The sequence below is a fragment of the Zeugodacus cucurbitae genome, chromosome 5 (assembly GCF_028554725.1).
Source record: "Zeugodacus cucurbitae isolate PBARC_wt_2022May chromosome 5, idZeuCucr1.2, whole genome shotgun sequence".
Classification (NCBI taxonomy): domain Eukaryota; kingdom Metazoa; phylum Arthropoda; class Insecta; order Diptera; family Tephritidae; genus Zeugodacus; species Zeugodacus cucurbitae.
In genome coordinates, this window is record NC_071670.1 from 12412910 (window position 1) to 12822120 (window position 409211).

General features: G+C 33.5%; 9 protein-coding genes and 1 non-coding gene across 20 annotated transcripts; 6 read left to right on the forward strand and 4 right to left on the reverse strand.

Annotated features, from left to right (window-relative positions):
* Positions 1–1698: 1698 nt before the first annotated feature.
* Positions 1699–58781, forward strand: LOC105218406 (muscle segmentation homeobox). The gene is made up of 4 exons (XM_029044252.2): positions 1699–2138; positions 4423–5273; positions 37697–38508; positions 57678–58781. The coding sequence occupies exons 2-4, from the start codon at positions 4652–4654 to the stop codon at positions 58527–58529; spliced, it is 2286 nt and encodes a 761-aa protein (XP_028900085.2). The 5' UTR covers positions 1699–2138; positions 4423–4651; the 3' UTR covers positions 58530–58781.
* On the forward strand, positions 36538–61753 carry LOC114804720 (putative 60S ribosomal protein L33). Of its 2 annotated transcripts, none has more exons than XM_054230724.1 (3): positions 36538–36546; positions 61490–61577; positions 61653–61753. In XM_054230724.1, the coding sequence occupies exons 2-3, from the start codon at positions 61494–61496 to the stop codon at positions 61722–61724; spliced, it is 156 nt and encodes a 51-aa protein (XP_054086699.1). In that variant the 5' UTR covers positions 36538–36546; positions 61490–61493; the 3' UTR covers positions 61725–61753. The 2 variants fall into 2 exon arrangements, with proteins under 2 accessions (XP_054086699.1, XP_028900086.1); XM_029044253.2 differs by lacking the exon at positions 36538–36546 and adding an exon at positions 61284–61434.
* A 123-nt stretch (positions 61754–61876) lies between these two features.
* Positions 61877–84788, reverse strand: LOC105218398 (uncharacterized). 2 transcript variants are annotated; one of them, XM_054230715.1, is made up of 8 exons: positions 84074–84788; positions 82845–83044; positions 79897–80919; positions 79592–79769; positions 72391–79232; positions 72114–72218; positions 71452–72022; positions 61877–66393 (listed from the first exon to the last, which is right to left on the reverse strand). In XM_054230715.1, exons 3-8 carry the CDS (start codon positions 79984–79986, stop codon positions 66380–66382), a joined length of 7800 nt encoding a protein of 2599 aa, XP_054086690.1. In that variant the 5' UTR covers positions 79987–80919; positions 82845–83044; positions 84074–84788; the 3' UTR covers positions 61877–66379. The 2 variants fall into 2 exon arrangements, with proteins under 2 accessions (XP_054086690.1, XP_028900084.2); XM_029044251.2 differs by lacking the exon at positions 82845–83044.
* Positions 84789–85085: 297 nt separating this feature from the next.
* Positions 85086–86371, forward strand: LOC105218397 (uncharacterized). Of its 2 annotated transcripts, XR_008471196.1 has the most exons (3): positions 85086–85678; positions 85750–86118; positions 86194–86371. XR_008471196.1 is itself a non-coding variant. In XM_011193958.3 (2 exons), the coding sequence occupies exons 1-2, from the start codon at positions 85382–85384 to the stop codon at positions 86020–86022; spliced, it is 570 nt and encodes a 189-aa protein (XP_011192260.2). In that variant the 5' UTR covers positions 85086–85381; the 3' UTR covers positions 86023–86371. The 2 variants fall into 2 exon arrangements, 1 of the variants encoding a protein (XP_011192260.2); XM_011193958.3 differs by having other exon boundaries at positions 85750–86371.
* A 1214-nt stretch (positions 86372–87585) lies between these two features.
* Fam125b_0 (uncharacterized) lies at positions 87586–107659 on the reverse strand. 2 transcript variants are annotated; one of them, XM_011193956.3, is made up of 7 exons: positions 106994–107659; positions 97896–98393; positions 94952–95110; positions 90413–90607; positions 90128–90323; positions 89829–90041; positions 87586–87772 (listed from the first exon to the last, which is right to left on the reverse strand). In XM_011193956.3, the coding sequence occupies exons 2-7, from the start codon at positions 98066–98068 to the stop codon at positions 87653–87655; spliced, it is 1056 nt and encodes a 351-aa protein (XP_011192258.2). In that variant the 5' UTR covers positions 98069–98393; positions 106994–107659; the 3' UTR covers positions 87586–87652. The 2 variants fall into 2 exon arrangements, with proteins under 2 accessions (XP_011192258.2, XP_011192259.2); XM_011193957.3 differs by lacking the exon at positions 106994–107659 and adding an exon at positions 105026–105045.
* LOC114804721 (small nucleolar RNA U3) lies at positions 100893–101106 on the reverse strand. The gene has a single exon (XR_003752853.1). It is a non-coding gene; the product is annotated as a small nucleolar RNA U3 (small nucleolar RNA).
* Positions 107660–107968: 309 nt separating the features above from the next.
* Positions 107969–112290, forward strand: LOC105218399 (putative uncharacterized protein DDB_G0280555). Its single transcript, XM_011193962.3, has 3 exons — positions 107969–109220; positions 109426–109585; positions 110515–112290. Exons 1-3 carry the CDS (start codon positions 108677–108679, stop codon positions 111398–111400), a joined length of 1590 nt encoding a protein of 529 aa, XP_011192264.1. The 5' UTR covers positions 107969–108676; the 3' UTR covers positions 111401–112290.
* Positions 112291–119087: 6797 nt separating this feature from the next.
* Positions 119088–266100, forward strand: LOC105218402 (ras GTPase-activating protein raskol). Its single transcript, XM_011193964.3, has 5 exons — positions 119088–120483; positions 213884–213996; positions 214531–214557; positions 215619–215784; positions 265704–266100. The coding sequence occupies exons 1-5, from the start codon at positions 120408–120410 to the stop codon at positions 265742–265744; spliced, it is 423 nt and encodes a 140-aa protein (XP_011192266.1). The 5' UTR covers positions 119088–120407; the 3' UTR covers positions 265745–266100.
* A 10699-nt stretch (positions 266101–276799) lies between these two features.
* Positions 276800–282308, reverse strand: LOC105218403 (uncharacterized). 6 transcript variants are annotated; one of them, XM_054230721.1, is made up of 6 exons: positions 281283–281300; positions 280646–280764; positions 279629–279760; positions 279159–279557; positions 278303–279021; positions 276800–276879 (listed from the first exon to the last, which is right to left on the reverse strand). In XM_054230721.1, the coding sequence occupies exons 3-6, from the start codon at positions 279738–279740 to the stop codon at positions 276823–276825; spliced, it is 1287 nt and encodes a 428-aa protein (XP_054086696.1). In that variant the 5' UTR covers positions 279741–279760; positions 280646–280764; positions 281283–281300; the 3' UTR covers positions 276800–276822. The 6 variants fall into 6 exon arrangements, with proteins under 6 accessions (XP_054086696.1, XP_054086693.1, XP_028900091.2 ...); XM_054230718.1 differs by lacking the exons at positions 280646–280764; positions 281283–281300 and adding an exon at positions 282198–282308; XM_029044258.2 differs by lacking the exons at positions 280646–280764; positions 281283–281300 and adding an exon at positions 282204–282298.
* A 29527-nt stretch (positions 282309–311835) lies between these two features.
* On the forward strand, positions 311836–388102 carry LOC105218036 (ras GTPase-activating protein raskol). Of its 2 annotated transcripts, none has more exons than XM_054230716.1 (7): positions 311836–314445; positions 378658–378778; positions 382124–382251; positions 382314–383504; positions 383581–386010; positions 386080–386425; positions 386478–388102. In XM_054230716.1, the coding sequence occupies exons 1-7, from the start codon at positions 312024–312026 to the stop codon at positions 386734–386736; spliced, it is 6897 nt and encodes a 2298-aa protein (XP_054086691.1). In that variant the 5' UTR covers positions 311836–312023; the 3' UTR covers positions 386737–388102. The 2 variants fall into 2 exon arrangements, with proteins under 2 accessions (XP_054086691.1, XP_011191674.2); XM_011193372.3 differs by having other exon boundaries at positions 311837–314445; positions 386493–388100.
* Positions 388103–409211: the final 21109 nt, after the last annotated feature.

The following is a 409211-nucleotide window of genomic DNA, read 5'->3' on the forward strand; positions in this document are numbered from 1 at the left end:
AATTCTAATTATTTCCTGAGAATCTGGCTCAGCTTAACGAAATTCTAAAGTTCTACTGGACCGATTTACCTAAATTTTCTTAGTCTTCTTAATAGACTTTTCTATTGTTAGAATTAGCTTAAACCACAAATTTTAAATTTTACTATTTAAAAAAAAAAAATTAATTATACAAACTATTTTTGTAGCCTATCGCCATTTTCAGAAAAAAAGGTAGTTCCAACCACAGCGACATTAGTCTTGATTACTTGTCAGATTGCTAGGAGCGTTAGAATCATGAATATGGGTCACTTGACAATTTTTTGAGATTCTGCAACGCATCAATTGCTAATTTTTTTTATTATTTTTTTATAATTTTTGTTTTATTTTTTGTGTAGTAATATTAGATAATTACTAAGTTATAAAAAAATGGACAGTGAAAATATTGTTTGCTTTTATTTACGGCATTTCAAAACTGACTTAAAATTTAAGCCTCTACAACAGAATACGCGATTAATATGGCACAAAAATCCATATTATAAATTATAAATTAAACAAAATACATATTTATTTAATTTTTTAATATTTGCAAAAATTTTTACTAATTAAAAAATATAAAATAAAATACGTTTTTCTTTTATGAAATGAAGAAATTAAAATTTTTACAATTATTAATTAATTTATTATAAAAATAACACTGAACTGAAAATAAATATTTTTGTAGAAATAAAAGATAGAGATGATTAAATTTTTGTTAAAACTAATATTTTTTCACAGTTTCATATGGATTTTCGCAAATTATCTACATTAAAATACTTTGTAATTAATATATGCACTGCTTAATATAACAAATAGCCAGCTATAATGATACTAAAATTAACATTATTAAGCTAATTTAATATATCAAACTATTTAGGCAACAACTACATAATTACTATGCATATAGTAAACTCACATTAACACGCATTTAAGTGCGTTTTATTAATAACAAAGATAAAAGAGAAATTACGCAACAACAACAATATGCAACAGAAAGCTGGCTAAACATTTACACTTGATGTGAACCACAAATGCTGCGTCGCCAACACTACTTGCTGCCTTGCCATTGTCGCTGCTGCTGCTGCCACGACGATGAGTTAATTTTCCACTCTACGAAAAATCATTGCTACCACTTAGTTGTTGTTGTATTGCGAAGCTTATAAGAAATTTACTACACGACACAGGCGAGACTGTGGCGACGACGGCGACAGTGCTGGGGTTGGCGGCATGTCCTGCCAGCGACTTTTCGGTCAGTAATTAAACGCAAACAAAAGGCAAAATCAAATCAGCCTGAAAGTTGACGCACACCAACACAACAGCAGCAGGCGAGCGCACACGCATAGTGTAAACGCAACGGTGTGACCTTCCATTGCGTAAGTGAAAACGCTGGAGGTGGTGGCAGTGTGTATGAGTGAGATAGCAAGCGCTAAAATGGAAACTTCCAATTGTGGAATTCGTAAAGCATAGAATGCCAATTGGAAATATTACTCCTCAAATTGGAATGAATGCAACCACTGTTGTTAGTGTGAAACAGCAAGCTAAGCGCAGGCTATCACACTCACACTCACTCATTTCATGGCATGCAAAGATGGCGCAGACGAGTTTCGCCTGCCAAGCAACCTATTCGCTCTGTTACACAGTGCGTGGTGTTTTTGTTATTGTAGTGGGCATATTGCTGTTGTTGGCTGTGTGTGGTGTGCTGCTGCTGGCATGGCAAACAGCAGACACGGTGTCAGCCTCCGCTCAGTTCCGTTTGGTACTTTGCTGTGCGCGTTGTTTCTCGTAGCGAATTCGTGTTGTGCTGTGTGGCGTTGAGTTGACCAACAGCCGTCGCTGTCGCAGTTGGAAAAAGACACCAACCACAACGCACGTGTGACGCGCACCAAGTGAGACGAGTTACCGTTCGAAAATATATCTATGCGTACATATAAGTGCACACACTTGGGAGTAAAACAACAGCAACAAAAAAGTGGCAATTACAGCAGTTTTTTTCCTTTGTGACTGCCAAAGACAAGTGAATTAGTTATTGCAGCAGTGCAAGCAATAAAAGACGGAATTTTTTTGGAGAAAAAAATAAAGAAACTGTTGGATAAAGTGACGATTTTTGTAAATACTGATTTGAGGTAAAATATTGTGAGCTTGAAAAGTGAAGTGATTTTTTTTAATTCTAGAGTTTTTTAATTTGTACTAAAAAATGGTATAATAAAGAACTTTGCTTCGAAAAAATATTAAAAAAATCTGTAGTAAAAGAATAAATTATTATATAAGAAACTAATTGATATTAATTATTTTAAATAAATGTTAACTAAATGTTTGGTATCTTAAAAATGGACTAATACGTGAATAAATAAATGTGGAATAATTATGAATACAGAAATTAGTTTAATACAATATATGAATAATATAAAGAATATTTAAATAACCATATTGATATATATAAAAATAATATTTATATAATCATGTTAACAATAAATATATAAAGTAACAGAGAAGCTAAAAAAAAATATAAAAAAATACAACAAATTGAATTACATTAAAATTACGTTAAAAAAGTTAATCAAAAAACTAAATAAATGAATGCGTAGTAAATAAGAGACTGCAAAAAATTTAACAAATTGAATATAAAAAAATATATGAAAAAGATTTAAATAATCCTATCAACAATAAATATATTAAGTTACTAAAAATCTAAAAAACATATAAAAAATAAAAATTACATGAGAAAAAGATTAAATTAAATTAAAATTGCATTAATAAAGTAAACAAAAAAAAATTATTGGCTCAAAGCAAAAGGATAATAAATAAAAAATATTATAATAATCTGCGTAATTAAAAACAAAATTTAAATTCAAAAACATTTAATAAAAGAGAATCATGTTTAAAAAAAATAATAATAAATAATTTAGCACATCATAAAATAATTAAAATACAATTTACAATTATTATATACAGTTGAACTCGAAAGACTTCCGAGTTAAGGAAGGTAATTTGTATAAAATTTGACTTACATTGCCAATTGAAGAGTTCGAGTTAGGGAAGTTCAACTGTATATATAAAAAACAAACACATAAAAACTATGAAAATTAACTGACAAATTAAAAATAAATTGTAAAATAAATTAAAATTAAAATTGAATAGCTTTGAATGAAAAATCGACAAATGAGAGTTCAAGCCTGCGGGCGCTAATATGGAAGACATATTTTAAATCAAAAATTGTATGCCTTTTGAAAAATGATCCAGTAATTAAATGAAAATAATTTAACAAACATTTGGGAAGGCAAAATGCATTTCATTAAAATCAAAATCACGCATTTAAATATAGAGTGAAAAAAAAAATAAAACAAAAATATTCATGAAAATAAAAACTGAACATTAAACTGAAATTTAAATGACTTTGTTAAAAATCAATAGATACAAATTTTAAAGTAAAAAAAGAGCAAGAAATTGTAAATGAAAAAATAAAAAAAATATGAAACAACAAAAAATTTAACTGTTAAAAATCAAATGACATTGGAACAGGTGTTAAGGTGTGAAGAAGGTCTGGGAACCATTCAACGGCACAAATAATTATGAAAAAAGTGATTATTAATGAAATAATAAAATAAAAAAAATTCTCCCGAACACTAAATTAGTTTTAGAAACAGAGAAATTTTCCAGTTTCATAAGCAGATATTTACATTTGATTTGAATGAATGAATTTGACTCATATTTATATATTGTTTATTTTCGTGATTACCAACAAATTTTAAGCTACAGAAATAAAATAATTTAAATAACTTAAAAAAAAAATATTAAAATAATATAAATTAAAATATTATATATCAAACCATTCCAGTTTTTTAACATTTTTAAATAAAAATATATAATCAAATAGTTTTGGTATATAAAAAAATATTTGAAAATTAGTTACGTACTTGCAAAATTATTTTCATTGTTAAATTTGTTTAAAGTGGTTATGCACAATATTAAATTTCTAAATCAACTTGTTAAACTAAAATTATTTAAATTTAAAAACTCACCAATTTACATACATTTGTCAGTTGCAAAAAAAAACCTGAAATGAAAAATTGGAAATATTAAAGCAAATATTTTATATAACATATATATTTTATTAAAAAAACAAATATAAACAATTTTCCCTTAATTAAAATTTGTCTAAAATATTGTAAATAATTTTAATATTATAAATTTAAATAAATAAATTTGATTTTTAGTAATTAAAATAATGAACACTTTATTTAAAAATAATAAAAAATTGAAAATAATAACAAATACAATTTAAAAAATAAGTAAATAAATAAAACTCTTTAAAATATCATAAAACATTAAAAAAAAATATAAAAAATAATATATAAAAATATTTAGGGAAGTACAATATTAAAAAAAAAAATATTTCTATTTTATCAGTCAGTTCCCCAGTGCAATTTGATAGATATTTAAAAGCAAAAAACTCTGAAAATAAATATGACAAGAAAAAACTGAAAAGTGAATAATAAAAACAAAAAAAACAACTCAAGTTGTTGAACACACCAACAAACAAATAATAATAGTAAACAAACGAATAGTGCTTAAAAAACTCACAAAACAACAACGCACCTAAACAGTTACACGCGCAACAAATTTGCCGACGGCAAAAATGCAAGCAACGAAAATGCGCACCCCCTTCGCCATACAGGAGATACTCGGTTTGGGTGTAGGCTCGGCAGCTGCTGCTGCTGCCGCCAACTACCAGCAGGCGCAGCAACTCAGCCAACAGCAGCAGCAGGCGCAGCAACAACAACAGCTGCAGCACAGTCAGCAGCAGCAGCAACCATTGCAGTTGCAACAACAACAACAATCACCTACTTCACAAACTCAGCAGCAGCGGCATAACAGCACCACATCCAACTGCTCACCACCACCACCCGCCGCTACACCCAACGCCAGCGAATGCAATAATGCACCACTCTCACCTGCCTCCTCACACGGTCGCCCGACACGCGATTCCCGTTCCATATCGCCCGATGTGACGCGCCTCTCGGCAGCGGCTGCTGCGGCGGCCGCTACAGCGCACTGTCAACTGCCGATTTTCAATCCAGCGAACTTTTACGCCGCAGCCGGTTATGCAGATCATGCGGGGCAACTGAATGCGGCACATCATCATCACATGACGACGTTGGCAGCAGCGGCGTACTTGCGTGGCTTTTTGCCGCCGGGCTTTAGCACGCCACACGAGTTTCGCGGACACTTTCAGCAACATTTTGGCAGCCAATTTGCGGGTGAGTGAGATGTTACAGGGTTTTATCTAGATAGTATTTTAAGAAGCAGAAAATTTTGATTTTTTTTTTATGTGAGTGGTTTTCGAAAAATTATCTAACCGATTTGGGACTTCAGGAATATTTTTTCATTTCGAGTTTGATTCAACATTTACGTTATTTTTCACGAATTCAACGGTGTAGCACGCTTGTACCACTCTGACCTTTACTGGTTTTAGGTTTAGTTGAAATAGAAGCCTCGATCAGGTAATGGTGGTTTGAGAAGAAGGAGTACTCAATACAGATAAATAAATTTAACTTAGAGAGCCTTAACCTGAACTTTATATTCGAACCATAATAATGAAGTCCACGACAGTCGAATTTGGATTTAGGGAACGTCTGCGACCAAAGCCTGTGTTTTAAAATTAGCTTTAAACCAATTTTGTAGACACTATGGCATATATCTAGGTCCGTCTACTCATCTCGCGGACTAATTATCCTGTCATACCAACAATTATTCAACATAACCTCACATAGAAAGCTCCTCAGATCTCTACTAACTGAAGGTTTCTACTGTTCAAACTATATCTTGGATCTCAATTCTTGTATTTATCGGTAGGTGAGTTGGAGAACCACAAATATTCAAACTTTCGCCAAAACCGTGGATGTGAGAGATCCTTAATAAAGCTTAAAAGCTTTCAAGAAGTTTAAAAGCTTTTTTATATCTCCTAAATAGTATTAGACTGATTTTAATAATGGCAATACAGATTACGGAGCGTGAGAATAATACAAAGATTACCTTGGTGAACTTGAAATAAAAGCTTTCCAACCGGAGGGTCTAATGAAAGCTTTTTAGAGGAAATGAAAATCGCGTCCAGGCTCGCAACTACTTGACAACATAAAAAATTCAAAATTCTACTAACTTTGACCCACTGTGACGCTCTATTAGCTCTACAGTGACATTGCTTAAGCATACTAATTTAAAAGAGATAACCCCATCACACACTCCAACCTCAGCCATTTGCAAGTGCAAAATCGCAACAATGTCGAGCCGACAAACTAAGCCCGAATATAGAGGGGAGTGAAAGACAGAGCACAGACATGACCATAAGTGCAAATGCAGCTAATTAGAAATCTTAAAAGAAACTGCGGGCGAGGCGTAGGCGACGCAGAGACTGCGACGAGCGCCAGCAGGCATGCAGCAGAGACTTTGGCATATTAATATGAGCATTGCTGTATTTTTGTTACCCTTTTTTGCATATTCGTGCTTTTTAACATTTTTTCTAAACTTTTGTTTTTGTTGTACTCAGTATATAACATTGTTATTGTGTTAGCCGCATAAGATCCATTGGGTGCACTTGAACGAACCTCAATGTCTATGTCTTTCAAATGTATGTATGTGTAAGTAGTGAGAGTGCGCCTTTGAGCTTGTTGCAGTTGTTGTTGTTGCTTTTTGAAGACACTGAAGTAGGCTAACTTAGTGCAAACCACAACAATAACAAAAATAGCGAAAGTGCAATGCAAAAACAAAACAGAAAAAGAAATAGCACAACAACAACACTAGTAGGCAGATGAGCACAACAAAAACAATAACAACAAGTTGTGAAAACAACATTGCCTGTTGTTGTCATGGAATTTTAGCTACAAAGCACAAAAGCTGCTTATGAATACACTTCGGAGGGCTTATGTATATGAGTTTGCAGGGCAGCGCAAAAGGCGCAATAGTAGGTGGCACGGTGGCGCGCCGCCTGGCTGGCTGGCTGGCTGACAAAAATGTGCATAACTAGACACGAGTATACATGTATGTATATAGTGCTCTGCATGTGGGTGCTGCGGCGTACGCAGCCAAGTGGTAATGACGCCGGCGTGACTTGGCTCGCCTCGCCTCGGCTTGGCTTGGCTTGGCTTGAGCAGCGCCTCTAATAAGCCTCATATGTCGCATTTAGTAGGCGTGAAATTGCTTGAATGAGTGCTTGTCATAAATTTATGCATAAATACAATATAATATTATTTGCCAGAAACTATGGCACTTGAACGTACTGAAGAAGCAAAGTGTAAAACAAAAACATGCGAATCTTATAAAATGAGATACAGACTTTTAAGGGACAAATGTGGCTGATTTTTAATAACAAGGCAAATTAGATTATGTTGAGTGAGCTGCGGTAGCTCGTAGGTTATTAAAATATGATATTCTTAGGGAAGGATCACTCTTCTGAGACACTAGAAACATAAAAAAGAAAAAAAATCTCAAACCTATAGTTCCACAAATCTAGTAATAAAACCTATGGGAAAAGAAAATCTCAAACCTCTAGTTCCGCAAATCTACACACACCGACTAACACACTGACCTCAATTCAATTATATTCTTATGAATATGCTCAGGATCCCTAGTTCCACATATCTCGTGGTAATGCCTCCACAATAGTAATTCATGCACCAACTAACACACTAAGTTCAATTCCTTTTGTTTTTTGAGTCCTCATATTTGCGTCTGATGAAGATCCTCTGGATACCAGGTTATTCTAGTTCCACAAATATCTCAGTAGAGCCTACATAATAGTAATTCTTGCGCCAACTGACACTCTAATTTCAATCCCTTTAGCTTTCTTGAGTCATAATATTCACATATTTTCACCTTATGAAGATTCTCAGAATCCTGGATACTCTAGTTCCACAATACTTTTGCTATAACCGACTAATATTCATTTATGCACCGACTAACACTCTAATTTCAATCTCTTTATATTTCTTGAGTCATAATATCCACATATTTTCATCTCATGAAGACTATCTGAATCCAAATCTTTTCTGAGAACCAACTTCTAGCCTGTGAACACATTAATAGTCGTTTTGAGAATGTCTTATATCCTGAACTCTATACTTTGGTAATCCTTTCTCACTATAATGTATCTTGAATACAACAGTCTGCTGGAACCCTACCAGCATACATTCTTATATAATCTTATATTTGGAAGCTTTAAAACTACACTGTAGTAATTCCTGAAGTCAGTACTCCAAAATACTAACCTCTTCTTCTTCTTGACTGGCTTACGGTTATAGCCGATTCTACAACAACGCGCTATTAATTCCTCGCTTGGACAGTTTGGCGCCAATTGGTTATACCAAGGTCCTTCCAGTGGAGTGGAGGTCACCCTCTTCCTCGGTTTCCACCAGCGAGTACTGCATCGAATACTTTCAGAGCTGGAGCACTTTCGTCCATTCGAACAACATGACCTAGCCAGAGTAGCCTGTTCGCTGTGCTCTGTCTACGTCGTCAAATAATATATACACCTCATCATCACTGCACCATAAAGTAGAACAGGAATGATGAGGGACTTGTAGAGTATGGTTTTTGTTTGTCGGGAGAAAATACTAACCCCTGCTTCCCCAAAAATGCCTGCCGATGACCTGAGCTCCACGTCGTTAAGTCTCCCGAGCTTAAACTGAGCCTGGTAAGGCAGTTAGATCTCAAACTGAACGTACCGGTTTTCACATTCTAAAGTCCCTGACTATCCAAATATATAAAAATAATACAATACTTATAACAAGCATGGAAAGCTTTCAAAAATCGTCGTTACATTGAGTCTAATCCAGTCTCGTGCTTTTCGACACCAAGCGTTCGTTTATAAAAGGTTTTACTGTATAGAACGTTTCCCAGTCGAAAAAAATCGGGTTATATTTTATAAGCAGTGGTTAGATCCTTTGGACTACTAGTCCCTGTATCACTAAAGAGTTAGAGCTAGGCGTTAGGAGATATACTTATAAGACAATTCGGGGATTTGGAGTACTCTTCATTGTATTTCGAATTTAGGATATTAAGTCTCAGAATCCCCACGACATAAGAATGATATCAGAGCTTGGAAACAACCGAGCTCCTGTTAGGCATAACCATGCTCAGCCTAGCTCTCAGTTTATCCACATCAGTGAAAAAGCTCATATATCTTCAGGTTAACAGTGAATGGAAAAGAACTTTACTTTGATCAACTAATTATTTTAATGAGCACAACCAGCAGAATTGCAACGCTGCCAGCCAACAACCAGGTATTTGCTAATTAAAAAATACCAATGAGTAAACTAAACACAACGAGCAGATAAAAAAATATGAAAAAAAATCTATAGCTAACAAGCTGTGACTAATGCGTACCGTAAGTACGTAAGTATGTAGAACCACGCCAAGCATAATTTTGTCGGCAGACTGTCAGTCTGTTGGCTGACTGTCATTTAAACTAGCACACTGCTTATTAAACCATTCCAATACGCTGACATGCGTCAGTTTGCCGCTAATTAAGCAAATTAATATATCGATGTGACACACAGACACACAACTAATAGTGAACCAAGTGAGCTTGCAAGCGCGGGTAGGTGGCAGAGCAACGCCCACACAGCGACCCAACTAGCCCCTAAAGGTTAAGTTAATCAGCTATTTTCACTGTTTCAGCTATTAATAAACGCGCGTATATAATTTGCTCTGCGTTTTTTTTTTGGTATCGTATATATGCCGGCTGGGATTTGTTGAAATTCATATATTTTCACCTGCCTGCCGTTTAGCGCTAAAATTAACTACCACGTTGCGTCAACTAATATCTCAATTTCGCACTGTTACCCAAATTACCTGACTTGTTTTTATTATTGTTGCTAACTTTAGCTATGAGTAAGCTTACTGCGGCGGCAGAGATGTCTTCACTCTTCAGCGCCGCTACTCAGAAAGGTGTGAAATGGTAATGTGTGAATTCATATGTGAAATAAGCAGCAACACACATACATACATATATATACATGTCTAGGGTAATTTTTTAGTTTATGGTTGGCGTGGAAGCGAAGGCGCTACCGGTTTGGCAGTGGGGAGGTGCCTAAACTTAGCGTGAATGAGTAACACGTTTGTGAAAAACAAACACGGAAAAAAATTTTAAACTTAAAATATCAAATATGGCGGTTGATGTGCCGCTGGTTTCAGCTAATGAGTGAATTGTGGGTGCAATGAACTCTACACAGGGAATTAGAGGGAGAGATAAAGACAGAAACTGAAAACAGAAATTATTTCTATAATAGAGCAGTAAGATATTTAACCAAAAAGCTGACAGGTTCACCAGAGCTTTCAAGTAATTGTATAAAAGTGAAAGCTTTTGCCTCATAAACACAAACTGTAGAAATGGTAGACATGAATACTTCTAGCTTAAGAGAACAAGAATAACTCTCTCTTACTCACTTATACTAATACCGTACTAAAAAACAACCGTTAACAACTATTCCACAAAGCTTTCATCGAAAGCTTCACGCAAGTTAAAGTTGTTTGAGAGAAAAACTATGAAGAATGGCTCAGTCTCTTACTCACTTATACTAATAACATACTAATATACCATTACAACAAGCCTACAAAGCTTTCATCAAAAGCTTCGCGCAAATTGATGTTGCTTGAGAGAAAAAGTATGATTTCCTGAAATATTCCGATAAAATTTGAACTTTTCAGCAACATAATAAACATGGAGAGATATTGTGAATACAAAGAGAGGCTCATAAAGTTCAAAAAAAGCTGCGACACTTGGTCAAACAATTAGTCATTTACTCTCACCTTCTCACTTTTATCAATAAAATGGCAAAAAATACCGTTGAGAACAATCCCACGAAGCTTTCAACGAATAAAGCTTTCGCTCTCTTGCTTTCTTGATAATGTTCCGTTTAAATTTGAGCTTTTCACTCTTCGAATAAATATTGAGAGCCATCGTAGTAGCATAGAGACTGTCATTATGTTCAAAGCTGCGAAGCTTGTGGTCTTCTACTCTAACACTTTCTCTCTTATGCCAAGAGCATGCCCAAAAATACTGCTTACATTAAAAAATCAAAGCTTTTAGCGAAAGCTTCTTGGAAGCTTATGCTGGTTGTGAGGAAATAATAGCTAGCTTAATAAGTTCTGTTTAAATTTGAGGTTTTGGAATACTGTATAAATATTGAGAGATGCTGAGGATGGTTAGAGGTTTATTAAGACCAAAAAAAGCTATAAAGCTAGGGCAAACAGCTGGACTAGGAAGTCACTTAAGTAATCGTGATTGATACATTTAGTTTAATTATATGATTTTAGAAGAAAAAAATGTTAGAGCGTATTGAGCCCCTGAGGGTCTCGAGTTTTTGACCAGTCTTTTAATCGAGAAACACATAATATGCCAAATTGCTTGACTACATAACCTTAAATTAATGTTATATATAATTTAAACCATTTTTAATCGCCTCAATAAACCAATACCATCAATATTACTGCAGAAAAGGCACAAAAAATCGCTTAAGTCTCACAAAAATATATATACACTCTCCAATTTAAATGGCAAACTATTAATTGCCGTACGACCATAAACTTGAACTAATGATGTACTCTGTCTGCTCACAAGATAGTTAAAAAGCAAACTGATGACACTCGACAACAATCAATATTTACGATTTGACATTCAACGCGCAACGAGTCAATTGGTCAATTTAACGAAATTCAGATGAAAAAATATTTCACTACGAAAACAACAACAACAACAATTGGTGTGCAAATAAATAACAACACTAACAAATGTAGCTACAAGTTATAGAAAAAAAGGTGTTATCGAAAAAAGACAGTCACTCTCTGCACACCTTCGAGTGAAGTGTGAACTAGGCAGTACTAACGGGTGATTTTTTTGAGGTTAGGATTTTCATGCATTAGTATTTGACAGATCACGTGGGATTTCAGACATGGTGTCAAAGAGAAAGATGCTCAGTATGCTTTGACATTTCATCATGAATAGACTTACTAACGAGCAACGCTTGCAAATCATTGAATTTTATTACCAAAATCAGTGTTCGGTTCGAAATGTGTTTATCGACAAATTTTGTTCAGCGATGAGGCTCATTTCTGGTTGAATGGCTACGTAAATAAGCAAAATTGCCGCATTTGGGGTGAAGAGCAACCAGAAGCCGTTCAAGAACTGCCCATGCATCCCGAAAAATGCACTGTTTGGTGTGGTTTGTACGCTGGTGGAATCATTGGACCGTATTTTTTCAAAGATGCTGTTGGACGCAACGTTACGGTGAATGGCGATCGCTATCGTTCGATGCTAACAAACTTTTTGTTGCCAAAAATGGAAGAACTGAACTTGGTTGACATGTGGTTTCAACAAGATGGCGCTACATGCCACACAGCTCGCGATTCTATGGCCATTTTGAGGGAAAACTTCGGAGAACAATTCATCTCAAGAAATGGACCCGTAAGTTGGCCACCAAGATCATGCGATTTAACGCCTTTAGACTATTTTTTGTGGGGCTACGTCAAGTCTAAAGTCTACAGAAATAAGCCAGCAACTATTCCAGCTTTGGAAGACAACATTTCCGAAGAAATTCGGGCTATTCCGGCCGAAATGCTCGAAAAAGTTGCCCAAAATTGGACTTTCCGAATGGACCACCTAAGACGCAGCCGCGGTCAACATTTAAATGAAATTATCTTCAAAAAGTAAATGTCATGAACCAATCTAACGTTTCAAATAAAGAACCGATGAGATTTTGCAAATTTTATGCGTTTTTTTTTTTAAAAAAGTTATCAAGCTCTTAAAAAATCACCCTTTATAATATGCCACTAATAGGGGTTAGTTGCGCTTAAGTATTTGCAACATATGTCAGTAATCAGCAACAAATTGTGCTATAATAATATTGACTTTTCCAACACCAAAAAGGAAAGTCACGGAAAAGAAAGTATTGTAGAATACTACATCGAAAAAAAGGTATGAAAAGTATACAACTTTCCCAGCACTCAAGTGTGACCATTAGAAGGTTGCACGTTGTGCCCTTCTCATACGGTAGCAGCAGACACTTGAGCACAAGCAAATTGTTGTATAAACAGTTAGAAGAGGATAATGCCAACAACAACAATATGCAGCCTAACAACAAATTTCACAGTAAAAAAGACACGCTTGTACCTTTTTGCCACAGCAAACGCTCAAGAAAAGGTGTGAAAGCCGCAGCTCATGATGCGCACTTCAACGGCGCTCGATAGATAGTGGCTTACAAAAATGAAAAAAAAAATTGCGGGCAAAATAAAGGATACTCTAGTAGCAAAAGTAGCGGTTAATGTTGTTGTAGAGTAGAGTATTACAATGTTGTTAAGTAGCAGTGGTGTTAATATAAGCCATTTGTTGTTGGTGTTTTTGTGTAGTTAGCTTGTGGCATTTCTTAGCTGTTTGCTGACATTACAACTATGGCTGTGGTCTCCTTATGCTGGTGGTTGCTGCAGTGGCCATTCAAGGGTTAGTCTTTTGCATTGCTCTCATTTCGTACTCGTGGTGTGGCAAATTGGTAGTGCAATTTGATGCGTTTTCAATTCTTTGCTGGGTTGAGAGAATGAATATTAGTGATATTTTTATTCAAAGACTCTTCAAATCATAAATTTTGAAATATAATATATTTATATAGTGTATAGAATCCAGATTTTTAACTTCAGATCCAGTGATTTCGATCTGCCTTGAAGCAGTATGTACTTTATAAAATAAACTTTTATCGTGCTTACGAGTTTCCAAACCTCTGCAAAAACATTTTTTCTTCTTCATTTGGTCTACCTTGTAGCAGTACTCCATCAAATAAGCTTTCATCGTGCTTACAAACTTGCAAAAGCTCCGCAAAAAGCTTTTTTTCTTCTTCATTTTGCCTGCCTTGTTGTATTATCCGATCATATAAGCTTTTATACTCCTTAAGAGCTTGCGAAATTTTTGAAAAAATGCTTTTTCACTCTCACTTAAGCTTTCATCGGAATTACAATCTTGGAAAAGCTCTGCAAAAAGCTTTTATTCTTCTTCATTTGGTCTGCCTTGTGGTACCACGCTATCATATAGTATAAGATTATATCCCCTTTAAGAGCTTGCGAAAGCTCTGAAAAAATACTTTTTCACTCTCATTTCAGCTTTCATTGGAATTACAAACTGACAAAAACACTGAAAAAAGCTGTTTCCTTCTTCATTTGATCTGTTTTGAAGCATATACATATCCAACTTACGCGCTTGCTACAGCTCTGCAAAACGACTTTTCCTTGCCTCATAAGCTTTCATCGTGCTTACAAGCTTGCAAAAGCTCTGCAAAAAACTTTTGTTAAATTTCTCATAACTTCCCTATAACGATCAGCTTTGTAAAATGACTTATAGATGCGTTCAAGATCTCGTCAACCTAATCTCTAAACATAGTCCGATAATCTTTCTGGTATTTAATAGTTATTGCACTCGTTTTTTTTACTCTGGTGAATATTTTTTGTTTCATTTAATTAATTTAATGCCGATTGTTCGATTAAGCGGAACATTTCCCTAAAAGATTCTTATCTATAAATGCATTTCTCTTCATTTCCTTAATGTTTGGCTCTATTTAGCTTGACTGACTTATAAAACAGTCGTCACAACAACTACACAAACTGTAGAGAATGATATTTTTTGGACTAACTAATTATCGTTTAACTGTATCGAATAGCTGTAAACACTTAATAAAAATTTTTCACTCACGATTCTCGACACAAGCAGCAAATAATTTTGAGAGCCTAAAAAAATATTTTTTTTTTATTATTTTTCTTTTCCCGATTTTTTTCTTTTCGATTATTTATATCTTTCTTATTATTTTCTATTATCTTCACACCTTGTTTGCACGCCTGACAGCTGATTCTTCACCTACAAAAACCACAACAATTGGCAAGTACACATTTCCTCTAAAAACACACACAAACACACTCGAACCGACCGACTTAAGTATACTACGTCAGCTATTATTGCTGCAATTAGAGAAATAAATGTGTAAAATTACAAAAATTAAGTGGCGTATATTTACATTGCAATCAACGACAGCAAACGCCTACTGTTTGCCACCTTTTTTCACACCTCATTTCGCAGTGGTACACACCTATATACATATATGTATACAAATGAACGACACTCAACATGGAAACGCCCTTTTCAAGTGCAATTTTCCTTTCCTAATAACGAAAACAATAACAACAGGCACTTGGCACCTGAAAATTCACGAGCACATTATAAAATAGATTTGTATAAGTGTGTGTGGGTCGCAAAGACACTACCACTACTCTCTTACTTGTGGTTCGCCTTTATTTTCGGTCGCAAGTAATTTTCACAATTTTCCTTTACTTTCTGCGGCGTATCCTTACGGATTGCTTGCGCCTCTTTGCTGTGGTCGTAGGAGTTATACATACTCATATCTACTTATACTCGTATACTCATATACATGAGTACCTAGCTACTAGAACGTCCGGATATCCTTCGTTCTATGCTTTCCTGTAACATTGTTCACGTATTTAATTTGATTATATATCCTTTTGTTGTGCGCGTATGCGCTGTGTTGGTTCGGTTAAAGCTGTTGCAATTTAAGAAGTTGGAATTGTTTTGTGTCACACAATGTCCCCGGAGACAGCGTCGAAGAGTCGGCGTGTATGTGTGTGCGAAGAAAGTCATAGTGAAAGTGTGGTTTGAAAAGGTGTGGTAGAAGATTGTTTGAATTAAATGGAAATTAAAAGTGAATGAATGCTGCAATTTGAGGGGAATAGGGGGATAGAGGGGAATAAATGTTTTAAAATGCTTCGTTTTTTATCAAATAAGAAGCGTTGGTGCTAGAGGTTACTTTGATACCTTACAGATATTGCGAAAATATTCTTTTTTAATTTTTGAGTTTAAAGTCTATATTGTTAGGTCATTGGTTTTTGACGCTGTCGACAGAGGTTGTCAAATCTTTCATAAATTCATAAACTGTTATTTTTATCGGTATTGAGACTGACTACATTTCTTTAGAATCTATTTGCAAGCGCTAATTGCTACTGGTTCTTCGGGATACAGTTGTTGAGCTGAATTCAAAACAAAATCTGAGAGTCAATATATTGAGAGACAGGAAAGTCTGAGATAAGTCCATTTCATTATATTTTTAATAACAGCAGCATGAAGATAAAGTTCTTAAGCTAGTTGACGTAAAAGTCAGCTAATGCCATTGAAGTCTGGCTCTATTTGGCAAAGATTTAGAGTACACTAACTTAACCTAAAATTTTGAAGATTAATAAAATATTTTCTTTTAAGTGAATAATCAGAGTAAAAAGTTCACGGTTCAAGAACGGTAGTAGAACTCTTCAGATGGATTCAGAAAAGTCAGTTAAAGCCCTTGAATTAAAGTCTGGAAAGAGTATAATTCTAACGAAATTGATCGTTTCTGGTCAGAATTCACACAAGAACCGGGATTTCTAAAAGGCAGTATATTTTGTTCAGAGGTCCAAAGGTCAGAGGTAAAGACGTTCTAACTCAAATGAAAAGGGATCACGACTCAAAAGAAAGAAGAAGATGGAAATTTTTCTTCATGCGACCATCCACATTGTTTCTGTGTGTTTCCATAATTCATCACTTCAGATCCATCAATTAAGTCGACAGTTTTAAAGTATTTCCAACGCTGCAGACTAATACTTCCATTTCTAGTAACTATTTTCCTATTGACGTACCTTATCAAGTTATTTTGTCCCACAGAGAGTTCTATTGACTCCACTGAAAAAATATTGCGACTTCTAGTCAATTGTTTCTTGGAATATCTAGAACGCCATTATGTCAAGGAGATTTCGAAGGTTGTTTCTCAGTAATCTTCACTTATTTTCTTGAAAAAGTTCTATATTTGGTACCCTGAAGAAAATAACTTGACTGTTAGCGAAGCCAGAACTCATTTCAGGAATATATGATTTTTGAGATCGGACTGCAAGGTCGAAAGAGTTGTTTTAGATCGTGTGGACTATAGCAGATTGTGCTCCATAAGTCTTCTCTAAAGCCAATTTTTTCGCCAGAGTACTCTATCGTATCCAGTGAAGAACATATCGAGAATACTAGCGAACAAAGTGACTTATTTCAGGAATATAGGATCAATAAGTCAGAAAAAATTTTTTATTAGATCCACTAAAGAACGTATTGAAAATTCTAGCGAACCAAGGATACATGAATTCAATTTCTAAAATAAGCGTTTCTTAAGATCTTAAACAATATACCAGCTATCATTCCCCACCATCTCACTTTAACACCCGAGTGAAACTCGTCTCCAACACTAAAAACAAATGCTTTACCAGCGCAATGGCAACAGCTGTTTCTTGGAACTTCGAAGCGGTCTTTCAAGTAGATTTGAAACCTTCCCACAAATTCTAGCTACTGTGTTTTGATAACACTCCACTTTTGTATTTTATAATTTCTATTTATTTGCGCTTGCTTTTGCTTTTCGCCTACATAACACCAAGAACAACAACAACAGTTGTAGTTGTAAGAGGTCAGTTAATTGAAAACCAAACTATACACAAAGCAATTACAAGTAGGATGCCAATACATGGGGGCACGCTTCCTGGAAATAGAATCTTGTTAAAAATGTTTCTAAACTAAATGAAAATTCAATACTCACTAAATAAATAAACGAGAAAAAAAGCAACAACGCGAGTGAGTGATGATGAGTTTTTGAAGTGTTGAAGTGGCGCAGACAGACGGGAGTTAAATGTGTTATATATGTGTGTATATATGTAAGTGTGTGTCTCCCTGCAAGTGACGAATGGCGTATGCGCGCAGTAGCAATAATAGCAAAAACAACAACAATAAAATTTGTTTAGTTGGCTGATAAGCATGTATATACGTAAATATGTATGTAACCGCGCTGCAAGTGCACTCATAAGTGCATACATATGTCTGCATGTATGTATGTATCTATGGCAAATACTAGTTGAGTGTATGTAAGTTGATAGTCGAATTATGAGGAATTATGAAAATTACCATATGTTGTACCTATGGCTGCCAAGGCGTTTACAAATGCAACACTGTCTTTATTTGCTTTGGAGGTTATAAGCCACTTCGACAGCGCCTGCAAATACTTAGTTAGCTGTCAGCAGCTCATCACTAGAAATATATTCTAAAGGAGTGCATAGTACATACATATGTATGTACGGTCCTCACATGCTTGGCGCTAACTTATTTGCTTTGCACTTGAGAGTGTGCGCACTTCCTAGAAAATAATTTTTGTGGGGAGCGCACATTTTGATTCTTTTTCTCACTTTTTTGATTTTTTTCGTTTTTTTTTGTTTTTTTTTTTATTTTTTTTCTTAAATTTTATTTTAATTTTTTTTATATTTTCCCATTTTTTTTGTATGAAAAATAAGCTTAACTTCTCTAGAATGGTACTAGCTCTAACATTCTCTACACATACGCTGTTTTAATGCATTTCCGTTGCACTAACGTTACTTATAGCTACACATACACATATCATTCAACGTCTAGCCAATAAGAACAGCATTGCATGATCAGTTGTTGCTATTCGTCGTCGCTAGCCAGTCGTTGAGCAACTACAAAACAGCGGCGCGTTGAGACCAACACTAAAATAACAGTACTAGCTTAATGCTTAGTGCTTAGTGGTCAGTAATGCCAACAAGTGTTGTTTATGTGTTTAGAAAGGGCTACTTGTCAACTGGCACACACACATACATGCACATGCAGATTTCTATAAATGTATATATGTATAAAGCGTAACATTGTTTGTGTGAAGTACTAGACCGTATGTCGCTGCCACTGGCTTCTTGCAAGTGTAAACACACACTTATAATTTTCTACTTAATTACTTTGTAGTGTTTATTTCCTTGTTAATAAAAAATAAATATGAGTGTAAAGTAAGAAAGGCATATTTCTATTTCCAACTAACAATTTTGTTTATTTAAACGCGCTATTGTTGTGCTTGTAATTTTCTAATTAAAAAGTTGCCAAGTTAGAAATATACGGCGCATATGCAGTGTTGCAGGCATAAAATATGAAAAATAAAAAATTAAGAAAATAAAGAATTAAATTAAAAAAAAAAAACAAAAACAATTTTTTTTATATAAAAAAAAATTTTTAAATTACAAACAAAAAATATTAAAAAATTTAAAATAAAAAATACTAAAAAATTAAAAAAGAAAAATACAAAAAAATTTCAAATGAAAAATTCAAAAAAAATTTAAAATAACAGATACCAAAAAAATATAAAAAAAAAACATACAAAACTGAATATTACAAAAAAAGAAATACAAAAACAAGTAAAAGAAATATATATGTAGCTAGCTACCTACCTACCTAAATGCCAGCTTACCCACGTACCCATTTAATTGAGACAACCTTTCTCCAACTTTTCACCACTTCTTTACACTCATTACACTGCTATTTTCACTACAATTTTTCCATTAGTCATTTAGCTGCCGGCATTATTAGTTACTTTTCCATTTGAACTGTTGGCCTTTTTGGGTGAAAATTGTCGGGAAAATACACTACAATTAATTTAATAGCGCAAAAATATTTGAGACACTTTTTTTGTGGCTTTCACCTAGCAATTATAAGGGCTCAATGTCCAATAATTGTGTCATTATATTATTAACGGCGTGCTAATTGTGTTATTAGTAGGCAGTAATTTGAAAAGTATCAAATTGCGGTGAAAAAGTAAATAATAACCTTAAAAATATTAGGGAGCATTAAATGGAATTATGATTAAATTTGTGGAAATTAGTGGGGAAGGGTATATATAGTATGTAGATATAAGGTATAGTCTCCAAGTAATGCTGTCTAAGGATCTGTAGTAAATGACAAAGTCACTTCTAAGCTTGACTTAGCTGCCAGTAAAGGTTAATATTAGCAGTCATTGCTGGAATAGTTTTTGAACAGAAATCATCAACTCTGATTTCACACTAAAACTGATGTTCAAAACCGAACCCCTCCTAACACCTCTTCTAATCTTGGTTGATTGGTTGAAAAGGGTGGCAGAGTAAGCCTAACCGCGAGAGACCGCACTTAGTCCATCATAGGGTCATTGTGCTCCCTAGAGTTACCCTAATAAGCGTCACTTAAACAGCTCGTTCGATTTGACGAAACTTTTATGTGTTTTCCATCCCAGCTGCTCAATTTTTCTTATGTTGGAGTATTGGGAGCCGTTGAAAATACCCCTTCTTAACCGATTGGATGCTAGGTATTCGCAAAGAGAAAGCTCTAGTTTCTCATCATCTTCTGCGCATACCATGTATTCTGCCAATTCTACTATATCAAGTCTCTGGCCTCTTAGAGGTAAGTGCTCCGTGATGACCTTTGTAAGCTTAGTTCTCTTTTACACAAAATAAGAAGTTTTTTGGTCTCTCCACTGTCAGCATTACCACATAGTAGTTTTGTGTTACGACCTTGTTGCAAGTGTTCCATGGCCTGAGGTGTTCCCCTAACATCCATTGCTTTAAGCAGCGCTTGAGCGACTTGAAAGGCAGTTTAAGGGAACTGTGTTCCCAACTTATATAACACTAGAGACTTCTAATCTCAGTCAATATTGAAAAGTTGTTTTGCAAGAGAGCAGAGAAGTTGGCAAGAGAGCGAAGGTCATAGAAAATTACAACTATATTAGAAGAAGAATAAGCTATTAATTAGCATAGTACTTTCATTGTTTTGAGAGCTCCATTTGAATGAAATTTAGAACACACTTCGTAACCAAAACTTTCAGAATGCTGAAAGTATCTAATAATTTCTCTAAAGTGAATAATCAAAATAAAAACTCACAACTCTCTCTGTTTCACATTTTCTCTAATTTTTACATATTTTCCTTCACTCTATCATCCTTAAAATCCATTAAACTATTTTACAATGAATAAAAATCATAATAAATTTAAAGAAAAATGTAGCGCTACCAATTTAGTATGCCCAAAAAGTGGTCATTACACCTTTCAGGTACTTTAAAACAGGAATATATGTATGTAAAATTTATATAAATATTTATGTTCAGTATTGGAAAACTGTTTTTATCCAATTTTTCGGTCTTAATATGGGCTATCAAAAGTTTTGCGACACAAAAAGTTCAAAATAGACAACAGAAATTTGCTATGGGACCATTTTAGCCGAGCACATAACGGTTTAAAAATGGTTAACTTGTGAACACACCTTTATATGTGTGTAGATATCAGCATGTTTGTACATATATATATATATATATGCACATAAGTATGTCTAACACCCGCCGACGCCCTAAAAGCTCATTGTCGAATTAGTGAAAATTCGTGGTGAATATATATATGCACGCACATTCACTTTCTAACTTTCCCAAACGTTTACTCTAATATACACACATATGTACAATAACCCTACCAACTACATAAATAGCTTTCTTGATAGGCTTTGAAATTGAAATGAAAATTCTTTTACTGCCAACCCCATGGCGAATTCAACCCTTAAGTGTAAATACATATGTACATATGTAATATGTATGTTATTACGTTTTAAATTGTTTTAAAATTCATTAGTTAACTTGGTGTATTAACCCTTGTATGTGATTACATATGTACATACAAGTAGTATGCAAGTACCCAGTAGGAAACATTTCGACAAAAATATATTTATTTGAAAATTGTGTGTTGTTGTTGTTGTATTAACTGTAAAAACCATTCCAAATAATTTTAAGGAATACTATTGAGTTTACAGTCCATGATGGTATCAAAATACGGATCCAATCTGGATACGCGCACGCGACACGTGTGATCAATTATTCTAAAACTGTCATGAATAAAAAAAAAACTACCTAATCACTCAATTATTTGAATTTCGAATATTACAAAAATATTTGGTTTAAGAACACACAAGCTTTCTCCATAAACGATTTATTTGAGTTCCAGATACCCAAAAACTATAGTTAAAGGAATTTGAAGTTTAAGATGAACTTCAAAATAATACAAAAAAATACAGAAAAATACAGAAAAAAGTCGGTTGGTGCTCTCCTTATAGTCTACATGGAAGTCATAACTCCACCAAGCAACAGCTAAGTTTGCCTAGTGTGAACACAGCATTAGCTATAAGTGAGTGTTCGCACATACTCACACTTAAGTCTATAATTCTAACCGTAAAAAATGTAAAACGCAGCAGTTAAAGACAAACATAAAGTCACAAATACATATGGATCCATTGCCACCTTCTCTCGGTTCGGTACTTTCGCGTACTCAACACGCACTCATATGCTTGGTTGTATGGCGTTGCCAACTACTTTTTCTCAAGTACTACACTGAAGGTAGCGCATGTGTTTAAATATTTATTAACCCATCACATACGCGTAAAATTTGTGACTTTCGTAAACTTTTACAACGCGCCGTGAAACATATATTTTTATTTGTGGCAAAAAGACTGCTATATATGAGTCTATATGAGCAAAGCAAATTTCTGTCAACAGGGAAATTATTATACGCCGACCCGGAGTGGGTGGTATATATTTATGCAATGTCACCAGCATTACAACCCTGTATGTTGACAGTTACATACTTTCATTTATACACATATGTAAGTATGTAGGTATTTGCACGTGCCACTTTTATAACATTATATACTCATACATGCCTGTCACGCATGCTCGTATTTACACGGTTAATATTCAATTAACTTGCAAAGTTATTGCCAACTTCACGCTTTTATGCGTATAATATACGTATATTTGGGGCAGGGCTAATGGGTTAACATAGTAGGCATGTCGGGCAAGCAGAAGCTGCGCGCGATTTTGCACACCTAGCTATTTGTAAGTGTAAAAACAAATATTTTTTTGTAATTAGCAATGAAAATTGTGTTTGCTCTGGTTATTGTAAGTTAGAAAGCGCCTTGATATAATTCTGGAATGGATTATCAACAGTTTTGATACAAATAGTTCAAATAGACTAAAAACATTTTTTGTGGGATCTTGAACTAATTTTAGGAAGTTTAGAGAAAACATATATGTATATTTAAAAACAGTTAGTTTTGACAGCTAGACGCTGTTTCATCAATTTTTTTTACTTCTTCAAGATGGTAGGTAGGATCAACTAAGGGTTAATGACAACTTTTTAACTACAACCATTTTTTTTATAGCATTTAGCTAAGTTTTTCTGAAACTACAAATATATCTAAAATCTGTATAGTGTCAACATGCTCGAAAGCATTTAAGTAATTCTCAACTGATTTATATAAAATAGGATAAGTACATACTAGATTTATCCATAGGTTCAACTATGAGTTAATACTAGATTTTTTTATTGGAAAATTAGTTTTACTTTTAGCTAATTTTTTCGAAAACTACAGTGTATTAATGCTACTATTTTGACGAGAAAATGGTTTAAAGGTTTAGGTGGGTTTCAGAGGTTGAAAATAAGGGTATTTTTTTATAATCATATATTTCATTTAAAAAATTTAGCATATCAAAGATACATACAGTTGAACTTCCAGAACTCGCAGTCCTCCATAACTCGAACACTTGAATTGGCAATAGTAGACTAATTTCATACAAATTACCTTCCGTAACTCGGAAGTCTAACTAACTCGATTTTTTTTGTTTTAATTATTGTGATTCGTCTTAGAGAAGTTCAACTGTATTTAAACAATGAAACCTCTTCCGTTGTTATCTCATCTCCCATGAACTCTTAAAAAATGGTTTTGCGGTGCATAGCATAACTCATTATTGGTTCATCTATAATCAATAAACTAAAAATATTTCGATGTTACATGGATAAAGCTAGTTTATGAACAAAGGAAAAAAATATATACATATATTTAATTTTGAATTTTTTACTAATTTTGAACAAAAAACTATTTTTTTTTTTTGGTAAAATTTCGCCATATTTTGGTTGGAAAAAAAAATTGTAATTAAGAAAAATAAAAATATTTCGTTCAATAACTAGATGATGATATTTCAAAGATATTTCGTACAAAATCGCTTCTTAACTTTTCTAGAAATCGTGTCCACCGACTTAAAAAATTTAATTTTTGCAATAAACGCTAGTGGGCGAATCTTGCAAAGGCTTTAACTCTGAGAATCGTACTCAACTCGATTTGAAATGAAGCTTATCTTAAATATATTGTACTGATTAATAAGATAAAAACTTTTTTTTCTGATTTTCAAATTCGAAAACTTACAGTTACAACATTCTAGCAAGCATTTATAATTCTCAACTGGTTTAAAATAGGACAAATGTGTGTAATAAGCATATTTAAACTGTAGAAATACTAACAAATTGTTATAAAGAAGATCTAGAAGAACTAATTAGCTACTTATTGCTATAATTCTCAACCGATTTATGAAATATTGTCATGTATAATGCACTCTTAAAGTGAAAAGCCTTCAATTATATGAATTGTTTTGACTTCAAGACTATAACCTTGATGTATACTCTCAGCATCTATAAAAATGTCATTATTTGCATAAAGAATATGAGCTCCTCTCACAATTTTCATGCATTTTCACGTAATTAACATTCATAAATCCAATAGCAATTAATCAAAATTCAGTAATATATTCAGCTGTACTAATGATGCTCGAAAACTACCACGTGATCCGTGCATTACAAGCGCATGTTTTCTCAGCTTACTTTTTATGCAATACGTCACTTGGAGTAGCGCAAATAATAATTAATAATGCAAATTAAATAAAGCGAATGCGCGAAATACAACAATAAATAATGAGAAGAAAAAACACATTTTATTGCTTATTTCCTAATTGAAATTTTCCAATTATTCTTATTATTTGCGAAAATAAGCGTACATACATATATACAATTAAACCAGGCTTTAACACGCTGACAAACCAGATAACACAACAACAACTAACTGCCACCTGCCGTCCGTTGTGCTATTAACAAACAGGAATGTAGAGCGTAAATAAAGAAAAAAATTAACCAATTATTTAATTTAAGCTTCAGTGGCGGCACAAGTTCGCTGTTAGCAGCGTGTAGTAGAGTGGCAGACAAGCCACCCAATCCCAACAGCGCAACAGCGGCAGCAGCACAATGCCAGCTGCCAGTTATCCAATCAGCCAACAAGCCGGCTAGGTAAGCAGTCACTCAGCCATGCAGTCTCAGCCTTGCAGGCTTGTTTTCGAAATACAATACGGTAATCATTAAAATGCAAAATAAAGCAGAAAAGCAAAACGCAAATGACTGCAAATACATAAAAGCGAATAATAAAAGCGAAAAATAAAAATATTTGTTGTTGTATTTATGAGTATAATAGTGAGGAAAATAAGAGCAGTAATCAGGTGGCGAAAATCTAGGCATAATAATAGCAACAACAATAGCAAAAAGAAAACAAAAAAACATTGGCAACCGCATGCCACTTAGGCAACGGCAATACTAGACGACGACTAACGCCAGCATTGGCAACTCACTAACTGTGCTTGAGCTGTTAGTTGGCAATTTAGTCGCGAAAATTGCCAGCCAAATAAGAATAGCACATTGAATTGAAAATGAATGGAAATGTGAAATGTGAAATATAAACGACACAAGTGGCACAAGTGCAAAAACGAACAGAAAAGGAATGCCTACAGAGCAAGCTTGAGTTGCGAAGTGAAGCAGAAATGCTTGAATTATACAAAAATATTAAGAAAAATTAAATAACAGAAAAATAAAAATGATATAAACATAAAAAAAAATAAAATTAAAAAACAACAACAACAACAACAATATTAACAAGAATTTACTACAAAAGAAATGTTAAAATAGTCTTCAACAACGTTACTTGGCGAAAAAGTCAGTCGCACTGTAGGTGAGCCAAGCAGCTGCTGTTGCGCCGCATAACTACCGGAAATGTGCCGCCATGGAAAAACGTTGCTATGCTTGGGGAAAAGTCTTAGATTACCTTGTTAAAAATGACTGCTGAATTTCATTTGCGAGCGTCACAATGCTTTCATTTCCTGCTCAAACCATATATGTATATAGACTTACGAGGCGCTTGGAAAAATATAGATGTACATACATATATTTATTGGAAGCAAAATGAATTACAAGTAAAGAAAACTCTCTTTGTCACATTTAATTTGCAGTTAAAGTGGATAATAAGTTAATGGTTAAGGTTTTTCTGAAATGTCAGATATTAAAAGGCAGCATGAAAGTGACCACTTCCTTCACAGACAAAAAAATGTCGAAAAAGTTGAAAATAATGTTATCAAAGAAGTTTCGTGAAAACTTATTGATTCAACTGTCAGAATTGTTGTCGTAAAAAGCAGAAAAACAACAAAAACAAGTATATTTATTTATCTAATAATCGTAATTTTTTTATTTTTTCGAAGATTTTCCAAATTTTGTAATTCGAAGACATACATTTGTGAATTTCGATTTTGGAGGCTAACTTTGAAAACCGGACAACTTACTAAAGAAAATTTTGAAAATTCAACTTTGAATTTCGAAGACATGTGGTTTTTCCATTATAGAGGCTTAAAACGGATTTTCGAATTCTCAATTTCGTAATTCGAAGACATACACGTATGTTTTTTGATTTTGGAGGCTAGCCGCAACCGAAAACCGGAAATCTTTTGGATATTTTTTTTCGAAAATTCAACATTGAATTTGGAAATTCGAAGACATATAAACATATGTCTCTCGATTTTGAAGGCTGACTTCGAAAAGCGAACAACTTTTTAGTTTTTTCAAAGATCCAACTTTGAAATTCTCAATTTCGAAATTCGATTCGCTTATGAAACCTTTAAAAAAAAAATTTGGTTCAATACCCAGAAAAATTGTCGATGTTTCGGTATGGTGTTCATGTACCACATCCAATATTTGAGATTAATTTTCATTTTTTTTTATTTAAAAAAAAAAATTATTTTTCGAAGAACAATCTTTGAATTTCGAAATTTAAATTATTTAAATTTTGCTGGTTAACTTCGGCTTCGACTTTAGGCAAACAGAAGAATTTTTAGTTTTTTTCGAAAATCCAACTTTGAATTTCGAAATTCGAAGTGATATAATTCGATTTCGGATTTCATACGAAATTACTAACTTTTACATATTATGAGTCAATATTTCGAAAAACTTGGGTTGGTTTACTGCTCTAGTTTTAGGGTTTTGAAACAATTTCTAACCTTAAAAAGCATTCAAGATTACTTAAAGCACAGTAAATGTTTATTTATTTATGTTTCAAAATTATATTGAAGAAATCATTTTTGTGTTGTTGTTAATAATTATTGTTCCGATTTTATATGAATTTGAACAATTTTTTTTTTTTATTTTTATAAATTCATCCATTTTTTTTAACATTTTCCTTATTTATAAAAAAATCGTTTCAACTTATACAATTTTCACTTTAAAACTAACAAACTCACTCCACTCCACCACGTTACTTCGAGATTCTTTACACTTTCCAACTAAGTCTTCTAAGCTTCCCGTTTTTGTCGTTCAAAAAGCCTTCAAGCAATTTACACAGTTCAACTTACTGCTTGCATTGCAAAAACGTTGCCAATTTGCAGCTACTAGACAACAAACAACAACAACAAAAAATAGCAAACAACAAAAAATAAATAACAACAAAAAATAAAATACAACAACAAAGTAAATAGTATAAGGCCGCCAAATCAACAACAACAACAACACCAACTATGGCAATCAGCGTGTGAAGTAGCAAAGTAAACTATGCGTGCCATTTTTATCTAGTAGTGTACTTGCGAATCTGTCTAAAATAAAATAAAAAATCAGAAAAAAAAATAAAATCCGCAAAACTTTAAACTTTGTAGCTCATCCATATCGCTAGCTAACTATCTGCTAATGCCACAGTCACTTGTCAGTATGTGTGTGCGTGTGTTTACGCTTATTTGTGTGCCAACAGCGCCGCCGCCATACTTGGCGCCATCTTTGAAATACGATTTCACTTGCACACAAGACAGCAGAAGACTGGCAGTAAGTTGAATGAATGCAAAAAAAAAATTACGCAAAAATAGCTTTGGTAGATAACTGCTGTAGACGGCAGTCGGCCGTCAGCGGCCACCCCAAATACGGTACTTTGCCTTATTTTCTATTTTAATTTTTTTCTTCTTTGCTACTTATTGCTGTTTACTCCACTTTCATGCACCGTTCAGGGTTTTTTTATGACGTCTCCATTACAAATAATTGCGCGTCATATTGGCTTACGACAACGGCTAGTCTATGACAACGGTGGCAGCAGAAAGACAAGCATGATGTTGTTGGTTGGTTGTCAGTGTTGCCATATCTGTAATATATACCTAAATATATATACATATCCTACAAATTCTAACATTTTCTATATTTTTATTTTGCATCCCTTCGAGGCGCTGGTGTGCAAATAAACCACTCTTTCCATAAACCCAGCTGGCAACACTGCTTACTTAGTGCACTCGTTACTTGCTGCTACATTTTCATTCAATTTTGAATTTTTTTTTTGTTGTTGTTGTATGTCGATTTGCTGTCTTGCTCCCTTTTTATTTTTTTGCGCTAGACGCGCGCGTAAAGTAGTCTCTTCGTAATAGTAAATACGCTGGAGTATTATTAACGTAAATGCAAAATTGCCAATTTCGAGTGTATTTCCTGTCAACAGCGTATTTCCCTTTTCCGTTACCGCATTACTTTTCCGCGCAGCAGCTGGATTACTCTATAACTGTAGTATAACTGTAAAATACGAACATAAGTAGCAAATGGCGGTGGAGAAGCGAATTGTAAAAGTATATGTAACCGTTATATATATGAATAACAGTAACTTGTAGATGCGCCGCGCTCCACTTAAGCTTTAAGAAAATTAAGCAGCAAGCATGCTAGCTAGCTTACAGCATCGTAGTACGAGTATGACTGCTTTTTAGCATTTTCTGCGCATGGTAATGACTGCTTGACGAGGTAATTGGTGCGTTGCTCATCAGCATGCTCACACACACACACACATATATACATACATACATACATATATATAAACGGTGCTGTAATTGTAGACTACCCGCGCTCATACGTTGCGGTCCACTTGCCGATATTAATATTAGCATGTCTGGCAATTTCAATTCATTTAATTTTTTTCCAATTATTGATGATATTTCAATTTTTCCTATACCAAAATTGAAATGAAAAATTTGCCCCAATGAATTTCGCTTACTTTTGCTTCACTTGTGCTAATACTCAATTATCCTTATTAAATTTTCGTTTATTTCGCATTTATTTGCGAGGGTTATTTCATGCAACGCGTGCGTGATTTTCTACAGGGTGGCAGCACTCAGTTGCAGTTATTAGAGATTGTGTGTGTGTATGTAGCGTTTAATTTGCAAATTGGTTATTTAATTACCCACTCTAACAAAATGGCGTTGTTTTGTCGGAATTTCGATTACATGGTTATGCTCTCAGTCTACTGGAAACAAGTAAGCTAGCGACGCTACTTAGAAGCTCTACAGTGGCAACTGAGTTAAAGAAGTTCTAAAACGCTTAATAAAAGGTCAAACATGATCCGTCCTCAGAACCCCACAAAATCGTTAAGCTGCAGCAGAGATTATTACTGAATAAACCGCACAAATTTTTAAGCTCTTTTTGATAAAGATTAGAGGCAAATCGGAAATATTTGTTTTAAAAAAATGGGTAGTTTGTATGGGCTCACCATATGATGGATATTACTAAATCTCAAACTTTTTTCGATAAATAAATAAATCCTAGTTATGTATATCCGAACTCAAAACGACAAAAATTATTAAGTTGAAGTTGAGGTTATTTCTGGGCCCCTACTAAACCTCTTCACTCACTTTTTTTTTTGACAGAGCTTAAAGAAATGTCCGAGTTGCCTGTTTTACTCGTCTTCAGAACCTCAGGATCAGAACAGTAGTTTGAACTTAGGTAAGCCCATATGATGAATACTACTAAATCTTAAGCTTTTTTTCCGATAAAGCCTAAGTAAATCCTAGTTTTATCTGACCTCAGAACCTCAAAAAATCATTAAGTTGAAGCAGAGGTTGTTTCTGAGCCCTTACTAAACATCACTCAAGTTTTTTTTTTGACAGAACTTAAAGAAAACTCCGAGATCAATGTTGAAACGGAGGTATTTCTGAGCCCAGATAATGCATTTTATTTCAACTCAAATTTCTCGAAGAATCTCAAAGAATTATGCAAAATTCTTCATTCTACGAAAATGAGAAAAAACTACAGTTGAAGCAAACCTACAAACACTTTGGAATCTAGCTAGAACGAAATAAATTTAAGGATGAGGAGTTGCTTTGTTCTAAGTTGAGATGATTCTTGGAATAGCATTTATCGGGTCTCCAAGTCCTAGTCGTTTCTTGAAATGTTTTAGCGATCTGTACTCAGAACCTCGAAAAATATGTTCAATCGGATATTATTTCTGAACCCTACTAAATATCAAATTATTATTTTTCGTAAGGACTTATAGAACAATCAGAGATCCTTGACAAATACGTCAGACTATTATTCCACAACAAAGAGAAAAGGAAAATCATGGTCTTGAACTTAAAATCTACAAAATTTCAGAGCCTCAAACTTGCTTGAAAGAAAAAAATTCAAAGATGAGGACTTACGTTTCGTTATGTCAATTTTCATCTCTTGCGATAAAGAGAAGTTACCTCGCCTCTAATCTTGATTTTATCATTCCAAAAAGGGAAAAGATGAACGCCAGGATCGCTTTCAAAGTAGCATGTATGAAGTTTTCGAGTTCTGGAAGTAATCATTTTTCTGGAAGTAATAATTTTAAGGATGCCACAAAGCGATAGACGTGAACTCAAACTATTCTAAATGTAATTTGGAAGAATTATACCTTATTTAACCTGAATCTTGAAGCAATTGGGAATGTTTAGACAGGAGAACAGCTTGGACTAATGTTTCTTAGACTCATCTTCTAATTCCATTATCCCACATTTGAGGATATCGCTACCAGCGTAAACTAAAAATTGATATACAGTAGAGCTTCCATAACCCGAAGTTCTTCATAACTCGTACTCTTGAAATGACAATAGAAGTAAAATTTCATAAAAATTACCTTCCGTAATTCGAAGTCTCTAACTCGAATAATTTATGTGGATTATAGTGATTCGAGTTATAGAAATTCAACTGTATGTACATTAGATACGCTCATACAAAAAACTTGTTCTGGGACTAACTGCTAAGCTCCTGGTATCCAATAATCTTATCTACTTGGGCTTTAAACGAGTGTTTTATGTGAAGATCTCTTCGGGGAAACCCAAATAACTGAGTTTTGTTCGAAATACAGTTGAAACCATAAGTCTGAGGATTCCTATCGTTATAAAAATCAAGGATCACACGGTCTTAAGTCCCATTCAAACTGGATTTTCCAAAAATATTTCGCAACATCAACATCTAAACAACCCAATCAACCATAATACCAACTCTCCAGTACTTACAGCCCAACAAATTTCAGTTTAGAAACTTTTTCACTGCACAAAGCACCACCAGCAATAATGCCAATTTCAACATGCCACCAAGTTATTTATACCAAAAAACCCCCAGTTGCACGCCCCCATTGCTAATCAATCAATTTGTGTGCAGCAGCAAAGGCACTGCTTAACGAAACCAATTAGTAGGTGACCACAATACCAAAAAAAAGCGCCACAAAAGCACGCCGCTTTCCCCTACCGATTGATTGAATGATTTAACGCATGAACAAACACGAATTGGAGCGGGCGGGCGTGTAGAGAGTGATGTGTGTTCTATTCGACCGCAATGGAAACCACACGCAAATGTCATTATACACGCATCAATTAACAACAAAAACTGACCAAAGCGACGACTTCAACGACGGTGCAACTTATCGATTGCTTTGCTTTCCTCGTGTAGACCGATTGCTTTGTAGACGCAGTGTTGTATGCTGTTGGTCCATACAAATAATAATTCAATTAGCAATTTTGCGTTAAGCTATCACATAACTAGTTGAGAATTGTACTTTTGTTCGCTTAATTGTTTGTTTAACGTCGCTGACATGCGATACTTTTATTTGGCTTAATGTAAGAAACTATATGCGCTACCTAACAGCGTTGCTTTTGTTCTTTCTTTCACATGCAATTAAATCACACCAATCACTGCAAATGCTCGTGTTTTTCCGCTATTTTCGCTAGTTCTCTGCTTACTTTCATTTCACTACATTGTATTACTCGCTGGCTCTTAATCTTGCCTATCAGCAGCAGCGCGTCCATGCTTCATACAATTAATTGTTCAATTAAGCAATTTGCTTTCTTACTATAGTAGGTATTGGAAATTTGTGATTTTCGTGTATATTTGGTAATGTGATATGACAGTAAGAAAAGAAAAAAAAAACAACAATATATCGCAATATTTTTCATCGCAAAAACTATTAAATTGCAGTTTTTAAGGTAGCGTTGGAGTGCAATGTATTGGAAAAGAAAATGCTTTCTAACTTTCACTTCCGGGAAATTTATATTTTGGAAATGATTTTTTATATAAGGAAAAGTAGTCCTCGAAGTCAAATGATTTTTTTTGTTAAGAAAAAATATTTGTAGAAGTCCAATCAGGTAATGATAACCTCCCAGGCAGACTCAATCGAGTGATGTACCAAGGAAAAGCGGAAATCTTTTTGCCTTTCAGCAATAATCACCAATCTTATATAAATTTGGAGGACCTTGAAGACTAGATTTTTGTCTGGAAACAATGATCTATCGAGTAACTCTACATGTTAGAGCAAAGAAATAACTACATAATACATAAAGTAATAGGCCTTGCAGTCAATCTAAGACTGCTAGTCCCAAAAACATCTTCACATTATGTTAAAGCTTGGATCGTCTATAGGCATGTCGCTTCAAGTTCCTTTCACTGATTTTAGAATAAACACCCTAAGTCAACCCTGGAGTTAACTATACATATCATGGCTGTCAAATTTTTCTTTTCGTATAAATTTAAATAAAAAAAGATAAAACTAGGGCTTTGAGTCAATCTAAGACTACTAATTCCGAACACATCATCATATTCGGTTAATATTTGGTTCTTCTTTTGAAATATATCATACGAATATTATCTCGATACATATTATAATTATCCTAACTCAATCTTGTAGTTAACTATGTAATAATGGAGGGCGCATGCGGGATCTTCTGATTATTTGCCTTAAAGTTAAGTAGCGGCATGCTTTCAAATTATCAGCCAAAGCTTTAAGTTCCCCCAGGCAATTATGGAACAACTTTTTTGTACTTTCAGAGTAGTTTTTCTCTTACTTACTGAAGCTATTATACTCGTTCTTCAGATATTTCAGAGAGGTTTATCTCTTTATTACTGAGGCTATCATACTCGTTCTGCAGATATTTCAGAGAGGTTTCTATCTTACTTACTGAGGTTATTATACTTCAGTTATTTCAGAGAGGTTTCACTATTACTTCCTGAGGCTATAACTAACTAACTTCATATGTAAGTACTTTCCGAAACATGGGGAACTACTGACCTTGAACTGGATCAGGTTCACACCAAAATTTATCAGCAACTGAAACTTGCTAGGTCTCGAATTCGTTACCTTTTCTATTTTTTCCGGTATAGTTGTTCTTTGAATGCAAACTTTTTGAGATTGACCTTGCCACTTACATAGAACTTTGTGATTTATCTCATTGTCATTTTAGATTTTAGTTATTTGCCATTTTTCCAGGACAATAACCGAACCAGACACGTATCCGGACGTACATCTATATATGTGGAATCGTGTCTTTTTTAGAATTCATTAAATTGACAGAGGCAAAATTGCCTATAATCAGATCTTCATAACTGTAATAGAAATATATAAATGTAAACCTAAGTAAGGACCATCAAAAACTTTTGCAGTATACTCCAGAACAATTTGACAATTTTTTTATGTTGCTAAAACAACAACAACAATAATATGGAATTGGCCTCACAGAGTATAAAATTTCTCAAACACAAAAAAAATTAAAAAAAAAAAATTTTAATTTAATTAAGACAAAAAATATTTTAAAAATCTATTGAAATGGAAAATTTATAAAATATTTTTTGTCTTAATTAAATTTTAAATTTAATTTTTTTTTTGTTTTACAGAAATTGTTATAGATTTAAAATAAATTATTTTTAATTAATTCATAATTATTATTAATTTAAATATATTTTTTATCAATTTTATTGCCATCATCTTCAACTCTGACCTATCAGCACAAAAATCAGTTAAATTATTAATCACTTCAAATTCAACATAATTTGCCAGGCGACAAGCATGATTGGCTCTCAAATTGAAATACAATAACCTCAATCCACACAAATAAAAACAACAAAAAAGAAGTGATAAACACATTGCAAGCGACAGCAAATCAAATTAGGCTCAAAATGCAAAAACAATTCACAATTGCCTGCTATGCCACGATGTCTTATCAGCATAACAATGGATTACAAATAAAAAGGACACCTTTAAGCCATTTCAGCATAATTTGATGCGATCATTGTGATACATACATACAAACACACAAATTTATGTGCGGCTGAACCACTTAACACCCTAATTGTCACAACACACAAAGTAAATACAATGCAAATACATTCAAAATACAACAACAGATTTTGAAATTTGTGTTATTTTTTTCGTTGTTGTTGCAAAGCATGTGCATAAAGGTAACTAACCCTTCAGCAGACAAACAAAATAGTACCGAAACATTTGACATTCAAAACATCACGAACAATCGCGGCTTGTCAATCTACTTTTGCTTGAATTGAGTTTGAAAAAACATTTGTCAAACGTGCAAAAATTCGCTGACAACACTTTCGCACTTACTTACGCGCCACTACTTTGCTTTGGTAGGCTCTTCCTTAGCAATTGGCTTGCGGTTGTATATCAGCTTATCGCATGCGAGAAATCTCACTCGACTTCCTTGAAATCAAAACTGACAGATATGCACATGTTTATTGCTTTGCTGGTGTGCGTGTCGAATTCGCCTTTGTGTTGGCTGCTTGAGGAAATGCGATTTGCGAAATCTTCTCTTTTGTAGCTGGATTCTTTTTTTGTTTGAGAAAAGTGCGCACATATGAGAAATTACATATGACCCAGTAGGAAAGTTGAAGTGGTAGATTTGCAAAAATAAAAAAAGAATAAATACTATAGGTTAATTGCATAGGTTGGTTATTCACCCTTCTTATGTGGTAAGTTTAAGTTTTTAAATAAACTAGAGAAGGTTAAAAAAGAAGAAATTATCAGGTATTGAATCAACATATTTAAGGCCTTCTGAGTATTATCTCTGTCTGGTTTATAGGTAATATTGATAGGAATCAAGTTCAAGACCTGAGCTTTGATATGTTGAGCTTTCAAACTAAGCTTAAAAGCTTAAATTGCTTTATATATAGGTCATATGAATTTCAGGAAATATTTCAGGTGTTAAATTTGAGTAGATTAAGCTTATTGCGGCGGCAACATCTTGATAGCATGAACTTCGGAGAACCTGTATACAAATTAGTTGCCTCAACAAATTAGTAAAAGGCTCAAAGTGTTTTGTCGCCACTCGAGGGTCTCGGTCATGCATTTCGAGGAGTTTGCGGCATCATACAGTGCTGGCAACTTCTGCTGTTCAATTGGAAACTCCTGTGTCACAGAGATCCTACCTTTACTCGAACTTGACCTAATCTAAGATATTGTATTCAAATTTAAGACAATTATATCGGCCTTATGGGAAATTATGGGGAATTTTCAATGTTAATAATAAGAAAGAAATAAAAACGAGATTAATAAAAGTTTTAAAATATATTGGAACTAAACTTAATTAAAAATGAAGAATACGTGTTGTAATTAAACTTTTTTTTAATTACTGTAGAGAAACGAATGGCTTAGAACTTCTGGATTACAAGAATATATACTTTGTTGATAAAAAAAAGTTTTTCGAAAATGATATTGAAATAAATTTTCCACTTTGAATCTTAAAACTTCTTTCTAAACACCCCTTGACATAAATATATGTTTTATTTTTAACTGATTATAATGAAACTAACGACTTGAGAGTTCTGGGTTACAAACCAATAGCTTTAGAGTTGATAAAAAAAATTGGAAAACGTTTTTTCAAATAAATATTCGACGTTAAATCTAAAAATACATTTCTAAACCACAGACTGACATACTGCAGCACACTGAACGCAATTTTTGAAAAAAAAAAAAATGGAAAACTTAGCTTAAACTCCATCACGCTTTCGAAGTAGACATAGAACTGTCAGAACTCTCCTTATATCGGTTAAAATGTATAGGCCGACCTCAAATATGATACATTTTCAGCAAATAACGATTGCCTTAACTATGAAAATCAATTTAATTTAATATCAAAGTAATTCTGATGTAATGATTTACCTATAAAGTTGACATTTTTTTCGTGCATATCTTTGTTCTAAACATCACACAGCATAAAATGAAAAATTATTGAGCGTAATTTATTTATTTTTTTGAAAAAGTGTCTTGAAAACATTCTCATAAAGTCCATAATTCTTTCGAAGTGGATGTAAAACTTTTGGAAACGCGGCTTATATCGCTTAGAATGAAGAGGCAGATCTCAAATAACATATAATAGCAACAAATTACAATAATTTGAATATAAAAATGTTAAGCAATTTTAAGAAAAGTATTTTTACTGCACCTATTTCCTACAGGGTTGCCGCTAACAGCACATATTGTATGCAAACTCAACGCAAATTTCGCCAAAATGGCACATTGTTGACATCTTAAGTCGCACACAATGACATTAGTGACACACGAACGACATGCACGCATTCGGCTGCACACGAACACCTTTTGCCATAGAGAAAACAAAATTTATAAGCCTCAACATACAGCGCGCACACACACACAGAAGACATGAGAAATATGGGCGCATTCTATTGTGACAGTCAGCCGGTAAAAAGGTGTTGCAGATAAAATAAATTTGTCTACAACTCATTTTTTTTACATACATATGTACATTTTAAGAAACTCACAGTAGAAAAACGTTTTTTGTTTGGCTGCTTCGGGAAATGCGGCTCAACTTACAGAGTGTTCTCGCAGGAAAAACGGACGAACGTGTTGGTATTTTTTTGGAAATCGCATAAGGAAATAATTTAAGTAAATTATAATTTTACCTTTTTTTCTAACCTACAATATAGGTGTGTGTTGTGTTGTTTGTGTGTGTGTATGTATGCGCTGAGGTATTTAATGCCAATTATGGCATGTGAAATACGAGATCGGCACATGGATGTCTGTATGTATGTTAAACGATTTATTTTTATTGTGTTGGCATTATTGTGGGATTATGTGTGTTCGATTTCGTTTGAAGTGGGCGGTTTGTGTGCATTATAATTTTCCGGGCAAACCTTTGCCTTTGTTGGCAAATGAAGTGAAATCCTTCGGATTTTACGGAGAAAGTGATTGGACAATTGTTAGGCGTTTAGTGTAGGGAAAGGGTTACAATACGCACGATATGTCGAAAGTGACATTTGAGGGGTGTTTAGAAGGGTTTGTAGGGTTAGTAAGGAGTGTGTGCCAAATAATTGGTTTAAATGCTTAATTTAATGTAGAGAGAATAGCGGTTGTTTTGTGTACAGAAATTGTCGGAAATTAAGATATATTTCTAGAATTTTATAACAAGTAAAGTGTTAATCTTATAAACAAAAAAATTAAACAATTCTCCCAAAATCGCACGCGCTGCTCAACATTAAACATTTATTATCAATCACATATTGAATTTAAAATATCTTCTTTGTCTATCTCTGTCTCTCCCACATACAGAACAAGCCGCACGCGGTGCCCAAGACTACACGAATAACCTAAACAACAATAACAACAACAACGATGATGCACACTCGCCTAGCAAAGCGAATTCAAGTAACGGTTCTAACGGCAGCAGCATCTCACATATGTCCACAACGAATGGCAGCAACAGCTTGACAAGCACATCCTCCTCAAACCACAATGGCAATACAAATAATAGTAATAACAACAACACTTCGCCTTCTACACGGCCTACACTGTCACCCGCCGAACATGCCGCTGCCGCTTTAGCGCATCATGCAGCCGCCGCTGCTGCGGCACACCATGCGCACTCACATCATCAACATGGCGGCCTACAACATCATGCTGCAGCGCACCATGCACACACGCACGCCCATCATGGCCATCATCATGCGGCAGCAGCAGCAGCACATCATCATGCACACCACCATCATCCACATGCGCATCACCCGCACGCCCATCATCCCGGCGCCACCACACATGAGGCATTTCTTAATGGCGCAGCTGCGGCGGCGGCGGCAGCAGCTGCCATCGGAAGTGGTATGGCCGGTGCCGGAAGTGTTGTGGGCGCACCTAACGGTCTGCTCGGACACGGCGGTGATCCTAGCGCGTTGCTGGGCGGTGGCGGTCCTGGTGGTGTGGGCGGTTTGAGTAGTAAAAAGAAGAATAAACGTCGTCACGGACGTACAATATTTACGAGCAATCAATTGGAGGAGTTGGAAAAGGCTTTCAAGGAGGCACACTATCCGGATGTGAGCGCACGTGAATTGCTCTCGATGAAGACGGGCTTGGCTGAGGATCGCATACAGGTATATATACTTGAGTATTTTGTTTTTTTTCATTTCTCTCTAGCTCACTGTATTGCTGTTTTATTTATTGTGATTGATATGCTCGGCACCGTAGTACGTGGAGTTAGTGCAGTTATTTAGTTTATAGACTAGCCAGCTGAAAGCTGTTTGACATTTAGTGTAGTGTACACCAGCAATCAATACGGAATTGCTGTGAAAATTTTATTATACACCAAAGTGCTTTATTGGATTTTTGCTAACTCACACGTACGTGTGTACTGATTGCAGCGTTGCATTAGTTAGTCATAGATTTTGCTGTTGCTATTCTGGCTGGCTATAAAAATGAAACTGCCAGCTTGTTTATTGAGCAATGCAGTAGTTGGGAAATTGAAGAAAATAAAAAAATTAAATATATTTAAAAAAAAAAAATAATAATAATGAAATATATAAAATAAAAAAGTATGAAAAAATTATAAATTAATATTAAAAATGAAAAATATATATGTATGTATATTAAAAATATAAAACATAAAAAAATATAAAAATTTATTTCAAAAATAAAATACAATCTATAATGCACTTTTATTACGCATTTTATAAATCTCTAAAAAAAATACAAAAAGAATACCTATATCCAAACATACATACATATATAAAAAAGTACATAAGTATATACCACACAATCAACAATTACCACTTCGAAATTTAATTATGTACAATCCACAACGCAGCCATCATATAGTCATCATCATTAATATATATGATTGCGCTTCAAAACAATTGACATGTGTCAAACGCAATGCAAAACTCATAAACGTAAGGAGTTTCGACACATTCTAACTCTTCAAGTGTAATATTGCCAAATGCAATACCCCTCTGCTGAGTCGCATTTTTTCTGTAGTCTCTTTTGAGTGGTACTTGCCAGACGTTTGCCGCTTTTAAAATTGAAAGACTGCTTTGAAGGATAATTATTAAAAGTGTGCAATACTTGGAATTTTTATATTTGAAAGTACGCATTGTAATTACTTCATTACATGGCGTGATTTGGCAGAGTCATATCCTTTCAAATTTCATTTTTAAAATGGCGATTTTTGACGCAATGCTAATGGATGAGAGTAGCATTGGTGAGGTTTTTAGCAAACAAATTGCTTTTAGGTCTTAAAAAATCTCTCTAAACCAAGATTATTTCCGAATTGGAATATTCAGTCCAGATTCCCACTTAAGTCAGTCTTCAATGACAAATATTTGTAAACCCTGATGAGTTGGTATGGAATTTGTAATTTTTTATAAAAGGTAATGTTTGCAGGTTATGGCAGATGACGTTGAAAACCTAACCTTTTTTCTTGAATTTTTATTTATAGGAATTTTGAATCGAAATAGCAAAAAATTCGGACATTTAAGAGGTTAGTCTAGTATGGAGAACAATTAACTTTAAAAATGCTGAGAGTAAGGAAAAATATTCGAATTTCGCTCTAGTCAAGAGCCCTATAAAAGCATTTTATGGAAAAAATGGAGTTTCTTAGGTTTGGTACCTTCTGAAGGTCAAAGGTCAGCTTATTCAGAGGGTTCCGATAGTCTATACACTAGAGCCCTCAAAGCTCTGAAAGCTCTGAAAGCAAGGAAACCGATCTCGAATGTCTCTTTTTCAGGCGTTATTAAACATGGATTTGAGAATACACAAATTTATAATAACATGGGAACGCCTTCCAAGAACTCCTCCTATCTAAGACAAAATAAAGAACGGAATCTTATTCTACGTTAGAAATGCTATGCCGTATGATTTTTTGTTTAAAGCCAAAATTGTGGATTTCCACAAAAGATAAAAAATGGAGTTTTGAAAATCCTAGATTAAGACTAAATATATTATTTTTGCACAGTTAGAGAGATCCGTATGAGATAAAATATGCACCATCTTCTTCTAATTCATAATATCATTCTCAACAACAACAAACTGAGACAGTCGATTTTCACAAGCTTGTCTTGGAGCAAATTTTCAAAAGCAAAATTATCCGCAACCGACAGGAAGAAGAATTAATCACTTGGTGTCAAGTCCGGACTATAAAGTGGTTCTTTAAGTAAGAACCTTTTAACCAAGCTCCCGGAGCTTCTGGCGAGTCACTATCGATATGTGTGGCCTGGTGTTGTTCTGATAGCACATAATTCCATTCCTAATTGCTCAAGCTACCCGTTTCTAGGTAAATGCTTCCTTCGAATGATTTAATTGTTGACAGTATAGCAGCGAAGTAAGAGTTTGACCGTGGAAGAGCAACTAAGAGTAGTTGATTTCCCACAAATTCCATTTAACAAAATTTGCCTTATCCTGATAGATGTTTCGAACTCCATATAACGAGATACATTTTACTAAAGTCTTCTATTGGAAAAATAATGAACCGTAATCTCTATCTTTCTACCGCCTTATATTGGAAAAATTTAGGATTTTTTTCTCTAGACCTAATATACATATGTATGTATTTGCCAAATGTATGAAAGCTATTGTTTCATCAAAAATGTTGATATATTGCATACATATATATTTTATATACATATACCTCCATTCTTATATTAATTCTTTACAGTGTAATTCCACTTGAAAATTTATTTTGTATTTTTTTTATACTTTTTTTCTATCAATTTTTTTCGTAATTTTTTAATTACACCTCACACCCCAAATTACCTCACCAACAGCAGCCATTAATGTAAGCACAAGTAGTCAAATTCAATTATGACAAATATGCGACATGGCGCCCAAGTACACAAAATGCTTATGAAAAGCAAAGCAAAACAAAAAAAAAGAATTCAATGCAAAAAACAAGTGCGCCAAAGTAACGCCTACGAAATTTTTTTCCACATGCAACACAAAAGCACAAAAGTGCCCTACTGCGGTGATGGTGAACGGCAATGGCAACACCAGCGCACAACATGCGCCACAAATTGCAAATTAACATACAAGTACAATTGGCAATAATGTCTGATGTCGGATGAGCTATGATGCAGTGCGCACGGGTAGGCTGCAGCGCGCAAGCAATTGCAAGCGTATATCAAGCACTTCAATTAAATGCAAAAAGCCAAACTATAGTACTACAAGCATATGTATTATGTTGCGCCTCACTTTCAATTTGCCGCCGTTAATGCCGTTATATTTCAATGTGTTTTTTTTTGTCCTACGCGCACACAAAGCAACTCTTACCCCTAAAAAATGCAGGGCAATATGCAAAAGTCCAAAAAAAAATATATATACAAAATACAAAAACAAAAAATACAAATAAAAGCATGGCATACTTAGTATTGTAGACCCACTCATTGCAAAAACAAAAAAAAAATCGAAGCGCAGCCATTAAAATTGCTCGCACACACGCACACACTGTTGCAAGCATTTTTGTTTTCTTCCCTGTATGTTGTTGTTGTTATTTTAGCATTTTTGTTGTTGTTTTTACATCTTTTTGCGGCCTTTCAAGTTTGCACATATACAACTTTTGTTTTTGCATTTTGCAATGCCATGCAACAACACACTTGAAAATACATACATATGTAAGTAGAGCCAACAAATATGGCTGGCTTGCTGAATGACTGGCTGCAGCAGCGCAACAGCACTTCGTTTGCTGCGGCATTGTTGTTGCGCTTGAAGCTGGTTATTGCGGTTATTTTTTCTTTTGAGCGTATGAGAATTTTTGTGCGTATGTAAGCAAGTGGAAGTGGCAGTGGCAGTGCGCACAACTAACTTTCTAAAGCGCTGCAGTCAAAGTTGTGGCGTGAATGAGACGCAAATAGCGCTGGCAGAGAGCAGCTGATATATGTACATACATATACACACACTTATTCTTGCACTTTTGCTTCTTCTACCTTTTGCCTTAGATTTATTTCAATATACTTTAAGTATATATATTCTCAACAACAATTTCGCACTTTTTAATTTGCTCATTCTGTTTATCGCATGAAAACTTTCTTTATAAAACTACAAAACGCGCTGGCACAGCACACCCACTTGCACTGTCTGCTGCGCGTCTAGTCTTCACACTCGAGCGCTCAAATGCAGTTGGCGAAGGTTAAAGTTAAGCTTTCGTAGCGTGTGTGTATGAGTAGTTGAGTTTGCGTGCGGCCTTAAGTGCAGTGTTGTATTGTGTGGCGCGCGGTTGAAAGGAAAAGCTTGATTTCTTTGAAAACACACAACTTTTAAGAAATAATAAAAGTGGTATTGAAGTTATTTGAACTGAACTTCGAGAATTGGGAGTTGTTACGAATACATGCTTTAAGCTTTAATTTAAATATAAACCTTTTGTGAGCTTTTGAAGCTTTCACTTAAGTGAAATTATCTTTACGCATTTATTAAGTGTGTTGCAAACTCGTTTATATAAAAAGTAAGAACTTTAAGTTGATTAACTTCAAAACTTTGAGCTTTCTACTAAAAATGAGAGATATTTTTAAGCTTTTAAAGCTTTCACTTAAGTGAAATTATCTTTATGCGTTTCTTAAGTATGTTGCAAAATCGTTTATGTAATAAATTAAGAGCTTAAAGTTAATCAATTTCGGAACTTTGAGCTTTATAGTTTATTGAGATAGGTGAGCTTTTAATTTAAATGATATTTTCTGTATTTATTATTTATTCCATTTATTAACAGCGTTGCAAACTGTTAATAAAGTTAATCAATTTCAAAATTTTAAGCTTTATAGTCTACTGAGATAGGTGAGCTTTCAATTTAAATGATATTTTCTTTATTTATCATTTATTATATTTATTAACAGCGTTTCAAACCGTGTTTATAATAAAATAATAACATAAAGCCGGTCAGCATCAAAGCTTCGTGTTTTGTATTAAAAATATAAGCTTTTAAAGCTTTCAATTAAGTAATATTGTCTTTATTTACGATTTAGGGCATTAACTAACACAATTGCAATTTTTTCTGATAGTAAAGTTAGAATTGAACTATAAAACTTTCTACTAAGAATTAGATATTGGAAATTTTAAGGTTTTCATTTAAATTAAATTGTGTTTAATTATGATTTATTGCATTAATTAACAGTGTTACAAGCACATTTTGCAATAAAGTGCGAATTTAGCTTCAAAATTTTTTGATTCCTACTATGAATTAGACATGTGAACTTTTAAAGGTTTTTGAATTTGAATAATATCGTCTTTATTTATTATTTATAGCATTTAGTAACACAGTTGCTATTTCGTTTATGGAAAAATAATTAGAATTCAGTTTCAAAGCTTTATGCTTTCTACTAAGAATAATATAAATGAGCTTTTGAAGCTTTTATTTAATTTAAATTCTATTTAATTATGATTAATTGCATGTATTGCAACCTCATTTATTTAATAAAGTGTAAACTAATAGTGAGATATAGTATAAGCTTTTGAAACTTTCATTTAAATTTTATTGTATTTAACTATTATTTATTGCTTTTAATAAGAGAGTTGCAAGCTCATTTATTAAATAAAGTCTGGATTTAGCTTCAAAGCTTTGTGCTTTCAACTAAGATAGCGGTTTGTAAGCATTTAAAGCTTTCAATTAAGTGAAATAGTAATTAATTATTAATTATTTCATTATTAACAGAGTTGCAGCTTCGTTTATGTAATAAATATAAGCACTTAAAGTCGGTTAGATCAAAGCTTTGTGCTTTCTACTAAGAATTGCAGAAATTCATACATTTTCAAAGGAAGCGCGCACTTTAATAGCTACAATTTTTCAATATTTTAATATTTTGCACTTATCAGCCCGATTTTACATCATTTGCATTATTTTTTAGATTCTTTCTGTGCACCTCCATTGATTAGCCGTCTATTTACGTCAATTTTTTAGCTACTTTTAATGCAGCCGCCTGCAGCAGGGTGCTTTTTCGGCATTTTACAAGTATTACAAGCACAAAAAAACGAAATGCACTCAACCGCATGTTGCAATTCAAATTTTTGGATTTTTTCAGTAAAAAAGAACCTGCAAATTGCATGCAACACTGCAGCTTGGCAGTACGCCTTTGTGCTTTATCAAAAATGCCGCCTTGGACTTTCGAGTATTTAATGCATTACCGTTAAAAAAAGAGAAATGCAGAAAAAAAGCGCAATTATTAAGCACTTGTGCGTGTAATATGCATATTTTCGAGATTTCCTGCGCAAGATTTGCGCTAAAGCACAGGAACATAAAAAAGAATTAGTAAAAAAATACGATTTTTTTGTTTTGTTGAAATTGTAGCTGTGCTTAACTCGTTGGCAAAGCATATAATTTGAATTGCACTGTTTTGTTTTTTTTTTTTTTATTTGCTCTTTCGAAATGCATAACTAAGCAATTTTCACTTCCACATTTCCTTCCGCTTTTGTTGCTACACTTGTTTTTTTATTTGCGTGTGCATTACGCTTTGTATAATTTTTATATAAAATTCGTTGCAGATATTTTTCATATTGTTGTTTTTTTTTTTGTTGTTTTGCGCCCATCAAGCCTCAAATGCCGCGTATAAAATTACTTTTCCGCCACTGGAAGCAGAAAACGCGACATTTAAAATTCATTATTAATTCGTATGCAAACGCGACGTAAAAGTACTAAGCTTAAGCTTAAATTGTCCAACAACGCGAGAGCGCGCGTTGTAAAACAGTAATATAACATAATTTTTTAATTATGTTTGTTGCATTTTTAATTTCATTTCCGCCAAACAACAGTTTACTATTCGCTGTGCTTTGCTGCTTTCTACTACCTTTTTGCATGCGATAATTATGCAATTAACCACTACAACAACTCACAACAACCCAGTCGCCGCCACACACTACTCATGCGTGTATTTGTGACGTCTGTCGGTTATTGCTACTCGCATTTACATCAATTGTGTGTGAAAATGCTATTGTTAATAACGATAAGTAGAACGAAAAGTAGAAAAATATGCAAAGCTCATAATGTAATTGGAATTTTAGAAAATAGTAGCTGAGGAAAATCTGTGAAAAGATAATGAAACAACTGATTGTCAAATTTGTTTCAAAGCTGAGTTAATAAAAATTTTAAATTCTGCATTATTAATAAAAATATTCATCAAAGCATTCACTAGACCTAGATCATCACGAATAAAGCTCTGAAAAGTACTTAAAATCATATTTAGGTTCTAAGCATATATTGCGCTGAATACACACCCTACTTCTTTCTTACTAAACATGATACCCTTTAGAAGAGCATCACAGTTATTAAACTGGTTCCTGAGATGGGTTTTTGAGACTAATTGTCAAATTTGATTCAAATTTTAAATTAACGAAATTTTGTTACTATCTATCAAAATGTTTACCAGATCTATATCCTCAAGAACAAGACATGGAAGAGTACTTAAGTTCGAAACAGAAATCAATTTTACATTGTCTGAAACAAATTTTATTTTACTTTCTTAAATGGTACCACTTAGAAGAGCACCATAGTTGGAAACCAAGTCTTATTTCTTCACTAAAGCATCTAGCAGTACAGGATCTTAAGTAATTTAGTAAACGTTACATATAACCAAAAATTTTCAATTACCAAAATTATTGAAATCAAATTAAAAATCACAAATTTCCGATTACACGAAATTACGGCCTCAAGAGCATAAAACAAATTATGCATAATTATATAAGATAATTATAACGGGAAAAAAATAACGGGAATTATCAAAATTTTATTTGAATACAGCTGAACCAAAGGGGTAGGAATATCGACATAATAAGCAATAAAAAAATTTACAATTGGATTATTTTTAAATTCCCGTTATTTTCTGAACACACCTCATAGTTTAGTTTGACTGTATTTACACAATGGCAATGAAAACAAAAACAAAAATGAAATAAGAAAAAATGTAGTGTGTAATGAGCTGTAATTTATGTATATAAAGACAGTATAAATATATGACATTGTTTAAAGCGACAACCATAACAAAGTTTTTTTTTTTTTTCATATAATTCTTTATTTATTGAATCTGCTCTTTGGAGCCTAACAATAAGTTATAAAATCTTAATTCTAATTAAAACTAGACAAGCTCAACCAATTGATTGAGTTGTTTTGGTGAAACGTTGCTCCTCAGTGTGCTGGCATATCTCTTCTTTTTAGACGTGATTGATTACAAGAATGTAATAAAGCATTAGCCAATGGGTTTGGGTGATCGCGGAGTTTGGACAAATATTTATTTCTGCTGTTCTCTACTTCTTTCTTTACCATAGGGATACCAAGATCTTTATGGATATTTTCATTACGCATATACCATGGTGAGCACGTGATTGTTCTAAGCATTTTTGATTGGAATCTCTGAATTATATCGATATTAGTTGCACAGGTCGTACCCCACAGTTGGATGCCGTACATCCAAATCGGCTTTATGACCGCGTTGTATAATAGAACTTTGTTGTCTAGGCTAAGTTTTGAATTTTTATTTAAAAGCCAATTTAAATGTGCTGCTCTTATCTTCATGCAGGTTATTTTGCACGATATGTGTTTTCTCCACGTGAGCCTTCTATCCAAGTGAATACCAAGATATGTTACTTCAGTCGCTTGGGGTACTAAAATATTGTTCATTTTAACTGCCGGACACGTTTTTGGTCTTAGAGAAAATGTAACATGCTTGCACTTCTGTTCGTTTACATTTATACGCCAGTTTGCTAGCCATTCTTCGACACCATTTAAGTGCTCCTCTAATACTCTTGATGCTCTAATGGGGCATTTGTTTCGGCTTACTATGGCTGTGTCATCCGCAAAAGTGGATGTCAATACGTTATTAGCTATTGGAATGTCTGCTGCATATATTATGTACAGAGTGGGACCTAAAACACTGCCCTGAGGTACACCAGCTTTTATTGGTCGTTCTTCAGATATGAAGTCTCCTACTTTGACAGTAAACTTTCTATTTTTTAAATAAGACTCCAAGGTTTTATGCATTTCGAGAGGTAAGCTTTTTTTAATCTTATATAAAAGCCCGTCATGCCACACTTTATCGAACGCCTGAGCCACATCTAGAAATATAGCAGAACAGTACTCTCTATACTCGAACGCCCTTCTGATTTCGTTAGTAATTCTATTTACTTGTTCTACAGTGCCATGTTTTGCACGAAAACCGAATTGGTGCGTTGGTATTACATTATTTTCAAGGAGGAAAGGAGACATCTTTGATAGTAACACTTTTTCAAATATTTTAGAAAGACAGGGTAGAAGACTGATTGGTCTGTATGAAGACGGCTGTGTCAAGTCTTTACCTGTTTTCTCTATCATGATGATCTGCGACTTTTTCCATGAACTTGGATAGTACCCGAAACTGAGAATAGCGTTAAAGAGCAAGGAGAGTACTGTTAAAGCAATATTTGGTAACTCAATTAGCATTTTTGGAGTAATTTTATCGTGTCCTGCCGACTTTTTAGGATTCAGCTCTTTTATGATTTTAATAATTTCAGAAGATGACGTTTGAATAGACCCAAGCGACTCGTTAGCGCTATTGGAGATGATTGGCAGCTTAAAGCTGTTCTTTGGGCAATTAGGTTGAAATACCTTTTCTAGGTGATTTGCGAAACAATTTGCCTTATCCTCATCACTTCTTGCCCAGTTTCCACCCAAGCCTCTTATAGGCAAGTTGGAGTCGACTGGAGGCTTCATTGACTTTTGGGCTTTCCAAAGAGAATTTCCTTTGTTTGAATTTGGACACAGTTTCTTTATATAATTGTGAGTGTGGTATTCTTCCTCACGTTTAAGCGCTGTTTTTAGTTTTCGTACAGCATATTTTAGTTGCAGCTGAGTAGAAGGGGAGCGATTTAACTGCCATTCACGTCTAGCTCGCCTTTTTTCATTTACAAGCTTTTCTATTTCATTATTAGTGAGTTTTCTGCGGATAATCGGTTTATTGCTTATGTTTGGTGTTGCTATGACAGCTGCATTTGATATTACATCATTAAATTCTCTTATACCTTCATCAATATTTCTTTCTGTATCTATTTTTACATCAATATTAATGTGGCTACTCACATATTTTTTGTATTTTAACCAGTTCGTTTTGTGAGATGTTAGACCCACCTTTGGCTCAACGAATATGGGTTCTTCACACAACTTTATTAGTACAGGTGAATGATCTGAAGATAAGTCTGTACATGTATCAACTGTCACAAGTGATCTATCTATATTTTTGGTTACAGCGAAATCAATTAAATCTGGTATTTTGTTACGATCACTGGGCCAGTATGTAGGCTTACCAGGAGATATTATATCAAGGTTATTGTGGTTCATAATGGTTTGGTACAACTGGCGTCCCTTCGGATTATTAAGACGTGACCCCCAGTACATGTGTTTTGCATTATAATCTCCACCTGCTAGAAATCTATGACCTAGCGTTCCAAAGAAGTCTTTAAATTCGCTATCTGTAATTTTAAAACGAGGTGGGCAGTATATAGCCGATAGATTTAAATCACAACCCCGATTTTTTAACGATATTGTTGTAGCTTGTAACTGTGCTGTAGCATGAGAACCCAGAGTAAAGTGGTTTAACCGATTTCTAACCAATACTGCCGTTCCGCCATGTGCTTTTCCATCCGGGTGATTTGTAACATACAGTCTAAATCCCGGTATTTTAAAATTGTTTTTGTTTGTCAGATGAGTCTCTGATATTAACATTACATCTATATTTTTTTCAGACAGAAATCTAATTATCTCTAGTTTATGTTGGTTAACACCGTTAGCGTTCCATATACAAATGTTTAGTATGCTCATTTTTTACTTAATAAGGTTTGCAGCATTTGGTTTTGTGATTTTATTAAATCTTGGATCATGTTTTGCATCGTAGACATGAATTGTGTCATACATTGAGTCAGATTTAGAATCATATTTTCAATACCACTATTTGGAGGATTTTGCGGTGGTTGCATTTGTACATTGTTGCCTTTTACAACATTGGCATAGCTCCCTTGTACAGTATTATTTTTAATATTACTAGATTTCGGAATATGGTCTGTGATATCTATAATGTTAGTACGGGGAGTATGTAACATTTGGTTACGTCTTGCTTGAATTCCCTGTGACAACTTCGATTTCAAATCTTTATAAACAGGACAACCCCTGTAGTTGGCAGTGTGACTTCCTCCACAGTTGCTGCATTTTTTGTTTAAATCCTCTTTCTTGAGGATACATTTTGAAGTGGGATGTAAATCCCCACATACCACACAAACACTGCGTAGAGTGCAATAAGATTTGGTATGCCCATACTCTTGGCAGTTGGTGCATTGTACCGGACCGTTTCTTTTGTGTGGTTCTTCTACGGTTACTCTACGGTGCAGCAAATATTTTAAATTATATATTGGATGCACTTCGTTCTTTTTAAGCTGGTTAGAATTCGGCATCAATTCAATTCTAAACATTGGTTGTGGTACTTTGTTTCTGTTAAAGATGTTTACGACAGTTTTAACTTCAAAGCCACATTCTTCAAGAGCTTCTTTGATTTCACTAGAGTCTACAGATGACTCTATACCTTTAATTACTACAGCTAGGCCCTTTGAGCTCTTCAACTGATAGGAATAATAATTTTTGTTTTTATCCGACAAAAACTTTACAACATCCATAAAACTTTTCTCAGTGTATGTCTGTATTTTCGTTTCATCTATATTGCCTTTTTTTAAAGGCACTATATGAAAGTTTTTTGTACCTACAATTTCGCTTAATTTAGCAACAAGAGTATTTGAGCTACGCTCGCGCAAATATATTGGGGGCGGTTTGGCATACGCGACTGTGGTGGTACCCTTCGCATCATCATCAGAACCATTGCTTAGTACGGCAAATCTGTTGCCATTTAAAACGTCAGGTTTATTCTTGGTTGGCGTGCCGCCTAGAAATTTTTTAGGATTGACCGCTGACTTCACAGGACTTAATTTCCTTTTAATATTGACGTAGCGGTCAATGCCAATCTGAACAGATGGACCTTTTTTGATTTGTGCACTCTCACCTTGCGTTTTCTTCGCTGTCTGCTCGCTTGCAGGTACCTGCTTATATGTTGATGCGTTCGTGTTTGTTGCTGGCCGTTGTTGGCTGCCGTTCTCTGCTACTATTGTTGTTGCTAAGCTCTGCTTAGGGTGCTGCTCCGTTGATCGCTGAGATGTCTCATCCTTCTCGCCTTTGCCTTGTTTGTTGGTAGGAGCTGGTTTTGCAGGCTCGACAAAGCTAAAGTAGGCATTCAGAGAATGCCTACGGCCTTGTTGGTGAGGCTGCGCAGCGCTCATGTTATAGTTTATTGATTATTTTCTCGCACTTAGAATTTGTTATTTTGTATTTATTATGGTTTGTACACTTTTATTTTTGTGATTTTTTTTGTTTTGCTAACAATTTCGGCGTTATTGACTAACGCTTTGCTTAATGCACTGTTTAAGTTGTTTTGTTTTTTACTTATTTTATTTTAATTTTAGGTTTTAGAGAATAATCGCGGAGCGCATAAAATACACGTCCGTATAGGTTGAAAGCTCTCTCAACATGTGAACACATGTGATAACAAAGTTGTAAAGAAAAAAACGAAAAAACCCATAAATATCGTGACACTTGTTAGCAACCAACTAAATGTGTTATAGATACAATGGAGTGCATAAAAAACACTTTCAAGTGACATTTTACGTTTTCAAACGCATTAATCAACACATTTTAAATGATAATTATATGCAACAACAGCGAATACAACAAATTTGAAGGGCGAATATTTTTTTATAAATGGCTTTATAACTTTTGATAGACTACTAATCGATGAGCATTTAAAACAACAACAGTTGTACTACATTTTGAAACCAGTTAGATAAAAAAAACTAACCCTCGTATTTGAATTGAAGCAGCCTTAAGTGGGATAAACCCTCATGAAATGAAGCTGGAGGGTTAATATATGCAACGTTATTGCGCTCGGGATGAGTTTAGAACAAGTAATTCACAAGAAACCGCACTGTATCTAGTTAAGGCATCCATAACAAGCCTTTTATAAACTTTCTTATAACAGCGTCCCAAATATACTCCCTTCGCTAACTATTTCAAGCGTATCTCGCTATCGAAATCCAATTTAAATCTGTCTTGAAATCAAAATAACTAGTGATGAGTGATGTTCTAAACCTAGAAGAGCCCTTGAAATAACTGTAGAATACTATAGTCACAAAGATAATCCGTTTCAAGAGCATCTCGCTATCAATATCTAATTTAAATCTGTCTCGAAATCAAAATAACTGTTAAGGAGTGACGTTGTAACCCTCGAAAAGGCCTATCAGCCATAGAAATAACTGAAGAACAATACAATCTCAAAGATGCTCCGTTTTGAAGGGTATCTCACTATCGAAATCCAGTTTAAACGTGTCTTTAAATCAAAATAACTGGTAAGGAATGATGTCATAGATCTGGAAGAGACCTACCAGTCCAAGAAATAACTGAAGAATAATTCAGTCTCAAAGATACTCTCTTTCAAGCCTAACTCGCTATCAAAATCTAATATAAACCTGTCTTGAAATCAAAATAACTGGTAAGAAGTAACCTCATAAACATCGAAGAGGTCTCTTAGCCCTTGAAATAATTGAAAAATTCATATGTCTCTGAAGATGACTCTCAACTCCAAAAATTCGGTAATTTTTAATGAAATTATTTGATCGCTTAATTTTTGTACGTTTGGAAATCAAACTTTTTTGAGTTGTCTTCAAAGCTTAATTGAGAAGTTGCTATAACCGTTAGCTTAGCATTATTAACATGCGCCAAAATCGTTGATACATTTATTGTGTTTTTGTTGTTGTTGTAATTTTTTTCCTCAACAACACGCAACTTGTCAAACTTAGCTGCTATTCGAAATTAGGGTGCGTTTCTTATTGTTGTTGTTGTTAACTCAAGCTGATTTAATTTGCTATTTATATGACAAGTGTTACAACAAACAACCGAAACAACAATAAAAACAAGTAAATTAAACAAATACTCAAAATAAATACCGAAAACAACCAACAACTGATAGGCAAACAAGCGCACAACAACAAGTGTAAAATCAACAAAATACAAGCAAATCACTGCCATAAACAACAACAACAAAAACAAGAGAAAATAGAAAATATACAAATAAGGGGTTGCTGCTAATAGATACTGCACGCATTTGTTGTCTAACATAAAAGTTGCGCTACAACAACAACAACCACAACATTGCTGTGATTCAATCATGTGCAAGAAATTTCGTTTGCCGGTCTAAACTTCTGTCCAATTTTAATGTGGTACTAGTAAAGTAGCATTTTTGTTAACCCTCCGTTGTAAGCACCTTGGAGAATTGCAACACGCGTTCGCGCCTAATACGCCTTTGACGCACATTAACCGCTACTCAAACTATCTTTATGCGACGCATCTGAGCGCACAGCACAAATTTGGACTGTGCGCATTGTTGCAGCAAGTGAAGAGCAACTTTTTTCTCACGCAAACACTTGAAAATTGTGGCAAATAAGCGCGTGTCATGTGTCCGTCGCTCGTTGCGAACCAAATGCGTCACACCACCCTCTTCTTGTTACAGTGTATCCGAGCACCCTCTGCCAAAAAATTTCATTGCAAATGGGTTTTTTCTTTTTTTTTTTGTTTTGCTCACAGTCGATCAAGTTGTCCCGGGGGACCTTACTGCACGAACTCTCCGCTCTTCTTATTGTGTATTTTTTTCCCACTTCATTCACATTCATTTGGAAATTGAAAATTAACCGAACTATTTAAATGCGTGTTGTTGTTATTTTCGGCGTACACTTGTTCGTAGTTGTTGACACTATTATACATGCAATTACCGTTATTATCGAAGATCAGCAGAAATACATAAGTACATAGTTAACTGACTTTTCACAAGCGTTTATTTAATTAGTTTTGGGATTCAAGCTCTCACAAGTGGCAAATAACTGTTGATGGTAATCTGTGAGATAAACTATGTACGCGATGAGGAGTACCTGCTCAATTGAATATATATAGGGGGGTGGCTGTTGTAAGTTAACCAACAAACTTGTCGTTAATTTATGATTGTGGGAAAATAATGAAAAGGTTACGAACTGTGATTTTTTGTTCTTGAAAATGCTTTTTATTTATAAATTAATCTCAGCAATTAGTTCATTTGTTGTAGAACAAAATTTTAAACTTCAGATTTATAGTTATAAGTTAAAATTATAAAAGTGTCTAAAAACATTTTAAAGCGAAGAAATCACGGATGAAGAAACGATTGAAAGCCTCAAAAATAAACTATAATTTAACCATTAGGTTAAAATTATTATAAGAACTCACCAGAAAGCTTCTACAGTTTTCAAAAAAATATTTTTTTTAATGTTCGAACTTCAATATGAAGAGTGTCTAAAAACATTTTAAGTGAAACGATCAGACTGAAGAAATCACTCTAAAAACGGATAAAAGCTGCAACAGCTTCAATTTTTCTATTAGTTTGAAATTATTATAAGAATCTTCCAGAAAGCTCCGACAGTTTTCAATAAGAAATATTTTTAATGTTCGAATTTACTTCATTATGAAAAATTTTTGAAAACATTATAAAGCGAAGAAATCACTGAAGAAACACAGAAAGTTCTCAAAAAAAAGCCAATAGGCTTAAAATTATAAGAACCCTCCAGAAAGCTTTCACAGTTTTGAATAAAATTTTCATTTGAAAATATACGAACTTTCTTTAAGCTGAAAACATTATAACGGTAGTTTTTTAATATTAACAGGGTTGTTTTAAAAAAATAAAATTAAAGCGAAAATTTGTATGAAGAAAAGGACAAAGTGCTCAAAACTATAGTGAGAATTTTTCCTTAAAGCTTAAAGCTTTAGAAGAACCACGCAATAAACTCCAAAGTTCTAGATAATAGGTCACTAAAAAGTTGTAACGGTACTTGAATTCTAAATATGATATGGTTGTCTCTTAGACTTACTTATGAATATTCTGAAGAAAGCAGAAACTTCCTTAGAAATGATCACAAGTTGAGAGTTTTATTCTTAAGCTTTCTTCAAAGCTCCTCCTGTAGTCACTTATCCTCTCCACTATGCTTCACAGCTTTCTATCAGGCTTGTTTTATTGGAAACTTAGCGCTTCGAAGCCAGTTGAGACAGTAAAACCGGCTGATTTATCGAGAGAAAATCTTAATTTATAATTTTATATTCATTAACCGGTTAATTTGTTATTCAATTAAGTCTTTCGTGAAGCTGATCTCTATATAATATTGATTAGTTAAGATCAGTTCCATGGTGACTATATTACAGCTTTTCAACATAAAATCATACAATAGAGTCTGAGTCAGTAAAGCCGACTGATTTAACGAGAGAAATTGTTAATTTATCATTTTCATTCCTAAATCAGGTTATATGGTTACCCAATCTCTATTATATGTATATAAACAGCTGGATTTCAGCTTTTCAAATGAAAAAATATAGTCGGAGCTGAAGAAAACCCTTTACTCAGTATTATAATCCCATTAAAAATTAATTTGTGGGGTTAAAATTGGATTCTATTGACTTGTATTTGAGAAATGAGAGATATCGCATCGCAACAGATCGAAGGAGTATTGTAAGGGATGATAATTCAGTTTCATAATGAAAAATTATGCCAAAAATCACATTATCACCACAATTTCAAGCAATTAATGCAATTATTAATAACGCTGCCTGCACATCTTAGCGAAATCACAAAAGTGTGCCAACAACAAATCATTGCTTAAACGCTTATTTCATTGACATCCGCTTAACATTTCGCACACATATCACAAATAAAATCACACAAATTTAATATATAAATATTTATGTGTGAAATGACCAAATATTTTTACATTTTTAAGCACACACACACACACACACACAAAGATCCTTTCGATTTGTTATGAATAAAATGAGATTTTATTTAATTAAAGCAAAGGCTCAAATCTCCTACATATGTATGTGTATGTATGTATTTATTAAACAGCGAAATGTGGTATTATAAAAATGTACTCATATTTTGAATGAATTCTTTTAATTAAATATCGAATTTCAATTCCTTTTGCTGCTGAAAAGAATGCACAACAACACAATGAGCCGATGATGCTGAGGGTCAGCATTGAGAGCGGGGCGTATGTAGAAATGGGTTTGTTGTTGTTGTGTTATACGTTTATATTTCATTTTATTTTATTTGCTGGTGATGCGCGCAAACTCACCAGCTGACCAGCAACACTTCGAGGGCAGTAGTATTATTGTTGCTGTTTTGTCTCTTGCTTTAAGCTCAGTGCACACGTTCGAGCATTGACAGCGTTGGCCTTCGCAGCATTATTAGTAGTTACAGTTAGGTTTTTGTTGATTAATGAGCAACTAATTATGATCCTGTTGTGCATTCGGATACATAACGGTAATATGCCGTGGGTACCGTTATGTGAGAAATAGAGAAATTTTACATACACTTCACCAAAAATACACTCGGCGACTTTTAAAGCACAAACCGAAATCCGGCCATAAAGCCTCCACCACCCGCTGACTGTGCATGCGCCAGCGACATGTGCCGTTTCAACGGTAAAACGTGGTGCAAACATACATATTATTTGGGGGACATTTATTATACTACAGTACGAGTATATAAAGGAAATAATTTTATTTCAAATTTCCTTTGCTGTGCCGAGCCACCATTTTGTGCGCCAAACTAACCCCCAAAATATGTACATAACTGTATATTTCTGTACTAGCACACCCACTCACACTCAACGCTAAGCATTAATTTCCATTCGCGCACTTCTGCTTCGTTGCAATGCGTTTTTTTGATTAGTAGCTGGAGTAGCTGCAGGCGGTCGTGCTCATTACTAATTACATAATTATATTGGCAAATGCTGAGTAAGTAAAGCAGAAGTTATTAATATGATTTCCTATGGCATAGAAGCACCGCCAATCATATTATTTCACTTTTTTGAATGCACAGAACAATTGACAGCGTTGCATTGGCGGGAGAAATGCTCAGGTGAAACATAAAAGAAAATTGAAGTATCGAAAAGAAGTGGTGCACTTTACTTCTCGGGAGCTTTTAACACGACTTTCATAAATTTATAAGCTTTTCATTGAATTAATTGAAGTTTTAAAGCAATTTATAGACTCAAAAGCAATACTGTATTTTTCCTAACCATTTCTTAAACCTAAAGAATCGTTTTATAATGGCTTTAGAGCTTTAAAATTTCATAAAGCTTTATCCAATAATCCAAATTTTATTTATTTTACTATTTTTAGAACATTTAATACAATTTTTATAAATGTACCAGCTTTTAGTTGAAGTCTTCAAGCATTATATTGAGTTATCTTTCAAAAAGTCGCAGTTGACAATAAAACATAAATGTTTTAAAAATGACTTTAGAGCTTTAAAAGCTCATTAAGCTTTATCTAACAATCAAAAATTTATTGTTTTTTGAACTTTTAATAATTATTATTTTTTTATTTTCAAGCTTTCAATTGAAATTTACAAGCACTCAAAAGCAACCCTGTGTTGATCTAAATGATGTTAATTCAACTACCATTTGATTAACTTATGTTGGAAAAAGTCGCAGTTGACAATAAATAATTAAAGAACCGCTTCACAATGACTTTAGAGCATTGAAAGCTCATAAAGTTTTACCTCACAATCCAAAAGTGGTTTAAATGGCTTGTTTGGGAACTTTTAGTAAATCTTTTAAAATTTCAAGGCTTTCAATTGAAGTTCTCAAGCATTTTATGCGCTCAAAATCATTACTGTGCTTTCTTAAATTCTGTTGAATCAAATTCAATTTATTTAAGTTAAGCTTTATAGGTCACTGCTAACAATAAATGATTAAATTGTCTTGAAATATGCCCAAAGAGCTTTAAAAGCTCATAAAACTTTGCTTATTCAACTTATATTTGAATTGATTGTTTTTTATAACTTGAAAGCTTTATAAGCTCTAAAGCTTTGCTTACAAATTCACAAAATATATGTAAAAAAACCAAAAGATCAATGAAATGTAAAAAAGAATAATCTCAACCTTGATAGGCTTTGCTGGTTCTAATAGGCGAATGGTTTTCGAAACAACATTAATAATTTTGGGCTGCTTTAGAATATGTACATTGTACAAAATTTTACGCTTTTGTCAGGTTAAAAGAGCTTTTCTCACTAGATAGGTTCTTCCAGCAAGTCTTTCTATATTTATAGATCAAAGCTCTGCAGTAATAATTTCATAATTCTACATCACTAATATAATATTTAAGGCACAAAACTTCAATACCAATAACTAAATGTTCACTTTTTTCCTCTCCTTCCAGGTTTGGTTCCAAAACCGACGTGCCAAATGGCGAAAAACAGAAAAATGTTGGGGTCATAGCACGAAAATGGCCGAATATGGACTCTACGGCGCCATGGTGCGACACTCGCTGCCACTACCCGAAACCATACTCAAATCAGCTAAAGACGACGAGTCAGTGGCACCCTGGCTACTGGGCATGCATAAGAAATCACTCGAAGCTGCCGATATACTGAAATCGGATGAGAGTGATCGCGAAACACCCACCTCAGACGACACGAATACCTCCTACTCCGCGGGCAGTACACACAATTCACCGATCTCTTCTTTCTCCATATCACGCCTGCTCTTCGACGCACCATCCAAACACAAACGACACCACGAAGTGGGGAGCAGCGGTGTACTTGGCGGCGGCATGGATCTAGCCAATGGCGCTATGAGCGGTTTAGCTGAGCAAGCACATGCACAGGCGCATGCGCACGTAATGCAACATCATCCCTACAATCAACAACAACACTTGCAACATGTACAACATCTGCAGCAATTGCATCAACAACAATTGGCCGAACAGCATGCCGAGGCGCAACGACGACAACAGGCGGCACATCAACATCAGCAACAATTGTTGGCGGCGGAAGCGGAAATGCAACGTAGACGACAGGAGGCGCTCGAACTGCGTGAACGGGAGCGTGATGCGGAGGCGGATGAGGAACCCATGTGTGATGATGATGACGACGATTGTGATAGAGAAGAGATCGACATCTGTGACGATGTGGACGATGATAAGGATATGAAAATGCTGTTGAGCGCTGAGAGTGCGGCGAAACGTATCAAGCAGGAGAACAGCACGTCAATGGCGTTAGAGAGTAGATGAAATATGTGTATTGATGTGCTGTTGTAAGGGGACCAAATAGTATAACTGCAGGCAGGAGGTATAAGAATCATGGGAAAAATGTAAAATTTTGAGGTTAATTGACAAACTCACACACGCTTAATTATATTTTTCTCACTTAAATCTAAGAAATTTAAATCAAAAGCGCACAATTGGAGCACTCAGTTAAAAAGTATAATTTTTTATAAAATTGCTGTTGAGAGAATATAATAATTTATAATATTGATCGAATAAATGAAGCGCTGCAGGGAAATATGCTGTCAAAAATTATAAATTAATAACAAAAAAAAATTTATAAATAATTATTTAGAAGCAAATCACCCTTAGAAATTGATAACAACCACCACCTACCACTCTGTTAAAATATCAATAGTATTGCCCAGACAATATTTACAGTTTTGCCAACTCACATAAATAACGGCACTAATAAATTAAAATAAATTTTTTAAAAACTTTCAGTCAAAATTGAATTACACAATTTTTTTTATTCATTACCAGTCGCTCTATAAAATATTTCATTTGATTCAAATGTGTACTAACCTAAGCAAACAATTACCGATTTTTGCTTCGATTATTCAATCTCACCACACATTAAATATTATAAGAAACCACAAATGTTTTCAAAAATTCACACGAATTTATTATAATTTCAAATATAAAACACACAACGAAGCTTTTTTACACATAAATTAACAAACAACCGGAACATGTTCACATTTAATATATTTAATAACAACAAACGACACTACGCACATGCAACGACATGATCAATAAGAAGCACACGAATAAAAACAAATACCAATTGTAAATAATACAAGAAGATGAGTGTGAGAAGCAGTAAAAATGCATTCATAGCACAAATTACACTTGAAAAATATTTAAGAGAAAGCAAAATTAAAAATTTAAAAAATATTTAATAGAATAAAAAAAAATAACGACACTATTTCTACCTTCAAGCACATGATTTGATTGAATTCGATTTGAATTATTATAAAATAAAATAAAATATGTATAGCATAAAATGTAGTTTTTAGGTGTAAGCAATTTTCATTGTGATTTAATTTAGTAATTTTTTAGTTTATTTTGCATTCGTAACCAGTGTTGTATGTATAATAAATACGAAGGAAAAATATTTAAAAAACCTTTACATTAAAAAGCAGGTCCAAAAGTGTTCTTTGATTATTAGTTTTTACATGTAATATAAATGTGTGAATATAAAATATAAAATATAAAATATAAAATATAAAATATAAAATATAACATATAAAATATAAAATATAAAATATAAAATATAATATATAAAATATAAATTATAAAATATAAAATATAAAATATAAAATATAAAATATAAAATATAAAATATAAAATATAAAATATAAAATATAAAATATAAAATATAAAATATAAAATATAAAATATAAAATATAAAATATAAAATATAAAATATAAAATATAAAATATAAAATATAAAATATAAAATATAAAATATAAAATATAAAATATAAAATATAAAATAAAAATAAATAAAAAATTATATTAAATAAAAATGAAAATTAAAGTGAAAATAAAAATGTAAATGAAAAAAAAAAAAAATACATATAAAAATCAAAATAAAAATAAACAAAAACATAAAAATTAAAATTATAATAATAAAAAAGGGAAAATTACAATAAACAATTTAAATAATAAAAACTAATTAGTTTTAAAAATAATATAAAATAAAAAAGTACAAAACTAAAATAAAAAATATAATAAAAATCGAATAAAAATTTAACTTAACCTCAAAAAATAAAAAAATAACGATAAATTAAATAAATGCGTTAAAATTTATAACAGTTCACTTCTATTATTATGAAAAAAAAATATAATAAAATAAAATAAAATTTGTTATTTCTAACTTCACTTCTCCGCCTTAAGCATTGTAAATATATGAATAAAACAAAAATACAAATTAATATACACACACACACTCATTTATTCTGCACATTATACCGAGTACTGCATAATCTTGTAACTAGCTTTAAACACTAGATACTAATTAATGCAAAATCAAAGCAAAACAAATATTACTAAATTCTGAATAGTAAACGCACGAAATTAAATAAACAATGAATCTTTGAAATAAGTAAATTATCTATTGTATATGAAAATTTAATTACACATAGTACACTTAGAAAATGAATTAACAAAATGTGGAATAAAAGAACTATAAATGCAAATAAATTGAAAACTGTTGTTTCTTTTGGAAAATTTTGAAGTATTGAGAGAAACCCAATTTTAGCTAAATGTTTTTGTAAGAGAAGCGTTAACTGGATTTATTAAAAATGTTTGTTAAAAATAAAAATATTTATTTTTAGTACCCTTTTTTTGTGTAAATCACTCAGACGGGATAAAAAAAAGTTTGCGCGAATGCTTCTTTTCTAGCTTCCATTACCGTTAAGCAGACATTTATGGAAGCCGAACCAAAGACATATACCGGAATCTGAGTGTCCACTCAGCAGTATACCAAAAAATTAGTAAACTATTCGAATTATATCCACCCTACAACAACAACAAGAGGTGATTGTAAAACATGCTTAATAAAAATTTTTATTCAAGCTTGCTGCAATATATTAAAAAAAAATATGTTTTACTCAAATAAAAGTAATTATGTAAGTACATAAAATAGTCCGCGTAAATATAGTCTTGATAATATAGCGCCATACAAATTTCTACACTACTTTATCACTCAACAACGTCGGCAAAGCAGTTCAACAGCTGTCAATTTGACAGCGCAATTTCGAATTCGACATCGCACTTACATAACCTAACCTCGAAATTTTGACAGTTGTCTGCAAGCAACAGCGAATATTTTTCCTATCCGCTAACGAGCAAAACTGCTAAGCAAGTAAGTTCACGAATAAAATATTAAAATCAAATAATTAAAATTTATATGCTTGCAGCAAAATGGCTGGTGAATCTGCTGAGGAAGCTAAATTGACTGGACTGTCGAAACATTTCAATGGCTCCACAATGCGTGGTCGCGCAAATGTCAGTATATACATGCATTTTCAAGACTTGAATGTAGGAATTATATAAACATTTTTTTCTTGTGTACAATTGCAGGTGGCTAAAGCTACTTATGCTGTGATCGGTCTCGTCATTGCCTACAATCTTGTCAAACCCAAGAAGAAGTAAAGCAGTTGCAACACTTATATAAGTCAAAACATAGCGATATAAATCAATTCGTGGCACAGCTGCAGCAGAGTTGTGCTAGTGTGAAGTCCTTGGCATAGCTTGTTGTGGGGGAAATTATTGCTTATTTTGCGGGTGGAATTGTGCGTTTCTTAAAAAAAGTGTGAAATAAAATCGTTTTAACGACAGTCAAAAATGAAGTTATTTATAAAATCGGTTTCTATTGTGGGGTTTTGTGAACGTAACTGCTTGGATGAATATTGTATGTTCACAGATTTATAGCTTTACCACAAAAGTGATGGATTGATTGTCCAACCAAGACATAAATTAAAATCATTTGCTAATACTATAGGAAAAAAATATTGATTCAGTACTTTAACTTTCGAAAGTAATAATCATTGAATAGTATATCCACAAGCAACAGACTCGGTAGTAGAAAATTGTATAGATATGTAGCCAAGAAAAATACACTACTTCGCGGTTAGAAAGAATAGAAGTTTTCATTTTTATTAAATCATTGTTTAATAGTTTAGAACAGCTCTCAGGCTCTTTGTTCTTCTCTTCTTTCTCTTCTTGTTCTTTTCATATGTCACTTATAATATGTTGTATTTAATCATATATTTAGCAGACGATACGATTAAATACGGAGCTTGTGATATACATATGGGCATTTCCGCCAGAAGGTCCACCGCAGACAAAATATTAAACATTATTAGAATTACAAAGTTTTTGCATATTTCCATAGGAAAATATTTAAATTTATGTATATTAAATTAATTTTAAATTAATTCATAACCAATTACGAGATATACAAAAGCCATGTCGCATAGGAGCTACTTTTCTCATTTCGATTTTTCTACTGCATTTGTTTTTTCGTCAAAATTGTTAAAGAAACATATCATGTATAATTTTTTGCTTTGTGTAAAACCTTTATAAGGGTACAAAGAGCAAAATAAAATGCATAAGAAAGCATGCGATTGCAAATAACTGTAAGTTTTTGCTCTCTTATTATCCTATATTTTAATGTCCCGTGCAACATCAAAAAGTAACACTTACTACCACTGTAAGTGGTTGTGGTTTTGGTAACTACTTAAAGTTGGTCCCGTGCGACATCGTAGGTGTGGAATTTAGAAATTTAAAATTATTTTTTGTCTTATAAAATTTACTTAAGTATGTAAATAGATACATTTACATTAATTATTTACATATGAGGATGGATGATGGACTTGTTGTTAAATAATTCCGTATTATAAAACAAAATCAACATAAATATTATGATGGAAAAAAATGTCCGTACGACATGTCCCGTGCGAATGTGGTAAATATTTAATTAAAAAAAAACTATAAATTATTTTTGGATGAAATTCATACCAATTTTAAAGACATCCATTAACAACGCTCTATAATCAAAAACATTTGAATATTGCCTCACAATTCGCTGAAATCGCCGTTTGAATCGTTGTTCCCAAAAACGACTTCCATTTTTTGTCCCGTGCGAATGCCTTGGTTTTTTGGAATTATCTTGAAAATGAAAACCGTTCCAAAATCAACCTTAACACTAAATGTATAGCTAATGAAGGGCTATTAAAAAATCCTACTGTCAAAATTAAAAAACATTTTTGTTCATATCGGTAGGTTTAGATTGTCACGTTCGACATGGCGGAAATGCCCATACGTATGTATTTGAATATCTTCAAAATCTAACAGATTTTATGTTGTAGTTGAGCTACTATCAATAATCATATTTATTGAAGAACTTGTTTCCAATATCAAACTTCATTAATCTAAACTGCCCGTTTTGTATATTCAAATTCAATTAAATTGGCTGAATTTATTGTATCAATTTCACGTTTCTAATCACTAAGCCACTTCTCAGCTTGCACGTTTGATGAATCTTTATAATTTTCATTTAACTTAGGTTCCAAATATTTTTACAGGAGTTACTGGATTTTTCCGTAGATTATATTGTCTTTAAGCTGACATTATCAACTTACACTTTGAAAGAAATAGTTTCCATTTTCAACAATTGAGCCGTAATAAGTTTTAAAAGAATATCGTCCGTATGGTAAGTATCAGTATTTTTTAATTAAATGGGTCATCCCATGTGATTAGTAAAAAAAAAGGTATCATAAATTGCTTACTTAACATGTCTAGAATACGGTGGTAAATCAGAATTCAGAAATTCGAAGTCGTTTTAAAGATACAGCAGTTAGAAGACGGAGCTGTTTTTCTCAAACCCGTGCTTTTCAAACTTTCCTCCATCGTATCTCAAAAACGACTTGACCGAATGACATGAAATTTGTGGAGTACATTCAGCACATGTAAACGCATAGAACGCTCTATTATTATTTAAATACCCGGTTTTGCGATACTGGGATTGACTCGGATTTTCAGATTCGAACAAGGGCTGTGTTTCAGCGAACCAAATCTGTTTGTATCGATAGGTTTTAGACTTTTTAGACTCTATTATTTAAAAAAAATTGCATATACTTAAATTTTTTATAACAAAAAGCAAAAAAACATAAAATTCGCAATTTTTTTTTAAATGTCTACCAAATATCCAATTTCTGGTATATTCACTTGATCGTAGTGCGTTCCATCCATTCAAGCTATTAAAACGAAACTAACTTTTTTTCGTTTCCGATAAGAACATCACCCATGTTCTCAAGGCGGAGGTGTTCAGAACGCTGTAACTCCTCTGCTACACAATATTTTTAGCATAAAATGTATATTTATGTATACTGTCCAAATATATGTTGATAAATGATAATAAACTTAAGGTTCTATCTACTAATCGTAGAAAAAAATCCAAAACATCACTAAAAGACAGGGCGTCATATGTATGGGATGACCACCTTAAGATGCATATGTTAAAGAATTCGAAATGCTTAAATAATAAATTAAATATTAATGGAGGTACACAATCAATAGGGACGCATTCCAAAACAAAAAAATGGAAAATATTCTGTATGAAAGTATGAAAGTATTTTATACATATTCTTCTGTTTGCTAATAATATACAGAGAAACCTCTCTAACGGACACCACCCTTGTGTGGCATTTTTACACACATCAAATTAAATTTTTAGAACCCTAGGGCGAACAAAAATCGCTCGATCGCTGAGTGGCCGTCCAAGAGAGGTTTCACTGTATTAGGCATATTTAAAAACATGTTGTTGGTAGCTTTTCGGTTAGCTTGTTACTTATACATTTGTATGCACCCATCGCTAATATGCAGCTAAATTATTTAAAAAAGTACTGTATATTTATGTAAGTGTATGTAGTGTAACTTACGTTTTTCTTGCACGAATTTACTTGTCATATGTGTGTTTGAAACATACTTGCTTTAATTTACATATTTGCTTGATGATAATGCGTCTAATTTTAATATCAACCATTTTAGTTACAGCTACATATATGCCACCATTTTGAAATCACACGCTCGCGTATACTAGTTTAACTGCGTCACTTTTATTATTTTATTAAACACACTTTTCAAATTACCAAACGACCGAAAACTATCACACACGTCATATATTACAAATATAACATATTTTTTTACACAAATAACACTCTCTACACTTTTTATTTCCTTTTTAAAATAAAGTTAATAGTTCTGCACTTGAACGGATGTGGGAAACGCGTTTGCAACTAATTTGTGACAAAGTTGCCAGTTTCATATTTCCGCTTCCTATACCAATGGAAAATTAAGAGCTGCCGGACTACAAAAGTGGGCAGTGGCAGTTTGAATAGCAGTGTAGTTGAAAAATAATTTTGCACGTTTCAAATTTGGTATGCATATTTGCGTATATATTTTTGATTTGCTTTATTTACTTTTGTTTTTTGTTTAAACGCAATGTATGTAGCAGCCAATGTTATTTATGCATTTTAGTTCGTTTTGTTTTTAATTACAATAGAAAATTGCACAGTCATCTACCGTTATTATTGTTATAAAATGAAAACTATTTTCAATATTATGTAGGCTAATTAAAAATATATGTTCATACGTACAGCTTGTACTGTTAATATTTTTTAAAAATAATTATAATTATATGAATAAATTTGCGTAATACAATAAAATATGTATGTATGTGTATGAGTTTACTGCTCACTCATTGTTTGTTTGTTTTCCACTGCTTACATTTAACGTTTCCGCTTTCCGCTTGCATTTAAGTTGTTTCGTACGCGCTTTTTGTAAGTCAGTGTTACATTTTCCCCGACTTCCTTATGCGGCTAGTTGTCATTATAGTAGCTAATGCAACCACTACTGCTGTTTTGTTGTAATTTGTTTAGTTTATTTAAATATTTATTGTGAAAAGTGAAAATTGTTACTATAATGTATGCAAGTAAACGCACTAACTCCAACTTGCGGATTGCTTCTGTGTGAACACTTTATTATTGAGTTGAATGCAATATTTGCTACTAATGTATGTATGTATGTTAATTTTTATTTCAATTTGCAGCTGCTAATGTGTTAAATTTTAACTTTATTTTTCACTTGTAAGTGTTTTTAGTAGTTAATTCTCTATACTTCATACATGTTCACTCAACAAAGCCGTTCGCTGCTGTTGTCACTTTTGCGGCGCCTTTTCGTCTTTTTTAATACTAGCGAATTGCTTCACCTTCAGCATATAGATTTGTTATACATCCACAAGTACTTTAAGCATGGTTTGCTATATGTATTGTATTTGTATTACATCGAATGCAGCAAATCGGAAATAATCAGAACAAAATTGAACAATTTAATTAGTTAAATATAATTTGTATAAAATTTCAAAGTAACTGGGAGTAGTTTGTGTGCACTTCTAACACTCGTTCGAAATGAATAAAACTAGCGAGCGTTATATTTAACTGTGGTGAAACGGCCATTTTGAATGATTTGACATTACTCTTTGGTTGGGAAACTGCACTAGTTAAATTAATTTTAGAAATTCTAAAAATTTCTTAACATAAATTCATATTTAATTTAAATAATATAAATTTAAGTATTTCACCGCTTGAGTTATCATATCGGCAGATATTTAAAGAGTTTACTTTATAAAACTGACTTTAAAAACATGTGAATGTATAGTTAAAAGTGGCATTGATTTTGTTGTGTAAAATAAAATTGAACTCTTAAATGTGCATACATATTAACAAAAAACTATAATAAATCATATATGTAATTTAAAAATGCTTTGTTAAAAAAGCTAACACGAATTAAGGGGTTAGGGGGGTTTCAGAAGCTAAAAATAAGAGTGTTTTCTAAACTTCTTTTTTAAATATATACAATTATATAGTTCATTTGAACAATTCAACATATCAAAGATACATATTTAAAAAGTATTTTGTGAAATTTAAACAAAATAAACCAAAATTATTTCGAAAAAAATAGTTATAATAAATATATAAAAAAAATCCACCTAACCCCTTAAACAACATAACAAATGTGTTTTAAAAAGTCAAAATTGCCTTTTGCAAGGAAATACATATAAACATTAAACTTTAGTTATTTTTTACACTAAAGAATTAAATTAAATACTATATAGGACAAAAGTAATTAATTTGATGTGAAATAATCCAACTAATTGAAAAAATTAGGCAAATATTTATATTCAACTCTAAGTATATTACTTATAGTAAATAATAAAACAAATATTGTTGTTTTCGGGTCTTCCTTTTGAAACTGGAAATTTTTATATATTTATGAAGTTTTTTTTTGTTTTGTTTTCATTTGTGTGTTATATTTATAAACATCATCATACTTTAGGATAGTTAATATTTATAATTACTACTTTCGTTATTCATTTAAATTAACTGTCGCTTGCGTTTTTTATTTTTTGTATAATTAACTTAGGAAACGGTTTTTTAAACGTTAAAATTAATGTTACATTTGCGGTTTTCAAATAAGAGATTTTTCAAACTGTATACTGCTGCTATATAAAATAAAAATAAAAACATAACCAAATGTAAATTAATAAAAAAATGTTGTTACACATACATTGTTGCAATACATTTACCATTTACAAAAAAAATATGCTACAAAGGATTACACACGTCGAGTTTGATCACGAAATAGTTTTGAAATATGAAATTGGGTTCAGCTTTGTTTAGAATATAATAATGATTTATAAAAAAGAATGTGTAAATAATATCATTGGAAGAGCAAACAAAAAATATTACTTAGATAACTAGGTTTCACTTTTTAGACAAAATTAATTTTATATTACTATACACAAACACCAACGTTGTATTGTTGCAAATTTAAATTGTTGTAAATGTAAATTTTAATTTTTTCTAATACCATCTATAATTATGCTCACCAACTCCAACACATTAAATATTTCTGCAATTTAATATTTTTCAATATTTTCCCAACGCCTAATAAACCTGTTTGTCCGTCTGTGTGCAGTGCAGTGTTGATTTAAAAAGACTTTTCAACTGAAGTAGAAGATAATGTATTTCTTTATTTTGCAATTTTTGTGTATTTTTTAATTTACTTTTAATATTTTTTTAATTTACTTTTTCCATTTGTTTAAGCAGTGTTTTAGGTTAACTTTCTTATGCTTTATAACGCTTTATTTTTGCTTGGCGCTTTAAACTACAAATTAATATTTAAATAATGTATTTTTTGTTTTATAAAATAAATAAAAAAATGTATGTATGCATTATCATATCTTGATTTTTTTTTGTTTTAAGAGAAATACATATGTATATATTATTATCGATATATAATGATTGGTTTTAATAATATATGTATATATAAAAAAATATTTTTTAAATGAATCATTTGTGTTTAATAGTAGATAATAAAGTGTAAATAATAGCAATATAATATTTATGTTTTATGTGTTTCGAGTGCGACATTTTCAAGTGGTTACAGACAGCAAAAACTTTTATTGTGGAGAATAGTGTGGAGGCAGACATTTGATTGCAGTTACAACATTGCAGCTGCGTTTATTTGCAGGTATTTGGAAGGGATTAGTTAAGAGCAGTGTTGCAGTGAAAAGACTTACGCATTTATTTGTATTTATTCCAGAAAAAAATATAAAACGCATGCATTTTATACATTAAATTTTCAATCTTCTCAGTTAGTATTTTGTAATCATGTGCCATCGAAAAAAATTGTTTATTTTGTACGCAAATGTTTGCTTTCAAAGTGATACTAAACGCAAGAATTAAAATTTTTCAAATTCATTAATTTTTTTTTTCATTTTCTTAACAAAAAAAAATATTTTATGAAAATTGTATATTACATTAATAAAAAATTAAATTAGTAAATCTTTTTTTTTAATTTTTTATTTGAAAGTATTATTTGTTATTGTGAAGCAATAGTTAGTTAAATTTAACGATTGCAAATACTATCCAAAACTATAATTTTAATATTCACTGATTAAAAACCTTTTGGCTGCACGTAATACGAACATTTTCGAAATACCAAACATGCACAAAAAACTCAATAAATGAAAATAAATCGTAAACAATTTTCTACTGCAAAAGTTTGCACGCATTACACGAAATTTTTTCGCACAAAGCGCCAACACTGTCACTGCACTACATGATCTAGAGATAACGATTGCGCTTGCTAAATCACTGTAAAGATTTTCCAAAAACAAAAAATTCTTATTACAATTCTTCAGAAATCGCACTTGCGCTTAACATATTTTGTTCGCATAACGAACTCTGCCTATTAGAACAACATTGCCGCATGCCCCTCCAATATATAATAGTACATCAGTGTGTTTTAGCCGTGGTGTTTTACATTTTTTTATTATTTATTTATTTGTAAGTATAAATATTTATTAATTTATTTATGCATTTTATTCAAGTAAATGTATGTATATATGTATATGTGTGTCCAAACAGTTGTTGTGACGGTAGACGTAAAACTGGTTATACATAAATGCACTATCCTTTGCTACAGTGCAAATGAATTGTAATCGTTCGGACGCTTCAAAGCGCTTTAAAGAAACCATACAATTTTAAAACAATTAAATTGCATTCAAAGCAATGCTAAGTTGCTTGTTTTTTATTACTAATTTTTGCCAAAGTTTGATTTTTAGTAGTTTAAACTTTTATATAGCATATATTATTACATATTTATGTATTTATATATATATAATATGCGTTTATTGCAGCGTGGCGCGTTGTTGTGTAGTCTAACCTCAGTGAATTGAGTGACAAAATTGTATATTTGTTAAAAAGCACTTTGCGCTGTTGTTGAAAAATATAATTTTTTAAATTAAAACTGTAGTATTTCATAAATTTCCTTTTATAATTTACAAAACACACATGCAAATAATGAACGTTTCAAAAACTGTTTCAAAAATTGCTCGAAAATAATTAATTTTTTATGTTGAGAAACGTACGACACATTTTTCGAACTAAATCTGCTTACTATTAGTGACACACGTTTCATAAAGTTAACGCAAAATAAACATAAAGCATGTTGCTCTCCTTTCAGAGAGACACAAATTTCTTGATTTCTATGTGTTTCAACTTTATTTTGTTGTGTTGTTGTTGCGCGCTTATCCAAAGTATTTCATTATAAAAGCACATAACTTATAACAAATATTTGCATACAATTTCACAACCACACGCTGCCAACGCGTACTGCGTACATACCTAATAAGTAGTACAATAAATGGGCTAGTAGCCACTAAAGTTGCTGCCTTTCAACTGTTGTCATGCTCCTGACACTTGCTTCTATGCACACCTATACTTTTCATGATTTATACGCGCTTCATAGTGCCAGATTTTCATAATTTTCTATTCATTTTTCAGTTATTCATTAAACTTTTGTATTTTTGTTCTTTGTTTTTCGTTTCCAACTCTTTATACTTTTCGACCCGGTTGCTACGTCTTACACACCACTTGAAAACGTGCACATTTTTTTTATACCATTCTTTTGTTTTCATTAATTAAATAGTTTTTTAATATTCTTATCGTATTTAATTGTTGTTTATTATAATTTTTTTGTTGCTCTCTTTCACCAAACATTGAAGCAGAGTTTTATACCTTTTTTGGGGGGAATATTAAGGATACGAAAGTGTTGTTTTACATTTTCATGCTACAACTTTTTTTTCATTTTTCTGCACACAAAACAATTGCACATCTGTTCATAAACGAAAAACTGAAAACTACAGTTTTCTTGCGCTGCCGTCAGTAGGTTTTTAATATTTAACCGTAAGGAAGTTTTATTTTTAGTTAATGCGTTAATTCAACACTGAACACACTCTTCTATGTATTTATGTCCAAATTAAAAGTCACATTGTGCCGTTAGTTTTTGCACTTTTCAATTTTTACCGCTACAAAACGCATTTTCGCTTATGCCAAATGCGCCAATGTTTGTGTACATTTTCATTTATTTTTTTTTTAACTTTATTTGTTTTTTTTTCATTATTATTACTATGTTTTTGTTGCGCATTTACGCATTTTCGCTACTCAAACAATTATAATAATTAGTTGTTTCTGTGTTTATCATTGTTTTATTGCAAGCTGCAATTTTCGCATTTTTTACCATTGTTTACGTAATTCTTATATATTCTTCATTTTTTTTTTTACTTTTTATTTGCGTATTTCTCACATTTCTGCTCACAAACTTTATACGAATACTGAAATTCCTTTAGTACGTATTGTGAGCTTTCTGTTTATTCATTTATTTATTTATATGCTTGTTCTTACTGTGTTGGTTTACTGGTTGGCATGTGTGTGTACGTGTTGGTGTGTGGTCGCTTGGCTCATTCAATTACCTCGACTTCCACCACCACCCGCATTGTTCGCATAGTAGGGTTTATTCATTTGTCCGCCGCCGTTGGGGCCGCCAGCTCCGCCACCGCCATTGTTTGGACCACCAGGGCCACAACCTTGTCCGCCACCACCACCGTTGGGACCGCCGCCCACATTGCCACTATTGTGACCGCCAGGGCCACCTTGTGGTCCATTGCCGCCGCCACCATTACCGGGTGGTCCACCAGGTCCTTGCCGCATATTATTTTGCCGTTGGCCTGCTTGTGATTGCTGTTGTTGCTGCTGCTGCTGCTGTTGTTGTTGTGACTGTGGTCCACCTTGTGGATGTTGTGGATAATTGTTAGGACGCTGTATCGGCGTTGGATAACGTCCTTGACCACCTTGGCCGCCAACACCACCGCCGGCGGGACCACCTTGTACACCTGGTGGACCACCACCACGACTGCCTGGCGGCATGTTCTGCACGTTACCGCCGCCACCGACACCGCCAGCACGCTGTTGCGCGGCTTGCTGCTGCTGCGATTGAGATTGTTGTTGAGCTTGCTGTTGCATTACTTGATTTTGCAGATCCCACTGTGGCAAAGGAGACACAAAATTACAATTACTTTTTAGTATTTCGATAATGAAGCTGAAGACATCGTATTATATATCAATTTTTACTTACGCTGCCATAGTTTTTGTGGTGCGGTGGACTGGGTTGAGATTGCACCTGTTTGGCCAAACTTAAACTGACGTCAGCGCCGAGTGGGCTCTTCAGTTGGCGTCCCATCTACATATAAATGCATTTAAAAATAAATTAAATTTGCCTATATAAATGTTTCAAAAAATAAAATTTTTTTGAGAAAAGTAAATATTTCTTTTACTAAAAAATATTTTTTTATGAAAGGTAAATATTTTTTTAATACAAAACATTCCGTTTTTAAGTTTTTTCCATTACTTACCGAGTCTTGCAGATGACTTTGTCCTTGTCCAGATTTCATGTATGCGGCCGCGGCAGCTGCATGCTGCTGTGGCGTTGGTCCTGCGCGAAATTGATTAATACTCGCCGCCGTCAATAGCTGCGAATTCATAAATTGTGTATTAAAATTGCCCATTGTGTGTTGCGACTGTGGGCCGGGTGGGCCCTGTGGTCCCGGTGGTCCATTCGAACCGGGCGGTCCGCCTTGATGGCCGCCATATAGACCAGCCGCAGCGGCTAAACCAAAGTTTTGCGCACCGGCGCCTGCGCCTTGTGGTGGTGGACCACCATAGAATGCCGGTCCGTTCGGTCCACTAGCCGAATTCGAGTAGTAACTATTCGATTGCAATTGATGTGCGCCTGGTGGCCCCGGTGGACCGCCTTGTGGATGCTGCGGCGGTGGTCCAGGATACAGATTCATATATTGTTGCGCTGCATATGGACCGCCACCGCCACCACCCTTCGAACCGATCGTGCCAAGTTGTTGCGATGATGGTGGTGGTTTTACCGAACCCACAGACGACATCATCGAATTGGAATTAGAGGAAATTATCGTTACAGCTTGGGCATTCGGATTGTTTAGCTGTTGGGAATTTGGATTGCCGAATGGTGATGGACCGCCGCCCATGCGGAACTGTGACGTTAGACTGGAATACATTTCGGGTGTGGGTCCACCAGCCATATTGGCTGTTGTTTGCATCGCATAAGCATTAAAGGGTCCACCAGCGGCCGCTGCTGCCGCTGCACTATAGTGACCAGGGAAACTGTGCGCCGCTGCAGCGGCTGAGAATTGTGAGCGACTCGAATGATCGAGTGAATGGAATGGTGCGTAGAGGCCAGCCTGTGAGGGTGGTGGTGCCATTTGCGACGAATTAAACACGACCGTCGGTGGACTGGGTATACCGGTGAATTGTGGTGATGCTTGGTAGAAGGATGGCGGTGCTGCGTGCAATTGTTGCTGTTGCGCAGCTGCTGATTGTTGATGCTGTGCCTGTTGTTGTTGTTGCTGCTGTTGCTGTTGTTGTTGTAAGTTAGGTGGTGGTGACATGCCCATCGATGAGCCATGATGCTGTTGCAATTGTTTTGCGGCAGCAGACGCCTGCTGCTGCTGTTTCACAACATCTGGGTGCTTGAGCACCTGCTGTTGCTGTTGTGCAGCGGCAGCGGATTGCGCCTGCTGTTGTTGTGTCTGTTGTGGACTGGGATAGCCGACGACACTGGTCGGATCATCGGCGCCGCCCACCACAATACTGCCGCTCTGTGCGAACTGCTGTTCGAGTGGTGTGGCGACGTCGAAGGGTGACCCATGGCTGCCGTAACCGCTTGGCACTGGACCAGGCGAGGACAGCGAGTGGTGTTGGTGTTGATGTTGGTGCAATGGTACAGCAGCGACTGCATAGTGTGGCATATGCTGTTGCTGATGTTGTTGTTGCGATGCTGCAACAGCGGCTACAAATGAAGCAGCCGCCGACATGTGTCCGCTGGGATCAACCACCTCTAGTTGTTGTTGTGCTTGTTGCTGTTGTTGTTGCTGTTGCTGTTGATGCTGCAACTGTTGTTGGGCTTGTTGTTGTGCCTGTTGCTGTTGTTGGTGTGCCACCTGCTGATGTTGTAGCGCTGACGAACTCGCTTCCGATGTCATTGGCGCTACACTCTCCCATACCTTCTTCACGCTGGCAATTTTCATATTCAAGTCGGCTGTCGAAATTATATTCTGAGTCTGCTGTTGTTGTTGCTGCACCTGCTGATGTTGCTGCTGTCCGACAGTTGTGACGGCTACTTGTTGTCCAGCCACGTTAACAACTTTGGATTCATTCTCATTTGGCGACTTGTTGGGCACCGTCGATACGTATGACTCAGTGGCATCACCAAAAGTGAAGCCCAATTTCATGTCTTTGTCGTAGTCTCCCGCTGTGGATACAACCACTCCGCCGCCAGGCACTGTCGGATCATTTCCTTTGGCGAAAGACATCTGCGACAGCGCATTGCTCAACGTTTCAACGGCGGTGACACTAACTCCGCTGCTGACGGCTGAACTCAGTGACTCGTTGGAGCGTTTAAGCTGGGCTGCCTGCGCTTGCTGCTTATAGTTGGTGTTCTCGAAGATAATCGTATTGACGGGAGCGCCATCCAGTAGTAGTGTGCTGCCGCCGCTGACGACCGCATTCGGTTTATCATTGGCGCCGGCGCCCATTTTCGCCTTGTCCATCTCGCTGATGGAAGTGCGATGCTGTGCGAGCGGCTGTTGACGTACCGCATTCATTGTAACGGCATTTGTATCCGATTTACTCTTTTGTAGTTCAATATTCTGTTTTTGTTGTTGCTGTTGCGTAGCAACACTTTGATTTGGCAGCGAAGTGCTATTTGTAGGCTTGAAGTTGCCACCGCTATTGGCACCCCCTAGACCGGGTGGTGGTTTCGTCACCGTTTGTTGTTGCGATTGCTGGTTGGGTTTGGTAGCGCCAATGGCAGATGCCGATTGCGAGGTGGGCAGTGAGGCCATTGGTAAATCTTGTTTCTTGGCACCAACACTAGAACTGCTACGTTGCGCTGCGGACAATTGACCTGAACTATTGCTGCGTTGTTGTTGTTGCGTCTGTTGTACAGCGCCGCTGGGTAAATCTTTTTCTTTGGATGCGGACTTACGTTCGCGTTCGGCGACCTCATCCGTTTTAGTGCTCGAAGTACTCTCTTTACGAACTTGGGCGCCCCCTCCACTATTGCCACCGAATTGTTTGGGTGGAGTGGGGGTAGTACCTTTCTTCTCTGCTTCCCCAACCACACCGGCTTTCTTGTTTTGCTGCGCATTTGCAACGCCTTGTGGTGGAGCCTGTTGCTTAGCGCCAGTTTGTGTGCGCGTCTTTTCATCTGCAGATGGTGTCGTAGTCAAATTGGAATCCTTAACTTTGGAAAGTCCAGCGCTCAACGCTAATTGATTTTGTTTCGTTTTGTCAACATCACTTCCACCGCCTGTTGTTTCCGACTCGGAACTACGCTTATGGTCCTTATGATGTTCGTCGTAGGGCTGTCGTCCATAATGACGACCTTGACCGCGACCACCGCCATCATTACGTCGATATGATGATGATGAGCCACGATCACCACGATCGCCGCGATCACCAATATTCGCCCCACCGCCACGACCACGACGTGATGGCTCACCACGTGGTGCGAAACCTTCTTTTGAGTTACGTTCTTCACCGCCACTACGATGCCCACCGTGATCTTTTCGTGGTACTTTGGGACTTTGCCGATCACCACGACGACCACCACCACCGTACCCCTCTTCATCGACATCCTCAGAATGTTCCGATTCGCTGGCTAGTCGCGGCTCATTTGGGCCATAGAAACGGCCACCACGTGGACCACGAGGATTCCAATCGCGGACACCACGGCAGCCAGGATAAGCACGCGGACCACGTTCCCGATCTCTGTCCCGATCGCGATCACGATCACGTTCACCACCTCGATCTCTACCGCCGCCAACACCACCACCGCGTGGACTGGGTCTTTTAGGCTCACGCTGCGGTTGACTTACGGCTGTTAAAGACGCTGCCGAACGATTCTCATCAACCTGTAGTTTGCTATCATCCGTCGATACGGATTCCTTTCGAACTCCTGAATGGATTGGAGCTGCGGAATTGCTACTCTCACTTTCTTTACGCTTCTTGTGCTGAGATTCAGAGTCTGTGGTCTGTTTTGTGATCAGTGGGCTCTTCTCTTCGCTAATCTTACTAGATAGGACTGCGTCTCCACTACCTGTTTGATGTGGTTGCTTGGGTTTCTCATCACTCGACGACTCAGAGCGACGTAATATTTGAGTTGGTGCAAAAAGTGTGGTTTGTTCACTTTCGCTGCGACGATGTGGTGCTTGGTGTTGTTGTTGTTGTTGCTGATTTAGCTGCTGTTGAGATTGCAATTGCTGTTGTTGGGAGTGTGTATGTTGTTGTTGCTGTTGAAGTGGCGAAGTTTCCTCCTCCGACACACTCTTCTGGGTATGTGGTCGTTGCAGTATTTTTATGGGTATTGACTCCTGGCTATGCGTCGAGGAGAAACTCTCTTCACGTTGGCGCTTCAGCTCGGCATCCGTCTCTTCAGCCCAAGACGACACAAGTGCGCCACTGCCAAACTCCTTCGAATCATTCAAACTACTGTTGCCACCATACTTGCTAGATTCATCGTTAGACGAAACGCTGGTTTTGCGTTGCGAAGTATCTGATATACTGCGTGACAACTGATTTTGTGACAAGCCATTGCCGCGCATATAATCATCACCGCCCCGTCCACCACGTCCACCATGATAGCGTGGTTCGTCGTCGCGTTCACTGTCATTGCGTATACGCCCATAGCCACCACCACCGCCGCGCGTATAATTGTCACGATAATCGCCACGACCACCGCGTTGCATCGGACCACCGTTACCACCCTTCTGCATGTAACGGCCGGCGCCAGACTCATAGGACGAACCTGCCGAGCCCGATTTATCTAAACCACTACCCAACGGGCCAGACGCTTTACCATTGCCACTTAATGCGCCACCGCTAATCGGTGGGCCACCTAGCTGCGCTTGCATTTGTTGCTGCTTCTGGAAGCGTGGCGGCAAATTCGACTGGAATTGTGCCGAAAATATTGGTTTGCCACCAGCGCCAACACCTTGTGCGCCGACACCACTGCCTGGGCCACCACCACCACGTTCGCCACGCACATAGTCACCGCCGCCACGCACATCACGTTCACGTGTATCATAGCCACCGCGTGTATTGCCGCGTTCGTAGTCCCTGTTACCGCCACCGCTGCGACGTATATTAAAATCTTCCTCACTGCCACCGCCAATTGAGGGAGGCGGAGTCGGTTGTTCCACGGCGTCACCGCCAGCGCCTGTAGTTGTTGCGCCGGTACCACCACCTGCTGCTGCTGCGCTCGCCGCCTTCTTATTATAGATCTTCATTTCAAGTTCTTGTAATTTACGTGCGGCCGCTTCACGTCGTTCTTTTTCGCGTCGCTCCTCCTCCTCTTTGCGTTGCTTTACACGCTCGTAAACGGCAGCGTCCAAAGCAATACTACCCGCCGCACTACTGCGATGTCCATTCTGCTGACGTGTATCCTCACAATCGACCGACTTCTCGCGTTCCGCACTGTCACGTTGGTCCTTAATGCTACCACTACGTTGCCAATTGTTATTCACGCTGCTCGCATTGGAGTTCTTACGTAGCTCATGTGAACCGCCACTACTGCCCGCCGACTTATTGAATGCTGGCCGATCACGCTCCTGCGTTGGCGTATGCTCTTCAGGCGATTCATCATCTGAGAATGTCAGTTTTTTCGTGTAATCGATATCATCCTGTTTGGTCCAACTATCATCGTTAGCTATAGCATTGAGGCGTTCCAGATCTTCTTCGCGTATAATTGGTCGTTGCATTTGGACCACTTCTGGTTCAATGATAAATTCTTTGTCCTTTCGTATACCACCGTTGGGAGTTTGTGTGCCACCTAATGGCGGTGTGGCCAATTGTGGTGGCCGCTTGGGTATTGCAGTTGCTGCACGAAAACTACTAATTACAGGCGAACCGGAGCGATAGTCCTGCGCTCCACCACCACCATTGCCACCAGTGGCACGTTGTTGTGAACGCAATGTACCACCACCACCACCCGTATCCTTGCCACCAATACCGTTCTGATAGGTTGGTGGTGTTTGAGAGCGTGGTCCGTTGCTGCCACCACCCCCGCCACCGCTTCCAGATTGCGGCATTGGTGCACCGCGCTGCATAAACGATGGCATTAGCTGCAGGATAGGCAACGGCACTGCTGCACCTGCAGCATTCGTATTCTGCGTTTGGGGGCCCTGGCCCTGTTGGTTCGACTGGCCTTCTACTGTGCCCTTGCCGGATTTCTCTTGTTGCTGCAACCAGGTGTTCGCATCGTTTTGTGGACGCAAACTTACTTCGTTCAGTTCGCGCTGTTGCTGCTGCTGTTGCTGTTGTTCGCGGTGGTGATGATGCTGTTGTTGCTGTTGATAAGCGTAATCGCTGCCACCGTCTCCGTCGCTGCCATCTTTGTAATTGTGCGCATCGTAACGCTGATCGTGTGCGTGACGACCACCGCCACCACTGCCATGTTGCTGCTGGTTGTTGTAGTCTCGTTGGTGTGTATGGTGATTTTGCTGATGTTGGTGATGGTGCTGCTGCTGATGATGGTGATGATGATTTTGTTGCGAATGTTGTTGTTGTTGATGATGATAATGTTGTTGCTGTTGGTTCGCATGCTGATGATGGTGTTGTTGCTGTTGTTGGTGATGATAATGCTCCTGTTGTTGCTGATGCTGTTTGTTTCGATTCGATGCATTGCCACCGCCGCCGCCGCTGCCACCACCACCACCACCGGCGCCGCCGCCAACTGTGCCATCTAACGTTGGAAATTCGTATTGAAACTGTGGACTCTGATAGAGTGGCGGTACCGATGATTTGCCCCCACCACCACCACCACCGCTGCCCTTGCCACCACCGGTCATGTCGTTGCCCGTTGTCACAGCAGACCATGTTATTGGCGAGTTTCGTTGCTGCTGTTGTTGATTGGCGTGATTCGCTACTGAAGAGTTGCGCAACTGCTGACCGCCACTACCGCCAGTGCTTACACTTGTCGAATTGTTCACAAGTTTTAAACCACCGACGCTGTTACTAATGCTATTGTTGTTGCTGTTATTATTGTTGTTACTGTTACCAAGTGCGGACTTGTTGTTGATGTTCTTCAATTGTTGTTGCTGTTGTTGATTATTTACTGCTCCTGTGGGTGTGTGTGTTGTTATTTGACCGCCGCTCGTTGAGTTGACTGTAAAGTGCGGAAGATAGATGTGCAAAAAATACATGGTTGCATAAATAAAGGCGTTATAACTAAGCGTAAGTCAAATGAAAGGCAATGCGCCATAAAATTTCATAATTTTTCCAAAGTGCTGCAATAACTTATGGATTTTATTATAAGGAATATAATATGAAATGTGGAAATTTTTACAGTTATAGAGTTTGTGTTATTCTGCATTACAATTCATGCTTCTGACACTGAAGCAGCACTACAAAAAAAAGCTACTCCTCCACTATTACATACGTGTTTTCAATTATAATTTTAAATGTTGTTTAACGAACATCAAAAATTTACAAATTATTATATTTTCACTTATAAATTAAACATACCTTCTTGTCCGGTTGATGGTATTAGATTGTTATTCGTATTTGGCGAATTTGTTATTTCAGCTTTCAGGGATGGTAAATTAGCTGGTGGACGCCTTGCGGACGGCACTTTGCCCAAACTTTGCATTCCATGTTTACGTGGCACTTGATTCTTTTGTGCAGATGGTTCAGCTGGTTCACCCTAAATGTGCGAGAAACATTTGAAGAAATATGTTGAATGCCACCGACAATAGTTAAAACACAATAAATTTAAATAAAATATAAACATAATAAATTTTAAATGTTTTTGTTATAGATCCAAAACTTACGCGACTATTTTTGTACATTCGATTTATATCGAGTGCTGAGAACTTGGGCTTGGCATTTCGCTCTCCCCTACTTCCCCCCAGTGTACTCATGCTGCCAGTAGATCCTCATTAGCGTTACCTCCCCCTTGCGCCGCACTCACTTCACCACTTCTACTCTGCGAGTACTGCAGCTCGTTGCGCAGTGTTTTATATTCGTTTGTTTATCTCTGTTTGTTGTGTTTGTAACTGTGATATTCGATCGTTAGTCCGTACGCTAGCGGCGACAAACAATAACGTCAATTTCAAATGTCAAAGCTAATGATTTGACTATATTTTATAACTGACTGGCTTATATTATTTTAGATGTCACGTTTCTCTGCTTTATATTGAAGAAGATACAACGCTCTTACGCTTTTCTGCTATATAATAAAACAGTAGTAGTTCAATGCGTTTTTTTATACACTGGCGTGTCTACAGCTTCGTATGTTCTTTTGAAAGTGTATTTTTTGTGAAGAGTCTTCAAATCAATTGCTCAAATTTCTTTAAATAAATAAACGCTTGATTTTTCGCTTTTGCTTTTGTTCAACACTTTTGTTTACTGCAAACTTTTGCTTATAAGACTGACGGGATTAAAGTTGGTGCTTTCCGACCACGTTTGTGTCCAAAGTGACAAATTTGAAATTAATCCAGTTTCAGCATACACCGTTAAACGGTCGTGTTTTGGAGGTGTATAAAGAGAATATAATTTTTGGCTTTTAAACGTATATGAGATTAATTTTAACACTTCACAATGCCGTATATTGACTTGTAGAGGCTCTGGTACTCTTTTAACGGCGGAAAAGCCGCTACGTGTTTTGTCTTGATCTACCACAATAAGTTGAACTATTGTGGTGCTGGAGAAACTAATATATTGTTGTATGTGTTAGATAAATAAAACTGTCTACTGCTGGCTCCAGACAATTATTAACTCTCTTATAAATCCGTTCCTCGTAAAAAGGGATCCTTTTGCTACTTTAAATCTATATCCTCAGTCTTCTTTGAATTCTGAAAATAAGAAACGAAAAATATTATTTTTTTTGTATAAATATTACTTTTGTATATATTAAGAATGTAAGTGAAAATGAAAATAGCAATTTACTTAAACTTACAACCTTACAATTTAACAAATCACTACTTTAACAGTCCAATTAAATAAAGGATGCAAATTCATTGGTATATAACAAATAAAATGTGTTGCTTTTGTGTTGACAGCAATTATTTTTTTATATCAGCCGCAGGTCAATGCTCTATGGAAGCGTATGTAATGCGCTTTCAAAGATATTATGAGTTGGAATACGATATTTAAGAAATTTATTTTATAGATCGGAAAACTAATAAATTGGGTATACAGAAAAATTGTAGATGGATAACACAAAGCGAACTAGTTAATAAGTATATTGAAAATAGTATAACCAATGGATAAGCTGCTCACACATACTAAAATCGAGCCACTAGTGTACGTATATCAGAGAAGTTAGTGAAGTAGACAGCACGTCAACTTAACCACTGATCTTACTGCTTTAAGACACAATAAATGCAGATTCACATGGCATTGGCCGTGAATACACATTCACGAGAGTGCGCTGCCCCACAAACAACCAACCCATACGTTAAAAAAAAAAGCGGATATGCGTTGTATATACGTACACGTAGAACCAACAGACGGTGCTGTATTGTTAAAACAGGTGTAATATTGTTCCAGTACGGAAAATTTGTGTAATATAGTAAGAATCAGCGATACTAAATCAGGGCCAAGAGGTATGAGGAAACTCCAGCGTAAATATAATAATAAAAATAAGGTTAACAACACTTAACAAAACAGCGGCATACTTAGGTAGAGGCAAATGCATAAAAATGTATTTAAATAACAAAATATTTAGTTAAAAAATATATATTATGCAACATACATGTTTTGAGTTTTAAAAAATGTTTAATATTAACATAAATTATTTTAAATTATTAATATAAACAGAAAACTAATTTAGCGAATTTAGGAAAAGAGAATGAAGTTACTTTCTTAGAGAATACAGACTACACAAAACATGCAGAGAAATTCAGAAGTGTAAGCGGGACAAATAATGCATTAAAGTGAATCACTATATTATGACAGCTAAAACAACGAGCGAAAGGTGTGTGTAGAAGGATAAAGAAACGATTGATGCACTCGACTGCTAAGTTAGCCTAATGCAATCACTTTTTTCTGTGCACTGCTGCTTTACAAATAATTTAGGTTTATGAACAAGTAAAAAAACAAATTATATTAGTTTAAACTTATTAACCATCAAACGGAGAGAGTTTGAACGGTTTATGTTACTTGGAACTATACTGTAAAGAAGACTTTGAAATTAAAGCAATTGCAATATATATTTAGGCAAAATATGTACTAAAAAATAAAATGTTTAAAGGGAATGAAAAAAACATGAAAACCATTAAACTATGCATACACAAATATGCAAGTGCATTCAAACAAAGAAATCGAAGTGCATACATGCAAAAGACAAATTAAGATATAAAACAGCAAACGAAAGAACGCGAAGCCCTCTTGCAATAACTATAATACCTCGGAAGTACGAGTTGTGCAGGCAAAGGATTAATGTCTACATTATATACACGAATTTTTGTATATTTAAGAAAACTAGTCAATGAACTGTCCTAAAAAATTTCAATGTTTTAGTTTAGTTAATCCTAACTTTTGAAATTTGTGTAATGCGTTTGTGCAAATACAGGTCGTGGAGCGGTAGCAAACGGAAAACACCACCCTTTACACCTCCCGCAGTTACTTATTTTGCTGCTACCATTACCATATTCTGCCATTAGAAGAAATTTGAACGTCACACATTACCACTACTACAATTCTTATAGAGTGATACTTTTCACTAAAAAAGACATTTATAACGAGATTTCCAGTTATTCTTACAAATTATTACTACCTTTTACGTTTCTTTTCCAAAACACCAAACGTCTTCGGCGTTTTCTAACGACACTTATTCAATAATTCCACTTTATCGATGTGGTAGCCGCAACCGCTTGGTTTCGTTGGTTTTTCTTTTCTTTTGCTTTTGTTGGCGGAGCTCCACCACACTATACCAGAATTGAAAATTTCTGCTTCTTCTTTTCGGTGATTTTTTCTCTATGAAGACACTTTTCTAATGCAAATTTCCGCAAGTATATCATGTAATATATACATCAAAGCACACACTCAATCATAAACAAATTATAAAATGCTTGTTAATACAATTTTTCACACAATTTTCAACGTATTTATAGTGATATTTCTTTTTTCTTGCAGTAGAAATTTTATGATTCCGACACGAAAATTTTTTCCGTTTCGCACTCGTTTCTGTCGTCTTTCTGCAACTACTTTTCTGCTTCGTTTGCTCGTTGAATGGTTTTACAACCGCTGCAATTGCTATTGCCGTCAATGCGATGAATTGTTTTGTTGCAAAAGGTTAACTATATAGGCATCCTTATCTCACATACACCTTATGCATGCAAGACAAACCTTTTTCAAGCGAAATAAACAGAGAATTTTGCGTTGCCTAAGCTATGCTCTCTTTTCAGCAAACAATGTTGCGTGGGAGTGAATAAACTGACGATACTACAGCAGCAAGTATTGTATACGTGATGTGTCAAAGTGAAATTTGCAGAATTGATAGCATTGCCAGGTAACAAAATTGATAAACTTATGTACACTTAACTAAATGAATGGAATGCAATGTAATAGTTATTTACACTTAGCGTATATATTAATTTTAATTTTAACTATTAAATTAGATATATTTAATATTTAAAGTTGTTACTCAATTATTTACTTTTCACATAAAATTTTTCTTAAACACACCTGCTGTTGGCAACACTTACAATTCTTGATTATAGTTGAATGATCTTTGCAATTGCAATGTGTAATACGTGACTTGTCTAAAGGTAGTAACAATTTGCTTGAACCATATATATAATTTAAAACGTATATTTTATGTAAACATACTTTTCATTCAATACAAACAATAAATACTGTCAATTTTGACGGCGCTATCGATAGCAAATCTTTGGTGTTGTGCCGGTTCCCACAATGCATTCGCATTCGCACAAACAAAAAGAGAGATACCAACTTTAAATGAAAACAAAAACTCTTCTGTATTCTAGTATATATATTGCTTACCCTTTCTCTCGACGCTTGCACGCGAGTTCGTTGCTCTCCTACACAATTCACACCCGTTCAATCGCGTTGCACCTTTCGCACTCACACACACACACGAGCACGCAATTTTAATACTATATGCTACGATTGTGTGTGTGTGCGTATGTCACCTATATGCAAGCGTACCGTGAAAATGCTGTTGAGTGCAAAAAATTCACCCAAGTACTAGTACTAGAAAAAATTTGCGTTGTCTTCTTTACGCGCACCGTACTTTCGTAAACGTTTTACTCGCTGCCTTTCAGCAGTGAACTCGCCTACTCCTTCGATTCGCACTTTTTTTTTCGCTTTTAGCTGCCTGCTCCAATTCTTCCACCCCTTTTGATTTTATTTTTCTTCTTTCTTCAGCTACTTCTCTCTGCAATTATATACATACATATGTATCTGAAATGCCGAAGAGGTGTTGGGTGTGAGGGGAGACTGGACCGAAGAGGAAGCAGAATCCAATGAGAATCTTTTTTTTTCTTTCGGCTCGATAGAAAATTTGTTATAACTTTTATGCGTTTCGTACACTTTGCAAATACACAGAAACTATTAAATAACTTAGCCCGTATGTTTAGCTGTGACTTGCACACGTTTTTGCGTTGTTTAAAGAATTATTTAACAGCGTTTTACCGTCTACCGTCACAAACAGGATAGAACACTTTCTTGCGGGTTGTCACAATTACTTAAAATGGCGTGTAGCCTGTTCGTACTCTACTTTGCTCTTTCAAATAAGAATACTGCGTTGACATATTAAATGCAACGGCGTTGAGTGTGTTCAGCATTGTACCTGATTATTGAATATTGATGAAAAAATCAGCAAATGGAATGTTGAAGCTTTTATACATTTTGCATGTAATTTATATGCAACCATTAATTTTATGATTACTCTAACTTAATAAGCATAATTCATTAATACAATTAAATCGTTTAAAACAATTTGCAAAATTGATAACAACCAACAAACATATCGATATTTATAATCGTTGAAGTTCCACCACTAAATATAAATTTAAACAGAATCGTTTGGATAAAATTTGAAAAGTTCGAAATTTCAGTTTCCGGTGCAAGATAAGTTATTTAAATCGCGTTTTGGCGTATTCTTTATGCACTGATTATTTCGTTACCTCTAAAGTACTATAAAGAAGTCATACAACAGATATAAACAAAAGTATATAAAGCAGGATTGTATTTGCTAAAAAAATAGTGTGAACGAAATAAGCAGCGTGTGAGGAGATTGCTAAATAATTGAAATTAAATTAAACGAATCGTGTATATTTCAAATATAACATGGAAAAACGCGATAAGAGTTGGGACATTGACGCAACAATGAAATTAATTAAAAAAGTCGAACAGCACCGTTTGCTGTGGGATACACATGACATTGATTTTCTGAATATTGTGAAGAAACGACATGTTTTCAGTGAGATTGGTTTAGAATTTGGTTGTATTGGTTCGGAAATAGAACGCAAGTGGCGCGAGTTGCGAAACCAATATCGACGTGAAAAATTGCAATACAACAACTTGAATGCAATGCCCACATGGTTTGCCTATGAACATATGCGCTTTGTGGATAATCAGGATTCGGTAAATTGGACAAATAATTATGACGTAACAAAAAATCGTACTATTCTTTCTATTAATTTCATTACTTTCAGTGCAACTCCTTGACCATGGCACCAACCTCACCAATTTCCGCAAACTCATCGATTGCGGAAGCTTCGAACGCATTTTTCCGTACATATAAAATACAGAATGGTAAATTCCCTTTAACCAGTGACACAATATCCGACGTTGAACAGTCACAATTAGCTGATCGTGATTTGAAATTTTCGCTGAAGGCGTTGCAGCTAAATTACGAAAAATTCAAGATCCTCGCATACAGCTGTGCGTACAACGCGATATCGATAATGCACTCTACGATGCATTAATGAAAAACGTTGTGCCGAAACGTAACACAATCGGTGCCATTACAAGTGCCAGTAGTAACAATAGTAGATATAAATCGTGTAAATACATTGTGCCCGGTATGAGCTCGTTTTTTAATTATTACCACTAAAACAAAACAACAAAAAAACTAACAACTTCGATTTTACATATAGTGGTAGTACGGCACACAACACATGTGTAACACTTTACACTGGCATGCTGCTGTGGAGCTGCTAATGCAAATGGACAGACTGCCTGCTTGAAAATTGATTGCTAATAATTTGTGAACAAATATACACTAGAGATTCTGTTGCCACTATTATTTAATAAAATTACAAAATTTTCAGCAAATTTTATGTATTTTATTTGCACTCTTTCTAACATGTTGTGTGTTGTAGCTTTTCATACACTTTTGTCTTTCATTTGGACATGCTCTAACATGTTTTTGTGCTGGTCCTAAATTGTAGACTGTTGCTTAAATTGTACAAATAATTAATAATTTACGTTTTTATGTATTTATTTCGATTTATTTTTTATTTATATTATATATTTGCTTTGTGTACATGTTTATTCATTTTAAAATCTACTGCAATTGCCAATATTTAATACTTTTACAATTAACAACTAACCTAGCAGTGTATGCACATCACTAACTTTATATATTTGTGTGTTTGCATGCATGGTTTTTAAGTTTACTTAGGTATTGTATACAATAAACTATATTAAATTAAAAGTTACGTATATATATGTATGTAATGGTAGTAAATAGCTTTTTTTTCTATAAATATATTTATATATTTGTATAAATAATTTTTCATTTGCTGTTACCGATTTGTTTAACATATATGCATTATAATAAATATTATTTATAAAGTTTTTATTTTGTTATGACAAAAATTGATCACAATAATTGGTGTACATTAAAGTGGTGAGAGCGTAGAAGGCTGTTTAATTGTAATGTAAATAAATGTAAATATTAATTAAATTCAAAATTAAAATATAAAACATAGTAGATACTATGTCAAGAGGCTAATGATCACTACGAGGGAAAATAGTTTATTTGGAAACTGCTGGAAGGCACAAGTACACATAGAGAAATGAAAAAAATTGTATAAATTCTTTTTTTACTTAATAAACAAACTTTAGAGACAAAAACATTTTTAATTAATTAAGAAAATAATTAAAGGCATGTATAATATAGTGGCACGTAACAATAATTTATAAATAAAAAAATATATAGAATAAATAGAAAAAAAAAATGAGAACACAAAAAGTTTAGAATATACATTTTTTTAAGTTTAAAAGCAGCTTAGTTCACCGTTATTCCAAACGTTTTTTCGTTAAACACGCTACAGTCATGTAAACGCTTGTGTGCATTCGAGCATAAATTTCATTTTTTTTATTATTTATTTATTTTTTATTCAATATTTTTTTTTTTGTTTTCCATTCAACAATTTTTCGGCGACAAAATCTGTTTTAAATTCTTTAGTCAATTCTTAACATTGTTTATAACAGCTAATTCGAAATTATTGTGTTGTTCTTTTATTTTAATATATTTTTAATCATTGTTTTTTCAATTATTTTTTTCATTATTATTATTTTTTAATTATTTTCAAATATATATGACATTTTTCATTTAAAGAAGGGATTTTTCGATGCTGACGATTTCATAGTGCAAAGTATTTGTCGCTCTAATTGAAAATCATATTCGAGTCCTTTAAGCACGTCCGCAATTTGTGGCAAAGTGGGCAACTGGAAGATTTAAATTTTATAAATATTTAATACTTGTGCAAGATAAAATAATTTTAATGTAGCAAGAGATTTTCGACTTAATAAGAATAAAAGAAAATTATAACCTAAAATTAAAAAAAAAATTTATAAAAATCAAAAATATATATAAAAATATTAAAAAAGAATAGACAAATATTTAAAAAACAATATTAAAAAAATATATTTATAAAAAATATTTAAGAAATATAAAAAAATATAGTAATAGAATTTCGACTTTTAATAAAAAAAGAAAAAAATATATTTAAAAATAAATAAAAAAACATATATAAACATAAAGTATATATTAAAAAAAAAAAATTAAAAAATATTACAAAATATTGTAACAGATTTACGAATAAAAAAAATATTAGAAAAATACATTAGTAAAAAATATCTTAAAAACAATATTAAAAAATACCAAAAAAAAAATATTAACAAAATATATTTATAAACCCATATATTCGGCATAAAGTTCACTAGAATAACGAAAATCATCCTATATAGTATTTGAGGGCTGATGTGATTCCTGAACCGATTTCATTCATTCTCACCACCAAGGTACACTATATCCAAGATTAAACGCTCACTTATTTTGGCTAAGATATCTCACACATTAACCGTATATGCGTAGTAAAGCCCATCGAATTTTTGAAAAAGCTATACATAGGTGTAAGGAAACATCCCCATGACCCGATTTTAATAATTTTGGTACAAAGACAGATTTCCTCTGAATTACCTTAAAATATCTGAGAGATTTCGGTGAAAAATTATCCCTAGGCACAGAGTTGTTGTTGTTGTTGTTGTAGCGGCATAAAACATTCCCCAAATAATTTTGAGGAATGCTGCCGATTTGACAGTCCTTGGCCGGATAAAAATCCGCGTCCGTTCCGGTTACGTAGAACCGACTGTCGTGGGAACGGCAGTTCTTCATGTTCGATACCTGAGGCCTTGAAAAGTTATAGTACGTTTTCGAAATTTTTCACAAGTGAAGCCAGAGATGTTATGCACTATTTGTGTAAAGTTTTATTCCACTATCTTCATTGGTTCCTTATGTATACATTATAAAGTGAATGAATCAAATGGAATTTAAAATTGAGTTATAAGGAAGGTAGTCGTGATTGTGAACCGCTTTCGTCCACTTTTCATCCGTGTTATCAGGGTCTCAAGAAAATATTGTATACCGAATTTCATTGATATTTGTCGAGTAGTTCCTGAGATATGGGTTTTTACCCATAAGTGGGAAAATGAAAATGCAGCTTCCTTCTACCATTTCTTCTGTAAAATTTAGTGTTTATGTTGTTTTCTATTAGTGAGTTAACGCACTTTTAGTAATTTTCAACATAACCTTTGTATGTAAGGTGGGCATGGTTAGTATCTGATTCTACCTATTTTGGTGGTGTGAGATGGAGTATTAAAAGGAAATGTAAATAGTAAGTTTTGTTCATATACCAAGTTTGCGAGTTATATACAAAAAAAAACCGATTTGGTGGCCGGAACACGCCCACGTTAAAAAAAAAAATTAGATCCAAAATTGCTCCTCCTGATTCTTAGTACCAAAAACTACTTTCTTAACTTTATTTATGGCTTAGTTATGACACTGTATAGGTTCTCGGTTTTCGCCCTTTTATGGGCGCTCACGGTCCCAAGGAACATGTGTACCAAGTTTCAAGTCAATATATCTTAATTTTTACTCAAGTTATCCGTTGCATGGACGGGCGGATGGACAGACAGACATCCGGATTTTAACTCGTCTCGTCATCATGATCATTTTGATATATATAACCATATATCTAACTCGTTTAGCTTCGGGTGTTACAAACAACCGTTATGAAACAATACTCTCTTATCAACATTGTTGCGTGAGTATAAAAATTATTAATTTTCGACTTTAAATAAAAAAAATATTTAAAAAAATGAAAAAAATATTTAAAAAATGTATTAAAAAAAATATTTAAAAAATATATTAAAAAAATATATATTTAAAAAAAAAATATAAATAGATAAAAAATTAATTTTTGTTATTATTCTCCACACTTACTTCACTATCCGCCATACGCTTTAGCATTGGATTTATAACAAATGGCACACCCTCAACTTCCGAGTAGGCACCCAAAGTGCCGACACTATGTCCCGATGTGTTTGTGGCACAATGTGCTGTGTTTGGTGGACGCGGTGCAGGTCGTTGTGGTGATTTGATTTGATATGAAGTCTGTATTTCTTCGTAGTCATGGTCACTAGGCACAGGCGGTAGCTGCGAAAACAATTTTTTTTTTTAATATAAATACATATATACACATATATATCTATATATATATATTTATATATATATCCTCTTACCGGCTGATTGGGTGGGCAACTCCAATTACCTCCACCGCCACTCAAATTCAAACGATTCAACGCTTTCTCCACCTCACTGCTGCCATTACTGATATTGCCCATGCTGCCGCCATTCGCTAACGGTAGCGGTACAGGTGGCGGTGAGCGTATCGGTATGGCGCTGGTTTTGTAACAAATCAATACACCATTTATATCGCTATAAATAAATGCATGTAAGTGATGTAGTTTCAGTTGTTTGTCATAAATTATTGCATTAAATGTGGACTACTATTGTGCCATACTCACCCAGCTAACTTGAAACCCTCCGGTGCCACTTTCAATTTGGAACACAGTATTATGTCGGTGACTGCCTGTGTGACATTGCCGCGTTTGGTGAGTTTGTAGGCGATTTGGCGTTTACGCCACGCTTTCTGTTCCGTATCGGCGGTACGTGAGAGCAGCGAGAACTCTTTGGGTGGTTGTGTCTTCTCGGGAATCACTCTGGAAATGATATGAAAGGGAAATTGCTCTTAGTTAACCAATTTTTTTTTTGAGGTTAGAATTTATTTTTGGTTTTGCTTTTAATTAAAAAATGCAATCACTTTGGAAAGGTATGGAAGGAAAAATTATTAATATTAAGCTAGGTTTTAGGTTAGGGTTTATTTATTTTATATAATATTTTTTTTTTAATTTTAACTAGAAAATTCAATGCAAAATAAAAATTAGTAAAAAAATCTCAAAAATGTTAAAATTTAAATTTAAATTTTTTTAAGTATAAAATTTAAAAAATATTTAAAATATTATGTTTGGAAAATCTCGTAAATTTTTACGCAAAAAAATATATTAAGAAAATTTTTTATTAACTTTAGTGCATACATATATATGTACATGCATATGTATTTTATTGAAGCGAATGTACTCATTAAAAATTTTTATTTTTATGTTTCGCAATAATTCTAGCTATTATCTTGCTCTGATTACATAATTTCTTAAGTACATACATACATACATTTAGTATGCGAATATGTGTCTAACCACAAACGCTCGCAGCTAAAGTTCAGTTCTTTGAACTTGCTTAAGATGTGAAAATTTCAGAATTGTTGATAATCTCACTTTTATGTGTGTCATTAAGCGCAAATTCCGAGCGTCATTCATCGGTTTTCTTTGAAAACGCCAATGACTCAATGCTTTGGAAAATGCTGGCGTTAAATTGTGAAATGTGGAAAGGTGTTAAAAGAAATAAAAATAATCGTCTGTTGCGAATATAAAGCACATTTATTAAATATTAAAATACTATTAAAAATCGCTTTTATTAATATTCGATAATATAAATTATTTTATTTTTTCAATTTATACAATTTAATTCCGCACCTATTACAGGTGCATGTAAACATTTATCGATATATCGATAATTACAACGGCCTGCAATTAATTTCCCTTGTTGTTACATTCTTTCCATATGTGCATTAGCGTTATCTATATTTGTTGTTATTGATTATTTATAGAAATTGTTAGCACTACTACATTTCTTTTTATTGACATTTAGTGTTTGTTTATTAAGCACAGTAAACTACACCACTTTATAATAAGCTAAACAATGCAGAGCAATACAAAAATAAATTTCAAAATATGAGGGTGGTTCAAAAAATACAAAAAAATATTTACTTTGTTACATAACCTCATTTTTGAAAATATAAATATACAAAATAATGAAAGCATTTTAAATTTTTGATTTGAAGTTGAAGAAATGATGTACTTTCGGGAAGACTGTCAGAAATGTCAAAAGCAAGATACCAGAGAAACAATGGAGCATCCCTTGTGTACTTGTCATAGTCAAGGCCACGGCTTCAAAATCTGGGGCTAATCTAGAAGAGATGTCGTTAGAGAAATCACCAAACATTTGGAATTCAAGCACAGGCATCCTAAACAATGACTAATCCTCATTGACTACGTGACGCCACGCCATCTGGTATCGCAAAAGACCAAAACTGGTCTATGTGTGGCTTTCTGGCCTACCAGACAAACTTAACTCATGTAATTTTCAATTAAAATATGTAAATCCTTTTAAGTTTTAAGCTTCGGTGTTCGGAGTTCTAAAATTTATGTGCTACATTTTTGAAGCTACGAATCTTCTTATGGAAGAATCGTTATTATGGTGGGCCATTGTGCTCCTCAGAAGTACTGTCCTAAGTGCCACCAAAACCGCTTGGTCGATTCGACAAAACTTCTAAATTTTTTCATCGCAGCAGCCCAATTTCTCTTAGGGAGCCGTGAAAGTTGTCCCTTCTTAACTGACTGAAAGCTTGGCATTCGCAAAGATAATGCTCTAGCGTCTCGTCATCTACCGATTCCACTACACCAAGTCTCTGCAGGTGGCCTCTTAGGGGTAAGTGCCCCGTGCTAATTCCTGAAATACAGTCAAAATAAGACTTTTTTGGTCTGTCCATTGGCAACATTACCCCAAAGTAGTTTTGTGATACGATTCGTGTTGCAAATGTTCAAGACCTGAGATGTTCCCCTATCATCCATTGCTTTAGGTAGCGCTTGAGTTATTGTAAGGGTCTAGGGCAGTTTAAGGGAACCGCCTTTTCATTTCCTTCAATACCTATATGACCAGGTACTCAGGTGATGTTAACTGAGTTTTATCATGATACTCTATAAATTGCTTCTATGTATGATCTAACGCAGTGAGACTTCGTGTTGGCGCAGCGGAGAGCCTTAAATGCTGCTTGCCTATGCGTAAAAAAGTTCCTGGATCTTTTGGTCACGGTACAAGCCCACTTAGCGCCTTCTTTTAATCCGATAATCTCGGCCCGAAAGATCGAATTTTAGTCGTTTAGTTTGAAGCTGCTTTCTGAATGCGGATTTTTACAGAAGAAGCATTTCGACCCGTCGGTGAATATATAGATTTCACCATTGGTATTAACGACAATTGTACCATTGATCCATTCTTCTTTGCGCTGGGGAAACGTTGCCCCGACGGTCGCAGTTTCTCAGTCACAAGACTAATATATTCCGAATTCTTATTATCCGAATGAATATTGGCCGGATATCTAGTATAACCTCTAGAGCATTTTTATACCAAGTCGAATGACAGCAATCAGTTATCAACCCAAATAAACCGTCTCCCTTTGGGCAGACACCGTTACACAACAACACAATTACAGACAATTAGACTGATGCTATAGCTGGTTCCTATAATATTTGAATCTCAGTAACCGGAACGAATCCGGATTTTTAGTCATTCAAGGACTATCGTCTCGACAGCATTTTTCAAAATTACTTGGGAAATCTTTGCTGCCACTACAACCGTTCCCATGTCAATCGGGGAAAAAATGGAACTCTAGTAATATTCCACCTGAGATAAGAATCTTATGTCGCTATAACAATAACAACAATGGAGTCTCGGAATAAAAGCGAACCAGATATTATCGGCTTGCCACTTTCCACAAATAAAATTTTATAAATGATATTACATCAATAACAAAAAAAAACAGAGAGATCTTTAAATTAAGAGCAATGTTGTAGATCCAAAGACTCCAACGTTAGTAGTGATCGTTCTCAAAAGAGGTATATCAAAGGCGGTAGAGTTGTCTTTTTACGAGAATGTAGAATTTCATATCGCTATATACCGCTATCTCTAGACTTCTGTGTCCACTTAAATCCGAATATGTTGATACTTCAGCGACTGAGATAAAGCATTATCAAGGTTAGGTTAGGTTAGGTTAAAGGGGTTGATCTCCTGTGTTACATGAAATTCCACTTGGACAGCTAAAACCAGTCCTTTGTGAACCCGCAAACTCCTCAAAATGAATGCCCAAGACACTCAAGTAACGACACGCCAATGGGACTCTCAACCACGACAATTCGAACAGCCCTCGTTACACGCCAATTATGCATTATAAACAGTAATCAATTGTTTGTTTAATTTGCACGCTTTATTGTGATTTTTATACGCGTATTTTTGTAGTTAACATTATTTGTATTTTTTTTTAATTTTTTTAGCAAGCACAGGAAACAATGGTTGTTGGCGTTTTTGTATCGCAAACTATACTGTAATGCTAGGTAAATTCGCACAGGTGCACTTGAGCCGCGAAATAAAACAAATTAAAGTCTGACTCAATTATATTATGGAAAGTAACAATGAATAAAAACAAAAATCCAATGAGAACAAATTTCAAACCACATAATAAGGCAAGTAGTTTGTTGTTGGGAAGCTTGTCTATAGAATGAACTTCTGTTGTTGTTGTTTATTGCATATTTATATATAGCGTTTCAATTAGTCAAGGTCTCACCCAGTTGTATACATATTGAACTGGACAACTAATATAGTCAATTATGCAAACAATTGCTTGGCTTTGATGTAAGTGCCAGTGGCGCGTTACTAGACCCTTTCTTATCAAGCTAAAAGTCTATTGATAGGCAAAATAAAACATTTTAACAAGCGGTGATGTTCATATTTGCTGCTCAAAATTGAATAGACACAGCAAATGCATTTGATTGAGTGCTTAAAGCAGGCAAAAAGTACTACGTGCCAAGCAGTAAGAACGATTGTATGGAAGACAGTGAAAAAAAGAATTTTAAAGCATTTGAAATCAAATATGTAGCTCAAAGAAAATTATTAATAAAAGCAAAAAAAAAACAAAAAAAAATCGCTTATACCATTTTCAGCCAAGCATTTCATACACTTTACGCGCACATCCGCTCACTTTGAAAACATAAACAATTTTGGTTAATTAAATTTGTGCAAACAATGCATGCATTATATACTCAAACTGTTTGGCATGCCATATATGAATATACTAGCACACACATTAAATACTTTATTTATTTATTTCTACTCACTTAAGCGTCTCCACCACATACTCGGGCAAGCCCTCAGTCTTTGATAAGCATAAATAGCGTGTTGTCTGTCGGCCGAAGAGTATATTATTTTCACGCCATAAATCCGCATCGGCATCTTGATCGTATGTACGATGTATGGGTGTGAAATTCTTCGGGCATCTGGAAGTTGACGGTGAATAAATTTTAGAATAGAATAAAAAAATTAAAATTATAAATATAATAATATTACAGCAGAGTTGCATTTGAAATGAATTCAAATAGAAATATATAGAAAGCACGCAATCAAGTGCTGTTCGTGTAAAATTGCTGAGAATGAGTTGTTCTTGTTGTTGCAGCGAAAAAATGCCAAGCAAACAATTTGAATTTATTTAATAGAGAATCAACGAATACAGTGGGTTGTAAGTCATTAAATTTCAATAAAAGTTTTAAGAAAAATTTAAATATTTCATCGAAAAGAACGTTGCCTACATTTAGGGCCAGAGTTAGAAAAATCTAACGGTAATCAATGGAGGTGTTAGTGTCAATTTAAAAAACATTGTAGGAATGAGTACTGAATCTGCATTGAACTTTCTATTTTTTCGTTGGAAAACTTTCACGACACCATTTACGGGTATATAATTGATGGTGGTGTCTAGTATCAGTTTACAAAACATTTAAGGGATTACATCTATATTGTTTGAAGACGTCGATATATTTAAGACGTTCTTGCTATTGTTGTAGCGCCCAAAAACATTTTTCACATAGTTTTGAAGAATGCTGCCGAGTTAACAGACCTTGGGCGAATATATGGGTGAAATATGGGTTCATCCTGGTTATGTAGACCCACATGTCGTAGGATTGATATGTAGGTAGTTATTTTGGATGATTTTAGAAGGAAATTGCATCATTTTGATCGAAGCAGCACTATATGAATATATTGAAATTATGAAAATTTTGCATACTTTTAGGCGCTTTAACTTCAGTCGAAAATATATATGTGATTTATATAAATAAACACAGCGCAGAGACACAAATGACTTATATTTCGAGAACAATAATATATTTATTATTTATTTCAATTAATTTATCAATTTAAATTATTGAAATTTTGCATAATTTTAGGCGCTTCAACTTATGTCGAAAATATATATGTGTGATTTATACTAATAAACACAGCACAGAGATACAAATTACTTATTTTTGGAGAATAAAAATATGTTTTCTAGCATAAACTCCACTATTGTACCACCGTACGCTACTTTCCTGTGTATATAGAGTAAACACAAGTGTATTTCTGAATGTTAGACACACCAAAGTGAAGGGGAAACTACTACAAATAATACTTAAGATAGGGAATTTCAAGAAAAATGCATGCATGCGGAAGCGAAGTAGGCTAATTATGCGACCACAAGCACGAGTGCCCACAATAGCAACGACAAGCACCTAAGAGCTCCCCATAACATTAACAGCAAAATACCGACCAACAACATAAGTTCATTAGCCAATGTGTAGCTAAGAATTTGCGGCCAACAAGCGATCGGCACACTTTCTTAGAAAACCATCAAATGCACTATAAGCAATTTGGCTCATGGTAGCACTTATTTGCTGCCACAGGTTTTTATAGGGTGTTTTTTTTTAGATTTCTAGAGAATTTATTTGAAAGAAAATTACAAAAATCTAATGAAGTGGTCAATATTTTGGGATTTTGGCAATTTATATGAAATTGATTAGTATTTCGATTGCACTACCCACAGAGGTATCATTAGCTCGCCAATAACATATCGATTTCAATCTTTAATAGGTTTGTCGTAGTTCAAGAGAGTTATTGTTGTTTTTGTAACGGTTACCCAAACCTAGTCTAAATTAATTGTCCACAGAGTCATATAACGGGAGGCTCGGGAAATGAGCTGTTTCGACAGGTTTGGGTTTAGGGGGCATTCAAAGAGGTGGTTAGTGTCATACGGAGACTCTTTACAAGAATTACATATATTGAGTATGGCGGTGTTCAGTCTGGATAGGTAGTAGTTCAACCTGCTACAGTATCCAGATCGACGTTGCGCGAGGGTCACTCTAATTTCGTAAGGCAATTCGAGCTCTGTGTCTGCGATTATTGGTGTTTTATTTTCAAGTACGCCATTCACGGGGAGGGTGTCGGTATAGTTCTGTACGGATAGTTCTGTAAGGTACTGTTGAAGGCTATTGATGACTGCTCGGCTTCCAATAGGTAACTTTTTGGAGAGCATTTCGTTGTGCTCCTTCACAGGTAGCATACGGGCCTCATTGTGTAGATGCTCAATCGGAGACATCAAGAGGCAACCTGTGGCTATGCGGAGAGCGGTATTCTGACAAGTCTGAAGTGTCCCCTGCGGCATCCTACTGCATCCAGGCGACTATATAGGGGCTGCGTAATTTGTGACCGCCCGGCCCGGTACTGCGAGTGGCTAGCAACTTGAAGATTTTGTTGAGGCTCTATACTTTAGTAACAAACGACAAACGTGAAAGAGTACAAGCTATCCTGTGTAACACGTAAAATTTATGGGTTATTAACAGTCGGAATTAAGATGCCATCGACAAAAATGTGCAGGTCTAGACTGTACTCTTTCGTCCAAATGGTGAATAAAGTCACTGTAATTTTGGTAGGGGAGAGTGTTAGGCTCCTAGTAGTGGAGAAGCAAGAAAGTTCGTGGAGGTAGGCGTTCACTTTCGAACACATGCCATTCTATTCCCCGATATCAAAAATATTCGTCAAAAATGTCAAAATATTCGGCTTCCAAATGTTTAAATGACAAATAGCTGTTTTGACAGTTGACAGTACATAAATGTCAAACAACTAATTTGACAGCTATCCATACAAAAATTATATTACTCCTAAAAACACATTCTGTACATAGCAAACAGCAAACATTTGGCTTATAAATAAATATGTAAATACGTATGCCTGCATTTCATCGATATTTGTACGTACTTCTCGTAGTCCTCAACAATTTGCAACGACGTAATGGGACGATTGTCGGGTAAAAAACTCATTATGGAATTGATGACGTTCTTTTGTGTTGATAGTGCACCGACTGAGTTTACAGCGGTGGGTGATGTGGTCACACCGATACCACTCTGTATATGTTTGCCGGCTTTATTCATGTTGTTGCTGTTGCGACTGCTAATGTTGGCTTGTCGACGTTGTTGAAGTTGCTGCGCAGCTGACGGCCTGCAACACGTGAAGTTATTAAGCTTGTTGTTTGTTTGTGTGTGACTTTTATTGGCAGTTACTTCGTACAGCGTAATCGTTGTTAGATCGTTCGTTTGCTTGAATGACTGGAATAATTTATATCCGCTAAATTCTGTTTTTTATATTTCTTTGCTTAAGTATCTTTGCTGAAACGCACGCAGCGCTGCAAATATGCTTGGTCACTGTATTTTTGCAATTCTGCGCTGTCTAACGTACTCCAACGTCTTAATTTGTGCGCTAAAAGTAAAGAAGAATAAAAGAGGAAAAAAAATACATGTTAGTTTATTGTGAATATTAGTCATTTTTACATAATATAAATTCTGCACGTCTGCGATAAGTACGCGAATTGCATATAAAAGTGTGTGCGCCGATTGATTGATAGCGCAAACACATATGTATGTATGCACATAATTAATAAATAATACTATAAATAAATGAATAATTCAAAAGGCCGTGTGAGAATATTTTATTTGAATTTTTTTAAATTCGTTAATTAAGTTGAAAATCGATGATTTTGAACTTTCATTATACAAATAATCGTTGCTACCAAGGAACATATGTAAGTTCAGTTCACACTCAATCGTAATCTAACATGGTGTTTAGACTATCAGATGTGGGGGAAACATTGCGACGAAACAAAATAATTTAAAAAGAAGACTGATGCTGCGAAAACTGTGTATGCTGCGAAAAGCTTCATGGAAATCAAACATTGTATGAATAATATGACCTATCTTTATTTAATTTAAATTTTAAAATAAAGATAAATAATGTAAATAAGGGCATTCACCTTTAGAGAATTGCGTTGGAAAAGCTTGATAACCAAGATGAAGCAATCTGTACAAAAGATAATAAACGCTCGTCACTGCTTGCGTGTAAGATAAAACAATTATATAAATATTTACTTATATTCTATATAAACTTTTCAAGTCTTTCACTAGAATTGTTATATAAATATTTATTTTGTTGAGGACTACGAAGTTAAAGATCAGCAGCGGAATGTTAACGTCTTTATTATTAACATAAAACGATGACGAAAGTGAAAGTCTAAACTGACGTTGAGATAAAATAAAAAATAAATTTGGTACGAAAAATAATATTGACCGTAAACTTTTAGTACAAACTGTATGAAATGCAATCAGATGACTCATTATAAGAATTCACTTGTTACGCAAATAATTTAAAACAATTTAATTAGGTCTGAAGAATAAAGTGATTCAGAAGAATAAAGTGATTCACAAGAGCTATCTTGACTTTAAAAGGAATTCTGCACCTGTATAACAGGTTTTACAGTTATTCAGTCGAAATAAAGTGGAAGCTCGATGCTATAATATCGGTATACAAATAAATTCTCCAGAACATGGATGGCGTAAGTGACTCAAGAAGTTTGCTGTCTATAAGATTAGTTTGTTTGATGTTTGAGAAGGAGCTGAAGTGATTTCTGGCAATTACTCTCTATTGAGGTCGTTACAGAAATTATATATGTATACTGTTGAATTTCCATAACTCGAACTTCTTTACCTCGAAGTTCTCTGTTCATTGGAAATATCATGTGAATAGAGGTCGCTTTCCATCTGGTATTTTCAACGGAGTGGAGGTCTTCCTCTTCCGCGACTTCCACCAGCGGGTACTGCATCGAACACTTTTAAAGCTAGAGTATTATCATCCATTCGAACAACATGAACCGCTGTATGCGCTGAACTATGTCAATGTCGTCGTATAATTCGTACAGCTCATCGTTCCATCTTCTGCGGTATTCGCTGTTGCCAATGTTTAAGGGACCGTAAAACTTCCAAAAAAAGTTTCTCTTCAAACTCCTAATGCCATCTCATCGTCATGATTCTGCGCCATAAAACAGGGTGGGGATAATGAGCGACTTGTAGAGTTTGATTTTGGTTTGTCGAGAGAGGACTTTACTTTTCAATAGCCTACTCAGTCCAAAGTGGCACCTGTCAAGAAAGATTCTGCGTTGGACTTCGACTTTCTGCCATTGTTGGTGTTGTTAATGCTGGTTCCCAAGTCAACGAAATTATCTACGACTTCAAAGTTAAGACTGGCAACAGGGACGTGGGAGCCAAGACATGAGTGCGCTGACAGTTTGTTTGATGATAGAAGATATTTCGTCTTGTCTTCATTCACATCCAGATCCATTTGCTTTGATTCCTTATCCGGTCTTGAAAAAGCAATAGCAACAGCATCAGGTTAAAGAATTCGCACGATAGTGAGTCACCATGTCTGAAGCCTCGTTTGGTATTTAACGGCTCAGAAAAGTCCTTCCCGATCCCCACGGAGCTTTTGGTGTTGCTCAACGTCAGCTTACCTATTTTTTACAGGGATACCAAATTCAGACATCGGGATTCTGATCCATAGTGGATTTTCGAGGTCTAAATCCGCACTGATAAGGTCCAATCAGTTCGTTGACGGTGGGCTTTAGTCTTTCACACAATACGCTCAACAGGGCCTTATATGCGATATTGAGGAGACTTATACCACGGTTCTCTCCCGCAAGGAGTGCCGGTTCTTCGCTATACTCAACTGGTTATCCGATAATATCTGCATAAGCTTGCGAACCTGCAGTTGACATATTGTTGCTTTTACACTAACAAAATATACAGCGAATTTGCAATTGCAAATATGCAAGACCATTTGCACCAAATTGTGAATTGCCCTACTGTACTTATTGACTGCATTATTATAGATAATTATTTGTATAAAACCTAAAATTTATTCATTAAAATCACCACTCAGAAGTCGTTTTATCCGTTGTAACCGAGCGATCATCGAAGAAACATCATTTTTAATATGCCGCAAGACAAAATTAGAAATTAAGTTCATAAACCTCACGCTCTCAGATAAAACGATATACCTCCTCATCGCGGGTGCTAATACTTTCGATTTGCAAAGAAAGTAAATGAAGACTGACTACAGAAATGATCCTGTGAAGTATAGTCTTAACTTTTCAACGGCCAACGCAGAGTATTTCAACCAAAAGTCACACAAAATAGTTGAGAATTCGCAGAAATTAAACAGAAACGAAAGAAAAATAATGCGCAAGCATACAATCATACATGTGCGTACACGTGTGAATATGTGACCAACCAAAAATTTAAACATTGTTCTACAAAAACAAGAATTGCTCAAATAGCATAAGCATGGCAAGTGCTTTAAGTTCTCTGCTTTACTCTCATTCAGTCTATCTCTCTCTCTCACGTCAATTGTTCAACGCTATAGTTATACTTCTTATACGACTTCGGAAAAGGTTGCGATAATTGTTTAACGCGTTAAAGAAGTATAACTTCAAAAATGAAATTGGCATTCATAAATAATTAAACTATTAATTCAAGTTACAAAAAATCGTATGACTGCAAAACAACATTTTTTTTTATATAAACACTTTTAATCAATTCTGTACAACTAATGTCGCGCGATGAAAAAACCTTGGCTCGATATAATCATCATTATACCACATAAGTAAGCACTTTGAATGAAATATAAAAATCGTAATATTTTACAACAATACAGAATCTGCTGACTTAGTATATACTTCTGTACTGAATGGCAATGTCGTGGTTGCGGTCAACGTCGCTGCATAAACTCATATGTCAATGTCAATAGGCCATAAAAACCAAAATACATAATACTAAATATAAAGCAGTGATTCATTAAATGTAATTATAAAACGAATCTACTGACAAGCATAAAAACAGTTATCCAAACGTTTGTTGACACACGCATATTCGTTGAAATACAAAAAGTGAAAATCTGACTGCGATCCGAGTTTGCATAATCACAATACGCGCGGTGACTTGACAGCACGTAATTCCCCAGATGATGATGCCTCATGCTCGCAACCATATGAGCGACATGTGCCAACGCTAGGCGCTTTTTATTAGCAATACTCATTAACTTGAATTTGCAAATAATTTCATTTTTATTGTTGTGTGGGATTTTTACTTCTCTTTATTGACACTCACGCCGGTGTGCCGCAAATATGTTCGACGAAAGTTTCCAGCGTGGAGTATGAGCATAAAAGGTACAGAAGGCGAAAGAGGAAATGGTAATAACGTCGAAAATTTTATGACTTCCAAAGTGTGTTAGTGTTGTACGAATATGGGTGCTAAAATAATTTATTTAACTCTTACCGCAATAAAAACAGAAGGCAAAAGCGCAGCAAATCGAAGATGCGAAACTAAAGGAAATTAAAAACTTCAAAAAAAAAATTAAAGAAATATATTCATATGAGCTTTCGAGAAAGTAGCCAAGTTGGGTCAAACGAGAAAGCCAAGTAAATAAAGCATATAAAAACCAGTAAGGAAGGGCTAAGTTCGGTTATGACCGAACATTTTATACTCTCGCTATTTATTTATTTAACTTTACTAATATTATATAATACACAATTTGACCCACATATTCGTCATATATGTATATTGTATAAAGTCCATTGAAAGTTGGAAACCATAATATTAGGTTAGATATATGGGGCCTTAAAAACCTATGGTCCGATTTCGGCGATTTTTAGAATAAGGCTGCCACACTATTAACATAGTATTTGTACAAAGTTCTGTTCCGATATCTTCACTAGTGCTTACTTTATATATTGTAAAGTAAACGATTCAGATCGTCTTCAAAGTTCTGGTATATCGGAAGTAAGCGTGGTTGTGAAGCGATTTGGCCTATTTTCACAACACATCATTGGGATGTAAGGAAACTATTACAAACCAAGTTTCATTGAAATTGGTCGAGTAGTTCCTGAGATATGGTTTTTGACCCATAAGTGGGCGACGCCACGCCAATTTTCCATTTTGTAAAAAAATCTGAGTGCAGTTTTCATCTGCCATTTCTTACATTACATCCAAATATGCCCCTTCATAGTGCGATCCTTCATACCCAATTTTATTTCCATAGCTTTATTTATGGCTTAGTTCTGGCACTTTATGTGTTTTCGGTTTTCGTCATTTTGTGGGCGTGGCAGTGGTCCGATTTTGGTCATTTTCGAAAGCAATGATTCATCAAGATATCTTAATTTTTACTCAAGTTACAGCTTGCACAGACGGACGGACGGACAGACAGACATTCGGATTTGAACTTCACCCTGATCACTTTGGTATATATAACCCTATATCTAACTCGTTTAGTTTTGGGTGTTACAAACAACCGTTATATGAACAAAACTATAATACTCTCTAGCAAATATATGGTGAAAATTAACACATATACACGATTGGCGTAAGGAAAAATTATAATATATTTCCTGTCATAAAATAAACAGCTTAGAGGCATAACCTAGAAATTGCAAAAAAAAAAAGATAAAATACGGAACCCTATAAAAAACGGAAAAACTGTCAGTCTTCAAATCAAATATAATTTTTTTTTTTTTTTGTCACCAAATACCTCCCTTGTGTTTGTATGGGTATGAATTACCTGAGCGGTCGACATGAATTACTATTTCGAGTTAAGGGAGTTTCTGACAGGGAGCTAACTGACAGAATTTGGGGAACTTCTTTATCACGAAGCTCCATCAAACACCAGCGCGAGTCTCAGTCTCCTCTTACGCCGATGATTGTACGATAATGACATCGGGCGATAGAATCGACCCCCTCATACGACCGCGATTGTTATCAAGGTACAGAGCCGCTACAAAATCCTCAAGTCACTAGCCGGCAGCACATGTGGTAAAGGCAAAGAAACGTTATTGGCAAAGTACCAGGCTATCGGCCGTCCGGTCATAAACTACGCAGCCCCTATATGGTCGCCTGGATGCAGTAGGACGCAGATGGGGAAACTTCAGAATTGTCAAAATATCGCTCTCCGGACAGCCAAATGTTGCCTCTTGATGTCTCCGATCGAGGACCTACATAATGAGGCTACCTATTTAAAATGTTTTTGTAAAAATCATACCTACAGTCACTTGTTGGAAGTCGAGCCGCTCCCCAGAGCCATCAAGAGTATCTTTCTGAAATACGTCGACGACTTATAGAACTATACCGACCGGACTGCAGATGCAACATACTTTCGACAAGCACTACACGCCATTCACAGAGGACTCATAAACACCTTCATCGACTCCCTCTCCGTGAATGGCGTACTTGAAGATAAAACTCCACTCATCGCAGACACAGAGCTCGAATTACCTCGCGAAACTAGAGTAACCCTCGCGCTACTTCGTTCAGGATACTGTAGAAGGTTAAACTCCTACCTAGTCTTTCACTGAACTTTTAACTGAACTGGACTGAACCCCGATATACTCAAAATATGTCCTGCATGCAAAGGGTCTTTGCATGTCCCCTAAACCCCAGTCAACTAACACTCCCCTTCCCTTGTTGTAGCTGTAGCGATTATCTATCCCTGCCAGAACGGAAAGCATAAGTCTAGTTGTCGTCGAAGTCATCTAACGGGAGGCCCAGGAAACATGCTGTTTGGATGGAGTTAGACCAAAGGTGATTAGTGTCATGACCGAACTTGTTGCATGCAGGACGATCTAATCCTGTTAGGATCGGTAAGTACTAAGGTCGAAACAGCGTTAGATGACTTCCATGACAATTAATTTAAGCTTAACGCTTGTTGTTGTTACAAGAACTTGGAGACAAAGAGACACAGACTTCTGTCTGCTATCTCAGGATTAGGCGAGATTTGGAAGTTTTGCAAGTATCTCAGATTGTCTAACAAACGTTCTTTGTCATAAGAACTCTCAATCAAAGAAAATGTAGAATAACCCATGTAACTTGGTCATGTGAACGACCTTTGCATTTATACATGCATTATTTATAACGGAATAATAATGTAATTAGGCGAATCACCCAGCTTAAGCACTGTTATTTCTTTCTGACGCTGATCACATTATTTTTAAGTGGTAAAAACCCATTCTTACTTACGCTTTATAAAATTTTACCGCACTTGGGAATTCAAATTGCAAATTTTACAAACAAGACGCAGACAAACAAAAACTAAGCTTTGTTGTCTGCTTCAGCCACGAACAAGAAAATCGCTGAACCAATGTGAAAACCCCAAAACGAAGTTATGGCAAATCACTGGCACAGCAAAGAATGGCATGAGAAGATGTAGAGACGGCGAGACGAAAACATAAAGAATAGGCAAACGAACAAAAGATATGAAATACTGGAATATTAGTGGAAGGGATAATATTGAGAGACGAATAAGCACGCATCAACAACTTTTCTTGATAAGGGCAATGTGCTGGTGGTCGCGTGGCTGTAGCTAACAAGTGATTGTACGACAAACGTTTTCGAAAAGAGGTTTGAGCTGTCGACATACATACATACATAAAGACTGATTAACAATTGACTGAGTGGCATGGAAAGAAGTTCAAAGTTTACAGAAACAGCACATGAAGTTCAATGATACAGAAAAAAATCGGCATACATGTTGGAGGACGTGTCAGTCAGCCAACATAGCCGTTGTGCAGAGCAACTCAAGAGTCAGAGATGTGCCGCACGCGCTTCTTGCGGCGCATGAGAGTTTGGTGTTTTCATTTTTATGCTGTTTTATTGCTTTCAGCGATAAAGCAAAGCGAAAATGTTGGCTGGGGCAGCAGACATGATGGTAGCGTGGTCGCTCGTTTCATCGCTTGAATGCTTGAATGAGTGTTGTTCATAGTTCTGATGATGCTTATGCGCCTGCCAAGTTGTAGTGGCGGCGCACACATTTCATGGAAAGTTAGCATTTTGAGTCAATTGCTGCAATGACCTCCAGTGGACGCGCGAAACTGCAGTTAATAATCTATGTATGTGGTTTTGTTGAATTGAATTTATATTTATATGAATAGGAGAATGATGAAGAATATACATAATTAATAAAAAAATTATAAAAGGAAATTAATAATAAAAATGGTTCTTATTAATATCTATAAATGTACTAAGAATTAGTACATTTTTAAATAGTAAGTATTAATTTATTTGTTGTCATATTCTTTTAGCAAAATATAAATTTTAAGACATTTTTTTCACAATTTTAAAAATTCTATTATACAGTTCATGTAATCACAGCAATTGCTTAAGCTTTTGTAGACAATATTATCTACTAAATACACGCACGCATAGATGTGTATATATGTTTGAATGTTTGTCTGTATGTTTGTAAGCATTCTACTGAAGAAATTAGGTCAATTACAAATTTACATATGCAGAGACACACACACCTAGAACCACATCTATTTGTGTAAAGTTTACTTTGGTGTGGATAAAATGCATTAAGAAGCAATTTCTATGGATAGGTTACACAGTTTTATGAAGATAATAATTTTAAGTAGAAAATCCGCTTATTACTAAAACAAAACTAAAATATAATTAATATAAATTTGTAAACTACTCCTTAGCACCCCTTTATTTATTTCAAATGCGTTTCATTTAACCATCCATCAAGCTTTTGTACGTGATTACTTAACGAAATTCACATGGCTTCTTTGCATTCCACACAGTTTACTTCAGTCGGCAATATTAACCCACTTGCTGGGAGATATGTATGTACATACATACATACATATGTATAAATGGTACTAGTAAGCATGCATAAAGAAATGGTTGGTGCAGCAGCAATGCGCACACTATAGGAAACATGAAATACCAGTTTAAACAATGAAAATAAACACCGTCTGAAGATCAGAATACAATAGCTTAATTCTTGCAGCTAGAGCTTTTCACAAACGTGTGAATTCTAGTGTATACATATATTTTGTAAATGTAATAAATATAACTCACAAATATTAAAATTTTCATTTCACTTTTCAGTCGAATATAGAAATAAAAAGAATTTAAAGAATTTAGCACTAACATTTGCATAGAAAAATTTAATTTAATTCAATAAAAACGTTTAGTGAAATTTACCTGATTTCTGACGAATACGTACGCGCAAATAGATATCGTTGCCGTTTGTGGGCACTTGGGTGTAAAGCAAGGCAATTTGATGTGCTGCAGACAAAAAGACTTCACTTTTATCGCCTTTCAGCGTTTGTGTAGGTCTTCTTTCCTTTATTTATCTACTATATGCGCTTTTTTTTTTTGCAGTAGAATGACGTCTACCCATTACCCGATAAGCGTAGACGACAACTTTTACAGCTTTCTAGCACTTACTCTTAAATATTTTTTATTTATTTTATTGTATTGTTAAACACATCAACAATTTTAGCTGCTTTATGTGAAGTAATGTACACCAGTTGTTATATTCTTATATTTTTCGAAAATTTATTCCATTAGAATTTATTATTTCCTTTTACTTCACAGCTTCCTTTTCCACATCACTGTCGCGTAACTTTCATATTTATTTTCACTTGATTATGCACTACACTTCAATTATATTTTTAGCCACTACGTCTTTCAGTAATACGCTTTCGACACCTTCTTTGTGTCAGCAATAAATTTTAATTCTTTTTATAACTATTTGAGACTTTTCCCTAAAAAAAAATTTGTTCAATTGACTGCCGCAAACAATACACTTCAAAACAACACAACAATTTCCAATCAACTGAAATTCTCCTTCGATGGAATTGAATACAAAAGTATTGCCAACTATTGTCAAGAAAGCAGTGCAAACGAATAATAAAGAAATATATATGTGCAAATACCTGAATACCGGCTAATTAATTTCGTAGTTATGGTAGATAAATACAAATTAGAAACTCATTTTATAGCATTTGAAATGTATTAAAAGATTTTGGGGTTATTATAAATAGTAAAAAACAATTTTATTTATTATTACAGCGAATACATTCCGGCCATTATTTTCGGTAGAGTTGAACATACCGCACAGCTGATAAATGAAATAATGCACTGAACACAACTGAACAGCTGTGCGAATGTAAGGCATAGCAAATAACGTAAATAAGTTTCTTCAAATCGATTTCATGTGTTATTTCAATCAATAAATGGAAATCCAACGATTTTGCTTCGACATAAAACAAGTGTAAAGTAAATTAACAATAGCAAAAGTCAATATAATTAACTTTTGTTTGAATAATAAATGATAACTAGCCGTTAAACGTTATTTCAAACACCTATTAAAGGATGATTTACGAAAAAGGACGGTGATAAATTTATGGTTGTCAAATAAAAAGAGGGTTGCTTTGAATAGTTAAAAGTAAAAGTAGTCAAATATATTTTGAAAACATGAATGAAAAAGTGAACAGATATTTTTGTGAAATACTACATAAATTAACACTGTTTGATTAGTCTACATTGAAATAAAGTGACATTTTTTAAAACTGTTTAATACTACAGTATAAATATTTTATATGAATAAGTTTTAAGTGGACTTTGTGTTGCAACACTGCGTATAGCATGCGACTTTATGTATGTGACTAGCTAAACATACCCAGCACAGCGGCGTTTTCATACTTTTCATATGTTGAGCTGAATTCGTGCAAGAAAGTTCGTTAGCAATAATTGTTTTGCTTTGCATATAACTAAAATAGTGCTGGTGATTTATTAAATAATAAATATTTAAAAAAAATAAAACAAAAGACCTACTTGGTAGCGTGGTGTTAGTAAACTTCCTAATTAAATTAACAAGTTATGGAAATTATTGAAACAACGGCAGAGGGTAGCAAAAAACAAATGAACGAAACGTTAACAGCGGCGTCGTTGGCAGAAAGCAGCGGCAATAGTAGCTTGACTGGTAGCAGCGCTGCTAATAATTCTGTTGCTGTTACCGCAACAGCGGAAACTAGAACAAAGGATAACAATACAACTACAACAAATTTAACAATATCAACTGAGTCTAATGCTAACAAGGATATTGATATGGACATAGAAGAGTTGCCTTTAAAGTCTACAACAGCAACAGATTACACTAAAACCGATGAGAAATGCCAACAACAAACGGCAAAGTTGTTATCAACACATACGCCAGCAATGGTTACACAGCTGGATGAACATATACCGATTATATCATTGTCGGATGGTGAAGATGCTGTGGGTACACATCAAATAAACACATTGCAAAAAGCTAGCCGTAAACGTAATAGTGTAGGCGCAGCGACAGCTGATGAAGACCAGTCATTCCGTTTGAAACGACGTAAAATTAAGGTGGCCGGTGCGCCAAAGATGCCCTTGACTGGTGAGTATGTATTTATATATGTGTGCCAACAGCAATCGTGTGAAAACAATAGTTTTTAATCGACAGGTATGCGTTGTACAGCTTAACATCAGTAATAAATATTTAAAATTACATACATATTTGTTGCGATTTCTATTAACATACATATACATAAACCAAAAGCATGTTATTTAACAGTATTTTTTTTTTTTTTTGCTCTTGTTAGGTTATGTACGTTACATGAATGATCGGCGCGAGCTGCTACGTAAGGAACTGCCCTCCAAAACAGCAATTGAGCATACAAAAATTATCGGCGAAGAGTGGCAAAAGATGTCAGAAGACAAAAAGGCGCCATATATGAAGGCAGCTGAGATTGATAAACAACGGTGAGTGGTCTAATTAAGGCTGGTTCATATAAAATATGAAAACGAGCAGCAACTTATCACAAAATTTACAAATTCTTTTTAATTGACTGCTCGCATTTACACACACATAAACATTTATTATTTATATTGTAGGAGTTTGTTACTTAATATTCATATGTAATATTATCACGTACATATGTATATTGAAAAATGGTCACAGCTGATATTAAGGCAGTCCGAAATCATATTGTTAACAATTTTGTATTTAAAATGTGCTATGCATTGATTTTCGTGCCATAATTCGTCATACGAATGCTAATCTTCACATATGACCATGTGTAATTCTGTATGGCAGAGTGTATGCGCAAACATATGTACATACATACATATATACCTTTATGGAAACGTACGGTTAGGCATTTTTACAAAGTATGTATCTATCAAAAGTCTTACCTGCATGTAAATAAACTATATATGTACACTTATAACTGTTAGGTATGTATGTAAAATTGCAATAATATACCAGAAATGGCCGTTAACAACAAGTTAAACAAGTTTAATTGAATGTAGTTGGGAATTAGGGCAAATACTAGTGCTGACTAGCAGTGATTTATGGCACTGATGAGTTGTTCAAGTGATTGAAAATGTATTGTAGGCAGGTTCTTTTACAAATCGAATGAAATGAATATATGAATAGTATTAATTACTGCTAAGCGCTGATTGTGTTTCATAAATGTTGGAACACAGTGGATTATATGTAATACACATACATACTATTTGCTATACTGACATATGTACGTGTATGAACACTTTACGTAACGTATAAATATTCTTAAAAGAATAAAAACTGTAATTAAAAGGAATTTTCAATTGACTCTACAACAACATAACCTCAATTTCATACAAGAGAGAATATATATTTATATTAATTCAATATTTTCCATTTCCAGCTACCTCGCCGAATTGCACACATTCCTCAAAGAGCGTCCCGATGTATTGGCTTGTGAGCTAGCCAAAGACAAGCAATTACGCAAAAGTCTCGGCGAAGCTGGCAAGACAGTTCTAAAGGAGAAATCACAGTCTGTAGGCAACATAAAGTCGCCTAATAAGGAATCCAATACCAACACCGCCGCCAATAAAGATAAATCACGCCGTAGTTCGGAGAAGGATAATTCACCGACAACATTGCCACCACCCGCAACAACAACGTTGGAGACTAAGCTACGACGTAAGCGTACACCAACACCACCCACTGCAGGCGATACACATAGTAGCCAAACAAACAAAAACAATACATCACACACAAACAACAACAACAACAATCACAACTCTACAACTAGCAGTAATCACAATAGCAATGCGACAAGCAACACAACCACAACCAACACTAATACAGCAACTGCACACGCAGCCACAACAGCCGTACCCGGCGAAATACCAATATTCACCAATGAATTTCTGGAACATAATAAAGTTTTCGACATGGAATTACGTACGTTACGCAAATCGAAGGCGGATTTGGAACAACAAAATGCTGTATTGGAGAAACATGTGGAGAATATGAAATTCGGTGTGGAGAAAATGACGAACGAGAATGATGAATTGGCGGAAAAAAATCGTTTACTCGAGCTGTATTTGGATAAATTGAAAGCAAAATTGGCGCATGCGCTCGCCGGTTTGGCCATACCATCGCAACCGAACGGTGCCACCATGGATAATATTGAGAAGTATATGACTGATCTGTATAAGATGGCTACAACAAATACGCATGGACCGGCGAGTCTCAATAAAGCGAAGGATATTATAAGAAAATTAGATTTACAAATTAATTTGTAACTTAGTTTAGGGAGTGTATAAGCATTTTTAGTTGTTGTTAATTATGTCGTTTAATTTGAATTGAATCTTGAGCTTAAAAGCGTGCAGTGCTTCTATATTTTTGATTTATTAATTAATTTTGTCTTATTAATTATTTAAAAATAAGAATTTATACAATAACTGTGGTGGCAGATATGTTTTATACATTCCATACGCTTTGCAAGGAACATGTTTCATAATTATTTGGAGAAGCAAGTTTGTTATTTTTTTTGTGGTTAATGTTATATAGAATTTAACAAGTTTTTTTTTTTTTTGTTTTTCTATTCAACTTTTTTTTGCGTAGTATGCTATGTTGAAATACTATTTAATGCCATAAATCCAATAATAGCATTAAGTTATTTAGGTTTAGTGTTGGTATAATCAGAAAATAAATCCTAAATTATTATAAAATAAGGAATTCATAATGTCTACAGTGTTGTTAAATATATTATATGCAATCTATTAATATAATATAAAATATTTCCACTGTCGTTTTCTAATTTTATTTAGCAATAATAATTTTACTACCAATTGTAGTGAAAAACAATTAGAAATATGTATTGAAATTAATTTTGATTTTCATACAACCTCATGTGCTATGTTCCTTCCAATCAAACAGAGACTAATATTTACAGCTCATTTCTTAAAAAATAATAATTTCAAAAATGCATTTTGTAATTATATACTAGTTTTACAGAGTTCTGACTCCAAGTTGTACTGAATTGTGTCTTCTTTAATTTGGTTTAGTTTTAAGCACTTCAAATTGTTGCAAGATAGTTGTACATACATATCACAAAATTTTTAAGCAATTATTTTTGGCATTAGCAAACAAATCACGTTAATATACTGAACAAAAATTTAATGTAATAGTATTTAAAGATTGTAGTTTTCACTACTTTTTGTACTAAATAAGTAGTATAAAAAAGATATTAAAATAAAATAATATTAGAAATATATGAATAAAATTAATTTTTATTAAAACACAACTATTATTTTCTAAAACTTATACTTTTAAAATGCATATTAAATACTTTATTTTTGTTAAGTTTCTGTTTACACAAATCTTCTTTTTGTTTCAATAGAAAATAATGCTTGTTACTAAATTTTTTATTTTAAAAATATTTGTACATACTATAAAAATTATTAATATTTCTCCAAAAATAAAGCACTAGTAATTTAAGCTATTATTCATACAATATTCTGCATTTTCGAAAATACGGAATCATAAAAATTTGTATTAAATATAAATTTGCAAATTGTATTTATGTATTTAGAAAACATTCCCATTCACATTTCATTTAAATTTAAATAATGAACTTTATAACAATTTATTTAGCCATGCAACACTAAAGTTTGTTAACCAATGTTTATTGAGTTCAAAATAAATTCAGAAAAAATTAAGAAGAGCTATATATTCATTTGAATAGCAACTATTCTACTCACAAAATTTCAATAGTTCTTTTAGCTAGAAAAATATTAATTTGAAAATAATCGTGACACGCGAAACAGATGGCACAACTTGCAAATGCAGAAACAGCATGAATTCGAAGAATTAAACAATCAATATGAAATATGAAATATTTGAGCAAACCCAACAACAAAAGTTTTGGAACATTTATATCAGGTTATGCGTGAAATTTAGTGCATCATGAGTTAGTCAGTACGTCACCCTAACAGCCAGCGCACAGCAACACTCCAGGCATAGCACACGCGACATCATTATTAACTTGAGGCGTTACAAATGCAGCTTCCCACCCTTGACAATGATGCACAAAGTGTTGTTGTATGCATATATAATTCTATAAAAATATATGTATTTCAAACACTACTCTCTTCTTTCGTGTCACCCTTCCAACTTTTATTTTCAATTTGGAAATCTGTGCTATTGTACGAGGTGTTGCTGCTACTAATCTGTGACATATTGGCTCGTCAGAGGGCATATCAAATGTTTGCTGCGCTCCCTTCACTGTTTTTGTTGCCATTACATTGCATTTGTTTTAGTTTCGCAATAAATTATTAACAAACTAGTGAAACATTATGCGTTATCGAGAAAATGTCCTCTGCAGATGCCAATATTTGGAAATTTAGCATTTAAGTCAATCGACTTTGGTTTTCCACGATCCAGCCATTGCATTCTGGCCGTCGCATTATGTGAGGGTGACTTTACTGCATTAATGCAATTATAGTGCTTTATGTCGGATAATAATAATCGCAAATGAAAGCATTGCCTATTAGTTTTTGTGTGGTCGGTAATTTCCTGCCGCTAAATCCGCTTTTTAGGTAAATATTTTCTATTAATTAAACAGAATTAACTCAAAATCATTTTAAATTTACCAAATATACGCTTATTTGGAGCGTAAAGCCCGCTGTACGCTGGAAGATGAACACACAACTACACTACTTCCTCTCTTTCTTTATTTCTGTGTTGCCTGACGAATTCCTTGCTGTTGTAGTTATCGCTGTTAATATTAGCTCACAGGCATAAATTTAAATGTTTTGTTAGTTCAACCGACTAATATGCCGCTGGTGTAATTTAAAATAAAGAAAATTCATAAAACAATTAAATTTCTTAATAAACAGCTCTAGCTACTGTATGGCAGTTACTATTTCGATAAATCGATAACAGCTTTAATAAACGATTGCGCAATTATGTTTGCATGCAATCAAGTTTTTAAATATTAAAGCAAATCAATTTGTGTACTATTTCCTTTACATGTTTTCCGCTTACTAAAGCTTTCTTACAAAAGCTTAAAAGCTTTTAACGTAATCAACAGCATAAACACTATTTTAAATTCAAACGTTACATATCCGGCAGCGACACAACACAACATTACACACAAATGTGGCTACGTAACTCACCACACACTCAAAAGCTGCAGGCTGGTGAGTAACAGCATTACATGTATATAATAATAACAACAAAGGCAGACGCTACACATATATTCAACAGTATCCACCCACGCATTTTAGCAAATACCGCCTTTTTAATTTCCAACTTGCTTTTGCGCTATACTACGCGCGCAGATTCACCGGTTACCGGTCGCCACAACACTCCTGCTGCAGCCACCCAAAACAAACTCTTAACATCCACACAATCCACCACCACCATCGCCTACTAAACACGCGTGTGTGTGCCCGTGTGCGCTTATTTGGATTGTATTTCGTGGTAACTTCACCACTTCACCAACGCAACGGTTGCCATTCACTTTGCCAATGCAGAGAGTTTCAGTGACGAGTTGGATGTTGGCGAATAACATGTGTGTTTGGAAAATTTAGTGCGTCGGGTAAACGTCTCTTACATACGCGTGTGTTCCACACCACAAAAGTATTTTCTTCAGTCTTTGGCGGATTCGATTAGTATACGGAAGTTGAAAATTTATTGTGCCAACGCGGATGCGGATATGTGGAAAAAAGAGTTCTAACTGGAAAATGAAATGAAGTGCTGCTGCTGAGCAAATGTCGGTGCGTTGTGTGTGTTAAATCGTTGTTACGCGTTCGTTCGGTCGTTTGTCGTTACAAATCGCGTTTCCTTGCTGCAGTACTAGCTTTCAGGCAGTTTGAAATTTGCATAATTTTAAACATAATTTTAAGAAATTTGTGGCTAATAAATCGTAATTTGTTCTTGCAAATCGTTTAGCGCTTATTGGTAAGCATTTAATCTAGTAAAATGTTGGCAAAATGTATGTGAAGTGAAATGTATGTATGCATGTGAAGCTGCATAGATGAATATTGTGGAATATACATAGTTAAAAAGTACCGAGTTGCTGTCAAAGCAGCGACAGCGCAACTTAATTTCTGCAAATATTAGAAAGAGTAGGAAGTGACGAAACAAAATTTTGCAGCATCCAGTGCAGTTTAGCGTACAACAATAACAAATGTGCATAAATAGTGCAGTGTGTATATGTATATTTCGTGGAAATATATTTAATAACAACAACAATAACAATAATGTACGCTTACAATAACAATACGGCGATAATGTAACAACAAAAACGCGCATGCTATGTGTACATATGATGTACGTATGTACATATGTATGTTTGTATGTATATATGTAAATAACAAGCCGACGAATTGCCTCTATACACACAGGTGGAAATTTGTGTATGTACAAATGTTTGCACAAACTATTTGCTTATTAGATTCTTGTGTCTCGTTCAAAGCCATCACTCAAGCGAGCGAAAGCGGTGTATATGTAAGCTTGTCGGTACGTTACTCCCTTCAGAGTTGACATTTATTTACATTCAAGCGTACATTATTTTTTGTTTGTATGTACAATATGTAAATATGTATGCATATCGGAGTTGTTCATATGTTAGCTTAATGTTTTTTTTGTTTTGTTTTTGTTTTTTGCCATACAGTTGTTGTGCTTATTAATTTTACTCGAGTAACGAAGTGTGTTAAGAATTTAGTGCGCCTTATTAGTAAATGAATGTTGTTTGCAAAAGAAGCTGTGGGAATTCAACTTATAAAGCATATGTGTAAACACAAATACAAAGTTTTTAACTGCACGCAATAAAATGTTTGTTAATTGTAATATGAAAATACATATGATTTGTGTATAATGGAAATATATATGTAAATATAAATTTGTATGTACATAACAGAAATTGTGTATGTCAAACGTCGCAGCGGCTTTGACAAGTGTTCACGCTATTGGTATATAAAGCGGCGAATTGGCATGCGGGTGTTGATAAAGTCCGTTGACAACATCCAACTGCCATATGTACAAACATATTTATATAGAAAAAGCACATATGTATTTATGTAGATACTGTATAAATAAAAATAAAATATACGTGCATGCATATGTATATGCAATAAAATCAATAACTATAGGCGATAGTAATGAAGCCGCAAAGCGAAAATATAAAAACAATACAAAATCATCAAAGAAAATAAATAAAGTTGAAATATGTATTCATACTTGTGTACTTGCATGTTTACTTGTGCGAATTTTGCAGACTGATACACAGCTGCTGGCGTACTGATAATATAATGTGCGAAAAATTCTATCTGTTGGATTATGAACAAAGTGAGACAGACCGGCAGGTACTGCTTTGAAGCTATTCATACATACACACATAAATACAAGTGCACTTTTTTGTATTAAAAATCAGAAACTCTTTTATTTTTGTCTGCATGTGGGTGCAAGGCTTAGCGGCATGACAGACTTTAATGTTTCGGAAATAAATATGCGTGCAAATAGGCTAACACCTAAACAAATAAGTGATTTGAAATATATAAAAGAAAAGTGTAATTTTTTGTGGTTTATTCTAAAGAATTAAAACGAAAATATATTTTTCTAAATATATAAATATTATATTGTTTCAAAAAAGAAGTGGTTAAAGAAAGTGTGCAGATAGAAAGAGTGTGAATTAGGACTGGAAATAATTGTTGGAAGCTAGTATAAAATATTATTAAAAATTAAATAAAACTTACATAGCTTGAATCGATAGGAAAAAAAATGAATAATTTTATAAAATAAAATGCAAAGTATAACTAAATTAAATAAAAAAAAATTAAAAATAAATTAACGAAATTTAAAAATTCTAAATTAAAGATAATTTGTAAATTAAAATAAAATAAATAAATCATAAAATATAAATAATTTTAAATACAAGCTCATTTAAAAAAATTAAATTAAAGCATTAAAGGTTACTAATTTAGATAAATTTATATAAATATAAGATAAAGAATTTAAAATTTTAAATACAAGTTCATTTTAAAAAATACAGTTAATATATATAAAAAAAAAAAATAAATTGAACAAAATTTATTTTAAAATAAACTAAATAATTTACAATTTTATTTAAAATTTGTCATTCAATTGAAAAATTAAATTAAAACAAAAAAAAAACAAATTGATGAAAATCCATTTAAAAATAATTTAATAAAATAATTTTAATTTATAAAATAAATTCATTTTTATACGTAAAAAGTTGTTGATGTGCGCGATTATTTCTTTTACACAGTAAGTGCGAAAAAAAAATACAAATGATAGCTTCAAAATACAAAACAAGTGCCTTTTAAAAATATTTCGTGTTTATTTTCACGCAATTTATTATAATATTTTTATATACATTTTGTTTTAATAGTTATCGATTTGTGTTGCTAATTCTTGGAATAACCACAAAGATTTGCATGCCTAAATAAAAATATCTTAAAAAAAATACGAAAAACCCGCTTTACTTGCTAAAAGTGCTTCACTTTCATGTGCGAGCATATTTAATTTATTTTTTACGCGAAAGTCCACTGCTGTAAGTGGGTGTTTTTTGGAAAATAATCAAAATATTTTTTTATATTATTTAATACAAAATAAAATAAAGAGAAAAAAATATTTCTATAAAAAAATATGGCTGCTCTAACAATTTTGAATACTTTTAAAAGTATTTTGAAATTAAATTGAACAAAATGCATACACATAAAGTTGGTATTAGTCAGCTGTTGGGGCGCGGTAGTTTTTAGCACATACATAGAATACATATTTACATATGTATATATAATATTAAACGGTATCGATGGTTAAATATTTAATAAACAAGTGGCATTGAAATGCGTTCAACGCAGAACCACAATCTGTGACAGCTGGACACAAATCGTTGAATTTTTCAAAGCACTTTTGTTGTATGTAAGTATGTACATACAAAGCCACAATTATTTCAAAATTAATCTTTTTTCATGAAAAATGTGTAATCACACAGCTTTGTGCGCTTGGCAAGCAAGCAAAGTTGTTTGCTAAAACGTCTAGAAGTGATCGCACAATTAGTGCTCAGCTATGAACGCTGTAAAGAGTTGTATTAAACTGGAAATTAATGCCAACAATGTTTATTTATTGATAAAGTATTTATGTGAGATCGACAATAACTATTTGTAAAGCTTGTAAAAGAACCAATAAAAATGATGATGTAAGCAAGACAAAGTAAACTCAAAGTGGTGATGTTTTTGTTTGCTTTAAAATGAAACTGCTGTGCTTGAAATAACCGAAAACGGTATATTGTTATTGTTGTTGTGTGCAGTTTTTTGTTCTACAATAATATTTGTGTTTTTTCTTTTATTATATGTATTATAATTTATATATTAATAATATATATATTTTTTGTTTTTGCAGCTAAAATAATTTCGAAAAAGAAGTGGTTAGCAAAAGTAATGCAATCAAAAAAATAAAAAATAAGCTTTAAACAAATTTTAACAAATATACAGCGTGTTCAATGGCGCCAATGCTAATTTCTTTTGCGTGTATATAAAATATGCAAATGTATGCTAAACAATATACTAATAATATAACTCAAATGGAAGAAACAAGAATTTTTTGAGGTTAAAGAAAAATAATTAATACAAATAATAAATAATGCCAAAAATTAGAAATGAATGTCACAATAAATATTGTGTGTTTTTATGGAAATGAACTGTGCATTTAGTTGATTAAACTAAAATAAATAAATGGTTAAAATAAAAACCATGGAAAATAGAAATTAAAGTTTGAAAAAAATAAATAAATTTGTGTTTATGAAATTATAAATATATAAAACAAAAAGAAAAAGAAAATATTTCAATTAAAGAAGTGAGTGTAAAAATAAGCAATTAAGAAATTACACTAAATCGAGCTTTATAAATAAATGTGCTAATTTCTTTTGCGTGTATATAAAATATGCAAATGTATGCTAAACAATATACTAATAATATAACTCAAATGGAAGAAACAAGAATTTTTTGAGGTTAAAGAAAAATAATTAATACAAATAATAAATAATGCCAAAAATTAGAAATGAATGTCACAATAAATATTGTGTGTTTTTATGGAAATGAACTGTGCATTTAGTTGATTAAACTAAAATAAATAAATGGTTAAAATAAAAACCATGGAAAATAGAAATTAAAGTTTGAAAAAAATAAATAAATTTGTGTTTATGAAATTATAAATATATAAAACAAAAAGAAAAAGAAAATATTTCAATTAAAGAAGTGAGTGTAAAAATAAGCAATTAAGAAATTACACTAAATCGAGCTTTATAAATAAATGTGTGTTTTATTAATAAAAAGCTGCATTAAAATTTTAAACTCATTTTTGCTAAATTATAAAAATTATACAAAATAGTATACAAGTTAATAGCAATAAAAAGTGTAATAATTTATGCACAAAAAAGTAAAAAGAAATAATAAAAATAACAAATTTAATGAAAACAAATCAAATCTGCGCTTAAAATGCTTGCGGTGAATTGATTTGAACTCAAGCAGCTATTTTTAAACCAAAACAAAGCAAAGATTAATGCGAATTTGCTAATGTTATACATACAACATTATCGCATTTTCCGCCAGCGAATTGGAAAATCCATAAATACACTCAACAGCATAAAATAAACCAAATAAGCTGTTGCGAAAACGTCAGTAAACAACAACAACGTAACATCTGAAGGGAGTGAAAAGAACAAAAACTCAACCACTCTATGATGACAACTCAGTTGCATTCGAAAACAAAAGGATTTTCATAAAACAACAAAATACTCTTTATACAGCATCCACAAACACGAAAACACTACAACACAACCACACAACATCTAATTCAACAAAAATGTCCGTTTTCAAACCTCTCACAAATCGCAAGTAAAGAGTATGAGCGGCTTGAGTGCAATAAAGCTATTCTACCATAAGTATCCAGTATATCCTTGCAATCCAATAAGCTCAGCTAAAACCAGTTATGTGCTATAACAAGTGCGCGTAGTAAACAAAACGTGTTAAGAGTGGTTGACGAGAAGGACACGTAGTGTATGTGCGAACAAGTGGATGTGAAAAGTGGCGCAGACAGACAGAGAGTGAGAGAGAGAGAGAGAGAGAGAGAAAACACGAAAGTGTATGTGTGTTTATCGAGTGTGGTAGCTAAAATTGTACGGTTCAAGTGAAGTGTGGATGCTAAGCGGCAGCGTTGAGCGACAGGACGAAAATTGTGCAAAATTTGCAACGAGAAAGAGAGCGGCATTGCGGTCACAAGATGGGACGTCGTTCTTTTAATCGCGTTTGCGCTATACATTATCCAAGTCGGGTAGAGGGTTGGTTGGATGTTTGTGGTGAGTACCAGAAATACTTTGTGATACCTAAAGTTAAGTAGAATTTAAAGTCGTAGATGATTTTATATTAATGTTTACAAGTTTGTAAAATTTCTTAAGAAGAAAGCTTTTAATTTAATTATTTAGTAGTTTTTAATATCTCTGAACATTAGTTTTAAGTTAATCGTTCCTAAGATGCTGTTGAAGCGTTAACTTTAATTGCGTGAAATATCAACTGACTTCGTTTTAATTAAAATTGGGTTTCATTATATAGAAGCTTCTTTCCTGAAGATTCTTTGTAAAGTGTCAACTATCGATATAATGAACCTCTTTAATTGGAATCGGGGGTTTTAAGGCTTGGAATTATTGTTTTGGAGGGAAATATATTTTATATACTACACCCTATATTTTTTATGTAGTCAGTTATCGAGTGGGTTTTATTTAACCTGCCGTAAAATTAACGAGAACAACTCATTCGAAGCATCTTACTTATTTCCTTAAAGCAATTTATCAAACATTTTTTTAACAATTACATCTTTAGATAGATTGTTTGAATTTGAATTGGATGGTTGGAGCAGTCTTTTAGTGGAACTTTCGTTCTATGCAAGCTTTGAGTTGCCTGGCTCAGGGTTATTTCAGGCCTCACTGTCATCTTTTTGTCTTCGCAATGCGTCTTCGCTTTAGAGCAGAACTCTGCTGTATCAAGTGAATGGTTCTTGCTATCTCGATTGTATATTTTCACTAAATTAAAGTGAAGCTAGCCAGATTATTGGAAATAATTAATGAAATGCGCGTTATTTCCACATCCCTTCGCAATTGGTGAGCAATATCAAGATTGATCTGTAACACAAATAAACTGCACTTGAAGTGCAACCCTGATTCAACAGAACGTTTGCTTACATAAAATATTTGGAAAATATTTCCAATTTAATCTCAATCCGAAAAGGGATGATTTCCACAATATACTCGGTATTAACATAGGTATGAGCGAGCATATACATATGAGTAATTCGGTAGTTTACCGCGCACAAAAAGGAGAAGACCTTCTGCCAGAAACCATGTAAGGACATAATGCGCTCAAGTGTGGTGGGAGGCTGCATGTTATGGCGTCACTGCAATAAATTAAAAGTCAAGATAAAGCGAAACAGGCGTCAGCAAACCGTTTTTACGGCTCGTGATGTTGCATTAAAATGTGCAAATTAAGTGAACGAGATACAAAAACAACAAAGAAAAGGATTATACTTAAGAACTGGCAGACGGCTGAAAACAATGTCGCTGCATACATACATATGCAGGACAAGATGTCCTTAAAAGGATTTAGTAGAATTAAAATGGAAAAAAATAACACAAATTTGTAAACAGCCCCACTATAAGCCTGCTTTTTGGAGGCCATTTTTGTTATAAAGCCTACAATTTCCTACATTTTTGTTGGCTGCAAAGGTCCTTACTTCGAGTTTAGTACGTTTAAAAACTATCAAAAAGTTACCACCCATATATAAAACATATATAAGTGGTTTCATACAAAGTGTTTAGCTAATTTAATCCTCACTACACTCCATTTGTCCCACCAGACTGCCTGAACACGGCAATAACGACAAGGAAATAACCGCAAAAGTATGCGGGGATTAAATGAAACTTGCGTCATAAATATGAAATATTTGTTTGCTGCATGGAATTTAAATGAATCATTTAATAAACTGTTATCACGCTCAACATTCGTTGGTAATTTAATTTAGAAAATTATTGAGAGAACGGTTCACATGCTAAATACTTGCGGTTTTGTGATAAAAATTGAAAATGTAGCCAGCTTTAAAAAATAAATAATTAAGTCGGTCAAACCATAATATTTTTTTGTTCAATTTAAGATGCAGCGTTTCGGTTAATATCCAAAAACCCTTAGAAAGAGGTTTTCTATCTAAAAAATTATAAGAAAATACCTTATTTCTTCTTATAAAATTGTCTACAAATTTCTAACGAATGGGGGTTAGCTCCATCTATTGTTGCCGACGATTATAAATTAGAATATATTAAGATATTGAGGATCGCACTGTCATCTATGGTCAATTGTGCCCTCGCCTATTATCACAGTATACCACTTAACCCCGTAGCGTTAAGAAATCTTTACAGTATTCCTGCGCTGATGTACATGATATCAACACTTCGGGGATTCAGAGCCCCCATTACTTAACTCCTTTTCCTCGCAATCGCAGAACAATCAAGGATTAGATGCCGCCTTCCGCTTCTAGGTCACAGAATCGACATTGATCCGAAACTAGATTCCTAGTTTGTGTAGATGGCTTCTTAGTATGTAGTGACCAGCATATACCGCCACTATTTGTCTTTAGATACCCAGAGCAACGTTATACTGTTGTTGCTACATAAATGCTATAAATCCTAAATATGTACAGAATAAACGGTATAAGGTTCTTCCACAGTTGACAGTATTTAAGGCCGATGTTCTGTTTGCTTATCTCGAGATATTTCAGGATTCATAGCCAAAGAGGCTATTGAAGTTTCTTCTATTAAAGCTCCTTCTATTTAGCGTTTCAAGGGAGGTTTGGATAATCTTCAATTTTTTTCTACTTAAGTTTTTGGTTTGTTTTTAAGCTCAGCTGAATGAATTGCTATAAAATATACATATGTACGTATGCCGCAAAAAAGTAAAGTAATGAATAGAAATTTAAATATAAAGAAAGCAACAAAAGACATGTCACAACACAAAAAACCCATTCATTTACTGATTCCGTTTTCTGTTCTCCGCGTCATCTATTACGTTTAATTTGCCTTAATTATTAATTCATACTTAGCTGTACTCTTTAGAGCATTCCACCTAAATCTCTGCTGATTTCTGCTTTTTTGGCAAACAGCGCAAACGACTTTTACCACAAACCTCTACTGTCTCCACTGTGATAAATCTGGAAGCGCAGAAGTTTGTGTTTGCAAAACTCTACAAGCAACAGCGAGGAAGAGTGTATGGGAATTTATTTAAAATAATAAAAAATAAAATATTTAAGTGGAAGAAATAATAATAAAGTAAACGAAAGCAAAGAGTACGAAATAAATTGCCTGCAGGTAGACACGGGCGCGCGAGGCAGAGTCAATTAAAAAGTTCGATAATTTAAACAATTAAAAACCTGTCGCTTAAACTGGATTCAAAGTTGTCGTTAGCATGGGAATTTTGTTTCGTTTGTTATTTGAAGAAAAAAATCGCAGCAGTGCTTCATATTTTTTTATTATATTTTTTATAGATTCTAATTTATGTAATGTGGTGTATTTAGTATGTTCTACAAAACTTTTATGTTTATTTAAAGAAACTTCATTAATGGTAGATATTTAGCAGCAATAATCTTTAGCGTTTTTAACTTCGCTGATTTTTGTGATTCTGAAAGTGTTTCTTGGAGTGGACTTTGGTGTTTATAATTTGATGACATTGCTATAAGCTTAGATACACTGACGATGGCACTGTTGATTTCAATTTGACACTATCTGGAAATTAACTTGATGTTTAATTCTCTAAATATATAATAGCTATCGAGTCATTTAGGCTTTGAAGAAACTATCTTGATATTGTAATAAGTTCCTTAGAGTTCCTTAGTTTTAGATCGAATGCTCTTAGCAATACTACCGAGCTTATAGCCAACTCTTTCCGGTAATACTATGGGTGTTTGAAACTTTATTTGATATTGTAATAAGTTCCCTAGAGTACCGTTTTTTTTCAATGTTTAGGAGAGCCGCTTAGGATGAGTGAGATTATAGCATCCGCGCTCGCATATTCTTGGCGTAACCTCTCTGACTTTTAAACTTATCAGGTCACTTAAATCATATGTGCTGCCACTTAAAACCCTCTAAATTTAATCATTAAAGGAGACAAAAAAGAGTTAATGTATGCCAAAGAAACCGATTAAACTTAAGTACTCCATACTCTGTTTTCTATGTGACTACCAACTAAGAACCTTTTTAGAGCAGCAATTTAATAGTTTCTACTTTCCCATTCACTTAAAAATATCGGCGTATCTACTGAAGAAACCCTAAACCAACTTCAAATACCTTTTAAAGTAGTTGTTTGAAAGTCCATGTGTAATCAGCTGTATTATCACCTCATAATATCTACCAGGTAGGCAACTTGTTTGGATTTCCCTTCTTGCATATACAAGTAGGAAGTCAAAAGGACCGCCAGTCATGACATTTCTACTGTTTGTTATTAGTGTCAGCATGACATGACGATTTTGAGTGTGTTTGTGTATAGACGGTTACAAAGCCTAAACAATTAATGACCTAGAATAAAGGTGTTCCACACCTGACCGTAGCGACAAGTTGAGAGACAAAGCGTAGATTAGTTGCGTACACAGGCAGGGAAAAAAGCGGAAGTGATGGTTAAAGTATGTGTAATTAATGTTGGAACGTCAAACTGTAGTTACAAAAGGAGAAAAGAGAAGCAAGTGAATAAGTCAGCTAATAAACTTACCTAGTCATATTTCTTTTGAGTTTTGTACGATTTTTTGTGCCATATCAAATTACTGGAATAACTTGCACACCAAGTCCACAAATTCTGCCGTTATATTATTTGTCAAAGTGTCATAACCTTCTGAAGACGCCAATTGAAATTTGTTTCTTTAGAAACCTAATAGGAAATGATTCCTTGTTTAGAAAAACATGAGAAATTGCAAAAAATGCCTTTTGGCTTCTTCATAGTTCTTTAGTCTGTCGAAGGTACACATTTCCAGCAGGAAAATTTATAGTACGTGCTTACTTTGTTTGCTTATGTTGTTCTATAGACTAGTGAAAGATTGAGGATATACCTTATTTGTTAATTTTACGAGTATTCAGTTTAAGCGCAATGTGGGTAAACCTTTAGATTAGAACATACTGTTTCAAATTTGAGGTTATGTAGCATATTTTGCCTTAATTGAGTAATTGAATAAATTTTTTCGTATACAGTTGAACTTCCCTAACTCGAATCACCATAATCAATACAACAATAACAAGTAAGGAAGGGCTAAGTTCGGATGTAACCGAACATTTTATACTCTCGCAATTTATTTATTTAACTTATATTTATTTATTTATATTATATAATACACAATTTGACCCACATATTCAATACACAATATTATTGACTATTGTATAAAGTCCATTGAAAGTTGGAAATCATAATATTAGGTTATAAGCACCGAGGTCCTCGTGTTCGATATATGGGGCCTTAAAAACCTATGGTCCGACTTCGGCGATTTTTAGAATGGGGCTGCCACACTATTAGCATAGTATTTGTGCAAAGTTCTGCGCCGATATCTTCACTAGTGCTTACTTTATATATTGTAATGTAAACTATTCAGATCGTCTTCAAAGTTCTGGTATATAGGAAGTAGGCGTGGTTGTGAAGCGATTTGGCCTATTTTCACAACATATCATTGGGGTGTAAGGAAACTATTACAAACCAAGTTTCATTGAAATCGGTCCAGTAGTTCCTGAGATATGGTTTTTGACCCATAAGTGGGCGACGTGATAAAATCTGAGTGCAGCTTCCATCTGCCATTTCTTATGTGAAATATAGTGTTTCTGACGTTTTTCGTTAGTGAGTTAACCCACTTTTAGTAATTTTTAACCTAACTTTTGAATGGGAGGTGGGCGTGGTTATGATCCGATTTCTTTCATTTTTGGACTGTATTAGGAAGTGGCTAAAAAAAAACGTCTGCAGAAAGTTTAGTTTATATAGCTCTATTGGTTTGCGGGATATGTACAAACAACTTATTTCGGGGCGGGGCCACGCCCACTTCCCCAAAAAAATTACATCCAAATATGCCCCTTCATAGTGCGATCCTTCATACCCAATTTTATTTCCATAGCTTTATTTATGGCTTAGTTATGGCACTTTATGTGTTTTCGGTTTTCGTCATTTTGTGGGCGTGGCAGTGGTCCGATTTTGCTCATTTTCGAAAGCAACCTTCCTATGGTGCCAAGTTTCATCAAGATATCTTAATTTTTACTCAAGTTACAGCTTGCACAGACGGACGGACGGACGGACAGACAGACATTCGGATTTGAACTCCACTCATCACCCGGATCACTTTGGTATATATAACCCTATATCTAACTCGTTTAGTTTTGGGTGTTACAAATAACCGTTATGTGAACAAAACTATAATACTCTCTTTAGCAGCATTTGATGCGAGAGTATAAAAAAGCTCCCAATTAGAGAGACTTCGAGTTATGGAAGATAATTTGTGTGAAATTTGACTGAGATTATCTATTCAAGAGTTCGTTTTATGGAGAACTTCGAGTTTTGAAAGTTCAATTGTGTTCAACTTTGTTTATCGTTTGACATTTAACGCGCTTAAAGCTGGAATCAGATTTTATTAACCTCAACTTCTGGGGAGAAAGACTTGTCATAGATGACGGTAACATATTCTGAGTAGAAATCTTGATAATTTTGATTAGAATTTTCGAATTTAAAACTTTAAAAACTTTGTTGAAATCCGATAGTAATGTCAAAACTTTGCTTTTGTTATACCGTGATATTCTTCTAATTGTCAAAACTACATAAAATATGAACGTTTTCAATAAAAGTGTGTACAAGTTCAATGATTTCAAGCAACTTAATAAAAACAATAATAAAATTTAACAAAGAATGAAGTGCTAAAGTGTTGATTAGTCATAAATCTTTTAGTTAGTGCCTGTTATCAGTAAGAAACTTGAAATCTACAGATAAATAGTCGAGCGACATAGATAGAGATAGAAAAATAAAGAAGTGGTCTCTACTAAAAGAAAAAAATAGCGTCCGTTGTTTGTTTGTCTGTATGTATGCAAGAATTACGAAGGTTGTCGCAATGGCCATAAAAGCTGATAACCAAATATTTATTTACACGCTCTTACATGGGGTTCATAAGAACTTACTACTTTTGTAAGTAAACGATTATTATGCAGGTACTATATATATACTCGTAAGTATGTACGTATATGTTGTATGCACAGAAATATCTGTAAATAATTATCACCTCACTATCTGACATGTAGTTGACAGTTGTTGTTGTTGTAACATTAATAAATAAATAATTGTTTGAAAGTCATAAAAAATCTGTTGCAAATATGAGTATATGTATATGTATATTTTTAGTTATTAATACGTACATATAAATATATGTATATTTCAAGTCAGTTCTTTTATTTTTTTTATAAAAGAAATAATATACACAATACCCTACATAGCAACATTTAGCATTTCTTTGAATTTTCTGCCTCATTCCGTTTGTATTTGTTGTGCTTTTCTTAATAATACATTTGGATTGGGTTCGATTTTTTACTTAAAATATATTATTTAGTTAGTTAGTTTAGTTACATTTAGTTTGATTGTGTTTATTCCAAGAAAGTAACAAACAATTTTCGTAGCAACGACAAAAGAATTTAATTTAGAAATGCATAAAACTTTGATGCATAAAGCATAGCGACATACAATTTGTAAAAAACTCACTACAAGGGGCCTAAAGACACTTAAGAAATCACCTGCACATTGAAAGTTAGAGCACATGAAGTTACAACTTGCATTAGTCGCTTGTATCTCTAATATAAATATCTCTTTCACAAGTTCATATATTAACCGTAGAGTACTACTACAAAAATCTGTTCCACAAGTTCATATTTTCACTGCAGGGCATCATTAATTGCATTTAATAATTCCTTCATCCCTCGAAAAGTAGTCTAACATCTTATTCCCCAACTAATAATAATTGCACGTAGAGTTTGACGACAAAATCTGTTCCACAAGTTCATATTTTCACTGCAGCGCATCATTGAAACATTGCCTTGTGTACTATTGTACATATATAGTAAGTGTGTACGACTCAGCGTTCCACGCCTTGTTTCATGATAAAAGCGCTGACTCGCGTATTTTTGCCGCTTCTTGTTCTTATTGCACGACTTGATATTGTGCAAACTCTCGTAGACATTGTGGGAACAGCTCGCAATGCGCCCGTTACAATGCACTACAATAATAGTAGAAGAATAGATAAGAAACAATAACAAATAGTAAATAATAATTTGAAATGAACAAAAACAAAAATAAAGAATGCTTTGTAAACATATTGAAGTTGTAAAAATTGCATTTAATTGCACTTTATGCATTATTCACAGCATTAACAAGTTAGCAGTAGTGCGCTTTGTGTCTTTCTTTGTCATGCCAACAAGCGGACATTGCGCTCATTTTTCGTTCCCATACTGAATACAACTCTGTTATTGTCGCTGACTAGCCCACCAAATGGCTTTGACAAATGGAAATTGTCTTATGTGATGGAAAATACTAATGATAATTGCATATACATATCTAAGTTCCGAGAAGTTATGGCAACTCAAGTTGAAGGTCTGACGAGTTTCACCAGATCGATCTAGAGCAGATAAATCGAAGTCATTCAAGTGGGTATATAACAGATTGCAATGTCTGGAAGTGAGTTTAAATGGAACCTTTTTTGAAGATGTTGGATGGGTAGGTTGGATGTCATAACTTTGAAATTTGAGGATTGAAGATGTAGCTGATATTTTATTGGCATTAAAAAGAGTTAGTATACGATCCAAAAACGAGTCGAAGTTATTAAAATTTATTACCGAAATTCGGAGGCAGTGGCCTCAACTTTAAGAGTGTTACGTCCTACGTAGCGATGAGGCTTATTTCTGGCTAAATGGTTCCGTCAATAAGTATACGTACTTCATGAGTCACCATTGCAACCTGGGAAAATTTTGGTTTTGTGCGGTTTATGTTCCTGCGGCGTCATTGGGCCGTACTTCTTCAGTAATGATCCAGACCGGTATGTTACTGTGAATGGGAATCGTTACCGCTCAATGAAACCGAATATTTTTGACCCGAATTGGATGATATGGACTTGGACAATATGTGGTTCAAACAGGGCGGCGCCACAAGCCACACAGCGGATGCCACAATAGATTTATTGAAAACCAAGTTTGGTGAACTTATTTTCTCACGAAATGGCCCAGTTAATTGGCCGCCTCGATCAGACTAGAACCTTAGACAAGGAGTTGAGTGAGGATTATGAGAATCCTTGACTGTGATGTTTTGATCTTGTAGGACCCTTTCAGGATCGTTCGACCCTTGTATGTAGAACGTGCATAAGACTAATACTACAAATTCTAGGAAACGATCATACATGCTTTACTCTCTCAGCCAGTAGACAAAGACATAGACAAAGGTTAGGTTGAAAATAACTAAAAGTGAAAAACTTCAGAAACACTAAATTTCACGTAAAAAATATCAGATGGAAGCTGCACTCAGATTTTTTTACAAAATGAAAAATGGGGGTGGCGTCGCCCACTTATGGGAAACTTGGTTTGTAATAGTTTCCTTACATCCCAATGATATGACTGTGATGTTTGATTTAGCACGTTCTGTGATCGCGGCAGAAAGAAATATAGTTCGTCTTTCTGAAGACATTGTCTATAGTCTGAAAATATCTTTAGAATTCATTAGTAGATCGGATGCGCCGGAAATCTTGTAGGACCCTTTCAGAATCGTTCGACCCTTGTATGTAGAACGTGCATAAGACTAATACTACAAATTGTAGGAAACGATCATACATGCTTTACTCTCTCAGCCAGTTGCCTAACTTCCTGGTGATATCACGACGGTTGAATAGTAATTAACAACTTATCATACAATTTGTAAGATAGCTTAAAATAATAATTTTCCACAATAGACAATCATGCAAGTACTTCAAACTTCTGAATTGATAAGTATTTAATTACCCGAAAAAATAGCGAGATAATCAAATTAATAATTACCGCGCAAACAATTTTACTATAATATCAATGACGATAGTTGTGACGTTACAACTCAGCTATAAACTGGTGTCTATGCAAAACTTTCACTACTACACGCACTTCACAGCGTTACGTCAGTGCAAAATAGTATGTACGAAGCGTCAATTGCTTGGTAAATATTTGCAATGACGACGGAAAATTGAGAAAAGCAACACTTTTCAAGTTTTTTAAGTGAAACAAATAGTGAAAGTAAAATGTTCAACACAAATGCTGTGACAATACACAGTATGACCTCGGCCGTAAAAGTTGTCACCTGCTCTAAGGCTATGTAATATTACAGTTATTGTTTGCATCTTCAAAGTGTCGCAACTATACAAATATGGAGTGCAATTGTTTAGACAACAATTAACAGAAGTTTGTGACAACATTTTGTTGTGAGACAGTGTACCTAATTGAAGACAAAGCTTTTATTTTCAGATAATTGCTACTTTTGATGTTAGATATGTCTATATTAAACACGAATGCAGACTCGGAATATCATTTGGTGGTAGTCCTGAGATTTTCTGGGATTTCTACAACTAAACAATTTGTTTCATCTTCCCTACTACCAGATATGGGGCCGAGTCATTGTTAGGTCCTCGGAGCTTACTCATGTCTATGACACAGGATATATGTCTATCACAACATTATCAATTAGATTGCACTTGTTTCTATCAAGAGAGTTGACGTAGTTTAATGTATTAGCTTGAGCTGGAATCTGGTACTATAGACAATCATATTTCAAGACGAAGCGAAGTCGTTCAGCCTCACGCCGTTTGGCGATGTTTCGTCATGGAGTCTGAATTTTCCGACTGTTGTGCCAACGACACTTTCTTTACCCACCTGGGGAGCGGGGACAGCGCTCATAGGTGCGTACTGGGCGTCCATAGTAAGCATCTTTGCATGTCACAAGGACCAACCTTCTTCCGTCCTTGTCCGTCCATCGCACTTCTTGGATAGCGGTGATGTCAGCCTTTAGTTGTATGAGAACATCAACCAGCTGGGTAGAGCCACCTTCCCAATTAAGTGTCCGGCCATTCCAGGTGCATGCCCTCAAATGCTGATCTTTAAAACCGTTGCAGGTGGGTTTTCTCGTCCGAGGCTCTCTAACGAAAATTTGGTAGGGAGGGAACGCAACTGTACTCGGTTATTTGTAGCATTGAAGCGTGCATTTTGGTATCGTTTTTGGAGCTATCTCTCTCTTTCTCCAGCTCTCTCTCAGTCCTCTCAAAATAGTGTTCTTAATTGGAGTTAACTACGATTTGAAAAGTGTTTCTGGGGTATAAGAGGTTTGGTGTGATAAAAATACGGGTCAGTTACAATTAGATAGACCCGATTACCGTGGGAGCGGTACAAAACACATTTTTAAAATGTTTTTTTTTATGCTCTCGCAACAAAATTGCTAAAGAGAGTATTATAGTTTTGTTCACATAACGGTTGTTTGTAACACCCAAAACTAAACGAGTTAGATATAGGGATATATATACCAAAGTGATCAGGGTGAAGAGTGGAGTTCAAATCCGAATGTCTGTCCGTCCGTCCGCCTGTGCAAGCTGTAACTTGAGTAAAAATTAAGATATCTTGATGAAACTTGGCACACTTATTTCTTGGCACCATAGGAAGGTTGCTTTCGAAAATGAGCAAAATCGGACCACTGCCACGCCCACAAAATGGCGAAAACCGAAAACACATTAAATGCCATAACTAAGTCATATTTAAAGCTATGGAAATAAATTTTGGTATGAAGGATCGCACTATGAAGGAGCATATTTGGATTTAATTTTTCGTTAGTGAGTAAACCCACTTTTAGTTATTTTCAACCTAACCTTTGTATGGGAAGTGGGCGTGGCACCGCCCCCAAATAAGTTGTTTGTACATATCTCGCAAACCAATAGAGCTATATAAACCAAACTTTCTGCAGTCGTTTTTTTAGCCACTTAATACATTCTAAAAATGAAAGAAATCGGATAATAACCACGCCCACCTCCCATACAAAGGTTAGGTTGAAAATAACTAAAAGTGGGTTTACTCACTAACGAAAAACGTCAGAAACACTAAATTTCACGTAAAAAATAGCAGATGGAAGCTGCACTCAGATTTTTTACAAAATGAAAAATGGGGGTGGCGTCGCCCACTTATGGGTCAAAAACCATATCTCAGGAACCACTCGACCGATTTCAATGAAACTTGGTTTGTAATAGTTTCCTTACATTCCAATGATATGTTGTGAAAATAGACCAAATCGCTTCCTATATACCAAAACTTTGAAGACGATCTGAATCGTTTACTTTACAATATATAAAGTACAAATAATATGTTTATAGTGTGGCAGCCCCATTCTAAAAATCGCCGAAATCGGACCATAGGTTTTTAAGGCCCCATATATCGAACACGAGGACCTCGGTGCTTCTAACCTAATATTATGGTTACTTTCAATGGACTTTATACAATATATATGACGAATATGTGGGTCAAATTGCGTATTATATAATATAAATAAATTGCGAGAGTATAAAATGTTCGGTTACACCCGAACTTAGCCCTTCCTTACTTATTTTTTAATAATCACCATGCATATTCGTTAATATTAGTATGAGCATGCTAACTAACAATCTGGCAACGATGCATTAACTAACAATTATCAACTTTTGTGTTTGAAAATGTGTTGCGCTGCCTTTGAAGTATGCGACAACTGACCGGTAAACAAATACTACGTGCTGACTGAATGTGTGTGATTCTTGGCTTGAAATATGGAAAAAGATGTCAGCTATAACTGTAAATGCCAACAAATGGGCTTGGCGGCAGTTTTTGCCAATTTTAAATTTTACTTTACTTCACATTTTTATTATTTTACACTGAAATAACTGCAGAAAGCTGATGGATTGGTTAAAAAAATGTGAAATCGTGGGAGTCTACTTAAAATTTTCGCATTAATTTTATTTTTTTTTATAAATTTAAAATTTTAATATTTTAGTTTTTTTATGACTTCGTTAAATTTTTATTATTTTTTAATTTTTATTATTTTTTTTATATTTTTTTTTTAATTTTTCTTTTTTTATTTTTATTTTTTTTTTTTAAGCGAGCATATACGATTCTAAGAATTCTTATGTCGCACTTTAAATTTTAATTATTATTATTGTTAACATTCAGCGGTTGAATGCCAATTAAAAATGCTCCACTTTGATTATGTGATGCTTAATTCTTTTAAAATAAAAGTGTTATATTTCGCTGCGAGCATGCTGCCAAATGCCATGAGAAAAAACTAGACAAAACAGTTACACATTCATATTCTAATGTCAAATGCTCATTAATGTCATTCGTGGCTCTTTACGAGCATGGAAAATCTAACACACGTACATAATAATATAAAAACTCAAGCAAAAAAAAAATACAATAAAATATTTCTAAAAAAATAGAAAAATGTTAAACCCAAGTATGAATGCATTGCAATGTCGGTCGCGCCGTCAACATGACACTAAAAGCTGTGACAAGAGAAAGAAAACAAAAAAATATTTTTTTCAGATTTTAGTCATGCCATATTATTTCCTCCTCTTCGTTTTCTTTCTGCTAGCATTTCCTTGCATTGGCAGCCGGAAAGTAGTGCAACATGCCGACACTACGCCAATGGGCTAACACTTCTTTGTTGTCGTCTAGTTTTTTTCTCCATATTTTTTTTGTTCTCAGCTTAGTTTTTAAGCTACTTCGCTACCACAAGTCGTAAAACAGCTGTAATATGTCTTCTTTCTTTTCGATCTACACTACATTCCATGTTGTTCTTGTTATTTGACACTTCATTATTGTTGTTATGTTGTCATTGTCGACGTTATGGTCTCGACTAAAATTAGTTACTAGCTCATAACGGTTGAACTCTGCATTCTATTGAATATACATATAAATATATATGTACATACTTATGAAGTATTTAAGAGAAATATATAAATATTCATTTCCAATAAATAAAACATTAAACGGGCAATCAAAGACTTGATAACACTTTATGTACTGACTTTAGATGTATGTTAGTATGAAGCTTTTATAATAATTTTTTTTTCGAAAGAATATAACGCACAGCAGATAAGGCAAGTGAAAACAAGAAACCATGAATCAAGCCAGGTTTTGAGACAGACAGATCCCTAGAATTGGGTTCCTCTTTAGCAACTGGCTCTCGATTTATTTAGATTTGCTTTGTATCAATTTGTACTTTGTAAACTGAGATTTAAATGTAGAAGAGACATTCCTACATATTAGCATGACTATAACCTCAAATGCAGCATTCTATCACTGGGAGCCACCATAAGCTTAATAGAGGTGGGACTAAAGTTTGAGATCCTAGTCCAATGGTAATGAACGACCAGCAAAAGTTACGAATTCCGAGGGCGGGTTCAACCAAAGAAAGCCGAGAATTTACGTCTTTCACAGTTACAAACTGATAGTAAGGTCTATGTAACTCGAATAAGGCCGAATTTCCATACATACTTTCGGTCAAGTACTCTTACTTCGATGGCAGTTTAAAAATTATTAGGATAACGTACGATATGAACGAAGAACTTGAGCTTGCTTTTATACTGGTGATGACATTAATTTGAAGTAGGACAAAAGTATTTTAGTCTCCCTCAAAGATAAGACTTGAGTATTCTCACAAACTCCGCAGGCTTTTACCTCTGATACTTTAAGAATAGCGGCACGCATGGAACCCAGTGTTTTACGTGAAGATTAGTATTTGAATGTGAGAGACGTGAATTTGATACGCGAACAGAATTATAGCATAATTAACCTTAAATTGTCTAAATATCTTAAACTTTATATAGAATTTTTAATCTAGAATACTTGTACATAGAGACCACGAGGTATTAAGTAGGAAATGGGTTTTAAAATTATTGTGATCGCGAGAATTGTGCTCTCTCCATCAGTGCTTCAAATCAGTCATCGTATAGCAAACGAGCTAAAACAGCTTCCTTTATTACTGCATAATATTTTTTTTATTTATGAAGAAAACTGAGCAGTATTTTCATATTTTATTAGGAAGAGGTTAGGTTAGGTTGCAAGGCAGTGTACCAAAAGGAAACACATGTAGACTATAAAAGCCTGGATCCCTCCGTCGAGATCCATCTGTTTGTAGTAAACCGCAATAGGACAACGTTGTTCCTTAACCCATTCGATCCCCTTGTACTCGCTTGGGGACAGAAAAATGGTACAGAAAACCCATTCAATCCCATTGTACTCGCTTGGGTAAAAAAAAATCTAGGAAGAGGTTAAGATGAACAAAAAAAATGTTCCAACGCTACTCTTATGGCAAGGAGGGTATATGTGTTCTATACTGTGTATAGTGAAGTGTGTTGAGATTCTCTGTCAATGCAAGAACATCACTAAACATTTTACAAATTTCATAACTCATTACTTCATATTTTCTTCTTCTTCATATCCATAAGCTTTTTTCACAGACTTTTCAAAAAAGTAGTTTCCAAGCAAATATCTATTAGAGTTCTGACAAAAAGTAAACTCATTCATTATTCTATCTTAATTAAACATCAAACCGAAACCAATCGAACAATATTTGTACCTAACCCAAGTGAACGCGACGCGCTCTATGAGCGCCAACCGGAAACCAATAAAAGTAAATGGTATATCTTCAAAACAAACCAAAATAAAAGTAAATCAAGGAATAAGGCAAAAAAATAAATACATAAATAATGACCTTAGCAGTGACTGTCAGTAGTCAGCAGCGCGCTTCGGTTGATTGTCGCTCCTTCATGTCACGCTATAATTAGCTTCATACTGTACTGTATGCTACGCGGCACAGCGCCCACCAAATGTACATACATACTCTACTACAGTGTTAGGCTCAAGTATGAGTAGCAATCAAAAGTGCCAATAAAATGTGTGGTGAATGTGAAACGACGCCTTAGCGACAATTCCTAATACTCTCAAGGGAGCTATAGTGAAGAAAGTACATTGGGTGCGCGAATCAATGCTTGAGTTATTTTGATTTGTGTGCGCACTCCTATCTACATTACCAAGTCTAATCAGTTGGATGAATGCTTTTTGAAGTTTATGAAAGATGAGAATCTTAGCCTTACCTATACGCTGTAGGCATATTAAGTACGCTTCTAGCTTTGATCTTCAAATCTGGTGTAGTCTTTTTATATATATTTTTTTTTTATTTCACATGCTCTTATACAACTCCATTCAGTTTGTGCTTTTATGTGTCGTGTCTTTCATAAATAAAAATGTCACAATATAACGGACAAGAGAAGTGTGTCAAGCTTGAGTGACGTCATGGTTTACTTGTAGGCTTGAGTGCGTGTACGACGCTTTGGCTGATAAGTCTCTAGCGGTTTCTGTACGCTTTTGTTCTGTATTTTGTTGGCTTTGGTCCCGCCCAGCTACTGAAATATAATTTGTGGAATTTTATGTGGAAAATTATTATTATTAATATTGGAATCGTTCTCTTATTCCAATGAAGCGGCTATCCGGAGAGAAAGAAAGAAAGAAATGAGTTTTTGCTTAGATTCGAAGCGAAGTATACATAATACTGATAAGCAACTCTTGTGTGTGTGAGTGTGTAAAAAAGCCAATAGGTTTGGGATATGAAGGAATCTTTCTTCATGTTCTGGATTCTTTATTCCTGTGAAAATACATTCGATGCCATACATAAACTCGATTTAATGGCCACCACGGGCACGCTTACAGAAGTCCAGATGCTAAGCCCAATTTTGGACGGGTTTCATGCATAAATTGACCGATACTGCTGCAAGTTCGATATTCGTTTGAAGTTCGTCAAACGTCGCTGGCTTGTTGGCATAGACCTTGACCATAGACTTGCCGTAGCCCCATAGGAAATAGTTTAATGACGTCAAATCGCACGACCGAGGCGGCCAATTGACTGGGCCATTTTGTGAGATAACATGTTCACCAAACTTGGTTTTCAATAAATCGATTGTGATATTCACTGTGTAGCTTGTCCATATCATCCAATGCGTACTAACATTATTCGGTTATCATTGAGCGGTAGCGATGCCCATTCACCCATTCACAGTGACGGGATGGACTTGATCAGTCCGGACCGGAAGAAGTCCGTCCCAATGACGCCGTCGGCCCATAAACCGACACAAACCGTAATTTTTTCGGAATACAATGGTGACTCATGGAGTACGTGTGGATTTCTGCCTGATCAATAACGCATATTTTGCTTATGGACGAAGCCATTCAGCCAGAAAAGAACCTAGTCGCTGAAGATGATTTTTTGATGGAAATCTGGATCATTTTCAAATTGTTGCTCAGCCCAATTCACGAACCTAAGACAAATCTGGTGGTCAAGAGGCTTCAGCTCTTGCGTCAATTTGATCTTGTAAGGATTTAGGCCAAGATATTTTCGCCAAATTCGCCATAACGACTTCACAGAGATGCCTAACGCTTGATAACGACGTGTGAGAGCCTTCCTCAATTGATGAGCTAGCTTGACACTACGGACACTTTTTTGTCTCAATGCACAGTGGTTCGGCTTGTATGAAGGTGCGGTCATAAATACTTCCCGTTGAGATATCGCTATGAAATTTTCACCAAAAATCTAGAAAATTGTTTTAAATATATAGTAAAAAAATTGGCCCCATCGGACTACTAGGTCCTATAGCTCCCATAGAACAATAATTGACGCTCAATTCTTGATCTGACAGAACGATTCTGACGACCATACATTGGAAGTAGCGCTCTTAAAATTTAGGCCACTAACTCCGAATTTCGTTAGTAAATTTTAATAATTTCGATTTGTTGTTGGATTGTAAATATTAGTTGCATGATGAAATGGATGAAAAGTTAAAAGAGCAAGAAAAATATGGCGTCATTTGCTGTCCCTATCGGTCTACTTTTGTAGCGTCGCTATTGAAATACCTTTATGATATGTGACAATGTTATGCGAGACTCGAGACTGTCACGTCAACTTATCTAAGTTCTGCGCTTACAACTCAATTTTACATGTAAAAAAAGAATTTCATTGTGAACTTAACCTAGTTTTTTGCGCTACCACTTACAATTTGTCAAAAGCGCACCTCACTTCAACCGCAATCTGTGCATATCTTGAAAATGACGAAAAGAAAAGTAAAACACGCAATGCCGCTACCACGCCTTGACTAACACGAAAACCAAAACGTACAGTAGAATCCCGATTATCGGGATAAAATAAAACCAGTGGTATTCCGGATAATCGAAAATCAAGATAATCGATTTTATAGCACATCAAACAATATTTTAATTTTAATAAATTTATATTATGTAATGGGTTTTACATGCGTCGTTTAGTCCTGTCTTTCAAATCTCTTAAAAGCATCATCGAGACTTTCAAAAGCTTCTGCGTGAGATGGTACCTTGACATACATTTCCAGTTTCAGTTTCAGCCTCATCATCATCATCTTCTCTGCCTTACTGTGCAAATCGTCATTGATTTCTTCATCAGTTAATATTTGGAATCCAGGGTCTTCATTATCGAAGTTCAGCCAATCTCTAATACTCTCTTCATCGTACCCTTCACCAATGCTAAGACTTTTCATTCCTTCTGTTCATCATCATTTGGTTCAACAGCTCTCTGTTTTCCAGTCGACGCTTCTTCAGATCCTCTTGATATTGGCCTTCCTCTTGCTCTGATGAATGCTTTCGAGCCCGTTCTTTTGGGCTCTTGAATTATCCATTCTTGTAATATGACCTAGCTATCTTATTTCTTTCTGTTATTTCCTTAAAATCGTCGTGCGCTTCAATTGAAGAATTCGATAGAGTTAATTTTAATTATTTATTCCACAAAGTTCCACGCTTCTACCAGCATATATCAACAGCGCGTCGAATGTGTTCGGATAATCGATGTTCGGATAATCGGGATTCTACTGTATCCGACAGCACATACAGTTTAAATGCAAATAACAAACACTTATGCAAATATGGCAGTAACACCACAAAAACTAAACGCTACTCGTAACTGTAGTTTTTTGTTATTTACTTTTTTTTTTGAAATTTCATGTGTTCCTGTTATATCATTTATCATTGGCTTTATAAGTCGTGTGTAGCTGCAGTTATGTTTTCTCTCGCATGTCAAATATCAAAAACCATTGCAAATAGTGGGTTAAAAATGGCTTACGACCTTGGCACGATCAAATGGTTCGTCAGGTTTAATGTATTTTCTCAATATTCCTTTAACTAGTACTACCAACTTAATTTCTTCGAGATCACATATCTTGTCAGTCGATTTCCTACACCTCATGGAAAATATAAATAATATAAGTAAAGTTTACAACTATTTTGCTGCTTTAATTTATTGATTTCGTCAAAGTATTTATTGTTTTACAGTCTACGTCCGGCAACTTGACGATTAACTCTCCTTTGGACAACCCTTCTCCTAGGTGCATTAGCCCTTCTGTTACCATTGTTGGCTCCATTGATTACTCTTTTTCGCACTACGACCTTAGTATTTTTGTTAGCCCCGCGTACTCTCACGCGTACACCTCCACGTCTTCCATTGCGGCGACGTCGATTACCACCAGCTAAGCGACGTGTTGCTGCTGTTCCAGCTGCTGTTGTAGCTGCAGCTGCTGTTGTTGCTCCAGCTGCTGTTGTTGCTCCAGCTGCTGTTGTTGCTCCAGCTGCTGTTGTTGCTGCTCCAGGAGCTACTGTTGCTGGTCCAGTTGCAGGAGGGACTGGCGCTACAGGAACGACGGGTACTGGTTGGGCTGGTCCTGGTACTGGGTTTGTTGGCTTGCTTGCTGACGGTTTCTTTATGAGATTTAACGTGATATCCATTTGCTTAACCTTTTTCTTTCCCCCACATTGGTTCGCACACGGCGGAGGTGGGCATGCCGGTTTAGGGAAAAAGATTATTGCATGGGCAACTGATACCAAAGCGACCAGAAGTAATACTCTTAGAGCCAACATTGTTGAATTGTTAAACCTTTGACTTGAACTGATTAAATTGAAGTCGCTAAAAGTGTATTTATACCCGATTTCATTGCAGGAAACATTAGTTTCATAATTAAATATTTACAAATTTTATTTTATTTTTATTTACATTTGCAAACTCAGTTGGCGGAGACATTGTATAATATGGTATTTTGGTGAATGAAAGTTATGTCTTGCAATTGCGTACATATGTTTAGAACAAATATGGGTTTTTAGAAATTATGCAATGAGTGGAATGCAAACAATTTTTAAAAGATAAAGTACGTTTTATTAGTTCTTTGAAAGTAAATAAAAGCCATTTTTAAAATATTAGGTTTCCTCGGAAAAATTAAAATAACACCGATTAGAGGAACCAAAGAATTTCTTGCACAGTTTGCATTGATAAAGAGTACAAAGTTATTTTAGAAAAATTAAGAGATTGTATGGACACCTTTGGCATCATCGCGGCTTGCAGTCTTCTAATAATAGACTGCACTAAATATTATGTAAATTCGATAGTATATTAGGTCTACAACTTTGCTTCCGCTGTTTTTTTTTTTTGTAAATTTAAGGCTTTTTTCACTTAGGACAGCCTCACCGTACGTATCCGAAAACATTCAATGAGCCTCAGCGGCACTTTTCTTGGAATTAAAAAAGAAAAGCTAAATTTCCCGCAAATGTCGAAAATTCGGCTCAAAAAGTGACATTATCAGTTGAGAATAAGTTTGGGATGCAAACAGATCTCTATAAATATTTTGTTGGGTTGATGTTGGGTTTGGGTGTTGGGTTAATGTAATAAAAAAAATCGATTTAATCGACCAGTGCTTGACCCTAGAGACATCTATTGGAAAACGGAAGCAAAGTTGTAGACCTAATATTTGTCTATATTTCCTGAAGAACAGTCTTATCCTCATATTTATTAACATTGCGCTCTCGTAACGTCGTCTCTATACGTCTTCGTCTCCACAGATGTTCAATGAAATCGCCTCAATTTAATTCCCTCATGCTTCCTTAAAAATTCTACAAAATATATATGTATATCCGCCTTTAACTAAGCTTTTCAACTTATCTTCTAAACAAGATATTTTTCCGTTAATGCGAAAAAACTGTTGTATAATATATATATACATATATATATATATTTGGCGTAGGAACCGCTTTAAGCGATTATAGCCGAATCCACCAGAGTGCGCCATTCGTTTCTCCTTTTTGCTTTTAGGCGCCAACCGGAAACACCAAGTGAAGCAATGTCACTTTCCACTTGTTTTCATCCATCCGTACAACATGACTTAGCCAGCGTAGCCGCTGTCTTTTTATTCCCTGAACTATGCCAATGTCATCGTTCCATCGTCTGCGGTATTCGCCGTTGCCAATGTTTAGAGGACCATAAATCTTGCGCAAAACCTTTCTCTCGAAAACCGCAAGAGTCGTCTCATCGGATGTTGTCATCGTCCACTTCAACAACTTCAAAGTTATGACTGTCAACAGTGACGTGGGAGCCAAGACGCGAGTGCGCTGACTGTTTGTTTGATGAAAGGAGTTATTTGGTCTTGTCCTCATTCACCACCATACCCATACGCTTCGCTTCTTTATCAAGTCTGGAAAAAGCAGAACAAACGGCGCGGTTGTTGCTTCCGATGATATCAATATCATCGGCGTACGCCAGCCGATGTACACTCTTACAGAAGATTGTACCTTCTCTATTTAGCTTTGCAGCTCATATTATTTTTTCTAGCAATAGGGCAATGTTTTATAATACCTTTGCATAAAAGTGGTGTTAGCTCATCCGTTGAGAACTATAGGGGGTTAGCAAAAAAGTCAGCTATACCAAAACATTGTGAAGCTATTATCACTGACAAACTTATAGATCTACATACCAACACTTACTAGTAAAACTTCTGAAGTTCAGTTTGTAGCTCATTCCTTTTGTCTGATATCCAGTTTAATATCCCATTTCGTTCATCTTGGCAGTTTAGACCACTTTTAAAATAACTCGTCTTTCTTGCCTTTTATGACTCGGCAAATTCTGCTCGTTCGCGGATTGCGCCCCATTCGTCGGTAGGGCTGAGGGAGGGTTAGGTTAGGTTTGTAGGCAGATCTCTGCAAAGACAGAAAGATCTCACTTAGACAGCCTGGCGCTGTCCATTGTGGTACCAATAAAACTCCCCATGGATCAAAGACCTTTAAGATTCAGCAATCCGCTTGGATTCCGTTATAAATTTCTTAAGACTGGTAATATAGATTCTAGCCAATTCGCTAGGATCGTCGAAAAAGGGCTCTCGGAGGTGTCTCAACCTCAGTCTGGCAAAAGCTGGACAGTGCAGTAGGAAATGCTTAGATGATTCCATCTCGCCTTCCTCCATACAGCTTTGGCAACTAGCATCTGCCACGATCCCAAGTCTAACCGCATGGGTACCCATTGGACAATGTCCAGTAAGAACACCTATGATTGCGCTGAGATAGACCTTGCCCAGAGAAAGCAGTTGAAAGGACCGCTTACGCTCCACAGAGGGCCAAAAGGACCTCGCCACTGCACAAGTACTGGTAGTGGACCAGCGTTTGACGAGCTCATGCGTAGTGGACCATGGACTACCAATGCGCTCCCACACATCAATATAGCTAGGGTACCCTCCCTTGCAAGCTTGTCCGCTATACAGTTACCAGCGATCCCGCGGTGACCGGGTACCCACACTAGTCGGATTGCAAAATATCTGGAAGCTATTGATAAGGATCTAAGACACACCTTAACTAGCACAGAGCGTACTGTCATCGATTCCAATGCCAGTATTGCCGCCCTGCTGTCGGAGTGAATACATACCTCTCTAAAAGAGGTCACCATACGAAGCAGTGCGTCCACGGCTACTTTGATCGCAGCGACCTCTGCTTGGAAGACACGGAGTGAGAGTAATCGTTTGGGTTTATAATAAAATTGAGGTCTAAACTCTGTGGAGGATGCGACCGCACTTTTTCCATGTTGTTTAATAACCAATCCGTAATCAGTTAAACGGAATGCTTCGGGTCGTTATCCTTAACGAGGCAGCAACCAACATATAAGTTATGTTTATGTGCTTAGAGAACCACATTATGATTTTTCATATTACACGCCCTAGTGCCCGTTCATTTCATTCTTTTTTCGATGAAGAGAAGATTACCGTCTCCATTTCCTTGAGAGTATTATAAAAAGTTTGATATTATAGCACTTATCCATTCTTGCGCCATACAAATCGTCGATTATCAGGTCCAAATAAATTAAATTTGGACTCATCTGTAAAATTTACTGAATTTCAAAGTGTGTTATCACGTTGGGTATACTTTTTGTAAGTAAACATTATTTACTCTTTATAGTGAACGTTTCGTAAGTGCGACTTGTTTCGTGGAATATACGCTCTAAAATGGAGTGAGTGCAAGAAGAGCCGAACAGTTTGAAGGTGGACTTTTGCAATGCCCGCTTCCTCCAACTAATTAGCGATTGCCATTGAGGTCTTTCTTGGTCCTTCGTGCAATTTTCCTGTACCACAATTTTGAAGTCCATATGATAAATGAAAGTTATGTCTTGCATTCGCGTACATACGTTTAGAACACATAAAAATTTTTTTTTACCCCTTACTCCATATTATATGTAGTATAACGGTTTTTTCCCTTAATCGGTGCCTACTTCAAAAAAAAAAAAAATGTTTTCATAGAAGTACTCCCTTCGACCAGTTTCAGCCAAATTTGTTACATATTCTTGACATCCTGATGTCACAATGCGAAATCGATTCATAAGCACACCTACTTCTCATATAACATAATTTGGAAATATAGCGAAAATGAGGACTTCAGTGCTAATAAATAATATTGTTTTACCATAAAAAACAGAGATTCTCTTTAGATGTTTCAAACATCCTGTGTTCCCTATAACGTATATATTGATTAATAAATATGTGCGATATCTTAGCAAGTGCATGACTAGTCTTGGAATATAATATAACATGGTAGCGATGGTTCACGGTTCAAGCAGCTCTCGATTTTCGGTTTTAGGCCAGTAGGAGGCGAGCTAAAGTAAGACGGCGAAACCCTCTTCTGCGGACCTACCACATAAAAACGAAATCAATGAAATATCGATGAAAGCCTCGGATAAGAAACCGCCATTTTGATGACGACTCCTGCAAACGTTTTAAGGATTCTGATTTGAGATATATATGTTGCAACAGACAGCCAAGTTACTTTTCTACTCGACTTACACTCCTCACCATCTCGTAATAAAGGATATATACCGAGAGCTGAAGAGGGAAGCGACACGTATATGAAGACATAAAAAGAAAGAGGTCGAAAATCGAGGGTATGAAGTGCTTGAGAATCTGGCCGACATAGCCGGAGCACACTCCTGAAGGACTAAAGTAATATAGTGGTTAATGCCCAGAGTATACTGAGTTTGTGGAGGGAACACTTCACCAGTCTGCTGAAGGACAGCGAAAGTGCACCACCAAAAGATGGCGCACCAGATTCGCCAATCGCCGACGATGGAATAGATATTCCATTGCTCGATCATGAAGAAATAAGAATAGCAATTACCCGTTTGAAGAACAACAAAGCAGCGGAGTCTGATGGATTGCTAACCAAGCTATTTAAATACGTCGGTGAAGAACGGACGAGCTTCTTTGCAGCATATGGTCGAACGAAAGCATGCCCGACGATTGGAATCTATGTGTGCTCTGCTAAATCCACAAAAAGGGAGATCCAACAATCTGGGGCAATTACCGTGGGATAAGCCTCTTAGACCTGGAAAATCTACAACAGACCATGCGCCAAATCTTGGAGAAGAAAAGAAAGGTTTTAGAGATAAAGGTTTTGCGCACGATTTATGGTTATTTGAATATTGGCAGCGGCGAATACGAGTGGAACGACGAGTTGTGCGAGTTATTCGATGACATTGACTACGCCAGCCAGGTCATAATAAAAATAATTTTCAAAATCCTTCGTGAAAATGATTTTCAACTCTGAATAGAGTTGCATAATAGTGCTCATAGTAGAGTATAATAAAACAAACCTCTAGTAATTTAGTTTGAAACAGAGAAGTGGAAGTGAAATATTAAATGAGAAACTTTCTTTGTACTTCTGTTAACATTGCTATATACAAGGGCGTAGCCGGTTCCGCATGTAGGCTGGGGCTGAAAAAAAAATTTTTAATTCCAGTAAGTTTGTTTATATTATTTTATAATTTTTTTTTTTTTCATGCTAATAAAAGTTTTCTTGGATTCGCTGAAAACTCCTCCAGAATTTCCGTTTCCATTTCCGCTTGATACTCTTTGACTAAAGCCCGGTGGGTGCTAAGCATGCACAATCCTGAAAAAATAAAATTTACGTACTTAATTATTTATAAAAAATGTTTGCTTTTATTACCATTCAACCGATTCTCTCCCATTGTTGTTCTCAGCCATGTCTTTACTCTTCTTAGAACGACCGTTCAACAGAGGCAGTTGTGCAGGGAATTGCGAACAGAATTTCAAGTCCCTCCCTTATCCTCGGATAAAAATCTGAGCTATTGTAAGCACATATTAAATCTAACTCATCTCAAGTTCAAGCTTATTTTCAATATCTTTTATATTGTAAAAAGAGCTTGCACGCAAAACTTTTTCATTGAATTCGCTTAGAGAGATAGTTTTCATATGCAGTGGACTTAAGACTGCGAGATCAAAAATTGGAGTGTTTTCTTTAGGAAATCGTTCTCTAATAGATGTTATTAAAGAGTCTAAATATGGAATGAAAATTGCCCGGCGGTAATACTCTGCTGTTGTCGTGAATGAAGGATTTGATCTTTTTGTTTGCTTCTCGACGACTCTGGGCACACTTATATTGAGCGATGCATTCTCAGCTAACTTTTCACAGTCTCTAAAAATCTTTTCGAATTCGCTGGCAGATGTCTCTCGATGTTCCTCAAATAAATTTAAAATGTTATTGATGTGATCTCTACATTTAATCACATCATTGTTCTTGGCTTGCAATATATTCACTACTGGTTGGAGAATGCTGTAATATTTGGCAATAATGAACATACAAATAAGAAAAACGCTTTTAGTTGCAGCACTGTGAAGTTGGAATGCAAATTTTCTTGGCCAGCGTTTCCTTCTGTGCTTAGTTTTTCCAATCCATCTATTATATCACAATAGAAATTTTTAAAATCAGCGATGCTTTTGTACTTCTCCGACCAGCGTGTTTCACAAAAAGAATGTACATTCGGAGCGTATCTTCTGCGAAGTTGTGACTCTTTGAAAAAATTTATTACATCCCTTATGGTGGAAATGGTGTTACGTATTTCAGAGACTGAATTCAGGTCATTAACCACCAAATTGAGGCGATGACTGGCGCAATGAATATAACAACTTTTTTGGAATGTACCTCGTTAATATTTTTTGAACCCCACTAGTATTGCCGGCCAGAGTAGCACATCCATTAAACCCAAGCCCAACACATTTAGCAGGATCTAAGTCTAAACCTTCCACAAATCCTTTGATGTTGGCTGCAATTGTTGCTGCATCCATTGCATCTAATTCCATAAATCCAATAAATTCTTCACGGATAATTTTTTCTTGCTGTCAAAAAATCGAATTCCTATCGAAAGTTGTTCTTTCCAGCCATGTCTGCTATCTCGTCTGCTAAGATGCTGTACGCTTACGCTTTCTTAACATATGTGCAGATGTAATTTTTAATTACTTTCGCCGAAATGTCCAAAATTTAATTTTGGATTTCTGGACTAGTATACTTTGCGTTTTGCTTGCCATCCTCCAAATTGTTTTTTAATGCCTAATCACCAACTGATATTCTCATCATAAGCAGATCATATAGAACACCTTTGAAAAAGTGAAATAATGAAATATAGTCTTTAACTTTTATAAATCTGTTAGATTTACCTTCATCATTCGTTTTGCCACGAAGAGGAAGATCATGCGTTCCACAAAACAAAATTGTATTTATAATGGATTTAATAATTTTTTTATTTTGTTCAATTTTTTTTGCATGACCCCGTTGCATTTACAAATCGACAGGAGTTTAATTTAAAAATGACATTGCTGATTGCGTAGCTTCTTTATGCAAACTGCTTGATGCATGAGCTTTGCAGTACTCATGCACATTTTTAAAGACAAAAAGCGCCCCCCCCCCCGGGTTCGGCCTTGGCTATATAAAGACTTTTACTACTATTATTTTTGCTTCGTTAATTCAATTTATTTATTTTTTATCGTTTCTCAGTGTAATACAATGTAATATTGTAATTTACATATATTTACAGTCTCCGTCTGACAACTTGACGATTAGCTGTTCTTCCGGCAGCTCTTCTATTACGAGCATTTAAATTTCTGCGTTTGTTGACTACGTTGGCCCTGTTGGCCCTGTTGACCCTCCTGACTCTGTTGCCATTGCTGACGCGCTTACCCCTTCTGATTGTGTTGGTTTTTACTGAGACCTTAGTATTTTTGTTAGCCCCGCGTACTCTCACGCGTACACCTCCACGTCTTCCATTGCGGCGACGTCGATTACCAACAGCTAAGCGACGTGTTGCTGCTGTTCCAGCTGCTGTTGTAGCTGCAGCTGCTGTTGTAGCTGCAGCTGCTGTTGTTGCTCCAGCTGCTGTTGTTGCTCCAGCTGCTGTTGTTGCTGCTCCAGGAGCTACTGTTGCTGGTCCAGTTGCAGGAGGGACTGGCGCTACAGGAACGACGGGTACTGGTTGGGCTGGTCCTGGTACTGGGTTTGTTGGTCTGCTTGCTGACGGTTTCTTCATGAGATTGAACGTGATATTCATTTGCTTAACCTTTTTCCTTCCCCCGCATTTGCTCGCACATGGCGGAGGTGGGCAAGCCGGTTTAGGGAAAAAGATTATTGCATGGGCAACTGATACCAAAGCGACCAGAAGTAATACTCTTAGAGCCAACATTGTTGAATTGTTAAAGCTTTGACTTGAACTGATTAAATTGAAGTCGACACAAGTGTATTTATACCCGATTTTCAGTTTAAGGAAATTTTGGTTTGATAATTAAATATTTACAGTGCAAACTCAGTTGGCGGAGACATTGTATAATATAGTGTTTTGTTAAATGAAAGTTATGTCTTGCAGTTGCGTACATACATACTTATGTATGTTTAGAACAAATATGTGTTTTTCGAACTTATGCAATGAGTGCAAAAATTTGTTTTCTTCTACAATGTATTGTATAGGGTATAATCTTTTCGTTCAAGTTCATAAGTAACTGAACTTAAACATATGTAAATATGTATATACAGTAATCCCCGCTTAAGAGCCTCGAGGTACTTACCAAGCTTTTTCTCAAATATTTCGATGTAAATAAAATGAGAGTCACATTTATTTCACTTAAACACCTAAGCGAGTATCACTGTATACTTAAGCCAAATCTGTCTATCCGTCGATTTGTACACACTGTTGCTGATAAAATATTTTCTGCAGAAGCGACATCACGCGCCTAAACTGTTACTAGAGTTCTGCTGGCGATGTCACTTTGGTTCACGATCATTTTTGGGCGATATTTGAAAGGGAATCATTGAACGCCTTAGAGTCGGGCAAATCAGTGTAAAACACATTTCATTTCTATTGTTTTCTGTTTATGTTTCTATAATGACATTTTGTTTCCATTCGAAGTAAGTACTGCCTTACTAGTTAAACTAGTACTTTTTTGCAATTAAGTATATATTTATTTAATTGTCATTTAAACTTATATAATTTCAACTGTTAAGTTTTTGAATTGGAAAGTTAAATACATATCTACACTAATCTTATTTAAGTAAGAAACACATGTGTTTACCATTGTTTGTTATATCATACAACAATGAATAGGAAATGTTTAAGCTTTTCGATTAAGTAGTACATATCTACTTGATTGCATTAATTTTTGTTACTTTGTTTCCCACTTTTTCATCGCCAAGCTGGAGCCAATAATGTACTACTACAGAGGACGCTGAGTTGAAAGTTGACCTCTCAACTGTTCGCTAAGTTCGATATGAGAATTTGTATAATTTCTAGATTAAGACTCATCTAACTCCGTAGTAGTGTCTGTATTGTGTCATATGGATCTATGTTTGCATTTATGTAAACCGTGGTACCCTTTGAAAGAAACTTTTTCGTATCAAATCGTCTTCAATAGAGCGTAGAGAGGATTGAGATAGTTTTCTTTATAGTTTTACATCGTTTCGTCGTCATAGTTTCCATTTATATTTGTTTATTCAGCTGTAAAACTTTGAAACAGAATTTAAGTTAGTTAGAAAAAGATTAATTTTGATTTAAAAAAAGGCCGATGCAACTCTTTCCTTTTAAGAAAATCGTTTCTCGGTTGTTTCCGAGAGCAGGTTATTCCATTATATTTCTGTGATCCTCAACTAATCTTTTCAACGGGGTGGAGGTCTTGCTCTGCTTCCACCGGAGGGTACTGCATCGAACACTTTCAAAGCTGGAGTGTTTTCGTCCCTTCGGACAACATCTAGTTGATCTAGTCAACGTAGCCGCTGTATTTTTATTCACTGGACTACATATATCAATGTCTTCGTATAACTCGTATAACTCGTACAGCTCATCATTCCATAGTCTGCAGAATTCGACGCTGCCAATGTTCAGAGGACTATAATTCGACAACAAGTTGGTCTGTCGATCCTCTTTTCACCGATCTTCTCCAAGAAGAGAAGAACAAAGAAACGAAATACGTATCAAAATTAACAACAAATTGTTACTCGAAATAAAATAATCTCAAAATCTTTCAACACTGAAAAGAAAATGAACGATACTGCAATCCATAGAACCCACACAACTGCCGGTTGACTAACAGGTTGGAAATAGGTCTACCCGACACTAGTTGGCAAAACCGTACACAGCAAATCATAACAAGCTGTTAGAAACCCGTGTAAAATGGCGTTGTCAATATAAAGTACATACTTGTCAGAGAACGGCATTTGCTGAATGAAAAACATTCGTACGCGCTCAACAGCCGAATAATCACACTGTTCGGATCAGCCGATCAAACTTGCCTGAGCTCACATTTTCGTTGTTGATTTTAATTCACTCGTCTGTGTGCGATTTTTTGTTTCACTCCGAGTTTGTTCGGCTCGTGTTCAATATAATGATTTCGGGCGCTTGCTCATTCGGTTCAACAATCATTGTTTTGAACAAGAACAACACTCAACTCGCAAAAATCAACTCGTATGATTTTACTCATGCGCGCAGCAAGCGGCACTTTTTCTTCACAGATGAAATGTGAGAAGAAGAACAAGACAAGCTACAACAACAAACTGCATAGAAATTGTTACGGTACATGCAGTCGTAACGCTCACATCGTGTCGTCTTGTCGCTAATTGTTTACTCATAATCGATCAACTCGAATTGAACCGAATGATGCTTTCGTCAACATATGTTCATTTTATTGAACGCTGACTTTTGTTCAGTGAGTTGAATTGAGTGAGAAATTTTGAACCGAGGACTCAAAATCCAAAGAATGATGTGTACGGCAAATTGAGTTGATTTTTACTCATCACTCTGTTTTTTTCAGTGAATTGAGTTGAATGAAAAAGTTCGTGTATGAGTAAATCAAGAAAATAGTGATTTTTGCAGTTCTCTGATACTTGTCAAGTGACCGCAACGAATGATGTTGGACAGACGGACAGGAATACCTGTTTGTTTACTAGGAGGTGGTCTAACACCTTCAGTAAAGCTCCCCTCTCCTTAATTGTAGGGGTTGTTACTGGTCATTGTCCCATCGGGATCCATGCTGTAAGTTTAAAAATCTTACCGGATACTAGCTGTAAAAACTGCATGGAGGAGGACGAGGTGGAATCATGCCATCACTTTCTCCTGGAATGTCTCGTCTTTGCGAGATCACGAAAAAGATATCTCGGATCTCACTTTTTCGAACAAACGCGGGAAATAGCGAATATTAAAGTGAAAATTCTCTGCAGATTTGTAGTAGATTCAGGGCGCTTTGTCGACTCTTCATTGTTAATCTAGGGGGATCCAGGCTTCACAAAGGATTGTCTTTTATAGTCTGTGTGTGTTTCCCTCTGGGGAACGCCGTTTGTTCTGCTTTTTCCAGACTAAATAAAGAAGCGAAGCGTATGGGTCTGGTGGTGAATGAGGACAAGACGAAATATCTCCTGTTATCATACAAACAGTCAGCGCACTCGCGTCTTGGCTCACACGTCACTGTTGACAGTCATACCTTTGAAGTTGTAAATAGTTTCGTCCACTTGGGAACCAGCGTTAACAACACTAACAATGTCAGCCTTGAAATCCAACACAGAATCACTCTGGCCAACAGGTGTTACTTTGGACTGAGTAGGCAATTGCAAAGTAAAGTCCTCTCTCGACGAACAAAAATCAAACTCTACAAGTCGCTCATTATTCCCGTCCTGATGTATGGCGCCGAAGCGTGGACGATGACAACATCCGATGAGACGACTCTTGGGGTTTTGGAGAGAAAGGTTTTGCGTAAGATTTATGGTCCTCTGAACATTGGCAACGGCGAATACCGCAGACGATGGAACGATGAGCTGTACGATTTATACGACGACATTGACATAGTTCAGCGAATAAAAAGACAGCGGCTACGTTGGCTAGGTCATGTTGTACGAATGGATGAAAACACTCCAGCTCTGAAAGTGTTCGATGCAGTACCCGCTGGAGGAAGCCGCGGAAGACGACGACCTCCACTCCGGTGGAAAGACCAAGTGCAAAGTGACCTGGCTTCACTTGGTGTTTCCAGTTGGCGCCAAAAAGCAAAAAGGAGGAACGAGTGGCGCGCTCTGGTGGATTAGGCTATAATCGCTTAAGCGGTTTCTATGCCAAATATATATGGTAGGTAACTTATACAACCATGTGTAAGTGTGAATTTGTGAGGCGTTGAGACAAGACATTGCAGAAAGGTAAAAGCCAATAACAACAGAGGGTTTTAGAAACTGCAATAAAAAGCAATATTTGCTTTAGAAATTTTTGTTGTGTCTTTCACGGGTTTGCTGCACTCGCCATATTTGTAGGCTAGCAGTTTGTGGTCTAAAACTGGGTTGACCGACAATCTCTTTTACAATACGCACATGTTGTTTTGCTTTGCGTACAAACGGAGAGAGGTAAAACCACTTTAAAAGCAATAAGTAGACACCTTCCTGATTGAATGGACGATGCGCTTGTCTTACATATTACTTGTGCATATTTTAGATATTTTAGCGTTGGCTTACTTGGCTTTTGCAAAGTTGTCGTGGTTATGAACCGATTTCATCCATTTTTCACATGTGTCATCAGGGTGTCAAGAAAGTATTATGTAAAGAATTTCATTGGCGACGCCACGCCCATTTTCCATTTTGTAAAAAAATCTGAGTGTAGCTTCGTTCCGCCATTTCTTATGTGAAATTTAGTGCTTCTGACCTTTTTCGTTAGTGAGTTAACCCACTTGTAGTAATTTTCAACCTAACCTTTGTATGGGGGGTGGGCGTGGTTATTATCCGATTTCTTTCATTTTTGGACTGTATTAGGAAGTGGCTAAAAAAAAGACTGCAGAAAGTTTGGTTTATATAGCTCTATTGGTTTGCGAGATATGTACAAAAAACTTATTTGGGGGCGGGGTAACGCCCACTTTAAAAAAAAATTACCTCTAAATGTGCCCCTCCCTAATGCGATAATACTCTCTTTAGCAACTTTGTTGTGAGAGTATAAAAACATGTATCCGATGCCAAACGAAAATTCCGTTGATCGAGATGAGAACACTTCTGTTAATATTGCTATATATGTAAAGACTTTTACTACTATTATTTTTGCTTCGTTAATTCAATTTATTTATTTTTTATCGTTTCTCAGTGTAATACAATGTAATATTGTAATTTACATATATTTACAGTCTCCGTCTGACAACTTGACGATTAGCTGTTCTTCCGGCAGCTCTTCTATTACGAGCATTTAAATTTCTGCGTTTGTTGACTACGTTGGCCCTGTTGGCCCTGTTGACCCTCCTGACTCTGTTGCCATTGCTGACGCGCTTACCCCTTCTGATTGTGTTGGTTTTTACTGAGACCTTAGTATTTTTGTTAGCCCCGCGTACTCTCACGCGTACACCTCCACGTCTTCCATTGCGGCGACGTCGATTACCACCAGCTAAGCGACGTGTTGCTGCTGTTCCAGCTGCTGTTGTAGCTGCAGCTGCTGTTGTTGCTCCAGCTGCTGTTGTTGCTCCAGCTGCTGTTGTTGCTCCAGCTGCTGTTGTTGCTGCTCCAGGAGCTACTGTTGCTGGTCCAGTTGCAGGAGGGACTGGCGCTACAGGAACGACGGGTACTGGTTGGGCTGGTCCTGGTACTGGGTTTGTTGGTCTGCTTGCTGACGGTTTCTTCATGAGATTGAACGTGATATTCATTTGCTTAACCTTTTTCCTTCCCCCGCATTTGCTCGCACATGGCGGAGGTGGGCAAGCCGGTTTAGGGAAAAAGATTATTGCATGGGCAACTGATACCAAAGCGACCAGAAGTAATACTCTTATAGCCAACATTGTTAAATTGTTAAAGCTTTGACTTGAACTGATTAAATTGAAGTCGACACAAGTGTATTTATACCCGATTTTCAGTTTTAGGAAATTTTGGTTTCATAATTAAATATTTACAGTGCAAACTCAGTTGGCGGAGACATTGTATAATATAGTGTTTTGTTAAATGAAAGTTATGTCTTGCAGTTGCGTACATACATACTTATGTATGTTTAGAACAAATATGTGTTTTTCGAACTTATGCAATGAGTGCAAAAATTTGTTTTCTTCTACAATGTATTGTATAGGGTATAATCTTTTCGTTCAAGTTCATAAGTAACTGAACTTAAACATATGTAAATATGTATATACAGTAATCCCCGCTTAAGTGCCTCGAGGTACTTACCAAGCTTTTTCTCAAATATTTCGATGTAAATAAAATGAAAGTCACATTTATTTCACTTAAACACCTAAGCGGGTATCACTGTATACTTAAGCCAAATCTGTCTATCCGTCGATTTGTACACACTGTTGCTGATAAAATATTTTCTGCAGAAGTGACATCACGCGCCTAAACTGTTACTAGAGTTCTGCTGGCGATGTCACTTTGGTTCACGATCATTTTTGGGCGATATTTGAAAGGGAATCATTGAACGCCTTAGAGTCGGGCAAATCAGTGTAAAACACATTTCATTTCTATTGTTTTCTGTTTATGTTTCTATAATGACATTTTGTTTCCATTCGAAGTAAGTACTGCCTTACTAGTTAAACTAGTACTTTTTTGCAATTAAGTATATATTTATTTAATTGTCATTTAAACTTATATAATTTCAACTGTTAAGTTTTTGAATTGGAAAGTTAAATACATATCTACACTAATCTTATTTAAGTAAGAAACACATGTGTTTACCATTGTTTGTTATATCATACAACAATGAATAGGAAATGTTTAAGCTTTTCGATTAAGTAGTACATATCTACTTGATTGCATTAATTTTTGTTACTTTGTTTCCCACTTTTTCATCGCCAAGCTGGAGCCAATAATGTACTACTACAGAGGACGCTGAGTTGAAAGTTGACCTCTCAACTGTTCACTAAGTTCGATATGAGAATTTGTATAATTTCTAGATTAAGACTCATCTAACTCCGTAGTAGTGTCTGTATTGTGTCATATGGATCTATGTTTGCATTTATGTAAACCGTGGTACCCTTTGAAAGAAACTTTTTCGTATCAAATCGTCTTCAATAGAGCGTAGAGAGGATTGAGATAGTTTTCTTTATAGTTTTACATCGTTTCGTCGTCATAGTTTCCATTTATATTTGTTTATTCAGCTGTAAAACTTTGAAACAGAATTTAAGTTAGTTAGAAAAAGATTAATTTTGATTTAAAAAAAGGCCGATGCAACTCTTTCCTTTTAAGAAAATCGTTTCTCGGTTGTTTCCGAGAGCAGGTTATTCCATTATATTTCTGTGATCCTCAACTAATCTTTTCAACGGGGTGGAGGTCTTGCTCTGCTTCCACCGGAGGGTACTGCATCGAACACTTTCAAAGCTGGAGTGTTTTCGTCCCTTCGGACAACATGATCTAGTCAACATAGCCGCTGTATTTTTATTCACTGGACTACATATATCAATGTCTTCGTATAACTCGCACAGCTCATCATTCCATAGTCTGCGGAATTCGACGCTGCCAATGTTCAGAGGACTATAAATCTTCCGCAAAACCTTTCTCTCGAAAACTCCACGTGCCGTTTCAACGGATGTCGACATTGTCCACGCTTCTACACCATAAAACAGGACGGGAATGATGAGGAATTTGTAGAGTTTGATTTTGGTTCATCGAGAGAGGACTTTACTTTTCAATTGCCTACTCAGTCCAAAGTAGCAGCTGTTGTCAAGAGTGATTCTGCGTTGAATTTCGAGACCAGCATTGTTGGTGTTGTTGATGTTGGTTCCAAGATAGACACATTTATCTAGAACTTCAAAGTTATGACTGTCAACAATGACATGAGAGACCAGAGATAATGAGTCACCCTGTCTGAAAGCTCGTTTGGTATTAAAGAGAGCTCGGAGAGGTCATTCTCGTTTGGTGTTGAGTCATAGAACGTCTTTACTTTACTCGTGCTGTCAAAAGCAGCTTTCAATTCGACAAAAAGTTGGTCTGTCGATCCTCTTTTCACCGATCTTCTCCAAGAAGAGAAGAACAAAGAAACGAAATACGTATCAAAATTAACAACAAATTGTTACTCGAAATAAAATAATCTCAAAATCTTTCAACACTGAAAAGAAAATGAACGATACTGCAATCCATAGAACCCACACAACTGCCGGTTGACTAACAGGTTGGAAATAGGTCTACCCGACACTAGTTGGCAAAACCGTACACAGCAAATCATAACAAGCTGTTAGAAACCCGTGTAAAATGTTAGCCAATGTCCATTGATGTGATTTCCTTGTACGCCAGTCAGTACATTGCAAGCCAGGAGAAAATATACCACATATTAAGTCGGAAAGCGAAGTTGTGCAACTACTGAAAATAAGTAAAAGCAACTTGACGACGTTTACTTATACTGCTAATGACATACAGACCGGCTGGCTGCAGGCGTTGTCAATATAAAGTACATACTTGTCAAGTGACCGCAACGAATGATGTTGGACAGACAGACAGGGATACCTGTTTGTTTACTAGGAGGCTCACTGGCTGCGTTGCGGAAGATTCAAGCTGCGTGTATAGTAGTTGAGTGATCATTTATGACAGACCTATTGAATTTATGAATGACTGACGGCATCAATGATGATCGGTTGCATTAAGATGGTGTGTAAAGCGACACGGGTAAAAATATGAAGGCGGTTCGTTAATTACTCAAATTACTTCATCCTTCTTAAACCGTTGTTGAAAATTATGGTTTTCATTATTCTATACAAAGTTGAGCGATACTTGGAACAGCTGTTCGTGGCCTAAATCGAACAATTTGGTCGTGAAGACGATGGAGTTGTGAGCCGGTGTATTGCCATCGGGGAAGTTCAATTTTATCTTCGCTAAACTGACCACCTTTTCAGGTCGACCAAATAATTCGGAAAAGTAAAGCTCGGTAAACGCAGGTGGCCTAACACCTTCAGTAAAGCTCTCCTCTCCTTAATCGTAGGGATTGTTACTGGTCATTGTCCCATCGGGATCCACGCTGTAAGTTTAAAAATCTTACCGGATACTAGCTGTAGAAACTGCATGGAGGATGACGAGGTGGAATCATGCCATCACTTTCTCCTGGAATGTCACGTCTTTGCGAGATCAAGCAAAAGATATCTCGGATCTCACCTTTTCGAACAAACGCGGGAAATAGCGAATATTAAAGTGAACATTCTCTGCAGATTTGTAGTAGATTCAGGGCGCTTTGTCGACTCTTCATTGTTAATCTAGGGGGATCCAGGTTTCACAAAGGATTGTCTTTTATAGTCTGTCTGTGTTTCCCTCTGGGGAACAGCCTTATAACTTATCCTAACTTAACAGCTCTGTGACGGTTTTGCACTTTTTCAGCTAGTCAATGTAGATCACATCTTGTAAATATTCCGAAAGGGGTAATCATCACTTTTCCGCACAGTCTTCGCCTACTTCGAGGAAGGTACGCCAGTCGAAGTTCGCTATTTTGGTTGCTCCTTGACCTTTAGTGTGTGTCAGATGTTCAATGTGCGAAGTGTGCAGCCATGCCATCAAAGAAGAACATTCACTATATACAACATCCAAGAAGTCTTCGATTGCACACACTCTTCATATTTCTAAAATAAAGTTAAGTTAAAGAGACTGTAGTTAATTTATCTGACTTACTAGTGATAAAGGCTTTACACTTATTGGATCGCCCTAACTTAACTAACCATTTTTGAGACGTCTACACGGTAGTTAATTTCTCTGACTTACTGGTGATATAGACTTTATTTTTTTGGACCGCCCTAACTTAATTAACCATTGATAATTGTCGCTGGAAGTGTATGACGATATTTGAGCCACCCAAGGTAGGTAACTTATACAACCATGTGTAAGTGTGAATTTGTGAGGCGTTGAGACAAGACATTGCAGAAAGGTAAAAGCCAATAACAAGAGAGGGTTTTAGAAACTGCAATAAAAAGCAATATTTGCTTTAGAAATTTTTGTTGTGTCTTTCACGGGTTTGCTGCACTCGCCATATTTGTAGGCTAGCAGTTTGTGGTCTAAAACTGGGTTGACCGACAATCTCTTTTACAATACGCACATGTTGTTTTGCTTTGCGTACAAACGGAGAGTGGTAAAACCACTTTAAAAGCAATAAGTAGACACCTTCCTGATTGAATGGACGATGCGCTTGTCTTACATATTACTTGTGCATATTTTAGATATTTTAGCGTTGGCTTACTTGACTTTTGCATCCACTACTACTACTTAAGTAACAATAAGTTTCTCAAAACAATTGTAAATAATAGGCTTATAGCGCTTGATTCAGCATACAACACTTTACGCACTGCATACGTACATTGAACAAGTGAAACGGTGGCTGTTAACCACCGACGCACCATAGTTGTGGTGAAAATTGTAAATGTTTGCATTCTGCGTTAAATAAATGTACAAATTTTCACAAATTTCTTTACTTATTTATGTTTTTGTTGTATTTAACGAACGTTAAATTGCCAATTTCACGGTTCGTCTACCTCGCGTCAACTGTGACATATGTAAGTCAATAAATTACATGCGTCCAAATAGTTGTGCGTTATTTTTTTCAAATGCTGCAAACAATTTTCGCGTTTCAGCCAATTAATTTCTTAATTTGGTTAAAATTAATGAGTGTACGCGTTGTTGACATTTTCTTGCTACTAAAGCAGTCGAGTGCGTCTCTAATGTGTCTAACATGATTATGACGCGTACAAACGTAAGCAAAATCGTTAACAGCTGTATGCGAAGTAATAGCTAACTGTAACTATCTTTGTAATATGCTGAGTAGCTTGAGCAAAATAGCAGTCTACGAATAACTTACGATTGATTGTAAAGCAGTAACTGTAAAAAATGTCTGATCCAAAAATGTAATTAAAACACAATTGATTGTCAAATAAAATAGTGACAGAATTAAAGCATTAATTTGTCTGCTTTAGTTTAAACGTTGGTTTATAATGTAAAAGTTGTATTGGCGCTGATGTCATTTTTCATGACTCTGATGTGTAACGTGCAATTGTCACACAAGGTTCAAGTGAAATGAAAAAAAAATACAAAAACAACAGTTGGAGTTGCTGACAAGAATAGAAGAGTGTAACAGAAGTAACAAATCTGGATTATGGATATATACATATATTATTCACCTCTAAGTTGGAACTGACGGATCGAGTTGACTGTAGAGAATATCAGGATCAAGGTATAAGCGAAACAATGGAACATCTCTTGTGCACTTATCGCGTATTGCCAAGGCAATGTCTTCAGCATTTGGAGGCCTCACAGTACGCGAATCTGGAAGAGGTATCTATAGTGAAACCATATATTTGGAAATTCGCGTCCTAAAGGATTCTTCGAACTGCTTCACCTTAACAAGGTCGCAATCTTAGGAGTCCTGTATGGTGCGCATGTGCTGAACTTGAGGATCTCAGGATCCAAAGCTGAATGGAGGTAAGCTAGTTGGAATTATTTGGACACTTTCTCCTCTAATGTCCAGCATTCGTCAGACTGGGTTAGAAACATCTGCCTATTCATACCTTCGGACGAGTTGGTTTGAATTGATATTAGTCGTCTTAAACAATTTATGAAATACTCTGAGCGCTTTGTCGAATCATCTGTTTTTGGCTTCACAAAGAACCAGCAATCACAGTTATCCGAGTGGTATACTTTGTGACCTCAATCAGACGTAAATATCCGCCTTGTAATATAAACCAAACTAAACTTTTTGTCACCGAAAAAATGCGTGATTATGTCATAAGTGTTCTAAATATTGCCGCATACCACCGACCAAACCTCATTAAGATTGAGTGCTCATCAACAATAACCAATTTGTTGCGGTTCATTGGAGATCACTAAGTGTAATTAAAAGTGAGCGTAACTATTTCACCACAACTGCCATTGAACTCACAGCAGCACAGAATACCAAAAATGGTTAGTTATAAAAGAAGAAGAAGAAGAAGAAGAAAAAAGTAGCATGCGATGCCTCATTAATGTTGTACCGGCAGACATTGACCCCATTGAACGCTATACATGAGTACATATATATATACATATGTATGTATTTTGAACATGTTGCCGCTGCGTATGTGGCATGTAGGCCTCCACATACATCGATATATGATATACATACGTATACAAGTAATTGGCTGAAATCGGCAGCACATTTGAGTGTAGGTGTTCAATGCTTAAAACTCAAATTGCGCGCGTTTAACTCGTATTCTAGTTACGTTAATTATGTCGCGATTACGAGGGTGGCACAAAACTTTTAAAATTTTATGAAAGTATGCATAGAGTTAGATATATAGATAGATGTAAAATGTGGTGTGCACTCCGACCTTTGGCCTATTGTCTATTGGGAAGTTTCCGCTTCCATGTCGCAGAAGTGGTCTGACGAGACTAAGCTCAGGTTATACATATAAATTTGGCTTGAGTTTAGTCCTGTATAGTGTTCCACCAGTAATATGAGTTTACTCTTTGTGAGGTTTATTAACATCCTAAACATTTTTGTATTGTACCGATAGCTTGTCATAATCCGGTTACCCATTGCAAGTGTCTTTCTCGTTCCGATGTCTCCTCCATCCGGAACATCTCTTGATTGTATGTGGTCCTACTGCAAGGAATGGTTCAGGTTGCAGGAGTCAATTGGGTTTATTAAAATACTTAACTTTTTTAGTATTGTATCCTCACAGCAGCCTTTGCGCTTGTCGCAATCTGTGTAGCCGTTTGCCAGTGTCTTTCTCGTTCACATATCTCCTTCATCCGGAACATCTCTTTGATTGTATGTGGCCCAACTGCCAGGAATGGTTCAGGAGATTACTATTACTGAGATTATGTAATGTTGGACTGCAAACGGGGTTAGAACTTATTTTAGACCCACCTTACTTGTTATATGTGTTTTGAGTGACTTCAAAAGTGAATTTCAATGGGGCATCATTCGACACATGGGACTCTGAGATACAAGGTTGCTAGTCATTCCTATCTCTCTTATTTTAAATATAAACTAATTGCTGAGATTTTTGCCTGGTCATAAGAGGCCCTGGGAGGTTGCGAGTCTGGAATTTACCATCCAGCAGCCAAATAAATTTAAATTTCTTATTTTTTATTCTCCCTACCTTTTTTTCTCTTTCACTCACTTAACTACAATCTGTAAGCTAGCCATTACATGAAACTTTTGAACACCCCCACGTAAATATAATATGCAACTGTAGCAGTTGATTTAATGAATAACAAATCAAATGAAAATTGACAACAAGTAGCGCCTATGTAAATGAAAATAAATTAAAAAAATTAAAATAAATTACAAACAAAAAAAATATTTTTTCACACTACTGTAAAACTAACTTCGCAGCAGTTGGCTGCAATTGTCAACTGACCAGTTGTTGCGCAGCTGGTTTGACAGCCAAAAACATATGTAATTTATGAATATTTTTTGTTTGTTGTTGCTGTTTTTATACTCTCGCAACAAATGTTGCTAAAGAGAGTATTATAGTTTTGTTCACATAACGGTTGTTTGTAACACCCAAAACTAAACGAGTTAGATATAGGGTTATATATACCAAAGTGATCAGGGTGAAGAGTGGAGTTCACATCCGAATGTCTGTCTGTCCGTCCGTCCGTCCGTCTGTGCAAGCTGTAACTTGAGTAAAAATTAAGATATCTTGATGAAATTTGGCACACTTATTTCTTGGCACCATAGGAAGGTTGCTTTCGAAAATGAGCAAAATCGTACCACTGCCACGCCCACAAAATGGCGAAAACCGAAAACACATAAAGTGCCATAACTAAGCCATAAATAAAGCTATGAAAATAAAATTTGGTATGAAGGATCGCACTATGAAGGGGCATATATGGATGTAATTTTTTTGGGGAAGTGGGCGTGGCCCCGCCCCCTACTAAGTTTTTTGTACATATCTCCCAAACCAATAGAGCTATATAAACCAAACTTTCTGCAGTCGTTTTTTTTAGCCACTTCCTAATACAGTCCAAAAATGAAAGAAATCGGATCATAACCACGCCCACCTCCCATACAAAAGTTAGGTTGAAAATTACTAAAAGTGGGTTAACTCACTAACGAAAAACGTCAGAAACACTAAATTTCACATAAGAAATGGCAGATGGAAGCTGCACTCAGATTTCTTTACAAAGTGGAAAATGGGCGTGGCATCGCCCACTTATGGGTCAAAAACAGGAACTACTCGACCGATTTCAATGAAACTTGGTTTGTAATAGTTTCCTTACATCCCAATGATATGTTGTGAAAATAGACCAAATCGCTTTACAACCACGCCTACTTCCTATATACCAGAACTTTGAAGACAATCTGAATCGTTTACTTTACAATATATAAAGTAAGCAGTAGTGAAGATATCGATGCAGAACTTTGCACAAATACTACCTTTATAGTGTGGCAGCCCCATTCTAAAAATCGCCGAAATCGGACCATAGGTTTTCAAGGCCCCATTAATCGAACATGAGGACCTCGGTGCTTCTAACTTAATAATATGGTTTCCATCTTTCAATGGACTTTATACAATATATATAACGAATATGTGGGTCAAATTGTGTATTATATAATATAAATAAAGTTAAATAATTAAATTGCGAGAGTATAAAATGTTCGGTTACACCCGAACTTAGCCCTTCCTTACTTGCTTTTTATTTTTTTTTGTTTTGTGGTGAAAACGTTCAATAAATTTCCATAAATAAATTTGTATTCAAATAAACTTATGTAGAGTTTATAAATCTTACCTTCGCTAGGTGCTATCTGCCCAATTCATTTTGCGGCCTTTCTACGTCGTTTTGGGTTAATGACATCGATTTGTTTTGTTATTGTCAAGCGCTAGTAGAAAGCTTTTGCTTACAACTTCCAAATTTGTTTTTTTTATTTTTGTCTGGGTTCTGGGTGTCTGCTTGTCTCTTGTGTTGCACCTACTGTTATATTTTCATATATACATATACATATATAACGTTATGTAGGTAAGTAGGTAGCTAAAGTTGTTTCGTTTTTGTCTGTGAAATTTCGCTTTTTACCAACTTCATAATACTGATTGCACTCTTATCTTCTTGTGCGATGCACGCTTTATTCTCAAGACACACCGCTCCAACGCAACGCATACAAAGTTGGGTTGACTGCTTGCGGCCTTGTTGCATGCGCACATTCTTTACTAACGTTGTTTAAGCGCACGTTTTTTCATTTCTCGTTTTTTATTCCACTCTTTTTTTACACTTTTATACGCCTCGTTTCGCTTACACTCCCTATTATATATGTATGTACATATATTACTCCGCTTCTGTACTTTCATTTATTTACGACGCCTGATTTTTGGCGTTGATCTTCATTGGCCGAATTCGCAAATCACTCAAGTGCTCAATTTTTTTTTATTGTAATTCTCAACCAGTTTTATTTTACGCCACAGCGTCTTTATATTGTTTGTAGCTTTAATTTAGTGGTCTCTTGTATTCATTTTGTTTTAAGGTGCGACTTTTGACCTAGTTTTACCATTGTACGGGCATGTTTTGTTTTTAATCTTCTTTCATTACCATACCACCAGCTAGATATGTGCGAGTATGCATATTGTGCGCGTCTTTTCTGCTTCATCTGCTTTACGGTTACGGCGCGATAGAGCCACTTATCACCGGTTATTGTAGTCGCTGCATACAGGGTTGCTTAGCTGTGTTGTTTAGGCAAAAATGTTCGAAAGTTTGTTGTATGATTTCATTTGTTATGAAGTAGGTACCCCTGAAAGATAGAAAAACATAAATTTCTCTGCATGAGACTATTCATAATATGAATATGGCAACATCAAAAGTACCGCTGGGGTCCAAAAGTCAAAGAGAGCTTTCCCAAAAACTCATTAGGTCGAGGTTTCCTACTTTTTTTACGAGAAAAAAAAACACAGAAAATTAAAATTTAGTGGGGAATGTTTATTATCAATCGAAAGAACATTCTTTGGCATTTATTTTTTTAAGAATATCTCTTTCAATAGTTGGCCGCGGTTACGTTTCAGATGGTCCACACCTTAAGTCCAATTTTCGTTGACTCGTTTTAGCATTTCGACTAATAACTGGCGAATGACACGCGTGATGTTTTGCTCCAAGGCCTGAATCGAAGTGGCATTGTCTGCATAGACTTTAGACTTTACATATCCCCACAAGAAAAAGTCTAACGTTGTGATATCACACAATCTTGGTAACCAATTGACCGGCCCAAAACGTGAAATTAACAGCTCACTGAAATCTATATCTCAATAAATCCATTTATTGATGCGAAGTGGCACCGTCTTGATCCAACCAAATGTCGTCGAGATCATGAGCTTCAATTTCAGGCTTCAAATAGGTATCTTGTTGCGATAATTGTCGGCATTGACGGTTACGTTCTCACCGGTATCATTTTTGAAGTAATATGGACTGATGATTCCACAAACCACACCAAACCGTTGTTTCTTCTGGATAAAATGACAGCTTTTGAATCTCTTTAGGTTGCTCTTCGTCCCAAATGCTGGGTTTTTATTTGTTTATATACCCATTGAGTAGGAAATGGGTCTCATCGCTGAATATAATTTGGCTCGAAAATATCGGATCTTCTTGAAACTTTTCAAGAACCCATAGAGCGAAACGATATCGCTTGGTAGGGCCCAGCGGCTTCAGATCTTGCACAAGCTGTATTTTGATCTCGACGTAAAATCCGTCGTTCAAGAAGTCTATTTGAGTTGGCGCTCAATCGATTCTTCATGGACGTGGTTTATTCGGTCGAATATTGTCCAATAATGAATGCTGGGTCTCAAGAAGATGTTGTTGTGAATACTACGCTCAGTAGGCCGATTATGTTGACCATAAGTTGAGCGAAGTGTTATAATACTGTTCCAGCGTTTATGACTACAAACTATATTCTTCCACAGTCCTTGTTCTCTAGGCTGTTAAATCCCGTAAGGGTTTAGAGTATATTTAAAATGTTTTTTGGAGCCACAAGCTCTCCAAACTTGAGAGTAATTTGTTTTTACTTACGATCTTTGCCTTCGTCTCACACTGGTGACCTCACTGTTGTGTTAGATCATCGAATTTGCAGTAACAACTGTTGCAGTTAATTTTTGTGTTTTCTTTCGAGTAATTTTTACGCTGCGAATCTTTGTTATGATTTCGGCCTACATATCGATAATAAAATATGCATCCTTATCGCTAAACCCTGTATTTTCATATATTTAATTGATTAATAAAGCTTTCTCTCACTCCTTGGCCTCAAATAAAATTTTTAAATTATATTATAACATTTCTAATTTACGCCAATTTAACAACACACTCGTAAAATTTCACTCTCAGTTCCTGATGATTGTCGACAACTTTAATAGACAACAATTAAAGAGTCTTCGAAATGAGTATTATTAAATGGTTGTCAGTGATTTAATTGCATTTGAAATTAATTTGGGTACATAAAAAATACATTCATACACGAGTATGAACGACGCTTGCAGACCATGAAATTTGCGCGCCACTTGTGTCACGCGCCTGCGCTACAAACCCACACACAGATACGGCTGTACTCCAACATTGCAGTGCTCACTCGCTCGTTGGCGCCATCAAAAGCACTCTCACTCGTCGCTAAACGCTTGAAATTGTTGACAACTGAAAAAAGTAAGTGTTAGCTAGTGACAGCAACAACAACATTAGCGCCAACAGCAACATCATCTTCTGTCAATGCTGTCAACATGAAATCCACATGCTTACAAATTTTATCGCATGCGATTTTTTTTATTTATTTTATTCTTTTGTTTTTAATACATATTTCCATTAAATGTCGATTGCTTTCGCAATTTTTCCGCTCAATGCACTGCTGCCACTTTTAATAGCGGCAAAGCATAATTCGTGCAAATTTTCGCTTTGACAAAAACAACTTCGCGCCTGCTGCCTGCCGCTGCAATTATTGTCGCGCACCAGTCTTCGTCTCAATCACATCACCTTGAAATCGTTGGTGCTCGCGACTACGATAAATGCACATTTTCGGCCTGGAGTATGAAGTCATGAAAAATAATTTTTTGTACAGCTATACATGAATTATATGCTCAAGAGCCTTGCAGTGTATTGCAATTAATGCGCCTGTAATAGAGTATGTACACTCGACGACAACGGAGCGTGCATATAGCAATTACATAAGTTTCTTCTGAATGATCTAGAGCAAAAAAGGAAGGTCCTCAAAGTGATCCAATTTCTGCTAGACTATTAATTATCTCTGCCTTATATTGTTGGGTTAAGCCTGATCGGACCAAAATCTCTTGCGAATCTAGACTTCACAAATAAACTGCTGATTCTCTTAAGGTTATTGCCAAGGTTTCATCTAGTATGTTTCTGAATACTTGATAGCCTCATTTCTAGCATTCACTATTCTGTGATTTAAAGTTACTTACTCCAAATCTTATATAAGAAGAATAAAAATCACTAAGTTTAACAGTTGTTTGGAGAAAAGTTAAATAAAACGATATGAAAGATCTACAAGAAATCATAGCTATACACTTCCTAACGACAGATCAGGCTTAACTCCATATAATCTGAATGATCTCCAAGAAATCATAGCTATACACTTCCTAACATTAGTTCAGGGTTAACCCCATAACATTTTCAATATCAGACCACCAAATTTTACCGTAGTATGCTTTCAAAGATCTGAATTATATCTAAGAAATCACAACTATACACTTCCCATCGAATTTTCAATATAAGACCTCCAAAGTTTATTGTACTAAGCTTTCAAAGGTTCTCTAACATTAGCTCGGGACTGATCTAAATGATCTCTAAGAAATCACAACTATACACTTCCTAACGTCAAGCCAGACTTAACCCCACGAAAATTTCAATAAAATACCAAATTTTACTCTACTGTCCTTTCCAAGCCTTTCTAACATTAGCTTGGGACTTATAACTTACAATTAAACCGGTGTTTCCTTGACTATATTTTCCACATTACCGTTGTAAGTACTAAAAATTTCCAGTATAAAGAGTTTGGAGAACAAGGTTTAGATTAGATTTAGGTTTAGCTTTAATACTTTACACTAGTTTGAAGTTTTAAAGAGCAAAGCTTTTCAAACATTATCGGTTATAATTAGTCGATTACCTTGATCAAACATAAAAGTACACTCCGTGGATTGTAGGTCCAAACCTCGACCTAGTTAAATTTAAGCTTTTCATAAGCTCTTCATAAACTTAAGTTCATTCATATTATCACTATATAGTAATGTCGCTCAGTGTACTTAGAACAAACTCTCGCAACAGTGTTGCCGCTGAGCGCCAAATTAAAGCAGTCGTATGGGCGTGAAACACAAATATGACCGTGAAAAAGCGCTTTTAACGGCAAATGCTTAAGCGTTTATATACTATTATACGTTTATTTGGGTGTTTGTTAATTTTCCAACAAATTTTTTTGAGTAGCCTTAGGTAGCAGTTAAAATTGTCAGCACTAATGTTGACGTTATGATAATTTGACTTTAAATAGACATATGTATATAAATGACAAGCTGTGTCAATATTGAGCTTTTATCATTTTGTATAAATAAAACTATATTTATTTAGGTGAAATATTGTGCAATGTGCTATTGGGTCTTTTATTTTATTTTCCAAATAACTAATTATGCAACGGTGAAAATTTGCATCCGGATTTAAAGAGCTTTTTAGTTTAGGAGAGTAATGATTTTTTAACACTCTAAGCGTGTTCTTGATAGATTCCTCACTCTTTTAAGAACCTACTTTCTTCTTTCTAAGCCGTCTGTTGATCGAGTTTTATAGAAGAACTTCTCAAACTCCCGAAGGTCCTGAAGGTAGTTGGTTCAGAGGCATTCAAAAAAGTTCATAAGTAACGGTTTCCAGCTTCGAGATGAAGTTCTAGAAAAAACCGTCAAATCCTAAAACATAACACTTTCAATCCCATGAGACTCAATCCGTCTAATTTAAGAACGTTTTCGAAACCAGAAGAGATCCAGTAGAAATCGAAAGTTTAAATAGACGTGAACTTCACCAGATGTTAAGCGAATAGTATTATCGTTTATCAGGTTTCAGCAGGTCGTAGAAATGTTCCCTCCATACATCCAGTATTCGCTGGACATCAATGACCAGATTACCACCTTGGCCTCTACATGAGAATGTCTTGAAACATTCTGTAAGCTCTTTTAAGTTTTAGAGTTCAAAAATTAAGTGATCCGACTGAATGCATGAACTCATTCAAGGACGTCAGAGTTTACGTCTTTCTCTCATATCTAATCGCGCTTCTACTCAGACTTGACCGACTTTACCGACAGACTTGACACCGAGCTGAATACGGTGTTATCCGACAGTTAGATGATTCTGAAGGTTTTGAGTCGCTTCGGAACTCTGAAAGTCTTGAACTGTGTCTTTGTAGTAGACAGGGATCCTATATATTTTTCTCTTTCTTAATTGTAGGATGTGAGGCTTATACTCTAACTTGTGTTATACATCTCAATGTTATCCGATAGTTAGGTGATTCTGAAGGTTTTGAGTCGCTTCGGAACTCTGAAAGTCTTGAACTGTGTTTTTGTAGTAGACAGGGATCCTATATATATCTTTCTTAATTGTTGGATGCGAGAGTTTATCTTGTGCTATTCATTTCGGTATTAACCGACAGTTAGGTGACTCCGAGTCCAAATTGAGTCGCTTCGGAATTCTGAGAGTCTTGAACTGTGTCTTTGACTCTTCAGTTACTGTTCGTGGATCAGATTTTTGATAGTTGAAATGACTCACAATTAATTGTCTTCCTTTTTAATGCGTAAAAATTGCATTTCCTTTGACGGATATGAAGCAAACAAGCCTAAATGCCAGCTGCACATAAATTGGCTCATCATAAACGCACACAAATTACTAGTCGCATTGCCTGTCTTCCGGACGTCACCTATGCAAAATTATGACAATGTGTCATATATTGAAATTTATGCAAGATCTTTTCTTACATTTTTTTGTTGTTTTCTTTAACAACAATAAACGCATAATGAATGCAAATGCAAAAAAAAAAATAAGACAATAAAAGCAGGCATAACATGCTTGAAGAATACGGCAATCAAAGTAACAACAAGTCGTGGGTTGCCGCCATTCTGTCAAGCTGCTGTCAACTGTTCGCGTCAAATTGTCAGCTGTTTGTCTTTTGTGAACAGCATGGACCTACCACATCAAAATAATAGCTATGAAAGTAAGCTGTGTGGCCCAGCGTATAACTTAGGCTTATGTATTGCAACACTGGCTGACTGCTAGTTGAGTTGAGTGACTGATTGTATGAGTGTGTGACTGATTGACTGACTGACTGACTGATGCGCTGCGAGCTGAATTAGCGCGTCAGTGTACAATAATAATAATAATAAATGCAGCCGCTTGCGCTTATGCATTGCCTCATGTGCGTGTTTAAGCTGCATTTCTACGTATTGGGGACCCTTCCGCCTTTATGCGGCTTTGTTTGCAGCTTACGGTCTCATCTCTAGTCATCTCTAGCTTTTTATGTTACATTGTATGCTTTCAATTCTGCTTTGAAATTTTCTCTCTTCCTATTACTATTTGTTTTTACTTTTTACTGTTATGCTATGCAGTTGAATTGTCAGTTTCCTGTTAGTTTCTACTCTCTTTCAAATCGACGGCATAACTTATTGAATTAAATTAACATAATTCAACAACTTCAAGACAAGAGCCAAGCAATCGTTTTGAACTTAATGCAGTTGGTCGCATAGCGCTTGACAACATAATGCGCTTGAAGCGTAAGCTATTTCTACAAGTAAAGTATGGTTAAAGGTTTCTAAAACGGTTTTTTGTAACTTGCAGCCGAAAATCTATTATTGTATTTTGAGTTTAAGCTTTATAAACGTCTTAAGTTTATCGCCTTAAAGTTCCATTTAAGCTTATCTTAGTCATAAATTATTTATTAAGTGATTTTTAATAGACTTGTATTTCAATATCTTACTAATTCCAATTTTTTTTCTACTTTTCAGGTAAGTGTCTTAATTCTCGTTTGGTTAATGAAGATATTGATGTTTCGTAGTTTGGTGAGTCTTTTTCTTGGACAATTTTTACTTAGGTTACAAAAAAGTTATTTCAGTTACGAACTCATATGAACAGATGATTTGTTAATTATCGAAGATCGATCCTTTTTTATCATTATATCAGCGGTGAATACATTCTCCATACTTAAATATGCTGAGATGAAGTAGGCAGCATATCATCTTTAAGATACTTGCTTCCTGGCGTTGGGGTTCCTAATGTGTTTGATCATCTATCAGATCATCACTTGCTCAAATCATCTGAAATATGCTAGCTTCCAGACGTCGATCTTTGATTTATAATGAGGGGTTTCCAATTTGTTTGATGGTTATTCGAAATTATGCGATAAAGGAGTTTCGAAAAACTAAAATCATCTCAAAAATACTTCTTCCAGAGGTCGAATAATGTCCGTATTCCGATTTGTCAGACATTTCTTACAAACTATCCGATGAATAGAGTCTAAAATAATCTTAAAGATGCTATGGCCGAGAGCTTATCCAAGCTACTTCACAAATAGATTTTCGAAAGTCTAAAATCATCTCAAAAATCCTTACTTCCAGGCATCGAATAATTTTCGGTTTCCAATTTTTTAGACATTTTTACCAAGCTATCTGATAAATAGAGTTTCGAAAGTCTAAAATCTTGAGAAGTTTTTTCTGTTGTAAGTTTGAAATTCATTCTAACCTTATATTTCTAGATCACGAACAAGAACGCAATGTATACTTCTATGACTGAGTAGACTTCAAGCTGACTGTACACTAAAGCCTTTTAGCATTAGGCCAGTTTGTAACAAGCTTTTTTTCTGTCTGGGCGTCTCTCGGACTTGGGATTTATTTACACTTGAATGGAAAACCTCAGAACCCAAATTCTCCATAACAGCGTCTTTTAGTAAATCCATTCAAGCGGTTAGGAGATTTGTTGAATAAAGAACGTGGTTGAAATGGAATTATATTGCCTTAGTAACACATATCAAATCGGTCAGGGAACCTCGACAGATATTGGATGAGTAAAAACGTCTCTCGGTCCTGTGATTTATTTACTCTTGAGAAATCTCAGAACCCAAACCCTCCATAACAGCGTCCATTAGTGAATCCATTCAGACGGTTAGGAGATTAGTTGAATGAAGAACGTAGAATGCCTTTGGAACAGATATCAAATCAGTCAGGGAACTTCGACGGATATTGGATGAGTAAAATAGTCTCTTTAGGTGGACAGTGTCTTAAGCTTCTGAGCTCAAAACAGCGTCTTTAGTGACTCCATTCAGGTGGTTAGGAGATTTATTGAATAAAGACCGTGGATGAAGGAATATTTTGGAATTATATAACTTCGAATCATATTGGATGAGTAAAATCTTCTCTTCAGGTGGGCAGTGTCTTAAGTATCTGATCTCAAATCCAATTAAAAGCGATGGAAGGTGTGAAATAGAAGCATTCCTCGACACGTAGAGCAAAAACTCTCGGGTGCATATTGAAGAATTGTGTTTAGATCCCTCAAAATTTAACCTTTTGAGGATTTTGAAGACGGCTGTCATCAACATTTCATGCTTCCTTAAGGAGCTTATTTACGTAAAGATCAATCGGGACCGGCTTGCTGGATGTATTCCTAAATTACTTGACATTACATTTCTTTAATGAACTTAATAACTTAAGAGCCCTCGATATTAGAAGGCTTTTGAGGTACTCACTCTGCATGTATTGATTTCGAGAAACATTAAATTCTTTGCAAAGCTTACTGCGAGATAACCGTGGTTTAGAGCTACATATGTGATACCTTTACTGGGTGGGGCCTACACAACGTCTGCCTTATCTAATCTCCGATTTGTAAGAGCTTCCATAACGGCATTTGTAAGTGGTTGTATCAGTGCAATCGGATTATCTCCGTTAAACTAGTCCATATGAGAGTTGCTAGTTTTTTTCTTTCACTCTGGTTTTTTTGTTTGCCCCAAAAATCTCATAACCCAATTCTTTACACGTTCAAGCCACTGTTATCACGAATGGTCTCCTAGCAACATGCAATACTCACTCACTTACGTATTTGCAATTCTAACTTTGAGAAAGTTTTGTTGTTGTTGCTATTAAATTTATTTACGCATTGTAAATAGATTCCAAGCAAAGTAATAAAAAAGTTGCGTGTCACATATTCTTCTCGTAGTATAATGACAAATCGGCAGTTTGAAGAGTTGTGGAAGAGTCGTCGCCAAACATGCAATAACGCAATTTTTTCAACAAGAACAACAAAAAAAAAACGTAAATTATAACAAAACAACAACAGGCTAGATTATACCACGCCTCTGCACTAAATGAGTTTTTGTTGTAATTTTTATTATTTTTGTTGTTGTACGTGATGATTTCATGCGAAAATTAAGTCAATATACTAGATGGAGCGTGGTGTCAGTGGCGCTGCGTGCGCTTTTGTAAGCTGTCCTGTTTGCCATTTTTTGCTGTTGCCACAAGCAATATTATTATATTATTTACAATTGTTGTTGTTGTATTAGTTTCAATTTTCATGTCATTTGTCATTTATTATGGTTAACGATATTTTTTGCGCTATTGTTGTTGTTGCATTTGCGTTTTTTTTTTGCTTTACAATACTCTATCGACCAGTTCCAGTTTCCGTTGCCTTGTCTCACAGTAGTGTCTTGAAATTTGCTGGCCTTTGTGTTTTTTTTTCTTTCTGGCACAGCGGCGGTCTTGCGTCATTGACTCAAACATTCACTCAATTGTCTCTAAGCCTATTGTTAATTATAATGTGTTTTCAGTCGTAATAAATAAATTATGGCAACGTTGGCGAGTTCACACAGTTTGAAATCTCGTTGCCTGGTATATGAAGCCTTAGTAAGAAACACATATCTTTGCTTGATGACCGCGTTGCATATTAAAAGTGCAATAAAATTCATTTGAGTGCATGCCACTTCTAGCAAAGAGTAAATATATATCGGACATACCCTCTAATAGGTTCGTTTCATGCTCAAATAAGTGCGATTAGTCCTTAGAGCCTTTGTTGTGTTCTAAGTCGTCTCTAAAGGTCTTTAGCTGGTGTAAAACTGATTTCGTTTTCGGAAAAAGCGCAGCAGTTACTTACTCGAAAAGAAACCGAGCTCCGATAAGATACCAGTCAACCAATTTTTACTTACTCGAAAAGAAACCGAGCTCCGATAAGATACCGGTCAACCAATTTTTACTTACTCGAAAAGAAACCGAGCTCCGATAAGATACCGGTCAACCAATTTTTACTTACTCGAAAAGAAGCTGAGCTCCGATAAGAAACCGGTCAACCAATCTTTACTTACTCGAAAAGAACCCGGACTCCGATAAGATACGGGTCAAACTCGAAAAGAAACCGGGCTCCGATAAGATACTGGTCAACCGGTATGGCTCTAACATTTACTAATAAAAATTAAAAAAAAAACTGCACATAACCAAACTTTTTAAGTATTTTCGAATTGTTTAAAATATTGTCTTTAACTCATAATTGACTCACGGAAACCGCTAAACCAAAATATATCACTTTCGACTTTTACAGTTTCATAACTTGCTGAGAAAAACAATGAAGACTTCTGAAATTTGATTCCTAGAAGAGAGCTCCATAGCAATTTATTGACATTAGAGCCGGGAAATCTTAAACCCTCTAAATCGAAATAAATCACGTTTGAATATCACAGTTACGTAACTTGCTGAGAGAAACATTGAAGTCTTTAAAAAACCGAATACTAGAAGAGAATTCTAGAGCAAATTATTGAGATTGGAGTTTGGAAATCTTTAAATGGAACCTTTATGAGCTTTTAAAAGCCCAACTGTTATGTCCAGCGGTAGTAAAAAGAGAGTTAATTACAGATTAGATCTGAAGAATATTATGTTGATCAGACAGCTGGATGTTACAAATTCCTATGATAATTTATAGAGTTCGTTAGAAGAAATCTTTCAAAAGTTACCCTCTTTTGAACATGAAAAAGTTTAACTCAAGTTCAGATCCGATCAGAAGTATACTCTGCTGATGATTAGAAATTTAAATTCTTATATTTATACAGAAATTTTTTCATATGAAAGCTTTAGAAGCTTCAAAAAAGCTCTTAGGTCGAAATCGTACAAATGTACCCACTTTTGAGCTTAAAAAAGCTCAGCTCAAGTTCAGTTCCGATCAGAAGAATATTCTGCTGATGATTAATAATTTAAGTGCTTGTATTTATACGGAAATTTTTAAGTTTGAAAGCTTTAGAAGCATCAAAAAAGCTTAAAAAAGCTCAACTCAAGTTCAGATCCGTTCAGAGGAATATTCTGCTGATGATTAGAAATTTGCATCCCTGTATTATTCAGAAATTTTTGAATTTGAAAGCTTTAGAAGCGCCAGAAAATGCAATTTGAGCTTTTAAAGCTGTAGCATGAATGAACCATGCTCTCGAAGTTGTAAATAACAAAAGACGATCGTTAAGGGAATGACAAAATACATACCGGTATACCTTATATCCCTGGAAGTTTTACGAAATAAGTGCCGTAACAGCTTAGAAGCAAGTTCAGTTCTGATCAGAGGAATATTCTGCTGATGATTAGCAGTTTAAACGCTTGTATTTAATCGGACATTTTTAAATATAAAAGCTTTAGAAGTGCCAAAAAAGCTCAAAAGTGCAATTTGAGCTTTTAAAGCTAAATGAACAATGCATTCGATGTTGCAAATCACAAAATACGATCGATTAAGGGAATGACTTAATACATTCTGGTATACTTTAATTCCTGAAAGTTTAACGAAAATAGTGCCTTGACAGCTTAAAAGCTTCCGGGTACTGTAAAAGCTTCTAAAAATTAAAAAAAGTTAAGTTTTGTACTATGCATACTCCATTCCTTCTCCTCTTATTTTTATTTGACATTATACATTACTATTACCTAGCCTTCAAACTTCTAGTTAATTGCTTAATTTTGGCTGTCACTTTTCTGTCAAATGCATTTTGTTACACATTTGTTACACTCCGCCTTTTTGAACAAAGTAAAATGTTTAAATGCAAATGTTTCACAATTAATTAGGTCACTTGTTGCTGTAAAGTAAAAACGGCAGCAATAAATTCATAATATTCAAGCGCGAAGAAATTGGGGAGGAAGCAAGCCAATATACAGATGTACATACATATGTATGCTTCTTGACATTTGTGCTGTTGCATTGTTAAGGTAGCCCGCAAGCTATTTAACGAGAAAGTTGCGCTTGTTAAAATGGAACATACAACAAGAATACATACAAATATAAGAACGAAGATGCATTCAGCAAAAGAAAAAAATTGAAAAAACTAAAAAATATATTCAAAACGAAAAAGAATTGCTATTTTCAGTTTTTTCGTGCTCCACTTGTAATTTGTTGTTGCGTTATTTTTTTCACTTCTAACAAAAAGAACAACAATAACACCAGCTCCATATATTTCACACCCACAAAAATTATCTGTGTGCGCTCTATGACTTCATTGCTTTTGTTGTTGTTGCTATTTATAAATATACAGTTTGGCGCCCACATGCAACCCATCCAGGAGGCGTCCATAGACGCTCAGTCGTTGGTACAAAGCAACAACTGTAAAAGCTAATAAATTATGAGCTATGAAAAGGGGGGATGGAAGAAATATTAAAATGAAAATGTCCAGCATATAAAAGAGATTTATCAAATATTAAATGAAAAGATATTCTTCCGTTAAAAAATAAAAGAAAAGAAAACACTACAATAGTTCCATGAAGTTTCTTAAGGTCTTCTGACTTAAAAGGTCATTTAATCAAGTCAAATACATATATGGAAGATTAATTCTGTGACTTGCAGGCGGTTGTGAATCAGTTGTTCAGTCTCCAGTTGTTCACCCTTCTAGAAAATCAAGCTAGTCAGATCCGTTTTAAATTGTTGCTTTCTTCATATGTGTTTTGACTTATTTGTGAATATCGAAGAACGGTTCAACGGCATCGTTTTAAGGTCTTGGAAATCAAATCTATATGCTCTTCGAAGTCCGTATGGCTCATTGAACACGTGTAGTTCGAACAGTATCTTCGATAAACTGTCCTATTTGCTAATATTTGTTTTTTTAATAAAGTCTGGAACTCAATATGCCTTCCATACACTTATAGGAATTTATTACAACCAATGGATTTGAGATCAGAGCTTCTAACCTCAGCGGCAGCCTTTGATCTTTCCTAAGGCCATTTCAAAAGCTTATATTGTACTCTGTTATCGTTTGTAGGTCTAGGAAATCAAATCTATATGCTCTTCAGAGTCCGTAATGGGTATCGAATCCGTTAGTTCGAACCGAACGTTCGATAAACTCTCCTAATTGATAATGTTTGCTAAAGTCTAGACCTTTTCGATAAAGTCACCTCAAGAGACCTTCCAAAAACTTATAGCAATTTGTTACAACCAATGGATTTGAGTTTTTAATCTGAGCAGGAATCTCTGATCTTTCCTTAGGACATTTCAAAAGTTGTAGATTTTCAGGTTGTTTTATAACTATTTGAATCGTAACTCATTTAGGCCTCATTCATGCTACATTCCGAATCCCTTGTCTTAATAATAAACTAAAATAAGAACTTCACAAAACATTAATCCATTTCCCGTAATAAATTAAAATAGCTTCCCTCAGCGATTCTCAGCAGGAATCTCTGATCTTTCCTAAGGACATTTCGAAAGTTGTAGACTTTCAGGTTGTTTTATAACTATTTGAATCGTAGCTCATTTAGGCCTCATTCATGCTACATTCCGAATCCCTTGTCTTTATAATAAACTAAAGTAAGAACTTCACAAAACATTAATCCATTTCCCGTAATAAATAAAAATAGCTTCCCTCAGCGTTCCATAAATTTCTAAATTAGAGGAAAAAATCGAACAAACAAGAATAACTAGGATTTCATACATCCGTTCACATTTTTTCCAGACTGTAGATACCGGTTAGAGTTTGTCTCTCTATAAGCCCAACTGCCTTGAATATATGTAAGAGTTGTAGTTCCCAACCCTCGGAGATCTACAGATTTTAAGGAATTTAGGTTAGATTTGTCTGGAAGGCCAAAGCCACACATGAACCAGTTTTTGCGATACCAGATGGAGTGCCATAACGTAGTCAATGTACCGATAACTTAAAAAAGGAATTTAGAATTATAATCAGGGATCTAAACTTTTTAAGGAACCTCAGATATCTACGTAAAGAAGTTAGAACCATGAAAGGCCTTAATCCTTAAATATAGGACTACATTCCAGTTCTAAATGCTCAGAGATCTATGGTTTTTAAGGAACTTCTTAGTTCCAAATCCTCAGATATCTACGGTTTTTAGTAAGGAACTTAGAAACAGATTTCATGAGTTCTATGACTTAAGCTCAGATATGGCAGAGTGTTTGTTTAGGATAGAGCACCTTTTGGCATAACACTGAGATCACTGCCGCTATTTCGAGTCTTTTAGTTACTGGTCTGTCAATACTAAAGTAAGAGAGTTTTTGGCTGTGTCTACAGTAATAGCTGACTTTGAAGACGAGTTTTGATCACTTTAGAAACCATTTCTTTTTGGAGATAACTTTATAATAACTAATGGATTAGTGACCGCCTGAACATGAAGAAGCCAGACGCCAACTCAAACTTTCCACACAGTGTCCAAAATTTTTTTACTATTGCGAAGTGAAGTGTAGAGAATGCCTTTTCTTTTCGATTCAAAGTTCAACAACATCAATTTGCAATAACTTTCATATTCACAACTTTTATTTTCAACTTATTAAATGATAGACATAAATTGGCTTTTAAGTGTGTGCCAAAAAAAAAACTGGCCATCATCCATGACTAATACCAAAAAGCAAATATATGCTGCTAATACATTGCACCAACACATTACTAAAAATAAATAATATTTCAGTGATATGTCAAACTATAAGAGAATGGATGACAAGTCGTATAATAGACAGTGCGCAGCGGGATGCTGACTGCATCGTGGCAACAGCGCATTTATGAAAGGGAAAGTGAAGTTAGCTCAAAGATAAATCGCACTTGAAGGAGGGGCGCATTGGTAATGAAAAGTTCATTAGCAACAGTCAGAATTTCCAAAAGTATTTGTTGGAAATTTTACAATTTCTTTAAAAAAATTTCAAAATACGGTTTCGGTTGAAAAAGCTCTGAGCTCATCATTAAGCTTTCGACTTTATACTGTGATTTTAATATTTCGATCTACTATTTCTCCACCCTTTACACGTTTGGAAAGGCGCTATCATTAGTTCACTTTACCTTCGGTTATTTTTTGTATCCTTCAAATATTGGCTTGTTATTACCTGAAGTTGAAATAGAGACTTGAGAAGTCTGAGGTGAGGTCATAGTCGAACGAGGGCTGTTGCCGATCTCAATAGAATCTATTGTAGGAGAGTGTTCAACAGCACTTAACACTGAATACCCTTAGTATTTCTGTTAGTTTCTCTAGAGCTAAATCAGTCTATTTAACTAAGATTTCATTCCTCTACAGTGCAATGTTAGGATGGATTGTTGTTATTTTAACGATTATGCATTACTGGTGAAACGGAAAGTATAAGCCTAGTTGTCGTCGAGGTAACGGTAGGCCCAGTAAATGTGCTGTTTGGACAGGGTCGGACCAAAGCGAGAGGGAACTCAGCGCATACAAGAAATATACTCTATATGTTGGGATTCAGTCTGGATAAGTCGAAGTTTAACCTGCTAAAGTACCTAGAACTAAGTTGAGCAAGGGTCATTCAGGTTCCTTGTGGCAAATCGAGCTCGTCGTCTGCTATGGTTGGCGGTTTGACTCCAAGGATGCCATTTACTGGGAGGGAGGCAAGGAAGGTTTTATTGGCTCCGCTGCTAAAGGCGTTTAATGCGTTTAAATCGTCGACGTATTTAAGGAGTGACCTCTTGATGCAACTGGGAAGTGATTCCGCTTCTAGCTGATTACTACATGAACACCCTAGTATAAACTGCTTAGTAATCAATTCAATTCCTCTACTGGCAGCATAACGGCCTAATTATATAGGTGTGATTCGGGAGACATCAAGTGGCATCCTCTAACTGTTCGAAGTGCGGTATTCTTGCACGTCTGTACTGCATCCAAGCGACCATACCCGTACTAGGTAATTGACGAACGGCCAGTCCATAGACTTGTACGTGACCAGCAACGTTTCTTTGTCCTTTCCCCAAAGCTACCGGCTAGCGCCTTTAGGACCTCTCATTCAAAGAGGTTAATTAGTTTATTAATATAGTACACTCACTTCCACTGTTACTAATACTCTTAAGGGACTGGGTTATACTCAATCCATCGTTTGCTTTTTTGGTTGTTCCTTTTTGGGGAATGATGCGAAGTTGATAGCTCTTGGCCGGGTCCGTTCCGATTACGAAAACTCGACTACTGTCGATGGAACAGTGCCATTCGGTACTTCGGTTGAGTGTACAAGAAATACGTGAAGCCAGAAATTCTAGCGCCGATTTCCATATGAATCCAAATTGCTGAGAAGGTGGGAGCCTAAAGCCAAATATTTTGTAGTCTGAAATCCCATTTGGCGCCAACCAAACCCGTACACGTACGTAGTGTGTGCAAAATTTCGTAAAATTTGCCTAAAAATAAGCACAATCCGCACTAAGAAAAGCTGCCCAACAACTTTCTATAGAAAATTTTACTTTTCCTGCAGCCAACAGCAATAATAACAACACAACAAGTAAAGTGAATAGTACAACTGAGACAGCTAAAGTGAAGCTGACAGCTAACAGCATGCAAACAGCTAAGCTAACCGGCTCGTCTAGTGAAGCCGAAATAAAAAAAAATGAAAAAATACGCACAAGCTGAAAAAAAACTGCAAAATACTTGCGATAAACGGCAAATAAATTGATTAGGTTTGTGTAAAGCGCAAAAGCCGGTTTTACGCTAGCGAAGACAAGTCTTATGTACTGTCGACCAGCGGTACTTCGAGTAAAAGTGGCAGAAATCAAATGCGAACAATTGCACATAAAAAGAAGCAACAAATAATTGCAAACGCTTTTACATAAACGCGCTTAAAATTGCAACAATGTGACGTTACTCACAGAAGAAACGAGTCTCTAGATACTTAAATTTATTGCTAAAATTGTTGTCTTCAAATTTACTTTCGTTTCTAAACACCATTTGAGCGTATTAATGTGAGCAACGACACGTGTGTGACATAAGCTTGTCCACTTGACAGCTGACAGTTAGCAGTTGAGTGTCGCATTAAACACCAATTGAACAGTTGTAAGTAGGTGTTGAGTAGATATTCGTACAAGCGCATAAAAATTGAACTGAATGCCCATTACATAAAGTTATAGGAAAGACTAAATCGAAGTTATTTTAAAAACCACTGGTTCAATAGAGGCAGACAACGACTGAAACTATTACGAAGACCGGGTTATAGTAAGCTCAACTAAATTACGGAAGTAATCGGTTTGAAGTGCATAGCTGACTTTAAATACGAAGCTGATTAGCGATACCAATTGGAAGCTCCATTGAAAATCTAAGGCATGCAGTTATGAGAAAGTTAAACTAGAATATCTTATCATAATCTGTTTTTTTCTTCTTCGAAATACCAATATGATTCCAGCGAGATTACTAACAATTAAAATTACTGGCTGATCTGGAATTAGTTTATCAAATTTAAGGAAGATAAAGTTAAAACAAGCAAGGAAGGGCTAAGTTCGGGTGTAACCGAACATTTTATACTCTCGCAATTTATTTATTTAACTTAATTAATATTATATAATACACAATTTGACCCACATATTCGTCACATATATATTATATAAAGTCCATTGAAAGATGGAAACCCTAATATTAGGTTAGAAGCACCGAGGTCCTCATGTTCGATATATGGGGCCTTGAAAACATATGGTCCGATTTTGCCGATTTTTAGAATGGGGCTGCCACACTATAAATACAGTATTTGTGCAAAGTTTTGCACCGATATCTTCACTTGTGCTTACTTTATATATTGTAAAGTAAACGATTCAGATCATCTTCTAAGTTCTGGTATATAGGAAGTAGGCGTGGTTGTGAAGCGATTTGGCCAATTTTCACAACATATTATTGGGAGGTAAGGAAACTATTGCTAACCAAGTTTCATTGAAATCGGTCGAGTAGTTCCTGAGATCTGCTTTTTGACCCATAAGTGGGCGACGCCACGCCCTTTTCCATTTTGTAAAAAAATCTGAGTGCAGCTTTCTTCTGCCATTTCTTATGTGAAATTTAGTGTTTCTGACGTTTTTCGTTAGTGGATTAACCCACTTTTAGAAATTTTCAACCTATCCTTTGTATGGGAGGTGGGCGTGGTTATTATCCGATTTTTTTTCATTTTTGGACTGTATTAAGAAGTGGCTAAAAAAAACGACTGCAGAAAGTTTGGTTTATATAGCTTTATTGATTTGCGCGATATATACAAATAACCGATTTGGGGGCGGGACCATGCCCACTTTCCCAAAAAAAATTACATCTAAATATGCCCCTTCCTAGTGCGATCCTTTATTCCAAATTTTACTGTTATAACTTTATTTATGGCTTAGTTATGACACTTTATGTGTTTTTGGTTTTCGCCATTTTGTGGGCGTGACAGTTCGAAAGCAACCCTCTCACGGTCCCAAGGAACATGTGTTCCAAGTTTCATTAAGATATCTCAATTTTTACTCAATTTATCGCTTGCTCGGACGGACGGACGGACAGACATCCGGATTTCAACTCCACTCGTCATCCTGATCATTTATATCTATATATCACCCCATACCTAACTCTTTTATATTTTGGTGACACAAACAACCGTTATGTGAACAAAACTATAATACTCTGTGCAACAGGTTGCGAGAATATAACTAGTAAACTTGAAGTAAAACTTCCACAATTGCAGAACCTGACAATCTAAATAATAGATATCGAACTCGTCTTCTGGCAGAAGTCTTCCTAGAGGAAAGTAACCATCAAAGTAACGGACTAGATATAAAACCCGAACTTATTGACAAGTTCAGGTACTATAGGCCCTTCTGTTTAAGATTTTATGAAAGTCGTAAACATCAGATGATTCTAATAAGAGTTTTATATAATAAATTTAAAGAAGATAAAGACGCACCTATGTTTCAACTCGCTTATAAGCGGAAGGAAAGACTAAACGTGAAAACTGTAAATCAAAATAACTAGAATGGTTTCGAAACTAAGGGAAGTCCTTTGGTTAATCTTATAAGACGCGGTCCTTAGAAGAATGATTAATAATATCCCTGTTTCTTCATGATTTAGATATTTGATGCTGTTATTCCTCTGACAAATGCGTCCTCGAACTTTCCACGTTTAAGTCGACTCTGTAGAATTAATATATAGTATTTAATGAAAAAATTCCCAGACCGACTGTACAAAATTGTAGAAATAGAGTTTAAGAAGTATTGAATTAAAAAACTACGAATAGTTTCCGCTCTCCAGCGATCTATTATTTCTCTGGCAAATGCTTCATAGAACTTATCAGGTTTATGACGACTCTGAAGGACTGTATAGTATTTTATGAAGATTTTTTTCATTGCGACCTTTAAGTTTAAGGACTACTGAATGAAAAAGCTTTGGAAAAGCTTCCGAACTCCACAGACCTTGTAGAAAATTGTAGAAAAAGAGATTAGAGACTTCTGAATGAAAAAGCTTCCACACTCCAGAGACCTTCATTATTAATTTAAGTTTTTTAACAATTATTTTAACAGTTATATCAAGGATAACTCCAGAGCTACCTAATTCTCATAAATTTAGTCTTAACTCTTTGGTAATCATAACTTTATAATTATCGGTGGGGATTCTAAGAGTTCCGCGTCAAGCTTTGGAAGACTTTTAGGCAGATAATCTTTGATTAATGACTTACATATTGCCGAATATATGTGAAGAAGAAAATGTTTTTACTTGTCTGTATCGCTTATAGTAGCATGGAAATATGAACGAGCACCGTTGTCCTATTGCAGTGGGCCGTGACTGAGCTGGGCAAGGGTTGGCTAGTCACTAGCACTTGCGCAGTCGCCAGTTGCTTCTGGCCTAAGGTGAATCGCAGGAAGTGTACCGAGGAGGTCTTCGCACTAAGCAAAGTTCACCTCTACTTACTCGTAGGGATTCTAACTGACCGATGTCCCATCGGGATCCACGCTGTAAGGTAAAAAATCTTACCGGTTGCTGGCTGTAGAAGCTGCCTGGAGGAGAAAGAGGTGGAATCATCTTATCACTTTCTTCGGTAATGTCCCGCCTTTGCTAGATCAAGAAAAATATTTTTCGGATCTCACTTTTTCGAACAACCGCGTGAAATAGCGAATATAGAAGAGAGGAAAACCTCTGCAGATTTGCAGTAGATTCAGGGCGCTTTGTCGAATCATAATATCTAATCAAGGCGGGGATTCTAGTTTCACAAAGGACTGTCTTTTAAGATCTACGTGTGTTTTCCTCTGTGGAGCAGTCATACAACCTACATATGAACATATCTATATGTCTGTAGACATTTGTCTTAGAAACTTTTCTTAAAAAAGAAATTCAACTTCCTCAAAATAAGTTCCCAGCATTTCAGCTCAAACACTTGACATTAATTAATTTTTATACAACACAAATAAATTGAGTGTTTTGTCAAAAGCGACAAACAATTAACGGTTACCACATTTTTACAACCGACAGCTTACATATGCATACGTCTTTAAGTTGCGTGCACTGGCTTGGCTTTCTTGGTCGCATGTAATCTTTAACAGCATCATTAGTCAGATTAACCAATTTACTAATTTCCTCTAATATCAATGCTACAACATTTTAATTTTTGATTTCTTCAACTTCTCTTTTATTTGGTTCCTTCGCTTGGGAAACTAATGCTTAAGTTGATATTAGTGGCTTCCGTTGCGACAAGATTTATTGTTTACATTTCCCTGCAGTCGATAGAGTTGGCAATTTTGAAAATGTCATTAGCAGCAGCTGTTGTTGTAAGCCCATTTGTTTTGCGGCAAACTTTTACAACAACACACTTGTAACTTTGGAGTTTACTTGTGCAAGAACTTTTTTACAGTTACATAAAGTTTTTTTGTTTTTTCTTTTTTTCAAGCTTCTCCACAACTTTTAGCGCGCCTAGGAAGCGAAAATGTTTGTTGCTAAAGAAAGCAGAATGTTGGGAAAGTATTTTTACTTCCTCTTTAAATTAATTTAAAACTCAATTTGTAGCGAAAAGCAATAAACCTTTTAAGCTATAGAACTGCAGCTCTGAGAACTAGCGGAATTCCATTTATTTCCTTAATGTGGCCTCGTTGGTTTATTCTCCACATTTCGTCAGTGCTGAAGCTTAAAGCTCACAGTCCGTTCTTTTCGGTCTTTCCACGTGCTCTGCGGAAACATACATCCGTCAACATAATGAATTGTATTAATATTGTTTGATAAATCGGGCGGATGCTTAAACTCTTCATCTCTTCAAAGTCCTCTAATTTGGGATCAATCTCTCTTCAGCGGTGCCGGAATTTCTGATTCATTTTGTATAAGACAAAATATTTCCTAAAATTCTTTAATTTGGGCTCGTCGATGTTTAAATTACTTTGAAAATCATTTGGTTACAGTACCGACATAAGTCCTTTAATTTGGGATCATCGCTCTTTAAAAAACTTTGGAAACCATTTGCTGAAGTTGCAAACATATTTGGTCGTATTTAATGTTATGAAAGTGAATTTTAAATCATTTGCCACATTTGGTCGGATTCTTTGTTTAGAACTGATAAGCTAATAATAAAGACTCGAAAGGTTATAAAAGACGTTCCGAATGACCGGATATTTATTCTTTTCAACAGTATTTTGAAATTTCAGTAGTTACCTGCAGCATAAATTTGTCTGAGATCAAACGTTTTCAACCCGTTTGTTCAACTCCATTACTTGAATCACCATCAAATCATATAAAACAAGTAAGGAAGGGCTAAGTTCGGGTGTAACCGAACATTTTATACTCTCGCAATTTATTTATTTAACTTTATTTGTATTATATAATACACAATTTGACACACATATTCGTCATATATATTGTATAAAGTTGATTGAAAGATTGAAATCATAATATTAGGTTAGAAGCATCGAGGTCCTCGTGTTCGATATATGGGGCCTTAAAAACCTATGGTCGATTTCGGTGATTTTTAGAATGGGGCTGCCACACTATAAACAAAGTATTTGTGCAAAGTTCTGCACCGATATCTTCACTAGTGCTTACTTTATATATTGTAAAGTAAACGGTTCAGATTGTCTTCAAAGTTCTGGTATATAGGAAGTAGGCGCGGTTGTGAAGCGATTTGGCCTATTTTCACAACATATCATTGGGATGTAAGGAAACTATTACAAACCAAGTTGCATTGAAATCGGTCGAGCAGTTCCTGCGATATGGTTTTTGACCCATAAGTGGGCGACGCCACGCCCATTTTCCATTTTGTAAAAAAATCTGAGTGCAGCTTCCATCTGCCATTTCTTATGTAAAATTTAGTGTTTCTGACGTTTTTCGTTAGTGAGTTAACCCACTTTTAGTAATTTTCAGCCTAACTTTTGTATGTGAGGTGGGCGTGGTTATGATCCGATTACTTTCATTTTTGGACTGTATTAGGAAGTGGCTAAAAAAACTACTGCAGAAAGTTTGGTTTATATATGTAGCTCTATTGGTTTGCGAGATATGTACAAAAAACCTATTTGGGGGCGGGGCCACGACTGCAATCCTTCATACCAAATTTTTTTCCTTAGCTTTATTTATGGCTTAGTTATGGCACTTTATGTGTTTTCGGTTTTCGCCATTTTGTGGGCGTGGTAATGGTCCGATTTTGCTCATTTTCTTAGAGTATAAAAATTCGAGGTATAGAGATTTCCGAGTTACGGAAGCTAATTTTCATGAAATTTGACTTCTATTGCCAATTTAAGAGTTGAAGTTTGAGTTATAGCAGTTCGAGTTATGGAAGTTCGACTGTAGTAGTAATTTTTAGCATCTAAAACCACAGCTGACATTTAAAAGTTATTTGTAGTTTCACTACCTCCGTGCTCTATTGGATCTATGCCAGATGCTCCGAGTCTACTTAACTCAATAAAAAGGTTAACTAATACAATATATATCATTACCGCGATGAAAGTTCCGAGTAACTCACTTCCTGTGCTGATCTTTTATCTACTCTTTCATCTTAAAGCGATTTAGTTGCAAGCCAAAATGTGTGAATCGAACATGTCTTCTCTTAACTAATATCATCGTACAATCGTGTATTCCCATATCTTCAATACACAACATGATTTTTCCATAAATATGGCAACCGTGACCCTGACGTTGTCTCTATTATTCAAATACATCCGTATATCATTTAAATTTATAAAAAATATTAATAATTTACGACCCTCTTCGTATGCAAATAAATTTCCTGCGGCGAGTAAAAGTGACTACCGACACTCATACATATGTCCAAATCAATTTCTTCTACGACAGATATTTATTTGCTTTTTACACCCTCCACAGCCAAAAAAGCTGCCTTCTTACCCATAAATTAATTTCAGTGTATAACTATAAAAAAAATCCATTTAAATATACATACGAACAATTGACGGTTAATCATAAAATTATGAATGCCAACAGTTGCGCATGTGCAATGAATCAGCAATGAGTGAGGCAACATTACGCGCCTTTTTTGTTGAACCATAATATTTAAATACATATGTATGTATTTACATATATGTATAGATAGATATTTAGATACTTACAGTTGTATATTTAAATGTTTTGTTGAGTTGTCAAGTTGAGTTGAGTTCAATGTATGAGAGTGAGAGAGCGCTTGAGAACACGCCTAAAGTAAGAAGGTTACAATATCGTTAATTATAATAATAATTATTAGAAAATATTGGTGAGGAAGGGTTAAGTTCGGGTGTAACCGAATATTTTATTTGACAAACTATTATTTATTTTTATTCGGAGACAAACTATTAGAAGAAAAAGAATTCCCTCTGAATTAAAGTATTTGAGAGATTTTCCGATATTTTCGGTGAAAAATTACCGGTAGACACCGAGTTCTTTATGTTCGATATCCGAGGCCTTGAAAGCTTATAGTCCGATTTCGACAGTTCTGTCACAAGTGGTGTCACACCTCAAATACATTATTTATGTAAAGTTTTATACCGCTATCTTCGCTGGTTCCCGATATACATATATATTATATAGTGAAGGAATCAGATAGAATTCAAAATGGACTTATATGGGAAGTAGGCGTGATTGTGAATCGATTTTACCCATTTCTCATCGTTTATATGTGGCTGTAAAAAAACCGAATTTCATTGAAATCGGTAGAGTAGTTCTTGAATAATGGTTTTTGTCCCATAAGTAGACGACACCAACCGCATTTTCCATTTTTTGAAAAATCTGAAATAATTCAAAATATAAAATTTTTCTTAAACAAATTATAAATTTCAAAATATCGAAATCCCTTATTACTCACTTAATTCAACAGCTGAATATGACTAGCGAACTCACCCTAACTTAAGCCAATCCAATTCAATCCAATCCACTTATGCCGTCAAATCGTCAGTCAGCCGACTAATCATATAGTCAATTTGTCATTGTGCCGGTTCATCAACATACATTTCACTGTCTATATATTTGTTGTACACAGTCTGGCCCTGTCATAATAGCGTATGAGTCAGTCAGTTAGCCTGTCATGTTAGTTAACCAGTTCGGCTGTCAGCTGGTGCGTGTTCAACAAGTAAATGTACTCGTACTCGTATTTGCTTTTGCGGTATTGACATTTGAGGCGGGTGTGAACAATACATACAACACCAACACATTTGTTATTGTTGTTAAGTGTTTTTTTTTGCCGCTTTTATGCGCGCCAATTGTCCGTAAATAATGTAAGCTGACCATAATTCTGTACGTTTTGTCGTTTCGCTGATTTCTATGGTTAATTGTTAAATTGTGTCATTGGTTAGAATTAGAACATCGTTTCAAGATTGCGGTCAATCGATTGAAAAGCAATTGAGAGAATATTGGAAAAATAAATTTGCTGTCAAAATTTCAGCTACGGTTTATGGTAGCATTATAGCTCTTTGTACCGTATCAGACGTCTTCTAACTGGTTTCCAAAGTTTGGGGATCGCGGCTAATCTGCCAAATAAAGTTCCACCGTCCAATGTTCCTTTAAAGAGTTCTAAGCGGATTTGAGTATGATGGCTCTTTGTATCTTCATATGTCTTCTAATTCGTTTCAAAAGTTTGGGGATCTCGTTTCTATTATACTATTCCACTTATCGGTAATATTTTCCCATCATCACTTTAAGATCAGTCTTTAGTATGGACAATTTACCGACGAAAATTCTTCCTACCACCATCTCGGCTCCATTTGGGAACTTCCCATAGGTTATTAACACCAGAAGAACTATTTATTAGAACCATTAGGTTAGGTTAGGTTAAGGGGTAAATCTCCGTAGTATCTCACATTGACAGATTCGACTGTCCTTTGTGACACCCGGATACTCCTGACGGATCTCTAAGACCCTTATGACACGACACAGGGCTTGGACTCTATTTTAAAGTTCTTAAGTCGGCTAATGTCGATTTCAGTCACTTCATTGGGTCTGACTTAATCTAGAACCATTAGATTGTCATTATTCTGAGCGAATAACCGCGAATTACCGGCGCGGTAAGAACTCTTTGCGGTTTTTAATCTATACTACTATAATAAAGAGGAGAGATTTGTATGTATGTTTGTAATGAATAAACTCAAAAACTACTGTGCCGATTTCAAAAATTCTTTCACCATTGGAAAGCTCGAGTAACATAGGCTATATTTATTGCTAGAAACTCAACTTTCTGGAAATAGTTCCTAGGTGAGGGTATTAAAAAAATTGTCTTGCAAGTTATTCCTTCTCTTTACATCACAATCGCGTGCCGGAGAGTCGAGTAACGAGCGCTCGCGGTTGCTTGCTGAAAAAAATTTCAAAACCTTCCAAGTACGAGCCTGAGAGACGAGTTCGAAGCGTGTGCAGCGTCTTGAAGAACAAAATATTAGAAATATATGTACAAGCTCGTACTAGAACGTCGAACTCTGAGCGTTTCTAACGCCTTCATAATAAGAGAGAAAGACAACGGACACCAAAGACAGGAGGTCGTAATCAAGTTTTAGCTCATTGCCATTAAAATTTAGTATCATGTTCGAATTATTCTCATTTTACTTTTTTCAAATGAACCCACTAAGAAAGTAGTAGTTCCTGATTTGATAAAGACTATTTGGATTTCCAATAAGCTCTGAGCTGTGCAACGAACTTTGGGTGTTTCGATAACTCTTTTCCTGCAAAGGTTTTTCGGGTTAGGACCAAAACTCTATTATCTATATCTGCCTCATACCGATTTTATCACCACTTTTCAATGCCAGTGAATATTTTCTGCCTATCTCATTTGCTCTTTTATTACAAAAGGATTTTTATGATCGAGGTCTCTGGACCCTACCATCTTTATTTCTTTCCACTTTCCACTCATTTCTCGATTTATGGAGCTACGATTTTATATATCGGGTTATCGTTTGTAATACTGTTTACTCTGTCTTGCCACGCAAGAAGTATGTATTTAATCCAAAGCATTAATTCTAATTGACTGTAACAAATTGAAAGTGTTGAAAATGCGAGAAAAATTGAGATAAATGTGTGTGCAAACACATTCTAGATAAAATAATTGCAAAGTGGCAGTACCGTTATGCTATTGTCTTACAAACTTTTTTTCTGTCTTCAGTCTTACGGCAACTGTGAACAGCTCATTGAACAAGCTAAATATATTTATTACACTTAAACTACAGGCTTGAGCCGCCACAACATCAGCAACAACAAAAACTAGTAAAATATGCAGACTACAACAAAAGAAGCCACAAGTAGCATAGCTTCTCACTGCCGCTTGGCTGGCATGTTAATTGTGCAATTGTTGTAATGAAGTAAAAGCAAGAAAACAGAAAAGAGAATCAAAACAAGAACAAATAGTGAAAGAGTTGAAGTTGCCGCCGCGTGGCAGTTGACTGAAGATGGGCTTGTTGAATGAGCTGAGCTGAGCTGAATAACTGAATGAATGAATGGTGGTATAAATTAAAATTTATTGCTGCTGCATATCGTACAAGCATCTACAGTAAAGGCTCAGTGAAATGGAACCAAAAATGTACGATGTGAGTTCTTCCTATTCGGCTCGGCTATATAACGTCTGTCTTTTACAATTTTCGAAACCAAGAAGCTCAAATTCGAAAGATTACACGAAATGAAGCTACTTGTAATGGAGAAAATGTCTCGGATTATTCCAATTGATTATCCATATCGCACTGAAGAATTGACTTTCCGGTATACCTTATGAGCTAATCGACTTAAAAAGTTTACATTTTAGCACGAGGGTTCAGTGTATAGATTCTGGCGATTCTAGCCAGTTCTGCAGGTTGCCTGAATAAACCTTGATCTCCCGAAAGTGGAAAGCCTGACAGATGTCCATCCTGAAGATGAAGAACTCTCTCTTGTCAATAATCTCAGATGAGAAGGTCCTTGCGATCTCCCAAGTTCTGATAGTTAACCAGTTCGCTTTGAGCTCATATGAAACCATGGAATCCAGTAGTAACCAACAATACGAAAATAGAACTTTAAAGTGGAGAATTTGCAAGTAAGCAGCCTTTCAGTTTCCATTAATTATTTCTTCGGCTATATACAAGTGCTGGATAGTTGAGGAGCAGCTCGCTGCGACCCATCCGTTCGGCAGTAACCGCACAAAAGCGTTCTAGAGAGAGCTATATTTTCTTATAAGTTCAACAGTCTTGTAGTTCCCAGAGATTCCTTCTTCGGAAAAATCCCAGTCCATCCACGTTTTATATGATTTATTTGAGTACTGGATCTAAGAGATTTTCCAGTCCAGTCCTCTAATCTCATATGTTACATTTATTTGCCATGCGACTACTGTACGCAGCAAATTCCATTACTCAATTGACCACCGCACAGAGTCTGACAGTGTTTACCCTTACCTTACCCTCTTTGTTTCCATATAGTATGTGGGCCTGTTTGTAAATAACGGGGTATTCGACGTACGTGGGTGCGCGTTGCCTCTCAACTGCCACTTGCCGTGATGACTCGATTTTTATTTTAAATTTTTATTTGTCTAATTTTGTTTTGTTTGCTCGCAACAGAGTCGAAGGAGGTCGCATTCTTTCTTGTTAGTTTAGTTAAACTCTAACCCCTTCTGTGTCTGGTATTGGTAGAGCGAGTGTGTGTTAGAAACTTATCAGGGTAATCAGGCAAACTAGCATAGCTACTTGACTGGAATTTTCAATTATGTTATGGACGACTCCGTTACCCTCAACTCTGTCTCACTTAAACAAAAGTTGTGACTAAACATTTAATTGCATTCAATTGTGTGTTAATTAAGAAGTACCATTACCATTTGAATTTGAGAAATATCATGGCAGACTCGATTACTGTTAATTTGGGGAGAGCTACTTACTGATCAATGAGGTGATAATGTGACTAGGTGATAATGACCACAATGGCAAGAGAAGTGTGGTGGCAATCAAATTAGTTTATCGGAAGCTTAGTTTAGCGCCAAATAAGTTGGAGTTCTAAAAACAATTTTGTAATTGCCGTTGGAACCGTTATTCGAATATAGCCGAATCTATAATAGCGCGCTATTCTTCTCTTTTCCTCGCAATTCGGCACGAGTTGGATATCCCAAGTGAAACCAGGCCGCTCTCCACCTGATCTTTCCAACGGAGTGGAGGTCTTCCTCCTCCTCTGCTTCCACCGCCGGGTACTGCATCGAACCCTTTCAAAACTGAAGTGTTTTCGTCCATTCGGACAACAGGACCAAGCCAGAGTAGCCGCTGTCGTTTTATTTGCTACATATATCAATGTCGTCGTATAACACTCGTCTCGTCTCATAGGATGTTGACATCGTCCACGCTTCTGCACCTTTAAACAGGATGTTAATAATAAGCGAGTTTGTTTAGTTTAGTTTTGGTACGTCGAAAGGGGACTTAACCATTCAATTGCCTACTTAGTCCAAAGTAGCCCCTGTTGGCAAATTACAACAATTTTACGTGTTTTCAACCTGGATAGAGACTCTGAATCCTAATGTTTCAAATCATTCGGATCGGACTTAGCCTCATAGGAAGGGTACTGCGTCATATTGGCTAAAGTAATATTATTAAGAACAAATGGAACTATTGCTTAGGTTCCACCAAACACCGCCTGAGATGTCCCACCATTATTTTTTAGTCTGAAAGACCAAAAGTGTATATAAACCGAGGGCAGACGCGTTCTCATGCTCTTCTTGTATTATTTGCGTTGTCTTTGATCACGATCTTTTAGTCACTTGTGGTTCCAAAAATCCAATTTAGTCTCTTGTGGTACAAAAATCGATCGACGATGAGTGTCCGTCCAACAAAGGTTTCACTGCATTTCTTAAGGATCCACCAAATACCGTCATTCTTTTTAAGTCAAAAAGTGTGTCAAAAACGAGAACAGATGCGGTCTCAAGCTCTTCTTGCACTATTTTCAGTGTCTTTGATTACTATCCTTAAGTCACTTGTGGTTCCAGTGTATGGAAAAGAGGGATTCCACATGCTAGAATCACAAGTTGTCTTTAAGACTCTATTTCTACTCCTATTTATTGGTTAGAACGTTGCAAAATTGCATTTCCAATTGAATTCCTTAACTTTTTGAATCTTTGTGGTGGGCCTCTGGGTATTTTTCTCAGTTCCTTGACCCTTTGTATTCAGCCTCCTTTTTCTCTCGCCTAATTGAGTCATATTACTGATTATTCTAATCTATTGTCAAAATATATACCGTTCCATCCTTATTTCGTTCCATTTCCATATCATTACAAATTACCACGTTCCACTTCATTACATTCCTCTGCCTCAATTAGCTTCCATTCACAGAGTTTTGGGTTCAAATTATTCATTCGCGGTTTCGCTTACGGATTTCACGCCCACGCTCATATATTCGCTCCTAGCTTGGTGCCAACCACAGCGATTTACCGCAACCGCAATCAACGTCGTCACAACATTGCACACTTGACAGTATTCTGTAATTTTTCTTTTTTTTTCTTGCCACAAACAAGTTTCAAATGTCACAATTGCGGCGAAACAATAATGAATTCGAAAAAGTGTGAACACAACAGAAGCTCCGCCATGCATGCAACTCTGCGCCGTCACATACAGCTTACAACAACCACACGGGCGATTGTTGATAACTCAATTGTAAGGTGTGAAAAGGTGTCTTGGTAGTCGCCGCTGTCATATACAGCTGACATTTGCTAACTGTATTATCTCGCAAGTGTATATATGTATATATCTATGTTGCTTTGATCTCTTTGTTATTTTGCATTTGAAATTGAGCTGCATTGGGAAAGCCGCTGCAACGTATTGCGGAAATCAAGTGGAAATAGAATAGTCGAGCGTGCGGAAAAAATCAGGCAATGAAGAATTGGAGCATGCGATTTTTGCATACATATGAGGTAACATGAATAAAAAAGTACGTACATAGTTGGCAAGTATGGCATTTGTATACTCTGCGGAGTTAATTTTATTTAGCTAACGGTACTTTGACTTCTTGACCCGCAAGTAAACATTTACGGTTGAGTCTACTTTGTCATTGTTTTAATGATGGACTAGACTATTCTCTCAAGCTACTAAATATAGGAATGGCGTCCCTATATATTGGTCAATCTCAACTGGTTCTTTAGTTGGACCTGGACTGGATCTTAGTTGAGTCCAATTTTCGATGACTCGTTCTAGCATTTCGACTAGTAACTGGTGAATGACATGCGTGATGTTTTGCTTTAAAGCCTGAATCGAAGCTGCATTTTCCCCATAGACTTTAGACTTTACATGTCACCACAGGAAAAAGTCTAATGGTGTAATATCACACGAACTTGGTGGCCAATCAACGGGCGTAAAATGTGAAATTATTTGCTCACCGAAGTGTTCTCTCAATAAATCCATTGATTGATGCGATGTGTGCGAAGTGGCACCGTTGTGTTGAAACCAAATGTTGCCGAGATCCCGTGCTACAATTTGAGGCATTAAAGAGACGGTTATCATGGCGTGATAATCGTCGCCTTTGACGATTAAGTTCTCACCGTCATCATTTTTGAAGAAATATGGACCAATGATACTACCGTTCCACAAATCTCAGCAAACTGTTTTTTCTCGATAAAATGGAAGCTCCAGATTCTCTTCAGATTGCTCTTCGTTCCAAATGCGGCAATTTTACTTGTTTACATACCCATTGTGCTAGAAATGGACTTCATCGCTGACCGGATTTTTACTCGAAAACGTGGGATCCTCCTGGAACGTTTCAAGAGCTCATGGAGCGAAGTGATGTCGCTTGGAAGGTCGAGCGGCTTCAGTTCTTTGCAAGTACAGAAACAGGCAGACAGATCAAGCTTCCAATTTTTAAATTATCAGCTTTTTTTCTCCACGAAACCAACTTGACAGCAAATAGTTTCATCCATTTGCAATGACGATTAGCTACTCTAAAATCTATTTAAAATGCAAACACGCTTTTTGGAGTTTTTTATGACACCAATTTGTCGACAACCCACTCAACAACGCCTACGAACACCACTCAAGTACGGTCAAAGCAGCAATGTTACAGGCAATTTACATAATAAACATAAATCTACATTTTATCGAAAACATTTAGTATATATGTAAAGTCTTATTCGCTGATAAAATTTTGTATAAAACTCATTACGGTTTATTTGTTTCACTCACCTTGCACTTTGTACTCGCGTGATACAAAAAGGCTTGTAGAAATAAGTGAGTTCGGCAACACCGTAACTCAGACACCCTACTGTGAGTATTTCACGAGACATAACCCTAGTAATTAAATGACAGTGTTGGCAGGTTTGAGTAGTAATTTACAGTCAACTCATCCTACAGATTTTATGTCCAGTTCCGAGTGGCAGCTGAAACCTTAACAGTGATAGTCATGTAACTTTGGTAGTTTAGGGATCATCTGATCTCACATGCTATAACTTACAGGATCTTATTGGTGACAATTAGCTCTTTCACAAACCTCGTATCAGTATTGCAACTCGGGGATGTAAAGTCGTGGAGCTCGTCCGCTCTGCTAGTTGTTTTTGTTGAGTTCGGTACCATCTTTGGCATTGTTTTCAGATGAGTTTAGTATCCCTGCATCCCAAAAAGCCTGAATCCAGATTTTGAGGCCGAGCCGAGACCTTAACCGTGATAGTCATGTAACTTAAGTTGTTTTGGGAACACCTGATCTCACTTGCTAAAAACTATCAAATTAGATGTCTCGGTCATAAGCGAGCCTGAAATCATATATACTGATCTCTACTAAAGTTATCAGTTTCAGTTTGAGGACCGACAGATCAGTCCGGATCAGTTTTCGAACGTACTACATATACATATGTAGATGCTTCAGATTTTACACTAAGATCTTCCTTAGGTGATCCAGTTCTAATTACCAGCTAGTTTGGATATCAGAATCCTAGCTAGACATAACATCAATTTAGTTCAGCCTCCATGCTGTGTCTATAAAATGTAATCGCCTTCCACTTCTCTCGTGAAATCGAAGTCCAAAAACAAAAGAGATATAAAAAACATGCCGCTTTGCGTTGACCTTAAGCTCGCCTCGCACTTCGCCTCGGCTACTGCTTTCGAACATTCGTGATTTGTGAGATTTATACAACGAAATTTTGATAAGTTACCGCCTCCCGGTTATTCACCGCTTGCATGCTTCGCATACTTGCTTATAATCAATATTCACACAGGCACTCTTATAAACACATAACTGTGTTATTTCTCAACTCCATATCGCCGATATGTTTTGGTTTTTCTTATTGCGGAAAAGCGCTCATATTTCTGTATTTCAATGTCAGTAGAGTAGACCGGGCAGTGAGTTCAAGAAACTCAAGCGCCGACCAGCCGCAAAAGCTGATAATTGAAAGATTCTTGTTAATGGCACGTTGACTTATATTCTGTTAAATAAATATTCACTTACATTGAAGAAGTGATTTATTATTTATTTTTCCATTTTATGTATGTAAAGTGTAGGGGTTTCTTCCCCATACTTGTTGAGTAATAACTGTGTAATTGTTGCTGCAGCAACTTTTGAGGTTAGGGTAGGTTAGTTGAGGTTGCGAATTACAGAATTACAGTACAAAGATGCATAGCAATATCCTTGCAGTGCTAAGACAAATTGCCGTAGGAGTCAAGTCGATTAGTCGCTTCATATTGGAAAATCTTCTTAAAAAATTAGCCACGTAAAGACCAATCGAACTACAAGTAAATGGAGGTCTCTTGAGTCTCAAAGTTGAACGAGTTTCCTGCCAAGATTTTTCAATTACTTTAAAGTTCTCTAAGGTTTAAAGCGGAGTCTTTAGGTGCTCTGCCTACAAGGGCTTTGTGTAATTTCTTCTTTAAGTCTTAAGATCCGTGTATTCTATTATAGTTTACGTCTAATATTCATAAGTTCCCAAAGTGTTGGTTTCTTTTACCGAAATATCGATTATTTTAATGTAGAACTCTGTATTTTGTACCCAATATATCATGTGCAGGGAGAAATCCTCAGGATTGCGTTGATTCTAGTTGAAATAAAAGCTAACCAAAACCTCTTATCCATAGGTTATTCTTCATGGACTTCATCCTCATATATTTTCCAGCCGTTCAATATACTAGCGTAAGCAAAGTATGACAGAAAATGCTATACTGCACTCTGCAGACCCTGACTGAGCGGCTCGAAATTTGAAACTATGATGTGAGCTTAAGAACAAATTACATTCTTCGTACATACTTATGTCTAGTTCCCGAAGAGAAAACATTACCTCACAATGAAGCTTATATAGAGCTCTAGAGCTCCATAATCTGTTAGATTTGCAACGTTAGATTTGAAAGATTAAATGTAATTTTTGTTACTCCAAAAAAGGGAGACAGAACTTCATAAGTCTTATTTGATACTTAGTTCGGGAAGTCTAAACTCTGGCTCTAAAATTATAGGAGTAGCATGACGAATTTTGGAAGGAACATGCATTTTTTTACGATTTTTGAATGAAATTGAGGGAAGTTGAAACTCTGGATTTAAAAATAGAGAAGTAGCATTACGATTCTTGGAAGGAGGAAGAAGGTTTTGAGAATCGAACTCAAGATAACTCGTGGAATTAGAGAAAAATTCGTTGTTTTACAAAGTTTATTAGCTGAAGGAAGGTTCTCAAATATCGTTCGTTAGATGGAGCTCTCAAGAAGATGGAAACTGGCCATAAATCCAGTATCTTTATGAATTTTAATGCTCAGTTAGATGACATTAACTTGAACATGATAAGTCTACGTAGTTCGGGAAGTCAAAATTCTGGTTCAAAAATTATGGAAGTAGCATGACGATTCTTGGAATGAACACGAAAAAGTGGGAAAATGAAAAAGTGGTTAAACCACTTTAACGTATTTACTACAAACGACATAACGTGACGTTAACCGAACTCTAAAAACGGCACACAACAACAATATAAAAATAATGCTAAATATTCGCAGTTTAATTTATTTTTGTTACGGCTAAAATTAAATGAATTAAAATTAGAATACTTTCATTGAAGGAATGCCGTTGACAAACACACACATTTACACAAATGAGCGCAACCTAAATATGTTGTAACGACATTTAGAAGCGCGACGAAGAGAAGGAGGAGCGCTAAGCATGAAAGCGCATATTTAGCGATGCTGCAATTTGCCACAGAACAAACACATTATTTTCGAATTAAGTTTTTTTGTTCGCCGAGTTTTTTTTTGAGGTCAATGAACGCGAGCCGCTGGCGTCGGTAGTGCTGGTGTGCGCGCCCAGAAAATTGTGCAATTAGTGTAATTAAAATGCAAGCTAATGTGAGCACGCGAGAGTCGAGAACGGTGGACAAGATTAGCAATAGTGAGAGTTAAGCCGGCGTTTTCATTGTAGAAATTAAAATATATTTAATTAAAGTCATATTTATTTGGAGTCGATGGTTCTTTGGGCAGTTAATGTTGTGAGTCTGCAATATCGGACTATATTGAGGAGTTCAAAATTCGACAGAAACGCTTAAAATTGAATTTAAATAATAGAAGGAAACACTTAGGGAAGCCGGTAACTATGACTAAAAAGGATTTCTGTGTTTATTAAAATGTCGAAATTACTTCAGAATCCAAACTTGGACACTGTAGGCTTGTCTTGGTTCTGTATTAAAGTATTTAAAGTAATGAAGTCCAGCTGGACGAGGCTCTATAACTTTGCAACGACCTATAAAGACTCTGTGTTGAGATGGAAACGAACGTGGACAGCTTGAAATTCATTACACTTGGAGAACTGTACATGAGTTTCGGGAAAACTTGCTAGTATCTTGGCTTTCCAAACTCGAGTTTTGCTTTTCCCGCTGAGAAATTTCATATTATTTTCAAGAACTATGTTCAGCAATTTTCTTAATAATACTTTTAAGCTGAAGACGACCGAAACACTGTAAACCCGAATAGAAAAAGGGCGCAGCAAACTGAGTATTTTTGGAAAGTACGCTCAGAACAGTGCAGAAGTTCAATAGAACTTCTTATTCTTCGTTATTCTGTCTTTGAAAATTTAAAACTTACAAATTACAAAATGAAGAAGCCGGTAGGGTTTCAGAGATTGTGGTATTGTAACCAGTTCTAAGGTTGGTACTGTTACCAAACTTGATCCTTGGGATTCTCGAACTACAAATATCATGGATTCTTAGTGGTAAATAAGTAATTAATTTTTTTGCTACTGATTTATTGAAGATTTTCAAAGTTTTCTTTCTTACTAATACAAAGTCGGTCATCCTTAGTATCCTTAAACAGAAATTGAGAGGTTTAGAGTCTGTGTTCGCAGATTCGGGGACTTTAATATCTAGACATGAGGTAGAGTGTCTTGAAAAGAAGCATTCATATAGGTTTCTAGGGCACCATCTATGCAATCAATCAAGTCTTACGACTGCCATAGATCTTGTAGACTTGTCAGTTTGGATATATCAAAAGTTGCTAAACCTTTCCTGTTTCAGTGCGGTATTCGTTGGTTGTTAGGGACGGTTTTTTCATGCTTTCAACTTACTTCACTGTTTATATTTTTTTAGTGTTCTCCATGCTAAAGCGTGTCACTTCCTGTGCCAGTCATTACAGCACAACCTAACTTCACTACAACATAACCTAAATTTCCACGCTATACCGACTGAATTATTAAAAAAGGTCTCGCTATTAAAGCTTCCACACTTCATTAGATTTAAAGTAAATAAAATTTCCTGTTCACTTTGCGCTAAAATCAAAATTTGATAATTATTATTATGGAAATTATTAATTAATTTTGAAGGTCAGTATGAAAGGTGACGCCAAATTCATAGCAATAAAACTACAAAAGCTACTGAATACGCTTGCATTTATTAATAAACATTTAGTTAATGATATGCTTTATTAGTTATTGTTTAAATGCACATATATACATACAATCATATACATTTATATAATACAATTAAAACGCTTAATGCCTTATTAGGTATTGATGTCAAGCCAATTGTACTAAAATTGCAATAATTTTGGTTTTTGGAGCGGAAATTAAAATCGAATTGTTTAAAAGATAACAGAAGGCAGACATTATTTAAAGAGACATATATTATATATTTACTTTTTTTTTTTTTTAAATTAATCTTTTTGTGTATAATTTCACATAACTTACTCTTAAAAACAAGACTATATTAGTAATACTTGAAAATTTATCGGACCCTAGTACCATTTGTATGATACAACAATTGACGAATAGTAACGTCAATCAACGAAGAGTAAGGAAAATATAGCAATAAAATTTATTGGAATGCATTTAATGAAGAGTCTGATACTTTGGATTATAGACTTATATGATTTTCTTCGCTTCTAACAAATCCAAACTTAAAACACTATTTTTAATTATTTGTTTCCGTTTGAAGATAGAAACCTACTATGACAAATCCAATTTGTCTAAAAGACCTTTACTAAAAACGAAGAATGCTTCGTAAGGATACCTAAACTTAACGAAACTTCCTACCATTGACCTTAAACCCTTAAACGCCTTTTGGTTCTTCCAGGAACCAACCATTATTTTTGTAAATTTTTCATCTAGTTTTTACTTTCAAGTGAATAATAATGGTGACAGTCCAGTGGTTTTATGAGATCGTGCACGATGGCCATATATCAATATATCAATGACCATATTTCTCTAATGAGCACCTAGCTCTAATGAACTACTAGTAGTTTAAGGGTTATGAATGATCTTCAGAACTGTGAATGTGATAGAAATCCTGATTGAAATACATTATAGGCTTCATGGAAATTAATTGAATAATACAAGTTCTTTCACAGAGACATTTTTTGATGTTTAAAACATAGAACAGTTGTATCTAGATGATGTTAAATACATACAGTAAAAGCTCTTTACTCGCGGGGTATATGTTCCATAAATATGCCGCGAATACAGAAATCGTGAATACGGGATGGTAATTTATATGGGATTATAGGGGATATGTATGTTCCTAGGTGACAAAAACAAAACAAATAGGTATATAAAAAATAATTTAATTGAAGTTTTTGAACATTTCAACTAATTATCTTAAGGCTTAGGCAATGGTTTGAAGATTTTTGTAATTTTTTCTTGCTTAGCAGTTTTCAAAAGCTCCTTCAATTCAGACTGATACACAGCAGTCGCATTAGCAATTTGTCTCTTAAAAATTAGACTTCGTTCCATAGAGAAATCATAAAGAGAGTTCATAAAGAAATCGCAGAGCTCATTTGCCATTCTTAAACCTTCACTAAGATTTTTCAAATTGAATGTCACGTTTCCAGTGCCTCTTCTTCAATAGGTTGTGTTCAGTTCCATGTGAGCCCCTTCTATATGGAAATATTACCAAAAGTTCAAAAATATTGCGAAAATGTATGTGATTGGCGTTCAACCGTTTAGCCGGTTATAGCCGATATTGCGAAAATAGTGGAAAATTTAAAATTTTCTTGTAATAAGATCTATTTTACTTTTTTATTAGTCCATTCGACAAGAATATTGGGTTGGATACCTATTGGAATAATTTTATTATTATGTATGTGCTTATTTCGTTTATCTGGGAACCAGCATTAACAACACCAACAATGTCAGCCTTGAAATCCAACGCAGAATCACTCTTGCCAACAGGTGCTACTTTGGACTGAGTAGGCAATTGAAAAGTAAAGTCCTCTCTCGACGAACCAAAATCAAACTCTATAAGTCGCTCATTATTCCCGTCCTGATGTATGGCGCTGAAGCGTGGACGATGACAACATCCGATGAGACGACTCTTGGGGTTTTCGAGAGAAAGGTTTTGCGCAAGATTTATGGTCCTCTAAACATTGGCAACGGCGAATACCGCAGACGATGGAACGATGAGCTGTACGATTTATACGACGACATTGACATAGTTCAGCGAATAAAAAGACAGCGGCTACGCTGGCTAGGTCATGTTGTACGGATGGAAGAAAACACTCCAGCTCTGAAAGTATTCGATGCAGTACCCGCTGGAGGAAGCCGCGGAAGAGGACGACCTCCACTCCGGTGGAAAGACCAAGTGCAAAGTGACCTGGCTTCACTTGGTGTTTCCAGTTGGCGCCAAAAAGCAAAAAGGAGGAATGAGTGGCGCGCTCTGGTGGATTCGGCTATAATCGCTTAAAGCGGTTCCTACGCCAAATATATATATATATATATATATATGTGCTTATTAGATCCACGAATAAAAAAAGTTTTAGTCGCGAATAAAGAAATTGGGTCTCATTTTTTTAATCCGCGAATAGTGAAAACGCGAATAAAGGAAGCGCGAATAAGGAGCTTTTACTGTATATCCCTCAAGATATTAGAAAACTTTTTTATATAGAACCTTAAATATCCTTGAAAAAATCCAAACTGCTTTTACAGTACTATTATTTAACTCATTGAAAGACTTGTTCGACGTAACCGATATACATAGTGTTCTTCAATAAGGTAAGGAGATAATAATCTAAAGGCAGTAAACCGATGGAAAGTATACAAAGATCAGCAAGTATATGTATCAGTGAGACTCTTAGAACAACGCTAAGTCAGGCAATCAATATTATTATTTACTTACTGCCTATATACTTATTTGGTAAGCAAGTGGCAGCAAAGTCGGCACTAAGACTGAGGGAATCTTCCCAATAGTTACCGGTAATAAGGGACATTCTAGTATACTTAGTAAGTTTCGGTTTAAAGCTCTAGAGAGGAATGGGATAGGGGCGAGGTGGATACAGACACAGAGATACGCATCTATACAGATGGATCCAAGCTGGATAAATGAGTGGGAGGAGTTGTCTTTACAGCAAAGCCTGATACCAGCATCGCCATCCGACTACCAGATCACTGTAGTGTATTCCAAGCGGAGGTTACAGCAATTACAGAAGGCCTTGTTGTTCTGACAATGAAGGTGCTTACAACAAGAAACGTATTTATATTCACAGACAGCCACTAAAGTTTCAAAGGGTTTTTTCGAAGTTGGTAAAGGAATACCTTGTGTTGTTAGTGGAACTAGCTTCTTATTTAACAATAGATTTGCATTGGGTTCCGGGATACAGCGATATTCCAGATATCTGTGTAGAAGATGAGCTTGCCAGATTGGGCATAACTTTACCAATAGAACCCGATATAGAGAGAATACACAAATTGCTTTTGGCCACATGTAAACACCTAATCGCAAAATATGTCATAGAATTGTTGAAATTTAAAAGGAACGATATAAGAACTTTGGTAGGAGTTGTAACGGGCCACTGTTTGTTTCGTAGAAATACCTGCAGAATTGGGATACCATACAACGATTACTGCAGAAGCTGTCAAGAATTAGAAGAAGAAGAAAATATGGAACATCTTCTATGCGAATGCAAAGCTTTATTTAGGAAAAGAATGGCAACTATATAGGTCGCGGTTTTCTCGACGATATCAACAGTTACAACTTTTTGAGTCTATTAATGTCATCAAGACTACGGAATGGTTTAATGAGGTCATGGTCGTGTAAGAGTGTTTTTAGTCCCAGTGGTATCACAATAAGCCTCCTAAGTACTAGGTGCGTCGATCGACATCTACCTAGTATTAAGAAGGATTGATACCTACTACACTTCCGCACTTCCGTTGGTTGGTATTATTAAAATTATACTAAATGTATAACTTCTGAGATTTTTATGTAGTTGGCAACCCTAAACAAGCATAATAGACACATACAGCTTACTAAAAGAATTATGCAATGCTATTGAATTATTTTAAAAGGAAGAAATTAGAATAATACTATAAATTAAGGCAAATTGCACAATTGCATTATAGTCTGGGAAAAATCAGTGTTCCAGTCGCCACAATGTGCCATCAAAAGGCTGGAAGGGGGGTAACAAAAAAACAATAATAAGTAGGCTAGTAAAAAATAACAATGCAACATTAAGAGCACTTGATATTTGCGCACGCAAACTTCGCATAAAAATGTTTAGAAATAATGCGAAAATGTGAATAAAATCTTGAAATGCAACTCTGTGCTTGCGGAAAAAATAATGCGTGCAGTTGGAAACTAATGTAATATTTCAAATGCGTACTCATTTTTTTACGGCAAATTTTGTTTGCAAGCGTGTTTTTTGCTGTTATCCAATGCATGAACAGCAAAATCAAGCAAACGGCGGACGCACAGTCGCAGCTGGTTGCTGGCAGCTTCCGCACGTCACTAAGCATATATGTATTTGTGTGATTGCTTGCACCACCAACAAACGCTATCAAAATGTAATAACATATTAATTTTTATAAGCAAGCGCATTTTTTAATTGCGCAATCGCGGGCTTATTTATTTATGTATGTATGTGTGTTTGTTGTTGTAATGCATAAATTTGCATTCGCAATGTGTAATTTATAAAAACAAAAAAACTTTTCATAACACTTGCAATTTATGCTGTGCGAACGAAAAAACTATCACACATTGATTAGCATTTCATTAAGTTGGAAATATGTATTATACCCACATACAGTAGTCTTGTGGGGTTGTAGCGTGGTTGCCAAGCGGTGAATGGTTGGGGGGAAATTATACCAGTATTCATTAGTTTATAGATTTTATTCCAGTTAGTAGTGTTGTTGTTGCAAATAAATCCTAAATAGTGGCCTGGAATACTGCATAAGTGATAGTCCTATTTCTTATGCCACAAATCTCCAGTTGTTGGCATTACGCAGACATCACTGCCGACGGCAAGTAAATCCTCAGTAGTTATTGCCAAAGTTTTTGAGACCCATTTTGATCCCTATATCATCAGTAGATCCATAAATAATTGACATTTACACCTTTGCCAGTCATTGAACGAATCTTACTCTCCCTTTTATCCTTTTTGATGTCTTCTATTAAATAATCGGTAGTTATTGTCAAAGCGTTCGAGACCCATTTTGAACCATAAATAATCCCTTGTCAGTCGTTGAACCAATCTTACCATTCCTTTTATCGTGAGGTTCTCGCAGTCATCCATCAAATAAAGTGTTTCAGAAGCTCGAGTTCGATTCCGTACAACTTCAAAGAAGTTTATTTATGTCTAAAATATACTTCTAGGTAGAGGTTAGCTGGATAATCTGCCGGGGGTCAACCATGATTACCAGAAAACTTAACTTTCAATAAATAAAGGGTTTTTCAATAAGAGCGCTTTATTCCTGTGAAAGCACATTTGATGCCATAATGTATGGAACTCGATTTCTTTTGGATAGCTACCACGGAAGTCCAATTTTCAAGAAAAAATCGCCCGATACTGTTGCAATTTCACGTAAGATATTCGTACGAAATTCATCAATCGTCTCTGTCTTGTTGGCATAGACCATAGACATGACGTACTTCCACAGGAAATGATCTAACGGCGTCAAATCGCACGACCGAGGCGGCCAATTGACGGCGCCATTTCGTAAGATAACACGTTCACCAAACTTGGTTTTCAATAAATCGATTGTGACATTCGCTGTCTGGCTTGTGGCGCCGTCCTGCTGGAACCATATGTTGTCCAAGTCCATCTCATTCAATTCGAGCCAAAAATATTCGGTTATCATTGAGCTGTAGCGATTCCCATTCACAGTTACGTGTCGGTCTTGATCATCACAGAAGAAGTACGACCCTTTGACGTCGCCGGCCCGTAAACCGCACCAAACCATAATTTTTTCGGAAAGCAATGGACGTAATATCTTAAAGTTGAGGCCACCGACTCCGAATTTCGGCAATAAATTTAATAATTTTGACTCGTTGTTGGATCGTATATCTTGCCATGATGAAATGGCAAACCTTACTGAAGAGAACCTTACTGAAGAAGAGAAATGTCAAAAGAGCGGAAATATATGGCGTCGTTTGCAATTCCTATCGGGCTTCTATTGAAACATCCTTTACATATATGTATTAGTCAGTTAGCGGCAGAGACGATGATCAGTTTTCTACATAGGTGATTGCAGGAGTCTCTTTGACGAGAGAGTCACGTTTATTTTGCAAAGGTTCTTTCACATTTCAAATATGAAGCTTCCTGCTTTATGCACAGAGTCTAAGCAATCGATTCTCCATAGTTCAAAGTTGGGAAGCATTTCAATAGAACAAGAAGTTTACATATGTACATCTCTTTCTTCTCTGACATTTCTGTCTTATATGAGATTTCATTAGCTTTCAGTGAAAATCCGAAATAATGTAATTGATCTAGTTTTGGACTAGCAAATGTTTGTCCTATAGGGATCGCTCCCATAGCAAGAGACGTATAAACAATATAAAAATGTGCATCAGAGAACCCTGAGAATAACATTGGAGGAGCTCTGGTAAATCATTATATCTTTGTGAAGAGAAATATTTCGAATTATTCTTCTCCATTCTTCTTTGTTAAAACTTTATTGATTCGCATATCTTCAACGGTGATGCAACATCCGGTTCAAAGCCCTTATACTTTATGTAATAAATGTACTGATCGCACAAATGACAATCAATATTATGACTTTTTCAACACCATTTCTAAATTAGAGCTGTTATTCTGAACGCTCAACAAAAACTATTAACACTTAAGTTACAATTAGGTAGATAAGTGCACCATAAGAAAAATTTAAAATATTATCTAACAGTATGTTATAAAAAACTATGGTCTGCCGTCGTGCTTCCATAATTTCTATAAATTAATATGAAATTAAAGCATGAAATCATCTGCCATAACGAAGGTCCAAAGTAACGTAGAAATGAAGCATAGCAATATGAAGAAGATAAGAATTCCAAACAACAAATTCCAACAAATTACTTACCAAACCAATGACCGCAACTAAGTGGGCTTGCCGCAGTCTCTGCTTGCTTTCCATTACCGCGGTTATTGCCATTTTACTGTACATCATTTTATATGGTAAGTGTAAAGAGCGAAGGAAAGAAAGCAAAACAAGTGTATACGGTAAAAGATGGTCAGAATGGGAGGTGATGGAGAGAAGAAGACTGAATAACAGCGACCACTACAATTGAGTCGGTTGAGTAATTGTCTGACGTGCGTTCGATTCGAGGGTTCGAATTCTTCGCTTCAACTTATTCTAGAGTTGATTAGATATTATTCTTTCTGGAAGTGTTTGTCTGATAGTTAAACTTTTCATCCATTCTACAATCTAGATCTGCTAAAACCTGGAAAAGTTCGTTAGACTCAAACATTCCTAACTGGTGACAGCATCTTATTACCGAGAAGAAAAGAGAAACCAATTCCACTATTTTAAAGTGACTCAATGAAGTTTCATATTTTGACCAGTGAAAGCTGATTCCAGATTATATAATTCGTTCAAGTTTTCTGATTTCACTGCCTTTATTTCACTGCAGTCTTTCTGGTTAAAGATTAAATGTTAAATGTTAAAGGTTAAAGGTTAAAGGTTAAAGGTTAAATGTTAAATGTTAAATGTTAAATGTTAAATGTTAAATGTTAATGTTAATGTTAATGTTAATGTTAATGTTAATGTTAATGTTAATGTTAATGTTAATGTTAATGTTAATGTTAAAGGTTAAAGGTTAAAGGTTAAAGGTTAAAGGTTAAAGGTTAAAGGTTAAATGTTAATGTTAATGTTAATGTTAATGTTAATGTTAATGTTAATGTTGTATGTATGATATAATGGTTCTTATAAAGTACCGGTAAGGTACACCAAGAAACATTTACATATTACATACATACATACATACGTGTATGGCATGAATATTTGTATAAATATGACTATCCACGCGATAATGAGAAAGACTTCATATCGAGACTTTGCCGCTCAGCGGTTAAACAAATTTGTTCTGCCTGCTACTCGCTTTACATAGAAGCACACACACACACACAAACCCATTCAAATACATTAGCCAACAAAATTAGCGGACACTCAACCATAACTTAGCTACTTGCTGTCTGCATTTATGTACGTACATATATACATATGGTACTCGTATGTATCTCTGTTACCTTTAAGTATGTTAGCAGTATTGTTGTTGTTTTTGCTGTTTATTTAGCAGTAGCTGCTGCTTACGTCCATAAAAAGATGGGCAAATTATTTTTAGTTACCCCATTATACACAGCGGTCACTGTGGCACGTACCAAATTAACTGTTTGTCTAAATAAAGTTTATATATATACATACATACATACATATACATATGTAAGTACCATATTTTGTACTTATGTACGGTTTTGTTAAGCAAAAAATTTATAAAAATAATGTAACGTGAAAAACATATATACATTTGTATGCTTATAATGACTCTATTGATATTTTTGTTGACAAATTATATTTTTTTGGACATTCACTCAAATCACTCAAAAAAGTAAAAACAAATATTGCTATTGCAGCGAAAACGAAAAGAGGCCAACGACATTTGTCAAATCAGCGAAAAGACTATGAAGATCTAATTACAACACATTTTCATGTATTACATATGAAGAATAGCGCTTATGTTGATATAAAATATATACATACATATGTAGATGTAACCGCTTATTTGTAAATACAAATTGATTAAATGGAGAAAATTAAACAAAATAATAAATTTCTGAAATATCAATATATTAAAAAGTAAATTTATAGTTGGGAAAACGTAAAAATAACGTGAAACATAATATAAAAAATAAAAATAAATAAATAATAAATACATAAATAGAAGAATAATGTAAGTAAGCTTAACAATATTTAGAAAAAAAAAAAGAATAAAGCAAATAAAATATAATGTTTATTGTCTTAAAAAAAAAAAAATAATTTAGTACTAATTATTTAAATTATGCAAAAAAATATACCAAAACAAGTAAGGAAGGGCTAAGTTCGGGTGTAACCGAACATTTTATACTCTCGTAATTTATTGATGCAATTTCATAAAGATAACACAATTAGACCCATATATTCGGTATAAAGTTCAATAGAATAACGAAAATCATCATAAATAGTATATGGGGACTGAGGTAATTCCTAAACCGATTTCACTCGGTTTCACCACCAAGATACAATGTATCGAAGACTATACGCTCCCTTAATTTAATATTACTTATAATTAGGTATGTGGGATCTGGGGAAAGTTATGACCCGATTTTTACCATTTCAGGTACAGAGAGAAACTGTTATAAGAAAAAAATTCAGAGGGAATGAATTACATAAAAATATCTGAGGGATTTACCTATATTTCCGGTGAAAAATTACCCTTAGGCACTGAGTTCTTCATGTTCGATATCAGAGGCCTTGAAAAGTCATGGTTCGATTTTAACAATTTTTCCACAAGTGATGTCACAGCTCAGTATTTGTGTAATGTTTTATTCCGCTATCTTCATGTGTTGCTAATGTATATATGTATTATAAAGTGAACGAATCAAAAGAATTCAAAATTGAGTTATATGGGAAATTGACGTAGTCGTGAACCAAGAAAGTGTTATATACCGTATTTCATTGAAATCTGTTGAGTAGTTCTTGAGATATGGTTTTTGACCCATAAGTGGGCCAGTTTTCATTTTGTAAAAAAATCTCAGTGCAGCTTCCTTCTGCCATTTTTTATGTAAAATTTGGTGTTTCTGACGTTTTTCGTTAGTGAGTTAAAGCACTTTTAGTAATTTTCAACATAACCTTTGTAGGGGAGGTGGGCGTGGTTATTATCCGATTTCTTTAATTTTTGGACTGTAAAAGGAAATGGCTAAAATAAACGACTGCAGAAAGTTTGGTTTATATAGCTCTATTGGTTTGCGAGATATGTACAAAAAACTTAGTAGGGGCGGGGCCACGCCCACTTCCCCAAAAAAATTACATCCATATATGCCCCTTCATAGTGCGATCATTCATACCAAATTTTATTTCCATAGCTTTATTTATGGTTTAGTTATGGCACTTTATGTGTTTTCGGTTTTGCGATTTTGTGGGCGTGGCAATGGTCCGATTTTGCTCATTTTCGAAAGCAACCTTCCTATGGTGCCAAGAAATAAGTGTGCCAAGTTTCATCAAGATATCTTAATTTTTACTCAAGTTACAGCTTGCACAGACGGACGGACGGACGGACAGACAGACATTCGGATTTGAACTCCACTCTTCACCCTGATCACTTTGGTATATATAACCCTATATCTAACTCGTTTAGTTTTGGGTGTTACAAACAACCGTTATGTGAACAAAACTATAATACTCTCTTTAGCAACATTTGTTGCGAGAATATAAAAATAGATCCATCAACGGCAATAAAACTAACAAATAAATGAAATCAAATAAATAAAAAATTTATAAATAAGAAAATATCACATTAATGAAAATATGCAATCAGTTGATAATAGAAAAACAATTAAACAAATTTTAATGAAATAAAAAAAAAAAAATATTAGTAAAAAATATTTATTTCTTATTTAAAAAATATTACAACAAAAATAAAAATTAATAATAAAATCATCTATTTATTCTTTAAAAAAATATTATCTATACTACTATTATAAAAAGGAAAGATTTGAATGTATGTTTGTAATGAATAAACTCAAAAACTACTGTGCCGATTTAAAAAATTCTTTCTCCATTGGAAAGCTACATTCACTCTGAGTAACATAGGCTATATTTATTGATAGAATCTCAACTTTCTGGAAATAGTTCCCAGGTGAGGGTATCAAAAAGACTCCGTGATGGAGAATCTTAATCTGAAACTGAAAATTGTCCTGCAAGTCATTCTCTTCGCATCGCGTGCCAGAGAGTCGAGTAACGAGTGCTCGCAGCTGCTTGCTGGAAAAAATTTCAAAACCTCCCAGGTACGCGCTTGAGAGTCGAGTACGGAGCGTTTGCAGCGGCTTGAAGAACAACATATTAGAAATATTATTCCCAACGCCTTCATAATCTGAGAGAAAGGCAACGGACATCAAAGACTTAGAAGTCGTAATAAGTTTGAGCTCATTGCAAATAAAATATAATTTCATGTTCGAATTTTCCTCATTTTACTTTTTTAAAATAAATCCAAGCAATAAACATACATATGTATGGGAGAGTGTGTAAATGTGTGTAAAAGCTTATAACTTTTTTAAATATGTGTTTAATCCCATGAGAAGGTCTGCTAGTACAATATATAATATATCGAAACATCTAAAATATAAATTTGATAAAAAATATTAAAAAAAAATTATACATATATATAAATTAAATAACAAAAATTAATATATTAGTAATGAAATATAAAAAAATAACAAATAATTAAAAAACATAATTTGAGTATAAACAAATTCATAATTGATACGTATATATACGTATTAATAAAAAAAATATTAGACAATTTTAATCCATTAAGAATTTCAATTCAATTGTAATAGATGAAATAAAAATATAAAAACAACTTTAATATTAATTTATTATCTTTAAAAGTATAGAAAAGCTGGAAAATGCATAACAAACAATAATATTAAAATAAAAAAAATTAAATCATACTAAGCAAATATTTTAATAAGTACTTTTATATTCAAATTAATATTTATTAAATACTATTTTTTTTATAATTTTAAACATTTTTTTTACTAATTATAAATATTTTTTATTTTCAATATTATTTTACTTTTAAATATTTTTTTTTTACTAATATTTTACATTTTATATTTTTTTGTAAATTTATTTTTAATGTTTTGTGTTAAGTTTTTGCATGAAATTTTATTATTTATTAAATGTGAAATATTAGTAAAAAAATATTTAAAATTGTAAAAAAAGTATTATTTTATAAATATTAATTTTAATATAAAAGTACTTATTAAAAAATATATTTATTAAATATTAATTGGAATATAACATTTTTTTATTAGTATTTATTACAATTATTTAAAAACTATTAGACAAATAAATAATAAAAAAACAAAAATAATATTAAAAAAAAATAAAAGAAAATATATTTAAAATAAAGAATTAAAAAAATTTACTTAATTAGGAATTACAATTCAATTATAATATACAAAATAAAAACATAAACAACTCTAATATTACATGTTTTACCTCCAAAAGTATATAAGGTTAGATACATTATGCAATTACACTTACATATACATATGTACATGTGTATATAATATTTGAATGTATGCGCGTGTATTTGTTATAAATATTTTGCGCTATGCTTCATTAATTACGCTAAATATGCGTAAAGTTTACTGAACTCAAGCGAAATTTACATACTAAAAAATGATCCAAAAATTCACCGGCAAAAATAATAATATTTTCCCCAACAAAACTGCAAAAAAAAATTATTTTCTTCTTTATTTTCCTCAATAAAAACAAAACAAATAAACAAATTTTTAGGCTCCACATAAAACTTCCCTCCGCCATAAATCAAAATGCCGAAATTGTACGCGCGCCATAAAAGCTTAAAGATAAATTTTACGCCAATAATTACACGATTGATGGATTTGATTGTGATTCTAATATTTTTTGGCTTGCAATTTGGAGCGACTACAGCTGGTGTTGCAGCACGCTGAGTGAATGGCTTTATCTCTTTTTGCCAGCAATGCCTTGGATTACAGTTTTTTATTTTTATTTTTTTTTTATTTTTGGCTTTAAAATGTAAACAGGAAACATTTTTCGCTGGCGTTTGTAGGCAGTCATCTGTCAAAGTGTGCATATGCGCGGGAAATTTTAATAACTATAAAAAACTGAAATGTAAACATTCTTTTTTGCTTATACCCAACAAATTTAGGTGTATATGTATGCAACTGTAAGATTTTTAAGTTTAATTAATTATTTTTTAAGATTAATTTAATCATATTTTTTGTTTTTTTTTTTCATTTTTCTGAAAAATATATTTTTTTTATTATTTTCTAAATCTGTTTTTATAATTTTCAAAATTTTTTTGTATTAAAAAAAAATAATTATACATATGTCTCTATAGTTACCAACACTAATTTTTTATCTTAATTCCAGTGATTTTTTTTTTATTTAAATTAAATTTTTCTTTTTTCACTTATTAAATTTCACCCCTGGCCTAATATAACTTACCTACGTCCCGCTTTTCTTTCCATTTTCCATTTCCTTTTATACCAATTTATACTAATTTTCTTGGTTTGTGTCTTTGCTTCATGAGCTATAACACAAACCGTGTATGACAGAAGACACCAGTATGCAAAACTTCCCGACAGATGGCTCAGGTCAGAGTTGCCAGCCAGTTGTGCAGCTAATAAAAGCTATATATTTTTATTTGGCATTTCATAATCAATTTATTTGAATTTATTCCAATTTAATTTGATTGCAATTATTATTATTTGTTTAACTTTAGTATTAAATTTACATTTAAATAATTTTAATATTAATTTTTTGTATATTCATTATTTTATTTTTAATTGTTTTTAATTAAATTTTTATTTTAAATTTGAATATGAAACATTTCCTAATTATAATTAATTTAATATTTATAATTTTTAATTATATTTTATTTATTTTTTATATCTAATTATTGTAAATGGTAAATTTGGTTAATGTTAATATTCTATTAATATTTTAATAATTTTAATTTATTTGTATATTTAATAGTTTTTTATAATTATTTTTAAATATTTTTGATTAATTATTTTGTTTTTTTATACATCTTAAAAAAATTACGAAAGTTTATTTGTTTGTTATTACATTTTCATACATCATTAAGTGAAAATTTAAAAACAAAATTATTTTATTATTTTTTTATAATTATTGTTATTTGATCAATTACAATAATTTTAATATAAAATTTTTTTTGTATATTTTTATTTTAATATTATTTTATTTATTTTTATTTTAAATTTCTTTATTATTTTTATTTAATTTTAATTCATTTTTAATTTTTTGGTGTAGTCATTTTTTTTATTTTTAATAGTTTTTTATAATTTTTTTAAATATTTATTTTGTATTTTTCAATTTTTTATGTTTTTTTAAGTATTATATTTTGTTTGTACATCATAATAACATTTTCAGACATTTTTAATAAGTTTAAAATTAAAAATTTTTGTTTTAATTTTTTTTATTATTTATAATCATTATTATTTGATTCATTATAATAATTTTAATACTAAATTTTTCATATTTTTTTTAATTTATTATTTATTATTTTTTTATTTTTTTTTATTTAGTATTAATTTATTTATAAGCTTTTTGCTATTTTTTTATAAATATTATTATTTGTTGAATTCTAATATTTTATTAATATAATATGATTGGAATATATTATTTTGTAAATTTTTATTTTTAATTTTAAATTCTCTATTATTTCTTATTAATTTACTAAACTATTTTTTATAATTATATATAAAAGGTTATTTTTTTAATGCATTTTTATAGCATTTTCGAAAATTTTTATGAAGTGTTATATCAAAAATTTTTATTTTTTATTTTTATAAATTTCTTACCTTTTTTATTTTATTTATTTTTTTATCCTTTTTCATTTACTTTTTTTTAATTTCATGTATTTTTTATCGTTTTTTATTTTTATTTTTTTATACTTATCAATTTTTTCCATTTGTTTGATTTTATTTATTTTTTTATCCTTTCTTTAATTTTTTATTTAATTTTTATTTTTTTATGAATTTTTTTAATAAATTAATAAATTAAATTTTTAATAATTTTTTTCATATTTAAATACAATTACAATAAGTTCTCCCTTTCTCTTACAGAATCTGAGGGCGAACTCACACGCAAACACAAAACGCTGCCATGGAGTCCACTCTACTGTGTACTGCAACAGGATGAGCAATCCTTCACAGCATACTGCAGTGAGGAGATATCGGTAAGTAAAAAATAAAAAAAATAAATAAAGCTGGCTAAATACAGATAATAGAAATGTTCGATTTAGGGAAGAATTTTTTATGAAATTTGACTTCCATTGCCAACTCAAGAGTTCCAGTTATGGAGAACTTAGAGTTAGTGGAAGTTCAACTGTAAATAAAAATATTGTAATTTTTTTCTATACATAGATACATATATATTTTTTTTACAAAAAATTTTAATAAAAAGTTTGTTAAATATTTTCACCATTTATGCGTATTTATAAAAATCACTATCTAAAAATATACTAAAATTACTAATAATAATATATCGCTATTTTTCTTACTCTCTCCCTACGCTTCGCTTTCATTGTATGCTTTCTACACACACCTGTAACACCTTACTAAAAACACACAACGCACTACATTTAAAATTCACCTTTAATCGCTGTAAATCACAACAACTAAACTCACACAAACAAAAATACACTTATTAAAAATACACAAAAACAACAACAAATAAAAATTAAAAATATCAAAATAATGCTAACTTGTAGATCTTCCCGGCTACACCCAAAAAGGAGGTGGGTAACATAGTGTATAGTCATTTACTGTATATCGATTTCTCACAATATTTTTGTAATTTTTTTTTTAATTTTTAATCACCAATATTAATATAATTTCGAAATGAAGTAGCTTCAAATTCAATTTACGCCATTAAATTTGTATATAGTTAATTGCTACCCTATCCACAATGCTGTATTGATTAAAGAAAAATATTCGGCCATAATTTGTTAGATGCAGACTGTAGTCTCTATTCGCTTGTAATCCTTTTGGACCCTTTAAAAACATAAAATAATTGTATATCAACTAGAGACTGAGAAAAACAAGTGTTGGTCACAATTCAATCGTCGGCAATTGTAATTTTATATTTATAAATAAGTATTATAGCCTTTTCACACAGCCAAATTAATTGATCAATTAAAATTTTAATTGAGAAACCAGTTTTTGCCTTTCGCACTGCAGGCTTTTCGATAATCGATCAGCTGTTATACACATTTGATTTTGCTTTTCATAAGCAATCGAACAAAGGCCGGTTAATTGATCAATTGTCTTCTGTGCGAAAAGGTTATTAGGAAGCTTAGTCTCAGTTTTTCAGAAATTTACTTCCAAAAAGAATGAAAGAAGTTGGGTTAAAAGACATCATCTAGCACCCACTTCAAACAATGTGATAGCAATTTAATGAGATCAAATACGTTACCACTCTTCCAGTCTGAGATGTATTGCATGTATCTGCGGATTCTCGATAACATAATCACACTCAGTGTGATGTATGATCCTCTGTGAATCCAACATTTGGTCTACAACGACTCTGAAATAATCAAATCTGTTTTTTTTACTTAATAGGAAGATTCATCATTGTTATGAATATGCAAATTGTAGTATGTTCCGAAAAGAGCTCTTCTCAATTTCATCACTAACCAGCTTAGATTTGGAAAACATTTTTTTCGTTATTTTTTAATTATTTTCATTAATTTAAATTTTTAATTACTTCTTCATTTACTTCTTTTTTAAATATTTTACTTTAGATCCACTTTTTTTACGGATTTATAATATTAATGCTTTTCTATTTCCTAAAATACAGTTAACGGACGTTCTCTTCAATGAATATCCACGCGTTCGGCTAGATCGTGTGCGACGGCCCGCAAAATCATTGTGGGACGGTCCGCCAACGTTACCCGAAGAACCAGAGGATTCAGACACATGTCCCATGGACATAGCGCTGAATACGACGCTCTACAGTGAATTAGGTAAGTGAAGAAACCATTTCAAAATTTTTATGAAAAATTAAAAAACCGAATCGAGTTAAATATTTGGTAACTTTTTAAAACAGTTATTAACCGCTATATTACTTCTATTCTTTCGAAATATATATTATATAATGAGATAATCGTACTTTTTGACATTCTATAACCTTAATTTCGTCCAAACGTTTATTAAATAACAGCCTAAATGTATACTTCTTTGTGAAGACCGGCATAAATGGCTGCTGTTACCTACATTTAGGCTTACAATTTTGAAATATTTCTCATAAAGATTACTGCACCTTAAAAATGGAAGAACAATAAAGAATTTATAAAAAAAATTTGATAAATTTAAATTTTAAATTTGATATAAAAAATTAACTTTTGTACTGAAAAAAAAAATTATTGAACATTGATTATTAAAATTTGTGTTGCGCTCCCTAAATACAGTTCATCTGTCACACAACAACACTTGATCAAAACAGAAATCACAATAAAATTGTTGACAATGTCAATAACTCCAAGCAAAAGCAACAACAAACACAGCCGGCGCTTTCTCTCATCCATACACATGTTGATTAAATGTGTTTTGAAGCTTGTATCAACATTTCGGTGAGCACCTGGGGAGAATAAACAAAACATAAATTCTCCAGCCAGTTGTGTTGCCAAATCGTTCCCTTCTCACTTTAAAGCTAAAATTGCATATACAAAACAACATGAAATGCTTTAAAGGTGTAAAGCAGTGTTGCGGCAACATGTTGCTGACTTGTAAAGTGTTGTTAAAATGTTGCTAGATGTATTTTTTGTATAAACGGGAGGGCGTTTGTAATGTATTTAAAGCTAAATGCATACACAAAACAACATAAAATACATTAAAGGTGTTAAGCAGTGTTGCGGCAACATGTTGCTGACTTGTAAAGTGTTGTTAAAATGTTGCTAGATGCATTTTTTGTATAAACGGGAGGGTATTTGTAATTTTTTCGAGTTATAACAAATTTTTATATTTTTTAAAATTGTTTAAAATTCTTAATTTAGAAAAAACATCACAAATAGTTTAATTTCTTTTTGAATTTTTTTAATAACTAATTTTTTTTTTTGATATTGTTGTTTATATATTTTAATATATTTTTCATAAAATTTTCTTTTTGATTATTTTTATTTATTTTATTATTTTTTTTTTTAATATTTTTTTAAGTTTTTTTATAGTTTTTTTTTTAATTTTCTGTCATCATCCCATCAAAATGATTTCCCATCTCTCCAATTCCATTGTATTTGTATGCATTTTTGTATGTGCGTTATTATTTATTTAAAATTTTCTCAATTTGATTATTGTTGTTATTGCACGTCACGCATGCACGCGCATTCAGCACAATAACTACGCCATCGCCGCCGCAATACCGACCCTCCGCTCTACCGACCGATTCAATCAAAAGTCCCACACAATGTCGCCTCTGGCAATCGGCTAGTTTCCCACCTCAGTACCCGGCGCAAGCAGACAACTGCCTTTGTGCCGCGTCGTCGATTAGCTGTCTCGATTGTCATTTAAAGTTGTTGTAGGTGTTGCATTCTTTGACGTATGCGTTCAGTTTGATTAACATTTCTGGTTTCTATTGTTGTCTCTGTTGTTGTTGTTGTTGTTGTTGTATTGAAAATATTTTCGTAACTGATTTTTATTCTGCAGCAGTGCGATTGCGGTGTTATTAAGCATTTTCTTTGTTATAGCAATAAATTAAAAAAAGATGTTTTATTCATCTTCAACAAAAATACGTCGTTGCCAGTTTATGAAAATTATAAAAAATAAGCTAAAAATTAAAAAAAATTAAATGTTATTGAAATTTTAAAATCCTTTAATGAAGTTAATTTACTATAAATTTTAAATTTTTTTAAAATAATTTTTTTTTTTTTTAAATTTCATAAAAAAATATAAAGCTTGTACTGTTTGTTGTTATTTGTATATTAAATATTTTTTATACGCTTTTTTTTAATTTTCATAATTTTTTTTTAATAATTTATATTTTTCTATTAAAAACATTTTTTACTTCAATATTTTAATTTATTTTTTTCCACAAACATACATAAAATATAATTTTTTATTAAATATTTTCACTAGTTTTATTATGTTTACAATTTGTTCTTATTGTCAGTTTCTTTTGTTGTTGTTTCCGCTTAATTTAACTGGAAATTGCACAAGCTCGCCGCACTGTTCTAATTAAAAACGAGTTACATACATACGCACTACATAGGTACATACATAAATGAATAAATAATAAATCTAGATTCTAAAATGGCGATGATCACTCATACGCAACGGAGCGCATTGTAGACATACACGAATGTACATATGTATGTAGATATATACACAATAATAAAAACTCATTGTCTGTCATTTTGTTGGTAGCAAGCACGCTTGATATAAAGATAAAAAATAAAAATTTAAATAAATATTAAAAAAATGTAGAATATTTAAAAAGCTTTTTGATGGAAGGTGCTAGAAAAATTTATACAAAATAAATTAAAATTACAAAAAACAAATAAATTGGAAAAAAAAAATAAAAAATTAAAATATGTACATTCATAAATTAAAGAAAATTAAAAAAATTAAAATTAATAAAAAAAAAATAATAATTAAAAAAAATTAATTGAAAAAAAAATAAAAAATTAAAATATGTACATTCATAAATTAAAGAAAATTAAAAAAATAAATATTGATAAAAAAATAAATAAATAATAATTGAAAAAAATTAATTGAAAAAAAAATAAAAAATTAAAATATGTACATTCATAAATTAAAGAAAATTAATAAAATAAATATTGATAAAAAAATAAATAAATAATAATTGAAAAAAATTAAAAATTATTTTTATAAAAAAATATTTTTTTTTCCAAATGTATTTACTTTTTTTAATTCGTCATTTTTTAATTTAAAATAAAAAAAAATTATATAAAATTTATGTTTTATTTTTTTACATAAAAAAATTATAAATAAATATTAATAAAATATAACTAACAGTTAGAAAAAATATATATAAAATTTAAAAATAAATAAAAAACTTTAAATTTTTTTTTTTTTAATTTTTTTTAATGTATTTAATTTTTTGTTCAATTTGTATATATATATTTTTAATAATTTAATTTATGAAAATGATAAACATAAATTTCACATAAAAATTTTTAAAATAATAAAAAATAAAAAAATAAATAACAGCTAGAAAAAGTATAAAAAATTTAAAAATAAATAAAAAACTTTTGAAAATTGTTTTATTAATTTGTATTTTAAATTTTTTTTTTAATTTTTTAAATTTATTTAATTTTATGTTTATATATATTTTTAATAATTTTTATTTTTTTTATATATTTTTAATTTTTTTTTTTTAATTTTATATTTTTTAATTTTTTTTTAATTTCTTAAAAATTTTTTTGTTTATTTTTTTATTTCTTTTTTTAATTATTCTTTTATGAAAAACAACATACATTTATTGATTTAAAAAATTTTATTTTGAAAACGCAATGTTGTATTACAATGCACAGCAACAACAACAGCCATTGTATTCAGGTGATAATCAGCATTGGTTGTATGTATGACATGTGTACATATCGAGGTATTCGAAATAATAATAGCAACCAAAGTGAATGTATAAATCCATGAATAATTTTTTTAGAAAATTATTTTATTTGAAGTAAATAATAAAATTTAAAATCAATTTATTTAAAATAAAATAAATAAAAAAAAATTAAATAAGATAAAATAAAAAAATTTTAAAAAATATTTTAATAATTCATTTTTTTTTAATTTTTTTTTTATTATTTAAGATTTTTTTTAATTAAAATGTCTACATAGTAAGTTATTTAAGAATTTTTTTTAATTAAAATGTCTACATAATAAAATTTAAAAACAGCTTATTAAGAAGAAAAATACTAATTAAAAAAATAAAATATATAAAATTTAAATAATTTATTTTTTTTTATTGAAATATACAAATAATAAAATATAAAATAAATCTATTAAAATTAAAATAAATAATAATTTAAAAAATAAATAAAAAAAGTGAAAAAAAATTAAAAATAAATATATTTATTAATTTATATATAATAATTAATTTATTTTAATTTGTCAAATTTTTTTTTAATTGTTTGTTTTAATTTTTTAATGAAAAAAAATTTATGATTTTAATTTTCAAAACGCAACGTTGCAGCAACAACAGGCGCTGAATTCAGGTGATAATCAGATACATATATACATACGAATATATGTATGTACGTATATGTGCCATTGTGGTATATGCTGAAAAAACACTTGACGAAATAATCGCCCAAATGAGCGCAGATACATGCATAAGTATTCATTTATATATTTCAGAGCTCTCTGTTTTGAATGAATTTCATTGCCGTTGCGTTGCGACCATAACGCACGCATACGAACGCTTTGGAAAATACGAAACGGCAGCACTTTCACACACACACACACACACACACACACACACAACAGTGCTTTTGTCCCACACACACACAACCATAGTAGAGAACAGTTACGAGGCCAATTGGGCGCTGAGAACACTTGCCGCCGCACAACAGCGTGCAACGGAGCCCAAGCAGCGCAGTACAGATTGAGTTTCCGGCGGTGTTGGCCGACATGACGGAACAAATTTCGTCATTGTAATTTTCACTACGCGTTCTCTAAGCGGTGTGTCTTATTATTGTGTCTTACGCGGTTTTTCTTGTTAGTTTTGTTATTGTTTTTCACCGATATCATGTGTTTGTTGGTCGTGGACACGGTCGAATGCGCATGCGAGTAAAGTCAAATAAACAAACAGCAAACGGCGGCCGTGGCTGGGTAGGTCCTTTACAACAAAAAAATTGGCGTAGATGACTGACAGTTAGTCAGCCAGTTAGACGGATGAGCCAACATACGCGGGTCTGTTTGGCGAATTTGTATTTAGCAAGCAATTTTTTTTTGTTGTGACTTTTATGAGTTTTCTGCGTGCTGGCGTTTTAAAGAAAGAAATTTTTGAATTTTTAATTTTCAAAAATCCACTTTTTATATTTTTTTTGTTTTTTTTTTTTTTCGTGTTGTGTGTGTGTCTTTCTAAGCGAAAAGCGAATGACCGCGCCTGTGTGTGCTGAAAGTGTAGTGCGGCATTGTGGCGCTTTTGCGATTTTGTGCGGAAATTAAAATTTTTATGAGCGCAAAATTTCTGAAGAATAAACGAAATTGTTTGGAAATAAACTAAAAGTGAATGAAACATAAAAAAATAGAACTAAATAAATAAATAAATAAACAAAAGCAGATATATACACAGCTGTGTGAAAGTGCGAAAGTGGCAAACAATACAACAATGTGTGGTGCTAAGTGGTTTTATGGACGTTCTAAATTTTTTTTACTAACATTTGTGAGAATAAGCATTACAAAGCAACATACAAAAATACATTTATTATTCTAATAAAATAAGTACAATGAGACGCCGTTTTGTGCACTAAAAACTGGGCGAGGAAACGTGTTTCCTTAGTGAATTTATAAAAAGTTATAAAAAAAATAAAACACCAACACTTTCATAAAAACATTTAAGTTTCATTTAAAAAAAATTTCTATAGATTTTTAAGTCTTTCGAGTGCTGTCAGTTCTACGAAATCGCAAAGAAGCGTCTTAATATTTATGTGCTTTTGTGGCAGATTACCACAGTAACTTTTTAGTCACTTCTAAGACCGTTAAAAGCTATAATCAACAACAATAAAAACAACTTTTATTCTAAAAAATCTACTACACTTCACAATAATACAGTTACATCCTTTATAAATAATGTTCCATGATTCCCTGTATCTCAATATTTCTATAACGTTCCATTTGTTCCAAGAGAGGAGCTCTGTGGTCACACTTTCTTTTGATTAGCTGCTTATTTAGACCTTAGACATGTCTAAAACCATAACCAACTATAACTATAACAACTTTTGTTCTAAAAAATCCACTACACTTCACAATAATACAGTTACATTCTTTATAAATAATGTTCCATGATCCCTTGGTTCTCAACATTTCGATAACGTTCTATTTGTTCCAAGCAAGTAGCTCTGTTGTCATACTTTCTGTTGATTAGCTGCTTATTTAGACTTCAATAACTTCGAAACTTCGTTATTTTTGCACAGTATCTAGTCAACTTTCTGTTGAGATCTAGTGATGAGCGATATTGCTACTTTTGAATCACTGTGATTTTATATTACTATTGCGATCAAAACAAAAAAAAACGAATTTATGAGAATTTATACTCCACCTGCTTTTGTAATCACAATTAATTAATTAATAAATTTGAGGTACATCTAACTGCTTTTGTAATCACCGTACCCAAAATTATCAAAATCACAACTAAAATTTCTACTGTGATCACCGAACAGTGATTGATACTTTCGAACTGCTATTGCTACTGAACTGTGATTGCTACTGAACAGTGATTGCTACTTTTCGAACTGCTATTTCTACAGTGATCGAATTAGAATCACTGAACTGCTATGTTATAGTGATCGAATTAGAATTACTGAACTCGTATATGTACTGTGATCGAACAAAAACACTGAACTTCTCTATAGCTACTGTGATCGAACTCAAATTACTGAACTGCAATTGCGATTGTAAATCACTGATATTGACAAAAATTGATCACAGTTGCTATATGTGATTTTTCAATCACAGTGAAAAAATCACCGGTAGTTAAATATCGCTCATCACTATTGAGATCTATGTTTCATGAACGAGCAGAAGCTGATAGCCTAAAAACAAAATTTAGAAATGAGTATAAGAAATTAAGTAATGCATTCATTCTTTAAAATTTAAAGCACACACTTTCAACTTCACTCCTGCGATGTTTTTTTAATCTTAAATAGTCGTACTGTAAAGATTTCAGAAGGCTTCCTTATTTGGTAACTTTATTTTATTCTATCGAAAGTAATGAAACTTTCTACCGGATATCTTCGACCCCAAGTTTTTTTAGTAAATCTTTGACCCAGACCCGTTCGAAGTGTTCAAAATTTCGCTGGAGTAACGATGCAATACTTGTAACTAACACAAGTTCTACATATCTCTTTATATATGAGATCAGTGTTAGCTCTTTCGGTAGAAATATTTGCTTTGCCTTTTAAATTAAAAATGAGTAGAAATATTGTTCTCTAATTCGAACATTATTGAAGTTGCTCCATACCTTTCGATAGCCTCTTAATACTGTAAAAGTTGAGCTCCATCTGATTGACTTCATATAGAATATATTGATTTTCGTTGCTTTGAAAGAGTGTAAATACATCTGGAAGTGATATACCCTATTAAACATCAGTCTTTTCCAAGCCCTCATATTCCGAATATAGAAATATCGATCCCTACATTTGATTTTATCTTAAATAAGGTTTGATGAAAATATTTCTAATGTCATAATGTCATTCGGCACTAAAATCAGTGAATACCTTCCCTTAGCCTCACCATAAGAAGGGGGTATTAGGTTGATTGGGTTATGATGGGTGAAATCGAACCGATGCCACGCCCATAAACTGGCGAAAATGGAAAACTTATAAAGTGCCATCACTTTATGGTTGAAAGCTATGAAAGTAAAATTTGGTACAGCGGATTACACTAGGAAGGGCATATTTGCCTGATTTTTTTTTTTTGTAAAAGTGGGCGTGGGCCCCAAATATATTTTTATAGATTTCATAATCTTTGAAAGCTTTATCAACTAAACTTTCTGGAGTCATTTTCGTTAAGTACTGTTTTCTGAAGCATGGAAATATATGAAATTGGATTATAACCATGCCTACCTCACATACAAAGGTTATGTTGAAAACTAATAAAAAATGCTTGAATTCACTAAAGAAAAACACCAGAAACTTTAAATTTCATTGTAAAGATGGTACAGTAAAGCGACACTCAAATTTCTACAAAAAATTTTTAATGGGTGTGGTTCCGCTCACTTATGGGTCAAAAACCATAACTCAGAAACTACCCAAACGATTTCAACGAAATTCGACTAATGAATTTTTTTTGGCATTCCAATGCTATAGTTTGAAAATAGGAGAAATCGGTTAACAACCACGCCTACTTCCCATTTACCACAATTTTGAAGTCCAACTGATTCGTTCACTTAACGAAATATAAGTTAAGCGCCAGTGAAGATAACGGTATAAAAATCGGGTAAATAAGATTTCAAGGCCCCATATATCGAACATCAGGACCTCAAAGCTTGTGGCTAATTTTTTATTGAAAATATCAGTAAATCTCTTCGATACACTAAAGAAATTCAAAAGAGTTGTGTTTCTTCTAATAATATGCCTCGTATGCCAATAATAGGTCAATACTTCCTGTAGCCCCCACATAATTCATATTCGGATTTTCAAACTTCCGGATGGACTTTATGCCGTATATATCAGTTAATATGTGATGTCCCTGCACTTACAGGGACTTCGTCACTCCAAACTGTTCCTCGGAGGATACAATCTGAAAAGATTCAAACGTTAATGGCGCTCCACAGGAACAAACTGAGACAATTAGTGGCATTATATACCGACCACTGCATACTACGGTGTCATCTGCACAAAATGGGAATCCACTCGTCGGATCTTTGCCGATTCTGTGATTCGGAGGCGGAGACACCAGAGCACTTACTCCTTGACTGCCTGGCGCTCGCGAAGGAAAGGGGACAGACAATTGGGGCTCTATATCTCCAAAGAGGAAGTATCGCATGCATCAGCCCTTCAACACTGTTAAGATTTCTTAACGTGACGGGGTTGGAGGGGGTGCTGTGATAACTGGAGAGGGCACAATAGACCTTAGGTCGCGGTATATAATCTAATCTAATCTAATATGTGAGATATCTTAGCCAAATTAAGATAACGTAAAATCTTGTATGGAATGCTGGATTTAGCTTGGTGGCAAAAATAGTTGAAAGTGATCATGGAACCCAAGCTCTCAGCTTCTATATACTATATATTATGATTTTCTCTATTCTAGTGGACTTTGTGTCGAATATATGGGTCGAATTGCGTATTATCTTAATAAAATGCAAGCAATAAATTGCGAGTGTATAAAATGTTCCGTTACAGCCGAACTTTTTTTGTGACATATTTTATTTTTTTAATTATTTAAATTTCTAAACCCGCTTCAAATTCAAATTTGTTGTTTTTGTCAAAATTTTTGTTTTTATTTTATTTTTTTTTCATGTTTTCATATTTTTGTATTTATTCATGTTTTATTGAAATATTAAAATTTATGGAATTAATAAAATTCTTTTAAGTGACCACGGAAATATTTGTGCCACCAACGGTGAATCGCCGTTTAAGGTATCGCATTCAGCATGCTTGCTTACATACCCTTGTACGTAAGGTATACATATGAATATACATAACTATAAGAATGAATTAATTTAATGTATGTCTGTGTGTATTCATGAGTGTGTTTATGTATGTATGTAACAAGTATAGTATGAATGCCTTGCATAATGAGCGGAAATCAACTGCCTAGAAGCACATAAAGGAAATTTGCAAAAAATTTGGTATTGAAAACAAAAAAAAATACAGAAAAATAATATAAATAATACAACAACAACAAAAATGCAAAAACAATAAAATAAAACAACAAAAAGTACAAAAATATAAAAACGACAAAAAAATGATAAATTAATAAAAATAAATAAAATAAAATAAAATAAAATAAAATAAAATAAAATAAAATAAAATAAAATAAAATAAATAATACAACAACAAAAAAATTGCAAAAACAGAAATTTACAAAAACAAAAAAATTACTAAAACAAAAAAATACAAAAAATAAAATTTAAATACAACAAAGCGAGAAAATTACAACAACCACTTAGTAATTTGCTGTGGTCGTTGCGCTTTTTGTCGCACAGCCTATATATGTGGCTTTGTGTATAAAAAAAATATGTATATATACATACATATTGTACATATATGTAATTCAGTACGCTAATGTAAGCGGAAATCGAGAATTTAAAGCAAAAAAAAAAACAACAACACAAAAAACGGCAACAATAATGAAAGCACACCAGAGGAAATATTAATGAGCACAGCCGTAACAACAACAACTACAAACTCAGCAAATGCGAACTCCAGCACGCAGAGCGAAAAATTACAAGCAAACAAAAAAAGCAGCAACAAAATGAAGCAAAAATTCTTGAGCCAAACAATGCAAAGCATTTAACTGCAGTGCTTGTTGTTGTTCTTTTTTTTATTTTGTTGTAATTTTTTAGTTACCATTAAAGCATTTTTTGTTTTTTTTTTTTTTTCAAAACAGCAGTAAATGATGAAAACAGTGAAGTGAAGTAAGAATAAAAGTGTGGTAAAATACAACAAAATAGAATAAAATAAAAATCAGTGGCAACTACGTAAAAAAAGTGTGAATAAGTGATAAACGGAAAGGGGCAGCAAAAGTAGCAAAAAAAAAAACAAAAATTATTTTTATGCTAAAAAGTAACAGTTGAGTTGGCTTTTGTGAAGCAGCAGCAGCAGCAGCAGTAGTAAGCGTCATTATACACCAACAACAACAACAACAACAGCAATCGTAAGTGTTGCATTTGCATGTCAACTGCAACGACGGCGACGCTTTGACAGTTAATTTCGCTTGGTGGCGCACAAAAATTGCAGCAGCCTATTACAAGAACAGCAACAACAACAACAACAAAGTATAGTATTAAGTTATAGTGTTGTTTTGTCACTTTTGCAAAAATAAACAACAACAACAAAGGTGTGCGACACGCCCAAACTAACCGTTTTACAAAAGCGATTTGCAACGGCTGCATAGCGGTGTATAAATGCAACACAACAACAAAAACAACAATAATCAGTTTTTTTCTGCGAGCTCACTAAACCATAGTGCATATATATATACATACATACATATATTGCATATAAGTAGTTGCAACAACAACAACAGCGAGAAACTGCAGCGCATCAGCAAGCGCGCCGACGCCGCCAGCAGCACAACCTCAACTGTCATTAGTTGACGTTTTAATTGCGGCTTCGATTTGCATTTTAACTTAGCAATACAATAGCGTTCAACAACAACAACAACAACAATCATTACAGCGACAACAACAAAAGGTGTAAAAAAGTCAACAGTTTTTTTTAGTCTGTGCGCACACGAAAGCGAAACGAAGTATTAAACAAAGAAAAGTGTAAAAATTGTTGTTGTTGTTGCCGCTAACTGCAATTCATCAGTTACACACAGATACATACATATGTACATATGTATGGCGCAGCTGTAGTGCTAAAAAGTGCTGGAACACTTGTTTTTGTAGTGGTAAGTGTGAGAATCTCATAGTTTTAACTCATCGAGCTAGCTTCTAGCTTGGGAATCTGTACTCAAAGTTGACATGTGAAATGACAAATTATTCTAATAGATTTATCGACGCTTTAGTAGAGTGTTAGATAACATTTTCTTTTTACAATCTTTGTATGTGCGATCATTTTTTTTTTTGCGCTGTAATGTGTAAGAGCGCTTGTGGGAAACCGATGACATGTTAGTCATACATAGTAATAAGCTAACAATGTACTTTTAGTAAAACAACACAATTTACAGTATGAAACTTTTTTTAGCAGTTAATGCAAAAACCCATAATATTTGCACCATAGCTTGTATGGCAGCTATAAGTTATAGTCAACCGATTTCAATAATTTTTACTGTACACTTTTTGTATATACAGGGGAAACATTTCACAAAATTTCGCAAACTTAAACACTAAATTTACGTAGTTATGACAATAAATCTCGTTTTTGAACAAACATTTGTATGGGAGCTATTTGCTACGGTTGTCCGAAATTAAAGATTTTCACTATCTAGTTTTTGTTTATACAAAGAAACTGTTTCACAAAATTTCTCACATTTAGTGGTTTGATTTACAAAATTATGTGCAAATATCTCATTTTTGAACAATAATTTGTATGGTAGCTATATGCTATGGTTGTCCAATATTGATGATTTTCACTACCAACCTTTTATTTATATCAACGAAATATTTCACAAAGTTTCGCAATCTTAAACACTAAATTTACGTAGTTATGACAATAAATCTCGTTTTTGAACAAACATTTGTATGGGAGCTATTTGCTATAGTTGTCCGAAATTAAAGAATTTCACTATTTAGCTTTTGTTTATACAAAGAAACTGTTTCACAAAATTTCTCACATTTAGTGGTTTGATTTACAAAATTATGTGCAAATATCTCATTTTTGAACAATAATTTGTATGGTAGCTATATGCTATGGTTGTCCAATATTGATGATTTTCACTACCAACCTTTTATTTATATCAACGAAATATTTCACAAAATTTTACCTATTTAATTTACGAAGTTATAACCAAATACCTCATTTTTGAGCAATCATTTGTATGGGGGCTATATGTTTTAAAGATCCGTTCATGATGATTTTTACTATGGACATTTTGTTTTCAAAAATAAAATATTTCACAAAATTGTGTGCTCCTAAATACTTGTATGCGATAGTTATGACAAATAATTTCATTTTTGAACAGTCGGTTGTATGGAAGCTATATGATATATTAATCCGATCTTGCTGATTTTCACTTTCGACATTTTATTTTCATAAAGAAAATATTTCTCAAAATTTCGCAACTTTAGCAATTTAATTTACGGAGTTATAACCAAATACCTTATTTTTGAGCAATAATTTGTATGGGCGCTATATGTTATAATAATGCGATCGTAATGATTTTCATTGTCCATTTTTTATTTGACAAATAAAACATTTCGCAAAATTTCATGTCCTTAGCTGTTTAATTTACGAAGTTATGGCAAAAAATCTAATTTTTGAACAATAATTTGTATGGGAACTATATATAATAGTGATCCGATCTTGGTGATTTTCACTGACGACATTTTATTTTCATAAAGAAATTATTTGACAAAATTTCGTGCTAATAGCTGCTTGATTTTTAAAGTTATTACAAAATATATGATTTTCGAACAGTCGGTTATGAGCTGGTCGGTTGGGAGCTTTCTGTTGTAGTCAGCCAAACTTGATGCTTTTCAATATGGTTTTTATATTGACATTAAGAAATAACTTCGATAAATTTCGTGCTATTAGCTGCTTGATTTATGCAGTTATTACAAAATATTTAATTTTCGAGTTCGGTTCGGTTGCATGGGGTTAGCTTTCTTGATAGCTGTTTCGATACAAGCTGTAGATCTAATCGGCGGGTTATGTTTTCAACTTGTTTGTATGGTACACGCGACGATGGGGCTTAAGTGACAGACTCTCTAAGAAAATCTAAAAAAATAAGTGCGCTTTAATGTCGCTGATAAGAGATTTTGTTAAAAAAACCAATACTTTACTTAAATCAACCACAACATCATTAGCCTATAATGTATAAATTCACAGTTTTCAGCGGCTCTTGACCTTCTCCGCATTGTCGCTTCTTTCAGTCACTCATTACACCTTTATGGTTACTTTGTGTTGGCACTTCGTAGATTTGTTTTTATTTTCACTTCTGTTTATTTGCCAACAATTAAAGGTATTAAATGGCAACAGTTTCTTTGTAGAAACCAACAACAACAATGCTCATAATAGTAACAACAATAACAACACCTATGTAGCTGAAAATGTCCATTAAACAAAGCTTTTATTTACTTCCAACTGTGTTGACTCTACAGCGCGCGCTATTTAGAGAGTCAAATAGTCTGGCGTTGGGTAAAATGTATTGAACAAATGCTTTTAACTGTTTCCAGCAATGTGTAGCGGCGTTTTTCTTTTCTTGTTATTTTTTCTGCTTTGCGTAATGGAGTTTAACATTTTTTTGTTGAATTTAGTACGATTAACCATTTTTTATTACGGTTTTTCGTTTGCATTTTTTTTAATGAATGTTTCTTTTCCATGGTTGCCATGAAAAATTAACTCGTAGTGCGGTCGCCAAAAATTGATTAAAAATTTGTTGAAAATGCATTTTCTTAAACAAGCAAATGTTGACCAGGCGGCGGCCACGTCTCTGTTGGTCCATCCGTTGAGTCCAATTTTCGATGAATCGTTCGAGTAATTCGACTGGTAATTGGCGAAGGACACGCATGATGTTTTGCTCCAAGGTCTGAATCGAAGCGGCATTGTCAGCATAGACTTTAGACTTTACATATCCCCACAGGGAAAAGTCTAACAGCGTGATATCACACGATCTTGGTGACCTATCGACCGGCCCGAAAAGTGAAATTATCTGCTAACCTAAGTGTTGTCTCAATAAATCCATTGATTGAGACGATGATTCGGATCATGGGCTTAAATTTTAGCCATCAAATAGTCCGTTATCATGGCGCGATAACGGAACGGTCGCAATTGACGGTTACGTTCTCACTTTAGAAGAAAAATGGACCGATCATTCCACCGGCCCACAAACCACAACAAACCGTTGTTTTTTTCAGGATGAAATGGCAGCCCTTGAATCTCTTCAGGTTGCTCTTCGTCCATTTTTGTTCAGTGGGTGTGTATTCAGCCAGAAATGGACCTCATCGCTGAACAGAATTTGGCTCGAAAACGTCGGATCCTGTTGGAACTTTTCAAGAGCCCATAGAGCGAAACGATATCGCTTGGGAGGGTTCGTCGGCTTCAGTCCTTGCACAAGCTGTATTTTGTAAATGTAAAATGCGCCAAGTTGTTCCACAAGTCAAGAGTCGAGTTGCTGCGAACGCCGCCGAATCGACTCTCCACGGTCTTCGTCTACACTCTCAGTTACGGCTGCTATATTCTTCATTGCGTACTGGACGTGGTCTATTCGGTCGAATATTATACAATAATGAATGCGGAGCCTCAAGATGGGTAATGGTTTTGCGAATAGTATGCTCAGTAGGCCGATTATGTTGACCATGAATTGAGCGAAGCACGTGATGTTCAGCGTAAGTCTTTCCATGATAAAAAAAATAAATTAATTACAAAAATCGTATTTTTATAATTTTTTTTTTAAACTTTAGTTCATTGTAATTTTTTATATTTCAATTTGTAAAGTTATATGAATTAAAATTTTCAAATATTTTCAATTCCTTATGTATTTCAATAAAATTTTAAAGAATTTTTAACAATATAAATATGTTCATATTATACTCGCTTGAGTACCCGCAAGCGATTTCATTTCAAATACATATGTATATATGTATTTCCAACCCGCCCGCTGTCAACTACACCAAATAGCGGCTATTTAAATTTACATTTTGTTGCTATTTTTAATATTGCTGTATAGCATATTTTAATTTTAATTTATTTTTATGACAACCTTGAAATACTTCTAAGCCGATATTTTTTTTGATTAATAGACAACTACGCGCACAACAACAAAGTTGAAAAAAATAGTGTCATAGCGAGAATTAGCAGCAACAAAACTCGTGCACTGCTGGCGATCGGACGGACCAGCCAGCTGACGAATCAGTCTCTATAGCTGTGTGTGTGTAAATGTTTGTATGAGTATACTATATATGAGTAAATATGTAAATGGGCTTAACAGATACTTGTCTTATTGGCTTGCTATAAAAAATACAAACATTTACATAGATACACACACGACTGTAGAAATACTGTATTGAGAGCAATGCGTTTGCCGGCACAATTCGTCGCCGTTTGTAATTTACGCTCGACTGAAATTAATTTGCATAAATTGAAAAAAAAACACACACTTTACACGCTTAAATAAATAGTTAGAAAAACAAGAACAAAAACAATTTTAATAATAATAAAACCAACATCGGATGGCATACAATTAATTTGGGTATGAAAAAATTAAAAACTGAATTGCAAGCAGAAAAACATACAAACATAGATATGTATCTAAATATTTCTCAGTATGCCATTGGTGTGAATTTTCTATTTATCTTTCGAATAAATGCATGCAGAAGAAAACGCGCTTTGCATTTCTGTGTGCTGTCTGAGAAAACTTGTACATTTACGCTGACGAATACACTTGTTTCTGTTGTTGTTATGTGCCGCATGCAATTGTTGAAATGCTCATATATTGTGTATTACATTAATTTATTAATAATTTGATCTTGTGAATTGAGTTCAATTGAATGTTCCTTGAACACAAAAATAAAAATAAAAATTTAAAATAAATATTACAACACTGAAATAAAAAATAAAATAAAATAAAACAAAATAAAATAAAATAAAATATTATTAAATTAAATTAAATTAAATTGAATAAAATAAAATAAAATAAAATAAAATAAAATAAAATAAAATAAAATAAAATAATATAAAATAAAATAAAATAAAATAAAATAAAATAAAATAAAATAAAATAAATTAAAATTTAATTTAATTTAATATAATATAATAAAAAATACAAATAAAAAAATATAATAAAATAAAAAATACAAATAAAATAAAATAAAATAAAATAAAATAAAATAAAATTAAATTAAATTAAATTAAATTAAATTAAATTAAATAAAATTAAATTAAATACAATTAAATAATTTATAAAAATATATAGTGTTCTTTATTTAATAATCTAATAAAAAGATTTTACACAATTAAAGTGATTAGTTAAAAATCGAAAAAAGTAAAACAAAAATAAAAATAAAATAAAAAAACAAATTGAGCAAAAAATTAAAATATTAACATCAAATATAATTAAATTACAGATAAAGTTAAAATTAAAAAGAATTGTCGTTTCTTTTCGATTTTAAACAAATATTCTAAAAAACTGTATATTTTAAAAATTTCAAAATATATAAATTAAAGTATTCACGTTTAAATAAAAACTAATTCATTAATTAATTGCCAATTTAATTTATTTAACTATATTTTGTTATTTTATTTTAGTAAACTAAAAAGTATAACTAATTCCACTCACTATTTTTCCAAAAAAAAAAAAAACTTTTATAGTTCAACCGCTTCAAATGACCAAATAATTTATTTGACGTTACAACATTTTTTTTCTACTTCTTTATATTTTCTGACATTGAAATACCTATTCTCCTACAAATTGCTTAAATTTGCATAAAAATATAATTTACTGTTTTCTTTTCAAACTGAAATAATTAATTATTCTATTAAATAACAGAACTATGCTGTGAAGTGACCTTAAACTGCACATAAGCGTAACAAAAAATTTGGGGTGAATTAAAATGCGCTCTGTAAATTTACATATTATGACCGATATGCTTTGATGTGTATAAAAGTATGTTCAGTTTGAGAAAATGTGGCGCTAAACTAGTGTCGGTATTTTATAAATATAAATAGCGTTGGTAAGACCAAATTACTGGCTGCTGTTGGAAGGCGCGCGGTAAATAGCTGGATGTCAGTTTAAAAAGTATTATCAGAAATCAAATAGTTAAAAATTTGTTAGATATTTAATTTTTCATATTTGAAATTGTTTAAAAGAGTTAGCTAAAATAAAAATTATTTCATGGAAAACTTTTAAGGAAATAATAACAAAAAAAAAAAAAAAAAAATTATTACAAATATTTAAAAACTGTTAAATTTTGTTTATTTTTTTTAATTTACAGAAAATATTAAAATTTTTACATTTTTGAAAATTTTTTTCAATAAAATTTCAATAAAATTTCTTAAAATAAATTTTTTTAGTAAACGATTGATTCCATAGAAAAATATTACGAATAAATATTTAAAAATTTTTGAATTTTTTTTACAAAAATTTTACCTTTTTTTTCTAAATATATATAAATTAAAATTATGAAAAAATAATTATTTTTGAAAAAATAGTAAAAAATTAAGTATTTGTTAATAAACTCTGTTTTGAATAAAATTTAAGTATATTAATTTTTCTTTAATTGAAATAATTAAAATTAATTTTTTTTTTGTGTATTGAAAAAATAATAATAAAAAATAAAAAAAAAATTAATACAAGTAAAGAATTTTTTTTTTAATTTTTAAATTAAATTTGTTTTACATAAAAAATTGTATAATATAATAATGCAATAGTTACAAATTTATATTAATTTATTTGACGAATTTTTTTTTAGATACAAGAAAAAATGTTGTTTAATAAAATTTGTTTAAAATATTTTTGTTTTTAATATAATAATGAAATAATTAAAATCAAATATTACAAATATAATTATAAAAGTAAAGAATTTAATTTTATGCCATAAAATTTGTTAAGAAAAAAATTTTATTTAATTTTTAGAAATTTTAATTAATTTTTTTATAAAAAAATTTTTAATAGAATAATGCTATAGTTAAAATTTTATATTAATTTGTTTCCGTCAAGTTAAATAAATGAAAAAAGCAATATTTTCTAATAAAAGTTGTTTTAAATAAATTATTTTATATACTAACATTTTTATAAAAAAAAAAATTAATTTTAAATTTAAAAATAAAACAAAAATATTTAATTATATAATCTAATGCTTTCAACTATTTGAAAATTATATTTTTGTAAATAAAAAATAAAAAAAAAATATTTTTTTCTTAAATACTATTTCACAACATATTTTCAATTTTTAACGAAAAATATTTCCTGACAACACATTTTGACATTTTGAACACAAAAATAATACACAATTCAGATATCTACTAAGCACTTTTTTAAACACGCTGACGTGATCCAGGCTTTCATTTCAACGCACAGCGCCATAGAAAGATAGTCATCATATGATATGTTTGGTATTATTGTTGTTTTAGCATTTATATGTATAATGACATGTTGACACGAATTCATGATACAAACACAAATAAATAAATAAAAAAAATGGAGCAAAACCAAATTGTGCACACATGCATGTATATATGTATGTATGTGTGTCGCCTGTAATTGGAAGACCCACAAAATAATAAAAAGAATTAAAAATAATAATAAATACAACAAATTTAAACAAAAGCAGCCACTGTAAGCCACTGTGCCTGAGTAATGAAATTGCTGCGTAAGCAAATTTTGAAGCCACACATTCATTTATGATCGTACATGTGTAAGGCCCGAAACCGATTCCCAAATAGTCTCAAGCAACAAGCGCGGGGGATAAGGGGTGCAGCGGTGCAGCCCCGCGCACAATCAGCACAAATCAGCTCAAGCTCAAGCAGATAGTAAGCCAGCTGGCGTGTTGAGCTTGTCACCGAGTCAGCACTGAATTGTTTGGAATTTCATTGTTATTGTTGTTGTTTTCGGTTTTAAAGTATGTGTGCTAATTAAATTAAGACACAGGTATTTATGCCATTAAGTACGCGATAAAAAGTGTAATAAAGAATATAGTACGAAAAGAAACGAGACAGCGGAAAGAAACTCAAGTTCAAATGGAGGGGTATACTGTCAGCTAGGGTTGTTTGTAATTGTATACTCTACAGCAGAAGTAGAATATAAAACATGATATTGAGACTACTGAGGCGCTGAGTTTCCGAATGTCAGAAGGAAGGAAGAGAAAGAGGGGAAATAACGCGATCGGAAAGAAAGAAGGACGTTGGGAGCGCTATAAACAGAAGGAAATAGAGTGATAAAGATAATAAGGGGTAGACAGAGAGAACGAGATAGAGTAATAGATAGAGAGAGAGAACGAGATATAGAACGAGATAGAGAGCGGGAGAAAGAGAGAGAGAACGAGATAGATAAATAGAGAGAGAGAAAAGCGAGATATATAGAGGGAGAAAGAGAGAAAAAGAGAAAAAGAGAGATAGCGATTAACAGAGAAAGAGAGAACGAGGTAGATAAATAGAGAGACGTAGAAAGAGGGAGAAAGAGAGAGATAGAGCTTAACAGAGAGATAGGGAGCAAAAGAGAAAATGACAGAAAGAGATATATATAGAGAGAGAGACAGAGAGAGAGAGAGAAAAAGAGAGATAGAGATAAACAGAGAGAGAGGGAGCAATAGAGAAAATGCAGAAAGAGATAGATAGAGAGAGAGACAGAGTGAGATAGAAACGGAGTAAGAAAGCACAGAAACGAGATCTTTACTGTACCTATAATGAGTTAAAGAGTACACCGAATCCACATCACCAACTTAGTCCTTTCTCAACAAAAAGACATTCATTCTACATTTTCTAAAAACTGTGAAAGGCATTTCCCTTAAATCTAATTCTACGATCTGATTAGGTAAACTTCAGGTATCTTAAATCTGTTCTAAACACCCGCTGATGTGACTCTGCGTAGACAGGCCTCTTAGGCATTTAAAATTTATTCGTTTACAACTCTGACGAGTTAAAATTTACGTGATTTCTTAAATATCTTACATCTTTAAACACTTACGGTCAGACTTTCTTCTTAAGACCCGAAGATGAAGACCTATTGTGAAATTCTCAGAGATCAATTGTAACTTAACTCTTAAATTGAGACAACTTATATGGTAGTGAAGTGTTAATCACTCTCATTTCCGTGGCTTGTGAGCTTTCTTTGGTATCAATATGACTTTTTGAACCATCTCCAAGAAGCTCGGACTTATAGTTATACAAATAGACTTATCTATAATCAAAAAAAAATCGGCTTATGACTCGAAAGAGGTTCCGACTGCACTTAAAAAGTATTCGGTGTCCCGAAGGCTTTTTGGATCCAGTAGACTTTTTGGATCCAGTAGACTTTTTGTCTTTTTGTTGGACTATAGCCAAATTCACTACACAAATTGGAGAAAAAGCTCGACTGAAAAGCTAGAAAAACCGATAGCGCCATCAATAAAGTGTGTACAACCGCCTTAAGACCTAATGTTTGGTTCAGACTACAAAGTGAGCTTAAATGTGTCGGCTTAAAAAGCTTGGTAAGTTTATGTATGCAGTTTATTACAGTTTAAGGTTAAAACCGAATGAAATATGTGCTCGTATGTTGTATTAATGTTGGAAATTTAATTATTGTATGGCAGAAACAATTTCGCAGCCATTCCCATGTGAGAATCCATTAAAAAAAATTGAGTAAAAAGCGGCTAAAGGAAAGGAAAATCACAATTCAGCGGAAATTGTGGTTTTTCGCACAGAAAAAGAAGGAAAAATGGGGAAAACGAAAAAACAACAACAACTTGCACTTTGTTACAAACAAATTAAATTGCAACAAAAGAGTTGCGGTTGGGCGCACTCGCCTCATGTCGCTATGAGTGCTGGCAAACAGCTTGATGTGCAGACCGACAAAGAGTGGCTGGACAGTTAGACTGAATGACGCGCAGACGGACAAACAGACAAATCGGCAGCGCTGCTGAGAAATGCAACGCTACGCGCAGCGTGAGGACAGAGAGCGAAGCATATTTGAATGTGTGTGTGTGTATGTCGGTGAGAAAGTCTAAAGTTAGGCACTCAGCTACACATTGTCAAATGGTCAAATGGCCAGTCGTTCGGACATTGCATTATGCATGAAGTAAGCAGCATTGTGGTATGCCTTGTTGGTTATGTGAGCTTTATGGTTCGGCGGTGGGAATGACTAAACGGATAAAACAATTATTTTGAGTTTTTTCCTTCTTTTTTTCATTTTGTTGGTTTATAATTTTATTGCTTTGCAATTCCAACGCCAGGAAATCGATTTTAATTTAAATTGTTATTTGCTTCGCTGTTTTTTTGTGGTTCTCCTTTTTTGGGCGGCATTTTCACATGATTGATTAGCGTTAATTGTCTAATTCAAAGTAAATGCTAAATATCCAGCCTACTATTCGAAAATTTTATAGTTTTCCTAGAAATTTCTTTTCGCTTGGAAAGACAGTGTAAAAAAATTCATCAGAAAAATTATTAAAAAAAAATATTTTTGGAAATAATTTTTTTATAACTTTGAAACTAAATTTTAAAATTTTTGAATACTTATTAAAAAAGATTTAGAAAATTAAAATTAAACAAATAACTAAAATTATGAATTTGAAAAATTTTTATTTATCACTTAATTATTTTTAAAACTAAAAAAAAATATTTTCTTTAATACCACAAAAAAGTCATGAATTTTTCTTAACCTTTAATAATTATTATTTATTTATTATTTAAATATTATTACTTAATAATAATTACTTTCAAAATTTTTTATAAAATATTTTGTTAAAAAAAAGTTTTTTAAAATATGTTTAATTTGTTTTTAAATTCAATTTTAAATTTATTGATTTTCTTTAAATTATTTTTTCTTTTTAAATTGAATTCTAATTTTTTTATTATATTTTTTAAATTTAATTTAATTTTTTTAAATATATTTTTTAATTATTTGTTTTGTTTTAATTTTTTAATTAAATTATAATAAAAATAATATTTTAATAAAATTATTTTCGAAAGCTTATTTCTTAAAGCTTAAAACAGCTGAAAAAATCAAAATAATTAATTTTTAAATCATTTTAAATATTTTTTAATTTTTTTTTTTCAATTACATTTTAGTAATTAAATTTTGAATCATATATTTTTCTTTAATTATTTTATTTATTTTAATTTTTATTAAATTTGATTGTTTGATTTTTTTATTTTTTTAATTATTTTTTAATAAAATTATTCGATAGCACTCTCTTAAAGCTTAAACTGATGTAAAATTCAAAATAAATAATTTTAAATCAGTTAAAAAATTTTTATATTTTATTTTTTTTTAAGCTTTTCACTTAATTTTTATTTTTTAATAAAAAATATTTTCAAATATATTTATTTGTTTTATTATTTTAAATTTTTATTAAACATTAATTTTTGATTTATTTATTTTTTTCATTATTGAATTGCTTTTTAATTGAAAGAATCATTGTAAATCTTTTTTTTCTTGAATTCAATTTAATTCAATTTTTTTATATAATACATTTTTTATGTTTTTCAATAATTTTTTTATATGCAATTGAGTTTATTTCTAATTAAATTTAAAAAAATCAATTGTCACAAATTTTCTTTATTTCTAATTAATTTTTTATAAAAAGTATTTTTTAAATAATTTCTTTCAAAAGTTGAACAGTGATGAAAAATTTCAAAATAAAATTTATTATAGCTAAAATGTAAATTTTTTCATTTTAGTAAAATTAAAAAAAAAATATAGATTACTAAATTTCAAAAGTTAGCATTTTCGAACCTCTCAATACTGCCACAATTCACATGCACCAATAAAAGTTTGTTAGCAATTTGTTTACATCCGGCACATAAACACAACGCTCGCGCCTACATTCACATTTTTCCTCACACCTACTAAATGGAAATTTTCCTACATACAAACAGCCGCTGATGCGTTGTTATGCCTTCACTTTGTATCATTTCTAAAAATAAATTTTTTCAAAACGACGTACGTAAATGAAATTCTTGACACGGGCCCCCACAATTCACGCCCCTCCCGCAATCTTTTGCTGTAGAAATTTGTAAACAAAAAAATCTTTTTGAATTAAAAAAAATAAATGAACACTGCTCTAAACTTTTAAATACTTGTCTTTATAGTGTTTCGGACATTGAAAAAGTTAATTTAGTTATACATTTTTAGGACTTTGAACTTTCACATTGTCCGAAAATCTAAACAAAACTAGCTTTTGTAAACACAAATACTTTAGAAGAAGTTAAAATTTTCCTTTTCACAAAATAAACTAACGCATTGAGTGATATTTATAAATAAATAAGAGTTGTTGAAAATTTAGTATTTGTTTAATTTTTGAAAGCGGTCGAAGAGCTTTCACATATGGCACAGAAGCTTTCATATTGCTTACAGTGTCAGCTAATGAGTGTTACAGTTATATATGAGTAATGAGCGTAAGCTTTTAATGCTGACCAATCAACATCAAACAGTATTGCTCTTTTGTTAGTAACGCCTGCAATCCATTTTGTTTGCAGGATCTAACATTTTACACTTCTCACCCTACTTATAAACTTCCATCTAAGTTGTTGTTTCATATTTTTTTATGTCAATTCTTCTTTCTTCCCACAGTCTCTTCGAATTATCGCACAAGTTTGCCGCTCATTTGCCTTTACTTTCTTTAGTTTGCAGTGAAAGTGTATAGATTGCAAGATATTTAAAATTTCTTTCTTTGCCAATATGTATTTGTATCACTTGCTAAGGTCAACTTTTTCCAGTGAGAGCAATTTGCAAGCCATTCTATTTGTTTTTGCTTCCGCTTAAGGTAATTAACTTGGGTGTTACGGCAAACTTAACTCGAAAAGCTTAAGAAGGCTAACCCAACGGTAGGTTATGTGTTGGTTTGAGTGTGTCTGTTTTGAATAGTGCTACTTCGAAAATACATTTCTTTATTTTTTTCTTTTGCTGTAATGATGAATGAAATTATAAATAAAAAAATAAATTTAATTTTAATTATAAATTAAAACGAAATAATTAATAAAAAAAAATAAAAATTTATTAAAAATATTTAAAATTAACAATATTAAAAAATTAAAAATTATTCAAATGTTTTCGATTTGTTTTTGTTTTTTACTTTTTAATTTTTTTTAATTCTAAAATTTTTTTATTTTTAATTTTTTAATTGAAATCAAAATTTTTTGTTTTTAAATTTTTTTTTTCAATTTTACACCAGCATTTTAAACTGTTTTTCTATTGTATTCTATATGAAATTAGAAATAAATAAATTCAATTTTTATTATAAATTAAAACTAAATTATTAATAAAAAATAAAAATTTATTGCAAATAAAATAAACATATTAAAAAAATAATAATTATTAAAATGTTTTTTAATTTTTATTTTTTTTAATTGTAATTTTTTTTACTTTTTCCATTAAAATTAAATTTTTTTCTTTTTTTAATTTTTTTTTTCAATTTTACACCAGCATTTTAATTTTTTTCTATTTTATAAATTTTTGTGTTTGATTTAAATATTTTTGTTATATTGTTGGAGTTCGACAATTTTCTTTTTTATGTTTTTAATTTTTTTATAAAAATTAAGTAATAATAATTATGAAAAATAAAATGAATTATAACAAAAAACATAATAAATAAACATAAACATAAAAAATTGTTTGTTTTTTTAATAAAAACAATTTTAATCCAGCTCCAAGTTTTGTTTAAAATCAGAAAATAAATATTTCCCAAAAAAAAAATATAAAAAAATATTTAGAAAAAAATAAATTTATTTTATATTTAATTAATACAAATTTGCAAAATAAAAAAGAGATATATCAAAATAAAGTAAAAAAAATTATAAATTAATAATAATTTTATTAAAAAAAAAATATTTTCTAAGAAAAATATGCAGAATTATTGTAACATAAAATAATTCTGCATATTATTATATTTAAGCGTTTAATTAATTTTTTTTATTTTTATTAATTAAATCTCATTATCAAATTTTTAAAAGTTTTCCGATTTTATCTAGTTATATTAAAAAAAAATATTTTCTAGGAAAAATACGCAGAATTATTTTATGTTACTTTAAGCGTTTAATTAATTTTTTTATTTTATTTTATTAATTAAATCTCATTATAAAATTTTTTAAATTTTTCTGACTATTTATTTTTTTATTTTTTTATCCTAATTTTTGTTCTTTTTTTTTTACTTGGCGAAATTATTTTTTTTATTTTTTTTTTTTAATTTATTTAATTTTCTAATTTTTATTAATTAAATTCATTATGATTTTTTTTTTGTAACTTTTTAATTTTATTTTTTATGTCTTTTCTTTTAATTTTTTCTTCTTTTACCTGGCATAATTATTTTGTTTCATTTTCATTCAATTTTTTTATCCAATTTTGAATAATTTTTTTATTTGATCGAATGTAAATGTTTCTTATCAAAAACCGTGCCTTATCGCACCACTGCTCCTGAATGATTTTTTAATCCACTGTAAATTTAATTGCGCATAAAATATGTATATGTTAATTCACAACAACAGCAAAGCAACTTTCCCATGCTCATGGCAATTACCCAGTGCTGCCTTCAACACTTTCACGCATAGAAAAACAGCGTTAATAATATAATTGTATTAGCAATGTTTTACTTGCTAGTGGAAAATGGAAATTTTCGCAAAAAATTGTAAATTAAAATTGCAAAAAAAAAACAACTAAAAATATGCGTTTTGTTGCATGTGTTTTATCGCAAATAATTGTTGTTGTTGTTTTCTTTTTTTCAATAACTTTTGATTTATTTTTATGTTGTTAGGTTCATTAAATGCATTTTTCTAATTATTCGCTAATGATTCAGAGTTTTTAGTTTTTGTGGGAGTTTAATGCGTGCTTTCGTTTTCATACAAACAATGCATAAATTGAGGCTAACTGGCACATGAAAGATTTCAATTTGTTGTTGCATAGATAATGAGAAAATTGGAAAAATGTGAAACAAAATTATTATTATATTTTAATTTTTGTTATTGTATATTTTTTTATATGTTAACTATTTTCTAACAGTTGGCAACCCTTTATAAATGTATTTATCACTATCAAGTCTACTGAAATCGCTTCAGTTTGATATCCATATTGCCGCAATTCGTTTTATTTTCATATATTTTTTTTAATATAAATTTTAAACAGTTGGCAACCCTTTACAAAAATATGCTCAACTAGAGGCCTCCTTGAAACCTTCACTTATATTGCAATATTTGGTGGTTTTTCTTTCCAAAGTTTCGTATATTATATTTCTAAATTAGTTGGCAACCCTTTGTACTAATGCGTATATTTTTATAAAAATTTTTATATTATTTTTTTTTTGTAAAATGTTGGCAACCCTTCCCAAAATTATTTTTAATTTAAAGTTTTCTTAAAACGGTTTTATTTGATACCATATTGCAATAGTTTGTGCTTTTTATTATTTTTTATTTATAAAATTAAATTTTTTTAAAAGTTGGCAACTCTTTCCAAAAATATTTTGAATTATATTTTAAATAAATTTGTCAACGATTGGCAACCCTAATCGAGTATATTTTCAACTACGCGCTTTAACGCTTTCTATACACCAACACAAAAGTTCTTGGCTATAAAATGTAATAAAAAACTGACACCAAGCATGCTATGCGCTTGTTCTCTCTAGACAATTTTTGTTTCTAAGCGATAAAATGGAAAAAAGTTAGAAATAAATAATAATTAATGTGCTAGGCACGCAACGGCTGGCATATTTCGCACTAACGGTTATTAAAAGGGCGTGTTTGTCAGCGCATGTGCGTTTTGTTTAAAATTTTATGTGCGTAGACTATAAGAAGAGCTATGAATAATAGTTACTATATGAAATTGACAATTTTAAATATTTTTGCTGACAAAATGTGGGTATTCTTGATGACCCTCATCAAAGAATTTTGGAAAAGTTAAATATATTCGATGAAAAAGTTTAAATATTATATGTATTTGAAGCTGAAAAAAAAACTGTTTTAAGATGTACGGAAAAAAATATTGAAATTTCCGAAAAAAAAAATTTAATTTAAGGCTAAAGAATTTCAGATTTAGGTATCCCGACAAAAAATTTAGGATCTCGAAGAAATGATTAAATTTGAAGCTAAACAAACAATTTTAAGATTTATGAAATCTCGAAAAAAATATTGAAATTTCGGTATCCCGAAAATAATTTTGAAATTTCGGAATCTCGAAAATAATATTTAATTTAAAGCTAAAGAATTTCAGATTTAGGTATCCTGAAAAAAATTTAGGATCCCGAAGAAATGATTAAATTTGAAGCTAAACAAACAATTTTCAGATTGTGGTATCTTGAAAAAAATATTGAAATTTCTGAATTCGGAAAATATTTATTAAAATTTCGAATGTAAATATTAGAATTTAGTGATTCCGAAAATTATTATTAAATTTGAAGCTAAACAAACAATTTTCAGATTTCGGTATCTCGAAAAAAATATTGAAATTTCGGGATCCCGAAAATAATTATTAAAATTTCGGGATTCTGAAAATAATACTAAATTTTCATTATATCCAACGCAGTTTTTAAAATCTGTTTCACAAAATATCAATCTAATATTATTGCAAGCTAAAAAATATAACATAAAAAAACATTTTTCTGAAATCCCGAAAACTCAATTTTTTTATGTTGCTTTAAAAAGTATTTTTTTATATTTTTTAATATTTATTTTTTTGTGTATTATTAAAAACTTCATTTTCAAAATAACGATTTTTTTTCAAAATCCCGAAATCCCGAAACCATTATACCGAATTTCAGTATCCCGTAAACTAACATCGCCTGAATTCTATTCTATAAAAATAAAATTAACTTGAAACAACTTCACAATCTTGAATGTTGTACAGTATACTCTCGAAAAGTAAATTCTCAGAAAGTAAATAATCGCGGAAAAGTTAATCACCTTTAACATTACACATGCACCTCGAAAAAGTAAATTTTTTAATTTACTTTTCAGAGAGTGTGATAAAAAATTCGAAACGAAGCAAGCAGCGTTTTTTACGATGTTGCAAAAACACTTACTCTCTTGTTTATCGCGTCTTTTTAGTAAATAAACTCTCCTACTTGATCCACTGGTTTAAAAATGAAAACGATGCAAATCAGGTGTCAGACTTTTTGTATTGTCGGACAAAAATGGTCAGAAAATATATTGCAAAAGAAAAAAAACAAAAGAATATTCAAGATTTTTTCTCTTCATAGTAAATACATATGTATGTATGTAAATGTAAATATGTTTTTCATGTAAATCCATATGTTTTATTGAAGCAAATAAATGAATGAATTTTTTAAGTTTAAAAATATATAGTTAAAAAATATATATTTGAAAAAGTAAATTATTCGAAATACAAATCGATTTATTTTTCGAGAGTATACTGTACTACAAAATACAATTTTCGGAATCCCGAATCAGCAAGCTGAGCATAAGTTATTTAAACCTCAAGTGCATTTGCTGTGCAGCTCATTATAGACACTCCCTCGCGCTAGCAATAACAATAACAATGCAACAGCTTAATTTCTAACACCGCAGTGGTACATGCATACATACTACTATATACGAAGACATGTCTTCCACTTCTCGTCCACTATCCACATGCTTACATTATCTATATGTATGCTATATAAACAAGAAATTTATTTTCGGCATAACAATTACAATTATCACATACATTAACAAATAAAAGCTGCATTCAATGCAACAATAGCAACAACAACACAACAAATAAAGTTTTGTTGCATACAAACAAACAGACACTTGAGCGGCAATTGCCTGAAATCAAATTGAAACTTTTCGGTGAATTTTTTTTCCGAAGCTGCAGCAGCCGGAAATTGTAAAATTTTATTTGTTTATCTCGCTAAATTAAAATGTGTGTTGTCTATTTCGAATGGCGCCCTTCATTTCGAATTATTTACATTTTTACAGACAATTTATGATTAACATACGTAGTTTAGTTGAAATAATTTAATTTAATTTTCTAAGCGCAATATATTTAGTTAGCAAATATTTAAACGAGAAATTGAGAGCGTAAAATTTCTGATTTTTACATATTTATTTGACCTCGGCAATAAGGTCGCGTAATGGTGTACGAATTCGTTAGCTTCAATGATTTCCGCTGAAAGACTTAAAGCATACTGTCAGAAATACCCTAATTTTTCCAATGAGCGCACTAAAAATGAAAAGCCATCTCCATGAGTAATAAGATAAGTCTACACTCCCTAATTTAGACCGATCTGATCCTATACATATCTTATAATTCGATACATGAGACCGCTTTAAACGTGGAAAGGTTTATGTATTCCGTAGTTAGGTAGGTAGGTAGGTAAAGTGGTTGTCGTACGAGGTACTTAGACCTGTAGAAGGCCCATTGTAACCCCACCGGTACTAGAATAGCCTCACACTACTATGTCCTCTTTGAACCCATCCTGTGGTTTTGATAAAGTTGTTCAATTCAATAAGTTTTAAATTTCAATAAACACTTTTAATCTTCACACTTTTAATTTTCAATAAATGACATGTTCGGCCCTGATTCCATGCTTGTTGAGCAAGTCAGGTATTGTTTCCATCGACACTCGACTAGTCTATGACATATTTGTCAATTAAATACCTACAAGGGGCCAGAGGCATGTACATATATCTGAATTTATTTGTAAAGTGGTACCTAGTCTGGCTAGTTCATCAGCTTCACAGTTTCCTGGAATGTCACTATTTCCTGGAACCCATTGCTGGTTTATCGTAAAACAGTCAGATAGTCCCACTAATATCTCAAGGCATTATTTCACTGTCGTCGATGAGAATTTAAGAGACTTCAGTGTGTAAGAAGTCGAAGTAAAAAAATTCAGAACTGCTCATAGTTCCAAGATTTAAGAACTGATGAATTTAAGAACTGATGGTTGAATAAATTCGAAACTTAAACTCAACCAATTTAATCAGTGTTTTCGAAGCAGTTCTCGAACTGTAATAAAAGCGCGTGTTTTGACTGATTCACTCTGGTTTCTGTTTGGTATACCATGATGCATTTCATATTTCAAATCAAATCGTTCTAGAATCCACAAATTCAGTTGGAATTATTTATTGGACAGACATCAAAATTGGGATCTTTCATCCGGAGCTATTGTTTCTTTTCATTGCGAAGGTTTTTTATATGGTGAGTCCCAAATTCTACGCACAACCACAAAAGCAGGCTTCGTCTTCTCACTTTAGCTCGCCTCCAAACTGTTTGTTAAATACCCAGAGGATACTTGGTCGTGCAAAAGAATCATTATTGAATAACAGTCAGAAATTTTTTTCACTGCCGTGAACTTTTACACATGACTCCATGTTATGGGACAGACAACCTGTAACTATATTACGACAACTTACTGGAGATCAGACTGCCAAAGTTGTTAATTCTCCACAAAACGCAACTGCTATTGAGGAATACGATTTCATTAAGTTGATCATGTGACCAAATCGTTGTTCTGGATGAAATAGCAGCTCTTGAATCTCTCTGCTCTTTAAATACCCATTGAGTCAGAAATGGGCCTAATCGCTGAACAGAATTTGACTCGAAAACGTCGGATCTTCATGGAAATTTTCAAGAGTCCTTAGAGCGTAGCGATGTCGCTTGGGAGTGTCCAGCGGCTTCAGTTCTTTGTGTGCCGTATTTTGTACGCTTTCAATTCAAGATCTCGACATATGCGCCAAGCCGTTTCAAAAGTCAGTCCGAGTTGTCGCCGAATCGACTCTCCACGGTCTTCGTGTACACTCTCATCTACGACTGCTATATTTTCTTCACTGCGTGCTGGACGATGTCTATTCATTCGAATAGTATCCAATAATAAATTCTGGGTCTCAAAATGGATGATCGTGTTGCGAATAGGACGCTCAGTAGGCTGATTATTTTGACCATTTCATTTTCTTAATAAAGTCGAACAATTTCTAAACGCTGTTCAGGCGTAAGTCTTTTCATGTTGAAATGCCAAACAATACTGAACAAAAATGAGATGACGACTCGACACGACTCACGGGTGATCTGTCAAAAAAAGGTTATTGAAAAAAGTACCTATACTTGAATCCCCCGATATATGTATATCAAAATCGTACACAACAGATCGCACGGAACTTAACACCTATTGAAACACCCCTTTTACACTTACGTAAATGTATGTACTAAGTAACTCTGTAGCCTTGCATAACTTCGCGTCATAATTGACAAATTTTTGACAAGCGCTGTCATTTCGTGCGACACTCAAAATGCATGCAACACAAAAGCAATGACATTTCAACAATTGTCAACAATATATGTGGTATATACCAGCTGTTGAATAGCACTCCAACTCACAGACGGCAACATAAGCTCCACACAATTGCGTTCACTGCAATTTCATTGTCTTCTTTCGCCCTTAAGAGCGCATCCATAGTTACCGTTATTGTTGCAGCGCTATTGTATTTGTGCACGTTATTGTCATATTAACTGATATTAATTATAATTATTAACAGCTATTGTGTGATGATGCAAAGAAAGAAAATTTTCACATAACGAACGAGCGTTGACTCGTCTCGTTTCTTTGTTGGGGGCCCCGCAACTAAAATGGAGTTGGATACTCACGACAATTATTGCTGCTAGTGATCTGCATTGTTGTCATATGTCAGTTCTGATAGTACATATTATAAACTGGTGACACTTGAAAAATTATTATACTGTTGACAAATGCCGTGATGGGTGCCCGCATTTAGTTGTGGGAAAGAAGACACAGCAAAAATATTACATACGCAAAAACTAGTACCAAAGCGACTCTGCGCATTTACCGTCAGTTATTTAAGCTCAGCTGACTGTCAGCAACAGCGCTTTCTCGCCGTCACAGCTTTAAGCTTCTCAGCTGTCATTCTGTCAGTTAATTGCATTTTGAACGGTATTTAAAGCGTAATAACTAACGGTGTTCTTCAGCAACCACTAACAAAAGACACACTGTCCATTGGTGCTTTCATTAATGAATCATCTAAGGTAACCCTGTTCATTAATTATTAGCTTGCTCTTCTAGGCATTGCGCTTATGGCTCATTGGTAATTAGCGTTAGAAATTTCAAATTAAAGAAGAAAAAAATTATAATTAAATTAATTACAAATAAAAGACGCGCCGTGTGTGGCATATAGGCGCAAGAATGTTGTTAGAAAGCACACAAAAATAATGGAGGTAAGAAATTACAGTTTTCTCTCAAGTCATGAACTTGGTAAGATCAGTGTTACTGAAGTTCACTGCTGTTCGTTAATTTGGATTAGATTCAGAATTGAGGAACGCCCTCTTACAGTATGACTATATACCATCCAACCCCATCGCGTTAAGAAAACGGTATCTTTGGGGATACAGAGTACCTTTCCTCGCTTTCGGTGGACAGTCAAGTAGTAGATGCTCAGGTGTCTCCGCTACTAGATCACAAAATCAGCACTGCTCCGATGAGCAGATTCCTAGTTTGTGCAGATGACACCTTAGTGTCCTACAGTGGCCAGTGGAAAGTGCCACTAGTTGTCTCAGTTTGTTTCTTGGGAGCGCAAGTTGTTAGTTAGTTGTTTAAATCTTTTCAAGGAGTATATGCTCAGCTGTCTTCGCTACTAGTTCACAGAATCAGCACTGCATCTGCTCCGATGAGCAGATTCCTAGTTTGTGCAGATGGCACCTGCCACTAGTTGTCTCAGCTTGTTTTTTGGGAGCGCTATTAGTTGTTTAAATATTTTCTGGTTATACCCCTTAAGAAACTATTTGAAGTGACGAAGTCCCTGCAAGTACAGCCAGCAGTGGTTCTTACTTACTAATTCCTCTTCTAGTAGACGATTTGCGAGAACATGTTGACCAGCTGCAATAAAGGTCTCCGGCCGTAAAGGCCTGGCAGCCGAGGCCATTTTTGTCAGTTGGTCCGCAAGTTCGTTGTCTTGTATATATATCTTTGTGTCTTTATACCCAGATCATGGTTATAGTGTTGTTGTTGAAAACCCTTTTGAGTTTTCAATGCAGTACAGAACCATCCCCGAATCTATATCAAAGGATGATATTGGATATGGAGTTTTTTACCCACTAGTCCTAATATTACCCCTTAAATATTTGAAATTCTTCTCTTAAAATAATAACAGTCAAAGTATCGTGAGGAATTCCAAGCGCTTTTGCTTCCCCGAGATAAGTAGATATATTGATATCAGGTTTTAGAGCTTTTAAAGCTTCCAACTCGAAAATACAGAACTATTCTGCGACTTTTTTGCGTGCAATGTGAGTTAACGGAGCTCTCGATGAGTTCTCGGAGCGGTATGCAACACAGCAGTGACCAGAGTTTGGAAATTTGTTAGAGGGATTCTTTCGAAGATATCGATCTTGAGACTTGTTTCGTTACACGATTCTGGTGGAAAACTATCGACAAATCCTCAAAGAGAAATTCGATCTAATCCTTTGAACATCACGGCGAGTCCAGGTGTTCTATGGAAGAGAACGATGTTGACGACAACTAGCTGCAAAATTTTTACCAGTAAGATTTTGTTTTGGTGCTGTGTGCTTTAATTCTTAGCACACAACACACTTCGACGACTACACTTAACTTCGTTAGTCAAATGTACAAGCTGCCACTAATTCTCTGTTTAAATATTGCTCATCATTAGTATTTATGCATTTTTGTGTTTTTTTTCATATTTTTTCCGCCTCACTATTTAGCAAGCTCTATTTAATTGGCTCGCTTTAGTTTTAATTAAAAGAAAAGCCAGCTTACTTTACCGATTGCCTTTGGATTTTGCCGCTCTGTATAGCAACGCCATATTGTGGCACGATTCCGCACATTTTTAGAACTGTTGAAAGCAATACTTAAGCGCTGAATGGGTTATTGCATCATTAATCTTCATATTTAATAACTTAATTGCATACTCGTTAAGCTTAAGTACCGGCTTCTACAATAATTTTGTACATAAATTTATACAATGTAAGCTTTAATTTGAGTGACTCGTATGAAGGCGGTATATTTGACACTCTTTTGCATGGTCTTAATTTCAAAGCTCGAAACAACGAAGCTCGTCAGGCATTTGAGCTTTAAAGCTACATTTTTTTTATTCACCATTATTTCCAATCGTGCGACGTATTTATTCTTCATCTTCAGTATCCTAAATCTGCAAGAGTCCTGGAGCTATTTGATAATATAACAAATAGAAGATCCAGGACTATTCTGATCCACCAATTGAAATCAAAAGCTTTGTTTTAATAGTTTGGTTTTGAATACTCGAGATTATTCTTTGGAATATAAATATACCACGTCTTTACACCACACAGAGCTTTTAAGTGGTCTTACTGTTCCATATTGAAATACATACATAGTTATCGATACTGCCGTTTACTACTGACATATATCTCTGATAATATAAACGACTTCACTGAAACCTTAGTTAGGTTAGGTTAGGTCGAGGGGTAGACCTCCGCATCTACAGAGTATCTCACTTAGACAGCAACGACTGTCCTTGGTGACACCCAAAAACTGCTGCCGGATCGCCAAGACCCGTATGATTCGACCAAGCGCTTGGACTCTGTTACAAAGTTTTTAAGTTGGCTAATTTCGATTCTAGTCACTTCGCTGGCTTCGATAGGTTCGCCGAATGTGTGCCTACCGAAGAGGTTTTACCTTAGTCCGGCGAATGCAGGACATTGAAGTAGGAAGCGCTGAAACTGAAGTTCATTGAAACCTAAGTGAAGGTTAATCAAGTAGAAACTATCCAAATGTGACTTCGCATAAGTTGTAAAAGTTCTTGAATACTGTCTTAATTGTTTCTGCAATCTGCATAGGAACAACATAGATAGTCTTATTCATTACTTGAAGGTAAAGTTCCCGAACTGTTCGTGAACAGTACATGGGGTGTTGTGCCTTAGCTTTGAAAATATCAAGGATGTTTTTGTGAGGGTTTCAACATGGTTATGTTGAAGAACCAGGGGGAGTGTGTCTTTGTGTTGAAAATATCAAGGTTCTTGAGATGATAAAAGGTTTTCTAACTAATATGGATATTTTTAAAGCATAAAAGTTAGATCTCAACCAATGTTTCTCAAACCAATACTGTGAAACTGAAGATCCGTAAATTAACATAAATTTTGTTTATAATCATAATTTGTTAAACCGCTTACTACAACAAAATGGAGTGCTCCTCATAAAATCGTTTTATATGAACTCTGGAACGAAAGCAGACAAATCGCAATGTAAGAAGAAGAACAGCAAATAATTTAGGCATGAAATTACATACTGCGCAAAAGAATAAAGAAGAAAGTAAAAAAAAGTAAAAAAGTAGAAAAAAAAACTAACCCAACCAACAGCGCCAATGGGACCTACAAATGGCCGAGTAAAACAACTGGCTTGCTGTTGGAGCCACACGCTTTGGTTATGTGAAACGAACAAGCTTAACACTTGAGTGCCTCCATTTCGTTGCTTAAATAAATCAACAGGAAATTATAATAGCAAAAAGTGAAAAAAAAGCAAAATTATAAAACACAACAACAACATTGGCGCATATTTATCGGCAGCTAAACTCATCAGCATACATATCTAGCCGAGACATGCCATGTGCTGTGCTGAGCCCCATATTGTTGCTGCTGCTATTGCTGATGTTGATGTTGATGATGTCTATGAAAAAGTTTCATTCAACATATGATAAACAATAACATTACGATGTATACATATATATGTATGTACAATAACAACAATACATAAAACAAGCCAACAAAAAAAAGAGTTAAGGGCATCAGCAGCGCGTACAAATGAATATTAGTAGTCTGTTGAACTGCTCTTTGCGCGCTACTGCCGTCACTTGCCGCGCACCGCACCACATCATTGCGCGCGTTCCGCTCACAGACTTCGTTGTTCGTTGTAACGAAGCCAACACTAATTATGGCGGTTCACTGCCGTCATCCAAAGCAAAACGGAAAAGTGTCAGCAAACTGTGGCAAGTGTCATTTGGGTTCAAAGATATCATGCGGTGAAATCCAGTAGATTAGGTGAAAAAACAACGACTAGTAGTACTCCAAAATAATGGGAGCAGGTAGTAGAAGAGAGCGTAAGACTTTTTTTAAGTACATCAACATTGAAGAGAGATCGTTTCGGTCTATAGAATCCGGTGATCCATTATATTTTACTTAATAACATTAACATCTGAAATTCTTGCTTCGCTTAATCTTTCAGTAGCAAGAACCAGTCTAAAGATCCTGGTGATCCATTATATTTCATTTATTACCATTATTTTTTAAATTCTTGTATCGTTTGAGTTGAGATCTTTCAGTAGTCAGAACCGGTCTATAGAACCCGGTGATTCCTTATATTTATTTTACTTACTATCAATAACTTCTGAAATTCTTGCATCGTCTGAGTTGAGATCTTTCAGTAGCAAGAACACGGTGATCCATTATATTTTACTTACTATCATTAACATCTGAAATTCTTGCTTCGCTTGATCTTTCAGTAGCAAGAACCAGTCTAAAGATCCTGGTGATCCATTATATTTCATTTATTACCATTATTTTTTTAAATTCTTGTATCGTTTGAGTTGAGATCTTTCAGTAGTCAGAACCGGTCTATAGAACCCGGTGATCCGTTATACATATTTCACTTACTATCTTTATCTTTTGCATCGTCTCAGAAGAGATCTTTCAGTAGTCATATTAAGAGTGTGTCATTAGTACACGATGGTACGATGGTCTGATAAGATGGATTCATTGTACGATACAATTTAACTCTTCAACTCTTATTCAATAAGTGTAGACGGCACAGTGATTTTAGTATGGTAGTTTTAGATGAACTAAGGTTTTTAACATGATCTCAGTCTTGATATTCCATCCATGGAACCATTTTCACTTTTACCACATGTCTGGTTCATGGACTGTAATTCATACCGTACGGTTTGTTAAACCGTAATGAGTATAAGTGACGAAGTGTATGAAGACAGTTGTTTGGGTTCGATAATCTCACATGGGTTCCACATTTCCAACTGGAAATGGTTTGAACTCTAATTCAACAAGTGTAAGCTCATCTAGTATGGTAATTTCGTATGCTCTAAGATTTAAGCATGATCTCAGTCTTGACATTCCATTGTTTGACATGGAACCATTGTTTTCTTTTGTCACATGTTCACGAACTGTGATTTATACGACTTTAAGGGTCTCTGATTTGATGAACCCGTATGAATATAAGTGTCAGATCATAGCTCTTAACATATATTTTCAATGACTTCATTTACTTCCTTTCCAATTTCTCGAGACTAGCGTCTCAGTGTTTAGCTTCTGATGTCTGGGTTCTACATATACACTTGTGAGCACCCGAATTCATTAAGTTATTTCCTTTCAGCCATTTCTCGAAACTAACGACTCAGTGTTTAGCTTCTGAGCTTCTGATGTCTGGATTCTAAACAATTGAGAGGACCCGAATTCATTAAGTTACTTCATTTCAGCAGCTTCCTCGAGACTACCGACTCAGTGTTTAGTTTTTGAAGTCTGGAAGTTAGAGCAACGTTATTACTTTCTTTCAGCCCTTTCTCGAGACTAGCGTCTCAGAGTTTAGCTTCTGATGTCTGGGTTCTACATATACTCTTATGAGCACCCGAATTCATTAAGTTATTTCCTTTCAGCCATTTCTCGAGACTAGCGACTCAGTGTTTAGCTTCTGAGCTTCTGATGCCTGGAGAGCACCTGAACTCGTTAAGTTACTTCATTTCAGCAGCTTCCTCGAGACTAGCAACTCAGTGTTTAGTTTCTGATGTCTGGGTTCTATACTAGCGACTCAGTGTTTAGTTTCTGATGTCTGGGTTCTATACACTTGAGAGCAACGTTATAACTTTCTTTCAGTCCTTTCTCGAGACTACCGACTGATGTCAGCAGCAATTCACTGGGTTCAGCTACACACCATACAATTTACCGACTGGTATACATATGTTTGCCTCATCATCGCATTTAATTTTCAGCTGGAGCTGTTGCTGTAACAATTGGAGCACCTATGATGATACAGCATGCCACTGGCAAAAGTCTTATTTGAAGTTTCTTCTTTATTGCTATGTATTTCTGTATTTCATATTTCACTTCACCCACTTGTACGGTTTGTTGTTGTTTCATTAGCTCAAATTGTGCGATACTTGTACGTAAGTGTGTGTTGTTGCAAGCACTTTCTTATCAGTTTTGTCATTACGTGTACTGTCACCTCTCGTGCGAAGCTCGTGTACCCCTTGATACTACACTAGGTCTTTCTCTTTACTTTTACCTTAAACATAGATACATACAAAGGTAAGTGTTCCCATATGACTTGTAGATCTACTTATTTTCTGTGTAATCAGCTCGTTGATAATCGCGCTAATGTTTGTCACTGCTAGTGCAAGAGTAAATTTTGTGAAGCGTGATATATGTATCTTGTAGTGTTGCTTGTAGTTTCACTAAAAAGGTTCAGTGACCCGAAACATTTTGAAAGAAATTTCTCTAAATTTAGCGCAGTTAACTGTAACTGTAGACAACTAAATTTTGTTGAGTAAAGGTTAGGAACATGAAACTTGTTCTATATACAGTATGCCTCGTTTCTGAAGCGAGAAGTGACCGGAAGTCACAACATTATTCACTTGGACTTTCAAACTCAAGTCCTATCATCGTCTAAACTCAAGTTCTAATATTCTCTATGTCCTATCAATTTCTTCGTTTGATATATATTTTGTAGATAATTTATCTCTCAAGCACTCCTACAGCCACCACTCGTGGTCGCACCATTTGTAAGGCCTTAATATTTAGCGGCCGAAAATACTTTTAAACAAGTAAGGAAAGGCTAAGTTCGTGTACCGATTTCGCCAATTTCAATAGCAACCATCTGACGGTCCCAAGGAACATGTGTACCAAGTTTCGTCAAGATATCTAAATTTTTACTCAAGATGGACAGACAGACATCCGGATTTCAACTCTTCTCGTCATCCTGATCATTTTGATATATATAACCCTATATCTAATTCGTTTAGTTTTATTACTTACAAACAACAGTTATGTGAACTAAACTATGATACTCTCTTAGCAGCTTTTGTTGCGAGAGTACAAAAAATGTTAAGTAAAGCTTTCGAGTTGGCAATCCTTGGAAGTATATAAATCCGGGTTCGTATAATGTACCGACTCTCGTGAGAACAGTTTGGAGCTTATAGAGTCTCTTGACGAAATTCATCTGATTCTTTAAGAAATATATTGATCGGTTTATTTTGAATAATCTATTTCATAACGCTTGGATCCACAGATTTGTTATTTTTATTATTCATTATTCAGTTGAACTTCCATTACTCGAAGATCTCAATAACTCGAACTCTTGAAATGACAATCGAGTTTGGGAAGTTAAACTGTAATTCATTATTTTATATTCATTTGACTGAATTTGTGACTTAATAGTCTTCTTTAATGAGGCGGATCTACCTTATTATAATCTTCATGCTAATCACAATAAACTAGGGACAAGTAGGGGCTCGAAGAAATTTTGATGGTTCAATGTTTCTTCGGAAACTAATTAAATGAGTAAGAGTTTAAACAGTAAGTACGGGTTGTTCCGGGGAAATCTCAAAGACTCTTCGGAACGACCCGTACCTGTGCGACTCCGGTCTCACTCTGGCCTAACATCCCCTGAGCGATTTGCTCTTAGTAAGGTTCAGCACGCCGATAGGAGTCATTACTGGCCACTGCAAATCGCCAAAGTTGCATGAAAGAAGTGGAGATTGAGACATCGAGACACGTTTTCTCTCATTGTCCAGCTTTCGCAAGACTGCGGCTTTCGCATGCTTCTTAAAAAACCTTTCATAAGCTTTTCAAGAGCGTTCGTATGATAGCTAAAGGCTTTTGTAAGCTCTCGTTTGATTACTAAAAGCTTTTGTAAGCTTTCGTAAGTTTTGTAAACGCTTTCGTATCATATCATGACGAATGCAAATTGCCAAAGATGCATGGAATAAGGGCAGATTGTGACATCGAGACAGTTTTTCCTTCATTGTCCAGCTTTTGCTAGACTGCGGCTTTCGCAAGCTTCGAAAAAAACTTTCGTAAGCTTTTCAAAAGCCTTCGTATGATAGCTAAAAGCTTTTGTAAGCTTTCGTTTCATTACAAAAAGCTTTTGTAAGCTTTCGTAAGTTTTGTAAACGCTTTCGTATCATATCATGACGAATGCAAATTGCCAAAGATGCATGGAAGAAGGGCAGATTGTGACATCGAGACAGTTTCTCCTTCATTGTCTAGCTTTTGCTAGACTGCGGCTTCGCAAGCTTCGAAAAAAACTGTCGTAAGCTTTTCAAAAGCCTTCGTATGATAGCTAAAAGCTTTTGTAAGCTTTCGTAAGTTTTGGAAATGCTGTCGTAAGATTGCTAAAGCTTTCGGAAGCTTCTCAAAAAAACTTTTTTAAGCTTTTCAAAAGCTTTCGTATAATAGTTAACCGCTTTCGTAAGCTTTCTAAAAGTTTCCTCAACTATCTACATACGAAATAGTTACCTTTGCACCACTCACACACACATATTTATTTGCGCCTTCCACTCAGCTACATCCATTTATGCTAATTACACTGTAAGTAGCTAGTAAAGTGGGTGCACAAAGTTCATTTCAGTAAATACTAGAGTTGCTGCTTCTTCGCCAACTGACAACGACATGATAATTTCATGTGCGTTACATGCAACCATTTGCAAGTTTTTCGTGTACTATACCAACCCACTTGTCGACCGTCGACGGTTACTGGCACTTACTAGGTTATGACTATACAAATGTAGGTGCATGTACGCACGCCCTCCGCACTTGTAACCAGTCTGTAGGGACTTCCATGCTTCACTTAATGGCAATTTGCCTGTAATTTACTGTGCTTTCATGGAAAAGTGGCAAGCATTTAAGTGCTGCAAGTATGTATGTGGCAATAGTAGTTATGGTTTTTGTGTTTCTTTTCTTATAGTTACTGCCTGCCTTAGCAGACTGCCGACGCAGCTACTTCACCTACATTTTTTAGAACGCATGCACACAAGCACACCCACTTACATACAAATAAACATATGTTGCATGTCAAGCGCTTTTGTGCGTGTAATTTACTGTTGCGGGTTTAAAGTTCGTTAGTTAACAATGTGGTAAGAGACTTTTAGAGCATTTTTTTTAATTTTTTTAATTGAAATTTTTGAAAGCGCCACTAAGTGTTGCAAGAGTATTGCACAAAATGTTACATATATGTGCGTATGTATGTATATATGGTATCCCATGGTTTTCTGGCAGATGGTTCACCGCCCTATGGCGTCATGCAGCTGGCGTCATTTTTGGTTACACTTCAGTGAGCAACCAAAATGCCCATATGGAGCTTATGTGGCAGCTATGGTGTTTTTAACCTAAACATATGTGCATTCATATGTACTTATATCTATGTATATATATGCGTTGTGACTTTAAAATATATGGAACTGTTTGTATGGACTCGTTGTTGTAGCACCAGCTCTTTGTCTACGCAGTTTTTCGGTGTGTCAGTGATTTAAGTCAGTTCCGCAACATCTCACTCATCCTTACAGTTGGAGCTCCGTTCTAGCTAATATAATCTTGGTCTCAGTACATTCTTCTGCTCTTCTTTACTGGCGTAGACACCGCTTACGTGATTATAACCGAGTTAACAACAACTCACCATTCGTTTTTTTCTTGTTGCTGTTTCTCATGGATAGATGATACCAAGTGCAGTCAGTTCCTTCTCCAACTGATCTTTCCAACTGCGTCCTTTCCTCTACCGCTGCTTCCGGGTGCATATACTGCATCGTATACTTTCAGAACTCGAGTATCCCCACTCAGCCGGGCAACATGTTCCAGCTAGCTTAGCCGCTGTTTCTTGATTCGCTGTACCATGTTAATGTCGTCGTATAACTCGTACAGCTCATAATTCCATCGACTGCTGGTATTCGCCGTTACCAATGTTTAAGAAACCATAAATCTTTTGCAAAACCTTACACTCGAAAACTCGTAATGCAGACTCATCGGTATAATAAGCGACTTGTAGAGTTTGGTTTTGCTCTGTGAGGAGTGAACTTCACTTCTCAATTCCCTACTCAGTCCAAAGACTTGTCCTCGCTCACTACCACACCCACAATCTTTCTTATGCAGTGAGGAAAAAAAACAGAACTAACGTCACAGTACCAAATATTCATATGTCCAATTTGAGCAGAATTCTTGAATGTTTGTAGCCTATGTATTCTAAAAATGGGTTTAGAAGAGCGTGGAAGCCTAGCAAAATATTAACAATATTAATTTTTACTCAAGTTACAGCTTACACTGACGGACAGACATCCGGATTTCAAATTTACTCGTCACCCTGATCACTTTGGTATATATGACTCTATATCTAACTCGTTTAGTTTTAGGTGTTACAAACAACCGTTATGTGAACAAAACTATAATACTCTCTTAGCAACTTTTGTGGCGAGAGTATAAAAATAGTAATGAAATACCAACTTCTTTGCGCCGCAATTCCAGCATTTGTCGTTTACAGCGCCAACACACCAGCCCCCATTGCGTTATTGCGTTAAAGTGGCAACTCACATGCAGAGCACTGCACAGACGCCACTGCCACCAAATTGCGTGCTTTTATTAGTTCGTCATTGCGACTGGCGGCTGTGGCGCATTTCACGCGCACGCCGTTAAAATATCTAGAGTGAGTGATGTATGGCCGGCCGCGCTCTGTTCGCATGATTTTCACTGACTGCATTTTTTCGCACATAATTTTTATTACATCGCGAAAATGAGCGCAAACACTTTGGTAGGGAAATATGTGTACTTGTATGTATGTAGTCTCAGAAGTGCAAATAATTACAAAAAAATTTTAAAACAAGAAATTTCTAAATCTGTTTGTAGCATAAACTTGTCGCCAATGAATCATTTGCTTCATGCGTATTTTGACTGCGGCAACAAATTAGCGTTGTAATCACTAGAGGGTTTGCAACAAAGTGGCTTAATACAAATCTTAAGTGAGTTTTTAGAAAGTAGCCAGAAAGTGTACTTTGATTATACGAAAGCATTGGAATTTTAACGGTCTCTAGTTTTACAAATACAGTTGAACTTCCCTAACTCGAGTCACCATAATCCTCCAAAAATTTTGAGTTAGAGCGACCTCGAGTTATGGAAGGAAATGTGTATGAAATTTTACTTCTATTGCCAATTCAAGAGTTCGAGTTATGGAGCTCTTCGAGTTATGTAAGTTCGAATTTTTCATTTCGAATATTTCATTTTAAAAATTTATTATGTATGGAACTCGATTTCTTTTGCATTGGCTTGTGACGCCTTCTTGTTGGAACCACATATCGTCTAAGTCCACATCATCCAATTTGGACCAAAATATTCGGTTATCATTGAGCGGTGTCGATTTCCATTCACTTGCCGGTCTTGATCATCACATGACGCCGCCGGCCCATAAACCTCACCAAACCGTAATTTTTTTTAGAATACAATGGTAACTCATGTAGTATGTGTGGATTGCTGCTTGACCAATAATGCAACGAAGCCATTAAGCCAGAAATGAGCCTCATCGCTGAAGATAATTTTTCGATGAAAATCCAGACCCTTCTCATGTTATTGCTCAGCCCAATTCACGAACATACGACGATTCTGGTGGTCAAGCGGCTTCAGTTCTTGCGTCAATTTTATCTTGTAAGGATTTAGGCTAAGATCTTTTCGCCAAATTCGCCACAACGACTTCACAAAGATGTCCAACGCTTGATAACGACGTGTGAGAGACTGATTTAGGTCTTCCTCAATTGATATGCCAGCGGCATTCTCTCACTGGCACGGGAACATTTTGTACTGTGCATGTGGATTCAAATTTTTCCACCAGACGCTCAATTTTTGATCTGACAGGACGATTATGACGACCATAAATTGGACGTAGCGCTCTTAAAGTTGAGACCAGTGACTCCAAATTTCGGTAGTAAATTTTAATATTTTCTACTTGGATGTCAAAAGCGCGGGAAAAATATGGAGTCATTTGCCGTCGCTATCGGTCGACTTTTATAGCGTCACTTTTGAAAAACCATTTAATAATATTATTATAATAAATTTTTCAAATATTTAATATTTGGTTATTATACCCTGAACATGGTATATTAAGTTTGTCATGAATTTTGTAACACCCAGAAGGAAGCGTCGGAGGCCCTATAAAGTATGTATATAAATAATCAGTATGTTGAACTGAGTCGATTTAGCCATGTCCTGTCTGCCTGTCTGTCTGTATATATACGAACTAATCCTTCAGTTTTTAAGATATCGTTTTGAAATTTTGCAGATGTTATTTTCTCTTCAAGAAGCTGCTCATTTGTCGGAACTGCCGACCACTATGTCATATAGCTGCCATACAAACTGAACGATCGGAATCAAGGACTTGTATAGAAAATTTTAGCATTTGACGTGGTATCTTCACGAAATTTGACATTGATTACTAATTCAAATTTTGTCATCGGATTCATGTTCACACCTCTCTATATACATTTATACTATACTGAGATGTTACTGATACTTGTCTTCACACTTACCATGTTACCCAAGCATTTTATCAGAAGTACAAAATTAGAAAAAATCTTAATTTGCTTGTTAAACAGCAAATACTTACATAGGTTTCTACAATTTCACACTTGCTTGACTGCGTATGAATTCCCTACTTCATCCGCTGGGACTCAGCCCTCTAGTAAATTTATTGCTACACATGTGACGATGTTTAAGGTGTGTTCACATTGAAGATTGTACACCAAGATTGAAAGCTAGTATGTCTGCGATTTTATAATTGAGACATTCAGTACTTTTCTTTGTTATATTAGAACCGTTTACTGCTCATATACATTCACATTTTTGTAGCAATCAACGATGCAATAACCAAGTCGCGTTTATTGTCACATAGTGTGTACACACCTTAAACATAATGCTACAAATTGCGCATAAATGTGTGCGAATGTGGCAACAACACAACAACCGCGCGCCACTTCTAGTGCTACAAAGTATTTCCGTACTTCATACTGAATTGCCAAAAAAGAAAAATTTGTTGGCAGGAAAAATGCCATGAACTTGCGTGAAGTGGCATGGAAAAATTGTGCACAGCAGCAAACATAAATATATGTACGTATCTATGTATTTATGTAACGCGTTTGGAGGCCATTTTCTGATATTTTTGAGCGTTGGGGTATTGAACTTGAAAATTTATTTATGTTACTTAAATTTTTTAAATTTTATTTTTTGGTGACAGTGTTGCATGGCTACTATGGAAAATTAGTTTGTAGTTTGTTGAGCACATAAAATTTAGTTAGTTTAGGGAAAATAAATTAGCATAAATTGTTGTATTATGAAATTATTACTTTTTATACTCTCGCAACAAAGTTGCTGAAGAGGGATTTATAGTTTTGTTCACATAACGGTTGTTTGTAACACCCAAAACTAAACGAGTTAGATATAGGATTATATATACCAAAGTGATCAGGGTGAAGAGTGGAGTTCAAATCCGAATGTCTGTCTGTCTGTCCGTCCGTCCGTCCGTCTGTGCAAGCTTTAACTTGAGTAAAAATTAAGATATCTTGATGAAACTTGGCACACTTATTTCTTGGCACCATAAGAAGGTTGCTTTCGAAAATGAGCAAAATCGGACCACTGCCATGCCCACAAAATGGCGAAAACCGAAAACACATAAATTGCCATAACTAAGCCATAAATAAAGCTATGGAAATAAAATTTGGTATGAAGGATCGCACTATAAAGGGGCATATTTGGATGTAATTTTTTTAGGGAAGTGGGCGTATCCCCGCCCCAAAATAGGTTTTTTGTAAATATCTCGCAAACCAATAAAGCTATATAAACCAAACTTTCTGCAGTCGTTTCATCCACTTCTTAATACAGTCCAGAAATGAACGAAATTTTACTTTTTATATTTTTTTAATATTTATTTTTATATATTTTTACCTATCTTTTTAGGAAATCCATTTATTGCTTCAAAAAAATGTTTTAATTTTTTCTTTTTTAATTTTTTTTATTATTAGTTTTTATTTTTTTTACTTTATTTAAATATTTATTTGAATTTTTTTTATTAGTTTTAAATATTTATTTGTATTTTTTTAATTTTTTATAATTTTCATTAAATATTATTTTTAATATATATTTTCTAATTTTTAATTATTTTTAATCCTTATCATTTTTTAAATATAAATTTTTGTTTTACTTCTTTTATTTTTTTTTATTATTAGTTTTTATTTTTTTTACTTTATTTGAATATTTATTTTAATTTTTCTTATTAGTTTCAAATATTTATTTGTATTTTTTTAATTTTTTTTTAATTCTTTATAATTTTCATTAAATATTATTTTTAATATGTGAAAAAATGAGAAAATATTTTTAATTATTTTTAATCCTTATCATTTTTTTTAATATAAATTTTTGTTTTACTTTTTTATTTTTTTTTATTTCTATTTTTATATTTTTAATGTTTTTTTACATATTTTTTAAGAAAGCCGTATAAAATGCTTAATTTGTTTGGTTGCAATTACATAGTTAGATTAGGGAAAAGCTCAAAAATATTTAAATTATTATTTTTATTGTAAGTTTTTTTAATTTTTTAATTTAAAATATTTTTTTTAAATTTTTTTTTAGTTTTTTAATATTTTTTTTTGTATTTTTCCTTTTTAATTTCTTATAGTTTTTTTTGTATTTTTCTTTTTTAATTTTATTTAAGTTTTTCTTTTTTTTTTGTGTTTTTAATTTCATTCAGATTATTTTTATAGATATTTTTAAGAACCCATATAAAAGTACTTAGTTTTTTTGAAAAATACTTTCTTAGCGGTCTAATTTTTTTAAATTTTTTAATTTTTTAAAACTTTTTTGTTTATACTTTTTATTCTATTTTTAATTTTTCACATATTTCTGTACTTAATTTTTTTGGTAACTAATTTTTTTAATTTTTTTTATATTTTCATTTAAATTATATTTTTACTTTCTCTCATATATTTCTTCCAAATAGAAGTGCTTAATTTTGGGCACACACTTTTGGTGCTCCAAAAAAGTTTTTTTTTTTTTTTTAAACATTAAAAAATCTCTATCTATTTTTATGCTTATGTCATGGTATTTTTAAGCACCCACATGAATTTCACTGCTCCTATCCACATGTTTATTTGTCTACATGAGTATATCCGCTTGGCTTATGAGATTTTATAATATCTAGCTATGATTTTGCGCGTAATTTCCGAATGCTCTATATACATATGTACATATGTATGTTTACTATAAACATACATAACAACAACAATATACTAAATTTTTTGGCAAATTGAAAATTTGCTTATTTAGAAAATTTATAAATAAAACGCACAGTTATGGTGTACGCAATAAAATATAAATTAATACATTTTTACTTTGATATATAATATATGTATATAAGGTGTCAGAATTTGGTTTAAAGTGTTGGCAAAAAGTTTAATGCTAGTTTCTATACAAAAAAATAAAAATAAACCCCGTATTAAACTGAATGCACCGTTAGCGACCTAACGACTGTTTACTGGCATTTTTTTTTATTTTACCGCTAAATTTGCTTAATTTTTGTGCTTTCTATGTCAATTTACGCATTCCAGTTATGTTAGCTTACGCTAGTTGAGCCACTAGCTCGGCATAGTTCTCACGTGCGGCTTTCTCTGCACCAATTGGTTGTAAACTATTTACACGATATGCCTTCTTCATGGTGCTTCATGAATCCGAATAGCTGCTTGTCCACAAATTGCCTTAATTTTTGTTGTAGAATGTTCACAATTTTCAACAGATTTATATAAAATATTTTTTATAAATTTCTGTGTCTGAAATATTTGAAAATACCCCAAAATCGTTTGAACTTCCAACATGTCTTAAATCCGATCGTTCCTTTACTGAACTCGTAATATGTGGAAGCCTGGACTGATTTCAACTATTTTTGCCACCAAGATTATTTTAGAATTTACGTTCACTTTATTTTCCCATAAGATATCTCACATATTAACCGATATATATGATATAAAGTTCACCGGAAGTTTGAAAATCCGTATATGAGTGACTAGCAGAAGTACCTGATTTTGCCCACTGTTGTAAGAAACACAAATTCTTTGAATTTCTTTAGAATAACTGAGAGCTCTAACGATTTTTCAATAAAAAATTAGCCACTTTGAAAAATTATAGTCCGATTTAACCGATTTTTTTAGAAGAGCGATGTCACATAAAGTGTAAAGTGAACGAATGGGATAAGCTTCAAAATTGTGTTATACGGAAAGTAGGCGTGGTTGTGAATCAATATCGCCCATTTTCAAACTATACTATTGGGATGCCAAGGAAGTGTTACTAACCTAATTTAGTTGAAGTGTTACTAACCTAATTTCGTTGAACTTGGTCGAGGAGTTCCTGAATTATGGTTTTTGACCCATAAGTGGGGGGCGCTACGTTCATTTTTACCATAAAATTTGGGGCTTTTAGTGTTTTTCTAAATTAAGTTTTAAAGGACTTTAGTTAGTTATTACAAAAAAACTTAAAATAGTTCGGGCCACGCTGACTTCCCCAAAAAAAATTTCATCCAAAAAATGTCCTCCAAAATTTATGGCTTAGTTATAGCACTTAGCTTTTTGATTCACGTCATTTTGTGGGCAAGGTCCATATCTGTGCAATATATTGCGAGAGTATAAAAAGACTCTGTGCCGAGATAAATTCTTCGGACAGACTGCGGTCTAGAGTGGTGGAACTTACTTTGCTCGAGATTACTGTTAAAAATATACTAAAAAGTAGAAGCAAGGGTTGTTCCTTTTCAGGATTCACAACTTTTTTAAATAAACAAAAAAATTATTTGTTAAAGATTATCGCTTTCAAATGTTGGGCCTAAGCATTGAATCCGTTTCGATCTAAAACTGTATCGAAAATAAAATTTACGATCACATTGATCTCACTTACCGACGCGATAAATTACATTCCGTCTCTAATAGATGTCGCTAATTTCAAAATCATTGAATCCGCAAAATTGAAAATTTTGGTCGAAATCTATCCGTTGATGAGTGAGTTGCGGAAATTTAAAAGAAGTAAACCATTTGAACGTTTTTATGTAAACAATGACTGATGACGGACGAAATTATATTTTACATTGTTATTTTAGAGACAAGAGACGAAAACACACTAACAAAAATAAATTTAAGGTGTTTAAAAGCGAAAAAAGTTTCGCAATAGGTAAACGTTGTAGGCTCTTCCATTTAGGACAAAACTGAATGAAATAAAATGTGATAAATCATCAAAATTAACAAAAAACATACAATGCATATCTAAAACAGTGGGTGGGCCCTTCATTTAAGTAAATTTCAGTTCACTCGATGAGGAGGTCAGTTTTAACTATTTTTTAAACGAAGCAAAAAGTACAGACCTTCTTGGTCTTTATCAAATTTCCCGATTTGTTGATAAAAGTCGATAAAACAGTTTTACGTTCTCACTTTTTGGTAATCGACAGAGTGAATGATTGCATGAAAATTTTCGATCGAAAATTTTTATCATATCGAAATCGAATTCGCTGCGGATTCAATGATTAAGCCTATTAAATATACAAATCTACGGATGCCTGTCGTTTACCTTTGAGTTGTTGGAATATAATTTTTTTTGTGTATAGAATTGTCTTTCGTTGCTCAGACTGTGAACAGGTAAAGATCAGTCAATGTTGTGAAGTTGTAAGCTCTCTTCCAGTCCAGCTACTTTGGGTACAGATTCCAGCTCGTCGAAAATTTGGCACTTAATGATTAAATGAATTTCTTCTACTTTACAGCAAGCGATACACCGAAAAGTGTGCAAATAAAAGTCAGCTGAGTGCTAAACAGTGATGCCAAAAAGCAACAAATATATAACGGTATTAAAGTTGTATATAATAATATAAAAAAAAATTCTCGATATAACGGTACTAAAGAAGAATACACGCTTAGAGCAAATATACGTGAAATATAAAGTAATTAAAGAATTGATATAGAACGTAACGTAGTAACGAAACCAAAAAATGCAACTCTGAAAAAATATTTAAAAACAAAATTTAAAAATAATAATTTAAAAAAATAAAAAAAATATCTAAAAATTAAGTAAATTGAAAATTTATTCGCACATACTACAACAACATTTAGTCAACATACCAAAATACACACACACACGCAAAAAAAAATAAACAACAACAACCAAAATGAACTGCGTCGCAATACCACCACCGGAAGAGAAACATCAACCGACATTGCAAATAATGCACAACGAACTGGTATTGCCAACATCACACGCGCAGGCACCGGATGTCAACAATTGCAGCAGCAGCAACAACAGCAGCGGCAGCGGCAATCCGTCGAAAACGCAATCGCTGCAACGTACCACACACCTGTATTGTCGTTCTTTGGAAAAGGAACGCGGCGATCGGCGCACTTCGTCGCGCGGTTTAGCTTCGTGTTTGCGCGGCGAACGCGATGAATTCGGCGGTGATTATCGTGAGTTGCGTCCGCGTGCGCAACAAATTGATTTGCTGCCAACAGTTATGATTAGTCACGGTGGTGCGGGTAGCTGCAGCGTTGTTGGGGATAATGTGGCCGCAACCACGTCTGGTGCTGCCAGTAATGGTGCGTTAGAGTCGAACAATATCGATGCGACGAGTGGCAGGTGTAAGTGTAAACATGCATAAATTTATTTAACTGTTGTATAATGTGGCACGACAACTGTCACTTAGACAGCTGTCAAAACGAATTGATAACGGTAAAATAATGTTAATTAATTGCCGTTGAATGCGTGAATTATGTATGTACAAAAAAACTACGAAAAAAATTTTAATTGAAAATTCACATTTTATTTTTAAATTTACTAAGTAAAAATAATTAATTTTTTAAATTAAAAAATAATTTCATTCTTTTTTTTTAATTTTTTTAAAGTTATTGATTATTTTTTTAATTTAATTTTTTAAATTAAAAAATAATATTTTTGTTACAAAAAAATCTCCTGGCAACACTCTTCAAAATGAATCAATTTCTCATTATAATAATTTCATATAATAATAAGTAACTTTTAATACTTTAATACAACTTTATGTTGAAATAATTTCAATTTTTTATCAAAATACATGGCAACCCTATACAACATATAAAGCACTTTTTATAAGTAGAATCGCTTAAGCGCTTATTTAATTTAAACCCAATTAGGGTAATATACCCCACTAACAACAAATTGCTAAATATTTGAAATTTAGTTGGCAACTCTGCACAAAATATAATAAAAAAATCCTTAAATAATTAAAAAAAATATTGTCACTTTCAATATTTTAATGTTATAATTCAGCTTATAAAATTTTATTGCTCAAAAGTAATTTTTGAATAGGAAATGTGGCAACTCTATGTATAAAAAATAATGCTAAATCACGTTATTCACATACACCTTTTTTATTATTTTTTTATTTCATTTTTATTCATTGCAATAATTATAATAAAACTTGTACTGAAAAACTTTAAATGTGGCAACTCTGGGTAAAAAAATACGCAAATCTCTTACGCAGAAGTTGTCTTTAAAATCCACTTTTTGAATTCAGCTTATAAAATTTTATTGCTCAAAAGTAATTTTTGAGTAGAAAATGTGGCAACTCTATGTATAAAAAATAATACTAAATCACGTTATTTACAACCTTTTTTATTACTTTTTTATTTCATTTTTATTCATTGCAATAATTATAATAAAACTTGCACTGGAAAATTTTAAATGTGGCAACACTGGGTAAAAAAAATACGCAAATCTCTTACGCAGAAGTTGTCTTTAAAATCCACTTTTTAAATTTAGAAAATTTAAATATTTTATTTTTTTTTTAACATATGTGGCAACCCTGTTGATGCTAATGCATATGTCAGTATATTATGTATCAGCGTTCAACGTACTCGCGTATATCTTAATAACCGCATAAGTATGATTTCACGCATACAAAACAGTTGACAGCACAATGAGCGACTGCGTCAGCCTGTTTATTCAAATTGCTTTTCCACATTTGGCATGCAGCCGGCAAGACACAAAAAAATCTGTAAAATACCGAATCAATAATTTTGCAATGAGTTCATCGCGAATTAATAATTTTTGAACGAAATAGAAAATAAAAAATTTTTAACCATAATTTAATAAAAAAAAATTAGTATATGAAAATATAGAAACACTTGTAAAAATAAAATTAAATAGTCAAAAATAAAAGTATTAGTAAAACTAAATAAATAAATATAAAATAAAAATATTAAACATTTTAGAAAACAAAATATAATTTATTAAAAAAATTATGAAAAAATAAATAAAATAAAGTAGTTAAAAAAATAAAATTATACAAATATAAATAATTAATAAATTATAAAAAAAAAACATTTTCTTAAAAACACAATTAAATTATAAATTTTCAACTCGAAATTTACAATTAAATATTTTCTAAAATAAAATACATATGTTTGTGTGTATAACAGTTAAAGTAAAAAATATTTAATTTAAAAGAAATACTTAAAAAAATATATTTACTTTCAAAAATTTTGAAATTGAAAAATATTAATTTTTTCAATCTAAATTATTAATGGCTTTTTTACCAAAAAAATTTAAAAAAAATCTTCTTTTTCAAATCAAAATTAATGGTTTTTTCCCATTAAAAAAAAAACAACAGTACTTTCAAAAATATTTTGATTATAAAAACATTAATTTTTGAAATAAATGGCTTTTTTTCCAAAAAAAAAAAATAAAAAAAGAATTAATTTCAAAAATATTTTGAATATAAAAGTAATTTAATAATAATTTTGACTTAATAATTAAAAAAAAAGTTTTTAAAATACTTAAAATATAAGAAATTAAAAAATAATAATTTCGATTTTTTTTAAATATTTTTTATACATAAATCATTTTTTTAAATACATATTTTTTGTTAATGAATAAAAGTTTTTTTTGATTTAAATATTTTTTTGAAATTTTTTTCTATTTAAATTTTTATAATAAATATAAAATGAATAAAAAATTTCAAAAATTCATCTATAAAACGAAATTTTTGAAATATATATTAATAAACAGCGTTAAAGAATAAAATATGTAAATTTAAATAAAAGATTAAAATAATAAATAATAAAAAAATTTAAATTATTTTATTTTATTAAAAAATTATACTTTTTATAAAAAATAGTTAATTTTCAACAATTGCAATAAAATTTATTAAAAAAATAAATAAATAATAAATTATTTTTATACAAAATAATAAAATAAATAAATTTAATTGCATATTTAATTAAAAATTAAAATGGTTTTATTTTATTAAAAAAATTATAATAAAAAAAAATAGTTAATTTCAACAATTGCAATAAAAATTTTAATAAAAATAAAATATTTTTTTTTTTTAAATCAGAAATTAATATATTTTATTTAATGAAAAAATTCAGTAAAAATTATGATTTTTAAACTTTTTAAACAAATAAAAGCGCTAATTGCCTCAATTTTAAATTTATATTCAAATAAATCTATTCATTACATTAAAAATATTTTTCAATAAAAAAAATTTTTAATTTAAAAAATTAATATAAATTAAAATTTAGCTACAAATAATATACAAATAATTTTGTAAATAAAAAAGGTATAAATATGTGATTAAAAAAAATTGCAAAAAATTTAAAAAAAATTTAAAATTTAACAGTAAATATTTACAATATTGAAATTAGTCTAAGCATTCCAACTTTTGCTTGCAATCACAGGCAATTATTCAGCGCACAAATAAAAACAATTTAATGCAATTATCTTCCGCATGAACTAAAAACTAAGAACTTAGCATATATTTACAAATTTACGCTTTGGCTGCTGCCAAAATTTTTTGATGACCCAATTTTATCGCAACTGCCAGCTGTGGTTTGATGTAGGCGGAAATAAACATTTGCTTTATATTTACCTATATATACTTACGTATATATATCAATACATACATATATACGGAGAGCCTTGTGAGATATCTATAAAGCGTTGGCCACACTACTAATTGCATCAAATATTTCCATGAACTTCAGAGACGGTCTTTCGCTGTCTTTGAGCTCCATACCAGTTTCATCTTGCCTTTTTATTGCTTCCGGGACGTCAATTCACGACTATCACAGTTGGCCCCTTCAAAGCCGCACTTCTGAAGCGCGAACTGCACCCACTATTTCTTCCTCGACAACTCACTAATAAGTCCTACAGACCAAAATCTTCAGTGACAGCACCACATTTAAGTTAGTCAAAGCTTAAATTTAATTGAAACTAATTGCAACGTCGACATTTCCTCATTTCTCTGTCAGCAACTGTGTTAACAATTGTTAATAGGCAACAATAACAACAACAACAATGTGTAATAAACATTTACCAATGACTTGTTAAACAATTATATACGTAAGTTTGTATGTACATATGTATGCGTTTAGTAAATTTCCCAAATTGTGGCATGAGGTAATCGTAACAAAATGAAAAAGAAAAGCAACTTGTAAAGACTTGTCACGTTCACGATTTCTCCGATATATATAAAATATACGCTCACTAACTTATAGGCTATGAGCATCCCTCTTACACCTCTAAAATTTACCGTACACTTGCTACTTGACTTTGGAATCATTACAAACACTTCGAAATATGAAAACTGTCATCGCTTGTCACATTTATTGTCAACTCTTCCGGGGTCTTTCGATACTGAATATTGGAATACTAGAAGGTGATCGTTTGGATCTCTAGTCGATTTTTGGAATTTGTCACGATTTTATGCTACCACTTCAGTTTCATCTTTAGCAATCTCTTTCCCGGGCGTTGACTCACTAAAAATATTATTTATCTGGCTTTAGTATACTTCCGGATCACGTAGGATATAGCAAAGTAGTCTTATATCTTGAGATAAAAATCGTATTATCTGAAAAACTTTGGTTATCTGAGACGATTTTTCAAAAATTTCGTCTGCATTCAATGGACTTAAGGTCGTCCTGAGAATGGCTATTCGGTATTATTTCTAGTCTTAAACGTCGTGTTTAACGACATACAGCGAAACCTGCGACATCATACATCAGATTATACGATTGTATGTATGTATGTGATTGGCGTTGCAACCGTTTAGCCGGTTATAGCCGAATCGACGATAGTGCGCCACCTCTCTCTCTCCTTCACAGTTCGACGCCAGTTGGAGATCCCAAGTGTAACCAGGTCGCTCTCCACCTGGCCCCTCCAACGGAGTGGAGGCCTTCCCCTTCCTCGCCTTCCTCCGGCGGGTACTGCATCGAACACTTTCATGGCTGGAGTGTTTTCGTCCATTCGGTCAACATGACCTAGCCAGCGTAGCCGCTGTCTTTTTATTCGCTGAACTATGTCAATGTCGTCGTATAACTCGTACAGCTCATCGTTCCATCGTCTGCGGTATTCGCCGTTGTCAATGTTCTGAGGACCATAAATCTTGCGCAAAATTTTCCTCTCGAAAACTCCTAGTCTCATCTGATGTTGACATCGTCCAAGCTTCTGCACCGTAAAGCAGGACGGGAATGATAAGCGACTTGTAGAGCTTGATTTTGGTTCGTCGAGAGAGGACTTTTACTGTTCAATTGCCTACTCAGTCCAGGTGCTACCTGTTGGCAAGAGTTATTCTGCGCTGGATTTCGAGGCTGACTTTGTTCTTGTTGTTGATGCTGGTTCCCAGGTATACGAAATTATCTACGACCTCGAAGTTATGACTGTCAACAGTGACGTGGGAGCCAAGACGCGAATGCACCGACTGTTTGCTTGATGACAGGAGATATTTCGTCTTGTCCTCATTCACCTCAAGACCCATTCGCTTCGCCTCCTTATCCATGCGGGAAAAAGCAGAACAAACGGCGCGGTTGTTGCTTCCGATGATATCAATATCATCGGCGTACGCCAGGAGCTGTACACTCTTGTAGAAGATTTTACCAGATTATACGATTATCAGTAAAAATTTACTGGGTAACGGTTTCAAGCTTTTGGTCTCACAGTGACTTAGACTTAGAGTCCAAATACTTAGAATTTGGGTGTTGATCCCCATGAAACCGTGGTTATAAGCACTTGCTTTTTTTTGTCCTTTGTTAACCGTTTCTATATAAAAACTGATGTTTATGGCTTTTCGAGGAAATTTTCCAGACATGCCACTACATACAATAACAAGACCAACACCTGCAGTCAACCGTTAAATTATCGTGTCTGCTTAGTCATGCTATGCTATTACTTTGTGTATATATTTCGAATTTTTTCGTACTTGGCGCATTTTTAGCGAGCAATTTATTTTTAAGTTTTATTAACACGGTTCTTCTTTATTGTTGTTGTTATTGTTTAGTTTTTCTTTATACCCAACGGCAAGGCGTGTGCGTCTTTTAATTATTCCACCATATGCTGGCGATTTTCTTTTATATCAGTCTGTGAATGTGTTGTTGTTTGGATTAAGGCCAATGCAGACTTCAAGTTTTGCAGAATGCGCAACATATTTGTGTGGTTCATATTCATATTCATTTAGAGCATATACATAAATACATCTGTATCTACCGGCACAGTGATCCTATTGCGATATAAAAGTGATCAAAGTTGGCGTAGGTACCGTTTTTCGATTATAGACGAATCAATTATAGCGTTCCATATACTTCTATGTATCTAGCAGTTCAACGCGAATTGGAAATCCCAATTGAAATATGGTCGCTCTATACCTGACCTTTCCAACAGAGTGGAGGTCTTCCGCTTCCTCGGCTACCATCAGCTAGTACTGCATCGAACACTTTCAAAGCTGGAGTGCTTTCGTCCATTCGGACAACATGACCTAGCCGCTGTCAAAAATTTAAAGAACAATAAATCTTGCGAAGAACTTTGCGAACTCATAGTGCCGGAGCATGGGATCATGTGTAGCAGTTCACACAAGTGAGCCAAGTTTTTTATTGCCATTCACATGGGTGTGACCAAAAACGATTCTTCTCCATATGTTTCAAGCAGCTCACAACTTCCGATCTCCTCTTAATGTGAATAATCAATAGAACCTAAACTAATTTTTCTGGTCTTTCGGATATTAAATCGAAATCCCATCCATCCAAGTAAGATCTAAAATCTTGATTTTTTCCAAAACTTGCCTTAAAGCACAGACGATTTTATACGCACATTTATTGAGTTGGCAATACTGTGTATTATCATTCTACTTTGCCTCATTTGCTCGCCGCTTTCATATGCGCTTATATATTACCGTTATAAATTGAAGATTTTATGAGTTTTTCAATTTTGTTTTTTGCTTTACAGCCAACAGCTGGCACTCATCTGCCAATCAGAAATATTTGAAACGTTAGTGTTAGTGCTAGTAAATAATGAATAGCTATCGGCCCACTGACCATTGTAAGTACAATTGCAAGCGCTAACGCTTTTACTGGGGCTCACGGTTTATCATTGAACGCGTCTATGACCTGACTCTTAAAGGGGGTTTTTGTGTTGCATGCGCCCGTTTGCACTGCTTAAATGGCACAAATAAAATAATTAAGAAAATCGTTGTTTATACATGCGGCATGCGTGTTCTCAATGCATGAATAAATAGAACTGCCGTCTTAGTGTGGACCCGATTTTATTGGTTGACCTCATGCTATTAACGTTCCAACAGCTCGTCTAAAGCATTTGTTTATTTGCTCAGTAGCTTTTAGCCGATGCTGTTGTTTCCTTTTCATTGGGAATCTTTTTTTTTATATGGTGGGTCGCAAACCCTACGCACAACCGCATAAGCGAGTTTCGCCTTCTCACTTTAGCTCGCCTCCAAACGGATGTCTGTTGGCTACCCGGAGGATCTAAAGCCGGAAGTCGTGAGCTGCTTCAGCCATATGCAAAATAATCGTTCCTGGCCACTCTCAAGTGAATGGCAGTCAGAAAATTTCTCCACTTCCGTGAACTTCTATACATGACTCCATCCTCCATCCTTATTCTCCAATGAGATGGCACTAGGAGTTTTCGAAAGATAGATTTTGCGGAAGATTTATGGTCCCTTGAACATAGACAACGGTGAATTGTATGAGTTATTCGACTAGTTCAGCGAATACAAAAACATCGGTTACACTAGCTAAGTCATGTTGTTCGAATGGACGAAAGCGCTCGAGCTTTGAAAGTGTTCAATACAGTTTCTGCTGGTGGATGCCGAGGAAGTCCTCCGCTCCGTTGGAAAGACCAAATGGAGAAGGGCCTGGCTGCACTTGGGATTCACAATTGGCGCGTAGGCACCAGTTAAAAAGAAGAAGCTTTTATAAATAAATGATATCTGCTCAAAGAAATGAATGAAGAAACTGTCGTAGTTTCTGCAATACAACATTTTCACTGAATTCTTTTAGTATGAGTTTCCATGAATACTACTATTATAAAGAGGAAAGATTTGTAAGTCTTTTGTATTGAATAAACTCAAAAACTACCGTGCCGATTTTCTTCCTTTGGAAAGCTACGTTCACCCTGAGTAACATAGGCTATATTTATTGCTCGAATCTTAACTTTTAAGAAATAGTTCCCAGGTGAGGATACTCCGTGATGGAGAATCTTAATTTGAAACTGAAAATCGCATGCAAGTCATTCTCTTCGCATCGCAATCCCGTGCGAAGTCGAAGCGGTCTGCTAGTGTAATATAAATAAATTGTATTTCCATAGGTTCTTATTATCAAAGGTTCTTCCACATTCCAAGATGAAGCCGTTTATCATCTATGTCATTCTGTGGCTTCTTACAACTTTAGATCAACAATGCCTCGACCTTCGAGTGTAGCTGTAACATGAGAAGGCTTCTCTGAGTGTGGGTCTAATATGAGAAAGTTTTACATAAACCTCATCAACCATTTCCTCAACTTCAAATTATAACTTTACCGTTTCAAAAAAAGGGCCCCTATAAGGTCTACGTGATATCGAATATTATAATCGAAACTAACGATCGAAAATTATAATCAATTTATGTACTTAGGATAATAATAATGTCAAAAATATAATAATAATTCTTATTTTCTTTTCAGGTGAGTACAAATCGAAAACACTGCCACGCATCCATTTCGATACTTCCATTAATGATACGTCACTAAATGAAGGTAAATTATTAGTGTAAAATTTATTGTGAAAAAAAAACCGTCTTACCAACAAACGCTTTAAATATGAGCAAGGTCTTCAGTTGACATGGAGGCTGAAACTCTCCTATACCTACCATTAGAATGTATAGCACTTTACAGAAACAGGCGCAGAATTTTGGCACATACCATCCCAACTGAGTGACGCATTGACTCCCTCACTCCTAGCGCTATTCTGGAATTCATCAGGGCGCAGGGACTAATGGAGTCGTTGTAGACATTGGGAGGGCACAACAGACTACAGGTTGCAGTGAATACCTCTAATTGTTATTCTATTCTATTCTATCGTCAGTTGAACCCTAGCAACCTATCGTAAACTTTACCTTTAATTAATATGATGTACATATACAATTCATTAACTTTAACTATACGAGGGCTGCTATATATATTTCTGGCCTAATAACGAAAATAAGAATATTTATCAACGAAAATGGTTTTACTGTTTTTCAAAATTTTCTCCATCAAGATTTATACACTTTTGCATGCGCTCAAACCAATTTTCGAAGCACTTTTTTTGAGCCTTTTTTTGAGCGATTGTCAAATTGTGCGGGATCCAACGAGAACAAACCTTTTTTACGGCCAGGTGTTCATGCAATATCGAATGTATGCTGGTGGGAGAAATGCATATGCATGCCTCTACCTGAAGGTATGTTACATGACGGTCTTGCATTATCAGTTCACGTACGGCATCGATGTTTTCTGGCACAACGGCTGTTTTTAGACGACCTTCACGGAATTCGTTTTTGAGCGAGCGTCGGCCACGATAGAATTCGTTGTACCAGTTTTTCACATTTTTTGGCCGAGATGAATTTTTTAATTCCCTATAAATCAAACAATTCACGATTAAATGACAAAACGTTCTGAGTGATGTTATGCTAAAAAATGTCAAACTTTCCAATGGAAATGTCAGATTGCACCTGGCAACACTTAGTGTTGCCTAGGCCAGAAATATATATAGCAGCCCTCGTAAGACCCATAACAACCTTTTCATACAGCCAAATTAATTGATCCATTAAAATTTTGATTGAGAACTCAGTTATTGCCCTTCATACTGCCGGCTGCTCGATAACCAATCACCTGTTATATATTTTTGTTTTTGCTTTTCATAAGTAGTTGGTACGTTTCATCAGCTGATTGCTATTTTTAGCAGCGACATCTACCAACGTGTAGCGTGAACAACAAGTCGCAAACAAGGAACGTATATATGATTACAAATACGGTCGATTAAAATTCAACTAATAATTAATGTAGAATTTTATTGGTTATGGTAAATCGATCTTAATCAGCGTTTTAATCGAGCAGAGGCCGGTTAATTGATCAATTAGTTTCTGTGTGAAAAGGCTAAGACTAAAACGAGTGACAATTTGATCAATGCCAATTTAAAAAACAAATTAAAAATATATGAAAGATCGTATATGCATAATTTGCATAGAGTTTTTAGTATTTATTAAAAAAAATATTACACTTTTTGTAGAAAATATTCAAAAATTTGTAATGCTACTTGATATATGTATATTACAATAACCTCAAAATCCCTTAGGTAGGAAAAGCTCTTATAGTTTAAACGAAATAAACATTCTAATACGATTTTATGCGCCGTTTATATATGTACTTATGTAGATCTTCCAACAGAGTACGATGTTTTATTTATTGCTTCCAAAGAGTACTGAGTCACGACGATTACCGCATTAGCGAAACCAAATTTCTTCCAAGTGCGCACTGCTCTGTAGGCTGAGCATGGAAAAAAGTGACGGAGAAGCCAAATGAAGCATAGTTTTGAATTTTTGCTATCGTTTTAACTTTTTATACATCGTCAAAATAGTGAGAGCGTTCAAAAACTATAACATCAGTATGTTTTCTCTAAAAAAAAAGAAAAAAACAACAAGTAAGGAAAGGCTAAGTTCGGGTGCAACGGAACATTTAATACTCTCGCAATTTAATTGATATAGTTTGTTTTAAGATAACACACAATTTGACCCATATATTCAGCATAAAGTCCAATAGAATAACGAAAATCAACATATGTATATAGTATATGAGGGCTGAGGTAATTCCTGAACCGATTTCGATATTAAGCCCAACGTATTTTTGAAAATCCTATAATTTTTTATATACGAACTATGGGAAGTTATGAACCGATTTTAACCATGCTTGGCACAGAGACACACTATTAGAAGAAAAAGATTTCCTCTAAATTAAAATAAGATATCTGAGAGATTTACCGATATTTTCGGAGAAAAATTAACATAAGGCACTGGGTTTTTCATATTCGATGTCCGGGGCATTGAAAAGTTATAGTCGGATTTCGATTTTTCACAATTTTTCAATTCAATCTTTTCACAAGTGATCCCACAGCTCAAATACAGTATTTGTGCAAAGTTTTATTCCCCTATCATCATTGGTTCCTAATGTATGTATATATTATAAAGTGAATAAATCAGTTGAAAAAAAATTGAGTTATATGGAAAGTAAGTGGTCTTGTGAACCGATTTCGTGGCAAGAAAATATTATATACCGAATTTCATTGAAATCTGTCGAGTAGTTCCTGAGATATGGTTTTTGACCCATAAGTGGGCGACGCCACGCCCATTTTTAATTTGGTAACAAAAATCTGAGTGCAGCTTCTTTCTGCCATTTCTTCTGTAAAATTTAGTGTATCTGACGTTTTTCGTTAGTGAGGTAACCCACTTTTAGTAATTTTCAACCTAACCTCTGTATGGGAAGTGGGCGTGGTTATTATCCAATTCATTTTTGGACTGTATTAAGAAGTAGCTAAAAGTAACCACTGCAGAAAGTTTGGTTTATATAGCTTTATTGGTTTTCGATATATATACAAAAAACCTATTTGTGGGCGGGGCCACGTCCATGTTCCCAAAAAAAAAAAACCCCAATATGCATCTCCCTAATGTGATCCTCTGTACCAAACTTTGCTTTCATAACTTTATTTATGGCTTAGTAGGGCGTGGCAAGGGTCCGATTTCGCACAATACCAACCTCCTCAGGGTGCCAAGGTGTGTTCCAAGTTTCATCATAATATCTAAATTTTTACTCAAGTTATCGTTTGCACGGACAGACGGACGGGCAGACATCCGGATTTCAACTCCACTCGTCATACTGATCATTTATATACATATAACCCCATATCTAACTCTTTTATTTTTGGGTGACACAAACAACCGTTATGTGAACAAAACTATCATACTCTCTTTAGCAACTTTGTTGCAAGAGTATAAGGAGCAATACTTAACTAGACAATGTTACATTTTCAGTTAGATAAACTTACCACTTTGGTCTTTAATGTTCTATCATCTGTTACTAGCACTCTTACTGGTAATTTATCTCGATTTTGAGCTTTTACTAAATCGACGGCGGCAAAAAATTGTTCGCCTCTAAATTCAACGATCTTATAGCATTCAAATACGGTTAGTCGCCAGCAATCAGAGAGCATTTCTATGATATGTTTAAAACAGATGTTCACTTTAGGTAGATGTAATTCCACTAAATATGAAAATTTACTAAACGGTTGGAAGTAATTTGCAAATTTCATGTTAATAGTTAAATATTTTAAATATCTCAGCATCGTTATAATTTCTAAATCATCTGTAGTCAATCTGTTAGTGGGATTTACGATTTTCAATTCCTGCAAGTTTATGTTTTTACTTAATTCGTTGAAAAAATATCGACAGTTTTGAAATCGCATATTGCCTGTATGCATTTCTAATTTCTTTAAATAACACAAAGGACCGAGCGCTTGCCAACCGTCTATGCCATCCAAACTTATAGCCAATTCCTCCAGTTGTTGCATATCTTTTCCTTCTTGTTTCATTAAATTTTGACTGATTTCATAGGCGAAATGTTCTGTGAACGATCCTGGTACATACATCAATTTCAAAATGCGTAGTTCATTGTTTTTAAAAATTAGACTCAGATTTTTCGGTATAAAACCGTCGATTTCGTTTAATTCTAGTTCCTCCAAGTCGGTGAGCTCGTTTATATGTTTTCCTATAAATAAATACATTTGTAACATTTTACAACTGTCTATATATTATATTGTATTACACATATATTATCAAATGGTATATCGATTATTGCAAATGTTATCGATTGCATAAAATTATGTTTAGATTGTTGAAACGTACCTGTGAGCCGAGAGTTTCGTAACGTCAAACGTTTTATACCCGGAAAAAAATCAAGTACACTAAGGTCTGAGTCGATCAAATCATCGCCACGCACTTCAACAATATCAAGATTACGCTGAATTATTTCATCTAGCATCTTTTTATCATCATTTAATTTTAAGACTTTGGTCTTCATAACAGTACTTATCTTTTGTAACTCCATATTATAAAACTCCTTGAGTGTTGTGCAAGTCAAGCTCCAATGTTCAATTTCTTTGTTACTTGTTGCGAATTTCTCAAAGTTCTTGGCGTATTTCACAATTTTTTGTAAACAAGCATCATTCAGATCCAATAAAGACATTGTCGTATCCTTAGTGGGCTTCCAATTCTGCTTAAATGCTTTTATTGCTTTGTTCATATCTATAAATTGGAAGAAAGAATTGTTGGTATAAAAGATAACCAACAAACAATTCAGCTATATATATTCATACGTTTTCGATTTAGATTATTAAGGTCTCGTGTGTTGAGACGTTTCCACTTATCAGTAATGCGCGCATATGCCTTGCTATAATCACTGAAGTCTAATATCATTTCATTATCCATTTTGTTTATTCAATTGGAATCTGTAAAAAAAGAAGAAAATATTAATTTACTAATCGTATGTCAACAAATGTTTGAATTTTCTTCCGTTCGAAGTTTGTATTCATCAGTTGCGTACAGCCTAATTAGTTCGAAAACAGAAAAGATACGTATTTCTCTAGACTTTTCCCAAATCTTTTTTTTAGATTTTTACGTTTACCATACAAAATATTTGTTTCTCCCTTATTATATGTATGATTGTATATATGAAACCCGAGTAGACACCGCAAATGTTTTCTGCCGTAACAATAAACTGCAAAAAAGCCAAAAATTTGGACAGAACTAATGCTTTGAATACATTGACGACTGCACTTCACGACTTAGCGACAGCGAGGTTTTCTTGTCGTCTTGCAGCCAGTGTCTTGAATATTTTGAAGATGGCGGCAACATATTGTAACAGATTTCCAAAATCTGTTGTTAACGCTGAAACTCTACCCTGAGTTCGATCACTGGATTGTCAAATAAAAGTCACACTTTAATGGCTATACACTAATCTTTATTTCTAATTCCTTATAACTTAACACTTTACTACTCAATACTCTACTTTACAACACTAATTTATAACTTGTTTACACTTTGCTCGACAACTCTCTCCTTAGAATTGTCCCCACTCGATAACTCTCTTATCAGAACTGTGTCTTGCTGCCAGTCCGGCAGCCCTTATGTAGTCGATTATAAACGATACATCGGCACTCGAACATTCTGGCAATTACGAATATCTAGATACATCTGGCTAGTTATCGATTTCGATTGTCAATTCTAGTTTGTTCTCTTGCCATTTTCGTTACAATATCAAACAGCAATTTCATTGTTGCCATACTGAAAACTTTCACCTCAATATTTTTTTTTTATTTTTTTGTTTAACTTACGTGCCCGATTCCCTTTAAAATTCAAGTTTAATGAAATTTTCTGAGTCTCAAATGGAATTTCAAGACCACGCTCCATTTCGACTTTACACTTTGACGTTTGACACAAAATTAAAATTATCCTGCAACAACACTGAAGCAATCAAATACATAGTTTGAAACACAAATAATTTATTATCGTTAGATTTCTCCGAAAAACGCGACGAAAAAAACCGAAACAAGTAATATAGTAAACTTTTTTGGTGTGATTCTCAGTTTTTTTTGTTTTTTGTTTTTTTTTTGACAATATTGAATTCATGAAAGAAATGAATAAAATCTTAATACTGTCGTTGAACTTTGTATAAAAAAATTGCGATTACTGTTTGTCTGGAAAAAACTGTATGTACGTAAACTTTTTTTGCTTACTGTACATACATATATATGTACATATATTAAGAATGAATGCAGGGGGTTTCCCTAAAATGCGAAATCGCACTTTTCGCTTTAAAGAAATTATTTTTTATTGTTGTACTTGTTTTACAAATAACAAAGTTAATATAATATATAATCGCTATTCCCGTTTCCGTATAACAATATCACGTAAAACAAAGAATGAACATATCGAAGCTTATATTATATATATGTATGTATTATAATATACCGAACTTTATACCGCAACAACTCATCAAGTTAATAAAATTTGAACTTATTTGCTCCGCTGCTCGCTCTATACTGAGAAATATTTTTCGATATTATAGCTCAGTGATCGGTAGCTCATTGGGTGTACGTGTGAAACACGCGTACTTACATACATATGCTGCAATCAGCGAAGAACGCAAAACCGTAGACGGGCAGAGTTGATACAATCTACAAATTAAAAGAACACGAAACACCGGTTACAATCGCCCTTTAAATACATATCGACGGGATTACACAGTCCGTTAAATCCCTGACAAACGGCGACGTTATTTCGGAATAACTGCTTTAATCGGGGTTAATTCGAGAGTTATCTCAGTTAACTCCGTTTGCTAACTCCCATTTAATCCTCAAAATTTTAGAGAGTTAGTGGGAGTTCGCTGCATTTTCGTTGGCAACATTGTTAATCATGGCCGCTTTTTATCTATTGTGAATGAAAATATGCAATACTGACAGCTGTTTTTCAATTAAATGTAAACAAAAACATACGCATGCTAATTTTTTCTAAAATGGAAGTTCTAATAATAACGTATTTATGTATATTTTTTTAATAATTAGTGATTTTGTACCAGTTGTGCGGCTAACAACAGCAATATTTGCTCTCTAACCAATTTTATTTCACCAAAATGGAAATATTATTGCCAATCAGCTGTTATGGGAGTTTATAACTCGCTTTGCTGCCGTCTGTCACCCACAAAAGTGGAACCGATTAAGAGCGCAGCTAATAAGGAATAACTTTGCCGTCTGTTTAGCGTATTACGGTATATTATGAACATTTCTCTAGTGTAAAATCTGTTGCGTAATTTGGAGTTATTTTTGTACACTTTATGATTCATACACAAATTCTCTATACATATGTAAATTGTGAGTATAAACTGACATTTACGTTGCGCTAGCGTCACTACTCATCGACAACCGATATGTTCAAAACGCGAAGTTCAACTGACTGTTATCGCGTTTAGGTTTTGCATCCACTCGTAGTATACACAAGAACAGTGTTGCCGTCTCTTTATAGATCGGTTGCGTTGTTTGTACGTTGTTGTTGTGAATGAATCAGTTATTTATTGTTTAATCAAATATTTACATCGACATTCACATTTCAGCTTTATAAACTTTTGCTTTTGACAGAGAAGTGTATTATAAAGGTTTTGTATTATATAATTTACTTAAATTCAGTTGGACATCCTTTTCCAAATCATCATATTTATGTGAAAGCTTTTGGAAAGCATTACAGAAAAATAAATTCAAACAATTATCGTTATTTTTGGAACACTCGACATGCATATTGCTCAAGCAAGAATTATTATGTCTTTCTTCAGAGATTTTTGTTAAGAAACAATTTGAAAAGTTTAATTAAAAAACAAGTAAGGAAAGGCTAAGTTCGGGTGCAACCGAACATTTTTTACTCTCGCAATTTATTGATATATTTTTATTCAGATAACACACAATTTGACCCAATTTGAAAATCCTATAATTAGGTATATGAGAGCTATGGGAAGTTACACTATTAGAAGAAAAATATTTCCTCTAAATCAAATTAAGATATCTGAGAGATTTACCGATATTTGCGGTGAAAAATTACCATGGGGCACTGAATTCTTCATATTCGGTATTTGGAGCTTTGAAAAGTTATAGACAATTTTTTCACAAGTGATGCCACAGCTCAAATACAGTATTTGTGTAAAGTTTAATTTCGCTATCTTCATTGGTTCTTTATGTATATATTATAAAGTGAACGAAGCAGAAGGATTCAAAATTGAGTTATATGGGAAGTAGGCGTAGCGTAGTGAACCAATTTCGCCCATATTCCACCAGTCTCATCAAGGTATCAAGAAAATATTATATACCGAATTTCATTGAAATCGGTCGAGTAATTTCTGAGATATGGTTTTTGACCCATAAGTGGGCGACGCCACGGCCATTTTCCATTTTGTAAAAAAATCTGAGTGCAGCATCCTTCTGCAATTTCTTCGGTAAAATTTAGTATTTCTGACGTTTTTCGTTAGTGAGTTAACCCACTTTTAGTAATTTTCAACCTAACCTTTGTATGGGAGGTGGGCGTGGTTATTATCCGATTTCAACTATTTTCATGTGGTGTGGTGGGGTACGTAAGAGAAACGACTGCAGAAAGTTTGGTTTATATAGCTTTATTGGTCAGACAGACATTCGGATTTTGACTCGTCTCGTCACCCTGATCACTTTGGTATATATAACCCTATATCTAACTCGTTTAGTTTTATGACTTACAAACAACCGTTATGTGAACAAAACTATAATACTCTCTTAGCAACTTTTGTTGCGAGAGTGTAAAAAAATTAAACGAAATGAAATGAAATGAAATAAATAAAAATAAAATAAAGTAAAGTAAAATATAATATAATATAATACAATAAAATAATTAAAATATTTAATCGGTTTAACAGCACTGTAATTCCAAAAAAGGCGATTAAAACACATAAATCATTGAAAGTTACAAAATTATTAAAAATTAGATTAATGTTAAAAAAAAAATAAAGTAAATAATACTTATCTGCGGTATGTGAAATAAAACGGACATCAAATTATATAAAATATTATAAAAATTCGTGGAAAAAAATTAAGGCAAATGTGGTCTTATACAATTTGGTTATAAATAAATAACAGATAATGATTTAAATATACAGATTTTTTAAGGAAATGCTTATTTAGCGCCTGAAAGTATACTACATACAATGTTACTTGACACCTAACGGAATTGTAGTGCATTAAAGCCTAAGGGTATGCAACGAATTTTGAGTGAGTTGCTTTCTGCTGTATGTTTTATGTGTATGTACTGATATGGCATATGATATGGGATAAAATACATAAATATGGTAGGCAAAGAAAAAAATAGAAAAACTAAAAGTAAAAACAGCAAAAATAATAATAAGTAAGTGTGTAAGACACTTCATAAAGCTGTCACTTAAATTATAAATCATTAATACGATCCAATGAAGTTATGAATGCTATAAATGCTGCAATAGGTATATAACTAAGTTTGTTTGCACATACATATGTACGTATGTGTTATGTAACCCGTCTGTCAAAAGGGCGCCGAAGTGTTTTATTGCCACCTTTTCATTTGTTTTGTTACATTTCCAACCTTCAGATGTTATCCCAAGCTATTTCGCTCCTTTGATAATGCCAAATGCCAAATGCCAACTGAACAACAAGTAACAATTGCATTTCTTTGCACAAAAGATGTGCGTTCTCGTTCTATGGCACAATTTCTTAAGTGCACTGGGTATGTGTGTGTGTGTGTGCGTGTTTATTCGTGCACGACATTTTTGTGCCGCTGCAATCGGCTCTTTGTGCATTTCTGCATTTCTGTCTTTGCTACTTATTTCACTCTCTGTATTTTTATTTTGTGTTGCTGTTTTTTTTTAATGTCAACTGATTTATGAATGTCAACGAATGCATTTTTAATTGCTTGGGTTGCAAATGTCCTGGCTGTCCTTTATCTTGGGTTGCAATGCAATCGGGTGCGAATATGTATGTATGTTCATATGTAATTATGTATGTATATACAGTGGGAAGCTAAACTGTCCGGATGTTTTGCACTAAGGAAGTTAGGTAAAGAAAATAATACAAAGATGGGTATATTATCAGATATATGTATTTTTTTTAATTAATTGAACATTATTCTAAATTATAAAGCACAAAAACTCATATAATTAAAAAAACAAAAAATTCACTATTCGGACACTTTTGCACTGTTTGTTGAAACCAATAAACGTTGCCAATTTACAATTTCGTCCAAAGGCCTTTATTTCTAATTACGTTTTCAATACGTTTTGGCATACTCTCCACCAACTTTTGGATGATATCACGGTCAAGAGCTCGCCATTCATGTTGTATTCTCTCCCAAAGCTCGTCAACATTTTTTGGTGGGTTTTCATATGCTCCCAGCCTTCTTTTCACAATAGCCCATAAATTTTCTATTGGATTCAGGTCTGGGCTTTGTGCAGGCCATTCCATTGTCCCAAAAGTTTGGTTTTGAAGCCAGCTTTTAACTATTTTGGCCGTGTGCTTCGGATTCCCGTCTTGCTGAAAAACAACTTCTTCGGTTGGATAAGCACTCTCGTCAACAAATTCTGGTAAATTTGTTTGTAGAATATTCAGGTAATCCTCCTTCTTCATTATACCTTGTATTCTCACCAAAGGACCAATGTTCCACCAAGTAAAACATCCCCACACCATTATACTGCCGCCACCATGTTTCATCGTTTCCTTCACATGGTGCTTTTGGATGCGCTCCTACGGCCTATGTCAATAGTATTCTTTTCCATCAGGGTTTTACAGAAATGAAGGCGTCTTTTCACATTTCTATCGGAAAGTGCTGGCTTTTTCTTTTTCACACTGGCTACTAAACCAATTCTATTTAATGCGCGTCTAACCGTCCAGGAACTAACATCCTTACCAATCCTTTTTGCTGCATTTTTCGGGGTCTTGGTGTCCTTATTATGTAGCAAACGTTCAATCTGCCGGGCATCACCATCAGAAAGTAGTCTTGGTCGACCTCCTTGGTTATTATTGCAAGCTACATTTCGTCGTTTTTTTATATCATTTACCGTGGATTTACTTAAATTTAATTTTTCAGCAATTTTACGGCATGAATAATTATTTTGCAACAAATTTATCACATTGTTCAATATCAGTTGGCGTTTTTCTCATTTTTGAAGATCTTTTAAATTTTTATTTAAAAATCATGTTAATCACTTCACAGGTCAAACAATAATGCACAAATAGAACAATAAAAGCTTCATAACGAGACAACAAACAAAAAAAAACCAACGGGTTAAATACCGTTAGATTTTAACAAAGCAATATCATGATAATGTGTATTTCTTGTACTGTGCAAAAGTGTCCGAATAGTGAATTTTTTGTTTTTTGTTAATTTTTTTATTTTTTTGAAGCAATTTATATGAGTTTTTGTGCTTTATAATTTAGAATAATGTTCAATTAAATAAGAAAAATACATATATCTGATAATCTACCTATATTTGTATTATTTTCATTACCTTACTTCCTTAATGCAAAACATCCGGACAGTTTAGCTTTCCACTGTATGTATGGCTCTAATATGCAATAAGATCGAAATTTCAAACAAAATCGTTAATAAATAAATCTTAAACAATGACCAAATTTGAATGGAATAAAAACGTATACCAACAAAAATTTTGGAAAATTAAGAACCAAATAATTTAAAAAGTTATAAAATTGCTAAGTAACAAAGTTGAAAAAATATATTCATAAAAAAAATAACAAAACTATTAATAGAAAATTATAAAAAGTCATACCATTTTTGTTTAAGAAAATTCATAAAAATAATTTAAATTTTCTTGAATTAGTTTTGGGGGTGTTACAAACAACCGTTATGTGAACAAAACTATAATACTTTCTTTAGCAGTTTTGTTGCGAAAGTATAAAAATATTAATATAAAATTTAAAAAATATTAAATATATATAAAAAATAATTTAACAACTTTAAGTAAGAAAAATTAATATTTTCTTTTTAAAAACAAAAATTGTTGAAATTAATAATAGGAAATTAAACAAAAAAAAACATATAAAAAGATAATTCAAAATAATTCTGAAAATATACAATAGAAAATTACAAAAAAAAAAATTATAGAAAATTTATAAAAGTTTTATAAAAAATTATAAAATTTAATATTTCTGAAAAAATAGAAATAGAAAATTTAAAAAAAAATAATAATAGAAAATAAAAAAAAAAATAGTAATAGAAAATTAAAAAAATAATAGAATATAAAAAAAATAATAGAAAATATATAAAAGTTTTATAAAAAATTATAAAATTTAATATTTCTGAAAAAATAGAAATAGAAAATTTAAAAAAAATAATAATAGAAAATTAAACAAAAAAATAGAAAAATAAAAAAAATAATAATAGAAAATTTATAAAAGTTTTATAAAAAAATTGTCAAATTAAAATAATAATAAATAATTTATAAAGTAAAAAAAAATATAAAAATTAAAAAAATTAAAAAAGGTTCATAGAAATTTATAAAAATTAGTTCATAAAATCTTAGACTTTTTGAGCAAGAATATCCAAAAAAAAAAAATTTAAATTACGGAATAAAATTATAAATATGTATTAATAAAAATAATAATAGAAATTTTAGAAAACCAGAAAAAAATCAAATTAAAATATAAGAGTAAAAAATTCAAAATATATATATTTTATTTCATGAAAAAACTTACAATAAATATACACATAAATTTAAAATAAAACTACTAGAAATGTAAATAAATTAATTTAAAAAGTCGTAAAATTTTCAATAAGAAATTTAAAACAAATATTTGTAATTTTTTTAATTTCAGTAAAATATTACATTAAAAATAACTTCAAATGTCAAAAAAAGTTTGAGTAAAAAAATCGAAAAAACATGTTTGTTCAATAAAATAAATTAAAAAAAAAATATTAATAAGCAATTAAAAAAAATTAATAGAGTATTGTAAAAATTAATTTATAAAGTCGAAAAATTTCGCAAAATACAGAAAAAAAATTTTGAATTAATAAAAATTAACAAGAAATTAAAAAAGTTTTTAGAAAATCATAAAAATTAATTTATGAAGTAATAGAATTAAAAAAGGATAGTTGTATAATTTTTAATGCCAGAAAAATATTACATATTACAAAAAATATACATATATTAAAAAAAATATATAATAATGAGAAAAAAATTAAAAAAAAACTTAAAACTTTTACTTAATTAAAATAAAAAATATTAAATAATACCTATTAAAATTTAAAAAATTCAAAGAATAAGTCAAGCAAAATTTAAAAATTAATTAATATAAAATAAATATATGTGTGGTAACTCTATATAAAAAAATCAAATTTACAAAATTAATATTTCTTTATGATTTAGTATTTATTGATATATTATTCAATTAAATGCTTGTACATATGAACAGCAGTATACTTACACTTTTATGACAGTAAAAACTTCTATACATGTATGCAAGCATACCACATTGAACAGAAAAAATCGAAAAAATTTTACTCTCCAATTTGCGCTTTCACATTCCTGACTGCCTGGCAAGTTAAGCAGTTTTTTTGGTAATTTTCCTTCACTAGTGTATGAAAGAAATACGTTGCATATGTTGCCAAGGTGTCCTTTTTCTCGTACCAACTTTCTGTATATATATATATATGTGTGTGTGTGTGCATGCGTGTCCATTGTGCTCCTGACAGCCTGCCATATTAACGGCAGCAGCCGCCAAAGCGACATATTAATTGCAGATGTGCGTGCCCATTACAGTCGGTTGACTTCTCTCTGGATTATCCGCAATTTTCTCAAGTACTTTCCCCGTAGTTGTTATTGTTGTTTTTTATATTGCTTAACTGCTGGCAGCGCGGGGGCAAACGGCGGGTAGCCGAAATCGATACGTAGAAAAGGCAAGCAATTTGTGGTCACTACAAGAGATTGGTGCCAGAAGTGGCTGACATTTGTTTGCCGTGACGTGTCAGACGGTTGTCAAAATATAATCTAATATATACATATGTACATACATATGTGTATATGTATGTAGTGTAGTAAGAAATATGTTGTTGCAATTTCAATTTTCTTTCAATTCTAAAGTTTCATAAAAAATTGTTTACGAGGGCTGCTATATATATTTCTGGCCTAATAATGAAAATAGGAATATTTATCAACGAAAATGGTTTTATTTTTTTTCAAAATATTCTCCATCAAGATTTATACACTTTTGCATGCGCTCAAACCAATTTTCGAAGCACTTTTTTTAGCATTTTTTTTAGCCTTTTTTTGAAAAATTGTGCGGGATCCAACGAGAACAAACCTTTTTTACGGCCAGGTGTTCATGTAATATCGAATGTATGCTGGTGGGAGAAATGCATAGGCATGCCTCTATCTGAAGGTATGTTACATGACGGTCTTGCATTATCAGTTCACGTACGGCATCGATGTTTTCTGGCACAACGGCTGTTTTTGGACGACCTTCACGGAATTCGTCTTTGAGCGAGCGTCGGCCACGATTGAATTCGTTGTACCAGTTTTTCACAGTGCTATACGATGGTGCTTCATAGGTATACAAAGATTTTAGTTCATCGATGCACTCTTGTCGCGATAATCCATGTCGAAAGTTGTGAAAAATTATCGCACGAAAATGTTCACGAGTTAATTCCATTTTTTGGCCGAGATGAATTTTTTAATTCCCTGTAAATAAAACAATTCACGATTAAATGACAAAACGTTCTGAGTGATGTTACGCTAAAAAATGTCAAACTTTCCAATGGGAATGTCAGATTGCACCTGGCAACACTTAGTCTTGCTTTGGCCAGAAATATATATAGCAGCCCTCGTATATTAAATACTTTAGTTTATTTAAAACAAGTAAGGAAAGGATAAGTTCGCATGCAACCGGACCTTTTTGTACTCTCGCAATTTATTGATATATTTTTATTAAGATAACACATAATTTGACCCATATATTCGGCACAAAGTCCAATAGAATAAAAAAAATCATCATATATAGTATATTAAGGCTGAGGTAATTTCTGAACCGATTTCACTCAGTTTCAACACCAAGGTACACTATATCGAAGGCTATATGCTCACTTAATTTTGCTAAGATATCTCACATATCTATACTAATATTATAAAGCTCATATTAATCTTTATCCAAATAAATGTGTTGTTGGTTAAGAGTATTTAATTCTGAATAAAATTGTCTTTGATGACACTTAATTTTAACGAATAACTTAAAAGATAATATTACAAATAAATAAAAACAAACAACAAAAACAAAATCAACTCGCACTCTGCGCTGCGCTGGCCGGCGGGCGAGAAGCGGTGTTTGCGGGCGCGCCGGAGGGGGGTGTAGCTCTACGAGATACCATGCCGCGCTGCTCACTCGCGCGGTCGGCTCCGTACTGAACGGTCGAACGCAGCGCTAATGTGCTTTTGCGATATATTATCATCGTAATAATACTTTTTAAACACATTAGTAGTTGTTTTCTATATAGTATATATTTTTTTGTTTTAGTATATTACTTTGTTCCTAATAGTTTCACAGTAATTAATCCTTTTTTGTTTTCATGTAGATTATTAATTAAATAAAATCATGGGTGGGATTCCTGTTATGTTTGCTGGGGACTTTCGACAAACTTTACCCGTAATAGTAAGGGGAACTAGAGCAGACATTGTAAAGTCTTGCCTTAAAAGTTCTCCATTATGGAAGTTCGTAAATATTTTAAAATTATCGACAAATATGAGAGCCCATTTGGGGGGAGGTAGTATAACTTTACCTTCAAAATTACTTTTAGTAGGAGACGGGAAAATACCTCATTTTCAAAATAAAATTGGAATTGACCGCGATTTAGGAGTAAGAATATGTAACATTGAGGATTTAATATTAAAAGTTTACCCTGACATCAGCGAAATAGAAAATAAAGATCACCAATGGATGTGTCAAAGGGAAATATTGGCGGCGAGAAACAGTAGCGTGGACAAAATTCATGACATAATTTTAAATAAACTTGAAGGAGATATAGTCACATACACATCTATTAATAATGTAATGGATCAAGAAGATGTGGTCCATTGCCCACAGGGGTTTCTAAATTCTTTGAACCCAAGTGGCCTTCCTCCACATTCCCTTAAGTTAAAAATAGGCGCCCCAATAATTTTACTTAGAAGTCTGAAACCAACTAATTTATGCAATGGGACCCGACTTCAAGACAAATTTCTTCGCAATAACGTGATCGTTGCAATCGTTTTGACTGGTCCAGCAGTTGGTCAAACAGTACTTATACCTCGCATCCCGATGATCCCAAATGATATACCTTTTAATTTTAAAAGAATTCAATTTACCCTTAAGCTATCTTTCGCCGTTACAATTAATAAATCGCAGGGGCAAACATTTAAACACGTGGGGATCGATTTACGCCAATACTGCTTTTCACATGGCCAATTATATGTCGCTTTGTCAAGATCAGGTTGCGGAGAAAATCACTATGTTCTTCTGCCACCAGAAAATAAAACAAAAAATATAATTTATGCAGAAGTTCTTTGATAACAGAAATTGACGCGGACGAAGATTAAGACGAAGCCCAAAATCACTATTTCACGCAGACGAAGTCGCGGGCACAGCTAGTTAACCAATATATGCGGAATAAAATCGACCGTATTTTTGAAAAATCTATAATTTGGTATACGGGAGCTAAGGGAAGTTATGACCCGATTTAATAATTTTTGGAACAGAGACCCACTATTAGAAGAAGAAAAAATCCCTCTGAATTACATTAAAATATCTGAAGGATTTACCAATATTTTCGGTGAAAATTTATAGTCCGATTTCGACAATTTTCCATCCATGTCATCGGTGACACACAGAGAGAAAGTGTTAAGTACCGAATTTCAGTGAAATCGGTCGAGTAGTTTTTGAGATATGATTTTTATTATATCAGTATTTATTTATTGGTTGCGAGATATTCACAAAAAAACTTATTTAGAGGCGGGCTACTCCCACTTTTCACTGTTTGTCATCAGAAAGCTGCTTGTATTTTTCCCCATTGTATGTACTATAATTTCCAAATTTTTAATTTTATAATTAAAAAGAAAATCAAATTCATTGAAAAATACAATACAGATTTGTGAAACTTACAAAAAATAGCTTGTGTTGGTGATACGAATCCAGAAATTTTGTTTGCGTAAATTTTCATATAAAACTAAAAAAATTACATTTAGTACACGTATACTTTGTAAAACGTACTCTTTCATTATAAGGATTATAAATTATAACATAGTGTAAGCAATCCCGAAAATCTCAACAGTACCGAAATTTTATTTATTAATTTCTCCATTCTTCTGATTTTCTATAAATTCCAAAAATTAAAAAATACAGTTTTTTTGCGACCGAAAAAAATTTCGAAGTTGTTTTCAAATAAATATTTTTTTAATTTTAGAAACAAATTTTTAAATAAAATTAAATTTCTCAATTATTAAAGCAGCTGCATTATTGGCGTTTATTCAACAGAAAATATCTAAAACAACAACAACATGAAAACTACCACCACTCTTTGGTCGGGCCTAACCGACCGACCAAGCAATTGACCAGCCAACTCCCGGGTTTCAGCGCGACAAAGCAGTCAAGCATTTGGCTCATTGCCGCTTTAAGCGACGTGTCCATCACATAAATACATCTATTATGAACAAATAAAACATGCAATCAATATACCACGCTGACTGACTGACTGTCTACACACTCGCTTTGCACCATACATCTGTTCTGCTGTGGACCCAGCTGGTCGAAAGCGCATGCTTAGCTGCATAGCTGCATAGTGTTCAAGTTGAATTATGTCGCCTAAAACCGGAAGTTCGTGACTAGCATATTAGTTTGGCAAATTGTTGTTGGTATTGTTGTACTTGTAAAGTTAATATGTAGTTAGTTTTGTTGTTGTTGCTGTTGTGGCATTGCCCCTATATATGATTACATGCCAGTTTGATCTTTTATTCTTGTTGTTGTTGTTTTTCCAATTGAAGAGGTGTTGTTTATTGTCACTTCCAAAAAACGAAAAAACGCGTTATCACCAACTATTTGCTCCATCATTTTCGGAAGTTGGCTAATGGTCAACGGTTTTGTTGTTGTTATTGGTAAATTATTGTGTTTTAGTCACGTGCTAACTGCATACGCGTTCGTATTTCGTTTTTTTTTCTGCATTTCCTGGTTTATTTTCATTATTGTAGATATTTCTTTTATCAGTGAACTCTTTGAAATTCTTTGTTAAAGTAATTGCTCAGAATCGTGCGTTGAAATTTTCATAAAATTTAAATTTCGTGAAAAAATATATATGTCGTAGAATGCACGATTTAAGAATTCGTGAATTATCTATACTTCACTGTTTTATGTATATCTAAAGCGGAAAACTTAATGCCATGATACCTTGAATACTTAAAAAGAATTTTACTTGAAAAAATTCCGGTAGAACACAAAAACAAAATCGAATAATCCCGAAAATATACCGAATTAAATGAACTAGTATACTTGAAAAAATTCCGGTAGAACACAAAAACAAAATCGAATAATCCCGAAAATATACCGAATTAAATGAACTAGTATACAAGTAAAAAAAAACTCGAGCAATCCCGAAAGTAAACCTAAAAATAATCCCGAAAGTAATCCCACAAATAACCCTGAAAATAATCCCGTAAGTAATCCAGAAAATCATCTCAAATAACCGAATTAAAGAAACTAGTATACAACTAAAAAAAGACGAATTAAAGAAACTAGTATACAACTAAAAAAAGAAAATAACTTCTTTAGTAAAATTCTATTTTGAAACAAGTGAGGAAGGGCTAATTTCGCAATTTATTTATTTAATTTTATTAATATTTGACCCACATATTCGTCATATATATGGTATAAAGTTCCATTGGAAACCATAATATTAGGTATATGGGAGTTAGGTGAAGTTATGAGCCGGGACATATTATTAAAAGAATTTCCGTATTTCTTTAAAATATCTGAGAGACTTACCTATATTTTCGGTAAAAAAAAATTAGAAAACATAAGAACCTAAATGTTCGAAATTTGGGGACTTGAAAATGTATGGTCCGATTTCGACGATTTTTAGAAAGACGGTGCCTCACTATAAATGTAGTATTTGTGCAAAGTTCTGTTCCGATATCTTCACTAGTGCTTACTTTATACATTATTTTATTACTTTGTATTGTAAGGTAAACGATTCAGATCGTCTTCAAAGTTCTGGTATATAGGAAGTAGGCGTGGTTGTGAACCGATATTGGTCGAGTAGTTTCGGAGATATGGATTTTGACCCATAAGTGGGCGGCTCTAGACAGTTTCCTTGATATAGTTTTAGTAGTTTGCGAGATATGTACAAAAAACTTAGTAGGCGGCCTGGTCGGCTAATGTCGATTACAGTCACTTGGTTCGCAGAAGATGTGTTTACCGAGCTGCTTTAACCTAAGTCTGTCGATTGCTGGACATTGAAGGCGGAAGAGCTTGGATGATTCCGTTTCGCCTTCCTCCAAACAGCTTTGGCAACAAGACTCTGACAGCAGCAGTAAGGACCGTTTCTGAACCACTGTGAGCCAGAAAGACCTCGCTACTGCGCTGGTGCTGGTTGTTCTCCAGCGTTTGGCGAGCTTACTCGAAGTCAGTGTGTCCAGCGCTCTAGCGCAAGTGGATCACGGACTACCTACACGTTTCCACTACGGCTTACTCTGATCATTTCTACAACCAAATCGGGTCCAATCTAACAGCAGATATCTTATATTCTTAATAAATGTAAATCGACTATGAAGGCTGGCACCTTTGATCATCTGAATTCTGAGCTGAATTCTTAAATCTTCTGTTATATATCTCTTATTGGTATATTATATCTTGCTTCTCCATCCCTTATACCATCCAGGTATTTCTGTTTCGAACTTGAGATATCCAGGTCATGGGATTTCTGCTGCTCATCTTAGAGACATTAAAGAATCATACAGTTTTTGAGAGGTACTCAACATTTTTAGAGTTGACATTAAGTCGGCTATTTATTGTGTTTGTTGGCAGAGTTAATGACGTACTTCTCAGTTTCATAGGACAATAGCCTAGCTTTAGTCATTTCAATCAACTCTACCTCTTCTCTTCTCTTATTATTTACAATTCTTCAATCTTTTCCACAGCTTCTTAAATAGAGAGCGGCTTGCTTTGCCTGCATAATAAATTTAATAAAGATCAAATTTATTATGCAGGCAAAGCTTGCTAAGAAAATGCCAGCTTACTCGCGTTTGTCTTCCTGTAACTTGTTTCTGCCTCAAATACATACATATCTACTGGTCGTTACATATGCTTGTAATGCTACCCCTACTATAATATTAAAGTCGCTTCACACATCCGCTTTACCCTTTTCATTGCTGCGCTGTAAAAGCAATGCTTCCGCACTCATCGCAATTGTGGGAACCTTTTGAAACATCTTACCTTCTCAGTCAGCCGTATACTGACTACCATGCAACGGGATATGTAAATATATCAATCCATCCACTCAACACCATTTATCCTTTGTGATTTCTTTTTTTACTTTTTACTTCTTTTATTCGTTTCGCCGCTAAATTGTTCTACATCAAATTTATTGGGCCGCAATTCTTTCGTATGGAAATAGATCAGCTGCTATTCAGATATTTGTGGCTTCAAAAGGAGAGATAAATGTGTAGCGTCCTGTTTTTTTTTGTCTTGCGCGGTTGCTACTCAATAAATAATTAGAAAATTATATGGTTATGTAAATTGTATATTGAAATTACATTTTTTTGTGCGTTTTTTTCAAGATCCGCTTCTTTACGCCTCAATGCATCATATACATAATTTATGAGGTTATAAATCTATTTAAATAATAAGTAGGTTGTGTCTAATAGAACTCTTAATTTAATCCCTTCAGACAAGATGATGGAAACGGCTTCAATAAACGGAGACAATATACAGTTAATTTAAGTTCAGCATGAGTTAGTCGCGGAACTACGAAGATTACTGCATTTTCAACTTAAACGTATCTTTCTCTTTTTCCTCAAAGAATTAGAGATAGCTTATACTACATATAATCGCGATAACATCGAAAGTCGTTGGTGATGTCGTACCGGTCAAGATTCCATTAACAATCAAAGCTAATCTGTTGTCAGTGGGCTGCTTCGGACTCTTTAATTTCTTTAGTATTTTCTATAACTCAAACTCCACACGACCTTATAACATTATTCCTTGAAGATACAGTCTTGACAGCCTTGATAATTTTCCAGTCTAAGTATAAAATATTATGACAAGAAGATACTTGCTGCATTATAATATTGTGTTAAGAGTTAGTTTGTTAGCGCTCGAAGCTTACTTAAAAACTCAACCGTTTACTGCTCTCAACCTATTTAAGAATTCCACATATTGAGGCAGCACAAGTAATAAGTTTAATCGCAATCGTGTCATTCCACGTGAGTTCTGCAAATTAGATTTGGACTCATCTGAAAACAATACTGACTTTCATTGCTAAAAATCTAATTTGCAGAACTCAGATGGAATGACACGTGTACGAAGACCAACAGGAAAGCATTTAGACCGTCGATACTTGCAGGGTACCGTAAGGCATGGTGGGGGTAACATCATGGTTTGGGGATGCTTCTCTGGCAGAGAGTAGGACCTATTTTCAAAATAGAAGGGAACATGGATAGGTTCCAATATAAAAATATACTGCAAACCCAAATGTTACCCCACGCTATCCAAAAAATGCCGCCTGATTTGCAGTTCCAACATGATAATGACCCCAAACACACGTCAAAAGTTGTGAAGGATTGGCTTTTGGAAGAACAAGTTTGTGTTATGATATGGCCCGCCCAGTCTCCTGATATAAACCCAATTGAAAACTTATGGGAAATTGTCAACAGGCAGATTAATAGGGAACAGGTCCACGGTAATAAAAACAAGCTATTTGATGCCCTGAAACAAGCCTGGAATGGAATAAATGATACACATATTATTAATTTAATTTCATCTATGCCTAAAATATGTGATGCAATCATTAGAAATAATAGCTACCCAATAAAATATTAATTTAAAACGAATTTATTTTCATATTCAGCTAAAGTCCAATGAGTTATGTCGCGAGAATTTTTTACTTTTTTGCCTTTTGTTATAAGTTATAAATTGAACATAAAAGTTGAAAAATAAAATTGAATTGTTCTTTAATATAAAATATGCGATCTTTCTTTTGCAAAAAAAATTATTCTTCTAATGCATCCATGTAAAAAGTTATGACAGAATATGTCTGAGGCTCTATTTAGTCCAATGAGTTTTGTCCGACACTGTACGTTCTTTGTCTGCGATTGTCTGAATTTTTGATAAAAAAAAGCTACGGTAGATGTCGCTGCTGAAAAATATTAATCAGCTGATGAAACTTACCAACTTCTTATGTAAGCAAAAACAAAAATATATAACATCTGATCGATTATCGAGTAGCCGGCAGTATGAACGGCAAAAAAGGGTTTCTCAATAAAAATTTAAATTGATCAATTTATTTGTATAATGTATGAACTCTAGATCATCGGTACTGCAAGTGCAGGCTGCTAGTGAAAAGAAGCGTCAGTTTCTAAGCTGTAACTACGATAATGAATTCAAAAACTTTGGGGCAAGCAAATAACTATATATGTGAAATCTCTCTTGGACGCAAAACTCACCCTCGAGCGATTTTTGTCCGCCAAAGAGAGGTGTTTGCCTAACTTGCTGCATGAAAAAAATGTCCGCTCAAAGGATGTGTCCGTTAGGAGAGGTTTCTCTGTATATACATATTCATATTTATATATACATATATATGTATGTATATATGTATTTTCCGAAGGATGTAAATAAAATGCCTAAGATTAGCTGCCAAACTTCCTGCCGCTTACGAATGCCAAAAAAATACAAAAAAATAAAAAATGAAAACACAATTTTAAAGAGAAATGTCTACGAACTTGACGTGAAGCAAATAAATTAAAAAAAGAAAAATACGTAACAAGTAGTCAAACAAGAATTACAACTTGCTTATTTACATAACAAAATCAACAACAAGCACCCTTATCATAGCAGTGAGATAGTAACCATATAAAGAAAAACAAAAAATAATAATCTCGAAAAAATCTTGAAAAACTGTTACCCATATATTATGACATTTTTCCTGCATTTTCCTTCACCTTGTACATTACGGTTGCTCGCACACACATACATATGTATGTACATTACTTTCTTTCGTCGCTTATCTGATCACCGAGACGTCCGACCGACTGACCAAAGTACATTTCTAAAATACAAAATAACTTGGTCATTCAGTTGTTTGTTGTTGTTGTGATTTTCTTATTTCAGTTTCATTTGTGATAAAGGTGTATAAATGTAAACAATTTACAATAAGTAGAAAAAGATAAAACATTAAAAAAAAGTGAAAACGGCATGCAGAGAATCTCAAAAATGTCGCAGAGCCAAGGCGAACTAAAATATTACAAAAAAAAAAAAAATAAATAACACTGACGCAGTTCGTGAACTTTAACAAGACATGCATATGATATACATGTCTATACATATGTCTATATATACCATACATACTCGTACCTACTCGCCTTGAACTCGGCATGCATGCGCATATGTTTTGCCATGAGGTCGAACGGTTGCTACTGGCCACACGAGAACTTCAACTTTTGCGGCGCAATAATTTTTCGTAAAATCTCTTGGGCCCACAAATGGTTCAGAAAAAATAAAGAAAATTTCCGTTACTGGAATATCAGTTTAGTTATATAGCTAATACTAACGGAATCTCCATAGGATAGCATTGATTTTGTAGAAACAATTGATTTTCCGCAGATCAGTCCGAATATCGCATACAAAACTAGAGTTTAAATTGATATTCCCGCAAGGAGCTCTTCTCCATTTAGTAAAGTATAATACTTACTACCGTACTAAACACTAGAACTCGAGTTCCGTCTCTATAATGGTACTCTTTGAAACACACAAAAGTCCTCAATCAAGCTAAAGCTCTAAACTGTCGCCAACCAAACTATTTACTGTTGGTTTATTTAGCGATACCGGAGACCTACAAATCTGATACTGGACTTATGAAACGGTGAAAAGAATAAAGAGTTCACGAAGATCCTTTTATAATTACCAAATCCAAACAACAAGAGATTCAGAGAGATCCTTTTATAATTACCAAATCTATTAACAACAAGCTAACGTTGTGTTCTGGCTAATCAGATCGGTTATGCTGTAGATGTTCTCTGAAATCTGGACATGGCTCTACGTACATATGTATTGTATATCAGATCATACAGAGTTTTAATAACACCAACTTCTTTACTACCCTTATGCACTACTCAAAATCTTGCAGTTAATCTCCGTTCAGTCTGCTGTCATGCCAACACAACTGAGATTCATTAAATATTTACTTTTCTTACGCCTTAATTCATATACAAATCCCTTTAATTAGATCCTGTTTTGGATGGGATATTTTCCACTTTGCTTTCTACTGCTGCTTCGTGTGCACTTCTTCAAGTAATTTGTAATGCGTCATAAATTCACAACAACAGCAAAAAACAAAAAAAAAAAAGAGCGGAAAAATTGAAAATTATCTATGCAAGCGACAAACAGTAGTAGGCAATAATATGTACTTGGTACAAGGGATCAAAACACACCAGGGGATCCTTGCAAAATAAACCGAACATATGGAGCGAGCGCTAAGAACTCTTCAAAGAAAAGCAAGCAAAGTAGCAGTACTGTGCTAATGAATGGCATTCTTGTTGTCTTGGCTTTGCTGATTGTCAGCGATCAAGTGATCCTGTCTACTGCGTGTACGCGCGACGTTGTAATGCGATCACCGATAAAAGCCTCGATGAAAACAAGTTAAAGAAGGGCGTAAATAGAAGAAAAGAAAAAACATAAACAGGAATTTTCGTTAAGAATAATGGAAGAAGTATCAAAAGCAAAATAATGTTGAAAACTTCGTATTCGGCTGCGTTGGTGCTGCTGATCGTGGTGTCTTGATTGCTGTGTAATCAAGTAGAACCTTGGCGTTTCCTTTAATTGTACCCTGAACAGGGTATATTAAGTTTGTCACGAAGTTTGTAACACCCAGAAGGAAGCGTCGGAGACCCTATAAAGTATATATAAATGATCAGTATGTTGAACTGATTCGATTTAGCCATGTTCGTTTGTATGTCCGTCCGTCTGTCTGTCTGTATATATACGAACTAGTCCTTCAGTTTTTAAGATATCGTTTTGCAGATGTTATTTTCTCTTCAAGAAGCTGCTTATTTGTCGGAACTGCCGATATCGGACCACTATATCATACAGCTGCCATATAAACTGAACAATCGGAATTAAGGGCTTGTATGGAAAACTTCCGCATTTTACTACATATCTTCACGAAATTTGGTGTGAGTTATTGCTCATAGAAATAATTTAATCTCCGAAAAAATTGTTCAGATCTTTGCATATAGCATATAGCTGCCATACAAACTGAACGATCGGAATCAATCGCTTGTATGGAAAACTTCCGCAAATCTCCGAAGAAATTGTTCAGATCGGTTAACTATATAACCTTAATGTTTCTAGCAAACAACCCGGCTAAAAAGAATTAGTAAAATGTTTTCTTTTTTTTACTTACCTTTTCTTACGTCTTTAGATTTGCTTAAACACATAGTTACTAAAAGAAATGCAACTGTGAAGGGTATATTAGCTTCGGTACAACCGAAGTTAACGTTTTTCTGGTTTTATTTTGTATTTTAAACCTACTCCACTCGTCGGTATGTTTGCTGCGTCAAGTTGACAGCTGTTTCTTTATAAGTTCCTTACTCGCACGATCGGTTGCGTTGTAGAAAACTTTTTGACTTTTTGATGTGCTGCGTAATAAGTCTGGTTTCAGGAAATACTTTTTAGGTTCCCTACATAGAGGGTTAAAAAAGGTGAATTAGTTTCATATGTAAAAAGTGGGTTCCCAACTTTTACTTCTTATGCGGTTATAGCCGAGTTTACGCCATTCATTCCTCCTTCTCGCAGTTTTGCCCCAATTGGAAATCCCAAGTGCAGCCAGGTCCTTCTACACCTTCTACAGCTTTCAAAATTGGAGCGCTTGATGAATTAGCCAGCACAACTGCTGTCTATTTATTCACTGATCTATATCAATACGGTTGAATAACTCATACAGCTCATCGTTCCATCGTTTGTAGTATTCGCCGTTGCCAAAGTTTAATAGACCATAAGTCTTCCGCAAAACGTTTCTCTCGAGAACTTATCGGATGTTGTCATCGTCCAAGCTTCAGCGCCATACATCAGGACGGGAATAATAAGCGATTTATGGAGTTTGATTTTGGTTCGTCGAGAGAGGACCTTACTTTGCAATTGCCTACTCAGTCCCAAAGTAGCACTTGTTGGCAAGAGAGATTCTGCATAGGATTTAAAGGCTGACATTGTTGTTTGTGTTAATGCTGGTTCCAATATAGACGAAATTATCTACAACTTCACAGTTATGACTTCAACATTGACATGAGAGCCAAGTCTTGAATGCGCTTTTTCTTTGATGACAGGAGATATTTCGTTTTGTCCTCACTTTCACTACCAGACCCATTCGCTTCGCTTCTTTATCTAGTCTGGAAAAAACACGACTAACAGCGCGGTTCTGGCTTTCAATGATATCAATATGATCGGCGTATGCCAGCAGCTGTACACTCTTATAGAAAATACCTTCTCTATTTAGCTCTGGAGCTCGTTTTATTTTTTCCAACATCAGGTCAAGTCACACGACAGTGAGTCACTCTGTTTGAAACTTCGTTTGGTATCGAACGGCTTGGATACATCCTTCCCGATCCTGACGAAGCTTTTGGTGTTGCTCAACGTCAGCTTACACAGCCTTATTAGTTTTGCGAAGATAACAAATTCAGACATCGCTATAAAGGCAGCTCCTTTTAGTGCTCTTGAAAGCGGCTTTGAAATCGACAAAAAGATGGTGTATGTCGATCCTATTTTCACGGGTCTTTTCCAAAATTTGGCGCATGGTGAATATCTGGTCAATTGTAGATTTTCCAGATCTAAAGCCACACTGATAAGGCCCAATCGGTTTGGGCTTTAGTCTTTCACACAATACGCTCGACGGAACCTTATATGCGATATAAGTGGCGGCTTATCCCACTGTAATTGGCGTAGTTTGTGGGGTCATCCTGTTTGTGGATTGTGCAGACCATGTTCTACATAGATGCTGATGCACGCACCTTATCAGTTCAACGCCGCTCGGCCGGCAACCCATCGGCCCATCCGCTCTGTTGTTCCTCAAGCGGGTAATTGCTATTCGGACTTTGTCATGGTCGGGCAATAGAACATCTCTGCCATTCAGCAGGCGCATTAACCACTAGATTACCTCTGGTGGTCCTACAAGAGTGTGCTCCGGTCTTAAAACATTCTGTTACTCGTCGAATAATTTCCTCTGTCAATCCGAAAACTACAATGACAGCTGTGTAAATGCGGGTTTATTTTTTTTTTTTTGTTTTTGCTTTTGTACACACATACTCGTATATACTTTACCCTCCATTATTAGCTATAATTACATCCTTTCAAACACAAACTGGCTGCTGAAGTGGGTACCAATTGTTTCCTTTTGCCAATTTCACTTTCACACTCACTTCGCCAACGTACGCAATTGTGCTTTGTTACTTAAAAGGCAAAAAAAAAAAATAAAATAAAAAAATGAAAACAAAATAACATTAAATGTATAATATTGTTAAAGCATTACCGACACACCTACTCACCCACCCTGCTCAGACGCCACTCGTATGCAACATAAGCTTATCCCTCCACAACGCCAGCAAGGGACAACGCATTCCTGTGTAGGCAACGAAATTGAATTCGAGCAAAAAAAATTGCGCGACGTTGCATGTGGCATGTTTGGCACACATTTTTCTGGCATTGTTTTTGTTTTCTTTTTTTTTTTTGTTAAAAATGTTTCTTGTTGTTTTTGCCGCACATTGACACTTTTTCGCAATTGTTGCTGTAGCCAGCCACACCGCTGCAGTCGGCCGCATACCCAATTCCTGGCCGGTTGTATTTTTAGCACGTAGCGTGTGTACGTACGCACGACGTTGCATGCAACATATTTGCCCTGTCAATGCTGCGCCTTTATTTATTTTTAAAATACAGCTTTGCGCTCATTTTTTTAGCTTCTTTTAGTTTTTTGCAATTTTTTTGTTGTAAATTTTTCCCCTTTTTGTTTTGCCCTGCATACTTGTTACTAAAGAAGTGCATATATATGTATGTATGTAGAATGTGTGTGTGCTGTTTGCTTTTAGGGTTGAAATTGGCATTAAATGCGGTCGCAGCTTGGCACTGCAATTGCAGTTTGGCAGTTAACGTGTAGCAATGGCCAAGGGGATTATAGAGGTGATTATATTTACCAGTTAGCCCTTGGATTGATAATGCAAAAAAAAAGAATACGTTTTTTGTTTTTGTATTGTATATATGTAAGTGTTTGACACATAAATAAAATGGGTTTAACTAGAGGCAATCTAATCCTTTATGCACAAAGCTCAGATTAAACGTATAACAGTTGGCATAGATTACTAGGGATGGTATTATAATATTTGTTCTGTGATCTGAACCGCCACTAATCCACTGAAGATCATCATAATGAGTAATTTTAGCGTTTTTGGTGATTTAAAAATAGTTATAATATTCGGGATCGCGAAATTCTGAAATTAATTCTTCGGGATCCCGAAATTTTTTAATTAGAAAAACGATGTAAATTGTACTGGAAACCAATTATTGAAATTTTACAGAGACCTCGGTCTGTATCGGGATTCGAGATACTGAAATTGTGAAATTAATTGTTCGGGATCCCAGATTTTTTTTTGTATAGAAAAACGGTGTATTTTTTTAACTTCTGCACTAAACACTTTATTTTTCTCATTGAAATTTTATACAGACTTAGATGTGGATCGGGATTCGGGATCCTGAAATTGTGAAATTAACTTTCTACACTATACACAGTTAAGTTTTTTGTTGAAATTTTACACAGACCTCGGGTCTGGGTCGGGACTCGGGATCCCGAAATTATGAAATTGATTTTTCGGGATCTCCAAAAATTTGTAAAATAAGGACAGTGCATTTTACAACTTCTACACTATACATACATTATTTTATTTTTGAAATTTTACACAGGCCTCGTATAAAAGTCGGGTCAGGTCGGGACTCGGAATCCCGAAATTATGAAATTGATTTTTCGGGATCTTCCAAAATTTGTAAAAGAAAGACAGTGCATTTTACAACTTCTACACTATACATACAATATTTTATTATTGAAATTTTACACAGGCCTCGTATAAAAGTTATATAACAATCGACACTAAGTTATCTAAGCGGTTTACGAGAAACCTCTCCTAACGGACACCTCTATTAGACGGTTACCTCCCTTGAGTGGATATTCTTACATGCTGCAGGTCAAGTTTTTAGAACGATGGACCCTCCCATAGGCGGACACCTCTCTTGGGAGTGTCTGTTTTTCACTGTAATTGGTTCTGTGTTCTGACCTACACTCAGATTTGCTTGGTTAAATGATGTACACGATAGCAAGCAAAGTTTGTGTTATGCTGATTTAAAACATAGTTAAAATTCGCGATCCTGAAATCGTTAAATTAGCAGATTAAGAGAAGATCGCCTAACTAACTTGCCTAGACTATATACATATTTAGGTATACTACTCGATGCAAAAGCATTATAAAAACCTTGATCGGAATCTTCACTTATAATTACCGAATTCGAACACGAATAATTTTAAGATGTTCGTAATCCCGAAATTGTGTAATTAATTTTCGGAATTCCGAAATTTAAAATTTTTTGGTGATCAGTTTTTTTACTCTGCAACTCCTTTACGCTTCCGAATGATCATGAGTCATGAAAGTCAAAGTGGGCGTAACTGTCAAATGAGAGTTCGGCTCGAAGATCACAATAATGTCGAGGGTTTAACAGTACTCTTGTAAGCCATTGTGCAATAACAATAGTTTTGAGCTTGGTTAAGCCATCAGCGTGCGCGGATCATTGAACTATGCATGCATTCATAGGAACTTTACTGACATTGGCATGCACATATTAACAAAAATAATCCGCTTTGCTTAGTCTCATTATGTACATACATATATATGTTTCATCCAGGTCCACGCATCACTGCATATCAACTATACCGATTATGTATGGATATGTTATCACAGCGCACGATCGCCACCCAGTGCGACACGCTGCATGCGTCAACAGGATCAAGCGGCGCATCAGGACACAGTCGCAGTGCGTGTTGATGGCATGGCTTTCGTAGAAGGAAGTAGAAGAAAATATTATTGCTTTAGTAGTTTATTGGTTTCCCCTTTCGGGTATTAATTTTTGAATTTTTTTTATTTTTGAAAATTATAAAAATTTAATAAATTCCTTTTCCCCTAACAGAAGCAAGTAGGGAGGGTGTTTTTTAGATTCTGCTCATTTGCATAGCGCAATTATAGCTACTGCATACATATGTATGTATATATTGAAGTATGTGTCTATGTACATATGTATGTATATATGTGCTTAGGAAAGGCAGCTGAATGCCATTATTTATTTATTATTATTACTTTTTTTTGATATGGTAACTTCACTTTTTTAGTAAAGTTGTAATTTGGTCGCAGTTGAGTTATTTTTGTGGTATAGAAAATTAATGGCGGTAATACACATACATAGACTACAGCAGGAAATATCGAAAAACTGTCGAATCTGCTCGTAATATACCGATAAAACATTTTTTATTTTTGTTTTCGGATTTATAAAAATTAATACTATATTTAAATACATTATATTTTAAAAACATATAAATATAATTCTATATCTTGTTGGTAATTTTTGGATTATTTACGCTTTTGTATTCAGTGTTTTGCATTCTCGTCAGCATTTCCTTTTCAGAATTTTTTGTTATTGTAGATTCGGCAAGCTCTTTTTTATAATAAGTCACATCGATTTATAAAAATAAATATTTTTTTAATGTGTTTCATCTAAAACCAATTATTGTTTTTATCATTTCAGAATTTTTGAAAAAAAAATGTATTACAAATTAAAAAAAATATTATTTTTTCTGAAAAAAAGTGATTGTTTCTTCTGAAAAAAAAATTTTTTTTATAATTTCAGAATTTTAGTAAAAAAATAACTGTAATTAAAATAAAAAAAAAATATATTAAAAATTCCGTCCATTTTGTATGATAAAAAAAATAAAATAAAATAAAAATTACCAAAAAATAAAAAAATTAAAAATAAAACAAAATATAAAAATATAAAAAAAAAATATTATATATTCCTTAAAATATCTATATCAAGTTTTTTTTTTATTATTTTACGTTTTTCTTTATTTATACATATATTCTTTTACTTAATTTGATTAATTAGTAAATTGTAATCATTATCTTATCAAAGAATTGACTCAATTGGAGAAGTTGATGATTAAAAGCTATGCAATTTAATAAATATTTCCGAAATAAATTTTTAATCAAAAAATTTAAATAATTTTCTATACTTTCATAAAACTACTTTTTCTATTACAATTTTAAGGAAAATTATTTATAATAATTTTTTTTAACTTCATAAAAACATAAAATTTTAAGTAATTTTACTTTAAATGTAAAAAAATAAAAACCCAATAAATAAATTTTTATTTTTTTTATTTAATTTTTTTTTATTTGCACATTTATTTATTTTTAAATTGTAATTATTTTTTTTATTATTTAATTACTTTTATTATAAACAATAATGTTGGCAATATTGTTTTATTTTTTTTATATACAGTTGAACTTCCATAACTCGAACTATTGAACTGGCAATAAAAGTCAAATTTCACACAAATTACCATCCGTAACTCGAAAGTCTCTCTAACTCGAAGGTTTTTTGTGGATTATGGGGATTCGAGTAAGGGAAGTTCCACTGTATGTATTACTGTTTGTCTATTATATGTATGTACATATAAAATATATAATTTTTTTCTTTCTTTGGTAATATGTACATAATGAACACATTCCGTCATTTTAACACAAAAAATATTTTTCAAGTTAAGGGTAGTCAGAGACAAGAACAAATGAGAATTTTCAGTAATTTTTTTTTGCTATTAAATTATGTTATTTTACAAAAGTAATAATATGGCATTATTATACAATGTTTTAACTTAGAGTCACGAAAATTTGAAAAAAAAAAATACAATTTCCAAAGTTATAGCTGTCTGTGTTGACCCAGTTTCAAAAAAAGGTCCTTGCGGTGACAAACATAAGTCTTTGGAGATTCATCTAAACCTCTGGAAATTTTTTTCGAGATTTTCGTTAAAAAATCAACAGTTAATTGGTATAAAAATCTAAATTTTTGAAAAAAAAAAGAATCTTTGGTTCAGGCCTGAGTTTATTATGCATTCTAAAAGCTGTGGAAATTTCATTAAAATCTACCGAGCGGTTTTCGAGTTACAGTTGTCACCAGTTCAAAAAACATAGTTCTGAGAAAAAAACATTTAAAGTTTCACACTAGCGTGTTGGAGTGCCCGAGCGCTCGTTGTTATTTGTCGAATAACTCTAAAATCAGTTATCGGATCAACTTCAAATTCAGAGTATATTTTTAAGATATTACACTTAACGAAAATGCTAAAAAAATTTGATTTTTTGAAAATACTGACTACCCTAACCCCTTAAAATTAAATTACTACCATAAGCAGCAATTATCAATCATATGAAGCTACTTGATCGTACATTTTCCGCTTACAGCAACACTTCACAATATGTACAAAAATTTCAAAATAAAATTTCTTCATACAAAATATGTATGTATGTATGTGATACACAAAAAGAGTAAATATACACACACACATATATGTATATATAATACATATGTAGATATGTATAGATATTTATTTCCACAGCCAACAGCAAACTCAACACCAGTGAAGTAAAAGATATAGAATTATAAAGAAACAAAAAAAAAAATTATATAATTTCATTTAATATAAGAAACATGCATAAGAGTGTACAAGAATAAATTAGAGACCATAACAAAACCATGGAAACCCAAAAAAAAGCAAACACACATATCTACAAACTCCGAAATATATCAGAATCAGCCAATATTTACTCATTAAGAAGACTATAACTCAAAAATGCTGTTGCCCCAAATGAAGAGCGCAGAGTGTTTTATTGAGTGCGCTCAAATGAGCACGCCTGCTGTGACTCGGAAAAAATAATAACAAAGCCATTGGAAGTTGTGCTGTGCACATATTTACCTTTTGTTGGTATCTGTTTATGCCGCAAAACCGGATTTTTCGAAATACAATTTTTTTCCTTTTTCATAGTTGTTTTGTAAGAAATTTTCTGCTACTTTAAAATGTTGTCGTAGTGGTGGCAGTAGAACGCTGAATTTAAAACTACTAGCTGAGTTGCCACTTATTTCCAGAACAAAATATTTAAATTTCTTGCTTAATTTTCTTCTTTTTTTTAATGAACTATCGAGCTTAACTCGATAATCTGTAATTAAGAAACGAGATTTCCCATACAAAATTCCTCTCTGGATAATCTGAGATTATAAAATTATCTCGTTTTATACAACTAGATTTTCGGTGTTATTCCTAGGTTTATCGATAATTTTTCGAAAAGGAAAAATGTCAAATGAAAATGTAAACAACAATGGCCGACAGCGAGAGAAATATGTGTAATACAACAACAAATGCAACACATTTGACAATTAATAATCTCATTTGGCTATATGTAAACGGTTAGATTATTGAACGAGCTTAGAACGAGATTATTTTCATATGTAAACATACTATAACAAACTAAACTATCAAGCACTGGTCGATTAAATCGATTTTTTTTATATAGATCTTGGACATTTGTGTCAACATTAACCCAACAAATTTTGTAGAGATCTGTTTGCATCCCAAACTTATTCTCAACTGAAAATGTCACTTTTGAGCCAAATTCTCGACATTTGCGGGAAATTTTGTTTTCTTTTTTAATTCCAAGAAAAGTGCGGCTGGGGCTCATCGACATTTGTAACCGTTTTTATACAAAAAAAGCCTTCAATTTACAAAAAAACGGCGGAAGCGAAGTTGTAGACCTATTAACTTCTAATTTTTTGACTCACGACATACAAAAATTTTTGGTAAACGTATTTTTGGGATTTTCTTTAAATCTAAATTTTGTCTGATTTTAAATAAATTTGTTCAATAATTTAATTACATTTAATTTTTTGTTTCATTTTCTTCTTCTTTCTAATAAACTCGTAAACGCGAATTACATTAAGGAAGGAATAATTAATATTAAAGATGCGGGTATTATTTGTTGAATAATAACAGTTTTTTTTACTAATCTCTCTACAAAATTCACTTGATGGACTTAACATAGCGAATATGTGATCTGTTTTCGGGATCTCTGTTGACAGAGAAATAGAAAAAAAACAGAAATTCTAAAAAAATCGAAACTCATTCATGACAAAATAAATAATATTTAAGGCAACAACTAAGTATATCAGAAATTCTGTGAAAAGGATTGATATCAGTATCTCTATACGAAATAATTCTACAAGATTCTAAGAACTATACATACTAAAAACTATTGCTAAATACTATTTTATTACCTGGAGTAGCTTTGCTTTGTTAAACATATAGCTTATAGGTTATTCGAATTTTATTTCCAATTTGAATTAAGATTATGAACTCAAGCCGCGTGTATAACTCGAAGTTCTCCATAACTTTTAATTCTCTTAAATTAGCAATAGAAGTAAAATTTTATACAAATAACCTTTCCTAACTCAGAAGTCCCTCTAACTCGAAGTTTTTTTGTGGTATATGGTGATTCGAGTTAGGGAAATTCAATGGCATTTCTTTAAAATGTGTTGTGAGCCTCCAACCGCTCAGCTTATGATTATGAGGTAAGGGAGATGAAATTAATGTTGGATCTCTCGTAAAGCCCCTACAGTCATGTGTCTTAAAAAATAAAAATACAAAAATAAACATCTACAATCAATAATTCAAGTGTGATCTACATATATGATAATGAATCGTAAAAGGCATCCCTTCATGGTTTTTAAAGGATTAAAATTTTTCCGAATAAAAAAAGGAATTGTTCTTTAAATATTTCACGCTTTTACTTTAAAACTCCCAAATTGTGTCGATCAGCAGTTGATTTTTTATATCTTAAAAACATTTTAATTTTCAATGTATTAAATTTTAATTAAAGGTTTTCTCCGAGAATTTGATATTATCGCTCTTTTTGGAAGTGAACACATTGGGAGTTGTTACCAATACATTTTAGCTTTGCTGTTTCATGAAATGAGCTTTGCTTATAGAAATGTTTTCAGAGAGAATGTATGAATGAAATGACTACAGTTTGCGGTTTTAGCGTTTAGAAAATATAAAACAATATTTTTTTATATGAAAAAATGCCACTTATTTTATATATCGCTAACCTGTTTCTCCTTTGTTCATCATATTTATTGTTAATCCGGTTATGAATCACGCTATTTTTTGGATTTTTTGTTGATGATCTCAAAAATAATTTCAACCTTGATTTTATGTCACATCATATGCCATCACAGTGTCAAACAATTGGGCAACGCTCATTGGAAGCGCTATTGGAAACAAACCTACTCAAAAGTGTCTATGCCAACGATCGAGCCAATGAGCGTATTTGAGCGCCAACAACAAACTCTCTTTCGAGTCAACTCAAAAACTACACACTTCCGTTGGACTATTTTGTGCGCTGCTCGATTCGTGCACTCACTGCATGGAATTATGGATATCGAATTGTTAGTTGAGTGTGAGACGGTGTTAAATGCAAACGTGAGTCTATTAGCAGACGGGTAAAATGGAAATAAAAAGTTAAACGCGCATAAATGCTTGCAAACTAAAATTAATCACATAAATTTGTGAGAAAAAAAAATATAAAACAGTGATTTTATTGTTGTAATTTGTAAATTTTTAGAAATATATATTGTAAAATTAGCTAGCGTTTACCGCTTTAAAGTGAAGTTTAGTGCGCAAATAAGCCGAAGTAATAATCTAGCTGTATACGCTGTTCTCTGCTTCATGCCTTTTCCCTATCGATTCTTGTTTGCTGTATGTACATAGCTCAAGAAAATGTGATAAAGAAAATAAGAAATAAAATTAAAAAAATACAAGTTAGAGTAAACGTAAAACGTGTTTGGAATTTCTCTCGCTAACAACAAAAACAACAGCGTATAAAGTGTATACAGAAAGACCAAAGATAAAACATTAAGAATGCAAAATATTGAAAATTGTTGTGCGGTAAATTAGCAAAAGTGTAAATAAACACATATAAAGTGTAAGGAAATGCAGTAAAATGTAAATGTTGCTGGCCCAATTGCAAGGAAGAAGTGTTGAAAGACAACAAAAATTCGACTATTTTTACAATACAAAGAAAGCGCTGTTGGAGGCAGTTACAGTCAAGTCAGTCTGCAAGACCAATTTGAAAGTCAAACTACAAGAATTAGTGTGGAAATTTAGGAATGTGTGAATAGTTTACACTTGTGATAGTGCAAAAAAGCAAACCTCGAAGTTTTAAAGTACTAAAAATTTGTGAAAAAAGTAAAAAGTGTGAAAACGAAAGGAGCATGTAAAGAAAAGTATATAAAAGTGAAAACAAGAAGTTGCAAAATTCATAAAAAAATATTTTAAAAGTACTAAATCGCATATTTTTGTGCAAAAGTTTCAAGTGTTTTTATATATATTTTTTTTATTGAAAACAAAATTAAAAAAATAAAAAAAGAATGTGTAAAATGTAACGTGTAAACTTGATATTTTATTTACAATATTTGAAACCAAAACTAAAAGTATTTGTGTTCAAATGCCATTTTTAAAGTGAAAACAATTAATAAAAAAAAGAATATATAATATTATAATTATATATAAAATATTAAAAAAAATTAATTTAAAAAAAAATAGATAAAAAATTATTTAAAAAAAAAATTAATTTAAAAAAATTAAAATAATTTCTTACAACACCAGCGCACGCTTACAGACGCCAAAGCGCCCAAACACACGCACACACACATATGTATGTAGTCAAGCATGATTGCGCCCGGTCATAGCCATAAACGCACTTAAACCCCAAACCCAGCACACGAACACTAACCAAAAAGTGCCACGAAAATGTTGCAAGCCATTGAAACAACGCCACAAAAATTCAATAACAACAACAACACAAGTATACTGCTTAGTACGTCGACTAGCGTCAGTAAGGCGCACGCCACACCCCCAACTGCCACAGCAGTAACAATAAATAACCAAAGTCAAAGCGTCAACGCTGAGGAGAAGCAACAGCGTCGTCGCTCAACATTCTATGTACCGCTTGTGATTGAGGACGACGACGACGACGACAACGAACACAACGCACAGGCGGCGTCACGGAGTCAGTCAAACGACTTGCCGTCAAGTCGTCAGAGTTTAGAGCACGCCGACACCAGCAGTCTAGGTGGACGCTCGAGCGCCTCCAATACCAGTACGAGCACAGCGCCGGAACGGAAGAGTGTGTCGAGTTGTGGTGGTAGCGCTAGCGGCAGTGGAAACGGCAGCAAAAGCAAAGCTGAAAAGAATAGTAATAATAATAATTTGAAGAAGTCGACATCGTTGAAGAACGCAAGCGCAACATCGAAAGTGGCGGCGTTGCTCTTTGAACGCACCAACAGTACTTTGGGTTTCGGCGCAAGCGGTAGCAACAGCAGCAGTGCCAGTAGTGCTGTAGTGAAACGCAATAGTGTAAAGAAAATGTCACCACCTTGTGGTTTCAATTGGACCATCAGTGGCAACACAGTCGATACAGATTTGGATGAGGATAGTGATGTGACGGTACAGGTAAACGCGCCAGCGGTCAACAAAAATGCCGGTAAGGAGAAATTAAAGCTGAGTCGTTTAACGCAAAAGTCCGAGAAACGACACAGCACGAGCAGTAAAAGCTCTGTAAATAGCAACGCCACAACCGCTTCGCTGCCGAACAGCAAGTCGTTGCAAAAAACAACAAATGTAAATGCCAAAACGAAGCGTTATGGCATCGTGCTAAACGGCATAAGTTTGGACGACGAGCACTTGCAAATCGCGCAGTCGGCGACGACGAATACAAACAACAAGTCGACGCCGCCAACAAAAACTCGTAGTAATCTGGTCGAGTTCAATGAGGACGATATTGTGCTGGCGACCCCCAACAAACAGGCGCGCAGCTCTAGAACCACACCGCCAACGCACGGCAAGCCAGCAACAACGAGCAGTGTTAATAAAAATATGAATAACAGTAGTGCTAATAGTGTGCGCACAACAACGCCGAGCAAACGTGCTGACAATTGGCGTAACATAGATGCGCACGATTCGGATATTGATGTTGTTGACGACGAATCGCTAGCGCATTCGGATATGGATACCGATGACAATCGCAACGATGGCGACAACGACGACGATGACGATGACTCAGAGATAAGTCGCATACAAACGAACACATCGACGCCGATCAAAATGATGAAATCACGTTCGCGCACGAATATCTTATCGGTGCCCAGTGTGGAGCAGCACAACCTACTGAGTGTAGCCGCAGCTGCTGTCAAACCGAATACAAACGCCACACCACCGTTGTTATTGCGCGCTAAGTCCAAAACGCTCCCACAAAATCTATCCCCTTCAGTTGTATTACAACAGTCGGAGGCATTGTTTGACGAATGCAATACGCGTACTACCGCTCAGACGAAAACTACAAAATCGCCGGGTGTTGGTGGTGGTGCTACGAGCACTTCGCGCACTGCACGTCTAATTGGTCCGCTCACCAAGGTACATCATAATCTATTTGGTGGTAGTGTGGCTAGTCATATTGGCGCTAGCGCTACAACAACAACGATCAACACTGTTGGCACTAACAAAAGTAAAGATGCCAACAAACTCACGCACAGTTCATCCACGTCGCTGATAACACAAACTTTTCCACCCAAACATTTATTCCTACTGAAATCCACATCAAAGTTACCCATAAGCAATACGTGCTCATCGACATCCATGAGCCTGGAACATAGTAAAACGAAAGCAACGAAGAGTTTTAGTACGGATACAACGATTACCTCACCAAAGAACGCGAGCGCTATACAAACGCAGGCGGTGACGTCACCACCAAAGAAATCGTTAAGTTTCATACGTCGTGCGCATTCAACGAAATTGTCGCGTAATAATTCGCTACTCAAATCGATCGCCAGTCAACATCAACAGAATATACAGCAGTCTGGGTCGTCATCATCAGCAACGTCTGCTAATATGGTCGACTGTTCGGGCAGTTGGGGTAAGGACTTCTATTTGAATTATGATGTGTGCCCGTTGGCGCTGGATGAGCTCGAAACGTATTTTCGTTCGGACCGTTGTACGACCTTAATACGCGAACGTTTTAAAATATTGGATATACCATTGAACTGCTCGGCAGCGGATGAGTCGCATAATCAACAACAGGATAGCTCATTGCGTGAGCTTGACACAAGTTGTAGTAGTCAACAGCTCCTAAGAGTACCCGGCACAACAGACGACGATGATGCAGGACATCATTCGGGTGAGTTGGAAGTGAAAAGTGTAGAAAATCGTGATAATTTGTTTTTGGTGGACTTTCTAAAATGAGGAAACTTCAAAACCAGATCTTTTGTCATACTTCTTATGAGTAGTCATCAAGTGTTATACTATTAGAGTCTGTGCCAAATCAATACTCATTGTTTGTAAGCTTCAAGTTTTTGTTTCGGTATTGCTAGAATCCTAGTGGATCTCTAAATAGATTATAAGTTGCTCTGCGCATCTCAAACAGAATCTGAAGCTCATTTTCAAGCTTTTCTCGCTGATTTAAGATTCCAAGCGGATCTCTAAATAGAATGTAAGTTGTTCTGTGCATCCCAAACTGAATCTGAAACTCATTTCCAAGCCTTTCTCGGTGACTTAAGTAAAGCTGAGATCCCCCCTTCTAGGGAGGCGTATTGATCTTCAGCTAGGCAAGTATTACATCTTCTGAATCTTAGAAGTTCTTCATGCTTCTAACGCCATAAATAGCTAATTTTCAAGCTTTTCTCGATGTCTTACATAAGTATAGCTTAGATCCCCACTCTAGGAAGGCGTGGTGGTCTTCAGCTAAGCAAGTATTACTTCTGAATCTCCAAAGATCCACATGCTGTCTATAACTACCATTGGGAGTAGGACTTCGAAAGTTATGTTTTTTATTTTGATTTTCAAGGTAACACTTTCTATGCCCCAAAACAGTTATCTATCAACTTATAAACGCTTATCAAGCAACGCCATAAATAGTATTACAACAAAAACGAAACCCAAAAAAGTACACACCAACCGTTGAAACAACAACACGAACAGCTGTATAGATACAAATATAAAAGATAAAGAATCAGAAAAAGTATAAATAAAATAAGACTACAACAAACGAGTAGAAGTATACATATATAAAACGAAATGACAAACTAGACGTGAGTGTAACCGTAGCCGACATGTATAATATGCCGCGGTCGGTGGTTCGTTAAGGCAATCGCACATGTGCGCTTATCTTCGTTACGGCGGGGATGGTCTGACAGTGACACAGAAAAACAGTCAAATGATTGATTAGCCAAAACAAATTAAACGTAATTACGCAGCGTAAGGCGAAGTGTAAGAGCCGCAATAGTGCATAGTTTTGATAACGGACAAAGCAGCGATGTGTTTCATATGCGAACCTGTATTTTTAGGGGGGTACAGTGTACTAATCAAGCATACTGGAAACTGAAAATTGGTGAGAGCACAGCAAGAATGTGGCATAAATCGTTGCAATTAAAAAAAATAATAAAGATAAAATAAAATTAACTTGCTGAAATTAAAAAAATAAAAATAAAAAAAAATCGGCGCCACATTTCTCATTACACCCGCTCGCCCGCTAAATAAATATTTCTATACAATTTTTATTTTTGATTTATTTAATTTTTTCATGGTTTATCGATATCAATGGCTTCTTATGTTTACTTTTCAGCGATAAGATAAGTTACTCGTTATCTTTAACTTTAAAACTTACTTTTCTGCGTAGTATACGTAATCTGTACGTAAATGCGCATATGTTATGGTTTTACGACTTTATATTTGTGTGGTTTTTAAGCTTGCAAACTTTGTAATTTTGTTTTAAGAATTTAACGAAAATCCGCAGCCAATCTTTCAAATATTTGCTAACCTCAAAATGGTATAAATATTTGCTAACCTCAAAAATATGTGTCCTAATTCATACAATGGTCTAGTATTTTCGTGCTGAAATTAATAATTTTGTCCATTTAATGTTATTTTTGTGTTATTTAGACACCAAAAATTTCTAACCTCAATTTTTGCAGTATTTTTTTCGGAAAAAACCCTTTAGTGAAGGGTTAAAAAAGTAGTTAGTTGAATTTTTATGTGTTAAAAATGAAAAAATCTTGCTCGAATCCCGAAGCTTTCAATACCGAAATTCAGTAAAACTTAAAGTAATATTTTAAAAACAATTTTTAAGATTATTTTACTTTTTCTTGCAGAACTACAGATCCCGAAAATTAACTATCGATTTACAAAAACTTTCAAATTATATTTTTTCTTATTCTAAAATTTTTCACGATTCTTTTACTTTTGCTAAACTCAAAACTATAGATCCCGAAAATTAACTATCAATTTGTACGCCGTTATTAGTTTTTATGACTGATATATAAATATATATATGATGTCAGGGTCGCAATTACAATTTTTTTATTTTTATTAAATTTTTCTTCCACACTTCCGTGATTTGGTATAACTTTTTCACTTAATTATTTATATAGTTAGTATGTATGTAAGTCATGAAAATAATAACAATTGCAGTGCCATAATGCGATTACTACACGCCGTCTATTGGCACCTGCTCGGCTTTATATGGTTCATTTCGATTTCGAAAATCTTGATACAAAATGAAATAATATTTTTGTTTAACAATTTTAAGCCGCTTTTCGCTTACACACTTATGCTGCGAGTAGTTGCTTTCAATGTTTTTTTTTTATTTTTCCTTTCAATTGCGTGGCCTTTCAACTCTTTGCGAAAGGAGTTAAAATAACAATAATAGCATATGCCGAAATTCAATTAAGTGCACGTCATTGTCATAGCACAGCACTCACATTGACTGTCAGCTATGAATAAAAGGCATAATAATGTGTTTTTTTGTTGTGAAAAAAATCAATAAAATTTAATTGAAAATGTTGTTACCGTTTGCTACTGTTGGTTGCAACATATTAATTTTAAATTACTTCAATTATAATTTCGGGATTGTCAAATGAAATTTTCGAGATGCGGTTGTTATTGAGTTGCGTTTGAACACTGTAAACATGTGTTTCGGCATCCCAATAGCCCCGAATTTCGGTATTTTGTTTATATTTTATTTACTTACATATATATATGCTAAAACAGCTTTTGCTCTAACATTAGAACGCAATAAATCAACAAATTAATATTTTTTCATTTTTCATTTTTTATAAAAAAGTTGTTTGATGAGAAGTCATTACGTCAGAAACAATAGAAAACTGCAAAAAGTAATTTTAATTAAAAATGCTGATAAACTGATGTACTGCAGTGTATACCAACCCAACCTATGTATAATGAGTGAATATTGTATTTTTTAACGATAAAAAATATTGGTAATACCTTTAGTTGCTTACTTAATATTTTTCTTACTACACAGTCTTTGGGATTTCAGCTTTACATATCGTGTAATTACATTACATATGTATGTTTGTATGTACTCAGTATTAGTAAGGCGTGAAAATATTAACTTATAATTACGCAACTTGTCGTAAAATAAAATAAAATAAATGAAATAAAATAAAATAAAATAAAATAAAATAAAATAAAATAAATAAAATATATTAATAATAAATAAACAAAAAATATCAACACTTCATTTATATAATTCTGATTCATAATAACAACAAAATTGTTTATTAATACTAACGGTGATTAACTAGCTCTCTAACAAACGTATGCACATACATACATATATAAATAACTATGTGAATGAAAACAAAACATGTCTGACCAGATATGAGCTAAAAGTGAACAAAAAACATTTACCTCAGAACCGTGTGCGATGTTCAAAACCTGTTTGCAACAATAATAATGCTAATTTGCTTACTTCAATATGTGCTTATGTAATAACTAAACAAAAGACTACAGATACTTCAATGACTTTGATTTGAAAAACAAAAAAAAAGACAATAAAATTAAAAATGAAATCAGAAAAAAATTGTGTGAATGTTTACACAATGAGTGGAAAGCTAATAAAAAAATGCCGTTAAATACGAAGTATAATAATCAAAACAAATTAAAATAATAAAAAAAATAAATAAATAAAAATTTTAAAATTATTAAATAGGAAATAAATTTTAAACGCATAAAAACGGGGAAAAAATAATAAACAAAATGATAAAAAATAGTAAAGAAATAAATACAATTATTATAAAAAGTTAAATAAAAATAAAATAAATAAATACAAATACTAAAAATTAGATAAAAAATAGAGAAAAAATTAGACAAAAAATATTAATGAAATCAGAAAAAAATTTTGTGAATGTTTACACAATGAGTGGAAAGCTAATAAAAAAATGCCGTTAAATACAAAGTATAATAATCAAAACAAATTAAAATAATAAAAAAAAAATTAAAAAAAATTTTCACATTATTAAATAGGAAATAAATTTTAAACGCATAAAAACGGGAAAAAATAATAAACAAAATGATAAAAAAAACGGTAAAGAAATAAATACAATTATTATAAAAATATAAAAAGTTAAATAAAAATAAAATAAATAAATACAAATACTAAAAATTAGATAAAATATTTAAAAGTAGATGTGAAAAAAAAATTATAAAGAAAAAAATAAAAATAAATTATAAAAAAATATAAAATTAAAAAAAAAACAAGAAAATATGAAAAAACTCTTTAAAAAAAAATATCAAAAAAATACCTTCATAATATAATAAAAATATTTGATATTTAAAATAAATTATTAAAAAATTAAAAAAAATAAAAAAATGTACAAAAAAAAATTACCTACCTACACTAAAAATATCTGATATTTAAAGTAAAATTATTGTATCTACTTTTTTTCGCAGCACACAAAAAATTATAAATTTAAAATAAAATATTAAACGATAAATTACAAAAATACAACAAATAAAATATTAAATAGTTTAATGAAATATTTTTTTTATTTATAATAAAAATGACAAAAGTATTAAATAAGAAATAAATTCTAAATACAAAAAAAAAATAGAAATTAAAAAACAAAAAAAAATAAAAATAACATAAAATTATAAAACCGAAAACGTTTAAAATGTTAAAGAATTATGTGTAAATATTTCACTGAAAGCGAGATGAAAAAAGTAATAAAAAAGAAATTAAATTTTTATAAAATAAAAAATAAAAGAAAATATTAAAAAAAATACATAATAGTAATCAAAAATGCAATAATAATAATAACAAATATATTAAAAATTTAAAATAAATAAAAAAATATATATATTAAATTTAATTATTAAAAAATAAAAAAAATAATATGACATAAATATTTGATATCTCAAATATTATTTATTAAATATATTTCTTTTTTCACAACTCACAAAAAAAATTTAATAAAATATTAAAAGATAAATTACAAAAATACAATAAATAAAACATTGAAAAGTTTAATGAAATAAATTTTATATATAATACAAAAAAAAATTATAATCAAAAATGCAATAATTAATGTATTAAAAATGTAAAATAAATTAAAAAATTATATTATATATTAAATTTTTTTAATATTAAAAAATAAAAAAAATATTTGATATCTCAAATATTATTTATTAAATATATTTCTTTTTGCATAGCACACAAAAAAGAGTAAAATAAAATATTAAAAGATAAATTACAAAAATACAATAAATAAAACATTGAAAAGTTTAATGAAATAAATTTTATATATAATACAAAGCAATTAAAATAAAAATGTATAAATGAAAAAAAGAAGAAATATAAAAAAAAAAAATATTAAATAATATTATAAAACCGAAAATATTTAAAATGTTAAAGAATTAAGTGAAATATTAAAAAAGCGAGATGAAAAAACTAATAAAAAAGAAATTAAATATGAAACAAATTAAATATTAAAAAATAAAAGAAAAAAAAGAAAATATTAAAAAAAATAAATAATAATAATCAAAAATGCAATAATAAATATATTAAAAATTTAAAATAAATTAAAAAATTATATTATATATTAAATTTTTTTTAATATTAAAAAATAAAAAAAATATTTGATATCTGAAATATTAATTATTAAATATATTTCTTTTTGCACAGCACACAAAAAAGAGTAAAATAAAATATTAACAGATAAATTACAAAAGTACAATAAATAAAACATTGAAAAGTTTAATGAAATAAATTTTATATATAATACCAAAAAAAAATTAAAATAAAAATGTATAAATGAAAAAAAGAAGAAATATAAAAAAAAAATATTAAATAATATTATAAAACCGAAAAATTTAAAATGTTAAAGAATTAAGTGAAATATTTAAAAAGCGAGATGAAAAAACTAATAAAAAAGAAATAAAATATTAAAAATATTAAATATTAGAATATAAATGACAAAATAAAAATATAATATAATAAAAATATTTAATATTTTTCTCAGCACACAAAAAAATTGAAAAGTAAAAATTAAATATTAAATTACACAAATAAAACTAATATGATATTAAAAAATAAAATCAAAAATGCAATAATAATAATTAATATATTAAAAATTTAAAATAAATTAAATAATGTTTTTTTTGCAGCACAAAAACTATTTCCAAATCTAAAATTTTTAATAACAGTTATTCTTACATTCTTACCTTGCTTTCAACCACCAAACGGCGCATAAACTGTAAAAAACGCGCCACTCAAATCTCGTTTTCAACTCAGCTGTCCGTCCAACGAGCGCTTAAGTCGCGGCAACATACACTACCAGTGCCATACTTTTGCAATGACTCAGCTTGAAGTTGAGTTTTGTTTGCTTTACTTTTTGTATACTAAAACGGACTTCTTTTGTCTTCTACGCTTGCTGTGCGCCATTTGACATTCACAGACGGCGCATGAGTATGCATACATACGTGTGCCCCACAGCCAGCATTGTGTGTTTGACCCCAACTGTATAGTAGTATATGTATATATGTATGTAGATATTTGTCTTTAAGCGGAATTCATGTTGAATTTCATAGAATTGTGCGCCATGCGTTGGGGCATACGCAGAAAACTCAAATAAATCACTTCGAATTAAAAATTTAAATTGATTTTATATATAAAAAAAACAGATAAAAGTTTTAATTGATTTTTTGCATATAATTTTTGAAAGTTCTACACTGTCTAAAAAAATTTTAATTATTATTTATTTTCACCAACAATTGTTTTGTCTGCACATATTTTATTCCACGAATTTCCCACAGCGCTGCATCCGGTTTTGGCATAATTTTTTTCATCATCAACGTTCTGGCATCCGCTCAAATAACAATCGCGCCATGCCTTCTTCCTTCTTTCACCATAGTACAAAAACACTTTAATCCACAGCCAACCAAAAAATCCATAATCGGATATGGCATTTTGAGGTAAACAAAAGCCGCATACGTACAACCGGAACAGCAATTGAGCTTGTTTGTTGTACACCTGAGATAAATCACTGCGTACAGCTTATGAGTAGAGGCTGCAAGAGAAGTGCTGCTGCGCGGTAGATTTATTTTGAGTTTGTGTATAGTATTTGTTTGTGTTATTTACTTATAAACTACCACAGCTCCACCTACACATAGTCAACTAATTATGCCTGTATAATTGGTAATTGCGGGTAGTCGCTTCGTTGAAGAATTCATTTTTTACATGAATAATTCCAATGAAATGTAATTTCTCATATCTTTGTATTTGCTTGTGTGCCTACTTTATCAGCGCTCAAATCACTTTGTTCACTTGCGTCGGCAAATAAATACATACATATATTTCCATTATTTTGGCATTCTATTTCGTATATTGCTGCTCCGCGCATTAGTCAGCATGCAGTCCAGCTGTTGCGCACAATCTCTTACAACTTGTTGCCGCGCATGTTCTCACAATTGCTGTTTAACCCGCCATTCAAGCGTATGACGCGTATTCTCTTGCGTCAGCAGTTGGCGTTCAAAATCAAAGAAAACAAAAAAACAATTATATGAAAAAAGTGTAATTCAATCAGTCCGTTTCTTAACAATAATAATTCTACTGAAACCCTTAAGCTTACCTGTGGTTTAGACTATGGACAATCCCTTACCTGCTGTTCATTGACTCTTGTATCACTCATTCGCCATTGCATTTTTCGTTAATGAGTCAGTATCTTCGACTACACAAATCAATGAGGGCTGGTTAAATTGAAAACGGCAATAAATTATTATAATTAAATGTTTAATTGGAATTCCTTTTGGGCGAAATTAATGTTGAATGAGTTATGCTTTCTTTCATGGTTTAATTTTTTTTTTAATTTTATCGAAAGCAGTGGCTTTGCTTGCTTGCAGTTTTATGTGTAATTAAAAATCATTGCTATTTTCTAAATTTACTTTAATCCACAAACTCACAGCTCTCACAAACACTTTAAATTCATTTTCTACTGTTTTAATCTTTTACTCATCACTTTTAACTGCTATTTTGTCTATCTACTTTTCAACGCTAACTTCACATTACATGCACTCGCTGTTGCACTCACATCTTCAACCATTCGCTGCATTTCGAACAGTACCTCACATGATTCGTCAATTTAAGTTTAATCTAAGTATGACATACATTTGTGCATGCTTTCCATGCGCTTCTGCCTGCTGCCATCTTCATCAATTGACTGCCCGCCAACTTTGTAGCGTTGCTGTATGCATCATTAAAATTTTGTAATGTTGCAGCACGACAACAACATTCTGTTTGCGGTTAATGCGGAAATGCATGTTTATTGCCGATTGCGCCCGTTCATGTTAAATTGCCTATAATGAGTTGTGTGTTAAATGAGAAATTAGTTAAAGTGTGGAATTCGTTGTGGGCCTATGTCGAAAACAAAATAAATTTGTAGTAATTGTGAAGTAGTGGTAAAGAGTTATTTTCAAACAAAAAAAAAAATAAGATTAAAATAAAAATTAAAAAAAAAAATTTAAAAAATTAAAAAAAAAAATTATTTAAAAAAAATATTTAAAAGAATTATTTAAAAAAAATTAAAAAAAAAAATTAAAAAAAAAAATTAAAAAAAATTTAAGAAAATTGAAAATAGTTTTTTTTTTGCATTTTGAACGTTCAAAGAGTATAGGTATGAAATTCGACTTAATTTATCATTTTTAATTTTAACAAGTAAGAAAAGGCTAAGTTCTGGTGCAACCGAACATTTTATGCTCTCGCAATTTATTGATGTAATTTTATTAAGATAACACAAAATTTTACCCATATATTCCGCATAAAATCCACTAGAATAACGAAAATCATCATAAATAGTACATGAGGGCTGAGGAAATTTCTGAACCGATTTTACTCATTTACATCACCAAGATACACTATATTGAAGACGCTCATTTTTCAATTTCGCTACGATATCTCACAGATTAATATGTGGTATAAAGGAAGTTTGATTAACCGAATATAAGGTATATGGCAGCTAGGCTAGTTATGACTCGATTTTAACCATTTTTGGTACAAGAAAAGATTCCCTCTGAATTAAATTAAGATATCTGCGAGATTTACCGCTATTTTCGGTGAAAAATTACCCTAAGGCACTGAGTTCTTCATGTTCGATATCCGGGGCCTTGACAAGTTATAGTCCGATTTTGATAATTTTTCCACAAGTGATGTCACAGCTGAAATACAGTATTTGTGTAAAGTTGTATTCCGTCATCATCATCATTGTTCCCTAATGTTTATATTATAAAGTGAAGAAATCAGGTGGAATTCAAAATCCAGTTATATGGAAAATGGGTGGGGTTGTAAATCGATTTCGCGCATTTTTCATCCGTGTCATCAGTGTGTAAAGAAAATATTATATAAGAATTCGAATTACGTTGAAATCGGTCGAGTAGTTTCTGAGATATGATTTTTGACCCATAAGTGGGCGACGCCACGCCCATTCTAAAAAATAAAAATAAAAAAATCAACACAGCCCTACTGCACTATTGTAGCCACTTGTGCAAATAACTAATTTTTTGCTACTTAAATTTGGAAATAAAAAATCATATATGTATGTATATCCAGACACACAAAGCCATTTAAGTGGTCACATCACAATAATACAAACCCTTATTCAAAAAGAGTGTAATAACCAACCGCCAGGCGACCAGCTGGTGTCAAAGCAAACAACGGCAAACAAGCAAATGTCAAAATTATAAGAATATATACACACATACAATTGATAGCAAAAAGAACCCGAACACTCGAACCTGGTACACGAAACTTAACAACTCTGTCGAAAACGGCGGCACTAATATCTTAATGCACAAAGCACAAAGGCAGCAACACTTAAGTCAGTCGTACATATGGTTGACAAAAATTTGGGGGGAAAAAATTACCTTTCAAGGGTGCGTGCAATTTTGCGACATGCAAATAATTTTTCAGCAATTTCCGACATTTGCGACAACACATTTATGACAATTTCTTTTTTTTTTTTTGGCAAATTCTTAAGTGGCTGCAGGCGTTCGTCAGTGGATTGGTATTATAAGGGGACATTTTGCAAAGTCATCGCTTGGCATTATTATTCGTTTCCTGTTAAAATGAGATTAATGCGCATATAATTTGCGGCAGGGCGTGAATTGTCTGTGTGTGTGTTTATATAAATTGTTGAGAAATTGTCGAAAGTGTGGTTATGTGGCATTCGTATGACAATAGTTTTGTTGGGTAGTTATATGAAAGATGGATGGATGCATTGTGCCAAGACTTTTTGAGTTTTATGAGTTAACCGGTGTTCATAGGCAGTCCAAACACCTTAAAAGTGTAGTAAAACATTTTAAAATGGAAAAGAGTTCTTAGAGAGTTCGTTTATAGTACTCGATCTTCGAAAGTCTTTATAAGTCTCAGTAGCGGTCTCAAGAGGAATATTATAATGGAACTCTAGGTATAATTTTGTGACGTCCGAAGCAACCCTGAAAAGTTAAGACTCATTCCAATGATGGTTGTTCTGCTTCAAATCGGCTTAGCTCTACAGACCAAAAAGTATATTTAGAAAGAGCTCTGTGTAATATGCATTCTATGACAGTCAAAGTCAACCCTATAGATTTAAGGTCTAAGAGTTGATTTGAGTTATGCTTTAATTCGCCTAGTAGCAGTGTGTTCTAAGGACGATGTTATCTTGGCTGTTGATTTCGTTCTTTATAATTAAGATTTCTTCCAGAAATTTAACGTTTTTTGGTTTCTTATTCAGTCTAGTCTGAGTTTTACAAGCTGGGAGTTATATATCCGTCTGGTTTCAGATCTTGCATGAAGTTTCATGAATCTAAACAATCTAATCCCAAGAAGTATATTTAAAGAGCTCTATGTAACATATGTACATCCAAAGTCAACCTTATAGATTAGGGTCTAAGCAATGATAGGAGTGCTTTAGTTCGTCTTAGCAATGTGTGATAAGGAAGTTGTTATCTTGGCTGTTGATTTCGTTCTTTATAATTGCGATTTCTTCTAGAAAGTTAACTGATTCTTTGGTTCATTCAGTCTATTCTGATTTTTACAAGCTTGAAGATCCATCTGGTTTTAGATCTCGCACGAAGTTTCTTGAATTTAAATTTCTAATTTAACAAAACCTGGCTTCTGCACTTTTCTTTTATCCTCGCAGACACTAAATTACCAGTATTTCACTGTCGCAAAAACGAAAACTGTTTGTTGAAAACTGCTTAAATTCCACAATTGGTTCAACAATTACGCTTAGCTGCCAAACAATTCAGTCTCCGGCGGCTAAACCGCTCAACTGCAGCATAATCGCCTCTTTGATATATGTATATCTTGATTGCCAACAACAACAAATTATTTGCTATTTTTTATTTTTATTTTTTTTTGTTCACAAAATACCTTATTTGTCTATTTCGCTTTATGTCTCGCATGTCGCACAGCACGCCAACGTGTACTCATTTATACAATTCCATTCAATAGTTTTCTTTTCCAATAAATAGTCTATTGGAATGCCCGACTGAATCTATTATGCTTACAATTACATGTGTCTGTGACTGTCTTTGCATAGTTCTATATTCGCTTTTCAAATTCTTTCATTTATTCATGTCTTTGCCTTCGGTGCTAGGTGCTTGATTGTTTCATTAGTACGCGATACCAAGTGTAGTCTTTAATTTTCACTCGTACCGAAAGACCAAACTGGCCATGTTGTTTTTTTCCATTTGACTATCCACCATGCGACCGTCCGTCCGTCCATGCAGTAGGAGCACCGGACCACACACACGTCAATTTCAATATCAATTGCCAATACTGTTGTGCTGTTCGTTTCGTTCTCGGCTCTTTTTGGGCAATTTATTCGGGATTTTTATGGCTTTTTGGGAAATCTTCTTACGTTCGTTTTTTCTATTAGTTTGTTTTAGGTAGTCCCACCTAATCCTCAAGTAGCTAAATGGCTTTGGGTTATTTGCATGCGTCTTAAGCGGGAAATTGGTTTTCCTTTTCCAATTGTGGAAAGCAGCAGTAATGCATTGTAATTACGTACGTTGCATGATTGAAAGGAAGTACGTACGTACATTGCTACCTGAGGGCAAGTAGTGCGTGGAAATTATGTTATTGTGCGTGGCAATTGTTATGCTTAGCCGTAAGTGGAATAATAAATGAGGTTAAGCACCGCATTTACATGGTAGGTAGGTGGAGATTTGACGTCTGCGCTACAAAACCCAAGATGATATATTGAAAATGTGCGGGGTTAGAACGCTTGCTTAGAGATTAGAACTACAGAAACCTACATGATAATATTGAAATTATTAATTTCTACTGGACTTACTCATTTTCGAATTGAGAGCAGAGATGTGCTTGCAGTAAAACGCACTTTGAACAAGATAGGAATGCCATCAACTCTCTATTAGGTATAGATCCATCTGAAATTACTCATTTTCGAAGAAATCAGTTATTATTTAAGGAGAAGGATTAAATGGTTAATGCGTTTGCATTAGAAAATATACTATTAAAAATTACTTGTTTTTAAATACAAATATTTTTCACATTGTTTTTGTAAAGTAAAAATTATTATTTTATTATTAAAATAAAATTGTAAAAATAAAGTTATTTTTATTTATTATTTTTTTATTTTATTTTTTTGTTCTATTTTATATTTTATTTAAGTATGAAATTAATTTCAGTTTTTATTAATATTTTTTTAACATTTTCTAAAAAATTTTATTTTTGTAAAATTTATATCTCTAAAAATTTTTTTTTTTAGCTTTTTTAATTTTTTTTATTTTATTTTATTTTTTTTAATTTTTAATTTTTCTATTTTTTATTATTTTTTTTTTAATTTTTAATTTTTCTATTTTTTATTTTATTTTTTTTTTAATTTTAATTTTTGTAAAATTTATATTTCTAAAAATTTTTTTTTTATATTTTTTTAATTTTTTTTATTATTATTTTTTTTTTAATTTTACTTACATCACTCCCTCAATTGCTCCAAAATAATGCCCTTTCGACCTCTCCTCTGCTGCACAAATTATACTTTTCTGCATTTTACTTACTCATTTCAATTCTTCTTAAATCGTAAAATATTATTTTATGACTTTTTTGTCAATGATTATCGCTTTGAATGCGACAGTAAGCGGCGTAAATAAAATTTAATATTCGTACATATTTTTATTGCATAAAAATCATTTCCTGCCGTTATCAGCATAACTGCCTAACGGCCTAAGGGGGAGTGCGCTTTATTTATGTATTTATTTGTTTCTATTCGATTTTGTGCGCAGGAAAAATTATTGTGCATACATTCAAATATCAAATAAAATTAATAAAAATAAAATTAAATATAAAATATAAAATTAAAATTAATTAATTTTTTTTAATTTTAATTTTATTTTTAATATTTATTTATTTATTTATTTTTTAAATATTTTTTTTTAAATCTTCAATTTTTAATTTTTAAATATTTTTTTTTTAATTTTTTTAATTAAAATTTTTTTAAATTAAATTTTTTTTAAATTTATTTTATTTTCTAATCTTAAATTTTAAAATTTTTTTAAAATATATGTTTTATATATTTTCATATACATTTTTTTTTAATTTTTAAAATATTTTTCTTTTAATTTTTATAAAGTTTGTAATAAATAAAATTTCTTTTTAATCTTAAATGTTTTAAAAAATTTTTTATATTTGTTTTCTTAATTTTTAAATATTTTTTTTTTTTAATTTTTATTATATTTTATTTATTTATTTTTTTTTTAATTTTATTAAATTTGCAATAAATTTATATTCTTTTAATCATATAGTTTTAAATATTTTTTTAATAATTATTCGCTTTTATTAAATTTGTCATAAATATTTTTAATATATATTTATAATTTTCTTAATTTTTTTTTAATCTTTAAATTTTTAATATATTTTTTTAAATATTTTTATAATATATGAATATTTTTTTAAATATGTTTTTTATCAAATTTCTATTTTTTTATATCGTTTTTAATTTTTATTTATTTTTTTTTATATGTTTTTTGATTTTATTTGATTTTTTTTTGAACATTTATTAAATTTGTAATGAATATTTCTTTAAATATTTTTTCAATCTATTTGTGTATATGTTTTTTAATATTTAAACTTTTTTTAATTTTTATAAAATTTTGTAATCTTAGAAAAAATTTTTCAATATGTTTAAATTTTTTTTAAGCTATTTTTTATTTTTTTTAAGGTTTTATATATATATTTTTTTAAATATTCTTTTAAATATATATATTTTTTAATTTTTTTATATTTTTTTTATTTATTTTTTATTTTTTTTTTAATTTTTTTTTTACTTTTTTAAATTTGTCATAAAATTTAAAATCTTTAATAATTTAATACTCATTTTAAATTTAATTGTTTTTTTTTTGTAATTCTGGGTTATATATAATTATTTTATATAATTATCTTACCCCTTATTGAATGTAATGAAATATACTTTGCCTCGTGATTCAATATAAATTTTGTAGACTTTCTTCTTTAGTAACGTGCTTGCTCTGATTAATTTATTTTTATATTTTTGATTTTCCGAAATAATTAGCTTATGTAAACACTATTATTTACAAATACACATACATACAAACACTTTAATAACTCAACAAGCCCTAAAACTATACCATCCACAATTTCAATAGACTCACTCAACGCCGGTTTAGTCCTAAATTTTTTATTTTCTGATTTTTTCCCAAAACTTTATATTCGTCTTCCCGCTACACATATGAATATCTACATACATACATATATATACATATGTCTGTTTATAGCACATATACATTGTTGCATACTGCAACCATGAGTAACAACTGTTCGCCGCCCGAAAATTTATGTGTCAAGTGACAGTGGCTTTCGAAACAAAATATATTTTTACTGGAATTTATGGTTTTTGGTGTATTTGAAAACGATTATGCTTTGTAATCTTGCATGCGTTGCGCAGCAAATTGTGTTGTATGCACTCAAATAAAATATATATGTATCTACACGGCTGCATTTGAGTGTGTGTATTTTTAGTGCCACAGCTCAGGCACCGCGCATTGCAAAGCATTTCGAATTGCTTCCAAATATTTATGGTAATAACATTATTATCAGCATTAAAATATTATTTTTTATTTTCTTTTAATTACTTTTTATGGCTTTATTATTTTTGAGGTCGGCGCAGTGATGGCACATAAATATATAATCAATTCTGTTGAGTTTTGTGCTCAATATTAATCATTTAATCTTTTAATACTCTGCAGTTTGACACTAAACCTTTTCAATTAAGTGTTTTGTGCTTAGTATTATTATTATTTTTTCACTTTTCTTATTTTCGCAAGCTGTCTTCTAACGTCAAACATTTCCAAATCCACTTTCTTCTTTAATTTCATTGTCACTTTCTAAGCGTTTTATCTATATCACCTAGCGTTAAATTAATCAACTCTCATTCGTACGTTTTCATCGTTGTTTGGTTTGGTGGTTTTATGTTTTCAATTAATTTTTTTTCTGCTTGGTTTTTGCTAATTTGCATTTTAATAGATTTTCGGTTAGTCGCGCATATTTATTACGCTAAAATTTTCGCTTTTTCGAGCGTTAGCTAATTTGTGAATTTAGAGTTGACATCTTTACAGCTTTGAAGACAATGTTTATCTTGTGAGAATCGAGGACAATAACTATGGGACTTAATTGAAGATTTACTGAACCATGTCGAGCAATATACATTTAATTTTTATATCGTGACTAGGGATGGCAACGATTAATCATTTGATTAAATTAATCGATTATTTTCATTCAATTTACGATTTAATTGCATCGAAACACCTTTTCTAATTACTCGACTATTACTCGAGTAATTGCAAAATAATCGCAAACAGCATTTTGAAATTTAATACATTTTATGTTCATCTAAGTTAGCGTACAAGGGTCGAAATTGGTCGCATCAGTCATTAATGACTGGAAACGGTGTAAACATAGTTAAATTCTAATATGTCAACGTAGTTTAATATCAACAAATGAATGTCTGGTAACACTTCATTTACAGTTAAGTCAAACGCATTTTACGTTCAGTTGTTTGAAGAGCAATGGCGTCAGTTAAAAGCGAAGTGTGGACATTTTTTTAATAAAATAGCAATAACTACGTTAAATGTCAACTTTGCTTCAAAAATTTAAAATTTTCTAATAACACAACAAATATGTTGCAGTATTTAAAATTAAAGCATGCAACAGTAGCCTGCAAATTGTGGTAAGTTGGAGCAATCGGTATTACATTTTAAATTTCTTCTAGTCTATAATATAAAAATGAATCGCAAAATGTGTTGCTAAGCGCATAACTCGAGAACCGCTGAACCGATTTCGCAAATTCTTTGTTTAGAATGTTTTTAGAGGTACCGGGATGGTCCTTACGGAGAGAAAAATTTGAAAAATTGCCTGAAAAAGTCTTAAATCCACAATTTTCTAATCACCCATACAAACAATTTGTGACGTTAGTCTCGAAAAAGTCGGGAAGGGCCAAACCGATCTGGCTAATTTTAGTTTTGAAATATTTATGGAAGGCCAGGGAAGGATTAGAAAGTAAGTATATATCGAAAAATTGTACATGAGGGTTGAGGTAATTCCTGAACCGATTTCACTCATTTTCAACGCCCAGTTATAATGGGAATAGGGGCAACTTGACACCTGTTAGTAGGCAGACAAACGGCAATTCGACCTGGAAATTACTCCTAAATTGCAAATCAACGAAACACCAGTCGGCAAAATCGCCAAAAAAAAGAGCTATAAAGAAGATTTTCCAGATATTCAAGTCGCTGGAGGTACTGCACAAGACTTTAAAAGATTTACGCGACAACGAAAATATTTTTGGTGAAGCCATGATTCTGTTGGCGGTGATTTTCGCCAGACTATTCCTGGAAAATAACAATCAGCTGTTGAAACTTACCAATTTCTTATGAAAAGCAAAAACAAAAATATATAACCGCTGATCAATTATCGAGTAACCGGCAGTGCGAAGGACAAAAACTGATTTCTGAATTCAAATTTTAATTGTTCTATTAATTTGGCTGTGTGAAAAGGCTTTTGAAGAAACTTCTATCCAGCTTACCATAGAACTGGCAACGTTTGAATACCATTTGTTCTGAGTTTGGTTGTTTCGTGGTTTCGTGAAAGTTGTGAGAACATCAGAGATCAGTTCCATGATCTCCAGACCGATTTTAATTATTTTGAGCTTCTAAACTTATTTTATGAAGGGCGAAAAAAGCTTTTATAAAATATTTTAGTGACCGAAAACCGATAAGAGCAAGGTTTTCTTAATTGTCATACCAACTTTTTCACTTATTATGCTTTAACGCTATCTAAGCAGACTTTTCTCTCAAAAACTATACCACCTCTAAACTCAGACATACCCTACAAAACTTGGAAACATATTTTTTTGTCTAGTCTATCACTTTTTAAGCGTAATTAGCACAATAATATACAACTAACAAAATTATTGTATGACATAAGCAACGGACTGATTGTCATGAGCTCACGAAAGTTCCCCAACACCCATACAAAAGTCCATAGAAAGTTTGCTAACTAATACAGCTGTTTTGTATACTACTTTTTGTGCTGAAACCGTTTGAGCAAACCTGTCATAAACTGTTAGCAATTAAAAATATAAGTATAAACGCTATAACTTTGTATGTAAAGCTGACAACACAGCGCAGCATATTTGGTCACACACACTCAGCTCCTCCACTTTGGCGCGCCATCTTTGGTATGCTGGTCATTTACCCGTGTCAACTTCTTCGCGTGTTTTGCATGTAGAAAGCATGATTGCTGTATTTTTTTTAGCGAAAAATAACGTTTCTTTACTGCCGCGCTGAAAAATTGTGTCAATAAAACACGCACCAAACAGAGAGTAGAGAATTTCGGCTGCCTTGATTTTATTTTATGTTTTTCGTGTTCTTTTTTCTTCAAATTTCTTTAAATTTCCTCCATCTCGTGCTGCAATTTCGAACTCAACAATATTTACAGCAAATTTGTCGTAATTATTGCGTTGTGTACTCGTACTAAAATTGGTTTACAACAGATAACAACAGCGGCAACAACGTGTTAACGCTTTGCTTTGCGGCTCAGCGCCTGCCGTACGTGCTGCTGCTGGTATTCTGGCTCCTCGTGCTTGGCGGTTGGCGTTTCAGTTTTTTAAATTAATTGTTTTTTTTTGTTTTTCAGTTAAAAGCTGCATAAGAAAGAAAATAAAAAAATTAAGTAGCGTGTACTCGCTAGATTTGAAAAAGTACGCTACACGTGTGCAACTCTGCATGCCTGCAACAGAAGTGTTGTATAGCGCTTCATTACTAGGCATTTACAATACACATTTGCTTAAGTTCTTCAGACTATTTCTTAAATAAGTCGCCCGAAAACATTTGGAAATCATTTGTATGCATGTCATTTGCTGTTTGTACTTAATACTACGCCAGCGGGTATTTCATGTCATAAGGCTGTGTACATAGTGCTGAAGTGAAATGTGAAACCATTTCTTAAGACAGCTTAAATATTCTACTTTACATATTTTACTGAATTAGCATTTTTCCTATCTACCTACACTAAATTAATTCCCTGGCTTTTAAATCTTCAACTTCAAATTTGTTGACAGCTGTCAGATTTAAACTCTGCATTTGATAGCTTAAGAACAAATAATCAACTGCTAATTGCTTAATTTCGCTTATTAGCTACTTTCAACGCTTTACTACCTAACCGGCTTTATGTTTGTACTGCTTTACAAGTTATCGAACTGGGTGCTGATCACTTGAATGGCTTATGACTGAGGCTAAGTGCCTAATTTTATATTATTCTCATTATATTGAGTATAAAATGTCATGTGTGTATAAAAAGTGTTTTGGGGGCGTGTGAATTTGTGTGAATTGTTAAATATGACATTAAATGAATGACATTATCTTTTTGAAATTTACATTTTTGATTATTTTTAACTCTTCAAACTTTTTAATAAACTTTTTTATATTGTTTTAACTAATCAATTCCATTTTCTTCTAATTTCAGGTAAGTTCATTAAAATGAGTCACTGCAGTAAATAAATTAGATCATCTTTGTAAGTATTGATATTTATTTTAAAACTAAGTTATCAGTACTCAAAACATTCCAATGAACACATGTAATCAGTATGTTATAATGAATATTCGAAGATCTGAAAGAAGATTCTTGCCAATACTTACAAACTTCTGTACTTAGATTTTTGTTTGTAAACAGATTTTGGCTTTAAATAATTTAAAAATTTAGCAAGGGGAAGATGACGTCTATTTTAAGTCGTCAATAAGCCATTCACTTTTGATTTCTTCGTCAAAGCCATGGTCTTAGACAAAAGGCAGTCTAAAGTTTGCTTTTAAGTGCTGTGCGGAAAATTGAATTTCTTAATTCTCTTTCGAAAACAATTTCGGTATTTAAAAAACAAATAAATTTTTGAGTTGTGATATATTGGATATCATAAATTTTTCTGATATTAAAACACAGTTTAACTTTCCTAATAGCATTTTCACACAAGAGTTAATTGATCCGGACTCTGCTCGATTAAAACGCTGATTAAAATCGATATACCATGCAAAATTAAAATCTACATTAATTTTTTATTGAATTTTTGTCGACTTGAAAAAGAAATGCAACTCTGTGACAAAGACAGTAATAGTAATTATATATGTACGTTCTTTGTCTGCGATTGGCTGTATTTTTTGATAAAATAGCATTAATTGTCGCTGCTGGAAATAAATCAAAAATAGCAATCAGCTGATGAAACTTACTAACTTCTGATGAAAAGCAAAAACTAAATTGTGTAACAGCTGATCGGTTATCGAGTAGCCGGCAGTGTGAAAGGCAAAACAGGGTTTCTCAATAAAAATTTTGATTGATCAATTAATTGGGCCGTGTGAAAACGCTATAATCGAATTACCATAACCCCAAAAAAACACTTCGAGTTATGGACTCTTTTAAAATTCTGCCTCGATAGTAAAATGTTAATTTTGTATTATGCCCTTGTTTTCATTGGGGAGATTTTTTTATGTGGTGGGTCCCAAGCCCTACGCACAACCGCAGAAGCAACTCTTGGGGTTTTCGAGAGAAAGGTTTTGCGCAAGATTTATGGTCCTCTAAACATTGGCAACGGCGAATACCGCAGGCGATGGAACGATGAGCTGTACGATTTATACGACGACATTGACATAGTTCAGCGAATAAAAAGACAGCGGCTACGCTGGCTAGGTCATGTTGTACGGATGGAAGAAAACACTCCAGCTCTGAAAGTATTCGATGCAGTACCCGCTGGAGGAAGCCGCGGAAGAGGACGACCTCCACTCCGGTGGAAAGACCAAGTGCAAAGTGACCTGGCTTCACTTGGTGTTTCCAGTTGGCGCCAAAAAGCAAAAAGGAGGAATGAGTCGATTCGCGCTCTGGTGGATTCGGCTATAATCGCTTAAAGCGGTTCCTACGCCAAATATATATATATATATATATTATGCCCTTGACGAAAAGTTCGATTTAGGGAAGGAAATTTGTATGAAATTTTACTTCTATTGTCAACTCAAGAGTTCGAGTTATGGAGAACTTCGAATTAAGGTGGTTTGAGCTGATGGAAAGAAATTTGGCTTCTAACCGATATTGGCAATTCAAGAGATCCAGTTATGGAGATCTTCGAATTATATACGTTCGAGTTATGGAAGTTTAACTGTATTTAAAAACAAATAAGCTTTTTACTTTTAATCCCGAAATTTCGTTACTAAAAAAGTGATTTTCATAATGTTTACATGCACTAGTCAACAATATTGCATAACTTATGATCGAATTAGAAGAAATATTAGAAATAACAGCGGAAATTTGTGGGAGGAAAGTGTTGTACAATCAATCCATAATTGTGCCTGCCAGACCTGATGATTAAGCAGAAATCTTTTTATCGTAATAATAACATTACAACTTATGCTATAAATACAAAAAACAACAACAACAAATATGAGTACTAAGAAAACAACAAAAAATCAGAGTTGCGGTGCAGGGAGTATAAATAAATATATACAAAACAGCTGTTACAATTAACAAGCAATCAGCAATTAGACACGTCATAAGTGCTTGTTAATATCGACAGCATGCGAAAGCGAAAAGTGTGTCAAAGTCAAGATCACAAATTAGAAATAACAAATACGCCTTGGGCATTGCACGATTTGGATGGCTTGAGTAATACAATTATTAAGAAACTTGGAGAACGAGAGATTGGAATGATTTCGTGAACCTTATCGAGGTCTGTGTCAGTTATTGTAATGGGAAAATAAAAAATAATAAAATGAAAACTAAAGTGACATTTAATAATATTCAAAACAGCTGCGCTGTAATTTGACAGTTAAAGCATTGATCTTAAAGTGTGAATCAATGCATAAAAATAATAACGTAAATCAGCTGTTTTGCGCTGTGCCTAAATAGCGGAAATTATGTATTTAACATAACAGATTTATTTCACCTAACCGCTATATCAAATTACAACCCTGTAGGGCATTTTAATTACCATTGAACGCCGCAGAACCCACGAAGTAAATGGTTTACAAGGCAACTGTGACGCAATAAATTAACAGGATGCGCCAAATGAATGGCAATTAAAGTGATTAATGTGCGGAGAGGAAATTTAATATTTTTTGCAAGCGCACAAAAACAATATGTACCAACAAAAATGCAACGAAAAACAACTCTGTTAGGTATTTGACCCTAAATCTGACAAACTTACCACGAATCGAATGGTACCTGCAATAATTAAAAGGTAGAGCGCGTGATAGCGAAAGAGCGGGAGAAAGAGATTAACTTGAAAATGTGGTATGCTCTCAAAAAGGACGTGCAGCACAAATTGGAAGTCTGCACATCCGCTTTATTTTGTTGTATTGCGGTTGACACTAGCAATTACCTTTTTCAATTAAATTAAAGCGTAGAGTATTCGTAAATGTCAATTTGAGACAGTTATAAACCACATACATTCGATTGTGCGTGTGATAGTAATTCGAAACATCAAATGAAAACAAAATATTGCCAGCTTGACTATTGTGAATACTAGATAGTCTGACCACGGCATGCATTGTGAAGACGACGCTTAAACACCCTACGGAATGCAGCAGGCAATAAATTGTGTCATCAATTGCTACAGTTTTAATTTAAATTCCCTCGAAAAGCAATAACAATAATCAGAGTGAAAGGGACAAACATTTATTGACAAGAACACGCCAATAATTTTCAATAAAATAATAGAAGAAACATATTACATATATGGCACCCTGTGAGAACTCGAGAGAGGCTAAATATATGTTGTGAGGAGATTTCGTACAAGAGAGCATAATCATAGTTCTCCGTAAAGATATTGAAGTACAGTTTTCTGGAATATACATTCCAAAGTGGACCTGGATATCTCAGATAGTAGTTTATCAAACTCTAACACCCCCAATTTACAAAAAAAATCGATGATGTGAAGCTCATAAATTCCGTATAAGTTGACCTTTAACTGATCCAGACATATGTATATTTGAGTAAGGAGTTGTAGAAAGGCTCAGAAAGAGTCGGAGTAGATCTATATCTAGAACTTAAACGAAATGCAATGGAAAATAAACCTTGTATATAAAAAACCATATAAATTAAAAGTCTCTCTTAATGAAGACTAGACTTTTAGTGAGTTTAGTGCGAACTAATTAACTTAACCTCAGAAATAGCTTGACTTAATATTACATTAATCGTCTAACCTTGTAAAGACTAACTAACCGTAGCAATCAATCTAACCTCAGAACTAGGTCATCTAACCTTGTAAAGACTAATCCGGATCTGCTTAAGAGACCAATCAGATCGGTATTCTTTTGTTGTTTCATTCTTTCTATATTACTTGCTACTATATTTTCTGCACTATTTCACCATTTTCCTTCCTACCAGGAACATTACACAACAACAACATTCCACTATAACCATATGTTTGCAATTTGATTCATATCTCTTGTACCGCCTACAAAAGCAGACACTTGTAATTAAATCCGAGCCGTTTTCAATTGTCTAAGGTTTTATATTACACTCCCAAAAATTCATAAGCCACACGCAGCTGGTCGTTATTGCCACTTATGCTCTCGTGAAATAGGTTTTTTTTATTTGTACATTGTTGTCGTAATTTATTTCGTGGTATTCGACCTAGCTGAGGGGGCGTACTTGCAAACACATTTTGTTGTTGTAAACGCTTATAAATTGTACGATTTTCAATAGCAATTATGTTGATAGTTCTTCAATGGTTTTCATTTTGGGGGGTGTTTTCTGACGAAAGATCACTCGTGTTTCAAAATTTGTGTGAGTGGAAGGTGATGCACTATTGGTGGTATTCAATCATTTATTTAGTGAATGGGATTATATATTGGAGATTAAATATTTAAACTCAGCAAGGGATTACTATTAAGAGGCTTAAGGGTTGTCTGTTAGGATCTACATACAATACACTTATTTTTTTAGCCGGAACAGTCCCTTCGAAATACCGAAAGCCTCGATGGATTTTTTCAGAAATTTCGTTATGCAATCTGAGCGAGTTATGGAGACCAAAGTTAAATATGTATATCATATTCTATCTTTTGTTAGACTCAGGGTGTGGCGCGAAATTTCGTTGCACCCTGTAGGCTTTACTCTAATTTTTTTGGCCAAAAATGGTTGAATGAGTTGAGGAAGACCTCGAAACCTTCACACCAACATCATCGGTCAAAAGCTGAGTTGAAAAAGAACCCTGTCTTTTCTCAAATGGTTTGATAAAATATTTGGTAAAAAATATCTAAGAAAATTTAATTGTGTTAAACGGTGCTAATTTCTATATTAATTGTATTTTGTTGTAATCAGCAGCAAAAAATTCCAGTTAGAAAGTGCCGCACGCAGCGTATAACTTATGCTTGAATGCAACCTTGCGGCTTGTTGACAACAATTGCATGCAATTTAAATGTCTGCAACGCCACGAAGCATGACAACAACCAGCACGCACGCAATGTTAGAAATTAAAGAAAATTAGTAAGCGAAGAAGCTGTGAATGTGACAAATGTGTCAAAAGCGCAAAACCGCTATTTGCCGCAGTGCTTGGCGTTGAGACATTGTTGCATTTTCATGCGGTTAATGGTAGCGCTGCGCTGTGAGGTGTGGCTTAATTTTCTTTAATATATGTAAATATTTTTTTATTTTTATTGTCGCTAATAAATACAGCTTGTTGCGAAACTTATTAGAGCGGCATGATTGTCACTGGTGAGACGAAAATTTTAAGCGGAAAGTTTGTGAAAACATGATTTCTTAAGCTTAGAAGCTTTTTATTAAGAAATTTAGACAATTAAAAATAGAAAATAGCAAAAGATATTAAAAAAAGTATATGTAATAAATATTTTTAGAAAATTAGAAAAAAAATTACAAAAAAATATTGATTAAATTTTTTTACAAAAAAAAATGTCTAAAAAATTTACATAATAAAATTTATTTTATTTCAAATTTGCACAAAAACTATTATTAATTATTTTTATTAAAAAACAATTTTTTACAAAAAAAAATATTTCTTAAATATTTAAAAAAAATGCCTAAATATTTCTATATTTTTTTTTATATATGTATACTTTTTTATTTTATTTGACTAAAACAATTAATCATATTAAAAAATGTTCGACCATCACACCCAATAATTTGTAATTATTTCCACCTTTTACATAAACCTAACTTTTCACATAATTTTCATGCATGCAAATTTCACAAGCAAGCTATTAAAAAATTAGTGAAAAGTAATTTTAGAAAAAAACGGAGAAAAGTAAAAGAAATTAACTCCTCCATTGCATACCCCACACACACCCATATCATTTTTCAATTTCTCAACATTACTTCGTAACGGCGCGCTTTATTCGCTTCGGTTTCACCCAACCCGTCTCGCAGTGGTGTTGCGGCCAAAGCGAGAAGCCATCAGGAAGCAAGAAAGAAATTGCGGCAAACTAAGCAGATAAAATTACTAACCTAATTTGTTGTGTTTTCTTTTGCAACCACAGCAGATCGTTGTTGCTGCTTGTTGCTTCATTTTAATATGCTTTGATATACCATATGTATATATGTGCATATGTATGTATAAATCATATATACACAGTAAAAATTACTTGTAACTCAACTTGATATGAGTTGTGTATGCATTACAAAAGCAACAACAAACGCTTTTGTTTGGGAGGAGTGTCTGCTGATAAGAAAATTTTCAAATGTATACAATGCATTGTAAGCGATAAGCAGCAAATTTTGTAATAGTAGCGAAATAGCATTAGTGCAATAATAACAAAAAAAAAAAAAAATAAAATTTTTAAAGCATAAAAAATTAACTTAATTAAAATTAATAATTATTTAAAATATTAAAAAAAAATTTAACATAAAATTAATTAAATTAAAATTAATAATTAATTAAATTGATTTTTTCACGATTTTGACGTATTAAAAAATTAACCAAATTAAAATTTTAATGCATAATCTGCTTTTTTGATATTCAATTGAAAAAAAAAATAATTAAAACTAATTAAATTGAAATAAGTACATTAAATTAAAAACTAATTAAATCAAAATAAATAATAAATTGAATTGATTTTTTAACGCATACAAAATTAACTAAATTAATAATTACTTAATAAAATAATTAATAATTAATTAAATGAAAATTAATAATTAATTAAATTAAAATCAATAATTCATTAAATTAAAATTAATAATTAATTAAGTAGATTTTTAACGATTTTGACGTATTAAAAAATTAACAAAATTAAAATTTTAATTATCTTTTCGCTATTTAATAGAAAAAAATATATATTAAATTGAAATAATTGAAATAAGTAAATTAAATTAAAAACCTATTAAATCAAAATAAATAATAAATTGAATTGATTTTTTAACGCATACAAAATTAACTAATTCAAAATTAATAATTACATTAAATTAAAAATTAATTAAATCAAAATAAATAATTAATTGAATTGATTTTTCAACGCATACAAAATTAACTAAATTAATAATTACTTAATAAAATAATTAATAATTAATTAAATTAAAATAAATAATTAATTAAATTAAAATAAATTAAATAAAATTAATAAATAATTAAATTAAAAAAAATCAATAAAATTAAAATTAATAATCAATTAAATTAAAGTAAATAATTAACAGAATTATTAACATTAACAGAATTAAAATTAATTAAAAAAAAATGTCATTAATAATAATTTATCTGATATTTTTACTCAAGCCAAAGTAAATATTTCGAAGACAACAACAAAAGTAAAAATAAATAAAATTATAAATTATTTTTTTAATAAATTTTTTTTAAATAAATTTTTTAAATAAGTGAATTAAATCATTAATATTTAATTAAAAAATAGTAAATATTGAAAAAAATCTGTATTAGTTTAATCGAATTAAATTTTTGATTATTTAATAAAATTTAAAAAGTTCTCAGAATATTTTACTACTTTATTACATTTTCTTTGTATGCCATTTTTGTCTGCCTTTATTATTGTTCACTTTTTTGCTTTTTGCGTAGCATGAAATCCAACAAAAGTTTTGTAATATACTTTTTTTTAATTTTCTTACATTTTTTAATTTTTATAAAAATTTTTCCATATTTGAAAGATATGTGCTCATAATTTACAACAATGCATTGCCAATTATGTGGAAAAAATTGCATAATTATTTTCTTACAAAAGCAATTAAATATAAATAATTTGTAAGCCAAGCTGTAGGAGTTACAAAGCGTGAAATATTCAAGATATTTGCATAATAAAGACAAATGAATGAAAGAGAATTATGGAATTTGCGACGAATGTGGAATTTTGCGAAAGTGATTCATGCATAGCTTTGAAGTGACGTAAAAATTGAATGGAATATAAAAACTAAGAAGAAGAAAAAATTGGGAATTATTAAAAAAATTAAAAAAGTTAACAGTAAATTTAAAACAAATTGAAAAAATATGAATAAATTAAAAAAAATATAAATAAATAAAAAAGTATATATAAAATATTAAAAAAAAAATTATGAAATATTTAAAAAAAAAAAATAAACAAATTGAAAAAAATACTTATAAATAAATTAAAAAATGTATAAAAAAATATAAATTTATGAAAAATAATTGTTTAAAAAAATATAAAATATTTATGAAAAAAAATGTTTGAAAAAAAATTATAAATACATTTTGAAAAAAATATATGTATTATCTTTGAAAAAATATTAATTATTTTAAAATAAAGTCATAAAAAAATTGAAAAATGTTTATTTAAAAATATTACACTTAATTTTTAACCGCAATTTTTTTATAATTCACTATAACTTTAGCTAATTTAGCTAACAATTGAGTTAAAAAAACACAAGTTAATTTAGCTCAGTTTCTCTAACCTCTCCTCATCCTTAGTGCTGTTCTAACTCTCCAACCAACAGTTTCTCTAACCTCTCCTCAACCTTAGTGCTATTCTAACACTCCAACCTCCGTTGACCACCACCATATTCTATTTACAAAATAATGTCTTTAATGCCCGTCAAACATTTCTATTTGGCGCCAATGCATACTTCACATTACTGCAGACGCTTTATGGCCCTTCTTAGCACAACTCTTCTATTTCACAAGTACTTTCTTCAGTTTCTTTGCATTTCTTTTGTCACACACGAATTCGTCACTCATTTCACCTCAATTGACACATTCATTGCGCCTAATTGACAACTGTCACTTCAAATATACGGTGGCATTTTGTCATTTTCCGTTTAGGTTAAGTGCTTCTTGGGAATTCTCAGGCGCACTAAATGCATAATAAATTCTATTTTATTTTTGTTAGGCGACAAGCGCGCATACCTGGGTAAAATGGGCGGTACATGAATGAGTAGCAAATGTTTTATATGTAAATTGTGGAAGGTGAGAGGAAAATATATTTAAAGATAGGGAAGTCGATATTCCATATTTTATAATACTTTTTCATTATGGAAAACCAATTTAAATTAATTAATTAACAAAAATTTAGTAATTAAAGTTTAATAAAAAATAACTTAATCATAATTAACGTAATGTAAAAAATTAATTTCAAGAGTGATAATTTTTATTTTTTTAAATATTTTTTAAAGAATTTTTATTTAAAAAATTTTATTAAAAATATAAATTTACAAATTGTACAAATAAATTTTAAGTAAAAAATAGTTGTAATTAAAAAAAAACAATGAAAAATAACAAAAAATTTATTTACATAAAAATTATTGTTTGGTAATTTTTTTATTTAAAAGATCTTTTATTTCTTAAAACAAATTTTCAAAAATTATTTTTAAATAAAAGCAACTTTATTTTTTTTAAATTATATACATTTAATATGTAAAAAAAAATATTTTTGAAAATTTTATAAATTTTTAATTTTTCGAAAGACAAAAATAATTTTTTCAATGTGAAAAATTTCAAATTTGTTTTGGCTTCCATAAGTTTTAGCAAAGAAAATTAACTTCATATTTATGGTATTTGAAAACAATACATAATTATTTTATAAATTTTCAAAACAATTTTTTAATTAAGAAAATTTTAAATTTTAAAAATAATTTTTATTCAATTTAAATTTTAAAAATAAATTTTTTTCTCATCAAAAATTTTTTTAATAATTTTTTTTTAACCAAAAACATTTTTCAACTTTCTTAAATATTTTTTTAATCAAAAACATTTTTTAAATTTTTTTTTAATAATTTTTTTTACCCAAAAACATTTCTTATATATTTTTTTTAAATCAAAAACATTTTCTAAATTTTTTTCAATAATTTATTTTTTCAAAAACATTTTTCAACTTTCTTAAATATTTTTTTTATCAAAAATTTTTTTAAAATTTTTTTTGCTATTTTTAAATTTTTTTCAATAATTTTTTTTTACCCAAAAACTGTTTTTATATATATTTTTTTAATAATTTTTTTCAATCAAAAACATTTTTTAATTTTTTTTTAATAATATTTTTTAACCAAAAACATTTTTCAACTTTCTTAAATATTTTTTTTTAATCAAAAACAGTTTTTAATTTTTTTTTAATAATATTTTTTAACCAAAAACATTTTTCAACTTTCTTAAATATTTTTTTTACCCAAAAACATTTTTTATATATTTTTTAATAATTTGTTTAATCAAAAACATTTTTATATTTTTTTTTAATAATTGTTTTTTTTACGTGTTTAAATTTGTAATGCATTTTTCTGCCATCTGCCACAACTCTTTCACGCAACAGCACAAATCGACTTTTCTTAATTTTCCACTAGAAGTTGATTTTCTGCTTTCTTCATTCACACTTTCTTAATTAACACCGAGGCGATTCAAATGTGATATTTTTAAATTAGAAACACGCACACACACAATACACATATGCTGCTTGAACATGTTAAAGAAATTCCATTTCATTCTCAAATTTTTTTGACACCAAAAAAAAGAAAATAAGGAAGAATGCAGCCGCCACACAGTGTGCATGAAAAGTACACAGATAAGAGTGCTGTCTATTGGCTGATGACTCATCAGCGGACTGAAGCATCAGTGTGTATATTTGTGGGTGTGAATAAATGTATATATGTATATAAATGATGCGTGTATGTAGTTAATTTGAGGTTATGTGCAGCTTGCAATATAATAACAGTTAGTTTTATATGCACTCTTTGGTTTTGTGTCTGCACGTTCTGATGTTCCAACGACTATACCAACTGTATAGGCAGCTGAAATTTAAGGGTTAGACACGCGCGTACTAAAGCAGACGCTTCCTTGTCATGTGAAGCATACAAGACACTTGCGGTTTGCTGCAGCTAACGTTGTGTAAATTGACCTCGTACTGTCTCGAGACTACGCTCATTGAAGCTGTCAGCTTAGTGTCGCTATAAACTCAATCTGAAAGCATGCATATGAACTTGAGCGCGTCTAGCTCTTTTGTGTCTCATCTGAACTTAACCTTTGCAATTAGGTTTTTATTTCATGCCATTATATATAGTGTCTACAGACGCTTTTTGGCAAGCTGCATGCACGCTCCCCTATCGGCATGTTGCATTTTATCAGCTGCCATATGCCGACATGCTGTCCGACACAGTGTTGTCATCAGTTGTCGTTTATCTGCATCTTCGTTCTGTTGTGTTATGTGTTGCGTTGTACTGTCGTCTGTTCTTTTGTCTTTTTTATTACTCTTTTGCCACTCCATACTTTTCATTTCTTTCTTTATATAGCTTTTCTTCACATAACAACAACATTACAGCAATCGTATCCAATAACAATGCCAGTTTTATTGCGCTTTTGTTCTATGCTGCAGGCCCTTGAGTCCCAGCGCGTCATGAGTTTGGCCTTTGTACTACGCTTCGTCTCCAACCATTGGTGAGCACCTTGTTATGGCTGTTGCATGCAGCTACCGCTGACTAATCAATCTTTACATCATTTTATTCGTTGTCTCTTCCTTCTACAACTTCGTTGTAATACCATTTTCCTGTATATTCTTTGTTACATAAGATGCTTGTAGTTGCACGTTTTTTCGTAAAGTGTCCAATGTTACATTGTCTTTATTGTTGTGGTTATGGTTATGGTCATTGCCATTGCTGGCTGGAGACACTGTTTTTTTATGGCTACGGTGTCTGATGACGTCTCAAACTCCTTAATGGCGGTTGGGTATCACGTTTTTGATATGTTCTTCAAATTCGTGGCTTCTTTTTGAGTTTTTAAAGTAGCGTAGTTGTTTAAGAATTCTTAATATTCAAAGATTCCATTCACTACTATTTAGAATATAACGGGTGATTTTTTTGAGGTTAGGATTTTCATGCATTAGTATTTGACAGATCACGTGGGATTTCAGACATGGTGTCAAAGAGAAAGATGCTCAGTATGCTTTGACATTTCATCATGAATAGACTTACTAACGAGCTAACGTCGAATTTTCAGTGAATGGGCCCTAGAAAAGTTGGCAGAAAATCCGCTTTTTTATCGACAAATTTTGTTCAGCGATGAGGCTCATTTCTGGTTGAATGGCTACGTAAATAAGCAAAATTGCCGCATTTGGGGTGAAGAGCAACCAGAAGCCGTTCAAGAACTGCCCATGCATCCCGAAAAATGCACTGTTTGGTGTGGTTTGTACGCTGGTGGAATCATTGGACCGTATTTTTTCAAAGATGCTGTTGGACGCAACGTTACGGTGAATGGCGATCGCTATCGTTCGATGCTAACAAACTTTTTGTTGCCAAAAATGGAAGAACTGAACTTGGTTGACATGTGGTTTCAACAAGATGGCGCTACATGCCACACAGCTCGCGATTCTATGGCCATTTTGAGGGAAAACTTCGGAGAACAATTCATCTCAAGAAATGGACCCGTAAGTTGGCCACCAAGATCATGCGATTTAACGCCTTTAGACTATTTTTTGTGGGGCTACGTCAAGTCTAAAGTCTACAGAAATAAGCCAGCAACTATTCCAGCTTTGGAAGACAACATTTCCGAAGAAATTCGGGCTATTCCGGCCGAAATGCTCGAAAAAGTTGCCCAAAATTGGACTTTCCGAATGGACCACCTAAGACGCAGCCGCGGTCAACATTTAAATGAAATTATCTTCAAAAAGTAAATGTCATGAACCAATCTAACGTTTCAAATAAAGAACCGATGAGATTTTGCAAATTTTATGCGTTTTTTTTTTTTAAAAAGTTATCAAGCTCTTAAAAAATCACCCTTTACTAAAAACGTAATTTGAGACCTGTTGGTTGCCTATCCAGCCCTCAGAACCTTTCCTATATATTTTGGAACATTTTGGAGCTTAGTTTCGAAACAGTTTCCCGCCATTTTCTCAAAAAGAAATGTATTACCAAACATCACACATCACGTTTAACAGTGCTTTACAATATATAAATCCTTCTCCGTTCCGTTCCAGAATCTTTTTAAAAAAATATTAAGTAAATAAATGCCTTTAGAGATAAGCTTGACTTCATTGTTTCACTGTGGGAATGTTGAAACCATGCTACTTCAAAAATTTATGGGATCTCTTCACATTCTCGCGTTATCTTATCCACAAATTCCGAAAACCAAGTCAAGACATCTTATTTATTATATTTCATTCTAATTTAGAATGGAATTGTGAAATACAGACGCTTGATTCATGAAGAGATCGGCACAGACAGCTTATTGATACAGGCCTAAGCTGGTAGATGTGGAAGGTACACCGCAGAAGCTTCGAAGCAAAATTCCAGACAATTTCTTTTGAAATAGTTTAGCAGCTTCAGAAAAATATACTGCTTATTCTAAAAGTAATTTAAATGTAATCTAAATGTAATTGAGTTAATTGTAGTTCGGTAATACTAAGAGCTCTTCCATTATTAGTTCATACAACCCTCCTAAAACTTTCAGCGCTTATTAGCATAAATTTTACCCACATCTTTCTACATATGTATGTACATATCTACTAAATGTATTTCACATCCTGCCCTTTTAAGTATGACCCGACCACCAAGCGAACACATGCAAGTCATACTCATTGAGCTCTGACCTTTAAGAAATTCAACTTAACTGACAGTTGTTGCACAATCTTACCCTCAATTGTGTTGCTTTATATGCTCATATTCGCAAATGACTGAGGAAAACCTACAAATTCGCCAATGAGGCATATGTAGTTATAAAAATGCCCCGTAGGAAAATGTAGGTAATGGTAATCGAGTTGGTAATCAATAGATGATCAGTAAATTCAAATTTAAGACAGTTATATATCTCTTATAATTTTCCAGACGTAGTAAAATAATATAATATTAGTAAAAGTATTGGTAATTAGATCAAAGATAGTAATCAAAGATCTAATCAGTAGTTATATGCGGCTTCTAATTCCAACTGGGTGCACTTCAGAGAGCAACTAAGTATACAGTTATAAATTGGCATCATTTACATATCTGTCATACTTCGGTGTCCAACAAGTGCGGTCACTTGTGCTTTTTCTTTCAACCCCCCCAACAGCACCCGCACTCACTTCCTTCGGCGCAAAGCTTCCATTCACACACGTCCACTTTAACTCACTACGGACTACAAATTATACAATTGAGTAAATTGCAATTTTTTTTAATAACCCTCCCTTTCTCTTTGCGTAGTTTGTGGTTCTTTAAGCGGGACTGAATTTATATTTCCAGTTTTGTTTCTTACTCACATAAAAAGTGCGCAGCAAATTTGTGATGACTTAATACGCCAATTCTGTAGAATGTTAGCAGAATGACATCGAAATCTTCTCAATGAGTTTCTGCCGAATGACAGCTAAATCATTTTGATGGGTACGACGTAAGCGGACTTTTTTTGTGATATGGACGTTGAAGGTTAGATCAGTAAGTCAATATTTCATAAGTCCGACGATTAGTGGCACAGTTGAAAACAATACATCGTTTTGAATAATCTAAGGAATGGATGTGGAAAAGTTTTTTGTATGATTGGTTCTTGTAGTTATTGAACTCATACATATGGGACCTTCCTAAGTTACCTATAATTCAAAGGTGTTAATATTATAAAACCAAGAACTCATAAATTTCGAACCTACTTCTATTAACATGAAGTGTACTAACCCTATAGAGATGAACTGAGGTTAGTTCTTTGGGTCCCGGGTATTTCAAATGGAAAAAATTCCTTTTGAGAACCGAAGTTGTGTCGCATGTTTCCATTGCTTCAGTGTTCTGAGCAAGTTTGCTGCAATACTATTTAAGACTCAACCTACCAACCCAAACAAATTTCAGCTATTACCTACTCGACGACTCGGTATTACAAAATAGTGTTCTGAAGTTTGAAATCATTTCAACTACAATCTTACGCTGCTGTGAGTTCAATTATATGACTAATATGGATATAAAGACAACAATGGATGTTATTAAAGCAACAAACACTATAGAAGCGGGATTGTTAAAAATCTGAGAAAGCACTTTGACACGAAACTCAAATCTTATTTGGTGCTATGATCAAATGAAAAATGTCTAAAATAACTTTAAAATTGTTAGAGTACAGGAGCAAAGCGATAATGAAACGAAAAATCAACGAAATAGCGTGTGAAGAATCTTTTCAAGCAATCGCTTAGTATACGTAGGCGTGTTTAAGCTGTCCAAAATTGTAGCTTAGCGCGTTATATAATGGTATTAATGTACGTATATGTACAGTTTAAGAATTTGAAGATGTCTTCTATGTAATTTATTGCCAGCACTCGACAGAAAAAACCGTGGCTCAGACTTGTTGTCGTCAGTGGTGTATTGAACCGTAGGGGGTTTGACGACTACACAAGCGCAAGAAGCGTAATTATTTCATACAAAATAAGCCGATGATAAACAAAGACATCAGACAAAACAGCGCGCGTGGGTGCCACAAATTATCAGCAGTCAGTAGATAGCTTCGGTAAAAATGGCGGCTCAGCGTGAAAAAATAATATTAAAATCAAGCCAATGCTTATATACTGCAACGCGTCATATATCAAGCTGCTGTTTAAGCTTTAGTTGTTGTTGATATGGTGTGTGAATATTTGTTCTCCGCTATGTTTATTTGTTTTGCGTTTCATTTCTCGCGTGCGCTTGATAGCACTAATTTGCGTTCGCCTACAATTTTTCTTATATCCACTTCGACTTTTTATTAAATTTTTATTTTTTTATGTTTCTTTATCGCTTGTTGTTGTACCCCACTTATCATTCCGCAGTCATTTATGTACAAATATTAGTTAAACTTATTAACGCTTTGGTGTGTGCTGCGTATTTATGTTGAATTAGCGCTACCGTAGTTTTTTTTAAGCAAACTCTGTTGAAGTGCCAATTATTTGTAAGTGGTATTTCAGCTTGAAATTCTCTATTGTATTACATTATAGTTTAAAAAATAATTTGTAATATTTTATCGCCCGATTTCCGCTGTGCTTTGTAAGCCGCTTAGAAGGCTGCTGCGCCTACGTTACGCGTGTTGTAGGTGAACCTTGACTGTTGCTCTTATTGCATATACATTTTTTTAATCTCAAACTAAATGTGTTCTATTAGTTTTGTGTAGTAAATATAAATTTGTAAATATTTTTTAGTTGTTTTGTTGCAAAATGAACTTGAGCCGGCTTATGTGACCCTGAGCGGTTATTAGATTTCGTTGTATACATATTAGAAATTATTTATGGTACTTAAATATGTTTATATATAGTGTGATCTAAAACTTTATTAGGTCAAAAATATTTAATTTAGATATTGTTTGGCGCTTTATTGTGGGAGGTGAGCTACTGCTGATATACATAATTTGAATGCAATTTCATTTAACAAATACAAATTTTTTTCTTAAATCAATAAAATTGAAAATAAAAGTTTAGAATTAAAAAAAAAAAATAAAAAAAAAATGAAAAAAAAATCAAAAACTAAAAAAAAGATAATAAAAAATTAAAAATAAATAAAAAAAGTAAAAAAAATAAAAAACTAAAAAAATTCTCACCATTTTTTTCAATATTCCCCAGTAAATATTTTTTTTAAATATGTATGTTCAAAAAAGTAACAAGAATTAATGGCAATATTTAAATGGTATTTTTTTTTCATTCTGACATACTTTCAGAATTATTATTTTTTTTTTAAATCTATTTGCACATAATTTATGTTTCTGAAATAAACAAAAAAAGTAATATATACATACATACATACATATATTTATATAATTATTTTTGTAATTTTTGCTTAATTATACATAGTTTCTGTTTAAATATGTGGGTATATTAGGCATATAACTTTTTACAATTTTTGCAAATACGAAAAACGGCATACCATAGTCGAATAGAGAATAAAAAAGTACGAACCCCATTATTTTTTTTTTGCGAAATTGCAAAAAAGTTTCCGCGCAAAACTGGATTTCTAAAAAAGTAAAAATCACCTAAAAAAGTAATATTCATTACTTGTACAATATTTGCGACCACGTGGTGGTATGCCAAATTTTTCGTCAAAATTTGTTATATGCCTAGTGTACATTTAATTAGTTAAAACTAATTACACCTAACAACAACCAGATATAAATATATTTTATTAAAATACTTAATATTTTTATTATTTTTTAATTTATTTATATTTGATATATTTTATTTTATATTTTACTATTTATTTTTTTGCATTTTCTAAATTTTCATTTTTTATATATTTTAATTCATATATATTTTATGTTATACAATTTTTTATATTTTTTTGTAATGATTTTATGTTGAATTTTTTTTAATAACAATTTAAAATTTTTGTAACTATTTATTTTTAGTAAATATATTATTTATTTTTTATATATCTTTTACATTTTTTATATATTGTAATTTAGCGTTGTATTGAATTTTAATTTCTTTTTTTTTTATATTACAAAGACCTAAAAAATGTGTGGAATGTTTTAATTATTTTATTAAATAAAATATTTTTTTTTTGTTTATTTATTTTGTAACTATATTTTATTGTTTTTCGTTAGTTTTATAAATTTACGAAAATTTGTATGGGTATAAGTTATAAAAATAATTAATATTTTACTTAAATTTAAATTATGCTATTATATATTTTATTTATTTTTATTGTATTACTGTCCTTAATTTATTTTTTGTTTTTATTTACTTTTTTAATTTTGTTTATCCAAAAGTATAATTTTTGAGTTATGTATTTATTTTCATTGGTTTAATCCATACCGTTATAATTTTTTTTAATTTTTCTATTTATTTATTAATTTTTTTTGTTATCAAACAATTATTTTCAATCAATTAACACTAAAAATAAAATTTAATTATTTTTCTTTTTTAATTTTTCCTTAATTTTACTATTTATTTATTATTATTTTTTATTATAATTATTACTTTCTATTAGTATTATTATTTCTATTTTTAATCCAATATTAATTATATTAATTTTTTTATCAATATATTTTTTTAATATCCATTTTTAATAATTTTTAAGTTCTTTAGCGCGCCTAACTTCTTCTAAGCACACACACCCATTAAGCTTATAACATATTTATACCTGTTTTATTACCAACTTCATGCCTAAAATTCCACCCACGCGGCTACAATTAATAAAAACATATTTTTATGCACTTCCATAAATGTCATTTCCTACAATAATTGGAAATTAGAACAAGCGAACACATAAAAACATGCTGTGCACACATAACTACTTGTATACTACTTGCAGTCATCAGCATTAGACTACAAAAGAGAACTGAGTAACCGCACAAATAAAATCTCACAAAAAACATAAATACTAAAAGACAAAGAAAAATGTGGTCTAAACTAAAATGATGTGAAACATTACAAAAAATGTATTTCTATAAAAAAAAATGTTAAAAACAAGTCTGAATGCATACCTGACAGCATTTGTTGTCAGTAAATGACAGATCTGTCAACTCACTGACAACCGGACATGCGAACGAGCGAGCGAGCGAACGAATGCTGATGAGTAGTGGACGCTTTGGAAAAGTTTGTGGTGTTTGGAGAATGTATGTATAGCAGTTAATAAACCGTGTGTTTGAGTTGCTGTAAGACTTACATAGCTCGTATTTACCTCAATAAATATGCCAAGCTCTGCCTATATGCAAACATAAATGTTTGTATGTATGTTTATAGAAATATTTGTTTGTATTTGTGGAATACTAAATTATTGTGACAGCATTTTCAATAAACGCTGATAATCTACTACTTTGTTTGCTTAGACCAATAGCCAGCTATTATCTGGAAGTTTGCTGCTATTCATTGGACCTTATAGGCGTCTGAATGCTTTTGATTGACACATAAATATATAGCATACATATATAGCATACCCATTCCATACCAGCAGTGTATACCTAAAATGTACTTCTATCAAAGTGACAGATAGCACTGTGCATATATGTAGGTATATGTACTCTTATATAGATGGTACATACATAAATATGTACAGTGTCGGACAAAACTCATTGGACTAAATCGAGTCTCAGACATATTCTGTCATAACTTTTTACATGGATGCATTAGAAGAATAATTTTTTTTGCAAAAGAAAGATCGCATATTCTATATTAAGAAACAATTCAATTTTATTTTTCAACTTTTATGTACAATTTATAACTTATAACAGAAGGGAAAAAAGTAAAAAATTCTCGCGACATAACTCATTGGACTTTAGCTGAATATGAAAATAAATTCGTTTTATAATAATATTTTATTGGGTAGCCATTATTTTTAATGATTGCAGCACATATTTTAGGCATAGATGAAATTAAATTAATAATATATGTATAATTTATTCCATTCCAGGCTTGTTTCAGGGCATCAAATAGCTTGTTTTTATTACCGTGGACCTGTTCCCTATTAATCTGCCTGTTGACAATTTCCCATAAGTTTTCAATCGGGTTTATATCAGGAGACTCGGCGGGCCATCTCATAACACAAACTTTTTCTTCCAAAAGCCAATCCTTCACAATTTTTGACGTGTGTTTGGGGTCATTAACATGTTGGAACTGCCAATCAGGCGGCATTTTTTGGATAGCGTGGGGTAACATTTGGGTTTGCAGTATATTTTTATATTGGAACCTATCCATGTTCCCTTCTATTTTGAAAATAGGTCATACTCCCTGCCAGAGAAGCATCCCCACACCATTATGTTACCCCCACCATGCCTTACGGTACCCAGCAAGTATCGACGGTCTAAACGCTTTCCTGTTGGTCTTCGTACACGTGTCATTCCATCAAAGTTCTGCAAATTAGATTTGGAATCATCTGAAAACAATACTGACTTCCAAATTGAAATTGAATTGTTTCTTAATGTAGAATATGCGATCTTTCTTTTGCAAAAAAAATTATTCTTCTAATGCATCCATGTAAAAAGTTAGGACAGAATATGTCTGAGACTCGATTTAGTCCAATGAGTTTTGTCCGACACTGTATATAGGTTTATCTGTTTGTGTCTTGTGTATTTGGTGTCATTGTGCGCCGGGTAAACAAGTCATTTGTGTAACTATGCACGCTGCTTGCTAAGTACTTTCTATGGAATTCTTTTTCTATTGACCGAGGCAGAAAGGCTAAAGTGCAGCATAAGGCTGGCTTACAAACATACATACAGACAAACAAACATACATGCATATCTAGAAAGACAACATAAATTTTTATTCAAAAGTGTGTTATTAAAAAATTCTAACATTTTCAGTTTTATTGCTTCGCACTCGTTTTTAACTCACTACCTTTTATTTCATTTCTTCTCTTACAAAATTTGAAATTTTCCTCTTACTATTTTATCACTTTATTTATTTTCCCTTTTATTGCTGCTTTATCATTTGCTTTTTTATTCCTTTGTAAAGCCGCATCGTTTTTCTATTCATTCCAACTCATTTACAGCTCATGTCCTCGCTGTATTAAGAGTTGCGCTTTTGTGTGAGATTTCCATTAAAAAAATACTTTATTTGAAATCCTCTTTTTAATGCTGTTTACATTTGCGAACCCCTGCTAAATTATTTGCATGCATTTTTTAAAGCTTACAATACCGCAATGTATAGAACATTATCAGCCTTCACTGACGCTCGCTTACATATTTACATATCCACCTTTTCCTTTTAGCTCCACTTCACCTTTCTTCCTTTATTTTGTAGTTCTACCTATGAGCTCCAAATCTCTGCTTCAACGTTTTTCCACTTTGTAAAGCTTTAGAAAATCGCTTCCTTTACAAATTCTAAACATTCGCTAAGCAGTCTCATTTACTCGGCATTTATTTACTTTCAGCCATATTGTTTCTTTGTTGGCTATTCAACGCTAGATGGCTTGCGGCCTAGTTTTTCCAAATGGATTTTCCTTTTTCATAAATTTCTATGGTTTCCAATTTGGTTAGCGAAAGTATTGACAACGAAATATAAATGATGTTGGAATGGTTTTTAATAGGTTGTAGCATTAGTTTTGAAAGGGAATGCATTATTAAGGAACTACCCTCTTCGTCCCTCTATATGCTTAGCTTTAAAATTTTTTGTTAACCAGCGGTATTCGCTATATTCTGCTGAAAATGTTTGCTGAACTACGTTTTCCTTGATTGGAATCGAGATCTTCAAAAAGAAATCAAACAACAACTCTCGATGGGTTTTTATTCGTCTATAAATAGATCGTGTGCCGGTCTAGTCAGAGTTATATGAGAGATCATCACAAGATATAGAACTTTTTTCGTATGGCTTGAGTTCAGGACATTTTTGAATGCTCTGGACCTCATCGAAGATTTTTTTAGTTTAATGACTTCTTAAGAATCTCTTGGTGTTTTCGGTACACTGTAGAGTCTGTCATTGTCCCATTTCTGGTAGTTACAAGACATTTCGATTGTCTATAGTGTTTATTTATGATTTAAGTTATGTTTTTTATGTTGTTAAAGAAATAATCTGAGTTCATTGATTATACATAAAAATATAGTTTGATCTTATCTCGATCTCTCCCCTATAAGTGAGAGCTTGGGAAGTAACTTCTTCAGAGTGATCTTGTTTATCAGTTTGAGTGACGATTCTGCTTTAAAATTATAATAAACAAATCTAATCCTCTATAAAAGTGAGTGTTTGGTTATTAAGTTGTTGAAAGTGATCTTGTTCCTGATCACTTTCTTAAAAATCATTTTGAGAAAGGATTGTGCTTTGAAATTGCATACCGAATCTAATGTGACTTCTGTAGACTAGTGTATACTTTTATTCAGCATGAAATTTCTAATAAATGAAATTAATCTTTTAAATTATTATTTACTCAATTTTATTTTTCTCTTAACTAACAAACATTTTTTTTCTTTACAGGTGAGTACCAATTTAAAAGTAAAGGAAATCTAAAAACCTCCAATCATCATTTCAGTTGAAGATCTTCTGAAATTATCTGAAAAAAGATCTACGAGTTTAATTTATATTCAAAAAAGTTTTTGAGTTACCGAACCGTGTTGACCTTCAGCCGATCTCACTGATCTTTTTAAATATTCGTTTTCATGAATAAAATTAAAAAAAAAAAAAATACAATACACCAATCTGAGTTGTTCACTAAAATATCAATTAAAAATGTCTACCTTTGAGTTTAAGTTAGCTATGTCGAAAATAGAAAAATTATTTTTGAGTCTAAAACAACACGAAAGAGTGAAGCACTTGTTGAACTATAGTTCGTAAGGTTAAAGTGGGGCCAAATCTCAACAATTAACAACAAAAATAGCAATTAATATAAATAAAAGCAAATTTGCTTCCGCACACATAAATTCACATACGTTTTAGACACGCTCAAGAGCTAAAATATTGTGAGAAAAATTTGTACAACCTTCCACACGTTCAAGGTCTACGATCTTAATATCTTCGTTACAAAACAAAAGCAACCTAAACAAAGATAACCACTTTTATCTGTATAGCGCTAAAACTTAAGATAATTAGATTTTATCTTACTATCTATCAGTACCTTTTTGTTGCTGCAAAACAATAAATAAATATGGAGAACGTAAATAAACAAAAAGTAATTAGTGCAAATGAAATTAGTTGACTAAAAATACAAATAGCGTCGAAATAGGCAGCAGCGATAAGAATGTTGTGATAGATAATGGGTTCAGTAAGACAAGAGTCCACTATGAGTCAGAAGATCAGTGTTTACAAGATCAGAGATTAGCTGGAGATCACTTGAAGTTCGCGAAAAGATCAGCTGTGAGTGACAGTAATTTGTATTTATTTTGTAGATATTTTTAACGAGCTGGATAAAATAAAATATGTATGGATTACACTGAAAGAAAATATGTGCAATTGTAATAGAGATCGCTCGAAGTGATCTTCTTAAAGCTGGTTTTGTGTTGTTTTTTGAATGAAAGAAAGCTACATATAGTTTTGGTCACTCAAGTAGATCTCTGCTTATTTAACAAAACTTTTCTCAAGACTATTTTCCTAAGACTCAAAAATAGCATATTTCAGAGATCGCATATGATCATACAATGAGAATAATTCTAATTGGTTTCCTATAAAAAGTCGTATTAGAAACTGAATTCCGTGTAATTTGAGAGTCACTGTTTTATTTTTTTAGTTTCAAAACTGTCGTATTTAACTCTAAGGCAGCACTGATCAGAACTGATCATCAACAGAATTAGTATACTGATCTTCACTACTGAGAATACGAAAAAGGTTTTATAATGAATATGAAATGTATGCAGTTTGAAGAGCACTGTTTTAAAAATGTTCAGCTATTTATTTCAAGGATCAGAACTGATCATCAACAGAAAGAATATACTGATCTTCACTACTGAGAATACGAAAAAAGTTTTATGATTAATATCAAATATATGCAGTTTACATAACACTGTGTCAACATTTTTCGGCTATTAATTTCAAGAATGGTTTAAGTTGAAGTTTTATTAAATATCCGATTAAATAAATAAATGGGTTGAATTTATAATTTTGAGTGAAAGTGAGGTTAAGATGCTGTTAGTTTCCAAGAAGTAAATTTGAGGCACATAATATAGGTATTGACTGATCCACAATTTTAAATTTAATTATTTGAAAACTAAATAAAAAAATTAAAATTTTTTTAATTAATTCCGTGATTTAATTTTTTTAAATTAATTCCGTGAATTAATTTTTTTAAATTAATTTTTTTTAATTTATTTTTTACATATATTTAAATTTGTTTTTAATATGCCTAAAATTCAACTATTTTAATACAAAAAAATAATATATACTCTGTGCTGTTTAAAGGTTGAAAAGCTATTATTAGTAGTACCTTTACATTGTATTTGAACTAAAAAGTGAGGTTATGTTTTTAGAATTTGATAAGATTAAGCTATTTTTTCAGTTACTGTTTAATTTTATATTAAATTAAATTTTTTATTAACCTAAATTTCATGAATATATTTAAGTTGAGACATCTAAAGTAGGCTTGAATTGACATTTATTGAAAAAGTGAGGTTATGATTTTACCAGTTTTCAACAAATGAAGTATAAAACATGGTTTTTTTATTGTCAGTGAGACACAATCATTTTTTTTTTACTGATATTTATTTAAAAAAAATAATTATGTAACCGAAATTTTAGGTTATTTTTTATATTTTTTATTTTTTTGTATTTTTTTTGGTTTTTTTTTTATAATTTTTTTTTATACTTTTTTTTATTTTTTATTTTTTTTACACTCTTTTTTTATTTTATTTCTTTGAAAAAGTGAGGTGACGATTTAATCATATAAATTTGGTATGGAACTAGTGACAATTATGCTATAATATAATATTTATCATGATTCCAGTTAAATTAGATACTTAAAGGATAGCTTTTATTACATTTTTTTTTAAATTGAGGTTAGATATTGCTAGCTTTTAACAACAACAAGTTTGTTTCTGAATGAAATCTGATAGAGAAATTGCATTTATTAAATGAGTAAAGAAAAGTAATAAATATTTACATTACATTAATGATAGTAGACTTGTTGATTACTTTCGCTATTTGTTATTGGTTATATAACTGTTACTAATTACACAGCGACAGTGTCAGCGAAAGGCACGTCTTCTAATGTCTCGCGCATTTCATTGTACGTGTTTAACACTTTGGTGTGAAAATTTCGACAGATAAGAGAATTTCAAGCTAATTTGTTTAAATCCAATAAAATATGAAGCATTTCATTGCCATGCGCGTGGTTATTGTTGTTGATATTTTACACCGCATATACTATATGTATATATGGCAAAACGGTGCTTTGTGCGCTATGCACTTCAGTGCGCCACGCAGAGATACCGCTTCTCAGCATTCACTGCAATACTTCAAATGACTCTTATATGCATAGAGAACGTGCTGTTGGTCGCTTAACGACGCTACAAATGCATTTTTATCTAATATACGTGTATGCTACCTGCTTTTGCTGCCGCTACACGCTGCTTCACTTGTCTTATTGTGTGCTGCTTTTGTATTTGTTGTTGCTATTTTCATTATTATTTTTCCTATTTGGCGCGCTCAAACCCTGTGGCTATCGGAAAATGTATGCATTCATGCTGTTTTACATTTCAACATTTGTTGTTGCTGTTGTTGTCATGCTTCGTCTTCAACTTCTTCCTTTTGTGCGTTTTTATCAACATATTTGTTGTAGCATTAGGCATAGCGTTGCATTCTTTTGGTTTATCTCTTCTGCTACATGCTTGTTGCCTAGCCTGCCAACCAGCCATTGTTGTTAAGCATGTTCCAACACACTTGCTTGTTGGCATTTCCTCCATGCTACACCATTGAGCAGGTGATATTTTCGTTCTTCACTATCTAACGTACACACAAACATACATATTAATATGCTAAATTGCAGTTCTTAGCTGGTAGGAAGCTATTTAGGTAGAAAGTGTCAGTTTTATATTTAGTTGCTGTGCTCTCAGAGAGATTTTTATCGTCGCACACACGACGGGAGCTGAGCGCGCAGGGATAAATTATAATTGAGCGTGTATTCTATAGTTGCACGTGAGAATTAGCTGGAAAGTCTATTTATCGACAAAACATTGACTTTGTACTTTGGTCCTTGTAGGTTAGAAAAATTAGAAAGAGAGCGCGATTGCCATAAATATTGCAAAAATTTTACGATTTTTATTTTCTCGCAACTCACTCACGCAAGTAAGTTGAACTAGCCTTAGTTCTCAATGTTAAATGTATAACAGTTGGAGTTAATTGCCACTAGAGTTGCCACCTCGAAAAAAATACAATAGAAGTTTAAAAAAATTTCAAAATACAAAAAGTCTATAAAAAAATTCTGAATCCGAAAATATACTTTATTTTATTAAGACTTGTATATCAGTTTACTTTTGTAGAGTGGTTAAATTTCTTTCTTCTTTGACAGTTAACTAATAAAGCAACTCTGCTGCGTTGTTTGTACTGAAAATATCGTTAAAAAAAGTTAACTTGAAAAGGAGTTAAATATAATGCGCTGAACAAATGTAAACACGGAATTGTCTATAAATAAAAAATATTAAAAATTCACTCCGAGAACTAAATAATATCTAATTTCCACTTGAAACGCAACCGATCTCAAAAAATCAATTATTTTATTTTAGGGGTTATATACAGTTAGACGACCGAAAAAAAGTGAATTGTCCAAAATTTTTTCTGAAAAAACTTTTTAATTTATTGATCCAAAAATTTATACACATATTATAGTATCTTTTAACTTTATTTGAAAAAGAGCTACAGCTGATCTCCAGGAGCTCCTCTCAAAAAAGACGTTTTGCGGTGACCACTATATCTCGGAACTGGATCATATGAAATTAAAAAACCAAACAGATTTCGTTAAAATAATGTTAAATCTAGTAATTAATCGAAGGAATAAGCAAAATAAAATTTTTTGACAAAATGGCGGTTTCTCAAAAAAAACAAAAATCGATTCTTCACCGAAATTTCGGCCTTAAATTGTTTATAAAAAAAATATTTACCGGAGAGAAAAAATCTTCGATTAATTACTAAAAAATATATTTAAGAAGGTCGTGTTAAAATTTGAGACTAATCGGTCTAGCCGTTTTCGAGTAATGTTGGTCACCGACTTTGAAAACACCATTTTGAGAAAAACGCGTTTAAAGTTTGAACCTTGTACACTTGCCTCTGAAACGCCTTTTTAAATTTGCTTGTAACTTTGAAAATATTGACCGGAACGATATGAAATTTTCTGTGTGTATTCTTAAATATATGTACATTAAGAAAATGAAATAAAAAAAATCGATCTTTTGAAAATTCTAACTGTATACAACTCCTTTATTGGCTGATTTTCGTGGCGCTTTCTAGTAAAAAAATTGGAATTTAATAAATTATTATTATTTTAATTTAGTCTGGTAACACTGCTAAACATTTTTATTTTCTTCTTACAAAATTAGAAAAAAAAATCAGTAATTGTTGTAAATATTTTTACAAAAAATTAATATTTGTATAAAAAAATTATTATGGCAACCCTGCTTTTTAATTTTTTTTGCAAAATATTATTTTGTTTTGCAATTACAAAAATAAAAATGTTAATCTAATTTTAATAATCGTTTAAAATATTTGAAAACAAAATTATTATGGCAACACTGGTTTTCAATTTATTTTAAATTTAACTCTTATTGACGTTCCTAATTCCAACAAAAAATACTTATACTATTACAAACAAATATTATGCGCTGTGGCAACGTTCAACATTTTTCAAAGAGTGTTTAATTGAAATTTATCAAAACAAAATAAAAAAGTAATATTTTAATTAAAATATCTAAATGTGGCAGCATTGGTGATTTTTTTTTTTTCAATTTTCTATCATAGAAGAAATTTATTTGGATTGCTTGAAATTCATTTTTTTCCATACAGCCTTGCTTTCTTTCCTCACTTGTAGCCTTTTCTTTAGTATACTCTCTCACACACTTTACGAATACCTTCTCTCTCAAACGATCGCCTTTCCATAATATACGCTCTCACACCCTCTCCTGATTTTTTTGTGAGGTATCATGTGTATCATTTCACCTCTGAACTCTCTCTTAATAGTATACTTGTAATCTTTGAAACAATTATCTGCTCAAATAACCTTACTGAAAGGATCTCCCGCATTGCACATGTCCTCGCAGTCGCCGCCGTGCCTTGTAATAGTGCAGTGTTCGTTAACGTGTGTGTGTTTGAAGTGGTGCGTAAATGTTTTGGGCGCGGAAAAATCTCAAATGAACTGTACTAAAATGGCAAAATGAAGCAGAGTGAATGATTTGGAAATAATAAACAGTTAATAAAATATTTTAAAAATATAATTTAAAAAATGTATGAGCAAGAAAATTAAGTGATCGTGGCTTACATGAACCCTTTATTTTGTTTATAAGTTTACAACCGCAAATTTTTTTTATTAATAAAGCAACTCAATGTATATTAAAAAATATATTTTGTTTAAATATGGAAGAAAAATATTATCTTTTGTAGAAAAAGTGTACTGATCGTGCCATTAGTGATCTGCGACAAACTTAAATTTAGAATTCTTAGCATTATTTCAAGTACAACATTGTTTTAAAAGTACTTTTTTGTAAATAAAAACGTAAAAAATAATTACAAAAATTTTATTTTATGAAAATTTGTTTCAAAAAAATCAAGTGATCGTGCTCGAAGTGATAGTGTTTGAGTCAAAATTATATTCTAAAAAAAAATTTTTTTATTAATAATTTTATAAAAATATGAAGTGATCGTGCACATAGTGATCGTGTTCGAGTACAAAAAAATTAAAATTTTATTTTATGCAACTGTTTACTCGCATGCAAAACTTATTTGCCAATGTCAGCCATTTATTTCTTTTGCGTTTTCCGGTTCATTGTTGTACCATATTTTTTTTAATATGGCCATATACTTTTTTAATTGTGCAAAAAAATTCATTTACGCTGCACGCCCCTCACCTTAAGCATCAGATAACGAATGCTTTGTTGTCTGCAACTGACAATAACTCATACTTGCACTTATTATAGGCCCGCCACTGTATCACATTACAAACTGCGTTTAGAAATCGCAACCAAGCAAAAAAAATGAATGAAAAGGAAAAATAAAAAATAAAAAAATAAAATAAATATAATAAAATAGTAGACGTCTTAATTTTCACACCCGATTGTCCAACGGATTGCCGACAACACCTTGAGAGGCGACCTGCAAAAACTCCAGAAGTATGCGAAAAAGTGAATGTGTGCGCAGCGCAGTAGCAAAATAGAAAATAAATAAAAATAAAAACAAATCATTTAAAGCATAATGCAGCCAAATTGCGCTGCTATAAAAAATCAGAAAAAAATCTCACGTAATTTTGCCGCATCTGCAATAGCAATTAAACTCGTACGCAGCTGATTTTTTGTTATTTTGAGTTTCTTAATCAACACTTATTTTCGCCTTCAACGCGTCTTCATTTTTCGCTAAATTTTATTTCCGCTGCAGTGTTTTTTTTTTGTTTGTGTAAACTTTTATTGACCAACTTGCTCCACTTCAGCATGGAATTTTATACGAAAATTTTGGATATTTCACAAAATTTCGGCTTGAATTTGTCACAGAGTCATATTTATGCGGTGACACGTCGTATTTTCTATGATTTCTGGGATAACGAACCTAGTAGCTATAGCATCGATTTTAATCCAGGTGAGGCTTGTGTAACGAAATTATTTAAAATGAAAGATTAACATTAAATTTTAACTAACTGCTTAGAGACGTATAAGATATGCTTTTTTCCCTGATTTTGTGATATTTTGAATTTTCGATAATTATCGATATTTTTGATAATTCTCATAAATTTTTTTATAAAATTTTCTGTTGATTTTCAACTTTTTAGATGTTTGTATAAAATTTTTTCTTAACTTTCCCATTTTTGATGTTTTGAATTTTCGATAAATATCGATAATTTCAATTGAAAATTTGTTTCGATACTTTTTTTATTTGTTACTATTTTTTCAATATTATTTTATCGAAGTTCAATTATTAAAATTTTGTGTAATATTTACCAAGTTTTGTTATAGTTATTGAACTATGCTTCTAAGATATCGCATAATTTCGATTATTTTTGGCAGATTAAAATAAATCTTAAACTTATATTTTTTTTCGATTATTTGAACTTTTTACTTTCTGAGCTTTTGGTGTTTCCAACACTTTTCATATTGATAATTATCGATATTTGTAATTGAAAATTGTATCGATACTTTTTATCGATAAATTTGTTTTGTTACTATTTTGCAATATTATTTGATTGAAGCTCAATAATGAATTTTTTGCATAAGTATTGCTATATTTTGGTATCATTAGTGCATAATTTTCCTAAGATATCGCATAATTTCGATTATTTTTGACAGATTAAAATAAATCTTAAACTTATATATTTACGGATTATTTGAATTTTTTATTTTCTCATGATTCCAACTCTTTTCATATCGATAATTGAGCTGATAACTTTATCGATATAATCGTGTATCGATAATTTTTATCGATATATTTTTATGTTAAATTTTTTTCAATATTATATGATCGAAGAATAATTAATATTTGTAATGTTTTAGTATCATTATTGAATTTTTTTCCTAAGATATCGATTAATTCCGATTATTATTGACAGATTAAAATTAATTCTGAACTTCTAATTTTATTATTGATACTATTTAATTGGAATTTTTTTCAATATTAGTATTATTATTAATTTATTTATGTAAATAATCAGGTATTTTTTCACAGAATGCATTATAAACTGATATTTATCGATTATTATTTAACGATCTAAAAGTTAAAAGATAGTAGGAGGCTCGTTTTAATTAGCATATATCGACTTTTTATAATTATTTTAAACATTTCCCTTTACCATTTCCTGCTGTCTTCCGCTTTAGACATAACGTAAAGCGGTCATAGCTGTAATAAAAGATTTAATCAACAGTTACTCACACTATATTTGGTACACATTATTACTTACTACTCTTACAATCACATAAAGTGTTGCAAAACGATTTACAACAAAAACAGCAAAAAACCTAAATACAAATACTACGCTTCAAACAACTGCAACTGATATCAAAGTAAATCTGTTGTGCGCATATTCACATAAACAACGCTCAAAGAGCGTCGCAGCCTCAACTATCAGAGCGGCTGTTGCTGTTGCCGCGGAGACTAAAAAAATAGTCGACAAACACCTGACAGTTAAAAATTTGTGCACTTACTTAATTGCCATTTTCACAAAACTAATGAAAAATCGTCGACACGAACAATAGCAACAACAACAACAAACAGTAAATTATTGCACATGCAACAACCCGGTTTCATTGAACCACTCCGCACGTTCGGTGGATTTGATATGTTGTCTGCCTGTTTGAGTTTGGTTTGGCTGCTGTTGCGGCAGATGTGAGCACTTGTGAGCGTCGTTGAATGCAATGTGTCAAAATGGCAGTAATTAGTGGCAAGTAAGGTAGTTGCGGCAGTTGTGGCAACTGTTTTTTTTTGGTGTAGTAAACCGAAACTGCTGTTATTATTTATTAGTCACGTTTTTTAATAAACAGTAAATTTTTATAGTAACTAGTTGTAAACTAGTTAGAATGTAATATTAAAGTGAACTAGTTAATTTGAGGGCAGTTTGTAAACAGTTTCAAAACTTTGGAAGTTTGAGTTTTAGGAAGAAATACGAGAAAATGATTTCGAATAAACTAATTATACTAAAGCCTACTGTAAAAACTAGGGTGAAAACTAGTGCTTATTTGCTGCTAACGCAAACTAGTTACTTTTAAATCAGTTAGCGAGTGTAAATATCAGTATTAATTGACTCAATATTAAGTTTAGCGCTTAATAATTTATAGTATTACAACGACTTCATTGAACTTTTCTTTGCAACTAGTGCTGATTGTATACAAATGTGAACTAGTTACTTGTCGATCACTTTTGTAACCAGTTCCCAAAACTTTTTAATTAATGTCATAGGCACAAATTGACCTTTTATCTTCAAAAACAAATTCAACTGGTACATTAGTAACTGGTTTGAAACTAGTTATTGAAGTCTAGTGGATAACAGGTGAGTTCAATTCTGAGAAATACATTAACTCTTGACAGCTTAATATATTTACAAAAGCAAATTGAATTAGAAACTACTTCCAAACTTGATTGTTTTATATCAATTATGAACTAGTTATATGCGGTCCAAATTTGTAACCAGTTGTAAACACTATATATAGTTGCGTAACACAAAATTTTAACACTGTAGTCTGCGTAAATTAATAGCGTATAAACAACGGTAAATGCATATTTAATAACACAAAAATATGTATGCCTAGTATTACAACAACAACAATTAAGTTGCTATCACAATAATTAGCTAGTAATTTTTATTACAGCTAAGCATCGCTGACATGTTTTTTTAAAAAGTATCTAAGAAATGTACAATCAATTTGCTATTACTGATATTTAACGGTGTTGCACGACGGCACAGCAATGACCACCGCACTGATTTTTCATAAACTGGCATTTCACTGAAGCAATTCCAGGCATTTCCAATAATTTTCTTGCTCTTGGCAGACATACATTCATACATATATAAATCATAACGGTAGTTAGTTATGATTTAAACATCCTTTTAATTAATGTATTACCTATTACTCAATGCATATGCCAACGGCCTCTCTTTAATATACCGCTTCTTTTGCTTACCACTATCTCTATCTTTACCTGCCACTACCTGACTCTACTAATTCACCCGCTCTCTTGGTAGACAGCTGCCTTTCCTATTTGAAATTGCTACTATTTGTTGTTGTTGTTGTAACATAAATGTTATTGTTGCTTAGACATTGTAATTGCCTTTCCTGCTGCATTTAGCCAACTTCATACGTAAGCCACCTGCCGCTTTGGTTTAAGTGCCGCTGTCAGGTCACTGAAATTGCACGATCGGCTAAGCAGTGTAGAAAAAGATCAAATGTCAGCGCTGCCAGTGCAATTTGGAATTTATTGCCAACGTTCTTGAAACTACCGGTTTTGTTGAATATTTTCGTGTATAAGTTTTAATCAAAAGGAATTTTTTTTTCGCTTTATGCTTGGATGAGGCTGCGAGGATACGAAAATTGTTCCTCAGTAGATCCTAAAAGAGTACCGTTTTAATTACTGACTTTCGGAGAATTTTCTTACAAATATAATTTGTATTAAAACTTATTCATTTCCCAACCTACAAAATGATTGCTGGTTCAATAAATTTACGGAGAAGCTTATGAAGTACGATCAGACTCAATGCTATATTTTATAAGTCTCAAAACGTAACGTTGGTAACGAAAAGATCAAATGTCTCATCGCTTTCAACTTTCGTCCTTTCGGAATTCCTGCAAAGCTTCAACAGTTTCACAATTTAAATTATGAAATTGATATTGACATCCCAGCACATGGAATGTGGTGACCAAAAATCAGTTTCTCCATACTCAGCATAAGCATCTCTCTCTCTCTTTCGGTGGTGTTGGAACTCATCAGAGTTCAGGATGATTGTGGAACATCTTCCTCGTCAATGTTCTTCGAACTTTACTATAACTATGGGATCTCTAGTCACGATACTCACCATGTTATCATCGATTTTAAAGCTGCAAGAAAAGGAGCTGCTTTATGCCGCGATGTCTGAATTTGGTATCCCTGCAAAACTAATACGGCTATGTAAACTGACTGGTACAATCTTCTACAAGAGTGTACAACTGCTGGCGTATGCCGATGATATTGATATCATCGGAAGCAACAACCGCGTCGTATGTGTCTGGAGGTGAATGAGGACAAGACGAAATATCTCCTGTCATCAAGCAACAGTCGGCGCATTCGCGTCTTGGCGCCCACGTCACTGTTGACAGTCATAACTTCGAAGTCGTAGACTGGGAACCAGCATCAACAACACGAACAATGTCAGCCTTTAAATCGTATGCAGAATCACTCTTGCCAACAGGTGTTACTTTGGACTGAGTAGGCAATTGGAAAGTAAAGACCTCTCTCGACGAACCAAAATTAAACACTATAAGTCGCTCATTATTCCCGTCCTGATGTATGGCGCCAAAGCGTGGACGATGGCAACATCCGATGAGACGACTCTTGGGGTTTTCGAGAGAAATGTTTTGCGAAAGATTTATGGTCCTCTGAACATTGGCAACGGCGAATACCGCAGACGATGGAACGATTATCTGTACGATTTATACGACAACATTGACATAGTTCAGCGAATAAAAAGAAAGCGGCTACGCTGGCTAGGTCATGTTGTACGAATGGATGGAAGTGTTCGATGCGGTACCCGCTGGAGAAAGCCGCGGAAGAGGACGACCTCCACTCCGGTGGAAAGACCAAGTGCAAAGTGACCTGGCTTCACTTGGTGTTTCCAGGTGGCGCCAAAAAGCAAAAAGAGGAACGAGCGGCGCGCTCTGGTGGATTCGGCTTTGATCGCTTAAAGCGGTTTCTACGCCAAATATATATATATATATATATATATATATGGTATCCCTAGTTTCTAGAGTGAGAACATGTTTTGTAACTATTGAGTGAAATCCTTCAACATTTTAACGAAACTGAGAGGATGTCGGCGTAAGATCGGTAATAATTTCGACGAGCAACGGGATCTAGGCTTTTTGAAACATCTAGTTACGATATTGAGATAATAATTTCACTGAACTTCGGAATTTGAACTTTGGGAAAAATCTAGCTATCGAAACGCTAGGCCAAATATTGGTTTTCTGATAGATTTCTTTAAGTCCATAGAGTCAAACCATTAGAATTATTAGCAAATCTCTGATAACTTCTAGCTTAAGTTGTCGGAAATTTTTTGAGTGTACAGGGTTTTTCTTTAGATTCTTACAGTGTTTGTTGGAAGCGGAGTTTATGACACAAATGTTGGTGGAAGCTTTCCACTTAACACTTCTTAACCTAACTAACATTTTTTGAATTAGTTGAGCACTAGTTCGTCGCTGCATTAGTTCGGCATGAACAGTATAATAAAAAGTAAACAAATTGCGTGCCGCAGCCAGTTCAAGGCCCGCTAATAAAATGTGGCATAAATCAGTGAACGCAGAGCAAATTATTGAAATGCTTATCACAAGACAAGATTTAGATTAAAGAGCTCATAGCGGTATAAAAAAAATAATAATAATTTGAATCGCGGAATAGTGCTATAGCATAAGTGATTTGAAAAATAAATAGCCAACTCATTAAAGGTTCAAACGCCAGACGCCAGCCATCGCGCTGACTTGGCGCACCGATTGGCTTGCCATACGCAGTCAGCGCGTCGCGGCACGCGTGCGCTTTGCACAATCACAAATCAGCAATGAATAATGCAGAGATAAAAGAGAATGAAAATGGTGAATGTGGCCACATAAACACAACACACATACATTTAAACACAGACAAAAGCATTTATTATGCTATTGCAACAATGTGGAGCAATGAGCGCATAGAAATGCAATATGCAAGCGCACGCATACATACACAGTACAATGACGTGCAAATTAAAAATTGACCAACAACAACACCACATGTTGTGAAGCTGAAAAAGTACGCTTGTAATTAAAACATTGTCGGGCTGATTGCGTTGATTGTAACGTTGCAACATAAGTTTATTGATAAAATGCACAGCAGGTGCTGGCGCAAGCGGCTAGTTGCCACATTTGCTCGTAAGAGTATCAGCAATATCAGCAATAATTTTGATATTTTTTTCACACAATTTGCTAAATGTTAGCTTTTTCAAAAGTCTGGCAACACTAAAAATTTATACCAAGCCTTTCGTTTGATCAGCACGACGCATACTAGACATCAATTTAAACGCAATAGATTTTTTGTCTTATTTTTTTAGTCTGGCAACACATGGCAATGTAAAAATAAAAAAAAACTCTAATATTAGACCAAATGACGCATATAAACTGAGTGTAGACACTTGCCATGGTTTATTTGTGTTGAATATTCCACTTTGTAGAGTTAGTGAGTAGAGTTTTCCTAACCTCTTACTCAACACGTTCTATACTATGCATTGATTTCCTCGACAAATATTGCTCCTAACGAAGTTACCTGGAGTTTCCGCTTTAAAATAACAGCTGTAAGAGTAGTCTTGGTAAACTCTCAACAGTTTTATAATAAGCGCTGTGGTCTATTGGAGAATTTTTGATTAGAAGCAATTACCTATACAATATACTTTCCAAATGCGGAAACTTGCTATAAAAGGAAATACCTTCATGAAGAGTGTTGGGAGTGTGTCTACTATCTGGTATTTTATGGATTCAAACATTAGCCTTCCTTCATTTGAGGATAATGAATCTGAATCATCAGATCCTTCCGCTTAATTTGCTAAATTTTAGAGCATAATTGGTTTAGATCTTACACTGAAACAGTAGGCGACCAGCTTGATATTTTTTCCAAAGTTCAGCTTTTCACTGTTGGCAACTTATGACTTGGTAGAGTTGATAGTATGTAATCTGGAACCTGAACTATATTAACTTTCTTAAAACTATATTTTTTCATAGTTTCCAAAAAGGAGCATACATGTTTTTTAATCGGTGCTTTGGATGCATTAGTCTAGTGAAGACATTTTACAATGCTTAAATTTGATTTTTATAAATCTTCCTTGAATTCAGGGAAACATATAAGGGATACTAGATGAGATGATGCGATATCATTTGACGTCTATTTGACATTTCTCATCTGACGTCTATCTGTCATTTGACATCTGACGTCTATTTGACATCTACCTATCATTTGACATCTGACGCCTATTTGACATTTGCCATCTGACGTCTATATGTCATGTGTCGTCTGACGTCTATCGGACGTTTGTTTGACATTCGTCTTCTGACATTTCTTCTTTTAAGATGGTTCTCTGAGAGTAGTTTTTTTACTGCTGAACCAAAGAGGAGTACGAAAAAATCTGCTTAATCAATCCCCTGTATTCAAAGAATTTTGCACTAAAAATAAAACTCTCTCGGCTTACATAGCGTCTCTCTCACACTCTCTTTCTCTGTCTCTCGGTTTGTGTGATAGATCCATTCTAGCGAATAAATGGATATGATATAGTTATAAAAATATAATTTTGAAATAAATACAACAATAATATATGTACATATATTCCAACAACAACAATAACTATTACAAAATTTACCAAACACAGAAAGGATCTCGCTAAAGCCAAATGAACATCAAAAACTCGTCGCAAAACCACAAAAACGCGCATTAAAAGTGGCAACCATTAAAAAAAGGCACAAAAGTTGAAAGCTGAAAGTAGAAGAAGAAGAACAGCGAGCAGAAAAGCGCACTTGAAAAATTATACTGCGAATGCACGGCAACAAGAAATTGCAATAAATAAAACAGAAAGTAGTGCAAAACACACCAACCAAGCGTCCACTTAAAGTCTGTAGTAGCAAGCAGCTTGTCAGCTTAGCGTTTATTTTAGTTTTTAACGTATTTTTCGTTTTTTGTTTGATAAACTTTTCTTCGCAGCCCGGCAGCTGGTGGTGGACTCAAAAATAAAAATAAAAACACAGAAACACACTGATATAGTTATATACATATACATATGTATGTATGTACATATGTTTATTTATGCATATTTCCACTTTTATAAAATTGCACTAACTCAGCACAACAATAACAACAACTAAGAGCAACACTTGCACAGTGAAGTGGCCAAGCTGCAAATGCGCCAGCACATTTCTGGAGCAGGCCAAGTGCTTGATTGTTGTGTTGATGTGCTTGTTGAGTTGTTGTTGTTGTTGTTGTAGAGTTGCCACTTTTTGTTTGGTCTACATTATGTTTTGTGTTGTTGATGCTTTTATGTACATACTTTTGTATATCTACAAATCGCTTGAGTGAATAATTCTTAAAGAAAATATCCGAACACCTCAGATAAAGTGAAATAAAAATTTTTTATATAAACATTTTAAATATAAAGTAAAGAAATTGAAAGAGTCAGATTTCACGTTTCTTTATTTTTTAATTTAACAAAAATATATAAAAATATAACTCGTATTTTTTTATTTGCATTAAAAAATAATTTTTCCCCCAATTTTTTCATGTTATAGGAAATTTTAATTAAAATAAAATTCAGATATGCAAAAAATTACATAAATAAAATAAATTTCTAAAAAAAATATTTCTATGTAAAATTTTTTTTCAAAATTAGCCTTTTTGTCTATAATTAACGAAAAATATACCAAAATATAAAATGTTCCGCTTATAGAATTAGTATTTTATAATTATAAACAAATTGCTTAAATTATCAGATATTTAATAAAAATCTTATTTATGACTTACATATTTTGCTTATAGTTTTTTTTTATTAAAAAAAATATTTAATTAAATAATATATTCAAATTTCAGAATATCGAATAAAATTTTTCCACATATAAAAAGGTTAAAATGAAAATTTATTTTTTTATTATTTTAAATTAATTTAAAATTCAAAATTAATAAAATTATAAAATCAATAAAGCAAAATAAATAAAAAAATAAATATTAAAAATCAAATAAAAAATATTTTTAACATAAATATTGTCAAAAGAACATAAAAAAATTTGAGAATTAATTAAAAAAATATTTTTAATAAAAATATTGTTAAAAAACATATAAACAACCTCTAAAAGTTTATATAATTTTTGCAATGACGGAGTATTTTCTTGTTTGGTTATAATTTTTTTTAATAAATCTCAGAAAATTTCAACTAAATTTTACTACTATGAAATTAAAAAAAAAACACTATTATTATTAATTAATTTTAAATTAAATTATTCAAATTATTTTTTTTATCATTTTTTTATTTGATTTTTTTTAATTTTTTTTTATTATTTTTTAAATTAATTTTGTGCTATTTTTCTAAATAAAAAAAAATTAAATCATTTGGAAAAAATTATAAACATTAAAATATTAGTTTTTCCGTTGAATAGTTTCCATTAAAACTCGTTTCTTTCGAACCAAATCTTACATAAATTATACCAAAATCTCGCTTGACCTACGGCTCGCTCTGGTTCTTACCACATTTAATAAGTGGTTTGGCATTTCAGCACGCCGTTTTTTAATGAATTACAATTTTTTGTTTTGTATTTTCTTTTGCATACACATATTTTAGTTGTTGTTGTTTTTTATTTATTATAGTTTGTTGTTGTTGCTGTTAAAGCGCTTGTGGCTTGCATGTCTTATTTGTTAGCGATTTTTAATGGCACTCTTTGGTATGCCTGCATTCTTTGTGGTCCTTAAATACATGCAGTTACACATACAATCGTATATAGGGACAAGCATACATATTTATAAACGCACATTTCAATAAGTTGCGTGCGCTCCAAATGGTTCAGCCTTCGTTATAAAAGCCTTCATATCTACTTTACATACATATGTATACATACATATATATGTATTTATAAGTACATATATATATAAATACATTTATATATATATACATACATATTTATGCATACTTCCATGCCTTATTGACTTCGTGTGTCTGCTTGGCGTACGCTGCCTGTTGCCCTTTGGATGCTGCTGATATAGCCATTGTCCATTGGCTATTATAATAAATGTCTTGGTATCTACCACTGTGTCTGCATGCAAAATATGTTTACCCTTCGTTGGAATTTATTTATTTACATTTTTTTAAATATTTAATTTGTTTTATTTTCACGCTTTTTAAAATTTATAAAGTTGCACTTAAATGCTAAAGCAAACTAAAAAGCATAAATATCGCATGGGACTTATCCGCGTAAACTGGAATTTCAGTTATTTCTTGCAGTCGGTGAGTCAGTTTGGTGTAGGGTGATTCATTTTGAAATTCCAAACATTAAAAAACAATTTGTTCGTCATTTTTTTTCATATATATGTCTGGCAACACGTCAAACTGTGAAGTTTAATTTTTTCTCGGTTCTTGAATTTGTGCTTAAATTTATTAATATAATTAAAGAAAGTTTACTTTTAATAAGTGTAATCTAAAGCTAAGTATTTGTGCTAATTTGCTTTTGTGTTATATTTAAATTTTAATTGTATTTTAACTATTTTCTTAAATTCTGGTGCCGAGTCTTTTAAATCATTTGTTGTTGTTATCAATTATCAATTTTATTTCCTACTTTGCAATTGTTTGTGCGATTGCATATTGTTTTTGTTTTAATTTGCTCTTTTTCTTTTGATTCGTCTTTTTTTCTTTCATTTTTGCTCACAGCTGTTTGCGTGTTATTTTTAAGTGGCTCAGTGCTTCTCAAACTGCTCACTATTATATTGGTTGTGATCTCGGCTAATTCAGTATAACTATTATTGTTTTTCTATTTACTATTATATCATATTTTAATTTTTATTATTATTTACTATTCTGTTTTTTCCTTCAATTTAAATTTTTTTTTTCATAATGACTTGCAATTTTCCGAATTGTACTATTAAAGGCGATTCTGATCGTTTTGTTTCTTGTTGGCTTTGTGACGGGCTTGCCCATCTTAAATGTGCTGGATTGACAGGTAGAATCTTAGATTCTATTCTCGATGGAAAGGGTCTGCGCTGGTCGTGCTTAAAGTGTAGACCGACAGATATTGAATTATTTAAAGTTTTTAAACAGGCGCGCAATAATTTTAAAGAAATCGGTCGAGAACTTCAAAACCTTACAGAAAAATTTAAGCATTATGAAGTGTTGTTTCAATCATTTAAATGCCTAAATGATCAAGATGATAATGCTATGCCTTCATCAAAACGTAAACGTCCGTCTAATGAGGAACCTGCCACTTTGTCCGTGAAAAGTATGTCACCGGTGAAATTAGACCTTATTAATCTCTCATCTCCTTGCCCTCAAGGAGAGAAGCCTTCCTCTTCAAAAGTGCTTAATCCTCCGAAAACAATTAACGATAACCTTAAGCGGAAAACTATTCAGGATCCGCCTCCTATTAACTCTGAGTTTGTGGCAAAAAATTTGGTAGTAATACCTCAACGAAAATCTATTTTCGTTTCGAGATTCGCTTCGGATACCACAATCGAAGATATAAAGTTTTACATCTCGTCGAAATTAAAAATTAACGATATTGATATTGATGTCAGAAAATTTAACTTTAAATACGAAAGAAACATATCTTCTTTCAAGATTGGCGTTTCAGCTGTTAATTTTCAATTGCTACTTGATGAATCATTTTGGCCACCTGGTGCTTTCGTGCGCGAATTCGAGCAAAAGCAACAAAAACAAACTGTAATTGCTCATATTCCAAAAAATGCCGCGGATTCAAAAAACTAATTATAAAAAATTCATTACAAATTCACTATCAAAATGTAAGGGGTTTAAATACAAAATTAAAAGAATTGTATTTGAACAGCACTAATTGTAATTTTAAAGTCATCGCTTTTACTGAAACTTGGCTTAAACCTCATATCTTTGATAACGAAATATTAAATAGTGAATTTCAAATCTTTAGATGCGATCGACTGAACAGAGTCGGGGGGGGGGGGGGGTGTACTATTTGCTGTGCATTCTTCAATTCCATCTGAAGAAGTAGAAGTTCCTCATGCGGACTTTATTGAATTTAAGTGCATACGAATTTGTATTAATAAATGTTCTATTTATCTAACTTTATCTTATATTCCGCCTCAATCGGACTTATCTGTATATACGCAGCATGTTTCTTTAATAAATAATGTTTTTTCAATTGCTAAGAATACTGATTACATAATTGTTCTAGGCGATTTCAATTTACCGTGTGTATCTTGGAAATCTGTTGACGATTGCATTACCCCTTTTTGCACTCGTTTAAGCTTTAATGAGTTTTTGGAAGAAATGTCGGGGATGGGTCTTAACCAAATTAACTTAATTCCGAACAAGTTTGGTAAATTCTTAGATTTGGTCTATGTTGATAATACTTCAACAGTTTCTGTGGTCCGATCTGATCCTTTAGTTTTGCCAGAGGACTCTTATCACCCTGCCTTGGAAATTAATATCGAAATCATAGACGAATTACTTGTATGCAACAAACAGGACCTTTGTTCTCGGTTCAACTTTGCGAAAGCTAACTTCAAAAAGATTAATTGTGAACTTTCTAAATTGACTTGGCCTGATTATAGTGGTAATATTGAATTAAATGTATCACATTTTAATGAAACAATTTTTAATATTTTTGAAAGATTTGTTCCGAAATGTTTTATTATCAAAAGAAAAAGTTCAAATTTGTGGTATTCGAATGAGCTATGTAAATTAAAAAATAAAAAAGCTCGTGCTTTTAAACTTTATAAAAGAACTGGAGCTCTTGTTGACTATTTAAAATATTCTAAATTGCGTCGTCAGTTTGAGGAACTTAACAAAAAATGTTATAAAAACTACATGATCAAATTAAAAAATAATATTATTCGTAATCCGAAATTGTTTTATGGTTTCGTTAACTCCAAACGCAGGATTTCAAATTTTCCGTCCGCGATGAAATATAAATCAACAATGTCATGTGACAATTATATTATTTCTAATATGTTTGCAGAATTCTTCAAATCCAATTATTGTTCAAACTACCCTATGAATGTGCCATATCATCAAGTGTTATGTCCGAGTACTGTAATTAATACACCAATTATTTCTGAAACAGATGTCTTAAATTATTTAGTTACGTTAAAAGATTCGTTTAAATATGGCCCTGATATGATTCCCTCAAGCTTTCTTAAAAATTGCGCAAAATATATCTATCTGCCCTTAACTAAGCTTTTTAACCTATCTCTTAAACAAGGTATTTTTCCGTCAATGTGGAAAAACTCTTTTATATTACCTTTGCATAAAAGTGGAGTTAGATCATCTGTTGAGAACTATAGGGGGATAGCTAAAATGTCAGCTATACCCAAACTTTTTGAAGCTATTGTCACTGAACAAATAACTTTCTTAATCTCTCCTTTAATTTCATTCTCTCAGCATGGATTTTGTATAGGGAAATCTACAGTAACTAACTTGCTTGAATTTGTAAACCATGTGTCAATGGGTTTTAGGGATAATAAGAATACTGATGTTATATATACAGACTTTAGTAAAGCATTCGATAGAGTAAACCACTCAATTCTTTTGCAAAAACTGAATCTTCTTGGTTTTCAACCAAGACTTCTTGAATGGGTATCCTCATATCTTACTAACAGAAAACAACAAGTTTTATTTAATAATACATTATCCGATTCAATTAGTGTCACTTCAGGGGTTCCACAGGGTAGTCATCTCGGCCCGATTCTGTTCTTGTTGTTCATCAATGATATACCTTCAGTAATTAAGTTTTCAGAAATTTTATTATATGCGGATGATGTAAAACTTTTTAAATCATATACTTCTCATAACGAAAGGACTGAGTTGCAATCGGATTTAAATAATTTAGTTACTTGGTGTCACAAAAATGATATGCCACTGAATCTTAAAAAATGTAAAACGATGTGCTTTTCCCGTAGAACTGTTGATCTTTCCCCCTATGTAATAAATAACTTCAGTTTAGAGCAAGTTTTTAGCTTTGTTGATTTAGGAGTTAATATGGACCCTAAACTAAATTTTAATTCTCATGTAAATTCAATTGTCTTAAAAGCTAAAGGTGCTCTTAGCTTTGTTAAACGTTGGTCTAAAGAATTTAGTGATCCGTATATTACTAAAATTCTTTTTACAACATTGGTAAGGCCTATATTGGAGTATGGTTCTGTGGTATGGAATCCTAGCTATCAATCCCATTCTGATAAGCTTGAGTCCGTTCAAAAACAATTTTTACTTTTTGCTTTAGGCCACTTACATTGGGATTCAAGATTGAATCTTCCCCCGTATACTAGTCGTTTAAAACTTATAAATCTTCCCACACTCACTAGTCGCAGAGAAATGCTAGGTATAATTTTTCTAGTAAAACTTCTGAATGGTTTAGTTTGTAGTTCATTCCTTTTGTCTGATATTAAGTTTAATGTTCCATTGCGTTCATCCAGGCAGTTTAGACCATTATTTCTAAAATCTTCTAGAACAAATTTTGAGTTAAATGAACCATTCTGCCGAATATGTCATGATTTTAATTCGCATTCCAGCACATTTGATCCATCTGACTCAATATTTAGCATCAAAAAAACTATTTTGTCTTCTCTTAATAAATAATATTCAGAAATTTTTAACTTTTTGTTTTTATAAATTTTTAAATCTCAGCTGTTGAAATGTTTCTTTCTGTAGCTGAGCAGTTTGAGAACCGGACGCTTAAAAATCTCTTGCCTTTCTAGACTCGGCAAATTCCGTTCGTATGCGGACTGCGCCCCACGCGTCAGTTGGGCGGGAGGAGGGTAATCGTTTTGGTTAATAATAATATTTTTTTTGTGCGTGTACTTCCCACACTTTTCGTGGAAATCATTGAAAAGTCGGTCAATTCACTGTCCTATGTTATCTTTATAAATGTTCATAAGTATTTATGTTTATTATTATCTTTCAATTTTTATATGACAAATAACAAAAAAAAGTTCTGAAAAATAAAAAAAATTCAAAAAATTTTTAAATATAAAAAATTAAATAAAAATTTTGATTTGAAATAAATATAAATATTTATAAAAATTAAAAAATAAAATGAAATTGAGCTCATTGAGTTTCCAACACCTCTTATTTACCGTAAATTTCCTAACTTTATATACTTTTTCTTAAATTTAAGCCTAAATGTAGGCAACATATCTTAGTTAACACAAACTGATGTTGCCTACCATTAGGCGCTTTAATTAATAATGGAGTGTATACTTAGCCACGACACTTACCAATTTAAATATAAGAAACTCCCAGCAAATACTGAATTTTAGAAATTAGTAATTAATAATAAAAAAATACGTCAAAGCAAACATTAATTTTAGTAATAAATATTTTTAATACTACAGTTGCACTTTCCTAACTTGAATCACAATAGTACACAAAAAAAAACTTCGATTTTATTAGAGGATCTATTGTGCCCTCTCCTATTTACCGCAGAATACCATCCAGTCCTGTAGCTTAGTAACGCTGTTGGCCTGGTGGCCGCGATACTTTCCTTAGGGGATATAGAGACCCCATTGCCTGACTCCTTAATCCCGCAATCGCGTGACATTCCAGGAGTAGGTGCTCAGGGTTTTCCGCATCCAAATCACAGAATCTGCACAGTATTTTGTATCCTAGATACTTTACTTCCTCAACCGCCCAGGCTGGGAGTGTTCTTCTCCTCATAAAGAGGATGATGGCCGTTTTGGAGGAATTGATGTTAAGTCCGACCTTAACGCACCATTTCCTAGCCAGGGTTAATCGTCTCTGGACAATGTCTCCAAGTGTGCTCTCAAATTTACCTCTGGCTATAATTACGATGCCATTCTCTGTTAGTATCTCCAAAAGCTCGTCCACAACTAGGCTCCACAAAATCGGCGATAGTACACCTCCTTGGGGACATTCATTTGTTGTACCCAGTCGTATGCTGTTAGAGTCTATCCGAGTTTCCGCAATTATTGTGCCAAGGACTGCATCTACCCATCTTATGTTCGAATCATCGATCCGCCTCCTGTTTAGCACTCTGGTGAAACTTGAAAGGGGGGTATTATCAAAAAAGCTTTCTATATCTAGAAAGGCACATAATACTTCCCCATTCTCAATTGCGCCTTCTACCTCTATTACTAAGCAGAGCAGTCTCTGTAGTTCTGCCAACCCTATAGGCATATTTTTTCATAAAAAATATATTTTTTTATAAATTTAAAAATAATAAAATTCCTTATTTTCTTTCAAGATTTACTAATTCCGTTTTTCCTTTATTTTTACTTACAGACACTTCATATGAGAAGGCTTGCAGGCGTGGCTCTGCACCAGCGACACCCATATTGGGTCAGAAGCAGCAACAACCAGAGAATAATACAACCTCAAGATTTACGAATTTCTTTTCAAAACGGTAAGTACGCCAAAGGAGGTAGTAAACTATACAAAAGTTTTAAATATAAAGGCAATAGGCGAGACCAACAATATTCCACATTTTCTCCTTGCTTATTATTATTAATACCCAGTTGTTCTTCAAATTGGAAATAGTTTTCTTTGTTTTCGAAAAATTGCTAATAAGAGTGGCCTTCTTTTCATCTCCTTTCTTGAAGACATTCTCATGCTTGATATCTGTTCCAGATATTTTACAAAAAGTGAGATAGAAGCAGAGTAAATAATATTTTTATTTCCGAAACCAAGTCCTTACTGATTTTTGCAAAATTTTAGCTAAGTAGTTTGAGAGATATCCATGACTTCAACGGAAAAACTTAGTACTTTTATTTGAACCCTTTGCTTTGTCTCAAATAGTGGTACTCCCCGGTGTAGAATAGAAATCCTATGGGTTTTTTATAAGATCTGAAACGAAACTCAAAGCTTGAAAGCACAATTACTTCTCTTGAAACTAAAACCACTCGACAGCATCTAGTTTAACCTTCTCCCATCTTATTAGACGGAGTTTTATAACCTCCAAACGAAATATGAAAACCGAAATAAAAATCTGCATGGAGTCACACCGAGCTCCTTGGCAAGCTTCCAAACAACAAATTGAGTACCTAAGTAAACCGCCAACGGAAATGCGCTAATCGCAGTTATACAACCAGGCAGCAAACGTGAGCAATAAAGCAAAAATTGCTGCAAAGTAATCACCGAACTGTCAATCAATGTCAAACACAAGTAAACACACCCATATGACAATTGACATGACAACTGACAATTGTATGCCAACAGCTAAAACTGTAAACGGTGCAAGAGAAAGGCAATAGTGCTCTATTATTGTAGGCAATCGCACGCGAGAGAGAGCGATAAAACTTAGATTGCACAAAAGCAAAAGTTTGATTGGAAAACTTGGCAATTGCAACGGCAGCAGCAGGTGTATTGTAGTCTTCGCGGAAACTGCGTCAATGCGGTAGAGTTTATAGTTTAGCTAGTTCAGTGACTTTTGCCGCAGAGTTGCATGGAAATTGGCAATATTTTGCGATGCAATTTTTTTTTTTTGTTTTGGTTTTGCAATTTCTGCAACGTCATGGCAACCATGCGCTGTTGTTGATGTTGTTGTTGTTATTGCAACTGGCGCTACTCTGTATATTTATTGTATGTCAGTGGTTTGTTTGGACATTTTTATGGCGCCCAAGTGCAAAATTTCGCAAAACCCTTGCACAAGCGCAGACACATACATGTATTGCTTTGTGTATGTGTTTATCGCATGCAACAAATTTACAATGTCGCATAAAATAAGTTGCAAATAGTAGTATTACAAACCAATTGCTATGCATGAAAAGTAGAGAAATAAAAATTTAATATAAGCACAGTGCGCACGGAAGTAAGCGCTCTTTTAAATGTCATTTTGACAGTCAATTGCTCGCTAGCGTTGCCAATGCGACACAGTGGTGCAGTTAATATTAACTTTTTTTTACTATTTGCTATCTGTTATTGTTGTTGTAATGCTCACATGCAATTTGTAGGCGTGTATACATGTATAAACTGCCCTCAGGCACTTGGCGACAGGTGTGGCATGCTACATTGCCTAATGCATGAGCACTCAAGTTTTAGTGTTATTATTTTGCTGTTGTTGTTGTTGTTGTTGTGTGAAATGGTAAAATGGTTGAATATTTCACATATCAGCTGTCAAAATGTCGGTTTATTGGTTAAATGTAGCGATTGTATTTGAGCGATAATATGCAAATATGAGTGAGCAATAGTCACACTTAAATGCATATCAGTGGCATTTAAATGCACATAACGGTGGACTTATTTGTGTTTGAAATGGAAATATTGCGTATTAATTACAATTTTATTTTTTTCAATCAGACTGAAAAGAAATTATTGGAAGACACTTGAAAATATTTGAATTTACAAAGGAATGAGTTTTGTTATGTAAAATCAGCTTTATTTATAAAACAAAATATTAAAAATAAAATTTCTGACACAACTTTTTCAAAAATTTTGCGCAAACAGGTTTGTACAATCTATGAAAAATCAAAGAAATTTTAATAAAATCGTATTTTCATAACAATTAAGCAAGTTTTAAGCAAAATAAAAAATATTATTTGCGCAAACTGGTTTGTACAAACTATGAAAAATCATCATACCACATTTTTATTGCAATCAACTAGTTTTAAGAAATATTGAAAAAAACAAGTTTTAAGCAAAATTAAAAATATGGCTTGCGCAAACTGAATTTGCACAAACTATATTTAGCATATTTTTATATTTATATTTCTTTCAACAAATATTATTTGCTATGTAAATTAAAGCAAAATTAATACATTTTATTAAATTGTTTACATAATTGAAAAATGTTTGTGCAAACCATAGAGTAGTTAATGAATAAAAGATTATAAATAAAATAAAAATAAAAAAAAATAATTGCTAAAACTATAAAAAAATAAATAAAAAAATAAAAAATTACTTAACAAAAAAGTTTGCGCAAACTAATTTGCACAACCGCTAAAACAAAATATTAATTTTTTAACTCAAAAACAGTAAATAATAATATATTTTAAAATAGGCAATCGCACGCGAGAGAGAATGATAAAACTTAGATTGCACAAAAGCAAAAGTTTGATTGGAAAACTTGGCAATTGCAACGGCAGCAGCAGGTGTATTGTAGTCTTCGCGGAAAGGGCGTCAATATTTTAAAATATTTTAAAAATGATGCGCAAACTATTTCGCACAAACTCTTAAAAATATATTTGCTTAACGTAACTATAAGAAAACCATTTCTAAATTTCATAGCAACATCCACTTTTATTATAACAAAAAAAAACAGATTGCGCAAATTATCATGAACATCATCATCATTTGACTCTACACAGCTCTCTGTGAGCTTTGTCCTGCTCCTCCTCCAAGCTACTCTGTCTTTTGTGGTCTCTCCCCAGTTTTCCAGTCGGAGTTTCTTCAGATCTTCGTCCATCCATCTGGATCTTGTCCTTCCTCTTGCTCTGCCGATGAATGCTTTCGCGACCAAGTTCGCTATTCCATCTTATCCTTCTTTCATTAGGTCCGATTCTGTCTACGTCGGAATTTTTTCGAAGAATTTTTCAATTTTGTTTTGTCTTTTTCGCTTATTGTCCATGTTTCAGCTCCATAGCTGAAACTGATCGAACTGCGGTTATATATAGGGCTAGTTAGCATGATCTGTTGATTAGTTTGGGCTTAAAGAGTTTTATAAGATCATGAACATAGTTGACTTTAATTTAGAATTTGTACTTTCTTTGAACTTAACATGACTTATTGTACTATTCTCCACTCTTCCATGCAGATCAAATCCACTCAAACGTACAAAGTCAGTTACCAAATTGGAACGCACCAAAAGAGGCTCAGGCGGCTTACGCGGCTCGCGTTCACATGAGAGCTTGCTCTCTAGTCATGCAGTAATGTCGTCGATCGGTAAGTTTTGACATATTTCTGATAACTTCTAACCTCTAACTAAATCATCTCTCTTTTTACAGATCTCTCCTGCACCGGTGCCGTTGGCGTCGCGCCAGTGCATCAATCGGTGCTTGGCCGTCGGCACTGCTTTCAAGTGCGCGGCGGTCCGCGTGGTGAGCGCTACTACGCCTGCGGTTCGCGTCAAGAGCGCGATCTGTGGATCTACTCGCTGCGCAAATCTATATCACCGAACGCCGAGCACACACGCCACACAGACAACTCGCTTAAGATGTGGATCTACGAAGCGAAGAATCTGCCACCAAAGAAGAAATATTTCTGCGAACTACACCTCGACAAAGCGTTGTATGGACGCACTAGCGTTAAGCTGCAAACCGATTTGTTATTCTGGGGTGAATATTTCGATTTCCCCGATGTGCCCGACATCAATGTGATCACAGTGAATGTATTCCGCGAGGTGGAGAAGAAGAAGAAGCGCGATAAGCATATGTTCGTCGGTTCGGTAAAAATACCAATACACGAGGTGACATCGCGCATATTCTCCGAGGATTGGTATCCGATATTAACTGAGAAATCCAACGACAGCTTGAATCGCAATGGCAAGGAGGTGACGCCCACGTTGCGCATCAAGTGTCGTTTCCAAAGCACCGACATACTGCCGATCAATGTGTATGCCGATTTTCTCGAGTATTTGAAGAATAATTATAAGCGCGTTTGTGAAACGCTCGAGCCGGTGATCAGCGTGAAAGCCAAAGAGGATATTGGACAGGCGCTCGTCTTGCTAATGCATGCGCAAGGACTAGCTGGCGCATTTCTAACCGATGTGGTAGCATTGGATTTGTTGCGCGTTGGCGATCAACGCCTCACATTCCGCGGCAATTCGTTGGCCACCAAAAGCATGGAAGCTTTTCTCAAATTAACCGGCGAACAGTATTTGCAAGACACGCTCTCGGCGCCAATTAATGAGATCATACAATCCGATCGCGATTGTGAAGTGGATCCGACAAAGGCGAGCGGTTCGCTGCAACGCCAACAGGCGTCGCTACGTGCCGCCGTGCGCAGCGCCTGGCAGTGCATCTACGAGTCACACAAACATTTTCCACAACAGCTGCGCTCCTGCTTTGCGACATTCAGAGAGCGTTTACAGCAGCTGGGACGTCAGGATATGGCGGATAATCTGATATCGGCGTCCATCTTTTTGCGCTTCTTGTGTCCGACTATACTGTCGCCAAGTTTGTTCAATATAACCAATGGTGAGTACACATTGCGTGCGCATATACATATATATTTTTCATTTAATAATAATCTCTCTTTTTTTTGTACACACAGAGCTGCCCTCGGCGCGCGCCACACGTAATCTAACGCTTGTCGCTAAGACACTACAAACGCTGGCGAACTTCACACGCTTCCAGGGCAAGGAGAGCTTTATGGAGTTTCTCAATGACTTCCTCGAACAGGAGGCGCCACGCATGAAAGAGTTCTTGCAACAGATCTCCACGCGCCCCGAACATGCCGCACCCGAGTCCATACTCGACTGGGCGGGCTACATCGATCAGGGCAAACAGCTTTCCATTTTGCATATATTGCTTAGCGAGAGCATTAGCAAGCTGCCGGAAGCGCGTCAGCACGAACTTGATCCACTTCAGCATATCTTAGATGAGATCAGCAAAGCCAAAGAGAGCAATAATTTCATGCAACACATGCCGCACATGTGTCCCACTACGCATATGCCCACTGAGAATCAAGAGAATCGCAATCCCGAAGATGTAGCTATGCAAATGCAACAGCAACAGCAGCAACAACACCAGCCCATACAGCATCAAGCACAGTTGGCGCAGCCGCAACATGCCGTTGTCACAAAACCAATGTCGGCAGAACGCGGTATCATGCGCGGCGTCTTGACGCCCAGCTCCTTGGAGAAGAACATCTTCCGCTACAACGATCCAACGGTCAATGCGCTACTCCAACAACAACAACAACAGCAGCAGCAACAGCACGCGCATGCGCATCAAATGCAACAGTCAATGGGCAGCAATAGCGCGCTTGATAAGCGTCACTCGAATTCTCAAAGCTCCATCGCCGGCGGCATGGGCTACATGAGCACACAGCTGCAGCACGCGCAGTCACAAAGCTCGCTCGCTTCGTCCTCGATTAACGGCGGCGGCGGCAGCAGTCACAATCTACTCATTTCCGCTAATGTGCAGCATCACTGTCCGCCTGCGCCCGCCGCAAGCGCTAGCAATACTATTGAGCGTCTGCATGTTGGCGCCGGCGGCAATGCGCACTACTACGGACTCATGGGCACCAGCAATGGCAACATGAGCTCATCGCTGGCCAGCAGCAGCAATTTGAGCAGTCACAATGGCAATGACAGCGACGGCACTGCCGCTGGCATGTTGCGCGCCACTACACTACCGCGCGGCAACAATAACAATTACGATGAGTTGGCCAACGGCGAATTTATACAAATTTCCGGTTTGGACACAAGCAGCGCCTTTGTGCGTAAGTCACCCACACCGCTGCTGAAGGGCAATGCCGCTTTGTTGCAGCAACAACAACAGCAGCAGCAGCAACAACAGCGCCAGAAGCTGCACAACTCGAATGTGAGCTTGGTGTTGAATGAGCGCACACCGAGCAAATTGAATTTGGGCATACCGGATCACAGCAGCGCTTCCACACCGCTCGCACATAAGCTGCCCGCATACCAAAGACCGCCGCCCGCAGCAGGCGCACACCTGCATGCGTCGCGCGACTCCAATCCACACCCGAATATGCCCATGAATCTGGAAGATTTAGATGATCTCTTCAAGTACGCCGAGGAGCACGCAGTGGTCGGTGAGGTGGTAACTGCCGCGACGCAAGCAGGCGGCCAACACGGCAAGAGCGCACGCGAGCAACTGTCGGCTAAAAGTAGCCACTGCTCGTCTGGTTATCAGAGCATCGCTACAAATCCGCCGTCACAATCGTCGAGCCCTATCGAACAACAGCAACAACAGTTGCAACAACAAAAAAGTGTTGTTGGCGGTAATACGCCACTCGCCTTCAAAAATCCCACATACCAGCTGCAGCAGCAACAATCCACAAGCGGCGCCGCGCCAGCGCATCATCACCACCACCATCACCATCATCAGCGCGTCAACTACAGCAGCGTCTTTAATGCCGGCAACGCCAGTAATGGCCAGCAACAGTCAGCGCATCAACAGCTGTTCGGCTCTGCCGCCGCGCAACGCCCGAAACCACATGGTGGCGGCCTTGTGGCAGCGCGCGCAGCGCTTTTGAACAAAGTTGGCGCGCTCACACCCTCATCCTCGGAGGAGCGCCTCTCCAACGACAATTACCATGGCTTTGGTGGTGGCAGCGGCGGCGGCATTAACAAGCTGATGAAATCGCCCTCACATGGACATTTGGAAGCACAGCGTTCGCTCAGTGGTGGCAGCAGTTCATCTTCGTCCGGCGCTAATATGGGTTTAGGGCCCATTTCAATGCAATCCAACACAAGTGGCGCACGCATGCCGCGCACCAATCCGCAATACAAACGTGACGATAATTACGGGCCGCTAAATGGCAGCAGCAGCGGCAGTTATATGCCAGCCGATGTGGCGGCAGCGAACGCAGTGAGTGGGCTCTTCAGCAATAGCGGTTTTGGCAAGCCGAACAATGGCTTGGCGCACAACAGCGCGAACATAAGCGGACGATATCAGCGGCGCTTGAGCTTGGACTCGGCGCGCACGCTATCGGACAGCTCCACGGACACAGAAGGTGTGTAAAAGCAGCGCGCCACCATTTTTTATATATTCATATTTATTTATTTAATTTTTATTTTTGCAGGCCACTGCGCGCCACATGAGGGCAAGCGTCGTCGTCAGCCGCGCGCACACACCAACGCCGGCAATCATCAGCAACACCACATGACGGCCGGCAATAGCAGCACCGGCGGTAGCGCTGGCAGCGCCAACAGCGGCAGCTTTGATCAGAATGGCGAAATACAACTGCTGCAGGAAACACTCGACACGCTGCGGCACACGCTCGATCGCGACGAAGCCGAGTTGCGCGACTCCAGCGATGAGTTGTTCGCGCTGAATCGTCACAACAGCGTGAATGGTGGCAGCGGCGGCAGCGGTGTCAGCAATTTAAGCATGCAATCTGAGTCGACTATGCGCAGTATTATCGATAGGTGAGTGTGCGCGACGCATGTTGAATGTGTGTGTGTACAAATGTAATAAAAGTTTGATCTCTCCTAGGCTTATCACAATGGAGGAGGAGCTGCGACGCGAGCAGTTGAAAATGTCGTTGGCGCTGTCGCACAAGCAGCGCGTCATCGAGGAGCAGGGTCAGCAAATTGCCGCGCTCGATGCGGCCAACAGTCGACTGTTGAGCGCGCTCACCGCACTGCGGCAACGCTATGAAACACAGCAACAGCAGCAGCAGCAGCAACAACAGCAAACGAGCTTAGCGAGCGCCAGCGCGCAGCAGCAGGCGCAGTGAACGGTAGCAGTGCGTAGCGTTTGAAGTTATTTACATAATTAAATATTATAATTAAATTAAATTTATTAAATTATTTACACGTTAGTGTTTAGTGCGCGCCGCAGCGTACTGGCGGCCAGCGTAGTGTGTGAACTTTAAAGTGGAGAAATATGTTAAACAAAGAAACAAGGCAATAAGCTTTCATTTTGCGCGCTAAGTGTGAAAAAATATACGTTTCCAAAAATTTAGCTTTTAGACGCGTTGCTTGTTTTAAGTTACTTTATTGCTAACAAGTTTTTATATAAATATATAAACATACATATATAAATATATATATTTTATTTTCGTTGCAAAACTAAGCTTGTATAATTTTGTAAAATTTAACTGCCGTTTTGGACTGTGGATTTGTTTATTTTTTTATTTTTTGTGTTAAAGTTTTTTCTTAAAGACTTATTAAAAAAAAATAATTTTTTATTAAAAATATTTGATTTTAAAAATACCGAAAATATTAAATCAATTTTAAGCGTTGATTTCTCTCGAGCGTATCTGGTTTTAATTATAATATTTTTTTTTAATTTTATAATTTTTTTTAATATTTTGTATCTTTTCCTTTTGCTTCGGCCTTTAATTTTTAAATTTTTTTTTAATATAAAAATTTATAAAAAAATTTATTTTCGTAATTTTGAAATTAAAAAAAAATTTTATAATATTTTTTTTTTTAATTTTTGTTTTGATTCTTCATAACTTATTTTCATTTTTTTAATATGTAAAATTTTTATAATTTTTTTTTTTATTTTTTCCCCACTGTGCGCATACCTTTATACACTTTAGCACATATTTTTAAACCGTTTTCTATTAAAACGTCGCTGCTTGTTTTCAAATAATTATATATGAATTGAAAATTTGTATAAACAAAGAAAGAAGAGCAAAACACACATACACACAGACATACAATTGTTTTAAATTAATTTTTAAAATATTAAGCGTTTACATTTATTTAATCTATTAGTATTTAAGTGCAACTTTTTAAGTATTCATATTTTAATGAAATTTTTGAAAAATAAAAATAAATAAAAATTATATTAAAAAAAAAACGAAAACAGATATTTGTGTATAAACAATCAGCAAATAATGTAGAGAGAGCGTTTCTAAAAAACAATATTTTATTAAAAAGTTTGTAAAAGCGAGTACCACAAAAGAACAAAAATAAGTGAGAACATGCATAAATAGTACTGAGATTAGTAAAGTCACAGTTAATTATAATTAATGTTGCAAAAATTGCAATAATTTTTGAAAAATAATTTTCAATATTTTATTTAAAAAAATCTAAATGCAATTTGTTGTCATAAAAAGGTGTCATGAAAAGGTAGTATCAACAGAGTGTCGAACAAATAATTAATTTACAAATTTGTAGATTTTTATTTTACACATTTATAATCCACTTTTAACAATTTTGTAGTTTTTTTTTGTCTTTTCACAATTTATTACAAATTATTGTTTTCCAAATTTATAGTTTTTTTCATATAAAATTTAATTTTTTTATTGAAGAATTTGTTGTTTTATATAAAAATCTATTTTGTTATTGATGAATTTATTGTTTTATATAAAAATTTATTTTTTATTTCCAAATTTTTTTTTATATAAAAATTAATTTTAATTTCCAAATTTTAATTTTAGCTTTTCCAAAATTGTTGGCAAAAAATTTATTTTTTTATTGAAAAATTTATTTCTTTATCTCTTTTTCGTTGTTTCTTATTTTTTTCCTTTTCAGCATTCTTATTATTTAACATTTTCTTTATTATTTTTTTCAAAATTCTTTACAAAGTCTTTTCATTTCAGATTTAATTATTGTTTATTATTTCTTTTTTACATAAAATCCTTATACATATTTACTACAGTATTTTCTTTTTCAAATTTCATATACAGCCAAATTTTGTTTTTAATTTTTTTTAGCCATTTCATAATTCTTAACAAAATTTGATTATTTCACATTTTTTTTTTCATTGAAAAAAATATTTTTTTTTCATTATCTCTTTTTCGTTGTTTACTATTTTCTTTAATTTTTCACAAAATTATTTACAAAATCTTTTTATTTTTTTTTTGTTGTTTATTAAATAAAATTCTTATATTTTACTCCATGTTTTTTGCATTTTTCAAAATTCTTGTTAAATTTTTCTTTATTTTTTTTGTTGTTTATTAAATAAAATTCTTATATATTACTCCATTTTTTTTTTGCTTTTTTCAAAATTCTTGTTAAATTTTTTTTCAGAATTCTTTTCTTTTTCTTTTTTTACTTTCTGTTATTTTTACTTGTACCCTATCAGTTTTTTCGTTACTGCAAAAATATATTTTTTAATTTTATGTTATTTTTGTTGATTTCAGTACTCTTTACCAATTTTTAACACTAACTTGTTATTCAAAATTCTTAACGGAATTTGTTTATAATTTTTTTATTTTATTTAAATTTTTTAAAAACATCATTGTTAAATAATTAATATTTTAATTTTATTTAACAGTTTTTCCTTTGAAAAATCCTACATATTTCAATTAATTTAATTCAATTTTCTAAAGCAATTATTTTTTCTCTGTAGCTAAATATACAGTTTCTTTTTAATTGTTGAATATTTAATACCTAATACCCATTACAATATAAACTATTAAATTTTGCAAATTAGTAACCCGAAACAAAAATTTTATAATATTTTTTAGTATTTTTTTTTTTGTTTATTTTTTTTTTATAAAAAATTAAAAGAAACAATTTTATGAATTTTTTTTCTATTTTTTTATGAATTAAATTTTACTATATTTTCTTTTAGTATAATTTCATAAAAAAATTAAAGTAATTTTTTATTTAAAAACTTAAATTTACAAAAAACCTAAAATATATTTTTGTGGGAAATTTTATAATTTTTACTATAGATTAAAATTTGAATTTACGAAAAAAAAAATTTAAAATTTTTTTGCGAAAATATATATTTTTTTTAATTTTCTAATTTTTTTTTGTAGATTAAAATGTTTAATTTTTTTAACTCTCTTGATATTTATTTTTTTAAATTATTATTTTTTTGTTTTTAACAAGTTATTAAAGAGAAAATATAAAAATTTTCACAAATTTTAACGCAAAATCCTTCAAACCCCACATAGATACGGATGCAAGTCTCAGTGCAGTCAGTATGTAGGCTTAGAGTTATTAAATAGTGGATCACATGCTTTTCAAAAAAAAAAAAAAAAATTAAATAAATTTAGAGTCTTCATATATCTGTATGTCCATCACACGCACAGACACCCATATAATGCAAAAGCTCTGTTTATTTTATAGTATCATAAATAAATCGATATCAAATCGAATGGTCTTCGCTTAGTGTGTAGTGGTTTTTGGCTCGCTTTTGATTTTCGCAAATCTTATATATAAATAAATACATACAAATGTATGAGTATTTATTAAAAATTAAAAAAAAAAGATTTAAAAAGTGTTTTCATTTAACGATTGTGTGAAATTGTACCACAGTAGTGTCTCAGAGGGTTAGTGTAGAAATACAGATAGACAGAAAAATCAGGTCAGTCAGTCAGTCAGGATTACCAACTCGGTTGTCTGCAGTCCCGTCGATTCAATAAAATTAGGCAGAGAGAGAGATAGATAGATAGATAACGATGGAGAGTATCTGTAGTCTAGGAATGTCGAAAGCTTCTTAAATCATCTCAGCCTTGACAAAACTCTTTCGAAAGTAATTGTTGCAAAGTTCAGCCAGGACGAGCCTTCTGCAGATGACAAACATTAATTTCCGACCGCAGTCCTGCATGAGGAACCCAAAACGCAATGGTGTCGAGCTTAAGTTGAAGCTGAGCCTTCTGAAGAGTCATTGTTACAAATTGTAATGAGCGAGTCGCCTCTTGAAGGTGCCAACAAATCCATTTGGCAAATCGCGGGTCACTCTCTTCGGAACCCAGTTCTTCAAATTTTGAACAACTGAGACGCAGAAAGTCCACCTAATTTGAGTCTGAGTCTGATGGAGTTATGCATTTTGAAAACTCTTAGAGTGTGAACTCGCAGCAAAATATGTGTCGAGAGGACCACCAAATTGGAATATCACCTATGTCCATATGTATATTTTTAACGACCATGATGGTCTTAAAGACATTACCGATAAGCAAATCGAAGTCACAATTCAACGGTTTCGTCGAAAAGGAATTGAGGTAAATGCTTGAGTTTACAATCCTTTCTGCATTTCTCAAGAATACTAATTCTACATTACTTGGGTTCATATTCGTTATACAGTTCAATAATAAGAAGAAAAGGCATATCGGAACCTATTTGGACTCCCTATAGAACTGCGGTTATGAGAGTAGAAAGGCTGTCTGGATCGAAACATAGCAAAAATTAAAAAAAAAAATAAGCTTTCAGTAGTTACGTGGTAAGGCTCTGAAAAGCTCTCGATATAACAGATAATGAGTTGAGTTTTGTGAGGAACTGTATACGATTCCTCCACGAAGCTGATGAGTATCTAGTGCCGAGAAATTAAAAACTACTGAGGTGCGAATAAAAACTGAAATTTTGCCATCGAAACTGTGAAAGAAATGGATATTTTTGTCTAATAGGCAATATCACTCATAAGGGACGATAAGCTCTGAAACAACAGCTCTGTTCGGTAGGACTACCTTATCAAAATCTGAAGTTATCCAAATATTATAACGTCTTACTTGGATATTATGTAGCACGCCAGGCAAATTGTAGAGATGTATGGATTGTACGATTAGTAAGTGCTTATCAGCTTAAAGCTCTCCGAGTTCAGCGTCTGAAAAATATGTTCTGGTAAGTAGTCTGCTGCTTGAGTTAAATGTAAAGAATTTGACTATTATCTATTCGCCTGATCTCTTTGTAGATCAATATACAGCAGAAAGCGCTGTGGGATTATTCACACATTCTTCATGAAACCGAAAATTCTTTTTCCGGAAAGGCTATATGAAAGCTTCGTTGTGAATATTTTCAAGTTTTAACAAGCTTATTGGATTTTATTGGATTTCAATTATCTTAACTCTACAAATAATTTTTCGAGAAACCAACAACAACAATAATACAGGTAAGTACTTTCGTACATACACCTATATTTTTGCCTGCATTTATGTATGTGTTTATGTGTGTTTGCCGTATTTTATAGCACATCGCAGATAATAACAGCTAATATAAAGCAACAAAACAAGGGAAAACACACAAACACGCAATTAAATACAATATTTGGCGAACGTGAAGTTAGCTAAACAAAATCGTGCCAGGCCAGATATACACACTACATACATACATACTCTATGCATATTTGTTTATTAAATTGACTTTACTGTATTATTATACTGCTTACTGCAATGAACGCAGCGGCAATTCTGTGCGCCTAATTAACAAATACGAAAAATAAACGTTAACTAACGGGTTACATAGCACATAGTGGTTTGTGTGTGTGTATGTATGTGTGTTTTTCTTTGTAGAGTTAGATCTAATAAAGCTGTTCGCCTGCTCTTTCGAAGATAAAGTACGACAAATGTTGATTTGTACGTTTTAAATAATGATTATTAGACACTTACAAGCTCACTTGAGTGCGCACACACATGAACTCATACTAAAAGGCCTCAAGTAGTGGAATATGTATATCGGTGATGAATGAAGTCATTGAGTGGTTAGAGATATAGATATCGCAACAATTTGGTTAATTTGAATTTTCGGGATTCGAAAATAACAATTTCGGGATCCCGAACATGTCGGGATTTTTTCTATTTTTAATTTATGAATTTAGTTACATAGTTAGGAATTGTCTCTGGGTGTAATTAAATGTGAATTTACAATTAAAAGTAATATCATCATCATCTATTGGCACTACAGAAGCCTTCGCCAGATGTCGCTGCATTACTCACAACATGCGCCAGTTGGTGATTTCAAGCTTCGCCAGGTCTACATACACTTGATCCTTCCACTTTAGTTTCGGTCTTCCTATTCTTCGTCGGGCGCCAGGGGGTACCGTATCGTGTATTTTACGCGCTAGAGTGTTTTCCGATATGTTCAAGCCAACGCAGTCGCTGTATTTTTATGCGCCGCCCTATGTCCATGTCGCCGAAGAGCTCATACAGCTCGTAATACTCTCTTAAGCACACGCGTAGTGGGGCATAAATCCTTTGGAGGACTTTTCTCTCGAACGCTCCTAAGGAGCCTCCTCCTCCTGCCTCCTCCTCCTCAATTGCCTACTGAGCCCGTCATAGCACCTGTTGGTAAGAGTGATCCTCCGTTTGATTACGTGGCTGACGTCATTGTTGGTGTTTATGCTGGAGCCTAAGTAGACGAAGTCTTTTACTACCTCGAAGTTATAACTGCCAACAGTGATGTGGTCTCCTAACAGCTGAGATCGTTTGTATGATGACAGGAGGTACTTCGTTTTGCCCTCGCTCGCTACAACACCCATTTGCTTTGCTTCTTTTTACCGGCTTTAAAATGCTGCACACCATGTACTGTTGTTATTGCCGACAATGTTGATATCGTCGGCATAAGAATTAGATTAAAGAAATCACTCAATAAAGCGTGGCCTGATCTGAAACTTCGTTTGGTATCGAACGGCTCGGAGAGGCCCTTTCCTATTATGGCAGAGCTGATGGTAGGGCTCGACGTCATTTTACATAGCCGTATAAGTTTTGTGGGTATCCCAAATTCAGACATTGCGGCATAGAGGCGATCTCTTTTTGTGCTAACGAAAGCAGCTTTAAAATTGATAAGAAGAACGTGCGTGTCAATCTGCTTTTTCTGTGTCTTTTCCAGGAGCTGGCGTAAAAGTTATTTAAAGACATACATTTTGTACGATGCATATAAAAGTACAGTTGAACTTCCCTAACTCGAATCACCATAATCCACAAAAAATTTCGTGTTAGAGACTCTTCCGAGTAATGGAAGGTGATTTGTATGAAATTTAACTTCTATTGCCAGTTCAAGAGTTCGAGCTACGGAGTACTTCGAGTTATACTAGAAGATCGAGATATGGAAATTCAAAATACAAAAAAAAAATTAATAAAATTGAGAAATATAATCTCTCACATAGTGATTTCCAAAGAATTTGAAAATAAAAAAAATTCGGTATTCGTTTATATACCGAAAATTGTCGTTACTCGTATCACCATAAAAAAATAATATAATTTAGTATTATTATCGCTGATTATCGATTATTATAAATCGGAACTCGTTCAAAATAATTTCGGTTTCACGAAAATTTTCGGTAATACGATTAAAAACATAACAATTTAGGCATATTAACGCAGATATAATGTTATCCAACGATTTTGAAAAAAAAAAGTAATTCGAGATTCGTTCAAAATATTTTCGGGATCCCTAAAATGTTCGGCGTTACCTTAAAAATGTATGACAACTGTGATATAATGATCTCCAACAAGTTTGAAAACAAAAAAATCGGGATTGGACCACAATAATTTCGGTATCATAAAAGTTTTCAATATTACCACCAGAAATAATGATAATTAATAAATATCATACTGGTGTAACGAAGCTCAACGATTTTGTAAAAAAAAAATATGTTGAATGAGTCCCGAATTATTTTATTTTCAAAATTGTTGGAAATTGGTATTTCCATAAAAAATGTGAAAACTTATGAATATTATTGCTGATATGCAATAATTTTGAAAATGAAAAAATTTCGAGAGTAGTTCAAAATAATTTCGGGATCACGAATACTGTAGTACCATCAATTTGGAAATATTATCGCTGATATAACGATCCCTAAAGATTTTGAAAATAAAAAAATTCGGGATACGTTAGAAATAATTTTGGGATCCGGAAAATATTCGGTTAAAAAAATTATTTTATTAAACAAATTTTTAAAACAATAGTTTATGCATTTATAATTTATTATTTAATAAAAAAATCGTATATTTCACCCTGTAAAATAACTAACATGAAATGAAGCATAAAACGAGTATTCGAAATCCATTTTAAAAAATCTTTGAATTTGAAGGGAACCCCACACACAAACACTATGCGATGCTAGCTTTCTCTTCCGAATTTCATATTCGAAACATGCACAGCACAAGCTGTACGTACGGTACTTTTTTTAAGGAATCGATTTCGTTATGCGATTTAAAATCGATTTCAATACCACATTTGTAACAGGCGAACATAGCAAGCAGCACAACGACAAAGTCAGCGGCGAAAGGTTATGAAGCAAGCAGTGAAGTGTTATGCACTTTGTTGGAATGATTCAGAAGGGTGCTTAAGTTTATGTATATGTACTTTTGTTGTTATATGTATGCATAAGTGTGTATAGTATTTATAACCGGCGAGTATATCGAAGTCGTGCACCCGGCGAAGTTACTAACTTATGTAAGTTTGCAAGTGTATCTATGTATGTGAAATGTCAAATGTTATTGGTGTCGGCTTGCCTAATGGCATGTTGGCGCTTTATTTTTGAAATATTTGAACAATCCAACTCGTAACAGCGCTTATAAAGACCACTCGAGGGGTGGCTGCGACGAAGGTGGGTTGATTTTGGTTGCGTTCGAAATTTGCGCGGGAAATCTTTTTCGCTCAAAATCATATTTTTGAGGTGGAGATGCTGCGAATTTGTCAGTGAGAGTAGAAAGTGGAGTGGAACAGGGCTGCTATGAAATGTAGGAGAAATTATTTAAAAATATACCGTTACGTGCATGAGGAGACTGTTTTTGAGCAAACAATTTGAAATAAATTAAATTTTTTTTTTTTAATATTAAAATATGTATAATATATATAAAAAATTAAAAAAAAATAAAAAATAAATAATTCTTTTTTAAATAAAAATAAAATTAATAAAAATAAATATTTTTTTTTATAAAAAAAATAATAATAATTTTAAAGATATACTGTTAATACTTGTTAATAAAAAAATATAATTTTTAATAAACATAATTTATAAAATAATAAATAATAGTAAATGGATAGATAAGTATAGATATTTTCTTAAAATAAATACTGTTGAACTTTCCTAACTCGAATCAAAATAATCCACAAAAAAAGTTCGAGTTAGACAGACTTAGAGTTATGGAAGTTAATTTGTATGAAATTTGACTTCTATTGCCAATTCAAGAGTTCGAGTTATGGAGAACTTCGAATTATGAGAGTTCTACTGTAATGATAACTTTTTTATAAACAGATAAAAAGCGCATTTTTTAAATTACAGTTTATCGTTAAACCGAGTACTTACTGAGAGGTATGTTTGGTATGTTTTTCAATAAAAAGCGAGTTTGATATCGGTAAATTGTAGTTTAATAAATTATTTCATTAAATTAATTGTAAAAAAAATAAAAATCATAACAGAACAATTCAAATGTTGCCTTAAAAGAAATAATGTGCTTAAAAAGCAAATTCATGTTATACGAGATTAAATATTTGTTTCATTAGTAATACTCGTAAATTTCTTTAGCTATTTAAAAATTTGATTCATCGTCGTTCGTTTCGTTAGAATACGAAGATTATATTTGATGGCTCCTTCCTGAAGTTCAATTAATACAATATATATATGTATATACAATTTCTGTTACTCCTGCAAGGAGCATAGGGCCACAGTAAAACAGTTCCAACCATTTCTGTCACATGCAATACGCTTTATTTCGCCCCAACTTTTTCCTGTAGGTCTGAGTCTGCCAACTCGCCTCTGTCCAGGCGGGTTCCAATCAATAGCATTACTTGCTATATCGTTTACAGGTTTGCGGAAATCCACGACCCACGACCACTTACGTTTGAGAATTTCGAAACGTAGTGTGGTTTGTTGCGTGTGTCTCCATAGCGTTTCATTGGAGATTATATCCGGCCAGTAAATGCATAGTATTCTTCGAAGACATGATCAACACACGACATTCTGGGACGAAAGCTGGCCAGTTCCTTTCTGAATTAATACAATAATTTTTGCGAAATTGATATTGTTCTTATTTGCTGCTCTCAGCCTTTTTGTGCCGCTTAAATTGCTGCATAAAAGAATAGGAGTTACTGTCCTTGGATATTTTGCTTCAAAGCGCTCTGCAGAGTGTACATACATTTTATCAGCTAAATTCTTCCAAAATGCACCAACTCAACAAATTCATCACTACGGAATGTTTGCGTTTTGTAGCAGCAGCTCATATTTTTTGAAAGGTTTACCTTATTTTTTTTCTATCAAATAAAATGCTATTCTTGCATTCAATTTTTCAATTTGCACATTTCTTTTGAATTTTTTCAAGTTTTATTTTTAATTCTGGTTCGAAGCTATTTGATTTTTTTCTCTTTCTTCATATGTGTTCTTCATGTTGTTCGTTAAACCGAGTACTTACAAATCACCGATGTTCGGTATTTAAAGTACTCAATGTAAAAAATTTGCTTGTTCGTTAGAGGCGGATTTCGTTAAAACGAATATTCGTTATTTCGGAAAACTACTGTCAAATATTTCAAAAATTATATTTTTAAACTTTAAGGAAGAATATTATATTATAATTCAATAGTGTTCATAGTATAATTCTGAACAACCACAAATAAACGGCATATAAACATTAATAAACATAAATATATAAAAAAAAAAACATAAATAAAAATATAAGAAATAATTAAACATTATTTTAAATTAAAAACTAAAAATCAAAGAAAAAAATAATAATTTTTAACAATAGTTATTATTTAAAATTTTATATTTAATTTTTTTTTTAAATATTTTTTTTTAATAATTAAAGTTACTTTTTTTTTTTAAATTTAAAATAACAAAATATTAAAAACAAATAATCATTCCTTTTTATTTAAATTTATTTGGAACTAATTTTTTATTTAGAAAATAGCAATTTGCTACATTTATTAGATAAAATATATTTTATAATAAATGCAATAATTATAAAACTTGGACACAAGTTTTTCGTAAAATATTAAAAATTCATTCAAAATAAAAAAAAAATAAAAAAACGATATATAAATTTAAAAATAACTACATTTACAAAAAAAAATATTTTAAAATAATAAAGTAAATATATAAAAAAAATTTCAAAATAATACAATTTTTAATTTTTTCAATTAATACTACTCTTTAAACTACACTCGACAACCCACTCGCAATATTCGCCGTCGAGTTATTGAGCGCAACAAACTCACCATTGTACATGTAGTGGTGCGATTTTCTACTCCACACTCTTTTTGGCTCTCACACACTGCTTTGCACGCTCAGTATCTCACTCAAATTGCAATGTTTACAATTTTTTCATAACAACACAAAAGTCAATGAACTTGAAATGTGCGCACACACCAACAAAGCAAAGAAATTAAAACATGTGTATGAGTGTAAATATGTAACACAGGCAGTGGCGATGTAAATTTGTACGGCGATTGTGCGTTGAAGAAGAGTACAACGAGGAAACGCTGTCAAACAGAAAGAGTAAATTCTAAATGGAAATAATGAAAACAAAATTATGAGAATCAAAATATTGTAACGAGAATGAGTTTTAAGAGAAATTAATTGAGAGAGCGTGCAAGTGACAGTTCTTTGGCGCTAATTAGGAATTATTGAAGTAGTTCAGACGAAATTGGTTGAAATTTGTTGCTTAAGAAGAAATATTTTTATTAAAAATTATTTACATACAGTTTTTAATTATTTTAAAGTTTACTGTATTTGTTGTTATTATTGTTGTGAGTATTCTAATTTTTGAACAAATTTTGCTTTAATGTATATTTATTCTACAGAAGTACTTCTACAGCCAACATATGCAACTGACAGCTCAGGCATTCTGGATAGAGTAGAATCACTTGTCGCCTCACCTTGTCGCCATGACCATGAAGAGAAAAATATATCGACAACAGGAATTAGGTAAGTTTCAGCTCTACAAGATCTCTTTTAGACATATTAATCTATATATTAGGTCTATGACTTTGCTTCCGCCGTTTTTTTGGCAATTTAAGGCTTTTTTGTATAAAAACGGTTACAAAAATGTTATTCAAAATATTGGCCGTCGTTAGCTACTACTTTCGACCATCTTTCTGGCAGCATGCGTATTCCGTGACGAAAGAACTCCTTATCTTTCGAGTCGATCCAACTATCAATCCAATTTTTGACTTCTTCATAACAACTGAAGTGCTCGTTAGCTAGAACGTGTGCCATCGATCGGAACAAGTGGTAGTCAGATGGAGCAACGTCTGGAGAATACGGCGGGTGGGGTAAGATCTCCCGTTTCAGCGTCTCCAAATATTTTTTGACCACCTTTGCGAGAATTGTTATGCTGGAGAATGACTTTATCGTGTCTGTCCTCGTACTGTGGCCATTTTTCTTTTAGTGCTCGGCTCAAACGCATCAATTGCGTTCGGTATCGATCTCCTGTGATGGTTTCACTTGGCTTTCATAATCACCCCCACCTGGTCCCACCAAAGGCAGAACATGACCTTGGCGCCGTGAATGTTTGGTTTTGCCATCGACGTGGAGGCATGTCCATGCCCATGACTTTCTTCGTTTAGGATTATCGTAGAGGACACATTTTTCATCGCCAGTTACAATGCGATGTAAAAATCACTTTCGGTTGTGCTTTTGAAACAGCTATTCACATGCAAAGAAGCGCCGTTCGACATCTCTTTCCCGTTTCCTTGTTGCTGAATCATCCCCATGGCTTTGATGCGTTTTGATACGGCTTGCTGTGTCACTTGCAACGATTTGGCCAATTCCTCTTGGGTTTGAAACGTATCTTGGCCGAGTAATGCTTCCAATTCGGCATCTTCGAAAATCTTCTCCCTTCCACCGCCATGCCGGTCTTCGACTTCGAAACCAAAATTTCTCGCAAATGTCGAGAATTCGGCTCAAAAAGTGACATTTTCAGTTGAGAATAAGTTTGGGATGCCAACAGATCTCTACAAATATTTTGTTGTGTTAATGTTGACACAAATGTCCCAGATCGATATAAAACGATTGAATCAATTTAATTGACCAGTGCTTGACCCTAGAGACATCTATTGGAAAACGGCGGAAGCAAAGTTGTAGACCTTATAATATGGAAGATATATTAGCGAAGTACATTTTATTCTGAACTAATTACTTTATTATCTGGAGAGAACATTAAGAGTCGACAATATGTAATTTCAGTTTCATAACTGTAGAAATGAGAACCTAAAATAAATTAACAAGCGATTAAGAATTAGATTGGCCGAAAACGTCGATCTATTCTGGGAACTATACTGCTTAGGAATAAGTTAAAAGGTTAAATTACATTTGAACTTCCATAACTCCAACGTCTATAACTCGAAGTTCTCGATAACTCGAGTTCTTAAATTGGCAATAGAAATCAAATTTCATACAAATTACCTTCCGTAACTCAGAAGTCACTCTGAGTCGAACTTTGGTTGTTTTGATTATGGTGATTCGAATTCCACTGTTTTGTCTTAGCTACAAAACTGAGATTTTAAATGAAATTTTGTCATATAATGCCTCTTATAGATTGCCTGATTTAGATTGACTTATACTCGTAGAAAACCGACTTTTAATCCTAGGAAACTTAAAAAAAAGCACACTACACGTGGATTTTTTTTATGAAAAAAGGAAGACAATGTGGCTTGTTACATTCTCAATTCTTTTTATTATCTTTAAGTTCGTTCAAAAACTTCTTCTAGCACCATATAATATATTTCTCGAAATCTTTTTCAATTTTGACTTTTCCGTCAATCTCAATCTCACTTATTTCCAATTTTAAGTGTCATCGAACATTTTTTTAGAGCTCGACGGGATGGCGTTTATAGCTGTAAAAATCTTTACCTTTGCTATATATTGGATGTATATATACGTACAAGAAGGAACGGAGTACAATTTTTTTTGGTGAAGAATATCATAAAGCGTGCGTTTATCCGATTTTCAAATTCATGGAGCATACTTCTTCATCTGGTCTAATAAGAAAAATGTATGTATGTAATGGCTTAGGTATTTGGAGAACCTTAATGAACTCAATAATAATTTTGAAATCTTTTTTAAGGGATTATAGAAACCGAGATAACTGAGTTTTTGGTTAGTGACAGCTCTGTCGTTTATAGTTTTACTGTTTCTCGATATGAACTTTGAACTCGTCATATTTCAAAGGCTACGATCTATAGCATCTATAGCTCTTAAGCACATAATTATTGAAATGTTCGTAAAAATATGATCTTATTGGATAAAGGAGACTAGAGATCTGTTGTAAGAGTGTTGGCTGTTAGAATTTCTTGTGCTTTACCTTGAGATCTCATTTTGAATTCCATATATTTCTTTCTTAAAGTACTAAAGTATTAACTACTCTTAGCGGAAAACTGACCCTCTGCCTTTGTTGTTGCCCACTACTTTGGTGCTAATTTATAATTTATATGTACTTATATTTATATATATATATATATTGTGTATATATATATATATATATATATATCCCTAAATCATTATTGCTAGTTTGTATATTCTTCGCAATCGACCATATTGCAACAATTTGTTGCTGTGTTGACAAAACTAAAGGTTTATTCACCCATAGTTTTTGAGCTCCTAGAAAAAAAACATTCGTGCTGTAGTATGCGCAATTTTAGCAAACTGACATTTGTCACACAAGTCACAAGTCGATTGCAGAAATATTTTGCGAAATTTTAAACTAGATAAATGAAATTTGACTATGCTCAGCATTAAATTATTTTTGCTTACCACATCGCAGTTGAATGGACTTTGGATACACGTACGAGTACATCTATGGATCTACATACATACATACATACATACATCTAACTTTATTTATTAAATTTCAAGAAAATTCCAAAAAAAAAATCTAAAAAAACTTAAAAAAATTTCGAAAAAGGTTCAAACATTTTTTTAAATTTTCAAACAAATTTCTAAATTTTTGTTTTTAATTTTTGAAATTTAGAATTAATTCAACATTATCGAAAAATTAAAAAAAAAAAGAATATTTTTTTGAAAATTTAATAAAATAAATATTAAGTTAGAATTTAGAGTCACGTCACACTTAACGATTTTTGCCGACTTCACGAAAGGCACTAATCAAAGGCAACAATCATTCTTCCAACTGGCAGCCATATAAATACTTAATGAATCCATAAATTAACTCGCAATTAAAACTCAGTTAGAGCTCATACCATCAAGAGGCAGAATATACATACATTATAATGACACCCCTACTTAAAAGGTCTTTGTATACATATGATAAAGTTTCTGTACGATCAGACCCTGAAAATTGTATGTCTATTACTCTCGAATCCCCCCTGGTATTATTTCGATTAGAACAGGATACAAAGGGTGTTGGGTGTTGTTACCTTTAGGATCTCAACCTAAATTGCTGTATTTAAGCTAGTGCGGTCGAGGGTACTGTACTAGTAGCCACAGCCTTTCTCATTCATATATTATATAAATAATCAGGCGAAACCTGTAGCACGTGGATGAAATTATAAATAAACTTAAGGTCTATTGGCTCTAAAGATAATGAAAAAGCGCAAACCTTCGTTTCGATGTTAGCAAATAATTAATCTTAAACAATTTCTCTTCACATATTTTCTCTATTAATTTAATCTAGTAGATAGACAACTCTTCTATAAATTAACCAATCGGTTAATTAGATATTCCAACCCACTTAAGGAAGCCGAATAATAGAAAGCCGTTGCGTTCTGCTTTCATAATAAATAATTAGGAAGCTCTCTAATTTTGTCGAACGGATCAAACTTTCGGTTGTTTGTCTAGCTCCGAATGGATCCAATTGGATCTAAGAGTTTTTTGACTCAGCTAAAACTTTGGTTACTACATTGTGACGATCTCAGTGGAATACTTCGTAAATAAAATATGTTCTTAGATATATTAAGTTGAGTATTCGACAAATATTTTCTACACCAAAATAATTCTAAAGATAGTTTATTGTAGGTGCTGTTAAGTGTAAAGTTGTCTTCTAGTCGTGTTTTCACTTTATTGAATATGGATTTCTCAAAATATTTTCTTCTAACATACTTACTACACACTTTCTGCTAAATTTTTTATATAGAGTATTTAGAGAGAGTATCAAGCGGAAGGAGGATGGGTTTATGTGTAGAAGTTCAGGTAAGTGAGGAAAGTCTTTGATTGTCATTCACTTGGGAGTGGCCAGAAACGATATTCTCCACGACTTCCGGTTTTAGACCAAGTATCCTCTGGGTAGCTAACAAACATCTGGGTATCAAGAGCTTGAGAAGCTGGCCGACAGAGGTAATGCTCGAAAATTTTATGAAAAAATGAAGCGACTTAACGAAGGTTTCAAGACCGGAGCATCCTCATGTAGAGACCAAGGTGGTAATCTGGTAACCGATTATGGATTATGAGGGAACACTTCTCCAACCAGCAGAATGGCAGTGAAAGTACAATACCAGGAGATGGCGAACCCGATTCCCCATTTGATGACGATGGGACAGATGTCCCATTACCCGACCATGAAGAAATTCGAATAGCAATTACCCGCCTGAAGAACAACAAAGCGGCGGGGGCCGATAGAATACCGGCCGAGCTATTCAAATACGGCGGCGAAGAATTGATAAGGTGTATACATCAGCTTCTTTACGGAATATGGTCAGAAGAAAGCATGCCAGACGATTTGTATCTCAATTTCGTATACTTGGGAACCAGCATCAACAACACCAACAATGTCAGCCTCGAAATCTAGCGCAGAATCACTCTTGCCAACCGGTGCTACTTTGGACTGAGTAGGCAATTGAAAAGTAAAGTCCTCTCTCCGAACCAAAATAAAAATAAGTCGCTTATCATTCCCGTTCTGCTTTATGGTGCAGAAGCTTGGACGATGTCAACATCAGATGAGACGACACTAGGAGTTTTCGAGAGGAAAGTTTTGCACATTATTTATGGTCCTCAGAACTTGTCAACGACGAATATCGAAGACGATGGAACGATGAGCTGTACGAGTTATACGACGACATTGACATAGTTCAGCGAATAAATAGATAGCGAAGCCGCTAGGTCATGTTGTCCGAATGGACGAAAACACTCCAGCTCTGAAAGTGTTCGATGCAGTACCCGCCGAAGGAAGCCGAGGAAGGGGAAGGACTTCACTCCGTTGGAGGGACCACGTGGAGAGCGACCTGGTTACACTTGTGATCTCCAACTGGCGCCGAAATGCGAGGGAAAGAGAGGAGTGTCGCGCTATAATCGACTCGTCTATAACCGTCTAAACGGTTTCAACGCCAATCACATACATACATACATACATCAAGCGGAGACCAGCAATATTTGTAGATCTCTAGTGTTTTATAATTTGCTTTATAACTACAGTTATGTAACTTGAAATAAATGTATCTGCTATAATTTTGGTGCTCCTTATACATACACTCCAGCACCGCATGCCTCTTGCTCTGCACATTTTTCCAAATTACTTTATTTAATCACATGAAAGTAGAGCAAAGCATAAATGCGGAGAGGGCAATGAACTGACAGCCAAACTAACCACCACCGAAAACCAAAAACCAAAGGCCAAAAAGCCAAAAAAAGCGAAGAAATTCAAGTTCATCATTAAAAAATGCGCTCAACGCCACACAAACGCAACAACAAAGGCGCAGAGTAAAACCAACAACGTACAAAGAGAGAAAAAAAATTAACGAAACGAAACGAATTTCAAGTTCAAGTTCAAAGCACGAAATAGTGTAAATGTGGGCATATTTAAACAATACAAATAAATTTTGATTAGATAAATGTGGGCAAACATTGTCGGAAAGGAAAATGATGAGCATTGATGGAAGAAAATGGTGAAAATGTCAAAAAACAAAAACAACAATTTTTTTAATGAATCTTAAAAACAAGCAGCAGCGAAGAGCTGCGCTCGAAAAATAGAAAGCAGTGATAAATTAGAAAGAAAATTTGTTTGGAAGACTGCTTGAAGACGCTACGGAGTTAAAAGAGAGTGCAAAGAAAGCAACGAACAACAACAATAAGCAAGTTAATGAGCGAACCAATATGAATGTAACACGCTTTATTAATTTCATTACACGATAAGCAGTTAGTTAGTTAGTGTAGTCGCACAAAGTCAGCGACGTCTTCAAGCCGTGACTTAGCGGAAGAGGAAGCAGCAACAGCAAGCGGAGACCAGCAATGGCAGCCAGCAATGATGACAGTTGAAAGCATAAATGCAAGAGAGTTGCTGTGTGTATGAAAGAGCGAAAAAGCGAGCGCTTGTGTGTTGGAATATGAGAGCGGTAGAGTGAGCGGTAGAGTGAGAGCCAGAGCATTTTGTGGCTAAAGAGCAAAACTATAAGAATAGTTGAGCTTGCAGTGCATGTGTGTGTTGGGGAAAAAACGCGTACTAAGCAAGGTCATTCACCCCGTAGAAAGAAATTATTAAAGGCAACAACAACAACAGCAACAAACACATGAGCACAACAACAGCAACAGTAGCAGTGTTGGAGAAACAAAAAAAAATAAATAAATAAAAGAAAAAGTAGAGAAAGGGAAAAAGTTGTAAGCGACCAACGATATGTGTGTGTGTGTGTGTGTGTATGTATCTATGTATCTATATATGTATATTCTTATATATTTATATACGTTAAAACATATGTATCTACACATAGTATCTGTTATAGCGTATGAAGCGTGAAATGAAACGAAATATGCGTGCAAAGCAAAATGTGCAAACAATGTGTGAGCTCATGATATGACACATTTGCAATATGAAATTAAATAAATTATTTTTTTTTCACATTTTGTTTTTGTTTTTTTTTTTCACACTACTATCTACTGTACGCACGTAGCAACAATGAATTGTATGATTAATTAACCGCATGCAGTCATATTAGTTTGGCGTGAATTTTAGTTCGCTTTTCAATTAGGAACCGATAATTAAATTTTATTTTGAGAACTACATTTTCTATATGTTTAAATTATTATTATTAGTCTGTTCGTATAACAAATTGTATAAAAGTCTAGGCTATGACTTCCAGAAGTTGCGATTGCGACGAATTTGTTTCGGAAGCTCTCGAGCTTCGAATTGCTGGTTTATCCAAACTTCTAATAAAAGTACTAATTATAGTTGGATATGGCCTGATGTATTTATGTACACACATTTGTATATGTAGTTATGGGCGCGGTTGGAGTTCTCAGTGTTGCCATTTTACCAGATAAGACCAATAGAACTCTAACGTAATATATTACTTAAGTGTTTTTATCCGAACTGTTTTGAGTGTTTACGTCATCTAAAAATTCCAAAAGAATAATTTAATAAAAATTCTAAAAAAATAAGATCCTCTTCCAAGATTTTTTTTTTGCTTTCGTAGAACATTTCGAAGACATACCAGTAGGAACTTGCTGGTCAACTCATTCTGGCGATGTCAGAGTGTGTTGTTGTTGTAGGAATACATTTTTTTGTTGCATTGGAAGAGACTTCTGTCTTTTTTCTATTGGAAGATACTGATGTATGTCGTTTTTTCCTATTGGAGGAGACTTCTGTCATTTTTTCTATTGGAAGATACTTCTATCCTCTTTCCTATTCAAAGATACTACTGTTCCTTTTTCCTATTGGAATAGACTTCTGTCGATTATGTACATACAGAGAAACCCCTCCTAGTGGACACCTCTATTAGACGTCCCTTGAGTGGACATTTTTTCAGGCACCAAGTTAAATTTTTTAAAATACATCTCTCTAAGACGGACACTTCTAGGGCTGGGACTTGGGCGGACGAAAATTGCTATATGCATATATTGTATCCTTTTGGATCCGTGGAGGAAGAAAGGGTCACAATGTGGTTCTTCCATTTCTGTTAATTTGGTACTACTCTCTTAATTTGACTCCCATTTCTTTGGGCTTTAGATATTACTCCATATTGTAAGCGGGACGGCCTTTCCTTCTACTACCTTGTGATTTCCAATTGATATTATTCCGTGTCATTGCATCTGGATATTTTCTCAAAACATGAACGAACCATCCCTTTATTATTTGATTTGTGCGTGCCCATAAATTCGTGTTCGAGACGGTGCCGTCAGTCCCACCAAATCGTTAGCTTATGAAAACCTGAGATGGTTCGAACCACGTTGTCTCAAGAAATTATCATATCCATTATCTTTATCATATGAAGGTTTCTTCAAGAGTCAAACGTCTCAGATGAATTACTGATTATCCGTAGATCTTTAAAGATTTCAATGACCTTTTTAGCTACTTCCTGCCATCACGGCAGATTTCTGTACGTTTATTTGTCAAAATCAGTTTAGTTTAGCAATTCAATGTTCTACTTGAATGTTCTTCTATCCCTACATAGCAATCACGAATCTACAAAATTTTTGAAAGTCTCTTCTTCTTTACAAATGAGACGTAACATTATTCCTTTGTAAACTCTTCTTAGGCATAATTCTTAAGAGATCACTCATTACTTAGTTTGAATGATCAAAATGGTTTGCAGTTTTCCCCCTAACGTCTGTGCTTCGCAGCTTCCATTTACTTTAAAACCAAATAGAACCACTTGCGACAAGTAATACAAGGACTATTACGAAGAACGTTGGTAGTTGATGTGAGGTCAGTTGCAACCGGTAGATCTGGTCCGATAGATATTTATTCCAATGTATGTATGTATATGAAATCTTATCACTACCATAGACACGAAAAAGAATAATGGATTAGGTTAGGTTAGGTTCGTAGGCAGATCTCTGCAAAAAACAGAAGATCTCACTTAGACAGCCTAGCGCTGTCCATTGGATCAAAGACCTTTAAGATTCAGCAAAACGCTTGCAATCCGTTACAAATTTCTTAAGACGGCTAATATCGATTCTAGCCAATTCGCTAGGATTGCCGAAAAAGGGCCTTCCGAGGTGTTTCAATCTCAGTCTGGCAAAAGCTGGACAATGTTGGAGGAAATGCTTAGATGATTCCATCTCGCCTTCCTCCATACAGCTTTGGCAACTTACATCTGCCACGATCCCAAGTCTCCCCGCATGGGTATCCTTTGGACAATGTCCAGTAAGTACACCCATGATGGGGCTGAGATGGACCTTGCCCAGAGAAAGCAATTGAAAGGACCGCTTACGCTCCACAGAGGGCCAAAAGGACCTCGCCACTGCATAAGTACTGGTAGTTGACCAGCGTTTGACGAGCTCATGCGTAGTCTGCATGTCCAGCGCTCTTGCGCAGGTGGACCATGGACTACCAATGCGCTCCCATTCCGAAGTTAATGTAGCTAGGGTACCCTCCCTTGCAAGCTTGTCCGCTATACAGTTACCAACGATGCTGCGGAGAACGGGTACCCACACTAGTCGAATCGCAAAATTAGCTGGAAGCTATTAATAAGGATCTAAGACACTCCTTAACTAGCCCAGAGCGTACTGTCATCGATTCCAATACCAATACTGCCGCCCTGCTGTCGGAGTGAATACATACCTCTCTAAAAGAGGTCACCATACGAAGCAGTGCGTCCACTGCTACTTTGATCGCAGCGCCCTCTGCTTGGAAGACACTACAGTGGTCAGGTAGCCTAAAGCTGGTGGAGCTTTCTGCAGAAAACTCCCACTCCCACTTTTCCCCTTAGCTTAGATCCATCCGTGAAAAAGCTGACTGCACTTCTCCTCCATTGACTTCTTCCTTCCCACATATCCCTCGTAGGTACGTGTGCAGAGAAGAAACCTCTAGGGGACGGTTCCGCGGTGCAGTGGGATGCAATCGAACCGACGGAGATTTTCAGAATGTCCCTGCCTGGGACCGATCTTGTACCTAGCGTCTCTGAGTCTGACAGCGACCTTTGCCGCAGTGCACCTACCATCGATATCAACAGGTGCGGCGTGTAAGATGGCATTTAGAGCCATTGTTGGTGTTGTTCACTCACTTGAACATAATACCACTGAACTTCAAGATATAAAGATGCTGTCATGAAAGAATAATATAAGTTCTCTAACTAACGAAGAGCTTAAAAACTTATGAAAGACCTAAAATTTCTCTGAAAAGACTCCGACCCAAGATAGTCTGTACTAGCCGATCTTTCCTGACAACACGAAAATTTTGGTTTTCCCACTGAATTCGTGAAGTCTAAGCAACGGTTAGAGTACAATTTGCTGGTTGCATACGTTGGTTTCTCTTAAGATATTTACAAATTTTCATGTCAGTAGACTCTTCTGAGCCTCGTCTAATTGTTAACCTTGAAAATTTAGAAACAACTCGCCATCGAGTCATACTTTTTAATGATGAGGGTTATATTTAAGACGCTTTGCAAGCTGAGCTTAATGCAATATACAGCAATTGTATATAAATATGTACGATATGTATGTAGGTATGTTAACATATGAACCTAACTATACAGATATATATGTATATGTGTATATGTATAACACCTTAACTTCATTAAATTTCGTGCATTTGCATAATAGGTCTATATACATACATATGTATGTATGCTTATGCACTTTAATTTAATTTTATATGCATATTTTTTATAAGCACACACACATTTAAATAAATTATTTTAATATCAAATTACGCTGCGCCAGCAAGAGCAGCTGCTTTACAACCACGATACATACATATTTACATAC

What these genes read in the sequence shown, in the direction of transcription:
- LOC105218398 (XM_029044251.2), bottom strand. Translation starts at nt 79,986, where the DNA reads ATGAGTACACTGGGGGGAAGTAGGGGAGAGCGAAATGCCAAGCCCAAG. An exon ending in GAATGTACAAAAATAGTCGC is followed by an intron (nt 79,770 to 79,896) that starts GTAAGTTTTGGA and finishes TCGCACATTTAG; the next exon opens with GGTGAACCAGCTGAACCATC. An exon ending in AAAGTCATCTGCAAGACTCG is followed by an intron (nt 72,219 to 72,390) that starts GTAAGTAATGGA and finishes ATTTATATGTAG; the next exon opens with ATGGGACGCCAACTGAAGAG.
- Fam125b_0 (XM_011193956.3), bottom strand. Translation starts at nt 98,068, where the DNA reads ATGAATAAAGCCGGCAAACATATACAGAGTGGTATCGGTGTGACCACA. An exon ending in ATTGTTGAGGACTACGAGAA is followed by an intron (nt 95,111 to 97,895) that starts GTACGTACAAAT and finishes GTCAACTTCCAG; the next exon opens with ATGCCCGAAGAATTTCACAC. An exon ending in GTTGCCCACCCAATCAGCCG is followed by an intron (nt 90,042 to 90,127) that starts GTAAGAGGATAT and finishes TTGTTTTCGCAG; the next exon opens with CTACCGCCTGTGCCTAGTGA.
- LOC105218406 (XM_029044252.2), top strand. Translation starts at nt 4,652, where the DNA reads ATGCAAGCAACGAAAATGCGCACCCCCTTCGCCATACAGGAGATACTC. An exon ending in TTTTGGCAGCCAATTTGCGG is followed by an intron (nt 5,274 to 37,696) that starts GTGAGTGAGATG and finishes TCCCACATACAG; the next exon opens with AACAAGCCGCACGCGGTGCC. An exon ending in TGGCTGAGGATCGCATACAG is followed by an intron (nt 38,509 to 57,677) that starts GTATATATACTT and finishes CTCTCCTTCCAG; the next exon opens with GTTTGGTTCCAAAACCGACG.
- LOC114804720 (XM_054230724.1), top strand. Translation starts at nt 61,494, where the DNA reads ATGGCTGGTGAATCTGCTGAGGAAGCTAAATTGACTGGACTGTCGAAA. An exon ending in CAATGCGTGGTCGCGCAAAT is followed by an intron (nt 61,578 to 61,652) that starts GTCAGTATATAC and finishes GTACAATTGCAG; the next exon opens with GTGGCTAAAGCTACTTATGC.
- LOC105218399 (XM_011193962.3), top strand. Translation starts at nt 108,677, where the DNA reads ATGGAAATTATTGAAACAACGGCAGAGGGTAGCAAAAAACAAATGAAC. An exon ending in GCCAAAGATGCCCTTGACTG is followed by an intron (nt 109,221 to 109,425) that starts GTGAGTATGTAT and finishes TGCTCTTGTTAG; the next exon opens with GTTATGTACGTTACATGAAT. An exon ending in GCTGAGATTGATAAACAACG is followed by an intron (nt 109,586 to 110,514) that starts GTGAGTGGTCTA and finishes TTCCATTTCCAG; the next exon opens with CTACCTCGCCGAATTGCACA.
- LOC105218036 (XM_054230716.1), top strand. Translation starts at nt 312,024, where the DNA reads ATGTTGCAAGCCATTGAAACAACGCCACAAAAATTCAATAACAACAAC. An exon ending in ACGAATTTCTTTTCAAAACG is followed by an intron (nt 378,779 to 382,123) that starts GTAAGTACGCCA and finishes TCTTCCATGCAG; the next exon opens with ATCAAATCCACTCAAACGTA. An exon ending in TTTGTTCAATATAACCAATG is followed by an intron (nt 383,505 to 383,580) that starts GTGAGTACACAT and finishes TTGTACACACAG; the next exon opens with AGCTGCCCTCGGCGCGCGCC.
- LOC105218397 (XM_011193958.3), top strand. Translation starts at nt 85,382, where the DNA reads ATGGAAAAACGCGATAAGAGTTGGGACATTGACGCAACAATGAAATTA. An exon ending in TTGTGGATAATCAGGATTCG is followed by an intron (nt 85,679 to 85,749) that starts GTAAATTGGACA and finishes CATTACTTTCAG; the next exon opens with TGCAACTCCTTGACCATGGC.
- LOC105218402 (XM_011193964.3), top strand. Translation starts at nt 120,408, where the DNA reads ATGGGACGTCGTTCTTTTAATCGCGTTTGCGCTATACATTATCCAAGT. An exon ending in ACTGCAGTGAGGAGATATCG is followed by an intron (nt 213,997 to 214,530) that starts GTAAGTAAAAAA and finishes GCTAACTTGTAG; the next exon opens with ATCTTCCCGGCTACACCCAA. An exon ending in CGGCTACACCCAAAAAGGAG is followed by an intron (nt 214,558 to 215,618) that starts GTGGGTAACATA and finishes CCTAAAATACAG; the next exon opens with TTAACGGACGTTCTCTTCAA.
- LOC105218403 (XM_054230718.1), bottom strand. Translation starts at nt 279,740, where the DNA reads ATGGATAATGAAATGATATTAGACTTCAGTGATTATAGCAAGGCATAT. An exon ending in TAATAATCTAAATCGAAAAC is followed by an intron (nt 279,558 to 279,628) that starts GTATGAATATAT and finishes TCCAATTTATAG; the next exon opens with ATATGAACAAAGCAATAAAA. An exon ending in ACGAAACTCTCGGCTCACAG is followed by an intron (nt 279,022 to 279,158) that starts GTACGTTTCAAC and finishes ATTTATTTATAG; the next exon opens with GAAAACATATAAACGAGCTC.